Source organism: Lithobates pipiens, unplaced genomic scaffold (assembly GCF_037356315.1).
Source record: "Lithobates pipiens isolate NorthernLeopardFrog02 unplaced genomic scaffold, aLitPip1_a1.2 Scaffold_18, whole genome shotgun sequence".
In the NCBI taxonomy this organism is placed as follows: Eukaryota; Metazoa; Chordata; class Amphibia; order Anura; family Ranidae; genus Lithobates; species Lithobates pipiens.
In genome coordinates this window covers 137,185,662-137,762,377 of record NW_027507758.1, presented here as the reverse complement: position 1 = coordinate 137,762,377, position 576,716 = coordinate 137,185,662, and the positions used below count along the sequence as shown (strand labels likewise).

Sequence of the window (576,716 nt, the reverse complement as noted above, 5' to 3'; positions counted from 1 at the left end):
TATTTGCCCTTGCTATAGAACCCCTGTCCCAATCTATCTCCAATAACCTTAACATTAAGGGATATAAAAAAGGTCATCAGAAATTTAAAATTAGTCTATATGCTGATGATGTCCTCTTATTTATCTCTGACCCCCTAATTTCCCTTCCAAACCTTATGACTTATCTTGATTCCTTCTATCATCTTACAGGCCTAGGAGTGAACCCACCCAAATGTACAGCATTGCCTATCCACCTCCCCAGACCTTTAATGACCACTCTTAAAGATAAATATAAATTCTCCTGGAACCACAGCTCCCTGCAATACTTAGGAATAGGACTAGCCCCCTCACTTAAACAGATGTATTTATTAAACTACCCACAGGCCTTTTCTAATGCCTTCTTAACCATATATCATTTTTAGGTCGCATTCAAGCAGTCAAAATGTCTATCCTCCCAAAGCTCGAATTCCTCTTTAGATCCCTGTATCTGTATGTAGAGACACACACAGATCCATGGTTCTGCTCGGTGAACGGGCAATCGTGTGTGCCTATTGGGTCCCAAGCGATGCAGCGGGCACACGTGCCCCTGGTGGGGTGCGCATGCTCTCCACAATGCAGGGAATCCCAGGACGTCAAATGATGTCCGCCCGGAGGTATGAAGGGTTCCTGCGGGCGTCATATGACAATAGAGCAGTAGGGAACTGGTTAATGATGCTTAAAGTGAAAAAATAAAAGTGAAAAAGTGAAAGTGAAAAAATAAAAGTGAGATATTCCTTTAAATATCATACCTGGAGGGTGTCTATAGTATGCCTGTAAAGTGGCACGTGTTTCCCGTGTTTAGAACAGTCCCTGCACAAAATGACATTTCTAAAGGAATAAATGTAATTTAAAACTGCTTGTGGCTGTAATGTAATGTCAGGTTCCGGCAATATGGATGAAAATTATTGAGAAAAACAGCATGGGTAACCCCCCCCCCCCCAGCCCATTACCAGGCCCTTTGGGTCCTGTATGGATATTAGGGGAACTAAATTTAAAAAAGAAAAGGCGTTGGCCCTATATATTCTGAACAGCAGTATACAGGCGGTCCCAAGAAAGACTGTAGGTTTGTTCTTAAGTTGAATCTGTTTGTAATTTGGAACAGGTACATTTTGTAAGTGTAGCTCCAGCCAAAAAATCTGTACTTGATACCCTGTCTTATTTACTTCCTGTATTAATGTATAAGCTGGTAATTTTTCTTGGATATATATGGAAATGAATATGAATTTTGTCTAGACTGTACTAATCTTGACAGGTTATTAAGTAGTACTTGATATGTTTTTACAATTTCCCTCCTTTTGTTTTTGTTCTAATTTTTAGTTTTTTTAAAATAAATAACATTTTTGAATATATTGTTTTTATTTTTTGCCTAAAAAGTCCAACAGAACCAACACTTTTCCTTGAGGTCTTTTGTGTGAAGGTTTCTCCTTTTCCCTTTTCCCTTCTCCCTTACAATTTTTTAATTAAAGGTACATTTTGTAAGTGTAGCTCCAGACAAAAAATCTATTTTTAAGCTTTTTGGAAAACATGGAAAAGGGTTATCATCACCCCTGTAACATTTGTTTTGCTGTCTGTGTCCCTATTCAGAAGATTTCACCTCACTTTCTGTCCCAATGACAATTGGATTTTGAAAATTTGTGGGTTTTAGGGAAACAAGGGTTAGTGATAAAGCATCAGTGGAGGAGACACCTTTTTCCCCATAGTGACTCTTACAGGAAAGAATTTGGGTAGATTTCCTCTCACTTCCTGTTGTCTCCCTCTGTAAGTAGGAGTCGTTTGTAAGTTGGATGTTTGAAAGTAGGGGCCTGCCCTATATACTTTGAGAAATGTGGGCCTTAGGTATTGGTGGTACCAGATCACTGTAAGCCCTCACAGTTACTCTTGGTGGGCGCTGGAATGGGCCTTGCTATGAAATATTATATCAAGAATTGTAATTACATGCCCCTGTTGAACAGGGTCAGAAATATTGGGCCTTTGGTGGTGGTGTTGCCACAACACTGTAAGTCCTCACAGTTACTCTTGGTGGGTGCAGGAATGGACCCTGCTGTGAAATATTAGATCAACAAATTTAATTAGTCATTGGTGCTGGTGCCACAACATTTCAACCCCTCACAGATACTCTAGTTGAGCACAGGAACAAGGCCTCCCAAAGATGTTTCATCCTCTGCTCCCTCTGCGATGGCTGGATATGTTCCGCAACCTTACCCTTGTAACGTGGATCAAGGAGGGTTGCCAGCCAGTACTGATCCCTCTTCTTGATACCACGAATCCGAGGGTCCTTTCGCAGGCTTTGCAGGATCAGGGAGGCCATGCAGCATAGGTTTGCTGAGGCATTCAGTCCGGAGTCCTCTGGGTCACTAAGGGCGACCTGATCCGCAGCCACATCCTCCCAGCCACGTGCAAGTCCATGGGTTTCTGGGGACTGGAAATGATCCCTTGAAGACTGCTGCTGATGCTAAGTGCTAGGCTCCACCTCCATGCTGACACAATCCTGATTCTCCTCCTCCTCTTCCTGTGTGATTGATGGGCCCACAGGAACACTGTCTGGATAAAGGGGGCCTTGAGAGGTAAGGAAGTCCTCCTCTTCTTCTCTCTGTCCTGCCTCAGGTGTCCTGTCCATTATTCCCTGCAGCGTGTGCTCCTACAGATATCACTGATGCATGCACTGTCACTGCTCACCATCCTTGTGGCCTCCTTAAATGGTGACAGGACAGTGCATACATCCTTGATCATGAGCCACTGTGGCGAAAAAAAACCAAGCTCCTCTGACCCTGTCGTGGTGCCATACTAGCACAGGTAGTCATTGATGGTGCTCTGCTGCATGTGCAGCCACTGCAGCATTGCCAATGTTGAGTTCCATCTGGTGGGCATGTCACAGATGAGGCAGTTCTTGGGCAGGTTGCATTCCTTTTGGAGGTCAGCCAGTCGAGCACTAGCATTATATGACTGGCGGAAATGCCCACAGACTTTCCTGGCCGGCCTCAGGAGATCCTGTAACAAGGGTACCTGCACAAGAACTGCTACACCACCATATTAAGGACGTGAGCCAAACAGGGAACATGGGTGAAGTGTCCCTGTCGGAGGGCGGAGAAGAGGTTGGTGCCATTGTCGCAAAGCACCATTCCTGGCTGAAGCTGGCATAGCGTCAACCACCTCTGAGCCTGCCCATTTAGAGCAGACAGAATCTCTGCCCCAGTGTGGCTCCTGTCCCCTAAGCACACCGACTCAATCACTGCATGGGATCTTTTTGCCTGAGTGCTTGCGTAGCCCCTAGAATGCCTACGGAGCACCGCTGGTCCTGAGGACTAATCTATAGAGGAAGAGGCCATGGAGGAAGAAGAAGAGGAGGGGGTGGAGGAGAGAGGTGTGTCAGAATCACCACTAGTAGCATTTTGGAGGCGTGGTGATGGAACAAGCTCCAACAATACTGAACCCTGTCCTACATCCATCCCAGCTACCAGCAGGGTTACCCAGTGTGCCGGGAAAGATAGGTAACATCCCTGTCCATGCCTGCTGGACCATGAGTCAGCGGTAATATGCACCTTACCACTGACTGTCCTGTCCAGTGAGGCCAAGACATTGCCTTCCACATGCCGGAATTGCCTTGTGTGTTAAAAAAGTGAATTTGGAGTGCAGGCAATTTAGCCAAGCTAGCATTCAGCCGCTGAGCATGTGGATGGCTGGGACAAAATTTCTTTCGCCAGTTTAGCAACTGGGGTAGGGAAATTTGCCTGCTACAATCAGACATAGGTGTAGCGATAGCAGATTGCCCGCAAGTACTTGGCACACCTGATTCCTACACCTTCATTCCTCTCAGTGCAGGTTTCTGAGAGAATTGAAGGTATAGTGGGGTTGGAGATACCAGCTGATGAGGAGCAAGGAGAGGTCCATCTTGTTCTTTGGTGTGGGTCTTTTAAGTACACTTGCCAACAGACTGCATGGGAGTTCGACATATGTCTGGTCAAGCATGTGGTGCCCAAGTGGCTGCTGTTTTGGCCACGCTTGATATGCTAAAGACAGCAGTGGAAACAGCAGTGGTGCGATCTGCTGTATCTGCTGCACGCATCTCAACAAAGGTCCACACCAAAGGACTTTTGGAAAAATGCGAGTCAGCAGCGCCCTGCACATGCAGAGCTCTGCGGTGTGATGCAGTCTTTTGGCTGCCCTTAAGCTGGACCCTGGAGGGCATACTGCCTAGTTGGAGATGTGCCTCCTCCTCTCTCCTATCAGGCACCCACGTAGAGTCAGTGACCTCATCATACCCTCCCTCCTCGTCACTGGAGCAAACCTGGCAGTATGTTTGTTGTCCTTCTTGGGCACCCCCTCTCTCTGGGCTCATGTTACTGCCTTCCTCAATCTGGGTAACATCATCGGAGCCTTCAAAACGCTGCACATCCTCCTGCAGCATGTACCCAACAATGTGGTCGAACAGTTCAGGGACTTCTCAGGGCATGATGATGGGGCTAGGGAAGGAGTGACTGATGACATTGAGCCGATGGAAGAGGCCGCTTTGGCAGCTGCATTGGCAGCCAAAGTACTCTAAGCCTGGGTGACAGAGGATGAGGAGGATGAGGATGGCTTGGTCATCCACTCTACCAACTCTTCTACATGTTGTGGCTCAACACAGCCAGCTGCCGAAAAAAAGGACAAGCATGCCCCATGGCCATGTGCTGAGGATGCACCATGTCCATGACCAGCAATGTTGGCTGTAGACACAGAGCCTGCTTGCCCTCTTTTAGTGGCTTGTGAGCATCTGCCTCTCCTTGTTGACCTTCCAGACATACTGCATTTCATTTATTTGTAATGTATCTTAGGAACAGAACAACAGGAACTGTCTGTGGTGAGATCTAGCTACACAGGATACAGGTAACTGAATGAACTGCCTGCAGTATATTATGAACAGAAGAGGAACGGTCTGCAGCGAGATCTAGACTCACAGGATACAGTAATCAATATATACTGCAGCTAACTGAATGAACTGCTTGCCTGTAGTATATTAGGAACAGAACAACAGGAACGGTCTGCAGTGAGATCTAGTTGCAAAGGATACAGTACTCAATATATACGGCAGCTAACTGAATCAACTGCCTGCCTGTAGTATATTAAGAAGAGAACAGGAACGGTCTGCAGGGAGAGCTAGCTGCACAGGATACAGTACGGAATATACTACAGCTAACTGAATCAACTGCCTGCCTGTTGTATATTAGGAACAGAACAACAGGAACAGTCTGCAGTGAGATCTAGCTGCACAGGTTAAGGTACTCAATATATAATGTAGCTAACTGAATCAACTGCCTGCCTGTAGTATATTATTAAGAGAACAGGAACGGTCTGCAGTGAGATCTAGCTGCACATGATACAGTACTGAATATACTGGAGCTAACTGAATCAACTGCCTGCCTGTAGTATATTAGTAACAGAAAAACAGGAACGGTCTGCAACAAGATCTAGCTGCACATGACACAGTACTGAATATACTGCAGCTAACTGAATGAACTGCCTGCCGTTAGTATATTAGGAAAAGCAACAACAGGAATGGTCTGCAGCGAGAGCTAGCTGCATAGGATACAGAACTGAATATACTGTAGCTAACTGAATGAGCTGCCTGCCTGTAGTAAATTAGGAACAGAACAACAGGAATGGTCTGCAGTGAGATCTAGCTAAACTGGATACAGTATACTGAATATACTGAAGCTAAATTCAAAAACTGCCTGCCTGTAGTATATTAGGAACAGAACAACAGGAACAGCAGGGAGATCTAGCTGCACAGGATAGAGTACTGAATATACTGCAGCTAACTGAATGAACTGCCTGCCTGTAGTATATTAGGAAAAGAACAGCGGGAACGGTCTGCAGCGAGATCTAGCTAAACTGGATACATTATACTGAATATACTGCAGCTAACTGAATGAACTGCCTGCCTGTAGTATATTAGGAACAGAACAACAGGAACGGTCTGCAGTGAGATCTAGCTGCACATGATACAGTACTGAATATACTGCTGCTAACTGAATCAACTGCCTGCCTTTAATATATTAGGAACAGAACAGCAGGAACTGTCTACAACGAGATCTAGCTAAACTGGATACAGTATACTGAATATACTGCAGCTAACTGAATGAACTGCCTGCCTGTAGTATATTAGGAACAGAACAACAGGAACAGTCTGCACTGAGCTCTAGCTGCACAGCATACAGCACTGAATATGCTGAAGCTAATTGAATGAACGGCCTGCCTATAGTATATTAGGGACAGAATAACAGGAACGGTCTGCAGGGAAATCTAGATGTACAGGGTACAGTGCTGAATATACTGCAGCTAACTGAATGAACTGCCTGCCTGTAGTATATTAGGAATAGAACAACAGGAACAGTCTGCAGTGAGATCTAGCTGCACAGGTTAAGGTACTCAATATATAATGTAGCTAACTGAATCAACTGCCTGCCTGTAGTATATTATTAAGAGAACAGGAACGGTCTGCAGTGAGATCTAGCTGCACATGATACAGTACTGAATATACTGGAGCTAACTGAATCAACTGCCTGCCTGTAGTATATTAGTAACAGAAAAACAGGAACGGTCTGCAACAAGATCTAGCTGCACATGACACAGTACTGAATATACTGCAGCTAACTGAATGAACTGCCTGCCGTTAGTATATTAGGAAAAGCAACAACAGGAATGGTCTGCAGCGAGAGCTAGCTGCATAGGATACAGAACTGAATATACTGTAGCTAACTGAATGAGCTGCCTGCCTGTAGTAAATTAGGAACAGAACAACAGGAATGGTCTGCAGTGAGATCTAGCTAAACTGGATACAGTATACTGAATATACTGAAGCTAAATTAAAAAACTGCCTGCCTGTTGTATATTAGGAACAGAACAACAGGAACAGCAGGGAGATCTAGCTGCACAGGATAGAGTACTGAATATACTGCAGCTAACTGAATGAACTGCCTGCCTGTAGTATATTAGGAAAAGAACAGCGGGAACGGTCTGCAGCGAGATCTAGCTAAACTGGATACATTATACTGAATATACTGCAGCTAACTGAATGAACTGCCTGCCTGTAGTATATTAGGAACAGAACAACAGGAACGGTCTGCAGTGAGATCTAGCTGCACATGATACAGTACTGAATATACTGCTGCTAACTGAATCAACTGCCTGCCTTTAATATATTAGGAACAGAACAGCAGGAACTGTCTACAACGAGATCTAGCTAAACTGGATACAGTATACTGAATATACTGCAGCTAACTGAATGAACTGCCTGCCTGTAGTATATTAGGAACAGAACAGGAACAGTCTGCACTGAGCTCTAGCTGCACAGCATACAGCACTGAATATGCTGAAGCTAATTGAATGAACGGCCTGCCTATAGTATATTAGGGACAGAATAACAGGAACGGTCTGCAGGGAAATCTAGATGTACAGGGTACAGTGCTGAATATACTGCAGCTAACTGAATGAACTGCCTGCCTGTAGTATATTAGGAATAGAACAACAGGAACAGTCTGCAGTGAGATCTAGCTGCACAGGTTAAGGTACTCAATATATAATGTAGCTAACTGAATCAACTGCCTGCCTGTAGTATATTATTAAGAGAACAGGAACGGTCTGCAGTGAGATCTAGCTGCACATGATACAGTACTGAATATAATGGAGCTAACTGAATCAACTGCCTGCCTGTAGTATATTAGTAACAGAAAAACAGGAACGGTCTGCAACAAGATCTAGCTGCACATGACACAGTACTGAATATACTGCAGCTAACTGAATGAACTGCCTGCCGTTAGTATATTAGGAAAAGCAACAACAGGAATGGTCTGCAGCGAGAGCTAGCTGCATAGGATACAGAACTGAATATACTGTAGCAAACTGAATGAGCTGCCTACCTGTAGTAAATTAGGAACAGAACAACAGGAATGGTCTGCAGTGAGATCTAGCTAAACTGGATACAGTATACTGAATATACTGAAGCTAAATTAAAAAACTGCCTGCCTGTAGTATATTAGGAACAGAACAACAGGAACAGCAGGGAGATCTAGCTGCACAGGATAGAGTACTGAATATACTGCAGCTAACTGAATGAACTGCCTGCCTGTAGTATATTAGGAAAAGAACAGCGGGAACGGTCTGCAGCAAGATCTAGCTAAACTGGATACATTATACTGAATATACTGCAGCTAACTGAATGAACTGCCTGCCTGTAGTATATTAGGAACAGAACAACAGGAACGGTCTGCAGTGAGATCTAGCTGCACATGATACAGTACTGAATATACTGCTGCTAACTGAATCAACTGCCTGCCTTTAATATATTAGGAACAGAACAGCAGGAACTGTCTACAGCGAGATCTAGCTAAACTGGATACAGTATACTGAATATACTGCAGCTAACTGAATGAACTGCCTGCCTGTAGTATATTAGGAACAGAACAACAGGAACAGTCTGCACTGAGCTCTAGCTGCACAGCATACAGCACTGAATATGCTGAAGCTAATTGAATGAACGGCCTGCCTATAGTATATTAGGGACAGAATAACAGGAACGGTCTGCAGGGAAATCTAGATGTACAGGGTACAGTGCTGAATATACTGCAGCTAACTGAATGAACTGCCTGCCTGTAGTATATTAGGAATAGAACAACAGGAACGGTCTGCAGCTAAATATAGCTAAACTGGATACAGTATACTGAATATACGGCAGCTAACTGAATGAACTGCCTGCCTGTAGTATATTAGGAACAGAACTAGAGGAAGAGTCTGCAGTGAGATCTAGCTGCACAGGATACAGTACTGAATTTACTGCAGCTAACTGAATGAACTGCCTGCCTGTATTATATTAGGAACAGAACAACAGGAACGGTCTGCAGTGAGATCTAGCTGCACAGGATACAGTACTGAATATACTGCAGCTAACTGAATGAACTGCCTGCCTGTATTATATGAGGAACAGAACAACAGGAACGGTCTGCAGTGAGATCTAGCTGCACAGGATACAGTACTGAATATACTGCAGCTAACTGAATCAACTGCCTGCCTGTAGTTTATTAGCAACAGAAACACAGGAATGGTCTACAGCGAGATCTAGCTAAACTGGATACAGTATACTGAATATACTGAAGCTAAATGAAAAAACTGGCTGCCTGTAGTATATTAGGAACAGAACAACAGGAACGGTCTACAGCAAGCTCTAGCTGCACAGGATACAGTACTGAATATACTGAAGCTAACTGAATCAACTGCCTGCCTGTAGCATATTAGGGACAGAATAACAGGGACGGTCTGCCGCGAGATCTAGCTGCACAAGATACAGTACTTAATATACTGCAGCTAACTGAATGAACTGCCTGCCTGTAGTATATTAGGAACAGAACAACAGGAATGATCTGCAGCGAGATCTAGCTAAACTGGATACAGTGTACTGAATATACTGCAGCTAATTGGATGAACTGCCTGCCTGTAGTATATTAGGAACAGAACAACAGGAACGGTCTGCAGTGAGATCTAGCTGCACAGGATACAGTACTGAATATACTGCAGCTAACTGAATGAACTGCCTGCTATAATATATTAGGAACAGAACAACAGGAACAGTCTGCAGTAAGATCTAGCTGCACAGGATACAGTACTGAATATACTGCAGCTACCTGTAGTATATTATGAACAGAACAACAGGAACGGTCTGCAGCGAGATCTAGCTAAACTGGATACAGTATACTGAATATACTGCAGCTAACTGAATGAACTGTCTGTAGTATATTAGGAAGAGAACAACAGGAACAGAGCGGTCTGCAATGAGATCTAACTGCACAGGATACAGTGTACTGAATATACTGGAGCTAACTGAATGAAGCGCCTGCCTGTAGTATATTAGGAACAGAACAACAGGAATGGTCTGCAGTGAGATCTAGCTGTACAGGATACAGTACTGAATATACTGCAGCTAACTGAATGAACTGCCTGCCTGTAGTATATTAGGAACAGAACAACAGAAACGGTCTGCAGTGAGATCTAGCTAAGCTGGATCAACTGCCTGCCTGAAGTAGATTACAAATAGTACAGCAGGAACGGTCTGCAGTGAGGTCTAGCTAAACTGGATCAACTGCCTGCCTTAAGTAGATTAGAAACAGTTCAGCATGAACGGTCTGCAATGAGATCTAGCTAAACTGGATCAAAAGTCTACCTGAAGTCGATTAGAATAGTACAGCAGGAACGGTCTGCAGTGAGATCTAGCTAAACTGGATCAACTGCCTACCTGAAGTAGATTAGAAACAGTACAGCATGAACGGTCTGCAGTGAGAGCTAGCTAAACTGGATCAAATGCCTGCCTGAAGTAGATTAGAAATAGTACAGCAGGAAGAGACATCTGGCACTTACAGAGTTCAGCCAATCCGGAGCGGACATAATTATGGTCCAGGAAACCCACTTTAATAGGGGAGATTCTTTTGCGTTCGTCTCCAGACGGTACCCACAAATCTACCAAGCGTTTAATCCACATAAAAAGGCAGGAGTGGCTATCCTCTTCAGGCGGGGATCACCATTCCAATGTCGGGAGTCATATGTGGACCCGAAGGATGCTTTGTGATCCTTCGGGGTCTGTGGCAGACTCAGAATATCACTCTATGTACCTTGTACGCCCCTAACACTCACCAGGTCAGCTTTCTAACCAAGGTATTTGCAAGGTTGTTCCGGACCCCTAACAAATATTTAATAGTCGGGGGGACTTTAATCTGTCCCACTCTTCCATTCATGACCGCCATACAGTGAACCCCAAACACACTCAACCCAGGATCTCCAGAGACTCGAAACCTTTTAGGCAACTAACCAGACGTCATGCTCTGTTTGACTCATGGCGAGCTCTTCGCCCAGGAGAGAGACAATACACATTTTACTCAGCACTGCATCGCACCCACACCCGTATCGACTACCTATTTGTCAACAATGCAACGCTTCAAGTCGTTGATGAAGCGCAGATTCTCCCAATCTCCTGGTCAGACCATGCCCCCGTCACCATCACACTGGACCTGGATACCCTCACCCGCAAGCCATGCCATTGGCAGCTAAACACTTTCCTTCTGCAGCACCTCCCATCTAAGGTAGAATTAGACACAACACTACTTCCTTGAAAATAACACCTCCGAGATAACTACCTCCACCCTTTGGGAGGCCCACAAAGCAGTCATCCGAGGCCGATGCCTAGCCCTTTCATCAATGATGAAGAAAGATGCTATAGCCACCAAACAGAGGACTGATAGGGAGTTGAGGTCACTGGAACAGACACTACAGACTTCCCCATCACTAGCTCTCCTTAACAAAAATGATCTGTCTCCGCGCGACGCTTAACCACTTCAGCCCCGGACCAATTAACAGCCTAAGGACCAGAGGTCTTTTTACAATTTCGCACTGCACTGCTTTAACTGGTAATTGCGCGGTCATGCAATGTTGTATCCAAACGAAATTTGCGTCCTTTTCTTCCAACAGATAGAGCTTTCTTTTGATGGTATTTGATTGCCTCTGCGATTTTTACTTTTTGCGATATAAATGGAAAAAGACCGAAAATTTCGAGAAAAAAATATATTTTCTACTTTTTGTTATAAGAAAAATCAAATAAACTCAATTTTAGTCATACATTTAGGGCAAAATGTATTCAGCCACATGTCTTTAGTAAAAAAAATTTCAATAAGCGTATATTTATTGGTTTGCGCAAAAGTTATAGCGTCTACAAAATAGAGTACATTTTCTGGAATTTACACAGCTTTTAATTTATGACTGCCTATCTCATTTTTTGAGGTGCTAAAATGGCAGGGCAGTACAAACCCCCCCCCCCCAAATGACCCCATTTTGGAAAGTAGACACCCCAAGGAAATTGCTGAGGGGCATGTTGAGCCCATTGAATATTTTTTTTGTCCCAAGTGATTGAATAATGACACAAAAAAAAAAAAAGTTTACAAAAAGTTGTCACTAAATGATATATTGCTCACACATGCCATAGTTATATGTGGAATTGCACCCCAAAATATATTCTTCTGCTTCTCCTGAGTACGGGGATACCACATATGTGGGACTTTTTGGGAGTCTAGTCATGTACGGCACCCCGAAAACCAATCACTGCCTTCAGGATTTCTAAGGGTGCAAATTTTTGATTTCACTCCTCACTACCTATCACAGTTTCGAAGGCCATAAAATGCCAAAATAACACAAACCCCCCCCAAATGACCCCATTTTGGAAAGTAGACACCCCAAGGAAATTGCTGAGGGGCATGTTGAGCCCATTGAATATTTTTTTTGTCCCAAGTGATTAAATAATGAAACAAAAAAAAAAAAAGTTTACAAAAAGTTGTCACTAAATGATATATTGCTCACAAATGCCATAGTTATATGTGGAATTGCACGCCAAAATATATTCTGCTGCTTCTCCTGAGTATGGGGATACCACATATGTGGGACTTTTTGGGAGTCTAACCACGTACGACACCCCGAAAACCAATCACTGCCTTCAGGATTTCTAAGGGTGCAAATTTTTGATTTCACTCCTCACTACCTATCACAGTTTCGAAGGCCATAAAATGCCAAAATAGCACAAACCCCCCCCCCCCCCCCCAACAAATGACCCCATTTTGGAAAGTAGACACCCCAAGCTATTTACTGAGAGGCATGTTGAGTCCATTAAATATTTTATATTTTGCCACAAGTTGCAGGAATATAAAAATTTTTTTTTTTTTTGCACAAAGTTGTCACTAAATGATATATTGCTCACACATGCTATGGGCATAAGTGAAATTACACCCCAAAATAAATTCTGCTGCTTCTCCCGAGTATGGGGATACCACATGTGGGGGACTTTTTGGGAGTCTAGCCACGTACGGGACCCCGAAAACCAAGCACTGCCTTCCGGATTTAAATATAAAACGCTACAAAAAAAACTGTTAGCGATCGCAGGGATCAGGCCTGACTCTGCAAACGCTGCAGTTATGTGTTTAGTGTTTTGTAAGTGACAGTGATTGATCGATACTGCACTTGGGTGGGCTGGGCGGAGGGGCAAAACGCAGGTGCCAGCAGGTATCTGGGCTGATCCCGCTAACAATGTGTTTTTTTGGAACCCTAAACTGCTGGGGACGCTAGTATAGATCTGATCAGATCAGATATTGATCTGTTCAGATTCTATACCACTACGGGAGGTGTATGCTTTGCGCGTGGGTGTTAGCGGTACTGGCACTAACCTAGGGCTGCCTGGGGTGACGCAGACCCTGACCCTAAAACCTATATGATATCACCCGCCGGGTGATCAGGGGGTTAAACCTTTATTGGGTAATAAATGGTGGGTGCCCTGATGCTATAAAAAGCAAACTAACCAGAGTCACCTGTAACACTTATACGGTGATCACTGGTGAAAGGGTTAACTAGGGGCAATCAGGGGGTTAAAATCTTTATTAGGTAGTGAATGGGGGTCCCTGGCGCTATATAAAAACCTGACGGGGAACCTAAATAACTAACTGGCTAACCAGCGTCACCAGTGGCACTTATACGGTGATCTCTGGTGAAAGGGTTAACTAGGGGCAATCGGGGAGTTAAAACCATTATTGGGTAGTATATGGGGGTACCTAGCGCCATAAAAACCTGGCGGTGAACCTAAAAAAATAACTAGCTACCTAGCAGCACTAGTGACACTACTGCAGCGATCAGAAAAATGATTGCTTAGTGACACTGGCAAAAGGGGGTGAAAGGGTTAACTAGGGGCAATCAGGGGGTTAAAACCATTATTGGGTAGTATATCGGGGTACCTAGCGCTATAAAAACCTGGCGGTGAACCTAAAAAAATAACTAGCTACTTAGCGACACCAGTGACACTAATGCAGCGATCAGAAAAATGATCGCTTAGTGACACTGGCAAAAGGGGGTGAAAGGGTTAACTAGGGGCAATCAGGGGGTTAAAACCATTATTGGGTAGTATATCGGGGTACCTAGCACTATAAAAACCTGGCAGTGAACCTAAAAAAATAACTAGCTACTTAGCGACACCAGTGACACTAATGCAGCGATCAGAAAAACGATTGCTTAGTGACACTGGCAAAAGGGGGTGAAAGGGTTAACTCTAGGGGCAATCAGGGGGTTAAACCTTTGAAGGGTGGTAGGGGGCTACCCTGGACCTAACACTAACTGCCCTGACAGTTTTTACTTTTACAACTGACACTGAATGCAGTGATCAGAAAATAAATGATCACTGCAATCAGTGACACTGTGACTGGGAGGGGGAGGGGGGGGCGGGGGGGGATCGGGGGGCGATCGGGGGGGATTTGTGTGCCTATGTGTGCCTACATGTTAGTGTAGTGTTGGTGCACACTTACTTTCACTCTTCTCCTCGTAGTCCGGTCAAAAAGACCGCCCCGAGGAGAATGACATCACTTCCTCCCTGCCTGTGTTTACTATACACAGCGGGGGAAGCTTCTCATTCACCAGGAGCGATCGAGAGGGGGTGGCCAGAAACCAACGGCTATCCCCTCATCCCTGATCGCTCCTGAAGCGAAACGGACCGCCGCATCCAGCGGGAGGGGGTCCGATTGGACCCCCCACCCGCTGGAAGGCAAGCACGTACATGTACATGTATATGTGCCTGTACATGCCATTGTGATGACGTACATTGGCATGCGGCGGTCCTTAAGTGGTTAAGGACCTTGCCATTGGTCGGGTGGAAAAGGCACTGAGGAGGCTAAAACAGCTCTACTGCGACAAAGGCAAAAAAGCCCACTCCCTTCTGGCCCGCAAATTACATAGAGATAAAGGGTCGGGACTTTAAATGAGGTGTCTATATTGTAGCTAATCGAAGGAGTCATAGTAAGACATGAACAAGTATTTATTTGTATCCATGACTGAGTAGGTACATGACAGACAATACATGCAATAATGCCACATAATATAACAAATCATGTATCCAAAAACATTTACATGTTAAAAAATATGAATAGAATATACAATATACAATAGTATTGTCCTCACTAATAAAAATCATTGTAATATGACAGTTATAATCCATGGCATTGCCTGAATCCAAAGACCATGTGGGTATGTATACATTGCATCTAGGTTAGGCCCGACGTGTTTCATGGGATCTATCCAATCATCAGGGGCGGATGCATGATACATCTATAAAAAGAGGTAAATATATCAACATCAACCATTCGTGGACAAGAAATGAACATACATACAGGGAGGATAAGGTGGTCATCCCTGTAAAACTCAAGTATCCGGCCCGCAAATTGGCTGAACGATCACATTTGACGACACCCTACCAAATCAAGAGCAAGAGGGGAGACCTAGTCTCCCACCCCCATGACATAGTACAAACCTTTGCAGAATTTTATACTACCTTATATAACAACCCTGAGATCCCCCACAACCCTCCCCCCCCCGACTTAACAGATCGCTTAGCCCAATATTTGGAAGATAGCGGAATCCCCCAACTTCAATCCTCAGATTTCACCTCCCTTAATGCACCTATATCTGAGGAGGAACTCACCTCTACCATCAAAGCCCTGCCCACACACAAATCACCAGGCCCGGATGGCCTCCCCTACGAGTATTACAAAACTTTTCTCCCTACTCTATTACCACACATGTGTAAACTCTTCAATGCCTTCCTCCTCCACACGCCTATACCCTGGGACATGCAGAGATCTCTCCTTACTTTAATCCCGAAACCAGACAAAGATCCCTCTCTCTGTGCGAGCTATAGACCAATAGCACTCCTGAATTCGGACCTAAACATTTTTACGAAACTTTTATCAATGCGACTGAATATGATATTGCTGTCCTTGGTCCATGAGGATCAGGTGGGCTTTGTCCCCCTCCACCAGGCTGGTGACAACACTAGAGGGGTCGTAGACCTGATAGACGTGGCGAATAGGGAGGGTCAGGCATCCCTGATCTTAGGTCTGGACGCAGAAAAAAATCTGACTTACAAACGACTCCTACTTACAAATGGAGGGAGACAACAGGAAGTGAGAGGAAAACTACCCCTAGAAAGGGAAATTCTCTCCTGTAAGGATTAATATAGGAAAAAGGTGTCTCCTCCACTTCCCTTTCCGTTTGTCTCACTGGTTTTCATCCATATTGTCGGGACCCGACATTACAATAAAGTTTCAAGCAGTTTCAAATGACTTTTATTCCTTTAGAATTGTAATTTTGTACAGGGACTGTTCTAAGCATGGGAAACACATGCCACTTTACAGGCATACTATTGACACCCTCCAGGTATGATATTTAAAGGAATATTTCACTTTTGTTTTTCACTTTAAGCATCATTAAAATCACTGCTCCTGAAAAAACGGCCATTTTTAAAACTTTTTTTTTGCATTGATACATGTCCCCTGGGGCAACTTTTTGGGAGCCTAGCTGTGTACCGGACCCCAAATACCAAGCACCACCTTCAGGCTTTCTAAAGGCGTAAAATTGTGATTTTACTCCTCACTACCTATCACAGTTACGGAGGCCCTGAAATGTCCAAATAACACAAACCCCTCTCCCCTAAATGACCCCATTTTGGAAAGTAGACATCCCAAGGTAATTGCTAAGAGGCATGATGAGTATTTTGCAGATCTTATTTATTTTTGAAAATGAAGAAAGAAAAGAAAATACTCAAGATGCTTCTCAGCGTGTTAGCTTGGGTGTCTACTTTCCAAAATTGGGGCATTTGGTGGGGCTTTGTGCTATCTGGGCATTTCATGGCCTCCGACACTGTGATAGGCAGTGAGGAGTGAAATCAAAAATGTATGCCTTTAGAAAGCCTGAAGGTGGTGATTGGTTTTCGGGGTCCTGTACACAATTAGACTGCCAAAAAGTCCCACACATGTGGTATCCCCATACTCAGGAGAAGCAGCAGAATGTATTTTGGAGTGTAATTTCACATATGACCATGGCATGTTTGAGCAATAGATCATTTAGTGACAACTTTTGCAAAAAAAGAAAAAAATTGTAATTTTCCCGCAACTTGTGGCAAAATATAAAATATTCCCTTCACTTAACATGCCTATCAGCAAATAGCTTAGGGTGACTACTTTCCAAAATGGGGTCATTGGGGGTGGGGGGGTTGTGCTATTTTGGCATTTTATGGCCTTCGAAACTGGGTAGTGAGGAGTGAAATAAAAAATTTACACCCTTAGAAATCCTGAAGGCGGTGCTTCGTTTTCGGGGTCCTGTACGCACGGCTAGGCTTCCAAAAAGCCACACATATGAGGTATCCCCATACTCAGGAGAAGCAGCAGAATGTATTTTGGGGTGTAATTCTATATAAAACCATGCCACGTGTGAGCAATATATCATTTAGTGACAACTTTGTGAAATTTATTTTTTATCTGTCATTTTTCAATCACTTATGACAAAAAAATAAAATATTCAATGGAGTTAACATGCCTCTCAGCAATTTCCTTGAGGTGTCTACTTTCCAAAATGGGGTCATTGGGGGGGGGGGGGGGGGTTGTACTGCCCTGCCATTTTAGCACCTGAAAAAAAAAACTAAAAGCTCATAAACCAAAAGCTGTGTAAATTCCAGAAAATGTACCCTAGTTTGTAGACGCTACCAATAAATATACCGTATATACTCGAGTATAAGCCGAGATTTTCAGCCTCTTTTTTGAGGCTGAAAGTGCCCCCTCGGCTTATACTCGAGTCACCGCTGTCTGACTGCTCGATCAGCGTATCGAGCAGACAGACGGCGGACATTAAAATTCAAAAGCCGCGCCTCCTTCTCCGCCTCCGCCTGTGATAGGCGGAACACTGAATTTCCCAGCAGTCAGTGTTCCGCCTATCACGGACATCCGCTCATTCTCATACTACGGACGAGTATGAGAGGATGTTCGTGATAGGCGGAACACAGGCTGCTGGGAAATTGAGTGTTCCGCCTATCACAGGCGGAGGCGGAATTTTGAATTGTAGAATGGCCGCCGAGAAGAGCGGCGATCCATCGGCACGGCACGGGACGGAGGAGGCACGGGACAGAGGAGGCACGGCACGGGACGGAGGAGGCACGGCACGGGACGGAGGAGGCACGGCACGGGACGGAGGAGGCACGGCACGGAGGAGGCACGGCACGGGACGGAGGAGGCTCGGGACGACGGCGGCTCGGGACGGAGGCTTGGGACACAGGTAGGCTGGACACACACACAAGGCTGCACGGACACACACACACACACACACACACACACACACACACACACACACACACACACAAGGCTGCACGGACACACACACACACAGGGATGGATGGATGGATGGATACACACACACACACACACACACACACAGGGATGGATGGATGGATGGATACACACACACACACACACACACACACACAGGGATGGATGGATGGATGGATGAATACACACACACACACACACAGGGATGGATGGATGGATGGATACACACACAGGGATGGATGGACGGACACACACACAGGGATGGATGGACACACAGGGATGGACGGACACACACACAGGGATGGACAGCCATGTCTCACCCTCGGCTTATACACGAGTCAATAAGTTTTCCAGTTTTTTGGGGGTAAATTGGGGGCCTCGGCTTATATTCGGGTCGGCCTATACTCGAGTATATACGGTAAGCTTATTGACCTTTTTTTTACCAAAGACACGTGGATGAATACATTTTGGCCTAGATGTATGACTAGTTTATTGAATTTTTTTTATAACAAAAAGTAGAAAATATAAAAAAAAATTCAAAATCTTTTGTCTTTTTCTGTTTATTTTGCAAAAAATAAAAATCGCAGAGGCAATCAAATACCATCAAAAGAAAACTCAATTTGAGGGGAAAAAAGGGCACAAATTGAATTTGGGTACATCATTGCATGACCGTGCAATTACTAGTTAAAGCAGCGCAGTGCCAAATTGTAAAAAGTACTCTGCACATTGAGCAGCCAAATCCTCCAGGGCTCAAGTGGTTAAAGTGGTTGTAAACCCTTACAAACCACTTTGACCTACAGGTAAGCCTAGATTAAGGCTTACCTGTAGGTCCAAGAAATATCTCCTAAACCTATATGGTTTAGGAGATATTTGCCCGAAAACAGGCACTGCTGTCTACGGCGCATGCGCCGTAGACAGCGGCGCGCAGGCGCACTGAGCGCGGCATTCTCAACAACGGAGCTGCCGCGCGTGTCGGCTCCCATGCGCATGCGCGGGAGTGACATCATCGCGGCTTCGTCGAATGACAGCGGCGGAGCTGCGAGACCCCACCAAGAAGATGGATGCGGCGGACTACAGGGGACAGCGGCGACTTACTGGCTCCTGTGTCAGGTAAGTGACACATAATGGACTACTATGTGATGCATAGTAGTCCATTATGCTTTGCCTTTGCAGGGAATGAAAGAGGAAGTAAACTCATCAGGGTTTACTTCCTCTTTAATATGTGTGTTTTTTTAATAATTTTGATAAATTAACTCTTTGTATGGGCTTCATTTGGGTTCAGTTTTTAGAAATCACCATTAAGTTTGTTAAAGAAGAATGCCAGGATGGCCTTTAATATCTGCACTGTCCCATTAACCAAATCCCAACACAGTTTCAGAAAAACAACAACCTTCTCTGTGCAAAAACATTTATTGTGTATGTGGTTCACATGGTTTTAACAGCCCTGAGATAAAAAAGAAAAATGTATTGCAGTAATCCTTTAAGGTTCCCCCTTACTTCAATTCAACTCAACGGAGAAAGAAAAAGCATCATAATATACAATAATGAAAAATAAATAAAAGTGTGCTCGCCGGTACACATGGCAAATCAAGATGTTTTTTTTTTTTTAAGAAGTGAAACACGGGTGAGGGAACAGGAAGAAAAAAATAATGCTTTTTTGCTTTATTGCTTAGATGCACACAGTGTAAGAATAACCTGATATACAAAATCCTGGAGATGAGATAAGAGTCCATAAAAAATATAAACTGACCATGTACATTACCTAGAGTCATATATGGAGGCAGGCCCTGTAAATGCTGTGGCTTATGAAGACTTTGGTCAAGCCAATAGGCTCATCTACATAAGAGTAATTAATTCATAGGGATAAGCAAATCTACTTGGGATTGGCAGAGTGTTTATCATGTCCCCCTTGAAATTTGCAAAACTGATTATTGTAAATAACTAACATGAGCAGATGTACACTGGCATGGGAGACATTTACCAAAGGAAAGCATTTACCAAAGCAAAAGATACTGTACTGAGGGAAGAGGGTTTTTTTAATGTGGCTTTCAGGGTGGCATGGAAAAAACACTAATCCTTTATATTACATGCTTTTGATAAAACTTTAATCTGCACATGGTATTATGGTATTATGGAACAGTACCATTTTAAAGGACAGAGCAAGAGACAACATATTCTGGAATCAAATATTTTCGATGTGTGATTGATTTTTTTACCTGAACATTTAGCATTGCTTAAACATAGCAGCAGCAACCCAATATGATTAATTTCAACATGAAAACAAGACTTTTTATATGTAGTTTTGGTTGCAACATCTGATTTTTTAGTCAGCAGCAATCAGGCTATTGTGACTGGTTGAAGTAGCAACCAGATCTATAGAAAAGTGTACTCCTAAAAAATAAAGCTAAAGCCCTCAACTCCATACACTTTGGACAGTGGCAAAAATGGGATTTTTATATACAGCTTACCTGTAAAATCCTTTTCTAGAGAGTACATCACGGGACACATGAGCTCATTACATAGTGGGTTATATAGGCACCTCTGGTGATTGGACGCTGGTTAACCCCAATTAAGGAGAATTCCTCCCCTATATAACCCCTCCCATATGGGAGGTACCTCAGTTTTGTAGCAAAGCAATAGGAAACCACGTAAAACCCAAGAGGGGCGGGAGCCCTGTGTCTCGTGATGTACTCTCAAGAAAAGGATTTTACAGGTAAGCCGTTTATAAAAATCCCATTTTCTTGATCATACATCACGGGACACAGGAGCTCATTACATAGTGGGATGTCCCAAAGCAATGCTCAGATTGAGGGGAGGGAGACACAGATCATAATTATAGACCTCCATGGGCCAGAGGACCTAAACTGCAGCCTGCAGCACACTGCGCCCAAAGGCAATATCCACTTGTCCTCTGACATCCACCTGATAGAATCTGGTGATTGTGTGGACTGATGACCAAATTGCAGCCTTACAGATCTGAGCCAGGGAGGCCTGGTGATGCACTGCCCAAGAAGCACTTACAGCCCTAGTAGAGTGCGCTTTCACTTGAAAAGGAGGGATTTTCCCTTTAACACTATATGCCTGAGAAATAATCTGTCTAATCCACCTTTAGAGAGTGGATTTTGATGCTGCCTGGCTCTTCCTAGGGCCTTCCGGCAAAATAAATAAGCAATCAGTTTTCCTTTTCTGAGCCGTTGCTTGAAGATAGATACTGATTGCCCTAACCACATCCAAAGTGTGCAAAGATTCTTCTTCTGTGGACTGTGGGTCCGGAAAAAAGGATGGTAGGATTACATCTTGATTCAAATGGAATCCCGAAACCACCTTAGGTAGAAAGGACCTGTTGGGGCGCATGACCACCCGGTCCTTATGAACAATTAGATACAGCTCTTTGCTGGAGAGAGCTGCTAGTTCTGACACTCTTCTAGCCGTGGATATGGCTACCAAGAAAACCAATTTTTTGGTCAAAAGAACTAATGAAGCCAGATGCAAAGATTCAAAAGGTTGCCCCTGCAAAGCCGAGAGAACCAAATTCAGATCCCAAGGGCATACCGGAGGTTTGACTGGGGGCCTTATCCGCATAGCCCCCTGGATGAAAGCCCGCACCAGGGAATGTGATGCAAGTGGCTTCTGAAAAAACACTGACAAGGCCAAAATTTGCACTTTGATAGTGCTTATGGCCAAATTAATTTCTAGGCCTGACTGGAGGAAGGCCAAGATCCTGCTAATGACATACTTTCTAGGATGCCATTCCCTGAGTTCACACCAGGAATCATATGCCATCCAGATTTTGTAGTAAATAAGCCTGGAGGCCGGCTTTCTGGCATTAACCAGAGTAAAAAGGACTGGCCCCGAAAGCCCACAGTCTCTCAGAATGTGGGTCTTAGCAGCCAAACCATCAAATTCAGACTGTGTAAAGGAGGATGGTAAATTGGACCCTGTGAGAGCAAATCCGGCCGGAGAGGGAGGATCCATGGCCTGCCTACTGCCAACTTCATGATCTCTGCGTACCACGGTCTCCTGGGCCAAGCTACCAAAAGAACCAATTTTGTCTCCCTCTTGACTTTTCCCAGGAACCGCGACAGAAGCGGGCACGGGGGGAAGGCATAAATCAGATTGTACTGATCCCAGGGAACTGTCAGAGCATCTGAGCCCTGAGCAAGTGTATCTCTTGTTCTTGACACAAATTTGTCCAGTTTTCAGTTGAACCTGGACGCAAACAGATCTACGTCTGGAGTACCCCACCTGCGACATATGTCCAAAAACATGTCGGGGTGCAGAACCCATTCTCCTGGGCACAACTGCTGCCGGCTCAGAAAATCCACCTGCCAATTTTCCACTCCTGGAATGAAGACTGCAGAAAGGCATGGAACATGCTTTTCTGCCCAGACAAGTATGCGATTCACCTCTTTTTGCGCGAACAGGGAAGACCACTTTATGAGAGCCATATAAACTGCCCGGATCTCCAAGACATTTATGGGCAATAGCTTCTCGATCGCAGACCATTTCCCCTGCGAGCATGTCTCCTCTAACACTGCTCCCCAGCCTGTCAGGCTGGCATCTGTCGTAATAACCTTCCATGGAAGAGGAAGAAAAGTTTTGCCTTTCAGCAAATTCTTGGTTTGTAACTACCAGACGAGACTCTTGCGTGTCCCTGGGGATAGACACATAGGAAGATCCAAGGATTGGGGCTTCCTGTTCCAAGCCGCAAGGATGCATCTTTGCAGAGGCCTTGAGTGGAACTGGGCAAATGGAATGACCTCGAAGGAGGCGACCATTTTCCCTAACAGTCTCATGCACAACCAAATGGGGGAAGATCTCCTGCCCAGAATTAGGCACACCAGATCCCCGATGGCCAAGGCTTTTGGCCTTGGAAGAAACACCTTGCCCGGTGTCGATAAACATACCCAGGTATTCCAACCTGGTAGCAGGCTGTAGGGACGACTTTTCTAGGTTTATAATCCAACCTAGGCGTTCCAGGTGTTCTAGCGTTCTGGAAACACTGTGGTTCAGGAACGCTACTGTTTTCTCCATGAGAATCAAGTCATCTAGATAAGCCATGACGGCTATACCCTAAGCTCTTAGGTTTGCCAAGAGATGGTCCAGAATCCTTGTGAAGACCACAAATTGAAAATGGCGCCGTTCTACCGCGAACCTTAGATACTTTTGGTGTGCGGGAAAAATTGGCACATGGAGATATGCATCCTTGCTGTCTATTGATGCCATAAACTCTCCCCCTTGCAGGGAGTAGATCACAGTGCGAATTGACTGCATTCAGAAGGACCGGATGCGTAAAAACCGGTTCAGATCCTTCAGATCCAGGATAGGTCTGATACTTCCATTTGGCTTCGGAACGGTGAAGAGATTCGAGTAAAACCCTGAACCCTGTTCTTTTGGGTCCACTTCTACTATCACCCCCTGGGATAGTAAGTGATCTAAGGCCAGAAATAGCGTTTTTTGCTTTACTGGGTCCCTGGGGATCCTTGACCTTAGAAAGCGAGAAGGTGGAATCTCCTGAAACTCTAGCTTGTAGCCCAGAGATACCGAAGAGATCACCCACTTGTCCCGGATCTCTTCCCGCCAGGCTTCCGCAAACTGCCGAAGCCTTCCCCCCCACTCGGCCGAGCGGGGGCGCCCCTTCACAAGGAAGCTTTTGGACTCTGCTTGGCAGGCTTTCGCCCCCAAGTCTTTTTCTGACCATGGGCCCGGCCCTGAGCCTTTCCTGTAGAGGAGGGTTGAGAAGGCCGTCGCCACTGCTTAGAGCTTGATGCTCCGGGAGAGAGGAAACGTAGATTTACCCCCTGAAATTTTTTGAAGGAATTTGTCTAATTCTTCTCCAAACAAACGTTCCCCTTTAAATGGGAACCCAATCAAATTCTTCTTGCATGATAGCTCAGCTGCCCAATTCTTTAGCCATAGGGCCCTTCGCATGTGTACCAACAGGAGAGACAATCGCGATGCTTGTTGGACAGAATCCAAAATCGCACCAATCATGAAACACAGAATTTGAGGTATTTCTGCATAATTCTCCACTTCCTCACTGGGAAGGAGGCCAAGCATCTGCTTAACCTGTTCCTTGAGGAACTGACACAACCCCACGGCTGTGACTGTAGGTTGCAATACAGCGCCAGTCATGGAAAAGGAGGCTTTTAATAATGTTTCCAACCTCTTATCAGTTGGATCTTTAAATACCTGAGCATTATCCAACGGACAGGTCAGGTTTTTATTCACACAAGAAACAGCCGCATCGACAGATGGGACCCCCCATTTCTTGGGGAAACTTTCCTCCAGAGGATAATGATAGAAAACCTTTTAGGAGGAGCAAACAGTTTATCGGGATGTCCCCAATCCTCATACATCAATTTATCCATTAAGGGACGCATTGGAAAGGAAAAAGCAGTCTGTGGGACTTTCCTGACTCCCAGGGAAGAAACAGAGGACGTAGCGACTTCACCAGCAGGTATTCTGAATGTGGTACGCACCAATTCAGTATAATACTACACCTGTTTTCTGAGCGCCTGGGAGGAGGGGACTCTCTCCTCTTCCTCTGATTCCTCCGACTGCTCAAGATCCCTGTCCCAAGATAGGGATCTCTCCTCATTGTCAGAAGAATCATCTGAAAGAGGAATCTCAGCAGAGGGAGGGGATCTACCCCTTTTCCTGCTATCTTTCAGGGAAGCAGAAATAAAATTCACGATTCTCCCTTCAAAACCCTCCAATGTAGCCCTAAGGGAGTCCTCAGTGACGTATACTGGGGCTGAGACATTAGGAGAGGCTGCAAAACCTGACAGGGGCACTGACTCATCCTGTGAGACTGGCTCCAGTCTTGCAGGGGGGATGGTAACTTATAGGCATTTTTAGAACCCCTGGACCTAGGCGGTGATTTACCAGTGCCCTTGTTATCTCCCCCTGAGACCCTCTTACGAGGAGACATAGTCCTAAGCTACAAGCAGAGGTACTAGTACAAAGTGCAATCACTGTTGTGCTTAAAGTCTCACAATAAAAATATATGCTTAATACTGCACAACCTGATGCTGAGTAGGTGTCTAAGGTTTGCCTGGATCCAATCCCTTGGGATGCTTACTGCCCACAGCTCCTGTGTCTCACACTTACAGCCCCCTGACACTCTGGGCTTTTAAAACTGCCACCTGGCGCCTGCGCAGTACAGCGCTGTGCACACCAACATGCACGGCTCACAACCACACTCCCCCCTCCTCCATTAGCCCGGGAGCACGCTCGGCACGCGTGCACGCGGACCGTCGGAATCCAGGGGGGGGAAAGGAATCGCCATCAGAGCTGCGTGGGACCCCCAGACTACGTGGGACCCCTGTATTACCTTATTGTGGCAGGGACTGCAATGGAGACGCGTGAGACCTCTGGAGAACCAGACTTCACTGAGCGTGTGTACTGAAAGGCATGCAAGTATGCATCAGGATGCTCTTACTCCCTCTAGTGGTGGAAACCAGGTAAGACATACTACTACTCAAATGAAGAAATCCATAATATAATTATATATTATATTATATTATATATATAGGATTAACTTCCCTTACCTGTCCTTGCCGCAGGAATTGCTGAAACAGACAGATTCCAGCCTTCACCCATCACGGCGGGCAGAGTTGTGCCAACCTTCAGGTTTTTCTGGGGTTCTTTCTCAGAAGAACCTCCTACCTGGACCTTGTAAAAGACTCTGCCAGAAACTTTCGTGCCACTATGTAAACAGTACACCAAGTCTGGTTTTCCCAGAGCCCAGTCTTCCAATAGGAGAGGACTTACAGGCCAAACCTCGTTTCTTCGGATGATGAGGCCCAAGTACCATACCATCTTGGGAGTCAAATATCGGACCGAGATATGGATCCGGTTTGTTATAGCCCTTAGGCCCCCGCAGGGACCTGCACAGAGCTTTCTTCATAGCACATGTTTTACGTGACCAACCACCATAGACACTGGCGAAAAAACTAAGGTGCCTCCCATATGGGAGGGGTTATATAGGGGAGGAATTCTCCTTAATTGGGGTTAACCAGTGTCCAATCACCAGAGGTGCCTATATAACCCACTATGTAATCAGCTCCTGTGTCCCGTGATGTATGATCAAGAAACTGTTTAATAGTATAGTTAATGAGCTTCTTTTTTTACTGCATTACTTAAATGTATAAAATCTCAATAAGTGGTGTACAAAAACATTTTAAAACTACAACCCCACATACCCTAGACCCCCCTTCCTTGTATCCCCAGATACTCTTAGAAATATTCAAAACATAGGCTGCAGGCATGTGTTTGGTAGAAATTGGCTTTCACCAGGACAGTGTGAGAGCATTTGAATAGACATAAAATAGAAAGAGACTATGCAGATTTTACCTTGCAATAAAAATTAAAGTGTATTATTGTGAGATAAAGGGCACAAATATTGCTCAGTATCCTGACCAGTGGCAGGCCATAATACATGGCTCAGGGGCACCGCCCTCCTATCCATGCGTCTAACCCCTAAGCTACATGCGGAGCGCCAGAAGCATGGATTGCAATGGGGTTTCTTTTTTTTGAAGTACATGATTAGAGCCTCTAATAGGCTTAAAAAAAGGCTAGGCTCGGGCACAGTGCTCTGGGGCCCACCCATTTGTGTTACAATAGTAAATTAATATCCGCTAGTGTCACACTGATTCTCCTCCCAGCCAATCAGCAAGCGGGTCCTGAGATTTTCATATGTATTTAGATTTTTATTTTTTCTTTATTTTTTTGTTTAGGCTACACACAGCAGAGTCTACACGTGTCTGCAATTTTTATGCTTTGCCAGCATAATCCTTCTCCTCCCAGGCACTCATCAGTAAAAAGTTGTATTTTTTCATAATTATTTATTTATATTCAGGGCACTGAAGCTATAGCTGCAAGGGCTGTCTGTCATTCTACAACATAGGGAGAAAGGCAAAGGGGGAAGTGTAGGTAACAGCAAAAATTAAGTGTACAATTCTCCATCCATAGGGTGGTTGCCCCTCCCCAAATCAGGGTTTTGAGTATTTTTTTTAATTTTATTTTACTTTGCTAGAGTCTTTTTTTTATTTTGGGTTGCAGCATATACTTGTTTCTAATACACAAAATGTTGCCCTTTGTTTGCAATAAGTCCTCATTACTTGTGTGGTAAAGTAGTGTGCACCAAAGCACCATATATTTTTATCTTAGGCCGCGTACACACGGGCGGACTGTTCGCCCAACCTTGTCCGCTGAACAGTGTTTGGGCGGACAGTCCCCTCGTGTGTGGGCTTTCAGCGGACAGTTTCAGCGGACAGTTGGACGGACAAAGTCTTTCGGAAATTCCGAAAAACTGTCCGCTGAAACTGTGTTTGAGCGAACAGTCCGCCCGTGTGTGGGCTTGTCCGCTGTACTTTCGAAATGAGCGGACTGTTCCCGCTCGGAAAGTCCGCCCATTTCGAGCGCGTGTACAGGTAGGCGGGGCCCGCGAAGGAGACGTCGCGGGCTCCGCCGCCTGGAATGGGCTTAAAGGGGAACCCCAACGCCGAAAAAAATCGGCGTGGGGGTTCCCCCCAAGTCCACACCAGACCCTTGTCCGAGCACGCTACCCGGCCGGCCAGGAAAGGGGGGCGAGCGAGCGCGCCCCCCCTCCTGAGCCGTACCAGGCCGCGTGCCCTCAACATGGGGGGTGCCTTGGGGAAGGGGGGGGCCGCGCGGCCCCCCCACCCCAAAGCACCTTGTCCCCATGTTGATGAGGACAAGGGCCTCTTCCCGACAACCCTGGCCGTTGGTTGTCGGGGTCTGCGGGCGGGGGGCTTATCGGAATCCGGGGGCCCCCTTCTTCATATGAAACAGTATCTTTGGTGGTAGTTGAGACTATCAAACCTTTTCAACTACCATCAGTCCTGATCCACCTTTAATGATCATTTTGGATGCTTTGTTCAGTTGGGGTGCTCACTGCAGTGACCTCCTAGTCCAAGATCAGTGGCAGAGTACATTGGAGGATAAAGTATCCAATGTCTTTGAGTTGAGAGCAGTGTTTCAGGCTCTGAGGTCTTTAGTGCAGCAAATCCAGGAAATTTCTGTTATGATACAAATAGACAACAAGACAAGAGAGTCATATATCCGCCAACAAGGAGAGACAAGGAGTCATTCGTTGCTAAAAGAGGTATCTTTAATTATGGTTTTGGTGCAGCAGAACTTCTATTTCTGTAGAAGAACTTCTGCCATTCACTTTAGGCCTGGCAGACATTTTTTTATAAAGAGGATTGCCTAAATTTAATGGTAGCTATGACAATAAGGCCGCGTACACACGCGCGGACTGTTCGCCCAACCTTGTTCGGCAAACAGTTTCATCAAACAGTCCGCTCAAAATTTGCATGAGCGGACTTGCCCACACACGAGCGGACTGTTTGACGAACAAGGTTGGGCAAACAGTTCGCTCAACTTTTGAAATGAACGGACTCGCCCACGTAAGGCGGAGGCAAGTCCGCCCATTTCGAGCGCGTGTACAGGTAGGCGGGGCCCGCGAAGGAGACGTCGCGGGCTCCGCCGCCTGGAATGGGCTTAAAGGGGAACCCCAACGCCGAAAAAAATCGGCGTGGGGGTTCCCCCCAAGTCCACACCAGACCCTTGTCCGAGCACGCTACCCGGCCGGCCAGGAAAGGGGGGCGAGCGAGCGCGCCCCCCCTCCTGAGCCGTACCAGGCCGCGTGCCCTCAACATGGGGGGGTGCCTTGGGGAAGGGGGGGGCCGCGCGGCCCCCCCACCCCAAAGCACCTTGTCCCCATGTTGATGAGGACAAGGGCCTCTTCCCGACAACCCTGGCCGTTGGTTGTCGGGGTCTGCGGGCGGGGGGCTTATCGGAATCCGGGAGCCCCCTTTAAGAAGGGGGCCCCCGGATACCGGCCCCCCACCCTATGTGAATGAGTATGGGGTACAATGTACCCCTACCCATTCACCTGTGAAATAAAGTACAAATAAAAACACAACACAGGGGGAAAAAATATTTTATTGCACAGCCGGGGGTCTTCCGTCTTCGGGGGTCTTCTCGCCGGACTCCTCCGCTATGTGTGTGTAGCTCTTTTGCCAGCGGAGGAGTCCGGCTTTCTTCCTCCCCGCCGCCGGCCTCTTCTCCCGACTTCGGGGGTCTTGTCCCCCTCTTCGGTTCTTCTGCCGGGCCACCGCGCCTGGTCCGGTGGCCCGGTCTTCTGTCGCCGCCTTCGGTTCTTCTGCCGGGCCACCGCGCCTTCTTGTAGCTCTTTTACAGGCGGTGGCCCGGTCTTCTGTCGCCGTCGCCGCCTTCCGTTCGTGTTCTTCTTCTTGTTCTTCTTGTTCTTCTCCCGGAGATGTTGACTCGACGAGCTCTCCGGCCGGAATGCCGGGGACGCGCTGTGCGGTCACTTATATAGTGACAATGGGGCGGGGTCACATGGTATATGTCACATGGGTTGGTCACATGGGTTGATGTCACATGGGGACTATGACATCGTAAGGGGGCGGGGTCACCATGTGACATCAACCCATGTGACATATACCATGTGACCCCGCCCCATTGTCACTATATAAGTCACAGCGCAGGGCGGCTCTGGCATTCCGGCCGGAGGGAGCGACGTGTCAACATCGCCTGGAGAAGAACAAGAAGAACAAGAAGAAGAACACGAACGGAAGGCGGCGACGGCGACAGAAGACCGGGCCACCGCCTGCAAAAGAGCTACAAGAAGGCGCGGTGGCCCGGCAGAAGAACCGAAGGCGGCGACAGAAGAACGGAAGACGGCGACAGAAGACCGGGCCACCGGACCAGGCGCGGTGGCCCGGCAGAAGAACCGAAGAGGGGGACAAGACCCCCGAAGTCGGGAGAAGAGGCCGGCGGCGGGGAGGAAGAAAGCCGGACTCCTCCGCTGGCAAAAGAGCTACACACACATAGCGGAGGAGTCCGGCGAGAAGACCCCCGAAGACGGAAGACCCCCGGCTGTGCAATAAAATATTTTTTCCCCCTGTGTTGTGTTTTTATTTGTACTTTATTTCACAGGTGAATGGGTAGGGGTACATTGTACCCCATACTCATTCACATAGGGTGGGGGGCCGGTATCCGGGGGCCCCCTTCTTAAAGGGGGCTCCCGGATTCCGATAAGCCCCCCGCCCGCAGACCCCGACAACCAACGGCCAGGGTTGTCGGGAAGAGGCCCTTGTCCTCATCAACATGGGGACAAGGTGCTTTGGGGTGGGGGGGCCGCGCGGCCCCCCCCTTCCCCAAGGCACCCCCCCATGTTGAGGGCACGCGGCCTGGTACGGCTCAGGAGGGGGGGCGCGCTCGCTCGCCCCCCTTTCCTGGCCGGCCGGGTAGCGTGCTCGGACAAGGGTCTGGTGTGGACTTGGGGGGAACCCCCACGCCGATTTTTTTCGGCGTTGGGGTTCCCCTTTAAGCCCATTCCAGGCGGCGGAGCCCGCGACGTCTCCTTCGCGGGCCCCGCCTACCTGTACACGCGCTCGAAATGGGCGGACTTGCCTCCGCCTTACGTGGGCGAGTCCGTTCATTTCAAAAGTTGAGCGAACTGTTTGCCCAACCTTGTTCGTCAAACAGTCCGCTCGTGTGTGGGCAAGTCCGCTCATGCAAATTTTGAGCGGACTGTTTGATGAAACTGTTTGCCGAACAAGGTTGGGCGAACAGTCCGCGCGTGTGTACGCGGCCTTATTGTCATAGCTACCATTAAATTTAGGCAATCCTCTTTATAAAAAAATGTCTGCCAGGCCTAAAGTGAATGGCAGAAGTTCTTCTACAGAAATAGAAGTTCTGCTGCACCAAAACCATAATTAAAGATACCTCTTTTAGCAACGAATGACTCCTTGTCTCTCCTTGTTGGCGGATATATGACTCTCTTGTCTTGTTGTCTATTTGTATCATAACAGAAATTTCCTGGATTTGCTGCACTAAAGACCTCAGAGCCTGAAACACTGCTCTCAACTCAAAGACATTGGATACTTTATCCTCCAATGTACTCTGCCACTGATCTTGGACTAGGAGGTCACTGCAGTGAGCACCCCAACTGAACAAAGCATCCAAAATGATCATTAAAGGTGGATCAGGACTGATGGTAGTTGAAAAGGTTTGATAGTCTCAACTACCACCAAAGATACTGTTTCATATGAGGGCTCAATCTGATCCTCTGGTGCAGGGAGTCAGTGCCTCCTCCATTGACTCATAAATCTAACTTGGAAGGCTGTCCATCTCCAGTGAGCCCACTTCTCCACAGGGACCTGCAGCACCAGGTTAAATTATGTGCAAGGCATGTGTGTGAACTTTCCCCAAAGAAGGGTGGTCAGCTGGTTGGTGCCATTGTCACACATGACACTTCCTGGCAGAACATGGTGTGAGCTTAACCACCTCTGGGCCTGCCCCTGCAGAGCTGACATACTATTTTCCCCAGTGTGGCTCCTGTCCCCTAGGCATACCAGCTACACCACTGTGTGGCATTATTTTGCCTTAGCTGTTGCATAGCCTCTTGAAATTGGTGGTTCAAAAGATGACTCACCAGAAGGGGGCATTAAGGTGTTACTGTAATGAAACAGGGCAGAGCAACCAGCTTCAATAGTATTCCCCACCCTATATCATTACCAGCTGCCAACAGAGTTACCCAATAGGCTTGAATGATAAAATACATGCCTACCCATACTTGCTGGACAATATGCCTGTGGTCATGTGGAACCCACTGACTGTGTAGTCCAGTGGTGTGGTAGCATTACCTCCCACATGATGCTAGATAGCGGGGATAGCCTTATGAATGAAGAAGTGGCGGCTGGGTGTCTGCCATTGTAATACAGCATAAGCTTCTGTGGTCCATGGCTTAAGCCACAAGGCTCTTCTGGCCATGACAAAATACAACATGACTCTCAAAGAGAGTCTATAGTCACTTTGTCAACAAAGTCATTGAGCAGCTTGATCTTGCTAAGCGACTGAACAACCAATGAAACTTCATTAACCAGATCTGCTTCTACCCTCTCCGACTAGAACAGGGGTGGATCCAGGGGGGGGGGGGCAACAAGGCAATTACTCCTCCTGAGAAAATATTGCTGGCTCTGAGGCTGAGAACACCCTGAGAATTCAGAGACAACTCACAGCCTTTCTCAGCATTAGGAATTACTGCCCACACACTTAGGACTGCACTCTCTGCCCCTGTACCTCCCCCAACAGTTTTCCAGCCTCTCTCCTGCAGCCTGCTGCTTGAGTGGGAGGGAAGGGGATGTGCCTGACCCCCGAGACCATGCCCGACTGGAAGAGGGAGGTGTGAGAAGCTGAGCGGAGGGAGTCAAGGGACTGTGAACTTCCTGGAGGTGAGCTCAGCTAGCAGTACATAGAGGATTAGTTTACAGGCACCTCTATGCTGGGTCTGTTCAGTTACTGTAGCTTAGCATAGAGGAGTGGTTAGCTGACAAATGGGATTGCATCTTTTCATGTGGCACAGTGAGAAATTGGGCTCATTAAAGCATTATGACTGTCCCCTGCTGTGTGCCCTCATGATCCCCCCAGTGTATGCCCTCCTGTCCTCCCTGGTGTATGCCCTCCTGACCCCGGACTGTACTCTCCTGATCTCACTGGTGTGCTCTCCTGATCTCCCTGGTGTGTGTCTTCCTGACCTCCCCGGTTGTGTGCCCTCAAGACCCTGTACTATGCTCTCTTGACCTCCCTGTTGTTTGTGTCCTCCTGACCCTGTACTGTGCTCTCCTGACATCTTCGGTGGGTGCCCTCCTGACCCCGTACTGTGCTCTCCTGGCCTCCCTGGTGTGTGCCCTCCTGACCCCATTCTGTGCTCTCCTGACCTCCCCAGAGCATGCCCTCCTGAACCCGTACTGTGCTTTCCTGACCTCCCTGGTGTGTGCCCTCCAGACCCCGTACTGTGCTCTCTTGACATCCCCGGTGTATGCCCTCCGGACTCTGTACTGTGCTCTCCTGACCTCCCCGGTGTGTGCCCTCTTCACCCCTTTAGTGTGCTCTCCTGACCTCCCTGGTGTGTGCCCTCCTGACCTCGTACTGGGCTCTCCTGACATCCCCAGTGTGTGCCCTCCTGATCCCATACTATGCTGTCCTGACCTCCTGCCGATGTGTGTCCTCCTGACCCTATACTGTGCCCTCCTGACCTCCCTTGTGTGTGCCATCCTGTCCTCCCTGTTGTGCGCTCTCCTAACCTCTCTGGTGTGTGCTCTCCTGACCCCCCCCCCCCCCCCCCCCAGTTCTGTAAGCAAAACCTTATTTTCTGGCAGTCCCCCCTCCCGAGACTAGACTCTGGATCCGCCCCTGGACTAGACTGACATTTCCTCGGTAATAAAATTGACTTCAACTCCAAATCTATTTTCCTATCAAGAGAATCCCTGAAAGGAAGCAGGGACATCTATAGACAGGACATCATCCAGCCAATCTAATGACCACTGCATTGATTATGGGTGCTGAATGCAAGCCTAAAGTCCTCCTCCTCCTTGAATGGAGAACCTGTCTGGCAGAGAGGTTTTTCTTACCACTTTCTTTCATTGATCAAAAATGGGATCTAACACAAACTTATTTAATTGTAGATCATATCTCCTTGATTTTGAAGGCTGTTCCACTGACTCCTCCCACTCAGTGGCCTTTTTGATTGTCCATAATTAGGGCAGAACAGAAGCAAAATCAAAGCCAACTGCCAAGGGATCCTCAAATGTAAATTCTTCACCTGAGAAAGATGCTGATGAAGATTTCCTAGATGATTGCCGTATGAGCTAGAGATGAACTGTTTAATTAGACAGATGATATCTGCTTTCTCTTCTTCCTGTCCACTGCTGCCTCAGACATGCAAACCTGCCGAGCCATCTTGCCTGGCAATGCCAGATGACTGCAAGCCCAGCATGTTCAAAGTTTGGGCAGTCCTTGTGAGGTGATGAACTTACTTTAGCTTATTTGGTAGGACCTTGAATGCGTAGTAGTTTCCTCTAAGCATGACGAGAATTAGTGGAGGGAGTGAGTTGCCTCTCTGTCTCTTAAGGAGTGGTGCTGTCTTTGAGTGCTGGGGAAGCTTTACAATCCATTAGGGCTGTAAATGTGCACTCCTTTCTAGGATAGTAGCAAATCTACCTGATGACCCTCACCTTAATGAACAGTCTGGTCTGCAGGGGAGTTCAAGGCTGCAAGTTTACTGAAGGGAGAGTAATTCAAAGCAAGATAATGCACAGAAGTGACAGACATGTACTTACAAGTAGAATACTGAGGGTTTAAGGAAAATAGCCAGAAGTATCATGTCTGCAATAAAATGTCAGATTCCTATAAATATCAAAAAAGCATTAGCAGCAGTGAAGACAATTGCTACCAGAACTTACAGGGCACTGGCTTAGGATAGGACACAAAAGGCTTGAAGAGAATACTGTGGACAAACAATGCTGCTGCCAACTTGTGTTGTGTTCTACAGCATTACTCCTGACTTAAATACTGCTGACTAAGAAGAGTATTATAGAATTGGAAAATGCCACTACATCTTCATTGCCTTGCAGCCAGAATGCTGTCGCATCATCACGCTGGTGCCTGTTGTCATTTGGGTGCACCCTATTGAACTAACCAAGCTTTGGGTGCCATGGCTCCTGCAGACTATCGGGATAGTTGTCTGCCTGTACCTTCAATAAAATCTATGATCTACAACAGCTCTCACCAGTGCCCTTGTAGTTCACCGAGATGGCTGATGATACCTGTAGTTTATTCATTCACTGGAAACTGGAAACTGTGTACAGAAGCCCTCCAGATTGCCAAATTGTATTGCATTTTACAGAAAATGACAGTGCTGCAAAGTGAAAAGAAAAGATAATTTGTTATAACAGTCAATTACAATATGACTTTTGTCGCAACTGTATATGCTATATTCTTTTTTTTTAATTTGCTATTATTTCCCCATTAAAGTGGTTGTAAACCCTTACAGACCACTTTGACCTACAGGTAAGCCTAGATTAAGGTCCATGAAATATTATATTTATATATATAAATATTATATTTGCAAAAAGACAGGCACACTGAGCGCACTGAGCATGCCGCTGCTAACGGTGATATGCCGTTAGTGGCGGCTCCCGTGCGCATGCGTGGGAGTGACGTCATTGCTGCTCCAGCGCTGTGAGTGGCCGTAGCAGATTCCCTGGAAGAAGATGGATGCTTCATGTTACAGGGGACAGTGGTGACATCGCTGGCTCCTGTGTCAGGTAAGTGACACATAATGGGCTACTATGCATCACATAGTAGCCCATTATGCTTTACCTTTGCAGGGAGACAAAGAGGAAGTAAACCCATTAGGGTTTACTTTCTCTTTAAAGCGGAGTTACCCTTTACGAAATACAACTTTAAAATTGGTAATTTTAAAATTTTTTAAATAAGCCTCATAAGTAAACATAAATTTACCCATAGACATAGGGCAGTGCTCATTAAATTTGAAAATATATTTTCACACAAAACACTGTTTCACAAACTTTAATATTTTTTTTCTGCTAAAAATAAAATAAAAAATACACATGTACATAATATGGAACTGTTGCTTCTAGGTAATGAAAATGTATGCGTTTTGTATATTATCTTACTATGGTAAAATAGACATGCGAAAAGATCATTCACAGAGCAAAACATGGCCGAAAAGTTCTAGCTCCGCAAAATGATTTTTGTGCCAACATTTATATAAGAAAGATAATTCATATAAGCAATCTTCCTTGGATAAACAAACACTGGACTTGAAAGCATACATTCCTTGAAACCATTAACCTATGCATGTGGTTAACCTTAGTAGATCACCCACAATCTGCTCAATATTACTAACAGAGAAAACAAATGTACCCAGATGCATTTCAGAAAAAAAAATCCCCCTAAAATTCTAGCTTACCAGATATAGAGAATGTTCACTGTAAAAAAAAAAAAAAAAAAAAAAAAAACATAAGAAAAGTAGATATCTTGGTAATGCACTTCAAAGCACCTGCCAAGATCACATTGAAATCGCCCAAAGCAAAATCTTTTTATGTGATTCATCTTATTAGTGCTGGAGTTCATTTAGGTGCAGCTGTTGAGTGTTGACAGAGTTGGTTCTACCAGGACAAAGATGAGTCAAGCATATAGTGAGCTATTCAGCAGAAACTACACAAAAGGTACATAAAAATGTGATTTAAGACTTGTTACAATTTAATTAATGATTTTGAGTGTGATATGCCACTCACTTTGCAAGTATATTAACAACCAAGATGGTAGAAGATTTATCAAACCCCATAGGCTTTAAAGAAGACGTCTCACCTAACCTTTTTTAGATGCTTCTGTCCCCCAGGAGACAAAGGGGGTTATTTATGAAAGACAAATCCACTTTGCACTACAAGTGCAAACTACAAGTGCAATGTGCACTTGAAATTGCACTGAATGTGCACTTGGAAGTGCAGTCGCTGTTGATCCGAGGGGGACATGCAAGGAAAATAAAAAACAACATTTTAGCTTGCAGCTGATTGGATGATAAAATCAACAGAGCTTCCACTTATTTCAGATCTACCCCTTCGATTTAGAGTGACTGCACTTCCAAGTACACTTTCAGTGCAATTTCAAGTGCACTTTGCACTTGTAGTTTGCACTTGTAGTGCAAAGTGGATTTGCCTTTTGTAAATAACCCCCAAAGTGCATTTAGTACTTTGTTCCTTCTTTCTATGCCAAGCTAGTGTCATCGACAGCACCCATTCTCTCGCCACCCATTGCTGTTCGACCAGACAGTTAACAAGAGGGCCAATATTAAATTAACCTTGACTGACAGTGCTTGTCTTTAGCACCATGTGCTTGCCCAGGACAAGCACTGTCACTAGGAATACAATGGGAGAGTGTATATCAGTTCAACCATTTCAGGCACAGCAGAACATTACATGTTCACTGTCAGTGTAAATGATTTCTGTGAACATTTCGCCAGTTGAAGATCTAATGAACTTTAAGGTGACACTAGGGGTTATTTACTAAAGGAAAATCCACTTTGCACTGCAAGTGCACTTGCAAGTAAAGTCGCTGTAGATCCGAGGGGGACATGCAAGGAAAATAAAAAACAGCATTTTAGCTTGCACATGATTGGATGACAAAATCAGCAGAGCTTCCCCTCATTTCTTATCTACCCCTTAGATTAGAGCAACTGTACTTCCAAGTGCACTTGCAGTGCAAAGTGGATTTGCATTTCATAAATAACCCACACTGTCTCAAAGTTAGAAAGCAAAGAAACAGATCCTCCTATAAAGAAGAGACATTATACTTACCTCTTCCATTGCCGACACCACTGAACTTCCCAGTCTAGTGTGCTCATAGAATCTTCTTCATCTAAAACGCTTCCAGGTGTGTCCAATGTCCAATCCCCAGCTGACTGCTGTGGTTCCTTTTGTTGGCCCTTGCAGCACTACTGTAACCTCTGGTTACATAGAGGCCAGTGGAGCCGGTGATTGCCAGGGAACCAGAAACCCAACAATCTCAGAAGTGTGTTGAATGAAGTGGTTTCTTTAGATACCATAGCTTTTAAAGGAATCAGCTTTATGGGTGCTAGGACAGTTTAGTATAATGTCTCTTTACTGTTTTTTCTCACTTTCTAATTGAGCAACAGTGTTATTTTAACCTTTTCGGATCACATTAAAAACTTGTTTTTTGATCATTTATCTGAGGGATGTCTATGTATTAATCCAGAGGTACAGTATCTCACAAAAGTGAGTACACCCCTTCACATGTTTGTAAATATTTTATTATACCTTTTCATGGGACAACACTGAAGAAATGACACTTTGCTACAATGTAAAGTCGTGAGTATACAGTTTGTATAACAGTGTAAATTTGCTGTTCCCTCAAAATAACTCAACACACAACCATTAATGTATGGCAACAAAAGTGAGTACACCCCTAAGTGAAAATGTCCAAATTGGACTCAAAGTGTAAAAATGTTGTGTGGCCACCATTATTTTCCAGCACTGCCTTAACATTCTTGGGCATGGCATTCACCAGAGCTTCACAGGTTGCCACTAAAGTCCTCTTCCACTCCTCCATGATGACATCACAGAGCTGGTGGATGTTAGAGACCTTACACTCCTCCACCTTTCATTTGAGGATGTCCCACAGATACTCAATAGGGTTTAGGTCTGGAGACATGCTTGACTAGTCCATCACCTCTACCCTCAGCTTCTTTAGCAAGGCAGTGGTCATCTTGGAAGTGTGTTTGGGGTTGTTATGTTGGAATACTGCCCTGCGGCCCAGTCTCTGAATGGAGAGGGAACATGCTCTGCTTCAGTATGCCACAGTACATGTTGGCATTCATGGTTCCCTCAATGAACTGTAGCTCTCCAGTGCTGGCAGCACTCATGCAGCCCCAGACCATGACACTCCCACCACAATGATTGACTGTAGGCAAGACACGCTTGTCTTTGTACACCGCACCTGGTTTCCGCCACATGCGTTTGACACCATCTGAAACAAATAAGTTTGTCTTGGTCTCATCAGATGACAGGACATGGTTCCAGTAATCCATGTCCTTAGTTTACTTGTCTTCAGCAAATTGTTTGCAGGCTTTCTTGTGCATCACCTTTTAGAAGCGGCTTCCTTCTGGGATGACAGCCATGCAGACAAATTTGATGCAGTGTGTGGCGTATGGTATGAGCACTGACAGGCTGAACCCCCACCCCTTCAACCTCTGCAGCAATGCTGGCAGCACTGATATGTCTATTTCCCAAAGACAACCTCTGGATATGACACTGAGCATGTGCACTCAACTTCCTTGGTTGACCATGGCGAGGCCTGTTCTGAGTGGAACCTGTCCTGTTAAACCGCTGTATGGTTATGGCCACGGTGCTGCAGCTCAGTTTCAGGGTCTTGGCAATCTTCTTATAGCCGAGGCCATCTTTATGTAGAGCAGCAATTCTTCTTTTCAGATCCTCAGAGACTTCTTTGCCATGAGGTGCCATATTGAACTTCCAGTGACCAGTATGAGAACATGAGAGTGATAACACCAAATTTAACACACCTGCTCCCCATACACAACTGAAACCTTGTAACACTAACAAGTCACATGATACCGGGGAGGGAAAATTGATAATTGGGCCCAATTAAGACATTTTCACTTAGGGGTGTACTCACTTTTGTTGCCAGCGATTTAGACATTAATAGCTGTGTGTTGAGTTATTTTGAGGGCACAGCAAATTTACACTTTGTGTTATACAGGCTGTACACTCACTACTTCACTACTACTACATTGTAGCAAAGTGTCATTCCTTCAGTATTGTTACATGAGAAGATATAATAAAATATGTACAAAAATGTGAGGAGTGTATTCACATTTGTGAGATACTGTAAATGTTTTATTAACATTTTTAATAATTAAAAAAATAATTAAAAAGTAATGATGGAGTTGTGCCCTTTATCGTAGTTGAGGATATGTCACAAAATGAAAGCACAGTAATGAATACTCTTTAAGTTTTTTTTATTCTCTAAGTCACAAAGGCCTCCTGTGATAACAAATATAAACAAAACTTTATCTATTACTTAATCTGGGTAAAAGACAGGAAACATTCACAGAAAATAAACATGACTTTAAAAGACAATATTCAGGTATATGATAAACATATGGCCCTAAACAGATTGAAATGTGATTTATTTAACATCAAGGAACTGGGAAAAATGCAGATGTGAATGTGCAAGCTGCAAGCCGTGAGGTTCATGATATCAGACACAAGCCAGTATACGGTATTTGAGAGTCTCACTTTAGACAGAGACTCCTAAGAAAATATGTTTCCTGAAATACTTTCAGATGTGTAGATCCTCTGAACTAACAAAAGACAATCTGAAGATGACTGAAGGTCCAACCTATGGTATTCGACATAACGTCTTCCAAAGGAAGCATAAGACAAAAGCTTCCTGTAAGTTCAGCACTGTATAAATATTGCTTAAAGGCAGAAGAAAAATAGGGTGAAATGTCTAGCATGCTGATCTGGGGTAAGTGGGATAATATTGTAGCTCAGTGTAGGACATTGCACTTTCTGATTGGACAAGGCAGAAATAAGGGGCACATGACATCACATCTAATACCAGTAGAACAGATTGGGTAAGCAGTTTAGTGACAGTAGTGACCCATCAGGCCAATATACATGGACCCCAAACCATCAAACAAAGCCCAAAAAAGGAACCTTTACCTAATGACTGTAGAACTGCCACTATAGAGGCTGTTGGTATTTTTTCCTGGATCTTCCCTAGTTTCAGTCCCACAATCTGGCACACAGTACTTCTTGCAGTCGGGTGCACACAACTTCTGCTCGTTACTCCAATGACTAGTCGAGGGGTAGTAGTGTTTTTTTGTTGTTTTATTTTAGCTTAGGAACTGGAATAGGAGAAGGAAATAGTAGGATACTCCAAATTAAACAATTGAGGACAGCTATCTTAGTAGAACTGTGTAACAGACTATACAATATTGAGCAAAGTCCCTTGCAAAGAGAAGGAATTGAGTGGCCCCTGCTCTTCAGGACACCAGCTGGTGTCTCCTTTAGCTTACACCCAACAGCTGACTTCTAGTACCTATAGGGGGATTCAGCAACACAAGTCCGTAGGAGCCCTTTTAGGGGGTCTGTACTCACAAGGCCCTTATTGCCGGTCACTTTCCTTCATGATACCAGACAGGATCCGTTCACTCAGGAGAAGCCTGGGTTTTAAGCCTTTAGGCTCTCAGGTCACCCACCTGAGGCTGCATGGCAGCTTGAACTGGGAAGAGGAAACTTGTCGTCTCCCAAACTGCATCTTTCCTCTCCAGGATTAGACCAGGAGCCCAGGTGCTGCCTGAACATAAATACAAGTACCCAGCATGCCTAGGAACACCTCCCCTTCCAATTGTCTGGTGCTGCATATAAATGCATGCTGCTCATCTGAATAGTTTTCACCTACTATCCAGAAAATGTCTAAGTTGCTTGGATAACTCCAGACAGCATGTGCAGTTTTAAAGCATCCTGACTGAGCAAGCAGAACCAAATAATCACGGCTCCTGTTAAGCAGAGGGGCAAAAAACTATTCTAACTACTCTAGCACCGATCTATGAGGGTGCTACACTCGCAACAGAAGATTATGTTAACTGTTTTGCTAAAACCTATAATATGTGTAGTATGTGATATAAAATACATATTTTGTCATGAAACTAGATGATCAATTAAGTAACCAACATTTTCTATTACTTTGATTTGATTACCAATCGGAGCAAATCCTGCAACAGAAGTTATTCAACCAACGTTAAATAAGGTCCTAGAAGAATGCTCAGGAATCAAAACTATAGCAGATGATGTTCTTAAATAGTTGTGGAAGGTGATGATGACCTGGAATCTGAAACAAAAGACCATGATCAGAAGATGATTTCATTCTTGGACAGAAGTGTACAGTACAGTAGAAAAGCAAAAAATAAACAAACGTTGATGATTTCAAACTGAAAATGACTGAAGTTCCATACAATGACCATTATGCAACCTTAAAGTGGTTGTATAGTCATTTTTTTTACTTTTACCTACAGGGAAGCCTATAATAAGGCTTACTTGTAGGTAAAGAAAAATATCTCCTAAACCTGTACGGTTTAGGAGATATTCCCCTCGGTATGCGCCGCTGACTGCAGTGGCGCATGCGCACGAGGGGATTCTCAGCTAAAAGCCCGGCAGTCGCTGGACCCGGCCGGGATGAAATCTCCCGCGCGCATGCATGGGAGTGACGATATCACGGCTCCGGCCACTCACAGCGCCAGAGCCGCGATACCCGGAAGAAACGCAGAGGGAGCATGTCAGCTCCCTCGGCGTGGATCGGGCCAGATGTCGGGGCCTCGTTCTAAGGTAAGTATTTCATAATGAGCTAGTACTTACTAGCTCATTATGCCTTTTCCTTTGCAGGTGGCAAAAAAAAAAAAAAACAGCGGGTATACAACCGCTTTAAGTGGTTGGAAAGTGAATCTGGATCTGCGCAGGAAATCTATGCTCGCCCAGGTGTACATGGAATCCAGGAATTTCATGCTATTGTTAAAGTGATTGTAAAGTTTTTGTTTTGTTTTGTTTTTTAAATAATAAACAATTATCTTACCTGCTCTGTGCAATGGTATTTTCCCGAATGACCCGGAAGCTCCTCTTCTGGGGTCCCCCACAGACACTCCCGTCTTAGTCTTTCTCCATAGCAAGCTGCTTGCTATGGGGCAGATGTATAAGATTGCTCCAGAGCCAGGTTCTGTGTGTTCATGAACACCCGAAGCGTGGCTCAGCCCTGCAACCCCCCCCCCCCCTCCCCTTTCCTCATCACCAGATTTGATTCCACAGCTCTCTGCAAAGTCTGTGAGACCGGAAAGACAGGGGAGAAGATTTGTAGCCAGACACAGTGCTGGATTGATAAAGGAGTCGGGTAAGTGTTAGGAAGGGGGAGTGGGGAAAGACAGTGCAAGGTTTTTAACCTTAATGCAGAAAATGCATTAAGGTAACCAAACAAAAACTTTAGTGTTTACATCCATTTTAACTATTTTTCTAAACTCTGTAAATAGGTTTAATAGGTGTGAGTATATGAGACAATTTGAGACAAATTCAGAAAAATGTAGGCTGGGAAAGGACAAAAACAAAGATACAGAATTCCAAGCTGTTGCAGATACAGTCACCCTGAAATATTTTAACTCAGATTAAACATTGGTAGTAATATGTGATGCCTAAGAAACAGGCCGTGGACTCACATTAATGCAGGAAATCAGCCTGCCATCTTTGCAAGCAGAGGATCATCACATACAGAGCAGGAATGTGCTCTAACTGGAGGGAGACTAAGGGCCGGTTCACACAGCGAGGCGAGGCGAGGCGACACGGCTCGCCTCGCCTCGCTCCCGCAAGTCGCCCCCATTCAGTACTATGGAACCGTTCTGAGAGGAGCGACTCGAGTCGCTCCGACTCAGAAAAAAGGTTCCTGTACTACTTCGGGGCGACTTCGGGGGCGACTTGCATTGACTTCTATACAGAAGTCCTCTGCAAGTCGCCGCTGAGCTCCCCGCAGGTCGCGGCGAGGTAAGTCGGAGACGCCTCGCCGCGCCTCGCTGTGTGAACCGGCCCTTAGAGTGGTAATGTTTAGGATAGAAAAATTACATACAGTACCTTGAAAAGTGTTCATACCCCTTGAAATTTTTCACATTTTGTCATGTTACAACCAAAAACGTAAATGTATTTTATTTGGGATTTTATGTGATAGACCAACACAAAGTAACACATCATTGTGAAGTGGAAGGAAAATGATAAATGGTTTTCAAAATATTTTACAAATAAATATCTGAAAAGTGTGGTGTCCATTTTTATTCAGCCCCCTTTACTCTGATACCCCTAACCAAAATCTAGTGGAGCCAATTGCCTTCAGAAGTCACCTAATTAGTAAATAGAGTCCACCTGTGTGTAATGTAATCTCAATATAATTGCAGCTGTTCTGGGAAGCCTTCAGAAGTCTGTTAGAGAACCTTAGTGAGCAAACAGCATCACAAAGGCCAAGGAACACACCAGACAGATCAGGGATAAAGTTGTGAAGAAGTATAAAGCAGGGTTAGGTTATAAAAAAATATCACAAGCTTTGAACGTCTCACAAAGCACTGTTCAATCCATCATCTGAAAATGAAAAGAGTATAGCACAACTGCAAACCTATCAAGACATGGCTGTCCACCTAAACTGACAGGCCGTGCAAGAAGATCATTAATCAGAGAAGCAGCCAGGACCCCCATGGTAACTCTGGAGGAGCTGCAGAGATCCACAGCTCAGGTGGGAGAATCTGTCCACAGGACAACTATTAGTCATACATCCACAAATCTGGCCTTCATGGAAGATTGGCCTTCATGGAAGATTGGTGGGAAGAAAGCCATTGTTGAAAGAAAGCCATAAGAAGTCCCGTTTGCAGTTTGTGAGAAGCCATGTGGGGGAATCAGTAAACATGTGGGAGAAAGTGTTCTGGTGAGACCAAATTTTAACTTTTGGCCTAAAAGCAAAAAACTATGTGTGACGGAAAACTAGCACTGCACATCACCCTGAACACACCATCCCCACTGTGAAACATGATGGTGGCAGCATCATGTTGTGGGGATGCTTTTCTTCAGCAGGGACAGTGAAGCTGGTCAGAGTTGATGGGAAGATGGATCAAGCCAAATATAGGGAAATCTTTGAAGAAAACCTGTTATGCCACGTACACACGATCGGAAATGCCACCAGCAAAAGACCGATGTGAGCCTTTGGTCGGAAAATGCGACCGTGTGTATGCTTCAGACTTTTGCCAGCGGCATTTCTGCCAGCAAAAGATTGAGAGCAGGTTCTCTATTTTTCGGTCGGAAAAAGTTCCTATCCGAAAATGCATTCGTGTGTATGCAATTCCGACGTGCAAAAAATCATGCATGCTCAGATTCAAGTACGAGACGGAAGCGTTCGGTCTGATAAAACTACCGTTCGTAATGGACATTCGTCAAGCTGCAAATTATTGGATATTTTAACGCAGTGCATTCTTTTGTTCCTTATAATGCTAGAATCTTTTTTTGCTGCTGATATTAACACAGAGTTCTCACAAACGTATTTCTTTATTATCTCCTGAATAATCTTTTTTTTTCCCCAGGCTGTAGTACTACAACAGACTGCGTCTTCTGTCAGACCAGACTGAACCCAGGCAGTCACTTTCATATCTTCCGTGCAGACTTCCCTCCACGCTTCCCTGTAGCCTTCCTTGGAGGCTGTAGCTCTGGAGGTGGACTTGTGGCAGGAGAAGGAGGAGGATGGGCCCACACACATAAGTGTACATAATTGGTTATTTGGCCGCTCAAATCCTTATGAATGGCCTCAAAAAAAATTCTCACAGTTGTGGTGTTGGCCCTCCGCAATTTGGACTGCAATTAGAATGCACTGAAGAACAGCAAGGCCTGTGAAGAGCGAGCTAAAAATCAGTAACGAGTGGACAAGAACGCACTGAAAAACAGATATGAACTGACTACACGCACTGAAAAACAGATACAAACCCACAAGCACACACTGAACAACAGTAAAACGATCTGAAAAAGCACTAGTTTGAAAAGCGCAAATCGTCTGTCACAAAACTTCTACTAACACGAGATAAACACATGATTAGTGGAAGGAGCCCAAAAGGGGGCACAGTGGCTATTGAACTTCCTTTTTTATAGTCCCGCAGTATGTGTTGATAGTCACCACATTCTTGACGGTCGGAATTTGGTGTGACCGTGTGTATGCAAGACAAGCTTGAGCGGAATCCCGTCGGAAAACCATCATAGATTTTTCCGACCAAAATTCTGATCATGTGTATGTGGCATTAGAGTCTGCAAAAGACTTGAGACTGGGGTGGAGGTTCACCTTCCAGCAGGACATAGTCCCTAAACATACAGCCAGAGCTACAATGGAATGGTTTAACAAAACAATATAAAGTTGGCGCACAAATGACTGGACTCTTTAAGAGCGCTTGACTATCTCGTGGGATGTTCGTTTATTTAAATAAATGTCCTGTGGATGGTCTCAATGTGCGGCTGTTAACCCATTATGGACTTGGCAAAAAATGGATGCAGCAGAAAAAACTATCAAAAACAGCGCATCAAAGGGACTAGTAGATTGATGTGAAAAAGACTTTAAAATGTCATTTATTAAATGTAAACAATGAACACAGACATCTGATCCCTGCAGGATCTAAAACACATAAAAAACACCAATCATAAAACGGACAGATGTTTGATAATGAAAAGCTCCTCAGATCTCTCAATTATAACTTTGGAAAGGTGAAAACCAAAGACCAATGTGCACAGCTATCGAATGCCTAATGAATGCAATCAATCATCTGAAAGAACCCAGAGCGTTGTATGAAAAGTCAGTGTAAACGAATGGAACAACGTTCCTAGGGACACTCACTTCATAGGTGTTCAATGGGCTGCAGAGCTGATGAGTCCAGTCTGATGACCGAGGGGGAGGTGTTTATTTCAGCTCCATCTGAAGCGTTCGGCTTGGAGGCAGAGGTGTAATGCTGCACGCTGGGTGGTAAGGATCAAACTTAGTCACCAGATGATATCAGCTGTGCACATAGGCAGCTTAGAGAACGCTGCACTGCTTGCAGCGCCGCTTGTCCGAGCGGCTGTGGATCACATGAGAGGCTTGTCACGTGGAAGGCTGTGAAGGGGAAGGTTGCTATGCCGACTCTCCTGCTTACATGTTTCGCGCTCCTGCGCTTTGTCAAAGCTGGAGCTGCATACAGCAACCAGAAAGATAAAGGCATCGGGTAGTGTGTAGGGGCGGGAACTGTCAGAGTCTCTCAGGTTAACCCCTAATGTGTCACTAAGCCTCCTGCAGTTAAAACCTTATTAGACAGGGGTCTGTGTCAGTGAAAGAACTGTTAGAAAACAGATCATTAGACAGATCCCCGTGAATATAACTATAATGAATACATCTAATAGGAAATGTGGATAGAAACATATGGTAGACACAGTGGTGTAGTGGTTAGCACTCTCACCTAGCAGCAAGTAGGACGCGGGTTCGAATCCCAGCCACGACACCACCCGCCTGGAGCTTGCATGTTCTCCCTGTGCCTGTGCAGGTCTCCTCCAGGCACTCCGGTCTCCACCCACAATCCAAAGACATGCAGGCAGGCCAATTAGCTTCTGGCAAAAAAAAAAAAAAATTGCCCATGGTATACAAATGGGGACCCTGGATTGCGGGCTCCCTAAGGGACCAATGCACAAGGACAGGGCCAACCGTAGACACTCAGGTTGAACCTGATGGACTGGTGTCTACACTCAACCCATCCAACTATGAAAAAAACTAACTACTATGTGATTTATAGTAAAAAAATATTTGAATGAGAATGTTATCAAAAAGGTATATTATTAAAGGATATACAGAAGGGAGAAGAGTGCTATGGATAAAAGGACACTATAAGTTAAAAAAAAAACAAGGGGGGGGGGGGAAATTGCGGAGACCAAGGGCAAAAAAACAAATTATTTAAAAGATATATTTTAGATATGTTATTAAGTCCTTTGCTATAGGATAGTTGGAATAAATATATTAACTACTCTTTGTTCATAAAAATAGTATTATGAAATTAAAAAAAAAAAAAAAAAAATATTTTTTATAAATAATCATAAAAATATATATATATATATATATATATATATATATATAATAATAATAATAAAGAAATAAAAAATAAAGTTTCAAAAAATAATGGAAAAAAATAAAAATAAAAAATAAAAAACTGAAAAGATATTTTCTATAAAAAATGTAGGGTGGCGGTCATGAACGATGAGTAGCGATTATATCTGAGTAACCTATATCAAGAAGTTATGCTGAGGATGTCAATGTCTTCATTGAGGTCATCAGGCGAGAGAGACCCCATAAGATATATCCAGAAGGTCTCCCTGCGACAAAGGTGGGAGAATCTTTCGTTGGCCGTTAGAGTACCCTTGGGGATAGCCTCAATTGCAAGGACCTCCATTTCTTTAAAGTTTTTATCATGACAATGGCGAAAATGGCGCGGCACGCTGTGTTGAATGCAACCCTCTTTAATCAGGCGGCGATGTTCGCCCACCCTGACTCGTAGGGCCCGCATAGTGCGGCCTACATAAAGGAGGCCACAGGGACAACGTAAAACATATATTACGTATTCAGTAGAACACGTGATGAATTGTTTAATCTCAAAGGTTTTTCCTTTGGGTGTAGTGATGGTGGATTGGCCGTTAGGGATGGACTGACAAGTATAACAACCTCTTTTACGACATTTAAAAATCCCACATCTATTATCAAAGTACATCCTAATATCAGGGAATATATTATTATCCTTTCTATTGGATTTTGTAAGTTTATTGGGAGCAATAATATTTTTGATTGTACGAGAGCGTCTAAAAGTGATTTGGGGTCTGACCGGAAGGAGTGGTTCTAAAATCGGATCCAGCTTTAGGATATCGTAATGTTTAAGAATTATTTTAGACATATATTTATATTGTGTGTTAAAGGTAGAAATAAACCTAATTGTAGTATAGTCATTAGTGGAATTTTTGGGACGTTTTTTCGTAGGTGAATGCTTGGTTGCGTGTTCCATAAAGGCCTGTGTAACTAAATCATCTGGGTATTCTTTTTCTAAGAATTTTTTTGCCATCTGCTGGCCTTGTTGTGTGTAGTCCTCAGTTGAGGTACAGTTTCTGCGTAACCTTTGGAACTGACCGCTAGGAATATTTTTCTTCCAAGCAGGGTTATGGCAACTCTTATAATGAAGGTAAGAGTTGCCTGCCGTGGGTTTAATATGATTGCTAGTGGTGACACTATGCTCATTATGAGAAAGTACAAGGTCCAAAAAGACCAGATGGTTTTGGTCAATGACCGATGTAAAAGATAGACCCATAGAATTGTTGTTACAATAAGTGACGAAGGAGGAAAAAGTCTCAACTCCGCCACTCCATATGAGCAGAATGTCATCTATATAACGACCATAAAATACGATAAACTCAGCAAAAGGATTGTTTCTCCAGATTTTTTGTTCCTCCCAAAAGCCCATGGTGAGGTTCGCGTATACCGGGGCAAAACTGGCTCCCATGGCTGTACCTTGGCGCTGGAGGAAAAATTGGTCTAAAAAGGTGAAGTAGTTATGTTTCAAGCAGAACTCTATGCTCAATAATAAAAATTCAGACTGTTTGGAGTTCATGCTTTCATCAATGCTCAAAAAGTGTTGTGTTGCATTCAGTCCCACTTCGTGGGGTATAGAAGTATAAAGCGAGTTGACGTCTAAAGAGGCCCACATATATTCGTCAGACCATCTGTAGTTTTCCATAACCTCAATCACCTGACTGGAGTCCTTAATATAGGAAGGAAGTTGCACCACCAATGGCTGTAAGATGTGATCTATATAGGCCGAAAGGCCGCTAGTGAAACTATTAGTACTGGCCACTATTGGTCTACCCGGAGGGTTAGTAAGGGACTTGTGAACCTTGGGGAGATGATAAAAGTAAGGGGTGCTGCAGACTTTGGGGAGGAGGAATCGTTTTTCTTGGGGATTTAACACCCCATCTTTTTGAGCTTTGTCTACCAACGTAATTAAATCACGCTGGTAAATTGGAAGGGGGTCGGTTTGAAGTTTTTGATATGTAGTCGTATCAGATAACAGGCGATTGGCTTCGCCAAGGTAGTCGCCCATGTCCTGTACGACTAGACTCCCTCCTTTATCGGCTTGTTTGACCACAATGTTCTTGTTGGTGGTAAGGTTTTGAAGAGCCTGTTGTTCAAATTTATTTAGATTAGCTTGTTTTTTGTTATTGGTTGTATTACATAACTCAATAAACTCTTTATAAACCACTTGATAAAAGGTCTCAATAAAGGGGCCCTTAGAATGGGTTGGGTTAAAGGTGGACGCCGGTTTCAGATGAGTATGAATTATCGCTGGTTCTGTAAAGGGATATTGTGTTTGGCTTGAGATATGACACTCGCTCCACAAGTCTTCGAGAATTCTCAAAATGTCATCCTGAGGGGTGACATTCATATCAATATTATCGATTTCAGATGTTGAATCTCCTTTTTTGTTGTTATTAATAATTGTTTTTGCAAAATGTCTTTTCAGGGTAAGAGATCGAATAAATTTATTTAAATCTTTGAAGAGGCCAAATTTATGTGGTCCAGTGGATGGCGAAAAGCTTAGACCTTTCTTCAATAATGCTAATTCATATGGATTAAGGGTGTGTGATGAAAGGTTGAAGATTTTTATGGTACTCTCTTCCACTATGTCTCCACCCTTTCTTTTTTGTTTTGCCTTAAGTTTACGTCCTTCTCTGCAACCTCTTCTAGTTTTCTCTTTTCTTTTGTAAACATGACTCCCTTTGGAGACAGGGCTAAAAAACCTTCCTCAAAATTGGGAGGTGTCACTGAAGTACTGTCTTTTACCTTACTTTCATTGGGTGCACATGTCTTGTTACTAGATCTAGGGCGAGCTCCTTCCTTAATGTACTTGTCCAAATCTTTCACCAGAGGGCTATACTTATTGGATGTGACTACCGAAAAAATGGGTAGTCTATTTTCAGTAACATCCGGTTGATCGGATAGGCCAGAGGGGGATGGGGCAACAGTAGGCGAAGTGCTAACCAATAGAGGGTTGGCTATTATATCGGGGTTGCAGTCTGCGCCATCCTTCTTATGGGTGATTGTGTAATCACTTGGGCCTCGGGGGGATCAGGAGCACCACGTGTCACCTTGTGGTGCTCAAATTTAGAATGATAGGGCCTACTGGTCCTATTGGTTCCCGTGTTATTAGAGGAATTTTTAATTTTGTGAGGCTTACTTGTCTTATGGTTTTTAGATTTAGTCCTAGTATTATTGTGTAGGACCATGGTGTTATGGGGTGTATATACATGGTCCATTCCTGTCTGTGGTTGAATGCGGTTCATGGTGGGAGTGGGGTTTCTCTTCTTCCACTCAAAGATGTGGCCTGATCTATAATCGCCAATGTCTCTCTCTAATTTAATGGTTTTTGTGCGAATCATTGCATCCTCATCTTTCCTGATGTTTTTGTCCTGGACTTCCATCCATTTCAAAAAGAGACAAGATGTACTAAACTCCTGAATAACCTGAGTTTTGGCTTTAACTGATTCCTCTGCCATTCTAAGTTTACGTTCTCGTTGTTGCACTAATATTCTAATCCATTTGGTGGTGCAAAATTCCGAAATCATTTGCCATTCCTTAGAGAGGTCTTCGTCTAAAAAACGACATTGTTTTTTTATCCGGAGACCCCTAGGGGTAATACCTAGTTCCAGGTATTTCTGCAAAAACGCTAAATCCCACCATTGTGCGTTTTCGTATTGTTTGGCGTCTTGGAGTTTTAAAAAGGCCTTACGCATTTGTATTTCAAATGCTTCAGTATGTGGAAGGTCCTTATTGGGGGAACTGGACTTAGATGTCACGTCAATAGTACTGTCTGCCCTTGACTCTTCTAATTTGTTAAATATAGATTGTAAACGATTAATGCGATCCATTGAGAAAAAAAAAAAAAAAGGGGGGGAGGGGGCACAAGGAGGGGGGTGGGAAAAAAAGGGGGGGGAAAAGAAAAAGGAAACAGCTGAGAATAAAAATGGTGTGGAATGGAATATGAATCTGTTTAAAAAAAACAATACTATAAGTAATACTATTAATTATATGTATACACACATAAAAACATCAGAGCTTCCACATGACAATTATCATAAAAAACAAAAAAAACAAAAAAACGATCATGTAAAGTCCATAAGATTGGTGACGGTCTTTGTTGTGAAATAGAATATTACATAAGCTTAATCATAGAGTCTGTGATTTTTTTCTTATATCAACTTGTAGGACATAATCAAGCCATCGATCAGTCTATTCATTGGCAGCCAACCAGAGTCCAAAACATACAACGTAAAACAAAACAATATAAAGTTGGCGCACAAATGACTGGACTCTTTAAGAGCGCTTGACTATCTCGTGGGATGTTCGTTTATTTAACCACTTGCCGACCGCCGCACGACGATATACGTCGGCAGAATGGCACGGGCAGGCATATGGGCGTATATATAAGTCCCTGCCTGCCCGCGGGTGGGGGGCCCGATCGGGCCCCCCCCGGTGCCTGCGGCGGTCGGCATTTCTTCGAGAGCGATCCGGGATGAGGGGGCGGCCATTCATTCATGGCCACCCCCTCGCGATCGCTCTCGACGAATGGAAATCCCCCGTGACATCACTTCCTCTCCTGTAATGTAAACACAGGAGAGGAAGTGATGTATTCTCTCCTCCGTGTCGGTATTTTCCGTTCCGACACGGAGGAGAGCGGATCGGTGAGTTGCACCAACACTCTACACGCACAGTAGAACATGCCAGGCACACTCACACCCCCCCTTTACCCCCCGATCACCCCCCCAATTACCCCTGCCCCCCAGTCACAGTGACACCAATGTCATTTTTTTTTTTTTTTTTGCATTGGTGTCATTTGTGACTGTAATAACTGTTAGGGCAGTTAGAGTTAGCCCCCTTTAGTTCTAATGTACCCCCCTAACCCCCCCAATAAAGGTTTAACCCCGTGATCACCCCCCGTCGCCAGTGTCACTAAGGCTGGGTTCACATTGCAGCGGTTTATGAGAACGAATGTGATTCGCACCGCACTGCAGTGCAAATCACATCCGATCTCTGTGCGATTCGAGTTCAGCCATTCGCCGCACCCGCCGCACCCGCCACACCCGCCGCACCCGCCGCAAATTCGCACGGGACCCTTTTTTTGGCCCGCAGCAGAATCGGATCGCATGGGTGTTCACACCATGCGATCCGAGTTTGCAGATCGCACTGCGATATGCGAACTGATCTGGGGGTGTCAGTAACATTTCACTGACACTCCCAGCAGTTCGCATAGGGCAGTGTGAACTGCCGCCGGGAGGCATGCGATGCGGGAACCCGCCGCGGATTCGCGGCGTTTCCGCATCGCTCCAGTGTGAACCCAGCCTAATAAGCGATCATTTTTCTGATCGCCGTATTAGTGTCACAGGTGACGCTAGTTAGGCAGGTAGGTATTTAGGTTCGCCGCAGCTTTTTATAGCGCCAGGGACCCCCATATACTACCGCATAAAGCCCCCTGATTGCCCCCTAGTTAACCCTTTCACCAGTGATCACCATATAACTGTTACAGGTGACGCTGGTTGGTTAGTTATTTTTTTATAGTTTCAGGGCACCCGCCATTTATTACCTAATAAAGGTTTAACCCCCTGATCACCCGGCGGGTGTCATTTGTGACTAATAACTGTTAGGGCAGTTAGGGTTAGCCCCCTTTAGTTCTAAGGTACCCCCCTAACCCCCCCAATAAAGGTTTAACCCCGTGATCACCCCCCGTCGCCAGTGTCACTAAGGCTGGGTTCAGATTGCAGCGGTTTGAGAACGGATGTGATTCGCACCGCACTGCAGTGCAAATCACATCCGATCTCTGTGCGATTCGAGTTCAGCCATTCGCCGCACCCGCCGCACCCGCCGCACCCGCCGCAAATTCGCACGGGACCCTTTTTTTGGCCCGCAGCAGAATCGGATCGCATGGGTGTTCACACCATGCGATCCGAGTTTGCAGATCGCACTGCGATATGCGAACTGATCTGGGGGTGTCAGTAACATTTCACTGACACTCCCAGCAGTTCGCATAGGGCAGTGTGAACTGCCGCCGGGAGGCATGCGATGCGGGAACCCGCCGCGCATTCGTGGCGTTCCCGCATCGCTCCAGTGTGAACCCAGCCTAATAAGCGATCGTTTTTCTGATCGCTGTATTAGTGTCACAGGTGACGCTAGTTAGGCAGGTAGGTATTTAGGTTCGCCGCAGCTTTTTATAGCGCCAGGGACCCCCATATACTACCGCATAAAGCCCCCTGATTGCCCCCTAGTTAACCCTTTCACCAGTGATCACCATATAACTGTTACAGGTGACGCTGGTTGGTTAGTTATTTTTTTATAGTTTCAGGGCACCCGCCATTTATTACCTAGTCTCACTAGTGTACCCCTAAATTTAAGGGTGTCTACTTTCCAAAATGGGGTCATTTGGGGGGGGGGTTTGTGCCATCTTGGCATTTTATGGCCTTCAAAACTGTAACGCCCTTAGAAAGCCTGAAGGCGGTGCTTGGTTTTCGGGGCCCCGTACGCGGCTAGGCTCCCAAAAAGTCCCACATATGTGGTATCCCCGTACTCAGGAGAAGCAGCAGAATTTATTTTGGGGTGTCATTTCACATATGCCCATGGCATGTGTGAGCAATATATCATTTAGTGACAACTTTGTGAAAAAAAAAAAAAAAAAAAAAAAGTTTGTAATTTTCCCGCAACTTGTGGCAAAATATAAAATATTCCATGAACTCAACATGCCTCTCAGCAAATAGCTTGGGGTGTCTACTTTCTAAAATGGGGTCATTTGTGGGGGTTTTGTGCCATCTTGGCATTTTATGGCCTTCAAAACTGTAATAGGTAGTGAGGAGTGAAGTCAAATATTTACGCCCTTAGAAAGCCTGAAGGCGGTGCTTGGTTTTCGGGGCCCCGTACGCGGCTAGGCTCCCAAAAAGTCCCACATATGTGGTATCCCCGTACTCAGGAGAAGCAGCAGAATTTATTTTGGGGTGTCATTTCACATATGCCCATGGCATGTGTGAGCAATATATCATTTAGTGACAACTTTGTGAAAAAAAAAAAAAAAAAAAAAAAGTTTGTAATTTTCCCGCAACTTGTGGCAAAATATAAAATATTCCATGAACTCAACATGCCTCTCAGCAAATAGCTTGGGGTGTCTACTTTCTAAAATGGGGTCATTTGTGGGGGTTTTGTGCCATCTTGGCATTTTATGGCCTTCAAAACTGTAATAGGTAGTGAGAAGTGAACTCAAAAATTTACGCCCTTAGAAAGCCTGAAGGCGGTGCTTGGTTTTCGGGGCCCCGTACGCGGCTAGGCTCCCAAAAAGTCCCACATATGTGGTATCCCCGTACTCAGGAGAAGCAGCAGAATTTATTTTGGGGTGTCATTTCACATACGCCCATAGCATGTGTGAGCAATATATCATTTAGTGACAACTTTGTGTAAAAAAAAAAAAAATATTTTTTTTTTGTCATTATTCAATCGCTTGAGGCAAAAAAATAAAATATTCAATGGGCTCAACATGCCTCTTATCAATTTCCTTAGGGGGTCTACTTTCCAAAATGGGGTCATTTGGGGGGGTTTTGTACTGCCCTGCCATTTTAGCACCTCAAGAAATGAGATAGGCAGTCGTAAACTAAAAGCTGCGTAAATTCCAGAAAACGTACCTTAGTTTGTAGATGTGACAACTTTTGCGCAAACCAATAAATATACAATTATTGACTTTTTTTTTACCAAAGACATGTGGCTGAATACATTTTGGCCTAAATGTATGACTAAAATTGAGTTTATTGGATTTTTCTAATAACAAAAAGTAGAAAATATCATTTTTTTTCAAAATTTGCGGTCTTTTTACGTTTATATCGCAAAAAATAAAAATCGCAGAGGCAATCAAATACCATCAAAAGAAAGCTCTATTTGTGGGAAGAAAAGGACGCAAATTTTGTTTGGGTACAACATTGCATGACCGCGCAATTACCAGTTAAAACAGCGCAGTGCCAAAGTGTAAAAAGACCTCTGGTCATTTACCAGCAAAATGGTCCGGTCTGAAAGTGGTTAAATAAATGTCCTGTGGATGGTCTCAATGTGCGGCTGTTAACCCATTATGGACTTGGCAAAAAATGGATGCAGCAGAAAAAACGATCAAAAACAGCTCATCAAAGGGACTAGTAGATTGATGTGAAAAAGACTTTAAAATGTCATTTATTAAATGTAAACAATGAACACAGACATCTGATCCCTGCAGGATCTAAAACACATAAAAAACACCAATCATAAAACGGACAGATGTTTGATAATGAAAAGCTCCTCAGATCTCTCAATTATAACTTTGGAAAGGTGAAAACCAAAGACCAATGTGCACAGCTATCGAATGCCTAATGAATGCAATCAATCATCTGAAAGAACCCAGAGCGTTGTATGAAAAGTCAGTGTAAACGAATGGAACAACGTTCCTAGGGACACTCACTTCATAGGTGTTCAATGGGCTGCAGAGCTGATGAGTCCAGTCTGATGACCGAGGGGGAGGTGTTTATTTCAGCTCCATCTGAAGCGTTTGGCTTGGAGGCAGAGGTGTAATGCTGCACGCTGGGTGGTAAGGATCAAGCTTAGTCACCAGATGATATCAGCTGTGCACATAGGCAGCTTAGAGAACGCTGCACTGCTTGCAGCGCCGCTTGTCCGAGCGACTGTGGATCACATGAGAGGCTTGTCACGTGGAAGGCTGTGAAGGGGAAGGTTGCTATGCCGACTCTCCTGCTTACATGTTTCGCGCTCCTGCGCTTTGTCAAAGCTGGAGCGGCATACAGCAACCAGAAAGATAAAGGCATCGGGTAGTGTGTAGGGGCGGGAACTGTCAGAGTCTCTCAGGTTAACCCCTAATGTGTCACTAAGCCTCCTGCAGTTAAAACCTTATTAGACAGGGGTCTGTGTCAGTGAAAGAACTGTTAGAAAACAGATCATTAGACAGATCCCCGTGAATATAACTATAATGAATACATCTAATAGGAAATGTGGATTGAAACATATGGTAGACACAGTGGTGTAGTGGTTAGCACTCCCAATAGTGGCCAGTACTAATAGTTTCACTAGCGGCCTTTTGGCCTATATAGATCACATCTTACAGCCATTGGTGGTGCAACTTCCTTCCTATATTAAGGACTCCAGTCAGGTGATTGAGGTTATGGAAAACTACAGATGGTCTGACGAATATATGTGGGCCTCTTTAGACGTCAACTCGCTTTATACTTCTATACCCCACGAAGTGGGACTGAATGCAATACAACACTTTTTGAGCATTGATGAAAGCATGAACTCCAAACAGTCTAAATTTTTATTATTGAGCATAGAGTTCTGCTTGAAACATAACTACTTCACCTTTTTAGACCAATTTTTCCTCCAGCGCCAATGTACAGCCATGGGAGCCAGTTTTGCCCCGGTATACGCGAACCTCACCCTGGGCTTTTGGGAGGAACAAAAAATCTGGAGAAACAATCCTTTTGCTGAGTTTATCGTATTTTATGGTCGTTATATAGATGACATTCTGCTCATATGGAGTGGCGGAGTTGAGACTTTTTCCTCCTTCGTCACTTATTGTAACAACAATTCTATGGGTCTATCTTTCACATCGGTCATTGACCAAAACCATCTGGTCTTTTTGGACCTTGTACTTTCTCATAATGAGCATAGTGTCACCACTAGCAATCATATTAAACCCACGGCAGGCAACTCTTACCTTCATTATAAGAGTTGCCATCACCCTGCTTGGAAGAAAAATATTCCTAGCGGTCAGTTCCAAAGGTTACGCAGAAACTGTACCTCAACTGAGGACTACACACAACAAGGCCAGCAGATGGCAAAAAAATTCTTAGAAAAAGAATACCCAGATGATTTAGTTACACAGGCCTTTATGGAACACGCAACCAAGCATTCACCTACGAAAAAACGTCCCAAAAATTCCACTAATGACTATACTACAATTAGGTTTATTTCTACCTTTAACACACAATATAAATATATGTCTAAAATAATTCTTAAACATTACGATATCCTAAAGCTGGATCCGATTTTAGCACCATTCCTTCCGGTCAGACCCCAAATCACTTTTAGACGCTCTCGTACAATCAAAAATATTATTGCTCCCAATAAACTTACAAAATCCAATAGAAAGGATAATAATATATTCCCTGATATTAGGATGTACTTTGATAATAGATGTGGGATTTTTAAAAGAGGTTGTTATACTTGTCAGTCCATCCCTAACGGCCAATCCACCATCACTACACCCAAAGGAAAAACCTTTGAGATTAAACAATTCATCACGTGTTCTACTGAATACGTAATATATGTTTTACGTTGTCCCTGTGGCCTCCTTTATGTAGGCTGCACTATGCGGGCCCTACGAGTCAGGGTGGGCGAACATCGGCGCCTGAATAAAGAGTGTTGCATTCAACACAGCGTGCCGCGCCATTTTCGCCATTGTCATGATAAAAACTTTAAAGAAATGGAGGTCCTTGCAATTGAGGCTATCCCCAAGGGTACTCTAACGGCCAACGAAAGATTCTCCCACCTTTGTCGCAGGGAGACCTTCTGGATATATCTTATGGGGTCTCTCTCGCCTGATGGCCTCAATGAAGACATTGACATCCTCAGCATAACTTCTTGATATAGGTTACTCAGATATAATCGCTACTCATCGTTCATGACCGCCACCCTACATTTTTTATAGAAAATATCTTTTCAGTTTTTTATTATTTTTTTTTTTCCATTATTTTTTTAAACTTTATTTTTTATTTCTTTATTATTATTATTATTATATATATATTTTTTTTTTATGATTATTTATAATTTTTTTTTTTTTTTTTTTTTTTATTTCATAATACTATTTTTATGAACGAAGAGTAGTTAATATATTTATTCCAACTATCCTATAGCAAAGGACTATAGCAAAGGACTTAATAACATATCTAAAATATATCTTTTAAATAATTTGTTTTTTTGCCCTTGGTCTCCACAATTTCCCCCCCCCTTGGTTTTTTTTTTACTTATAGTGTCCTTTTATCCATAGCAGTCTTCTCCCTTCTGTATATCCTTTAATAATATACCTTTTTGATGACATTCTCATTCAAATATTTTTTTACTATAAATCACATAGTAGTTAGTTTTTTTCATAGTTGGTTGGGTTGAGTGTAGACACCAGTCCATCAGGTTCAACCTGAGTGTCTGCGGTTGGCCCTGTCCTTGTGCATTGGTCCCTGACCTTAGGGAGCCCACAATCCAGGGTCCCCATTTGTATACCATGGCCAATTTTTTTTTTTTTGCCAGAAGCTAATTGGCCTGCCTGCATGTCTTTGGATTGTGGGTGGAGACCGGAGTGCCCAGAGGAGACCCACACAGGCACAGGGAGAACATGCAAGCTCCAGGCGGGTGGTGTTCGTGGTTGGGATTCGAACCGGCATCCTACTTGCTGTTAGGTGAGAGTGCTAACCACTACACCACTGTGTCTACCATATGTTTCAATCCACATTTCCTATTAGATGTATTCATTATAGTTATATTCACGGGGATCTGTCTAATGATCTGTTTTCTAACAGTTCTTTCACTGACACAGACCCCTGTCTAATAAGGTTTTAACTGCAGGAGGCTTAGTGACACATTAGGGGTTAACCTGAGAGACTCTGACAGTTCCCGCCCCTACACACTACCCGATGCCTTTATCTTTCTGGTTGCTGTATGCCGCTCCAGCTTTGACAAAGCGCAGGAGCGCGAAACATGTAAGCAGGAGAGTCGGCATAGCAACCTCCCCCTTCACAGCCTTCCACGTGACAAGCCTCTCATGTGATCCACAGCCGCTCGGACAAGCGGCGCTGCAAGCAGTGCAGCGTTCTCTAAGCTGCCTATGTGCACAGCTGATATCATCTGGTGACTAAGCTTGATCCTTACCACCCAGCGTGCAGCATTACACCTCTGCCTCCAAGCCGAACGCTTCAGATGGAGCTGAAATAAACACCTCCCCCTCGGTCATCAGACTGGACTCATCAGCTCTGCAGCCCATTGAACACCTATGAAGTGAGTGTCCCTAGGAAAGTTGTTCCATTCCTTTACACTGACTTTTCATACAACGCTCTGGGTTCTTTCAGATGATTGATTGCATTCATTAGGCATTCGATAGCTGTGCACATTGGTCTTTGGTTTTCACCTTTCCAAAGTTATAATTGAGAGATCTGAGGAGCTTTTCATTATCAAACATCTGTCCGTTTTATGATTAGTGTTTTTTATGTGTTTTAGATCCTGCAGGGATCAGATGTCTGTGTTCATTGTTTACATTTAATAAATGACATTTTAAAGTCTTTTTCACATCAATCTACTAGTCCCTTTGATGCGCTGTTTTTGACCAATGGAATGGTTTAGATCAAAGCATATTCATGTGTTAGAATGGCCCAGCTAAAGTCCAGACCTAAATCCAATTGAGAATCTGTGGCAATCAATCTGACAAGATTGAGCTATTTTTCAAAGGAGAATGGGCAAAAATGTCACTCTCTAGATGTGCAAAGCTGGTAGAGACATCCCCAAAAAGACTTGCAGCTGTAATTGCAGGGGGAGGTGGGTCTACAAAGTATTGACTGAATACAAATACACACCACGATTTTCACATATTTATTTGTAAAAAAAAATTTAAAACCATTTGTCATTTACCTTCAACTTCACTATTATGTTCCACTTTGTGCTGGTCTATCAAATAAAATCCCTATAAAATATATTTATGTTTTTGGTTGTAACATGACAAAATGTGGAAAACCTCCAGGGGTATGAATACTTTTTCAAGGCATTGTAAATACACCTATAAATGACAAATAATCATAAACCCAAGGACAGCATTAGAAAAATGCACCTAATAAATGTGTTGTTAATAATAATAAATGATAACTAATAAATTATTATTATTGTGGAAGCTGGAAATGTGTGTAGAACGCAAATTCCAGGCAACCTCTGTTCTTTTCCAGAGAGTGTAGGGTTTATTTTATCCAAGCAACAGACACATCTGATAGAGTATATAAATAATAATACAATAATAAAAGCCCTTCAGAATATTCAGTCTTTCTGTTCATATTTTACCATGATTAAGCTCCACTGAGCACAAGAATATTCACATGAGAGGCACAATTGGGGAGTATCATATGCTTCTTACAAGAAGGTGTTGACCTTCTTAAACTGAGCAGTCAAACATCATTTTATACAACCATCCACTGGAACCATCTATACTACATGCCCAACTGGTTATTTATGGCACTCTCATAATAAGCATTCAAATGGAATTTTTCATCAATAATCCACAAGTAATTATCTCAATTCAATGCTTTTCTCTGAAGAAATGTTAAAATAAAAAGCTTCATAGTGAAGTATTTAGGGAAAAAAAGTATTAACAGAAAATATTACACTCACATAGTTAAAAGCTGATAGGCATATCACAAATATTACAAAGTTGAAATCCGAAAAACACTCCGCAGTGCTCAGCATGATCATGTCACACACCATGTAGACTCTATGTCCTATGTGTTTCGTCATATGGTGACATCGTCAGGAGCGTGACTAGCACCAGTTGTTACGTAACGTTCTATATATCAGAGAAACTGGAACAGAACTATCTGTAATTCCAGAGACCCATAGGGGAGGAAATTATACTGGCACCATATGCATTCCATAACACGGAAATATGCAAACTGGCAATGACGCCATCCTGTAGCCCTATGCACTACAGTTCCCAGAACCCAAGAAATCAATAATAACTCCATCATGTGGATAATAATATAAATGCAAATCTAATACAAATCCTTACTAAATTCAATAACAAATGAACACATTTCAAGATTAAAAAGATACGTATCAAAGAAAAGGTCATAAAAGACACATAAAAAAGGAAAGGAGACATCCTATAAAAATATATATACAGTTATATATTTGGACACAGGCACAGGCACAATTTACATACCTTTGGCTCTGTATGTCACCAAAAAAAAAAAAAATGTCTCAAAACAATCCATAATAATTTGAAATGCAGACTTTCAGCTTTAACCGGTTCCCGACCGACTCCTGTAAATATACGTTGGCAGAATGGCATGGCTGGGCAAAATTATGTACCCGTATGTTACTTTGAATTTCCCGCCGTGCGTGCACCTGCCGAGGGCTCCGTGACCATGGTCGCAGGTCCCGCGGACTCGATACCCGCGATTGTGTCACGGAGCTCAAGAATGAGGAGATGCCTATTGACACCACACTGATCATCTCCCTGTCATCGGGAGCAGCGATCAGTGTGGTGTCACACACAGCCACGCCCCTAGGATCACTTAACCCCTACACTACCACCTAGTGGTTAACCCCTTCACTGCCAGTGGCATTTTTACAGTAATCAATGCAGTTTTATAGTATCGATCGCTGTATTAATGCCAATGGTCCCAAAAATGTGTCAAAATTGCCCGATGTATCCGCCAAAATGTCGCAGTCATGATAAAAATCGCTGATCGCCGGCATTACTAGTAAACATTTTTTAATAATAATAAAAATGGCATAAAACTATCCCCTATTGTAAGAGAACTGCTCTGGCGCACACACGTGTGCATGCACGCACTTACAGGCAACATAAGAGAACTGCTCTGGCACACATGTGCGCACGCTCGCGGGCATCAGCGGACTTCCAGGGCGCTGATGCACACACGTGTGCGCAATGGACTACGTGCACGTGCAGGAGTGCATTCCTAGCGCCAATTGGCACCTAACAGCCTATTTAAGGGGTGCTCTGACTCACATACAGTGCTGACTGATCTTCAGCTGTGTCCTGATCCTTAATTCGTGTTTTTCGCCGCCTGATACCTGCTGCTAGACCCGGCCTTCCCCGACTCTGCCTCTGGACTCTGATTCATTCCTGATTACTGGTTCCTGATCTCGGCTTCCATTTGACGTCATATCAGAATCCTACCAGGTACTTGACACCTATTTTGTAGACAGTATAACTTTTGCACAAACCAATCAATAAACACTTATTGCGTTTTTTTTTACCAAAAATATGTAGAAGAATACGTATCAGCCTAAACTGAGGGAAAAAATGTTTTTTTATATATTTTTGGGGGATATTTATTATAGCAAAAAGTAAAAAAATAATGTGTTTTTTTCAAAATTGTCACTCCTTTTTTGTTTATAGTGCAAAAGAGGTGATCAAATACCACCAAAAGAAAGCTCTATTTGTGGGAAAAAAAGGACGCCAATTTTGTTTGGGAGCTACGTCGCATGACCGCGCAATTGTCAGTTAAAGTGACGCGGTGCCGAATCGCAAAAAACGCTTTGGTCAGGAAGGGGGTAAATCCTTTCGGGGCTAAAATGGTTAATTCAAGGGGCTGAAGATAAATATCAAGCGCATATTTTAGGAACTGCAACCATTTTTATACACAGCACCCCACCCCCATTTTCAGGGGTTCAAATGTAATTGGACAAATTAATATAATCATAAATAAAATGTTAATTTTTTATATTTTGTTAAGAATCCTGTACTGACAATGACTGCCTGAAGTCTGAGACCTGTGGACATTACCAAAGATTGGGTTTCCTCCTTTCTGATGCTTTGCCAGGCTCTAACTGCAGCTTTCTTCAGTAATTTTTTTTGTTTGTGGGTCTTTCTGCCTTAAGTTTTGCCTTCAGCAAGTGAAATGCATGCTCAATTGGGTTGGGATCAGGTGATTGACTCAGCCATTGCAGAATTTTCCACTTCTTTTCTTTCAAAAGCTCCTGGATTGCTTTTGCAGTGTGTTTTGGATCATTGTCCGACTGTACTGTGACATGCCGTCCAATCAACTCTGCTGCATTTGGCTGAATCTAGTCTGACAGTATATATCTGAACACTGCAGAATTCATTGAGCTGCTTCTGTCTTCTGTCACATCATCAATAAACACCAATGACCCAGTGCCACTGGAAACCATGCATTCCCATGCCATCACACTACCTCCACCATGTTTTACAGATGACGTTGTGTGCTTTGGATCATGAGCTGTTCCAAACCATCTCAACACTTTTTTCTTCCTGCCATTCTGGTACAGATTAATCTTAGTTTCATCTGCCCAAAGAATGCTTTTCCAGAACTGGTCTGGCTTTTTTAGATGTTTTTTGGCAAAGTCTAATCTGGCTATTCTATTCTTCAGAACACTCTGTATTTGCTCTCGTGAAGTCTTCTCTTAATTGTAGACTTTGACAATGATACATCCACCTCCTGGAGAGTGTCCTACACTTGTCTGTATGTTGTGAATACGTTTTTCTTCACCATGGAGAGGATCCTGCGATCATTCACAACTGTTGTCTCCTCTGGACGTCTAGGTCTTTTCATGTTGCTAAGCTCACCTGTGAATTTTTATTTCCTCAAAATGTACCAAACTGTTGATTTGGCCACCCCTAATGTTGCTGCTATCTCTCTGATGGATTTGTTTCATTTTTGAAGCCTTACAATGGCCTGTTTCACTTGCATGGACAGCTCATTTGAAAGCATGATGTAGGTTCACAGCAATAGATTCTAAATGAAAATATCCTATTTAGAATCAGCTCCAGACCTTTTACCTGCTTAATTGATGAAGAAATAATGAAGAAGTGGCCCACACTTGGCCATGAAACAGCTTTTGATTCAATTGTTCAATTACCTTTGTTCCCTTGAAAAGGGGGGGGGGCTATTCTTAAGAGCTGAATTTCCTAAACCCTTCCTCCAATTTGGATGTACATACCCTCAAATTGAACCTGAGAGTGTGCACTTTCAGCCCAAATCCATTATATAACTATAGCTTGAATATGTTTTGGTAAATACCTGAAACAATGTAAAATTGTGCCTGTGTCCAAATATATATGGACCTAGCTGTATATATATATATATATATATATATATATATATATATATATATATATATATATATATATATATATATATATATATATATATATATATATATAAGCATATATATATAAAAGCATATATATATAAAAGCATATATATATATATATATATATATATATAAGCAAAATTATTATAAACACCTCCTCTAATGGTACAAGTCCACTCCCAATTGGAATTCAACTCAACCAAAAAGCTGGGAAAATACTATTATCAAAAATCCAAAACAGCTGACAGCCACTAGCGATGGGCCGAATGACCCCCTGTTTGGTTTGCAGCAGAACACTCGACAGGGGAAAAGTTCTAACTTGAACGGCGAATCCCATTGAAGTCTATAGGAGCCGAACAGGAAAAATCAAAAGTGCCAATTTTGAAGGCTTATATGCGATTGGTCATAAAATGGGTGGGGGTCCAGGTCCTGCCCTGGGGGACATGTATCAATGCGATTTTTTTTAAGTATCGTTTTTCAGGAGTAGTGATTTTAATGATGCTTAAAGTGCCCAGCATGCACAGCTCCATGACCTTAAAAAGGGGCGGGGCCACCAGGTGATGTTGCCAGGTGGCCCCGCACTTGCCTATATACGAACTGCCAAAATGTGGAGGAGGCATTCAGCGGGCATCTGTCCTAGAAGGTGGAGAGTTTTTTACTTTTTTAAATCTTTAGGGTCGGCGGTGTGGCGGGAGTCATCAGTGACGATGGCTTTACATCGAGGGACACAGTTTTTTTATTTTTTAATAAAGGATTTGTCAAAAACTTGTCACCTGTTTTGTTCTTTTGTAAAATTATTTGGTGAATGGGTAGGGGTCTATGTACCCCTACCCATTCACATAAGGGGGCTGGGATCTGGGTACCCCCTTGTTAAAGGGGGCTTTGAGGTTCCGATAAGCCCTCTGCCCGCAGACCCTGATAACCACAGCCCAGAGTTGTCAGGAAGAGACCCTAGACCTCATAAACATGCAGACAAGGTGCTTCAGGGTGGGGGGCTGAGCCCCCACCCCAAAACGCCCCCCATGTTTAGAGTATGTGGCCTGGTATGGTTCAGGAAGGGTATGGCTTCCTGAACTGCCAGGCTGCATGCTGGGGTAACAGTCTGGTATGGATTTAAAATTGGGCTGTTTTTTTTTTAACCAGTACTTTTTTTTTTTTTTATTCAGCTGTCAGTGGGGAAACCTATTGACAGCTGATGACTCATCAGCTGTTAAGGATGCCGCAGCCAGCTTCCTAGCCCTGCTCTTTAAAAAACTGTTTACACTGTGCCCTGATTGGGCAAAGCTTTGCCCAAATCAGGGTGCAAAATGCACTGTGCAGCACAGCGCATTGCAGGGTATTTGGCAGGGTGAACACACTGCAAATTCGAGTGTTCGGTAAGTGGTAAAACAGGCAAATGTTCAGCCCAAACTCATACTCAGGCCAAACCAAGACTAACAGCGACAATTAAAAATATCAACTAGTATTAATTTAACAATTCATGTCCCGTTCTATATTAAACAGGAATGGAGTAAATGTTTCTTAATCAAATATCAAATGAGTCTCCAATTTAGAGATTTCTCGTCTGATATGGGTACCTCTCCAATTAACAGTAAAGTTAATAATGGCCATAAAAATAGTTCCTACTGGATTTTTTTCTATGGTAGATTACATAGTGCTTTGATATGTGACATGTTCATTCAAATATGTTTGCAACATTCGTACAGTACGACCTACATATTGCAGGCTGCATGGGCATTGTAACATATAAACCACATTTTTAGCTGAACAAGTAATACAATATTTGATGTCATAAGTTTTAGATGTACTTTGAGAAAAAAAAAACTTAATTTAACTGCCCTTATTCATCTTTATTCATCTTACATATCGCAGATCTACAGCAAGAAAAAAAGTCTTTCATATACTGGAAAAATATTGTTCTCCTAGGACAACTGGTGACATTAGGGAGCAATTTGAAGCTTCAAATTAGGAACACTCACCGCTATACATTTTTGTGGGAAGATCTGGCAAAAGTGGGCTCAGAATTCTATTTTTTTTTTTAAAAACACTCCCTTAGATAGCAAAATGTAGAGTTGAAAAATTTGTCAAAAACAAACAACCATAAGTGTGCAAACTAACATTATTCTCAGATTTACCCACCACCAACTTATTCCTGTCATAAAAAGCCACCTCAGCAATAATTTGATCCAACCTATCCACATCATACCCCTTATCCAGAAGGTATAACTTAAGGAGATGTGCTTTTTCCAGATAGTCTTCTTGGTGAGTCTAATTACATTTTAACCTAATAAATTGACTGATTTTATCCACGCTGAATGGTGACAACTATCTTGTCAGGATGCACATGCCAGAAAACAGAATAATCCCTTTGGAAGAACTCCTGGGCACAAGCTAAAACTGATTCCCTTTTTGTGCTCATAAGAATTGGGCACTGGCTCATTGATATGTGCATGCATGAACTCGCACACACACACAAGCCGCCGTGCATCCTAGTGCGCACTGACGCTTGCGTGCACATGTGACAGATGCTGGCGCTAAACAGACCCAGCCAGTGCTCAGATTCAATGCTGCCTTGTCTTCGGCCTCCTGTGTATCTGGTATCCTGTGAACCTGTATCCTGCTTCCAGTTATCTACCCAGCTTGTCTTGACCATTCCCTGAACTCCATCTGCATCGACCTCAGCTAGTTCACTGACCATTCCTCTGTCTGCTTTTTTGGCTCCAGTTCCACTGATCAATTCCAAAAGGAAACCCCCTTAAAGGGGGTTTCCTTTTTGAATTAGATATAGGGATGGGACCACCATGCTACATTTGTTGACTCAGTGAAAGTCCTCCTCTTTGTGTTCACTGATCAATTCCAGACCCAGCTTGCCTCCTGACCATGTTTCTGTCTGTGGCCTGTACTCGATTCTTCCCGTCTGTGTATGACCCAGCCTGCCTGACCCAGCTACCATGCCTGACGCCTCCAGCAGCAGCTGCCTGTCTACCTATCTACTTGCTGAATCCATCTGATGACTTCTTCTGCCCAGCAAGAACTCCTGTCCTGCTGCTTGCAAGACTTCCAGGCACTCAAGCGACTCTGCACTCCTGCGCCTCCTGTCTACACTATCAGGGGCCCCAGAGTCAGCGGTGTAAGAGAGGCCTTCCTCATCATATCAGGCTCTGCTACCAGGTATGTGATATATCGAATCCCATATAGCCATTACGATCTGTTTCTTTAAAATAAGTGGCAGAATCAATAGAACCTCTTTAATCACAATTCTCTGATCATGTATGTGAACCTCCTGATGGCTCGCCTCATGTTGTAAAATAATGCCACAATCCCTGGAATTCAAATGCTGAATAAAACCATTTAGAAATTCCATATCTTCATCCCATAGGATGAGGACATCATCAATATGTCTTCACAAAATTAAAAGCTCAGGTCTTATTAAAGATGATGCCCTCCTCCCATTTGACTATAAATAGATTGGCCATACTCAGTGTGACTTGAATCAGAAATAATTGTGCCCCATCAAAAGTCAAGCAATTGAAGCACAGACTCTCTCTGGATGCGTAACAGCATCTCATCTCTGTAAGAAACATTCAACATCTTCTAACCCGTGATGATGGGATAAGATATTATAGAGGGATGGAATATCTGCAGTTGCCAAGATGTAACTATCCTTCTATTGTAAATATTTCAACACACTGATAACTCGAGTACTATCCCTCACATAAGAAGGAATTTGTATCACAAGTGCTTGAATGATCCCATCAATATATCTTCTGAGCTTGAAAGTGACTGAATCAATGCCACTCATTTAAGGTCGACCTGAAAAATTGATGGGGACCTTATGCATTTCCAGCAACTAATAAATCAACGGAACCTTTGGGGCAACTGGCACCAAATATACCCTTTTCTAGTAAGAATATTTTCCCTATAATTTTGGTTAACAATCTCTTCTAAATCCTTCTTAAATTTGCTTGTTGGATTGAAACTAGGAGGTAAATATGTTTGCAACTGGGGGTTTCATTGGGTTGAATGGTGTTTCATGAGTTGTACCAAATGCACTGCAAGATAGTATTTGGTAAAAATTAGGAAGACCCAGACCACCTTGAGGTTTAGGGAGTTCCAAAGTGCATCAAGGGATTCAGGGTTTCAATGTGCCCCAGATGTGTTGAGCGACACAGCGCTGTAAAATTCACAGACAATGAGCTGGGACGGGAATGGGCAGCATTCCAAAGAGATAAAGTATTTTTGGTAATAAAGTTATTTTGACTGCCACAACTCTCCCTATCCTGGGGACTGGAAGAAAAGACATCCAAAGATGAAAGATGGGCGAGCATAGAAGGATAATTTCATTTGTAAAGGTTGTCAAGCTTACTAGATAACCTACGGTAATTCCTAGATAAGGAAAAGCTTGCAATTTCTGTGGTTTTATTGTCAATCCAGATATTTTGGTGAAGCTCTCTAGGGTTTGCAGAAGGTTAGGCATAGAATAGGATTGGGGGAAGAGGTCACCCCTGCTTCTGCCTCTGCTTATAGAGAATGGGTCAGATCTGGAACCAGCATATTTTAAGATTGTTTTAGGGTTATTGTATAAAGAGACCACCGACAACCAAAGGTGGGGATCAAAACCCCAACGACGCAGGACATACTGAAAATATGACCAATATACCAAATCAAATGCTTTCCCAACATCCAAAGAAAGAAGACAAGTTGGTATTTGTCACATGTATTCATAGCAAGGTTGTTCCACGAACACTGTCATTCACTTGATATAGGGGTATGAACCCCACCTGACCCTTATCTGTCAGGACTGTCAGGGCAGGGACACCTATTCAGTTGAAGTGAGTAAACAGCACAGAGCAACTCTTCGGGAGATATGGATCATTAAAGAGGGTCTTGTTGTACCTCCGAAAGTGCAGGTATTGAGAGAAAAAAGTGCGTCTGCTTAGGGCTGTTAGAAGTTTCCTTCAGCCGAGTACAGTTGTAACAGGTGTCTGCGAAATTCATGGAGCACCTTAAGCGGGATGCTTGTGTAAATATTGTTTGAAAGCTTAAGGCGTATGGATTTATGCTTGTGGTCTAGTTTCCTAAGGGCAAGGGCCAAAAATGTATCAGGTTTGTTAGTTTTAGTGTAAAATGTATGCTTTAATCTACGGATTAGCTTTTCTGCAGAGGTCTGAAAGGCAGTGAAATGAGTTTGGAATTCATTATCAAGCTTTTGGTGAACAAGTCACCTCTCGAATATGTGCCTCCCACAGAGTAACAGGAGAGATGTCAGATGTTGTATTATGAGTGATGTAGTCTTTGATGGCTATTTGGATATCCACACAATGGGCAGGGTGAGCTAAAAGAGAGTCATTTATGTACCAAGTGAGGTCTGGAGCTTTGGGTAGTAAAGAGGATAGTGATGTAATGGCTGTCCCCATCAGCAGCCTGATGGAAGATGAGAGTAGCATGGGAACAGAACCCACTGAGACAAAAATGTGATCTATCAATTAGAATATAAAAATGATGAAAAAAACACTCTACACCAATGACATATTTACTATAAGCAGCAATTCTCCATTAAGACATATGTAGAGTTAAAAAAAAGCTTTTTTAACAGCTTTTTAATTTGTCATATGGCAGGCTGAGGCTCAGTTCGAGGCTTGGCTTTTTTTGCTTTGTATAAGCGATGATTTAGTGCACCGCTCGTGTCCCCAAACGACGTCATCTTATGATGAAATGCATAGGATTGGATGGTGGAGATGCATAACAAGAATATCAATACTTCACTTGTGGACACTTTTTTCATCACTGGTTTTTGAATGTATTTTTTTTTCAATCTAGTGCAACTCATTATACATATCAATTAGAGAGTGCTGCTATAGGATCATCTGAAATTAGAGTTTAGAGGGGCTAGTTTGAACCGTGAATGGAGATTTATCCAGATATGGGAACATTACTTGGTTGGAATCACTACACAGCATCACTTCTTCCAAAGCAAGCACATAGAATCTTCATTTTCAATGGTCCAAAACATATCCTGTATCAGAGATCACATGGCAACCCAGGATATGGCATCTATTACCGTATATTACAAGTTTAGCAAAAAAAATTATTTAAAAAAAACACTATGTTAAAAAGATAAAAAATCCAGACAAATCTTCCCTCTCTTACAAATGAAAAAAGCAGTACAATATGCTGTACTTACTAATGATCACATTGTGGGGACACAGCTTTGTGAATGACTAGCAGTACCAAAAGGGTAAGTTATCAGTCACTGTGGTTCTATTGGCTCATAAACGTCTAACGTTTGACCAAAGGTGTGTTTGAATGTTTCCTGTTATATGTGTTACTAGTGACCTCACTAATTACCAGTGGATATGTGCTGTTTTGTGAGACATTGTGATAGTGTAAATATCTGACTGTATATTAAACTGTAATTATTGCCCATTTATTTTCCTTTTAAAAGATCGTAAAATGTCAGTTGTCTGGAAGCTAAAGGTTCAAGAATACTGTATATGCACCGATATAGATATATCTCAGTACCAATTCCAAAACTTACCAGCAGGTGGCAATACAGAGCATTCCCAATATTACCTTTTCTATGCTTTTCACAAAACGCATCAGTAACAATTTATCTTATAGTTAACACATATCTTTGTTTTTTCTTTTTTGCATTGAAAGTATTCAGGTACAAAAAGGCCATATGTGTTTCCCTATTGTCTGTTACAAAGATACACCATTCCCTTGCATTTATCTGGTAAAACCTTGCAGTGATTCATGTTTCTCTGTTTTGTGTTATGGTCTTTACACTTGCTGGTTAGTAACAGACTCTAACTTTACAATTAGATCATCATTCGCTTGCCTTTCTGGCTCTGTATTATTTGTAAAGTGTGTTTGATGGATTCATTGCTCTGGGCACTCTGTGTGTTATAAACAGGCATTTTCCTGGCAAAAGAAAAGACATTAGTGTTCTACAGCTAGCAATAGTTTGTTTTCACCTACGATGAAGTTAGGAACAATTGGCCCTGCCTTAAAGGAACATCTAAGTGAGCTCAGTTGAGTCAACCTCCATATCTAAGAGCTTTCCAAATGGATTTCAGCTAAAAGGTGTGCCTAACCATCTTGTGTCGATATAAAATCTTGTACATATTAGATGTCAGCATTTCTCATACCAAACCTGGAGACTGTCATGAGCTAAAATAGGCACATTTTCCATCCCTGTTTATGGTTAGCAAAAGATAATCATTCGCGATATGACCAGTTTATACACAAAATGGGCAAATGTTTGTGGACACCTGACCATCACACCTATATGAATTTGTTGAATTTCTATTTCCAAATCCATGGTAAATAAAATGGAATCAGCCCCCATAAAACCTTCATCCTTTCTCCCACAGTCACTATGGGATTCCTTTTCTGCATTCTGCAAAATAAAAAAAATTAGTTGATCCTGCTGTTCACTGTCCCTCCCTTCTTGTGTGTGTCTCCGCCGCAGTCTGAGATTGTGTATATCAGTCGTTGCCTAATCTACTGAGCATGCTCCATTTCAGTTACCTGTTCATTTCCTCCTTTTTTTATCTGCGCAGCCGAAATGACCAGTTTGAGTCATGCATGTGGGCGTAAAGTTATACTCCAGAGAAAAAGAAGACAGATCTATTAGTAAGAGCAACACACATTACACTTCTTAGGCAATTAACCCCTTCATTGCCCCTCTTCTTAACCCCTTCCAAGCCAATGTTATTAGTACAGTATTATCACTGATAACTGTATTAGAGTCACTAGCGATGTCAATGTCAGTTAGTCATTTACAGTTCCTCCCAGCCCGTATCTGTTGTGCCAGATTATCACAGTCACACTATAAGTCTCTGATCACTGCCATTACTAGTATAAGTAACTAAGTAAGTAATAAGTACTAGTAAGGTGGACAGGGTAGGGGCTGATCGGACATACTGGTGCAGGGAGTTCCAAAGGATGGGAGAGGCTCTAGAGAAGTCCTAAAGGCGAGCATGGGAGGAGGTAACAAGGGAGCTAGAGAGCAGGAGGTCCTGGGAGGAGCGGAGGGGACGATTTGGGCAATATCTGAAGATGAGGTTAGTGATGTAGATTGGGGCGATGTTGTGAATGGCCTTGTATGTTATGGTTAGCATTTTGAATTTTACACGGTGGGGTAGGGGAAACCAGTGAAGGGATTGGCAGAGAGGAGCAGCAGTTATGGATTGGTTAGTAAGGTGTATTTGTCTAGCAGCAGAATTCATAATAAACTGAAGGGGGGTAGTCTGTTTAAGGGTAGGCCATTAATGTGGGAATTGCAGTAGTCAAGGCAGGAAATAATCAAGGATTATTAAACAGGAAGGGTCAAATTCTGGAGATTTTGTGGAGATTAAGGTGGCAAGATTTAGTCAGTGATTGGATATGGGGCCTGAAGGAGAAGTCAGAGTCAAGGATTACACACAGGACCCTAGCATGTGTGGAGGGACCAATGGTTGTGTTGTTGATATTAATGGTGAAGTCACGGTGGGGGGGGGGGGGGGGGGGGGGACCGTGAAGGAGGAAATATAACAAGCTCAGTTTTAAAAAAAATTCAGCAACAACAAACATAGGGGAGACAATTATATCATCAACAAAGGACAATCTGTACTGGATCGATCAAAAAGTTATACAGTACTAAAAAAACAGCCATTTAGAACATGCAAAGTATATAGTAACAAAATCTATTTCTTTTCGTATGTGCCTAGTAATATGTGATACACTGTAACTATAATCCATATGCAGGGTAAGTAATTGGTGCTTGTTAGTCGGTTATTATATGAATTTCATCCACATTTTCGAACTGAGAACCTGAAGAGGAGGGGGTAGTGGATGGGTAGAGGGGAGAGTTATCAGAAGTGTGAAAGAGAATGGTCCCTGTGGGAATGAGGTGGGTAATAGGTGAAGGGCAAGAGGGAGTTGGAAAGAGGGAGAGGGGTGCAGTAGGAAGGAAACTAAGGGTTAGGGCATGCCCCACCCTTCTTTACCCCTCCCCTCCCCCTTGCGGTACATAAGTTAGAAACTAACATTTTAGGTGCTCATTATTTGGGAAAATTCTATGGAGTCTACAAAATTTATCAAGCATGCCCAAATTTTCCAGAATTTCTCCGGGGGTCTCTCTTGCCTGCTGGATGAGGTCCTCCACCTCAGCAGCTGTCTTAATACGTTTAAACCAATCGGCTATAGTTGGGGGGTCTTTTCTCTCCAGTATAGAGGTATACACATTTGTAGCATTAATTAAGTGGACAACCAATGACTTGTTATATGTGGAATGAGGTAAAGATGTGAGGGGTAATAACAATTGGGCTGGTTTGTAGTCTGGCGTATGTGTTCTATGTTAGATATGAGATGATGAAATATTGGATATGTTTTTTAACAGAAAGTAGAGGGTAGGGTTTTTTTTTTCAAAATGTTGGGTATATTTTGGTTTATATAAAAAAAAATGAAAAAACCCATTGGGGATCAAATACCACCAAAACAAATCTGTATTTGTGTGAAAAAAATTATATAAATGTAATTTGCATACAGTGTTGCATGAACACGAAACTGCCAGTTAGAACAGCACAGTCCTGAATAGCAAAAATGCCCTAGTCATGAAGGGGTTAAAACATACCAGGGGTCAAGTGGTTAAAACATTTTTTTTTATATAAAAATAACGGAATTGGGAAGCACAGATCCAGGAGGTGGCAAGGAATCAATTGAGGATGGAATAAACAGGACCAATAAACAGTACAAATGGAAAAAATCATCAGAATTGTCAAACCCATTGTGATAGTGCCAGCAATGGAGTCAAAGGTGGTCGAGAAATGGCTGTCCTGTTTGCGTGAGAGCTGTAGACAGAGGGGGCTGCAGACCAAAAATGGGAAGCCTGAAAACACATTCCAACAGCTGGGAGTGGTTACCATAACCAAAACCAGGCTACATCAGGGAGGGGAAAGGCTGGGCACAGATCCAGGAAGCACGATCACCATATGACCAGAGTGGAAGATGACAGAGCCGCTGCAGCGGCCAGTGAGACCAGAGATGGATGCTGGAGGGGCAGCGGGAACGAGGCTGAGCTGCAAGGTGTCCGGACACCACAGGACTCCTCCCCGGTTGCGTCCAACTGCTGTAGCGGCTCTGCCATCTTCCACTCTGGTCATACAGTGATCATTTCATAATTGTAGTGAAGGTTTACACTCAGGGGTGTGGGGACTAAAGGATGCTATTTTGGTAGGTGTCATGTACGACCTGAGGGAGATTTTTTTGGGTGAGTTCCCAAAGAGCAGAGCATTTTGTTGATTTATAGATTGATTGTAAAGCTTGTTGCCATTGTTGTTCATTGTAGCATTTTCTCAGTTCTGACTCCCAGTGGAGATGATATTGTAAAAGAGATATGTCTTTTGTCTTCGAGGATGGATTTGTTAAGAACTCCCATGCTTTTGGAGGTATGGTATAAAGAGGTTATATTGAGTTTAGGAAATGTCTTACTCAGGTATAAGTGAAGAGATCCATTTGGGGGAGGTTTATTCTCATTGTAGGCTAGAGAAAGTTTTAGGTCATGTCCTGTGGAGTAGGCTTTGTATGGATTTAATACCCTTTCATGCCAATTGAGTTAGTGATAGGTCTGAGGATAGATGATGTAAGACCTCTACCTCTACTGGGATTTGTGGTATGGAGACGGTGGGGGTGTTGGTGCCATTATGTATCCACTAGGGATGAGCTTCGCGTTCGAGTCGAACGTACGTTCGACTCGAACATTGGCTGTTCGGCCGTTCGGCGAATTCCGAACGTTTGGGCCGTTCGCGTCAAAATTCGAGTAGCGCGCACCGACCACAATGCACTGCGGTGGCGCAGTGCATTGCTGGCTCATGATTGGCCAAGCATGCACTGTGACCCCGCATGCTTGGCCAATCGTAGCGCCAGCAGCGAGGAGAGCCATGATTGGCCACAGGCATCCTGCCTGTGGCCAATCATAGCTCAGGCTGTGTAGTGCACGCCCCACACTATATAAGGCCGCCTTTTTGAGGCGGCCTCGTGTAGTGTGTTAGCATCTGAAGCAGTGGGTGTTCTGTGTACCTTCAACACAGTACACACCAATCGTTTTTGGCTGATTTCCTATCTTGCTGCTGTGTAGTGGTTGTTGTCTGTGCCCTGACCGCAGTATACACCACTATATTCACCTCACCTATATAGCTAGTGATCTAGCTTTAACCACTTAACAACTGCCCATTGCCGATTAACGGCTTCAGGGCGGTTGTTTGAATCTGAGAGGCCGTTAATTAACGGCCTCCCAGAATTCTGCTCTCGCGGACGGAGTGATCACTTGTAAACAAACCGGCGTCATGTTATGACGCCGGTTCCTCCCTCCCCCTCTCTGTACCGATCGGTACAGCGGAGGGGAAAGAGATCGGTGTCAGCAGCGATGTGGGCTGCATCTGCAGTGCCCACATCGCTGCTCACCGAATTTAACCCCTCAATTCCCTGCCAATACTCTGCAATACCAGTGAATACTCTGCAGTACCCTGCCATTACTCTGCAGTACCCCGCCATTACTCTGCAGTACCCCGCCATTACTCTGCAGTGCAGTACCCTGCCATTACTCTGCAGTACCCCCCATTACTCTGCAGTACCCCCCAATACTCTGCAGTACCCCCCAATACTCTGCAGTACCCGCCATTACTCTGCAGTACCCCGCCATTACTCTGCAGTGCAGTACCCTGCCATTACTCTGGAGTACCCTGCCATTACTCTGCAGTACCCCCCATTACTCTGCAGTAACCCCCATTACTCTGCAGTACCCTAACATTACTCTGGAGTACCCCCCAATACTCTGCAGTACCCTGCTATTACTCTGTAGTTCCCCGCCAATACCCCGCCAATACTCTGCAATACCCTGCCATAAATTGCCATACCCAGCCATACTCGGAGATACCCAGCCATACTCGGTGATACCCTGAAATACCCAGCCATAGACGCCCCCCCACCCCTCACCGCCCTCCGGTGCTTCTACCAACTCGCCAGTACGATCAAAGCCAGAATCTTTTTTTTATTTTTTATTTCAGGCTTCCCAGCCTAGAGGTGAGATGTGGGGTCATATTGACCCCCAGATTATACTGTAAAGAGGACCTGTCACCCCATATTCCTATTACAAGGGATGTTTACATTCCTTGTAATAGGAATAAAAGTGATCAAAAATATATTTTTGGGGAAAAAAATGTCAAACTAAAATAAATAAAGTAAAATGAACAATAAAAAAAAAAAAAAAAATTTTTTAAAGCGCCCATGTCCCCATGTGCTCGCATTCAGAAGCGAACGCATGCGTAAGCCCCGCCCACATATGAAAACGGTGTTCAAACCACACATGTGAGGTATCGCCGAGAACGTTAGAGCGAGAGCAATAATTCTAGTCCTAGACCTCCTCTGCAACTCAAAACATGTAACCAGTAAAAAAAATTTTAAGCGTCGCCTATGGGGATTTTTTAAGTAGCGACGTTTGGCGCCATTCCACGGGCATGTGCAATTTTGAAGAGTGACATGTTTGATATCTATTTACTCAGCATAACTTCATCTTTCACTTTATGCAAACATTGGGCTAACTTTACTGTTTTTTTTGTTTGTTTTTTAAGCACAAAACTGTTTTCTCCCCCCAAAAAACGCGTTTGAAAAATTGCTGTGCAAATACCGTGTGAGATAAAAATTTGCAACGACCACCATTGTATTCTCCAGGGTCTTTTGGTATGCATATGCTGTGTGTGTGAAATAACCTGATAATATGACAATTTTGTTAAAAAAAAAAAAAAAGGAAATAAGTCGTCAGTACTTCAGGTGTGATCAATTTTCAGATATTGGCACCATAGCTTGTGGACTCTATAACTTTCACAAAGACCAAATAATATCCACCAATTTGTACTTATTTTTACCAAAGATATGTAGTAGTATGAATTTTGGCCAAAATTTATGAAGAAAAAATTACTAATCTGCTAAATTTTATAACAGAAACGAAGAAAAATTCATTTTTTCGCAGAATTTTCGGTCTTTTTTCTTTTATAGCACAAAAAATAAAAAACTGAGAGGTGATTAAATACCACCAAAAGAAAGCTCTATTTGTGTGAAAAAAAGGACAAACATTTCCTATAGGTCCAGTGTTGCATGACTGAGTAATTGTCATTCAAAATGTGAGGGCACCGAAAGCTGAAAATTGGTCTGGTTATTAAGGGTGTTTAAGTGCCCAGTGGTCAAGTGGTTAATAATAGAGCTTGCAGTCAGTAGTGTTAGGAGATAGTGCGTGCTATCTGCGTGCTCTGTACCCAGTACATACCGCTATAATATAGGGCAGGCCCCTACTTTCAAACATCCAACTTACAAACATCTCCTACTTGCAAACGCAAGGAGACAGCAGCAAGTGAGATGAAAAAAGATGGACGAGAAAACAAATTATACAGGGGTGATAACCCTTCCCTATGTTTTCCAAAAAGCTTAAAAATAGTTTGTTTGACTGGAGCTACACTTTAAAAATGTACCGGTTGAAAATTAGAAACAGATTCAACTTAGCACAACAAACCTACACAGTCCCTGTCTTGTTTGCACCGCCTGTATACTGCTGTTCTGAGTATATAGGGCCTGGGGGCCACACGCATTTCCTTTTTTTAATATGGGTACGGGGTTCCCCTTAATATGCGTACAAGACCCAAATAGGCTGGTAATGGGCAGGAAGGGCTACCCATGCCATTTTTCTGAATGATTTTCAACCATATTGCAGGAACCAGATATAACATTAAAACCGCAAGCAGTTTTAAATGGTGTTATTTCCGTTTAATGTCATTTTGTGCAGGGACTGTTCCAAACACGGGAAACACGTGGCACTTCACAGGCATACTACAGACACCCCCCAGGCACCATATTTAAAGGAATATTTCACCTTTTTTTTTCACTTTAATCGTCATTAAAATCAGTGCTCCCGCCAAAACTGCAGTTTTTAAAACTTTTTTTTGCAGTGACCCATGTCCCATGAGGCAGGAAGCAGGTCCCCAAACCCTTTTTAGGACACTATCTTGCATATTAGCCGTTAAAATTAGCACTTTCCATTTCGAACGTTCGAGTCCCATAGACTTCAATGGGGTTCTAACGTTCGTTTCGAACGCGGGGGTCGTTCGCAAGTTCTGGTGCGAACCGAACCGGGGGGTGTTCGGCTCATCCCTAGTATCCACTTTTTCCATGCGTGAGCTAAGGCTTTCATTGCAGGGGAAATGGCTGTAGGAATGGTGGATCCTAGGGGGGGTGCTTATTAGCCACCTTTGTAGGTTTGGGCATAAAAGTGATGTGTCTTCTATTTGACCTCATAGTGTACTTGGAATGGTAGTTGGGCCAGTATGGATGCTAAATAATAGCCTTCAAAATCAATGGATCCTGTTCCCCCTGCTAGTTTGTGTTTTATGAGTTTTGAGTGTGCACATCTGGGTTTTTTGCTCTTCCAGATACATTTGTTGAATATAGTTTGAAGAGATCTGAAAAAGGACAAGAGTATGGGAATGGGGAGGGTTCTAAATAGATGCATCATTTTAAATGCTGCAAGTCTATCTGACCACATAAATTCTTGTTTCGTTAGGGATTGGGTGTCTGTATGTAGTTTGGTGAGGAGTGGTTTAAAGTTAGTTGAGAAGAGGCTTTTTACTGATTTTGTTAGCTGTATTCCTAAATATGTAATGCTTTTATCAGCCCATGTGAAAGGATGATGTAGCTGTAGTATATGTTTAGTCTTGGCATCGAGCCGTAGGTCTAGAATATGTGATTTGGTCGTGTTTACTTTATAGTAGGAAACATTACTGAATCAATTTAGTGCAAACTATAACCAATCTTGTTTTGGTAGTTTACCCTTTATAGTATTATCTAGTATATACTTTTCTACTAGACTTCAAGGTATATATTGCCTTTTCTTTCCCTTCCCTCCCCACTCTATTTGCGGAGGTTCCTACACCCGAGTCAGGCTTATCTCTTGGGACTGCTACACATGATTTTGCTCTGGGTAAGACGACGTATGGGGGTGAGACCACACAAGTTATATTACTGTTATGTTATTGTTATTTCTGTGAATAATGTCATGATTAATATTTTCTTTTTTCTTTTCATTTTTAGTATATGTCAAATTTTGCTCTGTAAACATCATATACATGCAAAAAGCTCCTGAAGAAGCAGCAGTGTTCTGCAAAACATGTCAAGTATACTAAATATAGTTTCTACTGGGTAAACACAGTCCTTGTAGTTACATCTGAAATATTCTAAAGAACTTTTTAGAAATAGATTATACATGTATTTTAATACATTTTTGTAAATTTAATAAAATTCTACTTTTTTTATCATTTGTTTCCCAAGCGTTTGTATAGTACCATTAATGTCCACTGTGGCCTCAATACAAAACATTTTCTTCAAATTGATAGGGTGAAGGTACCCCCCTGCTTATTGTTCTACTTTTGGCACTCCACTTAGGTATAGTTTCTCTCAGATCCATGGTGACACCTCCATGCATCAAATGTCGTGGGAGGTGAGAAATTTTTTCAGTGGAGATTCTCTTCTTTTTGCTGCTGACCTGGTGTCCATAGGTATGTCAGTAGGGATGAGCCGAACACCCCCCGGTTTAGTTCGCACCAGAACTTTCGAACGGACCCCAAATTCGAACGAACGTTAGAACCCCATTGAAGTCTATGGGACTCGAACGTTCGAAATTAAAAGTGCTAATTTTAACTACTAATATGCAAGATACTGTCCTAAAATGGGTTTGGGGACCTGGCTCCTGCCCCAGGGGACATGGGTCAATGCCTAAAATGTTTTTAAAAATGGCTGTTTTGGCAGGAGCACTGATTTTAATGACGATTAAAGTGAAAAAAAAGTGAAATATTCCTTTAAATATCATGCCTGGGGGGTGTCTATAGTATGCCTGTGAAGTGCCACGTGTTTCCCGTGTTTAGAACAGTCCCTGCACAAAATGACATTTAACGGAAATAACGTAATTTAAAACTGCTTGCGGTTTTAATGTTATATCTGGGTTCTGCAATATGGCTGAAAATCATTGAGAAAAATGGCATGAGTAGCCCTCCCTGCCCATTACCAGCTCCTTTGGGTCTTGTACGGATATTAAGGGGAACCCTGTACCCATATTAAAAAAAGGAAATACGTGTGGCCCCCAGGCCCTATATACTCAGAACAGCAGTATACAGGTGGTGCAAACAAGACAGGGACTGTGTAGATTTGTTGTGTTAAGTTGAATCTGTTTGTAATTTTCAACTGGTAAATTTTTAAAGTGTAGCTCCAGTCAAAAAATCTATTTTTAAGCTTTTTGGAAAACATAGGGAAGGGTTATCACCCCTGTATAATTTGTTTTGCCGTCCGTCTTTTTTCATCTCACTTGCTGTTGTCTCCTTCCGTTTGCAAGTAGGAGATGTTTGTAAGTTGGATGTTTGAAAGTAGGGGCCTGCCCTATATGCTCTGCAGAAATGGCGGAACAAGGTGTTGGTTTTGGCACAACATTGTAAGCCCTCAAAGTGACTCTTGGTGGGCGCTGGAGCGCCCTGCTGTGAACGATTATATCAAGAATTGTAATTACATGCCATTGTTGAACAGTGGTAGAAAAATTGACCTTTGGTGGTTGTGGTGCTGGTGCCACAACACTATAAGTCCTCACAGTTACTCTGGGTGGGCACAGGAATGGGCCCTCCTGTGAAATATTATATCAAGAATTGCAATTACATGCCCCTGTTAAACAGGGGCTGAAAAATTGGGCTGCTGGCACTGGTGCTGGTGCCACGACACTGCAACCTCTCCCATATACTCTAGTTGTAGTGCAGGAATGAGCCCTGCTGCAAAGCATTGCATCAAAAATTGTAATTAAACGCCCTGTTAAACAGGGGCAGAAAAATTGGGCTGGTGGCATCACCCAGAACCAAAAATGTTCTTCCAACATATCAGCGGAGGAGGAAGAGGATAGACAATCAACATAGCAGGACAGTCACTCAGCATAGGCAGTCTTGAAGGGATGTGATATTTTAAAAAAAATTATTCGGTTACATCCTGATTCATCCTGTGATCCATAACAAAGCCACCAGCAGCACTGAAGGTGCGTTCCGAAAGAACGCTGGATGCAGGACAGGCCAGTAGCTCAATTGCATACTGTGCAAGCTCTGGCCAGTGATCCATCCTCAAGACCCAGTAAGCCAGAGGATTTTCGGTGGGAAAGGTGTCCAAGTCTGACCTTGCCCCTAGGTACTCCTGCACCATGTAAATCAGAGGCTGGCGATGGTTGCTGGAACCGATCATACCTTGGGGTTGCGGACTAAAAAATTGTCTGAAAGCATCAGTCAGACAGCCACCTTCTCCACCGCTCCTTCTTACCGATGCCTCAGCAATACGTTGTCCAGGACCAGGAGTTTGTAACCTTCCAGTCTCTGGAAACGCGTTGCACAGACCTTTCTGAAAGGCCTCCCGGAGATGTCTCATCCTCTGCTCCCTCTGCGATGGCAAGATAAGGTCGGCAACCTTATCCTTGTACCATGGATCAAGGAGAGTGGCCAGCCAGTAATGGTCGCTCTCCTTGATCCGAAGAATATAAGGATCCTTCTGCAGGCTTTGCAGGATGAGGGAGGCCATGCAGCGTAGGTTAGTTGAGACATTCGGTCCGGAGTCCTCTGGGTCACTAAGGACAACATGATCCGCAGCTACCTCCTCCCAGCCACGTACAAGTCCACGGGTTTCTTGGGACTGTAAATCATCCCTACAAGACTGCTGCTGCTGCTGCTGATGCTGATGCTGAGTGCCAGCCTCCACCTCCATGCTGACACAATCATCCTCCTCCTCCTCATCCTCTTCCTGTGTGATGGGTGGCACAGCAGGAACACTGTCTGGATAAAGGGGGCCTTGAGAGGCAAGGAAGTCCTCCTCTTCCTGCCTCTGTTCTGCCTCAAGTGCCCTGTCCATTATTCCACGCAGCGTATGTTCCAAGAGGTGGACAAGAGGTACAGTGTCACTGATGCATGCACTGTCACTGCTCACCATCCTTGTGGCCTCCTCAAACGGTGACAGGACAGTGCATGCATCCCTGATCATGCCCCACTGGCATGGTGAGAAAAAACCGAGCTCCCCTGACCCTGTCCTGGGGCCGTAGTCGCACAGGTACTCATTGATGGCCCTCTGCTGCATGTGCAGCCACTGCAGCATGGCCAACGTTGAGTTCCACCTGGTGGGCATGTCACATATAAGGCGGTTCTTGGGCAGGTTCAACTCCTTTTGGAGCTCAGCCAGCCGAGCACAGGCCTTAAATGATCGGCGGAAATGCACACAGACTTTCCTGGCCTTCTTCAGGACATCCTGTAAGCCCGGGTACCTGCCCAAGAACCGCTGCACCACCAGGTTAAGGATGTGAGCCACACAGGGCACATGGGTCAGTTGTCCCTGTCGGAAGGCGGAGAGGAGGTTGGTGCCATTGTCGCAAACCACCATTCCTGGCTTAAGCTGGTGTGGCGTCAACCACCTCTCGGCCTGCCCCTGCAGAGCTAACAAAACATCCGCCCCAGTGTGGCTCCTGTCCCCCAAACAAACCAGCGCAAGCACGGCATGGCATCATTTTGCCTGCGTACTTGCATAGCCCCTGGAACGCCTACGGAGCACCGCTGGTTCTGAGGACAGAGCACTGGAAGAGGCCATGGAGGAAGAAGAAGAGGAGGGGGTGGAGGAGAGAGGTGTGTCACAACCAATAGTAGCATTTTGGAAGCGTGGTGGCGGAACAACCTCCAACACTACTGCACCTTGTCCTGCATCCTTCCCAGCTGCCAGAAGAGTGACCCAAATGGGCCGTGAAAGACAGGTAACGTCCCTGTCCATGCCTGCTGGACCATGAGTCAGCTGTAATATGCACCTTACCGCTGACCGCCCTGTCCAGCGAGGCAAGGACATTGCCTTCCACATGCCGGTAGAGAGCCAGAATCGCCTTCCGTGAGAAAAAGTGGCATTTGGGGACCTGCCACTGAGGAACCGCACATTGTACAAACTCACGGAAGGGGGCCGAGTCTACCAACTGAAAAGGCAGCAGTTGAAGTGCTAGCAATTTAGCCAAGCTAGCATTCAACTGCTGGGCATGTGGATGGCTGGGAGTGAACTTCTTTCGCCGGTCCAGCAGCTGGGGTAGGGACATTTGCCTGCTATAATCGGACGTGGGTGTACTGCTAGCAGATTGCCCGGAAGCACTTGGCTGTGACACACCTAATTCTACACCTTCATTCCTCTCAGAGCAGGTTTCAGAGAGGACTGAAGGTCTAGTGGGGTTGGAGATCCCAGCTGATGAGGAGCAAGGAGAGGTCCGCTTTGTTCTTTGGTGTGGGTCTTTGAGGTACGCTTGCCAACGAGCTGCATGGCAGGTCAACATACTGTATGTCTGGTCAAGCATGTGGTGCCCAAGCGGCTGATGTTTTGGCCACGCGAGATACGCTTGAGACATATGTTGCAAATAGCAGCAGTGCGATCTGATGCACTTGTCTCAAAAAAGGCCCACACCAAAGAACTTTTAGAATAACGTGCAGAGGCAGCGCCCTGCACAGGCGGAGCTCTGCGGTGTGATTCAGTCGGTGTGCTGCCCCTAAGCTGGCCCCCGGAGGGTATCCTGCCTCGTTGGACATATGCCTCCTCCTCCTCTCTCCTACCAGGCACCCACGTGGAGTCAGTGCCCTCATCATCCCCTCCCTCTTCATCGCTGGAGCAAACCTGGCAGTATGCTACAGCTTGTGGAACATGACTGCCAGATTGCTGTCCTTCTTGAGCATCTACTCTCTCTGCATTCACGCTACTGCCTTCCTCTAGCTGAGTATCATCATCAGAGCCTACAAAACACTGGGCATCCTCCTGGAGCATGTACCCAACACTGTGCTCAAAGAGTTCAGGAGACTCCTCAGGAGGACGTGGTGGGTCTAGGGAAGGAGTAATTGATGATGACATTGAGAGGAGGGAAGACAATGTGTTGGCAGCTGCTTTGCTAGTACCCAGAGCCTGGGTGAGAGAGGATGAGGAGGATGAGGAGGGCTTGGTCATCCACTCTACCAAGTCGTTGGCATGTTGCAGCTCAACATGTCCAGCTGCCGAAAAGAAGGACAAGCGTGTCCCATGGCCACGTGCTGATGATGACGATGCACCGCATCCACGACCAGCACTGTTGTCTCTAGACACAGAGCCTGCTTGTCCTCTTTTATCTGCTCACGCCTGTCTGCCTCTCCTTGCTGGCCTTCCAGACATGGTAATGGCCTGAAGGGATTTGGGAAAACCAGCAATTGGGTAGTGTATATTGTGCTGGAGGCACACACAACATCCACTAACTCCTGCAGATGGCAGATGGCTCAATTAGAGAAGAGCTATGTAGGTGGATATAACGGTGTATACTGGGTTCAGGGCACGCAGACAGCACGCACAATCTCCTACAACTGACTGCAAGCTCTATTTAAAACGAGCAAGATAGCTAGCTATATAGGTGGATATAGCGGTGTATACTGGGTTCAGAGCATGTAGACAGCACGCACAATCTCCTACAACTGACTGCAAGCTCTATTTAAAACGAGCAAGATAGCTAGCTATATAGGTGGATATAGCGGTGTATACTGGGTTCAGAGCACGCAGACAGGACGCACAATCTCCTACGACTGACTGCAAGCTCTATTTAAAAAGAGCAAGATAGTTAGCTATATAGGTGGATATAACGGTGTATACTGGGTTCAGTGCACGCAGACAGCACGCACAATCTCCTACAACTGACGGCAAGCTCTATTTAAAACGAGCAAGATAGCTAGCTATATAGATGGATATAGCGGTGTATACTGGGTTCAGAGCACACAGACAGCATGCACAATCTCCTGCAACTGACTGCAAGCTCTATTTAAAAAGAGCAAGATAGTTAGCTATATAGGTGGATATAGCAGTGTTTACTGGGTTCAGAGCACGCAGACAGCACGCACAATCTCCTACAACTGACTGCAAGCTCTATTTAAGACAAGCAAGATAGCTAGCTATATAGATGGATATAGCGGTGTATACTGGGTTCAGAGCACGCAGACAGCACGCACAATCTCCTACAACTGACTGCAAGCTCTATTTAAAAAGAGCAAGATAGTTAGCTATATAGGTGGATATAGCGGTGTATACTGGGTTCAGAGCACGCAGACAGCACGCACAATCTCCTACAACTGACTGCAAGCTCTATTTAAAAAGAGCAGGATAGTTAGCTATATAGGTGGATATAGCGGTGTATACTGGGTTCAGAGCACGCAGACAGTACGCACAATCTCCTACAACTGACTGCAAGCTCTATTTAAAAAGAGCAAGATAGTTAGCTACATAGGTGGATATAGCGGTGTATACTGGGTTCAGGGCACGCAGACAGCACGCACAATCTCCTACAACTGACTGCAAGCTCTATTTAAAAAGAGCAAGATAGTTAGCTATATAGGTGGATATAGCGGTGTATACTGGGTTCAGGGAACGCAGACAGCACGCACAATCTCATACAACTGACTGCAAGCTCTATTTAAAAAGAGCAAGATAGCTAGCTATATAGGTGGATATTTTTTTAATGATTTTCTGCTACCAAAACATACAAGAAATCAAAACTTTACAAAAACAACATCAGTTACATTCCACTCATAACATAATCATATCACTTGGAATCACAACATCCGTGGAACTGTACAATTATATTTACATATCTTCAACACACTCATCCCCTGAGGAAAAATCTAGAAGATGAGCTTCACCCCTGTTGCTAGGCCCTGGTGAGGACCTAGACTCCACCTCAGGTAGTGGGACCCTTTTCTTCTTCTTTTTACTATGCTTCTTCTTGACCGTTACCCAGGTTACCTCACCTTCCTCATCTGATAACTCTTTAGGATGCTTCTGAGCGCCCTTTACTGACACCTCCATCTCCTCCTCCCCGGTCTGGCTCTCACCCGCTGAGGAATCAGATGAGGAGGTGGCAGCTAAGTGACCACCAGATCGCTGCCTCCGAGGAAGGGGAGAGGCACCAGGAACTGGGGGACAAGATCCCTGCACCATTCCCCCTGAAGGGAGAGACTCAGAAGGCATCACGGACCCAACCTTACTTATAGAAGCTTGAACCATACTATCAGGAGCCCTGGCTACATTCGTAGACCGAACCCCCTTCTCTTTCTGGGGCACCTTAGGTTCCTTCTGAGTCCGGGGTTCCTCCTGCCCCCCCTGCCCAGACACGTTACTCTGCCCCTCCCCTCCAGATCTCCGCCCAGCTGGAGGTGGAGCAGCATTACCACCCGATCTACTGCCCGCTGCTGCTTCTCCCCTGTACGCCCTGGGGCATCTACTAAATGGATGCCCCATTTGACCACAGAGGTTGCAGCAGATCAGGCCACAAGACTCCCCTGAGTGCCCAAATTTGTTGCACTTGATGCACCGCACCACCGTGCAGTCTGCACTCAAGTGGGTTGGGCACCCACATCTAAAACAACGACGGGGTTGGCCTGGATAGAACACCAGGATCCTATCCCTTCCCAGGAAAGCACTACCTGGTACATGTGCAACCGTGTTGCCGGCCCATGTCTGGCCATGTCTTCCTAACCAAGTTGCAATGTCCTCTGGGGGCAGACTCTCATTTCTAACTAAGATTATTATGTTCTTGATGTCCTCTTGTCTACTCAAAGGAATTATACGGAACCCTTTCCACGGATCCGTCCCCCTGATTAGACCAAATGAAGTAATAAAAAGCTCCATGATTACCACATTCATGAAGCTTATGTCAAAATCAGGGGAACCCGATGGGTGGATTACTGCAAAAATTTCCCCAACCTTGATCCCCAATGATAGGATCATGTCCACAACCTGACCCCTTGTAGGGCATTGGCCACTCCCCTCCCACCTTAACTGTACAACGTTCCTACGTTTGCGTTCAGGACCACCCATCCCCCTAGACCATGAATTTGCCCCGGAGGACTGATCAGCCGGGGGCACCCGAAAATTACCAGCCCCGAACTGATGGTACAGGTGGTCCAGCGCAACATTTGACCCTGCCACATTTGCGTAGGAACGTCTTTCCCCTAAGGCTGTTAGCAGCCTCACTTCCGGTGTACCCTTCAAAACAGGTTCAGGAAGAGGAGCCTCTATTGCTGGAACAGGTGGAGCAACCAGGGGCAACACAGCAACCCTCTCAGCTTGGGGACACCTACTCTCCCCCCTCCCCTACTAGACTGTTCCATTGGAGGGGCCTCCTCCTCTGAACTATAGAAGAGGGCGTTCCAATTCTCCTGCCAGGCCACCTCTGTATAGGCCCCACAGGAATCCACTGGCACCTGTCCCTGCTCCCGTTGGGACCCTTCTAAACCTCAAATATAATCCATAGCAGGGCTGTCATCTCCTAGCTCCCCCATGGGACAATCTCCCCAAGCAGAAACCTGACCTGGTTCCAGACCATTAGATATTTCCATATCAGTCCTGCCGGCATTCTCCTGACAAGATGGAATACCGGAAGTCCCAGGTGTTACTGACCGAAGGGGCCTCCTGCGGTCAACCTCCGCTTCCGCGATCTTCACTCCCGGCTCTGAACCATCCCCTCCAGGAACAGATCCGCCTACCGGAAGTGCGTCACCCGCTCTCATTGCACTCTTATTGGCTCCCCGCCCAACAGTACCGCCCTCCCTCCCGCGGGAAGACGGCGTTCTATTGTCGGCGGCCGCCATTACCAAGTCACCCGGAGCTTTGCTGCTAGCCTTCACTGTACCACCAACCACAGTGCCGGCCAAGCTGTCTTTGCTCTTCTCACTCCCTCCATAGAGGGACCCTCCATAGAGGGACCCTCCATCTCTCCTTCTGGCGCTGTAGTTGGGATTAAACGCTGCTTGCGGCGTCTTACTGCTTGAGAGCCCTCATCGCACGCCACTTTCATAACTTTTTCTATACTCAACAGAAAGTCCTTTTTGCTTGAGGCACTTTCAATTAGATTTGATAAAAGCTCACCAAGCATATTACACTGCTTTTTCAGTCCATCTATGGCAGGTTTAAATTCTGATCTCTTCCTGATACCTGATCTGTCTCGTCTATTCCTCAGCTCGGCCAAAACTTTCATTTTTTTGCAGTAACAGCGAGAAGCCTTTACTATTAAGCTCTTGGCTTTCCTTTTCCTCTCCGCAGATTTCTCCATGTCTTCACCTGGCTGTCTCAGAGACCAGTCAACCAAGTCAAGCTGGTTTTCTAAGTACAGCCTCTCCTCCTTAACGAACTCCTGGAGTTTTAGTGCACCACGCCTTTCCTCAGGCTGAGAAACAGCCAACTGGCCTGGGCTGACTGAAGCCATCAGCTCCCTCTCCTCCTCCACCACTCTGGAAGCTCTCACAGGTCAGAGCACGCAGCCAGCACACACAAGCTCCTACAGCTGACTGAAAGCTCTATTAAAAAAGAGAAATATGGCTAGCTATATAGGTGGATATAGCGGTGTATACTGGGTTCAGAGCACGCAGACAGCATGCACAATCTCCTACAACTGACTGCAAGCTCTATTAAAAAAGAGAAATATGGCTAGCTATATAGGTGGATATAGCGGTGTATACTGCGGTCAGGGCACGCAGACAACAACCACTACAGAAGAACAAGAACGCAAAATCGGCCGATAACGATCGGTCTATACTGTGTTGAAGGTACACAGAACACCCACTAACTCCTACAGACGCCAACACATTACACAAGGCCGCCACGCTGGCGGCCTTATATAGTGTGGGGCGTGTACTACACAGCCTGAGCTATGATTGGCCACAGGCATCCTGCCTGTGGCCAATCATGGCTTTTCTCGCTGCCGGCGCTGTGATTGGCCAAGCATACGGGGTCACAGTGCATGCTTGGCCAATCATGAGCCAGCAATGCACTGCGATGAAGCAGTGCATTGTGGGCCGTGAGCGCCACACGAATTTGGTGCGAACGGCCCATAACGTTCGGAATTCGTCGAGTGGGCGAAGAGCCGATGTTCGAGCCAAACGTATGTTCGACTCGAACACGAAGCCCATCCCTATATGTCAGGTACCAGACTAAGGTTTCTGCATATGACTAGGTAACACTTTTGAATTTATTGGGCAGTGCGCATAACTTTTCAAAGGATTCTCATTTGAGGAGCATTGGGGGCCGTAGATGTTTAGTAATGTGTAGTCAATCTTGTTAATAGTGTACACAAGAATTAAGTAGTGACCGTTTGGTTCTGACAGTTCTTGTTTTAAATCTACTGTGTCTGTAACAGCTACTAGGACATCCTTTTTTGTAGAGGTATAAGCAGCCTTGTACAGTAGATGTGAGGGAATTGAATATTCATACATAGGCGGTGTGGTTGATGATAAAAAAAATGTGTCTCCTGCACACAAATGATGTTGCTTTGGAGATCTTTGGCTGTTTTCCATAATGAGCAAAATAGGCCTAGTGCACAAGGCACAGCAGAGAACCCCTCAGGATATTTGCAGACAGACCAGTAGGTATTTAAAAAATATATACTTTGATTAGAAAAAAATCATATAATATACCTTAAAATAAAAATATAAGATCAATCATGAATCATCAATCATTTGATTGATCTTATATTTTTCTACTAATGTATATTTTATGATTTTTTTCTAATAAAAATATATATTTTTTAAATACCTACTGGTCTGTACACAAATATCCTGAGGGGTTCTCTGCTGTGCCTTGTGTGCCTTGTGCACTAGGCCTATTTTGCTTGTTCACTGGATTGGCCAGACCAGTCTCTGCACGCATCGCCACTCTTTAAACTTTTTTCTTATGTTTTCCACAATGAGTGTGTCTTGGCTGGATGATTTAACTCATTTGCATTTAACCGCTGCAGCCCCCGGAAGATTTGGCTACTGAATGACTGGGCCATTTTTTGCAATTCAGCACTGCGTCGTTTTAACTGACAATTGCGCGGTCGTGCAACGTTGTACCCAAACAAAATTGACGTCCTTTTTTTCTCACAAACAGAGCTTTCTTTTGGTGGTGTTTGATCATCTCTGCATGTTTTTATTTTTTGCGCTATAAACCTAAAAAGTGCAATAATTTTGAAAAAAAACCTAATATTTTGTACTTTTTGCTATAATAAATATCCCCATTTTTTTTTAAAAAAAGCAATTTTTTTTCTCAGTTTAGGCCGATATGTATTCTTCTACATATTTTGGTAATAAAAATCGCAATAAGCGTATATTGATTGGTTTGCACAAAAGTTATAGCGTCTACAAAATAGGGGATAGATTTATAGCATTTTTATAAAAAAAATTTTTGGGACCATTGGCATTTATACAGCAATCAGTGCTATAAAAATGCATTGATTACTGTAAGAATGTTACTGGCAGTGGAGAGGTTAACACTAGTGGGCGTTCAAGGGTTTAACTGTGTTTCCTGCTACGTGTTCTAATTGAAGGGGGGACCTGCTAGGGGAAGATATAGCTTGTGTTCATACTTTGCATGAACACACGATCTGTCTCTTCTCCCCTCAGAGAACCAGGATCTCTGTATTTACCCCGCGACCACCGAGCACTCGCATCAGCTCCGGGGGCGAGCAGCGGGCACGTGCACGCCCCTAGTGGCCACATAAAGAAGCGCCATAACATAACGTCTATTCACTCAGCCAAGCCATGTTGCCACAGTTCAACTGCGGTGGCTGGTCAGCAAGCGGTCGATGAGAGGATGTTGATTGGCATCTTTAGTGTGGGACGGGTGTAAGAAGGAAGTTTAGATTAAGTTTACAGTTAAATGAGACGAGGCGATTAGTGTTGAGGTCTGGCTGCTCGGTGCGTTATGGGATTGATAGAAACCCCTTTGTTGAAACTTGTCAAACTTTCTGTTATGTGATTATATCATCAATTAGAACTTTGAGGCAGAGTTGAGAAAGGAAGCCGAACTCAGCTAAAACCGCTTTGGGGGTAAAATCAGTCAAATACTGAGAACTGTGGATTTGTTGAGTCATAGTAGGGGGGGAGCTATGTTACTGTAATGTTGGCCCATCTGGAAATTGTGTCAAAGCTTTTATCAGGTGTATTTTCTCCCTTGGTTGCGACGCAAGGTCGATGGTCTAAATTGTTGCAGAGGTAAATTGGCATCCGTGGAAGGTTCCAGGATGATGCCCCAGGTGTATAAGAGTTGCATACCTTTTTGAAATTGTTGATGACCTGTGAAGTGCCTTTTCTGGTGATGAGTAATGTTGCAACGTAGCGCCACTTGTATTGGATTTTGTGGTTGTGTAGCCCTTTGGTAATTGGGTTGAGTTGTCTTCTTAGTTGTACAGTATATTTGGAGAGGTCTGGGAAGAATTGTATTCCCTCATAAGGTGAGGGTAGGAGTGATTTTGTTCTAGCCCCTTCCAGGAACCTTTCTTTGATGTGGAAGAAATTAACTCTCATTAGTACATCTCTAGGCACCGAAGCTGCCAGATGAGGTGGTTTTTCAATTCTGTGTATTTTATCGACAATTATGACTCTAGGAGAGGCAAACAAAAAAATACAAAGTAGGCACTAATTAAACTACATACATCCTAAAATGAACATGTGCTAGGTGATAAATATTACACCCACTATAATAATCACTATTGTGCAATACCAAGCATAACATAAAAATGCACAAAAATAGTTGCACAAAAAAGTTGCAGAAAAATTTCCAAAAAGATGCTGTGAAAAAAATTCCAAAATATTAATAGCAAATATGCAGGTTAAAGTCCTTATTCAACTGCGACCATTTCCAAATCCTCCACTTTAATTGAATAATTCCAGTCCACCATGCATCTTTATGTAATTCCAAGAAAAAACATGTTCCATCATCAAGAATGCAAATGCTCACTCTTCAGAGCCCAAAGGCCCACTGGACCACAAAGCGTGTGTGATGATATTTCTACAATCTCCCAGCATGGGGTTTCAAGTTTTCTCCTTTCCAGCTCACAGACATTCCTTCGCCTCAGCAGGATAATACCAAGCACCCAAAAAGAAGATAAAAACGCCCAACACAGTTTTATATAAAATGTTCTCTTTTAAAACCAATCCCCAAATATATGCGCTTACATGTCAGGGTGCCCAGACCGGCACCAGCTCGAGGAGCATAAATGTTTTAGTTCAAAAGGATAACATCCAACACACTGCCGTTACAATGGAACAGACAAAGGCGTCGTCAGTCTCACCAGAATCCAGCATGCATCTCACTGCTCAAACGGACATGAGATCTCATGCGGTCCACAGGAATAGCAATAGAAATCACTTAGCACATGTTAATTTTATGATGTGTGTAGATTAATTAGCGCCTACTTAATAATTTTTTTTTGGACTTATTAGTGTGATTCACACCTAAAGGGGCAGCGGTCACAAGCATTTATATAATCGCAGTTTATATTTTGAAATAATTATAGAAGAATATCGTGCATGAGCTCTTTCGCATACAGTATCTGGGTAGATCTGCTGGCAGGATGGATTCAAGGATTCCTTGCAACTTAACGTTTTTACGGCGAGATCTGTCTTCTTGGTGCGAACGGCCCATAACGTTCGGAATTCGTCGAGTGGGCGAAGAGCCGATGTTCGAGCCGAACGTATGTTCGACTCGAACACGAAGCCCATCCCTATATGTCAGGTACCAGACTAAGGTTTCTGCATATGACTAGGTAACACTTTTGAATTTATTGGGCAGTGCGCATAACTTTTCAAAGGATTCTCATTTGAGGAGCATTGGGGGCCGTAGATGTTTAGTAATGTGTAGTCAATCTTGTTAATAGTGTACACAAGAATTAAGTAGTGACCGTTTGGTTCTGACAGTTCTTGTTTTAAATCTACTGTGTCTGTAACAGCTACTAGGACATCCTTTTTTGTAGAGGTATAAGCAGCCTTGTACAGTAGATGTGAGGGAATTGAATATTCATACATAGGCGGTGTGGTTGATGATAAAAAAAATGTGTCTCCTGCACACAAATGATGTTGCTTTGGAGATCTTTGGCTGTTTTCCATAATGAGCAAAATAGGCCTAGTGCACAAGGCACAGCAGAGAACCCCTCAGGATATTTGCAGACAGACCAGTAGGTATTTAAAAAATATATACTTTGATTAGAAAAAAATCATATAATATACCTTAAAATAAAAATATAAGATCAATCATGAATCATCAATCATTTGATTGATCTTATATTTTTCTACTAATGTATATTTTATGATTTTTTTCTAATAAAAATATATATTTTTTAAATACCTACTGGTCTGTACACAAATATCCTGAGGGGTTCTCTGCTGTGCCTTGTGTGCCTTGTGCACTAGGCCTATTTTGCTTGTTCACTGGATTGGCCAGACCAGTCTCTGCACGCATCGCCACTCTTTAAACTTTTTTCTTATGTTTTCCACAATGAGTGTGTCTTGGCTGGATGATTTAACTCATTTGCATTTAACCGCTGCAGCCCCCGGAAGATTTGGCTACTGAATGACTGGGCCATTTTTTGCAATTCAGCACTGCGTCGTTTTAACTGACAATTGCGCGGTCGTGCAACGTTGTACCCAAACAAAATTGACGTCCTTTTTTTCTCACAAACAGAGCTTTCTTTTGGTGGTGTTTGATCATCTCTGCATGTTTTTATTTTTTGCGCTATAAACCTAAAAAGTGCAATAATTTTGAAAAAAAACCTAATATTTTGTACTTTTTGCTATAATAAATATCCCCATTTTTTTTAAAAAAAGCAATTTTTTTTCTCAGTTTAGGCCGATATGTATTCTTCTACATATTTTGGTAATAAAAATCGCAATAAGCGTATATTGATTGGTTTGCACAAAAGTTATAGCGTCTACAAAATAGGGGATAGATTTATAGCATTTTTATAAAAAAAATTTTTGGGACCATTGGCATTTATACAGCAATCAGTGCTATAAAAATGCATTGATTACTGTAAGAATGTTACTGGCAGTGGAGAGGTTAACACTAGTGGGCGTTCAAGGGTTTAACTGTGTTTCCTGCTACGTGTTCTAATTGAAGGGGGGACCTGCTAGGGGAAGATATAGCTTGTGTTCATACTTTGCATGAACACACGATCTGTCTCTTCTCCCCTCAGAGAACCAGGATCTCTGTATTTACCCCGCGACCACCGAGCACTCGCATCAGCTCCGGGGGCGAGCAGCGGGCACGTGCACGCCCCTAGTGGCCACATAAAGAAGCGCCATAACATAACGTCTATTCACTCAGCCAAGCCATGTTGCCACAGTTCAACTGCGGTGGCTGGTCAGCAAGCGGTCGATGAGAGGATGTTGATTGGCATCTTTAGTGTGGGACGGGTGTAAGAAGGAAGTTTAGATTAAGTTTACAGTTAAATGAGACGAGGCGATTAGTGTTGAGGTCTGGCTGCTCGGTGCGTTATGGGATTGATAGAAACCCCTTTGTTGAAACTTGTCAAACTTTCTGTTATGTGATTATATCATCAATTAGAACTTTGAGGCAGAGTTGAGAAAGGAAGCCGAACTCAGCTAAAACCGCTTTGGGGGTAAAATCAGTCAAATACTGAGAACTGTGGATTTGTTGAGTCATAGTAGGGGGGGAGCTATGTTACTGTAATGTTGGCCCATCTGGAAATTGTGTCAAAGCTTTTATCAGGTGTATTTTCTCCCTTGGTTGCGACGCAAGGTCGATGGTCTAAATTGTTGCAGAGGTAAATTGGCATCCGTGGAAGGTTCCAGGATGATGCCCCAGGTGTATAAGAGTTGCATACCTTTTTGAAATTGTTGATGACCTGTGAAGTGCCTTTTCTGGTGATGAGTAATGTTGCAACGTAGCGCCACTTGTATTGGATTTTGTGGTTGTGTAGCCCTTTGGTAATTGGGTTGAGTTGTCTTCTTAGTTGTACAGTATATTTGGAGAGGTCTGGGAAGAATTGTATTCCCTCATAAGGTGAGGGTAGGAGTGATTTTGTTCTAGCCCCTTCCAGGAACCTTTCTTTGATGTGGAAGAAATTAACTCTCATTAGTACATCTCTAGGCACCGAAGCTGCCAGATGAGGTGGTTTTTCAATTCTGTGTATTTTATCGACAATTATGACTCTAGGAGAGGCAAACAAAAAAATACAAAGTAGGCACTAATTAAACTACATACATCCTAAAATGAACATGTGCTAGGTGATAAATATTACACCCACTATAATAATCACTATTGTGCAATACCAAGCATAACATAAAAATGCACAAAAATAGTTGCACAAAAAAGTTGCAGAAAAATTTCCAAAAAGATGCTGTGAAAAAAATTCCAAAATATTAATAGCAAATATGCAGGTTAAAGTCCTTATTCAACTGCGACCATTTCCAAATCCTCCACTTTAATTGAATAATTCCAGTCCACCATGCATCTTTATGTAATTCCAAGAAAAAACATGTTCCATCATCAAGAATGCAAATGCTCACTCTTCAGAGCCCAAAGGCCCACTGGACCACAAAGCGTGTGTGATGATATTTCTACAATCTCCCAGCATGGGGTTTCAAGTTTTCTCCTTTCCAGCTCACAGACATTCCTTCGCCTCAGCAGGATAATACCAAGCACCCAAAAAGAAGATAAAAACGCCCAACACAGTTTTATATAAAATGTTCTCTTTTAAAACCAATCCCCAAATATATGCGCTTACATGTCAGGGTGCCCAGACCGGCACCAGCTCGAGGAGCATAAATGTTTTAGTTCAAAAGGATAACATCCAACACACTGCCGTTACAATGGAACAGACAAAGGCGTCGTCAGTCTCACCAGAATCCAGCATGCATCTCACTGCTCAAACGGACATGAGATCTCATGCGGTCCACAGGAATAGCAATAGAAATCACTTAGCACATGTTAATTTTATGATGTGTGTAGATTAATTAGCGCCTACTTAATAATTTTTTTTTGGACTTATTAGTGTGATTCACACCTAAAGGGGCAGCGGTCACAAGCATTTATATAATCGCAGTTTATATTTTGAAATAATTATAGAAGAATATCGTGCATGAGCTCTTTCGCATACAGTATCTGGGTAGATCTGCTGGCAGGATGGATTCAAGGATTCCTTGCAACTTAACGTTTTTACGGCGAGATCTGTCTTCTAAATTTGCCAATTTGGCCCTAACCAAATCTTGTTCTTCTTTCACTTCCTCATATATATCAATTATGTCCTTCACAGTCGTGGTACATTCTTCCAATCCATTTTCAATGTGTGAGACTCTGTCATCCAGATTGTGTATGGCTGTGAAGATTTTAGTAAACAGTGTGGAGAGATCTGTCATCAGTGATGTTTGTAGTGACATGTCTTTTAAAGTAGTGTCCAACACTGGCTGGCCTATGGTGGGGAAAGATGACATGGAAGCAAGCAGGGCCTGGTTGGACAGCAGGGGATTGAAAGTCTGTGCCTTAATTTGTCGCGGTGGCGGTGCATCCATCTGCATTCAGGCATTAGCTGGGCTGCCTGTGAGGGGATCTTCCTCCAGGGTTTGTGTGGGAGATATAGGGGGTGCTGGTGTGTCTGTGTCCCCCTGGATCTTGTCAGGATGATCCATGTAGGCCTTGAGCGGTGTGTCTGAGCTTCCCCCATCTTGAGAATAAGTGACCTTCCCCGCTGGCTTGAAGAAGAAGGTGGTCAGCTTTTTAGGCTTATATTCGTTCATCATCTTGTGGGACATGATGGTCTGCAATGTCCTGAGTGTCTGGGATGAGGGTGGCAGCAGATTGTGTTTGAAATCAGGCCTTCGTTGCTCCTAATCTCTCCCCGTGCAGACAAACTGTGGGATTAGCTGTGGGATTAAGCGGCCAAAACGCCACGCCCCGCCACTACTTGAATTTCTTCACCTAATACTATGTCTTCATGGGCCTGACATTATGCAAAGGGATACAGCAATGCAGAAACAGAAAAGGGAATTCCCCAAACTGTAGCCACAAGGCTGGAAGTGCACAATCGTCCAGAAGGTATTTTATGTTGTAGCATTAATAGAACGCTTCACTGGAAACACCTGAACTTTTGGAGGGACATCCACATAAGTTTGTTCATATTGTGTGTATCTTATATATTGCAATCATGTTCTCATAAAGTAATTCTTACTAATAATTACAAATTAATTATTTTTATTACTAATATTATTAATTACTAATTAATAACTACAAAGTATTCAAAAGGAGATAATACAGCAGAAGCTGTTTACTTTCAAGCTCTCGCTTTCTCAATATAACTTAGTATAAAGCCCCATAAACATTTTAAGGGGGTGGTATTTTTAGGGTTTTTATTCATTTTGGAGGTATATTTTTTATTTCATGTTTACAGACATCCCATTAAAAGTGAGATTTTGTTTCAGGGGTATTTTGGGGGGTTCATTTTCTTTTGTGGGTTCTAAGTTTATGATGCTGAAAGTGGAGCTTTCAGTTATTACTGACCATCTGTTCTTGGAGCTGCCTTTTGTTACAGCAAATAGGTGGATAACTTAAAAGAACAAAATGTAAGACTGGTATGCACGAAAATCAACTCACATTATATAACCCATATTCACCACAACCCCCCTGCCCCCCTAAATAAAATTAAAGTTAGGTATACAGCATGTATGCCTATTATTCCTGAATAACACTGTCCTGTTGCTGGACAGTTTTACACTGCCGAATCCTCTGCAGTCTCTTTATTCTTGTAGTAAAACAACTAACCATACTTTTGGTCTCTAGCACATTTTGGCCTACTATCCCTGATTAAAACTGTCCTGCTACTGGTCAATTTTACACTACTGTACCCTCTGCAGTATCCTAATTCTATTTTTATCATTACAAATAAAATAAAGTGAAAATAAGAGACAGTGTCATATCTATAGGATTATACAACAAAAGGAAAAACATAACACGTGTAATCAAATATTACTCCATAGGCCCTAACCCACGTGATCTTAATCCTGTCTATTTCCTATTCCTCTATCTCTTTATGCTTTAAACCTTACTTTCTCCCCCCTAGTCCTCCCCCCTTTCTCCCCCCTAGTCCTTCCCCCCTTTCTCCCCCCTAGTCCCTCCCCTCCCCCCCCCTTCCTCCCCCCTTAAAAATATCCCTATAACCCATAAACCTTGCTATATGTCTTCGTTGATTTAAATGTTTTCCATATTTCCCATTTTCTCTGGGGTTCTCTATCTCCTTCTTCCTCCCTTTCAAAGTATTCCATCCTAAAAATATCATCTATTTTCTTAAACCATTCTTTTATCGTGGGCTCTTCCAGTTCTCTCCATTTCTTCGGAATCATACTTTTAGCTATATTTAATCCCTGTAATCCCTCCTGTAGTTTTTGTCAGGCAGCCTGTAGTGGGTGGAGCTGTTGGGTCCCTCCCACAGCTCTGCTCTCTGTAAAGGCTGTGTACAACACAGTGATGATGTCTACTTTTACAAGTTTGTGTCTAGGCTTCCAAATACATTAGGTGAACCCAAATTGGATTTATATCCTGTGTGGCTAACAAGGAACATATTTAGAGCGGAGCTTTGCCCATAACAACTTGATAAAAGATAATGTTCTTTAGCAAGTAACATACATTCCATATTAATATTTATGCTACCAAAATTAACGTGTGCTGCCAATTGCCTCCAGCATTGTTTCTGTTTCTTCTTGTCTCTTCTGGAAGGCATGGATGCACAGCCTGGTTGGGTGCTTTAAGGTTACTTTCTCTCGGAGCCAGCCCAGTGGTAGTGTCACTCTTACTGTGCTTTCTGGGAGAGGCTACTTAAGATGCGGATGTCACATGGTTCGGTGTTCTGGTCGTGAAGTATGTTCTGACTCCATGGTCCTGGTCCTCCTGACCAGCCCCCAGGAGGCCTATGGCCTGGGGTGCAGATCCACCTGACTTTAAGTCTTGGGGCTGGCTAGCCCGAGGCGGGGAAACTAAGGAAAGGATTCAGAAGTGGTCCGGTGCCATCTCAAGTTGTGAAGAGGCCCAGCAACTTCGTAGTTATCCAGGGGAGGACTCTTCAGAAGAAGGCCACGCAAGGGTTGGCTTCTTGGCAAGAGCCTGGTAAAGCTGAGGGACCTAAGTGAAACCAATCTCGCGGAAGAGTCTATGGCAGAGACTTGTTCTTGATTCAAGCACCCTGTTGGCTGCTAGGCCTTGTGAGAGAGGGACTATCCAACTAGAGTGAACATCCAGCTGTGAATGGCTATTCTCTGGATTTATTCAAAGCAAGAAAGTTCTTTATTACTGACTTTGATACTAAGAGTACCTGGACTTTTCACCTAACCCTCTGATCCTATACTAGAGACTGTTGTTAACTATGTTTTTGCAAATAAAAATCCCTTTAAGCGGATCTGTCGTCAGTCTCTGAGCAACTGAGAATGTCCAGAGCAGGGTGAAACAGTGTATTACTAGGTTTGAAACAGTATAGATACTTATTTTGTTATATTTTACATAGCTATATCTACAAAAGGAGCCAGCCTGAAGTGATCTAGCAGGACCTAATTTTCTGACTCAGGTTACACTTTAAAGGGATTATAATTCTCAACATTTTTTATTTTAATGCATTCTATGCATTACGGTAAAAAACCTTCCTAGCTTCCAGACTCCCTCTTTTTCTTACCTGAGCCCTTTTGTTCCAGCGCCGAATCTCATTGGACAGATTGATATTTCAAATTCAGTGACATGGGAGTGGGAGGCGGGACAGAGTCCCGCTGTCTGTGTAAATAGATGCAGCAGCAGGACTCGGGAGCATGCCTGCGCAGATGCCCCCCAGGGAATACGGTTTACCATGGGGGCACCCAATGAAGGGAAGGAGCCAGGAGAACTGGCAGGGTACTCCAGAAGAAGAGGATCAGGGCTGCTCTGTGCAAAACCTTTGCACAGAGCAGGTAAGTATAACATGTTTGTTATTTTTATTTAAAAACTCTAAACCTTTGCAACCCCTTTAGATTGAAGTTTTTGTGTCCAGAATTAAGCTTTGAAGGATGTGTGTATTTTGCCCTCAATTTCTCTCCATGCTGTTCTGTATTCTTTTTTATGGGTACATGCCCCCTATGACAGTGCCCAGCTATCAGTCCACTTTGTTACAGCTGTTTGGCTATTAGCCCTAAAAATGGCCAGATGATTGGCACCCAATAAACTTCAATGAGATTTGCCGCTAATGCCGCGTACACACCGAGGAATTCCACTCAAGCTTGCCTACCCGTGGTCACACCAAATTCCGACTGCCAAGAACGCGGTTACGTACACCACGTATGATGGGACTATAAAATGGAAGTTCAATAGCCAGTGCTCCACCCTTTGGGCTCCTTCTGCTAACCTTGTGTTTATCTTGTGTTAGTAGAAGTTTGATGAGAGACGATTCGCGCTTTTCAGCTGTCGTGCTTTTCAGATCCTTGCTGCTCTTCAGTTTGTGCTTGTGGGTTCGTATCTGGTTTTCAGTGCGTGTAGTCAGTTCGCATTTGTTTGTCACTATTTATAATAGTACCGTATTTGATTCTCAGTGCGTTCTTGTTGCTTATTTCTGATTTTCAGCTCGTTCATTCAGGCCTTGCTGTTTTTCAGTGCTTTCTATTTAGTTTGTTCTGACCAGCCAACCGTTTTAATGCCATGTTGCGGGTACGTGCTCGACGTAGAGTTTGTGCTGTGTGGTGGCTTGATGTTATGCTTCTAGCTTTGACACAAGCCCAGTCCATGAACAGGGTGAGGAGGAGTTCATGGACGAATTGGTGGCTCCAGCGTGACCAATTCTTGCACATGCCTTTACTTCGTGAGATCCGGGAGAATAGCTCTGATGATTTCAGGAATTATCTCAGGATGACAGACTCCATATTTCACTGTCTGTTGGCTTTGCTGACCCCTTATATCAGCAGGCAGGATACCTGCATGTGGCAAGCCATCACTCTGGAGCAGAGGCTCATTGCCACGTTGCGGTACTTGGTGACTGGGAGAAGCCTGCAGGACCTCAAGTTCTCAACAGGAATCTCCCCCCTATATGAAGTTCTATCCTTTAACATTACATTATGTGTATTTCATGTTTGCTAATGTATTGTATTTATTTAACCACTTAAGGACCGCCGTATTGCCATTGTACGTCATCACAATGGCACAGGCAGGCACAAGCACGTACATGTACGTGCCTGCCTTCCAGCGGGTGGGGGGTCCGATCGGACCCCCTCCCGCTGGATACGGCGGTCCGTTTCCCTCCGGGAGCGATCCGTGATGAGGGGATGGTCGTTGGTTTCTGGCCACCGCCTCTCGATCGCTCCTGGCCAATGACGAACTTCCTCCCACTGTGTATTGTTTACACAGGAAGGAGGAAGTGATGTCACTCTCCTCGGGCGGTCTTTTTGACCGAAACACTACACTGACACATAGGTACACATAGGTACACAAACCCCCCCCCCCCCGATCCCCCCCGATCGCCCCCCGATCGCCCCCGCCCCCCCTCCCCCCCCCCAGTCACAGTGTCACTGATTGCATTGATCATTTCTTTACTGATCAATGCATTCAGTGTCAGTTGTAAAAGTAAAAACTGTCAGGGCAGTTAGTGTTAGGTCCAGGGTAGCCCCCTATCACCCCCCAATAAAGATTTAACCCCCTGATTGCCCCTAGAGTTAACCATTTCACCCCCTTTTGCCACTGTCACTAAGCGATCATTTTTCTGATCGCTGCATCAGTGTCGCTAGTGTCGCTAGGTAGCTAGTTATTTTTTTAGGTTCACCGCCAGGTTTTTATATCGCTAGGTACCCCGATATACTACCCAATAATGGTTTTGACATCCTGATTGCCCCTAGTTAACCCTTTCACCCCCTTTTGCCACTGCCACTAAGCGATCATTTTTCTGATCGCTGCATCAGTGTCGCTACTGTCGCTAGGTAGCTAGTTATTTTTTTAGGTTCACCGCCAGGTTTTTATATCACTAGGTACCCCGATATACTACCCAATAATGGTTTTAACATCCTGATTGCCCCTAGTTAACCCTTTCACCCCCTTTTGCCAGTGTCACTAAGTGATCATTTTTCTGATCGCTGCATCAGTGTCGCTACTGTCGCTAGGTAGCTAGTTATTTTTTTAGGTTCACCGCCAGGTTTTTATAGCGCTAGGTACCCCAATATACTACCCAATAATGGTTTTAACCCCCTGATTGCCCCTAGTTAACCCTTTCACCAGCGATCACAGTATAAGTGTCACTGGTGACGCTGGTTAGCCAGTTAGTTATTTAGGTTCCCCGTCAGGTTTTTATATAGCGCCAGGGACCCCCATATACTACCTAATAAAAATTTGAACCCCCTGATTGCCCCTAGTTAACCCTTTCACCACTGATCACCGTATAAGTGTTACGGGTGACTCTGGTTAATTTGCTTTTTATAGCATCAGGGCACCCACCATTTATTACCCAATAAAGGTTTAACCCCCTGATCACCCGGCGGGTGATATCAATTAGGTTTTAGGGTCAGGGTCTGCGTCGCCCCAGGCAGCGCTAGGTTAGTGCCAGTACCGCTAGAACCCACGCGCAAAGCATACACCTCCTGTAGTGGTATAGAATCTGAACAGATCAATATCTGATCTGATCAGATCTATACTAGCGTCCCCAGCAGTTCAGGGTTCCAAAAAAACGCATTGTTAGCGGGATCAGCCCAGATACCTGCTAGCACCTGCGTTTTGCCCCTCTGCCCAGCCCACCCAAGTGCAGTATCGATCGATCACTGTCACTTACAAAACACTAAACACATAACTGCAGCGATCGCAGAGTCAGGCCTGATCCCTGCCATCGCTAACAGTTTTTTTGGTAGCATTTTATATTTAAATCCGGAAGGCAGTGCTTGGTTTTCGGGGTCCCGTACGTGGCTAGGCTCCCAAAAAGTCCCCCACATGTGGTATCCCCGTACTCGGGAGAAGCAGCAGAATTTATTTTGGGGTGTAATTTGACTTATGCCCATAGCATGTGTGAGCAATATATCATTTAGTGACAACTTTGTGCAAAAAAAAAAAGTTTGTAATATTCCCGCAACTTTTGGCAAAATATAAAATATTCCATGGACTCAACATGCCTCTCAGTAAATAGCTTGGGGTGTCTACTTTCCAAAATGGGGTCATTTTGGGGGTTTTGTGCTATTTTGGCATTTTATGGCCTTCGAAACTGTGATAGGTAGTGAGGAGTTAAATCAAAAATTTGCACCCTTAGAAATCCTGAAGGTGGTGATTGGTTTTCGGGGTGCCGTGCGCGACTAGACTCCCAAAAAGTCCCACACATGTGGTATCCCCATACTCGGGAGAAGTAGCGGAATATATTTTGGGGTGCAATTCCACATATAACCATGGCATGTGTGAGCAATATATCATTTAGTGACAACTTTTTGTAAAAAAAATTTTTTTTTTATTTTTTGTCATTATTCAATCCCTTGGGACAAAAAAAAAATATTCAATGGTCTCAACATGGCCCTCAGCAAATAGCTTGGGGTGTCTTCTTTCCAAAATGGGGTCATTTGGGGGGGTTTTGTGCCATCTTGGCATTTTATGGCCTTCAAAACTGTGATAGGTAGTGATAGGTAGTGAGAAGTAAAATAAAAAATGTATGCCCTTAGAAATCCTGAAGGCGGTGCTTGGATTTCGGGGTCCCGTACACGGCTAGGCTCCCAAAAAGTCCCACACATGTGGTATCCCCGTACTCAGGATAAGCAGCAGAATGTATTTTGGGGTGTCATTTCACATATGCCCATAGCATGTGTGAGCAATATATCATTTAGTGACAACTTTGTGCAAAAAAAAAAAAAGTTTGTAATATTCCCGCAACTTGTGGCAAAATATAAAATATTCCATGGACTCAACATGCCTCTCAGTAAATAGCTTGGGGTGTCTTCTTTTCAAAATGGGGTCATTTTGGGGGGTTTTGTGCTATTTTGGCATTTTATGGCCTTCGAAACTGTGATAGGTAGTGAGGAGTGAAATCAAAAATTTGCACCCTTAGAAATCCTGAAGGTGGTGATTGGTTTTCGGGGTGCCGTGCGCAACTAGACTCCCAAAAAGCCCCACACAAGTGGTATCCCCATACTCGGGAGAAGTAGCGGAATATATTTTGGGGTGCAATTCCACATATAACCATGGCATGTGTGAGCAATATATCATTTAGTGACAACTTTTTGTTTTTTTTTGTCATTATTCAATCCCTTAGGACAAAAAAAATAAATATTCAATGGGCTCAACATACCCATCAGCAATTTCCTTGGGGTGTCTACTTTCCAAAATGGGGTCATTTGGGGGGGGTTTGTACTGCCCTGCCATTTTAGCACCTCAAGAAATGAGATAGGCAGTCATAAATTAAAAGCTGTGTAAATTCCAGAAAATGTACTCTAGTTTGTAGACGCTATAACTTTTGTGCAAACCAAAAAATATACGCTTATTGACATTTTTTTTACTAAAGACATGTGGCTGAATAAATTTTGCCCTCAATGTATGACTAAAATTTAGTTTATTCGATTTTTCTTATAACAAAAAGAAGAAAATATCTTTTTTTTCAAAATTTCGCTCTTTTTCCATTTATATCGCAAAAAAAAAAAACGCAGAGGCAATCAAATACCATCAAAAGAAAGCTCTATTTGTGGGAAGAAAAGGATGCAAATTTCGTTTGGGTGCAATATTGCATGACCGCGCAATTACCAGTTAAAGCAGCGCAGTGCGAAATTGGAAAAAGACCTCTGGTCCTTAAGGTGTTTATTGGGACGGGGCTGAAGTGGTTAATCATTCCCTAATTACCATGATTGCAATATGCTGTAAATATTCCCTTTATCCTCATGCATGTTGGATTTTTTTAATGCTCTTTTTTGTCCTTCATGCATATTTGCCTTCACTAACCTCCCCAGCATGCTCTCCTGGGCCCATATACACCTATATCCTAGTCACTTAACAAAATGTGTTAAATGTTATTGTTCTTAAATTCATGCAGAGTTTTTTTTTTTGATGCGGTGCCCAAAATCATTTAGAACCCTCCCTGCCCCCCAATCGCTAAGTCACCAATCCTCTATCTGCTGACCTTGCCAAACCCATACACACTATACCTACTACCTCTTTTGTGGTCATATTTATGGATGAATTCACCAAAGCATGTAGTGCAAGGGTCTGCCTGAATACTTTCAAATGGTATTGTTTAAAGTTTTGTTCTATTATTTTGATAGGTAATTGCAGAATCTAAAAATGAGCTTCCATTTTTGTTTTATTATGCCACTTCTTACCTGTCCAGTGGGCTCCCAATGGTGTAATTAAGGAGGGGCTGACCAAAGTAACACACATTACTTTGTTACTCTATTACTTAGTGGAGAGGGTTACCTGTCCAAAACATACCCTGCCACCCCCCCTAAATTATTTCTAATGGGCCATCAGGGGGAGGGGGCAGTCTGATAAGTGGACCTTATATTTTAGCCTTTAAATATACTTTACAACACATTTTTTGCTGATGTTGGCCAAGAATGTTTGTGTCTAATCCGCTTGCAATGTTTATGTGCAAAATTACTAATTTGATTTTTCTTGTTTGACTCCATAGTTTCCTTCAACGCCACAGGAATGGCAGACTGTGGCATCCCAATTTGCCCAGCGGTTGGATCTTCCTAACTGCGGAGGGGCAATTGATGGGAAGCATGTCCACATCGTCCCACCACCCCATTCGGGGTCATACTATTTTAACTATAAGTGGTTTCATAGTATCGCGTTGATGGCAGTGTTGTCGGTGACATACGAGTTTCTGTATGTGGACATGGGGAGGAATGGCTGGATGTCGGATGGAGGAGTATTTACCCAGACCGAGTTCTACTTGCGTCTTGAGAGTGGTGGATTGGGATTGCCACCCCCAGAGGAGAACGTCAAAGGACTGCCATTTGTCATCGTCGCAGATGAGGCATTCCGTCTGGGTGACCATGTCATGAGGCCATTCCCCCAGAGGACCCTCCCCCACAGAGAAGAGGGTTTTTAATTACCAGCTGGCCAGAGCCAGAAGAGTCTCGGAGACCGCGTTTGGGATCCTGGCCAGCCAGTTCCGCATGTTTCAAATGGCCATAAATATGGCGGAGTACAAACTTAATAACATTGTGTTATCTCGCTGCATCCTGCATAACCTTTTAAACAAAATAATCTGAATTATGTTGCCTCAGTTGGACATGAGGCTGGACTCCAGGAAACAATGATGGCCCTGGAAGGGGCCCGTCCTGGCTTGCCCCCCCAAAGTGCACCGTGAAGTGCGTCAAAATTATTTGGACTATTTTTTAGGTAGGGGGGCCATTGCTTTGGCAGCACATATGGAATACATTTTATATTTAATCAGCTAAAATCTTGTTTTGGATTTACTGCTTGTGTTTCTTTTTGCTGTCTCCTAGGTTCTCCTAGTGCACTTGTAGGGCCAAGTGGGTTTTCCCTTATTAAATAACACCCATTGTCACTGTAAATACCAACTTAATACAAAAACCTGTATTGAGAATTGAAAGAAGAAGCCACACATTGTTGAGTATAAAACCTTTTACTCAGTACACATTCACATGTCCATTGTAAAACCTTTTTTTTTTTAAAGTAAAGCATTTTGAGTTATCAAAATATTTTTTTTTAGGTTACATAAACAGCCATATTTCAAAACATAACATACACAACTCTGGAAGTTCAACATTGAAAAAGTTTTAAGGCAAGATCAGACATTATATGGTTCAAAATGTTTGGATCTTGCCTTGAACAGATGGGGTGATGTCACTCCTGTAAAAGCCAAATTTTGAAGATGCACACAAATTGGGAGTCAAACTGGGGACTAATGTCAACATGTGCTATCTCCCATCACGGGGGATCAATGGATGTGTTTTGGGAGTGCAACCACTTCCTCTCTCCTACATGAGTTACAAGGAAGGGGTTGCAGCCACAAAACGCGTACATTGATATCCCCTGATGGCAGATAGCACATGTTGACACACTGTGTGCATCTTCAAAATTTGACTAAAATGTTTCCAAAATGTAAAAATTAAAAAAAAATGGTGCCAGTTTTTTGGGAAATTAGATTCTTCTGAGGACATCAATCATGTTCTTAAGTTTTTGTTCAATTTCCAGAGTTTTTTGTTTTGTCAAGTTTAAATCCCGACTACACCACATTATGTCCTGGATTAGCCTTTGGGGACTGTCACTGGTGAAATTATGAGATTGTTCTTCCACAACCTGTACATCACCTACAAATAAAAATACACACCATGTATTATAAATATGCAGGCATACATCTCATTACCTGAATCTGTGATGTCAGACACTCACTTGTTGTGGTTTTAATCTCAACCACCTATCCTTCCTCCACATCCTCAGATTGTAGTGACCTCTGTTCCCCTTCTTCAGGAGGTGGGGGGGGGGGTCCTGGTGACCTCATATTTCCCCATTCTTTGCTCCCCTATGAGAATGAAACAAAAGGTATATTAGCACACAGAGATTTGAGGCAACAAATTTGAATGTGAAACATTGCTTGGAAGTGGGGTACAATTGTCTGTTTGGGCAGAGTTCCAAGCTGAAGACATGATTTATTCTCTTACTAAAGCTAGAATACTTACCCTTTTTGGACAAGTTTCACACCTGGAGACACCCCATGTATCCACTGGAGTACCTGTGTGGGACACCCTAAAATGTTTGTTCTTGTGTCCCACACTAGTGCACCTGAGTCCAGATGTGTAAACAGCTGCTGAGTGTCCTCTCCTTACATTACACTGAATCTAGTTTGCTATTCATTCAAGGTTCAAACACATCTAGACAACAATGTACTAAACTTCTTTGAAAATAAAAATTAGCATGACCAAATGTATTTAATCCTGTACAAATAAACAGATAAGGGTAGACAGGGTAGCTTAAGCAAAAAATGAGTGAGAACTGAGTAAAATGAATGAAGAGTAAATGGGTTAGAGCTGCCTCTACCTAGAAACCTCCACCCCAGAGAATGAGGGGGGGGGGGGTATTGAGTTTAAAAGTGTGAATAATAGGTTATGGCGCTAAACCCGAATTATTATATACCTGGTGTATTATAGCCTGTTTGTGACAAGGAAATAAAACTGGTTTGTATGGTGATCTATGTGCAAAACATATTATTGTGTAACCAAAGCTATAATTCAGTGCTAAAATATTAGTTAAATGTTAGTTAAGAAATTAATTAAGAAATTAATTAAAAGGTGGTGGTAACTAATGTGTTAAACATGTGCTAACACAGATGTGCCAATGAAATTAATATAGATTAAATTACATATAACTATTACACAAAAATTCATTCAAAATTATTGCGCAAACATCATTGCATGTGAAAAAACTTTCAAACACACGTCCTAGGATCACTGAAACAATTACTGAAAAAATGAAAAAATGTCCCATATAACAATGTCCCAGGTAACAGTGAAATAAAATAAAGTGACAAGTGCAAAAAGTGCCAATATCTTCAATGCAGAGAAAACAATCTTCCCCGGTGCGCCACTCAGTGCTGTGGTAATGTGAATGCTCTCACCAGAACTTATCACCCTATGGGGTTAGATGGGCTTTCACAGTATGAGCCACTGTGCTGCTATCTGGCCTCTGCTGCTGGTGCGCTGGGGAGATGTTCGCTCTTCAGTTTATATTGTCTCCATTGGTATATGCATTGAGGGAAGAAACACATCCATGGTGTAGTATGTACAAAAAATTGCTTTATTTATATACGAAAAACCTACTCACATTTATAGAGTAAAAAGATCGCTCTGTGTATAAAAACATCCGCCGGCCGCTGCTAGCTATAGGAAAGGTGCACGTAACGTAGCCACACCCTACGCGTTTCATCAGAGTGACGTCTTCTGGAGCGGCCATGTTGGTGCACCTTCCGATTTAAATAGGGTGCAGTGCTCCACTGCGCTTGCGCGAATCGAACGGCGCCATTTTGGATATGAGAATCCCTTACGTTTCGATCCATACTGTTAATCCCTCCTCCCCTAGTACATTATATCACACATTATCCAATGGGACATATATCGAAAAGCAGGAGGGGGAACGGGTTTATGTTACCATGTCCCATACATATATCTGTTATTTTATTGGGACGTGGAGCACTGTAACCGATTTTATAGACAAGCCAGCAACTGACACACCACTACCAACATCCTATTCCTACAATAGGGAGGGCTTCAATGGAAATGAATTAATTAATGCAGAAATATAGGAATATAAAATTTATAAAATTACTAAAAAGTACTAAAAAGGTGAGAATTAAAATAAAAATAAAAATAAAAATAAATCGCCTCATAAAATAAAAATGAAAATAGAAATATATAAAATGTCAATAAAAATAAAAATAAAATACAAATTAGTACATATATGTGTATTTTTCACAACGAATGATGTTCCAAAAGAGGGAAAATGAAACAAGGGGGGGATTGTGTTCAGGCTAAATCCAAAACCGAGGGAGAGACCCCCCATTAGTTGTTATTATAGTCAGGACTTAGAAAAGGGGAAAAAAGAGTTTCAAAGCGGGGGAAGAAAAATGTATATCTATCACGTGAAGGGTTGCTGCTCAATATAATAAAGAGGAATGATTAAATAATTCATTCAGGGCTATAACTATTGTTAGTTAGCCACATAACTTTCAACTCATGTTTCATGGCTATTACTTTGGCATGTTATTGACTATAGGGGTATAAGTTCTGGTGAGAGCATTCACATTACCACAGCACTGAGTGGCGCACCGGGGAAGATTGTTTTCTCTGCATTGAAGATATTGGCACTTTTTGCACTTGTCACTTTATTTTATTTCACTGTTACCTGGGACATTGTTATATGGGACATTTTTTCATTTTTTCAGTCATTTTTTCAGTGATCCTAGCACATTAGTTACCATCACCTTTTAATTAATTTTTTAATTAATTTCTTAACTAACATTTAACTAATATTTCAGCACTGAATTATAGCTTTGGTTACACAATAATATGTTTTGCACATAGATCACCATACAAACCAGTTTTATTTCCTTGTCACAAACAGGCTATAATACGCCAGGTATATAATAATTCGGGCTTAGCGCCATAACCTATTATTCACACTTTTAAACTCAATACCCCCCCCCCCCCCATTCTCTGGGGTGGAGGTTTCTAGGTAGAGGCAGCTCTAACCCATTTACTCTTCATTCATTTTACTCAGTTCTCACTCATTTTTTGCTTAAGCTACCCACAGGGTGGGCAGTCCGTATCGCAACTTTATCTGTTTATTTGTATATTTTAGTGAGGACTTTCAGTTCCCAATTTTAGTTGCAGCAATGGATATTTTTAAGTATGTCAACAGTAGAACAGTAAACCTTGTTGAGGTGTTTAACCAGGAACACGTGGTCATCAGGCAGGATTTAGATAGCCTATTTAAACTTGAGAAACAACTAAGGGTATGGTGGGATGTGGCCATACTCGAGATGTACATTGCGGAAAAAATAACCCCAAGAAGATTACGATGGGACGTCTCCCCAAATTATGCAATTAATGACAAAAATTTAATGGAAGAATGGTACAAATTTTTTAACCAGAGTGAAACCGAACTATTACAAAAAATAGTGACGAGACACCAACACAAACTAAAGAATATAGAAATGGAGGTCCTTCAGGTTAGAGACCAACTTATACCATTCAAGGAGACAGCTGAATACATTGACAAGGAAAAAGAACTGCAGGAGGCCATAAAGAAATATGACAAAGAAGTGCAACAAAAGAAACAGAAGAAATTTAAGAGGGACATGTTGGACTATAAGAACCAGCAGGTTTACAAATGGCAAACGGATACCAATTACAATGAGGATGAAAATGAAGTATCTATGATGGAAGAATCTAGGGAGAACTCAGTCCATGGAGATGAACAACAATGGCATCACCCCACACAAACACAGAGTGGAATAGCAAGACCAGAGACCCCTTTTACACCATTATATGGAAGACCTGAGGGGAGAATTCCAAGAGAACCAGAACAGGATACTTACAGGGGCAATCATATTCCCTATACACCTAATATCCCAAGACACCATAATAGATATTCCCCCCTAAGGGAACATCCCCAGAATACTCCATTTAGGAACCGACGCTATGAGAGGGATTTTTTTCACAGGGGACAAGAATACAGACCACCAGGCCCGAGAGCAATGGACACGAGATACGGTCCCCAGAGGGAATGGAAACCTTTCTGATACCCTGGAAGAAACCAACACCAAGGACAACCCAGGAGAAATGGAGGATGGAACCCGAGATGGACCAGGCAAGTAAATACAAGGAGGAATTATGGGGAACACGAACATCACTGGGATCAAAGAAGGGAGGGGGCATACAGAACACCAGGTTGGGGAACCGAAAACGCACAAGAGGCAAGAGAGGAGGCCTCCAGAAAAAGAAGAAGGGAACATTAGGAGAGGGTATATATAATCTAAGTCAGGTGAATTTCTCGGAAGAAGAACTAAGAGTGTTAGACTTGGGATTAAAATTTGCTCCTGACAAGGATTTAGACAAGTTCCAAACATATATTGACCTCTAAAAATTTGTGAGGAAACTCAACATCAAAAAATTTTTTGGGGCAAAGAATTCCCACACAAAGGAAGACAATGACACAGTCTACAAACACTCCCAGTTGAGAAATAATTCTACTTTCAATCCCAAGGTACAACACGATGAGAATATAAAGGTTTTTAAGAAAATGGTTGAAAATGATTTAAAAGAACTAGAAATTAAGAAAACCAAAGGGAGAAAGATATGGGAAACTATCAAGCAAATAGAGAAACGGAAGGGCATTGTCATCAGACCTGCCGATAAGGGAGGGGGTTTGGTTATATTGAACAAACGGGACTATGAAAAAGAAATGGAAAATCTACTAAGCATACCTAATACTTATAAGAAATTGAAGAAAAACTCGAAAGTGGAATATGAAAATAAACTTAAGAAACATGTGAAAAAGGGAAAGGATTTGGGTATTCTGAATAAAAAAGAAGCAAGATATTTGACACCCAAGGCAGCGAAGACCCCAGTCATGTACTACGTTCCCAAGATCCACAAGAACCAAACTCACCCACCAGGAAGACCGATTATCAGTGGGATTGATTCCCTGTTTTCCAGACTAGGGGCCTATACCGATAGTTTCCTACAACCACTGGTAGTAGAAGGGAAATCGTACTTAAGAGACAGCAAACAACTCATTGGGGAATTGAAAGATCTGACAATTAATGAAAGTGATATATTGGTCACAATCGACGTAGAATCATTGTACACAAATATTAAACAAGAAGACGGCCTCAGTAGCATGGAGTGGGCACTGTAACAGCAATCAGACTTGAAACAGGAGCAGATCAAATACATTATGGAGGGCCTAAGGTTGGCAATGAGCCATAACTACTTTTGGTATAAAGGAACTTTTTACACACAAACAAAAGGTGTAGCAATGGGGGCTAAGTATGCCCCGAGTGTAGCAAATCTGTTCCTGAACAGGTGGGAAGGGGAACAAATATATGGGGTACATAGGGAAAATCTCAAACTATACCGTAGGTATATAGACGATATTATAATCGTCTGGGGGGGCACACCGGAACAACTACAAGATTTTTTCGATGAAATCAACAATAACATATACCATATAAGATTTACAGGAAATTACAACAGCCAGAGTGTGGACTATTTTGATTTACAGATTTACAAACAAGAAGGAAGCCTGGGTACACGTACCTTCTTTAAGGCCACCGACCGTAATGGGTATATTCCCACTAACAGCTGGCACCATCCTCGGTGGATAGGCAATATACCCAAAGGTCAGCTCATGAGATTATACAGGAACTGCAGCAATAGTGGAGATTTTGACCAGCAGGCCGAACTAATCATAGAAAGATTCAAGAGGAAGGGGTACAAGGAGAAATACCTCCAGAATTTGAAGAATAAAGTGAAATGTATGGAAAGAAAACAACTATTAGAAGGTACCAAAGGAGAACCAAAACAAAATAACCTGCAAATTGCCTTCCTTACTGGGTACAACAGGCAATACAAAGATGTGGAACACATCATTAAAAGGCATTGGCCTATCTTGCAAGCAGATAGTGCACTTCGCACTGTATTACCAAGAAAACCCCGGTTCATCTATAGAAGGGTACCAACGCTTCAGAACAAACTAGTAAAAAACACTGTTGACCCACCAAAACAAATAAGAATCTCTGGTAACCTAAAAGGATTATTTAAATGTGGAAAATGCCTTCCGTGCAGAGTCAGTAAAAAGACCAACAAAAAGAAAACCACTTTCAATTCAACCTCCAACGGAAAAGAATACAAAATAAAGGAGTTGATTACCTGTAATCGCTCCTATGTCACTTATATTATTGAGTGCCCCTGCCTTAAACAATATGTAGGCAGAACCACGAGGGAGTTACCAGTCTGAATTAGGGAACACATCACGAATATCAAAAAGGGGTTTCAGAAACACAGTGTCTCCAAACACTTTAGGGACTTTCACAATCGAGATCCAGGGCAGAGGTTTTTTTACAGAATAGATAAAATAAGAGGCCACTGGAGAGGGGAGGATAAAAGAATTAAAATATCTAGGAACGAGACGAAATGGATTTTCAACCTAGACACCCTCCAACCAGGGGGAATGAACATTGATTTGGACCTCAATTGTTTTCTGACCAATTTTTGACTGGAGGTCAGATACCCCAATTAACTCCCTATTTTTTGATCTAGAATAATTAATCGAATAATTACAAAATTTGAGTTGGAAACTATGCATTCAACAATACTATTGTGGAGCACTGCACCCTATTTAAATCGGAAGGTGCACCAACATGGCCGCTCCAGAAGACGTCACTCTGACGAAACGCGTAGGGCGTGGCTACGTTGCGTGCACCTTTCCTATAGCAAGCAGCGGCCGGTGGATGTTTTTATACACAGAGCGATCTTTTTACTCTATAAATGTGAGTAGGTTTTTCGTATTTAAATAAAGCAATTTTTTGTACATACTACACCATGGATGTGTTTCTTCCCTCAATGCATATACCAATGGAGACAATATAAACTGAAGAACGAACATCTCCCCAGCGCACCAGCAGCAGAGGCCAGATAGCAGCACAGTGGCTCATACTGTGAAAGCCCATCTAACCCCATAGGGGTATAAGTTCTGGTGAGAGCATTCACATTACCACAGCACTGAGTGGCGCACCGGGGAAGATCGTTTTCTCTGCATTGAAGATATTAGAACTTTTTTCACTTGTCACTTTATTTTATTTCACTGTTACCTGGGACATTGTTATATGGGAAATTTTTTCATTTTTTCATTTTTTCAGTCATTTTTTCAGTGATCCTAGGATGTGTATTTGAAAGTTTTTTCACATGCAATGATGTTTGCACAATCATTTTGAATGCATTTTTGTGTAATAGTTATATGTAATTTAATCTATATTAATTTCATTGGCACATCTGTGTTAGCACATGTTTAACACATTAGCTACCACCACCTTTTAATTAATTTTTTAATTAATTTCTTAACTAACATTTAACTAATATTTTAGCACTGACATTTCGGGCTCTTTCCTCCTCCTCGCTACTGCTATTATGCACCTGCTGTGTATCCGCCATGTTCCTCTCCCACTGCGACGAAAGAGATAGGGCGGGGAATATTCTAGAAAAAACTCAGGGGCGGGTTTCACGCATGAGTAGTGTATATAAAGCTAACACGCGTGTGTTGTCACTACGTTCTGTGTGCGGAGGAAGGAGGAACGGAAGTGACAAATGTTATAACAAATGTTATACCGAAGGTAAGATTTTAACTTGGGACATGAGCAGCCTAGACTGAATCTAGATTGAGGCCTATATTGGGATAAAATTAGCCTGAGATGAGTGTTTTTGTCTTTTGTTTGGTCTTGCAGAGAAAATGTATCCATTTAAAGATCAAAAATTCCTGGGCAAATTCCTTGATAAATATCGAGATATGAGAAATTTATGGGAGGTGAAAAACCTGTTATATCACAATAAAGCAGCTAGGAAGGCATTGCTGGAGAAATTACTTGAATTTGTAAAGACTCGGGCCCTCAATGCAGACATGAGGGCTCTGGAAATTAAAATTGGTAGCTTGAGAAGCACCTATAGGAAGGAGTATCAGAAGGTCCAGAGGTCCCTGGGGTCAGGAGAAGCAGCAGAGGATGTATATGTACCCAGTCTGTGGTACTACAACAGGATGCATTTTTTGGATGACCATATGGAAGCCAGGGAATCGTTTTTGACTCTTCTGGTCCCTCTTCATACACAGGAAGACCTCAGCCAGAATGAGGCTCTGGAATGTGGCACACAAGAGGAGGTAAATGTCAGCCTGGAGGTGGCGGGGCCCAGTCACACCCAATCCCAGGTCCCTCCCCTCTGCCTTCCACCCAAAAGGCCCAGGAAGGGAAAAAATGGAGGAGGCAGCACTGGCCCTCATGAAGGAGGCTAATGCGGTCCTGAAATCCCCCCTTGATGCTGTAGAGGCCTATGGCTCTACATAGCCTCTAATTTACAGAAAATGGAGGAGGACCAAAGACTCAACTGTGAAAAAATATTTTTGAGGCCATCCACAAGGGGTTGACATCCACCTGTGTGTGCTCCCCCATCCTCCTCCTACTTCTCCTCCTCCTTCTCCTGCCACAAGTCCACCTCCAGAGCCACAGCCTCCAGGGAAGGCTGCAGGGAAGGTTGCACGGAAGAGTCGAAAGTGATTGCCTGGCTTCAGTCTGGTCTGACAGAACACACAGCTTGTTGTAGTACCACAGCCTGGGGACATACATGTCATCTGCTGATGTTCCTGTTCTCTGGGAGTCCTGGACCAGATTGACCTCCCTTCTATATGGACTTCTCAAGCTACCAAGTTTTTTAGCCACAAAGTTGATGTCTGCCTTGGGGGCCAAAGGCTTCGCAAATTCAATAAGTTTCTCCAGCGTTGCCTTCCTCTTTATTTTGTTATTATGATGGGAAATAAATTGTGATTATTGTTTCAGAAAATACTTGCCTATGTGTTTTTCTTCAAATAGCAAATATCAAATTTTGTTGGTGAGTAGGCAGGTATATTTCACAAAGCAACCTCCTTGAGGTTTACAAATACAAGATAATAATGGTGATGTGGAAGCATGACATAAATAAATAAAAAGGATATCACGAGAAAATAATAATAGAAAAAAAATGTTGATTAATAAAAAAAAGGACTTTAAAAAAAAGATAAACTTTATTATGGAGACCAGGCTTTAATTAAAATAAAGATTATTCAGGAGATCCCTAGAAATCATAAAGAAAGAAGTGTGTGAGAACTCTGTGTGAATATGAGCCGACAAACAACTTAATTCTTTGAGCATTATAAAGAAGAAGAGAATGCATGGCATTCAAAGATTTAAAAATTAGCAACGTGAAGAATCTGCTATCTCCATTACGAATGCTAGTTTTACCAGACCGAGCGGTTCCATCTCGTACTTGATTCTGAGCATGCCTGATTTTTTTGGCGTGTCGGAATTGCAGACACACGATCGGAATTTCCGATTGAAAGTTTTTCCATCAGGAAAGATGAGAACGCTCTCTCAAATTTTTGCTGGGGGGAATTCGGCCAGCTAAATTCCGATGGAGCATACACACAGTTGCAGTTTCCGATGGAAAGCTCTCATCAGTCTTTTGCTGGCTGAAATTCCGATCGTGTGTACGTGGTATAAGATCGGGTTCACCAAATTTTCAACAAGATTTACTGAACTGCCGACTCCTCAACCATATAGATCATGTCAAAAAAGTTAGGGTTAGTGATTGACAAATCAAACCCGGTAGACTAGCCCATCACTAATCGGGAACTTTGCTGGCAAGGTCTGTGTGGATGAGGTATTCATTACAGTGCAATTGGTGCATTATGTATTTCTCATCAGCCTTTTTACCAGAGGTAGATTCAAGCCCATATAAAGCTTCTGCTTAAATTATATCAGTGAAAGTTGTGTGCAGCAGAATGGTAAGGTGTATTTTGCACCTTTGTTTTCTTATACTGTATTTTGACATCCAGCCCTAGCAGAAAAGTGCCTTCTTGTAGTATGCTGCACTATGCTGTGCGAGAGCAGTGGTCAGATTTGTACAATACAAGCTGTACTTTAAGACTGACACAACAGGGGCATTTTGGACCACTGCTAAGTGGCCCACTGCTCTCACACAGAGCACAGCAGTCTGACTCTGCAGCATCCAGCAATTTGTGCTAATGGCAATTTATGGGAAAAAGATTAGAAATACGTGTTGTTGTTTTGCTTCACACATAATCTATTAATGTAGAATAAGTTTGAATTTGGCTTTCAGAAATATGACACTTCCACAGAGAATCTCTGTTTGTAACATTGACACCATGTATAAGTTTTTAACAAGGCTAGACCAACCTGTAACCAATTAGATTTATAAATGATCTATTACAGAAATGTTAACCTAGCCAACAGTAAACTAATAGATAAGCAACAAAATACATGTGTTGTAGTGCCTGCATATGCAATAAGCTTTATATATCAGACTTGTTGTACTTGGACTGCTAGAATCTTGGCTAGCTAATCTACATCTTATCAAAGACTCCATGAAGCAAATTGGAAGTCGTTTATGATTGGCAGTTCTTGCTTGTCTGAGTTATGCTCACTTGGCTGATTTCCAGTTCCTTGAAGTCTTAGAACGTTAGATGTGCTCTGCTGGAAAGACATTTATAGCCTTTTACAAATTTCCTTTCACACAGCCAGATACACGTAATGCTGTAACGTTTTATTCATGATAGTTCATGTCTACGTCTAAGGCATGGGATCTATTACCTAAAATATTTGGAACATGGAGTTTTCCCAGATAAGGACACTTTAACCACTTCAATACCAGGCACTTTTCCCCTCTTCCTGCCCAGACCAATTTTCAGCTTTCAGTGCTGTCGCACTTTTGAATGACAATTGCGTGGTCATGAAACACTGTACCCAAACTACATTTTTATTATTTTGTTCACACAAATAGAGCTTTCTTTTGGTGGTATTTAATAACCAATAGGCTTTTTATTTTTTGCTAAAACAACGAAAAAAGACTGAAAATTAGAGGAACACAACAAGTTTTTCTTTGTGTCCATTATAAAATTTTACAAATAAATAATCTTTCTTTATGAATTTAAGCTGAAATATATTCTGATACATTTCTTTGGTGAAAATAGCCCAAATCAGTGTTTTTTATTTAGTCTGTATGAAAGTTATAGTCTACAAACTATGGTATATACAGTATTTGAAAATGTATCAATCCTAATGTACTGATGGCCTATCTAATTTCTTGGGGCCCAAAAATGCCAGGACAGTGCAAAAATATCCCCCAAATTACCCCTTTTTGGAATGTAGACCATCCAAGGTATTTAAAAAGATGCATGGTGAGTTTTTTAAGTTGTCATTTTTTGTCATAATGTTTTGGAAAATTAAGAATTTTAGATAACACCAAATCTAACACACCTGCTCCCCATTCACACCTGAGATCTTGTAAAACTAAAGAGTCAAATGACACAGGGTAGGGAAAATGGCTAAGAGGGCCCAATTTAGGCATTTTCACTTAGGGGTGTACTCACTTTTGTTGCCAGTGATTTAGACATTTATGACTGTTTGTTGAGTTATTTTGAGGGGACAGAAAATTTACACTGTTATACAAGCTGTATACTCACTACTTTACATTGTAGCAAAGTGTAATTTCTTCAATGTTGTCACATGAAAAGATATAATAAAATATTTACAAAAAATGTGAGGGGTGTACTTATTTTTGTGAAGCACTGTGTGTACACACGATCGCGCATTCCGACAACAAAATCCATGGGATTTTTTCTGACGGATGTTGGCTCAAACTTGTCTTGCATACACACGGTCACACAATGTTGTCGGAAATTCCGAACGTCAAGAATGTGGTGACATACAAATAGACAAAATACAAATTGAAGTTCAATAGCCAGTGTGGCTCTTCTGCTTGATTCCAAGCATGCGTGGAAATTTGTGTGTCGGAATTGTGTACACACGATCGTAATTTCCAACAACGGATTTTATTGTCGGAAAATTTGAGATCCAGATCTCAAATTTTGTGTGTCGAAAATTCCGATGTAAAATGTCCAATGGAGCCTACACACGGTCAGAATTTCTGACAAAAAGCTCCCATTGAACATTTTGTATCTGAAAATCTGACCGTGTGTATGCGGCATTAAATAACTCAGATCATCAAACACATTTTATTATTACACAAAGATAACCCGAGTAAATACGAAATGCAGTTTTTAAATTATAGTTTAATTTATTAAGGAAAAAAAGCTGTCCAAACCTGCCTGGCTTTATGTGAAAAAGTAATTGTCCCCTAAACCTAATAATTGGTTGTGCCACACTTGGCGGCAACAACTGCAATCAAGCGTTTGTGATAACTAGCAATGAGTCTTTCACATTGCTGTGGACTGGAGGAATTTTGACCCACTCTTCTTTGCAGAATTGTTTTAATTCAGCCACATTGGAGGGTTTTCAAGCATGAATGGCCTATGTAAAGTTATGATACAGCATCTCAATTGGATTTAAGTCTGGGCTTTGACTAAGCCACTCCAAACCCGAAATTTTGCTTTGTTTGAACCATTTGGAGGTGGACTTGCTGTTGTGTTTCAAATCTTTGTCCTGCTGCATAACCCAAGTGCACTTGGGCTTGAGGTCACAAACTGATGACCGTTCAGTCTCCTTTAGGATTTTCAGGTAAAGCTCAGAATTCAAGGTTCCATCAGTTTTGATAAGTCATCCAGGTCCTGAAGCTGCCCCAGACCATTCTTGTTATGAAATACTGTATTCGTTTTATGCCAGATGTAACAGGACGCACACCTTCCAAAAAGTTACATTTTTGTCTCATCAGTCAACAGAATATTTGCCTAAAAGTCTTGGGGATACTCAAGATGTGTTTTGGTAAATGTGAGCTGAGCCTTTGTGTTCTTTTTGGTCAGCAGTGGCTTTGGCCTTGGAACTCTCCCATGGATGCCATTTTTGCCCAGTCTCTTTCTTATTGTCGAATCATGAACACTAATCTTACCTGAGGCAAGTGAGGCCTGCAGTTCTTTAGATGTTGTTCTGGATTCTTTTATGACCTCCTGGATGAGTCGCCATAATGCTCTTGGAGTATTTTTTGTAGGCTGGACGTTCCTGGGAAGGTTCACCACTGTTCCAAGTTATCTCCATTTGTGTATAAGGGCTCTCCCTATGGTTCACTGGAGTTCCAAAGCCTTGGAAATGGCTTTGGAACCTTTCCTAGACCAATACTTGTACATTACTTTGTTTCTAATCTGTTCTTGTTTTTTTTTTTTTTAGATTGTGGCATGATTTGTGGCTTTCTGTGATCTCTTAACATGTTTCACTTTGCAAGACAGCTTCTATTTATGTGATTTCTTGATTCAAAAGGTCTGGCAGGCCTGGGTGGGACAAGTGAAATTTAAGTCAGCTTTACAAAAAAATGTGGTTAATCACAGTTCATTCATGATTCAGCATGGGAAGGGGGAATTACTTTTTCACATAAGGCCAGACAGTTTTGAACAACTTTTTTCCCTTAATAAATTTAATAATAATTTAAAAACTGCATCTTGGATTTACCCGACTTATCTTTGTGTAATATTAAAATTAGTTTGACCTATGCAATATATATATGTAGCTCCCTCTCCTGATGAGCAGACGCTATTTTCTCTAAAAGTTCTGGTTTCTGTACCAGTCCAGCTGGGTTGCCCTGATTCCCACCTGACCGTAGGTGTCGCTGTCACCATCGGTGGGTGTGAAACAGCTGCAGGCTGGATGCATTGAATGCCACCTCTTGCTTGGAAATGGTTCAGTGGGTGTGGTTTCCCTGCTGTGCATTCTGGGAGATTGTATTCAAGGTACCGATGCCATTTTTTTTGGTTCTTTTTCCGGGGTCCATGATCCCAACCCCAGGGCCCTCCTGGCCTGGGTCTGTGTCGCATGGTCTTGCACCTCGGGGCCGGCTGGCCCGAGGCTTCGCAACTGAGAGTGTAGGCCCAGGAATGTCTTGGGGCCTACTGATCCAGGGGTGGTCCTGTGCTGTCTCGTCTGTGGGGAGAAGCCAAGAAAAGCTGGAGGATCCAGGAGAGGACTTTTCCAGTGGAGGACTGAGCGCAAGGCTGATGTCTCTGGAGGAGCCTGGAAACTCAGTTTGAGGACGCAACCCGGATCAATATCCTTACAGTATCGCCGGGTCAGCTGAAAGAATCTGGTACTGTATGGTAGTTCTTCCTAAAAACTCTCAAAAATCTCTAAGTTCAGTTAACAAGCCTGTGGCAGAGACTTTGTTGTGCATCTACTCTCAAAGAGGGGCCTATCGGGTGACTGCTGGATCCAGTCTGTGGAGCTGTTTGTCCTCTGGATCTGACTGATACCTCTAACCCAGCAATTATTAGGTCCCTGAATTCCCCCTTATCCTCTAACCCTCTAGTGAAGGACTGTGTCTTGTGTCTTTCCTTGGTGTTACCCCTAAATAAATCTTCAAAAAGGACCACATGTCTGATCTATCATCATTTGGGCTACTTTCCACCGGACTCCCCTAAGATAAGGAGGCGCGCAGGTGAGGTAATGGTAAGCCCGGATAAAACCAGCAGCTCCTTTGGGGGTTAGTGTAATATATATATATATATATATATATATATATATATTTGTTTTTTTATGTTTTTTTTTTTTAACAATTTGACCAGAGCATGTAATGTTACCATAGTGACATTATACTACTCTGGGGAAGTGGTCAGTATTTTTTTTTTACACATATTTTTGCATATAGCAATGAATTTCATTGCTATAGAGAAGCATTTTAAGGCATGGAGTTGAATCATTCAATTTGTTTTGCTTTGATTAGCTATAATTGGCCACAGCTGATCACATGGCCCAGACCAATCACAGCCAGCAACACAACTGTACACAATAGATGGCTTGAAAGGAAACCATGCATTGTTTTTCATGTGACCCACTATGATTGGTTACAGCGGTCACATGGTACTGACAGCAGATCAGTACACTGATCAGTCATCAGCTGTGTCCGGTGGATGTAGCCAGTGCCAGATCGTGCTGCTGACGCCAGCCTCAGCTGGCGCACTCAGAATCTGGTGCAGCTGTGCATGGTAACCTATGAGCTTTTAACTTCAGCTTCTTCAATTTAGCTTTGACAATAAAACCTGGAAACTGATTGGTTCTGTGCAGAGCTGCACCAAATTTTACATCATGCAGTTTTAGCAAATAACCCCCATTGTGTCCGTTTATTAATCTATTGAAAAGCATAGCCTTTTTACAGATTCTGTTACTGCAAAACCAGTGCTGGATAACAGATTACACATAGGAATCTCACCCTCCCATTCAACCCCACCTATCTTCATATGGCACCGCCATTAGGAAGATCCACATCCTTATTAAAAAACGTATTAGTGGAAGAAGGACAATAAGTGAAATAGAATAAAACTTAAAAAAAAAACAACAAAAAACAACCTGCAAGACAAAGGCACAAAGAGCTCATTATGAAATACCTTAGATAGAAGCTGTTTTAGCTGCCCCCGTACACCACTGTGACCGGTGACATGTCTCCTGGAGTTATTTTCAGGTTCGTGGGCTCCAGCGCTGTGATTGGCCGGAGCTGTGCTGACGTCACTCCCGCATCACGGCACAGCTCCTGAAGAAACAGCACAAGCATGCTGTTTCTTCAGTGCACATGTGTTGATGATGGTATATTCGGATACAGTGAATATCTCCTTAAACAGGGATATGCAATTAGCAGGCCTCCAGCTGTTGCAGAACTACCCATGAGGCATAGCAAGATTCTGACAGCCACAAGCATGACACCCAGAGGCAGAGGCATGATGGGAGTGGTAGTTTTGCAACAGCTGGAGGTCCGCTAATTGCACATCCCTGTCCTAAATGGTGCACGTTTAGGAGATATTCACAGTTCCTACAGGTAAGCCTTATTATAGGTTTACTTGTAGGTAAAAGTGGTCTAACAGGGTTTACAACCACTTTAAAGCCATATAATAGAAAAAAAAGCTAGGAGAATATCAAGCATGCTTTAGGAATGAAAGATAATTATTATCATTTTTTTTTTTTATTATACATAATTTATATAGTGCCAACAGTTTGTGCAGCACTTTACAAAATGATCAATGCCAGATACATATTTCTGTTAAAGGCAAAATGTAAAAAGAATACTATGGGAGTGGGACAGAAACACATTATTGATTGTTTCTTTGTCTATTTATTTTAGAGCAGCATATGAAAGGATCATATGGAAATAGCTGTATATAACCTAACCAGAGTCAGATATTCCATAGTAAGTAGTGCAGCACAGATTTGTTTCCGATCGACACAGGCACTGAATGTTACAAATAGACTGAGGCATGTATTTTTTCAACTGCTACACTACATAAATATATGATAGAGGACAGTATACCATTTGTATCCCAAAATAATAAAAATAGTTCTACTTCAATGCCCCCTTCCCAAATCTGTGTCAGTAGGATCAGCATGTGAACAGACTGGTGCAAGACATACAGAATTGGCTTGTCAGGCTTTTCAGCAAAATGGTGACACCGATTCCCTGTAGCATTAATGGGTAAAAGATAGCTTCATCTCCTGTTCTCCACCTGTAGAGAACCCATCAGATGCATTTTGCCCTTTTCAGGGCTTAACCATAGAGGCCAGGTATGCCGACCACAGGATACAAATGCAGATAGTGGGGTATGCTGATGGCAAAGTCATTCTATCCTAGTAAATTAGCCCATTGGGAGGGTGGAGACTAAATGTATACAGCTATTTTACTGCTATTTTACTGATCACACTCAGTAATCAGATGAGCTGATGTCATTATGGCCTTTAAAGTAAGATACTCAGGGGGCTATATGCAGATATATTTGAAAACAGAGTGTGGAGATCAACATTTAATCACAATTTTTTTGAAAATACGACTGCTAGATGGTAATACAGGTTGCACATTTAATATGTGCAATTCCTACAAAACAAAAGACATGGAAACAGATGCCAAAGAGGATACAGGAAGCATGACTAAGTGTAAAAAGACATATTGGCCAACCCAGAGCATAACAGCTGGATACAATCAAGATATGAGAGACAGGAATCAGGGGACTGTTGGCTACAACCAAGGATAGAGAAAAATAGATTTTCCTGAAAGAAGGCATGGTTCTTAAAAAGTTGTTACACTGATGATGAAAACATGTTTCCTTTAATGCAGTGGTGGTCAATTTACGCACATGGTGTAGGGGTCCGTATGCACCAAAAATTAGCATAGTTTAATAATCAGTATATGGAATGAATAATGCTAATGAATGCTAAAAAAAATCAGAGCCTCTAGGCATACTAAAGTAGATGGTCAGATACTGCAGGCAGGGGCGTAACTATAGGGGGTGCAGCAGTCGCGACTGCAACCGGGCCCTATGATGCAGGGGGCCCATGCAGCCCCCTCTGCATATGGCCAGCAGCAGCATAGGCAGCTAGGGGTACCAGTGCACCATGCACACTGGTGGCTGGAGGTGGAGGGTGACTACCAGAGCTCCATGCTCGACTATCGCACTGGCTGCTCTTTAGTTGTGCATTCCCCGCATGACCTGTGTCCTCAGCCGGCTCCTCAGAGTACCCCTATCCTGCTCCATGCATTGCCGCTCAGTCCGATGTCTGTTCTCCCCGGCCAGAGTCCCGCCCCCCCCCCCCCCCGAGTGCTGCCCACACTGCACTGCATACTTCTCCCGGGTAAACAAACTTTAAGCACACAGATGCAGTGCAGCCCAATGAGAGCTGGCTCCCCGGAGGACACTGCAGGCTTGTCTGCCAGCCCCCCTCCTCCCTAGTCATACACAGATGATGAAAGGTCTTTCTGGGAGATATGCTGATCGCCCATCCAGCACACTGGATGGAGCCCAGGCCAACATGGATGAGTGCGCGGCCCACAGCTTGGTCATGGGGAGTGAGAGGACCCCATCCCCCACACACCATTACATACCCCCTCCCTCTCCCCCTGGGGACAGGGACCCCTTCTTATGTGGGGACAGGGACCCCCACCTCCCCTGGGGACCAGGACCCCTTCTCACCTGGGGGCAGTAACTTCATCTGCCCTGGAGAAAAGGACCTCATCTCTTCTGGGGGACAGGGGCCCCATCCTGCCTAGGGACAGTCCCCCAATGGGGCACCTAAAAATTATAAAAAAATTATAAAAAAAAAACTAATGATACCAGTGGTGGAACTACAGGGCTCACAAAGGTTATACCTGTGACCACGCCCTGGAGTTCCACCGCCAGACTCTAAGGGAAGGGCCCTGGCTGGGGTTCAGGGGGGCCCTTCATGGTTTCTTGCATCGGGGCCCTGAAGGTTCTAGTTACGCCACTGACTGCAGCCATGCTACTGGAGATGGGCAGACCCTGCAGATTTGTAACAGGAGTGGTTGGAGACTAAAGACATGCTGCAGAGACAGTTAGAGATTGTGAATATGTTACAAGAGATGGACAGAGCATTATAAGCACTGCATCAGGAAATGGTCAATGACTGTGGATATTCTGCAAGTCAAAGACTGAAAACATGTTACAAGTGTAACGCTACCCCCAAAGGAGCCATTGGTTACTGTTTTCCTGCACAACCAGGCAATATGCATTTCCAACTTGTATCCAGACACAAGAAATTAGTCCATGGGCTTGTTTTGGTGGTTTATTGAGGCAAAACAATTTGGATAGGGTACATGGATTATGGGATGCCCAACTTTTTTTTTTATAGTTAGTAAGGTTGAATAAAGACACCAGTCCAACCTGAGTGAGGTGTCTACCCCTATCCCTGTACATTGCACACTCACATTGGTCCCTACCCTCAAGGAGCCCAGAATCCAAAGTCCCCATTCATATACTAGGGCCAATTTTGGACAAAAGCCAATTAACCTACCTGCATGTCTTTGGATTGTGGGAGGAAACCCACGCAGGCACAGGGAGAACATGCAAACTCCAGGCAGGTAGTCGTGGTTGGGATACGAACCAGCAACCCTTTTTACTGCTAGGTGAGAGTGCTAACCACTACACCACTGTGCCGCCCACTTTACAACTTCCTTCTCTATGTACTAAAATGAAGATCCTGGACTGTACTCCCTCCAGAATAAATGCAGTCTCTATGGATCAGTGACACGATCCTTTACAGTCCAGGAGCTCTCAGTCCTCTTTAAAGCATTAGCACAAAGCCGAAAACTGTATGTAGCAGTATCTTGTTTATTCTAGAGAACTTCACCCAGTTTGGAGAAACTACCAGCCCACCTGGCTGCTCTGAAGAACTCCCGAGGACAAGGGATCAGGATTTAGCACAACGCTGTCCTTGGAAAGTATGCTACATCTGGCAGTCTCTCCCCTTGTATGCCCCTGAGTATGCTGAGGTACTCACACTGTCCTTTGCTCCCCACTGCACTGGGCAAGACTCCTGTTCAGGCCTCCAACTGATCAGATCTTCCCATGCCAGCCCAGGTGTCCTCTCTTAGGCTTCCTCTCCTTCCTTTACTCAGCTCCAGCCTGGAGGCAGAACCCCCAGCCCAGGGTCCCCTCCAATGCCACACAACAGCAACCTCAGCACTTCATCTTCCACCCGACTCCATTGCTGGCCAGGATCCACCATATTTAACCACTTGCTTACTGGGCACTTAAACCCCCCTCAGTCCCAGACCAATTTTCAGCTTTCAGCGCTGATGCACTTTGAGTGACAATTACGCGGTCATACAACACTGTACCCAAATGAATTTTTTATCATTTTTTTCCCACAAATAGAGCTTTCTTTTGGTGGTATTTAGTTACAGCTCGGAGTTTTATTTTTTGCTAAACAAACAAAAAAAGATGCAAAAAAAAAAAAAAAAAATCATGTTTTAATAGTTTGTTATAAAATTTTGCAAACGGGTCATTTTTCTCCTTCATTGAAGTGCGCTGATTAGGCGGCACTGATAGGCTGCATTGGTGGGCACTGATGGGCTGCATTGGTGGGCACTGATGGGCTGCATTGGTGGGCACTGATAGGCTGCACTGGTGGGCACTGATAGGCATAGTTAAGGCGGCACTAATAGGCACAGATAAGGCGGCACCGATGGGCACAGATAAGGCGGCACTGATGGGCAAAGATGGGCACAGATAAGATGGCACGGATGGGTGGCACGGATAAGTGGCACGGATGGGTGGCATGGATGGGCACTGATAGGTACCACAGATAGATGGGACTGATGGGCACTGATAGGTGGCACTGATAGGTGGCTCTGATAGGTGGCACTGCTGGGCACTGATGGGCGGCACTGCTGGGCACTGATGGGCGGCACTGCTGGGCACTGATGGGCGGCACTGGGGTGCAGCACCTTTGAGGCAGATTTTGGGTGGCACTGTGGGTGGCACTGCTGGGTGGCACTGTGGGTGGCACTGTGGGCACTGCTGGGTGGCACTGTGGGCACTATGGGCACTGCTGGGTGGCACTGACAGGGGGGCACTTACTTTATTTCAGGATGGCACTGCGGGTGGCAGGTGGGCACTGGCAGGGGGCAGGTGTCCGTTTAAATTGCTGGCCGTGATCGGGACTGATGTCCCGAACACGGCCGCCGGCGATGGGCTTTTTTTTTTCTCCTCGCGCTGTCAGCGCGAGGAGGAATACTAGCCGATTACCGGCTCCGTTTTATCACATGATCAGCTGTCATTGGCTGACAGCTGATCACGTGATAAGGGGTCGGGATCGACCCCTTACACGGATCGGTGATCAGGCGAGTCTCACGGACTCGCCGATCACAGAGCGCGCCGCGCGCGCCCCTCAGGGGGCGCGCAGGCCGCTCGTAACCGGGACTACGTCAATAGACGTAGTCCCGAAAATGTGGGTCCGCGCTATTGCCGTCATTTTGCAATAGCGCGGATCCCAAGTGGTTAAGGGCTGACCCAGCCACCCTGTCAGGCCCTCTGCCTGGGGATTGGCAAGATTCCCTCAAGTATGCAGATCAGGACCTCCTTGCCTCTGCCTACCAACTTCAGAAGCTTCTCCAAACTTCTAGATACAGGGGGGGGTACCTTTAACCTGCCCTGTAGAGCCATCCAATCTGACCTGCAGTAACCGCACCTAATTACAGATTCACACAGCTACCATGAGTCAACAAATAAATTTTCCTACACTAGTTGCACGCTAGAGAGTGCTACACTAGAGGCTGCTAGAAATCATTACAGTGCTTCCACAAAACAATGTTCCCACATACAGTATGTGCTCTCTATATTTCCCATGAATACTATTTTCACCATATTTGCTTGATATTCCTCCTGGCAATATAATAGGACTGAGTATAAAATACATTAAAAACAAATCTGGACAGCACAGAAAAAAGAAAGCATGTGTGAAACCCACATATCTATTTAACTAGCAGAAACCTGATTTTTTGTTTCTTCTCTGACTCAGTGTACTCACAGAAAACACTTCCATCGCCTGGAGTTTGAAGACTGCACAATAAGTACGGAATAGCCTCATGCAGCATTCAGGCTATTTGTTGGGCACGGGGGCTTTAAAGTTTTATGAAGTCAAATGGGACATATATAAAACTAACAAAAGCTGGAATTCCAGCAGTCTCAGAATTTTTTAATTCTAAACTTGTGTAGTTTTATGCTTTCAAAATAAAAATTAAATAAAAACGCAATCTTCTGTAAATAATATACATAAAATAGCCATACTTCAAAAATATACAGTGCACAATACATTATATAGAAACTGATGAATTTTCACTTGCATAAGGTAGCATGTGTTCAGGGCCGGATTAACATAGGGGCTATTGGAGCTGCAGCTCCAGGCCCCTTTCTCAAGATAGGCCCATTTGCCCAAAAAAAAAAAATAATAATAAAAAAAAAAAGATAGACTTTGAGTATTGTAGCTCAGCGATCAGGAGTCACAGAGACCCCACTCCAGCACTGGTTAAAATATGGGGCTGCTATCATCTATGGTTCCGGAGATACGGGGCTCCTTGCGCAGCCTATCAGAAGCTACATACGGAGCGGCCAGTTTCAATACAAGCTGGAACACTGCAGCAGACTGAGAGGATGAACTCACAGTGCTTATAATAATTATTTGTATATTACTTATGATAATTAACCCCTTGCCACCCAGGCCCATTCTGAGGCTTCTCTCCTACATGTAAAAGTCATCCTTTTTTTATGCTAGAAAATTACTCAGAACCCTCAAGCATTATATATTTTTTTAACAGACACCCTGTGAAATGAAATGGTGGTCTTTGCAACTTTTTATGTTACACGATATTTGCGCAGCAATTTTTCAAACTTTTTTTTGGAAAGAAACAGTTTTATTCATTGAAAAAAACACTAAAGTTAGCACGATTTTTTTGTTGTGTACTAAGCGATGCTTTACATTTTTTTACAGGTTACATGTTTAGAGTTACAGAGGAGGTCTAGTGCTAGAATTATTGCTCTCGCTCTAACGATCGTGGCGTATGTAACCTGTATGTATCTGGCTCTGATACTAACCAGTGCCTACCCAGGGACTGACTAGTATCTCTCCCGGGCCTGTCCCCACTCACCCTCTCACCTGCTGACCTGTGAATGGGGCAATCACTCCCGCAGTGTTATTGTGTTCTGCCATTGAATACAATGATCAGTGTTGCTAACTATAGCTGGCAGGACTGATTGTTTTGGGGAAAACCTGACAGGCTGGTTGTACTCAAGTTGGTTAATAGGTTGACTTGTGTAAAACCAGCTAGCCCATACATAGATCGACTATGGCTGGTCCCTGCTTAATTGGTGTAATTTCAATCCATGTCTGGCCAGCTTAACCACTACGCAGTCCCTAAACATCCTTCCACAAACCTTTACATTTTTCCTTTGCAGATTACTTCATCCTCCTCTTTTGTACATAGTGCCCGCTGTCATACACATCTCTCCTGTACATGGTGCCCACCATCATACCCTCCACACTCCTCTCCTGTACATACTACTCACTGTCATACCCTCCACACTCCTCTCCTATACATAGTGCCCACTGTCATACCTCCAGCACTTCTCTCCTATACATAGTGCCCACTGCCATACCCTCCACACTCCTCTCCTGTACATACTACTCACTGTCATACCCTCCATACTCCTCTCCTATACATAGTGCCCACCGTCATACCCTCCCTCCACACTCCTCTCCTGTAATTACTGCTTACTGTCCTACTCTCCACAATTCTCTCCTGTACATATCCTCTGTCATACCCTCCACACTCCTGTAAATATTGCTCACTGTCATACCCTCCACACTCTTCTCTTATACATAGTGCCCAATGTCATACCCTCTACACTCCTCTGCTGTGCATACTGCCCACTGTCATACCCTCCCTCCACACTCCTCTCCTCTACATAGTGCCTTCTGCCATACCCTCTGCACTCCTCTCATGTACATAGTGCCCACTGTTAGACCCTCCATATTCCTCTCCCTTACCTGCACATACTTCCCACTTTTATACCATCCATACTCCTCCCCTATGCCTCTTACCCACAAAAACTGTTCTTTAAAATTATACTGAATGCCCTCAATGTTACCAGCTCTAGAATAGGCACACTTTTGTCAGTTCAACTAAAGGAAATCTCACAGTCCTCATATTTGTTCTGCCCCATTATTAGTACTTATTTAATTTTGTAATTACTATTGTGATGTATAGAGGAACATAGGGGATGTCAGCTACTCTAAATATAGCACTTGTAAAAAAAGCATTCCTGAAAATATTTTGGAAATGTTGACAACTATGCACTTAGGCACTGCCCAAGGGCCACAGGGTCAGTAGGGGGCCCCATGAGAGGCTCCTGTGATATTAAAGCGGTAGTAAACTTTTCTAACATTACTACTTTTTAGAGGCCATTGGGTAGGTTATGCCATAATGTACAAGTATGCCCAGTATATTGGCACACCAGGGCAGACTGAGCCCTCCAGTGCTGTGCTGTGATCAATCCGGCGGGGCCCGGGCACTTTCATCTTCACCCGGTCTTCCTTCTGGGTTCTGTGCCTTCGGTCACTTGCCTTGGCCGGGCTGCGTTGATGTCATTCCCACACATGCTCATGTGCATCCTCTTTCTCTCATCCCCCCTTTCTCTCTCATTCTCCCTCCCTTACCCCTCACACCTCTTTCATCCCCTTTCTCTCTTTTTCTCTCTCTCATCCTCCCTCTCTCTCTTTAATTTAATTTGTTATAACAAAAAATAGTTTGCATTTTTATTTATTTATTGTTTATAAAAGGCCCCACAAAAATCCTCAGCACCAGGCCCATGATGTTCTTAATCTGGTCCTGCATGTGTTAGATGGAAAGTTGCTTGAGGAAATGTAATACAATATCTACAATTTACCTTCAATGTCTTCCTGCATTATGTAAAATCAAGGTGTTCAATTGCTTAATCAACTTTTAAAGTGGTTGTAATCTGAGCAAAGCAATCTGAGCAAAGCACATCTATCTGTAGTGTTTACTTATTTTTATCCAAAGCTTTAAGTGTCGTTTCTCGCTGGTGCTTCGTTCTTCTATTATCAGCATGAGTCACTTATGGGAAGTTTTCCCGACACCAGAGATAAAATTTGTGTCGGGGAGGGAGCTCAGCACAGAGTTTGTCTATTCACAACTCAGTTCTTCTGCGTGGAGGAAGGGTGTTCATTTCCTCCAATCAGCTTTCACAAACTGTAACTGCAGTTCTGAATCTCCACACCCTTTTCTTTGTGCACCTGACAGATGAAGAAAGATTTTAACACTTTTCTGCCATTTTGAAGAGAAGACTGCAGATAAACAATTAAAACCTATGTAGGAGGATTTGATTAATCTCTGGCTATCATATGAGGCTGTTCACTTCACTGGGTATACAGTGCATCTGGAAAGTATTCACAGCGCTTCACTTTTTCCACATTTTGTTGTTATAAACGTATTCCAAAATTTATTAAATTCATTATTTTCCTCAAGATTCTACCAACAATAACGCATAGTGACAATGTGAAAGAAGTTTGTTTTAAATCTTTGAAAATGTATTAAAAATAAAAAATGGAAAAATTAACATTCAAACAGTCAAAATTTAGCTCAGGTGCATCCTGTTTCCACTGATCATCCTTGAGATGTTTCTACAACTTGATTGGAGTCCACCTGTGGTAAGTTCAGTTGATTGGACATGATTTGGAAAGGCACACACCTGTCTATATAAGGTCCCACAGTTAACAGTGCATGTTAGAGCACAAACCAAGCCATGAAGTCCAAGAAACTGTCTGTAGACCTCAGAGATGGGATTGTATTAAGTCATAGATCTGGGGAAGGGTACAGAAAAATGTACCAGCATGGGAGTAGAGTCATGAACATCTGAGTTATTATGTGAGCTATTTTGGTAGTTGCAGGCTCCCACACAGATGGACAATGAGTATTATTACTGCAGAAATCATTTTACAATTTAAGGTATGGGCAGCACTACAAGACGGGGATAGAACAGCTAGTCTACTTTAATGTTCTGCCTCACATTTATTTTACCAATCTATTCAGTAAACATTGTTCTTGTTTAACCACCTCCGTAAAGGTTTTAGCCCCTTATGACCAGGCCATTTTTTGCTATTTAGCACTGCGTTACTTTAACTTGTAATTGCAGGGTCATACAACACTGTACCCAAACTAAATTTATATCATTTTTTCACACAAATAGAGCTTTCTTTTGGTGGTATTTGTTCACCACTGGGGTTTTTTTTTCATTATATAATTGAAAGAAAACAATATTTTTTACTTTTTCCTATAAAACATATCCAATAAAAATTTTTAAAAATCTAATTTCATTGTAAATTTAGGCCAAATGTATTCTGCTACATGTCTTTGGTAAAAAAAAATCCCAATAAGTGTACAGTATATTGATTAGGTTGTGTGAAAATTATAGCGTCTACAGACTATGGTATACAGTATATACTGGATTTTTCTTTTTTATACTACTAATGGCAGTGATCAGCAACTTTTAATGGGACTGTGATAGTGCGGCAGGAAATTTGACACTGACTAACTGCCATTGACATCACCAGTGACAATAATACAGTAATCAGTGCTAACACTATAAACTGCCACTATACAATTTATCATGTTACAACCAAAAACATAAATGTATTTTATTGGGATTTTATTTGCTAGACCAACACAAAGTGGCGCATAATGAAGTGGAAGGATAATGATTTTTTTTTCGATTTTTTACAAATAAATATCTGAAAAGTGTGGCGAGCATTTGTATTCAGCCCCCTTTACTGTGATACCCCTAACAAAAATCTAGTAGAACCAATTGCCTTTAGAAGTCAACTAATTAGTAAATAGAATCCACCTGTGTGTAATTTAATCTCAGTATAACTGCAGCTGTTCTGTGAAGCCCTCAGAGGTTTGTTATAGAACCTTAGTGAACAAACCGCATCATGAAGGCCAAGGAACACTCCAGACAGGTCAGGGATAAAGTTGTGGGGAAGTTTAAAGCAGGGTTAGGTTATAAAAAAAATCCCAAGCTTTGAACATCTCACTGAGCACTGTTCAATCCATCATCTTAAAATGGAAAGAGTATGGCACAACTGCAAACCTACCAAGACATAGCCATCCACCTAAACTGACAGGCCGAGCAAGGAGAGCGTTAATCAGAGAAGCGGCCAAGAGGCCCATGGTAACTCTGGAGGAGCTGCAGAGATCCACAGCTCAGGTAGGAGAATCTGTCCATAGGACAACTATTGGTCATGCACTCAACAAATCTGGCCTTTATGGAAGAGTGGCAAGAAAAAAGCCATTGTTCAAAGAAAACCATAAGAAGTCCCGTTTGCAGTTCGTGAGAAGCCATGTGGGGGACATAGCAAACATGTGGAAGAAGGTGCTCGGGTCAGATGAGACCAAAATTGAACTTTTTGGCCTAAAAGCAAAACGCTATGTGTGGCAGAAAACGAACACCGCACATTACCCTGAACACGCCATCCCCACCTTGAAACATAGTGGTGGTAGCATCATGTTGTGGGGATGCTTTTCTTCAGCAGGGACAGGTATGCTGGTCAGAGTTGATGGGAAGATGGATGGAGCCAAAACCTGTTTGAGTCTGCAAAAGAATTGAGACTGGGGCGGAGGTTCACCTTCCAGCAGGACAGTGACCCTAAACATACAGCCAGAGCTACAATTGAATGGTATAGATAAAAGCATATGCATGTGTTAGAATGGCCCAGTCAAAGTCCAGACTTAAATCCAATTGAGAATCTGACTTGACCTGCCGGGGCACCTGGGTGTGTGCCCGTGGGTGTGCACGTCCACGTGTGTGAGGGTGAGCGTGCGCACGGTTACCGACGCCAGGCGGGCTATTTAAACCCAGTTCTCCCTTCAGATCTTGGTACTTGATCTACAGCGTTCCTGAGTCTTTTGCCTGAATCTGATCTGTTCGTGTATTGACCCGGCCTGACCTGTGACCTTCCTTGCCTTCTGCCTGCCTCTGACCTCGGGCTTGTCTACGACTCTGCACCTGTCTTATCCTCTGGTCCATCCGTGCTCATCCGTTACCGTCCCGTCCTGTTCCACATTCCTGCCTCTGCTTGCTGCATCTGTCCCTGTACTGACTCTCTGGTTTGACCCGGCTTGCCTGATTCTTCTGTGTGCCTGCGCCTGAGCGATCCACCTGTTCCTGTTGGTCGCCTGCTGTTTACTGGTTCCTGTCCGCTGCCACTGAGGCCTGCTTGTCCAGCTACAGTTCCTTAAGTCAGCCTGATCCATCCTCCGGCTGTTGATCCTGCCAGGCACTCGTGCTACCCTTGACTTCCATGCTTCCTGTCACCACCATCAGGGGCCGTGAGTCGGGGACGCAAGAGAGGTCTCCTTCTGCATTCCGGGCTCACCACTAGGTAGGTGACAGTATCAAGCAGTCATGTCCGAGCCCGGGCAGGGAGCCTCTCCATTGGATGAACTTTGTTTTCATTTGGCGGGTTTGACCCAGGCAGTTAAAAGTCTCCAAGAAAGCTATTCCCGTCTGGAGGAACGTGTTCAAGCCCTCTCTCCGCCTGCTACTACCCAGAGGTCACCATCTGCCTCTGCCAGCATGCCTGCTCCACCAGCAGTGGTGATGTTACCCCCAAACCTCGAGTGCCCACACCTGAGAGATTTTCTGGTGAATGCAGCAAATTCAGGGCCTTTCGCAACTCCTGCGAGCTATACTTCAGCCATGGACATTTTCTTTGGAAGCCACCAAAGTGGGCTTTGTAATCTTCTTGCTTCAGAACGAACCCCAGATCTGGGCACATCGCCTTCTTGAACAAAAAGCCTGACAAACTTTCCAACCTGACCACCTTTTTTGACGCTATGGCTTAAATTTATGAGGACCCTCAGCTCTCAGCAACAGCCTAAGCCACTCTCCATGCATTACAGCAGGGCCGCAGGGCTGCAGAGGACTATGTAGCAGAGTTCAGGCATTGGAGTGCAGACACCAATTGGAACAATGCTGCTCTCTGCTACCAGTTCCGGTTGGGTCCATCCGTGCTCATCCGTTACCGACCCGGCCGGTTCCACGTTCCTGCCTCTGCCTGCTGCATCTGTCCCTGTACTGACTCTCTGGTTTGACCCGGCTTGCCTGATTCTTCTGTGTGCCTGAGCAATCCACCTGTTCCTGTTGGTCGCCTGCTGTTTACTGGTTCCTGTCCGCTGCCACTGAGGCCTGCTTGTCCAGCTACAGTTCCTTAAGTCAGCCTGATCCATCCTCCGGCTGTTGATGCTGTCAGGCACTCGTGCTACCCTTGACTTCTGTGCTTCCTGTCACCACCATCAGGGGCCGTGAGTCGGGGACGCAAGAGAGGTCTCCTTCTGCATCCCCGGCTCACCACTAGGTACGTGACACGTTCTCCATCCAATCTGACAGAGGCTGAGCTATTTTACAAAGAAGAATGGGCAAAAATTTCACTCTGTAGATGTGCAAAGATTGTAGAGACATACCCAAAAAGAATTGTAGCTATAATTGCAGCGAAAGGTGGTTCTACAATGTATTGACTCAGGGGGGCTGAATACAAATGCACGCCACACTTTTCAGATATTTATTTGTAAAAAATCTTGAAAACGATTTATCATTTTCCTTCTACACAATTATGTGGCACTTTGTGTTGGTCTATCACATAAAATCCCAATAAAATACTGTACATTTACTTTTTGGTTGTAACATGACAAAATATGGAAAATTTCAAGGGGTATGAATATGTTTTCAAGGCACTGTACTAATGACTGGTTGGGAAGGGGTATCTCAGGTAATTTAAGAGGTGTGTGCCTAACAATGTGTAATATGTGTATGTGCTGATTTTGACTAAATATCTCTTTGTTTCTTTACTTTCAAAATATTTTATTTTCATATAATAAAATACAGAGTACTTTTACTACAGAAAATTATAAAGGTAACATAATGGTATCGAAATGGAAGTGGGTTACAAGATATTACAGTATGATCCAGTAGTCTATGGTGGAGAATTGAACAAAAATCAAACTATGCACTGATTAAACTTTAAGTCTCCTACTTATGAGACAGGTCTTGTAAGTAGACCACCTCCCTTCTAGGTAGATTCTCCTAAGAGGGGGTACCTGAGATTATCAGATAGGCCTTTCCGCCCCGGAAAGGATAGGGTGAAGAGATTCCCAGCCCCCCGGCACCCCTGATGGGAACAAATTGTGCCTGGGATAAGGATCCCTCCCCCCCTCTCCCAGGGGGGAGACCACCATTTGAGTCTCTGTCTTTAGAGCAGAACCCCATAAGGAGGTATTGATGATGACCTTATAGGCTGTGGCTAGTGCCCACTGCCAGGTCTCCGTGTTCCACTGGATTTGGAGGTCCTCCTCCCAAGCTAAAATATATGGAGATTTACCAGAAGGTTGGGAAAGTGACGCATAGATGACTGAGATGCCTCCTCTCTACTCCATGGCTTGACTGCACCAGAGAACCTTTCAGATTGCGGTAAGTCTAAATTGCTGATGCATGATCTCTTTGTTTCTTATCCCTACTTTGCAGGGAAAAGAAACAGAGAGAATGTTCCCTCTGTACAGAGCCCTGTGTTGAATGACAGCACAGGGCTCTGGGCTGTGATTGGACACAGCCGATCAGCAGGTCCTGGCCATAAAACTGTACAGATGCTTGTGTTGAACAATACATCTATGATTGTTCTCATACAAAACTGGTGACTGAGACACTCAGCCTCCAAGATCTTCAAGTAGCTACCATAGTCAAATTCTTTTTTGACAAGGATAACATATCAAGATGTATTCAGCTTCTGTAGAAGATAATGCCACTGAGATTTACTTTTGGACTAGCCAGGATATTGGGCTATTGCTTAATTGGAACAAATAACCACTTGTAGATGTGCCAGTGGTGGGATCATCTGTTCAGTCCACTTATTCTATGAGTTCCATGTCTCACGTTCATGTCTTGAATATGTTTTAGGTACTGCATAGGAAGATGGATATTTGAGCCCAACAGGGGGAGCTGGTCTGTGTGTATGAGACTAAAGGCTGATAATGAATGAAGATAGCTGATGGTTCACCACCTTAGGATCCACATGTAGCATGATTGATCTGGAGGGGTTGAGTGAATTGCACTGTTTGACAAAGCACATTTTTATACTTCTTCTTTGAGTTGCCATTTTTGAGATGAATAAATCATTTGATGCACTGCTATGATGCTGTGTCCTCTTTTTTTAAGCAAAGAAGTGGCATGGCAGCTTCTATATCTGGACACATAGTATTTGCAATGTATAATAGTGCCACTGTTGCTTGCCTCTACTATCCATTATTAGGTAAAATGTTTTCTCCTTCCAACTTTAGGTAAGTTATTTCTATTGTTGCACTTACACTTTTACATTGCTTTTCAGGAAGCTGGCTCAGGTTATAGCACTGTATACAACATTATATATGACATGCATGCAGCTAGAATTCCATGGAAGAAAATACATTATACAGTACATAAATACTACTAACATCTAGTGACAGAAATAGTTATCACATTATAAATTATATATCACAGTGATTGTTGCACCTGTATTTGTGTAAACAGAAGGCTAACATCAACTTGCTGAATAAATGGTCATTTTGTTCATATACACAATTATTGTCATAGATATATCATCTCAAAATGCCACAGAGTATATAATTAGGTTTAATTCAAACAAGATGCATCTGGAACATGGTCAAACTGAAGAAGTATGTGCATATTATTAAATATACAATAGTATTTTCCTGCCAGTCACACAATGAATTCTACAACCTGTTTACGGTGCCTGAAGCCATATAGTATAACACATAACCTCTGTAATGTGAAATTATTAATAAATATACAGGTCATTTATCCAAATAACTTACCGGTAGAGTAAGACAGAGTCTGTAAATCTATACCTTAATTGGATGCTAACTATAAGGCTTGAGTATTCAGCCTTAGTTCAGTGATTTTTATTCATTGACAAAAATATCCTGCGCAGCATTTCTAAACTTTTGAGGTGTATTTAAAAATAAATCATTTTAAATATAATTCAAATCAGGGTAAAAGGGGAATATAAAGAAGATGGAGGGAGTGTAAGCGCTCCCCTCTAGTTATTACTCAATCCAAAAAGATCAGTTTATATCTCCGGTTTTCTTCTAATTGGTGCCATAATTTTACATTTATTTAGTCTACCATATCGCTTTCAAACAGGGTCCGGCCCTCATCCGAGAAAATATACATGTTCCAAGAGGTCCATGTGTTATTATAACATTCCTTTTGATAACGTTTGGTAAGAGTTAAATCTTCCATTTTCTTAATTTCCTCTACCTTTTTGAAACACATACCTATGGATGGCGCTTTTGTAGATTTCCAACATAAAGGAATGCATGCCTTTGCTGCGTCAAGTAGATGGCGAAGGACTGACTTTTTATGTTTTTTTTAGGAATATTAGATGCATGAAGCAAAAAAAAGCCAGATTGTTAGGAATTCTACTTTCTGTAAATTTTTGAGTTATTTGTTGAATCCTCTTCCAATAATCTTCTAGTTTTGGGCATAGCCAGAAGACATGGAGAATTGTTCCCCTATCTTCCTGGAATCTCCAGCATCGATATGATAAAGAGGGGTATATATTTTCCAGTTTTACCAGGGTTTGATGCCACCCTCATGTATACTGTATATTACCCTTGGCTATTTGACTACTAGTTACTTTTATTACAATGTTACTTAACTAACCAAACATTAAAGTTACTCAACCACAAAGGCAATCAAGATAAAACATGTATGGTGCCCCATATGTAAACACTAAGGCAACACTAGGGATGAGCCAGAGGCTCGAGTCAATCGTACGTTTGACTCAAACATTGGGTGTTCGCCTGTGCGCCAAATAGCGAACTTTATGCGGTGTTCGCGGCAAATTCGAAAAGCCGCGGAACACCATTAAAGTCTCTGGGACACTAACATGAAAAAAACAAAAGTGCTCATTTTAAAGGCAAAATATTGTCATAAAAACTGTTTAAGGACCCGGGTCCTGCCCCAGGGGACATGTATCAATGCAAACAAAAGTTTTTAAAACTGCTGTTTTTTTGGGAGTAGTGATTTTAATAATGCTTAAAGGGATAAAACTCATTGAAAAAAAATGGCATGGGTCCTCCCCAGTTCATGACGAGGCCATTAAGGGGAACCCCGAACCAATTTTTTTTAAGGAAAATGGATTTTAAATGCAACCCTGCGGCAATTTTTTTTTAAAAATGGCGTAGGGGTCCCCCAAAATCCAGACCAGACCCTTATCTGCGCATGCAACCTGGCAGGCCGCAGGAAAGGAGGGGGGATGAGAGAGCACCTCCCCCCTCCTGAACCATAACAGGCCACGTGCCCTCAACATGGGGAAGATGCTTTCAGCCCCCCCAGCTGGCATGGCATCAACCACCTATGAGTCTGCCCCTGCAGTGCTGACAGAATATCTGCCCCAGTGTGGCTCCTGTCCCCTAGGCAGACCAACTCAAGCACCACATGACATCTTTTAGCCTGACTGCTTACGTAGCCCCTTCAACGCTTACGGAACACAGCTGGTTCAGAGAACAAATCTGCAGAAGAGGCCATAGAGGAAGAAGAAGAGGAGGGGTGGAGGAGAGAGCTGTGGCAGAATCACCACTAGCATTTTGAAGGCGTGGTGGCGGAACAAGTTTCAACAACACTGAATCTTGTCCTGCATCCTTCCCAGCTGCCAGTAGAGTTACCCAGTACACCGTGAAGGAAAGGCAATGCCCCTGCCCATGATTGCTGGACCATAAGTCAGCAGTAATATGAATGTTACTGCTGACCGCCCTGTCCAACGAGGCCAAAACATTGCTTTCCACATGCCAAAATGGCCTTTCCGTGAAAAGAAATGGCATTTTGGAACCTGCCACTGAGGTACAGCACATTCCACAAATTCACAAAAGGGGGTAGAGTCTACCAGCTGAAAAGGCAGAAGTTGCAGTGCTAGCAATTTGGTCAAGCTAGCATTTAGACACTGAGCATGGGGATGGCTAGGACTGAATTTCTTTTTACGGTTCAGCAACTGGGGTAGGGAAATTTGCCTGCTAAAATCAGATGGTGGTGTACTGCTAGCAGATTGGCTGCAAGTGCTTAGGACACCTATTGCTATACCTTCATTCCTCTCAGTGCAGGTTTTTGAGAGGACTGGAGGTATAGTAGGGTTGATGAGGAGCAAGAAGAAGCCACCTTTTTCTTTAATGTGGGTCGTTCAAGTGCTGTTGGTAACAGACTGCATGACAGGTCGTCATATGTCTGGTCAAGCATGTGGTACCCAAGTGGTTGCTGTCCTGGCCATGCTTGATCCGCTTCAGACATAGATTGCAAACAGCAATGGTGCGAGTTGCTGCACACGTGTCAAAAAAGGCCCACACCAAGGAACCTTTAAAGGTCAGCAGCGCCCTGCACCTGCAGAGCTCTGTGGTGTGATGCAATAGGGTGGCTGCCATTAAGCTGCCGCCTAGAGGACATCCTGCCTCATTTGAGTTGTGTCTCCACCTCCTCCTTCTCTTCTCTTCGAGTACACATGACTTATCTGAAGCTGTTGCCTGTATGGTGTCTCCCTTTAAAACATGCTTACAACATGAACATCCATTAGACCCACAGCAATATGTGCCTTTAAATTGCAACCAATGTTGCTGTGGTTGTTTACTCATATATAAACTGGGTGATAGGTTTTACCCAAAGTGGGGTCTCTGCGTGATACAGTTTTCACTCCTTTGGACAAAATTTCATCATAAATAGGGTCATGAGATAAGACAGGTAAATATTTTAAAACAATGTTTTTCATTTTATCGTATTCAGTACTTAAAGGAACGGAGTGGAGAAAATGGGGATTTGAAGAGTTGCACTGGTATGAGATAGATTTATGGTTTTATTAATGATTTTAAAATCAGATGGTGGTGTGCTGCTAGCAGATTGGCTGCAAGTGCTTAGGACTCCTATTGCTATACCTTCATTCCTCTCAGTGCAGGTTTTTGAGAGGACTGGAGGTATAGTAGGGTTGATGAGGAGCAAGGAGAAGCCGCCTTTTTCTTTAATGTGGGTCTTTCAAGTGCTGTTGGCACAGACTGCATACTATTTTGGTTACATCGTGTGCATGTTAATGCCGGTGACCTTTTCTACGTTTTTTTTCAATGATACCCAGCATACCATGCACATGGAGATATATATATATATATATATATATATATATATATATATATATATATATATATATATATATATATGTGTGTGTGTGTGTGTTTATACATGTTTATATAGGTTTCACACAACATAAGTAATTTTATAAACAGATATTCCTTTCATTTTCATTCTTGCAATTTTTTTTGAATTTTTTTTTCTTCCACTGTGCCTCAGTTTCTTCAGATTTTTTTCATGTCTTCATGCATTTTTGCATTGTTCTCCTTAGTGTATGAATTCCATAAATTAAATGCTAAAAAGCAACCTTATGCCTGCACTGTATTAGAAACTGTACTACGGCTGCACTGTGTTGTGTACTGTGTACACCACCAGAATTGTAGAAGAAACTGTACACACTGTGTTAGATACTGTGTAAACCACCAGAAAAGTAGTAGAAACTGTACTACGGCTCCACTGTATTGTGTACTGTGTACACCACCAGAAGTGTAATAGAAACTGTACACACTGTATTAGATACTGTGTACATCAACCTTATGGGATAATCACTATGTTTAATTATGGGTTGATGAGTGTCTTAAACTTCTCTGGAGGGGGCTTTTTGTGCTTTAATATAACAAAATGTTTTTTGACATATGGAACACTGCATCAAAAACATATATATGTAAATTTTGAGGCTGATGCCGTTTTTCACAGAGATCCTCCTTAAGTATGCTTTCCTCCTCCAGCAACAATGAAGCTATATATAGGGTTGAGCGAACCCGAACAGACTTTTGGGTTTTTGGTACCCGGACCCAAACAATTTACTGTATGTTCGGGTTCGTGTTCGGCATTCTGCAATGTAATAGCGCATTTTAAAAAGCTGCAGGGCAGCCAATCAACTTTTGTTTAACTTGTGTGCCCTTAGAAGCCATCACAGCCATGCCTACTAATGGCATGGCTGTGATTGGCCAGTGCAGCATGTGACCCAGCCTCTATATATGCTAGAGGCACATAGCACAGCACGTCACTCTGCTTTAGATAGTGTAGGGAAAGGTTTATGCTGCTGCTTTGAGGCAGAGAATTAAATAGGAGTCCTGATTCAGAAATCTAATTACTCAGCGATCTACCTTGATTTTGTTGTGTGGGTGCAGTGCACAATCTTTTTACCCTGCCCAGAGCCCAGTGCCAGAGAAAAGATAACTTTTATCCGTCTGTTAGTTAGGTTGCCGTCGGCGGGCATTTTATGCAAGCTCAGTGCACCAGCACTGCATAAGTTACTGTGAGATACACCCTTTAGATCCTGTTGGTCTATTCTGCTATTCTAAAAACACCCATTTAAGGCAAAAAATATATATTTTGCTGCGTTTCTTGCATATGTGTATTTAGTGAGATACACACTTTAGATGCTGTTATTCTGCTATTCCCCCAAAAAAAATTTAGGGCAAAAAAAAAAATGTTGCCAACATTTTCTGCATATCTGTTCATGTGAGATACACACTTTAGATACTGTTCTTCTATTCTGCTATTCAAAAAAATAATAATTTAGGGCAAAAATGTTTTATGGCGCATTTTCTGCATATCTGTACGTGTGAGGTACACACTTTAGATACTGTTGCTCTATTCTGCTATTCTAAAAATACCCATTTAGGGCAAAAAAATATATTTTGCAGTTTTTCCTGCATATCTGTATGTGTGAGATACACACTTTAGATACTGTTGTTTTATTCTGGTATTCAAAACATTTAGGGAAAAAAAATTATAATTTGCAGGGTTTCCTGCATATCTGTACATGTGAGATACACACTTTAGATACTGTTGCTCTATTTTGCTATTCAAAGCACCCACTCACTGTTGAAGGCATGTGACCTGGTATGGTTGAGGAGGGGGGTGAGCGATATGGGGGTTCTGATATGGATTTTTGGGGAACCCCACGCTTTTTTTTTAAATTTTGGCATGGGGTTCCCCTTAAAATCAATACCAGACCCAAACCAGATCCATACCATATCAGAACCCAAAGGGCCTGGAATGGACTGGGGGGGACCCCGCGCCATTTTGTTCGTTATTTTAAATGGGATTTGACTTGTTTTTTTTTTCTTTAAAAAACTAATTTTTGCTGTATCATGTTTTATGCATGCTACAGATGCGCCACTTTACAAGAACCATAAGGGGACCCCCATGCACTATATTTAGAGGGAATTTTTCATTTTTATTGTTGCACTTTAATCATAATTAAAAAAATATTTTTATTGATACATGTCCCCCAGGGCAATGATACATGTCCCCCAGGGCAATACCTTGACCCCCATACCACATTCATGGCCAATTACTTGCATGTAAGCTTTCAAAGTGGGCACTTTTGATTTTTCCTGCTCAGATCTTATAGACTTCAATGGGGTTCGCCATTTGGGTTAGAACATTTCCCCTGTTCGGGAGTTCTCCTGTGAAGTGAACAGGGGGGTGTTCGGCCCATCCCTAATCAAAAGCTGTAATTCCCAGCTTAAATTAAATGAAATTGTAAAAAAACAGGCAGCGATCCAGAAGGTGGCATACACCTCATTAAACTAAACCTGGGATCTCAAACTGGTGGGCCTCCAGCTGATGCGGAACTACAGTCCCATCATGCCTCTGCCTGAGGGAGTCATGCTTGTAACTGTCAGCCTTGCAATGCCTCATGGGACTTGTAGCTTCATAACAGCTGGAGGGCCGCTAGTTTGAGACCCCTGCACTAAACCATCTGTAACCAAGCAGATTTGTTTTTTCCTGAAGTTCATCTTTTAAGTATTAACCCTCTGTTAATAAGAAAAAAACTTGTCTTTTCCATTAAATAAATTCCTGCAGTGCAAATCATATGCTTGTATAAAGTCATTATTTTTTCAATCATATCCAAGCACATCTGCAGGTTCCTTCTTTGTCTGGCAGAAAGAACATATTGGCAGACATGTTTGAGGACATATTTATTCGCAGTAGGGATAAAGTATTCGGCTTTGAAAAAAAACTGAAAAAAAACAAAGGATTGACATTTTATGACTGAATATGATGTTTTGCTCAACTTTTCACCACTAGTAAACATATGGTATATGCATACCATTAGTATGTATGTCATAGAATAATATGTGCATGAACTGAATATAATGAAACTGTATTATGTGATAGGAAACAACTGTTTAAATAGCGACCTAAAAACATTGGTATGTTACCTGGAATACAAATCTGAAAGAAATAACGTGGTAGCTTTATGAACCACCAGCAGACTGCCCCCCCCCAAAAAAATACTGTTACATAGTAGGTGAGGTTGAATAAAAGACAAAGTCCATCAAGTGCAACCCGTGTGTGATTATATGTCAGTATTACATTGTATATCCCTGTATGTTGCGGTCATTCAGGTGTTTATCTAATAGTTTCTTGAAACTATCAATGCCACCCGCTGATATCACCACTTGTGGAAGGGAATTCCACATCCTTGCCGCTCTTACAGTAAAGAACCCTCTACGTAGTTTACGGTTAAACCTCTTTTCTTCTAATTTTAATGAGTGCCCATGATTCTTGTTAAACTCCCATCTGCAAAAAAGTTTTTTCCTTATTGTGGGGTCACCAGTATGGTATTTGTATATTGAAATCATATCCACTCTCAAGCGTCTCTTCTACAGAGAGAATAAGTTCAGTGCTTGCAAACTTTCCTCATAACTAATATCCTCCAGGCCCTTTATTAGCTTTGCCGCCCTTCTTTGTACTCGCTCCATCTCCAGTACATCCTTCCTGAGAACTGGTGCCCGGAACTGGTGCCCGGAACTGGACAGCATACTCTAGGTGTGGCCGGACCAGATTCTTGTAGAGCGGGAAAATTATTGTTTTATCTCTGAAATGAATCCCCTTTTTAATATTCTGTTTGTTTTGTTAGCAGCAGTTTGCCACTGCTGAGCTTATCATCTACTAGGACCCTCAGGTCCTTTTCCATCCTAGATTCCCCCAGAGGTTATCCTCCCAGTGTATAGATTGCATTCATATTTTTGCCACTCAAATGCATTCTTTTAAATTTTTCTACATTGAACCTCATTTGCCATGTAGTTGCCCACCCCATTAATTTGTTCAGATCTTTTTGCAAAGTTTCCACATCCTGTGGAGAAGTTATTGCCCTGCTTAGCATTATCCACAAATACAGAGATTGAACTATTTACCCCATCCTCCAGGTAATTTATGAACAAATTAAACAGGATTGGTCCCAGCACAGAACCCAGGGGGTCCCCACTACCTACCCCTGACCATTCCGCATACTCCCCATTTATCACCACCCTCTGAACTCGTCCTTGTAGCAAGTTTTCAGTCCACATACTCACCCTATGGTCCATGCCAATGGACCTTATTTTGTACAGTAAAGTTTATTAATCCCTTTATCTAGATGGCAACTCACTTCCTCATAGAATGTTAATAGATTGGTTTGGCAAGAACGATTCTTCATGAATTCATGCTTATTACTGCTAATGATACATTTTCATTACTAAAATCTTGTATATAGTCCCTTACCATCCCCTCCAAGAGTTTACATTCTATTGATGTTAGGCTAATTGGACTGTAATTTCCAGGGATGTATTTTGGGCCCTTTTTAAATATCGGTGCTACATTGTCTTTTCTCCAATCAGCTGGTACCATTCCAGTCAGAAGACTGTCAGTAAACATTAGGAACAATGGTGTGGCAATTACTTGCCTGAGTTCCCTAAGTACCCTCGGGTGAAAGCCATCTGGTCTGGTGATTTATTAATGTTAAGTTTCCCAAGTCTAATTTTAATTCTGTCCCCTGTTAACCATGGAGGTGCTTCCTGTGATTTGTCATGAGGATAAACACTGCAGTTTTGGTTACTGAAGCCCCCCGATTCCCTCGTGAAGACTGAGGAGAAGAATAAATTCAATACCTTTGCCATCTCCCCATCCTTTGGAATCAGATGTCCTTCCTCATTCTTAATGGGGCCAATATGGTCTGTCCTCCATTTTTTACTGTTTACATACTCGGGATGCATTGGCTAATGCCCTTATTTAATATGCTCTTAAAGCAAACCCATCTCTCCTCTGATTTTTTGTTCCTAAGATTTTATCCCAATTTATGCCTTCTAGCAAGGTTTGTCGTTTAGGGAAGTTGGCTCTTTTGAAATTTAGTGTCTTTGTATTCCCCTTATGTTTCCTATTGGTGTGATTTATACTGAAGCCAATTGACCTGTGATCGTTGTTACCTAACTTGCCCCATATTTCCACATCTGTGATCAGGTCTGTATTGTTGGTAATCAGTAGATCCAGTAACGCTTTACTTCTAGTTGGTGCATCTACCATCTGACCCATAAAATTGTCCTGCAAGACATTTAGGAACTGGCGAGCCTTAGATGAATGCAAGGTTCCCTCCGCCCAGTCTATGTCTGGATAGTTTAAATCCACCATTATGATAACCCTTCCCATCCTTGCTGCTAATCCAAATTGTGATAGGAGATCTGTCTTCCCTTCCTCCCTCAGGTTAGGGGGCCTATAGCATACTCCCAGTATTATTTTTCCCTTAGCTTCATCCATTTGGAGCTCTACCTATAAGGATTCCACCTCCTCCCTAGCTCCCTTAGTGATGTCATCTCTCACATTCACTTGTACATTATTCTTGATATATAGGCATACCCCTCCCCCTTTTTTACCCTCTCTATCCTTGCGATAAAGGGTATACCCTTGAATTTTTGCCAGCCAATCATGAGAGCTGTTGAACCAGGTCTCTGTAATTCCCACAAAATCCATATCCTCCTCTTACAACAGTATCTCAAGTTGACCCATGTTGTCCACCAGGCCTCCTGGCATTAGTGAACATGCCACGTAGTTTAGACTGGTCGCATGTTATCCTCTTATTGGGTGTTCCGAGATTGCAACTAGGACTTGCAACTATACTTACCTTGGGTTTATGTGCTTTGGTCAACCTACCACTAATGCCCCCAATACTACCCTCTGGAATATGTTCTGCACTGACTATCTCTACCTCTGGATCTTCCCCCCTTTGCTTAGTTTAAAAACCCCTCTAACTTTTTTGGCCATCTTCATTCCCAGCTGATCTGCACCCTCCTCATTTAGGTGTGATAGGGTGGCCACTCTGCACCCGATTATGTACATGATCTGAAATTTCCGAGTAGGGGGCACGCCCCCCCACCGCCGCATCTGTCCTGTGATTTGTTATAGCACAAGTTGATCAGCAGGTCCCAGTCAATGATTTGTGGCCTGGACCTGCTAACAACACAGGGCTCTGTACACGGAACAGCTATGTGGCTGTTTTTTCTTCCTACTAAGCAAGGAGAAAAAACAACCACGTTGATTAGTAAAATCAGCACACATTACACATTATTAGGCACACAATAAACCCCTTCATTGCCCCTATATTTTAACCCTTTCCCAGCCAGTGTCATTAGTACAGTGACAGTGTATATTATCACAGATCACTGTATGAGTATTACTGGTGATATTAGTGTCAGTTCCCATCCAGTGTCAGTTAGTATCAGATTGCCCACTGCATCACAGGCCCACTATAAGTTGCAGATCACTGTGAATACTAGTACAAAAAAAATATACAAATTCTAGTATATATAGTACCATCATTTGTAGACACTATAACTTTCACGCAAAGCAATCCACTTATTGGGATTTTTTTTTCCAAAGACATGTAGCAGAATACCTTTTGACCTAAATGTATGAAGAAATTCGATTTTTTTATTTTTTATTTTATTGGATGTGTTTTATAGCAGAAAGTAAAAAAAATAGTTTTTTTTCCACATTTTCAGTCTTTTTTCATTTATATAATATAGTCTGACAGCGGCACCCATTTTTTAAAAAATCCCTTTGACAGTGGTGGATTAAACATTCAACTTCTATCAAATGGGAAACCCACACCCAAATTGAGCTGTTCCCTGCTAACCCAGCTGAATTTCAACCAGTGTATGGTAGTATAACAGTCAGTAAAGGTTGTGTAATGAATGGTCTGATAGGCAAAGCAGGCCCATTACCACAGCGAATGACTATTAGGTGAGTAGAATGAAAGCCTTTTGGTACATACAGCAATAAAGTGGGGGTGAACAATTCACCCCAGTACATTAATGCAAACCAATCTACAGAGAATTGCACAATTTATTAATTTATTATGAATATAAATATTAGAAACTTATTTTTAGCAATCTAATCAGATGATTGTCACTTGCCAAACAAAAATTCCTTTCATGTAACGTCTATTGTTAATTGTCTGCTAGCAACCACATATGGTCTGCATTTTTAAAGTTCAAAGCAATGCAGAAAATAAGGGTACCAAAAGCACAGGAATGTAGTAAGTGGGACAACCAGCTGCCCAGGATTAATGTCAGTAAGAAACTTAAATCCGTTCCTCTGAGTGATTTTAAATGAAAAATATTTACAGCACATTCAACTGGTTAGTTCTTTTTATCAAGATACCTGAGAAAGTACTTTACACTGTATGGCCCAAGTTTATGGACACCTGGCTGTCACACCTACTATATTGGCAAAAGTGTCTGGATGTCCGTGCAAATTAAAGAGTTGAGGTACTTCTGAAGTTTATTGTTAATGCTTCAACATACAAAAAGACATACCGTATTTTTCGCACTATAAGGCGCACCTAAAAGCCTTATATTTTCCTCCAGATCAGCCGTGCGCCTTATAATCCGGTGCGCCTTATGTGTGCACGGAGTTCCAAAATAAAAAAAAATCAAATCAAATCATTTCCCTCTCTGACACAGGGACGTACGCTGGCAGGGATAAACCAATCAGAGAACATTGCTGAAATGCGGCATCATTGCTGAACAGCCACCTGGCAACGAGACTGATACCAACAATGATGACAATGAGGATAGGGAACCTGGCATGCTTGATGGCGAAATTGCCCAGATGTTCAATTCAGACACAGAAGATGAGGACTTTGATGGATTTGTGGGAGAAGATTGATTAACAAGTAATGTGAGTGGTATTGTTAAATAGTGGAATAAAGTACAAGTGAACTCACTGTTTTGCTTCCGTTACCTTTTTTTATAGAGTGTATTGTTTAGCATGCGCCTTATAATGCAGTGCGCCTTATTTATGGGTCAAGTACAGAAATAGTACCCGTAATTGAGACTGCGCCTTATAATCCGGTGCGCCTTATAGTGCGAAAAATACGGTACCTCCTGGCAGTTTTAGTAAGACTGTGCAAAAAGCCAGGTCTATTAGGAAATGTTACTTGTGGAGTAACTAGAGTGGGCAACCCAGGCCCTGGCCTGTTGTGAAGTCAGCATGCTTTAAATAACAGTTTGTGTATTTTGAATCTTAGTGACATATTTATAGAACTCTAAAAAATCCAGGTACAGTACATTCTTTGGATGGATTCCCCGGCATTCACTGTACATTTACCACAAATATACTAGCAACATTTACTATATTTATAACATGTTCAATGTGATCTCTGTGAATGTGCAGTGTAAAGCCGCGTACACACGGGCGGACTGTCTGTCCAACTTAGTCCGCTCGTGTGTGGGCTTCAGCTGACTTTTTCAGCGGACAGTCTGGCGGACTAAGTATTTCGGAATTTCCGTAATATTGTCCGTCCAACTTTGGTTTCAGTGGACAGTCCGCTCGTGAGTAGGCAAGTTGGACGGACTAAGTATGTCGCATGCTCAGAAAGGATTTACACGGCCGAAGGTTGCATTGCAGTGTATTGGACGTCGTATTTCTAGTCCCGTCGTACGTGCTGTACACGTCATCGCGCAAGCTTTCAACGGACTGTCTGTTCATCGTGTGTGGTCAAGTCCGTTCATTCAAAAGTAGGACGGACTGTCCGTCGGATTGTCTGATGGACTTAGTTGGCCAGACAGTCCGGCCGTGTGTACGCGGCTTAAATTGAATATACAGTTAGGGCATTTTGGAAGACTATTCAGAAAATATGTGGTGATTTTTTTTTAAATACCACAGAATATAGAATGTGACTTGGCCCACAGTCTCAAAGTCTGTCTTGGAAACTTAGGTGTCAATTAATTAAGCTTTACTGCTTCTTGATTATGAATTCACCAAATTCAAAAGTAGATATAGTTTAAAAAATTTTTTTCGAATGTCCCAAGAAGATGTAAGATTTTTTTCTATTAAGAAAGATTTTACCATTTTAATAGTCATTTTCTCTTTTATGAGATTTTTGGATTGGTGTATCCTATGCAATAGCTTTAGAGGCCACATTTGGACCCCACTGGACGAAGGATTGTGGGGCCTGCCTGGAATGTAAACTTCAGACACTGGGCGCTGTTTTTTGTGTGGATGAACCAGGTATAGGGTCTTTTAGAGCACATGCTGCAAAGACCTTCTCCATACACCACACAGGACACATTTTCCTATGAGGATTTTACTGATAGACAGTTGAAATCCCTATTTAAAGCCTTCTACACACGATCAGATTTTCTGCAGACAAATCCTCAGACTTTTGTCCGAAGGGCATTGGCCCAAGTCCAGTCCAGGTACAGGAGTAGGAGGATTTCTTAGACCAAAAATTGTTTGCTTTATTAATCCTGACCAATTATGTCATATGCCTTTGCTGCAGGAGCTCCAGGAGAATAATCCAGATGATTTTAGGAACTATCTCCATATGACGGACCACTGCTTTCTCCAACTCTTGGCATTGTTGACCCCCTATATTAAGAAGCAGGACACATGCATGAGGCTTTTATTTTATTTTTTGGTTGAATAATGATTTGATTTGGTATATTTTCTATATTTTTGGATGCATAGAATGCTCTTTTTGGTTAAATTCTATTGGCAGATAGCATGTCTAATTTTATGTGTTTTCTTTTTTTAATGCACAATAAAAAAATTCAGTAGAATAATACTTGGCTATGTGTTTCACTTCAAATGACAGTTTGGGAGTAGGCAGTTACATTTAAAAAACATAATGTAATATTAACAAGGGACACCAGCATAGTTGTATCTTTGATCTTAAAAACTACGGGATAATGGTGTTGTGGTAACTTGCCCAAAAAAAACCAAGCATAATAATATTATTCTTGATATCACTAGAAAAAAAAAACCTTTGAAAATACGTTTTGCAGGACTCCATCAGTATCACCAGCAAAGCAGCTTCATTATTATCACATTACAGAAGATGAGAATTGTGTGCTGCATTTCTAGATTTCATAATTTGCTGCATCACGGATGCTTCCAGCTTGTCCTTGCTTCCGAGCATGCATGTTTTTACTTTGGACTTTTGTCTGACGGACTTGTGTACACACAATCGGAAAATCCGACAACAGACATTTGTCCACAAAAAAATTATTAGCCTGTCATCTAACGTTTGTCCACTGAAAATCCAACAACATTTGTCCGATGGAGCGTACAAATGGTTGGATTTTCCGCCAACAGCCTGTCATCACACAATTTCCGTTGGAAAATCCGATCGTGTGTACGAGGCTTAAGTCTCAGTTTGACTGGAAAAACACACCTGGCAATGATTTTCATTTGTGAAACCATGTCACAATGGATCATAGCCTTTAAACGCGACCTCCAACACAAGGAAAAACCCTTGTATTCTGTAACTGGTGGATCAAATGTTTGAGGAACTGAACTTGAGTTACTTCTTAGCATCTAGATTTGTCTCTTGCACAGCAGTGAAGTCTATAATATATGCATGTAACACTTTGGCTTTCTGTGTTTAAAGAATACCTTACTCAATAATAATTTAAGGAAAGTTGCATAATAGGTCATGCATTGGACAGTGACATGCCTCATCCTGCTGGCCCCCCTTATGGAATTCACCATACATCAAGGCCTGGACTTGATCCTGGGACCTCTGCTGCGTTTAGCAATGATTCTGCTTGCTGAGCTACCTGAGATGTTAGACAGCACTCTCTCTAATCCATTGAACAACCCTGCCTTGCGCCTTGACTTTTGATGAACCTTGAACTCTTTGCTCCTCCCTTGAACTTCCTGATTAAAGCCATGTCTCTGCATTTCCTGTTTGCCAGATTATTGTGCTCTCTTCAGCCAGAAAAAACGTCTCACTGCTCTCACATTTTACAGTCCAGGAGCTGTCTAATGCTGTGATTTTTCACAAGAACTTAGCGCTTGATGGTAGCCTCCTTGTGGTCAGTTCCATTTGCTAAGTTCCACTTCAGAACCCTGCAGCACAACATTCTGTCATCATGGGACTAATCTATTAAAATGAATTCAATGGACGCTGAAAACCAAATTGTCTCTGGCCTGGTGGCTAAGGATTTCCATTTTAAAGTTGAGCAAATCATTTTTTGCAATGTCTTCAAAAATCCTAACAATCGATGCCAGCTTGAAAAGCTAGGAAAGGGTTCTAGACATCCAGTCCAAGGGGTTTGGCTGATAGAGGAATAACATCTGCCGATCAACTTTCTGGAGTTCTGTGCGATTTTATTACCCTTACAACACTGTACATTTGGACAGGGAATCATCTGACTGGGATTCAGTTGAACAATGCCACAATAGAGGTATACATCAATAATCAAGTCTAAACCAAATTGCTTACTGGAGCAACAGAGGTACAAAAGGGCTCTAGTGTGGGTAAAACTACATTTATTTCCTATTTATAGTATATTCCAGGAAGGCACACTTGGCAAGCTGACTACCTCAGTCAGCAGAGCATTGACCTGGGGAAATGGTCCCTAAACCTGGAAATATTTCAGGACTTATGTCAGAGGTGGGGGACATCAGATATAGACTTGACTTCCAGGTTCAATAAAAATAAAAACTAGACAAATCTGTTTCTAGATGCAGAGCTCCCAAGCAGTACATTCTCTGGTGATTGTGTGGGTCAGTACAGTGTGATCTATGAAATTCCTTATCTGTTTACTCTGCAGGATTGGGATAGAGATCATTCTGTGGCCCTCAAAAATGTCCCAGGCAGAATTAATATTCAAAGTTATGCAACCTTCTGACAGACAACTTCTCTTAGCTCAGGGACTGGTTTACCACCCTGCTTTATAGTTGCTGGCTTAAACAGCATGGCTGTTGAAGCCTAGGTCTTGAGAAACAGGGGTCTCTCTCTTTCTGTAATTCCTGCACTGGTAAAAGCTAGAAATTCTACCTACTACAAGGTCTACCATCGCACATGTAAGACTTACTTTACTTGGTACGAGGAAAAAAAAATCACCCCAAGAAATTCTCAGTGGGATGTATCCTAACATTTCTGCAATCAGTTCTGGATCAGTATTTTGCCTTGCATATCGGGGAGAATCTCAGTCCTTGAGATCTTATTACAAGATCTCTAACCTTCTATTCATTGGTAAATACTTGTAACTCCATGGGATTTAAACTTAGTTCTATCACCACTTTAAAGAACACCTTTTGAACTAATTTGGGAGTTCCCCTTTCCATTCTCATCCACAAGGTTACTTTCCTTGTTGCCATTACCTCTGCTATGTGTGTATCTGTGCTGACATCCTTGTCCTGTTAAGAACCCTATTTGGTCCTACAGGAGGACAAGGTTATATTATCTCTGTTGCCATTCCTGTTGGTACTAGACATGTGCATTCGCTTTCGTCCGAATGCATTTTCATCCTAATTTCAGGTATTTTCTTTTTGTTTTGACAAACGAAAGCGCAGAATCCGAAAAACGAAAGATCCGATACAAATAAATGCTTTATTTTCGTTTTCGTTGTTACAACAGTTCGATATAAAATAGGAGATTCGACGGGACTCTGACAATAACAATCTGTGTCTATTGAACCTGTGGTCGAATGTGCCTAACCTTATCTCTATTAGTCCAAGATTATATAGAGAAAAGATTCGACAGAGAGAAAATATTCGACATAGAGAGAAAAGATTTGACAGAGAGAAAAGATTCTGGAATTGGGTGGGGGAAGTAAAATAAAAATAATGATGATGATGAAGGTTGTTGGCTGATTGTAACCAAAGAGGAGGAGCAGTAAAGTAGCTACAACTAAGTACAAACGTACAGCCAACTTACTTTCACTTATGATTGCTAGCAGAGAGAGACAGCACACTGAATCATTTCAGAAGACAGTCAATCTTAGCTGGTCCGTTTTAATTGTCACTTGTCAGAGAACCCAAATTATTATTAAGCATAAGTACAGCAGCAGAACAAAAGTGAAGCAAGCTACAGTCCGACTCAACTTTTTCCTAATAATCTGCTGCTATTGTGTTAGTGTGTGAACCTTATAGTGATACTAGTGTTGCTGCTCGTGTTGTTATGATAGCCTCAGAGGCTGCCTGTGTTGTGGGGGGGATTTATTATTATAGAATCTTGTTACCTGGCTGATTAGTAAGCACTATAACCAGTCCACCAGTTTCTGTTTGAACGAGTATATAATATATATACAGAAACACTTGTAGATGGCCCAGGAACGTCTTCCAATGCCTCCATGTCGCTCTCACAATGGGTTGCCGCAACATTCGTTATTATCAGTCACTCACTATCTGACACCTGACACTGTGAGACTTAGACCATTCATTCAACATGAACGATGGAGATTTGACAAAGCAACGAAAAAAACACACGTTTATAATAATATTCGACGGAGCATCGAAACTGTATGATGCTGCAATCAAACATTTCCATTGCCTATAGGCTATATAGAGTTTAGCAGCTCCGCTGAATCTTCTTTATACATTTGACATACACCATAAGCCTACAAAGACAGATTCGACCGTAATTCATGTGGATTTTTGGACGAATGCAATTTTTGAATGAAAAACAAAATAAATAAAAACGAATTTCGGGAGTAACTAAATAAATGTATTTTTCGGACGAAAACGAAATTCCGAAACAAAATATTTCACTCTGCACATGTCTAGTTGGTACTCGTAGAGTGAAACAAGATCCCATTACACCATCTCTAGGTGGCTCAGACATTTCATCATACAAACTTATGGTCTTAAGGGCAAGGCTTCCCCTTTTTCCTGTCAAAGTGCAACCTATTAGCTCTATGAGTGCTTCTTGGGCTTTTTGGCATAACCAAAACTTTTTTCCAGATTTGCAAGGTTGCCATCTGATATTCTGTTTACATTTGTCTCTACATTTTACCAGGTGGGTGGCAAGGGTTCATCTAAACCCAGCTTCAACCACCGGGTCTTCTGGAGGCTTCCCCCAGTTTACCTGTTTTGTTATATAGGCCTGCTTGTGTTTTGCTACTGTTGCCCATCCTTCAGTTGGACTCCGTTTGAACATAACCATTTTCTGTGAACAACTGAATCCTGTGTTACCTAATGAATGAAAAAGAAAGATTTTTGTATTTACCATAAAACATGTTTTTTGGAGCTCATAAAGGTAAACAGATCCCACCCCTCTGATTGCGATCTACTCCTAATACTGCTTTTCAACAAAACTGAAGCATGATGGAAGTAGGAGGGTTTTTACAGTGCATCCGGAAAGTATTCACAGAGCTTCACTTTTTCCACATTTCATTATGTTACAGCCTTATTCCAAAATTGATTGAATTAATTATTTGTCTCAGAATTCTACAAACAATACACCATAATGACAACGTGAAAGAAGTTTGCTTGAAATCTTTGCAAATTTATTAAAAATGAAAAGCAAAGAAAATCCCAAATACAGTACATAAGTATTTACACCCTTTGCTCAATACTTTATTGAAGAACCATTCGCACCAATTACAGTCCCAAGTCTTTTTGAGTATGATGCTACAAGCTTGGCACACCTATTTTTGGGCAGCTTCTCCCATTATTCTTTGCAGGACCTCTCAAGCTCCATCAGGTTGGATCAGGAGGGTCAGTGCAAAGCCATTTTCAGATCACTCCAGAGATGTTCAGTTGGGTTCAAGTCTCTACTCTGGCTGGGCCACTCAAGGACATTCACAGAGTTGTCCCATAGCTACTCCTTTGTTATCTTGGCTGTGTGCTTAGGGTCATTGTCCTGTTGGAAGATGAACCACTTCCCTAGTCTGAAGTCCACAGTGCTCTGGAGCAGGTTTTCATCAAGAATGTCTCTGTATACTGCTGCGATCATCTTTCCCTCAAGACTGACTAGTCTCCAAGTTCCGGTTACTTAATATCATCCCTACAGCATGATGGTAGATAAACGTGCCTAGATATTAAAAAAGGGATAGTAATGATATAGTCGGTATCCTCATCCTCATAAATTTTATACAGAGAGCAAATATAGGGAAAGGGCCTATGCATGGAACACTCCAACCATGGACTAGCCAACCATCCCCCAGTGGAGTAAAGGACTATCTTGATACCCAGAAAAATATAACAGATACAATTAAAATAGTTTTATTTGAAAAAAGGAAAAATATATGAATTTAAAAACAATTGCTGACAGACAACATAATTACAACGCACAATAATGTATTTAGATGGTACCCATCAATCTCATATAGAGAGGTTCAGGGCAAAATAACTGATGTCCAAGTTGATCGCATTTTTCAACTAGTTTCACGACTTAATGTCGCTTCTTCAGGAAAATCTTGGTACAAATCTACGATTAAATATATAACGTCAACATTGTTGGTATAGTATACAAAACACATGTCAAAATCTCATTGTACAGAGTATTTTTATAACCATAAACACCTTTAGTACTACAGAGCAGATGGCTCACCACCGTGAGGAACCAAAATACGGACCAAAAGTGGAACACGGGTGGCTCCCACCATCTGGGCTTAACCACCCTCGGGGCGGACACGGGAGGTTTGAATGAACAAAGCCAGCTGGAAGGAAAAAATGGTAATACCAGTGTCATTAATCTCAGTATATTTTGTTGCCATTAGTCAGTTAATATGTAGTCAGGGGTAATCTCAATGGGCACTTAACATACCAATATACTCATCAGCAAGTATCAGCTTGGAATCCACATCCAAGATGACTGCATTGATCACAGACAGTTTTTTATGGAGGCGGCTTGGTATAGCAATGATATAAAACAGGTCCCCTGTCAGTAGTCCCCAACAGCAGAAACAGGAGGAGTCTCAGATTAATCTGGCTTAAGATAGTGATCCCAGTAGAGCAAATATATAACATATTAGTCTAGTGGGAATGTTTGTTACCCCAGGGTAAAAAAGTAACTAAGAGCCAGATATGAATAGGGGCTAAATCTGTAATGTGTAGTTACCTAGTAGTTAGTTAGGATCTGTGCCGCCGTCTGCTGCGCCGTCAGTCAGGGTGAAGAGAGCCGCTCTGACAGGGAGCCATATGGCTCCCCTTTTAACCTCCAACCCGGCGACATCAACAAGCGGCGTCAAGCGCTGAGCGATGACGTCGCCGGGTCCGCCGCTCCAAGTGCGCATGTGTCACTACGTGACAGCGCGCACTAGCTTTCGGTCACCATGGGAACTTCCATGTGATCGGAAGCAACAGACCGGGCCCTCTCCCATACGGGGGAGGAGTCCGAGTCTGCTGGAGAGGCGCATGCCCGCCCCTAGGAGCTTCCTCCTAATGTTCCCAATGTCCAATGTCAAACAGAAAAAAGCATTACTGAAATTACAAAAGAGGACTGACATTGTTATTAAGAAATCAGATAAAGGGGGTAACCTGCTATTGATGACACATCAACAATATCAATCGATGTGCCTGAAAGTACTGCTTAACCACGTTTGGTATACAACTATAGACCAAAACATGGTAGCAGCATTTACGTCCGAATTTCAGACCTTGGTTACGGAAGCACACAGGCAGGGTTTAATTGATGATGAAACCTTTAAATTTATAAATACAGCTAAGCCTCGAATCCCCACATTCTATACACTTCCAAAAACGCATAAGAACTTGGACAACCCCCCTGGACGTCCTATAGTCTCAGGAATGGGGTCACTCACTGAGAATGCGAGCAGGCTAGTTGATTCCTGCCTGATGCCTCATGTAACTAGTTTACCTTCCTATATCAAAGATACCACTGACCTTTTGTGACATTTGGAGGGGGTGCAGATCCCTCCCGGACACCCTCCTCGTGGCATTGGATGTAGAGGCGCTATACTCAAGCATCCCAGCATCCCCCATGAGCAGGGCGCTCGGATGGTCAACACCTTCCTCATGGAACAAGATCAAACCACCTGGCCATTCAATAACTTTATACTACATCTCTTAGAATTCATTCTCAATAAAAACTTTTTTACTTTTATGGATCAGATCTATTTACAAACCCAGGGCGTAGCGATGGGGACGCCTTGCGCACCGTCTTATGCGAATCTATACTTGGGTGGCTGGGAACGGTCAATCTTTGGTGATGAATCCCTACAACTCTATTTAGATTGTATACTCTGTTGGTACAGATTTATAGACGATCTTTTCATTATCTGGACTGGTACTACTCAGGACCTTGAGGACTTAGTGAAAATCCTCAATAGAAACACATTTAATTTAACCTTTACATATACTTACCATCCAAAAAATAATGCCGTCTTGAACCTTAATATCATCAAAGATGACTCCGGTGGATTGATTACCAATCTGTACCAGAAATCAACGGCAGACAATACATTATTGCATGCCACGAGTTCACATCCCCGCCCCTTAGTGCGTAGTATACCCTACGCTCAATACTAAGAATAAGACGGAACTGCACCACAAATCAGGATTTCCTTTCCCAAGCTGAAGCGTTACGCGAGCACTTATTGAGTCGAGGCTACACACATTCCAACCTGAGAAAAGCCTTTAAGGCCTGTAGTCGTACATGAGAGTCCCTACTATATGGCCCTTCCCGACCTGATCATCCACCCACAGTCAAAATCATCACTAAATACTCCATGCATCACAATATACTTAGGAAGATATTGTCAGACCACTGGCACCTTCTGATGGACCAGCACACTTTGGCAAAATATATAAAACTGACCCCGGAATTGGTGTTTAGAAGGGCTACAACCTTAGGGGTTAAATTGACTAAAATTAATTATAGAGCAACCACACGAGAGTGGCAGGGCCCTCGTGGCACCTACCAATGTGGAAATTGCCCCCGATGTCCCTGGATTCTGGAGGGAATGACTTTTAACCTCCCGAATGGAGAATGCTTTACCCCACCCTTTCATGCCAACTGTAGCATCAGGGAACTACACCAGAGGATGGGGGACCACCTCTACTATTCCTCCGGTGGTAAACCAACTGCGGTGGGTCGCAATATTGGCATCCACCACAGCTACCAACCTGAGGTGGTTACGTTTTTTGTTTTAGAAGTGGTTATTGAAGATAAACATGGAGGCGACTGGGATAGGGAAATCCTAAGACGTGAAACATACTGGATAGAGCGTTTAGACGTCCTAATACCCCCTGGGTTGAATGAAACTAGGACTTACAAATATTTTCTTAAATGATGGCAACTTTCACTATATCTCTTCTTCCCCTGTCTTTACCCTTTTCCTTCCCTCTTCTGTTTTCTTTTCCCTTTCCTTCTCTTTTTCTTTTCCTTTTTCTTCTCTCGGGTTCCTATGATCCCATTGTCCCCTATTTGAGCCATTCCCTCCCTCCATCTGTAGAAGTAGGCTATTGTGCTTATTCTTTTGAGTACTGTTATATGTTATATGTTATGTATGTTTCCTTTTTGTTTTTTTCATTTTTTATATGAATATTCTTTTACTACTGTTTATAAATTATCTTTTTTTTTTTTATACTTTAAAGAGTTTATTGAGGCCGATAATAATACAATGTGAACAAGAAACACAATGACATCCATAGCTATACAATCAAATAAGCTGAAGGTTATCTATAAAACCAGAATACATCATACTGTGAGCTGGAACCAAAGTAGGACGGTGTGGTTGCTATCACTGTTCGCCAAATGGCTCCGCTGTAGGCGGTAATCTAAAGTCCCACAGCAGTGCCATTAATGAAATCAACAGACAAAGTTCGCATACCACATGCAAATATAACCAGAGAACATATTTCCATTGTGTTTAACAAAAATTAGGAAAGTCATAAAGCCTCAGAAGAGTGTTATATAAAGAGTAGGTAGCAGAAAATAGCGGGAAAAGGCACGGAAGAGGAGGGGAAAGGGGCCTTGAAAGGAAGAGGAAGTGAGAAAATAAAATAGACGAGTAAGTGAATGAGAAATGAAAAGAATAAAAAAGGTAAAGGGGGGATCGGAAATAAGAAAGAGAGGGTCAACTCCCATAGCCAGCGGAGTCGCCTCCACGTGGCTTTGGAAGATGTGGGTCATTCCTAGAGAGCAGTGTGCTTCCCCTTTTCAACCTGAGACAATCTCTGCGAATGTCGCTGAGTACCTGAAGATAATCCATGGTTGCCAAGTTACCAGGAAACTCTCCACTTTTTCATCTGCCTGAGCCCTTGTGTTTTCCAATTCGTAGATGTCTACAACTCTGTGTAGCCAATCTTTCACAGAAGGGACCAGAGAGGACTTCCAGTGCACTGGGATTAAAGATTTTGCCGCATTCAGTAGATGTACGGTGAGAGAGCGCTTGTATCTCTTCAGAGACCAGCTGGATATGTGTAACAAGCAGCCAGCAGCATCCAGGGCCAAAGTGGTACCTGTCATCTCCCTGATGTGCTTCCTTACTGTATCCCAAAAAGGGACAATCCGCGGACAATGCCACCATATGTGCAGTAAGGAACCCACCTCCCCCTGACACCTCCAACATAGTTCGGGAACCTGTGGGTTCCATCTGTGTAACCTCTGGGGGGGTTAGGTACCATTGTGTCAGTAATTTAAAGGCCGTTTCCTGAATTTTAGTGCTGATTGAGCACTTATGAGCTAACAAACAGGCACTCCTCCACTGCTTCTCACTGATTGTTACCTGTAGGTCCTCCGACCACCGTCTCCTGGGTCCGTCCCCCATTGGCTGTTTAGCCTCCTGCAGCCACTCATATGCTATCGAGGTAGCCTTAATAACCTGTGTACCAGAGAGACACACCGACTCAAAGCCTGTCAAGCGCCTATTAAACGTGCCCAACTTCCCGTGCGTCTGTAAATAACTCCTCAGTTGGAGGTAAGTCCAGAAAGTCAGCCTGGGACGGCCCAAGTCCCCTTTCATTTCTGGGAGGCCTTTCACCTCATTGTGTGTGTAACAGTCCTTGGCTAGTAAGGGTCTATCTCCATTGATGGTCTGAAGCTGTGGGTTACCTAGTCCTGGTATGAAGTCTGGATTGTCGTGAAGTGGTGTCAAGGGGCCTCTGCCTGAAGTGATTTCGGTCCGTAGGGGGAGATCCTGTATCAGCCTAAGTGTCGTCCCGGTTACCGGGTGTCGTTTCAGGTCGTCCGGATATGCCTCCCATGGGATCCAGGGTGAGAAAGTCAGCGGTAATGAAAAGATTGACCTCTCCAACGCAACCCAGTCCTTAGTGTTGCCATGGCAGTGCCAATCTATGATTCTCGCCACATGCGCAGCCACATAGTAATTGTGAAAATCAGGTATTCCCAGTCCTCCAAGCTCCTTTGATCTAATCAAGGATTCGTACTTAATTCTCGGCTTTTTGTGCGCCCAGATAAACTTCATGATCAACGATCGGAGGGCATGAAACCAACGCCTCGGGATCTTGATGGGAAGTGTGCGAAACAAATAAAGAAGCCTGGGGAGAACTGTCATTTTGACGATCGCTGCACGTCCAAACCATGAGAAGTTTCCTGTGTGCCATCTCGTCAGGTCTTGTTCAATGACCTTAAATATGGGCGTAAAGTTTTGCTCAAAGGCCTGGGAGACCTGCGAAGGCAATCTAACTCCCAAATAATTCAGGGAGTGAGATTCCCATCGAAAGGGTGAGTTGGCTTTCGTCGAGATAAGCGTCTAGGTCGGTAATGTCACGTTCAAGGCCTCAGATTTCGCGTAATTTATTTTTAGGTTGGATATGTATCCATATTGTTTAAAAGCATTCAACAAATTAGGGAGGGACGTGTGTGGAGAAGTCAAGTAAAAAAGCAAGTCGTCTGCATAAGCTGCAACCTTGAACTCCCCGCCCGCCATCCGGAAGCCGCTTATGGAGGGCTCTAAATTAATCAACCTAATGAACGGCTCCAGGGTCAAAATAAATAACAGCGGAGACAGTGGACAACCCTGTCTTGTTCCGTTGGCGATACGGACCCTCTCGGATAGTGTGCCATTTATTTTCAGTTGAGCCGTGGGATCCCGGTACAAAGTCGAGATCCAGGCTAACATGTTTGTGCCCAAACCCACATGCCTACACGTGGCCATCATGTAGTCCCACGCCACTCTGTCGAAGGCCTTCTCCGCGTCCGTAGACAGGAGAAGGCCCTCGACCGCACCCCGTTCCGCCACGTGGATCAGCAGCAAGGACTTAATAACATTGTCATAAATTATCTCTTTCAAGATTATATTTAGAAGTTTGGTGAGATGCGATATAGATATTCCAAATACGCAGTTTTTGACTAGGTTTTGTTCCTTTTTTTACCTCTGTTTATATGTACTATAGAGCTCTGTGGCGAGCGGCTGGGGATTCCCTTGTGCGGACTGTGGACATTAGGAGGAAGCTCCTAGGGGCGGGCATGCGCCTCTCCAGCAGACTCGGACTCCTCCCCCCGTATGGGACTATGGGAGAGGGCCCGGTCTGTTGCTTCCGATCACATGGAAGTTCCCATGGTGATCGGAAGCTAGTCCGCGCTGTCACGTAGTGACGCATGCGCACTTGGAGCGGCGGACCCGGCGACGTCATCGGACTGACGTCGCAGCAGACGGCGGTACAGATCCTAACTAACTACTAGGTAACTACTCATTACAGATTTAGCCCCTATTCATATCTGGCTCTTAGTTACTTTTTTACCCTGGGGTAACAAACATTCCCACTAGACTAATATGTTATACATTTGCTCTACTAGGATCACTATCTTAAGCCAGATTAATCTGAGACTCCTCCTGTTTCTGCTATTGGGGACTACTGACAGGGGACCTGTTTTACCTTTTTTTTCTTTCTTAACTTTCTTTATTTATATCACATAAGTCCAGAGGGGTGGAACAACAATTACAGGGAGCAAAGGCATTCATTTCTCACATAGATATATCTTATATCCTATAGAGCATATTCCATTTTCCTCTTCTTTTATATAAATAAAACCAAATTATTTCATTTACACATTGCATATTCCAATTTATATATATTATCTATCTATTCCATTCTTATCCATTATAATTCTTATTTCCCCCAGTTATAACTCCCCCAGACTTCCCTCATCTTTTATCTATTTTCACATTGCCCCAACTAACGAAAAAAAAAATATATATATATATTATTATTGTTTACCCCCATCCCCCACCTCTCCCTCCTCCTCTCCCTCTCCTCTATCCCCTCACCCCCCCCCCCCCCCCCCACAAGATACTTCCCAGGGGGGTTCAAACACATTCAAGTACGTGAGGACTCACTCCTCTGCTATGTTCCCCATCAGATTCTTCCCTTCCTCAGAATTCATAAATGAGTTCCAAGTTCTCCAAGTTTCATCATATTGATCCTTTCTATCTTGGGCAGAGAGAACTAAGTCCTCTATGGCACCTACGTTTCTTACTCTATTTAGCCACATTGCAATTGAAGGTGGTCTGGGGTCTTTCCATCTGAGTGCAATTCCTACCTTAGCTGCATTAACTAGATGGCATATCACCGATTTCCTATATGTTTGTAAAGGTATTTCTGTGCAGTGAAGCAAAAAAAAGGCCGGGTCTTCTGGGATCTGATATGATGTAAATTTTTGAGAGATCTTTTGTACTTCTAGCCAATATTGTCTTATCTTAGGGCATTGCCAAAATATATGCATCAAAGTCCCCCGTTCCTTTTTACACCGCCAACAACGGTCAGAAGCCTCTGGAAAGAACTTACAGAGTTTTGACGGGGTATAATACCACTGCGTCAATATCTTATAATTAGATTCCTGAGTCCGCAAACAGATCGATGAGTTCAATGCCAGATATATAATCTTCTGCCGTTGTGTGGGTGAAAAAGTCTTTCCCAGGTCTTTCTCCCATTTCTCAATTCCAGGCATTTTAAAACCTTCTGGAGGGGCATTCAGCAATTTATATATCTTAGAGATTACCCGTGAAAGGGGCTCTTTCTCCTCAAAATATATCTCAAACTTTGTCAGTTGTCTTTCATAGTTCGTCGCCGGTCCTAATGTTTGGAAAAAATGTCGCAACTGTAATGACTCCCAAAAATGTATTTCATATCGACCTCCTTGTTGCGTCAATGTGGCGATCGAAGGCCATGTGTCCAATTGTAGAAAGTGCGATGCTTGGGTATAGCCCCTTTCTATAAGTCCCTGAAATGCTCCTGGTTCCATTCCCGGTAAAAAACTAGGGTTACCCAGAATGGGAAATAGTGGTGAATTTGTTGTAGAGAATTGAGGATTTCGACAGATCTTAGCCCCTATCCGCAACGTTGGACCTATAAGTGGGTGTTTTTTAAGCAATTCTGGTAATGTTGTATAACACCAGATTGCTCTGCGTAGGGGTATTGAACTGCATTTTTGTTCTATTTCTGTCCATAATTTAGATTCTGTATGTCTACACCAGTCTATCACTCTGCCAATGTGTACTGCCTGGTAATATTTAAACATATCTGGTACTGCCAGGCCGCCGTAACGTTTAGGAGCTCTCATGATGTTTCTATTGATCCTTGGTCGTTTGTTTGCCCATATAAATTTAGTGAAAAGAGTATCTATCTGGCGGAAAAAAGGTGTTGGAATATCTATAGGTAAGGTCTGAAATAGATATAACAGTTTTGGCAGTATGTTCATTTTTATAATATTACATCTAGCAAACCACGAGTGTAATCCCTGTTTCCATTTGTCGAATAGTACCCGAATTTCCTGTAGTAACGGGGGGAAATTTTCTGTAAAAGTCTTTTCCATCTTATCTGGTATATATGTACCTAAATACTTAAGTGCTACATTCACCCATTTAAAGCTATAATTAGGCCGTATAGTCTGTTGTACCCCTATGGGCAGAGCTACCCCCATTGCCTCCGATTTTGTATAATTTATTTTTAGATTTGATATCTCCCCATATCTTACAATTTCCTCCATAAGGTTTGGTAAGGAGATGTGTGGTCTGGATAGGGAAAACAAAAGGTCATCTGCATATGCTGATATTTTGTAGTTATGCCCCCCAATTTGGAGTCCCTGGATATCCGGGTTTTGTCGGATTTTATTTAATAGTGGTTCTAATGAAAGGACAAACAATAGGGGTGAGAGAGGGCAGCCCTGGCGGGTTCCATTTGAGATCTTAAATGGTTCTGAAAAAAATCCATTTACCTTCACTAAAGCCTGTGAGGGGAGGCATATATCCCAGCAATCCACCGTAGCATACCCTCTCCCACCCCCATGTGTCTTAATACCGCAAACATAAATCTCCAATTGACTCGGTCAAATGCCTTTTCTGCATCTGTACTTAAAAAGACACTCGGGGTTTTTGTTTGGTTGGAAAAGTGTACCAAGTTTAATACTTTGATTACGTTATCTCTCGCTTCACGCGAGGGGATAAACCCTACTTGGTCGAAATGTACCAGCTGATGTAAGTGCGATTGTAGACGGGAGGCCAATATTTTAGTGAAAAGTTTTAAATCCACGTTTAGCAAGGAGATCGGCCGGTAACTGCCGCACTCCGCCGGGTCCTTCCCTTCCTTTGGAATAACCGAAATATGTGCCCTAAGCATATCCGGAGGGGGTGCGGCAGTCCGGCCGAGCGCATTGAAAACCTTTACCATATGTGGGCCTAATTTTGAAAAGAAGTTCCTATAATATTGTATTGTATATCCGTCCGGACCTGGTGTCTTCCCTTTTTTGACTGATTTTATTGCTACACTTAATTCTTTAACAGTTATTGGGATTTCTAAGCTGTTACGGACCGGAGAGGGCAATCTATGAAGACCTGCCGAGGCTAAATAGTCCTCCACTTTGGCCATGGGGAAGGAAGGGGATGTCAGATTATAGAGGGCCGCATAGTATTCTTTGAACCTCTGCGCTATATCTTTAGGCATTGTAATTAGCTGTCCATTTCTTCCCTTTATATTGGGTACATAGATTGTCCTCCCCTTCTCCTTAAGCTTCCCCGCCAACACTCTACCATACTTATCTCCTAGTTCATACCCTGTTCTCTTCCCTGCCTGTATCACCGCTTTCGCCTTATAGCGGAGAAGGTCTGTCATCTGCCTCCTCAAATGTGCCAAATCTTTCCCTAGGAGTGGTGTCTGTACTTTCTTATGTTGCGTTTCAAGTTTTTGAATTTCTTCCGATATTTTTATTATCTGCGCTTCTCGTGCTTTTTTCATTTGGGAGCCATGTTTAATCAAAATCCCCCGCATGACCACCTTATGTGCCTCCCATATCATGCCCGGGTCGCTCCCCGGGGTGTCGTTGGTCTGAAAGTATGCCATCATTTCTTTTATAATATCCTCCTGTATATCTGCTTTCTGTAGCAGACTTTCATTTAAACGCCAACTACGTCCCGAGGAGCGAGCCGAGCTAGACAGGGAGATCTGCAATGTAACCAGTGCATGGTCTGACCAGGTTATATTTCCTATCGTCACCTCTATTACCGACGTGAGTAGATAGTGTGGCACAAGAAATAGATCAATATGGGAGTATTGTTGATGTGGGTTGGAAAAAAAAGTATAATCCTTTTCTCCTGCGTGAAAAATCCGCCATACATCTACCAACTGCATCTCCTGCATCTCCCGTTTGACCCTCTTCCTAACACCGTCTGGGGTTGAGGATGATCCCATAGAGGTATCCATTCCGGGGTCCAAGGAGACATTAAAGTCTCCTCCCAGAATCAACTTTCCTTCTACAAATTCTGCTAGTTTTCTCAAAATTTTATTTAAGAAAGCATCTTGTTGTATGTTTGGTGATATATATCGTAGCCAAAGTTACTTTTACTCCATCAATATGGCCTTTAAGAAATAGGAAGCGTCCATTCCCATCCACTTGTTTGTCCAAAAGGGACCAAGATATCCGATTAGATATGAGAATGGACACCCCCTTAGATTTTGCTTCTTGATTGTGTGCATGATAAACACAGGGAAAAAATCTGTTCTGAAGTAAGGGGAGTCCACCCGTCCTAAAATGCGTTTCCTGTACAAATGCTACATCTGTACGATGACGTTTCAAATCATTTAATAACATCCTTCTTTTTTCAGGGACATTAAGTCCCTTAACATTCATAGAGGTCACCCTTATCCCCTCCATCCTGGGGGAGGGGGAGGGGAGGAGAGAGAGGGAGAGAAAAAAAAAAAAAGAAGGGAAACCCAAATACCCCTAAGAGAGACACCCCCCTCTGAGCCTCCGACCGTCTGGCTCAAGTGGGTGTAGACCTAATTTGGGGTTCGGCCTGGATTTGGCACAGAACCGAGAGCTCTGTTCCCAGTCCCCTCCACCCGGTCCTATAGCCCCCATCTAGGGCTTCCTTTCCATGTTACCTCGCCTTTTTACCTATACCTACATGCCTTCCTTCCTTCCCCTCCTCCCATTGCATCTGCCACCCCACCATCCCCCAAGGGGTAGTGATAATCTTCTCCCACATTCCTCATTCTTACCCTTTCCCCTTTCTAACCCTCTCTTGCTTCCTCCTAATTACAGTTACTGTGTGTTCCATCTTAGATTCCCTAGAGTTCCCATCTTGTTTAAGCTGTCGGTATGAACAGATCTGGTACGTTCTCCCCTCTTCCCCTCTTATTTATTATTTATATCTTCCCTCCAGATTTTCCTTTTTTTCCCGTTTATTCCATATATTTCAAAACTTTATCAGAATATTCCCCCCTAGTATTCCATATACACATACCAAGTTGTATAGTGCCACCTAAATTATGCAAAAAAAATAAAAAAAATAAAAAAATAAAAGAATACAGTGCTAGTTTCCTTATTTCATAACATAATTACAATCTAATAATATAATTACAATAGAAACAATAATACCACTCCTCTTGTGTTTTCCATTGCACTCTGGAATTTTTTCTTTCCCCGTGTATATAAACCAACCTATCCGTTCCTATAAACACACATCTGTGTGTGCGTACACACTGACATCAATAATCAAAAAAAAAAAAAAAAAAACACCACCCCTCTTTACCCATTGCCTTCTCCCCCCCACCTCCTGAAAAAACCCCCCAAAAAAGCATGTGTTTTTAAATAGGGGTGCCATTTCTATTAGACACTATCGAATTGTACAGTGATACCACAGTAATATAATATTACTTTTCACAGCAAACAAACACAAAAAAAAAAAAAAAAAACATTCCTCTAATGTGTCCCTGTTTATCCTCCCCAAATACCCTATATACTCCCCCTTCCAGTGTAACCACCTCCCACCCCTCCCTCTTATAACTCTCTGTGTGCCTACTACCTCCATTTTCCTGCCCCAAATGAACCAAACCCCCCATACCAAAAAAATATATAAAAAATACAAAAAATAAAAAACACACCAAAAAACCAAACCCCCCCCCAAAAAAAAAAAAAAAGGGGGGGGGAGATAGAGACTAACCTCCCTCCCCCCTCGGAAAGGGAAAAAAAGGGGTTCCTTCCTTCATCTCGGGTATATAAAGGGGTGATATCTGAATTCTAAGGTCTAAAGCATTAACGGGTCAACTATCCATCTCCCCACTCAGGGAGAGCCCGGGTGAACACCCCGAGTGCCCCCCCGGGGGGGAGACAAAGGAGAGAAATCCCCCCTTAACCCCCCTTCCATCCCCCCCCCCCCCCGAGACACCCGCTCCACCCAACCTTCCCCAAGGGAGGGGAAAAAAAACAGGAAAAGGGGAAGTCAAAAAGAAAAAAAAAAAAAAGGGGGGGGTCCGGAGGGAGCAACCCCTTTTAGCTAAAAAAAGGAGACCATAATAGAGAGGCATCCCGTCCGAATCCCATATCTTCCCTTCTATTTAAAGTGAGATTGTCCTTTCTCTTGTCAGTCCATCTTTTTCTGGAATACATGGTCTCCCTTCTCTACTAGCGACCTTATTTCTTAAGGTGTTTACTATTGGCTGCAACCAGTTCTGTATCCCAAACGTCTCCACTTCAAGGAAGGCAAATAACTCCGGGAGTTCCGACGGGTATCGCAAGGTAAATGTCGTTGAGTTTTTTTTATAATTAACGCGATGGGGTAACCCCACCTATAGGACCCCCCCATCATCTTGATTTTATCCAAAAGTGGGCGCAACATTGCCCTACGCTGCAGGGTGGCCCGTGAGAGATCAGGCAGTATTTTCACCAAGGCCCTGTCCTGTTCTAAATCTCCACTTTCCCAAGCCTTACGGCTTATTAACTCCTTCTGTGCAAAACGGAAGAAACGACATATCACATCCCTTGGTCTATTTGCGTTTGTCACCGGGGGACCCGGGGCTCTATGCACTCTTTCAAATTCCAAAGGTTGGGAGAGGGGACCAGCTAATTTTTCACATATTGAAGAAATTGTAGCCTGCAGCATATCCCGTCCTATAGCCTCCGGGACCCCCCTAAAAAGTAAGTTCTGACGTCTACTACAGTCTTCTAACTCTTCCAGCCGTAATTGCATAGCAGAGACCTGGGAGGATTGAACATTCTGTACCTGTTCTAGATGGTAAACTCAGTTTTCCAGGGAGGACCATGCGGTCTCCCCACTCACCAGTCTCTCTGTCAGCTGCTGAACTTCTGCCTGTACTGCCTTGAGCTCTCTGCGGTGCATCTCCTCCAAACGAGCCACCATCGCCTCCATGTCCGTTCGAGTTGGTAATGCCAGCAGGTCTGCACGGGTAGGGAGAGCTTGTAGTAATGTTCTCAGGTCCAGCTCTCCCACTCATGGCTTAGCATTCCAGGTAATCAATCACCGTCTAATGACCAGGTGGAGGGTCAGGGCTCCCAGAGCGTGTGTCTCACTCCTCCACCATCTCCAAGCTCCCAGGGGACCTGTTTTATATCATTGCTATACCAAGCTGCCTCCATAAAAAACTGTCTGTGATCAACGCAGTCATCTTGGATGTGGATTCCAACCTGATACTTGCTGACGAGTATATTGGTATGTTAAGTGCCCATTGAGATTACCCCTGACTACATATTAACTGACTAATGGCAACACAATATACTGAGATTAATGACACTGGTATTACTATTTTTCCTTCCAGCTGGCTTTGTTCATTCAAACCTCCCGTGTCTGCCCCGAGGGTGGTTAAGCCCAGATGGTGGGAGCCACCCATGTTCCACTTTTGGTCCATATTTTGGTTCCTCACGGTGGTGAGCCATCTGCTCTGTAGTACTAAAGGTGTTTATGGTTATAAAAATACTCTGTACAATGAGATTTTGAGATGTGTTTTGTATACTATACCAACAATGTTGACGTTATATATTTAATCGTAAATTTGTACCAAGATTTTCCTGAAGAAGCGACATTAAGTCGCGAAACTAGTTGACAAATACGATCAACTTGGACATCAGTTATTTTGCCCTGAACCTCTCTATATGAGAAGGATGGGTACCATCTAAATACATTATTGTGTGTTGTAATTATGTTGTCTGTCAACAATTGTTTTTGAATTCATATATTTTTCCTTTTTTCAAATAAAAACTATTTTAATTGTATCTGTTATATTTTTCTGGGTATCAAGATAGTCCTTTACTCCACTGCGGGATGGTTGGCTAGTCCATGGTTGGAGTGTTCCATGCATAGGCCCTTTCCCTATATTTGCTCTCCCTACAGCATGATTGTGCCACCACCATGCTTCACTGTAGGGATAGTATTGGCCAGGTGATGAGCGGTGCCTGATTTCCTCCAGACATGATGCTTGCCATTCAATCTTTGTTTCTTCAGACCAGAGAATTTTGTTTCTCATGGTCTGAGAGTCCTCCTGGTGCCTTTTGTCAAATTCCAGGTGGGCTGTAATGTGCCTTTTACTGAGGAGTGTCTTCTGCCTGGCCACTTTACCATAAAGGCCTGATTGGTGGATTCCTGCAGAAATAGTTGTTCTTCTGGAAGGTTCTCCTCTCTCCAGAGGGAAATACTGGAGCTCTGTCAGAGTGATCATTGGGTTCTTGGTCACCTCTCTGACTAAGGCCCTTCTCCCGGAATTGCTCAGTTTGACTAGGCGGCCTGCTCTAGGAAAAGAATTCTGGTGGTTCCAAACATCTTCCATTTACGTATGATGGAGGCCACTGTGCTCATTGGAACCTTCAATGCTGCAGAAATGTTTATGTACCCTTACCCAGATCTGTGCCTCGATACAATCTTGTCTCAGAGGTCTAGAGACAAATTATTGGACATCATGGCTTGGTTTGTGCCCTGACATGCACTGTTAACTGTGGGACCCTATATAGACAGGTGTGTGACTTTTCAAATCCTGTCCAATCAATTGAATTTACCACAGGTGGACTCCAGTCAAGTTTTAGAAACATCTCAAGGATGTTCAATGGAAACAAGATGCACTTGAGCTCAATTTTGAGTGTCATGGCAAAGGCTGTGAATACTTACGTACATGTGATTTTTTTGTTTATTATTTTTAATAAATTTGCAAAGCTTTCAAACAAACTTCTTTCACGTTGTTGATTATCACTACTGATCAAATATATATACAACAATGCACCGTTGTCTTATCAGTTGAAGAAACAATGGCCCTAATAAACTTATATATTTTTTAATTAAATAACTTTTTGTGAGTCTTTACCATACCATTAAAGTCCAAAGTTGCCTCAAATCTTCTGCCCATTGTTTCTTTCACATTGTCATTATGGGGTATGAGACGGGCGTTCGTCACAAGACATGCAAGAAGGCGTATCTGACACCGACCTGTTACCGTTTTTTTACTCTGCTGTTTTACTCTGCTGTTTTAATATTGTTACAATGTAAAAGACCACCTTTAGCTATTTAATAAACACATTCCTTTGGTCTAAACATACTGCACTAGTGGAGGCTTTCTTTCTCTTTTCCTTTTTGACACATTGCGGAGAGACAGAGATTCTGTGTGTGGAGGCACAGAGAGAGGAATGCCATTGAGAGATTGATTCTATTCCAGAGCCACTATACAGCAGTATATGGAAGCGCCCATCTAATAGATGACTATATGCACTTAATATAAAGAAAGAAGGTGAGAGTCCATACAGACCATAAGATTGGAAGATTGTCTGACAACACGTTATGAATTTTAATCTCTTATGAACTTTACATATCAATTTTCATCCCTTATGAATTTCCTATGAACTTCATCACTGAATAATTACATTATACACATGAATTATTTATTGTTACCACTTTACCAGTTTATATATATATATTCATTTATTATTGTATTTATGCTATCCACTTAGCATTGGAATTTTATGTTGTTTACTAATTAGCTCGCTAAGCACTTTGTAATACACATATTTTCTGCAAGAGCAATTTATGAAATAATGATTGTTATTTATACACACTCTTGTTTATAGTTTTCCATTTTTATTTTTTTTATTATTTTTAGTTCTACTTAAATTTTTCTAGTTTTTCACCTTTATGTTTTATTGTTATTTTACTTTTATTTTTATTTTTATATTTATTTAAAAAAAATTTATTTGTATTTTTTTTTTATTCTCACTTTCATCTTCACTTTTATTTCTTTCTGTATTTCCTTTTCATTTTTATTTTTTATCTACATTGTTATTTTTATTTTTAGTTCCATCTCTATTTTATTTTTATTTTTACTCTGTCGTTATCCGTTTTCTTTTTTTTTCTTCCCCTTACACTCACTTCCCTCTACACTGTAGATCTATTTGGTAATTACCTTCCTAGCAGTTATCACTTCCATAGGCACATTCATTTTGAGGGAGTTAACTTTTGCGTCAACTTCTGTATTGTTATCTGATCTTTTGCATTGGTTCTGAGCATGCGTGTTTGTACCTTGTACAAAAGTCCAATGGTTTTGCGTACACACGATCGAACTTTGCTCCATCGGACTTATGTTGTCAAAAAGTTTGTCCATTCGCACAGCCAACAAAAGTCCGATGAAAACTGAAAAAGTTTGTCCGATGGAGCGTACACATGGTCGGATGTTGCTCCAAAACAGCTAATTTGCATGTTTGTTGTCAAAAAGTCTGATCGTATGTACGGGCCTTAAGTATAATGTGCTTTTAGACAGAGTTATTATCTTATCTAAATGCCTGTTATTTGCATTTCAACCAAATCTTGACATTTCAGGTAACACTTTTCAGGAATCACCCTTTTTTTAACTGTAACAGATGGAAATGTTATATAGCATCTGATATCTTAAAATAATGCAAATACAGAATACTGACAAAGTCATTTCATATGACATATATTTATTTCAAATAATTAAAAAGAACAAACATTATTGTGCACATAACTGAACCGGGTTGTCTAATCCCTGAACACAGACTGGATACTTATAAAATCAGCATTTTTCAATACAAGTTATAGCACCATGTCAATCAACTTTAGAGGAGTCTACCTAGCACCAAGATAAGCTGTTACAAAGTACAGAGGAGGGTTCTAATAATTTGCTATCTCTTAACAACTAATCTAATTCAAGAAATATGCATTTGGAGGAGGGTAAGCCTTTAAATCCTAGAATATAATTTTTTTTTATCTCTTTTCTTGTACTTCACATTAAATGAATCCTTTCTGATATTACAACAAGCTCTGTAATAACACAGTTAACGCTGCTGCTTCATTTTAAAATGGATGTGCTCCTATTTGGCATTCATGTGCATGTTAACCTTTTTCTCATTATGTATTCAACAGGAGGTTTATCTTTGATGGCATGGTATTGTTGGTTGTTGTATAAAAAAATGCAAAAAGGTGAAAATTAATTATTTTGTAAGAGGAGAATACATTCTAGCCTGGTTTTGAAGATGCATACGTTCAAAGCACGTTTGTAAGATATGTTCTAGTCATTACTCTAGAGGTTTTTAACAACTCCACTAGTTATAGCTATATGTAATCAGGCAATCTTGCATTACATCTTCACTAAAATGGAGAGATTGTGGCATGTGTGCACCGTGTAACTAACTCCAATAAGTTCCATGCCATGCACATGTGGAACCTGTACTCATCCCTCTGTCCAGACATAGAAAATACCCTCAGATTTCTACTGGACTAATGCTGACTGCTGGAAGAGTAAAACTGGCCATACACTTATACACTTATTTCTGTCAATCAGCCCTAGGGGTTGAACAAGAGAAACCTGTACATGTCAGGTACTGTATTCTGACAGCCAGTACCTGTAACTGCCAAAATACAAAAATATTGACTCATCTGCATCTGCATAGATCCTTCACAATTTGAAAATTGTTGAGCAGGAGGGTGCTGACAGGGCCATCTACAGTAAAAATTTGGGCCGGTTCATCAGAAACCAGATATAATTGGTTCTTTTATTGCCATCCTAAAGGCTGGTATAAGTGGGACAAAAATTAGCCTTTTCAGCAGGAACCGGACATTTTGTGCGTGCCGTTGTCTGTTCAACAGAAGTCAGCCCAATAACCATCTTTTGTCAGACTGTCATCCAGGAAAAACAGTCAATGGCTGCAATGCCAATCTGTGTATTCTGAAGGGTGGGGGGGAGTCCCCATTGTCAGAATACAACAGCACTGCATGTAAGATCCGTGCATCCACATCGCTTGTGTAGATGTAGGGATCTGTGAGTTTTTTGTTTTTTTAATCAAATTTACTGGTTAAACTGAAAAAAAAAAACCTCCCCATGTATATCCTGCTTAAGGATCGGATGTTAGATGTTTGTTAGATGTTAGTTTTCGCACGTTTCCAGAGTTTGCCTGAGGCCATTCTTGAATATGATATGTAAACACCTAGATGATATCTAGATACCTAATAAGATATCTAAACAATCTCAGCTTTTTACATTGCCTAATATTGTAATGGTTAAATGACTATTATTCAAAAATTGGTATTCAAAATAATCCAATTTACCAACACAAATTCAGTAATAATATTTTACATGCATAAAACATTTTGATTAGTTGCTATTGGCAACTGTTAACATTTCGCTATAGTTTCTATTGCTCCTCAAATAATATTGTTAAATAAATAAACATGATTACACACATGTTAACCAGTTCTGTGATCTCAACCCATTTAAGCATTTTTATATGATGGCTGTACTCTTCTGTCCATCATAAAATCACTGTAATTAGCCAATAGGGGGTACAATGCCATATATAATAACCTCTACCTATTATAACTATATTATTACTATCCTCATACTAGACTCATTTATATCCACAAGATATAAAATAAGTACGGGGTATGCGTATTACTTATACACCATTATCTGAACATGGAATATGTTTTACAGCCTATTTATATTAAAAACAATTAATAGACTTTTATGTGTCTTTCAACACACTCTGCACCACTTAAATCCCAACTGAACTTTCAGATTAAGTTAGCTAAATACATTCCAGGAGCATCAAAACAAGGGGTTTAAGGTCTTGCAGTTGATTTTCTTTTTTTTTTTTAAACCATCACAGCCTTTCCAGCATACTGTAAATAAGAGCCCTTGATCTTTGTGTGGAAGCAGTGGTCTCCATGCAGAAGTCTTATGCAGTCCCTGCTGAGTCAGACCTACAGTATAGCTCTGCAATGAGCAAGCCTCATGCACCCTGCTAACTAGAGAACTCCAGCTCTGATTTACAGGGGTATGTCAGACCTCTGTAGAGAGACAATTTCTTTCATACAGAGAGAAAAGGTCCTTTCCCAGATAGCAAGGATAATGTGCTACAAATTTGTGACAGTGTTGAATTGTAAATAGAGCACTTGGAACACAAGTTCTAGTTGACACTTTTCCAATTTGTAGCAAATTTGTGTGGCGAATCTCTAGCAAGAGCAAAGTTGCAGTGGTGAGTCTACAGCAAGAGCTCTGCAAGTCTACAGCATGAAAATTCAGCCACAGTGACCCCAGTGGTGGGATGACTATTGCACAACATAACTGAAATCAAAACTTGCAGAAGACTTGCAGAATGTTTGTACAGAAAGTTGATCTGGAGTCATGCGATGTAGACTTGTTGCAATTGTGCAGCAAACTTGTGAAGCCTGGCAAGTCTAGCAATAGCTTAGCAAATCATTTTCAAACTTGCAGCACAATTGCTTGCTAGCTGGGTTACTAAAGCATGCTAACAGTGGATTGGCTTTTCTACTGTGGCAGCTTTCTGAAGAAAATAAAGTGAAAGACTTTACACACCTTTTGTTATACAGCGCCTAGAATGTATTTAGCTTATTTAAACTGAGGGCTTAGTAAACCGTTACCATTAAAATGTGGTAACCTTCCTATAATTAATACAGTGCTTTTTTAATAGTAGTTCTGAGTGCTTTGTTAAAATATGCTACAGGATAAACCTAACACAAGACAATCTCTACTACTGAAAACAAACACTGTAGAGGTGCATAGAAATGTTTATCAACAAGATATTGAACAAGAGAACAGTCACAGATGGTACATTAAAAAACTAAGGCACATATGGCTTAGATTAGTGCATAGGAAGCTATATTATAGTACCTTTAAAAATGGCTATTACCTAAGACATTCTCTTTGCAAAGTATATCCAAAGTTGTTAGAATGCAATTTTCAGTGGGATAAAATTATGCATAGCCCTTCAACTAGCTCAGAAAATCATTTCCCAACAAATTAACTAGCCTACTTATCCATTGCACATTATTTTCTCATGAAAAGATAACAAATTAGCACTTGGGGTTATACATTACTTTGGTGTCATGTATTTGTCCTATATATTAACCAAACTGATTTCAAATCCAGTTTGAAATCTAATAAAAAATGTTTTTAATAATTATATGTTGCTGACTTGTCATATAGTATATTATTTCAAAAATATAAATAGCAGAAAAGCACACTTTCTTATGAGACTAATGGCTTAAAGTTATATTGGAATGCTAATCCCAACAGCTGTCTTAATTAGATACACAAAGATAAATGTTTTATTCCAGCTACAAGAATCAGTTATTTTATACTGTATCTTTATACAACACCCAGTGGCGGCCTGTAATGCAGGGCACAGGGGCACGCCCCAACCCCCCCCCCCCATCTATGCGTCTGGCCCCCTAATCTACATGTGGGGCACTGGATACATGGATTCCAATTAGGGTTTTTTTTTTTTTTTTTTTAGGTAGAGGCTCTAATAGGCTTTAAGAAAGGATGGACTTGGGGTGCAGAGCACTGCACCTGAGCCCACCTAGTTGTGTGACAATAGTAAATGAAAATTCGCTATTGTCACACTGATTCTGCTCCCGACCCTTCAGGAAGCGGGTCCTAAGACCCATTTCCTGATTGGCTGAAAGGGGAAGCGATCCTTTTGACCTAGGAGGAGTAAGGGAGGAGAGGCATGGCCATTATGATGCTGGGGAGATGCAGGGGAAGCCACCACCCATCGCCCGGAGGGAAGTGCTTCCTGCACCATAGATGGGGTAGGTGTGGGGAGGTAACTGACTGGGAGGGTGCAGGTGACCCGACCGACTAGGGGGATGGCTGTGGGTGCATTGTTTGCTGCTCCCCCCCCCCAAAAAAGTATACCACCAGCCACCACTGACAACACTGTTAGGCTTTCTAGATAGTAAGTAAACTGAATGATGTTACTATACAGTGAGCCTTTACCATGCATTTTAAAATACAGATCACAGGTTTTAAACAATTATTAATCACACATGATGTAATGCCACATTTGTTGAGAGTGGATAGACTGATGATGGTAAAACACTTAAAGTATCTGTTGCACTCAAAACTAATGGTTAAAATACCACTTTACCCTTGAGTGCAAAAATGTAAGTTCCAATGTGGGTCATTTTACTTGTCTAGGTTCTAGTGAGGCACCTGGTTACTTTTAACTTGCAAGTTCTCTGCTGCTAGAAATTCACAACTTAAGTTTGTGTATAAAAATGTGTATCATTCTCAGACTGTATTCTGAAATCATTTCCTATGTGTGTGAGCTAGTACTTTAGTGATATAGGTGGGCCTGATGAATGAGAATTGCTTCTATGGCTTACACAAAAGTAATCTTCAGTCGCCAACAGAGTCTGAGCAATGAGTAAGGATGAGGTTCAGGATTGTAACTATTATGAGTTAACTGAGAATCACTGGGATTCACAAAGTTTCTCCATAGAAGTGCCAAGTTTTCCATGCATTTTGTTTGTCAATAGCTTGCTTATTAGCCCTGGAAATAGCCAGAATTGCAGAACAATCAGAATAACATTATTTTACCCCTGTCAACTTCAATGGGGTTTGCTGCAAGGTTTAGGAACTGCAAGTAAAAATCATGAACCTGTTTGCTAACAGAACCTAGGTCGATTTTCTCATTCCTAGCCATGAGCTTATAAGGTTCATCAAGGAAGGCAGATTAAGCTGATATGGACACTTTTAATTCACTTTGCTTGTAAATGCATAGTAGCCCTTTAGAACCAATAGTTTCCAGGGCATACTTGATAAAATGATAGTTTTAATTGACGCAAAAGATAACTGCCTAAATTTAGATATGGGTTTTCTTACTCATTATCCAATAGTTTTAGGGCCCCCTCTGTGACTGTAGTAAAGCCTCACTTTGAAAAGAACATTCAATCAGGTGCAAGTAAAATATTTTAAAAAGATGCATTTATGCTTGCACATGATTAGATGATGGAAATCAGCACAGCTTCGCCACATTCACAAGCTCTGGGTAAAATGAGGGCAACTACACTCGCAAAGCGCGCAGTCAATTTACCTTTAGTAAATCAACCTCAATGTGTTTATGTCCCAGTGTGTATTTTCAGTTTGGCTCTGTGAAGGTCATTCTACTAAGTGTGCCCTGGAATAAACAGGAATTGCATTATAAGCGCAAAGGTGTTAAGGGTCTCAAAAATATGTAAACTCAAAAAACACTCTGAATCTTAACCATTTCTTTCCATTTTAACTAGTGCACACAAGTATGAATTCAGGATGAGACAACAATATAAGACAACAAATTCAGACTGTCCTTAGGAATAGCCCAGTGAGTGCTTGTTCAAAAGTAGATTCTTCTATAATGGATGATTACTAATAACATAAGCGTGATTGCAACGTGTAACTCTGAAGCGCAGAGTGGTCTGCCACTGGTGAACGATAAAGACTTCCATTTAAAAAACAAGATTTAACTCACAAGTAAGCACGCACAGCAAGCTTAGGCAGTTCTTGCAAGTTATATGATTACACAAAGTTTGTACTCTGATTGAAGGGGGATTCAAGGTAAGTGGGCTGTACCCAGGCTGCTCCATTAATCACAAAAGCAGGGTTCCACTTGTGCTTCTCAGACAATTTGAAAGCAGCACCACATTTCAGTTTCACACAGTGTTTCTAGTCTTTTGGTCTTGATGCTTGAAGATCTGTCAAGGTTTTCTGTCCTTTTCTTTCAGCATAGTTCTTTAAAACACTATTGTATAATATGTCCATTTAACAGCACCAGCTTCTTGGTAAAACCACTACCACTTTCCAGGTATGGGCACACCACATTCATACCAACCAACATAATTATGAGGCGTTCCAAAACCTATTTGGCCAAACATTACAGGCTCCTGAGTGTATTGGCGATAATAACCTGCAAAATATATATTTTTATGTTAGATCACAAATATACAAACATACTATTCTAATTTAGCAACACAGAGGACAGACAGGCTGGTCAATTTGCAAGGGAGTAACCCTGTGCAATAAAAATTAAAAGCAGCATTTTTGCTTGCATGTGATTGGATGATAGAAATCAGCAGAGCTTCACTAAGCCCTGGGGACTACTCTTTTGCAAAGTGAAACTTCCCTTGGAAAATGAACACCCTATTTGCCTTTAGTAAAATCAACCCCAGCATGTTTACTAATGCTATTAATACACACACTTACACTACAGAGGACATATTCTCTTCTGGTTCATCAATGAATAGTTACACAGTCAGAAATTATATTCATGTATTTATTTTTTATTTTTTGTTTTATCAATCAGATAATCTTATTTTTTAGTTTTACAATCAGAAATTGTCAGAAGTAACAATTATTTCCTTTTCGTACAAATATTTTGTACATGCCACCCAAATGAAATTAGGCTCCACACTCCAAAATCACATCTCAGGTGCTGGCCTGTCTCATCTCCACCAAAGCAATCACTTGTACCAGCAACAGGAACGGCACACACTGAGATGCAAAATAATATTCTTGCTTCAGTAAAAGAGCCAGCAGGAACAAGCTCTTCACTAGCCACTAGGGATGAGCCGAACACCCCCCGGTTTGGTTCATATAAGCCTTTAAAATTAGCACTTTTGTTTTTTCATGTTAGTGTTCCATAGACTTTAACGGCGTTTTACGGTTTTCAAATTTGCCAGGAGCGCCGCATATTGTTCACTGTTCGGCGAACACCGGATGTTTGAGTCGAACATCGGGCTCATCCCCACTATGCACATCACTTCACATCACAGTTTGTCTCTTTGATAGAGCGCTGGGTCTGGGGTAAATTATGTCAAAATAGAACCTCTTCTGGCTATTTTAACCTCCCTGGCGGTACGATTATTTCGGATTTTAGGTGCTAAAAGCGGTACCATTATTTTGCATGAAAATTTGGCGTTTTATATTGTAGTCCTGCAATTCTTAGGAATAACTCTCTTAAATCTGTCCAAACCAGAGTCTAGCAGACATCCCGGGTATGATAAAGTTTGAAAAATTAAATCATAAATTATAATATAATAAATAATTATAAATAATTGTACCAAATAATAATATAACAATAATAAAAATTATTCAATAATGTAATCAAATCAAAAACACTGAAATTTGCTCAGTTGCAGAATTGTCACTGTCATTACTTTTCAGTATTTGATGACGGATCTCCCCACAAATCGATATCGCTCAATTCTGCGAGTGATTCTAATTTATTATCGCTGTTTTCTAGCTGGTCTAAAATCATTTTTGATGTACAGTGACAGTTTTGGTTGCTATGGGCAATCTCCAGTTTCCAGGCATAAAGAACAGTTTTTATTATATAAAACTGCATGCAGGACACTGGGCAGACCACTAGGGACAACGGGGATGTGAAATATTTACATACAGCAATGTAATCTGTAAGATTACATTATACTGTATGTTTACTGTTTGTTTCACTTTTTGAATTTGGCGCCGATCTCCGTGCCCGTGCGTCGCAACGCTCGCAGGGCACGGAGATCGGCGATGTAATGCATCGAGCGAGACACGGCTCGCTCGTACAGTGGGGAGACAACGCTGGATCCGAGGGAGAAGGTAAGTAAACCTCCTCCTGGATCCAGCGATGCAGTCCCGAGTCTGACTCGGGGATACCGCTTTTGGTATAAAAAATCCACCCCGAGTCAGACTCGGGAATACCGTCAGGGGGGTTAATAAAGTAAGAATATTATTTTGCACCTTGGTCTTCAAAAATATGTTTTTGTTTGCACGCTCATTGAGTTCCCATCACTTTCTCTTTGGATAAGAGAAACAGGGCCAGACAGGAAAGATTCAGAAGAAGACCCCAGTATGAGCAAGAACAGGAGTCATCAAGAAAGTTATCAAAGCCCTTTAAGTGAAACTCCACTAGTTTATTGGAGGTGAAAGGCTAAAGTAATAGTACACATTCACTAGGTTTAGTAATCCAATTATACTAAAGATGCTTTGTTTTTTGTTTTTTAAAACCCCCCACACGCTTGAGTACTCCCGGTGAAAAATCTTAATCAATTTGCTAAATGAACATTCTCTACTGATTTTGTAAATAATGCACACTTTCTCTGGACTCTTTTCTCTTTCATTGGTGAATGCACTGTAAATGTTATGCATGGGCTCTGGTGTAATAATGCTCTAAGAATATGTTGGCATGTACACCTAAGTTCATCTATAAGATTTAAAACTGATACAAATGCAACTGTAGTAAAGACAATGATTTTGACATGAAAGCAAAAAAGTTGCAGACATGTTTGTTAGCCTGAGGCTATAGTAAATACACATAGTTAAACATGAGTATAGTTGCGCTACAATTAGCCCCAGATTTGCAACTATATAAAAAATTGGAGAAGACATGAATTATTAAGAAATTGAGTAATCCAAAGTCCTGCCTCTCCTATAATCCTGGCAAAACATTGGAATATTTTAGAAAACAGCTATTTTGTTTCTATATGTATTGACAGAAGATCTAGCATTGTTTTTAAAAAAAAGGTCCTCCCTTCCATGACCATTTAGCAAATAAAATCAAAACCAAAAATAATTTGAGCTGGGTGAAGACCACGTGTGACGTCATCGTGGATGACTGGATGGGTGACACCACAGCTAGCTTGTTTTTATGTTTGTTCTCTTTGTCTCAATGAAAGTACAATTCTGTTGATCTTTTAATAAATATATTTATGGATACACGCTATGAGGCTTCTCCCTTTTTTATACATGTTATCCTGGTAAGTGGATTCCATCAGCATCATGATATTGAGACATGCTTTCTGTGAAACTATGGACTTGGCCAGGCTGTCTTTGATCACTGTTACCGAGATCAACATGGTTTGTTAAGAGGCCATCTGCTTATAATTAGGGGCACCATATGCCACATTGGAGCACCTTTGAAGTGTTATTGTTTTGCGGAGCACTCAGCACTTTATCTTTATTGGCACCTTTTCAGCGGACTTTATTTTTATTCATTGTATATACTGCACTTTGCACAGTATTTCAGCACTTACACTTTATTGCAAATTGAAATGCAACTGTATATTATTTGATGCATTTACAGTTGAATATCACAGTTGATTTAATTTAAAGGAACAGCACACCATTTTTCATTTTCACTTTATTGATTTTCATATGCAACCTTGTTTGTTAACCAATTCAGAGTTGATTGTCATATTAATTTAAAAGAACAGCACACCATTTAGTTCTTGCAATTTAGATGACCATCTAGCACCTAGTCATTTTACAACTACTACCAAAAAAGACCCATGTAATTGGTTACTGCATGGCACATTTAAATGTAGGACATATGCTCACTGCAAATTTATCTGCAGTAACAAAGATACTTCCAGAAGTACATCAAAGTAGCCCAAGAAACTGTCAAACTATTGATGTGATATATCTCCTTTTGTATCCGTGTGGTGCCTACTATGTGGCCAAAACAACGTGCCCCTTGTGGAAACTTATATACAACAATGCTTATACATTTTAAAGTGGAAATTTAGAGACATCCATAAAGAGGCATTTTGCCTTTAGTCATAGGTATAAAACAGATGGCCTTCTTTTTTGGCCCTTAATAGGATTCACCCTAATCCCTGAGGAGGTAACTTTTAATATTATTATATAATATGTTTATATGTTGTTCGTACTATAGTTTGTGCTATATTGTAATAGTTTATTTTTTTTTCTCTTTTGGTCTCTTGGCATTGGGTTTCTGTTTCTTTTTTGGGTTCTCAGGGAATTATTAGAGTTTTCCTGTGGCCATTTTTTTGTTTTAACTCTGTTCAGATATATTAACTTTTTTGCCTGACCTTATTCTTCTTAGGCGTGAATACCACAGCTTGATTTTATTGATGCATATAAATAGATATTTGAGCATAGGTTCAAATAACTTTCAATGTACTATTAAATGTATGATCACTTTCTATACCTACAGTATATGTTGTTTTATATATATATATATATATATATATATATATATATGAATGAATGAATGAAATACTTATATAGCGCACAATGCGAACTGAATCGCCTCTATATATATATGTTATTTCGGACATACTTGGAAATGTGTTTTTTGGATACCTGTACTTATCAAATCACCATACTGTATACTGACATCATGGTTCTGATTAAGCGAAGGGATTCTTTGAAACATGGAGACTGCTGGATGTTGCTTTATGTGTTTGAGTAATGTATGAAATGTATTGGCTACTGTGTAAAATGGTAGAAATGTCTCTAATATCTGAATTTTAACACTTATTACCCATGATGTGCTATATCTCATGTTTTAATAAATTTATATATTTTTATATTTTTTTTTCCAGGACCTTTGTGTGACATGTGCTGATAAACAAATCCCTTTTTTTATGAGTCACTTATTTGGAAATTTATAGATGTAAAGTGGACTGTGGTGTCACTCACCTTTAATTGAAGGCAGAAATTCAGAGAGAGAATCTGTTCTTCCTTCCATATAGGAATCCACAAACTGACAGTGATCCTCTCCTCTCCCCCAGCTGTCACCTATACTGTAAAATGTGTCTTGAAAAGAAAAGAAACATTATGATGACAGTATTGGTGATTATTGGGATGTTTATAGGTTAGCTGGTGATAAATAGACACAATTGATGTTAATGAGAGAGCAAACAACAAAAGCAAACCAAGGGGAATGAGAATGTAAACATAACTTTCATATCAGCAGAGAGTGACCACATGCTTGATTGATGTAGGTATGTATATATGTCTCATAGTGGTTAGCATTGCGGCCTTGGGGTCCTTGGTTCAAGTAGGACTCTATCTGCATGAAGCTTGCATGGGTTTCCTCTAGGTGCACCAGTTTTCAAAGACATTTCGGTAAGTTAATTTGTTAATATCTAAATTTGGCCCTAGCACAATTATTCTACTGAGGGTGCCCAAGATGGCTGTCCTAACATCTGCCATAATACCAGATAAAGTACATAGGTCTCTGGGGAGTATAATGCTATGGAATTATAAATTATTAATTACCACAGTATTTTTCTTTATAGGCAAAAGGGATCATTTTGATCAGATGCAAATTAGTTCAAACACCTTTTGTATCACATATCTCTTTTACATTCACATTTTTACATAACACATACTGTAATAATTTCTTCCAGTTTGGGGCGATCAGAATAATTATCAAGAGAATGCTGTAAAATAATTTTGTGATACGTAAGCGTAGAAATAGTATCTGCTTTCAGAATATGCAAATGTTATATCTCATCCTATCCCCACAACCACATAATACATTGCAGAAAATGTTACTGTAAGAATTGCCAGAGAAAAACCCACTGGTTGAATAAAAAAAAAGTGCATCATCTATGGCCTGTCTAAGATTTCAGTTAAGTGCACACTGTAAATGTTGTGTTGCCACTTTCCAAGAAGCAGCTGATACTTCCTGTGAAATTGGCCAGTAGAGAATGCTGGGGACCTGGACTCCTATTTCAGCTTATGTTGCCCACCAATTTTTGACAACCTCATAGAGGAGACTTCTGATGGATGCTTCCATTGATAGCCAGGTGTGATAGAGAAGTATGCCACATAGGAGATTATATCAGAGAGTGTATATTTCAACACATGCTGGCAATTCAGACACTCTTTTGCAGTACCCTGTCTGCTTATCCTGGGACTATCTGCAAAGAACTTATTAATCTACTACTGCTACTACTGGCATCATGATGGATATTGAGGTGCCAGTAAGGGCTATGAGTATTATACTTGCTATAGAAGTATATACAGTCAATGACAGAGGTGATTTCATATCACACATATGCAGTATGTGGCTTTGACTACCTTGCAACTTTGTAAGTCACAAAGCACAGACATATTGCAACATTCTCATTTGAGTTTGGTGGTTGCTTTGGGAGACAACACCATGGTTATAGCATGATTTGCAGTTCTATGACTATGAAAAAAAAATAACGTGCCGCTAAGTACAGAAACATAAAAATCTTTAATAGCTAAAAGATGAAAAACACTTAATAGAAGTAAGAGTAAAACAGGCTCTTTATGTTTCTGCACTTAGAAGCGCCTTCTTTCTGTTTCACTTTTCCAGAGTTCCTTGCTTCCCTCTTGGAGTGCTGCCCTAGTGATTTGAATCAACATCCATAAGGCTGATTTATATTCATTTTTGCTTTGTGGACATTTTCTCAGGCCTTATGCTGTTATCCAGAAGCGCCCTTCATTCACTTATCCTAGTTATATGACCATGACTGCTTTAGCGCTGTCTGCTGAACTTTTATTGTTATGTGAGAGGATGCTTATGGAACTGTAATGCTGGGACCAATATCATCATTTCATACATTCAGTGGTGGATTGTTTATTACTGAGATTCAACAAATTATTGAGTTTCAACATCACACAAGGAAAATATACAGACATATCACTCATGCATAGTACATCATAATTTAATTGTCAAGATAGTTGGAGTTATAGAGCTGATCCCCAATTGAGTTTTGTCAAGTTTGATCTCATTTCCATCAGCAGTCAGGATATATTAGTTTTTCATCTTTCCAGACTGAAGGTTGTCTGTTTCATTTGAGTATTCCAACACGAGGAATCATAGTAGATATGGAAAGCTTACTTACTCATTTTGATATCAGAGTGGATCAGCAACTATTCCACATGCATTCTCGCTCAACTACAATCCCGTTTGAGATTGAACTCTTAGTTATTGCAGCAGTTGTGCATATATATGCAGCTGCATACTATCCACCACACTATGCCAATTGTGTAGATGTAACTAGGGCTATATAATGTTATTTAACATTGAGTATCAATTCTACTGTACATGTAAGCACAGTATTGCATTAAATATACAATATATACGGTTGTGCAGTATAATAATCTGACATATTTGCCCTTTGGGAAGGTTATATATTATGACATGTACAGAGTAAAATAAAATATGCCTGTTGTTGTGGTGCACATGAGCCACAGCTACAGTATAAATGTGCACACTTACATACATTACAGAATACATTATTCACAGCTATACATGCGGAACCTCCAGCACTCACAGTTACGTATGTAAAATTTAACTAGCCCAGGTCCCTGGGGAATGATGCTGCTGTCAATCAAATTCAGTGAGCCAAGGAGGAGAGAGGGGGCAGGACTGAGCCATGGCTCCCTATCTGAATAGGCACACAGAGCAGTGGCTCAGCTCAGGTGCCCCCATAGCAAGCTGCTTGCTGTGGGGGCACTCGGCAGGAGGAAGGGTCCAGGAGCACCAGTGAGGGACCCGAGAAGAGAAGGATCTGAGCTGCTCTGTGCAACACCACTGCACAGACCAGGTAAGTATAAAATGTTTGTTATTTTTAAACAAGATTTTAATATCATGTTAATGATTTATTAATGAATACAGAGGTGCATTCATTTTTACGTCTAAAGTTTAGCTTTAGTCCATTACTCACAAAAATTGTAACAAAGTGTGGCATTTATTTCTATTAAAGGACAAGTATAGCCAAGGTTCATTTGGCTGTACTTCTCCTGTGGATCACAGGAGTGCAGTTCATTCTGCACTCCTGGGATTCATTTTCAGCAGACAGCAGGCTTTGGCTGACATCCCAGAGCAAAGCCAGTCTGGGGCAAGATCGCGACAATGAAGTTGGAATCTGTCCACATGCCTGGACCAGCGCCCGGCTCAGGCTCTCAGTGAGCTGCTGAGAGCCTGAGCCGGCCGCTCCAGCCCTCTCCACAGCCCAGCTCTCCAGTGAGTGAGGTGGAGCAGAGCAGAGAGCCCTGAGAACCGAGCAATCGGCGGTGTTTGATCGCTCGGTTCTCAGTTTTAGTGCTGGCGGGGGACATATGCAGCATCAGATCGATGCTGCATCCCCCTAGGTAAGTATGATTCTAAAAAAAAAAAACATACTCCTCTTTTAGTAATGAAAATAAACCTTTTTACAAAGAAACAATCTTACCTCTTAGATTTTCACTGAGAAAAATCTTGTATCGCAAAGAATTGCAAAGCATGACCCCAACAAACTTTCGGTACCACGTGCGTTTGACATATTGCTTTCCATGACAGCCGCTATAACTTGAGTCATGTTTGAATGCATAGGGGATCCAAATGGGTTCACCACCTTCAAGATACATCAAAAGAAAAATTACATTGTCATGATATTCTGGTTGTCACAATTAAATTACACATGCCACTTAAAGGTTATCTATCTTCAGAGGAACCTGAATTCTTGAGTTGTAGACCTCTCCTTCTGAAAATGCAATTTGCCTGTCTGTCATAATGAACCTTTTGATTGAATGCATTAGGTCACTGGCCCTGATTCAAAGAAGATGATAGTACAGTTCTCTAACTTTTCTGATCTGCATGCATGTTTTTCATCAGTGACTTTGAAAATACAGATGCTTAGAGAGTTAGCTTAAAAGGCAGGTAGCTAGCATTTTCAAAGATGCTATGGTTTGTTCTTGACACTCATTAGAGCTAAAGTAGTTACTTGGATGAGTGGTGAAATGTCTTCAATATTAAAGAAAGGTCCAGTTTAATATAACTAATTACTACTGGCCCTTTTAGGGATTTCAATGCCAGTTGTGTCTGTATTTTATGGCATATACATTATTCAAATACCAAGTTATTATAGTCACTGGGCATTACCTCTGTTAATTCATACATAAAACTTACCTGGAGGTCTTACAATGAGCAATGGATTATCTGTAGGGGAGAAAGTAGGAAATAAAAAAGTATGAGTAATCATAACAAAATATATATATTTTTTGCTTGGCTGCTAAATGCATTCTATCTTCCATTTTCCATTTCAAGTACCTAAAACATTGAGCTAATAATTTTGTGTTCCATAAGCCAGCATCATCTTCTTCCCAGACAGGAAAATGGTCAACGCTTGAACAGATTTCTTATCAGCTCTACCAAATCGCCTATTAATAGAAGGTATGCTGCAAAAAATGCTTCTGATGTCAGTGGTAAGAATAAGGAAAATTGGTGAGATTTAGGAGAATTTATTAATTTAGCAAATCGTATCAGTCAGTAGGAAAGGTGAAATTTTGGCTTTTTTGTTGGGGCTTTGTCAGGATATGTTCTCCATTTCAGGTGGCCACCCCATTTTTGCTATTTTTCACTTTTTTAACATGCTTTATTATTATTTACTTACATCTGATGTTAGAAAAAGGAGGCCACACCCCCTGATGCATCACATCCACGACAATCCACACAGTTTCTCCGGGTGCACGCTGAGTGACAGTCAGTCTTCCTTCACAACCCCCCCCCCCCCCACCCCTTGGTATTTGTTAGATACATGCCACTAGTGCAGCCAGCTCCCTGTTCTCCTTTCTCCTTTGTAGTATATCAGAACAGGGTGAAGATAAAAAGTGGAATGAATGACATTCAGTGATGTCTAAATGGGTTGGATTCTTACATCTTATCACTTTTATCTCATCATTATGTTTGATGAGCATAATGACATTCCTGGAGCATGGGATTGTATTTTATTTTCGATTGATAAAGAGGTTTATTGTGCTAGGGTTTGTGTTTTTTTTTTCTCTGTTTAGAGTGTTCACAGTCTTTGTGCAGACAACTAAGAGATGGCTGCAAAGATCCTTGCATGGTGAAGGCTGCATTAAGTTAAATTGCTCCTGAAAGTTATGGCAGCTTTTTTCAAGTATAATGGACCTTGCTTGTTCCAAAAATGGTCCAACCCTCATTAGTCTTACATTTTTTTCACAGTTCTGGTGACAACCAAAGATGGATGCCCCCACTTTAATAGATTTCTTCTCATGTTTTAGCTATGGGACAAGAGGGGAAGGGAAATTTCCCCATGGGACACTGTTGGTTATAACTCTGCATAAAATAAAATAAAATAAAATGGCTTCAGTTAGCCACAACCTAACTTCCCAACTAACATTAACATTTAGCAATTAAGATAATCCATGAAATGTAACTTTGCAATCCTAACCTGCTAATCCTAACCCCTCTTCCCCTCTGGGTCTCTGATAGGTCCCATAGACTGGCAGAGACCTGCTGCTTTGTGCTTATGTACGGGGGTGGATCACAGGATTTTGCACATGTGCAAATACACCATGATGTTAGACGTGGCAGAGATCCACAGTGTGTCTTTGCATGTGTGATATATGCTCATATATCACACTGGATACATCATATTTTGCTAGGAAAGTGAAAAGTGTAAAAAAAAAAATATAAAGTATTTTTTGTTTAATTCTTTTTGAATTGTGTAAAAAAGTGAGGGGAGTTGTCAGAGGAGATGACATCAAATTCATGAGCGAAGGTCCTCTTTAATACCAAAAATGAAACCATCACCAGTAATTATAATCCAATACTTAGGGGTTGATTTACTAAAACAGAAAGGTGCAAAAACTGGTGCAGCTGTATCAAACTAAGCTTTGACAATACAATCTGGAAGCTGGTTAGTTTGTATACAGAGCTGCACCAGATTTTGCACGCTCCGGTTTAAGTAAATCAACCACTTAGCCTCACTTATTTGTTTGACAGTTTTCTAAGAAAAAAAAGTTGTGAATAGCAGAATCTTTTTAATTGTCCACAAGCAAATTATTACATTAACTTAAATACACACTCCCAATATTGAAAAATTAACTCTAATTGGACAAAGTAATATAGGCATCTCTGTCAAGTATAACAAACAAAATGCTATAATTAACTGCAATCATACCTGATTCTGTTACAAATGTCACCGAGGGGCTCACTGGTCCAAAACCATGTGGATTCTTTGCTTGAATTTTGAAATAATATCTTAAAATAAAAAGAAGGACATTTTAATATGTTTGTACAGTTTATCGTGAGAAAGTCATTTGTTTGGATGAAGTACACTGCATGATGTAATGCAGTATAATTGCCAGCTGTTCTGTACAAAAAGGCTTTATTGCAAACAAAAATTGGAAAACATGTATTATTAAAGAAAAACAGAATATATAACTTCTCCCTCGGAAATTTCAAAAGAGTTTCCAATTTTTTTTCCTGCTAAACAGCTCTGTGACCATCAGCATTTAGAGCTGCTTAGCTTTATCTGCCATTAAGTGGTTTTAGTATTAAAGTCACACTTCAGTCAAACAGCTAAATACACCGTTGAAATAAATATATGTGTATTATTTGCACTGTCAAAGCATTTGTAACTCTGTGCAGACAATTTTGTAATTTACACATATTTTTCACACCATACGGCCAGAAATAGAGTACATATTTCCTATTTAATCAATGCAACTTTCCATGACATTCTTTCACCTGACCAGTAAGATGACCCAGGAAACAAAAAATCTAAACTTGTAAGTAACATAGTGACTATACTGACTAGCAGAGGTGTGTTTATAACAAGAATGGCCAGCCAATATTACAAAATCCTTGGCACAAAAAACAACAAACATATTAAGTTAATATGTATTTATCTATTTGTTATCTATTTTTTTTACTTTTACTTTAAAATATATATGGATACAGGAAAATTGCCAAGAAGCAAAGCAAAAATAGTTGCAGTTACATCTTTAAAATGTTAATGGACAACATAGATCTCATTTAATAATTATTTATTGGTACAAAATAATAATTAACTGAATATGTTCTCTACTAATCAATTCATAATAAAGAAATCATTAAAGGTATACACCAGAAAAATCTTGTCTATAAAATTCTAAAATATTAATATTAAGGTCTATGTCCTGCCAAAAAAATCTTTGGATAAAGCGAAAAAGGATTAGAACTACTAATGGGCAGTTTACCCTCACTTCCTGTCTTGCTGACAATAATTTCATCACACAGGAAGCGAGGGGAAAAATGCAACAGAGATACAGACAGAAATACAAATCTGACAAAGGTTCTAGTCTTATTCTAGTCCTATTCTACAAAAAGAAAAGCATTTTTTTACTGGCTGTGTTGCTGATAGAGAATTCCTTTTGTTTCCTGCCAGGTAAAGAGTTTCCAGAAGGACAGAAAGTGAGGGTAAATTTAACGAAGTCTGGAATAGCAATTAGGATCCCATTCCCAACCCTTCCCGACTACAAAAGTGAGAAAAAAAGATTTGGCTGGACTTACACTTTAATTTTGATCTGATATTTACCAAAGTATTATACTCTTCTTGCTAAAGGTATTATTAAATATTTCAAATGTATTAAAAGCATCCAGAAGTGCCTTTTACTTTAAACACTCCTTTTAGGTTGCAACACAGACACATGCTATGTCTTTGTTGTTGGTCTCAAGGCAGGTACCTACGCTACATCACAGCAGAATGCATGTGTCATAATCTTGGAGTCCATTAGCTGCAACATTACGTCTGTGGTTATAAACTGGCCAGGTTTTGTACACAAGTAACAGTAGTAGTATTGGAGCAAGCCAAAATTAGCATCCAAAGGTGTCAGGTTTAAAGTAGACCGTGACGAGCAGTTGTTCATGAATTAAAATAAAAACTACAAAGTATACTGTCACAACTGCCTTACTAAAACTCACTAACGATTTACTAACTGCTAAAACCAACAGCCAATACTCCACACTCCTACTACTTGACCTCTCTGCGGCCTTTGATACTGTTGACCACTCGTTCCTTCTCAATAAACTACATTCCTTTGGCCTCAGAGATTCTGCTCTATCCTGGTTCTCGGCCTCTATCACAGTGTTCCTTCAGTGTCACCTACAACTCTGTCTCCTCCTCTCAATTGCCCCTTTCTGTGGGGGTCCCCCAAGGCTCTGTTCTTGGACTCCTTCTCTACTCTATCTACACCTCCTCCCTTGGTCACTTGATAACCGCCCACGGCTTCCAATACCACTTATATGCCAATGAAACCCAAATCTATCTGTCTACTCCTCACTCCTTCAGTCTCCTCTCGCATCACTAACTTACTAACGACATATCAGCATGGATGTCGCACCACTTCCTTAAATGAAATCTCTCTAAAACTGAGCTATTAATATTCCCCCCTCCATGTGCCCCCCTCCAGGGCTTTTCCATCAAAATCAACAATGCAACTATCAGTCCCTCCCCTCATGCCAGGGTACTCGGTATAATCCTAGAATCTTAGAAAATATAAAGCAATCAACGCACACACAAACAATGGACCAGTAATTGCAAGCTGAACACCCAAAAGGAACAAATCACAACACCTCAGACAAACATAAAATAAAATCAATGGTGCAGCACAAAATTAGTCCATATACTGTATAATCTATTATGAGGTGGAAAGGAGTGATGAAGCCACCAGGTGAAAAGAGGAATTATTCTGTTGATAAACCGCAATTTAAAATGACAGATCCTTCCAACATCTGTATAACTTACCGAGTCTGGTGGACCACTGAAATCTCAAATGGTAAAATAGACTTAATTCCATATACAGGATTAGCGTACCCGGTAAAATTCCTCCAGCAACATAGAATCCAGTGAATCACTCTGATACACTACCAATGCTCATGGGATAAACTTTCATATGTTAATCCAGTGGTATAGCTCCAATCAGCATAGCAAGTGCCACAAAAATCACTCTGACAGAAGAGCCCCCGACAAAAAAGAAAAAACTATCTAAGTGTAGCTATAAAGATCGTTTATTAAGTGAAATTTTTTTTCCATCAAATATCCGATTAAAAAGTTCTCAGTTCCACAGAAGTAATGGCAATCAGAAAGACTGAAGAAATAGGTATCACCATGCACGCTATAAGGTACCCCCAAATAGCCACGAGGTGACACTATACCTAGCATACAGCTCACAGTTAGACAGCGGGTGAGGTCCGCATAGCAACTCCTCTCCCCGTACATACGTTACGTCCTGTACGGACTCAGCGATGATCTAGAACACTGATGGCAAACCTTGGCACCCCAGATGTTTTAGAACTACATTTCCCATGATGCTCAACTACACTGCAGAGTACATGAGCATCATGGGAAATGTAGTTCCAAAACATCTGGAGTGCCAAGGTTCGCCATCACTGACCTAGAACATATAGTGTTGTTTTTTTTTCTGTCTGTAACCATGGAAAACTTTATCCCACTTCCTCTCCTCTCCTGCTGATACAAGACAATGTACAGTGATTTTGTCCATGGAGACATAGACCGCAACAAAATATAAAGGCTCTAAGCAAGACATATTTTAAAGAACAACTTAACCAGGATTAAGGCAGTTAAATATTAATTTGCCTCAAATTCAACCTTCTGGCTTTCTTCTACATTCAGCAAATCTGTTGGTTTACATGTCGGGATTAGTACAACTAACACTGTACTCAATGCCGCTTGGATGTAAGCACAACAGGTCTCATAGACCCCAGTGCTGCAATTGTGTCTCCACCCCCTTTGCTCAAGGCTATTCATCAAAACATACACAGCCCCAGGTTTTCAGAAATATGACTAAAAATAATATTATTATATAGACCAGGGTTTTTTAAAATATATTCATTATGTATGCCACATTCTCTATACTTATATATTTTTTAACATATTTAAAGTGGTTGTAAACCCTTACAACCAACTTTGACCTACAGGTAAGCCTAGATTAAGAAAAGGGGTGGTAGGTTGCGCTATGGAACTTATATGCGAGTCAATAGGTAAGAGCAGCCTCTATTGGTATCCACCTGGTGGGGTGGAAAACATTAAAATAGGGGGGTTGCTGTGAATAGATCTGGCGCTATACCTATATATTATCAAGGAGTATACCACCAGGGGCTCTTTAGTGAGTGGTATTAGGAATGGGGTTGGTGGTATTGGTGTGTTAATAAATAAATAAATTGAGAATATTAAACCTGCCCAATTATTTAAAAAGTGGCAGTGTATAATGTGCTACCCTAGTAAAAAAAAATTATATTCTTTTATTTTTTTTACTAGGGTAGCACATTATACACTGCCACTTTTTAAATAATTGGGCAGGTTTAATATTCTCAATTTATTTATTTATTAACACACCAATACCACCAACCCCATTCCTAATACCACTCACTAAAGAGCCCCTGGTGATATACTCCTTGATAATATATAGATAAGCCTAGATTAAGGCTTACCTGTAGGTCCAAGAAATATCTCCTAAACCTATACGATTTAGGAGATATTTACCCAAAGACAGCCACCACGCGCCGTAGACAGCGGTGCACAGGCGCACTGGGGAGGGCCACATATCGCAGCGATATGCCACGAGTGTCGGCTCCCGTATGCATGGGCGGGAGTGACGTCATCACGGCTCCGGCGAATCACAGCGCCGGAGCCGCGAGACCCGGAAGTTCATTATGTCTTTGTCTTGCAGGATTTTTTTTTTCAGGATTTTTTTAGAAGGGTTAACAACCACTTTAAAGCTGAACTCCAGTTTTTTATATATCATTTACATACAGCAATTAATTTGGACCAGCTTGGTCCAAACTAAATATGTCTCTCCCTAACATGTGAGGCCACTAGATGTGCAGTATAAACTGTATGCAGCTGAGGCTATATACAGCATACCACACTGTGTTCCAGGTTGGAGCCGAGACTTCCTGTTTTATAACTGAAACACAGGAGAGTCTTAATTGAAACTCACCCTTTCTGAGAAAGTGTTGTATTATAGCAATTAATACAAAACTGCCTCTAATTGGCAGTTCAAAAGGGTGGGCTGATGATGTCACAACCTCTTACTCAGCCATTCAGAGGAAGCTTTGTATTTATTGCTTTTATTGAATGGCTGAGCACTGATCAGATAGACTCTACAGTGTTCCAAGTATGAGACTGGAAGTTCCAGCTCCAACTCAGGATACAGTGCAGCACTGTATGCTGTATGTAGTCTCAGTTACATACAGTTTATACTGCAGATCCAATGGTCTCCCATATTAGTGAGGGACAAAGTTTGTTTGCTGGCTCAAACAAACTGTAAAAAATATCAAAAGCAGGACTTCAGCTTTAAATACACTTATATGGTGTACTAATGCATACAAAATTGCATTTTTATCTGTTTAAATCTCAGCTTTTCTTACTAATTGTGTTAGAAACAGTCATTTTCAAGTGGTTTTGGATTTAGTTAAAAATGCACATAACTAGATCATTGCAGGGAATACGGTAAGGCTCTAGAACAGGAAAGAAAATTACAAAATCTTTAAAGAATGCATAGAAATAATTGTAAGAGAAGTTGCTCAATCTTTAAAAAAGATTACATAGTGAATGGTAAAATAATCAAGGCTCACAGTGATGTGTTGAAATGCAATTAAATATTTCATAAGTGCTTTCATAAAAAGTTTTTGAAGCACATATGTTTAAGATTGGTGCAAAGCCCAAATCTACTAAACAGCCTCTTTTGATGCTCTGCTCAGTGAAGTTATCATTCAGGTCATGTAAACTCATCTTAATAATTCCTAATTATTACATGTTCCATCTGGGTGATGAGTGCAAAGAATATAAAAAGCCTATATTAGCTATTACATACATTGCAAGAAATATTTCTGAAAAAGAAAGCGTGTGCAAATTACATATAGTACATAACTGTGTATAACCAGTACAAACATGGCTAGAGATGGTACAGAAAACGTAATAAAAGCAACAGTTATTACTTTGAATAATGCTACAAAAGAGTAAACCTCAATCAGGCTAAGGTCCCCTTTCTCCATGTACCAGGAGGTTGGGTAATGCTTTTGGTTGAACTACTTTGTGCTCCTACAACTATGCACTTCATTTGGTTTGTTTGTACATTATATGATTAGTGCTTTACTACTACTGTTAGTACAGTACTGACCGTTATCTTTGTTGTACTTCTTTAAAAACTTTAGCCATACATGTACTGGTTACTTATATGCATATAACTGTGTGTACATCTGTAATCTGCAGTGGATGTGTTGACAAAAAAAAATTCTCTTAGTAGATGAGGATAATTGTGTTTGGTGAAATTACTTTTAAGAGTGATTGGAGATATCTTCTATAAGTTTTAGCTTTTCTTTCATGTTGGGACTAATTATATAATTACAGAAATAACAAGGCCATCCCACTTTTAGTGGCAAGTGGCTGCAGGAGGCGCTAGAGGAGTGGAACCTGTGTATAAGTTTCACATCATTACAACTCATAGCATGCAGGACTCAAGGAAGTTTGCAAAAAGCCTTGGCTATTTCAAATCAGGGGAATTTTTTTAATCTTTTTTTCCTTATCAAATATGGAGCGTAGTGGGTAACCTTTGCTGTTGCTAGACTTGTGGCCAGGAACAGTAGTAACAGGCTACCAGAATATTTTGATAATTTTTTTTTTTTAGTAAGGACAGATGTTCAAAATCTGATTGTCCTTGCGTCTCTCCATTTCTTTTTTGTCGATGTGCTTACTGCTCACAGCTGTTCTAAGCTCCATTCACACTCAATACAGCATAAATAGAGTCACACAGCATTTAACAAAAACATACCGCATGACCCAACTTTCACCCTGAATTGCTGAAAGATCTAACATAAATGTTGGCGAACACTGCAGCACAGTGTAACAGATAAATTGGAGTAAAACCAGCTTCACTTCAATCTCTCCAACTCACACTAAACAACCTTAATCATTTACCAAGGCTGCAATTTAATTAGTAGATCATGTGTTATATTGACTCTGAATGCATCAAGACTTAATAACAGTCAATATTTTTCCATTTTAAGTGCCAAAATTAGGAGTATTCACATCATACATAAATTACTCATTTCACTGCAGCCTGGGACACTTACTCTTTTTTTTGTGCCCAGAGCAGTCTGCATTCTTTTTGCATTAGGGAAGTATACAACGTGGCAGGACTAGTGAAAAAGCATCTGGTTGCTTTAGTAACTTTGAGTGGAAATACTAGAAAATTATACAGTTTTAAAATTATTCCATGATTTCCGGATTATACCCTCCATAACATTTCAGAGCAATGTGAATGTTTTAGGACTTATTACGGAAGAAAATGTGGGGCACAATTTCCTAACCTGCAAAGCTGTGAAGTCTAGCTACAGAGAAGGTCCATTACATTTGTTGTACCCTGTGACCATTGTCATCTTTCTGTAGGGACACTGAGGTAAGGCAAAAATGTCATCTCAAGAGGTTACTTCCCGGAAAAGGCAGAAAGCTATTTTAAAAGTTACCATCTGATTCTTCAGTATACTAACCCCTCCAGTACTTGATATCAGCTAATTTCCCACTGCATCCACATTTGCCTGTAGCAATTTTACAGCTTACCATCAGTATACTGATGCCTCCAGTCCTCAATATCAGCTAATTTAACACTGCATCCACAATTGCCTGCAATAGAGCATAGGCAGGCTCCAAATCTATATACTTATAAAAATACAGGCAGTCGATGGGGTCAATTAGAGGAAACAGCATAGAATTCTGCTGTATAAGGCTAGGAACACCAATAAAACTCTAAACCATTGCCATTATATAGGACAATATAGTACTCCATGCTGATGTGCTACTTAAGTAAGTTTTAGCACCACAAGTCCATATGGTCTATATCAGGGCTCAAAATGTAAAGTCCTGAGCTACTAGTCAGGTCTAAAGAGCTACTCTCCACCAGTTGCCACACCCAACCCCTAATTCTGCCCCTAAACATGCCCTCATAAATTATAATATTTTATTTATCTCAGTCAGATCAATGAAATATGATTGCCAATTGCTGGTATTGATTATTTTCATGTGTTTCCTTTTTTCAGTGTATCAATTATACTTAACGTGGTGGGCCAGCAAAAAAAATATGTAAAAGTCAGCAGCTACAAAACACTGTAGCTGCTGACTTTTAATAAGCACTCACCTTTCTAGGGTGCCCATGATGTCACCCGCCAACCCTTCCTCAGCTTTCAAGCCCACCATTCAAAGTAAGGGAAACAGGCAGTAGAGCCTTGCGGCTTCACTGGCCATTTCCTACTGTGCATGCACGTGTCGCGTGGCGCTTTGTGAATGGGGTGTGCTGTGTTGTGGGACACACACAGTTCCCACAACACACCATGCCCCATTCACCAGACAACATGAGGAGGAGAAGACCTAAGATCACTGCGGAATAGAAAGAGGCAGATTAGGACGATCTGCCTAGCAACAGCCATTTCTGGTAAGTGAAAAAAATATTTATTTTTTTTTGGAGCTTTTTTATGCATTTTTTTTAAGGGTGGATCCCCCTTTAATAAGGAAAAAAATTAAAATGACCAATGCCAGCAATTGGCAATCCTATTTTATAGCTCTGACTGTGATAAATAAAATATGATCATTAAAATAAGGGTAAAATATTATTGGCTACTATAGGCAATGTAAAAAGCTGCCTGGACAGGACTGCGATGGTCACCTCCAGAGAAATGTAAGGGGCACTTATTGTCATTTCCATTACTGGTTGAGAAGATCACATCAGGAGGCAGTTGGAGACATGTGTGGGTGGGAGGATGGATCCCCTTCTAGAAGGACTCAGCAATCAATCAGCTGATCAGAGCCGAGCACCAGGAATGTGGCTTTTTATGTAGCAGGTGCCCAGCTGTCACAGTCCCCTCAGGAATGATCACAGCGCTCTCATTATATGTAGCCAGTTATAGGGGACCCTCCTGGATCTGGGCTCTATGCACCATGCACTCAGCCCTCTTCTTCACGTGTCTCTAGAGCCTCAGCGGAAGGGCACTCTGATCCCAGGCAGGTGAGCCACCTGTTCCACCTACTACAAGAGGACATCACCAAGATGCAACCCACCATCCAGGGACCCACATCTGAACATGGGGACAGCCAATCCAATCCGGAGGAGCTCCCTGCAGACCCTGCTTAGCGTTGCACTGCTGCAAATTTGTGGCAAGTTATTCTTCCTATTTGGGATTGTAGTAGCAGACCAAAAGGGATGAAATATCTTTGCATAGGTTACCCAAGATTTATCTGTTTTTGGTGTGTATTTGTAGTCTAATGCTGCGTACACACGACCGGACTTTTCAACATCAAAAGTCTGACGGAATGATTCCGGCAGTCTATTCGATCGTGTGTGGGCTGCAGTGGACTTTTGATTCGCAAAAGTCTGACAGACTTTAGAAATGGAACATGTTTCAAATTTTTCCGAAAGAACTCAGCCGGACCCAGTTCCTACCGAGAAATCCGCTTGTGTGTGTGCTAGTCCGATGGACAAAAACCGATGCGAGGGCAGCTATTGGCTACTGGCTATGAACTTCCTTATTCTAGTCTGGTCGTACGTCATCACATTCGAATCCGTCGGACTTTGGTGTGATTGTGTGTGGCCAAGTCCGTTCATTCGGAAAGTCCGTCAGAACTCCGTCGAAAGTCTGTCGGACCTAAGTCCGGTCGTGTGTACGCGGCATTAGAAATACTATAGTCTAAATGACTCAAATTTACCCTACACATTTCACCTCCCTCTCCCTTTTGAACGCATGTCCCAGCATTATTTTATTTTAATTTTTTTAATTTTCCTTGTTCCTGCAACAACAAACAGCTTTTAGGCTGGGTTCACACTGCTGCGGGGGGAGATCCGGATGTGATTCGCACCGCAAATCACATCCGATCTCCGTAGCGATGCGAGTACAGCCATACAGATAGAATGGCTGAATTTGCATCGCTCCTGCAGCAAACTCGCACGGGACCCTTTTTTTGGTCCGCAACAGAATCGGATCGCATGGGGGTTCACACCATGCGATCCGATTCCTGTGCGAGTCGGCAGATCGCACTGCGATATGCGGACGGATCTGGGGGTGTCATTAACATATCATTGACACTCCCAGCCGTCCGCATAGGGCAGTGTGAACTGCCGGCGGGAGTAATGCGATGCGGGAAAACGCAGCGGATTCGCTGCGTTTCCCGCATCGCAGCGGTGTGAACCCGGCCTTATACTACCTGTGGCATCACCAGGCTTGAAAAATTCATTCAATTGATGGAAGGTGAATTTCTATTGTCATAGGCATGACCCCAAAATTAGTTCTCCCATGTGTCGGCAGACATTTGGGAGTCAAGGTTGAATAATTTTTTTGCTGGGGAAAAAATCAATGAAATTAAGTGAAATGGGTCCAAGAGGAGCAGGGTTATGTAGAGGTCTATAGCCCTGCACCACTGCTTGGGATTTCTTTGCAGTGGATGCAACATTCTCAGTCAACAGTAAAAAGTTAGGAGTTCTGGAACACCAGCAGGTAGTTTTTTATACTTTTTTTTTATCAGACATACACTTTAAATGGGTCAACTGTTTTAGTGAACACAGCAGCTATGGTTTGCAAGTAAACTTTATTCCATCTGCTCAATTGTGCTTCAGAAGAATTTCTGTAATTCTACTGGAGCTCTGTATCAGGAAGCACCAGAGAACATTTTTAAAATTTCTGCAGACATGAACTTTGCCAGTAGACAGGGTTGAACTTCCTGTAACCTGTTTCTACTATTAGATTTTTATTGTGTAAAGCAGGTGACTGTGATGACACATTATGCATCTCCACAGATGAAAAATTGATCATATCCAAGAAAACAAGCACATTCAAGGATTAGCCTGAAAGGCCCAGAACAGACAGCAAGGCCAAGGAGAATGTGGAAAAATAATTAATGATGAAATGCCTTACATATCTAATAATTTATTCAAATCCCTCTCCACATATATTTTACCAAATGTGTTTTTTTCTGTGTGGCTGTCAGTTTACCATTTATAACCCCTTTGACAACAAGTTTTGTTTCTAAACCAACACTCAGACAGATGTCTAAACCCTGTGATACGTAGGATCCTGCACAATAGAACTGGCCACTCTAAGCCCTTGTACACACGGTCGGACATTCTGACAACCAAATCCGTTGGATTTTGTCTGACGGATTTTGTCCGACGGATTTTGTCCGAAACTGTTGCATACACACAGTCGGACAAAGTTGTCAGAAAATCTGATCGTACTTAATGTGATGACGTTATTTCGTTAGGACGAGACTACATTTAGGCTAGTAGCCAATAGCTTTGGTCTAGGAATTTGATCTGAGCATGCGTGGCACTTTGTCCGATTGGAATTCTCTACACATGATCGGACAAAGTCCGATCAGATCATGTTGTCGGAAAATGTTATAGCCCTGCAGGGCTGAACCAACTGCCTAAAGGTCAGTTGATAATTTTAAGTGATCCGCCATGATTGGCCCGCTGTACCATGAGATCACTGTGATCAATCACATAGATCAATCACAGAGATCGCAATAGTACACAATAAATAGTTATGAATGAAGGCGATTGTGTACTATTGACATGTGATCACTGTGATTGGTCACAGCGATCACATAGTACCGGGGATGGCCTGTGACAATAATCAGTCTTCCACTGTTTCAGATGGGCACAGCAGGTGAGAGATCACACTGCTGCACATCCCCTAGGAGGACACGCACCCGGAGGACATCATGTGATGCCCACCCAGGATGGTAGTACTCCTACCCAACGTCATTTTACAATAGGTTGACCAGGGAGTGGTTAAATACAGGAAATGTTATCATGATGTTACACTCTATACAGTTCAAACAAGTTGACGTAGGGGTAGGAAGAATATACTGATCAGATCTGTCCACTCTATTGTAAGTTTTCCTACTTTCATATATGATGGTAATGGGGTTAAACAAAACTGAGGTACATTTGAGTACTTTGTACTTCAGAATAGACCAATGTCTTTTTACTATACCATACATTTGGGGTGAGAAAGGATGGTATTGCATCACAAAGGGTAACTGTAATGCAGAGATCTAAACTGTATAGAATTATTTTCTTCTCTCTTTAGCAAATGTTCAGGAAAAACCTTCTGTGTCAACTTTGTTTCTATCTATTCAAATAGATTTCCCTAATTTCTGGTTCACTAACTATATGGGATACTCTGATAAACTGACTTCTAGGTATGCATCTAAAATACATTAGAAGGATAAAAACTATTAAAATGTAATAGCTAATTATGATCAGGGTTTCACATCCAAATCACTGAAATAGCTGCTGCCCTTTGAAAAAACAAATGATTTTCCAATACAATATTTGGGATGTAGTGTTTACCTGTGGTACAAATAGTATACAATAGCAAGCTTCAATACCCAACTCATGTGGAATAGTTACATATAAACTGGAAACATCCAGGTGATGGGTATGGAGTTAGGAGGCATCATAATCTATTCAGTTCAAAATATCATTAGTGTAAAAAAAAAAAAAAAAAATATATATATATATATATATATATATATATATATATATATATATATATATATATATATATATATATAGGCATACCCCACTTTGAAGTACACAATGGGATTTATTTACTAAAAGCTTGAAAGTACAAAATTAGACTCACTTCTGCATAGAAACCAATAAGCTTCCAGGTTTTATTACCAAAGCTTAATTAAACGATCTGGGGTTAGAAGCTCATTGGTTTCTATGCAGAAGTGAGCCTGATTTTGCAATTTCCAGCTTTAGTAAATAAACCCCATTGTGTACTTAAAAGTGGGTTATGCCCGTATATATATATATATATATATATATATATATATATATATATATATATATATATATATAGGCTCTTGCCTAAATTGGCCCTAGTATGTGTATGTGTGAATGTTATTTAGGGACCTTAGATTGTAAGCTCCTTGAGGTCAGCGACTGATGTGAATGTGCAATATATACTATGTAAAGCATTTTGTACATTGTTGGAGTTATATAAAGGCCTGTAATAAATAAATACCTGTATTGTTGAGGTAAATAAAGGATTAGGCTTCAGTCCTAAGGATAAAATGAATATCTTGTAACTGAAACAAGATAGTGTATGTATAGATTATATAGGTATCTGAGGTCAAACGCTTTCTTTGTTGGAAGATGTTCTAGGGCAAGTGATATTAAATCCCTGTTAAGAATTTCATTTGAAAGGTAAAAATCTCAGTCATTCCTCTTACTTAATTCCCTGCCATAAATGTACTGTATATGTTAAAAACTAGAGACCGACATAACAGCCTTTTTGATTGATTGTTCTAAGGCCCTTACATCTATCCACCAGGCAAGATATTACCGTTAAGCCAATGGACAAGGGTGGTTCGAATGTCATTATGGTAATTATTGAATATGAGAATGAGCTCTTACACCAGTTGTCTGATTCTGAGACATTTTTACATTTGTATCTTATTTATACCATTCAGATTCAAGTTAAAATTAAAATGGTGGTTACTGAGGCATTTGAGAATTTGAGTCCCCCTGGTCAACCCATTGTGGCAGGGATGGAGTTGATATGTGCACCCCTTGCTAAATATCTAAATAAAATATTGACTCTGCTGGTTAGGACAACAAGGTCATATATATGTGAAACAAATTAAATTTTGGACAAAATATAGAATATTAGGGTGACCCCTTATTCTATTCTCCTCACTTGGATGTTTCCAGCTTATATGAATCTACTTCATATGAGTTGGGTATTGAAGCTAGCTATTGTACACCATTTGCATCACAGGTATACACTACATTACAAATGTTTTTTTTTTGTTTTTATCTTTTGATAAATGTATTGGAAAATATTTTCAAGGAGTGCAATTATTTACAGCTTATGGACACGGTGATGAGTACATATGTAGCCCCCATCCCATTGGCTAACATGTATATGGAAAGGTTTGAGAAAGCATTTGAGTACTCTAGTTGGCTGGCTTTTACATTTGATAGTTTTCAACTTTCTAATGTATTTAGGTCCATCCCTAGAAGTCAATTTGTGAGGGTATCCCATGTTAGAATGTAAGCTCTACGAGCAGGGCCCTCCTGTACCATTTGTATTGTACTGTAATTGTGTTGTCCCCCCTATACATTGTAAATTGCTGCGTAAACTGTTGGCGCTATATAAATCGTGTATAATAATAATAATAATAGTGAACCAGAAATTAGGGAGATCCGCTTGGATGGAATGGAAATAAAGTTTAACAAAGGGGTTATCCTGGACGTTTGGTAACAAAAGAGTGAAATAACTTTTTAAAGTCTAGATCTCATGTTAACTTTGCACTCTTTAGCTTTTGTGGCGCAAGGCCATCCTTTCTCACCTAAAATATATGGTATAATAAAAAAAATGGTCTACTCTTAGGTAAAATTACTCAAATGTACTTCAGTTTTATTTACCCCCTTATACCATTGTATGATTGACAATTTACAAAAGGGTGGAAAAAACAAATCAGCCTATTCCTCCTTCTCCTACCCAAACATTTCTGGGAGCTTGGAATATCAGATTATATCCTTGTTTGAACTGTATAGAATGTAATGTGATGGAAGTTTCTGTGATTAATCACCCACATAGAGAACATAATAAGATACAAGGTTATTGTTGAGCTTTGTTTGTTATTTACATCATCAAGTGTCCATCTAGACTTCTCTATGTGGGTGAAACTACACAAAGTGATGAACAGAATGTCCAGACAATATCAAAGTACTTAATCAGGGATAAGTTAACTTCCCTGATGGTATTCCGGAGTCTGGCTCGTTTAATTACCATAAGCGGCATTCAGACTCGGGATCGCATCGCTGGATCCATGGAGGGGGTTACTTACCTTGTCCCCTGGATCCAGTGATATCTCCCCGCTGTGATCAGTGAGCCGCCGTGTCTCGCTCGATCTGTGACAGTGCAGAGCTCCGTTCCCTGTGAGTGTTGCGAAGCACGGGGACGGAGTTCAGTGCCAAATTCAAAAAGTAAAAAACACAGTATATATACAGTATACTGTAATCTTACAGATTACAGTGCTGTATCAAATAATTGCACATCCCCTTTGTCCCTAGTGGTTTGTCCAGTGTCCTGCATGCAGTTTTATGTTATAAATACTGTTCTTTATGCCAGGAAACTGGAGATTGTCCATAGCAACCAAAAAATGTCTGTTTACATCAAAAGTGGTTATAGACCAGCTAGAAAATAGCAATAATAAATTAGAATCACTCGCAGAATTGAGCGATAGTAATTTGTGGGGAAATTCATCATCAAACACTAAAAGTAATGACAGCAACAATTCTGCAACTCAGCACATTTCGGTGTTTTTGATTTGATTACTGAATAATTTTTATTATTATTATTATATTATTATTTGTTATAATCACGTATAGTTATTTATTTTATTATAAATATATATATATATATATATATATATATATATATATATATATATATATATATATATATATATATATATATATAAAAAATATATATATATATATGATTTCATATTTCAAATTTTATCATACCCAGGATGTCTATTAGACTCTTGTTTGGATGGATTTAAGTGAATTATTTCTAAGAATTACAGGCCTACAATATAAAACGCCAAATTTCCATGCAAAATAATGGTACCGCTTTCAGCACCTAAAATCTGAAATATTCATACCGCTAGTTAGGTTAGTACAGTCACGGTTTACATTTCTTGGAGTATGGCGACACTAACTTACATATCTGGTTATCAGCGGTGTTCCCAGGAATAGGAGGGGTGGTGACTGGGAACTACAATTGAGTAAAAGAGAAGTGCCGTGGCTCCACCATTAGGATACCCTGTACCATCAAGGACTGAATTATGATGCATTTACATGTGTATTCATGAGTCTGAGTAAATACAATTTAATGAAATGTGATAATTTTATATAATTGATTATGAAATATGAATGTTTGTCTTTTTTGGTCTTTCTCTCTTCTTTTCTCTTACTATGCTGGGGAGTGTGTATCCTCATTCGGTTTTGGGAATGTCTACCTTTTGATGTTATCTTCCTCTTTGTAACTACCATATTTGTATCTCATTCACTTGTGTAAATTGATTTCAATGATACAGTTATGGTTCCATATATGGTATAAATAAAACCTGATCATGATATGTTTTTTAGGCCCTAAAGCAGGGATATGCAATTAGCAGGCCTCCAGCTGTTGCAGAACTACAAGTCCCATGAGGTATAGCAAGACTCTGACAGCCACAAGCATGACACCCAGAGGCAGAGACATGAATAGACTTGTAGTTTTGCAACAGCTGGAGGTCCGCTAATTCCATATCCCTGCCCTAAAGTAATGAACTTTATTTTTGCCATTTTGCATTTCCTTAAAACGTTATATTTAGTAATCATTTTGAATTTCTCATTATGTGCTATTTAGATTGCTTTCTATGAAAATAACAGCTTCATACCTTGTGTTCGGTTTCAAATTTTCGATTGGTAAATTGGTCCCTCCTGCTGTCCTTGTTGCCCACTTATTCTTCAAATAATCATCGTAAGATGCACTGTAAACCAAATATCCTGCCAAATTAAAAATATATAATGGTTTATTTTGCGAACTAATTTTATTGTATTGTTAATGCAACATATCTACGTAAACTGATTTTCATTATTAGACATAAACACTCTTGAAGAAAAGCTACAGTTTGTTTTCATGATAGCAGAGAATCAAAATGAACTTAATCCAGCTCCAAATGTTTTGGGTAAAATGCAGAATATATTATTACAATTGCAAGTATAGTGTGAATTAACTGTCTTTGTGTTCCTTACTTTGCATTTATTTGAGCTTAACTTTTGTGATGACTTGAAGTCATATCTTCATTAAATAACCTCTTCCGATATGCTAACTGTTTAGAAAAGTAAAGGGAGAGATTTGTCAAATCTTGCATTTTGCAAGACAAATATAATTGTAAAGGTAAAGGTAATTTTGTTGAGTAATTATATAAATTGGGTCGGTTGTGTCATGTGTAAATAAGTTGGTCTGTGTCATTTGTGTGTCTTATTTTGAAAGGTTCAGAGTTATATCATAATTTGGCATTACACATGAATAAAATCTTCAAGGTCAGTGCTTCTCTCAAATATCTGTTTTGTTTTTAAATAAATAAATCAAACGCAAACTTTTTTTAAGGCTAAAGCCCCATACACACAATCGGAAATCCCGCCAGTAAAAGTGCAATGAGAGCTTTTGGTTGGAAATTCCGACCATGTGTATTCTCCATCGGACTTTTGCTGGCGGAATTTCTGCCAGCAAAAGATTGAGAGCAGGTTCTCTATTTTTCCGATCGTCTGTAGCAATTCTGATGCACAAAATTCCTACGCATGCTCGGAAACAATTTAACGCATGTTTGGAAGCATTAAAATTAATTTTCTCGGCTCTTCATAGTGTTGTATGTCACTTGACAGTCAAAAGTTCAGAGAACTTTTGTGTGACCGTGTGTATGCAAGCCAAGCTTGAGCGGAATTCCGTCGCAAAAACCATCCAAGATATTTCCGACGAAAACTCAGATCGTGTGTACATGGCATAAGTTCACACTGGCATTAAAAGCAAGCATTTGAGGGGCATTAAAAATGAACCTCAAACAGCTTTGCAAATGATACAATGGACAGCACACAGCGTTATTCACATTTTAAAAATATGAATCATTAGCATTAAGTCACATTGCTTCAAAATTGAAGACTCATGACGAGTCAGGATGCTTTTGAAGCATCTCAATGACTCCTATTCATTTCTATGGTAACGCTTCGCAAATGCAGGCGTTTGAGGCACAGTTGCGGTACGGTTGTAGGGGCGTTAAAATTTGTTTATTTGCCTGCAATGTCACTTTCCATTGTGGAGCAGTTTTAACGCACCTTAACGCTCATCCAATGTTTCACATCTGTGCATAGGGCATTTGACAAGTGTTTTTAACTTGTCATTAACTTGTCATTAATGCTAAAGCTCATTGATACCAGTCTACCGTACACACTAAAGCTCACCTGAGTTTCCATTATTTCTTATGGGAAAATCTGCTTTGATATACAAGTGCTTTGGATTACAAGCATGTTTCCGAATTATGCTCGCAATCCCAGGTTTTACTGTATTATGCTATACTGAGCATAACAAGGTTATTTGTATGCAGATTATATGTTTTCCTCTGAAATTTAGTTTAAGGATATTCAAATGCTGTCTATGAATAAGTGCACAACACCATTTTGGAAATAGCTATTAAAATACTATTAATGTAGTAAGAAAATAAACGTATGTATAGGTTATAGCACAATATCAACCAGGAAGTTGTTTAACTGACTCCATACGAATGAAGCATCTGGAAAATGTTTTGTAATGCTTTTCCTGTGGCTTATAAATATTGCCTGTCCCTGTTTAACAAAGTCCATACTGTGGATGACCTTCTGAACAGCACTAGTCTTGTGATCTATAAAAGGTAACTTCTGATGCTTTCATATGTGTAAAACATGAATAAGAACCAGACAACCAGTCTGGTATACAGTAAAAAAATGCTGGAACAAAGAGTTTCTATTTCATAATACCACATAATTTATATAAATATATAATTTAAGTCTTCTGCACTGGTTTGGAAGCAATACACATTGTTTGGGGGGTAAAACAGTACTAAGAGTAGTAAAATGTATGAAGAGTAGTAAACAAACATTGGCCATACTTAACGAGACCCAAGCCAAAATTTCTCAAGGTCTGGACCCCATGGTTGGACTAAATTAACCTCCCTGGTGGGTCAGATTTTTGCATCTCAAAGCAGTACATTGTTTCGCATGGAAATTTGGGGATTTATATTGTAGGCCTGTAGATCTTAGGAATAAATCTGTCAAAAGAGACTCCTGGCGCAGGCCGACACCAGAGCGGCAGAGCCCAAGGAGCGCACACAGAGTGGTCAAGAGTGGCCCATATAGATCAAAATGCACAAGCTGTTGTTAATGAAATAAATCAAGGGTGCCCTATAGTATGGTGACCACTAATTGTCAGATGTGAAGCGGTTGGAAAAAGGGGCTGAGTAGATCTCCAGCAGGGTATGGCCACCCTTGAATGGACACACAGAGCAGTGGCTTGGGATTAAGCCTGCTCTGGTACCCCCGTAGCAAGTTGCAAGGGGGTACTTGTTATTAGGGAGGGGCCAGGAGCTGTGACAGGGACCTGGAAGATGTAGGTTTTATTTATTCTCCATTCTTTATTCTTTATCCATCTAATTTATCACGCTAAATCAAGAAATAAACCTACTTTTTGTTGTCCTTTGAATTCTGAAAAATATCCCCTAGATATAACTTTAATATACTGTATGCTGCCCAAGTGGGGCTTAGGACCCAATTTTTGTACTTGGACCTTTTCTTTATATTTCTCTGCATGGGCATAGCAAAATATTCCAGTTGCATATCCATGTATTTTCCTATTACACATGCAGGAGTGCTCTCCATCTAGGCTTGTTTGCTGCCCATCCTGACCTCAATTTGTCTCCTGGATTTCCTGTTGTCTCTTGTGGTTTGTACTCTGACCATAAGAGTGGTCTCTGCATACTCAGCTGGGAGTACCTTGGGCCACAACTTAGTTCCAGGTTGCCGAAGTCCATCTCCACCATCAGGCGCCCTGGTGAAGAAGCAGGCTGAGGCTTAGACTTCGCTCTGTAGGGAACCCCAAGTTGGAGATCTACAAGGGCTCACTACCACAGATGCTTAACACTTGCTCTTCTGATTGGAAATAATCCCGATATATTGGGCATCCTTATAGTGGGAGTACCTCACAAACTTAATATGCTTGCAGATAAGATTTTCCTACATGCTAGTAACCCTATTACCATCCTTCCAAATTTATTGGCCTTACTGTCAAAATCCACAGCTGTTTCAGGTCTCAAAAGGTAATACAGACAAGTCTAAAGCTGATTACACATGATCGGATTTTCCGCACACAAAGCGCCAAACCTTTGTCTTTACAAACGGAACACAGTTGTCGGCCAACAAACACAAATGTTATAACATACTAGGTACTACGAGCTGATAAAGAGGAAGTCCAATTGTCATGTACCACCCTTTGGGCTCCTTCTGCTAATTTCATGATAGTAGAAGCTTGGTGAGTGTTGATTCACGCTTTTCATTTTGCGCATTTCAGTTTGTAGCTGAATGGCCGTTCGTCAACTAGACATGTTGCGGAATCGGAGTAGATAACGTGTTATTATTGGCATTGGAGTTATTGCTTCGACCCAAGTCCAGTCCAGGAACAGGAGGAGGAGGATTTCTTGGACCAAAAATTGGTTGCTTTATTAATCATGACCAATTATGTCATATGCCTTTGCTGCGGGAGCTCCAGGAGAATAATCCAGATGATTTTCGGAATTATCTCCGGATGATGGACCCCTGCTTTCACCAACTCTTGGGATTGTTGACCCTCTATATTAAGAAGCAGGACACATGCATGAGGCTTTTATTTTATTTTTTGGTTGAATAATGATTTGATTTGTTATATTTTCTAGACTTTTGGTTGCATAAAATGCCATTTTTGGTTAGGTTCTATTGGCAGATAGCATGTCTAATTTTATTTGGTTTCTTTTTTTAATGCACAATAAAAAAAATTGGGGAGAATAATACTTGGCTATGTGTTTTACTTCAAATGATAGTTTGACAGTAGGCAGTTACATTTTAAAAAGAAGCCATGTAAAATTAACAAGAGACACCAACATAGTTGTATCTTTAATCATAAAAACTACAGGATTAGGGGTGAGCCAAACACCCACCGGTTCGGTTCGCACCAAAACCTTCGAATGCACCTAAAATTCATATGAAGTTTAGAACCCTATTAAAGTCTATGGGACTCGAACGTTCGAAATCAAAAGTGCTAATTTTAAAGGCTAATATGCAAGATATGCAACAGACAACACCAGCAATAAGGGGTATCTTCAGTTGTACACTGAGCTGGAGGCACACAACACCCACTTTAACTCCTGCAGATGCCTGTATTAGAGAACACCAGCAATAAAGGGTAGATACAGGTGTATACTGTGCTGTGCTGGGGGCACACAACACCCACTATTTCCTGCAGATGTCTGTATTAGAGAACACCAGCAATAAAGGGTAGATACAGGTGTATACTGTGCAGGGCTGGGGGCACACAACACCCACTAACTCCTGCAGATGCCTGTATTAGAGAACACCAGCAATAAAGGGTAGATACAGGTGTATATTGTGCTGGAGGCACACAACACCACTTTAACTTTAAGATGCCTGAGAAGAACACACTGTCCCTGCCTATCTAGCTCTTTCCCTGCACGCCGTAACACACTACACAAGGCCGCCGCTCTGGCAGCCTTATATAGTGTGGGGCGTGTGCTAAACCCCCTGAGCTATAATTGGCCACAGGCATCCTGCCTGTGTCCAATTATGGCTCTCTTCGCTGCCGGCACTGTGATTGGCCAAGCATGCGGGGTCACAGTGCATGCTTGGCCAATCATGAGCCAGCAATACACTGCAACGGCGTAGTGCATTGTGGGCCATTCCTGCCACACGAATTTGGTGCAAACGGTCTACAAAGTTCTTAATTCCCCGAACAGACGAACGGCCGATGTTCGAGTCGAACATGCATTTGAGTCAAACACAGAGCTTATCCCTATACGGGATAATGGTGTTGTGGTAACTTGCACCAAAGAAAAAGTAAAAATAAAACAAGCATAATAATATTATTCTTGATATCACTAGAAAAAAAAGCCTTTGAAAATTTGTTTGCCATAACTTCATCAGTATCACCAGCAAAGCAGCTTCGATATTATCCCATTAAAGAAGATGAGAATGTGCACTGCATTTCAAGATTTCATAATTTGCGACGTCACGAATGTTAATTCTCCATTACGAACACTAGTTTACAAGACCAACCGCTTCTGGTTAGTCCTTGCTTCTGAGCATGCGTGTTTGTACTTTTAACTTTTGTGTGACGGAGTTGTGTACACACGATAGGAAATTCTGACAACAGACCGTTGTCCGCCGAAAATTTACTAGCCCGCCATCCAACATTTGATGGCAGAAAGTTGGCCAACAATTGTCCGATGAGGCGTACTAACGGTTGGATTTTAGGCAAACAGTCTGTCATCACACAATTCCCGGATGAAAATCTGATCGTGTGTACAAGGCTTATGGCTCTTAATACTTCATTGGATCAATATATGGTTGTTGACCATTTTTCTTTTCAATGGGCCCTTATAACTCTTCCTTATTTGGGAATCTCACTCAATCTCAAAGGACAGCCTTATGCAGCTACTACAGTGGTCATCAACCCTGTCCTCAGGGCCCACTAACAGGTCAGGTTTGCAAGATAACTGAAATACATCACAGGTGATATCATTAGCTGCTCAGTGATTGTAGTATTCTAGTCTGTTTTTCCCCAAGGTAATACATAAAACCTGGCCTGTTAGTGGGCCCTGAGGACAGGGTTGATGATCACTGACCTACTATATTAATAATGTATAAAGTGCAAATAAAGTGGAGCAGCTGCTTAACACAAATAGTGTTTCCACATAAACTGAAAAAATAAAATTAAAAACCGTGAACGATATCTCTATAACGAAATGAATAAATAAACTGTGCTGAATGTATAAGAACAGTGCCACTATTTACACATCGTTATTAAATCACCTATGGTCACTTTAAGTAGCCTGGGACAAATTTCCTCATTTGTGGTTTGGGAGAGTGGATGCAATCAAAATAACTTTTCTTTCGAAATTATTATATTATCTCTGGGTCCTCCCACTTGCTGTCCCTTCACATATTCACAGGTCTATGCAGAGATGGCTGGGTTGGAACCTCCTGCTTTCAGATGTGGTCTAAGATGGGGGGTGACTCAAGTCTCACAATTTATCAAAGGCAATAAGGTTCTCCCATTCTCAGAATCATATCGATATCTTCAAATTAAACATTTTATGGAACATTATATGAAGTACCTGGATGGCTCAATGCTATTGTCTCCATTTGAACAAAGGCATTGTAACAACCCACATTTCTCAGGAATGGTTTCACTTATTTATACCATGCTACTCACCCCACTCACATCCCAATGCTTGACTCACACACATCAGTGAGTGAAAGACCTTGGGATAGACCTGGAGGCAGCTGATTGGTCCCATATATATGACACAGTAAAATCTTGCTCTCATAATGTGCTTGCAATAGAAACTAACCATAAGGTTTTGACGCAATGGTATTTCATGCCAGTTAGAAGTGCTAGATGTTTTCCTAGTTACCCTCCTACCTGTTTCTGAGGTTGTGGACAAGTGGGAACCTTTTTATATATGCCCACTGGTTCAGCAATGTTGGTCAGTAGACTTGTGCACAACGGAAAATTTTGTTTAGTTTCGGTTCGTTGTCATTCGTAAAATACATAATTTCGTTCTGTTATATTCATTATGTAATGTTAATAAATTTTCAGATAATTCATTATTATTCGTAGAGTGTCGATATTCGTTATACTGAATCTTAAATCATGTTGAATTCATTCGTTATATGCGCTATAATTTCATTCGTATTCGTTGAAATTTGATATTTATGTATGTATATACATTTGTGATAATGATTCGTAGCTTGGAAAGTCATTTGTTTATTGAATCTTAGAACGCACACAATGACAACATCTCTTCTCCTCGGCTCAAATGCAATACAACACCCTTCAACTCAGTTCTCAGGAATGCACTTTGCCAGTAATCCATCCCCCGGCACAAAATTAATCAGCTGATTGGACTATCAGATTTACTTTGAGCTGACCTTTTGTTTCATTAGATCTTTAAAGAATTACCAAATCATGTCGAATTCATTCGTTATATCCGCTATAATTTCTTTCGTATTCGTTGTAATTAGTTATTTTTTTATTCGGACATTCGGATGCATCCAAATGTCCGGAAGATGCAAATTTCGGCCGAATTTCGATTCGTTACGAAACGAATTGCACAAGCCTATTGGTCGGCATTTTTTTACATTTTGACCACATGGGGCAGGAAATCCCTTTCAAAGGAAGCCTGTTTGGCTTGTAGGCTGGGCTAGATGGCCGCTCTCCTGCATTTTTTACTTCCTCCCCCTCTTCTTTCCTCTAATGCTGACTATCCTCTTTGCTTCCCTCTATTCCATATTCCCTAATCTCTGGTTATTATCTTTACTGAGACTTTGCTTTCCAAGCCACTGAATATCTACAGTGTCTTAATAATTTGATCTCACTCACTGAAGAGCAAACTAATGCTAGATAATACTGTCATTGATACAATGTAGTCACTTTACTATTCTTGTTTTTTTCACAAATATTTCTGTGATATATTCTTCACTATCCTACGACTTATTTGCAACCTATGATATGTCTACGAAGAATAAGAACATTTATTGAACCATAAAAATTATGTGTTTGTTTGCGTATTCCTGTTTTGATGTAACATGTCATAGTTTCATAAGCTTGAAGTAATCGATCTAAATTTTAAAATGTAGTATCAGTCAAATGAGGTACACTATACTTCTTGTACAACATACAATTGATTCAATTGTAAATTAATTTGTAGCTACACATGTAAATACTGCAAGATATTCTATAGCAAATTCATTTGGAGTAACTTCTATGTTAGCTATATTTCCTCTCCAACCAATGTATTAGCCACAATTGTATACATGTGCTTTACATCTGGACTTGCTCCAGCTCCCATCTGCAGTAGCTGGAAACAAACTCTATTATAACTGTGACCCAATACCATCAAAACAGATGTTTGACATTTGTGTTTTTTTTCTTCTCAATATAATTTACTTTGGGGCTTGCACTTTTTTATGTATTCAAAGAAATTTGTTATATGAGTAAAAAAAAGTAATATAAGTCATAGTACAAACATATTTCACACTTGAGAATTAGTTTTACAAGATTCCACCCTAAATTATTGAATGCACTTACTGCTGTGGTATGTGTTTTTATTCTATATATAATTTACATTGGGGTTACACTAAGATTAGGTGTTTAAAGCACCTTGTTATAGAAACATGTGGGATAAGATATACTTCACACACTATTTGCATTTGAGAATTGATGTTACAATAAAACAGAAAAGAAGTAGCCTGCCTGGACCCCAGACATGTGTGAACCGGCTTTCAATGGAAAAGCCATTGAAAGGCAGTCTGCTTCACATGTTAAGCGAAAGGAATGCGGTTCAAATGCATCCGATTCGCATATATGTAGACCGAGGCTAAAGAAGAGGTTGGCACTCTGGCAAAGCACAGTGAATGTGGTACTTTATTTCACTGAAAATGCAACATTGTAATATAATACAACATAATACATTATGATGTTGCTTTCACAATTGTGAAACAAACTGTTACTTTAACCACTAGGGATCCGCGCTATAGCCGAATGACTATTGTCTACTGACATCGTCCCGTGCACCAGCGGCCTGCCCGCCCCCTGAAGGTCGTGTGCGGTGCGCTCTGTGATCAGCGAGTCTATGAGACTCGCTGAATCACACATCAGAGTAAGGGGTCGATCCCGGCCCCTTACCACGTGATCAGCTGTCAGCCAATGACAGCTGATCATGTGATGTCAACACAGCCGGTAATCGGCTATTTTTTCTCCTCGCGCTGACAGCATGAGGAGAAAAAAAAAGCTGATCACTGGCGGCAATGAACGGGACATCAGTCCCAATCACTGTGATGTGCCCCAGCTCCTTAGTGCCCACCTGTCCCCCTACAAGTGCCGCCTGCCAGTGCCCACCAGTGCCACCTATCAGTCCCCACCAGTGCCACCTGTCAGTGCCCACAGTACCACCTGTCAGTGCCCACAATCAGTGCCTGGACAGTGCTGCTGCACATTAGTGCCATCTATCAGTGCCCATCAGTGTCGCCTTCCAGCGCCCATCAATGCCCATCAGTGCCACCTATCAGTGCCCATCAGTGCCACCCATCAGTGCCATCTATCAGTGGTACCTATCAGTGCCCATCTGTGCCACCCATCCGTGCCACCCATCAGTGCCATCTTATCAGTGGCCATCAGTGCCACCTTATTTGTGCCCATCAGTACCGACTTATCTGTCCCCATCAGTGCCACCTTATCTGTGCCTATCAGTGCCATCTTAACTGCGCCTATTAGTGCCCACCAGTGCAGCCTATCAGTGACCGCTAGTGCCGCCTCATCAGCGTATATCAATGAAGCAGAAAACTTTACCTGTTTGCAAAATTTTATAACAAACTATTAAACATGTTTTTTTTTTCAAAATTTTCAATTTTTCTTGTTTGTTTAGCAAAAAATAAAAGATCCCGCTGTGATTAAATACCACCAAAAGAAAGCCCTATTTGTGGGAAAAAAATGATAAAAATTTCATTTGGGTACAGTGTTGTATGACCGCACAATTGTCATTCAAAGTGCGTCAGCTCCGAAAGCTGAAAATTGGACTGGGCAGGAGGGGGGTTTAAGTGCTCAGTAAGCAAGTAGTTAAGGATCCATGCACACTGGCTTAAAGCAGAGGTCTGTCCTCTACTGAAAAAATTAAAAGTCAGCAGCTACACATACTGGCTTTTAATAATAGGACACTTAACCTGGAGTCCAGCAATGTCAGCTGATGTTTCCTTCAGCTGTTGGGTGATGCTGCCGCCATTGCGGGTAAGGGAACCCATCAGTGTAGCCTTATGGCTTCACGCCGGGAACCCTACTGTGCATGCGCGAGGCTCCACTCCACCCCTCTCTCCTACTGGCCCAGCGGCAGCAGAAGTAGGAGGGAGGAGGATGGAGCCCCAGTGGTGACGTCAAAGGTCGCTCCCCCCTGCAAAGAATTTCGGCAGCAGCGCTTTTTGGGCCCTAAAGTGGATCAAGTGTCAGTCTCTGCAGTTCATTGGGCCATCTACCTCAGGAAACCCCTAGATGCACGCGAGGTGAAGAAGGTAACGGTAAGCCCAAAAATAATCAGCCGCTCCTTTGGGGGTCAGTGCTACATGTCATTATGATGCATATTTCCAAAGGCTATAATACTCTAAGTGTACATAAAGGAGCTGAAAGAGGAAAGCATCTGTTATGTACACAAAACTGTGCTTTTGGCCTAAAAATATAGGAGTAATTTAAGATTTAATTTTGGAGTATAGTCAAAATCAGGTGACTATTTATGATGTCAATCTTTGTGAACTCAATTGCATTGCAAATATTTTTGCAGTTCATATCCTCCAGCTTCAAATCTAAAGATGTAGATACTGTATTCTGAATATAATCTAAGGCTGTCTTTCTTAAAGTGGATGTCTGGGCAAAATAAAAAAAAATTATGCAGTACATATATGAAATACATGCATATTTTCACATGTATTGTCTCTTGAAATACTTTGCAAGTAGAGAAAAATATTTGCTGACCTACCAGAAATCCATTATACTCCTAATGTCTTGTTTGAGATGGCAAACCCTTTATAGATCTGGAATTTCAAGCAGTGTTGTCAGTCCTGACTCTTTTGCTGGATTACAAAACACCCCTTCTCATTGCCATGAAAACATGGTGGAAAGTGTCAACTGGAAAGGCCTGGTATCAATGCTTCAGAGTTCAGTGCCGTAAAGTGCTCAGGAAGCTAGGAACTCACTGGATTTCTGGCAGGTATTGCTTTGTACATTCAACAAGAGGATCTCATGAGGAAATTTGCATTTACTGCTTTTTTTTGTCCTCACAAATTCTAAAGGAATTCTAAAGTCAGAAGGTTTTTTTTATCTTAATGGATTCTATCCAAGATAAAAAACCTTATGTGTGTAGCAGCCCATCCTAATTACCTACCTGAGCGCCTTCTCTCTCCAGTGATGTCCACGATCCCCTCAGCCATCAAGTACATTCCTCCTGCTTGGCTGAGGCAGAGCAGTGACACCATTGTCTCCCACTGCTGTCAATAAAAGTCAGTCAGCCAATCTGGGAAGGGATGGGGAGGGGCCAGGTCAGGCCTCCGTGTCTGAATGGATACACAGGGCTCTGACTTGGCTAGGGTGCCCCCTGTAGCCAGCTGCTGGCTGAGGGGGCACTCGAAGGAGGGCCTAGGAGTAGCAAAGAGGGAACCAAGAAGAGAAGGATCCAGGCTGCACAGAGGAGGTAAGTATAACATGTTTGTTATTTAAAAAAACAACCTTTACAATCATTTTAAAATGTAATATTTTCTAGTTTAAACTTGTCAATGCATTCAACTTACAATGCATTGTGCTTCTGAATTTGATGTGTCAACAAAGAATACCTAATACACAACTCTATCACATATTTTTGCAATATTCATTTTATTTATCTACAGTATATTCCCACCATGTAGACATTAGTCTAAATCTACTTATAACTGCCATCAGCTTTTACAAGCCAAGTCTTGAAAAAATCTTCAGTATTTTGGCAGTTACTCAAAATAATCCACCTGTACCAAAGTGCATTCTACAGATTTGACTTATTTCCATAGTGATAGTAAATAACATTATTAAATGCAGGTTTTGGAGGATTTAAGTACTGCACATCCAAGAAAGACAATAATCTATTCACAAATGGAAAGAATGACTGATATTGGCAACAATCCATCTAGCCTTGCTTTACCACATTAAAATGCATAAGTAAAAAAACAATGTTTTTAATATGTATCATGCAAGATAAGGTTATTAATTACACTACTTATACTGTATATGCTAATGTGTGGATTGTGTAGCATGTTTACTCTAGGGCAGGGCTAGGCAACCTGGGGCCCTCCAGCTGTGCAGAACTACAAGTCCCATCATGTCTCTGGGAGTAATTGTAACTGCCAGCCTTGCAATGCCTTATGGGAAATGTAGTTTCACAAAAGCTAGAGGGCCCCAGGTTGCCTACCCGTGCTCTAGGGGGACCAACATCACAAATATTTACCACATCAAACCCCCAGTTTCAAAGATCAGGCTTTTTGTGGCACCTAAATAATGGGAACAAAAAATTTACCTACATCATTATTACTGTTAAAATCACAACCACAACATACAGGGATATACAATGTAATACTGACATATAATCACATAGGTTGGACTTGATGGACTTGTGTCTTTTTTCAACCTCACCTACTATGTAACTATATATGTATTATTCCAAAAACAATAAAATCTATAAAACATGATATGTTTGCTCACCTACCACAGATATTGGACCACTAATGTATAAAAATATAACTGTGTTCCCCATTGCTAATGGAGTCAGTTATCTAAATGACAGTGGACGACATGTTTGTTTTTGATTAGTGTACTAACGTGTAGTATTAGTGTAGTACTGAAGAACTAGAAGACTTAACTTTCTGTTTAAATGAGAAACTTAAAGTGGTTGTAAACCTCAAATATGAAAAATGAACAAAGCACATCTCCCTATATATATATGTTTACTAACCTGAATCCAAAGCATCCGATCTGTTTCCTCTCTGATCTCTTCTCTCTCTGCTATCTGCGTGACTCACTCCTAATGAATTAATCGGACACCTCAGTCCCCTGGGAGAAGGCTCATCTACCTCCAGCACACCGCAGATGACTGATAGACTCAGTTTTATGTTTCTCTGAGCCTGACCCTGACCCTTTCCTCCAATCAGATTTCACTAAGCTATGTACTCCAGCTTTGCAGTGTGTGTTATGTCAGATGCCCACCCTCTGCTTTCTACTGCTGAGAGATGCTATGTAAAATGTGTGTTTTAGGAAGCTGTAGAGAAGAGAGGAATGCAGTTAAACAGGTGCAACTTATCTAGGAGGATTTGTTTTATCTCTGTGTATCACTTGAAGTTAGTCTCTTCACTGAGTATATATAAGGGTTTACAACCACTTTACATGAGATACACTATCCTTCTCATCACTACTACAGCAGCACAATCAATCTCTTTCTTTGCACTTTTAATATGTCCAATTGGCATATGTGGTTCAGGCCCAAATGGCCTGTTTGGCTTTTAGGTCCCACACCTGTCTTTATTTTGGTGCATGATACAGAAGGCACCAAGTGGTTTATATCACTGCTACTCAATGCTGCTCCTTGAATACTTGAAATACTATCCGTGCGGGGCTGCAGGCCCATGAATGGTGGATGTTGGGCCTATGGAGCGGGAGCAGTGAGAGATGGCCTTAGAATCATTTGTCCAGATCTCACTCAATGTATCCCAGTGCCTGACTCAGCTTTATATTGTGCTGAGGGCTCACTATACCCTTCTCAAGTTATCCTAAATAGGAAAGCTGGCTGTAATGTGAAAGAAGAAGCTTCACCACTCAATCAAGGGGCTTCTTTATTTCAAATGAGCGTTAGGGAAATGCCCCAGCACTTATAGCTATTGGGTAACTTAGTCACCTTCACCCAAGTGATTTTCCAAGAAAATCAGGTCAGAAAAGTTGGTACACCTTCGGAAGAAGCCCCACCCTAAGAGGACAGCCCCTTCCATCTAACCTCTCTGAATTGTAACATGTAACCCAGAACTGGTACCTCCTGTTCTCCGAACCCTCCAACCCGTGTCTGCCCCAGGCACATTTTGAGCCTGGGGGGGGAGGGAGAGATGGCACCCATTCAACCCCCCCCTGCCCCTATCCGCCCCCATTCCCTTACCCACCCCCTGTCCATTCATTTCCCTATCCCTACCCTCACCGACACCCATAATTCCTTTACAGAAGTACGACATCCAATCCAGAACCACCTTAGATAGAATGAACTGCTCCCACAGGTGTTAAATTTAAATTTAAAGAACCTCCTTCTAATCCGCCCCTTGATACATTACAGACATATGAGCATAAGGGCAAATGAATATGATACATTAGGCCCAATACAAGAGCTGATCTATTCAGCCCGTGAAGGTTGATAATTCACACACAAACGACTCTACAGTATACCCTATTCCATCTGTCATGCTACTACTGTTTCATTACACCTCTGGTTGCGTTCTTTAGCCACAATGATGTTTTATTATACTAAAATGTCCTGTCTTGGACATATGTTATGACTGTATCCTCTGTAAAGCTGCTTACTTCTGTAATGTTACTTATTATGCTGTTATTTATTTTCTTCAATAAAATATTCATGGAAAAAAAAGAAAAGTTGGTACAAACCGTGTTCTAATAAACATAATCCATTCAGTGGTCCTATCAGGCAGCATTTCTCAATCTTTTATAAGTCAGAACATTCTTTTAAAATGTAAAAAACTTAAAATGGTATTAAGCCTAAAACTAAAATGTAATATGTGGCAGCTTACCAATCATTAAATGTAATGGCTGCATTTTTTTGTTTTTTAGGCTTTGTCCCCACTGTTTTCAAGTAATGATCTGATCAGTAATATACCTCCTGTATTAAAGTGCCCTCACTCTGGATGAAGGTGCGCATGGGCACCTTGGGACAGCAGCATTGTCAGTCTGGGGAAGGGAAGTATTAGATGCACTAACAGATTTAGATACACAAACATATTAAAGCCAAAATCCAGCTCACACTGCATTTAGACAGGTAATTACAGTAAACAGTTTTGGAATAAAGTTTTTAAATGAATAACTAAAAGCTTATCATTGTAAGCACTCCTGTCAGTAGTAAACAGTTTGTCTCAGCACTCTAACTGCCACATTTTTCAGGGGAACTTCCTTTGTTGAAAAACAACAGACTTACTGGACAAATCACCAGGTGAAAATAAAGGAAAGTAAGCCTAGAAAGAAAACGAATGAGCCATCAAATCTAAGAATTGGCAAGCTGCAATATAATAAATGTTTTCTTCTGAGTTTAATACATTTTTAAATGTTACTTATCAACCTGAGCCAGGAATAATGCACATAACTGCCTTGATGAAATTACCTTCACATTTGAAGACCCCTTCACACCAGAGGTCCCCCCCCCCATCAAATAAGAGCCTCCCCATCATGCCAGAATCCCCTCTTCACATCAGAGTACTCCCAATACATCAGAAGCCCTTTATACATGAGAGCCCCGTCACATCAGTCACCCCATTTAATCAGAGGCCCCCTATACATGAGTTGCTCCATAACAACAGAGTCCCCATTTCATGAGGCCAATCACATAGCCCTCAACCACACAGTCCCCATCACAGATGCCCCCAACCACATATTTCCCTCTTCAAAATAAAGCCCTAACTTTTGGTTGAAGCTGAATGGCCTGGGGTGGGAGGTGGAGGGGATCTAGCGGAGGCAGACTTCCATCTTTTCCTAAATGCTGGGGTGGCCCTGCATCCCACCTGTCCTGGATCAGAGTAATGCATTGTGGTAATCTGGAGGAACACATGTGGCACACTGGTTAAGAAACGCTTGTTTAAGCTACATGGCTGAAGGTGTGGACTGTTGTTTATAACAGCTACGTACCCATAATCATTAAAAGGAGGTTGAACATAAGGCAGTTACTAAACTGCTGAAAATATTTTTTTTGTCCCAGAAACATCAACTAAATTGAAGCCTGTTTCTCAAATGAACATAGCATCCTAAGCCCAATTGATGGTAACACAGCCTGGCTCATAAAATACACGTAAATGTATTTGCATTCTTGTTTGGTGCTCTTATTTCCCCATTGCTCTATCAAATTCTTCAGATGCCCAGTTGAGAGTCAGAGCCCTTGCAACCCTTCAACAAAATACTTTACTCCATGAACCCTACCTAAGAGCAATCAAAACTTTTCACATCCAAAGCTTTTCATTTAAAGTATAACCCTATTGACTCAGTCAGTTTGCATTCAACTAACTGTTATTAAAATGGAAATTATTGAAATTAAAAGCTTGAAAATGATGTTACCTGTGACGAAGTCTCCCTTTTTAGGTTTGGCCCAGTCTAGAATGACAAAGGAATGGCAACCCTCAACAGCCACAACAGTAATATTGTATGAAATGTTCTTGGGAGGTAAGATGCTGTTTTCCATTTCTTTAGGGATAATATCTGCAAGATTTTCCACTTGAAAGTGTTCAAGGGCATCCGTCAAGGAGCAAGGAGTATTTGGATCCTTACTTATATAGGACACATAGGGCGCTAAAAAAACAAAAAAAGACACATGATAACATATTTCTGGACTAAAATACATTTACTTATGAATGTCCAGCAAAAACTATACATAGACAGTTTTTCTGTACCTGTAAATCTCCTCTTTCCAGCTGCATCAAATTCAGAAACCAAGTTGTTGTCGAAAGACTTCATTTCTGAATCCTCATAAATAATTGGAGGTTCAGTTGTTGTCGTTGTTTGAATTGGTTGCTGGGTAGTCTCAATTAACTCATAATCTGAAAAGTTAAGTTTAGAAGTTAAATTGTTACTTTAATTTAAGGCTTGGTTCACACTGTGCGGGTTGGTTGCGGGTGTGGGAATCTGTTCCCGCACCTGTAGCCAAATCGTCTTGCTCTTAGGAGACGCGCTTGACTGCCATCCATTCTGAATGGCACCCCTATGCATCTCAGCCCACACGGCAGTGGATATAACAGGGAAATCGCTGGAAAAGAATTGGGGAAGGTTAAAACCACTGTCAGTTTTACAGACCATCTGTGTCTAATGAGGGGCATTTCCCTTCACTGCCAGTTCTGTAGACTCAACATGAAAATATATTTCCAATGTGAAGAAAACTCCTTCTATCCTGTCATGTGATCAAATGACTCCCGTGAAAGATTTCCCTTCAACTCCTGTTCTGGTGGCAACTCAAAATTTTGTATTTACCCTAACTTTAAGCCTGTGTGACATTAACGATCAGGACAGTTAGAGAGAGTGAATCTCACTAATGAGGGCACAGACAGCAATACAAACCTGACAGTGATTCTAATTCCTCACCACTGTGTTCAAATCAAGTTCTGTCTTTAGTTATCTTTATTGTATTAATGCAGTAAAATGTTGTTGAAGTATTTCTTTTTGAATGCATCCCTACTTTCAACGAGCCTTCAAAGATCGATGTTTTTACAGAAAATTTCATGTGATTTGGATTATAGTATGCAAAATAAGACTTTTAAATTTGGTGAGTGTGCCATTTGACAGAGGTGGAGGATTCACACAAGGGTACTTTTAGTGTATCACTTTTGGTGGATGGAAAAAGGTTTGTGGTGGTATTTCATCCTAAAGGAGAATGTCACACAGTAACTCCACTTTTATTGAGGAAAAAAAAAATCTGCTTTGGGTGTTCAATGTACTGTACAGTAACGTTGTTGCTGGTTCCTACCTGTTTCTGGTCTGAAGGTCATGTTTTGTGAAGGACTGATGGGAGTAACTAATTAATTACAAGCAGCTTATTACAATGCTAATTAATTACAAGCAGCTGATGCACTTTCAGGGTTCTGCTGAGAAAAGTTGCAGAGTCAACAACCCTTTAGAAGCGATTAACCCTCAGGGACCACCTCGCCAAAAATTAAATTTTTGTTTCAGAGGATGCCTGAAAAATCTGTGCACAGAACACCTCCAGGTTGCCATATTGCTTTGCAATTTACAAAAAATGACCGCAGCTGTAGACTTGAAAAGGAAAGGTCATGTTTTATAAACATTAAAATGACAATATATTTTATGTAGCAATTGTATATGCTATATATATATTTTTTTTTAATTTGCTAGATTTTTTCCACAAACATTGTTTGAGGATACTAAAAACAAGTCAAATTTAAGAAGTATGTAGGGAATATGCAGCGACTCAACAATCTGCTTGTTAAAGGCAGAAATTTGCATTGTAGCAAATTTGCATTTGCATTTGCATTGCGGTGCATACTAGCTCATTATGCCTTTTGCTTTGCAGGTTTAAAAAAAAAAAATGTGCGGGTTTACTACCGCTTTAAACCACTCAAGTGTTGCTTTAGTAGTGTGTTTGGGGTCATTGTCCTGCTGGAAGGTGAACCTCCGTCCTAGCCTCAAATCACACACAGAGTGGTACAGGTTTTGCTCAAAAATATCCCTGTATTTAGCATCATCCATCTCTCCCTCAACTCTGACCAGTTTCCCAGTCCCGACTGCTGAAAAACATCCCCACAGCATGATGCTGCCACCACCATATTTCACTGTGGGTGTTCTTTTGGTGATGTGATGTGTTGGGTTTGCGCCAAACATATGGTTTTCTTTGATGGCCAAAACTTTAAATTTCAGTCTCACCAGACCAGAGCACCTTCCGCCATACATCTTGTGAGTCTCCCACATGCCTTTTCGCAAACTCAAAACGTGCTATTTTGTTTTTTGCTGAAAGTAATGGCTTTCTTCTCGCCACTTTGCCATAAAGCCCAACTCTGTGGAACGTACGTCTTATTGTCGTCCTATGTACAGATACTCCAGTCCCTGCTGTGGAACTCTGCAGCTCCTCCAGGGTTACCTTAGGTCTCTGTGCTGCCTCTCTGATTAATGCCCTCCTTGCACGGTCCATGGGTTTTGGTGTATGGTCGTCTCTTGGCGGGTTTGCTGTTGTGCCATGTTTTTTCCATTTGGTTATGATAGATTTGATGGTGCTCCTAGGGATCATTAAAGATTTGGATATTTTTTTAAAACCTAACCCTGACTTGTACTTTTCACCATCCCTTGGTCTTTATGGCAGTGTTTGGTTAGTGGTGCCTCTTGCTTAGGTGTTGCAGCTTCTGGGGCCTTTCAAAAAGGTGTGTATATGTAATGACAGATCGTGTGATACTTAGATTGCACGCCGGTGGACTTCATTTCACTAATTATGTGACTTCTGAAGGTAATTGGTTGCAGCAGAGATTTTTATGGGCTTCATAACAAAGGGGATGAATGCATATGCACATGCCAATTATCAGTTTTTTATTTCTGAAAAATAGTTTTATGTATATATTTTTCTAATTTGACTTCACCAACTTAGACTATTCTGTTCTGATCCTTCACATATAATTCAGATGTAAAAAACATTGAACTAAAGGCTGTAATGTAACAAAATAGGTAAAAGGCCAAGGGGAGTTAATACATTTGCAAGGCACTGTATGTTACAGTATATATTCTGGCTGAATATAAAATCTGCATTTAGCCAAGAAAAATACTGGATCTGTTTTAAATCTCGACAATGGAGTTCAGGATCTGTACTGTGTATTACCTACCAGAAAACGAGGATGCCTTTTCAACTTTCAGCAATGGGTAAGATGCTGCTTTCATTTTGTATACTTTTCTAATAACATAACAGCTGAAATCAGATTAGTTGCTATAGTGGCCTTTATACACAAGTAATGAACTGAAATATATCTGAGTCTGTGACAGATCTGTATAGAAATGAATTATTATTACCATCATCAAGATCAAAATATGTAACTCTTTCTGGAGGAGTTTCGGTGGTAACGATTAGTTCTTGGCCAGAGTAGCTATCTGTCAAGAGAAAAATGCAGCAAAGGTATTATAAAACTCAGCTCTATTACTATATAAAAGCTGCTTAGGATATAAATTATACAATATATATATATATATATATATATATATATATATAGTGATTTACATTAGGTACCATAAACACTTACCTATAAGCAACAGATGGCTTTTCAATGTATAATTAATGTCAACACATTTTTTCCTATTATCAGTAGGTATAGCCATATAAGTTCATATAACCTTTGTGACAATATTTAAAGCAAGGTTAAGATCAGCAGAACAAGAAAATGTCCAGTTTAAGAGATGTGATGCTAGCACAGGGTGATACTCTAAAACTTAAAGGGGTTTGCTCCTGGGAAATGGGGGTCCAGTTCTAAAATAGTGCTTGTAGAGCTTTCTTCCTTAATACTGCAGCCTATGTGCAGGCCACTCCAGCCATGTCATTTTGGACAGAAACTAGCACAGCATGGCTGGAGCAGTCTGCACATGCATGACAGCATGAATGTGTGGTACCTGCAGATCACTCTACTAGTGCCACTTTGTAAATTGGAGACATGCATTGCAAAGATTACAATCTATCTAGCTCCCAGAATGATGCTGGGCCTTGGGCTGGGGTTGACAGAAACAAGTAGCAATCTGTGAGTAACTGCATGATCCCTGAACTAATCATGACCTCACTGTGTTACTCAATCCCGATCCTTGAAGTTCCGGTGTCAGGACTAAGTTACGCACAGAGTTTAGGGATAAAGATTAAGTAAGACATAGAGTTCAGGGCCTGCTTTCTCTTCCTTACTTATTCCTGACTGGTGTTACTTAAAGAAGTTATATGGCCAAAAAAAAAAAAAACGAACTAAAGAAAACAACCCGTAAGACAAAGGCATATTGAGCTAGTATGCATTGCATACTAGCTCATTATGAAATACTTACCTTAGAATGAAGCCCCCGCAGCATCACGCGGCCCCTGCTGAGGGGGCCAACATGTTGCCATGACGTTACTTCTGGGTTTGCGGGCCCCAGCGCTGTGAGTGGCCGTAACAGTGATGATGTCACTCCCATGCATGCACACAGTAGCCTACAGTTCTGGCAAGGAGCTCTGAATTTCTGGAATGATATGCTGGACCTTCAGAGTGCATGCACCGCTGATGTCAGTGGTTGCATGCAAGGTGAATATCTCTTAAAAACATCACAAAATGGGGATTACAACCACTTTAATCCTGACTCTTGAACTTCAGTTAACTGTGCGTCAGTTATTCCTGACCCCTGAATTCTATGCATTACTTAATATGTAAACCTACATTGGACCACGCTGGAATAAGCTGAAAACATACCTGGAATTCAGCTTTATGTGAACAATCTGAATATAGAAGCTGATGAGATACTATACACAGCTGCTCCAGATTCTCTTTCACTGTTTTAGTAAATCTCCCCCCCCCCCCCCCCATGTATACTATTCTGATCTGAATTTAATAAATGTCTATTTTTCTTTAGATTTGACTAGCTCACTCTTAAACAGTTACATAAGTCCTTTTTAAATGACATTCTTTCCAGTAAATAGTTTTGACTAGCCTGGTTAAATAATATATTAAAGATAAGAATATTAGTTTTCCTGCTGTATCTCTCCTTAAATCTACTTTTTTCTTCCTTTTTGTTAGTCTTTTTTGGACTTATGCAGCTATTACCCAGCATCTGACTAGGAGCTTGCTTAGTTCTCCAAGGAGAGAAATCTCTGATGCTGCGTACACACAACCAGACTTTCCGGCAGACTAGGTCCGACTGAATCAGTCATCGGACATTCCGATTGTGTGTGGGCTAATTCAATTGCTTTTCGTTTAAAACAATCCGACGGACCTAGAAATAGAACATGTTTCAAATCTGTCCGACAGACTCAATTCCTATCGGGAAAACCATTCATCTGTATGCTGGTCAGACAGACCAAATATGACGCAAGGGAAACTATTGGCTACTGGCTGTTGAACTTCCTCTTTTAGTTTCGTCTTACGTCATCACATTCAAAATGAACGGACTTTTGAACGGACTTAGTCCGTTTGTGTGTGGCCAAGTCTGTTTGGAAAGTGTGTCAGAACTCCGCCGAAAGTCCGTTGGGAAGACTGTCGGACCTAGTCTGCCAGAAAGTCCGTTCGTGTGTACGCAGCATAAGATTTGATCAAAAAGCAGATACTGAAACCTATTTATCATTATATCATTATTCCATTTTAAAGATATGACAGCCTATCTCTAAAAGGAAAACATTTGTCCTCTGTGTTTCCCTCTAGTTGCATGCAGCATGATTTTCAGCATGATTGAACCTAGTAGGTAAAAAACAAATGGCATAAATTGATGGTAGAATTTGAAAAATGTGAAAACACATACAAAACAATTCTATACATTATGTCACTTCTAACGTTGAGACTAGCATCAAGCAAAAAACTGACGAAAATTCGTCCAATAATCTGACCATGTATACAAGGCTTTACACCCAGTTTGAATGGTACAATGCTGGGCCATCAATATAAATGGCATTTTGTTATTTGCTTGAATATTGTTATTTAATTGAATATTTTTCTTGAATGTTAAATTTAAATTGATAATGGCCAGTTCATCACCATAAACTCCCAGTTATTGTAGGATACTAAAAAGTAAATTTGTGGGGGGCAAATGCATCTCTTCTACGAAACACATTAAATTACAGCACTTCCCAAAACAATGATCAATAATCAATCATTCATCAAAAAAATCAATAAATAAGTGAAAAATCAATAAATAGTGCCAATTAACTGTAAATAATCAGATTCATATTGTGCAATTCTTAAAACCAACTTATTGTAAGTCCTAACACCATCAGTGTCTATTTACTACATTGCAAGTGAGTGACAGGTGAACAGGCTTCCACTCTTTGTGCTAATAAAGTACTTGTCCTTTACAATCTCCAGGATATACCCCAGTGGTTTAAATCACTCACCAGATCTATTTGACCTCCTATTTGAATGATGGTCAAACAGAGATGTCCTGGTTTCCATGGATGTCTCCACATAACCCCATCAAGGAAGAAAGCACCAAGGGGAGAAGCTTATAGCTGGAAAAGTACTCTCCCTTTGTTTAAAATAGAACAGGAAAAACAAACTGAATGTGCTCACAAATAAAGGGCTCTACCCAGCACTAGGAACTAGCAGATAAACGCACACACTGTTGGAAGACACAGGAAGTGTGAGTGGTGTGGCACCCAATAAAAATGTGGGCTGTCAGTTTCTAGTGCCAAGTAGGATTTTACTAGCACAGAGTAAAAGTCTGTACACCTGTAAATGATCTGGAATGGACACTGATGGTGTATGAACCTGGGTTAATAATTTGACTATTTTAATTTGATGACTTATAGTTTATAAATTGGCTCTATTTATGGATGTATGTTGCTTCACTTTTTTTATTGATTTTTTGTTGAATAATTCATTGTTTTGGGAAACACCCTAACTTTATGTGTTAGGCCGCGTACACACGCGCGGACTGTTCGCCCAACTTTGTCCGTCCAACAGTTTCGGCAAACAGTCCGCTCAAACTTAGCATGGACGGACATGGCCACACACGACGGACGAACAGTTTGCTGAAACCGTGCGCGATGACGTGAACGGCACGTACGACGGGACGAAAAATACGACGTCCTATACACTGCATTATAGCTTTCGGCGTGAAAATCCTTTCTGAGCATGCGCGCAACTTTGTTTGACGAACAAGCCTACACACGAGCGGACTGTTCGCTGAAACAAGGTTTCAGAGGACAGTTTTACGGAATTTCCGAAAAACCTTGTCCGTCCAACTGTCCGCTGAAACTGTCCGCTGAAAGCCCACACACGAGCGGACTGTCCGCCCAAACACTGTTCAGCGGACAAAGTTGGGCGAACAGTCCGCGCGTGTGTACGCGGCCTTATAGTTTGTTAATATCTCTTACAAGATTTAGAGTTATTAAATTATATGAATCTCCTATATACAGCTGCTGTTAAAGGAGTTTTATTTTGAAAAGGACAGAAATATGTGTCATTTATTTCCTCTACTGAACAGTCTTACCAAATCCACTGCCGCAATATATATATGTTGAAAGAAAATATGGTAAGAATGATCTTATACGCAGTAAATCAGAGGTAGGTAAACTAGGGATGCGCAGATCTACCTGAACAATTTACAGTGCCTTGAAAAAGTATTCATACCCCTTGCAATTTTCCACATTTTGTCATGTTACAACCAAAAACGTAAATGTATTTTATTGGGATTTTATGTGAAAGACCAACACAAAGTGGCACATAATTGTGAAGAGAAAGGAAAATGATAAATGGTTTTCACAATTTTTTTACAAATAAATATCTGAAGAGTGTGAGGTGTATTTGTATACAGACTTCCTGAGTCAATACTTTGCAGAACCACCTTTCGCTGAAATTACAGCTGCAATTCTTTTTGGGTATGTCTCTATCAGCTTTACACATCTAGAGAGTGAAATGTGTGCCCATTTTTCTTTGTAAAATAGCTCAAGCTCTGTCAGATTGGATGTAAAGCGTCTCTATACAGTGATATTCAAGTCTTGCCATAGATTCTCAATTGGATTTAGGTCTGGACTTTGACTGGGCCATTCTAACACCTGCAAATGATTTGATTTAAAACATTCCATTGTAGCTCTGGCTGTATGTTTAGTGTTGTTGTCCTGCTGGAAGGTGAACCTCCATCCCAGTCTCAAGTCTTTTGCAGACTCTAACAGGTTTCTTCTAAGATTGCCCTGTATTTGGTTCCATTCATCTTCCCATCAACTTTGACCAGCTTCCCTGTCCCTGCTGAAGTAAAGCATCCCCACAACATGGTGTGTTCAGGGTGATGTGCCGTGTCAGTTTTCCACCACACATAGCATTTTTCTTTTAGATCAAAAAGTTCAATTTTGGTCTCATCTGACCAGAGCACCTTCTTCCACATGTTTGCTGTGTCCCCCACATGGCTCCTTGCAAACTGCAAATGGGACTTCTGGCTATCTTTCAACAATGGCTTTCTTCTTGCCACTCTTCCATAAAGGCCAGATTTGTGGAGTACATGACTAATAGTTGTCCTGTGGACAAGATCCCCCCACCTGAGTTGTGGATCTCTGCAGCTCCTCCAGGGTTACCATGGGCCTCTTGGCTGCTCCTCTGATTAATGCTGCCCTTGCCTGGCCTGTCAGTTTAGGTGGATGGCCACGTCTTAGTAGGTTTGCAGTTGTGCCATACTCTTTCCATTTTAGCATGATGGCTTGAACAGTGCTCCATGAGATGTTCAAAGCTTGGATATTTTTTTATAACCTAACCCTGCTTTATATTTTTCCACAACTTTATCCCTGACCTGTCAGGTGTTTACCTTGGCCATCATGATGCTGTTTGTTCACTAAGGTTCTCTTACAACCTTTGAGGGATTCACAGAACAGCTGTATTTATACTGAGATTAAATTACACACAGGTGGACTCCATTTACTACATAGGTGAATTCTGAAGGCAATTAGTTTCACTGGATTTTAGCTAGGGGTATAAGAGTAAAGGGGGCTGAATACAAATGCACGTCACACAACTAAGATATTTATTTGTAAAAATAATTGAAAACCATTTATCATTTTCCTTCCACTTCACAATTATGTGCCACTTTGTGTTGGTCTATTACATAAAATCCCCCCCAAAAAATTATGTTTTTGGTTGTAACATGACAAATTTCAAGAGCTATGAATATTTTTTCAAGGCATCATAGAAGAGTTCACCAATCACCAAGATGCAGGAGTTAACCTAGCAAGGCCCCGTTAAAAGTAAAGAAGATTTGAAAAGTTCAGGGGTCAGTAGTAGGTAATGTACAATTGAGGAGGGGTCAGTAGCATGTAGAATTCAGAGTTAAGTAGTGTGTTATGTAGGGTTCAGAGATTACTAGTAAGTAATGCAGATTTTAGGGGTTGTTAGTAAACAGTGTTCGGAAATCAGTACTAACTAACACAGAGTGCAGGGGTCAGGCAAAAGTAATGCAGAGTTCAAAAATCTGTGGTATGTAATGCAGAGTGAAGGGGTCAGGAGAACATAATGCAGAGTTCAGAGGCCTGTAGTATGTAGAGTTCAGTGCTCTTTAGTATGCAGTTGGGCAGAGGTCTGGAGTATTTAATACAGAGTGCAAGGTGTGTAGTATGTAACACACAGTGGAGTAATTAACACAGAATGCAGGGGTCAATAGTATGTTATGCAGAGGTCAAAGTATACACATGCATCTACATTGTAGACAGCATAAAACTGCTGATTCCTCTTATAATACTGCCAACCCAGCAGTGATGACCGGCCATTATAGCTGTGCAACCTTCTATCCACCTGGCAGTGAAGTTCCAGTTTCCTTTCACCCAATTCCAGCCTGTATAGACCTGCTATACAGCACAAGTCCCCCCTCCACCACACAAGATAACACCTCATGGTTGGTCACTATTACAGCAGTTGAAGACAGAATACTTCTTATTATATACACTTTTGATGGCTGCACTCTGTAAAGTAGACTACATGTTACATACTCCTGACCAATACACTTTGTACACTGAGTTGTACGTTAAATACCCCTGACCATTGCACTCTGTATGTTGGGTCAAACATCATGTACTCCTGAACCCTGCATTATATACAGTATGTTGTGCATTACATAATCCTGACCCCTGCAATCTATTTGTTATATTATAATTACAATCTCCTGACCAAAGAGTTTATTGCCTCAACAGTTGCTGGTTTCTATACAGTCCCTAACTATTTAAATAAGGTTCTCCTTATGGCCCCATTTACATCTAAGCATTTTGTAGCTTGAAGCCTGAAGCTTCAAAATGCTGAAGGGGAAAAAAATCAATTATTCTCTATGGAGATGGTTCACATCTCCACTCCAAAATGCCTGAAGTGCAAACAAAATTCTGGAACTTTTTTTTAGGCAGATTTGGAAGTTTTTCTGCTTTTTATATTGGTGACATTTTGACCTGCACAGAATTGCGGCAAAATGCGTCAACATCATGGGAAAAAATGCAGTGAAAAATACGGCAAAAATCAGTGCAAAATCTCAGTAAAATCACATGACTTTCTGCCTGAAAACGCTACGCTCAGGTGTGAATGGGGCCTTATGGTAGCATTAGCTCCATGTCAATACTTGACGTGCAAAATGCATATGTAATAGAAGAGTTTCTATTTTTAAAATGATGGCGCTGAAACTTATATGTGTCTGTGAGACTCTGGCTTATGGCACATTCGTTAAAGTATATGTATTGCAAAGTTTTTTTAATGACAAATCTAACAACTGGATTTCCCATCACTTCTGTCTTTTTGAAAATACCCACCAGGACACATAGAGGGATGAATTTACCCCTCTAGAATACAAATGACTATACATACATTTAAAAAATATTTTGTGGGTATGTGGACTGGCATATGTGTGCCTATTAAACAATGAGAAGATTCATCTTCTATTTAACTATATACCTTGAAGTCCCTCCTAATGTCAATACAATGTCTCTCTACAATCGCTCAATGTGCCCCAGGTCTTCCACTATTCTAGAAATATCAATGCTCTTGTAAAAATCTGGGCAGATCAAAATACCTAAGATTTGAAACATTGCCTTTTAAAAATTGAAGAATTTTGGACTTACACTTCATAATCTATTTCCCCACTTATATAAAATAAAAAATGCAGTAGAAGCAGGGCCGTTTTTAAGACAGGGCAAAGGGGGCAGCTACCCTGGGCCCTGTCATTGTTGTGGGGCCCAAATTCCCTCTTCCCCTGTGGTTTTAGCCCCGTGCTGTGTCCCAATATCTCAGTGTGAAGTGCTGCAAACAATGCTGCCCAGCTCTGCCTTATTGTTGTGTAAAGAGGACTCGCCGGCAGACCCTGCGTTTACATGTAAATTACCGGCATTCAAATGTAAATAGCGGCAGCATTCATATGTAAATAGGGGATATCATGCACCCCTGAGGTCATATCCACAGTAATCTCTAGCAACCAATCAACAAGCAGAAATCATGTGCTGTAACCTCTAGCAACTAACTAATATGTGTGCTGTTACCTCTAGCAACCAGTCAGTGAGCGGTAATGATACACTGTAACCTCTGGAAAACAATAGCAATAGCTGCCTGATCTGATTCAGTAAAATGATTTTGAGTCTAGCTGCTAGCTGGGGCCCCAAGAAAAGTTTTGCCCAGGGTCCAATCAATATTAAAGACAGCCCAGAGTAGAAGACATTTTCAAATGTAATTTTATATCTTTTGTGTCTTGCCCTATGTTATTTCTCTTCCTTTTCTTTTCATTTTCATATCTCCACCATCATTATTTACACTTTTCTCCTCTACTGTTCCATTGTATTCCCTGCTCAGTTTATATGCTCCAAAAGTCAGTCAATGCTCACTTAGTATGGCTCTATTTCTAGCATTCCCATTTAGTCCCTTGTCTATATTATATGTCTCACTGTCTCTTATATATCTGGTAAACAAAAAAGGCATCTGATGAAGGAGGATCACCACTCACACACTTTCTTTACTACACAATTGTCACAAACTCTTGCTTTTGCACACAAAAAACATTTTAGGCCTCGTTCACACCATGGTACAGAGATGTCAGTTATTCTGCATGCCTTCTGCAAGGACACCAAAAAAAAACAATTGTTCACTGTGTCCTGTTCACATCACAATGTTCAGGTTTTTTCTGTGCAGGAATCCGCAACGTGTATGCAGTTTTCTGCACATGAAAATAACTGACATGACAAAAAAATTGGTGTGCACAGGGCACATAACTGACACGCATGAAAACTGACGTCAACGTACATGAAAACTGATGTAAACTGATGTGAAACTGATTTCTCTCCCATTGAAATCTGCATGGTTGGTGTGAACGTAAACGAGCCCTTAAACAAAGAAAACATTTCTCTGTTAAAAAAAAAAACAAAGAAAACATACAGTTCCATATTACCTTCTGTATAGCAATCTGGCTTGTCATCAGGACCCACAATCATATTTCCTTCTTCATCATACTGTGCATAAGAGCCTGGTGCACATGTAGGTATTACTGGTTCTTCTGTTGTTGGTTCAACAGTTGTTGGTTCAAAAGTTGTTGGTTCAGGTGTAGTGGTTGTTGGAGGAAGGGTGGTTGTGCTAGTAGTAGTTGGAATTGGAGTAGTGACCATCCTTGTTGTAGGAATTCTGGTTGTCCTTGCCACTTCAAGTCCCCTCAGAGGTCGCCCTCCTAGACTCAGCACAGGCTTGTCTTGAGCACTTGCTACTGGTTTACTGAACCTTCCATGTCCAAACAGAGGTAAACCATCTGGGCTAACAACGGGAGTACCATTCGTATCTGTTTTTTTTTTTTTACAAGAAAAAATGTAAGGTGACAATACAAATATAATAAAAATAATAATTATTACTTAACCTACAAAGAGTGACTGATGTTTTATAGTTTAACCAAGTCTCAGAAAGGTCAAGTGCATGTCAAGCACTAGCTTTGGCTTGCACATCACAACTCAGCTTCTCTGACCTGTGACCTGACCTGTGTTCTGCTTTTTATTGTTTAACCCAGCTTGTTCCCTGACTGTGCTATATCCCAACCTTCTGTTGCTAATCTTGGCTCTTATCCTGAGTACACCTTCTGCGCATTGTCTTGGTACCTGCTCTGCCTATCTATCATCAAACCTGGGCTGAAGTCCTGCATCTGAGTTAGTACCTCTGCTGTCCAGCTGTTGCAGACTTGACTTGCCCTCATTATGGCTTTTCTCTTTCTATCTGCAAGTTCCTGTGTCCGATCTGCATACAAGCTTCCTACATAGACCTGGTCCAAGCATCTCCAGTCTTTTAATCTTCTACTGCCTCTGGAACAATTGCAGGCACCCATCTCTGTCTCCAACTCCAGGGTGTACTGGACAGGAGTTGTAAGGGAAACCCTCCCATCAACTTGGCCTTTTTCAGGTATGTGACACCAAGTATACAAGGAGTAGGTACTTTTTTCTTGTTTTAGTAACCTTTTATATGATCCACCAGTGAGTATATAATTGAATAGAAATCCATATCATTTTCACTCAACCCTTGGCCCCAATAGTAGCTACTATATATAATGGCAATGACTCATAGGGGTTTCTAGTATGTACATGTTCAAATAATTGTCAAAAGTCCTAAAATGCCATGTGTATATATATATATATATATATATATATATATATATATATATATATATATATATATATATATATATATATATATAATATATATATACACACATATTTTATTATATCTTTTTATGTGACAACACTGAAGAAATTATACTTTGCTACAATGTAAAGTGGTGAGTGTACAGCTTGTATAACAGTGTAAATGTGCTGTCTTCTCAAAATAACTCAACACACAGCCATGTCTAAACCACTGGCAACAAAAGTGAGTACACCCCTTATGCTTTTACCAGATAAGAAAAACACATGGATAATAAGTGAAGAGTTTACATACCCACAATGGTCCGACCATCTCCTCCCATTTTTATACGTAGAGGCTTTCCTTGAGAATCCTGAAGATATCGTCCTTCTGGGTTAAGAACCAACCCACGATTTAAATCTACAACCTAAGATCAATCAAACTGTAAAGGCAAAATATTCTACAAGTGATATCCATCAAATGATATACATTGGTGGCTAAACATTTTCTGTATTCTCATTCATTTTTATTTTGTGTTCAGACATTATAGTCTTCTATTATTTATTTGATATTTTTAAATGTTCTGTTTCTCTGTCCTATAAATTAGTGTATTTATCTATATTTGGTTCTTGTTTCTCTAAAGATGATTTAATTGCCGTATACAGGTATATGGCAATTTGCTATTAATTTCAACTGCTAAACCCGCTTTTCTCACAAAACCACTAAGTGCCTCAAGGGAATGAGGTCCTGGCTCAGTAAGCATTCCATGAAGCTCTTTTTCAGGGGGGTATAAAGAAAATTTCTAGCCATCAGAAGCATTCATTGTCACATTTTTCAAATTCTCTCAGGTGCAAATCTCTCTTTCCCAGCAAGAAAAAGGAAGTTAGTATTAGCCTTTAGTTTACCTCTTTTAATCTTCAGAACAGAACACTGCAGTAGTTGAAGGATAAGTAGCTGTCAGTGAGGCAAATGCCAATCTTTTTTTTTTTTATATAAAAAAGCTAGATTAGAAAATCCATTCAATTATTTGGGTACCTAAGCAACAGGTCAAAATCAAAATCAAAATATTCCTCATGTTGTAATTTTTTATTCTAAAAGTGTTAAATGTTATATGAAATGTTTAAATTATTTTTAAAAAGTCACTATCTTAAAAATATAAATACTGCATTTATTAGCGTATAACACTTGCCGGCGTATAACACGCACCCCAAGTTTAGGAGGGAATTTTAAGGAAAAAACTTTTAGGAGGGAAGTTTAAGGAAAAAAAAATTATATTTAAATGCCCACAAATGCAGCCTTATCAGTGTCCATTTGCAGCCTTGTCAGTGTCCTTGCAGTCTTGTCCAGTGTCATTGCAGCCTCGTCAGTGTCATTGCAGCCTTGCCCCAGTGTCTTGGCTCCTCTCGGCTCCTCTCCCAGTCCCACCCAGTCCCACCCTATGATGGACATAACACAGGTCCAATGGCAGGCTGGGCTGGACTGGGCGTGACTGTGAGAGGAGCCAAGAGGAGCTGAGCACCACCGATATACACATAGCCCAGTGTACTCGGCTAGGCTCGGCTCAGCACACAGTCATGCCCAGTCCCGCCATTGGACCTGTGTTATGTCCATCATAGGGGCAGAACTGAGTATGACTATGAGCAGAGCCTAGAGGAGCTGAGCCTAGCCGAGTACACTCGGCTATGTGTATATCGGCGACGCTCACTCTGTTCTGCTCACAATCAGCGGAGATCGGCGGGGATCGGCATATAACTCGCACCCACGATTTTAAGGGGAAAAAAGTGTGTGTTATACGCCGATAAATACGGTATATTTATCGGCACAATGTCAGTGTCAGCGCTGCAGCCGCATCCATCTTCATCCATCTTGCTTCTAGGTTCACTGACTCCAACTCTGTGACTGGCTGGAGCCGCAATGATGTGCATGGGAGCCACAATTCACGACACATGACTCAGAAGGAATAGCAAGGGCAGCTGTTCCTTCAGAGCACATGTGCCAGTGATGTCACTGGCTGAATGCAATGTAAATATCTCCTAAATGGTGCCTGTTTAGGAAATATTTATAATACCTATGGGTAAGCCTTATTATGGGCTTACTTATAGGTAAATGTCCTCTTTAACATCTATAGACCCAAATTACAGGCAGCAAAACTGTAATTCTGTAAGACTGTTCTTAGGCCTTTTTCCTAAAAAAAGGAAGTTTTTTCATATTGAACTTTTATGCTGCATCTCTCCAGTAAAGTTTCATTAACTGTTCTGAGTTATTGAAAGGGGTGCATGTTGGTTCTGGTGTATCCAAAAGAACAAGGGTCTGTAACAGGACTACAGGGTAAGAATAACACTGTTACATAAGGGTTGATTCGCCAAGAAAAGAAGAAGAGCCGCTAAGATTAACCATGTGCAAGTTTGAGATACAAAGCAACCAGTCGTAAGGCCTAAATGTGACAGGTTCCCTGGTAGCAAAGGGGTCAGCGTTCTGGCTCCCTCCCTGGTGGACTAGTTGAGAAATGAGATGTGTAATTTATGCTCCTAGAACGTCTGAAGGTGCTTCTTCAATGTTGGGCCTGTGTATGTGGCCAGCCTGTGAAAAAGTTTCACACATGTGGGATCACCATACTCAAGAGGTGTAGCAGAATGTATTTTGGGGTGTATTTTTTGCTTTGTACATGCTATGTGTTAGAAATATATTATAAATAGACAACTTTTTGGAAAAAAAATGAATTTTCATTTTATTTCCACATTTTCAAAGCACTGACAAAAAAATGACATATTCAAAAGACTCATTATGCCTCATGCCTCATAGATTATACGTTGGGGTGTTTGCTTTCCAAAATAGGATATATTTGTTGATGTTTGCATTGTCCTGGTGCTCCAGTGCTCTCAAAAGTGTAATAGGTTGTTGAGAAATGAGATGTGTAATTTATGCTCCTAGAACACCTGAAGGTGCTACTTTGATGTTGGGCCTCTGTATGTGGCTAGGCTGTGTAAAAGTCTCACACATGTGGTGTTGCCATACTCAAGGAGGAGGAGTACCAGAATGTATTTTGGGGTGTCATTTGTGGCTATGTGAGAGAAATAACTTGTTAATATGACAATAACTTGTTAATATGACAATTTTTTGAAACAAAAAAAAATCTTAAATTTGCAAGAATTGTGGGCAAAAATGACAACTTCAAAAAACTAACCATGCCTCTTACTAAATACCTTGGAATGTCTACTTTCCAAAAAGGCTTGTAAGTATCTCAAGAAATGAGAAATGAGGCCGTCAGTACAAATAATATACATTGATTTGGGTTATTTTTACCAAAGATATGTAGCAGTATAACTTTTGGTCAAAATAAATGAAGAAAAAATACTAATTTGCTCAATTTTATTACAGAAACGAAGAAAAAAATTTTTTTTTACAAAATTTACGTTTTTTTTAATTTATAGCGCAAAAAATAAAAAAACCCAGTGTGGCATGACTAAGTAATTGTCATTCAAAATGTGAGAGCACCGAAAGCTGAAAATTGGTCTGGAAGGGGGTTTAAGTGCCCAGTGGGCAAGTGGTTAATGTTAAAAAGATAGGTAATACCGTTTTGCCAATGACTATAAGAACAATAAAAACAGAAGCCATTAAGGTCTGCCAAACCCTTTTCTTGTATGTAATAGGGAGTGGTAAAAACCCCTGTCAATTTTATACCTACACACTAATCAAGTGCTTATGGACCACCTATAATTAAGGGGTTTATTTGTAAGATGAGCTGTTTGTCTGTCACCAGATGTAAAGGGAAGAGCATGTTTGGAAGACTCCTTTGCACATGAATAAATTATAATTATGATATTTTGAACACCTTTGTTAAGCTGGAGGGTTTTTGGACATTGCATTCTATTGAATGACAATTTTTTTAATTTGTTCACTTATTGATATTGTTGCACTGATTTCCACATCATGTAGGAGGTGGGGGCCACGTTTTTATTTTATTTATCAGATGATGTCAGAATAGGGCAGTGCCATTGGGTGACGTACCTAGGTGGCCTTGTCCCCTACCTATATAAGAGCTGGCAAAGTTCAGGGCAAGTAGTCCGCTGGGTGTTGTGATTTATGGTGGATTTACATCGAGGGACATTTTTTTTTCTTTTTTAATAAAGGATTTTTTTAAAACTTCTCCTGTGTTTCTTACTTTCTGACACTTTTTCTGGTAAATGGGTAAAGATACGATGCCCTCCCCCCCTCCTTACCTGACCTGACAGGCTGCATGCTGGGTATCGGCAATTGTAACAGCAAGTCATTTTAAATGGGATTTTTTTCTTTAGAAATGTCAGTTTTGCTGTAGCATGTTCTGTTTATGCTACAAATGTGCCACTTTACAGGCACATTAAGGGGGGCCTACAGGCACGATATGTAACCTCCCTGGCGGTATTCCCAAGTGTTGGGGTGAATTTTCAGTACCAAAAGTGGTAACCCCGAGCCACACGAAATGATAAAGGCAAAGTTACTTACCTTGTTCCCAGGATCCTGCGATGTCCCCCCGCTGTGTGTGCACGAGCTGTGTCCTCCAACTGAATTATCACAGTGCTGGGCTCCATTACCTGCGAGCATCGCAGCGCATGCGGATGGAGCACGGCGCCAAATTCAAAATGTGAAAAACACATAGCAAATACAGTACACTGTAATCTTACAGATTACATTACTATATCAAATTATTTCCCCTCCCTTTTGTCCCTAATGCTTTGTCCAGTGCCCTGCATGCAGTTTTATATTATAAATACTATTCTTTCTGCCTTAAGAATGTCCATAGCAACCAAAAAGTGTCCCTTTGTGTCAAAAGCAATTTTAGACCAGCTAAAAAACAGTGATAATAGATTAGAATCAATTGCAGAATTGGGTCATAGTGATTTGTGGGGAAATTCATTATTATCAAACACTAACAGTAACGACAGCGACAATTCTGCAACTGAGCAAATTTCTGTGTTTTTGATTTGATTACATTATTGAATACATTTTATTATTATTATCTTCTTTTTTGTTATAATTATTTATAGTTATTTAATATATTATAATTTATGATTTCATGTTTCAAACTTTATCATACCTGGGATGTCTATAAATTTCCATGCAAAACAATGTACCGCTTTGAGCATCAAAAATCTGACATAATCATACCTCCAGGGAGGTTAAAGGAATTTTTTATTTTCATTGTTGCACTTTAAGCATCATTAAAATCACTGCTCCTGAAAAAACAATTCTTTTTTTTGTATTATTGATTCATGTCCCCCAGGGCAGTACCCAGACCCCCATACCCCTTTGATGGGCAATCAGTTCCATATAAGCCTTCAAAAAAGGCACTTTTGATTTTTTCTGTTCGGCTCCCATAGACTTTAATGGGGTTCGCTGTTCGGGTTAGAACAATTTTCCTGTTTGGGAGTTCTGCTGCAAACCCAACAGGGTAATGTTCAGTAGACGTGTGCAATTCGTTTCGTTCTGAATATCTGAATTAATGAAAACCTGTTTTGCAAACTTTTTTCAAATATTCGTAAATTTGTGAATTAGAAAATTTGTCAATTCAAAAATCCGAAAACTCGAAGATTTGAAAGTCTTAAAAACAAAAACAAATGATAACTTAACTATTACTAACGTTTAAATTATAGGTATTGGGATTTCCTTTCAAACTTGGCTGTTAGTGAACGTAACGAATACAAATGTATCTGAAGTTAAGAATTACCCGAAATAAGGAATGCCGCATCTAAACAAATGGAACTTAACAAATTAATAATAATAAGTAACAATAATAACAATAAAAAGTTTTTATTATTATTATTATTATTAATAATAATTATTTCCGTTCCATTTGTTTAGATATGACATTTGTTTCGGATAATTCGTAACTTTAAATATTTGTTGCGTAAACGAACAGTCAGTTTGAAAGGAAATTCCAATACCCATAATTTAATAGTTAGTTATTATTAGTTAGTTAGTTATTCTTTTGAATTTACAAAGTTACGAATTTACTAATTGCTATCATAACGAATGACCCGAAAAACTAAAGAAAAAGCAAACAAATTAAACTAAAACTAACACATTTTTCAGCAGTGCACATATTTAGTGTTCAGCCCATCCCTACTTGACAAATGTCTTGAAGACACATCAGGAAGTGAGGGGAAATCTTTGCAAAATTAGCTCTTAAACAGTTTTCCCTGGAACAAATGTCCCCATTAAAATGGCCCCTTGCTTTAGCAATTGTAACACTTTGGATTTTATATACTTTGGGGGTTATTTACTAAAGGAAAATCCACTTTGCGCTGCAAGTGTACTTGAAAGTACACTGAAAGTGCACTTGGAAGCAAAGTTGCTGTAGATCCAAGGGGGCGTGTGAGGAAAATAGAAAAACAGTATTTTAGCTTGCACATGATTGGATGATAGATCTACCCCTTAGATTTAGAGCAACTGCAACTTGCAAGTGCACTTGTAGGGCGAAGTGGATTTGCCTTTCGTAAATAACTCCCTTTGTATCTTAATGGAGAGGGTTATTCTCCCAAGCAGGGACAGAGACAGCAATGGAAACCTGACAGGGTTTTAACACTTCCACATTCTATACAAAACTTAAAAACTAGGTTTATCTTGCATGCATCAAAATACAGTATGTAAAGTGCTATTTTGCATTTTATCAGCGAACTCAATCAATTAATCACATGAATATTTATATATATAAAGTTGCCCTACCCACTTTGTTCCTTCAGGTCCAAAAATCATCCTTTGTCCACCAACATTCTCATTTCTACTAGCAGAAGGAGTGTTCCCATTGTTGCCCAACCTTGGAGTCAGATTTGGCCTTCCATTATTACCTGCAAGAAATGTGAATACAAAATTGTCAAAAATTCAATAACCATTATTTTGGATTCAAGAGGTTCGACAGCTTCTTCCATAAAAATGGGGTTACACATTAACTGCATGCCTTTAAGGAAATCTTTTTTGAATTTGCAAAGTGATAGGTTCTTTTAAAACCACATGCCTGCACTTACTAAAGCCGCGTACACACGTAGCGGTATGTCCGACGTACTTAGTCTGGCGGACTTCCCGCCAGACTGTCCTTCGGACTTTCCGAACGGGCTACTTGCCCACACACAGCACTTTTTGAGCGGACTAATATGGCGTACTAAGTCCGCCGTACTATCCGCCCTACTTTTGAAATGAACGGACTCGCCCACACACGCGGAGGAAAGTCCGCTCATTTCGAGCGCGTCTACAGGTAGGCGGGGCCTGCGAAGGAGACGTTGCTGGCCCCGCCGCCTGGTATGGACTTAAAGGGGAACCCCAACGTCGAAAAAAATCGGTGTGGGGGTCCCCCCCAAGTCCACAAAAGACCCTTGTCCGAGCACGTTACCCGGCCGGCCAGGAAAGGGGGGCGAGCGAGCACCCCCCCTCCTGAGCCGTACCAGGCCGCGTGCCCTCAACATGGGGGGTGCCTTGTACCATGTTGATGAGGACAAGGGCCTCTTCCCGACAACCCTGGCCGTTGGTTGCCGGGGTCTGCGGGCGGGGGGCTTATCGGAATCCGGGAGCCCCCTTTAATAAGGGGGCCCACGGATACCGGCCCCGCACCCTATGTGAATGAGTATGGGGTACAATGTACCCCTACCCATTCACCTGTAAAATAAAAGTACAAAAAAACACAACACACGAGATAAAATACTTTATTGCACAGCTCCGGGGGTCTTCCGTCTTCGGGGGTCTTCTCGCCGGACTCCTCCGCTATCTTCTTGTAGCTCTTTTGCTAGCGGAGGAGTCCGGCTTTCTTCCTCGCCGCCGGCCTCTTCTCCCGACTTCGGGGGTCTTGTCCCCCTCTTCTGTTCTTCTGCCGGGCCACCGCGCCTTCTTATAGCTCTTTTACAGGCGGTGGCCCGGTCTTCTGTCACCGCCGCCGCCGCCGCCTTCCGTTCTTCTTCTTCTTTTTCTTCTCCAGGAGATGTTAACTCGACGATCTTTCCGGCCGCAATGCCAGGGACGCGCTGCGCTGCCACTTATATAGGGACAAGGGGCGGTGTCACATGGGTTGGTCACATGGGTTGATGTCACATGGCGACAGTCCCAGCATCCTCCGGGACTGTGACATCGTAAGGGGGCGGGGTCACCATGTGACACCAACCCATGTGACATAAACCCATGTGACACCGCCCCTTGTCCCTATATAAGTGGCAGCGCAGCGCGTCCCTGGCATTGCGGCCGGAGAGATCGTCGAGAAGAAGAAGAAGAAGAAGAAGAAGAAGAAGAAGAACGGAAGGCGGTGGCGGTGGCGACAGAAGACCGGGCCACCGCCTGTAAAAGAGCTATAAGAAGGCGCGGTGGCCCGGCAGAAGAACCGAAGAGGGGGACAAGACCCCCAAAGTCGGAAGAAGAGGCCGGCGGCGAGGAAGAAAGCCGAACTCCTCCGCTAGCAAAAGAGCTACAAGAAGATAGCGGAGGAGTCCGGCGAGAAGACCCCCGAAGACGGAAGACCCCCGGAGCTGTGCAATAAAGTATTTTATCTCGTGTGTTGTGTTTTTTTTGTACTTTTCATTTACAGGTGAATGGGTAGGGGTACATTGTACCCCATACTCATTCACATAGGGTGGGGGGCCGATATCCGGGGGCCCCCTTATTAAAGGGGGCTCCCGGATTCCGATAAGCGCCCCGCCCGCAGACCCCGACAACCAACGGCCAGGGTTGTTGGGAAGAGGCCCTTGTCCTCATCAACATGGGGACAAGGTGCTTTGTGGTGGGGGGGCCGCGCGGCCCCCCCTTCCCCAAGGCACCCCCTATGTTGAGGGCACGCGGCCTGGTACGGCTCAGGAGGTGGGGGGCGCTCGCTCGCCCCCCCTTTCCTGGCCGGCCGGGTAGCGTGCTTGGACAAGGGTCTTTTGTGGACTTGGGGGGGACCCCCACGCCGTTTTTTTTCGGCGTTGGGGTTCCCCTTTAAGTCCATACCAGGCGGCGGGGCCAGCGACGTCTCCTTCGCGGGCCCCGCCTACCTGGAGACCCGCTCAAAATGAGCGGACTTTTCTCCGGGCGGGAAAAGTCCGCTCATTTCAAAAGTACGGCGGACTGGCATACACACGGCCGGATTGTTCACCGAAAATGCGAGTGTGGCGGGAAGATTGGAGTGCAACACGGCATTCTAAGTCCGCCGTACTTTCGGGTCAAAAAAGTATGCCGGAGGCTACACACGGGGGGATTGTTTGGCGGACTTGAGTTTGCCGGACTTTTCCACTGGATTGTTTGATCGTGTGTACGCGGCATTACATTCATCTGCACCATGTTAACACACAGCTCTATGCATCTGTTGGAGCCTGGGCTTAATCCCTGTGTAAGCTCGACGGTTGTAATTGTTGAAGCTTACCCAGGGTTAATGACCTTCTACATGTTCCCCTGAATCATAGCAGGCCACATGCCCTCAATGTGGTGGAGTGCCTTGCTAAGAGGATCCTCCCTGGCAAAGCACCTTGTCCCCATGTTGATGAGGATAAGGACCTCTTCCCACAACTCTTGCCTAGTGGTTGTGGAAAGTTTATTAGACTCTGGAATCCCCTTTAATAATAAAGAGGCCCCCATATACCCCCCCATATGAATGAATATGGGGTACATAGCACCCCTACTCATTCACAAACCGAAAGTCATGACCTGGAAATAAAGACACTCAAATGTTTGACAAAAAAAACTAGCAAATGTTTGACAGTAACACTAGCCGAATGAGCTGTAGTCAGCTATATAAAGGAAAGGGGCATAGATAGTGGTAACATCATAGACCAAATATGACCATTGCCATATTTGGTCAACGCCATTGTGCAAATATGGCCAGTAGACATACTTGGGCAGTGATGTCACTGCTATCTCTGCCCCTTTGCTTAAAAGCAAATTCCCCATGACATCACTGGTTCCTAGAGAGATTGTGAGTGTAGTACCTGCAGTTCTTAGGAACCAGTGACATCAAGAAGCTGTCATATAAAGAAGAGGTAGAAATACCTCTTCTATATATCATGGATGACACCAAAAATGTGGTCAAACAGCCTAAAGTTTAGGCTTTCATACGAACGTTCAAACAGCCAAAGTTCGATCTGTACCTAGGTTCAGACTGGACCTTCAACTTATCCTTAATATGAGGATATTTATAAGCCCTTTACATCCATATTGCCCTTATCAGCCATATAATATACTAAATAATTATAAATGCCTTTCATTCTTCACAGTATAGATATAGTTGTGTGGAATGGTAAAATGCATACCTCAAAAATAAAATGGCAACAGACTGGAATGACAACTATAAAGTATAATGACTTTATGCAATTTACCTACCATTTTGGTATTGAGGTCTTGTGAACTGCCTTCGTAAGGGAGATCCTAGTCTTGAATTTAACATTCTCTGGCGTAGCAAGGAGGGAGAATATGTAGGAGCGGGAGTGCGTGGAGGTGTTGTTGTTGGCATAGCTGTAGTTCTGAATAGTGACCTTCCATAATTTTGTTGTCTAGATATTGATGGAAGTAAACGATATGGTACTCTGGAGCTTTGAGGTTGACTTGTTGTTGGTAGAACAGTTGAAGATGTTCTCCGTGGAAAAATAGCTTGCCTAGAATTCATATAAGAAGAAGAAACCCTGGATGGCCTATGAAACCTTCTTCCTACTTGAGGAACATGTAATTCTTCATCTTCCCGATGAGACTGTCTCTGACCGAAAGTGGAATCCACAGAATTATTAATATTCCCGTTGTTATGTCTATTTTTCACTAAACGAACATTGGAATAGGAAGATAACCTTGACCTGATAAAGGGTGTTGGATTTTCTTCTTTCTTAGGTAGTGGCTGTTTTTCAGGAATGCTTTGAATAATACCTGTGTCTGCAGTTAACGATCCAGAGTTTGGTAAAGGGGCAGGAACTGGTTTAACTGAAGTTTCACTTTCTGACAGTGACATGTGTGGTTTGAGAAGTTTTTTCTCACTTTCAACCGAATTCCTTTCTGGGTTTGGTCTCAGATGAGAATTATCTACTGTTCTAGACATAGGGAAAGATTGCCTTTTAGAATCTAGGACTGTTTCATCATCAGTTTGTGACAGTGGATCCCTTAACAATACAGAGGGATCTTGATTTAGCTTAACTGTGATTTTCTCAATCCCAACATTTTCGTTGCTTGTTAAATGTGATTGTGGTGCCTCTAATGGTTCAGCGTTATTTAGAGATTTTTCAGATATATCTCTTGAGTTTGTATTTGTAGACTTCCCATGGTTGGTAGGCATAACTGACCCCGATCTTGATGGAGTTTCTGCTTTTGATGAAGGCAGTACGTTAATACTTTTTTTTCTTGTGTTAGGAGCAAATTTTCTTTCTGGCTTCTCTTCATGCTTTTCTTTAGAATCCTTAGATTTTTCACTGTATGCAAGGGTATCAACAGATGGACTCTCAGTCTGCTTAGGTTTTAACTTTTTCATTTGCTCAGACTTTTCACTTGTGCTTTCCTTTTTTATAGGCATTTTGTGTATTTCAGTTTTATGTTTGGTGGTCACCAGGCGTGTTTTTGTATCGTCTTTCTTTGATATGTAAGACTCTTTTTCTTTGGATTCCCTACCATGCATTTCTTGGTGAAATTCACCATATGAAGAATGTTTGGAAGGCACTTCAGATGAACTTAAGTATGGATCATCTTTCTTATCGGGGATATTCAGCAATTGGTTTTGATTATAACTTTTTATTGTTTCAGCAGGTAATGTGGTTGTCACAACGGTAGTTGTAGAGATTTCAGTAGTTTTAACTGACTGGATTTTTATATTCCTATTAGGTATTATTTTACGGCCAGCATTAGTATTAACCTGAGAGCTTCTTCTTCTGTAGTACTCTAATAAGTCTAAAGCTGATTTTCCAGAGAAAGATGGGACAGATGATGGTTTATTGGATGGTAGTTTATCAAGTTTATTTGGCTTGCTTGATTTAGTAGTAGTCTGTGCTTCAGCAGTAGTTGTAGTGGTGGTAGTAGCAATGGTGGTAGTAGTGGTAGTAGTAGGAGGAAGAGTAGTTGTAGTAAAAGCCCTTCTTGCTGATGTCTGTTGTCTAGTGTTTAATAAATTATGTTCTTTTGATGTCTTAAAATCATGTAAATGCAAATCTTGGTTGTCTTTGTTAGCATCAATGTGTGAATCTGTAGAATGTTCTGATCCCTTGTCTAAAATTAATCTAGAGTCTGGTTGCTGGTGATTAGTGTTGTAAGATGAGAATTGATTAGACTGAGTTCGTAGTATTGCTGCAATAGGAAATCTATGAGTAGGTTTCCTGTGGGACTGGAGAGGAGAAGTGGATTTAGGTTTTTTGTCCATCTCACGCATGTCTTTCTTTTCTCCACTCATACTTTCCAAAGGCATATGGTGTGGTTTGTGCTCTATAGGCAGTTTTGCTGTGCTTGAAGTGCCACTATTTTCTGAACTGACAGAGTCTGCATTTAAATTTCCTACATTATTTATATAAGGGTGTTCTTTTTTTAATGTTTCAGATGATGGAGAAGATGGTAAAGCTCCCTCTTGTCCTAAATCCTGAACTTTAGGCAAATTACTTTTAGATTCACTCTCTCTGTTATTTGAGTTAATTGTGAATTTCTTATGGTTTGTGTTTCTTATATCATCATAATCTTCATTCAAGCTTTCTGCCTCTTTTGTTTCCTGACTTACTTTATCAGAATCCTTATTTTTATCTTCAATAGTGGAATGAGTATTTGATTCTTCAGTTTTAGAAGTCTTGGTCTCATTTTCTTCACCTATTACAACACTAGGGGAAATAGGCTTACGAGCAATGATCCTACGTCCTACATTCAAAGAGGATGTCCTAAATGGTCTTCTAGCTGTGTTTGGATTAAATTGATTGTTTATGGACGGACGAAATCTTCTACCTGGAATTGGGGTAGACAGTTTCGGAGTTGATGTTGTCTCACTCTCATCAGTAACTTCAGTTGACTGATGACTGCTTACTGAAGTTGTTTTTCTATTAGATGCAGGCATCATCCCAGATTTTCTTTGTGACAGTTTCTCCCTAGGATCCTTAATACTTGTCTTTGGAACAGAAACCAATGCATCTTCTTCAGAAGATTCCAAAGGAACCACGGAATCATCAGTATTTTCTTCTTCTGTTTTCTCTACCTTTTCATAATCTTCCAAGTTAGATTTTTGATAAACATTCTTTGTTACAGCTCTAACTATAAAAAAAAAAAAAAGAAAAAAAAAAAATATGCAGCTGTAAATAAAAGCATATATAGACTGATGTTCACATCTACACAATTTAGCTAATACAGTGGGGTTGATTTACTAAAACTGGAGAGTGCAAAATCCGGCACAGATCTGCATAGATCAGCTTTCAGATTTTTTTGTCAAAGCTTAATTGAACAAGGTGAAGCTAATTGGCTACCATGCAGAGCTGCACCAGATTTTGCACTCTCCAGTTTTAGTAAATCAACCCCAGTGCATAGAAGATGATCATTTAGTATATTAGCAAGAATATTACGTGGAAAATGTAATTTTTTAATTATTTCATTAACTTGATCAGCTAATTATAAGTAAAAGTAAATATGTAATTTTCAGTTCTCAGGTCTGGTGAGCGCTTAGCAAACTATCTAAGCATAATCATATTAATGACAGTTAAAAAAAACAGCAATTTATAACAGACAACGTAAAAGTGCAAATACACAAAATGTAGACTGGTGTTTAAACTAACTACATAGATCTAAATTTACAAGCTTTTAGGGGTAGATAAATCAACCTTAAATGAACACTCTAGCAAACACATTTACAGGGTTACACACACAGGAGGTATGTTCAGGGTTTCCATTTTTATGCAAAAAGTATACCAGACAACTGCAGTGCTTAAAAACACTTTCTTTGCATGTAATCCGGTGTTCTGAAAGTACCAATAACCCAACAGCCCACCCAAATGATAATGCTGGTCAAGTATTTTCAATCCTTGTCAATGTAAGATCATAGCAGAAATAAACTGCTCAACCTTAATGTTACCCCAAGAGGAACACAGCAGCCGCAGCTCTGTTCATTGGGTTAATATGCATAAACCAAAATAAGACTGGGAAATCTGCAAGAGTAGAAGGGTGCTAACTTTGGGATTTATTTTGTCTCAATTCTTTTTAAGGATTCCTCTAAGAAGAACAAGTTAACTTTTTCCACACAGGGTACCTTTAACATAGAACTATAGGCTTTTTTTTTTTCATTTTGGATAGAGTTAAGCCCCATACACACTATCAGATTTTCTGCTTATTTTTTGTCTTCAGATTTACCAAAACCATGTAGTAGAAGGGCCTGCCTGATTGCATACACATTGAAACTCCTAAGGTTTGATCTCATATTATATGGTTTTGGTAAATCTGAAGGAAAATATCAGCAGAAAATCTGATAGTGTATATGGGGCTCAGGCATGGACTGGGACAAAAAATAGGCCCGGGCATATAAGACTGAGCAGTCAATTTTTCCAGGAACCCGGGGGGGGGGGGGGGGGGTTTGGTTTCGGTAGGCATTCGCGGGGGTGGCTGGTGTCGGTGTCCTCCACACTGTAATATACAGGGGACACTGTGATATAATGGGGACAGCACTGTAAAGTGGCACTGTAATGATTACAGTGCCCCTTTTCAGGTAGGCCCCTTTATATTACAGTGCTCCTTTACAGGTAGTGTCCCTTTTTACTCTCTGCTCACTGTGCAGTTCTCCAGCTCCTCCTGCCCCCTTACATCAGAGTTCGCACAGACCCCCCTTTTACATCAGAGTCTGCACAGACCCCCCCTTTACATCAGAGGCTGCACAACCACCCCCCCCCCCCTTTATATCAGAGTCCGGGAACCCTTATTTAGGCTGGGTTCACACTTGTGCGATGTGGGAACCCTGTGAATCCCCTGTGGGTTCCTGCATCGCACCCGACTCGCACAGCAGTTCACACTGCCATATGCAAACTGCTGGAGAGTGTCATACTACATTAATGACGCCCCCATTTCAGCTTGTATATCGCACTGCGAACTGACAGTTCGGACATGAATTGGATCGCACAGTATCATATGCGTGTTTGGTCCAAATGCAGTGCGATTTCAGCCATATTATTTGTATGGCTGAAATCGCATTGTACGGACATTGCATGTGATTTGCACTGCAGTGCGAATCACATCCGATATCACACATATCTGCTTCCCACGCGGTCCCGGCCCACCGGGCAAATGCTCGGTCTGCCCTATGGCCAGTCCGGGCCTGATGGGGCTTAACTGCATGCCGACCAGTTGCCGCAGTTCTACTGCGGCAGCATGGCTTTCGCTCCGCAAATCACCGTTATGCTACATCGGTAGCATAAATGGCCACTAGGGGGGCGCTTGCGCTCACTCCTCGAGCCGATGCGAGTGCCCGCCGGTCTCGATCGACGCTGGGCTCCCGCGATCGCTCGGGGGCACACGCAGATCCTGCAGCTGTGTGTGTAAACTCACAGTTGCCAGTTCTCTAAGCAGGGAACTGACAGATTGTCTGTCCATACAGAGTTTCCCTGCACAGTCCCATCCCCCTTCAGTTAGAACACAAAATATGATACATTTTAACCCCTCCCCTACTCCCTATTGTTAACCCCTTCACTGCCAGTGACATTTTTACAGTAATCAATGCAATTTTAATTGCACTGATCGCTGTATTAATGCTAATGGTCCCAAAAATGTGTCAAAATTGTCCGACGTGTCCGTCATAATGTCCCAGTCACGATAAAAATCACTGATCGCTGCCATTACTAGTAAAAAAAAAAAATATTAATAAAAATGCCATATATCTATCCCCTATATTGTAGACGCTATAACTTTTGCGCAAGCCAATCAATATACGCTTATTGCATTTTTTTTTTACCAAAAATATGTGGAAGAATACATATCGGCCTAAACTGAGGAAAAAATGTTTTTTATATATTTTTGGGGGATATTTATTATAGCAAAAAGTTAAAAATAATGCGTTTTTTAACAATTGGCGCTCTTTTTTTGTTTATAGCGCAAAAAATTTAAACCGCAGAGGTGATCAAATACCACCAAAAGAAAGCTCTATTTGTGAGAAAAAAAGGACGTCAAATGGTCCGAGGCTTAAGTGGTTAAGGGACGGTTATAACCCCCTGTCAGTTTTTTTGCCATCTGTGTCCCATTGGGGAGATTTACCTTTACCTCCTGTCCCATAGCCAAAACAAGAAAGGACAATAAATCCCTGCAGATTAACCACTTACTGACCGGACCATTTTGCTGGTCAAAGACCAGACCACTTTTTTGCGATTCGGCACTGCGTCGCTTTAACTGACAATTGCGCATCGTGCGACGTGGCTCCCAAACAAAATTGACATCCTTTTTTTCTCACAAATAGAGCTTTCTTTTGGTGGTATTTGATCACCCCTGCGTTTTTTATTTTTTGCGCTATAAACAAAAATAGAGCGACAATTTTGAAAAAAATGCATTATTTTTTACTTTTTGTTATAATAAATATCCCCCAAAAATATATAAAAAAACATTTTTTTGTCTCAGTTTAGGCTGATGCATATTCTTCTACATATTTTTGGTAAAAAAAATTGTAATAAGCGATTATTGATTGGTTTGCGCAAAAGTTATAGCGTTTACAAAATAGGGATAGTTTTATGGCATTTTTATTAATATTTTTTTTTTACTAGTAATGGCGGTGATCAGCGATTTTTATTGTGACTGCGACATTATGGCAGACACATCGGACATTTTTGACACATTTTTGGGACCATTGTCATTTATACAGCAATCACTGAAGGGGTAAACCAGTGGGTGGCAGTGTAGGGGTTAAGTGTTAGTCCTAGGGGTGTGTTACTAACTGTGGGGGGCTGGGCTTTCATTTAGTGAACACTGATCTCTGCTCCAATCACATGGAGCAGAGATTAGCATCACTAGTTGCTAGGCAGAATGGGGAAATGCTGTTTACAACAGCATTTCTCCATTCAGCCGCCCCATGAGACGATCGCGGGTATGCCCGCAGCGATCGAATCCGTGGGACCCGCGACCGGACTCACGGGGGTCCCGACCGGCACGCGAGCAAGGTGGCATTAAAGATTGGACGTACCTGTACGCCAATATGCCTGCCCGTGCCATTCTGCTGACGTACATCGGCGTGCGCTGGTCAGGGAATCGGTTAAGGGAATCACAAGGTCACCATAACTAGTATCTCCATTGAAAGATTTCCCTTCTATTACTTTACTGGGGACAATACAACATTTGGGATTTTCTTTTACTTTAAATTTAAATAATAATGGCAAACAGGAAAAATAAAGAGGGTGAATCTCCCTAACATGGGGCACAGACAGCAACAAAAAACTGATAGATTTTCTAATCCATCTCTACTCTGTTTTGCTTTCAGTTTTATTTTAAATGTGGTGTGAGGATCTGTCAATTTTGTAATGTGCATATTAAACTAAAGCATTATGTTTGGTGGTGGCCCGTAGTACTTTCCCACTCTTCCAGTTTAGGAATTCTGCCACTAGGTATGTGATTTATGTTACCATGTGCTCAAAATATAATATCCAACATGTGGGATGTACCCCCAGACACTTCCAAACAACATTTGGTGAACACTATCGTAGTGGTCAAAACCTCCCTCTTTCTCACCCCTCTAATGTACCGTATTCAACACATTCTTAAAAAACACTTAATGCCAAATCACATACATATACATCATTTGACTTTAAACGGATTTACTGGGATGATGCCTGCAGCCACAGGCTGCATCTATCAATTGGTTCACTGATACACATTGTCTAAGCCCCTGTACACACGGTCGGAGATTTCGACAACCAAATCCGTCGGATTTTGTCCGTCGGATCTTGTCCGAAACTGTTGCATACACACGGTCGGACTAAGTTGTCGAAAAATCCGATCATTCAGAATGTGATGACGTAATTTCGTTACGATGGGACTGCGTTCAGGCTAGTAGCCAATAGCTTTGATGTAGGAATTTGATCTGAACATGCGTGGCACTTGGTCCGATCAAAATTCTCTACACATGATCGGAGTATGTCCGATCGAACCAGTTGGTCGGGAAATATTTCCAACATGTTGGAAAATTGGGTCCGACGGATATTCAGACGGAATCAGTCCGATGCATACCACACACAGTCGGATTATCCGATGACACGGTCCGATAGGACACATTCCGACGGATTCTCCGATCGTGTGTACAAGGGTTTACACTTGATGTATCTGCTGTGTATTCAAACATCCCTCATGAGAAAGGCTTAGAAGAAGTTAGATGCTTTTTGTGCACAGAACCCATGATGCCACTTAAACAGATTGACTTTCTAATGGGGTGTACCAGATTTATCCTCACCTACTTTACTTTCTTGGATACAGTTTACCTTCAAACATGTGGGACAGTGATGGGAACATGATCTGCACCCAGTTATGCAAATCTGTACATGGGTGCCTTTGAACAAGCGTATATCCCCACTCCATAAAACAATTTATGAAGACTATTAGGGTTTACAAATTATATATAGATGACCCAATTCTAGTTTGGGAAGGCGATCACGCAAGTATTCCAACTTTTGTTCAGTATATAAATGAGAATTCATGGGGAGTAACCTTTACAAGCAATGCCCACTCTAACATCATTGAGTATTTGGAAATTTCATTAGAGGGCAGTACAGATGGTAGGGTGGTCATTAGAAATGTATTTAAAAAGGTTGATAGCAACAGCTATATGGACTTTAGAAGTTGTCACTACAAGCCATGGCTCAAAAATGTGTCATTCAGTCAATTTAAAAGACTGAGGAAAAACTGTTCCCTCAAGGTGGACTTTGATACACAAGCCCAAGTAAGAATAATTTTCTGGCCAAACACTACCCAAAGGACTTAGTATAAGAAGCTTCTTGGAAGAAAAAAAAGGCTAACCCAGAGCAAATGCCTACTGTCCGCAGAAATAAAGAACATGAACACTTGCTACGCTCCAAATTTTGTGACCAAATACAATGGCCAACATCACTTGATCAAAAAGATCTTGCAGAAACATTGGCACATGCTTAAAGCTGACCCATTTTTAAAGAAAGGTCTAGCAACACATGCCAAGATCACCTCCTGCAGAACACCCACCCTAAAAAACAGTTTGGCACCCACCCTATAGAATACAAGACCTCGAAAACAAGCTGTCTCACCAGCAAACCATCCCTCCAGACCATGACTGGGTACTTCTAATGTGAAACGCCAAAATGCCTGGCAAGTCAGTCCCTAGACAAAAGAACTCATAGTGTTATTTCCACAAACACTGGCACTAAATGGTCCAGTAAAACCTTTTTGAAGTGTTCATCCGTGTTTATAATCTATGTACTCAGGTGTCCATGCAATTTGCAGTTTGTTGAAAGATCAATCCAAACCTTCTGCCAAAGTTTACACAAGCACAGATCCAACATCAGACTGGGGTTTAATTAATACAGTGTGCCAAGGCATTTCTTGATACATCACAACAAAGATCTGCAGTTACTATCGGCAACAATTGGTGAACAAATCCCTATTTCCAAGAAATACAACAGCTTTATGAGACTCTGCAAACGAGAAATGTTCTGGATTCACAGATTGAACACACTTATCCCAGATGGCCTCCATGAGCCCATTAAAACTTTTTAATAATCACTATGTCATTCTTCATCTAGTAGATACCCAACTGAGCTGCTGCATCCCCCACCTGAATTTTACATGTATAAGGATACATGTACTTACTCATGCCTCAATATGACACTGATGGTTTTGACACATTAGAATACACAAAAACACTCAAATTTGTGTTATATCAAGGAAAAATCTGAACAAACAAATGTCATCTCTCTTCTCCCCACACACCGGTTCGCCAATTGGCCGCACCGAGCCATGAAGCTGACTGCCCACTCTCTCTGCAGCTGCCGAGCCGTCTGCCTGTTCATACACCAAGCCACCCGGCAGCCCGACCCGCCCGTGGAGCGTGCCACTCTCTCACCCTCCCCACCTAGCTGCCCGCCCACAACTAATTTTTCAGGGGCAGGCAAATGCCCTGTTGTCCCCCTGGATCCGACCCTGCTGTTGTAAAAGACAGAAGTGGAATCCAGCCAGGTTTTTCCAATCTCTGTGGCAGGCTTGGTTCTGGTCCACTGTTGTGGTCCACTTGAGTCCACGCTCAGGTGGACTTTAAATGAGCAGGAAGAGAGCACAGGATAGCTCTGTCCTGAGAGCAAGAGCTCTGTTTGGATTTAAAAAAAGTTTGCTTTACCACATGACTATATGGGTGACGGGGACCAGCCCCACACCATATAGAGAGGAGACTACTGTATTATTTAGTGTTGGACGGCAAGGGTTTGTTTTACTAATATTTTATTTGTTTTCATAACTTGGAAAATCTCTGCTAAATAAACTCGCCAGATTTTAAGGAAATTGCCTGCATGCTTACCTTGTTTTCCAGAAAAGGTGATCCCAATGAGCTAATCTCCCACACTTGGTGGACTCATCTGGCAGTTTCTAAAGATGAAGAAGATGTTAAAGGCCCTGCTACAGGCCAATGCAGCTCAGCGGGAAACCGACCGCCAAGTCACAGAGGCCGCTACATCAGGCGGCTCAGTAGTAGATGAACCGGCAGTTCGCAGAGGCTCTGGTGGAATTGAAAAAGGGGTTCACACCTCCTGTGCCAGTGGAGCCAAAGTTGGTACGTGCCTTCTACCATCTACAGAAGAATGCACCTGCCGTTGATGTCGAGGCATACCTTGTGACTTTTGAGAGAGTTGCTGTCCACGAAGTATGGCCAAAAGAATAGAATGGGTGGGTCTGTTGACAGCATTTTTGACAGGATAACCTCAAAAGGCCTGCTTTGATCTGAAACCGGATAAGGCCCAGGACAATGAGACTCTGAAGACAGAGATACTCGCACACTTGGGTGTCACCGTGGCAGTTCAGGCCCAGTGTGTGCATCAGTGGACCTACTCAAGCCACCCCCATTCTCAAATGTTCAACCTGGTCCTCCTCAACAGGAAGTGGTTGCAGACAGAGACCTTGACAGGCCCTCACATCGTGGAGCACATGGTAATGGACTGATACCTGCATGTGCTACCTGCTGCTCTCAGGAGATGGGTCGGACAGGGGAACCCCAAAACTCAAAACCGAAACCCAATTGGTAGACCTAGTGGAGAGGTACACTGCTACTGAGAACTCAGTGAACCTATCTACGCTCCACTTCAGTGTGTCTAGGGGTGCATGATCGCCCAGCAGTTCTGGTAAGACTGAGCCAAAGTTCAAGAGCATGGGGAAGATTGATAAGACTGCTGTTACAGCTAATGAGACTGTGGGCCCTAGACCTGGAGACTGGCCAAAGAAGCAAAAAATAAAAACTTTTACACTCGCTATCATTTTAGCTGTGTCAAAGTTGCATTAAAATAGGGCAGGAACCTTTTCTGAAGTCACAGCGACTTCAGTAGTGTCAATTGGGATGGCTCTCATAGAGATACATGGCATTTCACGTGTCTTGCGACTTTGGGTCTCACTAGTGGAAAAAGTGTGAACCGAGCCTTAATGATGATTGCCTTCCCACAGTAGGGGAGGAAGGCATTTTAACATGTCTGTACTCTGTAGCAAATTGTAACTAGCTATGTCTAAGGTCACTTAGGCTGAAATGTGTTAGGACATGTTTTTTTTTCTACAATATGGATCTTTAATAAAGCAGAATATGGAGGAATTACGGTGTGTTGGAATTCTTATAATGTAGACTAGCCTAGCTGTCCCTCAAAAAAGTGGGAGAAAATAGCTGTATAGCACAGATTTATTTAACAAGAAGCATATTCCTGTTCAGGGGCACATGTAAGGTTTAAGAAGGAAGTGTATTACATATTTAAAGAGGAACTGCAGTCTGCTCACATCATTTGTAATAAAAACATCTTTGCCATTCTGAAGCTTCCCTCCAACCACTTTGCATTTTTATTTTATATATACTGTGATTTTGTACTTGCCAAATATGCTGCAGAAATCTCCCTCCACTGAGTCTGGCTGCAATTTTAACCGTGGGCAGCTGAAGCTGCTACCTGTTCACTTCCTGGATTTACACAGACACACAGAGGCACACCTGCAGCTTTGCAGCTCTGATTGACCCTCTTATGACTCACAGTAATTAGTGTGAACCTAACCGTACTCCTGTAAATCAACTTCACAAACTATGGGCTGCATGGCTGGAACAGAGGGGAGGTAAGATACACATGCTGCCAAGGAGATAACTATTATGTAATACCCCTCAGCTTCAGTCTCCTCACATATCACTAATTTACTAACAGACATATCAATCTGGATGTCACACCACTTCCTCAAACTCAATCTATCCAAAACCGAGCTCATAATTTTTCCTCCCCCACGTGCCCCTTCCCTTGATCTCTGTCAAAATCGATGGCAGAACTATCAGCCCATACCCACATGCCAAGGTTCTAGATGTTATCCTGGACTCTGATCTATCCTTTAGGCCCCATGTCCAATCAATGTCCAAATCTTGCTGCCTCAACCTCTGCAACATCTCCAAAATATGGCCCTTTCTAACCAATGACACCACAAAGCTCCTAGTTCACTCCCTGGTCATCTCTCGCCTCGACTACTGCAACTCCCTTCTCATTGGCTTACCTTTACATAGGCTATCCCCCTTCAGTCCATCGTGAATGCTGCTACCAGGCTAATCTACCTTACCAACCACTCCATGTCTGCTACTCAGGGGCAGACTGACAACTCATGGGGTCCCCAGGTAATAGGAGATTATGGGGCCCCCAGGCAATAGATTATGGGGCCGCACAGTATACACACACACACATAAAGTATACACACACAGTATATACACACAGAATACACATACACACACTGAAAAGGTACTGGAGAGTCGGGCAGCTATAATCTTGGGATTTTTTTAAAAACACAGATTTTTACATACTGTCCCTGGTTTTATTGAGGCTGGCAACCCTGATGGGGCCTCTTATTGGCATGGGGCCCTCGGGCAGTGACCGAGTGCCCGAATGGTCAGTCCACCCCTGCTGCTACTCCTCTCTGTCAATCCCTCCATTAGCTTCCACTCACCAATGAATTAAAGTGATTTTAAAGTCTATTTTTTTTTCTATAAAAATAACAAACATGTTATACTTACCTGCTCTGTGCCAGCTCTTCTGGTCCCTCCCTCCTGTCAAGTGCCCCCACAGCAAACAGCTTGCTATAGGGGCACCCGAGCTGAACCGTTGCTACGTGTGTCCATTCAGACATGGAAACGTGTTCCAGCCCTGCCTCCTGTCCCTCCTGATTGGCTAACTGACTTTGACAGCAGCGGGACATCAGGAGGGAGAGTCCCAGACAGTCAAGGCACTCATATACATCGCTGGATTGAGATAGGGCTCAGACAAGTATTAGGGGGGCTGCTGTACACAGAAGGCTTTTTATCTTTTATCAGTGCACTTTTTGCGATATGGCACTGGGTCACTTTAACTGATAATTGCGCGGCCGTGCGACGCTGCACCCAAACAATTTTTTTTTCCCTACAAATAGAGCTTTCTTTTGGTGGTATTTGATCACCTCTGCAGTTTTTATTTTTTGCGCTATAAACAAAAAAAGAGCCACAATTTTGAAAAAAAAGCAATATTTTTTACTTTTTGCTATAATAAATATCCCCAAAAAATATATTTAAAAAAATAATTTCTTTCTCAATTTAGGCCGATATGTATTCTTCTACATATTTTTGGTAAAAAACAAAATCGCAATATATTGATTGGTTTGCACAAAAGTTATAGAGTCTACAAAATAGGGAATAGATTTATGGCATTTTTATTATAAGTGTATTTTTATTAGTAATGGTGGCGATCTGCGATTTTTATCATGACTGCGACATTGCTGGGGACTCATCTGACACTTTTGATACTATTTTGGGACCAGCGACATTTATATAGCGATCAGTGCTATAAAAAGGCACTGATTACTGTGCAAATTACACTGGCAGGGAAGAGATTAAACACTAGGGGGAAATCAAGGGGTTAAATGTGTCCTAGGAAGTGATTCTAACTGTGGGGGGATGGGCTCACTGTAACATGACAGTAGATCTAAACGTTCTCTTCACTTCTCCCAAGACCTCCTGCTCTCTAGCTCCCTTGTCACCTTCCCCCATGCTCGCCTCCAGGACTTTTCCAGAGCCTCTCCCATCCTATGAAACTCCCTACCCTAATCTGTCCGATTATCTCCTACTCTGTTTGCTTTTAGACAATCCCTGAAAACCCTCCTCTTCAGAGAAGTCTATCCCACCTTCACCTAAAAACAAAACTTTTATTTTTTCCATCAGCTCATCCCCCACAGTTATTACTTTTTGTATCACTTGACCCTCGCTCCTAGATTGTAAGCTCTAACTAGCAGGGCCTTCCGATTCCTCCAGTATGGAATTGAATTGTAACTGTACTGTCTGCCCTCATGCTGTAAAGCGCTGTGCAAACTGTTGGTGCAATATAAATCCTGTATAATAATAATAATAATAATACCTCTTCTCTTGTAGGGAACTTCCATCCAGGGGCGGACTGACCATTGGGCTACTCAGGCACTGCCCGAGGGCCCCATGCCACTAGGGGGCCCCACCAGGGTTGCCAGCCTCAGTAAAACCAGGGACAGTATGTAAAATATTTGTGTTTTTTTTACATCTGTCTTTGAAATGTCCCTTACCAACATCCGTTTGGTCTACAAATCACAAGATTATAGCTGCCCCACCTCTCCAGTACCTTCTCAGCCAATAGAAGTCTGTGTGTACTGTTTGATTGTATACTGTGTGTGTGTTTGTGTATACTGTGTGGCCCCATAATCTCTGATTGCCTGGGGGTCCCATAATCTCCTACTGCCCAGGGGCCCCATGAGTTGCCAGTCTGCCCCTGCTTCCATCTCTACTTTTTGTTAACCTGACAGTGTCACTTTACAACAACATACATAGAATAAATGGCATATAAAACCAAAATTCAAAGAAAGATAATAAAATGGGAAGGGAAACGTAAGAAAAATAAACTGTAAGCAACTGTAAAAATGAAAATAAAAGATAAAACTGGTCTTGGACTTTTTGGTGCAGTTTTTAAATGCAAGGGAGGACAATAAAACAACAAAAAATGAATGGTTCCTTAACAAACAGTTGCTATCCTAAAACTGTTCAAAGATAATGTGATTAGCATGTATTGTTATTTAATTCCCTATAAAATTAACATTAGCTCTTATTAAACAGGAGCTTTTAGATTTTCACTTTATGAGCTATAAAATAAACACTGTGTCTAAAAGACATGGCCATAGAGAAAATGTAAGGAAGCAGAAGAAACCAATAAAAAGCATGAAGTAACAGCAAAAACAGATGCATAAATCCATTAAATTTGCATGCTTACCATCTGGCATAATGACTGTAAAGGCTTTAGATTGAGGGCCCTGCCCTCTTCTGTTAGCTCCCCTGACTTTGAAAATGTACCGTTCCCCAGGCTGTAGGCCATCAATTATGGCTGATGTAGTAGTTCCTGAGTATGTAACAGATTTGCCTCCAAATGGCTTCATCGCAGGAGCATATGAAATAATGTATTCTGTGATGGATTGAAAAACAAGCAATTACCACATCATTCCCTAACATCATTCAGGAAAAAAATAATCTCATTTATACATAAAGATGTACTGTGAAAACCAAAGTTAGAAGTTAGAAGTTTTTAAATATAACAAATTCTTTGTTTTCGGTCTCCTAAAATCTGTGTGGCATCAAGTTTTCTGAGTTTATTTTTCATTGACAGTACTAATAGATCAGTCTCTATTCTCTTTTTTTTTCTTTTCTAATTTTAAAAGAGAGTTTATTTTGAACAGGTTTAGTCTCTTTCTGAGTATATAATATTCTCTAACTTTAAAGCGGTTCTCCACCCTAAAGTGGAAGTTCCCGCTAATCTGATCTCTCCCCCCCTCCGTTGCCACAATCGGCACCTTTCAGGGGGGAGGGGGGTGCAGTTACCTGGATAATCCAGGTATCTGCACCCACTTCCGGGACAGACCGCCGCAGACCGCCGCAGATGCCCCCCCCCCGTTCTGTTCTGGGACACAGCAGGGACCAGAAGAGACGCGCAGCACGACTCACGCATGCGCAGTAAGGAACCGGGCTGTGAAGCCGCAACGCATCACTTCCCGATTCCCTGACAGAGGATGGCAGCGGGGGCAGCAGAGAGACGAGCGTTCGCTCGTCATCTGCCGCCGACATTGCTGGACCCTGGGACAGGTAAGTGTCAATTTATTAAAAGTCAGCAGCTGCAATATTAGTAGCTGCTGGCTTTTAATATTTTTTTTTTTTTAGGTGCAGAACCGCTTTAAGAACAAATTAGATTTAATATTGCATTGGCTATTTTCTCTAAAGGTATGCAGAAAATATATTACGGAGTTGAAATTTTCTTTTTAACTCAACTCAAAATATAAAGAACTATCTGGTAATTAATGAATCCACTTATAGTTTCATAGTTAGTAAGGTTGAATAAAGACACCAGTCCATCCAGAGTGAGTGTCTACAATTGCCCCTATCCCTGTACATTACACACTCACATCAGTCCCTATCCTCAAGGTGCCCACAATCAAAGGTCCCCATTCATATACTAGGGCCAATTTTGGACAGAAGCCAATTAACCTACCAGCATGTCTTTGGTTTGTGGGAGGAAACTGGAATACCTGGAGGAAACCCTTGCAGGCACAGGGAGAACATGCAAACTCCAGGCAGGTAGTGTTGTGGTTGGAATATGAACCAGCGACCCTTCTTACTGCTAAGTAAGAGTGCTAACCACTACACAACTGTGCTGCCCTTGTTTCCAGAAAGTGTATAAATACTGTACAGATGTATCAAAAGTCCTAAAATTTACTGGATTTGAGACACCCAACCAGAATATAGTTATATTTTCATTTTTTTTTATATTCAAACAATGTATCTTGTGATACTTGCAGTACACAGAGATTCCAAGGCCTGTTGATGTCTCTTAGGAAGGCATATTGCACATGGGTGACATCACAAAAGACTCAGCTGGCGGTAGAATGCTTTTAAAAAGTTCAATCATGACTGTCAAAAAGACCATGAGGCCAATGCCTTAAATATGGCCTGGCCATGAATATTCCAACTTTGCCAACCATGTGCAACTAGCTCACATTTATGTCATAAACATCTTGTAGCTACACAGTAGACTGGCAGCTTAATTGCTAGAAGAGGGCAGAGTGGATGGACCACCCGCCTCTGCAGAATAGGTGCATACCCTGTCCCATCTCCTTGCTGATCAGTTTGCAGTTAACTCCCTCTCTTCTGATGTCACAGGGGATGTCCACAACAATACGAGTAAACACTTCATAGAAGGGAACAAGTATGTCCCCAGGCATAATCCTACACAGAGACACTATGATGGCTAGGGGAAAATAACTCAAAAAATGTGATGGAAAACCACTGAACCGCCAAGGAAAGAATATGTCCCTTTCTATTTCAGGGAAAAGGTATAAAGATATATAACACCAAATAACAATAAATTGTGAAAAACTGCACAAAAATTGCCACTGAATGTCTCATAAATCTACAACTATAGCTAAACACCAGATTTACCTATAATTTTAGTAGCTATATTTTACATTTGTTTCCTGTTGTTTTTAGTATGTGCTGGTTATCAGGTGCCTTAAACAACTTTAGGAATGGATCGGCTGGATTTTACAAAATGGCTCTTGCAAAGAAGGAGCTGGGAGACAGAGAAGTGTAGGTAGGTAAACAATTGTAAATATTAAAGTCAGAGGAAGGAGCAGAGATGTAGTCAAGAGCACAGCCAAGGTAGGAGTAGGACCAGCAGACAAAGATAGTAGTACAAGGACCTGAACTTTACGGAATAACCAGGAACACTAGCTGGACTGAACTGATCAGCAACAATGGATGAAAACACAATAACAGGATCATCACGGTCGCTGACTAGCATCAATGTCTTCTCAGGTCCAGAGGATTTCAGCAGCTTGATGACATCATGATGAGGAGACCAGCTGGTGGAGACATATTGACCACTTTCCACTGGGGCAGGTGAGGGACATGTGACAGTGGACTGGTGAGTTAAAAAGGGGATTTTAACTTTTTTAAAGGCAATTTGAAAAAAGGTGGAAGAGGATTAATGTTGCCCAGAGATAGGCTTTAAGAAACAGACAAGTTATTGCACAGAACCACTGGGGCAGTAAAACACAAAGGATTATTTAGGGGCTTTTCAGATGTTGACAATGATGACAGTTTTATTTTTACAAAATTGTTAAAAGGTAATGACCCTAAAATACGTCATCATCACATGAAATTTAGCATACTTTCCAGCTTGTAACCATTATATAGTGAAATCTTCCATAGCATATAATTGCCTATGGGGAGGGGGGACTTTGAAACTCAAAAGTATGCTATATTTCATGTGATGCTGGAGTATTTTATTAACCGGTCATTAGCTTTTAACAATGATTTTGTATTATTAAAATGTATGTTTAATATAGAAAATGATGCTATCATCATTGTAGCACATGACACCTTCTTTATGTGCTATTGTTGTTGCACAAGCCACTGAAATCTTCTTTAAAACAGAACAAAAGGTCACTGTAATCACCTGCCCTCCAGCAATGTGACAATCACAAGCTTACTCATCCATGCTGTCATGTTTGCCCAGCCTCCTTCAAGGTTGGGTACTTTTGACTATATTGATTGACCAGCCTGGAGCTCCCATCACCTCTTTCCCTGAATTGTTTGTTGTTTTAAACAATAAACTCATTTGTGTTCGGCATAAAATTGACTGGCGCCCTTTTTTCTAAACTGCCCACCACTCCCCATGCCTATTAGCCTGCACCATGAGATGACATGTCAGCCCCCCCTGTCTCTGGGGGTCTCCACAATGCCTTTGGAGGTCAGGGGGGCACTACACTAGCATTGTAAAATGTGCTTCTGTCTATAAGCCAAAACTAAAAAAAGACCATCAATGCTACCACCTCTTGGGCCCCTCTGATTGGAATCCTGGGCCCAAGGAAATATTATTGACCAACTTTTACTTACTAAACATGTGCCATGTGTGTCAGGGCACAGTGGGATCCCCTACCCTGGTGGCCTGTGTGCCCCATACACACTGCACACATGGAAGACATACCGCTTCTAGTACTTCTCTGTAGAGCTTATAACTCACTCCACTTTTTTCCATGTGACAGTACTTGTTGTTGCTGATTGGCACAATGCTGTCACATGACTGTGGATAGAATCCTCAGCTGTGTGTAAAATTCACTCCAGACAGCTAAATACAAAAGCTTAACATTTTTGTTGAACACGTGCTATGATGATGTTTTTGGTGTGTTCAGTTTATTTCCTACAAGATAATAATATGATACTGTTAAAGGATCAGTCCACCCGAAAGTTATATTTTAGCTCTAGGCAGGATCTGTTAGAATAAGTATTCCTATAGCTTCTTATGGCTTCAGTGAGACATTTCCCGTTGTGCGGCTGCAGAGATCGGGAAATGTCTCACTGCCTGTGATTAGCGCAGCGCTGTGCCGACTTCCTGGGGGGCTCTGCACATGGAGTGTGCGAACATGCCCAAGCTCATCCCTACTGCTAGCATTAGTACATAGGAAAGTATATCATATTTGCTGTTTTTTTTTACTTTTTATTTTACATTTCTTCAGTTACTTCTGGTTTCCAGGCCTAGGCAAATCATACATCTCAGGAGCAGTGGTGGCTGGCGCTCAAAATTTTTGGGGGGCGCAATCAAACTGAAAAATTCTGAAAAAAAAATATCAATTGCAGCCTCACTGTGCCCATCAAATGCAGCCACTGTACCAAACGCAGCCACTGTGTCCATCAAACGCAGCCACTATGCCCGTTTAAAACGCAGCCACTATGCCCCTTAAAGCTCAGCTACTGTGCCCATCAAAAGCAGCCAGTTTTCCCATCAAACTCAGCCACTGTGTCTATCAAACGCAGCCACTGTGCCCATCCAACGCAGCCACTTTGCCCATCAAACGCAGCCACTTTGCCCATCAAATGCAGTCACTGTGCCATCAAATGCAGCCACTTTGCCCATACAGAGTAAGTATAATAAGACATATAAGTAATACATAGTATGAGGCAAGCTTTATTTCCTGTAACCAACAGAGACCTTTAAATGTAATGGGACTATTTATGAATTAAAATAGAAAAAAAAAACATAGAAAAATGTGTGAGTTGGTGCCCATAATGAACAACAGGTTTCACAATTTATCCTTCATGAAAATCACTCAAGCAATCCTTCTTCTTTTTTAAGCCCTCCAAATTACACAGATAAAGGTACATTGCATTTTACTTTCTTATATGTTTCTCAGTAAATGTTGTGCCATTCACTTTGTGTGTTCCTGTTGCATTCTGAATAATTTAAAATAAAGTGAAAAACCATCAACTGCATAGAGTCAGGAGTCTTCAGGAGGGAAAGAGGGAGAGAGGGGTTTTCTCAGCTAAGCACATCCACCTGTCTGCATGCCTGATAAGGACAGATAGGTTCTAGGAAGTAAATGCTACATTAATCATATGCCCTCAAGATTACCACAGCCAGAATTGCTAGTGGGTGTTTGTCAAAGTGAATTCTCAGCAAAATAAAGTCAGAGACATGAATGGATGGGTAATTTTGCTTTAATATTAAAAATTTATTAAATAGGGTTTTTGAATTATGGTGCTCAGATGCAATGTAGTTACACTTTAACCCCTTTCCACTGCCGCCTTACACCACTTTAAGTGGATCTAAATGCTGGGAGAGGGAGGTGGGCATTACGATCATATGACTGCTATAATTGGCAGTCACAGTGATCACATCATCGGAAAGCTCCCCATCAGTAACTATGCATCGGGATTCAGGAAGTTTCTGATACCCGTTCATTACTGTGCTGGGAGCGTGCCCTCAGCACAGTAAAGTGTTTACCTAGGGAAGTATATATGCAGCTACACATCGTTAAAACTCAACCACCAAGAGGCCGCATGTATGTGCCAGTTTGGTGGGAAGTGATTAAATACAAATGTGAGATCTTCCCACCATAATTCCAAGTATGTTTCTATTCACTTAGTTTTGGATGTTCCAACACCTCCTGTAGCAGTCCCTATAATATAAATGCATAAAGAACAATGCAGATGTGCAGACCTGGGAACTCAAGCACTGAAATCTCGTCAACAGAGTCCCTAAGCACCCGATCACACCATTTGACAGTTTGAAATCGCATGATAAGTCGCACACTATTGTCCATATTTAAAGCGGTCAAATCTGTTACACTCCGACTCCATTGGAATGTCACTGATTTTGAAAGTAGTTCCTGCACTACTTTTGCAAGTTTAGGTGTGACTTGCATATACATCTGTGCATGAAGTCGCACAGATGTCTTCCAAGTCGCACCTGAAGTAGCACTGAAATGACCGGATGTTGAAGTGAGAAGATGTGTGTGAGCTTTCTCCCTACTCCTTCCCAGAGGAATCTGCTTTGCAGTGTCCTGTGATGCGAGCAGAGGCTGTCGCTGGTGATAAGCGAGACCGCTGGTCTCTTTGTTCAGAGCAGGGAGAGGCGAGGCCATAGACACACAATCCTGTACAATCCTGTTGCGAAATCTCACGAGAACAGGCGTGATATGTGCAGGACGATGCCGGATTCACACAGCGGGTGGCGGCTTGTCGGCACTACATTCAAAAGAAAATAAAAAAAATACCTTGGAGACGAACATCCCAGCCAAGGGAGGGGCCCGGCGTACAGGCCAGACCTGGAATCTTCAGAAGATCGGTCATGACAAGGAAAAGAGGAGAGGAGCAACCACATCAGGAGAATGCAGGGACATAATCACTGCATTCTGCAAAAGACAAGGGGAATCAGGTGGCAGCAGCAGCTAAGCTGGAGCGGTTTGCTCACATCCCTGCTCAGACACAAACAAAAGGGGGACAGCAGACACAAGCTAGAGCACAGCTGGGAGTACCACCAGAAAGAGCCAAGGACAAGCAACTGCAGCACCAGGGATAAAAACTGTAAGTAACAGGAGGTTGGAAGGAGAAAGTCCTGTACCTGAGTCTGAGTTAACCCCTGACCCTAGCCTACCACTAGAGGCAGAACCGACACTGAAAGATGTTTTACAAGCAGTCAACACATGTAAGTACTCACTGGGTGAATTATGTGATCAACTGAAGGGTATTAAGCTATCATTGGTGAGTCACGACTTGCAAAAGACAGCTGAAAGGACAACAGCTCTACCCATTAAAACAGGAGATTAAAGCTATGACAGAACAAATGGGTATACATGCATCAAAAATGGACGAAATGGAAAACAGGCTGCGCAGGAACAATGTATAGGTGGTGGGTCTCCCAAAAAGGAGTGAGGGTCCTAATCCCATAGGGTTTCTGGAGAAATGGTGTATGTAAATATTTGGGAAGGATACTTTTTCAACACTGTTCTCAATACAAAGAGCACACAAAGTCCCCTTTAAAGCACTACCATCAGGATACCCAAGGCCACTACTGATTTTTTTTTATTATAAAGATAAGGTGATCCTGTTGCAAAAGGCCAGAGAGATGGGGAACATCCTCTATAATGGAGTTAGGATGTACCCAGATTTCTCACTGGATCTACAGAAGCAGTGGGCCGAGCTCAAAGAAATCAAACACAGCCTACAAAAGTTCAAACTCACATATGCTTTGCTGTATCCAGCGTGACTACGAGTAATAGCACTGGGGGTAAGCCAGTTTTTTGACTCACCAGTTGGAGCAGCATTATGATTGGAAGATAGCAAGAAGAAGCTGCAGGTAAATTGAAAAATAGACATTTGAACTGTATATATAGTTCACTGGAAAGTTTAATACATTTGATAAGGGATGGAGTAGGGAGTCACACTTAGGAGGAAGGAATCAATGAATGAGTGGGGTATCTCTTTAAAAAAGTTTTTGTCTATATATTTTTTGGCAGCTTGGGGGGGGGGGAATGAGAGGGTGGGACAAATAATAAAATTTTATGTATCACTGGGATGGCATGGGAAGTATTAGATGGTCATGAGAAAAGCCCCTAGGGCAAGCCAAGATAGGTGTTGGGGGGAGTGGTGGAGGGGGGGAGGGGACAGTGGAGAGTAGAGTCATAGTTCAGTCTGGGTAGGGAATAGTGCATAATGGGTGTAAGTTTGACAACATTTCAAATTTTTGGGGCATCACAGAAAAAGGGATTTAATTTACAGTTCAGCCTCGATTACAAGGAAATGGAGGTATTAAGTCACAGGGACTAATTCATTTTTAGTTGTTTTCTCTCTTCCTTTTTTGCTTTTCTTCTATTTCTTTCTTTCTTTTTTTATGCAGTCCAAAATACTTAATATAGGCTCCTGAAATGTCCGGAGGATGGGTGATCCAGTCAAGAGAACTGCAGTTTTCTCTACATTAGAAACACATAGAGTGGGGCTGCTCTGCCTGCAGGAGACACATCTGACAAAGACCACCATGTCACAATTTCGAAGTAGGAAATTTCAGTGTCAGTACCACTTGGTCTAATTCTCTTAATCTAAAAGGGGGTGAGTATAATGGTGGGGAGTGGAGTGATTTTCTCCTGCAGGCAGATCTGCATAGATGAACTGGGCCATTATATCTTTTTGTATTGTTCTAGAGAACAGGATGTATGTTTTGGCAAATGTTTATATTCCTTCACCATTTAAACTAGAGATTTTGTATAGATTAATGGAATTCATGGTGGATAAGGTAGGCACTCCAGTTATAGCGGTGGACGATTTCAATGAAGTCCTTGATAAGAGATTAGATTAGTTCCCCCCGGGGGTACAGACGAATAATGTGTCAGAGGGTCGACTATATCAATTTTTAGAAAAGGCAGGACTGTTTGATATGTGGAGAGTGTGGAACCCGAGTGGCCTGCCATATTCCTGTTTTTCAAGTTCCTATTCTACACTCTCCGGAATCGATATGGCTCTGGGGAATGGGGAAGCATTGCAATTGGTAAAAAACATAGTGTATTGGCCAAGAGGTATGTCGGATCACTCGCCGCTGGTGCCATTGGTGAACTTGGGAGGAAAAAGTCCCCCTGGGGGATTGGAAAATAAGCCAATTTTGGATGGAACTAATGGGGAAACGAGATGAGGTATTATCAAATTTAAAAGAGTTTGTGGAGTTTAATGTAGGTACAGCATCGGCGGGGATGATGTGGGATACCTTGAAGGCTTTTCTTTGGGGTATTCTGAGGCAGAAAACAAGTATATGGAGGATCAAAGATTATGGCTAAATAAACAGCAGGACTATAAAACAACAGTGATATGGAAAGTGGAGAACAAGTGACTTTTCCAGAATCAATGCTCCTTTGGAGAAGGGGAAAGTGTGGGTCGCATACTGGCTCTTCTAGTTAAAACCAATTCCTCTCCCTCAACTATCCCTGCGATTAGGACATTAAAGGGAGAGATCTCTTCTCAAGTGTCAGAGATTATAGACACATTTAGAGAACATTATAAAAATCTGTATAAATCGCAGTGGGTAGATGGGGAGGGAGAAATGGAAATATTTTTCAGGGGAATGAAGATACTGGCTCTTTCGGAAGGGAACAGAGAGAATATGGAGGCCCCTATGACTCTGGAGGAATTACAACAGGCAGTAGCCGGGATGGCCAATCAAAAGTCTACCGGGCCAGATGGACTCCCAGTGGAGACTTATATACACTATGGAGAGGTGCTGCTCCCGGAGTTACTTAAGGTCTTGAATTGGGCAGTGGTAGAAGGGAAATTGCCTTCTTCAATGATGGAGGTTACTATAATAGTGCTGCATAAGGAGGGAAAAGACCTGTTGGATACATCTTCGTATAGACCTATATCCCTGTTATGCGCCGATGTTAAAATATTGGCAAAGGTGTTGGCAACTAGGCTGAATAAAAGTATTCAAAAACCTCCAGATCAATCTGGGTTTATTCCCAATAGATCCACTAGCATGAATATTAGAAGGGTATACTTGAACCTGCAGACTCCGACAGAGAATGTGGGCTCGAGGGCTATCTTGTCCCTTCATGCAGTCAAGGCCTTTGATAGCCTTGAGTGGGGCTATCTCTGGCAGGTCTTGGAGGAATTTGGGTTTGGACCTTCCTTTATTGGATGGATCATCCTCAGGTATGCAAGGATTCCAAAGAAAGACGGGGAGGAAAGGATTACACTGTGTGCAGGCGAGGTTCTGCTCTTTTTTTGGGGGGATACTGAGCAGCCCCCATTGACTGCAATAAATATAGTTGAGGAGTTCGGATGGTTTTCGGGGCTAGCTATAAACAGGGAGAAGTCTGTGCTTCTGCCCATGGACCCATTTAGAAACCCTATACCGCCTGAAATTCCTCAATTAGAAGTAGTGGAGAAATATTTAGGTATATGTCTGCGAGAGACCCCAAGCAATTCATCCGCAATAAAATAATTCCACTCCTGACCAAATTTAAGAGTAAAAGCGAAATTTGGTGCCGACTTCCTCTGTCAGTGGCGGGGCAATGCAATCTGATTAAAATGATATGGATGCCACAATTGCTGTACTTGCTGCATAATTCCCCAGTTGAAACCCTTTTTAGGGAATTAATCTGGAAAAAGGGTCAGTCCAGGATTAATCTGCATATGTTGCAGTTACCCCCGGAGTTACTTCCTGGCAGCACAGTTGCAGCATGTGGGGGATAATATTCCGTTGGGAGGGAACGTAGGTGGTAGAATGAAGCTATTAGGAGCCCCACACAATACAATAGTGGAGGCATTAGAAGTGGACTCTTTCCCCGCAAGAGTCCAACATTAAGGATGGGGTATAGGGGAGTAACAGAATACTCCCCCTTTGGAATAATAAGAACTTGCAAGAACTGTAGGCCATAGGAAAGATTAAAGAATGGGAAAAACGGGGTATAAGCTGCTTGGCCCACTTATACAAGGGCAGCACTTTAAAATGATTTGTAGATCTGAGGAGAGAGTATGGCATATCAAACCACTCATTCTATTATATTTACAGATCAAACATGCCCTGGGCGCCCAGCAATTAAGTCTGGTATGACCAAGGGACTTATCTCTGAGTTATATGTACAGATATGTAATAGAGTCATCGAAGGCCCGGAATCTCTTATCAGTAAGAAGAGATGGGAAGAGGATATAGGGGAAAAAATGGCAGAGCAGTGGAGGAGGATATTGGAACTGGGGCCATTGGTATCGGTCTCCCACTCACAGAAAGTATCACATCTGTTTCTGGTACATAGAGCTTACTATACCCCTAAGAGATTGTTTATGTTCGGTCGGAGACCAGATGCCCCGTGCCCCAGATGCCAGGAGACAGGGGACCTTATGCATATGGTATGAAGATGCCCAAGGCTATTGGGAGGAGGTTCTCGATATCATAAACACAAAATACGGGACTACTCTAGAACTACATGCCAGGCTTTGTGTGCTGGCATACATGGAAGAATTTGGAGAATCGGTAGGCACTACAGCAGTGGTACTGAGGTGCCTATTCCAAGCAAGAAAATTGATTGCACAGAGATGGCAGTCAGTGAGGTCTCCATCATCTGCGGAATGGATTAAAGTTATAAAAGAGATAGTGTGGAAGGAAAAAGTGGTATTTACCAAACAAGGTAATTTCAAGAAATTTGAAAAGATGTAGAAGCCATGGCTGGGAAAAATGGGATATCCCCCTTATGCCGCGTACACACGGGCGGACTGTATGGCGTACTTAGTCCGTCGAAACACATTTCAGCGGACAGTCCGCTCGTGTGTGGGCTTCAGCTGACTTTTTCAGCGTGCAGTCTGGCGTACTAAGAATTTCGGATTTTTCGAAATTCTGTCCATCGTACTTTGGTTTCAGCGGACAATCCGCTCGTCAGTATGCTAGTTCGACGGACTAAGAATGGCGCATGCTCAGAAAGGATTTACACGGCGGAAGGGTGCTTTGCTGTGTATTGGACTTCCTATTTCTAGTCCCGTCGTACGTGCTGTACACGTCATCGCGCAAGCTTTCGACGGACTGTTTGTGCATCCGTGTGTGGTCAAGTCCATTCAGTCGAAAGTACGACGGACTGTCCGTCGGATTGTATGACGAACTAAGTACGCCATACAGTCCGCCCGTGTGTACGCGGCATTAGAGAGAATGGGAAAGAGGATTAGAGTAGTGACCCAAGATAATTTTTTTATGTGTAGGGAAATAGTACTCATAGCGAGGCTTTAAAGCTGGGCAAGAATAATAGACAAGAAATTTAGGATACAATAGATAACACTCAGGATGATATTGGTAGTAATTGAGTGTGAGTGAACACTGGGGGGGAGAGTAGAAGGGTTAAAGTGTACATGGGAACAGTTGTAGTTATGAGAGGTGAATGGGAAGGATCAAATGACGGTGTATAATTTGTCAAAGGAAGGGGGGTGGGGGGGGGGGCAATGAGGGAGTAAATGTAGGATGTATGATATGTAAGGAGAAAATATTACCCTTGGAAAATACGTTGATGAAATGTCTTATTTGAATGTTTTATAATTTGGAAAACATTTCAATAAAGAATATTTAAATTTAAAAAAAAAAAAAGTAGCACTGAAATGCTACTTTGAAATCTTGCTACTTCAAGTGAAGTAGCACAATTTCAATGTGGTAATTGGACATATACTGGATAATATTGTTAGAGGCAAAGAAATAAAAGCTCAAAAGCCTGTAAAAGAAGCTTTTTTTTGAGCTGCAGTGTGCATGGGCTCCAGCATCTAACAGAGGTGAAATATAAGTTTTGGATAAACTGCACTATACAATAAGAAAAGTTTCATGTTTATAAACCAGGTAAAGATTGAGAAAGGTTGAGAAAGACAAAAAGGACTGGTAGGAAACAAAATCATGTTGGTAAAAAAGGACAATATAATTACAAAGGGAAAAGAATAATGAAAAAATTTCTGGTGGCACTGGTAATTCTCTATTTACCTTCAGGAATGTGGGATTGCAGAACAAACATAAAAAAAAACTTTATAAACAGTATGTACAAGCTGCAATACATACCTTTGGGATTCCTTATGATATTAATGTTTTGTACAGATCTTGAAAACGTATGTATATAATGTGTAGTGATTACATGTGACCGACCTGATGCCTAAGGGTTATGTCCAATCCAATAAAAATATTGCAAAAATGCAGATTATCTGAAATATTTTGCTGCACATATCCACATGTGTGCAAGCACCAACACTGTTCCTTGTGTTACCAAAGCAAACCAATAAGATTGTGAGAAACACTGTCACCTGCTATCTCTTTATGCTCACAAAATACAGCATCTTTATTTTACAGAGTCTCATACTTTCTCATAACCTTTAAACAGAAATTCAAGGGGACTTTTTGGTCAAAATGAATGCCAAATTGGTCTGTAGTATTCCTCAGTATCACACACTTTGGCATGCAAAAAAATGTATGCAAGTAATCAGGGCTTTTTTTCAGCTGGAACTTGGTGGAACTCAGTTCCACCACCTCTGGCTCAGACCCTCTGCTCCCTTCTCACCGCCATCACTTGTAAACACAGGCAGGTTTCTCCCACATATCTGATCTCCTGAGCAGTTTCCACTGAGTGCAGGATGGGGGAAAAGGGAGAGGCTAGTGTTCAGGGTGCAGTGTGGATGCCGACCCCCCCCCCCCCCCCCCCCACTGGATGATCTCTCTGCAAGTGAGAAATAAGGGGCAAACTGCAGGGTGAGGGAAGGTTCTAGAGCTGGCTGGGTGCTTCAGCTTAAAACAGCAGCAAAAGTTGGACATGTGGAAGATGGTGGAACTTTTAAGGAGGGGGAAGAATAAGGGGGTAGTGGGGGGATTGAATGCAGAGGTCAGAGCTGAAGAGGGGTGAAAGTGAGATGTGGATGGAGGATACAGAGGTAAGCAGTTGTGAAAGAAGACTCTGTGTAGCTCACCCCTGAACTTTGCACTATATAGGTAGTGTACCACCGTACTCTGCCCTCTGTATGTATTAAACTCCTGGCATTTAATGCTCTTTAAGACCCGCCCATTGTCAAATTTTACCACACCCACTACTTTATGGAGGGTGTGTGAGGGGGTGAAGGGGATTGTCCTGGTTGAGTTCCTGCACCTATTTCAGAGAACAAAATGCCTGCAAGTAATAAAGGAAGTTCAGGGAAAATTCATTAAAAACTAAAACATTCAATGAAGGCACATTCAATATCCTAAAATGTAGTTTGTTGAAAACCAGGCTTCAACCAAGCCCAATGACATGCCCTTCTTTTTTCTACTTTAAAATGTGTTGCTGGAAAATAAATTAAAGGAGTTGAATACCACTGATGACTCATTTGGCTAGACTGCAAGTTCAGGCCTCTAGGGGTATAATAGTCCAAAATAGTGAAATTCAAGTCTCAACGATAAGATACTCAGACAGGCAAAGTGTGTTGAAGCCAGCAAAAGTTTAAACCAGTATTATTGTACTGTACAGATGCTTACAACTATTTTCCCTTAAGTCACTCCTAGCCAACCATACATGTACTATATACACTATACTCTAAATGTTCTAAACTATGACATTATATCATTTGAAACAGCAGGAATTTTATACTATCACAAAAGCTGTTATATTATTACAAGGTACGTTTTGCATATATCAGCTCAAGAAAGGTTGTGAAAAGCTCCTGTTCTTTTTTTTTCTATTTCATTATGCTGTCCATTTATGACAATTGTACATTTCAGGGCAGGCCAAACCTGTTAGCAGAGCAAAGCTAAAGCATGTTTACTTCAGTGTAAGCTTTTAGAAAGTTTTCTTAATAAAATTAGATTTTTTTGCTTATGAACACAACGTGTCTCATAAAGTCCCTTGGGCAGTTCGATTGTTTTTGTTCTGATGAACTAATGCTCAAGCGCTCAACATGCCTATAGTTTATGTGCTTTTAGCAGCGTCAAGCATTTTTTCTGCCCAAGTTCTGCTGCTCCTGGACAGACTGGCAGTTTTTTTTTCCCTGCCTCTAAACGCTGCTAAAACCCTATGTGTGCATGGACACATATGCTAGCATGGAGGGGAGTTTAGAGGTAGGAAGAAAAAATGTCATACTTCCCTAGGAGCAGCTGTAAAAACATCCAGTGTGCTTAAGGCCTAAGTCATAACCAATATCAATCCAAAGTACAGAGTAAACAGGTAAACCCTTTAATCTGGTAAAGGTTATATAATTGAAAAAAACATTCAAGCACTATTTATTAAAAGCAGGTATGCACTGTTAATATGCTCCAGCAACAACCACTAACTGCTGGAGGCTCATGTTAGTTAAATTACTATTAAAAAGAGCCGAACACCCCTCAGTTCGGTTCGCAGCAGAACATGTGAATAGGCAAAAAATGTATTTGAACACGAGAACACTATTGAAGTCTATGGGACACGAAGGTGAAAAATCAAAAGTACTAATTTTGAAGGCTTATATGCAAGTTATTGACATAAAAAGTGTTTGAGGACCCGGGTCCTGCCCCAGGGGACATTAATGTAAACAAAAGTTTAAAAAAGGAAGTTTTTTCAGGAGCAGTGATATTAATAATGCTTAAAGTGAAACAATAAAAATGAAATATTCCTTTAAATATTGTGCCTGGGGGGTGTCATTAGTATGCCTGTAAAGTAGCGCATCTTTCCCATGTTTATAACAGTGCCACAGCAAAATTACATTTCTAAAGAAAAAAATTCACTTAAAACTGCTCGTGGCTGTAATGTATTGTTGGATCCCAAAAATATAGATAAAAATATAAAAAATACTAAAAAAAATTGCGTGGATGTCACCCCCAAAATCCATACCAGGCCCTTCAAGTCTGGTATGGATATTAAGGGGAACCCACACCCAATTTTTTTTTAAAAATGGCATGAGGGTCCCCCAGGCCCCTAGGCATTATATACTCTGAACAGCAGTATATATACTATACAGCCTGCCCTATATACTCAGCAGAAAATTGGGCCTCAGGAGTTGATGGTACGAGAACATTGTAAGCCCTCACAGTTACTATTATTGGGTGCAGGAACGGGCCCTGCTGTGAAATATTATATCAAGAAATGTAATTACATGCCCCTGTTAAACAGTGGCAGAAAACTTGGACCTTGGGTGGTGGTGGTACCACAACACTGTAAGCCCTCACAGTTACTCTTGTTGAGCGCAGGAACTGTGTTGAAATATTATATCAAAAATTATAATTACATGACCCTGTTAAACAGGGGCAGAAAAATTGGGCCTTGGGTGGTGGTGCCACAATACTGTATCCCCTCACAGATACTCTTGTTGGGAGAAGGAATGGGTCCTGCTTTGCAAAAATTAGATCAAAAATTTTAATTACATGCCCCTGTTAAACAGGGGCAGAAAAATTGGGCCTTGGGTGGTGGTGGTGTCCTAAACCAAAAATATTGTTGGAAGCTAGCAATATCAAGAATGAGGAGGAATAGGATAGTTATCATAAACAGTCTTCAAGGGATCCCACATCCATAGAAAATTAAATCAGTTACATCAGCATCAGGTGCTTGATAGCTGCTGATCCAAGACTGATTCCTGCTTATGAATATGAGCCTATCAACAGAGTCTGTGGACAAGCACACTCTTTGATCCGTTACAAATTCTCCAGCAGCACTAAACGTGCATTCAGAAAGCATGCTGGGTGCAGGACAGGCCAGTAGCTCAATTGCATATTGAGCAAGTTCTGGCCAATGGTCCATCCTCAAGACTCAGTAACCCAGTGGATGCTCTGTTGATAAGGTCTCCAAGTCTGCTCTTGTCCCTAGATATTCCTGCACGCATGTAATGCAGACGCTGTTGATGGTTGCTTGAATCGATCAGACCTTGATGCTGAGGACTGAAAAATTGTTTAAAGGCATCGGTCAGCCGGCCACCTTCTCCAACGCTTTTCTTCTGACTGAACGAAGCCTCAGCAACACGTTTTCCAGCACCAGGAAATTGTAACCTCTCAGGCTCTGGAAATGCATTGCACAAACGTTTCTTCAAGGCCTCCTTTATGTTTAATCCTCTAATCCCTCTGTAAAGCCAGGATGAGTTCTGCAACCTTACCCTTGTAGTGTGGATCAAGAAGGGTTGCCAGCCAGTAATGATCCCTCTCCTTGATACCAAAAATCCTAGGGTCCTTCCACAGGCTTTGCAGAATCAGGGAGGCCATGCAGCATAAGTTTGCAGAGGCATTCGATTCTGAGTGCTCTGGGTCACTAAGGTTTACATGATCCATAACTACCTCCTCCAAGCCACATACAACTCTTTGGGCTTCTGGGGACTAAAAATCCTCCCTTGAAGACTGCTGCTGAGTGTTATCCTCTACATCCATGGTGACACAATCCTTCTCCTCCTCCTCTCCTTCCTGTGTGTTTGGTGGGCCTGCAGGAATGCTATCTGGGTAAAGGAGGCCTTGAGAGGTAAGGAAGTCCTCCTCTTCCTCATGCTTTTCTGCCTCAAGTGCCCGGTCCATGATTCCACGAAGCGTGTGATCCAAAAGGAAGACTAGAGGGACAGTGTAACTGATGAATGCATTGTTGCTGCTTGCCATCCTTGTGGCCTTCTCTAATGATGACAGGACAGTGCATGCATCCTTGATCAGCAGCCACTGACGTTGCAAAAAGAAGCCAAGCTCCCCTGACCCTGTCCTGGTGCCATACTCACAGAGGTAATCATTGATGGCCCTCTGCTTTGTATGCAGCTGCTGCAGCATAGAACACATTGAGTTCCACCTGGTGGGCATGTCACAAATGAGGCGGTTGGTGGGCAGATTGCATTCCCTTTGAATGTCAGTCACCCAAGAACTGGCATTGAATGACTGGCAGAAATTACCACAGACTTTCTGGCCTGCCTCAGGAGATCCTGAAAGAGTGGGTACCTGCTCAAGAACCACTGCACCACCAAATTCAGAACGTGTGTCAAACATGGAACACGGGTCAAGTATCCCTGTTAGAGGGCGAAGAGAAGGTTGGTGCCATTGTCGCATACAACCATTCCTGGCTGAAGCTGGCGTGGCATCAACCACCTCTGAGCCTGTCCCTGCAAAGCTGACAGAATTTCTGCCCCAGTGTGGCTTCTGTCCCCTAGGCAGACCAACTCAAGCACTGCATGGCATCTTTTAGCCTGACTGCTTGCATAACCCCTTGAACGCTTACAGAGCACTTATGTTTCAGAGGACAAATCTGCAAAAGAGGCCATAGGGGAAGAAGAAGAGGAGGGGGTGGAGGAGAGAGCTGTGGAAGAATCAGCACTAGCACTTTGGAGGCGTGATGGCGGAACAAGCTCCAACAACACTGAACCCTGTCCTGCATCCTTCCCAGATGCCGGCAGAGTTACCCAGTGTGCCATGAAGGAAAGGTAACATCCCTGCCCAAGCCTGCTGGACCATGAGTCAGCAGTAATATGAACCTTATCGCTGACCGCCCTGTCCAATGTGGCTAAAACATAGCCTTTCACATGTCGGTAGAGAGCCGGAATGGCCTTCCATGAAAAGAAATGGTGTTAGGACCTGCCACTGAGATACAGCACATTCCACAAATTCACAAAAAGGGCCAGAGTCTAACAACTCAAAAGGCAGCAGTTGCAGTGCTAGCAATTTGGCCAAGTTTAGCATTTAGACACTGAGCATGTGGATGGCTGGGACCAAATTTCTTTTTACGGTTCAGAAACTGGGGTAGGGAAATTTGCCTACTAAAATCAGATGGTGGTGTACTGCTAGCGGATTGGCTGCAAGTACTTGAGACATCTATTGCTATACCTTCATTCCTCTCAGTGCAGGTTTTTGAGAGGACTAGAGGTGTAGTAGGGTTGGAGATCCCAGATGAGAAGCAAGGAGAAGTCCACCTTTTTCTTTTTATGTGGGTCTTTCAAGTGCTGTTGCCAACAGACTGCATGGCAGGTAGCCATATGTCTGGTCGAGCATGTGGTGCCCAAGCGGCTGTTGTTCTGGCCATGCTTGATCCGCCTCAGACATAGGTTGCAAACAGCAATGGTGCGATCTGCTGTACACATGTCAAAAAAGGCCCACATCAAGGAACTTTTAAAAGTCAGAGGGGAGTCAGCAGTGACCTACACCTGCGGAGCTCTGTGGTGTGATGCAATAGAGTGGCTGCCCTTAAGTTGCCCCCTAGAGGACATCCTGCCTCATTGGAGTTGTGCCTCATCCTCCTCCTCCTCTCTTCTCACAGGCACCCAAGTACAGTCAGTGACCTCATCATCCCCTCCCTCCTCGTCACGTAAGCAAACTTGGCAGTATGCTTCAGCTGGGGGAACATAACTGCCAGTTTATTGTCCTTCTTGGGCACCCCCTCTATCTAGGCTCATGTTACTCCCTTCCTCAACCTGGGAACCAACATCGGATCCTTCAAGTCGCTGCGCATCCTCCAGCAGCATGTACCCGACACTGTGGTGGAATCATTCTGGGGACTTCTCGTGCATAATGGTGGCCCTACGGAAGGAGTGACTGTGGACAATGAGCTGGTGGAATAGGCCGCTTTGGCAGCTGCCTTGGAAGGCAAACTACTCTGAGCCTGGGTGGCAGAGGATGAGGACAGCTTTGTTATTCACTCCAACAACTCCTCTGCATGTTCTTGCTCAATAACAAGGCCAGCAGCAAAAAAAGGACAAGCGTGCCCCACGGCCACCTGCAGAGGATGGACCATGTCCACGACCACTACTGTTGACTGTAGACACAGAGACCGCTTGCCCTCTTTTAGTGGCCTGTGAGTATCTGTCTCTCCTTGGTGGCCCTCTGGACATGATGTATTTTTTGTTTTGCAACACCACACTACACTGTATTAGACACTGTGTACACCACCTGAAGTGTATTATAAACTGTACACACTGTATTAGATATTGTGTACACTGCCTGCACTGCATTAGCAACTGTACAATGGCTGCACTGCATTTTATACTGTGTACACCACCAGAAGTGTAGTAGAAACTGTACACACTGTATTAGATACTGTGTACACCGCCTGCACTGTATTAGAAACTGTACAGCTGCATTGTATTGTGTACTGTGTACACCACCAGAAGTGTAGTTGAAACTGTACACACTGTATTAGATACTGTGTACCACTGCCTGCACTGTATTAGAAATTGTACAACGGCTGCACTGTGTTTTATACTGTGTACACCACCAGGAGTATAGTAGAAACTGTATACACAGCAATAGATACTGTGTACACTGCCTGAAGTGTATTAGAAACAGTACACCACAGAATACACTGTAGATATAGGCTACACTGAATATACTATATATATATATATATATATATATATATATATATATATATGTGTGTGTATACTCTGCATCCAGTGTAGTGTATATCTACAGTGCATTCTGTGGTGTACTGTTCCTAATACACTTCATTTCATATATATATATATATATATATATATATATATATATATATATATATATATATATACACAAAACTGCATGTGTGTGTGTGTGTGTGTGTGTGTGTGTGTGTGTATAGATATACTTATGCTTAATCTAATATGTGCTTAATATGCTTAATTAAGCATATATCTAATATATACTTAATCTAAATCAAGCTATCTCTCTGTCCATGCCAACAACACTACACACGCCCGCCATGGACTTAGTCCCCCTGAGCCATGATTGGCCAAAGGCACCCTGCCTTTGGCCAATTATGGCTCTCTTATGAGAGCGTGCTGTGATTGGCCAAATCCTGCAGGTCAGGCTTTAGCCAATCATCATACAGCAATGCACTGAGCTCTTGCAGTGCATTATGAGGCATTCCTCAGCGCTCAAATTTTCCGCTAACGCCCCACAATGTTCGCTGTTTAGCGAGCGGGCAAACACCCAATGAGTCGAACTTATCGAACAACGAGCTCATCCCTTCTGTGCAACAATAAATAAAAAATTAAATATTTTATTGTTTATTTTTGTCATAGCCCTTTGTAAAATGATTACTAGTATAGTTAGTGTTTAAATATTGTTTTGAAGCAGTACTTTAGTCATAAATCTCTATTAGCAGATAAGGTAGTGGAAGACTGTAAGCCTGCCATTAAAAAAAAAAACAAAAAAAACAACATAGCTATTAAGTATGATATTTGGAAAATAATTGTTATGTTCTGCACAATTTACCTTTTATCTTGCCAGCTGAATCAGAGAGTTCATCCCATGTGACAGTCACAGCTGTATTTTTGCCATTTATTAATTCCACATACAGGTTCTCTGGCGCAGTGGTTGGAGCTTTGGAAAAAATATGAAAGACTAGTTAAAGCTTGATGGGGCCCATTTAACTCACAAAATGTTTTTATTGTCTGTAATTTTCTCTTTATTAAATGCATCCTCCTTGAACACGCTACAAAAAATATTCTTCTTTCTCATACAGGGTAATGACGTCTAGTGGTGTGTTTATTTTTTTACAATATTAGCATGCATTATCACTGCAAAGGCTAAGTTCAGCTTCAGGTCCTGACCTTTGGTCAGACTTTAGGTTACGACACAGGAAGGAGTTGACCAGCTGACCTCATTAACACACACCCTGAATCATCTACCCTCCTAGTCCAGGAGATCACTACCACCCACCTCTGCATGTGCACATTTTTAAATGCAATCAGTGAGTACTGTTCTCACTAAATGCATAGACATTTATTTATTTTTTGTACCTTAACTTTCATATTGCATAGATCATTAATTTGGCAGAATGTGCAGGAGCAGAGCAATCAGATAACAGACTATGTGGATAGAGCTGTAGTATTGAAAACATGAGTGTGTCCTGGGTTCTGTAAGCTTATACTGTACAATCTGATTGTACAAACTCCTTTAGATGTACCATCAAGTATGTAGTACAAATCTATTTTGTGAGAATAGTGATCACTGGTTCATTTAAAAAACATACACGTGCAGAGGTGGGTTGTAGTGATCTCTTGGAGTAGAAGGGTAGAAAGCTTTTTATTTCTGCAAAAGAAGTACACAGGGGAGCTTGAATTTAGGTAAAAAAAGGTGAACTTAGCCTTTAATCTTGACATCAGCCTGATCCCCAGCCTTAATTTCACTCCTACTGGTTAATTTGGGCCAAGCTGGCCCAAACAAACTGTTTTTGATACTAACAGGTACGTATTCCTGGGTACACTGTATAATCTGTATGTACTGTAGGTTCAGCTACATACAGTATACAGTGCTGTGTTTAGGCTGGGGATGTGGACATCCCTTTCATATCTAAAGCAAAATTAAGTTGGGCTGAGCAGCACTCAGCTGTTCATGGCCAGCTTTGAATTCTCTAAATTAATATAAAGGTTTCTCTGATTGGCTGCGGTGGATATCGTGATGTCCTTTGCTTGCCTCTGTTCGTGTCCCACAGCCAGAACCCAGTGCTGTATACTGTATGTAGCTGAGGATATATACAGTTTATACAGTGTACCTAACAGGTGCACCTGTTAGTGTAGGAAATAGTTCATTTTGGCCATCTTTTCTCAAATTAACTATTTTAAAGTGACAATAAATCTGGAAATCAGCTTTAACGTGCAACGCTTTGGCTTGTGTCAGGGTTTGCTACCAAATGAAAATAAGTAATTAAAGCATAAAGTTATATTATACTTACCAGATTCTGGAGTTCTTTGAAAAATTGAGGAGCTCCACTGGCCGTCTTGATCACCTTGAGAAATGCGGATGGAAAATTCATACATAGCATCAGGATTTAGTTTGTCTACCAGTGCGCGTCGAGTATTTATATCCTTGTAATCCCAACGTGCAGACTCTCCCTTTTCTCTATAGCGAATTGTGTAACGTCTGTGAAATAAAAATATCTGTTAAAGTTTGAGTTCAATTATAAAGGGTGACAAAGAAATGAAATGGCATTTATCATGGCTTTCATTTCATTCCTCCCTATCCAAAAAGCAGCCTATATATTTTTGTTGTTGAGTGCATGCATGTGTAAATGTAACAGAGGCATTAAACTCCCTATGACAATGTGTTTATCTTTTCTCTGCAGAAGGATGAAGCCATCTTTGATTAAGCATTATTCTTGTTTAAATATTTTATTAAAGCAAACAGAGTTACACAAGGAAGAGCTGCACAAAATACGTAAAAATGCAGCCAACAACATAAGGTATCTGTGACTGAACTGTCCAGCACCCAGCTTGGGTACTTTCTTCAAGATATAGCTTCCTCCAGTCTGGGCCCAGGAATCAGGTAATATGGCGGAATATGGCATAGCACCCAAGAATCTAGACGGCACTAGCTTAGGTGCTCTGGAACTGGAACTAGACTTTATTGTAAACTCACACAGAATATATAGAACACCAGATCAGGTTAGCCTAATCACATTATCATATGCAAAGGAAACTGTATACAGGATCATAATTAAAATAACTAAGGAAAAGCCAACATAAACTATAAACAGTATGCTAATTAAAAAACTAGCCTTGATTAGTCGGGAGGTGACCAGACCATCCAACAACAGGCCTACAAAAAAGTACATTATACATTAAAATAAATATAAACACAGACAGAAGCAATGGGACATACAGACAGAAGCAATAGGTGACTCAATTAACAATGAGAATTCACGCCTAGGCAATGCTTTGATTAATTAGGGATCCCAGACTGTCTGGCTCCTACATTGGAGTACATTGAACAGAGACCAATGTGACCAGCTCCTTCAATGAACATATATAGCCCTGAATCAAACAAACCAGGAATAGTCTTCAGGGAAAATACAAGAAAATAGTCCCTCAGAGATGTAACAAAAAAAGAGAAATATAGCAATAAAAAATAACAGCATGACTGTGGGCTGAAAAGGTCTCTGCAGCGTAATGTCTGTGACAGAATCCAATAAAGAAAGGGAACATGGAAGCAATGACACAGACAACATCAGGGATTCTTACAGTAAACTTTAGATAACATGCAAGCAGTGAGGAGTAGGTACGCCATGAGGGTAATACTTGGCTAATATATGCAAAAAATACAATCTGGGGGATCGTATGAAGCAAGAATGGTGCGGTCAAGCATTATTCATGATCAGTATCTACCTCCTGGACTGAGATGCTCTGTCAGAGATAACACAGTTATGTAAATCATGATTCATGTGCAGTTCTTGACTGTTTTCACAAATGTCTGGCACAGATCAACCCTGTGTGTCAGCCTCTGATCTTGCAACTTGCTTCAAATCTACAATGCTGCAGCCTGATCACTAGGGGAGAGTAGGATGAGGAAATGTTCCCTGCTATCTGCAGCAGTCTGATGACATCATCTCTTGTCTAAACTCAAAGACTAGTTTTAATGAAATCATTTACATTTTCTTTTTTTATAAAAAAGAATACAGTTTCTGTATATTGTGGCATAATTCATTTTCCAAATGTTAAAAAACCTTGAACACGTAAAAAAGCTAGCAGAAAAACACAATGGGGTTAATTTACTAAAGGCAAATAGACTGTGCATTTTGTAAGTGCAGATGCACTCTGCAAGGGATTGTGTATTATTTCCAAAATGAAGCTTCGCCTGATTTACTAAGCTACGGAACAAGTCTGTTTGACTTTAGAAAATCAGCCCCAATGAGAGTGATTTACTAGGGCATTTGCAACACATTTTTGGCTATGAGGATAAAGTCAGAATCCTTCCTGCAAATTGATAAACCTCATGTGCAACATGTGCGACAAATGCATGTTTGTGACAATTTCACTGTCTATCACTAATGTTGTCCCATATGTTGTCCTAAAAAAATAACTCCATACTGGTGATAAGGAAAATAGAGAAAATAGTGTCTCACAGTATCGGTGTAAATTATTAATGCGGCGCTGCCAACAAACTGAAATAAAATATTACAAAAACACTAGATACATAACACGTGGAAAGAAGTGAATCCACCTCACTCAGTGATCCAGTGTGCAATCCAATATGCTCCAAAACTCTAGAAATAGTGCCTATATAGAAACATCATGAAATAAAAAAATATATAATCAAAAAAATAAAACGTGACTAGAAGATCAAAAAATAAAAAGTGCACATAAATACAAAAAACAATGTGCCAAAAAAGTCCATAAAATTATTTCGTGAATATATACTCAAGTCCATGCAAGTGACGTGATTTCCAAGCCCGTGATACTCCAGCAAACAACTTCAGTGCCAAAACACAGGTGCACCAAAACGTTTCCCCCAGCCTCTCACCTCAAAAGCTTAGTAAGCAGACTTTGTATACAGCACAAAGGCTATTCCTTTCTCTTCCATCCAGCAGGTCATGAACAGCTGCACCTTTCTTTCCCAGACTCCTCCGTTATCTCTCAGTACAGTGTGCGGTATGGAGAGTATGCAATAAAGGACAGGGGGGGCTCTCATGTGTGAGGTGAGAGGCTGGGGGAAACGTTTTGGTGCACCTGTGTTTTGGCACTGAAGTTGTTTGCTGGAGTATCACGGGCTTGGAAATCACGTCACTTGCATGGACTTGAGTATATATTCACGAAATAATTTTATGGACTTTTTTGGCACATTGTTTTTTGTATTTATGTGCACTTTTTATTTTTTGATCTTCTAGTCACGTTTTATTTTTTTGATTATATATTTTTTTATTTCATGATGTTTCTATATAGGCACTATTTCTAGAGTTTTGGAGCATATTGGATTGCACACTGGATCACTGAGTGAGGTGGATTCACTTCTTTCCACGTGTTATGTATCTAGTGTTTTTGTAATATTTTATTTCAGTTTGTTGGCAGCGCCGCATTAATAATTTACACCCATTTGTTTATGTAGTACTGAGATTACTATTCACTGCTTGGCTGCTTCCACGTTTTTTAGTATATTCGGTATTTTTTACACTTATACCTACATTTGTTTTTCACTATTTTTGATTTTCATACACTTTTTTTGAGTGAGGTGAAGCGCATTAGCACTCCCTATTTTATATCTCACAGTATCGTGCTGCATATCTGAGACAATTCTGGGGCAAAATTCTTCTGGGACAATTCTGCATTCGTTTCATACACTATGGGGTTAATTTACTAAAGGCAAACAGTGCACTATGCAGTTGCCCTCTGTAAGTGCAGTTGCTCCAATGCTTAGTAAATGAGGTAAGGCTTCAGTTTGCAACGAATACCCAATCACATGCAAGGAACATTTTTTAAAAATGCATTTTTGCTTGTACATGATTGGATGATGGAAGTCAGCAGAGTTTCTGCTCATTTACTAAGCTCTGGAGCAGATGCACTCATAAGCTAGTGATAGGACTACAGATACCAGGGTGCCTTGGCCTGTAGCTTGCGCATGTATTTGCAAATATGTGCAGACTAAACCCCTGTTTTTAACGCATACTTTAGTCAGGTGAGAGATTGCAATGTATTTGGTGTGGTGTTCTATTTCAGAAAAAAAGAAGTGATCACTGCAAGTCATGTTCAATGAGGAATCTGGTCATAAATAATAATAATAATATTATTAAATAATAATAAATATAAATATATAATAATAAATGTAATAATACATATTATATTATATATATTATATAATGATATTATAATTATTATCACCACTACTATATAATATCAGCAAACCACTGTGAGTATTAATGCACATATTATTATTATTATTATTATTATTATTATTATTATTACTACTACTATATACAGTACTATTAGCAAACGGCTGTGAGTATTAATGCACATATTATTATTATTATTATTATTATTATTACTATATACAGTACTATTAGCAAACGACTGTGAGTATTAATGCACATATTATTATTATTATTATTATTATTATTATTATTACTACTATATACAGTACTATTAGCAAATGACTGTGAGTATTAATGCTCATATTAGTATCATTACTACTACTATATTTAACATGAAAAAATACAAATTGCTATGACATTTGTAGGAAATAGCCAAACTGAAGTTTGTCTGCATTACTCACCTGGATCATAAATATTAAAGTGGTTTTAAAGACAGAAGATTTTTTACCTGCATGCATTTTCTACATAATATAAAAAATCTTCTACGGCAAGGGGTGTTCCGCAGTTTACTAAAGAAAACTGGAAAGACTGATAGCATTGTTTATGATTTTAGTCCATTTCTAGCAATTTTCTAAACTTGCAGAAAATGTACTTAGCCGATAAAAAGAAATGAATGCTGCCCTTATATTAAAGTATGCCTTATAGTAACCATTGTTTGATGTGTGGAGTTAAATCAACAGACAGATAATCTAAAAAATGCAACTGTCAGTACTGGATGCTGGACAGCTCCTTGTCTGTGTTTTCTTCCAAAGTTTACACAGAACCGCAATCCTCTTTTGCCACTTCATCATTGTGCCTTTCCAGCAGCAGTGTTAAATAAAAGGAGGAAACCACTTTATAAATAGTACACAAATGCCAAATGACAGCATTACAAAATAAGTGACTAAAGCAAATAAACATTTTTATTTTACTGGATGGAGCAGGGAAGAGTTAGCCTGTTTATTGCTGTCTGTATATTTATAGGTGAGATTTCCCATCCCTTTCCGATCAGGAAGTGATCAGAAATCTCTCCAACAGGAACACAGAATTAAAAAAAAAGTGGGTCCCCAACACTGCAATCAGGGCTTTAGATAAGAGGGTACCGCCGATCCTCCTGTATGGGGCCTAGGCCAGTGTTGGGGGCCCAGGCAGCAGGGTGAATCATATGTGGGCAGTGAGGGTGATCGGCAGTTGAAAGCGGCTTCTTTTCCTCTTCCTCCCACCAGCTTTTAGCTGCTGCAGAGAGAGCCATACAAGAGATCAGTTCCTACCCATCACCCTCACTCTGCACCATACATTCCCCCCTGCTACCCAGGCCCCTCAGCCCCCATGTGTGCCTCCCCCCCCTCCCCACAGTGCTGCTAGTTTCCCTCCCCTGCTTCCTGCCGGCAGCTGCAAGCAAACAATAGGATCCTTGATGTTTGACAGTGGGGAAAGGGTCCAATAAATACATCATATTTATCAGCCCCTTCCTTTCTTGAATAAACACAATGAGCAATCAGTAGCGATTACTCATTGTATGCATTCATAACTGAAGTATAGTAAATTGTGTTTATTTGGAGGGACTCTGTCAGGTTGGCTGTATGGGGCTCCATGGTTTCTAACAGCAGCTCGGACTGCAAGGTGAAATACTTATTATGTCCAAGAGTGCACAGAAAGAGATTAAATGCACACCTTACTCTTGGTTCCAATATGGTCACTCCAGCAGTTGCGACCGACCTCTGTCGCACTCCAGCCTCCTCAGCATATAATATAGGATTAATATCCCTGTATTGTACATGATGGCTTTAACCTCCCTGGTGGTATGATTATGTTGGATTTTAGGTGCTGAAAGTGGTACAATGTTTTGCATCAAAATGTAGCGTTTTATATTGTAGGCTTGTAATTCTTAGGAATAACTCACTTTGTAAGGGGAATGGACACACATATTAGGTCTGAGGAAGCTACACACCCCGATAAACAGTTTGAAGAAAACATTTTCAGGAATAACTCACTTAAATCTGTCTAGTAGACATCCCGGGTATGATAAAATTTGAAAAACAAAATCATAAATTAAAATATAATAAATAACTATAAATAATTATACCAAATAATAATATAATAATAATAAAAAATTATTCAATAATGTAATCAAATAAAAAACACTGAAATTTGCTCAGTTGCAGAATTGTCACTGTCATTACCTTTCAATATTTGATGATGGATCTCACCACAAATCACTATCCCTCAATTCTGTGAGTGATTCTAATGTATTATCGCTGTTTGCTAGCTGGTCTAAAACCACTTTTGATGTAAAGGGACGGTTTTGGTTGCTATGGACAGTCTGCAGTTTCCAGGCAGAAAGAACAGTTTTTATAATATAAAACTGCCTGCAGGGCACTGGGCAGACCACTAGGGACAAAAGGGATGTGAAATAATTACATGCAGTAATGTATGATTACATTATACTGTATGTAATGTGTGTGTTTCACTTTTTGAATTTTGCGCCGTTCTCCGTCCCCATGAGTCGCAACGCTCGCAGGGAACGGAGCTCGGCTCTGTGATAGATCGAGCTGAGGACGAGCCGCTCGCACTGCGGGGTGACATCGCTGGATCCAGGGGATAAGGTAAGCACACTCATCCTGGATCCTGTAATGCGATCCGGAGTCTGGCTCAGGGTTATCGCTAATGGTTCTGAATTTTCACCCCAAGCCAGACTCAGGAATACCACCAGGGGGGTTAAGGAGGGAATGGTCAAACAATGTTTTAATTGCTGCTTGTGCTGTGCCTTCTCATTCCTAGGAACAGGATGTTAGGAATCATCTCTTCAGAATTTTAACTCATTTCCACTTCTAAAACTAAAATAAAACTTGCAAGAGGTAGAGTCAATTCACACAACGCAGTCTGCTGCAACGCATGCGTTTTCGTGCACTGAGGCACATTGAAGTGCACTGTGTTAATCAGCCAAGTTTAAATTAAATTAGCTGCAATGCAGCTGTAGCCTGCATTTGCTAACAGCACAACGCACAGGAGAGTGTGTTGCGCTGTGCTACTGTGAGTTACAGTGCAGGAATGTTCTGGAAGTGTGTATGGGTGTCATATACAATGAATAGCACTGGAGTCACATCAGCACATGTAACACAAATAACATTGTGGTATTAGGCACATTAACGCAAGGCTACTGGTTTGATTGGGCCCCTAAGTTGGCCATACATGGATCGAAAAATTCAGCTAGGTCAGCAGGGACTGAGACGAATTTTGATCCATGGGCAGTCTGGTTGTACAGTACAATTATATCTGTCCTTCAAAGTAGTAGTAAAAAAATAGACCCCCGCAGGGAAATACCATAATGTGCTGGTAGGAACTACATACTATAACAGAGCTTTTTAAATGGAGGTGAACCAAACAATAAATTGTAGATATCCAAACCGTGGTTCAAAATAACTGACACTTGAAATGGAAAATGATGTGACAAAGGAAAATGTGCCCAAACTTGATGATAAGTGATCCACCACCAGAGAGTCAAAAGGCTTACCGGAGCAATTGAACCCAAATGAGTGTACACACAATGGGTCAATAAGGCTTGTAGGGCCACAATCCCAGGGGAAACTGTCACAGAGGACATGACTTCCAGCCAGAAGACCAACCCCAATAATGGACCTCAATGGGATAGGTAATAGACAGAGAGCCACATGGATAGTTGCTCCAATAGGACACACTTATGAAAAGGAAGAAGAAGTAGGCACATAGTGTCATCCCATTTAAATCAGAAGTAATTTATTCAATAAAAAAGGAGGAAATACACTCACATTTTAGTAGATAAAAAAGCACTTAGGAATAAAATAGTGACTTCAGCAGAGTGACTGGTGCGTTTCATCTTAAAAGACATCATCAGACGATGTCTTTTAAGACAAAACGCATTGGTACTATAACTTCTACTTTCTAGTCAACCGTTACTTTCAGAAAAAAAAAACGGGACAACAGATGAACTAATGATCTTTCATTATTTTCACATGTTTAACTTACGTACAATTAAAAGTAATTTGAAATGTATTTTTTATTTTTTGGCATAATGCCTGATTTTGATCCTACAAATGTATTATTATTGTCCCTATGGATCTATCAATGCTGCCAATAAATACAGCTGTAGCTTTTATATGCAGCAGGTATGTAAATTGTTGATTATGCACTGTATAGCAATGGCTATGAATGCATGTTTATTTTACAACTGAAGTTTAAAAATTGTAAAAACACATGACTAAAGATAAAAAGTACGTATCTTTTCTTTGGGCTTTTATAGGAAATCTTTATTGTCTGCTTCCAAAGCATTTGTGGACATTAAAGTAATTGTAAACCCAAAACTTTTCTGTCTGCCTTGCCCTGGATATTCCTCTTAAGGCTTATTTCACACTAATGCGTTTTTTGATGCATTTTGCAGAAATGCAGGACATTTTTTTTAACACGGGTTCCTATGGAACATGTTCACATCAATGCATTTTAGTGCCTCTGCGTTTTTGGAAAGGGTCGGGGACTTTTTTTCCCGCAAAATGTAGTGTTTTGCATGTAATAGAATTCAATGGACCTGCATCCAAAATGCAAGTACCGCAATTTTTACTGCGATTTTGCCACAATTTTGCCACAATTTTCATTTTGCATTTTTTTTTTACACTGTATATAACTGGTTGCTAAGGAGGGGGCCGGGAAGCCGGTCGCTGCTTCCTTAACAACCGATGAGTTATCAGTTGTTAGCGGGCTTCCCGCTGAACGTAAAAAAAAGAATTGCTGACTAAAAAAAAAACACAGAAAAAATGACGTGGGGTCCCCCCCAGGTCCACACCAGGCCCTTGGATCTAGTATGGATTCGGAGGGGACTCCACGCCAAAATATGAAACAAAAATGGTGTGGAGGTCTCCCCAAAATCCATACCAGACCCTTATCTGAGCATGCAGCCCGGCAGTTCTGAAAAGGGAGGGGACAAGCAAGCCCCCCCCCCTCCTGAACCCTACCAGGCCGCATGCCCTCAACATGGGGATGGGTGCTTTGGGGCAGGGAGGGCTCTGCGCCCCCCACCTCAAAGCACCTTGCCCCCATGTTGATGGGGACAAGGGCCTCTTCCCGTCAACCCTTGCCCAGTGGTTGTCAGGGTCTGTGGGTGGGGGGCTTATCGTAATCTGGAAGCCCCCTTTAACAAGGGGGCCCCCAGATCCCCCCCTATGTGAATGAGTATGGGGAGTATGGGGTACATTGTTCCCCTACCCATTCACCTGGAAAAAAATAGTGCAGTGTTAAAAAATACAGTAGACAGTTTTTGACGTGTCTTTTATTATGCAGCTCCGGGAGTCTCTTCCCACTTCTCCACTCTCTTCTCCGCGCTCTCCGGTTCTTCTCCTGCTGTCCTGTGCCTTCTACCGGGTTCTTCTGCTCTTTTTCCCGTTCTTTTGCTAGCTCTTGCCCGGTCTTCGTCATCTTCTCCCCTCTTCTCTTCTTCCGATGTTGACTCTTCACTGTCTCCCACTGTAATGCTGTGTGCGCCATGCCCAATGACTTTTATAGGCATGGGGCGGGGTCACCGGGTGATGGCATCCAGTGACCCCACCCCCGTATGACACAACAGCCCGGGGCATGGGCATTATGGGTTTGTGATGTCACAAGGGGCGTGGCCTCCATATGACGTAATCCGGTTGCCATGCCCCCATCGTTATTTAGGCACCAACAGATCAGCAGGACGCAGCATCGGAGGAGGGTCGTTGACGGGAGCAGCAATGGTGGCAGAGAAAGAAGAGCACCAGACAAAGAAGACAGAAGAAGAGCAGAAGAAGAAGCAGGGGAAGAAGCAGAACACCGGAGGATGAAGATGTGGGAGAAGATGGAGGAAGAAGCGGAGAAGAAGATGAAGAAGATTTTTAATAAAAGACTTGTCAAAAACTGTCTACTGTATTTTTTAACACTACACTACTTTTTTCCAGGTGAATGGGTAGGGGTACAATGCACCCCAAACTCATTCACATGGGGGGCCAGGATCTGGAGAGCCCCCTTGTTAAAGGGGGCTTCCAGATTCCAATAAGCCCCCGCCCGCAGACCCCAACAACCACCGGGCACGGATTGTCGTGAAGAGGCCCTTGTCCCTATCAAAATGGGGGCAAGGTGCTTTGGGGTGGGAGGCGCAGAGCCCCCCCCCGCCCCAAAGCACCCATTCCCCCATGTTGAGGGCATACGGCCTGGTAGGGTTCAGGAGGGGGGCACTCACTCGTCCTCTCCCTTTCCTGGCCTGCCGTGCTGCATGCTCGGATAAGGGTCTAGTATGGATTTTGGGGGGGGACCTCACGCCATTTAGAAAAAAAAATTGGCATGGGTGTGCCCTCTAATCCATACTAGACCCAAGGGCCTGGTATGGGCCTGGGGGGGGGGACCTCACGCTCTTTTTTTCACAATTTTCTTTTTTTGACGGAATTTATTTTTTTACATTCAGGGGGAAGTCGCCTTCCCGGTCCTCTCCTTAGCAACCAGCTACATACAGTGTAAAAATAAAAAAAAACGTAAATCGCTGTAAACTCGCTGTAAAAACACGGTACGTTTTGGATGTAGGTCCATTGAATTCTATTACATGCAAAATGTTGCATTTTGCAGGAAAAAAAGTCCCTGACCCTTTCCAAAAACGCAGAGGCACTAAAATGCATTGATGTGAACATGTTCCATAGGAACCCATGTAAAAAAATTTCCCTGCATTTCTGCAAAATGCAAAATGCATCAAAAAAACGCATTTGTGTGAATAAAGCCTTAGACATGAAGTTTGTTACTTGCCAGGATCACCAAAAATAAAGGAAAAAAATTAAGAAAATGAGCCATCGCATTTAAGGATTAGTGAACTGCAATATATAAATTTTTTTTTTTTTTGGGTTTAATAGTGCTTTAAAAGCTGGTTTTGACATTAAGTAACCCCTTTTTTTTTAGATCTTTAACAGATACTTCTCATTTAGCAGATAAATTCTATAATCAAAATGTAATTCCTGAAAGTCAGAGTTGTTTATGAAACAGTTTTAGACTGAAGAAATTCTTAAGAAAAGCAAGACATTCATTTTATAGTTTATTGTTCTGGAAGCTCTGTTTACACAGGTGAGAAGCAATGACATAAAGAGATAAAGTTGTCTTATAATTGGCCTCCACCAGTAAATCATCAATAAAAAAATGGCATGATTTTTGGATAAATCATCACAGTTAAGGGAGTATTATTCTGGTTTTATATCTAAAGGACAGCTGTGAAAATGAAGACTTAATTCCCAATAGACATCAGAAATAAACTAGAACAACTGTATAAATTATGAAAATTATATAACACAATATCTTAGTGTTTGATTGTCCCAGGGAGTAGGTTTAACATTAGGAAGTGGAACCACTCGGAGGCTTCCTTTCAATAAAAGTAATTCCTCAAAACTCTCCCTGTGGCCAAGATTGAGGCTTGTGACAGAAACCACATAAGTTATGCTCATTTTGAAGGGGCTGTGGGTACAAACTCAGACTACAGTAAAAGGGCGCAGTCGGTTATATCAAGAGCTCTGCATAATAATAACCTGGGAGTGAGGCATGGAAGATGGAATGACCAAAAAAAGTAAGACAATGGGGGTGATTTACTAAAACTGCAGAGGGCAAAATCTGATGCGACTCTGTATGGTAACCAATCATCTTCTAATTTCAGCTTGTTCAATTAAGCTTTGAGAAAAAGTCCTAGAAGCTGATTAACTTCTATGCAGAGCTGCACCAGATTTTGCACTCTCCAGTATTAGTAAATCAACCCCAATGCCTCAGTTGTAAAGCGTGAAAATCGTGTGATAAAATGAAACCAATATAGAGTTTTATCGGCAAAGTTTACAAAAAACTGTGTGGTGCATATCTAACAGTCCGAGAAAAGCTGAGATAAAAGGCCTGATTTAAACTCAACCAGCCAAGAACTACAAAAAGTATATATATAACATATATAAATCATTACTCACTGGACTAGAATAAATTCACATTTTATTAATCAAAAATATAACAAAAACATGTAAATTGTGTATTGCATTAAAATGGTACCAAGCCCACATCACGCACACACCTAAAAACAGGCACCCACCTCTCCCACCATATACGAATACTCAATCAGCCCCTACAAACTTTCTTATATAGTGATTTAGTATAAAATTACTCATTAAATCTAAAATATAAAAAAATCAAAAAATAGTAATGGTGATCCCATGCATGGTGGATAAATGCAACTATGGAGACAAAGAGTTCAATGCTTTGTGAAGTTAGGTGAAAAACAAGCCAATAGCCATTCAAAGATGATGGTAAGTATCATACGTTTCAATATTCCAAAGTGCCAGATGGAGGAACAAGCAAAAAAAAAAAACATGGATCTCTGGTTGACTCATATTGTAAGAACTCCCATAGTGATAAGGGAGAGATGAATTTGCATGGTCCAAAGGAGGATACATGCTCACCAAAACAAAGTCAGTGTTTTGAAGAGCAAGGGCCACTTTAGCGACTTGGTAACTGGTCACAGGCCACAATGAGCGGAGCGGGCAGATGACATGTATATGTCCACCCTGTATATGAAGAGCAGACATGGACACAGCCCGCGCATATGAGCCCTCCTTTCCAATTCGCCCAGACAGAACTGGACAGATACCCTTCTGTTTTTTTAAGCGGATTGGAGATAGGCAGGTGTAAATGGACACAAGTCCATTTACATCTGCTCCATAGAGGTAAATGGAGAGTTCAATTTGGTCTGCATGAAAAATGGACAGGCAGACCCAACCAGACTGATCGTGTGAAAGGGGCCTAAGGCTGCTTTCACACTGATGCACTGCAGTTTACCCACATCTCAACTGACCTCAATCTTAACTTCAGGTACTGCTGGCTGGTACTGCTGGTGGGTACTGCTGGTTGGTACTGCTTGTGGGTACTGCTGGCGGGTACTGCTGACTGGTTCGGCTGGTGGGTACTGCTGGCTGGTACTGCTGGCTAGTACTGCTGGTTAGTACTGCCGGCTGGTACTGCTGGCTGGTACTGCTGGCTGGTGGGTACTGTTGGCAGGTACTGCTGGCTGGTACTGCCGGCTGGTGCTGCTTGCGAGCACTGCTGACAAGTACTGCTGGTGGGTACTGCTGACAGGTACTGCTGGCCAGTACTACTGGTGGTTACTGCTGGCTGGTACTATTGGTGGGTACTGTTGGCGGGTACAGCTGATGGGTACTGCTAAAAGGTGCCGCTGGTGGGTACTGCTGGCTAGTACTACTGGCGGGTACTACTGGTGGGAACTGCTGACAGATACTGCTGGCGGGTACTGCTGGCCAGTACTGCTGATTGGTACTGCTCACTGGTACCACTGGTGAGTACTGCCGGTGGGTATCCCTGGTGTATGGTACTGCTGGTGGGTACTGCTGGTGGGTATCCCTGTTGGCTGCTGTCCCAGATCATTGTTTCCCGACCCACCATCTCCGAGCATCAGTGTAACAGAAGCCGGCGCTGGAGAAAGCATGCAGCTGCAGTAGAGAACAGAGCCAATGCTTCCTGTATCTCTCCTGGCACCACGCTGCTCTACTCTGCTCTGTGAATTTGGCCCAATTACCAAACACCACAGCAGCACGTTGTTTACTTGTTGCGCTCGGGACCTCATTTACGAGGAATGGCTGCAAAACTAAATGTATTCATGCTTGAGAGGGTACATGATAGCAATCTACGAGGGGATCCCAGCAAAGGACATAAACTATTCAGTCCCGGGGGCACAAAATGAGACTGGGGGAGAATTGGTTTAACCTTAAACTGCGTAGGGGGTTCTTCACTGTTAGGGCAATAAGAATGTGGCACTCTCTCCCACAACTGGTGGTGGCTGCAGGGAGTATGGATATTTTTTAAAAGTCTCTTAGATGTACATCTTAAAAGACAAAACATACAGGGATATGGGAAATAATTATAGACACTGATACACATGCACCTACACAGGTTGAACTGGATGGATTATTGTCTTTTTTCGCCCTTACCGACTATGTAACTATGTAACAGGAGCCGGCACTATATAGGAAGCATCGTCTCTGCTTCCTCTAGCTCTGATTCCATTTTTCACATTGATGCACGGGGATGGCGGGTCAGGAACCCGCAATCTAGACTTGCCAACCCACCATCCCAGAGCAGAAGGTGGCGGGTCACATGAGAAGGTTGGACACCCCTAGTCTAGAGCATATGTCTGTATGATTCCAAGAAGGATTTTTTGAACATAACCTCCCCTGCACATCCAAGCACATTCAAGTAAACCATTCCATTGGCTGCCTTGGAAAAGTGTCTCCCAAGTAATTGAACAAGACCCACGAGTCACAAAATCAATGGCTGCACTTGTAAAAACATGCACGTAACATTTTATATACTTATCCATCCAGTAGAGTAATGGACCAATGGACTAATGGATCACCAATGGGGCAGAGAGATGATGTGGACTCCAGATGCGCCTGACTGTTTTTTCCGTGCACAAGAAAGCTGCTTCAGAGGCAAAGTGGTGAGTTGCCCTGTCACCACGTGCTTAAATATTGTTTGAAAATGTCCACCACGCCATATTGCACCCGTGCATACGCATTGACGCACAAAAAAGTGCAATGGTGCAAATTCACAAATATGCGTGATGTCACAGTGCGCCCTGTCACAATGAGTGTATATATTTAACAGTCCCCATAACAAAAAAAAAAGAAAAATTATGGAATGGTGCAAAATAAAATAGAAAGCTGCTCCTTCACCAACACAGCAATACCAAACAGAAAGCCATGATAATATTGGCTCAGAAATGATTTGGCAAATGTCCAGGGCAAAATTTAGGCATTGTGCTATCTAAGGAAAAACCTAAAAAATTATGCCATTATGTACATTTCCACACCATGCTTATTTTAGTAAGGACTTTTACTAAAAAGTGGCATCAAAGGCAGCATGGGATATGCTTTATATTAACCTCCCTGGCGGTATGATTATTTCGGATTTTAGGTGCTAAAAGCGGTACAATTATTTTGCATGAGAATTTGGCGTTTTATATTGTAGTCCTGTAATTCTTAGGAATAACTCACTTAAATCTGTCCAAACCAGAGTCTAGCAGACATCCCGGGTATGATAAAGTTTGAAAAATGAAATCATAAATTATAATATAATAAATAACTATAAATAATTATACCAAATAATAATATAACAATAATAAAAATTATTCAATAATGTAATCAAATCAAAAACACTGAAATTTGCTCAGTTGCAGAATTGTCACTGTCATTACTTTTCAATATTTGATGACGGATCTCCCCACAAATCGATATCGCTCAATTCTGCGAGTGATTCCAATTTATTATCGCTGTTTTCTAGCTGGTCTAAAATCATTTTTGATGTAAAGGGACGGTTTTGGTTGCTATGGAGAATCTCCAGTTTCCAGGCATAAAGAACAGTTTTTATATTATAAAACTGCATGCAGGGCACTGGACAGATCACTAGGGACAAAGGGGATGTGAAATAATTACATACAGCAATGTAATCTGTAAGATTACATTATACTGTATGTATACTGTGTGTTTCACTTTTTGAATTTGGCGCCGATCTCCGTCCCCGTGTGTCGCAACGCTCGCAGGGAACGGAGCTCGGCCCCGTGGTGAATTGAGCGGAGGATGAGCCGCTCGTACAGCGGGGGGACATCGCTGGATCCAAGGGAGAAGGTAAGTAAATCTCCTCCTGGATTCAGCGATGCGGTCCCGAGTCTGGCTCGGGGTTACCGCTTTTGGTGTAAAATTTCCACCCCGAGCCAGACTCGGGAATACCACCAGGGGGGTTAAGAGACTTAAAAACTTGAGGACAGGTTCAGCTAAAACTTTTTAAAGATAGACTTCGGAAAGATTAGAACAACTGTTAAAGTTGCATTCCTGTGTGTCCCCATTGGGCAATTGTTTCTGTATGGTGGGTGTCAGACAAAACAGGATGTGACTGTACAGTAGGGATGAGCTGAACACCCCCCGGTTCAGTTCGCACCAGAATTTGCGAACAGGCAAAACATTTGTGCGAACACAGTTAAAGACTATGGGACACTAACATGAAATATCAAAAGTGCTAATTTTAAAGGCTTATATGCATGGTATTGACAAAAAACGTGTTTTGGGACTTGGGTCCTGCCCCAGGGGACATGTATCAATGCAAAAAAGTTTTAAAAAGTTGTTTTTTCAGGAGCAGTGATTTTAATAATGCTAAAAGTGAAACAATAAAAATGAAATATCACACCTGGGGGGTGCCTTTAGTCTGCCTGTAAAGTAGTGCATCTTTCCCGTGTTTAGAACAGTACCCCAGCAAAATTACATTTCTAAAGGAAAAAACGTCATCTAAAGCTGCTCGCAGCTGTAATGTATTGCTGGATCTCAGCAAAATAGATAAAAATCATTGAAAAAAAATGGCATGGGTCCCCCCCAGTCCATTACCAGGTCCTTTGGGTCTGGTATGAATATAAAGAGAAACCCCGCACCAAAATTTCAAAAAATAATTGTGTAGGGACCCCCCAAAAACTGGTTTGGATATTAAGGGGAACCCTAAGCCAAATTAAAAAAAAAATGCTGTGGGGGTCTCCCACAAAACCCGTACCAGACCCTTATCTGAGCACACAACCTGGCAGGCTGCATAAAAAGGGGGGGCGAGAGAGTGCCCCCCTCCTGAATCATACCAGGCCAAATGCCCTCAACATGGGGAGGGTGTTTTGGGGTCCACAACCATGCCCAGTGGTTGTGGGGAACTGCAGACGGGGGGGCAAAGCAGAATCTGGATGCCCCCCTTAACAAGCGGACCCTCAGATCCCACCCCCCCTATGTGAATGGGTATCGGGTACATTGTACCCCTACACATTCACCAAAAAAAGTGTCAAAAAAGTAAAAATGACAGGAGACAGTTTGGGATAATTCCTTTATTAAAAAAAAAAAAAGCCCATTGCCCATTCATCTTTGATCACAGCGACGACTCAAGGGGAAAAAAATGAAGAAAGCCCAGGCTTTGTGCATTGACAGCTCTTATATAGCTGAGGGTGGGGCCACCAGGTGATGTAAGTGGGTGACTCCTTCCCTTCTGATGTCATGTGATGTCAGGTAACGTCAGAGGGGACGGGGTCACCCGTTTACATCACCGGGGGGCTCTGCCCTCAGCTATTCAATGCAAAAAGCCTGCAGTCACGGGGCGCCTCCCATTAAAGTGGAGTTTTTCTGTTTTTGTTTTCTCGGGTCTGTCGGGGCTGTGATCGAAGATGGATGGACATCGTGGGACATGTTTATTTTAAATAGTTTTTTAATAAAGGACAAACTGTCTCCTGTCATTTTTACTTTTTTTGGTGAATGTGTAGGGGTACAATGTACCCGATACCCATTCACGTGTTGAGGGCATGTGGCCCAGTATGGTTCAGGAGGGAAGGCGCTCTCTCGTCCCCCTCCCTTTTCCTGTGGCCTGTCAGGTTGCGCGCTTAGATAAGGGTCTGGTATGGATTTTTGGGGGACCCACACCATTTTGTTATTTAATTTTGGCGCGGGGTTACCTTAAAATCCATGCCAGACTTGAAGGGCCTGGTATGGATTTTGGGAGGGTCCTACGCCATTCTTTTTTCAATTGTGGCACGGGGTTCCCCTTAATATCCATACCAGACCTGAAGGGCCTGGTAGGGATTTTGGGAGGGCCCTACGCCATTTTTTTTACATTTTGGCACAGGGATCCCAATAATATCCATACCAGACCCAAAGGGCCTGGTAATGGACTTGAGGGGGGGAAACGCATGCCGATTTTTATCTATACGGCTGAGATCCTGCAATACATTACAGCCACAAGCAGTTTTGAATTGAATCTTTTTCTTTAGAAATGTAATTTTGCTGCTCTCATTCAAAAAAATATGTACGGCTGATATGTAAACACCCTTACATAGTGTGGGGCGTGGACATGATTGGCCAACAACATCCTGCCTTTGGCCAATCATGGCTCTCACAGCAGAGCGCACTGTGATTGGCCAAAGCATGCAGGTCAGATGTATGCTTTGGCCAATCAGCCAATCGTCAATGAACTGCAATCTCGCAGTGCATTGATGGCCTCGCCGTTCATTATGGGGCGTTCCGCAGGCGCTCGAATGCCCTATAATCTTCTCAATTCGACGAACGGGTGAACACCGATGTTGGAGTCGAACTTACGTTCGACTTGAAACATCGGGTTCATCCCTACTGTACACTATATCTCTTTAATGGGCACATACAATACAACAATAAACAAATCTAGTTTCACACAGTACAGGAAGTGAAGGTGAATCTCCTTAATGTGGGTACAGACAGTAAAAAAGCAATTCTAGTAGACTAGGAAAAGGTAGGATAAGGTTTTTATTGTTGCCTATGGCCACAGTAAGGTTTAATAATCCTCCATATTTTAGCCCAAACTAGAACAATACATGGAAAAAAAAAATTTCCCTAAAGAAAACCATAATGGTATTCGGTCATGTGTATTTTACATTGTTTTTAAATCAAATACTACGTAAATGTAAGTTATGAAGTTAATAAAATCTTCAGACATGTGTGAAAATGTTCTTATGCCTTAACAGAAATGTAATTGTACTAAAAATGAATATACGGTAACATTTCATTTCTGTACATGACATTATTTAATGTATTGTTACAAATTACCTTTTTACAAATTATTTCAGCTTGCAGCCAGATATGATTCAACCACACTGCCAAAAACCTCAGATATCACTCAGAAAAAGAAAAAAAATGTCTGCGAAAATTGTGTTGAACTGGCTGCTGGCAATAATGACAGATACATTATATGAAGGTCTCATATAAACGAGGAGTATGATTACAGTACCAATGTTACTTCTTAAATCAACATTATACCACATGACTTGTACTTATAAAATAACAATGAAACACATGGAAGTAAAACAAAGTGATATTAAATTTCCATAAACAGTGTTTGACATATCAAAATGACTATACAAACGACCACTCAGTAGTAGTTATTAGTCCATATGAGCTCAAAATCAAAAGTCCTCAACCAACACAAATATTCTACCAAAGTAAAGGAAGCTTGTTAAAAAAATCTCTTCCAACAATAACCTGAAAATAGGCCTCTAAAGACAGAGTTGTAATCATTTTTTGACATCAATATGTGCCTCTCTACCCAAACCACTGCAAGACTGTAATCAAGTATCAGGGATTTCTCAGGTTGCAGCTGCTCTGAACTCAAGGACAAAGTTGCATGATCCTTCCAAAGGACTCCATCCCACACTTACAAGGATGGTATGCTCCACTAATCACATATAACACAAGGGATTGGTAGAACATACCGTCACTGTATGTGTGGAATCAAGTCCTTTGGAGTTGGAAAGCTCAGGTGATTTTATCCTTGAGTTTAGAGCAGCTGCTTCCTGGGGTATCCCTGCTGCTTGATTACGGCCTTGAAGCAGTCTGGGTGGAGAGTTGTTTACTGATGTAAAAAAGCGATTACACCTCGATCTTTAGAGGCTTATTCTCTGTTGAATGTGGTATTCACTCATTTGGTGATGGGATGCACATTGGAAGACTTCCTGTAACAAGACTGCTTCTTTTACTTTGGTGTAATATTATTGTTGGTTGAGCATTTTTATTTTTTAGCACGCTTAAACTAATAATTACTCATTGGTTGCTTCTTTGAACAGTTAGTTGTGTCACACTGTTTATGGGACTTTATTATTACTTTGTTTTACTTCAACGTGTTTCATTGTTTATTTATAAGTACAAATCATGTCTAGGGTCGTTCAGATAACTTACTGCCCCAACTCAAAATTGTACCTGAAAACCTCCCTTTTTCCCTAAATAAGAATGCTGACACTGTAAGTATGTAAATGGCCGTTTGGCCTTTTATTAACTCAAAACTATATTTAAACATAAAACTTCATAAATGCTCCAGCTCTAATGCGAATAAATGATTGTAGATCCTTGACGACATCATCTTCCAAACTTTGGAATCTGTGGTACCTCTAAGTTATATTCTGTCCCCAGGCGCAAACACTGCCTCGAGGACTCGCTAACTGACCACAGACCCCTACCACCTTACTACCCGGTAGTCTAGACTGAACTATACAAACTGGGAGGACTCCATATCTGAGATGGGTCCCACCATTTTATCAAATACCTAATTTTGTATCCCTCGTCAAGGACGCCAACCGCAATGACCCTCTTCATTTATTACAGCAAAAACCTCTTCCACCAGGGTGGGAGGTTTGATATGTTCCACCATCGATTTTTCCCCTGCAACTGATGCCTCCTCGTTCCTCCCCTCAACTATTATCCAGCTCCTCTCCACCCTGCACAAAACTCTTCCAATCAGGTAAGAGACAGTTTATTCTGACTAAACACCCCTCTTTAACCTATCGCAGTCTGGTAGTTCCTTCCACCCTGCCATGTATGCCCTGCGCTTACATTTCTTTCCAGCATTGTACATGTCTTGTGGCATAATGTTGATTTAAGAAGTAATATTGACACTGCAATCATACTTATCAGATATCATGTACTTGCCACAATGGCAGGACCAGGCCATTGTGTAGTTTGTGTGCAGAATATTCCTGGAAATATAATTTAATCACAGTGTATTTGACTTACGTTTCCTGAAAGTAACATTTCAGAGTTCCCCAGCCCCACTGATTACTTTATGAGTCTTATATCTTTAGTCATATATAAGCCAAGGGTACCGCATATCTTGGAACTGAATGCGTGATTATAGCAGGTATATCCTTCCATTTAGCATTTTGCTTGTGAATATCTACAGTGACCTTTTAGAGGGTTGTGTTTTTTGCTAAATAAAAGTGAAATTTTATGTAAATTTTTTCTGAAATAAAGCCTGAATCCATTTTTTTAATTGACACATGAAAACACTGTCAGGCTTTTACTACTTAAGAGGTCTCTAACCGCCACTGAGTGATTCTGCTATGAACAGGGGGGACACCACTTCCAACTTCCCACTGCATCCAAAAGGGGTCTATCATCGACAATAATTTTGGTGTGGTACCTCCTCCCTTCTCACCCTGCTGTGATATTCAAAAAGCACAGCACAGTGATGATGCTACAATTGTGCTTTGTGAATGGCACAGCAGAGGGTCAGGGGTAAGGCAAAATACTGGAACTGGTATCAATCATATAAACTGTTCCAATGCAGTAGGGACCCAAAACAAATGGGTTGATTTACTAAAGAAAAATAGACTGTGCACTTTACAAAGTGCAGTAGCACTCTGCAGTGCAGTTGCTCCAGAGCTTAGTAAATGAGCAGAAGCTCTGCTGACTTCCATCATTCAAAGTGAGGCTTTGGGGTTGATTTACTGAAGGCAAATAGATTGTGCACTCTGCAAGTGCAGTTGCTTCAGAACTTAGTTAATGCCCAGGTCCACACTGAGCTGCAGGAATGAAGCTGTGCTAGTTGAGCTGAAATACCGCGTGTCAGTCCCAATTTCGGCGGTGATTTCACAGACATCTGTGCGGGTTTCTGCACAGATATCAATGGAAATCGCAAAAAGTAGTACAGAAACTAGGGCAGTGCCATTGTCAGCGATTGCTGTTGATTTGACATGCAATTTGACATGTCAAAACGCACCAATGTGAACCAGGTCAATAAAGCAAACCTTCACTTTGCAAGAATACCCAATCACATGCAAGGAAAAAAAGAACAGCATTATTGTTTGCACATGATTAGATGAAGAAAGTCAACAGAACTTCTGCTCATTTACTAAGGTCTGGAGCAACTGCACTTGCAGAGTGCAACTGCATTTTGCAAAGTGCAGAGTCTCTTTGCCTTTAGTAAATCAACCCCAAAGTCTCACTGCCACATTTATTATCTTCAGCCTTGGTTCACACTAGATGTGGTTAGAATTCACAAGGAATTCGCTGCGTATTCCGCACTACATGAAAATCACAACATGATCCAGATTCTGATAAGCCCCCCGCCCGCAGACCCTCACAATCACCGGCCAGGGTTGTGAGGATGTGGCCCTTGTCCTCATCAACATGGGGACAAGGTGCTTTGAGGGGTCACAGACCCCCAAAGCATCCTCTCAATGTTGAGGGCATGTGGCCTGGTATGGTTCAGGAGGGAGGGGGGGCCGCTCTCTCGTCCCCCCCTCTTTTCCTGCGGCCTGCCAGGTTGCGTGCTCGGATAAAGGGTCTGGTATGGATTTTTTTTTTTTATTTGACGCGGGGTTCCCCTTAACATCCATACCAGACATGAAGGGTCTGGTATGGATATTTAGGGGGACCCCCACGTCAATTTTTTTTTAAATTTGACGCGGGGTTCCCCTTAATATCCATACCAGACATGGAGGGTCTGGTATGGATATTTAGGGGGAACCCCACGTCAAATTTTTTTTTAATTTGACGCAGGGTTCCCCTTAATATCCATACCAGACCTGAAGGGCCTGGTAATTGAATTTGGAGGACCCCCACGCTTTTTTTTTTTTTTTTTTTTTTTTTATCAATGACTTTTAATGAGTGTTCTCTGTATTACGGAGCCGACAATTCATAATAGCTGCGAGTGATTTTAAAGGACCTTTTTTCCTGCATAAATGACACTTTGTGCAGGGACAGTTCTAAGCACGGGAAACATGCGCCCTCTCACAGGCATACTATACACACCCCCCCCCCCCCCACGAAATTTAAAGGAATATTACACTTTTATTGTTTCACTTTAATCATTATTAAAACCACTGCTCCCGAAAAAACGGCCGTTTTTAAAACTTTTTTTTGCATTGATACATGTCCCCTGGGGCAGGACCCGGGTCTCCAAACACTTTTTAGGACAGTAACTTGCAGAATCTTTTCTCTCTGTCAAATCTTTTTTCTCTGTCGAATATTTTCTCTATATAATCTTGGACTAATAGAGGTAAGGTTAGGCACATTCGACCACAGGTTCTATAGATACAGATTATTGTCAGAGTCACGTCGAATCTCCTATTCTATATCGAACTGTTGTAACAATGAAAATGAAAATAAAGCATTAATTTATGTCGGATCTTTCGTTTTTCGGATTCTGTGCTTTCGTTATCGTTTGTCAAAACGAAAACGAAAATAGCTGAAATTCGGACGAAAATGCATTCGGACGAAAACTAATGCACATGTCTAATCAGTGTGCAATAATCTGTCACCAACCAGAAGTCTGGTGGACACAGGACCATTCATCAAAGAGATAATTCTAGATGTTCTGCATGTTTAGACCTATCTAGCCTATTGCATTGGGGTGTTAATACTTATTGTGAAGTGTATGAAAGTGTGTTGCGCTAAAACAGCTCATTTCTTTTAATGGGTTGCCCATTTACCTTAACAGACCAGAAAAAGAAACATTTTTGCTAATGTCCTGCAGCACAGCACAATCCATGATATATACACTGTGATGCACTGCTGTGTGTTGCACATTGGCAGCTACCCATAGGCGTGGGCATAGGGTGTCCCACCGGCTGCTGTAACAGGCACAAACAGGGGGATGTTTTAGGATGAGTGGTGGAAGGGGCTGGTAAATATGTAATTTACCGACCCCTTCCCTTTTTAAATGAACACAGTGAGCAGTCGGTGTGTTTGAGCTTTGGGGTGCACAGCCTAATGTAATAGGTTGAGCACATCTGTGCAGCTACTGTACTGTGCATCGGGGTGCCACTGGCAATGAATGGCCCCACACAATGTGGGTAATGCATGTTAACAAAGTGCAAAGGTGTGAGTAAAGAGGAACTGAATAAGATTTATTTTCTTCCCATTTATGTTTTTTTTATACTTTACATTTTTCTGAATGCCTTGTATGAATGGACATTTTAAACAACCATCCAATGGACAAATTTTTCATAATCTTCTGATTACAGTAATGGTATTTCCTTTACAGTTATAGTCCATGTCAGTTATTCCCACTGTTCTCTCTGTGTATTTCGTTATACATAAAGTACATACTTAATATATTACATGAAACCTATCGCATGCACAAAATGATCACAGTCATCAACCAGCACAAAATCTAAAACAATACCCTGTTCAAGATAAACAGGCACACATTTTCTAGGCTATATTTAGAATATTACATCATGAAAAACATTTGTACTCTTGTTAGTAGATTCGTACAGGTTCTTTTTTTTCATAAATGCACGTCTCTTAGATTTATAGGTACTTAAAATAAACATCTGTGACTTCTAAACTAAGTAAATATACCTATTTGATTTAATGGTTATACATCACAAAACAACAAGAGCAATATTTCAAATGCAAAAGGAAGTAAGAATTCAGACGCTTGTACTTTGACATGACTAGTTTATGAGCTTCTCTCCTTTACTGTGTGCATCTGAAAAGTATCAAAGTACTGAGAATAGTTTCTCACCGGTACCATTTGAAGAAAAACACATCCCTCCCGTCAAATGGGCAGAAGTTCATATAGGAGCCAAAGTCATTACACTTAATATCCCCATGATTTTTTAATGATCATTTTATGAAATTGCATTCTTGTACTGCCAAAGTATATATATATATATATATATATATATATATATATATATATATATATATATATATTCATGCAGGCATACATCTATTGCACCAGTCACATCATAAGATAATTATTTGTGATCAATGTACAGAGATAAAATATGTCTGCTAGCTCCATGGCGGTCAATGGATCAACAAATAAAACAGGATTCCAGTTACCGTATATTCTCGAGTATAAACCGAGTTTTTCAGCACATTTTTTAGGCTGAAAAAACACTCCTCGGATTATACTACAGTGAGGGTCTCAAGTGAGGGTGCCTATTTGCAGCTGTACCTTTGATTACTAAAACAGAGCGTGTCTCCCGCTGTGTCATGCAGTCTGTTCGGCAGCTGTCCATTGTAACAAAGCCCCACCTCCTCCTTATCCGTGACAGACGGAACATCAACACAATGCTGGGAAACTGTATCAGTGTTCCGTCTATCACAGACGAGGAGGAGGCGGGGCTTTTTTTACAATCGACGGCCACAGAACAGACTGCATGACACAGCGGGAGACTCCCGCTGTTTTAGTTATCAAAGGTACAGCTGCAGATGGGCACAGTGAGGCTGCAAATGGGCACAGTGAGGTTACAAATGGGCACAGTGAGGTTGCAAATGAGCACAGCGAGGCTTCAGATGGGCACAGTGAGGCTGGGCTGCAGATGGGCACTGTGAGGCTGCAGATGGGCACTGATGATACAGACAGGCACAGTGAGGCTGCAAATGGGTACAGTGAGGCTGCAAATGGGAACAGTGAGGCTGCAGATGGGCATTGTTTACCCGGTAGCTGCTGCATTTCCCACCCTAGGCTTATACTCGAGTCAATAAATTTTCCCAGTTTTTTTTGGTAAAATTCGGTGCCTTGGCTTATATTTGGGTCAGCCTATACTCTTGTATATACGGTAATTAAAACCAAGCTCCAGGCATTAAAACCCTCACCCCTGAATCCGCCTAGGAGTTTTTTATTAAAAAAAAAACTCTTTCCTGCTGTACTTAATCCGATCCGGTGGTGTCATGGTAGCTTCTACTTCCTTCCTCCCAATAATAATATCTTAATTCTAAAACATTATTGTTTTTCTTAATACAAATAATACTTAATAAAAATAATAAACATGTTATACTCACCTACCCTGTGCAATGGTTTTGCACAGTGCAGCCCCAAACCTCCTCTTCTGGGATCCCTCACGGGCCCTCCTGGCTCCTCGTCTTTTGTGAGTGCCCCATAGGAAGCTATAGGGGCACATGTGTGGGCTCGACCCTGAGCCACGCTGCCAATGTCCATGGACACAAACAGCAAGACTTGGCCTCGTCCCCCGCTCCCTCTTCACAGGATGTGATTGACAGCAGCAGGAACCAATGGCTCCTGCTGCTATCAATGGGCCCTGTGAGAAAGGAGAGAGAGGAGAGAGCCTCTGCTCTTGGGCACAGTGCTGTATCCAGGTCAGGTAAGTATAAGGGGGAGCTGGGGATTCTGGACACAGAAGTTTTTTGTTTGTTTTTTACCTTAATGCAGCGTATGTTTTAAGGTAAAAAAGAAAAAAAACACTTAAGGCTTTAGAACCACTTTAATATACAATAAAACATTTCAAAAATCTGTAAGACACTCTTTAGAACTCCAACATGTCTCTGCACAACATATTTCAGTACAGGTAATAAATTCATGAACCTGTAAACAGAATTAATTTGGGGTGTGCACCACATAAAGAAGAATCACAGCAACTTACCTGTTTGAACTGATCTTTGCAGACTTTTCATATACGGGGTCAACCCAAGTAACAAGCACAGACTGAGAGGAAAGGACTCTGGCACTTACATCCTTAGGCTCCAATGAATAATCGTTTTCTGAAATGATACATTCTTTTTTAATATTCATCACAGTATAACAATATTATTAACAGATAACATCCCTCATTATTGTCGATATGCTAATGATTTAAGGTCTATCTAATGCCAAAGCCTTTTTTTAATATCTTTAGAAAGAGAGTAAGCAAGAGTTAGTACCTCTGTCAGGTTTTTACTGCTTTCTATGGCCGCGTACACACGGGCGGACTGTTCGTCCAACTTTGTCCGCTGAACAGTGTTTGGGCGGACAGTCCGCTCGTGTGTGGGCTTTCAGCGGACAGTTTCAGCGGACAGTTGGACGGACAAGGTTTTTCGGAAATTCCGTAAAACTGTCCGCTGAAACCTTGTTTCAGCGAACAGTCCGCTCGTGTGTAGGCTTGTTCGTCAAACAAAGTTGCGCGCATGCTCAGAAAGGATTTTCACGCCGAAAGCTATAATGCAGTGTATAGGACGTCGTGTTTTTCGTCCCGTCGTACGTGCCGTTCACGTCATCGCGCACGGTTTCAGCAAACTGTTCGTCCGTCATGTGTGGCCATGTCCGTCCATGCTAAGTTTGAGCGGACTGTTTGCCGAAACTGTTGGACGGACAAAGTTGGGCGAACAGTCCGCGCGTGTGTACGCGGCCTAAGTCTCTATTGGGGTAGGGGTAGGCAACCTTACAGAGGTGGATATCTACCTGAACAACATGGGAGTAGTCAAAGATCACTGGTCACAGTGTCACCTCCTCACACCTGATTTATACCTCTTATTGCAGGACTACCATGTTGCAAATGCGTGCATTGCAAGGCAAATCAGAGAGTGAGAAGGCAACATATCACCTCCTCACCACTTATCAACACACACTTGGATTGCTTTTCAGAGGAGTAGAATTTGTGCTCATTTACATGTAGAGTTAGGGGCTGGTAAAACAGCAGGATATAATAGAAGTCTTTGGCTAAGTGCAGAAAACCTGCAGTAAAGCTTCAATTACACTGCACTGCACCCACGGTGTATATAAACTGCAGCACATCAGTCTGAAAGCAGCCCTATACTACTATTATGTCCAGTGTATTGCTTCACATTGACCTGAAATTCTGTGTACTTCACAGCCCCCCTTTCTTCTCCAACTCTCCCAGGATTGGCTGCTCCACACCTCAGCATGATTGGTCATGTTGAAGTCATGTGGTGCCTTTCCTGGGTTTTGACTGGATGTTAGTGATCATTAGGTCTACACCACGAGACCAGCAGAAGTTCAGTGTAAGAAATACACAGGAGAAAATACATGTTGCCAAGGAGAGTGTAGAGGTGAACGGGGAGTCTACTGACATCACGACTCCACCCAACGAGCTCCAGACAACAGACACGTCCACAGAATCCGGAGCTTTGCAGAAAAAGGGGAGATATTTGACAGGTAAGGATACATGCAGGAGGCATGTATATCCTTAGAGATAAGCACTATGGCAGTAAATTAGCAATTATGAGAGTGGGTTTACATTCACTTTAATGGTGATCTCAGCATAGGTAAAAGCTATTCAGTCTCAAGGGGCGTAAGAGGACACGGGGACATAGTATAAGATTGGAGGAGAAGAGGTTTAACCTTAAACTGCGCAGAGGGTTTTTCACTGTCAGGGCAAAAAGGATGTGGTACTCTCTTCCACAATTGGTGGTGGCTGTGGGAAGTATGGATATTTTTAAGAGACTCTTGGATGTGCATCTTAACCACTTCAGCCATGGAAGGTTTTACCCCCCTTCCTAACTAGAGAACTTTTATCATGCAATGCTGTACCCAAACAAAATTTGCGTCCTTTTTTTCCCACAAATAGAGCTTTCTTTTGGTGCTATTTGACCACCTCTGCAGTTTTTATTTTTTGCGCTATACACAAAAAAAGAGCGACGATTGTGAAAAAAAAACAATATTTTTTACTTTTTGCTATAATAAACATCCACAAAAATGTTTTTAAAAAGAATTTCATCAGTTTAGGCCAATATATATTCTTCTAAATATTTTTGGTAAAAAAATCGCAATAGGCGTAATATTGATTGGTTTGTGCAAATGTTATAGCGACCACAAACTATGGGAAAGATTAATGGCATTTTTAATGGCATTTTTTTCTTTTTACTAGTAATGGGGGTGATCTGCAAATTTTTAGCGGTATTGCGGCAGACAGATCAGACATTTTTGACACATTTTTGGGACCACTGACATCTATACAGCGATCAGTGCTATAAAAATGCACTGATTACTGTGTAAATGACACTGGTAGGGAAGGGGTTAACACTGGGGGCAATCAGGGGGTTAAATGTGTGTTCCCTAGGTGTGTTCTAACTGTATGGGGATAAGACTGAGTAGAAGAGACATTTCGCTGTTCCTACATAGTAGGAACAAAAAACATTTCTCCTCTCCTTTGACAGGGATTTGTGTATTTACACACACAAATGTCCATGCTGGCCCTCGTGCATGCGATCGCGCCTGGCAGGCACTGATCGTGACTGCCAGCCACATGCATTGGGTCCCCATCCCCTCTGGTATCCCTTAAAGGAGCCCCGTATATATGGGGTTTCGCGCATCGGTGCCATTGTGCCACAGTAAATGTACAGGAACCAGTTGGGAACAAGATTAAAGAACAGAACATACAAAGAACTTACATTTGAAGAGGTTGCATTAAAAAAGAACCTAACTTTTAAAGGTACCTTTAACCACTAGCCGACCAGCTCACGCAAATATACTGCAGCAGGTCGGCTCTCCTGCGCAAATTGCCAACAGCACCTGCGCAAGCTACTATACTGGCGCTGTTGTGGGTGCGCGCGCTGCTAGCGGGCGCTCCCCCCCACCTGCATGCTCATCTTCCCGCTGCATACTGCAGGAGCATGCCCACGGGTTGCATGCACTTGGGGCCTGCCAGCCACCTGTGATCGCCTAATACAGAGGCAGCATGGGGATCTGTCTTTGTAAACAAGGTGAATCTCAAATTCTGACAGGGAACATGTCAGAGAACTACTGTTCCCATTGATTGGGAACAGTGACCTCTGTCATGTCTCAGTGAGCCACACGCTGAGGGAACACACTTAACCCCTTGATTGCCCCCTAGTGTTAACCCCTTCCCTGCCAGTGTCATTTTGACATTGATCAGTACATTTTTATAGCACTGATCATCAATGTAATAATATCAATGGTCCTCAAAAAGTGTCATTTGGGTTCAGATTTATCCACCGCAATATCACAGTTCCGCTAAAAATCGCAGATTGCCGCCATTACTAGTAAAAACAATAAAAAAGAAAAACAAGTCCCTAATTCTATCCCATAGTTTGTAGATACCATAACTTTTGCGCAAACCAATCAATAAACACCAATTGCAATTTTTTTACCAAATATGTTAAGAATATAAGAATATATATTAGCCTAAACTGATGAATAAATGTATTTTTTTGGATATGTATTATGGCAAAAAGGTTTGTTTTTTTTAATTGTCGCTCTTTGTTTGTTTATAGCGCAAAAAATAAAAAACGCAGAGGTGATCAAATACCACCAAAAGAAAGCCTTACTTGTGGGGAAAAAAGGACATCAATTTTGTTTGGGTACAGCATCAAAGGACCTTGCAATTGTCAGTTAAATTGATGCAGTGCCGTATTGGAAAATATGGCCTAGTCATGAAGGGGACAAATCCTTCCGGGGCTGAAGTGGTTAAATTCCTCCATTTTCTAGTTAGGGTCTTTTTTGAGAAGACACTGCAGGTACCAGTCTAGCAGTACCGAGGAGCAGAGGAGCAGGTAAGTAAATCTTTTTTATGCGCCCTTGACCTAAAAGAGTAAAAAAAATAAACTTGTATTGCAGGCGCAGCCCCAAAACAAGGGATTATTTTTAGGTTACCCAGATTTGGGCTTTAATGATGCAACTATGTACCCTATAAACACAATGTACTTTGTTAAACCTTTATCATTGCTATTTCAAACATATCCCATAAATATCAGATCCTAGTGGAGCAAGTCTATGGCATAGTGTGCATAGTGTTGTTCAAATAGAGCTTAAGTTTTTGCTGTCAACTTTTGATTTAAGCAAGTGATGAAGAATCCCTGTTGCCTTTCTATAGAAGTTCCAGAAAGAAATGTGACTCAGCCCCCATGGAATATACCCCCACACGGTAACAAAAAATATTAACTGCACTTTTTGCCCCCTTTATACACATCGGTAGCTAAGTATTACCAGTCCAGAAAGGTAAGTAAATTAAAAAGGCAGATACAGATCTTTGTCTGTGAAGTACAGACAGGTTCAAACTCTTTTTGATTGCTAGGTAAAGTGAGATCTGTCATCTGGTGCCAAATGTAATGTGCACTAATTTCTTGTCTGGTATTTACGCTTCATAAAATAAAATGCTATTGATTTATCTTTCAGTATATAATTATGACAGCTTATGTGCAAATTTTTATTTTTAACACTGCATGCGCAAACATATTAAGCTTTGTGATAATTATAAATCTTCAAACAGGAATTTTCACATGATCATGGCTTTTTTTTGTACACTCTTTTTTGGCAATCATCGCTAACTTGTAGTTTTAAAAAAGTTTTCCTCTTTTTATTGATATTTAAAAATGTGGTTTCATAATTACTAGCATTTAACAGTGTAATCTTATATTGATTTTTTTTTTTTTAATAAGTGTTGGTGTACAATACTGAATATAACAGGAAACATAATTTGTTAATTTGTTTTTGGAATAATGTCAAAGTTACAAACTTTTGTAATAACGATCTACAATAGTCTAATATTATAGAAGCCCCAATGATTATCAGGTACAATACTGATCATTAGAAGACAACCAGTTCGATTTTGTAGGACTTCCATTATAGACCCCTAAAGTAAAGGAAGAAAGGGATGAGATTTGTTTCATATTTGATATTGCTTTTGATTTGTAACACAAAGAAACTCTAAAGCAGTAAAGCTGAAACCACAAGAACTTAAAATCTTCAAGAGCACTACATTGCAAGGCAATAAACCACCAAACCCCACTATGCTAGCGCTATCGAGCAATATCTACTAAGCAGTCCTTCACTTTTATCAGTAAAAAATAATATTTTTACAAAATATGATGTAAAGTTGGCCTTCAAAATAGCATTGGAGAGTCACTTGTAACCAAATACCAATGATTTATTATCATGTGAAGAAAGCTTAAAGTAGAATAACCTAACTAACTCTAAACCTACTCCCATCCATTTTCTAAAACAAATCTATCTAGCTCTGTAAAGAAGAAATCACTGTACTTACCTGTTCTACAGCTCCGGTCCTGTTCCAAGCTGGGATGACAGCGGTGGCTTATCTGTGTAGGCAGATGCAGAGGAGGCAGCTGAAAATGGAACCCCAATAGTAACTTTATGGGTGACATCACTTCCCAGGCATTTCCCAGCCATTGTCGGTTCTCTCCTGCACACAGCATCCACCGCTGGAGACCAGACCGGATTGGCTTCAGAAAAGGTATGTTTCTTTTTTGTCAGGATTAAATAGATTTGTTTTAGAATGTGGCTCAGAGTAGATTTAGAGTTTATGTATGTCTTCCTTTTATTGCAACTCATCTCTTTAGAGAAGCCTATCTGGTCCCCACCTAACAACTGTACATTTATCTTCTCCATCAGCACATCTCCCACAGTTATTACTTTTTGTATCTCTTGACCTTCCCTCTTAGATTGTTAGCTCTAAAGAGCAGGGCCCTCTGATTCCTACTGTATTAAATTTTATTGTATTTGTACTGTCTACCTTCAAGTTGTAAAGCACTGCGTAAACTGTTGGCGCTGTGTAAATACTGTATTATAATAGTAATAATAATAACTGATCTACAAATCTAAAACTATTTGGGCTAAGCCTTGGCTATCCACTACTGTTATGTTTATCTTAGACATCCATTTTTATGCTGTTCACCAGCAAATATAAATACATAGAATTTTCACAGATTTGGTAGAGGTTAACATCTTCTCAACATATGTCCATATGTTTTTTTTTTTTCCATTAAACCTCAGAACGTGGCTATTTTACAATAATCTGTATTCAATTCTATAGCTTTAGTGCTACTGTATGGCTTATTATCAAAGTAATCCTGTCTAATACCTGGAATTTTGAGCTTTGTAACAGCTGCCCGATACACTGGCTGACTTTTTCTTTCGAGATTCATTGAAGGCAGGGAAACAACATGTACAGATTCAGATGCTGCAAGAGAAGAATAAAGGAACTTTCATTGAGTAATTATAGCTCACAGCTGGGTCAATATTTCTAAACTTGGCATTGAAACAATTAATCTATTTTATCTATTATAATATAATGTTTCAGAATGAACAGCTCTAATCAAAGCAAGGGAGGCTGCTTTTTGTTAATTCTAATGGACCAGCAATCTCAGTTATCTTATTCTAGATTTCCTTAAAGGTTCAGTATCATTTTAGTAGCTACCAGATGCAAAACAGCAACAACATCTGTATTCAATGGAAAAACTGAAGCTGCCTATCTGTAATTCTTTTTAGCAGGAAAAAAAAACTGATTTACAAATTATTGGGTTCCGCACACTAAAAGCCGGTTGTGCATACTGTATATGGTATTATTTTAAGCAAAATCATCAGCTGCTTGGCTCAATGCATTAAAAGCAGGTAAACTAATTTGTTTTTCTTCTTGTAATTATCAATCCATTTATTATGACTGTGCTTTATTTCTTATGAGCTGGTAAAATAGGCTGTTTTTAGAAAAATCAGTGCTCTGGGCAAGAATCAAATTGAGGCGCTATTGGCTGATATACTGCAGACCTCTGACACGACCTGCTTTATAGGGTGGATTATATTTTACTTCTTTGCGTATTTATACCTTTCTGATTTAAGTCAGAAGTTAAACAGACATTTTGCAAGAGTTCACTGAGTTCAGATTTTAATAAAATCTGAAATACTACACCATGAGAGTCTTCATTTTATGAGATACTAGGAAAGACGAAATGGAGGAACGATCCCAGGAAAGACAGATTTGGCAGAAAGTTGGTAAAAGGGCGTCTATAAAGTGATATGGGAATAATAAAAAAGAATGTTATATCTTCTATGAATCTAAAGGTCACATCAATCAGGAATGAATTAGGGGTCCCCACATTTTTAAAACAATGGGCCAGTTCACTTTTCATCACACGATTTTGGTTCAGACTATGGTGCCTGGGAGTAAACGCTTCTGACTCAGTAGTAGTACATTCCCCTTCCCACATTCCCCTGCATCAGGGGGAGTACAAAAAATGCCTTGATATCAGCGAGTGTAATCATTTCCCATCAGTGGTCACAATGTTGTTTCTGTATTAGTAGTGGGAGGAATGATGCCCCTATGACATTTGAAGGCATGGTTCCTCTGTGTCTGTCGGAGGAAAGTTCCCATGTGTCAGTGGGAAATTGAACCTCATCATTGGTGTTAGTGGTTACGCACCTTGTTGGATCTATGGCCCTTGCTGCTTCTCATACTGATGTCATGGCGAGTGCTAAAGAGGCACCATCAGAAAGGAGATCACTCTCGCCAGTTACATTGCAGAATGTTGGAATGCTCAGCCCGGCACCCACTGCCACTCTATATACAGCAGCTCCATCTGTTCAGTAAGCAGTGAAACAATCTCACTTGCAAGGATTTCTTAATATGGGGGCTAGTCTATGGCAGCCAGTGTTTGGGGGCCACTGCTATTAATAAAAGCACACATAAGAGTATTTATTTGGTAAAAAGTGGGAAGAAGCATATGTGGAAACAAAGCACACCACACTGCAAAGAACGTTAATGCACTGAAATGCACATCAGTCAGCAAGGTGGGTTTGGGTGTAGTGCAATGGTGTAAATTGGCACAAAGGGGTTTTGACAGTAAATATCTCCTAAACTTGCACTGTTTAGGAGATATTTACTTGTGAACCCACTGTTGATGTCGCCAGCGCATGCGCTCTGAAGGAGTCCTGTGCTGTGAACAGCAGCTCCCACACACATGCCCCGGAGTGACTTCATTATGGCTCATCCAATCAAAGGACCGGACCCCACTAACCTGGAAGGAAGACCGGATGAAGATGGAAGCCCTGTCGGGGGTAACAGCAAGCCACTGGAGGGCTTAGTTTTAATGCTATGCATACTAGCACATTATCACTTTACTTTTCAGGTTTCAAAAAAAAAAAAAAAAAATGGCAATTAACTACCACTTTAAGTTGCAGCAAAAACACAAACATATACACAAACTTCACATTGCACACCAACATACAAAAAGTTTGCACATTACACAAACATTCACATAAATGCATGTAAGCACATTCCTAGTCCATCATGTTGTTGTATTTTGCCTGTGTTTTCTATTATAGTACAGCATTACTTTAAATATTCTGGCTGATTGCTGCAGGGGTCAGGTTGTGTGTGACTTCTCCCTCTGCAGGTGTGTCATATCCTGTGTCTTGGGGTATAATTATCTGCATAGGACCAACCCCAGAAAGAGAGTCCTGTGGGAATAGATCTGTAAGAACTAAGAGCTGTGATGGGATTCTTCTTTTTCTTTGCCACTTTTACCATGGACCTGTTCTTCAGGTAATTTGTTGCTATGGACATTATCCATCTCAGGTATGGGCCACAATATATTCTCTATGCACCTTTTCCTATATGAACATCTAGGGACAGTGTACCAGTTCAGTAGCACAGCCTTTTTACCTTTACAAATTATACAACCAATTTGCATGCAATTGTTTAATTGTTTATGTATATATCTAATCTATATATATTTATATATTTGTTTGTCATGTGTTTGTCAATAAAATTACTTTATTTCAGTGAAGAAGGGGTCAGTGTCATCTACCGGGAAAGATGTTTAAGTAAAGGACAAGCGTAACCTTGGTGTATCAAAAGAACAATAACTTTGGGAGTTAAGCTCATGCAGCCCTGCCAGTTAAACAGCTATGTGCTGTTGCAAAATATTTGTACCTTTGTGGTCGAAGAGGAATCACACTGAATCTGAACACTACATACTAAAAGTGTCCTGCCCTTTAAGGGGTTTAGAATGCCGTGAGGTGGGGCAGGGCCTATGGTCATGTGACCAACATGATTGGCTGCCATATGATTGGAAATCTCCTGATCCTAATCAGGAATCAGGAGCTTTCCGTTAGCTGTTGATAACTTCGCCAGGAGCGCCAAGAGACCGCATATTTGCGTGCACTCGGCGCCAAGAGGTTAAGATTCTAAGAAAACTCACTCATCCATCCATGTCTTTGTTTTTTGCTGACAAATTACTTCGAAAAAAACACCCCCTAGCATTTCTGGCTGTGGCTATCCTGACTAAGGGCAGATGACTCATGTAGCATTTGCTTCCTGGAATCCATCTGCCCTTAGCTCAGGCATGCAGGCCTATTTTAAAAACCCTGTCCTCCTCTCCTGAAGACTCCTGGGATATATGACATCATTTGTCTAGACCTGGAAATTAGGAAGTAACTGAAGAACATAAAAAAGATGTTTAAAACAGGTAAATATGATATACTTGTCTCTTTACTAATGCTAGCAGCATTCAAAATAGTGTTTATTGAGAGAGTGAAGTTCCACTTTAAGTACACTTAGGAGAGCTTTAGGTACATTTAGGAGAACATACATGTTAACCTTCCAAGTTGGGACACATTTACAGGTAATAGTGGCCAGTTAGAGAAGGAAACAGGTGAGTGTGGCTGGTGATGGCTGTCCTGTTTGGTGGGAGGACAGTGGCACTTTATGTCTCTCACCTCGTGGTTCAGTTTCTAAATTGGAGCCTGCTGTGGGGTAGGGTTGGTCTATGGACCTGACCTGGGGAGTCATGATAGCAAGACCTTGCATTAATAAAAGTGTGGTAGCTTCCTGTGATGTGTGCCTATAGGGCAGTGATTCTCAGCCAGGGTTCCTCAAGAGGTTGCTAGGGGTTCCTTCAGCATTGGGCAATTTCAGCCTCTAGGATAAGTTCCCACTGACACTATTGATCTTTCTGACTATCTGTAAGGAGGTAATTCTTCCCAATGACCACAAGTGTAAGGACCATTCGTCCCACTGACCATTACCCTAATGTATCATGAGTTGTAGATTTCTAATTTTTAGCAGGGGTTCCCTGAGACCGGAGAACTATTTCAAGGGTTCCTCTGTGTTGAAAAGGTTGAGAAAGGTTGCTATAGGGCAAAGTGAATGCAATATACAGAATAATACTAATGTACAAAATGTGTGTGTCTAATGAAAACACAAGGGATTGGTGAAGAATGGCACATGTTTTGCATTCCTTTCTGGTAACGCTAATTAATTCACAAGTGAGGGGTCATTACCATGGTGTCCTTTGGCTCCTGGCATGAGGTGGTTAATGTCATAGGAAGTAAAGTGTGGATGTAGCACACTCCTAGTATAGGATGGTAGGTAGATTTAGTTTTCTGGCTTGCTCTGTAATCATTTGTGATCATTTGCCCTGATCTTCTCATGGTCTCACAGGCTAGGAGTCTGATTGTTTCCCCCAGCCTCTGGGGAAGGCTTCCAGGACTTGCGGTGGGAAATTCAAATGGCTGCCTTAAATATTTGAAAACGTTTTGGATCAAGGCTATAATGAACAACAATGAACAATAATCATGCGCTGCAGTCCAAAGGGATAGGTCTGCCCCGGCGGGAATGGGAGCCCCCACAGACAAAAGAAGGAGACTGCAGCGCATGGTCTAGCTCTGGATAAGGGGCTCTATGGGGGTTGACATCAACATTTTATACAATGACCTTAGATGTTTTATTGTCTTTGTTATGATTAATATGATTTTCTCTTTTCTAACTTGTAGTATGATATATTATCTCTGCTCTAAAAAACATCATATGTATGCAAATAAACTCCTGAAAAAGCGGTGAATTTCCCACTAAACATATTGAGCATGTCGATATGATTGCTACAGGGTTGACTGGTATTATTACCTTCTTAGTTGCACTCTAATATGTACAGAGCTATTTAACTATGTATGTCTTTTAACATGATGTTGTTAATGAAATAAAATTCTACTTTTTTATCTACCTTTTGTATGCCAAGTTTTATGGCACCATAAAAGTACATTATAGCCTTGATCCAAAACTTTTTCCACTATTGATAGGACAAAGTTATTATATTCATATGGCACTCTATTAAACTGGCTTGAAAATTTACTATGCCCTGGCCATTCCCTGGGGGGGTGTGCCCAGAGGGTGGTTTGAAGGCCTGAAGCCTGGAGGAAATTGTCTTTTTACCACCAGGGATGTATTTTTGATTTTCAGGGGGCTTCTAAGATCTCTGGACTGAATGCTGGCCCTCTTTATCAGGGGATCAAGTCTGAGGATGTAGCTGCTCTAGGACTCGTAAGTAGAAGCCCTGACTGAATACCTACAACTGTGTACAGTAATTAGGGAGACTTTAATTATTCTGAAGAAATCTTAGAGCTCCCAGCTGTGAGAAAATAGACTGTTCTGTAAAATACCTCATGGTTCCCAGCTGTGAGATCTAAACCATTCTACCTTTATTAAGAGAAAAATGTCCTCGTCAGCTGTTCTTAGGTATTTTGGAATATCTCATGCCCCTTATCCCTCTCCTTTTAAAATTCAGCAAGCAATAATCTTAAAAATACATCCCCCAGACTGTTGTTTGTGTAACTGAAAGCCTCTGCACTGCTCAAGAAGAAACTAGTTAAATATAGTGACCCCTGCGTGGGTAGTGCTACATGGAGTATTACTTTAGTGGGGCAAGAGGGGCTACCCTCTAGTGGGCAAGCTTCCTGTCTCAGTAACCCTGCTCACATGAACATTACACACAATCTGTACATTACACAAACATGCACACAGTCTACACATTGCACACAAACATACAAACAAACATGCACACAAACATGCACAGAATATGCACATTACATACAAACATACACAGAATTTGCACATTACAAACAGTCTTCACATTTCACACTAATCACAATCTGCGCATTACTCATAACTACATATACAATCTGCACATTTACACACAAGCATATGCACAGTCTGCACATACAGTAATGCACAATCTGCATATTACATATAAATATACATGTAGTCTGGTCAATTCACACAATCTTCACATTGTACACAAGCATACACATAGCCTGGACATGACACACAATCTGCACATTACACACAAACATACTTACAATCTGAACATTACACACAACACAAAGATAAACAATCTATACATTAAACACACAGTCTGCACATTACACACAAGTATGCACACAGCACAGCATTAGAAACAGTTCTAAAAAGTTTGAATGCTCTGGCAGATATCGTGAAATTTGGGCATTAATATTGAAAATATGGTTAAAAATATCCTTATTTAGGGATAATGACCATATGAAGCCATTTATTATCACATAGTTGTTTGGTTCCTTTGTTTAAACCATAATGACAACAGAAATCACCTGAAAGGCCCTGATCAAAAGTTACATACCCTATAATGTTTGGCCTTGATACAGACACACAAGGTGACACACACAGGTTAAAAAGGCAATTAAAGATTTGTTTCTCACATCTGTGGCTTTTCTTCAAGCAAGCTCCTTAGTAAGGAGCAGTATTTTCCCTTTCTCACCAAATTGGGTGATATCTCCGATGAGTGGAGCAAGGTGGAAAAAAAGAAGTTCCATGCTACCTAAAATACTAAAACTTTATCCCTTCACGGAGGAAGAAGTCAAGCACCTGGAGTCAGCAACCTTGGTGGATGCAGCGCTGATGAGACTGGTCAGATATGTGACCCTTCCTCTTGAAGACATGACCTCCTTTAAAGAGCCCTTGGAAAGACGTATCGATTCCAATATAAAATGGATCTACCTAATGGCAGGCTTGGCCTGCAAGCCGGTCCTAGCATTAGCTGTGTCTGAAGCCATGGAAACATGGATGGACAGTGTCAACGAGACTCTCAGAGGCATCTTCTCCAGTGAAATGCCTAGACAGGAACTCAGACTGTCATCAGCCTTTCTGGGGAGGCTTCCATTGATGTCATGCGCCAGGCATGCCCTATGGCTCCGGCCATTGTTGGCTGATCCAGCTTCCAAGCAATTTGGGTGCCAAATTCCCTTTGAGGGTGCTTTCCTCTTCAGCAATAAACCAGATAGCGCCATAACCCAGGCCATGGACTTACAGAGCCATAGACAGGCCTTTCCGAGGAAGCAGAATACCGAACGGGCCAGAGAGGTGTGCAGCTACAAGCCTGGCTAGGAGTTTACAAAGCCCTTGAAATCTAGGCAGTGTTCCTTCAAGAAACTGGCTAAAGGTGGTTCCACCAGCAACCGGGAATTTGCAAAGTCTTTTTGACTCCACTTTCGGCATGTCAGGGCGGCCTCAATCCAGGACTTCTGGACCATCAGAACGGTCTCCTCAGACCATGCATGGGACTTCAGCAGCGCCTCAGGGTCAGTTTCATCCCTACATTCCTTTCCACCCTCAGAAGAAAAAAGGCAGATCCTATTAGCCTACGTAAACTCTTTGTTGGAGCAAGGCGTGGCTATTCCCGTTCTGGACAATGAGCAAGGCCATGTTCATAGTGCAGAAAAAGAACGACACATGGAGACCGGTCATAGATTTGACCCATCTCAAGCGATTCAATAAAAAATAAAAATTCAAGATGGAGTCTCTATACACGATCCAACAGTTCGTCAAACTAGGGGACTGGTTAGCGTCGATCGATCTAAAAGATGCTGACTTCCATGGTAGCAGTGGATTTTCGGCAATTTCTACAGTTTGCCATAGGCCAGCTGCACTTACACTTCATCTATTTCTCATTCGGGCTAACAACATCGCCTCGAAAGTCTCCAAAGTTTTGTTGGCTGTCGTGGCTCTGCTGCAAGTCAAGGGGATTCGTCTTAATCACTACTTAGACAATCTCATTCTCTTATCACAACACAAAAGTCAACTTCTAGAATACAGAAGCTTGATCATCTTCACTCTTCAAGATTTCAGGTGGCTCCTGAATCTAGAGAAGAGTCACCTGGAGCCCTCACGGTCCCTTGTGTTTCTCAGAGCCCACTTCGACGCCATCTGCCTGAAGAGAAGGTTTCTGTGGTCCAAGACAGAGTTTGATTGGTGCTTTCTTCAGCCCATCTCTTTGCCCTCCAGTGTCTGAAGGGGATAGGCACCATGATGGCCATAATTCCCATGGTGAAGTGGGCACAGTGGTGGATGTGGCCTTTCCAGAAAGGGTTCCTCCAACAATGGAGATCAGACAGCAAGAACCAGCCCATCTATCTCACTCCAGCCATGAAGGCGTCCCTCCTTTGGTGGTTACTATAACATCAGATGCCAGCAACAAGGGCTGGGGCACTCATTGTCTGTAGCACAGGGCAGGTGGAATTACTTCTCTCATGGGATAGTGTCCAACATTCTGGAACTCCGGGCTAAATTCCAGGCGCTACTAGAAATTCATTATCTAACTGTGATCTTCCGTAATGCTCAGGTTGGACAATACAACCGCAGTGGCCTACATAAAGAGGCAGGGTGCAACATGCAGTGAGTCCCTGCTACAGGAGGTGGATCAAGTTAGGATCTGGGCTCAGAGGAACTTGTCCAACGTTTCAGAGGCCTACATTCCCGGGACCCAAAAAGTTTAGGCAGATTTCCTTTCTCGATTTCGGATGAAGAGCAATGATTGGGCTCTCCACAAAGAGATGTTCGAGTGGCTCTTGACCCTAGGAGTTTCACCAGAGGTTGACCTTTTCACCTCCCCATGCAACAACCAGTTGACCAAGTACTACTTGAGGTTCCAAGATCCTCAGGTCTATGGGATAGATGCCCTCATGGATCGATGGAGGTTCCACAAGGCCTATGCCTTTCCCCAAGGGGCCTGTAATTCTCCAGTTCCTTCGGAGACTCCGAACGGAGAAGGTGGAAGTGGTAGCAATAATCCCTATCTGGCCCAACAGGCCATGGTTTCCCCTCTTGATCCACAGCTATTAAGACCCAGACCTACTGTCTTAGGGCATGACCCAGCACCCCTGTCCTTCTCACCTGCACCTCAGAGCCTTGTCCTTGAGAGTGGAAGGCTCAAGGCTCTAGGCTGCCCGGAAGAGGTCATCCCTACCCTCCTGAACGCTAGAAGAAGGAGCACCAACAGGGTCTATGAGCGAATATGGGCCAGATTCTCAGACCACATGTCTTCCAGGTCCAACCCGTGTAGTGCCCCTGCAGTACAGGACATTGTAAGCTTCCTGCAATCAGGTCTAGTCCTGACCCTATCAGTTAGCTCCCTTCGGATACAAGTATCGGCCATCTTGGCATTCACAGGAGTATCTTGGGCCAAGCACTCTCTCGTCTGCAAATTCTTCAAAGGGGCTATCAGGCTCAGGCCCCAGAAGAAGCTGAGGTTCCCCAAGTGGAATATCCCTCTTGTTCTGGATTTCTTCTCCCAGCTCAGATCTGTTCCTGACAAACCACTCTTGTTTAAAGAACTTACTCTCAAAATCATCTTTCTGGTAAATGTCACTTCAGCAAAAAGAGTATCTGAAATCAGGGATCTGGGTTCAAAAGAGCCCTTTCTAACTTTCTTTGCAGAGTGGTGCTAATCCCCATGCTGGGGTCGAACCCTAAGTTGACCACAATTTTCAATGAAAACCAAGAGATTGTGCTCCCCACCTTTAGATCAACTGATAACCTGGATGTCCATCCCCTTGATGTGGGGCACACGCTAAAACAATATCTGGAAGCCACAGCTCCCTTTCGTCTATCAAATTTTCTCTTCAGCCTCCTCAATGGAAAGAACAGAGGAATGCGGGACTCAGTTAAATCCAGTGCAGCGTCGATCGTTCAGGCTATTCAATGGCCTTATAAAGCAAAGGGTTTGGCTTTTTCGGAGGCAATGATAGCGCATTCAACCCGGAGCATTCCAACATCATTGACGGCTTCACGACATGTCGCGCCCAAAGTAATCTGTAGGGCAGCATCCTGGTCTTCTATTAATACGTTTGTGTCCCATTACTGTGTTGCACCAGCTGCCCTATCGTCTTTCAATTTTGTTTTACAAGTACTGTCGGTTGACAGTGTTAAATACATTTTCTTTGCTCAGCATTTGCCCACATGGGTGTGTATGGTGAGATATTTCCCACACATATGCTGCCATGGAGTCTGTCAGGAAAACGGAAAAGTTCCTATCAAATACTTACCGTAATCTTTCTTTCCTGATAGAGTCCATGGCAGTATTGTAGTAGTAGTTCCCTCGTAATGTCTGGAGTAGGCCAGTTACGGAACATGACCCTTGGCCGCAGCAGAGATTTATGGGAGAGGGCTCCTATAGAGTAGTTATGGAGGCGGGACTAAACCCACACATATGCTGCCATGCTGTCTATCAAGAAGGGAAAATTATGGTAAGTATTTGATAGGAAATTTTATGTTATCCACACTCCTTCACTCTCAATGTTTCATATGTTTGTAATCATCAGCAGGCAAACAGGCTTTACCAGGCACAATACTCAGTAGATCTATATTAAATGATCCCAGAGATCCTCCGCTATTTCCGACCAGTGTCTCCAGGGATGGGAAAATATGTGGAAAAGAAGCACAGCATAGCATAAAATCCTTTAAAAAAATCCTTATTTCTTTTAAAATCGCATTACACTCACATGTGAAGGTGTCTACCGTCACAGGTAAATAGGCATGAATACATATACGGGCTTCTTCCAGATCTGTCAAACCTGCAGGCGAACACCTGATTCAGCGTGTTGATGATACCTCCAAACAGCACACCCTATGTATGTTTCCTCGTTAGACGTCTTCACGGGCAGTGGCCCCACGTGGCACCCTACGTATGTAGGGTGTTCTATTTGGAGGTATCATGTTGATAGATCTGGAGCGAGTACTGTATATGTAGAACCACCTTTCACTGCAATTTCAGCTGCAAGTCTTTTTAGTATGTCTCTACCAGCTTTGCACATCTTGAGAGTGAAATGTTTCTTCTTTGCAAAATCTCTGTCAGATTGGATGGAGCGCATCTGCTAGCAGCAATTTTCAAGTCTTGCTACAGATTCTCAATTGGATTTAGATCTGGACTAGGCCATTCTAACACATGAATATGTTTTGATCTAAACCATTCCATTGTAGCTTTGGCTGTATGTTTAGGGTCCTTGTCCTTCTGGAAGGTGAACCTCCATCCCAGTCTCAAGTCTTTTGCATACTCTAACAGGTTTTATTCTATGATTGCCCTGTATTTGGCTCCATCCATCTTCCTATCAACTCTAACCAGCTCCCCTGTCCCTGCTGAAGAAAAGCATCCCCACAACAAGATGCTGCCACCACTATGTTCCATGGTTGGGATGGTGTGTTTGGGGTGATGTTCAGTGTTCGTTTTCCGCTACACACATAGCATTTTGCTTTTAGGCCAAAAAGTTCAATTTTGACCTCATCTGATCAGAGCACCTTCTTCCACATGTTTTCTGTGTCCCCCACATGGCTTCTCACAAACAGCAAATAAGACTTCTTATGGCTTTCTTTCAGCAATGGCTTTCTTCTTACCGCTCTTCTATAAAGGCCAGATTTGTGGAGTGCACAACTAATAGCTCCCTCCTGAACTGTGGATCTCTGCAACTCCTCCAGAGTTACCATGGGCCTCTTGGCTGCTTCTCTGATTATTGCTCTTCTTGCCTGTCAGTTTAGGTGGATAGCCATGTCTTGGTAGGTTTGCAATTGTGCCATACTTATTCAATTTTCGAATGATGGATTGAACAGCGCTTTGTGAGATATTCAAAGCTTGGGATATTTTTTTATAACCTAACCCTGCTTTAAACTTCTTCACAACTTTATCCCTAACCTGTCCGGTGTGTTCCTTGGCCTTCATGATGATGATTGTTCACTAACGTTCTCTAACAAACATCTGAGGGCTTTACAGAACAGCTGTATTGATACTGAGATTAAATTACACACAGGTGGACGATATTTACTAATTAGGTGACTTATGAAGGCAATTGGTTCCACTAGATTTTAGTTAGGGGTATCAGAGTAAAGGGGGTTGAATACAAATTCACACCACACTTTTCAGATTTCCTTCCACTTCACAATTATGGGACACTTTCTGTTGGTCTATTACATAAAATTCCAATAAAATACATTTACATTTTTTGGTTATAATATAACAAAATGTGGAAAATGTCAAGGGGTATGAATAGTTTTTCAAGGCACTATATGACAATGCTGAAAATTTGATGTACTTTTCCTTACCTCTTTGTTTATTTTCTTCACTTCGAACAATGGGCTTGAGCACAGCATGGTTAACTCTTCCTGCACTTTCTCCAGGATTAGAAACTTGGCCCCGAAATCTGCGAACAGTTCTCATTCCAGCAAGCTGGGGAAGTGGTGACCTACCATCAGGATGTCGGGAGCGTAGTCTAAACAATCTCCTTGGAAGTTTCTTTTCTTAAAGGAACACAAAATAAAAATGTAATTGTTATTTATTTATCATATAGTCAGTTTACATAATACATAACCACTACATATATTTACTTAAAATAATGTTAATTATTGTTTAAAAAAAAAATACAATATTGGTGAATAAGAAACACTGTCACTGTGCTGGAGGTATTACAGTGATAATGCCCAGATATACCTGCCATGGCTACTGTCAATGTGTGTACATGATTTTATAGAGTTCAAAGAAGGGAAAGCCACTCCAGGTGAGCAATCACTGCAATCTGGATGCACTGGGTGCAAGCTACGGTTTCCAAACCAGTTTGAAGAAGCACTCTTGACAGTGTGAAACGCGTCACCTCCTGGGTCCTGTGTCATTGTCTTGGTGGCTGTCATTTGACCTTTCATGGAATCACATTGGATCGTTCCTGTTGTTGTGCAGCCTTCCTTTCTTTTACATGATTTTATACACTGCTACCTTTAAACAGGTTGCTATGGATAATTATCCATGCAAGTTTTTTATTCATGCAGGTTTGTTCATCATTGTCTTTGTTAGCTGCATATGTATTTCAAGACTTAGCATGTTGGTCACATCCCTGTATGTTTTGCTAGATAGATTCAAGTACAATTTTGCAAAATCACCATTCATGTATGCCATAGCGATTTAACCTTGATCTTGTTCAATTACTTTAGTTAATCAGAACCAATGTGTTTGATTCCCTGGGCCCACTTGCCATTCCTGGGTTAGTAAAACAAAAAATCTGAATCCAAAACCTTTTAACTTTTTTGTTTGAGATAGAGTAGGAAATAATCCCTTATAGTTTGTTGCTTTTTTGCCATCTGTTTCACAACTAAAAGTAAGAGGATTTTTTTCAAACTGAGGGAAATCTACTCTTGAGTAGGGATGAGCCGAACACCCCCCTGTTCGGTTCACACCAGAACCTGCGAACAGACCTAAACTTCGTGTGAACTTTAGAACCCTATTAAAGTCTATGGGACTCGAACGTTCACAATCTAGTGCTCATTTTAAAGGGTAATATGCAAGTTACTGTCCTAAAAAGTGTTTGGGGACCTGGGTCCTGCGCAGGGGACATGGATCAATGCAAAAAAAAGTTTTAAAAAAGACAGTTTTTTCAGGAGCAGTGATTTTAATAATGATTAAAGTGAAACAATAAAAGTGTAATATTCCTTTAAATTTCGTAGCTGGGGGTATCTATAGTATACCTGTGAAGGGGCGCATGTTTCTGGTGCTTAGAACTGTCCCTGCACTAGTGATGGACGAACTTCCGACGGGACGTTTCGCGAAAGCGAAATGCGAACGGACCCAAACGTTCGCGAAACCGAACGTTCGCCGCGGGCCCCATTGACTTCAATGGGAGGCGAACTTTGCAAACCTTCATGTCGAATTTGCGGCCACGTGGTAATTATTAGGGGGTAAAACGTAGTCCCACCATCTGGACAATGACATAATACATGTATGAGGTGAATTTGGGATCGATAACTACAAGCATTTTTATTTTATTTGGGAAATTGTTCTAACAATTCAGGACTATGGAGCTAATGAAGGCAATGGAGGAGAGGGAAGGTCAGGGACCAGGGTAGGCAAAGAAGAGGGTGCAGGAGATGATCACCAGCAGCGTGACATACCGGAATGACACATGCACCGTGATAGAGGCATCTGACAGCAGCACCGTAATACAGAGCACTGACAGCAGCACCGTGACATACAGCGCTGACAGCAGCACCGTGACATACAGCGCTGACAGCAGCACCGTGACATACAGCGCTGACAGCAGCACCGTGACATACAGCGCTGACAGCAGCACCGTGACATACAGCGCTGACAGCAGCACCGTGACATACAGCGCTGACAGCAGCACCGTGACATACAGCGCTGACAGCAGCACCGTGACATACAGCGCTGACAGCAGCACCGTGACATACAGCACTGACAGCAGCACCGTAAGCAGCCCCAGGAGGAAGTCAGCACAGCACAGGGATGGTGTGATCCCCTCATAATAAGAACCCCCAGGAGGAAGTCAGCACAGCACAGGGATAGTGTGATCCCTTCATAATAAGAACCCCCAGGAGGAAGTCAGCACAGCACAGGGATATCATAAGCAGCCCCAGTAGAAATATGACACCGCTCAACCTCTTCAAAGAGGAGGGTAGGGGCATATAGTACGGTGTGCTTTTTTGGGTCAAGGAAGTGAGCCAAATGAATTAAGAAGGTCTGTGTGCTTGATTAAAAAAATAGTTTATAGACATATACATGGTCTACTGGTCACATGTGTTGAATTCCTCCGAGATCCATGCCTCATTCATTTTTAGAAATGTGAGGTAGTTAACACTGTCGTGAGCTAGGCGAGTACGCTTATCGGTCACAATCCCCCCTGCTGCGCTGAACGTCCTTTCGGACAGGACACTGGATGAGGGGCAAGCCAACAGTTCGATTGCAAATTGGGCAAGCTCTGGCCAGAGGTCAAGCCTGCCCACCCAGTAGTCTAGGGGTTCATCACTCCTCAGAGCGTCCACATCGGCCGTTAACCCAATGTAGTCGGACACCTGACGGTCTAGGCGTTCCCTGATGCTGGATCCGGATGACACCTGTCGATGGGTCGGCTGAAAGAATGACCTCATATCCGAAGTCACCAACACATCTTCAAACCGGCCTCTTCTTGCAGGCGCTGTTGGATTGGTACCCGCAAATCCTTCTCTGGGAGTGGGAATTGCTCCTCTGCCAGCGCACGCAAAAGCAGAATGCAGCATTTCTCGAAGCAAGGCCTGGAAGTGCTGCATTCTGACAGCCCTCTGCGACGGCGGTAACATTTCCGCCATTTTGTGTTTGTACCGGGGGTCTAAGTACGTTGCCACCCAGTACTGGTCCTTGACCCTCATGCTTTTTATACGGGGGTCCCTATTAAAACACTGGAGCATGAAGGCCCCCATTTGCACTAAAGTGGAAGCGGTGTGGTGGCCTGGCTCCTGCTCATCATCCAGGATAATGTCGTCCTCTTCATTCTCCTCTCCCCATCCTCGCACAACAGGGATCCCAGAAAGGTTTAAAGCATGCTCTTCTTGCTCCTGCTCATCCGCCCCGGCACCATCCTCCTCTGACTCCTCATCAGACTCCTGTTGTTGACTTGTCTCAGATAGAGTAGCCCCCCCTGGGAATTCATCCAGCATTGCGACTTCCTCATCTTCCCGCTCCTGCTCCTCCACAGCCTGATCAATGACACGACGCAATGCACGCTCCAGAAAGAAGGCATAAGGTACCATGTCACTGATGGCGCCATGGCTGCGACTGACCAGTTTGGTGATCTCCTCAAATGGCCGCAGAAGTCTGCATGTGTCGCGCATGAGCAGCCACTGGCGCGGTGAAAAAAAACCCAGCTCCCCAGAACCGTTTCTTTCGCAGAGTTCATACAGGTAGACGTTAACTGCACGTTTCTGCTGGAGCAGCCTATCAAGCATATAGAAGGTTGAGTTCCATCGCGTCGGGCAATCGCAAATAAGACGTCTGACCGGCAGATGGTGTCGCCGCTGAATGTCAGCAAGGCGAGCCATGGCCGTGTAAGATCTTCTGAAATGGGCCGAGATTTTCCTTGCCTGCCGCAAGATGTCCTGGACCCCAGGGTATTTGACAAGGAATCGCTGCACGACCAAGTTTAAGACGTGTGCCATGCACGGCACGTGCGTGATTTTGCCCTGTTTCAATGCGCTAAGCAGATTGGCACCGTTGTCACACACCACTTTACCAACTGTCAAATTGAGCGGTGTTAGCCACTCATCTGCCTGTGAACGCAAAGCTGAAAGGAGTGCCGGGCCAGTGTGGCTCTTTGCTTCCAGGCACAACAGACGCAGCACGGCATGGCAACGTCTCACCTGGCATGTGGAATAGGTTCTGGGGAGCTTGGGCGGTGCAGCGGAAGAGACGCTAGCAGCGGAAAAGGAGGAGGCAGCTGAGGAGGAGAGGGAGGAGGATGGAGTAGGAGGAGGAGAAGAAGAGTCAGGCCTGCATGCAATCCGTGGCGGTAAAACCAAATCTACACGGGTGCCACGGGTTACATGCTTGACGGCCGTCAGAAGGTTCACCCAGTGGGCAGTAAAACTGATATACCTTCCCTGCCCGTGTTTGCTAGACCACGTGTCTGTGGTCAGATGTATCTTGGCACCGACACTGTGTGCCAGAGATACATTCACTTGCCGCTGAACATGGCCATATAGCTCTGGGATGCCCTTCTCTGAGAAATACTTCCTTCCTGGGACCTTCCATTGTGGTGTTCCAATGGCCACAAATTTGCGAAAGGCCTCCGAGTCCACCAGTTTATATGGCAGTAGTTGGCGGGCTATGAGTTCTGACAAGCCAGCCGCCAACCGTTGGGCAAGAGGGTTATCCGGCGTCATCATTTTTTTACGCTCAAACATTAGGCCCACGGAAGCCTGCCTTTTTGCAGAAAAATGTGAGCTTGGCGTGATGGAAGGTGGAGTGGAGGACAATTGTGAGGAGAGAGGAGAAGGAGAAGTAGAAGACGAGGCTGGACGGTGAGAGCCTGCAGTGTGGCTTTGTGTGTTCCGTTGCTCCCACTGGGCTCGGTGATGGCTGCTCATGTGCCTTCTTAAGGCGGTCGTCCCTAGGTGAGTATTGGGCTTACCGCGACTAACGCGTTGACTGCAAAGATTGCAGATGGCAACGCTATTGTCAGCAGCGGACACGTTAAAAAAAGCCCACACTGCGGAGCCATGTGCCGGTGTCCTGGGAGCGCCAGATGTGACCGTACATGGTCGATGACTCGCTCCTGATACATTTGCAGTCTGCTTTGTCCCTCCTGTGCAATGTAAGTTATTCCTGCTTCTCCTCCCTATCTGCTGGTCCATATCTCCCTCTGAACTCCCCTCCTCTTCCTCTCTTGTGGGCACCCACGTGACATCACTAGACACGTCATCATCAACGTCACCTTCCCCACCGCTATAAGTAGAGATCTCGGAGTAGGCAGCAACACCGGGGACCAACCTCCTCCTTGGGCTGATCTGGGTACTGTCGTCAGACTGCTGAGTAGCGCTTGTTGCTACCTCCTCTTCCTGATCCAATACCAAGAGTGGCTGCGCATCAGAAATGTCCTCTTGATATGGATCGGAAAATAATTCCAGTGACTCAAGCGGAAGGTATGTGGTGGTGGTGGTGGTGGTCGTGTTGTTGGTGGTAGTGTCTTTGGGGGTGCACATAGCAGAGAGTGAAGAAGAGGGTGCAGATCGAGAGGATGAGGAGGGTGCAGAAGAGTAAGGCTGAGCGAGCCACTCAACCAAGTCTGGTGCATCCTTTAAAGTAATTGAACGCACCTTCTGCAACTTCCCACTTTGGCTCAAGCCTGTTGCTCCTGCCCTACCCCTACCACCCCTGCGGAAGGGCCTGCCTCTTCCTCTGCCTGTCATTTTTTAAATGACCCTGTGACAAAACTCTTAGTCCCTATACCGATGAAGGACTGCTGCAGTATAGGGCAGCAGTCAGCAGTGGTGCACGTCAACCCTATCTATTGTGGACCGATAGCGGTCCTTACAGAACAGCAGACTGTACCGCACTCAAGCCTATGTACCGTAGCACCCTATACCAAGTTACCAGTCCTTATAAGAACTTTTGTGGACCAAGCAGGTTGTGTATTAGTGTTTAGCAGACTGTACGTCAGTCCCTATACCGCTGAAGGACTGCTGCAGTATAGGGCAGCGGTCAGCAGTGGTGCACGTCAACCCTATCTATTGTGGACCGATAGCGGTCCTTACAGAACAGCAGACTGTACCGCACTCAAGCCTATGTACCGTAGCACCCTATACCAAGTTACCAGTCCTTATAAGAACTTTTGTGGAACAAGCAGGTTGTGTGTTAGTGATTAGCAGACTGTACGTCAGTCCCTATACCGCTGAAGGACTGCTGCAGTATAGGTGAGCGGTCAGCAGTGGTGCACGTCAACCCTATCTATTGTGGACCTATAGCGGTCCTTACAGAACAGCAGACTGTACCGCACTCAAGCCTATGTACCGTAGCACCCTATACCAAGTTACCAGTCCTTATAAGAACTTTTGTGGACCAAGCAGGTTGTGTATTAGTGTTTAGCAGACTGTACGTCAGTCCCTATACCGCTGAAGGACTGCTGCAGTATAGGGCAGCGGTCAGCAGTGGTGCACGTCAACCCTATCTATTGTGGACCGATAGCGGTCCTTACAGAACAGCAGACTGTACCGCACTCAAGCCTATGTACCGTAGCACCCTATACCAAGTTACCAGTCCTTATAAGAACTTTTGTGGAACAAGCAGGTTGTGTGTTAGTGATTAGCAGACTGTACGTCAGTCCCTATACCGCTGAAGGACTGCTGCAGTATAGGGCAGCGGTCAGCAGTGGTGCACGTCAACCCTATCTATTGTGGACCGATAGCGGTCCTTACAGAACAGCAGACTGTACCGCACTCAAGCCTATGTACCGTAGCACCCTATACCAAGTTACCAGTCCTTATAAGAACTTTTGTGGAACAAGTGAGTTGTGAATGTTTAGCAGACTGCAGCAGAAGGGCAGCAGTCAAGTATAATATCCTTTCTATATTTGGAAGAAAGAATATTATACATGTACAAGCCTATTACTGTACCACTGATACCAGTCCTGAAAAGAACCTTTGTGGAACTAATAATAACAGCAAGTCTTTAAAATTACCCTCACTGCCTGACAACACTGCTTCCTTCCTGTCCCTATACAAATTGGCAAAAAAAGAGAACGATTAGTGGTTACTGGAACAGCTCTTTTGTGGACCTTGATAGTAACAGCTAATGATGATGATGATGATGATGAAAGACTAATCTGGCTGTCCCTGTAGCATACACCGTCCTTTCCCTTTCTCTAAACTAACAAAAGACACTCAGGCTGCTGCAAGAATCAGCAGCACAGCAAACCTATCAACACCTAACACCTATACCAGTCCTGAAAAGAACTTTTGTGTACCAAATAGCTAGTGGTTTATCTCTCCCTACTCCACACAGGAACCTGTCCCTATCGTAACAGAAGAAAGAATGTAAAATGGCCACCGGATCGGGTGTATTTATAGGTTAGGGGGAATGTCCAAGTGTCCATGTGCTGTCATGTCTCAATTGGCTGTCCTGTATCACATGATAAACGTGTCACCAAAGGTTAAAGTTCTTGTATACATTAAACACGTAAGTCCGCCGCGGCGAACGACGGAAAAAGGCGTTCGAACGTGCGGACCGCGAATGTCGGAAATTCGCCGCGAAACGACCGCCGGGCGAAACGTTCGTCCATCACTACCCTGCACGAAGTGTCATTTGTGCAGGAAAAAAAGTCTTTTAAAATCACTTGCGGCTAAATTGTCGGCTCCCCGCAATACAGAGAACACTCAATGAGTGTTCTCTGTATTAGCCGACAATTCATTCATTCATCGATAAAAAAAAAAAAAAGCGTGGGGGTTCCCCTAAATTCAATTACCAGGCCCTTCAGGTCTGACATGGATATTAAGGGGAACCCCGTGTCAAATTTAAAAAAAAATTGACGTGGGGGTCCCCCTAAATATCCATACCAGACCCTTCAGGTCTCATATGGATATTAAGGGGAACCCCGCATCAAATTAAAAAAAAAAATTGACGTAGGGGTCCCCCTAAAAATCCATACCAGACCCTTTATCCGAGCACGCAACCTGGCAGGCCGCAGAAAAAGAGGGGGGAACGAGAGAGCGGCCCCCCTCCCTCCTGAACCGTACCAGGCCACATACCCTCAACATTGGGAGGATGCTTTGGGGGTCTGTGACCCCTCAAAGCACCTTGTCCCCATGTTGATGAGGACAAGGGCCTCATCCTCACAACCCTGGCCGGTGGTTGTGAGGGTCTGCGGGTGGGGGGCTTATCAGAATCTGGAAGCCCCCTTTAACAAGGGGACCCCCAGATCCCGCCCCCCCCCTGTTTGAAATGGTAAGGGGGTACAAAAGTACCCCTACCATTTCACAAAGAAAGTGTCAAAATGGTTAAATAAGACAAACACACTTTTGAAAAATTCCTTTATTAAAAATAAAAAAAAGATTCCAGCGGTGCTAATCCACTCTTGCTATCCAGCGACGAATCTCCGGGGTTCAGCGATGGATGATCATATCCAGCGACAGGGATCTCTCAGTCCAGCGCTGTCCATACATCCTTCTTCTGTCTCCATTGCGGAGACACTGCGGAGATCCCAGCGCTGACGTTTCTTATATTAGGAGGGCAGGGCCACTCGTCAACTGACCCCGCCCCCTCTGACGCTGGTGAAGGGAGCCAGGGGTTCCCCAGTGACGTATGGGTGACCCCGCCGCCTCTGATGTAACGGAAACCTGCGTTACATCAGAGGGGGCCGGGTCACCCATACGTCACTGGGGAACCCCTGGCTTCGCTCTCCAGCGTCAGAGGGGCAGGGTCAGGTGATGGGTGGCCCCGCCCTCCTAATATAAGAAACGTCAGCGCTGGGATCTCCGCAGTCTCCGCAGTGGAGACAGAAGAAGGATGTATGGACAGCGCTGGACAGAGAGATCCCCCGTCGCTGGATATGATCATCCATCGCTGGACCCCGGAGATCCGTCGCTGGATAGCAAGAGTGGATTAGCACCGCTGGAATCTTTTTTTATTTTTTTTTATTTTTAATAAAGGGATTTTTCAAAAGTGTGTTTGTCTTATTTAACCATTTTGACACTTTCTTTGTGAAATGGTAGGGGTACTTTTTGTACCCCCTTACCATTTCAAACAGGGGGGGGGGGCGGGATCTGGGGGTCCCCTTGTTAAAGGGGGCTTCCAGATTCTGATAAGCCCCCCGCCCGCAGACCCGCACAACCACCGGCCAGGGTTGTGAGGATGAGGCCCTTGTCCTCATCAACATGGGGACAGACCCCCAAAGCATCCTCCCAATGTTGAGGGTATGTGGCCTGGTACGGTTCAGGAGGGAGGGGGGGGCGCTCTCTCGTCCCTCCTCTTTTTCTGCAGCCTGCCAGGTTGCGTGCTCAGATAAAGGGTCTGGTATGGATATTTAGGGGATTTTAATTTGACACGGGGTTCCCCTTAATATCCATGTCAGACCTGAAGGGCCTGGTAATTGAATTTAGGGGAACCCCCACGCTTTTTTTTTTTTTTTTTTAATCAATGAATGAATGAATTGTCGGCTAATACAGAGAACACTCATTGAGTGTTCTCTGTATTACGGGAGCCGACAATTTAGCCGCAAGTGATTTTAAAAGACTTTTTTTCCTGCACAAATGACACTTTGTGCAGGGACAGTTCTAAACACCAGAAACATGCGCCCCTTCACAGGCATACTATAGATACCCCCCAGCTACGAAATTTAAAGGAATATTACACTTTTATTGTTTCACTTTAATCATTATTAAAATCACTGCTCCTGAAAAAACGGCCGTTTTTAAAACTTTTTTTTTGCATAGATCCATGTCCCCTGGGGCAGGACCCGGGTCCCCAGACATTTTTTAGGACAGTAACCTGCATATTACCCTTTAAAATGAGCACTTTAGATTTCTCCCATAGACTTGTATAGGGTGTTCCGGCTTTTCGAATTTGCTGCGAACAGCCCAAATTGTTCACTGTTCGCTGAACAGGCGAACAGGCAATGTTCGAGTAGAACATGAGTTTGACTCGAACTCGAAGCTCATCCCTACTCTTGAGCAATTGGCTTTGGATCAAGTGTCCCCATTTTCTCTATATTGGTGTTCTAGTAAAAATTCTAAATTTTGAATTTTCCCTCACTTTTAATCCCCATTACAGTGATCACTAGGACAAAGAGGGTGAGGTTCTAACCTCTCACCAGACTTTTTGTCAGGAAAGACAAAATATACCAAGGTGCATAGGTATGCGCAAATTAGAAAATTCCTATTAGTCAAACCTATTTTCAGCAAAGAACCAATGTGCATAGGCACATGGATATGCATGAATGGCTAATTCCTGTTAGCCAAAACCGCACTTGTGCAACTTCGCACATGCGAATGCGTGTGCATATTGGTGTGCACGACCGCCACTATATTGGCGTCAAGTGAGTTATTTAAACATCTCTGCTGCACTAGGACCTTGCCTTATGGTCTAAAATGTTCTGCTACCTGTTACCTGTTCTGTTCTGCTATTTCATCTGACCACGCTTGAACTCTGCCTGAACAGACCCCTGGTTTGCCCTTTGACCACATCCCTGCCTGATCCTTCTGCCTATCTGCTTACTATTGCCAACTCCAACCTGAACCTGACTATTCTTCTGCCTGCTGCTCTGTACCTGACGTGTCTGCTAGTTACTGGCCCAGCTTTCCTGACTCTGCTCTGCGTCCAGTCCGTGGATGCCATCCTTGCAGCCTGCCAAGTACCTGCTGTCTACCACCTGCCTGACAGCCGAGTGCTTGCTGCCTGTGATCTGCCAGCTGCCAAGTGCCTGCTGACCGTCTTCCAGTCTACTGCACCTGCTGCCTTGTGTCCCATCCCAGCCTGCATCCAAGTGCACACAGACCCCTCATCTGAAATCCCCTTTCCCCAGAACTGCCAGGCTCTCGTGCCACTCCAGGCTTTTGTACTACTTGTTACTTTATCACGGGTACCAAGCCAGAAGTGTAAGAGATCGCCTCCCCTCCACGTCAGGCTCCATCCCCAGGTACTTGACAATTTTTCAACACAAAAATATTGTGCCTTTAGTTACACTTAAAGCTTCACAAATGTAGTATTGAATGTCCACTTTTTTTTTTTTTTTTTTTACACTGATATATTCAGAGCAATTAAATTAATGTTGCCCAGTAAAGTATTTCTCTATATTTGTACGATAGCACAGTTTGTAAATTTCAAAGCCACTGACTCCAGATTACTCAGTGCCCCTTCCCTGAATTTCCGAAGCACCCATACATCAGACAAAGGTCACGTGCAACAGGTCACAAGGGACAGCATGGTCTCAAGCTTCTGCTAAACTATTCCCTTGGTGGAGAGGGGAGCAGAGGGGTGGCTTGCTGTCCTAGGCTTTGGCACCATCCTTGTTGCCACACACAAAATGAATGTGAATGAGAGTTACTTTATAATTATCAATCAGCTGCTGCAGTTTCAGGGTTATATGCTACATTGCTATATACTATATTCTTTTTTTTTTTTTTGTTATTTATTTGCCCAGGAAAGTTTAGTTACCCTTTAACTTGTCCATATAGTAATATATTGCTGGACACTTTTTGTGCCAAACACACCCTCCGAGAGATCTGGTGCTAAGCAAGGGACTATTGTCCCCAAAATGACTGGGACTCAGAGTAGACAACAATGTTAGAATTTGAAATGCTATATGACTAGACTGCAATCATAAAAGGAATTGTTTTTACTTAAAACAAATAATAGGACATAGAAACAAAGTAATTTGAAATGCCATTTAATAACAAAGATTCCTCCAATGGTTTTTGTGGTCTAGTTAGGAAAGTTCACCATCTTAACTTCAGACTCCAAGACATTACAGTTTTGCGTCAGTTCCAAGAATCTCTTGCACATTGCAAGTCAGCAATTTTAACCTTAAGCCACAAGTTGGATCTAACAAATGATGGCTTCTGCCAATGTGAAAAAATAATGTTTTCATTGCTACCTCAAAAGAAATGAAAATACCACATTTATAATATATTTGAAATGCTTTCAGCCTTAAGGCATTTGAAATAAATACAAAGGCATAGCTGAGTGCTTTACTTTGTCCACATTTATTCTACTAGTTCTTAATAAGATGAGGCTAGCATGAAAACACTAAGCTACCAACCACATAGATATAATATTGTGAGGATTTGAGAGTAAGTCTGAACATGCCTTTGTCCAGTATAATCTTAACTTAAAGCTGCATTCCTTCACAGATGGTAAATGTCATTCATATGGTTGGGTGGATAAAAACACACTTTTTGATTTTTAACATCTTGTGATTCAGGTGATACAGAGTACAGAGTTTAGAAGATTTATGAGATTTGTGATGGTTTTCAAAATTATCCAGGTTATTTGTTTTTTTAGTGTCCTTTTGCACAACTGTTTAACTCTAAGAACAATATGGGATGCAGAATACAATATACTGTATGGAATATCTACAAATTCATGCTATGACAACACTTTTCATTCTACTCCTAACCCCTGACTACTTTACCATTTAAGGGCCTTCTTGCTGTAAATAGTTTCCTGTACCCAGTACTAAGAGTTCTTTTTTTTTTTTTTTTACTCCAGGGGTGCAGTGTTGAGGTCTATTGATGAATTTCACCGACCATTTCAACTCACCTAACTGTAGGTGCATGTGGCTGGAGAGCTAACATTTAGCTATGTATTCCCACTGCCCTAAACAGGAGTGTCTTTTTAAGTTTGTAGTTGTTAAGATCACATTTCTCTCCTAGGCTCTGGTTATTATTTATGGAAGAGCCCTGGGGCCATCGTAAAAAATATATATAAATACAGAATTATGATTTTGAAAACATTTTTTTACAGAATTGTTTTTTTTTTACAAAATTCTGAGTTTGAAAGTCAGAATTCTGAGTTTGAAAGTCAGAATTCTGAGATTCAAAGTCAGAATTGTAAGTTTAACAAAAAATTAAAAATTCTACAGAATTCAGAGTTTGTTTTTATTTTTTACAAAATTCAGAATTCTGAGTTTGAAAGTCAGAATTCTGAGATTAAAAGTCAAAATTCTGAGTTTGAAACTCAGAATTCTGAGATTCAAAGTCAGAATTGTAAGTTTAACCACCTTCAGACCGGACCATTTTGCTGGTAAATGACCAGAGGTCTTTTTACAATTTGGCACTGCGCTGCTTTAACTGGTAATTGCGCGGTCATGCAATGTTGTACCCAAACAAAATTTGCGTCCTTTTCTTCCCACAAATAGAGCTTTCTTTTGATGGTATTTGATTGCCTCTGCGATTTTTATTTTTTGCGATATAAACGTAAAAAGACCGCAAATTTTGAAAAAAAATGATATTTTCTACTTTTTGTTATTAGAAAAATCCAATAAACTCAATTTTAGTCATACATTTAGGCCAAAATGTATTCAGCCACATGTCTTTGGTAAAAAAAAAGTCAATAATTGTATATTTATTGGTTTGCGCAAAAGTTGTCACATCTACAAACTAAGGTACGTTTTCTGGAATTTACGCAGCTTTTAGTTTACGACTGCCTATCTCATTTCTTGAGGTGCTAAAATGGCAGGGCAGTACAAAACCCCCCCAAATGACCCCATTTTGGAAAGTAGACACCCTAAGGAAATTGATAAGTGGCATGTTGAGCCCATTGAATATTTTATTTTTTTGCCTCAAGCGATTGAATAATGACAAAAAAAATTTTTTTTTTTTTTTTTTACACAAAGTTGTCACTAAATGATATATTGCTCACACATGCTATGGGCATATGTGAAATGACACCCCAAAATAAATTCTGCTGCTTCTCCTGAGTACGGGGATACCACATATGTGGGACTTTTTGGGAGCCTAGCCGCGTACGGGGCCCCGAAAACCAAGCACCGCCTTCAGGCTTTCTAAGGGCGTAAATTTTTGATTTCACTTCTCACTACCTATTACAGTTTTGAAGGCCATAAAATGCCAAGATGGCACAAAACCCCCACAAATGACCCCATTTTAGAAAGTAGACACCCCAAGCTATTTGCTGAGAGGCATGTTGAGTCCATGGAATATTTTATATTTTGCCACAAGTTGCGGGAAAATTACAAACTTTTTTTTTTTTTTTTTTTTCACAAAGTTGTCACTAAATGATATATTGCTCACGCATGCCATGGGCATATGTGAAATGACACCCCAAAATAAATTCTGCTGCTTCTCCTGAGTACGGGGATACCACATATGTGGGACTTTTTGGGAGCCTAGCCGCGTACGGGGCCCCGAAAACCAAGCACCGCCTTCAGGCTTTCTAAGGGCGTTACAGTTTTGAAGGCCATAAAATGCCAAGATGGCACAACCCCCCCCCAAATGACCCCATTTTGGAAAGTAGACACCCCTAAATTTAGGGGTACACTAGTGAGACTAGGTAATAAATGGCGGGTGCCCTGAAACTATAAAAAAAATAACTAACCAACCAGCGTCACCTGTAACAGTTATATGGTGATCACTGGTGAAAGGGTTAACTAGGGGGCAATCAGAGGGCTTTATGCGGTAGTATATGGGGGTCCCTGGCGCTATAAAAAGCTGCGGCGAACCTAAATACCTACCTGCCTAACTAGCGTCACCTGTGACACTAATACAGTGATCAGAAAAACGATCGCTTATTAGGCTAGGTTCACACTGGAGCGATGCGGGAACGCCACGAATCCGCGGCGGGTTCCCGCATCACATGCCTCCCGGCGGCAGTTCACACTGCCCTATGCGAACTGCTGGGAGTGTCAGTGAAATGTTAATGACACCCCCAGATCAGTTCGCATATCGCAGTGCGATCTGCAAACTCGGATCGCATGGTGTGAACACCCATGCGATCCGATTCTGCTGCGGACCAAAAAAAGGGTCCCGTGCGAGTTTGCGGCGGGTGCGACACGAATTCAGCCATACTATCTGTATGGCTGAACTCGAATCGCACAGAGATTGGATGTGATTTGCACTGCAGTGCGGTGCGAATCACATCCGTTCTCATAAACCGCTGTAATGTGAACCCAGCCTTAGTGACACTGGCGACGGGGGGTGATCACGAGGTTAAACCTTTATTGGGGGGGTTAGGGGGGTACCTTAGAACTAAAGGGGGCTAACCCTAACTGCCCTAACAGTTATTACAGTCACAAATGACACCCGCCGGGTGATCAGGGGGTTAAACCTTTATTAGGTAATAAATGGCGGGTGCCCTGAAACTATAAAAAAATAACTAACCAACCAGCGTCACCTGTAACATTTATATGGTGATCACTGGTGAAAGGGTTAACTAGGGGGCAATCAGGGGGCTTTATGCGGTAGTATATGGGGGTCCCTGGCGCTATAAAAAGCTGCGGCGAACCTAAATACCTACCTGCCTAACTAGCGTCACCTGTGACACTAATACAGCGATCAGAAAAACTATCGCTTATTAGGCTGGGTTCACACTGGAGCGATGCGGGAACGCCATGAATCCGCGGCGGGTTCCCGCATCGCATGCCTCCCATGGGCAGTTCACACTGCCCTATGCGAACTGCTGGGAGTGTCAGTGAAATGTTAATGACACCCCCAGATCAGTTCGCATATCGCAGTGCGATCTGCAAACTCGGATCGCATGGTGTGAACACCCATGCGATCCGATTCTGCTGCGGGCCAAAAAAAGGGTCCCGTGCGAATTTGCGGCGGGTGCGGCGGGTGCGACACGAATTCAGCCATACTATCTGTATGGCTGAACTCGAATCGCACAGAGATCGGATGTGATTTGCACTGCAGTACGGTGCGAATCACATTCGTTCTCATAAACCGCTGCAATGTGAACCCAGCCTTAGTGACACTGGCGACGGGGGGTGATCACGGGGTTAAACCTTTATTGGGGGGGTTAGGGGGGCACATTAGAACTAAAGGGGGCTAACCCTAACTGCCCTAACAGTTACTACAGTCACAAATGACACCAATGCAAAAAAAAAAAAAAAAAAAAAAGCAATTGGTGTCACTGTGACTGGGGGGGCAGGGGTAATTGGGGGGTGATCGGGGGGTAAAGGGGGGGTGTGAGTGTGCCTGGCATGTTCTACTGTATGTGGGGTGTGTTGGTGCAACTCACCGAACCTCTCTCCTCGGTGCCGGAACGAAAACTACCGACACGGAGGAGAGAATACATCACTTCCTCTCCTGTGTTTACATTACAGGAGAGGAAGTGATGTCACCGGACATTTTCATTCGCCGGGAGCGATCGCGAGGGGGTGGCCATGAATGAATGGCCGTCCCCTCATCCGGGATCGCTCCCGAACGAATACCGACTGCCGCAGGCACCGGGCGGGGGCCCGATCGGGCCCCTGACCGGCGGGCAGGCAAGGACGTACATGTAAGCCCTTATGCCTGCCCGTGCCATTCTGCCGACGTACATCGGCGTGCGGCGGTCGGCAAGTGGTTAACAAAAAATAAAAAAAACTCTACAGAATTCTGAGATTAAAAGTCAGAATTCTGAGATTCAGAGTCAGAATTATGAGTTTCAAAGTCAGAATTTCAGAATTCTAAGAATCAAAGTCAGAATTATGAGTTTCAAAGTCAGAATTATGAGTTTATAAATATAGAAGTCTCTATTAGGAAGATTTTAGGACCAATGAGCAATAATGTAGTAACACCTAGGGATGAGCCGAACACCCCCCGGTTCGGTTCGCACCAGAACTTGCGAACGACCCCCGCGTTCGGTACGAACGTTAGAACCCCATTGAAGTCTATGGGACTCGAACGTTCGAATTGGAAAGTGCTAATTTTAACGGCTAATATGCAAAATAGTGTCCTAAAAAGGGTTTGGGGACCTGCCTCCTGCCTCAGGGGACATGGGTCACTGCAAAAAAAAGTTTTAAAAACTGCCGTTTTGGCGGGAGCACTGATTTTAATGACGATTAAAGTGAAAAAAAAAAAGTGAAGTATTCCTTTAAATATGGTGCCTGGGGGGTGTCTGTAGTATGCCTGTGAAGTGCCACGTGTTTCCCGTGTTTAGAACAGTCCCTGCACAAAATGACATTAAACGGAAATAACACCATTTAAAACTGCTTGCGGTTTTAATGTTATATCTGGTTCCTGCAATATGGTTGAAAATCATTGAGAAACATGGCATGGGTAGCCCTCCCTGCCCATTACCAGCCTATTTGGGTCTTGTATGCATATTAAGGGGAACCCCGTACCCATATTAAAAAAAGGAAATGCGTGTGGCCCCCAGGCCCTATATACTCAGAACAGCAGTATACAGGCGGTGCAAACAAGACAGGGACTGTGTAGGTTTGTTGTGTTAAGTTGAATCTGTTTGTCATTTTCAACCGGTACATTTTTAAAGTGTAGCTCCAGTCAAAAAAACTATCTTTAAGCTTTTTGGAAAACATAGGGAAGGGTTATCACCCCTGTATAATTTGTTTTGTCATCCATCTTTTTTCATCTCACTTGCTGCTGTCTCCTTGCGTTTGCAAGTAGGAGATGTTTGTAAGTTGGATGTTTGAAAGTAGGGGCCTGCCCTATATTATAGCGGTATGTACTGGGTACAGAGCACGCAGACAGTATGCACTATCTCCTAACACTACTGACTGCAAGCTCTATTATTAACCACTTGTTAGCCCAATGTTTGCATAAAGTGAAAGATGAAGTTATGCTGAGTAAATAGATATCAAACATGTCACTCTTCAAAATTGCACATGCCCGTGGAATGGCGCCAAACATCGCTACTTAAAAAATCCCCATAGGCGACGCTTTAATTTTTTTTTTACTGGTTACATGTTTTGAGTTGCAGAGGAGGTCTAGGACTAGAATTATTGCTCTCGCTCTAACATTCTCGGCGATACCTCACATGTGTGGCACATGCGAGCACATGGGGACATGGGCGCTTTAATTTTTATTTTATTTTTTTATTGTTCATTTTACTTTATTTATGTTAGTTTGACATTTTTTTCCCCAAAAATATATTTTTGATCACTTTTATTCCTATTACAAGAAATGTAAACATCCCTTGTAATAGGAATATGGGGTGACAGGTCCTCTTTACAGTGAAATCTGGGGGGTCAATATGACCCCACATCTCACCTCTAGGCTGGGAAGCCTGAAATAAAAAATAAAAAAAAGATTCTGGCTTTGATCGTACTGGCGAGTTGGTAGAAGCACCGAAGGGCGGTGAGGGGTGGGGGGCGTCTATGGCTGGGTATTTCAGGGTATCACTGAGTATGGCTGGGTATCTCTGAGTATGGCTGGGTATGGCAATTTATGGCAGGGTATTACAGAGTATTGGCGGGGTATTGGCGGGGTACTACAGAGTAATAGCAGGGTACTGCAGAGTATTGGGGGGTACTACAGAGTAATGGCAGGGTACTGCAGAGTATTGGGGGTACTGCAGAGTAATGGCGGGTACTGCAGAGTAATGGCGGGTACTGCAGAGTATTGGGGGGTACTGCAGAGTAATGGGGGTTACTGCAGAGTAATGGGGGGTACTGCAGAGTAATGGCAGGGTACTGCACTGCAGAGTAATGGCAGGGTACTGCAGAGTAATGGGGGGTACTGCAGAGTAATGGCAGGGTACTGCACTGCAGAGTAATGGCAGGGTACTGCAGAGTAATGGGGGGTACTGCAGAGTAATGGCAGGGTACTGCACTGCAGAGTAATGGCAGGGTACTGCAGAGTAATGGGGGGTACTGCAGAGTAATGGCAGGGTACTGCACTGCAGAGTAATGGCAGGGTACTGCACTGCAGAGTAATGGGGGTACTGCAGAGTAATGGCAGGGTACTGCACTGCAGAGTAATGGCAGGGTACTGCAGAGTAATGGGGGGTACTGCAGAGTAATGGCAGGGTACTGCACTGCAGAGTAATGGCAGGGTACTGCACTGCAGAGTAATGGTGGGGTACTGCAGAGTAATGGCAGGGTACTGCAGAGTATGCACTGGTATTGCAGAGTATTGGCAGGGAATTGAGGGGTTAAATTCGGTGAGCAGCAATGTGGGCACTGCAGATGCAGCCCACATCGCTGCTGACACCAATCTCTTTCCCCTCCGCTGTACCAATCGGTACAGAGAGGGGAGGGAGGAACAGGCGTCATAACATGACGCCGGTTTGTTTCCAAGTGATCACTCCGTCATTTGACGGAGCAATCACGTGGTAAACGGCCGCTATGAGCGGCCGTTTACCGTGATCCGTGATGCGACCCGGCGGTCACGGATGCTCTCGAGTGCGCACACCTCGGGGCACGCGAGAGCAGAATTCTGGGAGGCCGTTAATTAACGGCCTCTCAGAGTTAAACAACCGCCCTGAAGCCGTTAATCGGCAATGGGCAGTTGTTAAGTGGTTAAAGCTAGATCACTAGCTATATAGGTGAGGTGAATATAGTGGTGTATACTGCAGTCAGGGCACAGACAACAACCACTACACAGCAGCAAGATAGGAAATCAGCCAAAAACGATTGGTGTGTACTGTGTTGAAGGTACACAGAACACCCACTGCTTCAGATGCTAAGTAACACACTACACGAAGCCGCCTCAAAGGCGGCCTTATATAGTGTGGGGCGTGCACTACACAGCCTGAGCTATGATTGGCCACAGGCAGGATGCCTGTGGCCAATCATGGCTCTCCTCGCTGCTGCGATTGGCCAAGCATGCGGGGTCACAGTGCATGCTTGGCCAATCATGGGGCAGCAATGCACTGCGCCACCGCAGTGCATTGTGGTCCGCGCGCGCGTCACTCGAATTTTGACGCGAACGGCCCAAACGTTCGGAATTCGCCGAACGGCCGAACAGCCAATGTTTGAGTCGAACGTACGTTCGACTCGAACACGAAGCTCATCCCTAGTAACACCCACAGGCCATCATTCTGCAGACATACATATCTTCTGCTCTGTATATGGATATGTAAATCTATCTTAGTTACAGCCTCAGTATAGGGAAGCAGGCAGTGCTGGGTTCTCTGGTTCTTCTACTGTATTAATAGTTCCTCAATTTGCTGCCTTATCCTTCTTCTCTGTCATCTGCTTCTACATAAAGAGTCATGCTGAAAACGTGTGTATTGTGTGTGAGTGTGGGGGGGGGGGGGGCACAGCTTCCATAGGTAACAGAACACAATGGCCAACGCAGCACAGCTCTGCACCCCAACAGCAGGAAACATTACACTATTGCCCCTACATGAGGGAATTCTCAATGGCTAGAAGGCAGTAGGACAATGTGTGTCTATGGTCATAACGGATTGATCATAGCGATTACTTGTCTGGACTAATACAGCTGTTTCACAAACAATTAACCTCATATGAAACATAAAAATAACCCTAGATAACTGATGAGAGTTAGCATGGTGGTTAGAGTAGCAGGTTTATATTGGTGAAGTTGTTGGTTCTAATCCAGGTGAAAGTACATATTTTATATATATTGAACTATGAGATAGTGAGGGCTTAAATTGTATTTTATTAATATATCCAAATTGATTTATATATTAAGGTATATTGACAAAGACAAACTGATATATCGAGCACACAAAACTGTTGTATATGCTGACTAGTATTAATTATTACTTTGAATTTCAGAATTCTGACTTTGAATCCCAGAATTTTGACTTTAAAACTCAGAATTCTGAATTTCAAACTCAGAATTTTGTAAAAAAAAATTAAACTCAGAATAAAAAAAATAAATAAATAAAAAAAAAAAAAAAATATATATATATTTTTTTTTTATCATAATTCTGTTGTTTTCTTTTTTTATGATGGCCCCAAGGCTCTTCCATAATTATTTGCTTCTGCCTGCAGCTGGAGAATGTCCCTGCCAATGTTGAGATAGACTGCAATAGCCAGAGGCCAACCACTATTGCCAGTGGTACAGGCTAGGAGAAAGTATAAATAATTAGCAGTGACCTTGGGAAGTCACTCTTCCCCAAGGAAGGGACACGGCTGTATTTGTGATCCTGATCTCATATGCCTCTGGGGATTGGGTGGGTGCTACAGCTATAACTGGTAAAAGTGTTCCCATTCTCATCTCTTTAAATTACATTATATACAGCACAGCATATAGAGCTGGGAAGTCCACAGTAGAAAACATACATCAGAGCATACAGATTAGAGCAGTGTTTAACTTTTTTCTTGCTTTGGCAGGCTTCTACCACACTGTTCAACCAATTCACCAAAGCCTCTTCTCTGCAATGGTCCAGCCAGCGGTTGCACGCTGATATCATCATGTACAATGCAAGGCAAATAGTAATACTTTGCATGAGGACACTTTGTATGAACATCTGTAGTATATATATATATATATATATATATATATATTGTAAGGGATCTTCCCGGGGTAGGGTGTGTTTGGAGACAGTTCACAGCAGACTTGGAATTTATAAAGCAGATCTTGGCGTTTATTCGTGGTACAAACAGTCCAGCAAACAAAATATACAGCAACACCGTGCTTTCTAAGTACAACAAAAATAAAAGTCCTAGCCCGGCTGGGCGCTTACTAACAGGTTCTGCTCACCTATTTGACACTTACAAACACAGCGTCTTTCACCTGGATATCGCAGGGTGAGTTTTAGCTCCAGCAGTGGCAGTGCTTGCAGCTTCCTTCAACACACAGATTGTTCATTCCCTGGCTGAGAGCAAAAACCTGCAGACCCTACAGAGCCTTTAGCTTCCCAGGCTAATTAGGATCCAAGCTCACCTGATCCCAAACCCAGAACTGGATCGGGGGATGTGGAATGACAGGTCCCTCTACCAAACCTACCTGCCATTCCATATAAACCCAGGCCCGGCAAAATTAAATAACAACTCAGCAGCATATCGCTGCTGAGAAACTGATCCATCCTGGATTTACCATCTCACACTGTGTAGCAACCTAGGTGAGATGTACACCCCCTCGATCACTTCTCCAGTGACATGTCTACATATCCCCCCCCTCTTTTTCAGACCGGAGGGCTGAGCCTTTTGTCCCCACAGACAACTTACCCTTGACAATGCGTCAGCATTTGCCTGTAATTTCCCTGGCCTGTGTTCCACAGTGAAATTAAAGTTTTGTAGGGAGAGAAACCATCTAGTCACTCTTGCATTTCTCTCCTTGTTTAACTTCATCCATGTTAGGGGGGCATGGTCTGTCACCAACTTGAATTTCCTGCCTAGCAAGTAATACTTTAAAGATTCTAGGGCCCACTTCACTGCCAAAAATTCTCGCTCCACAATGGCATAATTTTTCTCGGCCGGGGTTAGTTTTCTACTCAAGTACGTCACCGGATGCTCCTCACCATTCACTACTTGTGAGAGTACTGCACCTAAGCCTGTGCTAGAGGCATCTGTCTGGACCAGAAATTCTCGCCTGAAATCGGGGGTAACTAAGACAGGTGGTTGGCACAAGGCAGACTTAAGGCTTTGGAAAGCCTTCTCGGCCTCTGGGGTCCACGTGACCATTGCTGTCTTTCCGCCCTTTGTCAAGTCAGTTAGTGGAGCAGCAACTGAGGCAAAGTTCGGCACAAATCTACGGTAATACCCCGTAATACCCAGGAAAGCTCTAACCTGTTTCCTTGTCAGGGGTCTAGGCCAATTCTGTATTGCCTCAATTTTATTTAGCTGTGGCTTAATCAACCCTCTCCCAATAATGTAGCCCAGATATTTGGCCTCTTCTAGGGCTAGAGCACACTTCTCGGCATTTATGGTCAACCCCGCATCACTTATGGCATCCAACACGGCCTGTACCTTACAGAGGTGACTTTCCCAATCAGGGCTAAAAATGACCACATCATCGAGGTAGGCAGCTGAGTAATCACGATGTGGTCGCAGAATCAAGTCCATCAACCTCTGGAAAGTTGCAGGCGCTCCATGTAACCCGAATGGCATCACTACATACTGGAATAGCCCATCAGGGGTGGAGAATGCAGTTTTCTCTTTAGCCTCACCAGAAAGTGGAATCTGCCAGTAGCCCTTTGTGAGATCGAGGGTGGTTATGTACCTGGCGTTACCCAACTTCTCAATCAACTCATCTACCCTGGGCATAGGATACGCATCGAACTTGGAGATCTCATTCAACTTTCTGAAATCGTTACAGAACCTCCAAGTTCCATTGGGCTTTGGGATTAGCACAATTGGGCTGGACCATTCACTCTGTGACACCTCAATTACCCCCAGATCAAGCATACGTTTTACCTCGGCAGATACGGCTTCCCTACGTGCCTCCGGTATCCTATAGGGCTTAAGGTTTACTCTGCTTCTAGGCTCAGTTTCAATGTGATGATGGATGAGGTGGGTACGCCCTGGGAGGTCAGAGAACTTGTTTTTGTTTTTCTGTAAAAATTCCTGAGCCTCCTGTTTCTGTGACACTGATAGAGTATCACCTACCTTGACTGGAGGGATTGGTTGTGACAAATTATTAACAGTATTTGTCGCCCCCAAGGATTCCCTGTCTTTCCAGGGCTTGATCAAGTTTATGTGATAAACTTGGAAAGGCTTCCTTCTACCTGGTTGGTGCACCTTGTAGTTCACCTCACTGACCTTTTCAACAATTTCATAGGGACCTTGCCACTTCGCCAAGAATTTACTCTCAACAGTGGGGACTAGTATAAGGACCCTATCGCCTGGGTTGAATGTCCTGATTCTTGCGGACCGGTTGTAAATTCTACTTTGGGCCTCTTGAGCCCTCTGGAGGTGTTCCCTTACCAGGGGCATTACAGTGGCTATACGGTCCTGCATTTGTGCTACATGCTCAATAACACTCTTGTATGGGGTGGACTCATTCTCCCATGTCTCTTTTGCAATGTCTAGTAGACCCCTAGGGTGATGACCATAGACCAACTCGAATGGTGAGAACCCTGTGGACGCTTGGGGCACCTCCCTAATAGCAAACATGAGGTAGGGTAATAAATGATCCCAGTCACGACCATCTTTTGCCACCACTTTCTTCAACATATGTTTCAAAGTTTTATTAAATCTCTCCACCAATCCGTCCGTCTGGGGGTGGTACACAGAGGTACGGATGTGTGAGATTTTAAATAGTCTGCATAATTCCTTCATTACTTTCGACATAAATGGCGTACCTTGGTCAGTTAGGATTTCTTTGGGGATCCCAGTCCTAGAGAACATATAAAACAACTCACGTGCAATTGTTTTAGATGCAGTGTTTCTTAAGGGTACAGCCTCAGGATAGCGGGTCGCATAATCCAGGACTACCAAAATATACTGGTGTCCTCTAGCTGACTTTACAATGGGACCCACTAAATCCATGGCAATACGCTCAAAAGGCACCTCTATAATAGGGAGCGAAACCAAAGGACTGCGAAAATGTGACACTGGGGCACTAACCTGACATGTGGGGCACGACTCACAGTATTTTTTAATGTCATCATATATGGCCGGCCAAAAAAACCTCTGGAGAACCCTCTCTCGCGTTTTGTCAGTCCCCAAGTGTCCCCCAAGAACATGGTTATGTGCCATGTCAAGCACCTGACGCCGGTACGGCTTAGGTACCAGAAGCTGTTCCACAATCTCATCCTTAACCTTATTAACTCTATAGAAAAGATCATTAGTCACCGAAAAATGTGGAAATCTTTTTTCAGCATCTGGTTCCTGAGGTACCCCGTTCATAACAGCAACCTGCTCTCTCGCATTTTTGAGAGTGGGGTCCTGTAATTGCGCAGTCCCAAAATTATCGCTAGACACCTCTAAGTCTAGTATATTTTGCTCAGTGGGAGGAGCCTCCTCCTCCCCAGCCAGGACCTGCAAAGGAAAACAATCATTTTCATCCTGCACACTTTTATCATTCACAGTGGACAAGGCAACCACCTTAGAGGTATCCTCACTCCTTTTGGGGATTTTTCTTTTTTCCCAGAGAGCCCAGAATAAAGGAAAATCGCGCCCCAATATTACATTATGCATGAGGTTTTTAACCACACCCACTTCATATTGTACTGTGCCTTGTTCAGTCCCGACTTTAGCCAGCACTATAGGGTACACTTTTGTATCACCATGTATACACACAACGCTCATATGCTTTTTAGACTCTAAGTCCCCAGTCACCAGGCTAGCATGCACCAAGGTTACAAGGCTTCCTGAGTCCATTAATGCTTTAACAGGAAAGTCATTGATTGTGATGTTGCAGATTTGCGGTTCAGTCTCTAGTCCAGGAACTGCAGCACAAGATGGTTCCGCAAATAGCGACTGACGCCGGCTAGCGTCACATTCCATGGGTTCAGAGGTAAGAGGGCAATGGGCCGACACGTGTCCCGCCTCATGGCATCTCCAACACTGGATAGGGCCTGGTCTCTTTGGTAAGGAGTCCTTTTCAGAGCCCCTTAGCCACCCGGGACCATCACCAGTCTTTTGTCCCTGAGACACCACTTGAGCCCTTTTCCCCCCATCAGCACCCCTCCACACTCCCCCAATAGATGGAAGTCTCTTACCAGCTGACGGCACAGATCTGGCGCTCCGGGGAGGTGAAGATGCTGCAGGAACATCACGGAGGTAGTCCTCAGTCGCCTGGAACCTCTCCACAAGGTTGACAAGTTCGTTTGCGTTCTTAGGATCACCTTGTCCCACCCAGCGTTGCAGGTCAGTAGGAAGCGCTCGGAGGTAGCGATCCATCACGACCTTCTCTAGGATTTGTGCAGGAGTAGAAGTGGCTGGCTCCAACCACTTTCTTGCCAAATGGATTAGGTCATACATCTGGGACCTCGCTGATTTGTCCAGACTGTAGCTCCAGTTGCGTACCCTCCGGGCACGGACTGCAGTAGTAACTCCTAGTCGGGCAAGTATCTCCTCTTTTAGCCGAGTATAGTCCTTAACCTCTTGCTCACTGAGGTCATAGTAGGCCTTTTGGGGTTCACCTGTTAAATAGGGCGCAATTACCTCTGCCCACTCAGCGGCTGGTAACTTCTCTCGCTCAGCCACGCGCTCAAATACTGTTAGATAGGCCTCAACATCGTCCTCAGCAGTCATCTTTTGCAGCGCTTTCTGCACAGTCCTTCTCCCAGAAAAAATCTCTGGAGCGGCTCCCATCACCACAGGCGCCTCTCGATTTGCTATCAGGTGCTCGATAAGTTGTTGTTGTGCAGCCATGGACTGTTCATGTCGTCTATTGGCCTCTATCTGAGCCTGCTGTTGTGCAGCCATGGACTGTTCATGTCGTTGCTGTTGTTGCAAACTCACTTGCATAAACTGCTTCAGCATCTCCTCCATGTTGCTGGACTGTTCCTGGAGTGTCATTGCAGCTTTCACCCAAGACATAAGCAGCTGTAGCCAAGTCTGTCCACACCGTTGCCCCTAGCAACCGACTTTGCCCGCATTCGAACACCAATTGTAAGGGATCTTCCCGGGGTAGGGTGTGTTTGGAGACAGTTCACAGCAGACTTGGAATTTATAAAGCAGATCTTGGCGTTTATTCGTGGTACAAACAGTCCAGCAAACAAAATATACAGCAACACCGTGCTTTCTAAGTACAACAAAAATAAAAGTCCTAGCCCGGCTGGGCGCTTACTAACAGGTTCTGCTCACCTATCTGACACTTACAAACACAGCGTCTTTCACCTGGATATCGCAGGGTGAGTTTTAGCTCCAGCAGTGGCAGTGCTTGCAGCTTCCTTCAACACACAGATTGTTCATTCCCTGGCTGAGAGCAAAAACCTGCAGACCCTACAGAGCCTTTAGCTTCCCAGGCTAATTAGGATCCAAGCTCACCTGATCCCAAACCCAGAACTGGATCGGGGGATGTGGAATGACAGGTCCCTCTACCAAACCTACCTGCCATTCCATATAAACCCAGGCCCGGCAAAATTAAATAACAACTCAGCAGCATATCGCTGCTGAGAAACTGATCCATCCTGGATTTACCATCTCACACTGTGTAGCAACCTAGGTGAGATGTACACCCCCTCGATCACTTCTCCAGTGACATGTCTACAATATATATATATATATACAGTATCTCACAAAAGTGAGTACACCCACATTTTTGTAAATATCTTATTATAAAGTGTAATTTTTTCAGTGTTGCCACATGAAAAGATATAATAAAATATTATATCTTTTCATGTGACAACACTGAAGAAAATACACTTTATAATAAAATATTTACAAAAATGTGAGGGGTGTACTCACTTTTGTGAGATACTGTGTGTGTATATATATATATATATATATATATATACAGTATACTGTATTTTTCTTTCTTTATTGGAAGCCATAGTTCTACCCTAAGGGATTTGGTTTCAATTGCTTAAGATTTTTTTAAAACAGGCAATGTGGAATGTGTTTCAGGAAAAAAAAATGAAACTTTGTGTAATATTGCTCATATAAAAGAGGTTACATAGCTTACAGTATTTATTACTGGTGTAGTATGAGAGGTCCTAGCTATGACTGTCATATTAAAATTACTATAAAAACTGTTGTGTCTCTACCTACACTGGCAGATATACTGCAATTCCCCCTCAAAAATTCCCTGAATCTTCTGATTTATATGGACCATCTGTATTCTTTTGGTGTACAAGTTTGAGCTATGACACTTTCTGTAGATTCATTATCTGTACATTGTATTTTCTCAACAAAATTCAATGCTGAAAGCTACAAAATCCATGTGTTTTCTATCATTCAGCTTCAGCCTCTCACAAATCCTGCAGTTCAGATACATCTAATGTTAATAAAAATGCATTCCAGTATCACATACGCTGTAATAAAATGCGTATTGCGGTCAATAAAATGCCTTGTTGTAACTGGAAAAACCAAAATATGCACAGTACAATATTTCATGTGCATAATGTGGTTTTCCTTTAGGAAATGAGATATGTGATGTTTCCAAATATTTTTTCCTATGCTAACTGATGCAGAACTTAAAAAAAAAAAAAGAAAGCAGGACCATGTCAGGTAAAAACAATCTTCAGATTACAAGCTCGTGCAATAGAATTTATCTTTAAAGTTTACAACATAAAACACTTTTACTTTATTTTCTCCCAAAAATTGGTCTTTCTCCACCCTTCCAGGCTTGACTTGGCAGCCTGACAACCTTCTAATGCAAGGGTCTCCAAAAGTTAGAACGCAAAGGGCCAATTTACTGTCCTTCAAGATTTAGGGGGGGGGGGGGGGGCAGACAGTGGCTAGTGGGTGTAGAAAATGACCATGCATCAGTTCCCCAGTGTCAGTGTCAGTTGATGGAATAGTGCACCGAGGTCCAGATAAAGGCAAGCGATTGGCCACGATTGACCCCCAAACCACAGTTTGAAGCCCAGTCTTCTAATGTAAACACAGAGCAGGTGCACAGGAAGAGGGAGAGAGTAGAGTGCTGGTTATTCTGTGAATTTTGAGGATGTATCACTCAACAGTGCCTGTGGTTACAGAGATCAGTAAGGGTATCTATATTTAAAATATTTAAATATTTGGTTGTCCATCACCCACTCACAGTTATGCTTTAAGGTATGTGCGCCACAAGATTATGTAACACAAAAAACCTTTTAATGCATTGAGCACCAATTTTCTTTACCAGGGTGAAAGGTGCATGCACTAAACTAAACTAAACAAAGAAAAAGCTCTAGCACATGCTGTGCTAATCGTTTGAAAGATGAAGCAAGCACAATGGCTTGGTAGAAATCTATTGAGACCAAGTAGGCTTGTTTGCTTGTTACTGTTTTTCTTTTTACAGTGGCATTCAGTAATATCTTTGGGCAGTTAATTGTATTGTAATGCCCCTAAAGTATATGCAAAATAGCTAACATATGTAAAATAGCTTCAAATTAAGTTGATAAAATTCATTCATTCTGGACATGTCAGCATAAGGCATATGCTTGGATACTACTATAGACGATGTACAGTACTTATTAGCAAACCACATGTGTTAGTGAATTGGTTGTATGTACACTATCACTGTCCTTTGTACAGTATGCTCATATTCCTACGTAAGTTAGCACATAAATCCAAGGCTCCCAACTAAAAATACATCATACATTTATATTTATGGTAGCCTCAGTGCTTTTTCCAATTATTCACTGAGATCATTATATTGTAGATTGTTGATAACCGCGTGCAAATTGTTTTGTTAGTAGACTGTTTCTTATCCAATTCCATCCAGAAAGGAAAAAGGAAAATATGATGTTGTTAATTATTGCGATCAATTTAGCATTTTAACACCTTCAGATCTACACTATAGCCGAATGACGGCTACAGCATGGATCTACTTTGCCGGGAGTACGTCAATAGATTTCCTTCCCTTTGCGTGCTCCCTGCACGCTCCATGCAGGGCACACGTGGCACGTGCTGTGATCACCAAGTCAATGAGACTCAGTTGATCACAGATTATAGTAAGGGGCCAATCCTGGCCCTTTACCACATGATCAGCTGTCAGCCAACTGATCAGCCAACTGATCACATGATGTAATCAGAAGATCGGTAATCATTTATTTTCTCCTCATGGTGTCTCATCAGTGCCACCTATCACCTACCTGTCACCTACCAGTGCCAATCAGTGCCCATCACTGCCACCCATCACTGCCACCTATCAGTGCCCATCACTTCCACCTATTAGTACCCATCACTGACAACTATAAGTGCCACATATTAGTGCCCTTGAGTGCCACTTATCAATGACCTTCAGCATCCCCTTCAGTGCCACCCATCAGTGCCCCTCATCAGTGCCCACCAATGCCACCTATCAGTGCCTACTAGTGCCACCTCATCAGTGCCCACCAGTGCTGCCTATTAGTGGCCATCAGTGCCCATCAATGCAGCCTATTGGTGCCCATCAGTGCAGCCTATCAGTGCCCATCAGTGTAGCCTCATCAGCGTATGTCAATGAAGGAGAAAAATTACCTGTTTGCAAAATGTATTAACAAAATATAAAATGTTTTTAGTTTTTTTGTTTTTTCAGTCATTTTAAAAAATTTTAACAAAAAAATAAAAAACCCAGAGGTGATCAAATATCACCAAAAGAAAGCTCTATTTGTGGGAAAAAAAATGATAAAACTTTCATTTGGGTACAGTGTTGTATGACCGCGCAATTATCGTTCAAAGAGTGACAGCGCTAAAAGCTGAAAATTGGTCTGGGCATGAGGTGAGTTAAGGTGCCCAGTAAGCAAGTGGTTAATATCACTTTATAGCATGTCTGACTATTAAGTAGGTAATTCTTTTTTTTTTTTTTTTGGCATAACATTCAGTACAGAACAAAGTAAAATGTTTCTATAACATTTTAGAGAATCATAATATTCTTAATTGCCTCTTACTCATTCGTTTCTATTCTATTTAAAGACACGGTGTCATTGTGCATTTGTATACAGTAGGTTTTTACCTGTAAAAGCCTCTCTTGTATAGATATCCAAGAGCCCTGAAACTGCAGTTGTGTGCCATCATCTTGGATGTGATGTAAGACACTCCAGTAAAATCACCCAAGTGGTGACAATTAAATTAAATGGTAATTCCTTCTCATTTCCCCTGGTAGCTATTTAGCTACCTAAAAGTATGTAGGGAGGGGTAGAAGAGCTTGGCCAGCACAGACAGTAATTAGACACTCCAAGCAGGGGGGCTATGATATGCAAGGAGGGGGGAGGCTGTGCTAGTTTTGCTAGCAAATGTCACAGCAAATTGCAAGTGAATTAAAAATGATTTAAAGTTTAAATCTAGGGGGAGTGGCTAAGCAGCGGATATAGTCGAATGTGTGAATGTTATATTCTCCACGGAAGTTCCTTCATATAATCCGGTGGGTGACTCACTTTCATTCCTGCTTTTCTCACAATATACACAGGGGGACATGTGATAGCTTGAGGCACCTCTACAGTGGCTCTGTTCGCCAGAAACCATGGCTAAACGGCTTAAAGTCACCCATCTCCTTCCTGATCCACTGGGACAAAATGGCGCCTTGCCCCAGCGCTCCACAAAGGAAAAATAAAAGAAGGGTTCACAGACATTTTTCCTGCGGGCTTCGCCCAACGATTCCCCCACTTCTTCTACCCTTCCTAAGGACTCTTCGGGCACTCAGTCTGAAGAGGATGACACAGTGCCGTTGGAAGATCTGACCAGAGTGGTGACTGACTAGGACACAGTAAGTGCACCAACCAACATTTTTGCAATGGATGTCTTATCTAATGGAGAAGACCCAGAGCATACCCTCTGTGAAATTTCAACATATACCGCTTCCTCCCAGTCTGAATCTAGATATTCCAACCGCTCACCAGCACAAAACAAGACAATACTTATTTTTTTTTTTTTTAAGGATAGGGGAAGAGAAAAGAGGAGCTGGAGGGTAACCAACCCCGGAACTTTTAAACTGGTACCAGATAGAAGATTAAGGTAATCACATACCCAAGAGGTAAAATCAATGGAATTTTATTAAGAATACAAATACAAAAAATGCTTCTAAAAAGAAGAAAGAGTATGGATATGTGTAACAGTTACTAAAGTACAAACGATGGTATAGAGTCACAGATCACCATACAAATTACCAAACTTGTACAAAAGTATGCTGCATTTCTCTCTACATGTTTCGCTCTCTTGAGCTTCCTCAGGATGTTGCAGCATATACAGTTACAAAGGAAACTGAAAAATAAAATAATGGATAAATAAATACATTACCCATGTACATATAAAGCATTTGAAACAAAAAATTTTCTATGATAGCTTAGGTATCTGCCTCAGTCGGGATTACTGATCCCAGCAGATACACAGTTTTTATATCAGATTATCCAGAACAGGGACATAGATTATGTCATAATCAGTAAACAATAACAGATATATGTTAGTGTGTCAGAAAATGTGTAAATAATACATCATTCCTGCTAATTAATGAACACACAAAATGAGCAATTCAACCCTAAATGGATACATACAACGTAGGACCCCCTTACCCTGCTGGGTCCTAGATCCATGCTTGATATACAATTGATCCCGAGAGGACTTTTGTGTGTAAAAAGTCACACACACACAGGTGCGCCAAACGAGAAAACTCGATATCCCCCGACAGTCTGCAGAGGCACGAGATATATAGTAGAATGAACAGAAAAATATGGTATAATGTTTAAACAAACAAATATTTATCCCCAAAGGGACATACCTGAAAGGTATCAAAGGTATGAGCATTCATTGAGCCAAATTTTGACTGTAGAGGGCAATATGCCTCCGAAAGTAATCAGAATGATGTCAGATGTTGAGTATAATTAGATCCTCAAGATAGATAGTTAGCCTATAGAAGTTAAAGGCAAAAACATTTGGTTACAGTAGTTTGTTATCTGTTTGATAGGGAACAGAAAATGTTCCACTGCCTCATTAAATAAATGTTTCGGTAATAATTTGAAAGGCTCCTATATGGGAATCTCTCATAAAGATGTAATAAGCAGATTATACCTTTCCGCAAGAAAATTGTGATGATTCGTCCAGACTGCTCCAAAAGGGGGTCCTTCACCGTCAATTGCCAAATAGGCAATGACAGTGCAGGTGTTTTATCTCGTGGCTCCAGCCCAGCGGCGTCTGACGTCACCACCGGGCTGCGGGCATGTTTTTAAGATGATTGCCCTGATTGTGAGAGATATTTTGATCTGCGCATGCGCGAAAGACGTAGTACGCGTCGATATAGCGCATCGGCCATTTCTAAAGATGGAAAACAACAGGGTGTTGTGAACCATGTATATGGGGCCTGCGCGGATGACGCGGATTGCGTCATTCCCACGCTGGCAGCCATGATGGAGAATGGCAAACATGCCCATTCTGATACATAGACCAGGGGAAGCGCTGAGTACAGGGAGAGACGGAGCGGCAAGATAAAAACACCGGCATCCGTCATCACCCAATCTCCTAAGGAGAGACACAGGCAAATCGACCCCTCCCCAGTGTGTCCCTTTGGGGATAAATATTTGTTTGTTTAAACATTATACCATATTTTTCTGTTCATTCTACTATATATCTTGTGCCTCTGCAGACTGTCAGGGGATATTGAGTTTTCTCGTTTGGCGCACCTGTCTGTGTGTGTGACTTTTTACACACAAAAGTCCTCTCGGGATCAATTGTTCATCAAGCATGGATCTAGGACCCAGCAGGGTAAGGCGGTCCTACGTTGTATGTATCCATTTAGGGTTGAATTGCTCATTTTGTGTGTTCATTAATTAGCAGGAATGATGTATTATTTACACATTTTCTGACACACTAACATATATCTGTTATTGTTTACTGATTATGACATAATCTATGTCCCTGTTCTGGATAATCTGATATAAAAACTGTGCATCTGCTGGGATCAGTAATCCTGACTGAGGCAGATACCTAAGCTATCATAGAAAATTTTTTGTTTCAAATGCTTTATATGTACATGGGTAATGTATTTATTTATCCATTATTGTATTTTTCAGTTTTCTTTGTAACTGTATATGCTGCAACATCCTGAGGAAGCTCAAGAGAGCGAAACATGTAGAGAGAAATGCAGCATACTTTTGTACAAGTTTGGTAATTTGTATGGTGATCTGTGACTCTATACCATCGTTTGTACTTTAGTAACTGTTACACATATCCATACTCTTTCTTTTTTTTAGAAGCATTTTTTGTATTTGTATTCTTAATAAAATTCCATTGATTTTACCTCTTGGGTATGTGATTACCTTGTTCTTCTATCTGGTACCGGTTTAAAAGTCCCGGGGGGTTGGTTACCCTCCAGCTCCTCTTTTCTCTTCCCCTATCCTTAAAAAATTCATATTCTGGGATGTGGTACCATTTTACTTTGATCAACTTCATCTATTAAATCTTTTCTTTGTACAATACTTGTTTAGTTGCTGAATATGGACTGTTTATTAGAACCAGAATACAAGTCTTATATACAGTTAAAGAGGAGGGGGTTCCCCCCTCCTGCTGATATTACTCTAACAATACAACTGTAATCAGAAACATAAATTATCATGAGCTAATTAAGTAATCCCTTAAAGCAGCCGATGTGACTCCCTAACTACACTACACATTATCATACAGGATTAATTAGCACAAACAACAATGGGTGAAAGACTCTTAGAAGCTGTGGCAAGCCAGACTAGACTCATTTACATTATAGAAGACAACAGACAGGTGGCTGGAGTTGATGACATTAGCATCTAACAGTATGTGTCCCAACAGTATGAATCAGTCACTATTTCTAATATGGCATATACAGGGTTCCCAGAGTATGTGTGTGTCTTGGGGGGACATAGACCTGAATCCAGAGTAACACCACCTCAAGGGTCCTCAGGCATACAGCTCACAAAGAGCATCACTCCCTCAAATGCCAAGGCCCATGATCGGTAGGCAAGAGGCTAGCATTCAATCCCCTCCAAAAGCCTCTGTTCTGGCTAGGTCTGTCGCATTTCTCCCCCATCAAAGGTTGACTAACAAGGTCCCAGACCTCCACCTGGTTTGGACATGTGTTAGTCGGGCAAAGTGAACTCACATAGTCAGTCCGCATGACCTTCAATCTTGGCTGCAAGGAATAGTTGATACCAGTAGGTATGGGACATAGGTCAAGATCCAGGTGGAAGTTCGGATGTCCCAGACTGCAGAAAGCGTCCCACTGCTTGCCACCAATGTCCCTACACTCCTCTTCAGTGCTTTTGTCATATACCGCTTCCTCCCAATCTGAATCTAGATATCAGATATTCCAACCACTCACAAGCACAAAACAAGACAATAATTGTTTATTTGCTGAATATGGACTGTTTATTAAAACCAGAATACAAGTCTTATATACAGGCATACAGCTCACAAAGAGCACCATTCCCCCAAATGCCAGAGCCCATAATTGGTCCCCTCCAAAAGCCTCTGTCCTTGGTGAGTCTGTCACAATAATACAAAGTCTCCCTGTTGCCAGATTATTCTGCTGAAGTGCAGAAACAACAGGCAAAATTTACAGATGTTACGAGGCACCTCTGGAAGCTCAATCTGCAATACGCCATGCTCTACCCCACTAAATTTCTGGTGGCAGACAAAGGGGAAGTACACTTCTTCGAAAGACCTACTGCTACATCCCAATGGTTGGACAGTGAGGAAATATCTCTGCATTCTAGCATGCCTCCACAATCAACCGATAGAGGACATGCATAGATCTTCAGGTGTTACTAGCAAAGCTGTTGTAACCTATCGATAATTTGTGCATAGGCAGAATACAGATGGCAATTTGGTTGAGTTGTCCTTGCTACAAGATTCCAGCTGTTGTGAAGTTGTTACACCTTTGAGCTTGCACTGTTCCCACCATGGAAGTCCTGTGAGGACAGTTTGATATGAAGTTTATGAGGTTGTGGATCATGTTGGTCCCATATATGTTTTGTTTTTTTCTCTTTTTCTAACTTTTTAGACTTTCCATTTCATGGGTGCCTACTGAGAGGGAGTTCCTTCATCATTTTACACCTGAACCTACTCCCTTCTTCAAGAATCTATTTTGTCTCAAAGCCCCCTATGGGGGGAATGAGAGAAGCTTTTACTGTTCTCTTTCCGTACAAGAAATGTGGGGGACCTGTGATTTGTTCCTTTTGATATTTGCTGCTCATTGTACACTTGCCTAAACTATGACTGCTACAATACAAATTTTATTGTCCTGAAATGTTTAAGGACTTAGCAACCCGGTGAAACATCCTGCAGTCTTTGGAAGTGCTAAATGACTAAAGGCTGACCTTATCTGCCTCCAAGAGACTCTCCTATCACCTACTCTGCCTTCCTGTTTTTCATCACGTTTATTTATCATCGGTATCATTCCACCTATTCTTCTTATTCCAGAGGTGTGGGTGTTCTTATTTGTCAAGGGACCCAATTCTCATGTAATCATTTTGGCCTCTTAAGTAATTTTAAAACGGATGCTGCTAAATCATATTGCTTAGTTATATCACTTTCTACAGGCACCCAAGATTCTATCACAGATACATTTCCATTACAGTGGGCGCAGCACTATATCAAATACCTAGGAGTCCAAATACCTTTGCAACTTTAAAAACTGTACAAGATAAATTACTGCCTGTTCCATGCAGCAGCGCCTTAAGTCATGGTCATCAATGTGTCATTCCTTTTTAAGATGGATATCCTCCCTAGATTTCTTTACATTTTTCAAACATTTTAGATTCCACGCTTATTCTTTTGACTGGCATGCTCTATATTACTTAAGTTTATCTAGTTTAGATCGCCGGCTAGACTTAGGTAGGATATCCTGGTGAGGAAGAGAGATGCTGGTGGAGCAGGTCTGTCTCATTTGGAATTAGACTACACCGCAGCACTACTTAGCAGAATATTAGACTGGTTCCATCATGGTCCTTTTAAGCAGTGGGACACGCTTAAGTCAGATTTATCACCAGTAGCACTGACTTATTTTTCTTTTCTGCTTTTAACAGACCATCCTCCCCTTTCACAGCTAACAATCCCGCTCTCTTAATTTTTATACGTCTGGCTATCACTACATATAATATATCTTCGTGCCCGGGGCCTCTTACCCCAATTCTGGGTAATCCAGGTTTTTACCTGGGCAGTAAGATAATGCGATTTTTTTGTTAGCAACCACCACACCCATCTCCTATCCAACATGTACTGCGAAGGGCCTGAAACCCCTGAGTGAGCTTAGCTCTATTTCTTACTTTGGATAAGGAAATTAGCTTTAATATCACCAACTATGTCCTCTTTATGATGTATTGGGCAAGGAGTGACTTTGTAGGGATCTGACTAAGATTCAGGAGCTGTGTCTTTCTGATCAAAAAAGTACACATGCCCTCTCAAAAATTTATGAAATTCTCTTATCTCTCGCATTCCCCAATCACCCTTTCTATATCTGAGACTAGTAGTGAGAAATAGGCCATGAATTAGCTCCTGAGGAATGGGATAAAGTCTTTTTTCTTACATTGCTCCGAATTGCAAGAGAGAAACTATAAAATCATATCTAGATGGTTTCATTTTCCAGCCCTATTAAATAAAATCAACCAAGCTTTACCAGATCCCGAGTTCAATGATATCCATTAAAAAGGAAATATTTCGATCTTTATTGATGGCAGGTGGAGCTTTGATACCCAGATATTGGAAATCTGCAGTAATTTCAACAATACGGAAATGGATTGCAGAAGTGAACTATATCGTGCGCATGGAAGAGCTGGTAGCTTCAGTCAACTAAAATGATTCTAAGTTCAGGGAGTCCTGGACCCCATGGGTGCAGTCTCTTAAATCTCCTATATTTTTGCCTTTGATGAGTTAATCAACATCAGCGCCCCTTTTTTGAATAGGCATATCTGTTTTACCTTTTGGGTCAGATACTTCGAAGTATTAGACAAATGCATATATACAGACATTTACATACTGTATGTGTATATATTCATATATATATATATATAGGTCCCTTTCCTATTTAACAGACTTGGAAGTGTGGCCAGGCCATCCCCTCCTTCGACACCTACTACTTTTTTTGTTTTTGTTTTTCCCCCCGATAATTTAGATTCTCTTTCCCTCCCAAAATTCATTTCTTTCTGCAACAGAAACATTTTGAGGAAGGAGAAGACAGCTTTGATAGCAGACATGACATTACATTATAAATGTATATCTTTATGTTGATAGTTGCTGCATGACACAATGACATGCTGAAATTTTTAGGCTTGGCGGGTAGCCTTAAAGAGGAGGGCCGGTTTTGAAAAAAAATTAAAATTAAAAGTCAGCAGCTGCAAACGCTGTAGCTGCTGACTTTTAATAAGTAGACTTACCTGTCCAGGGCTCCCGCGATGTCGCCATTTTGGGTAAGGGAAACAGGCAGTGGAGCCTTGCGGCTTCACTGCCCGTTTCCTACTGCGCATGCGCGAGTCGCGCAGCCCTTTGTGGATGGGACCTGTGTGTCCCAGAACACAGCGCGACCCATTACCCAGAAGACGCCGCACGGAGGAGAGAAGAAAGAAGATCTCCGCGGAGGAGGAAGAGGCAGATTAGGATGATGTGCCTAGCAACAGGCATTTCTGGTAAGTAAAAACATTTTTTATTTTTTATGATTTTTTTCTAATTTTTGTATTTTCTTTTTTCAGGGTGGCCCTCCACTTTAAGTAGAGTTAATGATAGCAAATAGAATTGCTGATGTTATAATGTCACACTTTCCAGCAACAATAAAAATGTATTAAGACAAATCATGTGGCTATCAACTCTGGGTTGACATGTATAATAGTGCCGAGGTTCTTAAAATACTGGTGAGTTATATGGCCCGATTCCCTGATAGTCCACTATTAGAAGTGGGTGATTAATAATTTACTGGATTTCAAATGGAATAAATTAACTTCTTAATCCCAAACTTCTTCCTTTGATGGAGGACCCACACCTTTTTCTCGCCTAGTGGAGGAACTCGGACTGACTGATGTGTGGAGGTTGTGCCACCATAATATTAAAATGTTTTCCTGTTGTTCTGCTACATATGAGGGACTGTCTAGAATAGATTTAGGTCTGGGCAATAATTCACTCCTTCCTCTCTGGCCTCCTTTCAATACGAGCTCGGACATATTTCAGATCATTCCCCTTTTTGGGTGGAACTTGCTATCCCATGTTCCCGTAGACATTTTGTTTGGAAGCTAAACCCATTTTGGATGTCTCTGTTCCTGGATCCAGACCCAATACCTGGGTTATTAACCTCTGTTTTCCATCAAAATATTGATTCTGTGTATCTGGGTGCTCTTTGGGATGCAGCCAAGGTAATCTTACAGGGCCAATTTATTCGCCTTATTACTAGTATCAAAAATACTACAAAAGCCTGAGAAACATTTGTTATTGCAAAAGATGGGAGAGCGAATGAGGCCTGCATTACCAACCCTTCTGATGACACTAAGTGAGCCTGGCTGGCAGCTCAGTGAATGTCCAAGCACATAGCACTCCAATTAGTGGAGAACAAATGCTTCTTTCTGCAATAGAAACATTTTGAGGAAAGAGAAAATATGGGGCACATGCTAGTAATGTTGGTACGTACTCAACAGGCCTCATCCTATAGCTCTACTATACAGGATTCCCAGGGTTCCCTCCGGTGCTCCACTCACGACATTCTCCATGTGTTCCGTACCTTTTATATTGATCTCTAGTCAGCCAAAGAACACCCTACTAAGGCAGAAATTGCTGCCTTTTTGAATGGACCCCCTTATCCACTCTGAGGTCACTGGTAATGTTCACTACCATTTATTTTAAACTTTGATCGTTCAACCATTTTTTTACTTCATGGAATAAATAGCATTGTGTATGCATACAGTAGTACGTTGGAATTTATTTGCTCATTCTTTCAGAGTACTGCATTTTGTGTATTATCTTTGACTGTCACATCTCTTCCCATGCTGTGCTGGCTGCACTGGGTCTGATCCACTTATCTGATTACTCCTCTTTAGAGCACTCTTCTTGGCCCCTAGACTCGCAGTGCTCCAGGTGTTCTGTGTTTTTCTGTTCTTTGCCTCCCCTATCAGCCTCTGATGTTTGGATGCTTAATGCCCCGCTAACAGAGAAGGAACTCCTCGCTGCCCTAAAACATGCTCCCAATGGGAAATCTCCTTGGGAGGATGGTCTCCCATCTGAAGTTTACGGGAGATGTACAGAACAATTGGTACCTGTATTGTTGAAAGTATATAATGCTGTGCTTCAGTCAGGGACTTTACCCCAGTCAATGAATGACGCGATCATTGTTTTACTATTGAAACCTGGGAAGGATGCTTTGCTCCCTGACTCTTATAGGCCCATTTCTTTTCTCACATCCAATGTCAAATTATTATCATCTAGACTAGCGAAGGTTATATTTAAGATCATTCACAGAGACCAGTCTGGATTCATCCCATCCCGTTCCACTGTGAAGAATCTTGGACGCCTTTTCTTGAATATACATTTACTTGTAGACAACCCAGGAAATAGGGCTGTCTTCTCACTAGATGCTGCCAAGGCCTTTGACAGTGTCGAATGGCCCTATCTATGGGAGGTCTTGGAGTGTTTTGTTGTGGGTAGTACTTTCATTGAGCGGATTTTTGTGCTTTATGCAGTTCCTTTCCACTCAAATTAGGGTCAATGGGGAACTCTTTGAATCCTTGGTCTTGGAACCTCTGGCGGCAGGTATTCCTGCTTCGTCTGATGTTGTTCATTTCTGAGGGGTTCACAAGCTGATGTTATCTCAATATACGCTGATGATACTTTACTATATTTGGGAGATACACAGAGGACTATGCAAGCAGTGATGGCCCATATTGACAATTTTGGAGCCTTGTCTGTTTTTTCTATAAACTGGAACAAGTCTGTTCTTATGCCCCTAGACCCTCTGTCTTACCCCTTATGCGAATGTGCTAAGTCTGCGCAGATAGTTTCCTCCTTTCAATACTTAGGTATCCAGGTCACCTCTGACCCTAACCAATATATAGAGCTAAACTTGCTTCCCCTGTTGTGTAAATTTTGGGAGAAATACGCATCATGGTGTAAAATTGCTCTATCGGTAGTTGGGAGGATTAACCTAATTGAAAATGGTGTGGGCTCCTCAATTATTCTACATATTTAATAACTCTCCAATATGGATACACCACAAGTGGTTCATACGTATGGATTCCCAATTTCAAGACTTAATTTGGTGTAAAAATTTAGCCCAAATTAGTTTGTCTGCCCTGCAACTGGGAAAGGAACAGGAGGGTTTGGCTGTCCCACACTCTATGGCCTATTATATTGCCTCCCAAATATAGCAACTTGGGGCATGGGGACACATAGACCCTTTGGACTCCATCAGGCCCCTACTTATACCCTCGGACTCTGCCTGCTCTGCTCTTGCACATTTGGAGGTGGGGTTTGCCCATATGGTTACTAATGCACTGACCATAGCCCTATTAAAAACTTTGTGGACATATGTTAAATTGACTTTGGGCATCCAAGGACTCCCCTCCTATACTCCGATCTGGCATAACTCGTATTAAAGAGATATTTAAGTTGGATGGTTTTGAGGCATGGAAGAGGCTAGGTGTTAGGTATATGCCTCAGCTGTATACAGGCAATATACTTAAATCCTTTATGGACTTACAAAGGGAATTTGCTCTTCCTGAGAGCCAATTCTATAGATACTTGCAGCTGAGACTTTTTCTAAACTCACAAGCTTATCTAGGCTTAATTTGACAGATCATTCCATAGAGAGAGCCCTACTAACAACAGACAAGAGAGACATGATTTCACAGGTATATTCAATCTTACTCAACTCCTTGCAGAATGCTTCTGCATTGCCATGTAGGAAAGGATAGGAGAGGGATGTGGGTGATATTGATGGAGACACCTGGGAACTTTGCCTGTCATTCGCACCTTTAGCTTCAGTTTTGGCTTCACAAATGCTCAGCTCAGCTATGCCCAAAATGCAAACAGAGTCATGGGGACCTCCTCCGCATGATATGTAAATTCCCCAAGCTCTTTCGCTATTGGGCAGAGGTTACAAATACCATGTCACCGGTATATAACTTCCAGCTTTCTAGTAATCCTATTGTTTGGGAGCCATGGAAATAGATACGCTAACTCCAAATGTCCATGTGGCAGTATTGCGCTTACTATATGTTGCTCGCAAACTAATTGCCCCTTATGGGATTTCCCCTCATGTACTAACTAGAAAGTAATGGGTGTAACAGGTAAATGCTATGTTGATTCGTGAAAAATGAATGCATCAACATAGAAATTTAACCAAAAAATTTTATTCTTTGTGGCAACCCTGGTTGGATGTTCCAGGTCTCGCACAGCGTCAGTTGGTGCTAAATAGATTATTGGGCTGAGACAATACAGGGAGATCTGCATCTAGTATGGATAGAACCAAAAAATAGGCTCAAAAAATTAGGTTGCAGCCCCCCCAAACGAAGAAAGTCCCCACACGGGGTTTCCACAGCAATAAACAAAACCTAAAAAACTTGGGTATCTGGCGCTACATCTTGTTAGAAAAATATTATAAGATAATTACAAAATCCCAAAAAGAGAGTATATTTTGGTGGGAAACCCTGATAATGCCAACAAGTCCAATAATACATTAACTTATTCTATGAACTATCCTGTATCTCAAACAGTAATCTTAGATATCCAATTACCACCCCATGGAGATATTGACTTTCTATCAGAAGAAACACAGTACAATAATTTCAAACCCAGTAGTTGCAAAGGCTCTATAAAGACTAAACAATGTGATAGCCCTTGCGGTTCACATCTAAAATCGCATAAATTGACCCTTTGCGATTCAAACAAAAGTATAGTAAGTGTGACCTTATCTACTATAATATATATGTGTCTTACATCCGTGTTAAAAGAATTATAATTTACCAAAAAAAGAAAATATTATGTGAAAAAATACTATCTGAATAACAACTGTGATACTCAGTGCGGCTTTGACCTTAAAGTCGCATGAGTATTAATACATGTGGCTTATGCAACAACTCATCAGCTAAATTTGTAAACAAGTCTAGTTTGAAAGTGCAAATATATGAAAAATAAAACATATATATATAAAGTGCAAATTGAAACAGGTAAGACGATCAAGATTCTAAAATGCAAATTACTGTAAACAATCAAACAATATATATATTACCTAAAAAAGTGCACCCAGAAAGTACCCAACTAAGAAAATGGCAAAAAGTAAATCACAATAAAAATAAAAAATAAATAAAAATACCCATCACAAATAAAAAATGAAATTAAAAGTAAAAACCCAAGCAAAAAAAAAAAAGAGTTAATAATAAGGGAAAAAGACAAAAAAAAAACACAAAAAATATATATATAGTGTCCACTGTCAAAAAATCTTGTATTGTGCAAATCCAACAGTAGATGTTCATAAGGTGACTTTAGTGCTTGTTGTAATTTCTTCAAAGTGACTTCCGTGCTCCCCCACAAGGTTCCCCACTCACCAGAAGAATACACCCCTACAGGGGTACTTCGCCTTTAAATCAGCCTTGAGGAAATCCAGCTCCTTGGCCCATATGCTGTGTGGTCATTCGTATCCAGAAGAGAATTCCATTTTGCCCTGCTAATTCTTGCTGGCGAAGATAATCAGCGGCAGAATTGTTTCATGAATCTGTGCTCAGGACGTTTCTCTTCCTGGTGATCTCACCAGCCTCACCAGCCCCACAGCCCCACAGCCCCATATTTTTATTTATTTTTTATTTTTATTGTGATTTACTTTTTGCCATTTTCTTAGTTGGGTACTTTCTGGGTGCACTTTTTTAGGTAATATATATTTTTTTTGATTGGGGTACATGTTTACAGTAATTTGCATTTTAGAATCTTGATCGTCTTACCTGTTTCAATTTGCACTTTATATATATATATATGTTTTATTTTTCATATATTTGTACTTTCAAACTAGACTTGTTTACAAATTTAGCTGATGAGTTGTTGCATAAGCCACATGTATTAATACTCATGCGACTTTAAGGTCAAAGCCGCATTGAGTATCACAGTTGTTATTCAGATAGTATTTTTTCACATAATATTTTCTTTTTTTTGGTAAATTATAATTCTTTTAACACGGATGTAAGACACATATATATTATAGTAGATAAGGTCACACTTACTATACTTTTGTTTGAATCGCAAAGGGTAAATTTATGCGATTTTAGATGTGAACCGCAAGGGCTATCACATTGTTTAGTCTTTATAGAGCCTTTGCAACTAGTGGGTTTGAAATTATTGTACTGTGTTTCTTCTGATAGAAAGTCAATATCTCCATGGAGTGGTAATTGGATATCTAAGATTACTGTTTGAGATACAGGATAGTTCATAGAATAAGTTAATGTATTATTGGACTTGTTGGCATTATCAGGGTTTCCCACCAAAATATACTCTCTTTTTGGGATTTTGTAATTATCTTATAATATTTTTCTAACAAGAGGTAGCGCCAGATACCCAAGTTTTTTAGGTTTCATTACTGAAATGTAAATCTATGATGGGACCCCAACTTATTTTTACAATCTATGGATTATAATATAGTCATATGGCAGGATATTATGCACAAATCCACAAAACATTAAATTTTTTAATTAAAAATTATTATTTCTCTTATTACTTATCTCCTGTATTGATAATAAAAATATATTAGTATGCACTGTTTTGAAGGGAATGCATAATCTGTTCAGTGTTTTATCAATCATTGTTAAAGAGATCAGCTAAATGTAAATTAAATTATCAATGTAGGAGAATGTTTTAAAAAAAATGTTTTTCCATGCTAAGGATTCTGATTACATTTATACTGGGGGACAGACCTGATTGCTAATATAGTGCACAGACTCTGCCTCCTGTGTTGCAGTTTTACAAAGTGGTTGTACTTTACCCCTCCTTCTCAAATTTTAAGTCATTGAGTCAACCAATGCTTTAAAAATATTGCACCTAATGTGTGAATTAAAATGAGAAGTCCATTAAAGATAATATAGCGAAACCATTTTTTGCTGCAATATTCAACTTTAATCCAGAGATTATAACTGCGGTACTACTTTCTGCGCAGAAGGCTGAGGAGTAGTAGAAGCCTCCTAATTTATTCACAGAGTTCAGGAATGGTATATATTGCTTGCTCTAAATTATCTGAGATTCTGGGAATAGGTTTAGTTTACTTTAGGTTGCTTTGCCAGTTTAGATGTTCTACATTTTATTAGACTGATATACTGTATTAGTACTAAATGTCAGTGGTCACGTTATTTGCTATGGGAACACTCAGGCATGCTCCATAAAACCCACATAAGACATACAGAGCAGGGCTTGGAGCCAAGACGGTGGAGGGGAATGTTTTTTCACCTTCACGCATTGAATTAATGAAGGTAAGAAACATTCTGCCCTTAAAAACACTTTAAGAAATGCTTTGACCTTTATAGTTCAAGGTATATTTGCAGTAGACGAATGTAACAATACAGAATAGAGTAGCATTTTAGCCTAAAAGGGTGGTTTCAGATATAATGAAACCAGCATAGTCGTTAGTAAGCTATGGACTGCCTATTTATATAGAATGAGCATGTATAGGCCCCCTACGATGAGCGTAGTAACCGACACCTCAGGCTTAAAGCGGTAAACCTGCAAGTCAATGTCATAATTAGGGATGAGCCGAACACCCCCCCCCCCCCCTCCCCAGTTCGGTTCGCACCAGAACCTTCGAACGGACCTAAAATTCATATGAACTTTAAAACTCTATTAAAGTCTATGGGACTCGAACGTTCTAAATCAAAAGTGCTAATTTTAAAGGCTAATATGCAAGATATGCAACAGACAACACCAGCAATAAGGGGTATCTTCAGGTCTTCAGGTGTATACTGTGCCAGAGGCACACAACACCCACTTTAACTCCTGCAGATGCCTGTATTAGAGAACACCAACAATAAAGGGTAGATACAGGTGTATATTGTGCTGGAGGCACACAACACCCACTAACTCCTGCAGATGCCTTAATTAGAGAAAAACAGCAATAAAGGGTAGATACAGTTGTATACTGTGCTGGAGGCACACAACACCGACTAACTCCTGCAGATGCCTTAATTAGAGAAAAACAGCAATAAAGGGTAGATACAGTTGTATACTGTGCTGGAGGCACACAACACCACTTTAGCTTTAAGATGCCTGAGAAAAGAACACACTGTCCCTGCCTATTTAGCTCTTTCCCTGCATGGCAGAACACACTACACAAGGCCGCCGCGCTAGCAGCCTTATATAGTGTGGGAGGTGTACTAAACCCCCTGAGCTATAATTGGCCACAGGCATCCTGCCTGTGGCCAATTATGGCTCTCCTCGCTGTCGGTGCTGTGATTGGCCACGCATGCGGCGTCACAGTGCATGCTTGGCCAATCATGAGCCAGCAAAGCACTGCGATGGCGTAGTGCATTGTAGGCCGTTCATGCCACACAAATTTGGTGCGAACGCTCTACAAAGTTCTGAATTTGACGAACAGACGAACAGCTGATGTTCAAGTCGAACACTGAGCTCATCCCTAGTCATAATGTGCTAATATGCATCACATATTAGCACATTTTGTGAAACTTACCTTAGAACTAAGCTCTCCAATGGTGTGCTGTCAGCGCTGAAGGTGCTTTCATCTTCTTACTCCCAGGTTCGAGGACTCCGGCTGTGTGAGTGGCCAGAGCTGCGATGACATCACTCCCGCTCATGCAAGCAGGACTCGCTTTTTTTATGGCACGGGACTCTGAAGGAACGACACGGGTATTCCGTTCCTTCAGAGCGGATGTGCCGCTGCATCTAAAGTAAATATCTAACTAAACTATACAAGTTTAGAAGATACCATGTTTCCCCCGAAAACAAGACCGTGTCTTATATTCATTTTGGCAACAAAAGACACAGTAGGGCTTATTTTCGGGGTAGATCTTACCATGTAATGTGCTGTCTTCTCTCCCCTTCTCCCTCCCTGCCTGTCAGGAATCCCCAGTGTGAACCGAATTAAAATGCTTGTAAAATCCTATAATCCACTCTATTACAGTAGTATATAATGTACAATGTGTGTGTTTCTGTAATATAATTGTGCAAAATACCTTTGTTACAGCGCCATTCCATGCTTCTGTCACCCGCTGGAGCTCTCTTTCCCGCTCTGAGCACTGCAGGGGGGCTGAGATCCCCCACTAACAGCTAGGAAAAGAGGAGAGCAGCGGGAGGTCAGCAGTGGGCACCAAGCGGCCCTGTATCGAAGGTATTTGGCACAATTATATTACATAAACAAACACATTGTATGTTATATACTACTGTAATAGAGTGGATTAGAGGATTTTACAAGCATTTTAAACTACGGCTTATTTTAAGTAGGGCTTATATTGCAGCCCTTCTGGAAAATAACAGTAGGTCTTATTTTCAGGGTAGGTCTTATTTTCAGGGAAACAAGGTATTTACAGTACCTATAGGTAAGCCTTATTATAGGGTTACCTATACAGTATCTCACAAAAGTGAGTAAACCCCTCACATCTTTGTAAATATTTTATTATATCTTTTCATGTGACAACACTGAACAAATTACACTTTGCTACCATTTAAAGTAGTGTACAGCTTGTATAACAATGCACTCTCCCCTCAAAATAACTCAACACACAGCCATTAATGTCTAAACCGCTGTCAACAAAATTGAGTACACCTCTAAGTGAAAATGTCCAAATTAGGCCCAAAGTGTTAATATTTTGTGTGGCCACCATTATTTTCCAGCACTGCCTTAACCCGCTTGGGTATGGAGTTCACCAGAGCTTCACAGGTTGCCACTGGAGTGCCCTTATAATAGTCCATGACGACATCACGGAGCTGGTGGATGTTAGAGACCTTGCGCTTCTCCACCTACCGTTTGAGGATTCCCCACAGAAGCTAAAAAGGGTTTAGGTCTGGAAATGAGAGTTCACGGCTCTAAGATAATCAGCCCTCCTAGTATCAGCTGTCTCCACAACAGACTGAGTGCCGGCTCTGGTTGCAACAGGAACATGGAAACAAAGACGCTGGATAGCCGCACTCCAAATGTTCACCTTTTACTGTATAAAAACAGAATTCTAACACATCCACGAATAGGTACAGATCAAAACACACAGCTAACGTGTTTCACACCAGTTGTGGTGCTTACTTATAGCCAAAGTGCTTCACAAACATACAGGCATATATATACCCCTCTAGACATTAAAACAATTAAACATAGACATGTGAGACGTTGATTGTCCATGAAAATCACCTGTGAATCTCAAAAACATGGCTAGCCAATGTCTATTACCCACTTAATCAATAAATTACTTTTCACAATAGGTTACATGTTTAAGAAAAAGGAAGAAGAAAAAAAAAAAAAAAATGTTCACACATGATGTAAAACTTTGTTGTAAACTATCTGTGCACATATATATACAATGGGGGGACAAAAAGTAAAAGATAAAATTGAAAATAATGATACAAAATATAAAATGTATCCAACCCTCCCCACGTGCATAACTGTGCACATATCAGCAGAACCTGTATAAAAATACACAGCACCATAATGTATATAATATCCAATATCGTACAGATGGTCACCTAACTGGTCTCTCAATCTACAGGTCGTACGACCCATATATTGGACTGAACATTGTTCACAGGTAATCACATATATCACAAATTTAGTGTTACAGTTAATGAACATAGATGCCTTAAAATACCTCCACATTGATATGATCCTTTTAATTGTAACCAATGTGGATGATGAGGTCTGCTCGTGTAGAGTCTTGGGGATAAAGTGCCACCAATAGGGGGGGCTCTGTACGATACTGATCTGATACCTCTAGATAGCACCTCAGCATAGATAGAATCATTATACAGCACTGGCAGATATTTCACAATCGTGTTTTCTATTTTGTTGAATTCAAAACTAAAAGGAGTAGAAAAAACAGGAATACTAACAGACCCAGACCCTGTCACGATTATTAACACGTCTCTTACTGTCTTTGGATCTGCCTGGTTTATCACGGAGAAGATCATTTCTCTCAGTGTTACTAGCAATGCTGAGGGCTCTGTTGAGGACAGACTCAGGATAACCCCTGTCCATGAAGCGTGATTTAATTTTAAAGAGGAAGTAAACCCTGATGGATTTTACTTCCTCTTTCGCTCGCTGAAAAACCTGCAAATGAAAAGCATAATGGGGCAGTATGCTTTTCATTGCCACTTACAAACTTGGCACCGATAGAGGCCCCACACTTCTTGAGATAGTAGACCCTATTGAACATAAAGGAATTATGGGTAAGTAAATATTCCAAACTGGAAGACATGCTTGGCCAGTCCATCATCTTCAGCTTCATTAGCAAGGCAGTGGTCATCTTGGAGGTGTGTTTGGGGTCGTTATCATGTTGGAATACTGCCCTACGGCCCAGTCTCTGAAGGGAGGGGATCATGCTCTGCTTCAGTATATCACAGTACATGTTAGCATTCATGGTTCCCTCAATGAACCATGGTTGCCGCAACACACGCTTGACACCATCTGAACCAAATAAGTTTATCTTGGTCTCATCAGACCACAGGACATGGTTCCAGTAATCCATGTTCTTAGTCTGTTTGTCTTTGGCAAACAGTTTGCGGGCTTTCTTGTGCATCATCTTTCGAAGAGGCTTCCTTTCCGCGGCGACAGCCATGTAGATCAATTTGATGCAGTGTGCAGCATATGGTCTGAACACTGACAGGCTGACCCCCCCATCTGACCCCCCACCAACTTCTGCAGCCATGCTGGCAACACTCATACATCTATTTCCCAAAGACAACCTCTGGATATGACACTGAGCACATGCACTCAATTTCTTTAGTTGACCATGGTGAGGCCTGTTCTGAGTGGAACTTGTCCTGTTAAACCGCTGAATGGTCTTGGCCACCGTACCGCAGCTCAGTTTCCGGGTCTTGGCAAACTTCATATAGCCTAAGCCATCTTTATGTAGAGCAACAACTCTTTTTTTCAGTTCTTTGCCATGGGGTGCCATGTTGAACTTCCAGTGACCATTATAAGAGAGTGAGAGCAATAACACCTGAGACCTTGTAGCACTAAAGAGTCACATGACACTGGGCTAATTGGGCCCAATTTGGACATTTGCACTTAGGGGTGTACTCACTTTTGTTGCCAGCAGTTTAGATATTAATGGCTGTGTGTTGAGTTATTTTGAGGGGACAGCAAATTTACACTGTTATACAAGCTGTACACTCACAACTTTACATTGTAGCAAAGTGTCATTTCTTCAGTGTTGTCACGTGAAAAGATAAAAAAATATATATATATATATATTTACAAAAATGTGAGGGGTGTACTTTTGTGAGATACTGTAGGTAGAAATCTTGCATGGGAGTTTACTCCCACTTTAAAGAAAAAAGGAAATCCCCCTTCATTGGGACTTTAGAGGCAATTTGTGCAATAAATACATGAAAGAAAAACAGAAAAAACTTTTTTTTTTTACATGAACATTATGATAATAAAATAATACTCTCTCCGGTATATAGTAATCCCCAGTGCGTTTCTGGTCAGAGACCTTGGTCAGGAGTATAGGATAGGAGTGAGTATAATCACAATTTGTTTTTATGTTCAAAAATCATTCCAAAAAAGGAAAAAATAGGTGAAGCAACTGTGCAGGAAGGAGCGTGGATGGATGCCATCTCCCCTTCACAGTTAGAATCACTCCCCAGGACACACGTAACCCCTACAGCACCACCTAGTGGTTAACCCCTTTACCGCCAGTCACATTTGCACAGTAATCAATGCATTTTTAATTGCACTAATCGCTGTATGAATGTGAATGGTCCCAAAATCACACCAAAAGTGTCCGATCTGTCTGTCATAATGTCGCAGTCATGATAAAAATCGCTGATTACCGCCATTATTAATAAAAAAAATGATTAATAAAAATGCCATAAAACTATTCCCTACTTTGTAAACGCTATAACTTTTGCGCAAACCAATCAATAAACGCTTATTGCAATTTTTTTTTACCAAAAATATGTAGAAGAATACGTATCAGCCTAAACTGAGGAAAATAATTTTTTTAAATATATTTTTGGGGGATATTTATTATAGAAAAAAGTAAAAAATAATGCGTTTATTTCAAAATTGTCGCTATTTTTTTTGTTTATAGCGCAAAAAATAAAAACCGCAGAGGTGATCAAATACCACCAAAAGTAAGCTCTATTTGTGGGCTAAATAAAGCTCCTAGTCAGATCAGTAGCACCAGGCTGTCCATGGTTTGACAAATATGTATCTTCCCGTAGAAGTGTATATATGGTTCCCAGAGGATAGCATCTCTCCTGGCACTGCAGGAGGAGCTTTTTTTAGTAGAGTAATGCTGGAGAGATTTCAGTGAGCAGGTTTCCGTTACATCAGAGGGGGGCGAGGTCACCCACACGTCATTGGGGAGGCCTGGCTTCCCCACTAGCGTCAGAGGGGGGTGGGTCAGTTGATGGGTGGCCCTGCCCTCCTCATATAAGAAACGTCAGGCTGCCGGGATCCCGAAGTGTCTCCACCAGTGGAGACAGAGGAAGGATGGATGGACTGCACTGCACTGGACTGAAAGATCACCCATCGCTGGATCAGTTCAGCCATTGCTGGACCCTGGAGAGATGATGATCCGTCGCTGGATAGCAAGAGTGGATTACCACCGCTGGGATCTTTTTTTATTTTTATTTTATTTTTAATAAAGGACTTTTTCAAAAGTGCGTTTGTCTTATTTAACTATTTTTTACACTTTCTTTGTGAAATGGCAGGGGTACTTTTGTACCTCCTTACCATTTCAAACAGGGGGGGCCGGGATCTGGGGGTCCCCTTGTTAAAGGGGGCTTCCAGATTCTGATAAGACCCCCCACACCCACCAGCCAGGGTTGTGGGGACAAGGCCCTTGTCCTCATCAACATGGGGACATGGTGCTTTGGGGAGGACCCCAAAGCATCCTCCCAATGTTGAGGGCATGTGGCCTGGTACGGTTCGGGGGGGCGCTGTCTCGTCCCCCCCTCTTTTCCTGCAGCCTGCCAGGTTGCATGCTCGAATAAAGGGTCTGGTATGGATTTTTAGGGGGGACCCCACGTCAATTTTTTTTTTTATTTGACTTAATATCCATACCAGACCTGAAGGGTCAGAGCATGTGTCTTTGCTCACGTCACTGACTCAGATCCATAGAGTTTTAAATAGGCTCTCCACTTCAGTTCATCAGTTGCAAGATAGGATGGATGTTATGGAGGCACATTCGGCTAGAGTGGAAGTTTCAGTGGCTTCCATAGGCCCCTGTGCCATCCAGAACTTCTTTAGGTAATACCATGTGCCATTACCTCTTGCTGTTCCTCGCCACTAACAGTACTACCATCCCTTTCTCCTGCTCACTTCATCCCTGCTAATCTGGAAAAAGATATTTTATAGGGAAAGGACATTAAGCTGGCATCCCTGCTCATAGCTTTGCAAGATATTGTCGAGAATAAATCCTATGCTTGCGAGGAAGTCTCTGTGGTCCTCAAAGGATCCGAGGGGATAATTGCGAACTGAGCATAGCCAAATTCATTCTCTCTGGTATTTTTGGGATGTTATTTGTGCCGTCAGTCCTGGCAGGAGAGAGGAGTTTGATCTTTATCTCCACAGGGTGGTGGATCTAGCCCACAAATATGATGGCTCCAGATTTTATGATTATCACTGGTCCTTTTTGGCAAAGGTTGTAGCTACTTGGGCTCAGTTTCAGTTAGTCACATGTTGGAGCAATGTTGACACACAGCTATTCGGTAGGCATTTCACCAATCAGTAGTCTCCAACTTGTGGTAATTGTCAGTCAGTCAGTAATTGTCAGTCATCTGCTCACACCACCAATTCGTGTCTTAAGATCCCGTGCAGACAGGGTCCACCAGGTAGGTGTCTAGTGGTTCCTCCACAGGGCCATCAGGTCAGACTGATAAACTGTCAGACCCATACACTATCTAGGCTATGTAATATTTTCAACTACATGGTCTGTAATTGGTCTTCAGGAGAGCCACGATGTTAGGAGACAAATTGACGAGTAGTCACTATAAGACCACAGCACATGAACGAGAGGGCCCTCGTGGCACCTTCCAGTGTGGCAATTGTCCCAAGTGCCCCTGGATTTTGTAAGGTACCACATACACCCTTCCAAATGGAGAAATATTTACCCCACCCCACCATGCCAATTGTGGCACTAAAGGCATGGTTTATCTGATGGTCTGTGCCTGCAAGGCTTTTTATGTAGGCAAGACCATCAGAGAACTACGCTAAAGGATGGGTGACCACCTTTACTATTCCTCTGGTGGGAAACTAACTTCGGTGGGTCGCCATATTGTTATCCACCATCGTTATCAACCTGAGGTTGTGAAGTTTTTTGTTCTAGAAGTTGTCCCCGAGGATCAACAAGGGGGGGACTGGGACCGCGAGATACTTAAAACGAGAAACCTATTGGATAGAGCAATTGGATGCTCTAATTGCTCCTGGGCTCAATGAGACTCATACCTACAAGCATTTCCTCAAATAGTGAGCAAAAATAACCTTCCCTTTTTTTTTTCTTCCTCCCCTTCCCCCATCCTTTTTCTCCCCCCTTCTTTCCAAGTAACTGCAAGGCATCTTACGCAATGTTTTGTTATCACTAGATTCCTTGGAGGTTTAACCCTGCAGCCGTTTAGGCTTACTCTATTGAATAGAGCCATTTTTTGGACCTTTCAATCACTATACACTGAGTTGTGGTATAACATGCTTGTCCCCGGTTGACACAACAAATCATTTAATAGCCACTTATTTATATTTAGGTAGGTGGCTTACTTATTAATATTAACTTCCCCCCTTTTTTTTGTCACACATGCTGACCTAATTAATCTATATGTATTATACTTATATTTACAGCCTACTCTGTGCAACGTGCCTCCCGTGTCCGCCCTGGGGGTGGTAGACCCCAATGTAGGGAACCACCCGTGCCTATTTTCTGGCTTTTTTGGGGACCCCAGTGGTGTGCCATGCTATTATAATATGTTTCTGTAAAAACACTCCACAATTTTGATCTTAATTATGTTTTGAATTGTTCAAATGTGATAAACTATATATCACCCTAATTATGTAAACATATTTATTCAATCTTAGATATGTGCCAAGAAATCTCCCAAAGAAGCGACATTTGTCTCGAAACTAGTAGAGAAATTTCACCAACTTGGACATAAGCTGTTGTACCCCCAGCTTCCCCTTCATAGGAGGGCGGGGCATCACTCCACTGTAAACCTGTCTTTTGTTATAAAGCATACATTTGTAATATGGTTGAATTTCAACAAATGTTTTTAATATAAAAAATCTTTCTAAAATAAAATACTTGTATTTTTTATACATTGTTTAAATGTCTGGGTATTAAGATAGTCCTCGATTCCACTGACAGTACATGGTTATCTATTTTTGCAGTAGTCCATGTCAAATCTGTCCCTCTTGTTTCTGTACATGGTCTGTAACTACAATTAATGCAGACTCCTCCATATCTGTGCCAACTGCTTCAAAATGCACCCCAAGTCCGCTTGTCCCATTAGGTCCAGTACTTCATGACTGAGCCTGGTCAACATATCCAGGTTAGGGTACTGGTTGATACACCACCCATTCCCAGCTCTTAGGCATTTTCTTGTGGAAGGTTTTTCTGGCGGTTTTCATACAGGCCTCATCACTTTACCTTTGGAGCCTTTTGAGTGTGCTAATTTGAGCCCATAGAAGTGCTCACCAACGTTTTTGCAGGCCCGCGGGGGGAGGGGCACGCCGGTGGTAAGCAATTTTAATAAAAGCTGGTGTTTGCATTTCAATCCTTATGGCACTATGGTAGATATGGTGTCAGGGTAAACGATATTCGTTAGTGGACTTGGCGATTCAGTATATTTTACAGACAGGTAGGAGCACATGGTTATCCAAAGCAGATATTCTGGATATGCCTTGGATTATGCCTTTAAGCTCCTCCCCATCAAACCATCTCTCTGGCAATGGCATGGGTTCAAATGGCATGATCAGTATTATTTTGCCACAAAATTGACATTTGGGTCCAAGAGCAGTCCCTGGCTCTTTAATATTTTTGCCTCAGCTCTCATTGGGTATTGTCCAATCATAAAGGGTGTCATAAGGTTAGTCATTACTTTTTTGCTATTAGAGAGCCCTGGGCAGCCTCCCAATGAGCTTGGCGCACTCACGGAACTGTTTGTGGATTTGAACATCCCCTTAGCTGCCCACAAGGTAGAAGGGTCTTCCACTGTGAATACCTTTTTAGGTATTACCTTAGACACCAATCACATGATTGCCAGTTTGCCTCTGGAAAAGCTGAATAGGATTTGAGGGATTATTCATAATCTGGTCAGGTCTCGTTTGCTCCAAGAAGGATTTGCAGTCACTGTTAGCCCTTGTACACACGGTCGGACATTCCGACAACAAAATCCATCGGATTTTGTCTGACAGATTTTGTCCGAAACTTGTGTTGCATACACACGGTCGGACAAAGTTGTCGCAAAATCCGATCGTACTTAACGTGATGACGTTATTTTGTTAGGATGGGACTACGTTCAGGCTAGTAGCCAATAGCTTTGGTCTAGGAATTGTACCTTTCAGGTATTCAGCACTTCTTGTCGCTTTACAATCCTGACAGACCATCCATTTTTGCAGCTCATCCCATCAAAGCCATTTTGAAAGGTATCCAGAAAGGTCAGGGACAGGCACGGTTGACACGTATGCCTATCTCCAGCCAGATCTTCCGTGGGCTAGAAGATTTTTTGTCTCTGTCTGTTACAGTCGATACATTCCTGATCCCCATGTGGAAGTTAAACAAGCTTTTGCAACTTTGCTGGACTAATTGTTTCTTATGTTGTCCATTAAACTTCACTTTACTTTACCTAGTTTGTGTGTTTTTTGCCCTCTTTTAAGCATACTTTTACATGCGACCATGGCACACCTCAGGCCGCCGTAGTTGGGGTAAAGCGTTTCCTTGGTATCCAGACTCTGACTACAAGTATAACATTTGTTATTTTAAAGAAAAAAATATACATTTAGAATCACTTTAAGAACTATATTTTATTTTATGCCAACCAATGCATCATTTTTCTTTCCCTTTGGCACATACATGGTAAAAAACTTAATTTAATTAAACGCAATTATAGTTCACGTTGTATTATGGAGTACAGCCAAGGTGAATGCTTATATAATAACTGCTAGTTTTTCTGCAGAAGGAGTCAGCTCTTTTAAAGTGAACCTCTCACCTATAAAGATCTGGTGATAACAGGTAAAGCTAGGGCGAGGATTCAGGGAGTTAAGTGTAAGGTCTAGTTTTAGGGTTGAGTTTAAATTGCATGAGACACCACAAAATATGTCAACCATATGTAGGCTTTCGATGTTCTACCTTCATATGTATACTACACTTAAGGGTAAGGGTTAAATGTAGGAAAAGTGACAATGGAGTTGATTTACTAAAACTGGAGAGTGGAAAATCTGGTGCAGATGTGCATTCTAGCTAATCAGCTTCTAACGTCAACTTGTTCAATTAAGCTTTGACAAAAAATCTGGAAGCAAATTTGTTTTGTATGCAGAACTGCACCAGATTTTGCACTCTCCAGTTTCAGTAAATCAACCCTATTGCCTTTGCAAGCCCCAGTTCCCCCCCCACCCCCACACACACCTCACTTACACTCAAGGCCTTAGCAGCAATCCCTCCCCACTCTTTCTTTAATGCCAGCAGGTACTGAAGTTAGTGGTGCTGGCAACCCAAAGGAGCAGCGACTTTACTTCCAAGATTATGTGACAATGCTCTGGCCTAGTGACTGTCATCTAAGCTCTTGTCTTGTCACAAGGGAGCAGGTCACATGCTCCCTCATACCCAGAAGCTCCATGTGGTGTTACTGGCTGCAACAGAAGAAAGAGTAGTGGGGTATGGCATATAAACCATGTATTGGGGTTGGGGGGGCCTTTGCAGAAATACAGATATTTTGCCCTATGTGGGCAAGATGACAGTGTCTCTTTGACCCATTTTAATGCCACCAATGTAACTTTTATGTTGGCTGCAGCACCAACATGTACACAACCTTTGTTTACATTTTTATACACTATACTATACACTATACACTAGTAGTGCAAACACAAGTTATAGGTGTGCACACATACAAAAATTGTGATTGCGCCACATGCATTAGGTGTCACCACACACGCCAGAATAAGAGAAATAACTCTAGGGCCATCATTTACTGTTAATTCTAAATTGATGAGCTGTAAAACATTTTAAAATGTAAATTCTGGAAAATTTTGTGGTTTGACATATTTGGTATCTAATGACTCAGCGAAACATTATCTTTAAAGTTACACAAAAAAAGGTACTATATCGTGTTTGTGTACACTAAAATTAATTTACAGTGCCTTGCAAAAGTATTCACCTTCCTGACATTTTTTGTGTTTTGTTGCCTCACAACCTGGAATTAACATGGATTGTTTGAGGATTTGCATCATTTAAATTTTTTTTTTATTGTGAAGCAAACAACAAAGAGGACAAAATAACAGAAAAAGTGAATGTGCATAACTATTCACCCCCCCCCCCCCCCCAGTCAATACTTTGTAGAGCCACCTTTTGCGGCTATCACAGCTCCAAGTAGCTTTGGATAAGTCTCTATGAGCTTGCCACAACTTACCACTGGGATTTTTGCCCATTCCTCCTTGCAAAACTGCTCCAACTCCTATAAGCTGGATGGTTTGTGCTTGTGAACAGCAATTTTTAAGTCTGACCACAGATTTTCTATTGGATTGAGGCCTGGGCTTTGACTAGGCCATTCCAACATTTACATGCTTCCCTTTAAACCACTCAAGTGCTGCTTTAGCAGTGTGTTTAGGGTCATTGTCCTGCTGGAAAGTGAACCTCCGTCCTAGCCTCAAATCACAGAGTGGTACAGGTTTTTCAACAATTTCCCTGTATTTAGCACCATCCATCTTTCCCCCAAAACTGACCAGTTTCCCCGTCCTGACTGCTGAAAAACATCCCCACAGCATGATGCTGCCACCACCATGTTTCATTGTGGGGATGGTGTTCATTGGGTGATGTGATGTGTTGGGTTTGCGCCAGACATAGCGTTTTCTTTGATGGCCAAAAATTTCAATTTTAGTCTCATCAGACAAGAACACCTTCCTTCATACATTTTGTATGAAGGAAGGAGACTCCCACATGCCTTTTCACAAACTCAAAACATGCCATTATGTTTTTTGCTGAAAGTAATGGCTTTCTTCTGGTCACTCTGCCATAAAGCCCAACTTTATGGAGCGTACGACTTACTGTCATCCGATGTACAGATACTCCAGTCTCTGCTGTGGAACTCTGCAGCTCCTCCAGGCTTACCTTAGGTCTCTGTGCTGCCTCTCTGATTAATACCTTCCTTGCCCGGTCCATGAGTTTTGGTGTGCGGCCGTCTCTTGGAAGGTTTGCTGTTATGCCATGTTCTTTCCATTTGGTTAAGATAGATTTGATGGTGCTCCGAGGGATCATCAAAGATTTTGATTTTTTTTTATAACCTAACCCTGATTCCGCGTACACACGAGCAGACTTTCCGGCAGACTAGGTCCAAAGGAATCAGTCCGTCAGACATTCCGATCGTGTGTGGGCTAATTCAATCATTTTTCTTTTGAAAAAATCAGACGGACCTAAAAATAGAACATGTTTCAAATCTGTCCGACGGACTCAATTCCTATCTGGAAAACCGTTTGTCTGTATGCTGGTCCGACGGACCAAATACGATGCAAGGGAAGCTATTGGCTACTGGCTATCGAACTTCCTTTTTTAGTCCCGTCTTACATCATTGCGTTCAAAATGAACGGACTTTAGAAAGGAATTAGTCCATTTGTGTGTGGGCAAGTCCGTTCGTTTGGAAGGAATGCCAAAAGTCCATCGGGAAGACCATCGGACCTTTTCTGGTCATGTGTATGCGGCATTACTTGTACTTCTCAACAACATTGTCCCTTACTTGTTCGGAGAGTTCTTTGGTCTTCATGGCAGTGTTTGGTTATTGGTGCCTCTTGCTTAGGTGTTGCAGCTTCTGGGGCCTTTCAAAAAGGTGTGTATATGTAATGACAGATCATGTGATACTTAGATTGCACACAGGAGGACATCATTTCACAAATTATGTGACGTCTGAAGGTAATTAGTGTCACCAGAGCTTTTTATGGGCTTCATAACAAAGGGGGAGAATGCGTACACACATGCCATTTATCAATTTTTTATCTCTGAAAAATAGTTTTATGTATATATTTTTCTAATTTTACTTCACCAACTTAGACTATTGTGTTCTGATGCATCACATATAATTCAGATTAAAAAAACATTGAACTAAATGCTGTAATGTAACAAAATAGGTAAAAAGCCAAGGGGGTGAATACTTTTGCAAAGCACTGTAAGTGTATTTTTTACTGAAAATATAGATTTAATAAACAGTAAAGCAATTATTACATGCCAAAAAATTTAAACTTCTAAAATGTTATTGTATAGGGTCTCAGAAATTCAGGATTCAGAAAATATCAAATGATTTGAAGGTTGCTTAAGGCCAGATATGTGCATTTTAGAATGTGTGCAAAAAAGTATGAAATGATTAAGGGAACAGTTTGGGGTTACGCATAGAGCGAGGTAAGTAATAGGATCTGGTTAAGTGTTATTCATTAAGTGTTAAATGTTAAGCCCCATACACATGATCAGAAATTCTGCCAGCAAAAGTCGGATGTGAGCTTTTGGTCAGAAATTCCAACTGTGTGTATGCTCCATCAGACTTTTGCTGGCAGAATTACAGCCAGCAAAAATTGAGAGAAGGTTCTCTATTTTTCAGTTGGAAAAAGTTCCGATCAGAAATTCCGATCATCTGTAAAAATTCCGATGCGCAAAATTCCTACGCATGCTCTTGGCTTGTCGTAGTGTTGTACGTCACTGCGTTCTTGACGGTCGAACGTTCAGAGAACTTTTGTGTGACCGTGTGTATGCAAGCCAAGCTTGAGCGGAATTCCATTGGAAAAACCATCCAAGTTTTTTCCAACGGAAAATCCACTCGTGTGTTTGGGGGATTAGGGTTAAAACTAAGTGGTAATGGTTATATATAGTGATTAGGTTATGTTTTACCATTTGGATGAGTTAGAATTAACTATTAGGGGATTCTTAGGGATAGTTCACACACTGTGCAGTGACTGATCTTATCGCCACACTGAATAGACGCCAATCACCACAAGGGTGCATAGAAAACAATGCTGTTGTGATATGCAGTGCAGCAAAATGCAGACATGTTGCATTTTCTTGCATTGCACTGGATGTCACACTACATTCCACTGCAGCACAGCACACTATGCTTCTGTGCAGAGCATTGAGTGATGTTTCGCTCCAATCTAGCATCTGCAAGAGTATGCATGATAAAAAATTTAAATCACAGAATCATTACCACATTTTATTTCAATTATTTCTAGCCTACTCCTATTAATCTAAATGATCTTGAAGTTTGAAAACATACTTATTGAAGAATTCCATATATTTACTTCCTTGAATTCTGTGCCACATATTCGTCATGCCTTATGAATATGCAATGATTGTGTCACACATTTCACAGAGCCTGCCTTTGAATTACAGGAGACACAGCCAAAACAGAGAATATTCATATCTACTTTCAGCAACATCTCAAAGGATGTGTAGGATGCCCTCCAACCAACTGGTGCACTTTGGAAACAAGTCAAATGGGAAACCTAGGGCCCCACATTTTAGACTAAACTGTAGGTATGTACTTTCTTATTTTACACTTTAATCAAATCATTGGAGTGTATATTTGCTTGTGTTATGTTCTTCACAACACTAGAGCTCAACTATAAATTCAGTGTCAGGTATAAGCAAATTTCAGACATAAATGAACGTTAATACTCCGTATATAGGATATAAATGCATAAAAGTTTCAATCTACAAGTAAACCCATGCTAGCCACAGCAAAAACATATATAGTTCTATAAACTGCAGAATAACAAATTTTCACAGAATCTACAGCTATTAAAAAAAATGTTACTATACAAAACTGCTAATAAAATGAGAATACGAAGTACAACTAACAACAAACTTGTTTCTGGAGAAGTGGAGATTAGTATTATATGACCATCCTTGAATTCCTTCATACAATTATCTTCTTATAATATGTCAAATAATTTTGGAGTGATATAATTATATCTTGGAAGAAAGACAACAGAAATGCATGGTATGTCTGGTAAAAATCAAAAGCAATAGATACCTTGGAGACTTGGACAGCATGAAATAAAAGAAGCTTGTCTGACATATATTAAATCCCTTAATTTATTCCAGTGCTGATTAAAACACTCCACTGGATGGGTTGCCAGCTGCTAGCACTACCTATCAACAGAACAGAACAATATCTTTATGTCTTACAGCTATTTTGAAATTTGGTCTAACGCAACAGGAAAATATTACTTACAAACAAATAGAGACACTTCCATATACAGTATTTAGCCTGTTTTGGAATAGATGATATAGACTAGACTTTTACATGCAGCTTTAGTCAAAAAATATTGAATGTCCCAGTTAAAACATATATATTTGTTTCTTAAGAAAGTGTTTTTTTTAGTACCAAAGGTAAGGCACATTCTCCCCAGGTGTATTGTTCCGTAACAGTGCAGAAAAATGTATGGTTTATAGGAAATGTTCATAGTAAATATTAATATGGTATTTCTTACAATAGTGACAATACTACCATGCCAGATATAAATATTATGGCCTTGTAAATACTGAAATTGATATTAAACCTTCAATGCCACCTCAAGGTTTACAGCTCTTAGCCCTTGTACATGCGGTCAGAAATTCGGACCACAAAATCCGTCTGATTTTTTACGACGGATTTTGTCCAAAACTGGTGTTGCATACACGTAGTCGGACAAAGTTGTCGGTAAATCTGATCGTTCGGAATGTGATGACGTTCGTTCATTCCGACGGGACTACGTTCAGCCTAGTAGCCAATAGCTTTGCTCTCGTACTTTCATCTGAGCATGTGTGGCACTTTGTCCGATCGGAATTCTCTACAAACGATCAGAAAAAGTCCAATCAGATTTTGTTGTCAGAAAATATGAGATCCTGCTCTCAAATTTTTTCCAGCGGAAAAAAACGCCAAACACCAGCCTAGTGCATTATCTTTATGTATCATTTACTAATACAAATAAAGCAAATGTTATACTCACAAACACTTGTATATACAAACTCATCAGTACATTCCAAAACCAAAAATTCCAGATCCACTGCAGGTTTTTCTTGTTATGGGAAACAGTCACCCAGGCGTGTTATGGTTTTTCAGACATTTTCAGACTGTGACATCACAGACAAGGAGGCACTTGGAGGATACAGGACAGGGAGTTTTCCTACTCCACAGGCTGCACAGTGGCTCATACTGTGAAAGTGAAATACCTCCTTGTGGGGTGAATAATAGCGGTGAATGCGTTTCTTATGGGGCACTGTTTTCTAAGAAGCACAGAACAATTTGAAGCACATTTCACTTTATTATTGGACTTTTTCTATACACCAGAGTTTTAAGGACAGTATATGCATGTTTCTGAGCCCAGTTTCACAGCAATACTATATACCAGTCATATTGGATTGTGGATTTTACACAGGAAAAGTTAGTGCTTTTCTATTGTTTTTTCATTTATTCATTATTATTTTTTTATGTACATAGCTTCTGCATTATAAATAAGCAATCAGGAAGTTTACACAGTAGGATATCCTTTACATTTTCTGTTTTCTGCACTTTTTATTTGTCACTTTTGCATTAAATGCACCTGTGGTATACACACCCCTCAAGTATCTAGAGGTTGCAGATTACCGCTTAATAAGAGCGGCGCCATATCTATCCCCCCTTTTTTCACATTTTTTCTAGATTTACCTTTAAATTTATTGATAGAAGCTGCAGCTCTTCACATATTTTACATTTTAATTTTCATTTGTACCATAAGCATGGGAGTCAAATCTTTCAAAAGTTGGGTTTCAGTTTTTTCAAGCACCTCATGTTTGTCTGTTTAGAGAGCTGGAATACTGCCAATATTCTGCTAGCATAAAAAGTAGAAGAAAAGGGAAAGATGTGATTTCAGTGCCTCTGTTGTGAACTTTAAAAATGTATTTCTCTAGAAATAAATTCTCTACACTTGCAGAAGAGAGAATCACATATCAGTAATGCCTCATACACACGGTCGGAAATTCCGACGGAAAAAGTTTGAGAGCTGGATCTAAAATTTTCCGACAACAAAATCTGATCTGACTTTTTCCAATCGCGTGTAGAGAATGGCGATGCACAAAGTGCCACGCATGCTCAGAAAAAATTTGGAGACGAAAGTTACTGGCCTCTACGTAGTCCCGCCGTAATTTTTGTACGTCACCTCATTCTGAACGATCGGATTTTCCCACAACTTTGTGTGACCGTGTGTATGCAACACAAGTTTTGGCCAAAATCCGTCTGAAAAAATCAGACAGATTTTGTGGTTGGAATGTCCAACCGTGTGTATGGGACATTACAGTGCAGGTGGTAACATCATCCAGATTATCAAATATCCCATGCCCATTTGCAAAACCAACCTTCACTGTCAGGAAAATATGATCTACACAGTTGACCATAATGTAAATCACTCAAGTAATGCCCCATGCATACGAGTGGATTTTTCGGCGGAAAAAACTTGGATGGTTTTTCCGACGGAATTCCGCTCAAGATTGCCTTGCATACACACGGTCACACAAAAGTTCTCTGAACTTTCGCCCATCAAGAATGCAGTGATGTACAACACTACGACGAGCCAAGAAAATTAAGTTCAATGCTTCTGAGCATGCGTCAAATTGTTTTTTGCACGTCGGAATTTGTACAGACGATTGGAATCGTAACGTTTTCGTAACTTTTTCCATTCGAAAAATAGAGAACCTGCTCTCAATCTTTTGCTGGCTGGAATTCTGCCAGCAAAAGTCCGATGTATCATACACATGGTCTGAATTTCTGACCAAAAGCTCACATCCGACTTTTGCTGGCAAAATTTCTGATTGTGTGTATGGGGCTTAGGTGTTAATGAAAAAAAAATAGTATGTGGTTTCTGTATAAGCCATGAGTTGATTGTCCCTCTTTGTAACGTGACTGTAAACAGCGAACAAGATAAACAAAAAAAGCAAAGAACATTCATAAGAAAATAGTCAAATGGCAAAAAAACAAATCCAAACTAGAAGTAAGAAGAAAGGGGGAGGGAGAAAAGGAAAAAAAAAGGAGGGCTGTGGTAGGGTAGGGAGGGATAAAGTATGGGAGGGGTCCCTTGGGGGAAGCACTACCTCTTAACTAGAACAAAGACCAAAGGTAAATAGAGGTCAATCATGACATTGTCTAGCCTGAGCATCTACAAGAAACATCAGCACATGGTAGTAGAAGGAGTCTGTGAAATCAATCCAGTAGAACTCGATTTTAGGAATCAACTCTTCCTTCCCATTAGCTGATGCCACAATTTCCTCCATAAGTGCAATTTCTTTGACCTTACGCAGCCACAGACTGATCGAAGGTGACTGCATTTAAAAGATGAATCAGTAAGGAATATTTATATCATTTTCTCAAGAACGGGGTGAGATGTATGAGGAAAGCAATTGGATCACTACCCAAATTGACATCTGTTAGCTTGAAAGAGATGTCACCTACCTGTTTCCACAAGGTATAGAGTATCAGTCAGCTCCAGAAAATATGCAAAACCGAATCCTCCTGTTGCTGACAGCACCAACAGAGGAGCATTGAGGGAGAAAAGGGGACATTGTGAGAAAAGTCTATGTAGGGTATGGGGGACTCGCATACCAATAAGAAATCATTTTAAAGCTAGTGTCTTGGACTTTGTTTTCAACTAAAGCGGAATGGGTAGGTCTCCAAATGCTCTGCTTTTGCTGTTCTGTTTCCAAATCTGCTTTCCATTTCACAAGATGAGATGGGGAAACTGCTCAGGAAGGTGTGTGAGCAACCTATATGATACCGATAAGTCGTGATGGTTTGGAGTCATGGATTTACACAGCCTGTCAAAATCCATCGGAGGGGACAAAGAGCGTCTACCTTTTCATATGTTAATCAAAAAACTTTGAATTTGTAGGGCTCTCCAGAATGGAAGAGAAGGCACCCCATCAATTAAATTTTAGTAATCGATCTAACCACATCTGAATCTAAAAAACGCTGTAGGGGAAATTTACCCATAGACAACAAAGAGTGGCAAACCTGTTTAAAACGTCTATGCTGAAATTGTGGACTGCCTTTAATTGGAGCCATCTGGCACTTGTATTGGGGTATTGTCTGACCTAATAAGGGTGAGAGTAGTGAAAATCAGAGTGTGGGAAGCAATATGCCTTGTAAGAAGACCCTGGGTATTGCTTGATCCAACTGAATTTATCATTTACTGGAACTGTGGGTACTCCAGTCTAAAGCATATGCCATGTGAACTGTTTTGAAGTATATTAGAGGGTCAGGAAAATGAAACCTTCTCTTTGTTTGAGCTGGAATAATAGGAGGTGGCTTAATCTGTGGAATTTGGATGTCCACAGAAAGTTGCAGAGTTCACTCCTAGCTCACTTTAACTGGCCCCCACCCCCCATTTAGTAAAATGAGGGACAGATGAGACCGCTTTTGTTCTGGGACAATGTCTTATGACATTGTCCCACTCTTGCCGCGTAAGCGCGGCACTCTGTGATGCGGCAGCACCATACATCCCAATGGTCAATCGGCAAACGCCAACGGCGCTAGAGTCCAGCATGAAAAGCCCAGTACAAGCACTGGAGTATCACATCCCCCAAGAACCAGGAATCACACATACCTCCAAGATGCTCTTGCAAACCCATTATGGCTGCCTTTCAACTCAGGATCAGCAAGTATTCCCCCTTTCACCGCACAGCCAGGTGTGCAGGCCAATACTGAAAATTTTTCAGAAACTGATTTTTTTTTGCCCGCCAGTTTGCTTCAATCCACTGTGGATCAGACCAACCTTTGCCTGTGGACCAGACAAACCTTTTTGCCCAACAGTATATTGCTAGCAACCCCAGCTGTTCTTATGCCCGTCCGTATGAGTGGAAACGCCTGACATTCGACGAGTTCAAGTTATGTATAGGCCTCACCCATAACATGGGGCTTACAAAAAAAATTAAGGACATGCGTACTGGTCTACCCACCCCATCTATCACATGGCCAATTATTCTTCTGTAATGTCCAGGTCCCACTATGAGATGATCATGCACTTCCTTCATTTCAGTGACAATACCCAGTGATCTCCCTTAGATCATCCCAACTATGACAAATTATACAAAATTTGCCCACTTATTCATTTTTTTCCCCAATGATTTGCTGAACTTTATGTCCCTGACCAAAATTATTTGCACTAATCTAACTTATTTATTTATTTTTATTGCGTAAATAGTGCAACTCTACCGATTCTCATGTGATTATTTAAATAAATAAATCTCAACACAGTGAAAAGCATAAATATTCAATTTCCATAAATCAAAATAAAATAAAGTTCATATACTGTATATGTATAAACGTCTGTAATTTCTTGATTGCTGTGTACAAATATTCCACCGCTGTGCTTCTACCACACTTCTTAGGTATAATAAACTGTGCACACCTCCACCACCTGTTATGCCTGCTCACCTCAACAATGAGCCAAAAAACCTCTGAAAGAAAGCTCCCTCCTTTCTCTCCACTTCGATATCAGTTCTCCTGCTCCAGCCTGTTGTATAAACAACTCACAGACGAGATATTTCCCCTCAGGATATGGTTCATGTTCATGCAAATACAAATGCAAGAAGCATAGTGCTCTCCATTTCAATCATGTATTCAAAATCCCCCCTAAAATTTAGCCTTTCCAAATGGCCCAGCAGCGGTAGGAAGGAAGAGGGGGCCAAACGGGACGAGATCTCTCTGAAGTGGGAACAGGCACCCCAAAGCCCCAAAGGGGGGCTTGTGTAATGCACAATCCCAATGCAGTACAACAGGAGTAAAAAAAAATTACTTTTGCATTAGCAAAGCAGCCTACCTGCTGCAGAGTTGCCCTACCTAACCACTGGCCAGCGTGACAATGCAGAAAGTCTCACTGCTAATGAGGCCCTTGTTGGACTTCTATCCAGATGACTCTGGTTCTGGTCCTAAGCGATCTCATGTTGGCTGACGAAAGGGATCTCTCTCTCAATCCAGCCCTCTGCAGCTGGAGTAGGCGGTGGTGACTGGAAAAATGAACGAAGAATTGCTGGAACACTATGGAATAATAGCATAGTCCTTCTTCTCTCACTGTAGCCAGCTGCTCTCAGCACAGCAATAGCCTGTGGCCTGAGCACTGCAAACAGCACACCTCTTCCGGCAGAGCAGATCTTCTGACAGCAGCACATTGTCAGCAGCTCACCACCACAGACAGTCCAATGCCTCACTCTGCCTAAACATTTTTTCTATAGCACAGTTCAGTAGCCAAGAGTATTCAGTCCCAGAGCCCCATACACTGGCTCTCAAGTTTACAGCAGTCTATATGTGGTCCTGAGCTCACTAGCAGACAGCCCAGAAAACAGCCCAGTCCAGCTCTTTGCTCTCACATGCACAAAGGAAAAAAAATCACATTGGAGATGTGTAGAATTAGTCATTGAGGCCGCAGTCCTGTTCTCCACACTCTCCATGCATCAAGTGCTCATCTCATGGGTCCCAAAGCTCTCTCTCTCTGGGTACCATGTGCATCTCTCCTTTTCCCTGGTGGTGGGTGGGGCTAAAAATGGGCAGCACCATCCTGGACCAGGCAGCCAATCAAAAGTCCTCCTGCCCCAGGGTTGCTAGGGCAGGGTCCTGTTCACCTGTAACAACAGCCAATCAGAGCACAGTCCAGTCTCCTCTCTACTTGCAGCTGTCCAAAATGACTTTGCTACTGTTTATTTTGCCAGGACTGCTGAGTAGAATTTAAAGAGCCCAGTCCAGCGCTACATTACTATACTGCAGCCTACCAGGCCTTAGATGTGGTGGCTGAAATATTTTATTTTTTTTCAGTCCTTTTTCCTCTGTTTTTACCTGGTGATCTGGGTCAAGGAGCACAGAGACAGCTGTGGACAGCAGCATTGTAAGCTTGGGGAAAGGGGAGTGTTAGATGTACTAGCAGATTTCAAAACACTAGAAAATTAAAGCCAAACTTCAGTTAATAATTTATATATAAGCAGTTATAGCATCAGTTCAGTGGTAGATGGTTTGTATAAACCCTTCAACAGCTACATCTGCAGGATGCAAAAACTTACTAGCTAGATCACCAGGTGAAAATAAAAGAAATAAAGCCTAAAAAAGATAATGCAGGCATCATATCTAAGAATTGATAAGCTGCAATATAAAAGTGTTTTGATTTGGGTTCAATACCACTTTAAGTTAGATTGGACAATTTTAGACTGTAACATCGTCTAGCTTAAAGTGGACCTTGAATCAAAAGTAAAGATCACCGCTTATTACATCAGAGCCCTCAACCTTATCAAAATACCACATTCGAGTCTAAAATCAAACCTGAGGGAAAAAGTTAGAAAAATACAATTAACTTACCTGGCTTGAGTCCTGGCACTCAGATACAGTGGTAAAAATAATTATTTGATCCCCTGCAGATGTTGTAAGTTTTGCCACTTACAAAGAAATGAATGGTCTATAATTTTTATCATATATGTATTTTAAATGATAGAGACAAAATATCAACCAAAGATCCAAAAAAACACGATACAAATGTTATAAATTGGGTTGCAGTTCATTAAAAGTAAAAATAAGAGGAAAATAAGTATCTGATTCCCTACCAACCAACAATAATTCTGGCTTTCCCAGCTACAATATGTGCTCATGTAGTACACAGATTAGTCCTGTCAATTGAAGAAGGTGTCATTAACGACAACTAGTTATGTGTATAAAAGACACCTGTTCACCGAATCTCTTTCTTTAATTCAAACCTCACCATCATGGGCAAGACTAAAGAGCTGTCAAAGACTTTCAGGGACAAGATTGTAGACCTGCACAAGACTTGAATGGGCTACAAGACAATCAGCAAGAAGCTTGGTGAAAAGGGGACAACTGCTGGAGCGATTATCCACAAATAAAATAAATACATAATAACCATCAATCGTAAAAAGGCTGGAGCTCCATGCAGGATTTGGCCTCATAGGGTAAGGATGATCATGAGAAAAGTAAGGGATCAGCCCAGAACTACACAGGAGAATCTTGTGATTGATCTCAAGGTAATGGGGATCCCAGTCACCAAACAAACCATTGGTAACACAAAAAGTCACAGCCATGGATTGAAATCCTGCAGGGCTCCCAAGGTCCTGCACCTAAGGAAGGCACATGTACAGGCCCATCTGAAGTTTGCCAATGAATTTCTTATTAATTCAGAGAAGGAATACTTTGGCATTAACTCAACTTGCCCTGTTTGGAGGAAGAAAAATGCTGACTATGACCCTAAGAACACCATTCCTACAGTCAAGTACAGAGGTAGAAGCATTATGCTTTGGGTTAATAAACACGACATCTTTGGTAATGAATGTATTTTTTTTTTTATGTGAATTGAGTGCCATGCTGTCATAAATGTGCTACCTCTTTGACAAAATAATATGTTAATATGAATTGCTTGTCAAATGCGTATCCCTTCTAGTAATGAAAAAACAAGTTCCTACTTGAATTGCCAGCAGCATAACATTGTTAATAAAAAGTGAGTACATATATAACCACGATAACAGGATTAGGAGAATTGAAGCTGTAATATGTCTTTTGTAGTACAGTATATGTCTTCAAGCAACCTTACAGGACAATACACGAATACTTAACACCATCTAGGTATTTATTCACTGGCATATTGCAAAGAACTAATGAAAGTTATTCTTGGAATAGGTGCCATAGACTTCAGCATATATAGTATTGTGGGCACACAAAATATGCAGCCAGATCACAAAAGCTGGAGAAAGGGAAAAGATGTTTCCCATAGCAACCAATTAGAATTAGTATTTTCAGTTTTACCTAGAATTAATACTAGGACTGTTTTGGCAGCAACCCTGCTTTTATTTCCTTTTTAATTATTTCCAGCTTTTATAAAGAGGTACAATTCCTGAAACAGATTAGCTTATGGTTGAAATTATACAATCAGGCCCTTATAGTTACAAATTTTGTATAGTTAGACAAATAAGGGCTATGATTCTGAAAAAAAAAAGTAAAAAAATAAATAAAAATTGCATTGTGATTATTTACATATGTAGAGAAATACCAAAAGTATTGAAATGCCTGCCTTTACACGCACATGAATTTTAATAACGTCCCAGTCTTAGTCCATAGGGATCAATATTGAGTTGGCCCACCATTTGCAGCTATAACAACTTCAACTCTTTTGGGAAGGCTGTCCAAAAAGTTTAGGAGTGCGTCTATGGGAATGTTTGACCATTCTTCCAGAAGCGCATTTGTGAGGTCAGGCACTTATGTTGGATGAGAAGGCCTGGCTCATAGTCTCCGCTCTAATTCATCCCAAAGGAGGTCAGGACTCTGTGCAGGCCACTCAAGTTCCTTCACCCCAAACTCGCTTATCCATGTCTTTATGGACCTTGCTTTGTGCACTGATGTGCAGTCATGATGCAACAGGAAGTTGCCATCCCCAAACTTCTCTGCCTCAATCTGCCCTACCTTCATGCTAATGCATATATTCCTGGCTTATACTTACTGTAACAAAACAGTTTTATTGCTGGGTTGCCACTCATTTCTGTCCTTCACGATTTGTATTAGATTGACCTGATGAAGGATTCTCATGCTCAGTACCCAGTGTGACTCCATAGTGCCAGCTGCTACTATTGCTACTTGTTACTGAATGCTTTGGCTGCCTTTTCACTTCAGCCTGTTGGTAAGCAGGAAGTCTCAGACCTACCCAATGTTGTAAGGTGTTGGTGTTATCTATGTGATATTCTGTGTTCAGTTCTTATGTTAAAAGCTAAGTTCACCTTTTGGAGAAAAAAAAAATGCACATATTTCTGCAGGTAAAAAAATGTGAATTTATAATTTTTTTTACATTGCATCCTGTAAATCCTGGACCCTGCAGACAGGTAGTACATTGTCTGGCCATACCTCCGATATGGACAGGTAGTTACTGAATGGCAGGAATAACCAATTACCTACAAAGATGTTCACCAGCACCCTCTTAGCAAATTGAGAATTAGAAGTCGTCAGCTGCAATGGCTGATGGTACTAGTGGTCTATTCATTCACAGGAAATTGGGAATGAATGACACGGCTGTGTGAGTGGAGCTCCGCGTGGCCATGCTGTTTTAAAATTGGGACAGTGGGTGCAGGAAAAAGATTCCTCCCCACTGTCACAGAGCTCTGTTGGCAGGAGGTGGGTGGATAGGAGCATGTTACATGCTACACACTAAATATGTAAATGAGATAAACATGCTTGAATATGCTAGAACATGTTCCTAAAGGTGAACTTATCATTTAAGGTTTTCTTGTACCTAGATATCTTCTCTACCCATTGATGTGGTGTAGGCATGTGTTGGGATGACTAAAATGGAATGCAGGTATAAGAGGCACACTGACATCCCCTGCTCTCAAATATTTGGGCACCTTTTTTAAAGGTTGTCATGTCATTGGTCTGACACCACAGTTGGTATGTCACAACAAAACTATGCTACTTGCCTGGCTTTGCAAACCTTGCTTGTTCCAATTCACATAGAAAGTTGAAATGATCATGTACTTAGGGATTCAGTTTATAGTTGACTTGGGGTTATTGCACTGTACGCTCAAAACTATTTGCCTTTGCTACAAACTCTGCTGCAATATTTCAAGCACTTCAAAAACATGTTTTTCCTAGATCAGGAGGGCAGCAATACTAAAATGAATCAACTGTCTAGAATACCATATTTATACTAAATCTATTGCAGACTATCCCTATCAGAATACCTTTGGCTTTCGTTACCTCTTTACAGAGGCTTCTTGGCACCTTTATCTGGAAGGAGGCTACTCCATGTATTAGTTTAGCAAAGCTGTCACTCAAAAACTAAAGGTGGCATTGGGATCCCTGGCGTGAAACTCTATTAAAAAGCCTGCCATCTGATTAGACTGGAGGATTGGCACGTCCAGTCTGAAAGACTGGATTTCTTTAGAACAGTTGTTTATGCAGGGGACTTTGAAGACTACACCTTGAACTCCTGTTCAGGGGAAAGAACATGGGCATTGATTCACAACCTCTCATAGGGGCAACATTACAATGTTTTCATTGTCTATAGCGTTGATCCCTAGCCTGATAACATCTATCCATTACAACTCTGATTTCCCCCCTGGCCTGCAGAAGGACCTTCAAAGCAAGGGCAGAGTTGGTAGACCATTATTGGAGGGTCGGTTTTTAAAGAAAGGTGTCTTTTTGAGATAAATTGGATTTATCCAAGTTAACCCTCCCTCTCACTATTTCCTCTATGGGCCAACATACAAGTCCCAAAATGAGAGTCTTTTACAATAGAACGTTCACAATCTTCAAGAAACTCTGTTCTGCTAGATCCCTTCAACGCCATCTGATTTTGTCTATTTACGACCACTTTTTCAAGGACTTTTTGTCCAAAATGTCTGCTGCAGCTTGAAAGGTTATGTTAAGCATCCATCTTGTTTCTGTCAGCCATCTTAATATTCACAAACTTCCATTTTATAATATGTACAGTTTGAACACCCCTTTAACTTCTCAGACAACTGTCTCAACATGAGATTCTTCTAACTCATTTGTTCTCACACACTTATCTAAAACTTTCACACATTTTCTCAGCATTCCTTTAGCTACTGAAGAAATCATGTACTGTCTCTTATCTTTTTCTCATATTAATTTAGCTAGCTTAGAACAAAGAACAATAGCGTTTTGTCTTGATGTCTACTGCGCATGTCTTATTCTGTGTGACACGAAATTTACTATATCAATCACTTTGTAATAACTCAATACAATTAGTTCTCGAAGGACGCCATGGTGTGTGTGTGGTTTTATTTGTCCTTTGAGAATTGATTCCAGAGTACTCTGAATTTATACAATACATTGGATCTAAGGTCTGAGAGGTTGAAGGGACCACCATCACTTGACTGTCATACCATAAATCACTTGCCGTGTATATGATTAATGTAGTTTCTATGTGCACTTCCGCTTGCTGGTGCCAGCGGCAGATACCAAGCAATAGGGAATGGTTCCTTAGAATAAATAGAATAGCAGACATGGAACATACAAGGCATGGGCAGGCTGGCTCCATTTTTAAGCAACCTCTGAATATAAAGATTTTTACACTGCTCAATGAAGAGATTCACACTGAGGGAAATGTATGTGACAGTTATACCCTTCTTGTGGTTTCATTTGAGAAAGTGAGTGAGTAGTCTTTCCTTAACCTTTTTCTCTTTCTTTTCCTCCCCGCTCTTTCTCTTGCCTTATTTACTGCATCCTCCCTCTTTCCCCCTTTTCTCGTCAATTCCATTTCTCCCCACCGTTTTAATTCCTTTTTTTGTTTTACCCTCTTTCCCTTCTTTAACGATTTAGGTGATTTCTCTTTTGGGAGTTCCCAAGGTAAGAGTCAACACTTTTTTTGCTATATGATTTTGAAAACATTTCCCTAAGACATTTCATTTTATAAATTTATTTAGCAGTCACATTCCTCTTGTGTACATCAGTAACCCCAAAGGAGTGTGTTTAACTCGCTAATATCTGCAATATTTCTGTTGTTATTTTGTTGTCTTTACATCATTGAGCTCTATACATACTTGTGTCACTTGGACTATAGCTATATGTTTTATAACATGTGAGCTCTGTGTGTATTATCCATTTTTAATAAAAAACTTTATGGGGAAAAAAGTGGTGGTTATGAATGCATTTTTCTTCTTATGTGTATGCAGGCTAAATAGTATAATAGTATTTATTACCTTTTCATGAGATCACTCCCCGTAACAATGCCTTCATCCTTCTTTTCATCCCAGAAATCCAGTGTTATCTTTGTTTAGGCACCCTCCAGGATCAGCATCTGATTCCTGAACTGAAATCCCTTCCCTAAATGTTATACTCATTTAAATTCAGGTGCTTGTGAAATTCCAAATTGTTCTTGGCCTTGTATACATATCTTTGCCACAACGTATCTGCCTTTTATCAATCTTTTGCTCATTGTACATTCTCGGTACACCTCAGTGCCAGAATGAGTGATCCCCCTGTGCATGCATCGTTCTGGCCTGGTCATTCAAGATTGCAGAAGATCTCAAACCCAGGAGAAGACCAGATGATTGCGCCGGCAAGGGAGTGAGGGGAGGTGAGTTCACTTCCACTGGTACAAAGTAATGTAATCAGAGTGATCATTAGACTTGTGGAGACTAAGTCAATGCTTCCTCCTGCCTGCAGAAGACTGATGGGATCATTCTCAAACAGAGTCATTTGCCTGGAACTAGAAGTGCAGTTTTTTTTTTTTTTTTTAACTGTTGCTGTATATTGTAACTGTGAAAATTACACTCTCAGCTCTAATAATCTACTGAAATTACTGGCTAACTGAGATTTATTTGCACTGGGGCAGGTTAAATCCTCAGATAACCCTTTACACACAAAAACGGTAGCCACCATGTGTTTTAATGTAAACACAAGCCATTCATAGCATCTGCTGCTGCATTGTCTGTGACACTTGCTGCCAAGCCCAGATAGGAATATAACAGAAAATAATTCTAAAATATGATAGCTCCCTACAGATGCAAAGTTATTTCTATTTACAGCATTCATATATTCAGCTTAACAGATTTTAAATATCATTTTAATGAGATAAGAAAAAACAGTGCAAGAACATATTTACAAAAGAAAAACTAAATGTTACAAAATAGACATTAAGCAATAGTAACAATAAATGGAATTAAAAATGAAAAGTAGTAAAGTTTGCCAGGTCTTTGAGTCCAAATGGAAAGTCCAGTGAATGACAGCTGTTGTACACAAGGTGGCAGGAGGCCAATGATGTCTATGTCAATACAGTGCCTTAAAAAATTATTCATACTCCTTGAAATTTTCCACATTTTGTCATGTTACAACCAAAAATATGGACGATTTCAAGGAGTATGAATACTTTTTTAAGGCACTGTATTGACATTATGTGTTTTAAAATGTGTTTTATGGGGATTGTATGTGATAGACCAACACAACGTGGGTCATAATTGTGAAGCTGAAGGAAAATGATAAATGGTTTTCAAAATTCTTTACAAATAAATATCTGAAAAGTGTGGTGTGCATTTGTATTTAGCCCCGTTTACTCTAATACACCTAACTAAAATCTAGTGAAACCAATTGCCTTCAGAAATCACCTAATTAGAAAATAGAGTTCACCTGTGTGTAATTTAGTCTCAGTATAAATACAGCTGTTATGTGAAGCCATCAGAGATTTGCTAGATAACCCAGTGAACAAACAGCATCATGAAGGCCAAGGAAGACACCAGACAGGTCAGGGATAAAGTTGTGGAGAAGTTTAAAGCAGGGTTAAGTTATAAAAAAATATCCCAAGCTTTGAACATCTGATGGAGCACTGCTCAATCCATCATCTGAAAATGGAAAGCTTATGGCACAACTGCAAACCTACCAAGACATGGCCGTCCACCTAAACTGACAGGCCGGGCAAGGAGAGCATTAATCAGAGAAGCAGCCAAGAGGCTCTGGAGGAGCTGCAGAGATCCACAGCTCAGGTGGGAAAATCTGTCTACAGGACAACTATTATGCCACGTACAGATGATCGGAATTTACGACAACCAAACTGTGCATTTATTTCCAACGGATGTTGGTTGAAACTTGTCTTGCATACACATAGTCGCACAAGTGTTTTTGGAAATTCCAATCAGCAAGAACGCGCTGACATACAATATGTACAATGGGACTAGAAAAGGGAAGTTCAATAGCCAGTGCAGCTCTTCTGCTTGATTCCGAGCATGCGTGGAATTTTGTGCATCGGAATTGTGTACACACAATCATAATTTCCGACAACGGATTTTGTTGTGGGAAAATTTGAGATCCAGCTCTCAAATTTTTATTGTCGGAAATTCCGACAGAAAATGTCTGTTGGAGCCTACACCTGGTCGGAAATTTCCAACAACAAGCTCACATCAAACATTTGTTGTTGTAAATTCCAATTGTGTACGCAGCATTAGTCGTGCACTCCGCAAATGTGGCAAAAAGAAAGCCATTGTTGAAAGAAAGCCAGAAGAAGGCTCGTTTGCAGTTTGCGAGAAGCCATGTGGGGGACATAGCAAACATATGGAAGAAGGTGCTCTGGTCAGAAGAGACCAAAATTGAACTTTTGACCTTAAAGCAAAACTATATGTGTATCGGAAAAATAATATTGCACATTACCCTGAACACATCATCCCCCCGTGAAACATGGTGTTGGCAGCATCCATCATGTTGTGGAGATGATTTTCTTTAGCAGGGACTGGGAAGCTGGTCAGAGTTGATGGGAAGATGGATGGTGCCAAATACAGGGCAATCTTATGCTGCGTACACACGACCGGACTAGGTCTGACAGTCTTCCCAATGGACTTTTGGCGGAGTTACGACAGACTTTCCAAACGAACGGACTTGGCCACACACGAACGGACTATGTCCGTTCTAAAGTCCGTTCATTTTGAACGTGATGACGTAAGACGGGACTGAAAAAGTGAAAAAGGAAGTTCAATAGCCAGTAGCTTCCCTTGCGTCATATCAGAACCAGCATACAGATGAATGGTTTTCCCGATAGGAATTGAGTCCATCAGACAGATTTGAAACATGTTCTATTTCTAGGTCCGTCAGATTTTTTTAACAAAAAAAACGATCAGATTAGCACCCACATGATCGGATTGTCCGACAGACTGATTCCGTCGGACTTAGTCAGCCGAAAAGTCCGGTTGCGTGTACACGGCATTAGAAGAAAACCTGTTAAAGTCTGCAAAAGACTTGAGACTGGGGTGGAGGTTCACCTTCCAGCAGGACAATGACCCTAAACATACAGCCAGATCTACAATGGAATGGTTTAGATCAAAGTATATTCATGTGTTAGAATGGCCCAGTCAAAGTCCAGACCTAAATCCAATTGAGAATCTGTGGCAAGACTTGAAAATTGCTTTTCACAGACACTGTCCATTCAATATGACAGAGCTTGAGCTATTTTGCAAAGAATAATGGGTTAAAATGTCACTCTAGATGTGCAAAGCTGGCAAAAAGATACCCAAAAAAGACTTGCAGCTGTAATTACAGCGAAAGGTGGTTCTACAAAGTATTGACTCAGGGGGACTGAATAAAAATGCATGCCACACTTTTCACATATTTATTTGTAAACAATTTTGAAAACCATATATCATTTTCCTTCCACTTCACAATTATGTGCCACTTTGTTTTGGTCTATTACATAAAACCCCAATAAAATACATTTCCATTTTTGATTGTAACATGACAAAATGTGGAATATATCAAGGGTTATGAATACTTTTTCAAGGCACTGTATACATACCATATTTTGTGGACCCTATAACTTTCCTTCAGACTAAAAAATATACATGGATTTAGGTTATTTTCCAAAAAAAGATATGTAGCAACATACATTTTGGTCTAAATTTCTGAAGAAAGATTATTTATTTGCAAAATTTTATAAGTGAAGATTTTTTTTCAAAAAATAAAAAACCCAAGGGTTATTAAATCCCATCAAAATAAATCTCTATCTGTGTGAAAAAAAAGATAAAAATTCCATATGGGTACACTGTTGCAGGACCAAGCAATTGTCATTCAAAGTGCAACAGTGCATTTTTTATTTTTTATTTTTTGTTTTTTTGCATGAGGTACCACTTTAAAATCCATACCAGAATCAATGTTTTTTTTGTCATTCCTGATGTAGGATATGCTATAGCAAAAGCGGGATTTCGAAAAAAAAAATGAAACAGTTTCAATTGTCAGCAAATGCTGGTAAATTGCATCCAAATGTCACCCAAAATACATAGCAGACCTCTGGGGCTATTGACAAAGTTTTCAATAACAGCTGTCAAAGGCATTGGCCAGCAATTTAAAACTGAAAAATCTGCATGCATGGAATTAGTTTTTTTTGCATTGGTCTTTGCTTTGGTTTTTGCATTGGCACACCCCCATGCTGTTTTTTACACACCTTTGACTTAGCCCAACAAAAAATGGACATTACTAATCTGACAGATTCAGCTCCCATTGATTTCAATAGGATTTGGGTTTGATATCTAATGTTCTTCTGCTGAACCAAACCCAGGACAGTTTGACTCATCGCTAGCTGCAATACAGCCATATTTGTAAGTATCTAAAGAAAACATTTATGCAATTAAGACAACCAATTAAAAGGTCTGTTTGGGGTACCACTTCCTTATTTCACCTACTGTATGTACTTTTCTTAAGAAATCTACAGTAGATAGTTAAAGCAGCCTGGCCTGTTTGTCCTGTCATTATACAGTATTTACCCTTCTATAGCCTTCATTTTTTTAGGAAAACATCTACCTTTGCCTTGTGTATCTGCATTTAAAGCTATTTGGGCAGCCATCAAACTTTGGTACTGCAGGTCAACTCACAGGAACATGGGGGCTGCAGAACAATTGTTTAGAAAAACAGTTGCCTATGTATTCTCTGCATTTAGGCTTTATTTCTATTGCTGCTGTCTGAGTATGCCAAAGCTACCACCTCTTCAAAACTCAGCCCATGCTAAGAACTTTCTCTGCTTTTTCTCACTGCATTCCTGTTTCAATTTGTCTACCATCTCCTGCAGTGGCTTGCCAGGAACTTCTCAAAGCACAATTTTGCGTCATCACGAGCTCAGTTATACGCCCTTTTTTGTAAACTTCTTGACTTAAATGGGAGTTCTGGTAAAGAAATTGTGAACTTTGTACAACTTATTGACTTAAATGGGAGTTCTGGTAAAGAAATTGTGAACTTTGTACAATTTATTGACTTAAATGGGAGTTCTGGTAAAGAAATTGTGAACTCTGCACAAGTTTGCCCAAAAGTGATTAAACTATCCAGAAATGTGCTCCTCCCTAGTTAGAAAAAGTTGGTGTAAGGATTCAAGGTTATGTACAAATGAATAATAATGAGTTTTTTTTTTTCCACACAGAGGAATTAGTAAAATTGTATCTGGATGTTGGGAAGCAGAAGCTACAATGTACATAAAAACTGATTTTGAAAGAGACAAAAGTGGAAATACGTAAATAAAACGTATTCTTCTTTATGTTAGAGCATTCCCCTTATTACTAAACAAAACCACAATATCTTAACCATCAAGACATTCATGGAGTCTATTGCTGTGACAAATAAAATAAATAAGGGGACATAAGAAGTGGGGAAAATAAAAAAAATTAATATATTTTGAGATGATGCTTCTTGCCAAGAAGGCTTCTATATCATATAGCCTGACAACCGACAAACACCAAGTAGTTGAGTACCACTTTTAACCTTTCCCCAACTAGTTTGAGGTCATGCCTCCACGTTCTTGTAATCAGGTCCAACATATAATACATTTAGTGTAGTTAATTTATCTAATGAACATTTCACTTAAAAAGATTTTTAACTTATTATTTTTCTAAATAACAAACATGCTATACTTACTGGCCCTGCGCAATCGTTTTGCACAGAGCATCCCCCATCCTCCTCTTGATGCATAGAATGCATCCAGATAAAAACATTCTGCCTTTACAACCACTTTAATAGTATATCAACTTTATTTGGTAGCATTTGAATAGCCAGTTTTTACACAGGAGGCAGCTAATGAGTGAAGCAGTGCATACGTTTATATAGAGAAGGAATTAAGCCAACAGATCTGGAAGAGGTCTAAGAAACGAATGCTATGTGTACTTTAACCATGTATCTTCAAACAAAAACTTGACAATAAAGGCTGAAACATTTATAATAGACACAAATGTCTAGTGTCTAAAGAGAAAATCATTAATTTTTGGTCTTATTATTTGAAACAGACAAAAGAATGACTTAATAATTCCAACCCTCAGGACACAAAGATTAGAAATATACATGAATGAGAATTTTCAAGGGCTTATTGTTTAAAGTGAGGTATTTCTGTTGCCAGATAGAAAATATAATACCAATGGCAGTTAAAATAATTACATGTTAAACATATACATTTGGCAATGATGGTTCTAACCACAATTGCAATTATTTTTTCAACAGACTGAGCATTGTAAGCAATGTTCTGTACAAAGAAACATCAGCTATAAACCAGTAATGCTGTAGGTATTTCTGCGCTAAGAACTTAGGGTGCCCATAGGAATAGGATGGCATTTGGATCAAACCATTGCTGCAAGAGGTATCTCACGCTGCAATTACTGTTTACATAGACCTGCCTAAAACTTGACTTCACTGAGTCCATGGTCATAGACATGGATCATGGATGTAAAAGTCAAAGTCAACACTTTTTAAAATATAAAATAGACTTTTTGTAGCATCCTCATTTGCTGACTTCTTGCAAAATCAGTGTGGCCACAATTTGCCTCCTCAGGCAACAATCAGTCATTTCTGTGGATATACGTATCATAATATAGTATACATATAGTATAGTATACATATAATCTCAGAACTTTTTCAGCTTCCAATGATTTCAGCACATAAATACATACTATAGGGACGTGGACCTTTGCAGGTACAAGGGAGCTCTAGCATAAAATCCCTGGCATTACCTGCACCCAGGGAGCCACCAATGGCTTCTCCTAGATCTCCTTTGCACCTGCAAACATGCGCCCTCTGGGTTCATGCTCTGCAGAGGATATATGAGAATGGATGTTTAGCAAGCTACCACATCTAAGGAATTTTTAAGCTGACATATATTCCATTTTTTGTTCTTAGGTTTAGATATATTTGTACATGGATACATGAACATGACGACTGAGAGCACAACTGTGAACATGGACAATTAGAAGGAATGGAATTCTGCATGTTAGGTGTAGTCAGGTGTAGGAAAGCAGGCTTAAAAACATTCAAATGGTAATAGGCACTTAGATGCAATAAAAATGATTACTTCCCTAATACTGTATGCAGACACTGTGCACATTTGAGACAAAACTGATGTCTTCAATAAAAGAAAATTCAACGCCAATGAACCCTGCCATCTTAAAAACTGTTCAGACATCATAATACTTATCATATGTATGTGTGCTATTTAGAAATGTCTTAGAAAATAATGGTGGCGTTGTGCTCATCTTTTGTTGAAACCCTGACAGTTATATTGAACCTATTTTATTTTCCACATGATTCTGTTAAAATGTACTGTGAACTGGCAAGAGTACATTTTGGTTTCAATAAAATATTAATGGTATTTGCCAACAGCTATTTAAAACCTCAAACAAGCTTCCAAAAAACTGTTAAATAATGTGGCTGGCACATTGCAGCTGCAGGCATTTGTTTTGCTGAAATTACGGCTAGGGGAGGTCTGGTGATTTCTTCTACAATGATGAATAAGGTTCCATTCAACTTAAAAGTTATTCCCATTAACTGCAATGTAAATGTTTATTCGTATTTTGATACTACTTAATTTAAAGGGTCATTTAAATAATGCTTTTGCAAGGTGACTCTAATTGAAGCAACTATTTGAACTTAAATTTTTTTTAAATCAACATATTATTTGGAACTTGAGTCTACAGACAAGAATATGTTAAGCCACTCAATAATACCTTCATGGATACAAGTACCATGGTCAAGAAATGATTGCATAAAACGATTTAATGGTTAACTTAGGTAAATAGTCTCTTCAAGCAGATCCAGATTGTCTGGCACCATTACTGGTCATGTAGTTGGTGATTCCAACTAGTAGATACATATGAAGAAACATGTTACAACGCTAGAGCTTCAGCCCCAGAAGAATTTACCCCCTTCCTGACCAGAGCACTTTTTGCAATTCGGCACTGCATTGCTTTAACTGACAATTGCACGCTCGTGCGACGTTGCTCCCAAACAAAACTGACGTAATTTTTTCCCATAAATAGAGCTTTCTTTTGATGCTATTTGATAACCCCTGCGGTTTTTATTTTTTGCGCTATAAACAGAAAAGGAGCGAAAATTTCGAAAAAACGCATTATTGTTTAAATTTTGCTATAATAAATATCCCCCAAAAATATATAAAAAAACATATTTTTTTCTCAGTTTATGCCGATACGTATTCTTCTACATATTTTTGGTAAAAAAAAATCGCAATAAGCATTTATTTATTGGTTTGCGCAAAAGTTATAGCGTTTACAAAATAGGGAATAGTTTTATGGCATTTTTATTAATCATTTTTTTTTATTAGTAACAACGGCGATCAGCAATTTTTATCATGACTACAACATTATGGCAGATACATCGGACATTTTTGACACATTTTTGGGACCATTGTCATTTATACAGCAATCAGTGCTATACAAATGCACTGATTCCTGTGTAAATGACACTGGCAGTGAAGGGGTTAACCACTAGGGGGCAGTGTAGGGGTTAAGTGTGTCCTGGGGAATGTTTCCAAAATATGGGGGGTGTGGCTACATGTGACACATCACTGATCTCTGCTCCCGATCACAGGGAGCAGAGATCAGTGACACTGTAACTAGGCATGGGGAGATGCTTGTTTACATTAGCATCTCCCTGTTCTTCCTCTCTGTGAGACGATCGTGGGTATCCCCACAGCAATCGAGTCCGTGGGACCAGCGACACGACTCACGGAGCTTGCCACAGGCTTGCGCGCCCGCAGGCCGCCTCTTAAAGGGAAACGTACAGGTATGTTAGTTTTCCTGTACAAGCCCTTCTGCCAACATACATCAACGTGAGGCGGTCGGCAAGCGGTTAAAGCTCAACTCCAGGCAAGCATTGAAATAAACAGCTGAAATGCACATATAGTAACTGTTTTATCTGTCAAAGTATTTGTAATTAAAGTAATTGTAAACGTTCACCTTGTAAAACAACTCATTCAGCTTAAAATAGAAATGAAAGGCAAAATATTTGTGTATACATATAAAAAAAAATTATGAATACCTTTTTTTCCATTTTTTTAGAAGTGATTTCATTCCCTCTATAAGGAGCAGCAGTAAGCTGAGCTTCCCTGTGACTGGCTGTGCAGCGGGGCGTGTCAGGACAATTCTAATCATTGAAGGAGTGCAGGCTGGGTTCCCAGCACAGCCCAATTAGCCATTTCCCTTCCCCGGTGTCATTTGACTCGTTAGTGTTAGCCCTTGTACAAACGATCGGAGATTCCGACAACCAAATCCGTCGGATTTTGTCCGACGGATTTTGTCCGAAACTGTTGTATACACATGGTCGGAAAATCCGAACGTTCAGAACGTGATGACGTTATTTCGTTACGACGGGACTACGTTCAGGCTAGTAGCCAATAGCTTTGATGTAGGAATTTGATCTGAGCATGCGTGGCACTTTGTCCGATTGGAATTCTCTACACATGATCGGAGTATGTCCGATCGGAGCATTTTGTCTGAAAATATTTCCGGCAAGTTGGAAAATTTGGTCTGACGGATATTCCGACGGAAACAGTCCGATGCATACCACACACAGTCGGAATATCCGACAAAACGATCCGATCAGACACATTCCGTCGGAATCTCCGATTGTGTGTACAAGGGCTTACAAGGTCTCAGGTGTGAATGGGGAGCAGGTGTGTTAAATTTGGTGTTATCCCTCTCACTCTCTCATACTGGTCACTGGAAGTTCATCATCGCACCTCATGGCAAAGAACTCTTGAAGAATCTGAAAAAAGGAATTGTTGCTCTACATAAAGATGGCCTAAGCCTTAAGAAGATTGCCAAGACCCTGAAACTGAGCTGCAGCATGGTGGCCAAGACCATACAGCGGTTTACCAGGACAGGTCCCACTCAGAACAGGCCTCGCCATGGTTGACCAAAGAAGTTGAGCTCAGTGTCATATCCAGAGATTGTCTTTGGGAAATAGACATATGAGTGCTGCCAGCATTACTTCAGAGGTTGAAGCCTGTCAGTGCTCAGACCATATGCTGCACACTGCTTCAAATTGGTCTGCATAGCTGTCGTCCCAGAAGAAAGCCTCTTCTAAAGATGATGCACAAGAAAGCCTGCAAACATTTTGCTCAAGACAAGCAGACTAAGGACATGGATTACTGTGTGATTGACTGGCCAAGTATGTCTCCAGACATAAACTCTATTGACCATCTGTGTGGCATCATAAAAAAGGAAGGTGGAGGAGCGCAAGGCCTCCAACATCCACCAGCTTTGTGATGTCGTCATGGAGGAGTGGAAGAGGACTCCAGTGGCAACCTGTGAAGCTCTGGGGAACTCCATGCCCAAGAGGGTTAAGACAGTGCTGGAAAATAATGATGGCACAAAATATTGACACTTTGGGCCCAATTTGGACATTTTCACTTAGGGATGTACTCAGTTTTGCTGCCAGCGGTTTAGACAATAATGGCTGTGTGTTGAGTTATTTTGAGGGGATGGCAAATTTACACTGTTATACAAGCTGTACACTCACTACTATACATTGTAGCAAAGTGTCATTTCTTCAGTGTTGTCACATGAAAGATAAGAAAAGATATGATCAAATATTTACAAAAATGTGAGGGGTGTAGTAATTTTTGTGAGATACTGTATATATGTACAGTAAAACCTTGGATTGCAAGCATAATGCGTTCCCGGAAACATGCTTGTAATCCAAAGCACTTGTATATCAAAGTGAGTTTCCCCACAAATGGAACCTCAGATGATTTGTTCCACAACCATTTATTCAGTTTACCAAGTCCTTCAGTTTATAGTCCATATAAAAAAGATTAATAAAATAAGAAGTTGAGCCCCCTTCTGCGAGAAAAAGAACAGCAACATGCACACTAAGTCCTAAAATGATATCCAATTTAAATTTCTGCTTCCAATGCTAAACTAAACAAAGATTCTCCAGAACACTAACCCAAACATAGATCAGTGACAATGTCACTAGGCACGGGGAGATGCTTGTTTACATTAGCATCTCCCCGTTCTTCCTCTCTGTGAGAAGATCGTGGGTATCCCCACAGCGATCGAGTCCGTGGGACCAGTGACCCGACTCAGAAGCAAAACAGTTATGTATACTCACCATGTATTACAGTATAACCAGAGAGCAGCATTTGAGACATGCAAACATGGCCAAAGAAAAACATTCCCTAGTCCTCAAAGTCCTCCCCATAACAATAGAGTTCTCAGCCCCCCTTTCACATCAGGGTCCCCTTTCACATCAGAGTATATCACCCCAACTGGCCTGGGAGTGGAATATCTTACAATATTTTTGCCTACGGTAAAGCAATATTGCGGGGGACAGGCTCCGGGAGCAGGTTTGGACAGAGACTCATTCCAAATACAAGGTTTCTTCCAAAAGCAGCATTTTAACAGTTTTACTGTAGTAGCAACATTTCTTGAATCATTATAATGCTATCCCCAGCTCCATAGCTCCATATACAGAACACAGTTTAATATCAGAATACAAAGTGTCTGGCTAAAGCCTCATACACACGATCGGACTTTGTACAAACTTTCCCGTGGACTTTTGTACATTGGATTGGCCATAAATTTGTATTGCATACACACGATCTGACTTTTTAGGCAACAAACATGAATGTAGTGATGTTTCAACGTACTGAAGACACTTCAAAAGAGGACGTTCAATTACACCGGCACCACCCTTTGGTCAACTTCTGTATTGTTGTCTGATCTTCTGAGCATACGTGTTTGTACTTTGTACAAAAGTCCAATCCTTTTGTGTACACACGATCGGACTTTGCTCCATCGGACTTATGTTGATAAAAAGTTTGTCCGTTCCCACATCCAACAAAAGCCCGATGAAAAACGAAAAAGTGTGCAGCGTACGCACGCTCGGATGTTGCCTCAAAACAGCTAATTTGCATGTTTGTTGTCAAAAAGTCTTGTGTGTATGGACCTTAACTCTCCCATACTTCTCCTTGTAGATTCTCCATTAGTGAGTTTTCTTTTAGAATCCTGTGGCCCACCCTGAAGTGTATTCTCCTTCCAAGGCTACATACTTACATGGCATATACCAGGGGTAACCTTTTCCCATGATTCCTCTGCCTAGGAATCTTCCCACACCAGGTTTTTTTTAGAGACATCACACTCCACCCACTGCCCAAAAGAGGGACCTTACTAAAAGGGGTACTAACCCCTGCTTACATACATTTTAAAAGAAAAAAATTGTTCCCAGAAGTTTAACCATCATAAATCACAATCAATTTCCAAAAAATTCATTTTGTGTTTTACAATGTTATATTTATAAAATTTTAAACATCCAGCAGGGAAACATTAAGCTGAAGGATATTCTGTAAAGAGTAAAAGTGAACCAAACTTGGAAACTGAAGCCAATTCAGGATTATACAGCATGAAAACAGCATGAAAATAAACAAATCCTGTTCTAGACATACTTTTTCCTATCGATTGTTATGCTATGTGTCTTCATTTCATAGTTGGCTTAATTTGTTTCACAGCAACATTTTGTAGTAACAATTTAAAAAAATAAACAACTAGAAAGATAAAATGTCATTAAACGTCTCCAAGAGCATGCATGTGTTATTATATTTATTACTTGTGCTTCCTGCCAAATAGTCAAGTGGTTATGTGGCCCCATATTGGCACCAGCTAACTGGACTGTGATTAGGGAATCAATCATGGTGATTTCCCAAAGTGTCTCATGGATCAGCATTTCATTGTCTTGTATGATTTTAAAGGCCAAGAACTCAGTTGATCAAAGGTTGATTTATAAGATATCAAAGCCAAATAAAACAAACAGTGAATCTCAAAGACATGGTAGCAATAAATGTCTGTTTTTTTGTGCTTCTATATTCTGAATCAGAAACTCTTCTATTGAAGATATTCTGTTTATAGTCTGATACATGGCCTTTTAATTCTAATTAGAAAGATAAACAGGGAAGGATAATTAAATCAATATAGTGCATTCATGTGCACTATATTGATTTAATTATCCTTCACTGTTACTCTTACCTGTACCCTTACAACACACACATAGAACTTTTCATGTAACTTCAACCAGATTTAAAGTGATATTAAACCTTTGTTTATTTTAAAACTAAAGTAACAAACCTGTCATACTTACCTGCTCTGTGCAATGGTTTGGTCTTTTTATGGGGTCCCCCACCAGGCCCCTCCTTTTCGGCGAGTGCTTTCCCTGGGGGCACCCATGCATGCTTGCTCCTGAGCTGCACAATCTGTGTCCACCCCCGCTCCCTCGTCACAGCATTTGATTGACAGCAGTGGGAGCCAATGGCTGCAGCTGCTATCAATCTGTCTAATGAGGAGGGAGACAGCAGAGAGAGACGATGCACATCGTTGGATTGGGTCGGGCTCAGGTAAGAATAAGAGGGGGGCTAGGGGGCACCTGCAGCACAGAAGGTATTTTACTTTAAAGTAATTGTAAAATCTTGTTTAAAAAATGAATAAATAACAAGTGTGTTATACTTGCTCTATGCAATTGTTTTTGCCTGGATCCTCCTCTTCTCCTGGCCCCACCCTCCTGTTGAGGGCCCCCACAGCAAGCAGCTTGCTATGAGGCATCTGAGCCGAGTCACAGCACCGTGTCTGAATGGACACAGGGAGCTGTGACTCAGCCGAGTCACAGCTCCCTGTGTCCATTCAGACACGGAGCAGCGACTTGCCCCCCCCCCTCCTGATTGGCTGGCTGATTTTGATTGACAGCAGCGGGAGCCAATCTCGACGGGCTGCTGTCTCTGCCAATGAGGAGGGGAGTTCCGGGCAGCTTAGACACTCCTGCAACATCCCTGGATAAAGACGGGCTCAGGTAAGTATTAGGGGGGCTGAAGGGGGCTGCTGCACACAGTAGGATTTTTTTATCTTCATGCATAGAATGCATGAAGATAAAAAAAAAAAAAACCTTCTGCCTTTACAATCCCTTTAATGCATAGAATGGCAAAAAACCTTGACTTTTTAGAACCACTTTAAATTACAATAATAACCAGACACGTCAAGGCAATCTACCATCAAGTTTTTAGGTTATTTAATAATGACCTAAAGCATCCACTTTTAGTGGTTGCAAACCCTTACAAACCACTTTGACCTACAGGTAAGCCTATATTAAGGCTTACCTGTAGGTCCAAGAAATATCTCCTAAACCTACACGGTTTAGGAGACATTTGCCGAAAGACATGCACTGCTGTCTACGGCGCATGCACCATAGACAGCGGCGTGCAGGCACACTGAGCGCGCCGCTGTCAAAGGCGATATGCCGCGAGTGACGGCTCCCGTGTACATGCGCAGGAGTGACATCATTGCGGCTCCGTCGAATGACAGCGCCGGAGCAGCGAGACCCACCAAGTAGATGGAGGCTCCGTACACAAGGGGACAGCGGTGACTTTGCTGGCTCCTGTGTCAGGTAAGTGACACATAATGGACTACTATGCGATGCATAGTAGTCTATTATGCTTTACCTTTGCAAGGAATCAAAGAGGAAGTAAACCCATCAGGGTTTACTTCCTCTTTAATTTAATTGGAATACAAGAAGAAGGTTCATTCATCCATTTGGCCTCTTTTTTCTATTGCAAACTGGTGAAATTGCCAGTTTAATGTGGGTAACATTACTGCTAAAAAAAAGAGGCTGCTACATAGGCAAAGGCGATGTCTAAGGAATAAAGAACCAACAGATTTAACTATATGCAATTTTGGTGTACCTTGTTAGAAAAGGCAAACATTTTTATTCTAAATGGCAAGAATGGTATCTTAAAGTGGTTTTCAGGCATAATAGTAGTTTTCCAGGACACCCACTGCATAAAGTGGAGTTACATCATCAGTCAATCTGAACTTAACAGCAAATCCCATTAAAGTCTATGTGGGGCAAATCCTGTTTGATAATTCTGGCAATTTTTAGGGAAAATGTGCAAGCTATTACTAAAAAAAATGGACTGCGGACATGTACCAAAGCAAAAAAAAATGTAAAAAATACTATAGAGAGGCGACAGGGTCCTTTTGATGCAGCTTTAAGGGTGACAGCCTCAATGACAGTATAGCCTGGCAGTGCACTTTAGCTGTGGATTTGGTTTTTTTCTTTGACAAATAGCTTGACTTACATACAGCAGCGGCACCACAACCTGATTCATTACATGCTTCACTTTTATTTTTATATGACGATAAAGGGACTCATTTAGATGCGTGGTGGTTTAGGTGCAAACTGTTTTTGCACTTAGTTTTGTTTTTGTTTTAAATGATGCAGCAGTGTAGTTTTTACTTGTTGCTGACCAAAATAATGGATCACAGCTCACCTACTCTCTCTAAACTGGAGTGCTTTACTCTACTATGTAGACTTTGCCAGGCAGTTAAAGTGGTTGTAAACCCTTACAGACCACTTTGACCTACAGGTAAGCCTAGATTAAGGCTTACCTGTAGGTCCAAGAAATATCTCCTAAACCTACATGGTTTAGGAGATACTTGCAAATGACTGGCACCACTGTCTACGGTGCATGTGCCGTAGACAGCGGCGTGCAGGCGCACTAAGCATGCCGCTGCTAACGGCAATCATGCCGTTAGTGGCAGCTCCCGTGTGCATGTGACGTCATCGCGGCTCCGGCCAGTCACAGTGCCGGAGCCGCGATACCTGGAAGTCACTCCGGGTATGATGGCGGCGTCGGAGGAGGATGACGAGGGTCATTTCAGGGGCTTTCATCTCAGGTAAGTTATTTATAATGTTATGCATACTAGCTCATTATGTCTTTGCCTTGCAGGGTTTTTATTTTTAGTAAGGCTTTACTTCCTCTTTAACATGCTTTCACATGCACCTTTTTGGAGGACCAGAGAGAGTGGATGAGCTGTGATTCTATATTTGGACAGCAACATGTTAATGCTGTGCTTTAAGCAATCCAAACCAAAAAGGACCCTGTCAACATTGATGTAAAAATCAATATGGCCCCAAAAGAAAGAAACACCTCAAAATAGCACCACCCAGAAACAAAAGCCTTACTGCAGAAAAAAAACAGCTTGCTATGGAAGGCACAGCAGCTAAAAGTGCCCTCAAATATACCACAAACTAAGATTCGAGGCAAAAAAGCCTACAATAATTCGAAAACAAAGAAAACAATTAAGCAAAGGGATTGTTTGTGGCAAACAATCAGAATAAAAGCACAGTTTCCTAACTGACCCTAATTTCTCCCTATACAGTTTGTCAGCTTTCAGTATACTCTCCCTACAACAGGTTCCATTACACTGACACCCTGGCTACTTGAGCACCTGTTTTATTGTGAGAGAGGACCAACATTTTAAAATACTACCTTATTGGCCCTTTCCAAGGCTGCTGGCCAAGATTCAAAGGCAGTCTGGTGAATTTGTATATAAATGTGTGTGGACCACAACTCTTGAATCTGCAGTATTGACCACAAACCAAAAAAGTGACTCAATAGTTATTAGCTGCTGGAAGTAACTATTTGCACACATCTTGCTTACCCAGACTTACCCAGACTTTAAAGGAAAGGAAAGTAAAAATTTCTACATAAACACTGATTAAAAAATTTCTTCATAAAAGTGAATCAGTGATCCTTTGAGAAATAATTCAGCCAGTTAAAGTGAAGAAGAACCCCTTTAAGATAGCACCTTATAAAAGCACAGCCACCGCTCCTCAAACTTTAAAGCACAGCTCAAGACAGAACTTGTGTAGACCTGAAATTCAATATCACTTAGAGAACCATCTTCTTGTTCTCCATTCATTTAGGGGAAAACTACCATGATCTACCCCTTCCCTTTGCTAGCCAAAAGTCCAGGTGAGCACTGGAATGTACCCTTTAGCCCTTGTACACACGGTCGGACATTCCAATGGACAATGTCCGATAGGACCGTGTTGTTGGATAATCCGACAGTGTGTGGGCTCCATCGGACTGTTTCCGTCGGAGTATCCGACGGACCAAGTTTTCCAGCTGGGCTATAAAATTTTCCGACAACATGATCCGATCGGACTTTGTCCGATCATGTGTAGAGAATTCCAATCGGACAAAGTGCCACGCATGCTCAGATCAAATTCCTAGACCAAAGCTATTAGCTACTAGCCTGAATGTAGTCCCGTCCTAACGAAACAACGTCATCACGTTAAGTACGATCGGATTTTCGGACAACTTTGTCCGACTGCGTGTATGCAACAGTTTCGGACAAAATCCGTCGGACAAAATCCGTCGGACAAAATCAGACTGATTTGGTTGTTGGAATGTCCGACTGTGTGTACAAGGGCTTAGAGTGGCCAGTTCTATTGTGCAGGATCCTGGCCCATACTGGGCGGGACTGCGAGCCGAGCCAAGCCGAATACACAGTAGAGTCGGCTCGGTCTTTTTCGGCAGCGCTCGCTCCAGAAACAGCAGGGAGGCGGGACTACGAGCAGAGCCAAGCAGACGGCTCGGTCTTTTTCGGCGGCGCTCGCTCGGTCTGTCTCGGCGGTGGGATATTTAAACATGGGCAAGGCTGCAAACGGCGCTGGGCAAGCTGGAAATGACACTGGCAAATGACACTCTGCAAGGCTGCAAACAGCGCTGGGCAAGCTGCAAATGATGCTCTGCAAGCTGCAAATGACACTGATCATTCTGCAATGATGGACAAGGCTGCAGATGCACACTGATAAGGCTGCACTGATGGGCATTTAAATGTAAGTTTTTTTTTCCTTAAACTACCCTCCTAAAACTTTTTTCCTTAAAATGCCCTCCTAAACTTGGGGTGCGTGTTATATGCCGGTGCGTGTTATACCCTGATAAATACGGTAATTCTTTCTCTTCATAAAGCCAGCATGCCCAAAAACTCAAAAACATGATGCCAACTTCTATACTTTCTCAACATTTGTACCTATCTGCAGGTAGAGTTCCTACTCTAGTGCTTGCTTATGCAAGATTCCCTAGCAATCACTTAGGCCCATGCGGGGGACCACATTACATTACAATAATTTTTATATAGTACAATCCCTAGCCTACATACCGCTAATATGAGTTTTCCTGTAGCTTACAAGCTTGCAGCGGTAAATAGAAGTCTGTATATATAAAGACTATTGGCAGTCACGAAAGAACAGGACCAGGCTGTTGGGGATGTAGAGGGTGACACTTGCATATGCATATGTGATCTGGCATGTTAGTGCCGCCAGTAAATAAGCACTGTTTTTACTGACTTGAGAGTTCAGTGTGAAAATATAAAACTGAAGAAGGTATCAGTATATATTTCACATTACATGCATTGATGCTATTGTATAGTGTATGGATACGTTTACTAAGACCTGCTTATAGGGATCCTTGCACTACCAAATAAATCACTGCCACCCCCTGAAAAAAAAAAAGCTTTGTTGAAACAATTAAAAGCCAGTGAGTAAAAATTGTTGGTAAATATACTTACCTTACCCCAACCTCCATACTGCAGAGTGATGGCACTATGTATTACCGTGAAATCCCAGGGATTTGCCACAGAGTCTTCTACGGAGATACTAGCACTTGATTAATGCCTGGGATCCTGACAGAAAGATGGTTATGCCACCCTTGTAGAAGTGCCATGGGTGAAAGGTAAATATATAAAAATATATATATATTTTGCATGTGTTTCGAAATGAGAGCTGGGATTGCAAAAATAAAAAGGAACCCTGCATTTTTGGTTCAGGGTCTGATTTATTGTGCACTTGCACTTTCTATTTTTCTAATGTGGTCCAGGATTTCCCCAGTATGCTGTGCTGAAGGGCCTCCTATGTTGCATCATGTGCCAGATTCTTTTACGTGATCTAGAGTCAGACAGCTAGCATGGCCTGGCCTTACATGTTTTTTTACCAGACCAATCCCTGACAAGCTTTTGATGGATGTACCAAAAATGTGATAGAGTGCTATGGGGGTGCCAAAATCTCTGTAACTGTATAGACATAAATTCCCTATATTGGTTGGGACTATTAGAGGTAAAAAGTATCAATTGCATTTATAAAAAAAATCTTCTAGATAAAGTACAGAACAAACAGCTATTTAGCATATGTGTACACAGGGCCGCTGTTAGAAATCATGGGGCCCCCTTACAGCGTACCTGATAGGGCACCTTGGCCCAGCCCCTGACCCCATGCTGTCATGAAATCTGGGGGAATGGTGGTAGGAGCTGAAACATGTAAGATGTTCCAAAAGGTGAACCTTTAACCACTTAAGGACCGCCGTATTGCCAATGTACGTCATTACAATGGCACAGGCAGGCACAAGCACGTACATGTACGTGCCTGCCTTCCAGCGGGTGGGGGGTCCGATCGGACCCCCTCCCGCTGGATACGGCGCTCCGTTTCCCTCCAGGAGGGATCCGTGATGAGGGGATGGCCGTTGGTTTCTGGCCACCCCCTCTCGATCGCTCCTGGCCAATGACGAACTTCCTCCCACTGTGTATTGTTTACACAGGAAGGAGGAAGTGATGTCATTCTCCTCGGGGCCGTCTTTTTGACCGGACTACGAGGAGAAGACTAAAAGTAAGTGCACCAAAACACTACACTGACACATAGGTACACATAGGTACACATAGGTACACAACCCCCCCCCGATCCCCCCCCGATCGCCCCCCGCCCCCCCCCCTCCCCCCCATTCACAGTGTCACTGATTGCATTGATCATTTCTTTACTGATCAATGCATTCAGTGTCAGTTGTAAAAGTAAAAACTGTCAGGGCAGTTAGTGTTAGGTCCAGGGTAGCCCCCTATCACCCCCCAATAAAGATTTAACCCCCTGATTGCCCCTAGAGTTAACCCTTTCACCCCCTTTTGCCAGTGTCACTAAGCGATAATTTTTCTGATCGCTGCATCAGTGTCGCTACTGTCGCTAGGTAGCTAGTTATTTTTTTAGGTTCACCGCCAGGTTTTTATATCGCTAGGTACCCCGATATACTACCCAATAATGGTTTTAACATCCTGATTGCTCCTAGTTAACCCTTTCACCCCCTTTTGCCAGTGTCACTAAGCGATCATTTTTCTGATCGCTGCATTAGTGTCGCTACTGTCGCTAGGTAGCTAGTTATTTTTTTAGGTTCACCGCCAGGTTTTTATATCGCTAGGTACCCCGATATACTACCCAATAATGGTTTTAACATCCTGATTGCCCCTAGTTAACCCGTTCACCCCCTTTTGCCACTGTCACTAAGCGATCATTTTTCTGATCGCTGCATTAGTGTCGCTACTGTCGCTAGGTAGCTAGTTATTTTTTTAGGTTCACCGCCAGGTTTTTATATCGCTAGGTACCCCGATATACTACCCAATAATCCTGATTCCCCCTAGTTAACCCTTTCACCCCCTTTTGCCAGTGTCACTAAGCGATAATTTTTCTGATCGCTGCATCAGTGTCGCTACTGTCGCTAGGTAGCTAGTTATTTTTTTAGGTTCACCGCCAGGTTTTTATAGCGCTAGGTACCCCGATATACTACCCAATAATGGTTTTAACCCCCTGATTGCCCCTAGTTAACCCTTTCACCAGCGATCACAGTATAAGTGTCACTGGTGACGCTGGTTAGCCAGTTAGTTATTTAGGTTCCCCGTCAGGTTTTTATATAGCGCCAGGGACCCCCATATACTACCTAATAAAAATTTGAACCCCCTGATTGCCCCTAGTTAACCCTTTCACCACTGATCACCGTATAAGTGTTACGGGTGACTCTGGTTAGTTTGCTTTTTATAGCATCAGGGCACCCACCATTTATTACCCAATAAAGGTTTAACCCCCTGATCACCCGGCGGGTGATATCAATTAGGTTTTAGGGTCAGGGTCTGCGTCGCCCCAGGCAGCGCTAGGTTAGTGCCAGTACCGCTAACACCCACGCGCAAAGCATACACCTCCCGTAGTGGTATAGAATCTGAACAGATCAATATCTGATCTGATCAGATCTATACTAGCGTCCCCAGCAGTTCAGGGTTCCAAAAAAACGCATTGTTAGCGGGATCAGCCCAGATACCTGCTAGCACCTGCGTTTTGCCCCTCTGCCCAGCCCACCCAAGTGCAGTATCGATCGATCACTGTCACTTACAAAACACTAAACACATAACTGCGGAGTCAGGCCTGATCCCTGCGATCGCTAACAGTTTTTTTGGTAGCATTTTATATTTAAATCCGGAAGGCAGTGCTTGGTTTTCGGGGTCCCGTATGTGGCTAGGCTCCCAAAAAGTCCCCCACATGTGGTATCCCCGTACTCGGGAGAAGCAGCAGAATTTATTTTGGGGTGTAATTTGACTTATGCCCATAGCATGTGTGAGTAATATATCATTTAGTGACAACTTTGTGCAAAAAAAAAAAGTTTGTAATATTCCCGCAACTTTTGGCAAAATATAAAATATTCCATGGACTCAACATGCCTCTCAGTAAATAGCTTGGGGTGTCTACTTTCCAAAATGGGGTCATTTTGGGGGGTTTTGTGCTATTTTGGCATTTTATGGCCTTCGAAACTGTGATAGGTAGTGAGGAGTTAAATCAAAAATTTGCACCCTTAGAAATCCTGAAGGTGGTGATTGGTTTTCGGGGTGCCGTGCGCAACTAGACTCCAAAAAAGCCCCACACAAGTGGTATCCCCATACTCGGGAGAAGTAGCGGAATATATTTTGGGGTGCAATTCCACATATAACCATGGCATGTGTGAGCAATATATCATTTAGTGACAACTTTTTGTAAAAAAAAAAAAAAAAAATATTTTTTGTCATTATTCAATCCCTTGGGACAAAAAAAAATATTCAATGGTCTCAACATGGCCCTCAGCAAATAGCTTGGGGTGTCTACTTTCCAAAATGGGGTCATTTGGGGGGGTTTTGTGCCATCTTGGCATTTTATGGCCTTCAAAACTGTGATAGGTAGTGATAGGTAGTGAGGAGTAAAATAAAAAATGTATGCCCTTAGAAATCCTGAAGGCGGTGCTTGGATTTCGGGGTCCCGTACGCGGCTAGGCTCCCAAAAAGTCCCACACATGTGGTATCCCCGTACTCAGGAGAAGCAGCAGAATGTATTTTGGGGTGTCATTTCACATATGCCCATAGCATGTGTGAGCAATATATCATTTAGTGACAACTTTGTGCAAAAAAAAAAAAGTTTGTAATATTCCCGCAACTTGTGGCAAAATATAAAATATTCCATGGACTCAACATGCCTCTCAGTAAATAGCTTGGGGTGTCTTCTTTCCAAAATGGGGTCATTTTGGGGGGTTTTGTGCCATTTTGTCATTTTATGGCCTTCGAAACTGTGATAGGTAGTGAGGAGTGAAATCAAAAATTTGCACCCTTAGAAATCCTGAAGGTGGTGATTGGTTTTCGGGGTGCCGTGCGCAACTAAACTCCCAAAAAGCCCCACACAAGTGGTATCCCCATACTCGGGAGAAGTAGCGGAATATATTTTGGGGTGCAATTCCACATATAACCATGGCATGTGTGAGCAATATATCATTTAGTGACAACTTTTTGTAAAAAATTGTTTTTTTTTTGTCATTTTCAATCCCTTAGGACAAAAAAAATAAATATTCAATGGGCTCAACATACCCATCAGCAATTTCCTTGGTGTGTCTACTTTCCAAAATGGGGTCATTTGGGGGGGTTTGTACTGCCCTGCCATTTTAGCACCTCAAGAAATGAGATAGGCAGTCATAAATTAAAAGCTGTGTAAATTCCAGAAAATGTACTCTAGTTTGTAGACGCTATAACTTTTGCGCAAACCAAAAAATATACGCTTGACATTTTTTTTTACTAAAGACATGTGGCTGAATAAATTTTGCCCTCAATGTATGACTAAAATTTAGTTTATTCGATTTTTCTTATAACAAAAAGAAGAAAATATCATTTTTTTTCAAAATTTTCGCTCTTTTTCCATTTATATCGCAAAAAAAAAAATCGCAGAGGCAATCAAATACCATCAAAAGAAAGCTCTATTTGTGGGAAGAAAAGGACGCAAATTTCGTTTGGGTGCAATATTGCATGACCGCGCAATTACCAGTTAAAGCAGCACAGTGCGAAATTGGAAAAAGACCTCTGATCCTTAAGGTGTTTATTGGTCCGGGGCTGTAGTGGTTAAAGTGGTGTTTCGCACCCAAAAAAAATAAACATTGAAAGCCAGCAGCTACACATACTGCAGCTGTTGGCTTTTAATAAATGGACACTTACCTGTCCTGGAGTCCAGCAATGTCGACACCGGCAGCTGATGTTTCCATCAGCTGTTGGGTGCTCCGCCACCATTGTGGGTAAGGGAACCCGGCAGCGTAGCCTTTCGGCTTCATGCTGGGAACCCTACTGCGCATGCACGAGGCCCCGCTCCTCTCTCCTATTGGCCCGGTGGCCAGGGGAGGATGAGGGATCCCCGCTGTGATGTCATAGCTCCGCGGCAGGGACTCCTGGAAGTGGAAAAGGATACCTGATGCCTTGTCCCCCTCTCCCCCCCAAAAGGTGCCAATTGTGGCACCGGAGGGGGGGAGGAATAAGATGAGCAGAAGTTCCAGTTTTGGGTGGAACTTTGCTTTAATAACCATTATTATTCTATTATTATTTTTTTTACCTGAATGGACACAAGTCAATTCATATCTGGACTCCTGTAGACCTACATGCAGCTTTCAATCAGGTCCACTTCAGTGGCAGCCGGTGCTCAAAATTTATGGGGGGGTGCAAACAAACGGAAAAATTCAGAAAAAAACACATCAAACGCAGACACTGTGCCCATCAAACGCAGCCACGGTGCCCATCAATTTCCGCCACTGTGCCATCATATGCAGCCACTGTACCCATCAATTTCCGCTACTGTGCCATCATATGCAGCTACTGTACCCATCAATTGCCGCCACTGAGCCATCAAATGCAGTCACTGTGCCATCAATTGCCGCCACTGTGCCCATCAAACATAACTACTGTGCCAACAAACACAGCCACTGTACCATCATATGCAGCCACTGTACCCATCAATTTCCGCCACTGTGCCATCATACGCAGCTACTGTACCCATCAATTGCCACCACTGTGCCATCAAACATAGCTACTGTGCCATCAATTGCCACCACTGTGCCCATCAAACATAGCTACTGTGCCATCAAACACAGACACAGTGCCCATCAATTGCCGCCACTGTCCCATCATACACAGCACATTTAGGAACAATACAAGCTTAATGAAGAACAATAATATATATATATATATATATATATATATATATATATATATATATATGCCATTGAATGCCCCACCCGGTATCCATCGACTGCCCAATAGTTTGTATTACCTGCGACTTGATGTTAGGCCGGATGAAAAAGCAGAAACTAGATGACATGCAGGGCAAGCCGGAATGGGAAGGGGAAGGGAAGAAGGAAAGGAAGAAAAAGGGGGAAGGAAAGATAGAAGGTATGACTAATAGAGTAGGAAAGAAAAAAGCAGAGGAACAATAGAGTAGTGAAGAAGATGAAATAGGAAAAAAAGGAGAAGAAGGAACCAGGAAAAGGAAGTAAATAATCAGAAAAGAAATGAAAAGAAATACATTGAAAAAGAAGGAGCAAAAGGTGAGGAAAGGGTGGGTAACGGTGAGGGGAAAAGAGAGGGGGGAGGAGGGGGAGAAGGGGATAGGGGAAAGAAGGCATGAGAGAAAGGACATGGAGTGGGGTGAATAGGGTAAGGGGGGGGAGAAAAGAAAGAAAGAGGGCAGAAGAGTGGGGGGGGGAGGGAATTGGGTTGGAATAAAGGGGGGAGAAAGGGGAAGGAAAGGAGGGTTGAGGGTGAGGAAAAGGACGGATATGAATGTGGAGGGATGGAAGGGAAAGAGAAAAGGGGAAGAGGGCGAGAAAAGGGAAGGAAGGGAAGAAAAAATGGGAACTTCTGGTGAGGGGATGAATATACTAGGAATTGGTAAGGGTGCATAAAAGGCCAGTGGGAAAGGGAGGTGTGTAATAAAAATCTGGGAGGTGTAGGGGATATAGCATGGCATGACATACTTACACTTAAGCAAGCCAAGTCTATAGCAAATGCAAGGGTGCCTAAATTGTGCAATGTTATCTTTTGAGAAAATGAATTATACAGTGTCAGTGTCTATCTCAAACCAAAAAATAGTTAAGTGAATAGAAAGGGAGGAAGAGAATTTTCTAATAGAGAAATGAATGCTGCAATAATCAATCCGAGATATAAGAAATTAATTAATTAAGCCAGTCAGGAAAATTTGCATTGTGTATGTATGAAAATATATATAAGGTCATCTTATTTATAGACAAGACAACCAAATTCGTGTGTGCAGATCATCTGTCCCCACTCACCTTTAGCAGGAGAGAGTGGGAGACACAAACGGCGACAGGTGGACACCATAATATAGTTAATAGATATATTGGCATCAAGGCAAGTTTAACCAAGGGCAGCAATACTTTTTCAGATACTTAAAAACTAAAAGCAGCAGAGTATAGCACATTCATTATGTGATTTACCTGGCACTTTAAAAATCCCACCAAAAAACTTCCCATTGTCTATGTATTCTGTTGCCATCTTAGGGAACACACAGCAAACCCCCCTCCCCAGTCCCCATTACTAGGGCCACCAACTGGCAAAGCTGCTGGTATATCCAAATGTTAGGTTCCCTGTTAAAAAAGATGTAAATGCCAAGATCTGGCTGGGTAGAAACACTGCCAGAGACTGAACAATAGGCCCATGATTTGTGCAACTTTACAGGTATATACACTATAATCAGCCATTCAGTAGTAGCCTACTTATATGTCATATCCCATGGATTTTTTCTTAATTCTTCCTTTAAAGTAATGAAATTCACTCTGGAGATCAGCTGGACAATGAGGAAGGCAACTGGAGAAGACTCTGGGATGAGGTGATGATTGCTTCAACACCTTCAACAAATATTGAATCTAGCATGGGCAGAATCTGGAAAAGCAGTAAAGAATCTATAAAAAGCAGTTGCCTTGTAGAAAAATTACATGCAATTATTTGCTTTAGTTTGTGGAAATGTGAAGTGTACATTAAGTAGAATGGAAAGAATTCTTTAGAATGATGCTAAATTGAAATACCATTGAAGTCAAAATGGATAAAAATGGTAGAAAAGAAACAGAGGCTGCCATCTTCCTAGAGTATTAGAGGGGAAGGAACCAACTTGGATGGAAATAAAATAATAGAAAAAAGTTCCGGCAAGAATACAATTACACAGTAATAATCTCCTGCGCTTCGGTGTTTAATCTCTAAATAAGTAGTGCAACCAACTCATTAGATTTAAGGTATGCCTACAGTCTCACAGCCCTCCTTAGAACAATGGATATTCTTGAAACTGGAATAAAAACGATAAAAGGAAGGGCGCACCGACCTTGCTCATTACCAATGGTAGAATTTTATAAAAAGCATAAAAACAATGTTTATACTCACAAACGAGCATGTACATGAGGCTTGTCAATTGGTGAGACTGCGTCTCTAAGCACCGGCAAACCAGACCAGATGTTGAGAGGATCAGACGATATACATTTTAAACCAGCATACTGCTGTGCCAGCCACAACAAAATCAACATTTCACAAGGAATACCAATAAATGACTGTAAATTAGATTGGGTAAAATGAGTCTTAAAAACACAAGATGGAAACAATATGTTTACTATCAGTTTAAGGCCTGAAGCAAAACTTTTAAGCCCTGTAAACACAATCAGACTTTCTGACAACAAAACCGTGGTTTTTGTTTGAAGGGTGTTGGCTCAAATTTGTCTTGCATACACACGGTCACACAAATGTTGGCCAACAATTACAAACGTAGTGACTTACTAGACGTACTATATGGTTTTTCAGCTCTTTAGCGCCACACTTTGGGCTCCTTATGCTAATTTCATGTAGAAGTTTGGTGAGTGTTGCTTCGTGCTTTTCAGTTTGTTTCTGAATGGCCGTTCATCAACCAGACATTTTGCGGAATCGGAAGAGATAATGTGTTATTTATTATTGGCCTTGGAGTTATTTCTTTCACATAATTTTTTTGGTTGAATAATGATTTGATTTGGTATATTTTCTATATTTTTGGATGCATAGAATGCACTTTTTGTTTAAGTTATATTGGCAGACAGCATGTCTAATTTTTTTTTTTTTTTTTTAATGCACCATAAAAAAAATTCTATTGAAAAACTCAATAAAAATTATATTCAACCTGAAAAACCTCTGGCCGTAATGAATTCAGGACTTTGAGGTCCAATGGAAAAATTTACTCCAGGAAAGAAGAGATATTTTCTCACTTTTATATATGATTACTCCAGGTATACTACACTGGAAGCATAATTCACTAAAGATTATTGCATGCATTTAACAGTCACGTGACCACTTAACACATGTGATAATGAAAATGTCAATTCACTATTGCTGGTATATGGTATTTAGCGTAAACACCAAAAACTTTCATTAAATACCACATAAAGTGGAATTAAAGTCAATTCACAAAAGGAAATAAATAAAAGCATGCAGTAATTCAGTACTGATCAAAGCTTGCGATAACTGTGAGGTAAATATGGCAATGGTCAGACCCTCCAGTGATTGGTTTCAAATAAGGCTTATATGCAAGTTGTTGGCCATAAAAGGGGTATGGGGGCCCGGTACTGCCCTAGGGGACATGTATCAATGCAAAAAAAAGTTTGAAAGAAGATTGTTTTTCAGGAGTAGTGATTTTAATGATGCTTAAAGTGCAACAATAAAATTTCCTTTAAATATAGCATCTGGGGGGTCCTCTTAGTCTGCCTGTAAAGTGGCACATATGTAGCATGCATAGAACATGCTGTAGCAGTCAAATCCCATTTAAATTGACTCATGGTATCAATGCCAGCACCTAGCTATTGAAAAAAATAAAGAAAAAAAATGCGTGCCCCGCTCCCCCAGTCGATACAAGGACCTTATTGTGTGACATGGGTTTGAAGGGGAACCCCAAGCCAAAATTAATTAAAAAAACAGCATGGGGTCCCCCTAAAATCCTTAATAAACCCTTATCCAAGCATGCAGCCTGGCTGGTCAGGAATGAGGGGGGACATTGTACCCCATACTCATTCACATGGGGGCTGGGATCTGGGGTACCCCATGCTAAAGGGAGCTACCAGATTCTGATAAGCCCCTTGCCCGCATACAGCATGCTTGGATAAGGGTCTGTTAAGGATTTTGTGGGGGATCCTTTTTTTATTTTTTATTTTGGTGTGGGGTTTCCCTTCAAATCCATATCAAACCCAAAGGTTTTTTCTTTCTTTTTTTTCAATAGCTGGGTGCCAGCAATTGAAGGTTTGAGTCAATTTAAATGTGATTTGAATAGTTTTTTTTTCTTTAGAAATGTCAGTTTTGCTGCTCTATGCATGCTACAGATGCACCACTTTACAGTCAGACTAAGGGGATCCCCAGGCACTTTTAGCATCATTAAAATCACTGCTCCTGAAAAAAAATGATTGTTTTAAAAACATTTGGGCAGTACCCAGACCCCCATACCTTTTTTTATGGCCAATTACTTGCATATAAGCCTACAAAATGTGCACTTTTAATTTTTCCTGTTCGACTACCATAGGCTTCCATGGGGATTTCTGCTGTGAACCAAACAGGGGGTGTACAGCCCATCTCTACTTTTAAGAGGCTTGCAATAACTTACCGTACATTTTCATGCAGTATTTAAGGCATAATTCACAATGATAATGCATGCAAGTTTTTAAGGAGAGTTTCTTTGTGAATTACACAGTTTTTTCCCAGATTGCTGTGCGGTATTGAAGTGAATTAAGCCCTATATCTGTTACCCAACAAAAGTGAAGTACCAGAGAAACTTGAACAGTATTGGCTCAAGTAAGCAACAAATTTGGCAAAATGCTGAGTATATTGCACGTAGACAATGGAACTGAATATACAGGTGATAATTCACAGAAAAGCATTGCATAATATTTCAAACTACTGTACCATACAACCCAAAACAAAATGAGGTTGCAGAAAGATTGAAATGTACCCTATGTGACAATGGAAGTACCATGATGCTTTGATGTAGATGTGTGCCAATCACCCACTGAAGGAGGCAATTATGACCACATGCCATCTCCAAAATTGACTAACAGGAAAAACTCCATATGTACTGTGGAATGGAAGGGCCCCGAATTTAAGCCATCTAAAAAAAATGTTGGAAGCAAAGCCTATGTGTACATCCCAAAAGAAAAGCATACAAAATGGGATGCTTGCGCAAAGGAAGGTGTACATGTAGGGGACAGTGAATCTCAAAATGGACACCAAACTCTACACCAAGACACAAGCAAGTTAACCATCAGTAGAAGTGTAATTGTCAATCAAACTTCTTTGTGTTCAAAATTTCATGAACTAACACAAGCACTTCAAACTGAGGGAAATTCCACATCAGTATCACATTAAGATACGCAACAAAGTGACTAAAGAATATAAATTAATGCAGATAATCCAAATGTTGTAAAAGAAGAAACCAGACCAAAAGGGACTTTAATCAGGAAATCCACAAGAAGCAATAAAGGCACCCCATCCAAATGTCTGTCCTATGTTGCCCGCGTAGCATTAAAACCAGAGCCAGGTTCATGGGATGAGATACAAAGACTTTCAACTCATGAGAAGTGGATCAGAGCTGCTGATGAAAAGATTGCATCTCTTAGGGAACTAAAACTGATTTATTGAACTGAGATTTGCACCAAACAAGGTTGTAAAAAACACATAGGGGAAATTCTACCACATATATAAATACTAGGCATGGCCTTCAGAGAAATCATCAGCTCTGCCATAGCAACCGCAATGTGACAATGCAAATTCTTAAATATAAAGTGTATTACATGGTATTATACAGAGAGCTTCAGAGCATAAGCCCCAGGAGATTAATTGGTCAGTTTTATGGTTATCTCTAGCTGTACATGATGGCAGCCTAGAGTGGTTCAAGCCTCCAACAGATACCCATAACCTTGGAAAATCTAAACATATACAATGTATATGTCCTGTTTTGTCTGGCCAATATATATATAGTTCAAGGACAGGAAATGGAAACTTCTATTCATATTTCATGTGTGCTTTTTGGAAATAACCAAGTCTTTGACAGGAAAAAAATATCAGATGTTATTTCTTTATAATAACTTGCAGTGGATGGGGAATGTCTGAGCTTTTTCCATTATTCTAAGGATCTTACTTGTCTTTGGTCTTCATAAAAAGTGTTTCCATTAGTATATTTGCTAATGCAAGCAAATTTATTTTTAAACTGTATAGCAAGTACTTAGTGTATTAACAACTTGTGGTAAACCAAGCATGTGGACACAGATGGAAAAATGCAGCCTTTTCCAACACCTGTTTCACATTATTGTTTTTTTTTCTGCTAAACCAACTTGATTATGGTTGCAGGAGATTTAGGCTGAATTCACACTTTGTGCTGTGAAAATGTATACACTTGCTTGCGTTTCTAATGGTATAGCATACATTCTCCTTTATTTGCTTCAATTCCCTACATGTATTTTGTATGTTAGTGCCTAAATGAATATAAAAATAGTCTCTGTCTGCTGGCCAAATGGTATACTGTTTTAAATTTGCAGTAAAATGGACTACATGTGCCTTTTACTGTATTACCAAGTATTTATTTGGGCTTAAAATACAGGGAGGCTGTTTTCCATAATGCATGGATCCAAACTGTCAAACATTTGGAATTACTATCCCTCTTTTGGAAATGCATCTCTCTGTCCATAATTTCCTTCAAATATTCATCATTTTACTCTCATGTAGAGATTTATATAAATAATTTTTTTGAAATGCCATGTTGTTTATATTGACCTGAAATTTAAAAGATCCTTGCATTGATTTATTTTAAAGGGTAATATAAAGGTAAAGTGGTAGTGAAGAACAATAGCTAGTGGATTTAAGTGACCATTCTATCACCTTCATTTCATATGATTGAGGGAAGCAGGGGTGCGTCCTTTTCCTAAATATTATGTGCTAAAAGGTGTTCCTCTTTTTCCATCTCAGATCATTGGGAGTTATATATAAAAGACAGCACTACAGGACAGGAATATGAATGTGGCTGATTGATTTGTATAATAATTCTAGATTTGCTGTAGTTTACTGGTGGTAGCTTAGTGCATTATACCTCCGTGCTTTAAATATATAGAGATTCACACAGAGTTTTAAACATGCACGTGTGCCCCCAAAGAGTTTTATTGGGAGACAAGAGTCTTTTTAGAAGTCTTCATCTAAATAAGTATGTGCTTAGCTACATGTAAAGCTTAAAGTGCATCCCCAGAAAAAAATATGTTTTTCTAAAGTGCCACTTAAAAGCTTCAGCCTGCTGTCTGCGAAAAACGGATCGCAGGAGTGCAGACTGAACTCCACTCCTATGATCCATGGGAAAAGTACAGCCAAGCGAGCTTTGGCTGTACTGCTCCTTTAAGGTAAAAATTAAAAAGGGTGACCTGGCAGGCGCTTTACCACAGAAGAGACATACCATGTTTCTTCTACTTAAAGTGGAATCATAATCACCCCATACTCACCTCTCTGCTGGCCATGTGAAAGAGCCCTAAATCAGCTGTCAGCTATGGATAGCCTTTTTGTGGACATCTGAGACTAATTAAAGAGGACTTGCTAACAGGTAAGACACGGTCATTGGGATTTGGGCTTTATCTCACCTAAAACTCTGCAACGCCTTCAGGCTCTGGGACCCGGAACAGGACTTAAGATCTTGGAAAACTCAAAAGTTGTTTTTTATTTTTCAGTGCAGACAGAAACTCTGGAGCGTCTTATCATGCGTCATGCGTAGGTGAGAATTCTAGATGACACATATACACTGTCCACATTGCCAACAATACTGCCTGTCAGTGGCTCACAGTGTATTTGATATATAGACCATACATACTTTAAAATTATTAAGTCTATATACAATTGCAATATGTACTGTATATAAACAAAGCTCTTTAGCAGTGGCATTGCTAGGGGGTGGCTTTTGGGGCTATAGCCCCGAATCTGGGGCCCATAGTCCCAAGTCTCTGCAGGGGTCCCCAAGGGGATGGGGGGTTCTCTGGGGACCCTGCTGTAAGGGGGGCTCTCCGGGGACCCTGATGTAAGTGGGGGGCTCTCTGGGGATACATATATACACAGATACATACATACGTATATTATATACATGTGTATGCCCACCCAAGTGTATGACTTTCTTTACTACGCTGCTATGGGCTCAAGGTGTCAGTGCTGCCAGTTTGGTTATAAATGCTGGGGTATGTTCCTGACACTCATTGAAACGGAACAAGTGGCTTGGACAAGCGAAACGACTTCAACATTGCAGAGAAAGTCCAGTTGAATATGATTAACTACTACCATATAAACTATGACTTGGATAAATGAGAACCTTCACAGGCTTAAATAATTTTCTTTAAATTACAAAAAAAATAATCTGTTCGAAAGATAAGAAGTCAATGTTTGGAAATAACTGAACTGTCACTTAAAGACGTGTACAAGTTATAGTTTAAATACATGGTTAGCATGCTTTGGTTACCTAGTAGCTGCCAACAAGACCTCTCCAAGTACTAGCTATTGTAAAACACTATATGCAGGGGAAGAATTTGGCATGCGCAGTAGATAAGAGGATGGATTTGCGAAAATACCATCTAGCAGATGTCTGCTATATACAGATTGACACATAGAGAGGTGCTGTCAGATCCTTTGTAACCAGTCATGTGATCTTTGATGATTATGGAACCATACCAGGCATATGAGACACATATATGTAGTATTCTGCAATGTTGAATTGCAATGCCTTAAGTGCTACTGAGATAGCCTTATGCCCCGTACACATGATTGGACATTCTGATAACAAAATCTGTGGATTTTTTCCAACGGATGTTGGCTCAAACTTGTCTTGCATACACACGGTCACAGAAAGTTGTTTGAAAATTGCGAACGTCAAGAACGTGGTGATGTACAACACGTATGACGGCCCGAGAAAAATGAAGTTCAATGGCCAGTGTGGCTCGTCTGCTTGATTCCGAGCATGTGTGGAACTTTGGGTGTCGGAATTGTGCACACACAATCGGAATTTCAGACAACGGATTTTGTTGTCATAAAATTTGAGATCCAGATCTCAAATTTTGTGTGACGGAAATTCTGATGGAAAATGTCCCATGGAGACTACACACAGTCGGAATTTCCGAAAAAATCTCCCATCGGACATTTTCCGTCGGAAAATCCGACCGTGAGTATGGGGCATAAGGGTAATATGAAGTGAGCTTCAGGCAAACAGTTGTGATTGGTAACACAGGAGGTTTTTAGTTGCTCTCCCGTTATAAACTGTATTGTGCAAATATAATTCTAACAGTAAAAGCTGACTGTAGCTCACAGTAGTAGAATATGAATTTACTGGAAGTATGGGCAGAGCTTAGGCAGCAGTATACCAATAACCATAGCTGCTTTATAAAAAAAAAAAGCACAGGTATTCTAGTTTTATACATCTGTCAGTCAAGCATGCTGGGGAGATAGGTGCTGAAACAAGAAGATCCCACTGGCAGAACTGCAGATCACGGAAAAAAGTGCGGGTACTTGATCATGTGATTTGATCTGTGATGTCACATGACCAAGTATAGTAGATGCCTGTGTAACATGCTGAAAAGTCCTTACACTCTTCACTGGTCTTTTGGCAGCTTTCCTGTGCAAATCTCTTGGTGGACCATGTTGGAATATCTCTCCGTCTAACGTATTATGATTTGTTGTTTTACTAGAAGGCAATAAGGGGGTGGTTACAAATAGACGTCAAACAAGGGGTCCAAGTTTTGAATTGGGGTCCATCAAATTATAGCTTTGCCATTCCATACACAACTTTACTGGTTGCAGGTAGAGGAGCAACTAGCATATATAAAAAATGTTCTACAGTATATGCATTATATATATATATATATATATATATATATATATATATATATATATATATATAGTGAACTCTTGCTGGCTGTGGCCAATGGTTTGCCAATACTACACAGGCGATGGTCCTTCAATCATTACCTATATTTCTGTAGCATTCCCTTCCCCAAGCTGAAAACTGAGTATCCGTTTCAGCCTGTAGCATGCAGTACCAAGGTTGAAATGTTGAGTGTTACTGGATTAGTGATAGATGGTAACTCAAAATCAAATGAACTGACTCTACTGGTCATGCCAACCACAAAACATAAATTCAAATAACCAAGACAAACATTAATACTAACTGTTTATTCATGGCATGAGTGTAAGAAGAAAACTGACTTGCATGTAATATATCAGTTACTACGGATACTGTTAATGAGTGGTGGGCTTAGCTGGTCTAGGACTTCATGAAGATTTCCACCAAGCCAACTGTTGAAGGCATATGACAAGGTGGACATTTTATTATATTTGTGTTAATTATTTAAAAAACAATTAATTGTATCAATAATTCTGAATAGGAAATCTAGGGTACAGTAGCCATATTGGTAGTGGCACAGGCCACAGTATGTATTGTCCAGCTAATTAGCCTAATGTTCATTAATTAGCTATATTCTATGCTGGAATTTGTGGTGACAATGACATCATTTTGAAGGGTCTAGTGCAGAGATGAAAGGGTGTGCATTATTTAAAACATAATCCTGCCCAGAAATAGATTACAAATAATGATGTGGCAAGTAGAATAAACTATTGAAGGAGCACAAGAGCTTCTTCAGTCTCTTCAACATTTCTGTTTTAGATGAGGATGCTGGTGAGAAGCGAGGAAAAGACAAATCGAATCTTGCCTCTCAGTGCAAACCAAAAAAAAACACATATTTCTCCCAGTATAACATTTAATATCACCCAAAACACAGGTGAATTTCTATAGATAGATAGATAGATAGATAGATAGATAGATAGATAGATAGATAGATAGATAGATAGATAGATAGATACCAACATATAAATAACTCATCTAACACAGTAAATATTTAATAATGTGTTTATAGCAGAGGATCACAGACAATCTATGTGCACTGATATGCAGTAGCACGTTGTAATGAAAACTTGGTGATCTGAAGTATCGTTAATTGGTAAAGAACTTCATATACAGGTTAGGACAAGTTGTCATTTTAATACAGTGAAGTCTCACTAAAAAAACTGCATTAAAAAGAGCTGGATATAATAAATTACAGTAATATCTTGAAAAATCTTCAAACCTTTTACATTTTAATAAGACTTTGGAATACATCTAAAAAGTTGATTCCAGTATATATTACATGAATTGTTAATAATACATTCTAACATGCACATACAATGCAATTAGTCATCTATGATGACTTCTAAAGTACAATGACGAAATATGTACTGTACTTAATTTGATGCTATCATCCTCTAATAGTTCAATGCACATCTAAAAGTAAACACAACATCAATGGCAAAAACACAACATAAATGGCAAATTTGTATATGTACCTGCAGATGAGTCTTTTCATCCATCAGCACTAAAATTAGTTTATGGTGTAAATAAATACAGTTATGTATCTCAGCCTTAAATCCACAGGTGCCAAGGAAAACAGTAACAGAACATATACATTGCAAGGTGTCATTCTCTGTGTCCTACCTGGTACTGCAGTTGATGTGTCTAGAAGGGTCAACAGCATAAGAGCCAGGAGAGGAAGGAAAGCAGGTATTTGCTTGATATTATTCCTTTGAGCCATCTTTTTACATTAGACACCAAGGCAAAGTAAGTTGGGAGAATGTAGACAGGAAAAAAAAGAATCACTGAAAGACAAGATGCAAGAAATTCCTTCTGTGATAATGCACCAGACACTAATACATCCCAAAGTTGTCTCAGCCTTTCCCCTTTCCATCTGTTCTCTCTTTTTCAATTTCTAGTTCACTGTGTGGAGGGAAAATGAATCATTCTATACATAAGAAGTGAGAGAGCACCATCTAGTGCATTGCTTGGCAGAGTAAAGTGTATAAAATTAGCTGGGATGTGTCACTCCAGGCATTGAAAAGTTATAAAAGTAATCTATACAGCCAGATGTGAAGAAAGATTGTAACACTGATGCTAACATAAAGGAAAATCCCAACCAGGATATTTATTTTCTGAGTTGATAAAGACAAGGCTCAGCTTTTGCCAGTTGTTTATTTTATCTGGGATCCTGGCAAGAAGGGTTGTCTCTGCCCTAAAAGTCTTTACTAAGTTAATATGGAGAGTCTAGCTCAAAGAAAGTTCCACAGCTGCTGTACATAAATCTGAGAAAAGTCTAGCTGGGTTATTGGGTAAGTGGAGAATCACCACTAACCAATAACAATCAGACTCGGGTCAAGGGGGAGTAGAAATGGCCCCAGGCACAGAGTTTTTATATGAATGAGGGGCAGGCTGGGAGCTTGAATCGCTCCATTCCCCGGGACCTCACTGACAAGAGCCATTCCTGTTAGAAGAAGCAGGGTCTTCAACGGCTACCTAAAAGAGGATTCTGATGAGGGCAGACTGCCCTTCTTCCTGTTTCACCTTGTCAAGTGACCTGAGATGGAAAGAAGTAGAAGTTGCCTTGGTTGGGTGACATGTTAAGCAGGAAATCTGAAGTGAGTGGGTACTTACAGGGTGGGGAACAACCCTAGATTTCTTCTCTCATCCTCAGAACTTCCCAAATATTCTCTTTATCCCTCCTTTAGAACTCTTTACCCCCCTTCCTCCCTCAGAGCCCCCCCCCCCCAGATCTCTTTAGTTTAATGCACCCACAGAGACCACTGACAGCACTGTCATAGAGGTATTTTTCCTTTTAGTGACACCAACAACACAGGGGAATTTTTTATTCCAGTGGCACCACCAATGCAGGGACATGTTTTCCTTTCAGCAATACCATCTACCTAGGTACATTTTTTTCCTTTCAGTGACACTATCTACACAGGGGCATTTTTTCCTTCTAGTGACAACATTGATGTCAGGACATTCTTTCCTTCCACTGACAAGGGGCATTTTCATTCCAGCTACAGCACCTACACAAGGACGTTTTTCCCTCCAGTGACACCACAAATGCAGGGACATTTTCCTTCCAGTGACAATACCACTGCTATTAGTCCCCCACCTCTTCTATCCATTGAGGGAGGATTCAGTTTGACATTGTCACCCTTGACATTGAATGGCCTTGTCCCTGTACTTTTTTTTTATTTTTATTTTTCTTGTCCCTGCACTGTCAGCAACCTTAGGTGTCATCTTTTTTGTCATACATTTTTTTTAATATCACAGGTTTATCTATATGATCTTTTTTGTACGTTCTATAAGGTTTTTCCTTTTTTTATACTAATAAAATTAAAAATGTTATTTACCTTTGAGCTTCAATTAGTGCCTATATAGTCCTACTCCTTGTGTATCTATATCAGGGATGATGGCACTTCATCTACTATAGCCAGATTTATTCTCTAGCATCCAGTACAGTCCAGCCAAAGCAAGCTGTCAGCCTCTCAGTGGCGTTGGATGGTGTGACTGTACATTATACCCACACCTACATGCTGGAGCCTCATGCACCAGGGGTGTGCATGAGATCTTAAGAGGAAGATTAGGAGTACTCCAACATGCAAAGAATCTATGAGCAGCTGTGGGACTGAACTGTCAGGTGGGTGTTTTTTACACAAAAAGGGCAATTGTCTGGCCTGCCAGAACTCCTTCTTTCTCAGAAGTGTTGTGCTGCAGGAAACGTAGATTAAAAGATACAGTATCTCACAAAAGTGAGTACACCCCTCACATTTGCCTTTTGACAACATTGAAGAAATTACATTTTGCTACAATGTAAAGTAGTGAGTGTACAGCTTGTGTATATACACAGTGTACACTGTGTACACTGTAAATTTGCTGTCCCCTCAAAATAACTCAACACACAACCGCTGTCAACAAAAGTGAGTACATCTCTAAATGAAAATGTCCAAATTGGGCCCAAAGTGTCAATATTTTGTGTGACCACCACTATTTTCTAGCACTGCCTTAACCCTCTCGGGCATGGACTTCACAGGTTGCCACTGGAGTCCTTCTCCACTCCTCCATAATGACATCACAGAGCTGGTAGATGTTAGAGACCTTGCGCTCCTCCTCCTTCTGTTTGAGGATGCCCCACGGATGCTCAATAGGGTTTAGGTCTGGAGACATGCGTGGCCAGTACATCACCTTTACCTTCAGCTTCTTTAGCAAGGCAGTGGTCATCTCGGAGGTGTGTTTGGGGTCGTTATCATGTTGGAACACTGCCCTGCAGCCCAGTCTCTGAAGGGAGGGGATCATGCTCTGCTTCAGTATGTCACAGTACATGTTGGCATTCATGGTTCCCTCAATGAACTGTAGCTCCCCAGTGCCAGCAGCACTCATGCAGCCCCAGACCATGACACTCCCACCACCATGCTTGACTGTAGGCAAGACACACTTGTCTTTGTACTCCTCACCTGGTTGCCGCTACACACACTTGACACTATCTGAATCAAATACGTTTAGCTTGGTCTCATCACTCCATGGGACATGGTTCCAGTAATCCATGTCCTTAGTCTGCTTGTCTTCAGCAAACTGTTTGCAGCCTTTCCCTTGCATCATCTTTAGAAGAGGCTTCCTTCTGGGACAACAGCCATGCAGACCAATTTGATGCAGTGTGCAGCATATGGTCTGAGCACTGGCAGGCTGACCCCCCACACCTTCAACCTCTGCAGCAATGCTGGCAGCACTCATACATCTATTTCCCAAAAAGAACCTCTGGATATGACACTGAGCACTTGCACTCAACTTCTTTGGTCGACCATGGTGAGGCCCGTTCTGAGTGGAACCGGTCCTGTTAAAGCACTGCTTGGTCTTGACCAGCGTGCTGCAGCTCAGTTTCAGGGTCTTGGCAATATTCTTCTAACCTAAGCCATCTTTATGTAGAGCAACAATCATTTTTTTCAGATCCTCAGAGAGTTCTTTGACATGAGGTGCCATGTTGAATTTCCAGTGACCAGTATGAGAGAGTGAGAGTGATAACACCAAATTTAACACACCTGCTCCCCATTCACACCTGAGACCTTGTAACACTAACAAGTTACATGCCATTGGGGAGGGAAAATGGCTAATTGTGCCAAATTTGGACATTTTCACTTAGGGGTGTACTCACTTTTGTTGGCAGCGGTTTAGACTTTAATGGCTATGTTGAGTTATTTTGAGGGGACAGCAAATTTACACTATTGTACAAGCTGTACACTCACAACTTTACATGGTAGCAAAGTGTAATTTCTTCAGTGTCACACGTAAAGATATAATAAAATATTTACAAAAATGTGAGGGGTGTACTTACTTTTGTGAGATACTGTATATTACTACTCACACTGGGTTAAAAATACATATTTTTCCTTGTACAAAGAATGAAGGCAAGTATTGTAGCCATATATATAGAGATCACGGCGGTCCTGATTAAATCATAAACAGTTAAATCAAATATTTCTTAAGTACTTAAACATAAACCGGCCGCTTTGCTGTTAAAGTAGAACTAAGAACAAAACATTTTGTGAATTTTGGATACATTGAGTATCAGTTTTTTTTTTTGCCATCTGTGTTCCATTGGGGAAATTTCCCTTCACTTACTGTTCCATTACTAAAACAGGAAGTGACAGGAAATTCCTCTGAAGTCAGGGAAATTGCTGGTTATCACCAGGGTCACCAGAACTAGTGTCCCTAATTCTATTTTATTCCTGTTCTGATGACAACTTAGAATTTGGGCTTTTCTTTTACTTTTACTCTTTTTACTTTCAGCAAACAGGAAAAACTGGTTTTCGAATCCCTTTCCACTCTATCCAAACCATCATTTTTATTTTTATTTTTTTGCCTTTAAATATACACTGAGCCATAACTATGAACACTGATATATTAAGTGAATAACATTGAGTATCCCATTATTATGGCATCTGAAAGTCAGTGAGATATTTTATACAGCAAGTAAACATGCTGTCCCTGGAATTGATGTGTTGAAAACAGAAAAATGGGAAACGCAGCTAAAAGTACCAACAACAAACTTGGGGACATGAGAACTGGACCATGGGGCAATGTAAAAAGGTGGTTTAGTCTGATGAATCACGTGTTCTGTAACATCATGTGTATGGCTGGGTACCAAGGGATGAGATGGCACCAGGATGCAGCATGGTAAGAAAGCAAGCTGACTAGGGAAGTGTGATGCTTTGTGCCATGTTCTGCTGGGAAACCTCGATCCTGTCATTCATGTGGATGTTACACATGTACAGTGCCTTGCGAAAGTATTCGGCCCCCTTGAACTTTTCAACCTTTTGCCACATTTCAGGCTTCAAACATAAAGATATAAAATTTTTATTTTTTGTGAAGAATCACCAACAAGTGGGGCACAATTGTGAAGTGGAACGAAATCTATTGGATTTTTGAAACTTTTTTAACTAATAAAAAAAATGAAAAGTGGGTGTGCAAAATTATTCGGCCCCTTTACTTTCAGTGCAGCAAACTCACTCCAGAAGTTCAGCGAGGATCTCTGAATGATCCAATGTTGTCCTAAATGACTGATGGTGATCCTCGCTGAACTTCTGGAGTGAGTTTGCTGCACTGAAAGTAAAGGGGCCAAATAATTTTGCACGCACCACTTTTCAGTTTTTTATTTGCTAAAAAAGTTTAAAATATCCAATAGATTTCGTTACACTTCACAATTGTGTCCCACTTGTTGGTGATTCTTCACAAAAAATTAAAATTTTATATCTTTATGTTTGAAGCCTGAAATGTGGCAAAAGGTTGAAAAGTTCAAGGGGGCCGAATACTTTCGCAAGGCACTGTACCACCTACCTAAATATTGTTGCTGAACAAATACACCCCTTCATTGAAATGGAATTCCGTGATGACAGTGGCCAATTTCAGCAGGATATTAATGCACCCTGCTGCACTGCAAAAATTAATCAAGAATGGTTTGAGGAACACAAATTCAATCCCATCGAGCACCTGTGGGATGTGCTGAAAAAACAAGTCTGATCCATAGAAACCCCACCTCGTAACTTACAGGATCTGCTTCTGATGGCTTGGTGCCAGATACCACACCATACCTGCAGGGGTCTAGTGGCGTTCAGCTGGTCAGAGCTGTTTTGGTAGCAAAAGGGATTGTCTTAGTGGCAAAATGGGGGACATAATCATTATTAGGTTGGTGACCAAGAAGTTATGGCTGATCAATGTACTTTTAGCTAAAAGTATATGGTAATGCTGGAATAACTACAGTAGCTGTGTTGGTGTAACCTGTGTCACCCCCATTGAGCAGGAGCTTAGATCCTTGTGTAGCGAGGGCACAGTTGGGGTTGCTAATAAAAGTGTGTTGGAGGCCTTTCTCCTTCGCCTTTCTCCTTTGTCAAGGCTGTGGATATCTTGATATCTCGAATAGCAACAGGTATATGCAGCAAATACCAAATTTTTTGAAAAAAAATTTTTTATATGAGTTACGAAAGCCCTTATTAAGTTAAAAAAAAATAAGTGTTTTAAAGAATTTTAAAGTGTTTTCAAATTGTATTAAAAATGTAAAATACACATATAAAAAACACAAACTTAATATAGCCTGGTGAATGGAAAGAGAAAAAATGAATCAGATGTAGTGCGTGAAGTTAGAGAGCACCACTAGAGGGAGTAATGAGACTGGCTATACTTGTAAGAAGTTAGGTACTGTATAATGGAAACAATGTTGCCAAGTTGTATTAGGGATAGAAATGGTATCCGTAACTGTAATTTATAATCTTAAAGTGGACCTTTAACTGTGCAGATTGTCCTCCCCTGCCACTCTTTTGTAAAAAAATATGTGTGTGCAGATGCAGGTATTTAGAAGCCGGCAGAGACCAGCAGCGCATCTGCACACGTATGCCGCCAGTTTCTCCTAGTTAGACATTATAGCACCCACTGCACTTGTGCATATATGTGGAAATAAGCCACATACACCTCAAACTTGCAGCTTAGTAACACACTTCCTCCTGGGATAGTGGTGATGTAGCAATACCAGGAGGCAGCGTGGCCTTACCTAGGCAAGAAACAAAACAGTGCTGTCTTGCTAGCACAAAAAAGTAAACCAAACATGAAAATCATATTTTTTTATATTTTTTTTAGCATTTTTGTAAGTGGGGGAACAAAATTCAAAACTTGTTTTCTAGAATTAAAGAGGTTGTAAAGTGATAACAATTACTGCTAGCCCCTCTGTTATAACAAGGTTTAATACACAGCGTCAATGTTTTTTTAAAATCATGCTGCTAAATACCTTATTTCAGAGTGCCGCTGTGAGGTCACGTGACCTCCCACCGCTCTCCTCCCTACAGAACTACAGCAGGAGCTTCCCTCTGAGATTTCCCCCTGACGTCAGCCGGGAGTCATGTCACCGCTGTGTTGTTCCGCTCAGCCCCTCAGCCCCTTAGCCCCTCTAGTCCTTAGATCAGGGGAGGAGAACGACGGGAGGTCACATGACCACACAGTGTGCTCTAAAATAAGGTATTTAACAGCATAATTTAAAAAAAGCATTGCTTCCTCCATACCCCCCCCCCCCCCCCCCCGCTGGTAGAAAAAAATGGCTCAGCGGGAGGGATCCATCAACTCAGACTGTGCAAGAGTTTCTGTCCTAGTGTCTATAAAGTGGAGCTAAGAGAGGTTAGTCATTCCTTGTGTGTTCTGACCCCCCAGGTCAAAACAGAGGGGATTTTTGTCAGCCTCTGAGCACCTGTGGGACTTATTACCCCCACAAAAGGGCAATAGTCTAGCCTGCCGGGGCTTCTATGTTCTTCTCACCTGTCTGTCTCAGAGACAGGCTTCCTGATCAGACTGTTACCTGCAGAGACATACAGTAAGGGGAGGCAGGGCCTCACCTGCCCTGAACATAACAAAAAAATCAAGCTTCAAGGGTCGTAGCTCAGCGACCTGGGGTGACAGACAGGCATGTACTGGCCATAGGGACTATAGGGAGTTTCCCGGTGGGCCGGTGGCTCAGTGGGCCGGTTTCAGTGACAGCCAGTGGCATCGCTGGGGGGGGACTTTTGGGGCTATAGACCCGAATCTGGGGTCCATAGCCCAGAGTCAGTCCAGGAGTCCCCAACCACAGGGTCCTGGCCCACTACCTGCCCTCTTTCTGGTGACCCTGATGTAAGGAGGGGCTCTCTGGGGAACCTGATGTAAGAGAGAGGCTCTCTGTGGACCCGGATGTAAGGGGGTGGCTCTCTAGGGACCCTGATGTGAGGCGGATGATCTCTAGGGACTCTGATGTAAGAGGGGCTCTCTGGGGATCCTGTTGTAAGAGGAAGGCTAAATGGGGACCCTGATGTAAGGAGGGGCTCTCTGGGGACCCTGATGTAAGGAGGGGCTCTCTGGGGACCCTGATGTAAGGAGGGGCTCTCTGAGGAGCCTGATGTAAGGAGGGGGGGCTCTCTAGGGGCTTTTTTGTGCAATTGTGTACAGTTTATATACTGTTTTTTGTGTGTTTGCAAAATTAAAGTGGGCCGGTCTGCATGAAGTCCAGGGCCAAATTTTTGACCCAGTCCAGCCCTGGTGACAGAGACCCCAAATTTGGGAGGTATGTAGCCCACGTCCTACCCACCACTGTGACCTATGGTTCCAGAGATATGGGTCTCCTTGCGCAGCCTGTCAGAAGCTAAATAGAGAGCAGCCACTTTAAATACAAGCTGACACACTGTTTGCAGCAGACTGAGAGGTTGAGCTCACAGTGCCTCTCCTCACTTCTTGTCAGAGGCACTGAGCTGAATAAACTGCTTGGAGTCTTGGGCCAATGGTACAGTGCCATTGGTCCTAACTGTCCAATAAAAATGCTGCAGTGGAGGCACGCCTCTCACTGCAGTGTCATAGAAGGGCCATGTGTCTAAAAGACAAATGCTTCCTTCCCGCCCAGCCTTTTTATCTACAAGGAAAAAAACATGGGTTTATGGGTATAAGACTTACCCACAATCCCATGTTTTTCTCACACAGTTAAAGCGGAGATTCACTCCACGGTTGCTTGGTTCGGGGTAAGCTTTGTTCACCATCTTTGTGATGCTGTTTCGTCATTATGCTTCTATTATGTAATGCTGATAATTAATGTTTTATGTTTGTGTCTTTCTTTATATTTATAGTGTTTATTGTTTGATAAACTGCACATCCTCTGAAGAAGCGTACCTGCGAATCATGTCGGGCTATAAATGTGCAATAAAACACCTTTACGCAATCTACATTTGATAATTAAGACCACCCTTGTATACCACTGTTATGTTCTATGTATACATAATTTTAACTTTGACTTTAATAAAATGTATATAAAATTTGCAATTTCCTGCTATTTATATTTTTTGGTATCATTACTTCCTAGCACCGTTAAAATCCTTATTTTTCTCTCAACCCATTTACAAATCAAGATCAGTTTGATTTGATGCTTTCCGGAGCCAGTAATGTCTTGTTTACACCCTGATGAACCCGGAAGTGCCAAAATACTCATCACTTCTGGCTTCTTATACCATAGAGATGATCAGGGGTACTCCAGTCCTCAGTCATCTCTATAGTCACCTGTCTTCAGTCCTAGGCTCCCTGGTGGGGGGGAGGACCCTCTTCTGACACCTGTAAAAGCAATTCATTGGCTAATTAGCCGCTAGGATTACTTTTACAAAAAAGAGTATCATCAGCTGAAAAAAAAAACATTCTGGGGTGATGCAGGTAGCTGCAGGCATCATCCTGGTAAAACCACTTCGAACCAGTACGTTGTAGAGGCTGAAGTGGTTAAAAACATTCAGCGTGGATGAAGTAATAGAATTCATCAGAAGACATTTACAATTAAAGACATTTAAAATAAGGTGTTACTGTGTTTAAGTATATTTTCAAAAACACAGTTGAATTTCCTGTCCAAAAAATGTTTTATTTGTCATTAATGCGTGCCATTACACAGGAATGTTTATAAGGCATTCATCCATAGAAAGCTAAGTCTTCATCTAGCGTTTGAAAAGTAAAAACAGAGATGGGTTTGCATCAGAGGCTTCATATAACTCACTGTCAACACAACTCAAAAACAGCCCCACCCCACAACTTAGAAAACAGCTTGAGAACATGGAAACCCAGTTAAATTTATGTCTAACAGACCTCACTAAAATAAATCAGATGGTCTAAAAACAAAATGTAAATGTAGCGCTGCCCTTGTGAGGGTCACTGGTTAAATCAGTACCCCACTGGTTGCCATGACCCTGCAAGTCCTCCTCCACCTCTGACACCCTGGGTTCAGACATTTTCCCTTTGGGAATGATAGTAATAAAGCAGATACACCAGAATTGATTAAAACCAATTAACTTGTTTACTTAGTAAAATGAGAATATTGGTAAATTAACACAAGTTTACAGTTTAGAATGATATCTCTTATAGAAATGTTAGAAAAATCTATAACTGAGAGGCAATCACATATCAATATTGAACATTCAACGGTGAGGACTATAATTTGTGTATTCAGCAAGGAACATACAATGCCTATGTGAACAGGTTACAGGAAAGCAGAGGAATGACTCTTATGAATGTCAAACCCCTCTTTTTCGCTCCTCAACACACAGATGCAGAATAGTAAATACAATGTTAGAACCTTTGGCAGTAAGAACATATATTGAAATTCAACCTGCTCTTTCAGAGAGTTCTTGGTGTATTATAACTCTATGAACTCAATAAAAACAAATCCCTGAAGTGAGGAAGGAGGTGAGAAGTAGTCCTGTATTACTGTGAAGCAATCCATTTGATCTTCAGTAACCCCCTGAAAACAATTGTATGCAGAGAATTTCTGAATGGCAGAACAAAGCAACCCAAAGAAAAAACAAAGAAGCAAATCTTGTGCTGAATAAAATGCAGCTGAAATCACCAGGATCACTGACTTAAAGATGTTGCCCTCAGTAGAACTACAAGTAAAAGCGGGTTGATAGAAAGTATAAATGTCTGTATATAGTGTCTATGAAGTTTGGCCTAGAATTTTAGCATTAGGGATGCTAGATGGTGCAGGATGCAATGGTGTCTATATATATATATATATATATACAGTGTCTATAAGGTTGGGCTATTGCCCTCTCACCACACTGGGACAAGAGATGATGATGATGCCTGTATCTCAGGAATGTGCTCAGGGGATGGTGTCCAGCCTCCGCGGTACCGCGATACGGCTCGCCCGGATCTGATCACTGCAGGATAGATGGAACAGGAGCCGCCTTCAGGTCACCACTGAACAACCAAGGGGTGCTGCCCGCAGGTGTCCCACTGAATATCCGCTGGATGGTTCTGCTGGTGCAGGCCATGACTCAGCTGCAGCACACACCGTCACAGAATACCTGCACACAGATCCACGTCGGGGTCCCAAGAGAGCATGCTAGGCCTCAGACAGTTCCTCTTATAGCCACTCCCAGCAGTCTGTTCTTCCCCATCAGCCATCTGGTAATTGTAGTTCCTGATGATTCAGCAAGAGGGAAAATCCAATCCATTGAGACTACATGTCCCAAGATGCTTTCCTCTGCCTTGTCTCTGTATCATGGAGGTAACAGGACAGTAACAAACTCAGCTATAGAGGGAACTGACTTCCCTGCAGCAAAGCCGCACAGTGTCTACTGACTGCAGGAATGTATATAAATACATCTAGTCCTGGCTTTATCCATCATGGGTAATAAACCACACTCTCCCTACTTGCTAATTAGCTTTGCAGACCTGATTCCTTAGTCAAACCCATTAATTTTAATATTGCAGGACAATGCCATACCAGCAACTCAGATAAAACCCTTGCAGAATTTCATAAAAGGATTCTACAATTCAACAAAAATGCCACACGATTCAACAAAACCTCTTCTCCCACCTCCCCCTCCTAAGCATCTCAGAAATCCTATATCATTTCCTGGAATCCCCCAACCTTGGAAACACAACTCACTATCAAAAACTTAAAATCAAATAACTTTTCTCGTTCTGATAGTATTATAGCCTCATACTACAAAGAATACTCACATATTCCTGCTCCACATTAAACCATCCTGTTTAATGATCTACTGATGGACGAATTCTATTAAGAATATATTTTACAAAGAATACTGCGCTATTAGTCTAAGCCCTTGTACACACGGTCGGACATTCTGCCAACCAAATCCATTGGATTTTGTCCGACGGATTTTGTCCGACGGATTGTGTCCGAAACTGTTGCATACACACGGTCGGACCAAGTTGTCGGAAAATCCGATCGTTCAGAACGTGATGACGTTATTTTGTTACAACGGGACTACGTTCAGGCTAGTAGCCTATAGCTTTGGTGTAGGAATTTGATCTGAGCATGCGTGGCACTTTGTCCGATCGGAATTCTCTACACATGATCGGACAAGGTCCGATCGGACCAGTTTGTCAGAAAATATTTCCAACAAGTTGGAAAATTGGGTCCGACGGATATTCCGACGGAAACAGTCCAATGCATACCACACACAGTCGGATTATCCGGCAAAACGGTCCGATAGGACACATTCCGTCGGAATCTCCGACAGTGTGTACAAGGGCTAAGGCATTGAAGCTGCTAGCACTATAAAAGTATTATAAAGTGCTGCACTATCCTAACAGTGATTCAGTTGTGTGAACCACATATATAAGGTTTGTATGATCAGAATACAAATACTATAATGTCGCGTACACACGACCGGACTTTCCGGCAGACTAGGTACTACGGAATCAGTCCATCGGACAATCCGATCGTGTGTGGGCTAATCTGATCATTTTTCATTTAAACAGTCCGACTGACCTAGAAATAGAACATGTCTCAAATCTGTCCGACAGACTCAATTGCTATAGAGAAAACCGTTCATCTGTATGCTGGTCCAAATATGACACAAGGGAAGCTATTGGCTACTGGCCATTGAACTTCCTTTTTTAGTCCCGTCTTACATCACCATGTTCAAAACAAATGGACTTTCGATCGGACTTAGTCCGTTCGTGTGTGGCCAAGTCCGTTCATTTGGAAAGCCTCTTGGAACTCCGTCGAAAGTCCGTCGGGAAGACCGTTGGACCTAGTCGGCATTAGTGCATTATTTGAAGAGTGCAACGTGCATATAACTATGATAATCACCAAGACCTAATTATCCACCACCAGAGGAGGGCAAAGGAGCTTACCAAAAATGGTGGAATCAGAAACCAGCGTACTGAGTCAAATGAGATGACAAGGAGCCTAATGCAAGGTTGAGAATCAATAACACAATGTCCTCTGTCCCCTATGTTGTTTGCATTGGCGATTGAGCCTTTGTCAATCACCATCAGACAGTTAGAAGGAATAGTTTGGTTCTGTCGTTTGGTTCTGTCACTCAGGCAGGGCGGTTAAAACTGCCCTTTACTCAGATGATGCATTGATTTTTTTGGGAGATGCCTCAGGCTCATTGGTAGAATTAATGACACTCATCTCTGCTTTTGGGCAATTCTCGGGGATCCAAATCAACTAGGAGAAATCGACATTGTTGCCAGTGGATGATATGGAAATCCCTCTGCCCAATCAGCCATCACAAATACATATTAAACATATGGTTAAATATCTGGGGATCGAGGTTACTAGAAATCTGAAGGATTATATTGTAATAAAAAATATATTGCTGAATATATACCACAGAAGTGCAATAAATAAATATTTGAATACCCCAATCAAAGTGAATCACAGAATATTCATATATAGATCAATAAAACAGTGAAAAATAAGGAATATGAAGAAAAAGAATGGTGAAAGTAAAAATGCTAAAATTATAAAGTTCAGTCTGATTCAAAAGCAGGTGCCGGTATGGAATGGTTCACTTTTTAGAGCAGCAATATATTTTTCATTATTTAACTCACACCATAGTGATATTTGATGGTTCTTGTTGCAGCTTCTGTCTTAGTTTTTTTGTCTAGCGTGGTATTTTCTATCTTTATATTTTATTTGTAGGATTATATTGACCTGAATCTTAAATCATTAATGCTTAAATTTAGGGATAAATGTCGGAAATGGTGTAAACTCCCGTTGACAGTGATAGGTAGAGCAAATCTTAACCTCCCTGGCGGTAATCCCGAGTCTGGCTTGGGTTGGGATTTTACTAACACAAGCGGTAACCCTGAGCCAGACTCGGGATCGCACCGCTGGATGCAGGAAGGACACAGGGAGAGTAACTTACCTTGTCCCCTGGATTCAGCGATGTCCTCCGTGCTGTGTGATCGAGTCGTCCTCCGCTCGATTCACACAGTGCCGAATGCCGCCGAGCTCTGTTCCCTGCGACGTTACGGCGCACAGGAGCGGAGATCGACGCCAAATTCAAAAAAGTAAAAAGACACAAAACACACACAGTACTGTATTAAAAAATTACACACCCCCTTTGTCCCTAGTGGTCTGTGCAGTGCCCTGCATGCACTTTTATATTATAAATACAGTTTTTTCCAGTATTGTCCATAGCAACCAAAAAGTGTCCCTTTTTCAGTGTTTTAGGATTTGATTACATTATTGAATAATTTTTATTATTCTTTATTATATTATAAACGTTATCATACCCGGGATGTCTGCTAGACTCTGGTTTGAACAGATTTACGTGAGTTATTCCTAAGAATTACAGGACTACAATATAAAACGGCAAATTTCCATGCAAAATAATTGTACCGCTTTCAGCACCTAAAACCAGACTGAATCATACCGCCAGGGAGGTTAATAAGATGATCTGGACCCCGCAGTTACTCCATATCCTTCATAATTTTCCTGTTTGGATTACATTGCATTGGTTCCGGAGGATAGAATCTCTTTTTCGAGAACTTATTTGGTGGACAAAAACAATCTTGTATAAAATTAACCTCTCTAATGCTAGCAAAAGATGCAGGAAGGCTTGCTATTGCACATATAAAAAATTACTTTCTAGCAACTTTCTGGTTGGACGGAAATATTGGAATTTGACCCTATACAGGGCTTGCTGTTACCATTATGTAGGGATTACTCACTTGCCTCCTTATTAGAGACAGGGAATATTTGAAGGTTAAAAGGATTTATGATGGGCAAATTATTTGATAGAGTATGGCAAGAAATTAAAAATATCACTAATATAAAGGGGTATACAACCCATACCCTAATATGGGGAAACTTAGGCCGCGTACACACGCGCGGACTGTTTGCCCAACCTTGTTCGTCAAACAGTTTCGGCAAACAGTCCGCTCAAAATTTGCATGAGCGGACTTGCCCACACACGAGCGGACTGTTTCAGCGAACTGTTTGCCAAACAGTCCGCTCAACTTTTGAAATGAACGGACTCGCCCACGTAAGGCGGAGGCAAATCCGCCCATTTCGAGCGCGTGTACAGGTAGGCGGGGCCCGCGAAGGAGACGTCGCGGGCTCCGCCGCCTGGAATGGGCTTAAAGGGGAACCCCAACGCCGAAAAAAATCGGCGTGGGGGTTCCCCCAAAGTCCACACCAGACCCTTGTCCGAGCACGCTACCCGGCCAGCCAGGAAAGGGGGGCGAGCGAGCGCGCCCCGCCTCCTGAGCCGTACCAGGCCGCGTGCCCTCAACATGGGGGGTGCCTTGGGGAAGGGGGGGCCGCGCGGCCCCCCCACCCCAAAGCACCTTGTCCCCATGTTGATGAGGACAAGGGCCTCTTCCCGACAACCCTGGCCGTTGGTTGTCGGGGTCTGCGGGCGGGGGGCTTATCGGAATCCGGGAGCCCCCTTTAAGAAGGGGGCCCCCGGATACCGGCCCCCCACCCTATGTGAATGAGTATGGGGTACAATGTACCCCTACCCATTCACCTGTGAAATAAAGTACAAAAAAAAACACAACACAGGGAAAAAATATTTTATTGCACAGCTCCGGGGGTCTTCCGTCTTCGGGGGTCTTCTCGCCGGACTCCTCCGCTATCTGTGTGTAGCTCTTTTACTAGCGGAGGAGTCCGGCTTTCTTCCTCCCCGCCGCCGGCCTCTTCTCCCGACTTCGGGGGTCTTGTCCCCCTCTTCGGTTCTTCTGCCGGGCCACCGCGCCTTCTTGTAGCTCTTTTGCAGGCGGTGGCCCGGTCTTCTGTCGCCGCTGCCTTCCGTTCTTCTGTCGCCGCCTTTGGTTCTTCTGCCGGGCCACCGCGCCTTCTTGTAGCTCTTTTACAGGCGGTGGCCCGGTCTTCTGTCGCCGCTGTCGTCGCCGCTGTCGTCGCCGCCGCCTTCCGTTCTTGTTCTTCTTCTTGTTCTTCTCCTGGAGATGTTGACTCGACGAGCTCTCCGGCCGGAATGCCAGGGACACGCTCCGCTGCCACTTATATAGTGACAATGGGGCGGTGTCACATGGTATATGTCACATGGGTTGGTCACATGGTGACCCCGCCCCCTTACGATGTCATAGTCCCCATGTGACATCAACCCATGTGACCAACCCATGTGACATATACCATGTGACACCGCCCCATTGTCACTATATAAGTGACCGCACAGCGCGGCTCTGGCATTCCGGCCGGAGAGCTCGTCGAGTCAACATCTCCAGGAGAAGAAGAACAAGAAGAACAAGAACGGAAGGCGGCGGCGACGACAGCGGCGACGACAGCGGCGACAGAAGACCGGGCCACCGCCTGTAAAAGAGCTACAAGAAGGCGCGGTGGCCCGGCAGAAGAACCGAAGGCGGCGACAGAAGACCGGAAGGCAGCGGCGACAGAAGACCGGGCCACCGCCTGCAAAAGAGCTACAAGAAGGCGCGGTGGCCCGGCAGAAGAACCGAAGAGGGGGGACAAGACCCCCGAAGTCGGGAGAAGAGGCCGGCGGCGGGGAGGAAGAAAGCCGGACTCCTCCGCTAGTAAAAGAGCTACACACAGATAGCGGAGGAGTCCGGCGAGAAGACCCCCGAAGACGGAAGACCCCCGGAGCTGTGCAATAAAATATTTTTTCCCTGTGTTGTGTTTTTTTTGTACTTTATTTCACAGGTGAATGGGTAGGGGTACATTGTACCCCATACTCATTCACATAGGGTGGGGGGCCGGTATCCGGGGGCCCCCTTCTTAAAGGGGGCTCCCGGATTCCGATAAGCCCCCCGCCCGCAGACCCCGACAACCAACGGCCAGGGTTGTCGGGAAGAGGCCCTTGTCCTCATCAACATGGGGACAAGGTGCTTTGGGGTGGGGGGGCCGCGCGGCCCCCCCTTCCCCAAGGCACCCCCCATGTTGAGGGCACGCGGCCTGGTACGGCTCAGGAGGCGGGGCGCGCTCGCTCGCCCCCCTTTCCTGGCCGGCCGGGTAGCGTGCTCGGACAAGGGTCTGGTGTGGACTTTGGGGGAACCCCCACGCCGATTTTTTTCAGCGTTGGGGTTCCCCTTTAAGCCCATTCCAGGCGGCGGAGCCCGCGACGTCTCCTTCGCGGGCCCCGCCTACCTGTACACGCGCTCGAAATGGGCGGACTTTCCGAGCGGGAACAGTTTGCTCATTTCGAAAGTAGCCTACACACGGGCGGACTGTTCGCTCAAACACAGTTTCAGCGGACAGTTTTTCGGAATTTCCGAAAGACTTTTTCCGTCCAACTGTCCGCTGAAACTGTCCGCTGAAAGCCCACACACGAGCGGACTGTCCGCCCAAACACTGTTCAGCGGACAAGGTTGGGCGAACAGTCCGCCCGTGTGTACGCGGCCTTAGACTATAAGGAACTGGGAAAACTGGAAGGATTCAATCTGTGGCAAAAACAGGGGGTAAGGTACCTGAGTCAATTATTTCAGGAGGATATTTTAAAATATTTTATTCAAATAATGGAAGAATCCTGCACAACTGCCCCATAAGACCCAGTAAGTCTTCTCAACCAAGGCCTATGAACTTTCAGATATCTGGATCTTCCCCCTCTTGTTATTTCTGTCTCCCTACAGGTGGGGAGATCAGGCTCTCGGCAATCATTGACTTAGGGGCCTGCAGCTGCTTCCTGGATTCCTCTCTGGCTAAAAGACTATGCATACCTCTTCATGATAAAAAACAGAAACTTAAAGCTCATTTGGCTGATGGGTCTTTGCCTAGTTCCGGACTTGTCACTCAAGTAACTAGACCCATTATTACAATTATAGATTCTGGCCACCAGGAATTCATTTGTTTTGATGTACTGCATCCCCTTTGTTCCCTGTTATCCTAGGACATCCTTGAGTGCAAGCCCATAACCCCCAGATCCATTGGGGCAAAAAATAACTTTCTTTCTCCTCAGTCTATTGTCTATAGCATTGCTGTGTCCCTGGTTCTAGCAGTCCGGCTAACTGTGTTGCCATCCAAACCACATACAGCTTACATCAAAACATCCCAGCAGGCTATCAAGAATTCTTGGACGTATTTAACAAGGAAAAGGCTGACGTTCTTCCACCTCATCGGTCCTACAATTGTCCCATAGAATTACTCCCCGGGGCAGAAATTTGTTTGGATACATTTTCCCGTTATCTGAAATCGAGTTGCAGGTCCTACATCAACGAAGATCTGGAAAAAGGGTTCATCCCTCTTTCTCTCCTGCTGGGGCTGGCATCTTTTTTTTTTAAAAGAAGGATGGTTCACTGAGACTTTAGGGAGCTTAAAAAGGTCACCATAAAGAATCGGTATCCACTCTCCCTCATTCCTGAACTGTTCCAAATGTTTTGTACCGCGCAGGTCTTCACCAAATTGGATCTGTGGGGAGCCTATAATCTTGTTCGAATATGTGAGGTAGACGAGTGGAAGACGGATTTAAAAACCCAATTCAGACACTTTGAATATCTCATTATGCAGTTCGGCCTGTGCAATGCCCCAGCTCATTTCAATACTTGGTAATTGATATCTTCCGAAGATTCCTGGACAACTTTGTTATTGTTTACCTTGATGACATTCAAATTTTTTTAAAAATCATCTATTCAGTTTTTGGGACTTGTCATCTCCACTGATGGGATTGCCATGGATCCCCAGAAAATAGAGGTAACCTTAGAATGGCCAGCCCCTTCATACAAGAAAAGCATATAGCACTTCATTGGCTTTGCTAATTTTTATCTGAGATTTGTGAAGGGATTTTCTGCAATTGTCTCACCCATCACCCAGTTCCAAAGGTCACAAGAGGCTCAAATAGCTTTTGATAAACTTAAATAGCTGTTTATCTCTGCACCAGTCCTACAGCACTCAGCACTCAGCCTCACTTGCCTTACGTGCTAGAAGTTGATGCTTCAGAGATAGCCACAGGTACAATTTTATCCCAGTGTCAGGGACCTAAATCCCTGCTGCATCCTGTAGCTTTCTCCTCTCGAAAGATGTATCCACCAGAGAGGAATTATGACGTTGGTGACTGTGAGTTGCTGGCTATTAAATTTGCTCTGGAGTAATGGAGATAATTACTGGAGGGGGCCGCACACCAATTTAGATTTTTACTGACCACAAGAATTTGGAGTATCTCAGAACAGCTAAAAGGCTAAGACCCCAGCAAGCCCGTTGGGCACTGTTCTTCTCCAGAATTAATTTGCAGATTTCATACTGACCAGGCTCCAAGAATGGGAAAGTGGACGCACTTTCCTGGATGTTCCCTGATACCCCTGAAATAACGGAACCTGGCACCACCCTGTCTGCAAAAAATGTTTTATTAATCTTCCTTGACTTGAGAACAGCAATTAGACAGGCATCTACCCACTGTACAGAGCCAGAGGTGTCTTCTCTAAGAAACCAGGAAGGTCTGCTTTGGTACCAAGATAACATTTTTGTCCTACAGCAAGTCAGACTTCAGGTCTTGAGGACTTTTCATGATCATAAACTTGCCGGACATTTTGGAATATGAAAAACCTCTGAACTAGTCCAATGCTCTTTTTGGTGGCCCAGTCTGAGTCAAGACTACAGGAAGTATATAAACTCTTGTACTATCTGGCAACGGAACAAAGGGTCCAAATCTTGGGGTTTATTAAGACCATGGCCAGCCATGGAGAATGATTTCTATGGACTTTATTGTAGACTTACCACCCTCAGAAGGGTTTACTACCATCTTGGTAGTAGTTGACCGCCTCTCTAAAATGGCCCACTTCCTGCCCATGATGGGCACACCTTCTGCTGTAGATACCGCACACATATTTATTAAGAAAATTAACAGGTTGCATAGATTACCAGACAATATTGTGTCAGACAGAGGAGTACAATTTACTTCCAGGTTTTGGAGAGATTTTTGGCACTGTTTATTCCAAGCACAGCAGGGAGTTCTGACTGCCTGTGCATCACCATGCCCTGGCAGTCCTCACAAGGTGACGCTCTTCTGCACCCATCCAGATCATGTTGGCAACCTGTGCTTCTTTGGGCTGTATACCTTCTGAGGCACTTTCAGAGGTATACTGCACCTAGCAGCAAGGGGAGCCCCTCTCTGCATATTGGCTTCGGATCAGGTACGTGACATTACCTCTAGCTGGAATACCTGCTCACCTCCAAACTATGACCCAATTACAGAGTCCCAATCACCTGTAAGTATGTCTCCCAGGATGCCACGGGGGTACTCCTCCAAAGGACATCCCTGGACAATGATGACTTCCTCTTGGGATCTCAATCAGTCGTATGTGGGAATAAATTAATAAGGGGAAACCATAGCGCCCTCTGCTATGAAGATTTATTATGAAAATACACACAGGGATAAAAAAAATACTCACATAGATATGTGTAAAACATGCACATCATCATCGGCTCTCTACGCTGACATACAAGGAAAAAACATCCTGAAACACAGCAACTCCCACCTGTAAGCGTTACGCTCTCCATTGAGCTTCTTCAGCAAGACAAGTGTTGTCCTTTAACCACTTTCAGACCGGACCAATTTGCTGGTCAAAGACCAGACCACTTTTTGCGATTCGGCACTGCGTCGCTTTAACTGACAATTGCGCGGTCGTGCGACGTGGCTCCCAAACAAAATTAACGTCCTTTTTTTCCCACAAATAGAGCTTTCTTTTGGTGGTATTTGATCACCCCTGCGGTTTTTATTTTTTGCGCTATAAACAAAAATAGAGCGATAATTTTGAAAAAAACGCATTATTTTTTACTTTTTGTAATATTAAATATCCCCCAAAAATATATAAAAAAACATTTTTTTTCCCTCAGTTTAGGCCGATACGTATTCTTCTACATATTTTTGGTAAAAAAAATCGCAATAAGCGATTATTGATTGGTTTGCGCAAAAGTTATAGCGTTTACAAAATAGGGATAGTTTTATAGCATTTTTATTAATAATTTTTTATTATTTTTTTTTTACTAGTAATGGCGGCGATCTGCGATTTTTATTGTGACTGCGACATTGTGGGGGACCCATCGGACATTTTTGACACATTTTTGGGACCATTGTCATTTATACAGTAATCACTGCTATATAAATGCAGTGATTCCTGTGTAAATGACACTGGCAGTGAAAGGGTTAACCAGTGGGTGGCAGTGTAGGGGTTAAGTGTTCCTAGGGGTGTGTTACTAACTGTGGGGGGGTTGAGCTTTCATTTAATGTACACTGATCTCTGCTCCAATCACATGGAGCAGAGATCAGCGTCACTAGTTGCTAGGCAGAATGGAAAAATGTTGTTTATACAGCATTTCCTCCATTCGGCCGCTCCGTGAGACGATCGCGGGGATCCCCGCGGCGATCGAGTCCGCGGGTCCCGCAACCGGACTCACAGGGGTCCCGACCAGCGCGGGGCGCTCCCGATGGCACGGCGGCAACGAATATTGGACGTACATGTACGCCAATATGCCTGCCCGTGCCATTCTGTCGACGTACATCGTCGTGCGCTGGTCGGGAAGTGATTAAACTAAGTTGGGCCTTATGCCCAACTGACAAGCCACAGATAACGTGCATCCTCTTCCCTCTCATACCTCTCATACCTTGCTAAGAAGAATCAAATCCCTGGCCTCTTATTGTTATTAGACATACAGAACATTTTCAAAATCAACTTATGGTCTTACCTGTTTTAAACACTTGATAGATAGGGATATGGCCACAAAAATGGTCACAAGCACTTTCTACTGATCCTAAGCTCTTTATTAATTATCCAGGCCTCTGTCCCCTAGGATTCACATTTTTCAAAGGCACACATGAAGGCTGCGAATATGTGAACTCAAAGGCAGTAGTTTCACAGATGACATTCCCATCTTTCTTACCAATCTCCTCATATCTTTACCTAACCCGACACAATTGCTATCTACTGAGTCTACTGTATTTCTAGTTTACAGGTTAACAACTAAAAATCCAAGGCATTAACTATCAATTTAACACTGAGCTTAGTGTCGCAGCTGCAGCCATCTTGCTGCTTTCATTGGGAAGTGGAAAGCATAGAATAACTTGGCATTTACATAACAGCTAGATACAACATAATGTAGTTGGCAAGCATTCTGGTTCTCTTGAGACAAACGAAATAACTATTGGAGTCATGGGAACAATACCAAATTTCATGGCTTGGCAGAATATCGGCACTAAAAATGACCCTGCTTCCAAAACTCATACAGCCTTTCAGCGTTTTGTCCGTTTTTTCCCAGCCCATATACTACATATATTACACTACCATGCCATACTACCCAATTATTTTATTTATTACTACTATGTGCTGCTATATGTGAATACTATATATCATGCTTTTACTGTACTTACGCCTATATACTTTATGAATTTGATCTTTATTATTTTTTATGATCTGTTACTGAACAATCAATAAAAAATTATTATTTTTTTTATATGGTTAAAACCTACCTCCATTATCCAAGTGCTTCATTTTAAAGTCCCAAACTTCCTCTATTACGTACCGATTACCGGGATGGAGGCACATACTTGTGCTTCATTTAAAGTCCCAAAATTCCCCTCCTTTTTTACATATATTACAATGTGCTTTACTTCAGTTAATTTGGGAACTTTGTTCAGACTCACAACTTTAATTTCAATGGCTGCAAATCAAACACTAGCAGAGGCATGAAAGTCATACATAGTGCATATAAGGTGAACATATTCAAAGTCATGCTGAGCTATTAAAGTATAAATAAAGGCAAAACCTTTTTTTCATATTTTGGATAGAGTAAAGGAGGGTTATAACACCTTGCACCATTATCATAGAAAGGTAAAATAAATTCCCAAATGTTGTATTGTCCCCAGAAAAGTAATAGAGGGGAAATCTTTCAATGGGTACACTAGTCCTGGTAACCAGGATGGGGATTCCCTTAATTTGCAGGGATTTTCTCTAATTTCCTGATCTGGCTATGGGTCAGAAAGTGAATGTAAATCTCCCCAATAGGACACAGATGACAAACAAAAACCTGACAGCGGTAAAAAGCCCTCCCTTACTCTATCCAAAATGAGAAATAGTTGTGCCTATAGTTCTACTTTAATAGCTCAGTATGACTTGGGAGAAATTCGCCTTTTATGCACTAGGTCTCCTAATGCATGATTTTCGTGCCTCTGCTACAGTTCGCTTTGCAGCTATTGGAATGAAAGTTGTATGTTTGAATCCAGTCCCCCCAAATTAACTGAAGTAAACTATATTGTAATATATGTAGTATATGCGCTGGAATAAACATGGGTAAAACACTAAAAGGTTATAAGATTTTTGGAAGTAGGGTCATTTTTAGTTATGGTGACCCAAAAGATCCCAATGGATTACTTTATTTTGCAGTGATTTCCTCTCATTTCTTTTTCTGGCTATGGGACAGGAAATTAAGGTAAATTTACAATGGGGGGTAGAGGTTACAACCGTCCCCTACTCTATCCAAAATGTAAAAAAAAAATGTTTCTATAGTTTTGCTTTAAAAGTAAATCATCTAATAAGGGTGGAAAAACATTGTCTAATGGAGATACCCAGGGGCACTATTCTGCTGCCCACATCCTTGCTCTGCTCAGCTAGTCAGCCCATACATATCCTCTAAGAGAGTCCCCAGCTGACAGTACAAATTAATCATTGGTTTTTTGGGATGCCAGCAGGTGCTGACTCCTTTACAACCAATGTATCACAAGACTCTTTTATAAAAACTTGCCGAGTTGTGCTGCATAAATGTGAATGAGCACCATAGTAAATAACGTGATTTTCAATGTCATATTTCTGTGCGACTCAAGTCTCATCTGAAATCACACTTGTGTGACCCAGGCCTATATTTGATATGCAGCACCCTCATACCCCATACAGGTCATTAGGGACCCCCCAGAAATCCGGTGGGATGGCATTTCACCTCAGGGTTGAATCCTTGCGCTATGTTAGCAGATGGGCACCAGTAATTTTTACACAGATAATAAAGTTTATTAAGGTCAATAAACTTATAAAGAGGGGAATAGAGCACAGCATACCCAGAGAACAAAGTGCAGATTCCAAAAAATCCTACTTACAGTTATGCAGAAAGGAGACCTTTAAGCCAGATACTGCCTGGTTCTACTCTCCACCATAGTAAATTGACCACGTTTTATCATGGCTGCTGAGCCCTGGTACCATGGTCAGTTTACGTGCCTCCGTCATCCGCAGCCTTGCTCTGTCCTCCTCTCTCCCCTCCCTCCCTGCCTGTCTGCTCATGACAGTGCCCACCTCTTCCCCTCCTGCTGCTTTAAAAACTATAATATATTCATGCTATTCCCTCTGTTATATAACAATATGTGTCCCAGTCTCTGATCTATATAAAAGATAATTTTTTTTTTATATAGATCAGACACTGGGACACATATTGTTATATAACAGAGGGGGTGGCATGAATAGATTATAGTGGCTTAACAACCACTTCAAGGAAAAACCTACATATAGCTGAACTTTCAACTCGCCTTGGCTGCTTGCAGCCCAGGAAAACATTACATTTAAAAAGGCAGTGACGAGAGAAAATGTTGTTTCAGCTCCACAGCCAATACTAATTCATTTCCATTCCAGGCCTCAAGCAAAATGCTTCATGTATTTATCATCTTTTTACAACTCTTTAAATTTTTGCCAAAACTTCTTAATATTGCACAGATTCAACATTTCCTTCAACCATGACAACAGAAGACCTAGCAATATATGGAAATAGAACACAGCATTTCTCACGAAATCACTGGTTTTATTTGTTGTACGTGCCATGAAGCCAACTACACTACTTTATTTTCAAAATGTTAAAATCTTAACCTAAAAAATAACTATGAAATCCAGAAAAGTAATCTTGCCACACACAGGAAAAAGAATTTATTGTACTGTCTCATGGCTAACAATGTTCCCAAGTACATTATGTGGAGCTTAAGGCTAAGTTCACACTGATGTGGTGCCTTTTCATGCGATTTGGATACAGCTGCAATTTGTTTTTGTATTTGTTTTCTCTCTCTCTCTAGTACACCATTGCAGTAAACGTGCTGGAATTGTGTTATCTTAGGACAGATATGCATTTTTCATGTGGCTACCATTCAAGTCTATGGAAGTAAATTTGCACTACATCCCTATAAATTTGCAAAGTCTCTTTTCAAAACCCTTCAAAAATGGCATGTATGTGAATGGGCTCCATAAACAGTTATGTCATTTCACAGTTCTCCTGACTGACGCTCCCAGTTCCCCAGACTGACACTGAGAACTCCCGGACGTGCTGCCTCTTGCTGTCCTAGCATTTGCTCCCGTGCATCCAGGAAAGGATTCCTCTATGTGTTGTAGAGGGTTTCTTCAGCACCCAAGCCCCAGGCCGAGGTCACCCCCCCCCCCAGACTAGGGGGCACCCTTAAGGGCCACGGCAGCCCTTCTCAGCACTCCATCTCCATCTTCCACCCGACTGCCCCTGCTGGCATAACCTAAAGTATTTAAGTGGTGCCCACCCCCTGCCAGCCCACTTTTCTGGGGATTGTCTGGGGCCCTCCTCAATACTCCAAGCAGCTCCTTATAGACCCCACCCTCTACTTCTGGAAGCTCCTGCAAGGTTACAGAGAGCAGGGGGAGTTACCAGAGGTGATGCTTGAAGGGGTATCCAGCCTCCCTGAGTCACTCATCCCTGACTCAGATTCAGCCAAGCCTGGCTCTCAGCCTGGCCAATTTGCCTACTCTAACAACTATGTACACTTAACACACTAGAGGGTGCTACACTAAGAAGAAAGATCATCTATTTCAAAAGCTTATTTTCAGTAGTGACATTATAGTAAATTAAATGGCTATGGTTATATGCCTAGCCAAATGTGAGCATTAAATTGCCTTAAAGGAGAAGTACAGCCAAAGCTCGTTTGGCTGCACTTCTCCTGTGGATCACAAGAGTGCAGTTCATTTTGTACTCCTGTGACCCAAACTCAGCAGACGGCAGACTGAAGTCCACTGTCTGTCGATGTCACAGAGACTGTCAAGGCTTGGACCAGATTGCGACATTGGAGTCGGAATCCACCCACATGCCTGGACTGGCACCTCCCGGCCTCTCCCGTCCCCTCTACAGCCCAGCGCTCCAGTGAGCAAGAAGGGGGCAGAGCAGAGAGCATTGACTGACAGTCATCAGCTCTCTGCTCAGGGAGCTGTGAGAACTGAGCAGCCTGCAGTGTTGGATCACTCAGTTCTCACTGTTAGAGCCAGCGGGGGACAGATTCTGCATCCACCTAGGTAAGTGTAAATTTACAAAAACCCCAAACCCCATACTTCTATTTTAAAACAATCAACAATGAACCTAGGAATAATAGGATACTCATACAAGACAAAAAAAAAATTATTTAGATTAATCTTTAAAAGGGTCATCTGACCACAATAGCTTTGCTTTCAGCGCTGTTTGCGGCAGGGTCATGGTTAACCTCTCGCCTGCCAGGTCCCCGTCAGACCTGCACTTACCCTGTGAAGGTTACGACTGCGGCTGCGGTTTCCCCCCTCCATCTCCTCAGTATCCCGGCCATTGCTTCTCTTCCCGACCTTAGGACTATCAGCCAATCAGGTCTCAGGACCTGCTTCCTGATTGGCTAGGAGAAGAAATAGAAAGACATTAGCGAATTTTAATTTGCTAATGTCACACAACAGGTTGGGCTCAGGGCGCAGTGCTCTACAACCCGAGCCCACCCTTTTTTGAAGCCAAATAGATCCTCAGGCTCTAATCGTGTTTAAAAAAAAAAAAGAAGGATCCACAGAAATCAATATGTCCGGCACCCTGGATGTAGATTAGGGAGCTGGGCATATCGATTAGGGGGTTCAACACCCATGCGCCCCTAATGAGTGGCCGCCACTGCTTTTTAAAATGAGTCCAGACAGGATTCTCTGTCATTCTGTGCACATTTAAGCAAGTAGTATGTCAGGCTGTAACATTTTTAATGAATATGAAGAAATAAGCACATCATACATCATATAAAGGAATAACAGGACAAGTAAAACATATGACTTGTGCTTTCTGATAAATTATGTGGCCCCCATAATGGTACAAGTTAACTGTGATGAGGGGCTCAATCATGTTGACTTCCCAAAGTGTTTCATGGATCAGTATTTCACTCCCTTGGCTGACTTGAAGGCCAAGAATTCAACTGAGAAAAGATTGATTTACAGGATATCTAAGCCAAATAAAACAAACAGTGAATCTCGCAGACATGGTAGCAAATACAAATTCATATTCTGTTCCAGAAGCTCTTCTGTTGAAGATAGTATGTTTATAGTCTGATACATGGCCTTTTCAAGTCTAATTAGCCACTTCAGCCCGGATCATTTTGCTGGCCAAAGACCAGACCACTTTTTGCGATTCGGCACTGTGTTGCTTTAACTGACAATTGCGAGGTCGTGCGACATGGCTCCCAAACAAAATCGATGTCCTTTTTTCCCCACAAATAGAAATTTCTTTTGGTGGTATTTGATCACCCCTGCGGTTTTTATTTTTTGCGCTAGAAACAAAAATAGCGACAATTTTGAAAAAAACGCATTATTTTTTACTTTTTGTTATAATAAATATCCCCAAAAATATATATACATTTTTTTTCCCTCAGTTTAGGCCGATATGTATTCTTCTACATATTTTTGGTAAAAAAAAATCGCAATAAGCGATTATTGATTGGTTTGCGCTAAAGTTATAGCGTTTACAAAATAGGGGATAGTTTTATGGCATTTTTATTAATATTTTTTTTTTACTAGTAATGGCGGCAATCAGCGATTTTTATTGTGACTGCGACATTATGGTGGACACATCTGACATTTTTGACACATTTTTGGGACCATTGTCATTTATACAGCAATCACTGGTATACAAATGCATTGATTCCTGTGTAAATGACACTGGCAGTAAAGGGGTTAACCAGTGGGTGGCAGTGTAGGGGTTAAGTGTTCCTAGGGGTGTGTTACTAACTGTTGGGGGCTGGGCTTTCATTTAGTGAACACTGATCTCTGCTCCAATCACATGGAGCAGATATCAGCGTCACTAGTTGCTTTTTTTTTTTTTTTTTATGGAAAATCCTTTTGTGACCTACACGCATATTTTCCTTCACTAACCACCCCATGTGTGGTCTTAAAATAATTTAGAACCCTGCCCCACCCCCTAAAATGTCTCCAAGTGTAATGTGTGGTCTTAAAATCATTTAGAACCCCCCCCCCCACCCCCTCAAATGGTTGCCAGCTATGAGTAAACACTAGCCTTAGTACGAAATGCGTCAGCTGTTAGCATCTTTCGCTGTGATGTAATTTGCTGTGTCCTAAATATTATTTTAATAAAGCATCGTTTTAGCATTGCAGTGTAGCCATCCAGAGTTCTGTCATTATCCACATTATCTGCATGCTGTGGCTCGCACCCGGATCCCTTCACCTGGAGAAATTATCTCAGAGTTCCCAGGACCTGCCTTTGAGCGGTGGTATATATCTCTCTTGTGATTCTCTGGACTTTGGCAGGCAGAAGGTGGCTGGGCCCAATAGGAGCCTCACAGAATGCCAGGTTCCTCCCCTCCGCATTCCCACCAGAAGGCCCAGGAGGATGACCAGAACTGAGGATGAATCACTTGCCCTCATTCGGGAAGCTAGCCAGTTTCTCAGTACTCCACCCCCCATGCTGAAGAAGCCTATGGTACATATTTGCCCACCTGGTTGATGGAACTCGAGAAGGGTCAATGCCTCCTATGTGAGGGGCTTTTTTCTGAGGCCCTTCAGAAGGATTTGAGGTGCGAGCTTAAGCCAATCACTCATCTTTATGATGAAGCCCCTATTTCTCCCCCTGCCACAAGTACACCACCAGAGGCACAGCCTCCAAGGAAGGCTGCAGGGCAGCATGGAGGGGAGGCTGCACGGAAGAGTCGAAAGTGATTGCCTGGCTTCAGTCTGGTCTGACAGAAGACGCAAGCTGTTGTAGTACCACAGGCTGGGGACACAGATGTCATCTGCTGCTGTTCCTGGTCTCTGGGAGTCCTGGACCAGATTGTGCTCCCTATTATATTGACTACGCAAAATCCCAATTTTGTTGGCCACTGACTTGATGTGTGCTCTGGGGGACAAAAGGCTTCACAAACTCCAAAAGTGTCTCCAGTGTTCCCTTCTTCTTTATTTTGTTAACCAAAATAAATGGACATTTTATTTTGAAAAAAAAATGTACTATGTGTTTTTATTCAAAAACTATTTCAATCATCTCACTTTAGTTTAATTTATATTACACCACATCCTCAAATTCAATCTATCCAAAACCAAGTTTAAAATATTTCCTTTCCTACATGCCTCTTCTCCTGACTTCTCTTTCAAGACCGATGGCTCAACTATCAACCTTTTCTCACATGCTAAGGTGCTAGGTATAATCCTGGTCTTTGAACTCTCCTTTCTGCCCCACATCCAATCAATGTCCAAAGCTTGCCACCTCAACCTCCATAACATCTTTGAACTACACCCCTTCCTAACCATTGACTGCACAATTTACTGCACAGTTTACTCCCTGGTTATCTCTCGCCTCGACTACTGCAGCTTCCTTCACATTGGCTTTTGGGAATTTCAGCTATTCAGCATTTCCCCTAACCTGAGAAATCACCCTGAGTGGTTGGTTGTCGGTTTTAGATGTGGTTAGGTGAAAAGAAGCTAGGCGGCTTTGATTGAAGTGACTTTATGTTTGTTCCTTGTGAGTAGTTTTTTTGTCTTAATAAAGTATTTTGTTTATACGGAATTACACTGTTGGGCTGCTTCCTTCTTTTACTGTATATGACCTAGATGAGGAGATCTGAGTGCAGTAGCCAGAGTGGCGGGGAGGGGGTAGAGATCCCGTCAAAAAGGATATATTACCACTCAGTCAGCTGTAAAAGAAGTGTTATGTTGATCTGGTATGCTGGCCACTGAGCACAGAGTGAACACCGTGGATCATTGCACAAGAAGACACTAGAGCACTTTTGAAATGGGAACTTTCATTTATTTGATGAACTTTTGATGTGGTTTATTTAATTGATTTATTTGATTTTGAATGTGTGGATCTTTGCACAAGAAGACATAGCACTATAGCATTTTGAAATTGGTTTTACTATTTAATACATTTTGAAGTAGATTATTTATTTATTTATTTGATCTTACTACCGTATATACTCGAGTATAAGCCGAGATTTTCAGCCTCTTTTTTGAGGCTGAAAGTGCCCCCCTCGGCTTATACTCGAGTCATCGCTGTCTGCCCGCTCGATCAGCGTGTCGAGCAGACAGACAGCGGCCATTCTGATTCAAAAGCCGCGCCTCCGGCTCCCCCTTCGCCTGTGATAGGCGGAACACTGAATTTCCCAGCAGCCTGTGTTCCGCCTATCACGGACTTCGTATCATCCTCGTACTACGGACGAGGATGATACGACGTCTGTGATAGGCGGAACACAGGCTGCTGGGAAATTCAGTGTTCCGCCTATCACAGGCGAAGGCGGCGGCGCAGCTTTTGAATTTTACAATGGCCGCCGACGAACGAAGAGGGCACGGGACGGAGGCAAGGCACAGGACGGCACGGCACGGGACGGGACGGGACGGGACCGGAGGCAAGGCACGGCGGCGAGGCACGGCGGCGAGGCACGGCGGCGAGGCACGGAGGCAAGGAGGCTCGGCACGGGACGGAGGCTCGGGACAAAGGCTCAGGACACAGGTAGGCTGGACACACACACACACACACACACACACACACACACACACACACACACACACACACACACACGGATACACACACACACACAGGGATGGATGGATGGATGGAGACACACACACACAGGGATGGACGGACACACAGGGATGGACGGACACACAGGGATGGACGGACACACAGGGATGGACGGACACACACACAGGGATGGACAGGCATGTCTTACCCTCGGCTTATACACGAGTCAATAAGTTTGCCAGTTTTTTTGGGGGTAAATTGGGGGCCTCGGCTTATATTCGGGTCGGCCTATACTCGAGTATATACGGTATTTTTTATTGTAGCAAAGTCCTGGGGCCCCAGAGGCCTAATGGTGACATCAAGGGTTAGGGAGAGCTGGCATCCTTCCTTGTAGGGTGGGTTACCAGGCATGGTGGGTGTGATACAAGAAAAAATTATGGACGCCAGTCACTTTTGAATGCGAACAAGAGATTTATTATCTCTTAACAGAACTGTGGGAGAGAGGGTTAGGGACAGGATACCCTTGAGTAGATGCAATGATAATTGGCAGACTCAGAGACTTCTATAGGTAGACAGCTATACGGTGGAAGGTTTTCAGCCGGATAATACTTCTGTATAGGTAGGACCACTGACTCCTATGACAACTAATCTTGCAACAGTCACTAAAGGTAGTTGTACATAACTCTTGGTAACAGAAAACAGTCCTTTATTTATTTCACAGTATCCCACTGTAGATCTTCACTCACTGAGCTCCCAGTCTCTCACTATCCTGCTGGGTCCCTGGCTTGGCACTTGCTGATGCTTTCTAACTTCTTCACCGTCCCTGGCTGTTGAGAAGACTGCTCAGGTACTTGCTTCGGCTTACTCACAGTTGTCTCAGGTAACTAGGTGGATGGTCCCTTAGTGGCTACTGCTTTCTCTCTACCTCTGACCACAATTGGTTCCCTGGCTTAACCTTTGCAACTCGGTTGGACTACAATCCTGCAGTCCCAACCCTACGCTGCTTCTCCTGCTCCTGGCTAGGCCTCAGGACACATGTCATCAGACACAGTGCCACCTAGTGATAGAAGAGAAATGGTGCAGTAATTCCAGAATTTAGGGAGAAATCAGTGGGTCTTCTATTAATCAGCCAGGACAAATATTACCTGGCAAACCAAATTTATGAGCAACCCTGTCTAACACCAGAGTGCTACATCATATATGAATTGGTGGTTTGTTTTATTATTTTTTTAATATTCATCGGTGAACATTGCACCGTCACTATTTTTGTGAGTTTACACAGCGCTGCATAGTGGGCGTGAGTCACTATTACTAGTGATATATCTTTTGGGGTGGGGGGTTATATTGCAGCAGCAGTGTAATTGTTATAAATAGAGGGTAATACTGCGCTGTCCCAAATTAAACATATAAGTAATAAACAAAATCAAATAGTGAACTAAAAACAACTTTCCTGTGAGACACACAGCACAAATCAAAGAGTCCAAATTAAAGTTGCGCTATGTATTGAATGAAAGGGAAAAAACAAATGTAAACACACTGCAACAAAGGAGTCCATATAGTGAGCGGATATCCAATGAATTCCACCGCATAATTAAACATTCACCAGAATGGTGTGTGAATTTCAGAGAAAGCCTCCACCTCATAAGAATGGTGGCTTACCAGCTCCTTATGACCTCCTATTACAGAAGGTCTTTTCCCACTTGTGGCTATAAACCCATCAAAGACCTTTATTCATCCAGGGGGATCATGCTGCAGTGCATCTACCACTGAGGAAGGACCTGATCGTATAAGTACCCCAAAGAGAGATAAGGCTTCCATAGTGTAAAATCTTTTACCTTTTAATAATATAAAAAAGGTTGCACTTACAAAAAAGTGTTAAAACCTGCATGAAATGAATAAGCCGATACAGCAGCCTGTCCTTCCGGGGAAAATGCGCAAATGCAGTGACATAATTGTTGTTTAGAGTTTTTTGTTTACACGCATCGCATAGTTATTTGTACCATAAAGTAGGGGGGATTCAATTTTGTATACAAGTATTACTTCTGAAAACAGTCTTAAAGTAATTGTAAATGATCACCTTGTAAAACAAACCATTTAAGGGCCGGTTCACACTGCGGGCGATGCGAGGCGACACCGACTTGCCTCGCCGCGACCTGCCGCGACCTCAGCGGCGATTTGCAAATGACTTCTGTATAGAAGTCAATGCAAGTCGCCCCGAGGTCGCCTAAAAGTAGTACAGGAACCTTTTTTCTGAGTCGGAGCGACTCGAGTCGCTCCTCTCAGAACGGTTCCATTGTACAGAACGGGGGCGACTTGTCAGATTGCGGCGAGGCAAGTCGTGTCGCCTCGCATCGCCCGCAGTGTGAACCGGCCCTTAGTTAAAATATAAATGAAAGGCAAAACATTTATGTAAAGATATTAAAAAACAACATCATAAATACAGCAGGCTGAATTTCCAGCATAGCTATCAAACTGACCACGGTGTGTTCTCATGCATTTAGTGTGGTCAGGTTTTAATAGGGAAACAGAGGGACTGGCAGGGAGACCAAGGATTTCACACAAAGGAAACAACAATAAGAGAACAGAATACTTTTTCATACAAGTACATGGTACAGCCTGCACATACCAGGAATATGAAATGTTGGGTTAACATGTTCTGTAACCACCCTCCTCTATGCTCCTAAGAATAATAGACATTATAAAAATCACATACATTTCTATAGTAAATTATACATACTTTGGTAAAAAGGTTAGCCCTTTTCATCATGTTTTCATTTAATTTTTTTTTTTTTTCATTTGGAGAGGTGGCGTGGAGAAACAGCAGTACACTGATCTTCCCAGTGAATGAGTGACTGACTGTGCAAAGGGGGGGTTGTCAGCACACATCTGACCATAGGAATACAGGCAGACTGTGCTTCCAGCAGAAAACCAGCCATGGTTGTATGGATGTGCTCTCATGCCTGGCATTGTCAGTTTGAAATAGAAAAGCAGTGTGCTGGCAGAATCACTCAGCATTTCACACAAAGGAAGCAATACAAAGGGAACAGGATACTTTTTTTTACACAAATACTTGGTACAACAGACACATATCAGGAATATAAAATGCTGAAGTAACGAAAACTTTAAATGCTTTCAATGACAGCTTCCCAATGGAATGCTCACTAGGCACTGATTTGTGGAAAATTCATCTAATTATAATCCCTAAAGAAAAAACAGAGGCTGGCTTGCATCAAAGCCCTTATATAACTTACTGTCAACACAACTCAAAAACAGCCCCACCACAACTTAGAAAATAGCTTGAGGACATACAAACACAAACACATTTATATCTAACAGACTTCACCAATAAACTGGTCTTCCTACCAATTGGCTTTGCAGACCTGATGCCTTAGCTAAACCTGTTTGCCTTAAAAATTGCAGGATGAGGCCATACCAGAAACTCAACTAAAATCCTTTTGTAAAAGAATGCTAAATTCAACACAACTCCCTTGCATTTCAACAAAACCTCATAATCCAGATTCTACTCCTACCTCCCTCTCCTGAGCATTCCAAAACTCTTATATCATGTCTTGGAATCCCCAACAACCTTCTTAGAACTACAGTTTGCCATCAAAATTTTGAATCTAATAAGCAACCCATCCCTGACAGTTTTACAGGCTACAAAAATGCTCATATACGGTATACTTGCCCCACACTTAACCAATTTATTTAATGACCTCCTAAAAGATGAACGTTTAGGCTCAGATACCTTTATTGCATATATAGAAATTACACTAAAATCCCACACCAACCCCAATACATGTGGTCTAAATTTTAACTAATTTCCCTACTAACTTGAACATAAAATGTCTTGCAAATGTGTTGGCCTTTTGACTGAACAATAGGATCTCTACAGTTATTGGTAAAGATCAAGCGGGCTTTATGCCTAACCAACAAGCCACATATAACATGTAATCTTCTTTATTTCATATGAAACATCAAATTCTTAGCCTCCTACTGTGATTAGACATACATACCGATGCGGTAAGGCCTTATCTGATTTATCAAACAATAGATGGGGATTTCTCTTTTTTTTCCCAAAATGTACAAACGCACATTATATCAATCCCAAGGTCTTAATTGAACATCTAGGCATTTGTTCCCCAAGATTCACAATTTACAGAGGTTTACGTCAAGGCTACCTTTCCCCCCATTTTTTTTTACATTAGCACTTGAACCCCTACCTCAATCTCATTATAATGGGATTAGAGGTTACAAGATATGTACATGAGTCTGCATGTTTGCAGATTGCACTACCATCTTTATTACGATTCTCCTCATGTCTGGTTTATAGGTTAACTTCTACAAATCCAAAGCAGCAATTAGTAATTAAACACCAAACTTAGGGGTTAATTTACCAAAACTGGAAAGTACAAACTCTGGTGTAACTCTGCATTGTAGCCAATCAGCTTCTGACATTGATTACTTATTGTTGATAATCTAATGATCTGTGGCACACTTCTTCCATGAGATCAGACCACTTCCGACACCTCCACTCCCTTTCTTTCAATCGTCTTTACTCCCTCTCTCCTAGTAGTAGTGCATATCTTGAAAAAAATATGGTGCACTATTTTCACTCATTTTTCTTTTTCTAGTCCTAAGTTCTGTATTGGTACAAACAACCTTCTTTCCTAATACCAATATGGTCTATTACCCAAAAATGATGTCACCACACAAACATAATTCAACACCTGTTGGTGACACAGTATTTTGACATATACAGACTGATAACTGTATTACCTGTCTATTTAATGAGCCATATAGTGGAAGCCCTAACTAGAAATAATTCTCTGCTGGATCTAATAATTACAACCAACATAGAACTGATTGCAGATGGGAAAGTAAGGGATAATTTAGGTAATATAGATTGTAGAGTAATTACATCTGCCATAAATTATAGGAAAAGCACACATGAGTGTGCGACAAGAACACTAAATTTCAAATAACCAACTTTACCTAGCTGCACTCCATTCTACATGACACTAAATGGGAGCAAAACACTGAAGAAAGGTGTGAGTGCTTTAAGGACACATTAAACAATGGTATTCGTCAGTGCATTCCAATGGGCAACAAATATAAAAGAATAAAAGTAAACCTGGGTGGCTAAATACTAACGTCACATTAAGGAGAAACAAATGATTCTTTAATAAATATAAGGAGAGTTGTCATGTGCATTTCAAAACTACAAAGAATGTAATAAGAAATGCAAGAACGAGATCAGGGTAGTTAAAATAGATTACAAGAGACACATTGCTGAGGAGACTAAAAAAAAAACACTGACAGATATATATATATATATATATATATATATATATATATATATATATATATATATATATATATATATATATAAACTATATATATATATAAACTATATATATATATATATATATATATATATATATATATATATATATAAACAATAAAAAGGCTAGGTCAGAACACATTGGCACCAAAACAAATGAACAGGCAAAGTTGGCAACTGTGAAAAATACATGATTCTACTCAGATTATATGAAGGAAAGGGAGGGATATAAGAAACATGATAGTAATATTAATAACATTATATTGATTGTGTCCTTGTGGCTGACAGAAAGCAGTGTTCAAAGAAACTAAAGCTAGAAACACCTAATGTTAATAAACCACCAGCACCAGATTGCTTACACCTGAGAGTTCTCAGAGAACATACTCATGTTGTAGCTAGACTATTGTTCCTCATGTTTAAGAATAGCTTAGTTACTGATCATTGTTCTTGAGGACGCCCTGGAGGAGGGCGAATTGCATTGATGCATTTCTGGTTTTCTAACCACTGACGTCACTTCTGCCCTCTGCGGAATGCATGCAGATCCACGTTGAACCCGATTGAGCTCATTCTCTGCCCTATGCCTGTTATTACCAGCAATCTCATAGGTAACACTTATGATTGCGCAATAAATACAATTTTTAACAGTACTTCACTATCAGCTTCGATTTGTTTTTTTATTGTGCCTGGTAAATTTTTTGGTCACCCCCAAGACCCTCTTTGTTTGGAGATCCTGCTGAGGAGTCCTAGAGTTCCATGCTACCAACACCAGATCACAGGTTGTTTGACCCCCAGACTGAAAAGCAGGGGGTCCATTGTTTCTGGTGAGTGGGGACACAAGAGGGGAGTGTGGTACACGGCACAACAATTTCATATGAAGCACTTCAGCACTTTCTATTAATTTGAAGTGCCTTAGCATGTTGCAAGAGACTGTATTACATATTGACAATTCTTTCTTGTTGTTTATCACTAATATATCACAACTGTAAGTGCTGTATTGATTTTGATTCTCTGTTGAATAAATATAAATGAGATGGGTAAAAGGTGGCTTAAGCTCTTGTTTTTCGCCTGTGGAGATCTTCTCAGATGCGTTTCGCCCTTTTCTGGGCTTTATTGTCGAGGCTGTCTGTGTGCAGAGGGCTACTATTTTGTTGAAGAATTGCTGGCTGGTTCACCAGATGGAAATAGAAAAAGAAAGCCTTAGAAAAAGAAAACTAATACATCCATCAAATCTAAGAATTGGTAAGCTGTAATATAATAAATGTTTGCTTTAGTGTTTAGTATTGCATTAACCTGAGGTCTCTAAAAAAACACATGGCCACACAATGAAGTTGAATGAGAAGTGTTTTAATCTCAAACTGTATAAGATGTTCTTTACTGTTAGAGCAGTAAGGATGTGGAACTCCCTTTCATCAGATACATTATACAAAGGTTTAGATGTGTTTCTTAGCGAGCGCAATGTACAGGTATATGGAAAATGGTAGATGAACTGAATGGACTGGTGTCCTTATTTAATCTTACTGACTATATTCTATGTACCTAATCATAGTCACCTATGACATGAGTGTTCCATAAAGAAGTGGTCATCAACCCTGTCCTCAGGGCCCACTAACAGGCCAGGTTTGCAAGATAACTGAAATACATCACAGGTGATATCATTTGCTGCTCAGTATTCTAGTCTGCACCTCCCCAAGGTAATACATAAAACCTGGCCTGTTAGTGGGTCCTGAGGACAGGGTTGATGATCACTGCCTTAAAGACCTAATAACCATGTGGTATTATGCCTTATTGTACCTCCCATGATTAAAACAATAAACATTTTTGAAACTGATTCAGATAAGGACTTTTTACTCATTCCAACTTTTGTGATCTTCAAATGTGTTCTTAGTATGTGACTTAGAGTATTTGGTGGTGAAAACTGAGCAATGATTAGACGCGTGCCTCATCTAATATGGGTGAGAAAAACTTGTCAAGTAGAGATGTCTAGGTCTACACCAATGCTTTCCACATCTTTGTTCTGCACTTCCATAACTAGTCAGCCCATACATATCCTTGGCACTTCAAGATAAAATAAAAGGAGCCTTCCTCTTATTACTTTTTGTTGTACCTGAAAATTCTCAAATAATTTCTTTCAATAAGGCACATAAATTAGCAAAAAGTCCCCGTTCATGGACATTCCACAAAGCACCCTGGTCCTCATAACCCTTTATAGCAGGGATATGCAATTAGTGGACCTCCAGCTGTTGCAAAACTAGAAGTCGCATCATGCTTGTGCCTCTGGGTCTCATGCTTGTGGCTGTCAGAGTCTTGCTATGCCTCATGGGAGTTGTAGTTCTTCTTCAACAGCTGGAGGTCCGCTAATTGCATATCCCTGCTTTATAGCATTCTATTGCTTTTTATATCTCAAAGCACAAAAACTACAATAGGTACAGCAGTGTCCAAGTTGTACCGCTGGGCTTTGTAATTTATTTCTGTTCCGCCAAGTCTAAAAACTGAAGAAGGAAGATCATGAAGGATTTGGAACATGTGCCAGCAAACGATTCTTTCTTTGGTTTACATAAAGTACCGTATATACTCGAGTATAGGCCGACCCGAATATAAGCCGAGGCCCCCAATTTACCCCCAAAAAAACTGGCAAACTTATTGACTCGTGTATAAGCCGAGGGTGAGACATGCCTGTCCATCCCTGTGTGTGTGTCCGTCCATCCCTGTGTGTCCGTCCATCCCTGTGTGTCCGTCCATCCATCCCTGTGTGTGTCCATCCATCCATCCATCCCTGTGTGTGTCTCCATCCATCCACCCATCCCTGTGTGTGTCTCCATCCATCCACCCATCCCTGTGTGTGTGTGTATCCGTGTGTGTGTGTGTGTGTGTGTGTGTGTGTGTGTGTGTGTGTGTGTGTGTGTGTGTGTGTGTGTGTGTGTGTCCAGCCTACCTTTGTCCCGAGCCTCCGTCCCGTGCCTTGCCTCCTTGCCTCCGTTCCGTCCCGTGCCGTGCCGTGCCTTGCCGTCGTGTCGTGCCTTGCCTTGCCTCCGTCCCGTCCCGTGCCGTGCCGTGCCTTGCCTTGCCTTGCCTTGCCTCCGTCCCGTGCCCTCTTCGGCGGCCATTGTAAAATTCAAAAGCCGCGCCTCCTCCTTCGCCTGTGATAGGCGGAACACTGAATTTCCCAGCAGCCTGTCTTCCGCCTATCACTGACATCGTATCATCCTCGTCCGTAGTACGAGGATGATACGATGTCCGTGATAGGCGGAACACAGGCTGCTGGGAAATTCAGTGTTCCGCCTATCACAGGCGAAGGCGGAGCCGGAGGCGCGGCTTTTGAATTGTAGAATGGCCGCTGTCTGTCTGCTCGACACGCTGATCGAGCGGGCAGACAGCGATGACTCGAGTATAAGCCGAGGGGGGCACTTTCAGCCTCAAAAAAGAGGCTGAAAATCTCGGCTTATACTCGAGTATATACGGTAATATTTCATCATACATTGTCCATATGCTATCATTTTATTAAAATATTATATATATTTTTTGTTTCTGTTCAGAAATTCCATGAATGAGTGGTGCCATTTTAATTAATTAATTCATGTTTTATTGAGCATCAATTCTTAGCCGTTACTTCCAAATAAATTGTATTCATTTTGGTTACTTTTTCTTTTCTGGAAAGAGAAAAATAAAAGCATTGTCAAAATCAAAGGAATAACTTTTAGAAGTATACAGTAGACATACTTATGTCTGCACCATGCAATATTAGCTTTTTCAGAGTTGCATCAAATTAACCAGTAATACATCTTCATTGTACATAATATTCATCAGATTTGAAATGTTCTTGGCAAAAAATTATTTTATCAGTAATAAATAACAAAAATATACTGTTAGATAGTTGTAGAAAATGATAAGAAAATGAGCATACAGCAATTTGCATATTCCCATCTAACTTTTACAAAATTCTAAATAAATCAACCCAATATTTAATAATGAAATTATAGCAGTAAGATTAGTCTTAAATTCTAAAATTTATAAAGCAGCATTCCTTGTACATGTGGTTTCAATTACCGTGATTTATTGGCCTGCGGTGAATGCAAACATGTTTTTTTCTTCATAAATATGCTCCTCACAGTGTTTTATTTTATCCACAAACATCCTAAATAAAAAATTTCATTGGATAAAAACTACAAGACCTTTTTTGCAATCCTATGTTATATAAATGAGGAAACTTTACTGGTCTGTGTCAGCATATAGACTAAACTCTGGAAGGATGGTATTACTTTGTTTTTATCTTTTTTCTTTCATTTTTTTTCTTCATATACAGTGCCTTGAAAAAGTATCCATACTCCTTGACATATTCCACATTTTGTCATGTTATAACCAAAAATGTAAGTGTATTTTATTGGGTTTGTATTTGATAGACCAACACAAAGTGGCACATAATTGTGGAGTAAAAGGAAAATGATAAAGTTTTCAATTTTTTTTACAAATAAATATGTGTAAAGTGTGGCGTGCATTACTCTTACCCTTTACTCCAAGGCTGGGTTCTCAATACTTTGTAAAGGTACCTTTTGCTGAAATTACAGCCTCAAGTCTTTTTTGGGTATGTCTCTACCAGCTTTGTACATCTAGAGACATTTTTGCCCCATTCTTCTTTGAAAAATAGCTCAAGCTCTGTCAGTTTGGATGGAGAGCATCTGTGAACAGCAAATTTCAAGTCTTGCCACAGATTCTCAATTGGATTTAGGTCTGGATTTTGCCTAGGCCTTTCTAACATTTTGAATATCCTTTGAATATGCTTTGATCTAAACCATTTCATTGAAGCTCGGGCTGTATGTTTAGGGCCCTTGTCCTGCTGGAAGGTGAACCTCTGCCCCAGTCTCAAGTCTTTTGCAGACTCTAAGCCCTTGTACACATGGTCGGAGATTCCGACGGAATGTGTCCGATCGGATCGTTTTGTCGGATATTCCGACTGTGTGTGGTCTACATCGGACTGTTTCCATCGGAGCATCCGACGGACCAAGTTTTTCAACTTGTTGGTAAAATTTTCTTACAAAATGCTCCGATCGGACATACTCTGATCATGTGTAGAGAATTTCGATCGGACAAAGGGCCACGCATGCTCAGATCAAATTCCTACATCAAAGCTATTGGCTACTAGCATGAACGTAGTCCCGTCGTAACAAAATAACGTCATCACGTCGGATTTTCCGACAACTTTGTCTGACCGTGTGTATACAACAGTTTCGGACAAAATCCGTCTGACAAAATCCGACAGACTAAATCCGACGGATTTGGTTGTCGGAATCTCTGACCGTGTGTACAAGGGCTAACAGGTTTTCTTCTAAGATTGCCCTGTATTTGGTTCCATCAACTCTGACCAGTTTCCCTGTACCCGCTAAAGAAAAGCTTCCCCGCAGCCTGATGCTGCTACCACCATGTTTTACTTTGTGGATGACGTGTTCATGGTGATGTGCAGTGTTAGTCTTCCGCTACACAGTGTTTTGCTTTTAGGCCAAAAAGTAAAGTTTTGGTCTCATGTGACCAGAGCACCTTCTTCTACATGTTTGCTGTGCCCCCCCCCCCCCCCCCCCACATGGCTTCTCGCAAACTGCAAATGGGACTTCTTATGGCTTTCTTTCAACAATGGCTTTCTTCTTGCCACTCTTCTGTAAAGACCAGATTTGTGGAGTGCACTACTAATAGTTGTCCTGTGGACAGATTCTCCCACCGTAGCTGTGGATCTCTGCAGCTCCTCCATGATGAATGCTCTCCTTTCCCGGCCTGTCAGTTTAGGTGGACGGTCGTGTATTGGTAGGTTCGCAGTTATATGAATAGAGATGATGTCACACTTTCCACAGTAATGTATAAAACTAAACAGTAAGTAACTCAATCAACATAAATGCATAAATCCGTGAATAAATTAATTAATAAATATTACTTCTGAGTGTCGATAGATCATGCTAGTAAGCTGACTGATACAATAAATATTGTATTATAATATAAGTGGTAGATATATTGTCCCAGTGATGACAATTTTTGCCAAAGGTGCAAAAAAATTAAAGTGAAGGTGCTCTACTTCTTGCACATTCAAATATTGAAAATGACTGGCGATTGGTGTCTCTTATTATAATATGTGATATGTGTGACACCTCAGTGCTCACAGGCCTCTGACCTTACTGCTGTAAGGTAACAGCATTAAATAAATATCTTTCATGGGGGATCCTTGTGTCTCCCCTTTACTTTAGGGATCCACTCTGTGATGAACGCTGCCTTGGGGACTGGATATATGGCAATAAGTCCTTAGATGTAATTCTGGGATGTCCACCTAGTCTCCTCTGTGGTGGCAGTATATAAACAAAAGTGCAATATAGTTGTACTCACATTTGAAACAATACAACAAGGTGTATACTCCACGAGCAGTGAGCCCGTATTCCTATGTCCCTTCCGGTTGATCTGCCGCCCAATCCCGATGCGTAGAGGCAGGGATTTTGAGTTTTGGTGTTTGGAAACAGTTTTATTAACTTTTTTTTTTATAGCGTACCATTCACCTATTATGAGTACCATTCACCTATTATGTTTGCAGTTGTGCCATACTCTTTGCATTTTCAGATGATGGATTGAACAGTTCTCCATGAGATGTTCAACGCTTGGGATATTGTTTTATAACCTAACCCTGCTTTAAACTTCTCCACAGTTTTATCCCTGACCTGTCTGGTGTGTTCCTTGGCCTTCATGATGCTGTTTGTTCACTAAGGTTCTCTAAAAAACTGCTGAGGGCTTCACAGAACAGCTTTATTTACAGTATATTGAAATTAAATTACACACATGTGGACTCTATTTACTAATTAGGCGACTTTTGAAAAACAATTGCTTCCACTAGATATTAGTTAGGGGTATCAGAGTAAAGGGGGCTGAATACAAATGCACGCCACACTTTTCAGATATTTATTTGTAAAAAAAATTGAAAACCATTTATCATTTTCCTTCCATTTCACAATTATGTTCCACTTTGTCTTGGTCTGTCACATAAAATCCCAATAAAATACATTTACGTTTTTGGTTGTAGTATGACAAAATGTGAAAAATTTCAAGGGGTGTGAATACTTTTTCAAGGCACTGTACATTTAGCGCAAAGGTAATTACAAAGACACTAGATTTCTGTTGAGATCAATGGGTAATTTCTGTGCTTGCAGAAAATGAAATTAGTCAGAAAAGAAAGAAACCAATACAGAATCACATCCAAGCCGGGCCAGATTAAAAGCATCATGGGCCTGGTGCTGAGGATTTTGGTGGGCCTTTTGATGGAAATAAACACACATATATATAAATAAATATATATATATATATATATATATATATATATATATATATATATATATATAGTGAGTAAGCCCCATCCCATCCATCCCTTCAGACTTTATCAAAGGTAGCCTGGAGACTGGCACTGGAGGAATGTTTTACCTTTCACAGTAAGGATTGTTTCACACCCTAAAATTTGATGTCTCATTGATGTTATTTACAGGGACCGTTTATTGGACTGATTCACGTACTTCTGTGATTGATGATATTCACTTATGCAATTTATGTGATTTTGTTATGAATTTTATTTGCACAGTGTTGGGAATCTACAGTATGTTCGAATATTTGATGACCTAATCGCATATACAGTGTTTTTGTTTTTATCGTACTTTATGATATTTGTGCTATTTGCTGATATAATCACATTAATACTTAGCTTTTAATAGGTGGAGCACTTCATTATATTGCACATACAGTATATTACTTGGGAAAATCAGGCCCCTGGCCTGCCAGACAGGCAGGGCTTTGTAAATCTCCCAAATGGATGGAGAGAATCACTAATCCTTTGCCAGGTAAGGCAGCTCCTGGTTAAGTCCTTCGCCTGTGCATTTAGCTGTTTCCCTGGAGTTTACCTTTCTTATTCAAAAATCCCTTATATCTTGGGTTTATAGAGAAAGCTACAGAAGCAGGTATATTGAATTTGAAATACTGTTAGGCTTCTGCAAGAACAAATGCAGATACTATTAAAGTTACAGTAGACCTGTAGTGGGTATATTATTTTTACATAAAGATCAGTCAAGTGACGTCAGAACAACTGATGTGCCTACCTGTTCCAAGTCAGTGACTCATAAAGTGCTGAAGCCATTAGATTAGCCAGTCAAGTAGCATTTTCAGGATAATTAAATGTAGAAAATAGCCATCACTATATTCCCTCACTACAGGTTTCCTTTAAATAATTATATTTGTTAGAATAATTTTCAAAAGAAACTCAAATGTACTTGTTTTTTCAAACTAATACTTAAGCAATAATAAAAGAAAATCTTGTTTCAGCAACTCAGCCAGTGCCAATTCATTTTCATTTATTGGCCTCGGAACCTATGGAAATGAGTATTTAGCAACTTTAGGTAACTCTCTGAAATATTACCAAAACTGCTTAAGATTGCACAGCTTCAACATTTCCTCCAACCATGACAAATGCCAGAGTAATCAGCACCTAGGAATATATGGAAGAAGCAAAGAGGATTTCTCAGGAAATCACTGGTTTTATTTGTTGTATATGGCACAAGGCCGCAATTGAAGGCCAACTATACTACTTTATTTTCAATATTTTCAAGTCTTAACCTAAAAAAAATAACTATGAAATCCAGACAAGTAATCTTGCCACCCACAGAAAAAGAGAAACTTTCTCAAAGCAACAATTTGTCCTCAAGTATATTATATTGAGCTTTCTGCTCAACTATAACTGTGCATGATCCTAGGAAGAAAGATCATTATTTTCAAGGTTATAACCTTATTTTTGTTAGTAACAACATAAGAAAGGAAATAATTGTCATAGTGTAAGTTTGTAGGCAGGTAGAAGGTAACGCTGCCCCATTTGGGAAGGGCAGGGTTATGTTCCCTGGTTTTCCTTCTGGTCGGCTTTACTGGGTCCAACCCACTGGTTTGAGGTATTATAAAAGGAACAGGGGTCTACAAACAATGGACTCAGAGCTGAAGGATAAATTGCCCACCACCTATGCTGAAGTTTGGATCGCCAGTGTCATGCCAAAATTAGAGTTTCTGCTATTCGGGGAGATTGCTTGGACTTACAGTCCTCCCTGAAGGAACCTCGTATGGACTTTAAAGTATGGACTCTCATCCTATGCAGGTACGCTGGGGCAGCCACAAGCCTGAAGTTAAGGACTAGGGATGTTAGGCAAAGACAGCACTTTATGTTGGACTGTTACCTGTTTATGTCATAATGCTGAGTTATTTAAGTAAAACTTTGTAACTCTGTCCTTGTCTGGTCTTAAGTTATTCAAAATGTGTCATGCAAGTGACCAGAATTCAAAGTCTACAGCTGGGTCAGTTCTAACACACAGGAGTATGAAGATAACGGTACATGTGTTAATGCAGTGTGACAATACAAGTGGTTACCAAGGGTAACAAAGGTTTCTCTAGCAGCCTGTTGTAAGCGTGTACATGTGACAGGTGGGATAGCTTCTTGCAGGAGGAGTTGTTGTTGGCATTCTCTTCATAGCAATCCGCCTCCCAGAGCAATGGTGGGAGCAGTTCAGCACCACAGAGGTCCCCAGCCTGTACACAATTACGAAGGAAGAAGATGTGAAAAAATAAGGTAAAAAACCTTAATGGGCCACACACCCTGGACCGATTACAATATGATGTATAAAATTACAAATTAATACATATATTAAAAATAGCAGCTCGTAGTTTGAGTGAAGGTCTAATAGTGAAAAAGAAATTGAAAAATTATGTGGCCTGGTACGGTTCAGGAGGGGGGACGCTTTCTCATCTCCCCCTTTTTTCCTGTGGCCTGTCAGGTTGCGTGCTTGGATAAGGAACTGGTATTGAGTGGGGGGGGTCCCTACGTCATTTTTTTCACATTTTTGCACAAGGTTCCTCTTAATTTCCATACCAGACCTGAAGGGCCTGGTATTGATTTTGGGGGGACCCCCACGCAATTTAAAAAAAAAAATTTGTTCAGGGTACCCCTTAATAGTCATACTAGACCCAAAGAGGGCCTGGTAATGGACTGGGGGGAACCCATGCCGTTTTTTTCAATGAGTTTTATCTATATTGCTGAGACCCGACAATTCATTACAGCCACGATCAACTTTTACAAGACTTTTTCCTTTAGAAATGTAATTTTGCTGTGGTACTATTCTAAACAGGGGAAAACTGTGCCACTTTACAGGCATACTAGAGACTACCCCCCCCCCCCCCAACACTTTTTATGACAATAACTTGCACATAAGCCTTTAAAATAAGCACTTTTGGTTTTTCATGCTCGTGTCCCATAGACCTTAATGGTATTCACGTGTTCGTCTGAATTTTTTGCCTGTTCGCATGTTCTGGTGCAGACCAAACCGGGGGGTGTTTGGCTCATCCTTATTCCTAACTTCTGCACTCTCTCTGCTGGACTGTATATGACATGTTTCTAACCACTGCACTCTGTATTCTGGGCTGTGTATGACAAGTTTCTGACTGCTGCACTTTATACACTGAGCTGCATATGACAAAATACTGAACACTTCACTATTTATGCTAGACTGTTTATGATATATTCCTGACCACTGGCCACTGACCACTGCACACTTTATGCTATATTGGAAGTTGCAGAAGTTGCTAGTTGGTCAGTGGTCACTATGTTAATGGAGTAGGTTGGAGAGACTCCCGTGATGCCACCACGCACCAGCTGGTAGCCTGTGTGTCGTATATATTTCTGTGCTGTGCACGAGAAAATCTTTGGAATAAATACTACGATTTACTGCGCCATTAAATTCTTCTTCTTTTTCTTTTAAACAAACCATTTGAAACATTTACTGGAGGAGTTTTTGAATTGAGTAAAAGGAAAGTTACCAAATACATCCTGTTATCTATTGCGGAAGAGAGCCGCTATCCCCTTTGAGCAGACCAGGTGGAAACATCACAGCTGATCACTGCTGTTGTCAGTGACTATTAAATTAGTGACTAATTTACTCACATTAATTTATTAATGTGTTGCACGTTTTTCACATATGGTATACATATTGTGTTGTAAAAGTTTTTGCTCAATGGAAAAAGAGCGAAAATTTTGAAAAAAAAATATTTTCTTCTTTTTGTTATAAGAAAAATCGAATAAACTAAATTTTAGTCATACATTGGGGGCAAAATTTATTCAGCCACATGTCTTTAGTAAAAAAAATGTCAATAAGCGTATATTTTTTGGTTTGCGCAAAAGTTATAGCGTCTACAAACTAGAGTACATTTTCTGGAATTTACACAGCTTTTAATTTATGACTGCCTATCTCATTTCTTGAGGTGCTAAAATGGCAGGGCAGTACAAACCCCCCCCCCCAAATGACCCCATTTTGGAAAGTATACACCCCAAAGAAATTGCTAAAGGGTATGTTGGGCCCATTGAATATTTTTTTTTTGTCCTAAGGGATTGAATAATGACAAAAAAAAAAAAAAAAAATTTACAAAAAGTTGTCACTAAATGATATATTGCTCACACATGCCATGGTTATATGTGGAATTGCACCCCAAAATATATTCCGCTACTTCTCCCAAGTATGGGGGTACCACATGTGTGGGACTTTTTGGGAGTCTAGTCGCGCACGGCACCCCAAAAACCAATCACCACCTTCAGGATTTCTAAGGGTGCAAATTTTTGATTTGACTCCTCACTACCTATCACAGTTTCGAAGGCCATAAAATGCCAAAATAGCACAAAACCCCCCAAAATGACCCTATTTTGGAAAGTAGACACCCCAAGCTATTTACTGAGAGGCATGTTGAGTCCATGGAATATTTTATATTTTGCCACAAGTTGCGGGAATATTACAAACTTTTTTTTTTTTTGCACAAAGTTGTCACTAAATTATATATTGCTCACACATGCTATGGGCATATGTAAAATGACACCCCAAAATACATTCTGCTGCTTCTCCTGAGTACAGGGATACCACATGTGTGGGACTTTTTGGGAGCCTAGCCGCGTATGGGACCCCGAAATCCAAGCACCGCCTTCAGGATTTCTAAGGGCATACATTTTTTATTTTACTCCTCACTACCTATCACTACTTATCACAGTTTTGAAGGCCATAAAATGCCAAGATGGCACAAACCCCCCCCAAATGACCCCATTTTGGAAAGTAGACACCCCAAGCTATTTGCTGAGGGCCATGTTGAGACCATTGAATATTTTGAGTATTTTTTGTTTGTCCCAAGGGATTGAATAATGACAAAAAATAAAAAAAATTTTTTTTTTTTACAAAAAGTTGTCACTAAATGATATATTGCTCACACATGCCATGGTTATATGTGGAATTGCACCCCAAAATATATTCCGCTACTTCTCCTGAGTATGAGGATACCACATGTGTGGGACTTTTTGGGAGTCTAGTCGCGCACGGCACCCCGAAAACCAATTACCACCTTCAGGATTTCTAAGGCCGCGTACACACGGGCGGACTGTTCGCCCAACCTTGTCCGCTGAACAGTGTTTGGGCGGACAGTCCGCTCGTGTGTGGGCTTTCAGCGGACAGTTTCAGCGGACAGTTTGACGGACAAAGTCTTTCGGAAATTCCGAAAAACTGTCCGCTGAAACTGTGTTTGAGCGAACAGTCCGCCCGTGTGTAGGCTGCTTTCGAAATGAGCAAACTGTTCCCGCTCGGAGGAAAGTCTGCTCATTTCGAGCGCGTGTGAAGGTAGGCGGGGCCCGCGACGGAGACGTCGCGGGCTCCGCCGCCTGGAATGGGCTTAAAGGGGAACCCCAACGCCGAAAAAAATCGGCGTGGGGGTTCCCCCAAAGTCCACAACAGACCCTTGTACGAGCACGCTACCCGGCCGGCCAGGAAAGGGGGCGAGTGAGCGCGCCCCCCCTCCTGAGCCGTACCAGGCCGCGTGCCCTCAACATGGGGGGGTGCCTTGGGGAAGGGGGGGCCGCGCGGCCCCCCCACCCCAAAGCACCTTGTCCCCATGTTGATGAGGACAAGGGCCTCTTCCCGACAACCCTGGCCGTTGGTTGTCGGGGTCTGCGGGCGGGGGGCTTATCGGAATCCGGGAGCCCCCTTTAAGAAGGGGGCCCCCGGATACCGGCCCCCCACCCTATGTGAATGAGTATGGGGTACAATGTACCCCTACCCATTCACCTGTGAAATAAAGTACAAAAAAAAACACAACACAGAGAAAAAATATTTTATTGCACAGCTCCGGGGGTCTTCCGTCTTCGGGGGTCTTCTCGCCGGACTCCTCCGCTATCTTCGTGTAGCTCTTTTACTAGCGGAGGAGCCCGGCTTTCTTCCTCCCCGCCGCCGGCCTCTTCTCCCGACTTCGGGGGTCTTGTCCCCCTCTTCGGTTCTTCTGCCGGGCCACCGCGCCTTCTTATAGCTCTTTTACAGGCGGTGGCCCGGTCTTCTGTCGCCGCTGCCTTCCGTTCTTCTGTCGCCGCCTTCGGTTCTTCTGCCGGGCCACCGCGCCTTCTTGTAGCTCTTTTACAGGCGGTGGCCCGGTCTTCTGTCGCCGCTGTCGCCGTCGCCGCCTTCCGTTCTTCTTCTTCTTCTTCTTGTTCTTCTTCTTCTTCCCCAGGAGATGTTGACACGTCGCTCTCTCCGCCGGAATGCCAGAGCCGCGCTGTGCGGTCACTTATATAGTGACAATGGGGCGGTGTCACATGGTATATGTCACATGGGTTGGTCACATGGGTTGATGTCACATGGGGACTATGACATCGTAAGGGGGCGGGGTCACCATGTGACCAACCCATGTGACATATACCATGTGACACCGCCCCATTGTCACTATATAAGTGACCGCACAGCGCGGCTCTGGCATTCCGGCCGGAGAGAGCGACGTGTCAACATCTCCTGGGGAAGAAGAAGAAGAACAAGAAGAAGAAGAAGAAGAACGGAAGGCGGCGACAGCGACAGCGGCGACAGAAGACCGGGCCACCGCCTGTAAAAGAGCTACAAGAAGGCGCGGTGGCCCGGCAGAAGAACCGAAGGCGGCGACAGAAGAACGGAAGGCAGCGGCGACAGAAGACAGGGCCACCGCCTGTAAAAGAGCTATAAGAAGGCGCGGTGGCCCGGCAGAAGAACCGAAGAGGGGGACAAGACCCCCGAAGTCGGGAGAAGAGGCCGGCGGCGGGGAGGAAGAAAGCCGGGCTCCTCCGCTAGTAAAAGAGCTACACGAAGATAGCGGAGGAGTCCGGCGAGAAGACCCCCGAAGACGGAAGACCCCCGGAGCTGTGCAATAAAATATTTTTTCTCTGTGTTGTGTTTTTTTTTGTACTTTATTTCACAGGTGAATGGGTAGGGGTACATTGTACCCCATACTCATTCACATAGGGTGGGGGGCCGGTATCCGGGGGCCCCCTTCTTAAAGGGGGCTCCCGGATTCCGATAAGCCCCCCGCCCGCAGACCCCGACAACCAACGGCCAGGGTTGTCGGGAAGAGGCCCTTGTCCTCATCAACATGGGGACAAGGTGCTTTGGGGTGGGGGGGCCGCGCGGCCCCCCCTTCCCCAAGGCACCCCCCCATGTTGAGGGCACGCGGCCTGGTACGGCTCAGGAGGGGGGGCGCGCTCGCTCGCCCCCCTTTCCTGGCCGGCCGGGTAGCGTGCTCGGACAAGGGTCTGTTGTGGACTTTGGGGGGACCCCACGCCGATTTTTTTCGGCGTTGGGGTTCCCCTTTAAGTCCATTCCAGGCGGCAGAGCCCGCGACGTCTCCTTCGCGGGCCCGCCTACCTGTACATGCGCTCGAAATGGGCGGATTTGCCTCCGCCTTACGTGGGCGAGTCCGTTCATTTCAAAAGTTGAGCGAACTGTTTGGCAAACAGTTCGCTGAAACAGTCCGCTCAAAAAGTGCCGTGTGTGGCCATGTTAGCGGTACTGGCACTAACCTAGCGCTGCCTGGGGCGACGCAGACCCTGACCCTAAAACCTAATTGATATCACCCGCCGGGTGATCAGGGGGTTAAACCTTTATTGGATAATAAATGGTGGGTGCCCCGATGCTATAAAAAGCAAACTAACCAGAGTCACCCGTAACACTTATGCGGTGATCAGTGGTGAAAGGGTTAACTAGGGGCAATCAGGGGGTTCAAATTTTTATTAGGTAGTATATGGGGGTCCCTGGCACTATATAAAAACCTGACGGGGAACCTAAATAACTAACTGGCTAACCAGCGTCACCAGTGACACTTATACTGTGATCGCTGGTTAAAGGGTTAACTAGGGGCAATTAGGGGGTTAAAACCATTATTGGGTAGTATATGGGGGTAATTAACGCTATAAAAACCTGGTGGTGAACCTAAAAAAATAACTAGCTTCCTAACGACACTAGTGACACTAATGCAGCGATCAGAAAAAACGATCGCTTAGTGACACTGGCAAAAGGGGGTGAAAGGGTTAACTAGGGGCAATCAGGGGGTTAAAACCATTATTGGGTAGTATATCGGGGTACCTAGCGCTATAAAAACCTGGCGGTGAACCTAAAAAAAAAACTAGCTACCTAGCGACACTAGCGACACTAATGCAGCGATCAGAAAAACGATCGCTTAGTGACAGTGGCAAAAGGGGGTGAAAGGGTTACCTAGGAGCAATCAGGGGGTTAAAACCATTATTGGGTAGTATATCGGGGTACCTAGCGCTATAAATACCTGGCGGTGAACCTAAAAAAATAACTAGCTACCTAGCGACAGTAGCGACACTGATGCAGCGATCAGAAAAATGATCGCTTAGTGACACTGGCAAAAGGGGGTGAAAGGGTTAACTAGGGGCAATCAGGGGGTTAAAACCATTATTGGGTAGTATATCGGGGTACCTAGCGATATAAAAACCTGGCGGTGAACGAAAAAAATAACTAGCTACCTAGCGACAGTAGCGACACTAATGCAGCGATCAGAAAAATGATCGCTTAGTGACACTGGCAAAAGGGGGTGAAAGGGTTAACTAGGAGCAATCAGGGGGTTAAAACCATTATTGGGTAGTATATCGGGGTACCTAGCGATATAAAAACCTGGCGGTGAACCTGAAAAAATAACTAGCTACCTAGCGACAGTAGCAACACTGATGCAGCGATCAGAAAAATGATCGCTTAGTGACACTGGCACTGGGTTTGTGTACCTATGTGTACCTATGTGTCAGTGTAGTGTTTTGGTGCACTTACTTTGTGTCTTCTCCTCGTAGTCCGGTCAAAAAGACCGCCCCGAGGAGAATGACATCACTTCCTCCTTCCTGTTTAAACAATACACAGTGGGAGGAAGTACGTCATTGGTCAGGAGCGATCCAGAGGGGGTGGCCAGAAACCAACGGCCATCCCCTCATCACGGATCGCTCCTGGAGGGAAACGGACCGCCGTATCCAGCGGGAGGGGGTCCGATCGGACCCCCCATCCGCTGGAAGGCCGGCACGTACATCTACGTGCTTGTGCCTGCCTGTGCCATTGTGATGACGTACAATGGCAATACGTCCTTAAGTGGTTAAGCGCAGAATAATTAAAACATAAATAAATCCTCCTTAGCACACAAAGGTGCTGCAGGAACATTCCAGAAGAATGTTGCTGAAGACATGCCAACACCTGTAGAAAATGAAATGGGGGGGTGTTGCGCTTCCTCAATACCAAATAAACTAACAGTAATGCACAATCAAAAATATAAAAATAAATAATAATATCAAGGCAAAAAGTGCAATAGTGCTTGTAAACTTGAACAGTGTTTAGTGCTTATGAAATTGTATTAAAAAGTGCATCTGTGCATTGCATAAAACAACTGATTTAAAGTGTCTCTGTGCATCACTCAAGTGTCAAGATCAAAGATGCATGTGATAAAAACATATAGGTGCATATAACAGCTAAAAAATGCAGTGTAAAAAATATATATATCTGTGATATAAACTCAAAAATTCAGGTTAGTAAAAAGATTCCAACAAAAATCGACACACCCCCCCTATTTCATTTTCTATAGTATTGAGAGCCAACTCATAGAGTGTTTGCTGCTCCCGTCAGAATAGAACTTTACCTTCTGATTATTTTGGCCATATAGCACGGGAGCCTTTGATATACATGCCAACACCTGACCTCAGGCTATAGACCTAAAAAGGCTCCTAACCACACAAATGCAGTGAAACATCAGTTGCCATAAAGCAAGGGGTAGAAACCTTATCAGTATCACTACTACTGTTTGTCTGACAAAGAATAGAACAAGTGACAGCATTCAAAGAACCCTTCACAAGAGGATGTTTATACACCAAAAAAGGAGGGCACATGCAAAGAAAGACATGTCCCAAAAAGTCATTATGACTTGGCCTGGCAGAAGATACCCACAGCAGGAAATTAGTGTGTTCTGCATGCTGGCAATATAGGGAGGCATAGAGCCTCCAGCACTGATCTCTTCCTGCCATGCAATATTTGAGGCACATTTAAATGCACGAACCTCAGCGCCCAAAGGCTATCAGTTTAAAAGAACAATGCCCAGAAGAAAGTGTGAGAGAGATCCCTGATGTTGAAGGAACTACCAGTTGTAAAGAGCCATGCAGTAACCATGTGGATTGTGGCCTCCTGGATATGGATATACAGGCCTTACCCACAGGTGAAAGATGGTTACAATGCTGGAACCCAACAAAGTCTGATTCAAGAAAGAAGGTAACCGCAGCTCCAGAATCCAAAAAAAGGCTATAATATTTATTGCTACATGTAGGTGAGTAAAAAACTGCTTATGCATTTCGGCACTAAGTCCAACAAAGCTTGATCCAGCTGAATCTTTTACGTGTCAGGCCCTTCAAAGAAGACTGTGGAGCCCCATGAAGCTAATTTTCTTTACAGGAGGTTGTCTTTCAGTGGAAATGCCAGGGAAAAGCACTAAGCAGAAGTGCCTGGGGGACACTGAGGATCCAGGTCCTTATCTAGGTAGGGAATGGTTAGAATAAATTAGAATAAATTAGGTTGATGGAGGAATCTGTTTTTTTGTCATCAAGCCTGCTGGCTGAGCAAAAAAACACAAAAAAACAAGGTATGGCGAGCTTTAGTCTTCAGAAACAGAGCAAGCACTGAAGTAGTGCCAAAACTCTGGACATGGAAAGCTTTTCATGGCTTTACCAGTACAGGAAGGTCTGGAAAGAGCCACAAGGCAGAGCCCAGTGCCCAGTCAGCAAAGTCCTGCTGTGGCATTTCACACTCATTATTAGTGGAACTGGTTTGCTAAAGCAAATTATCTAGTGCAACTATTTGGTGTTATCAGCTTATAAACAGATATTGGCAGGTTGTGTCTGTGATCTGAAGGCCATGGACAGCAAAGCAACATCCCTCGAAGCTATGGCATTATATTCTCAGACTATGTGACCTAGATTTAATTCCAATATCTGCAGTCCTCAAGATATATTTTATCATTACCTCAATGGCCTAAAACTGTCCATTTACCCCATCATTAATGCACACAAGCTAAAAATACCTGCAATAAATAAGAACATGTATATACTCTGGTGTATAATTCACATTAACATACAGTATGTGCACATACACTTTGGAAAACTTAAGCTGGCAATAGATGTATCAAAATTTGTCTGATTTATGGCTGTGCTCATATGTGACAAGTCAATCTAATGACTGACTTCTCACAAACTGACTTGTTGGAAATTTTTTGTTCAATCAGCGCTGCAGCACTGATCAGTGTATTCTGACAGTGGAGGAGTCCTGCTGTCAGAATACAATAACAAAGCAGGAAGGATTTATTCATCCATTTTGCTTGTGTGGCTCGCTGGCTGATTGAGAAAAAAACATGATCTGTGTATGGCCAGCTTCAATGCCTAGTTGAGCTGTGTTTTAAAGATCATACCACTCTGTGTGTGTTTTGCTAATCTTCTGTCACAAAGCTTAACCACATTGACCCTACTGAGCTCTAGCTGCCCTGATCTAAAAAAAGAAAGCCACTCCATCTAAGGAATGGCCATTCCTTCTAGCCTTACTAACCTGCCCTACCAATGTCATTCTTTGGATTTCCTTGAGTTGCCACAGCCAAGGTATCCATCTTTTCATTGGGCGTTTCTGTTTACGATAATGGTGGTCTCTGCAGCATAATTGCCGCAAGATCACCATTATCAGTGGCGGGAGAGGGGCACCCCCCCCCCTTCCCGCCACTCTCCTGTGCCTTCCGCCACTTAGAGGAGGCAATCGGGTCCTTCTCCTTCCGTGGTATGGATACGAGTGAGGGTAAGATGGCCCCCCCCTGTATCCATACCATAGCAGGGCGGAAGCAATGTCAAATGTCACTTCTGCCCATACGTCTTAAAGAGCCATTTTTTTGTTGTCATTTTTTCAAATGACAATTTTTTTTTATTATTGCATTTAAGGCCAAATATGAGATCTGAGGACTTTTTGACCCCAGATCTCATATTTAAGTGGACCTGTCATGTTTTTTTAAGCATCCCTTGTAATAGGAATAAAAGTGATCCAATTTAAAAAAAAAAAACAGTTCTAAAATCAATAAAATAAAGTAAAATAAATAAGATTTTTTTTTTTTAAAGCACCATGTCCCGATGAGCTCACGCGCAGAAGCAAACACATATGTGAGCAGCACCCGCATATGAAAACAGTGTTCAAACTACACATGTGAGGTATCGCCATGATCAGTAGACCGAGAGCAATAATTCTAGCCCTAGACCTCCTCTATAACTCAAAACATGCAACCTGCAGAATTTTTTAAACACTGCCTATGGAGATTTTTAAGGGTAAAAGTTTGACGCCATTGCACGAACGGATGCTATTTTAAAGCATGACATGTTGGGCATCAATTTACTCAGCGTAACATTATCTTTCACAATATAAAAAAAAATTTAGCTAACTTTACTGTTGTCTTATTTTTTTATTCAAAAAGGTTTTTTCCAAAAATAAGTGTGCTTGTAAGACCGCTACCCAAATACGGTGTGACAAAAAGTATTGCAATGAAAACCATTTTATTCTCTAGAGTGTTAGAAAAAAATTTATAATGTTTGGGGGGTTCCAAATAATTTTCTAGCAAAAAAACTTTAAACTTTTTTAAGTTTAAAGTTTCATCTGACCAGAGCACCTTCTTTCACATGTTTGGTGTGTCTCCCAGGTGGCTTGTGGCAAACTTTAGACAAGACTTTTTATGGATATCTTTGAGAAATGGCTTTCTTCTTGCCACTCTTCCATAAAGACCAGATTTGTGCAGTGTACGACTGATTGTTGTCCTATGGACAGACTCTCCCACCTCAGCTGTAGTTCTCTGCAGTTCATCCAGAGTGATCATGGGCCTCTTGGCTGCATCTCTAATCAGTCTTCTCCTTGTCTGAGCTGAAAGTTTAGAGGGACGGCCAGGTCTTGGTAGATTTGCAGTGGTCTGATACTCCTTCCATTTCAAAATGATCGCTTGCACAGTGCTCCTTGGGATGTTTAAAGCTTGGGAAATTATTTTGTATCCAAATCCGGCTTTAAACTTCTCCACAACAGTATTACGGACCTGCCTGGTGTGCTCCTTGGTCTTCAAGCGCTCTCTGCACTTTCAACAGAACCCTGAGACTATCACAGAGCAGGTGCATTTATACAGAGACTTGATTACACACAGGTGGATTCTATTTATCACCATCAGTCATTTAGGACAACATTGGATCATTCAGAGATCCTCGCTGAACTTCTGGAGTGAGTTTGCTGCACTAAAAGTAAAGGGGCCGAATAATTTTGCACGCACCACTTTTCAGTTTTTCATTTGCTAAAAAAGTTTAAATTATCCAATAGATTTTGTTCCACTTCACAATTGTGTCCCACTTGTTGGTGATTCTTCATAAAAAATTTACATTTTATATCTTTATGTTTGAAGCCTGAAACGTGGCAAAAGGTTGAAAAGTTCAAGGGGGCGGAATACTTTCGCAAGGTCTCAAGGTCTCTCACCAGTATAGATAGATTTGAACTGTACCATTTAAGTCGTCATAAAGCCTATTTATTTTTTATTATTAAAACAAAAAGAAGCTATAATTACCTGCTCTGTGTAATTGTTTTTTACAAAGTGGCCTCTTACTTCCCTCATCTGGAGTCCCCTGCCGGTGCTCTCCGTTTCCTACTTTCCTGCGTGTGCCTCCATATCAAGCCCTGTGCTATGGGGACGCACGTGGGGGCACACTGTCGAGCTGGGCTGTGTGCATCCATAGACACACACAGTGCAGCTCAGCCTCATCCCACACTCCCTCCTCAAATGATTTGACTAACAGCAGCAGAGGCCAAAGGCTCCCACTGCTTCCTGAGTCTCCTGTGAGACCAGAAATTGAAGGGAGAAGACCTGTAGCTGGGCATAACGCTGGATCTAAGTGTTTGGGGGGGTTAACAGTTAGTGAGCAGTTTTTAACCTTAATGCAGGAAACTTTAGAAGCACTTTAAATACTATGTACAGATATTGCTGTTTCCGTGAGATGTGGTTTCTAATCAAATTTCAGGCAAACCACGGTGGTGGAAATGACCCATTTACTGATCCATAGGAAGGATTGTAGACAAATGGCCATGGACATTACATCATAATTTAAAAAAGAATCACAGGAGATCACTGGGATTCCTAGTATTTGAAGGATAAATATGGGGGCTTCAAAAAACACATGCTCTCCTCAATGCTGCAACATTGGTATGATTCTGCAGCTGTCCTAAGTTGTCTCTTAGGCCCCATTCACACCTGAGCTTAGTGGTTTTGAGCATTTTCCCGGCGTTTTGACGTGCGTATTTGAGTGTTTCCATACAACGTTTTCCGTTGTTTTTAAGCTTTGGCTTTTTTTTATTAGCCAATAGGAAAAATGATCGCCTGTTTCATCATTTGTTGCTATGTTTTTAGATTTTGTCATCTGCTTCCTGCTCCAAAAATGCCCAAATCTGCCTGATTTGAGCGGCAAAAAAGGGTCCAGAACCTGTTTGGGCTTCAAGTGTAGGGCTTCAGGTGACTTGGAGTGGAGATGTGAACCATCTCCATAGAGAATTATGGATTTTTTTTTATCCTTGAGCTTGGTCTGCTCAGAGCAGAGAGCGGTGACTGTCAGGCTGAATTTTTTTTTTTATGAAACAAAAAGAACTTTGCAGTACAATATTTTTAGACTTTTGCATAGTACATTTGGACTATTATGTATACAGATATGTAAATGATCCTGTTGATCAGACTTACTTCTGCAAACTCTCAACTTCTTCAATAGTTTCTGGTAGAGCCCGTCCTTTTGTTTCAGGAAGAAACAGAACAAGAACTCCTGACAGTGTTCCTAATACAGCTAGAGTACATGATCAAAAGAAAACAGAAAAAAACACATAAGCTCAATAAAGATACAAATATGTGTACATATATTTATGTAATACTGTGCAAAGGTACTGCAAATCTCAAGCTGCTGTGCAGCCTCAGACAATAAAGCCGTATTCCAGATGCGGCTCGTCTTGCAAAGTTACATTGGTCCAACCTGGACCAATGTAAGCATGGATATGCTGTACCTGTAGGTTCCATGTGGGAGCTGGAAATCACTGTAGTATTCTTTGTTAAAACAGTGTTCACCACTGTGGTCCCATGCCGAGCAGCTGCCCCGCTGCATAGTAACCACAGAGAGTCGTCCACTCAGCACAGGCACCATTCACAGATTGCCTTGCACTTATCTCAATGATTAAACCTGATTGGACTATGCGGGGAAGCAGTGCCATGATGTCCTGATCCACACCTAGTCCAAGCAGTGAATACCTTGCATTCTTTGAGAAAAATGCAAAACATTCTGTGAATGGTGCCTGATCCAAGTGAACAAGCCCCTGTTTTCACTATGCAAACCTGTATTCTCTATGCAGAAAGGGCATTACAAAAAAAAAAATTGCTTAAAACTATACACATGATGCCAAGTATACTGAAAAATAGAGTCAGGGTTTACCTACTTGCAAGAGAAAGGCATAATATTGAAATATCATTTATTGCTTTATTCACAATGGGGGTTATTTACGAAAGGTAAATCCACTTTGCACTGAAAGTGCACTTGGAAGTGCAGTCGCTCTAAATCTAAGGGGTAGATCTGAAATGAGTGGAAGCTCTGCTGATTTTATCATCCAATCACGTGCAAGCTAAAATGCTGTTTTTTACTTTCCTTGCATGTCCCCCTCGGATCTACAGCGACTTTACTTCCAAGTGCACTTTCAGTGCAAAGTGGATTTTCCTTTAGTAAATAACCCCCAATGCATAAACTGGAAAAAAAGTTAGAGTAGAATTTACTCAAATTTGCGTGGAAGTACTGTAAATATTTTATACTATTTTCTTCAATTTTGTCGCCCATTTATTTAGGAATTTGGTTTCTTTTAGATTTTCACAGAATATTTCTTTGACATGCAGAAGTATGTGTCCTATCACTGTAATGTTTTGCTTACCAAATACTATAAGTGGCAGCTCCTTCCAGATATTTGACAGCCGATAAACAATAAACGGTGTTATTATTCCTCCCAGATCACACATTGATGAGCAGACCATTATTCCAAGATTCCTTATAAAAAAATAAAAAGACTCAGACCAGAATTCAGAAGTATAATATACACTGTATACACTGTGTTTTCATATCTACCTGAAGGAAAAGGACAGCACCGATCTGCGCTCCATGTTTCCTGGTGTCCCGCCAGCATGGCCTCAGTTATGAGGAAGCAGCAGAAACAATTGCATGGTGGACAAGAGGGGGATTGGTGTGGCGTGGGGAAAATGCAAGATTCAATCATCTGTGTGTCTCTTCCTGCAGCATCTGAAAGCCAGCTCCTCCTCCTCTCCTTTCCAGCTGGCTTTCAGTGGCTGCAGGGAGAGACACACCGATGATCGAATCTTGCAGTTGCCCCCTCTTCCCCCACCGCACCAATCCCACTCTGGTCCACCATGCGATTATTCATTTTCAGACCTCAAAACCGCAGGACACACAGAAAACTATTTTTGTATATGTGTCTTGTTCACACCAAAACACAGGTGTGATGTCCCATGTGGAGCGGTGCAGGATTATGCGGTATGTCTGCATTTTTCCTCACAGCTCTACAATGGAACACATACAAAACTGGCAGCCCCACTCTACATGACCAAGTGTGACAGGAAATGGGAGGGAAAGCACAGCAGTCTATACTGCCCACCTACTTTCCCTCATGACTTGCCCTGGCTGGGAAAATGCTGCCACTCAGGTATGCCTGGTGGCGGGGGGCAGAATGGCAACACAGATGAGGATGACAGAATAGTGGCACAGATGAGGAGGACAGAATGACGGAGGACACTGATAGTGGGGGACAGAATGGCGGGCACAGGTGAGGAGGACAGGATGGCGGAGGACACTGATAGTGGGGGATAGAATAGTGGCACAGATGAGGAGGACAGAATGGAGGTCACGGATGAGGAGGACAGAATGGAGGTCACAGATGAGGACAGAATGGCGGAAAACACTGATGTTAGGGGACAGAATGGCGTCACAGATGAGGAAAGAATGGTAGGCACTGATGAGATGGAGAGAATGGAAGGCACAAGAATGGCTGGCACATATGATGAGAAAAGAATGGTAGGCACTGATGAGATGGACAGAATGATGGGCACTGATGAGATGGACAGAATGGGGGGCACTGATGAGACGGACAGAATGGTGAGCACTGACGACAGGGGGGATTGGGGGTAAGAGAATTTGGGAATGGAGGGGTTTTAGGGGTATTTATGTTATAAGGGGGATATGGGGAGTGATGATTTGTGCAGAGAGGGGGGATTTGCGCTAGAAGTGGGCATATAGGGGTGAGGAGTTTATTATGTTTGCTCTGGGCACTGGATGATCTTGTCCCAGCATTGGCGCACTCTATAAATTGCAACTGTGGCGGCCAGGAATGGCAGACTCATGAGTACCTGGTGGTCCTGCTGAGTGGAGTGGCACACATGTTTCTTTGGTAAGAGAGACCCTCCCCCCTCAGCACAGGTGTACAGAGTGGCAGTGGGAGTACCTGGGTCCTGGTCCTGATGATTGGAGTCACCCAGCAGGGCTAGGACCCAGGTACTCCCTATTTAACATTACCACATTCTGAACTATGTAAGTCATCTCAGACTCCATTTAACCACACCTCTTTAAGCCACGCATAATATTTAGTGCAACTTAAACCTTGCCCACTTTCGCGCTGCAGCTTCTCCTTTCACACTGCATGGGGGCCCACTGGATCTCTCACACGGGTTCACTGATTTCATGATACGCCCCTGGTTGTAGTCCACGTGCGCTTAAGTTCCCATTGGGTGGAGAGTGCAGCCAGGAAACTACAACGCCCAGATCTTGGAGGCAGGCAGAGGCAGCAGGGCGTGCCAGGGAGTCAGGATCCACGTGACTTACTCGGGCTGCAAGTTTACTTAACCCCAGGACAGGAGCATCACTCCCCCAGGAACGGAGGAGGCTGTGCAAGGACCTGCTGTGCTGGCACTGGCATGGGCAGCTGCCATCTCTAAGGTGAGAGACACTTGCAGCTGAACCCCACATCCCATCTACCTTCCCCCATACACTCTATTTATCCTTTCCCAGGCCAGTTCCCACCCAGTAACCTCAAAATGTCCATCAACACTGTGGGTCCTGCTGGGAGCTGGCCTGTGGGTCCTGCTGGGAGCAGGCCGTGGACCTGTGGGTCCTGCTGGCCACTAACTTGTGGGTCCTGCTGGCTGCTGGCCTGTAGGTTCTGCTGGCCACTGACCTGTAGGTTCTGCTGGGAGCTGGCCATGGACTGTTTAGCCTGCTGGCCATAGCCTGTGGGGCCTGCTGTCCACTAGCCTAGGGTGAACAGATGTCCCTGGTTTCCGGGGACAGTCCCTGGACCGAGGACACTGTCCTTATATTAAGTCTGCTCCCAGTTCTGTCCCAACTTTGCAGGGCCGATCTGGGGTGGGTGCACTGCAAGCTGGGGCAGTGGGAGAGCGCCCAGGGCCGGCCCTACCATGGGTCCTACTGGGCCCATTGGGCTGCCTCGGAGAAGGGGGGGTGAGCACAGCTGTCATACAAAGAGCCGCCTCCTGAACTGGCTCCTATGATAGACAGCACACTGATAATGTGTATCTTAGGAGCCAGTCCAGGAGGCGGGACTTCACATGACAGCTACCACGCTGGGTAAGCGAGAGATCCCCGCTCTTTGTAACCCAGCGGCTCTCTTCTCTCTAATCCCCATGCACTGAACAGACTGCATTGATGGGCACTGATGAGGCTGAGCTAATGGGCACTGGTGAGCCTACATTGATGGATACTGGTGAGGCTGCGCTGATGGGCATTGGTGAGGCTGCGCTGATGGGAACTGGTGAGGCTGCATTGATGGGTACTGGTGATGGTGAGCTGATTTGGTAGTTCAATGGGCCACTTGACTGGACTTGCCCCCTTGGCCTAAGGCTGCCAGCCCTCCCCTGATACAGTATATATCTATTTATGTTCAATATATCATATATTTACCTGATAAAAGTTGGATACAGCTCAGCATTCACCAAACAAATCATTTCCAAGGAAAGTGTAATCCCCATTCTGCTTAAACATCCTAGTGTCACTCTTAACCAATGTAGACCTGAAAAAGAAAAGTACAAGACTGATGTCTTACAAACAGGGCCTCATTGTTGTCAGAACATTTGTGATGAATTATTAGAACAGTACAGAGTGTGTTATAATATTTAACCTTTCATCTAATCTTTAAATGGTTACTTGCATTTGTTATTTTGAAAAGCCAAAATACACAGTATAAATAAAGTAAAAGTAGTAATGAACAAAAGCAATTTTGGGGTATACCAATCTTTTTTGCCCAGGCAGTCATTATCATGGTCTACATTACTGGAGGTGTGTCATTTGCCTATATATTTGTTGTAATGTGTCTCTTTTTCCCATCTTACTAAGTTGGGAGGTATGGAGACCAGTACTTACACGTAAGTAGAAATAGGAGCAATGTAATGGTTTGGTATGACTTGCAGGCATTTGTGTGTGCAGTGGTCTAGCTTTAAGGGGTAACTCCACTTTTGTGTGAAAAACCAAATAGCAAATAGAAAAAAAGAATATATTGTATACAATTGCTACTCAAGTCATATTGTGAATTATAATAATAATATTATAAAAAATGACCTTTCCTTTTCAATCTGCAGCGGTGTACAGCCGATACACTTGTACTGGGCCCGAGTGTCTGTAGGGGCCCGGCGGCAACCAGGAAGTGTGCAGGAGAGAAGAGCCGGTGTTCTGGCATATAGAGTCCAGTCATCGGATACTGTCCGCCCAGTACTGCTCAGGCGCAGCGCTTGTGCAGTACGGAGCAGAAGGAGCTTTGGAAAATCTCCGAAGATGAATGGTGCCTGCACAGTGCGTCGAGGTGGTAGCCCCACCATCCAAGTGGACATAGGGCTGCCAATATTAGAGGGCCCCTCATGGGCTCGCTTCGCTCGCCGCGCTTCGCTCACCACGCTTCAGGCGCGGCCTCGCTGTTTTTATTCTAACTCTGTGACCACTTGGATGGTGGGGCTTGAACCTGGACTCACGGCGCAGGCGCCGTTCATCTTCGGCTATTTTCGGAATCTGTGTGGGCTGTGTACTGCGCATGCGCAGTACACAGCGGACATTATCCGATGGGGGACACAATATGATAGGACACTGGAGGAAATATAGTGCAGGTCTGCAGGAGAGAAGCGGCCGTAGGCTAAGCATAGTAAACTGGCATGGCTGGAACTCGGGAGATGGTATGGGGGAGGGACTCAACAGACTTTCAACTGCTCATTGACTGTGGAGGCAGCAGGAGGTGGGCTACTCCGCCTCCTGCTGCCTCCTTAGTCAATAGGTACACAGAGTGCACTGTCCATCACTGAAGAGCCTCCTGCTTCCTGTGTTGGTGGGAGTGACAGAATTCCTCTGTAAAGAAGCTGCTGCAGAGATCGAGGTAAGTGAAAAAAAAAGTGTTTCCCTGAAGCTGCTAGAAGAAATGTACAGTGCACACAGCCTGTGCTCCCCTATTAATACCACATGTGTAGCATAGGTGTCAGTTTATGTCACCATGTTAAAAGGACAGCAATATGGGTAGCATTACAGTGATTGTTATTAGTCCAGGTTCACTAAACTAGCCAATGCTCTGAAAGCAATTCATACTGTCTGTGTTAATGGGGGAATGGAACAATTTTTTTCCTGCAATCCGTGGGACACAGATGGGGGAAAAAAATCATAATTTGGCCAAAATGGGGAAAAAAGTGCTTGCTTTATATATATACTTTAGTATGAAACATAACTAGAACATCTAGCAGGGTTATGTCATTGCAGGAGATTTCCCCTCACTTTCTGTCTTGATGTCACCAGCACAGGAAAAGAGGAAATCTCCATGTGGGAATATAGCCCGAAATTTGTATTTATATATATATATATATTAAATAAATATTATAATTTGGACGTTATAAGGCAATAATTGCAAGCTATTTCCCCACAGTGAAATCCCCCCTCTTCCTGTTCTGGTGACACTAATGCCGCGTACACACGATCAAACTATCCAAGTCCGCTGGACAATCTGCCCGTGTGTGGGCTCTGACTGACTTTTTTTTCCCCGCGGGTCCGGCGGACAATCCGGCTGTGTGTGTGCTAGTCCGCCGGACTTTTGAAATGAACGGACTTTCCCACACACGGAGGAATGTCCGTTCATTTTGAACGCAGCTCCAGGTAGCCGGGACTAGCGAAGGAAGTCAATGTCACCGCCTTCGGCGCCAAAATTGACACGTCGCTGGCCCCGTCACCTGGTATGGACTTAAAGGGGAAGCCCCCCAAGGTCCATATAAGACCCTTATCCGAGCACGTAGCCCGGCTGGTCAGGAAATGGGTTGGGGACGAGCGAGTAGCCCCCCCGAGCCGTACCAGGCCACGTGCCCTCAACATGGGGGGTACTTTGGGGAAGGGGGCGCGTGCGTGTCACAGTCCCAGAGGATGCTGGGACTGTGACATCATAATGGGCGGGGACATCACCCGGTGACCCTGCCCATTGTCCCTATATAAGTCGCCACGCAACACGTCCCTGTCATTACGGCCGAGATAACAGCGTTGAGTCAACATCTCAAGGAAGAAGAAAAGAAGAGAAGAGAAGAAGAGTAGACGGCGACAGAAGACCGGCCCACCGCTAGTAAAAGAGCTAAAGGAAGAAAGCGGAGGCCCAGCAAGAAGAACCAAAGAGGGGAACAAGACCCCCGAAGTCGGAGGAAGTCCCCCGGGCAGCGACGAAGAAGAAAGCCAGGCTCATCCACTAGTAAAAGAGCTAGCAGAAGATAGCGGAGGAGTCCGGCGAGAAGACCCCCCAAGACGGAAGAAGACCCCTGGAGCTGTGCAATAAATTATTTTAAACCCTTGTGTTTTGTGTTTTATTAAAAAAAATTCACAAGTGAATGGTTAGGGGTACATTGTACCCCATACTCATTCACAAAGGGTGGGGGGCCGGTATCTGGGGTCCCCCCTTATTAAATGAGGCTCCCGGCCCGCAGACTCCGACAACCAACGACCAGGGTTGTTGGGAAGAGGCCCTTGTCCTCATCAACATGGGGACAAGGTGCTTTGGGGTGGGGGGCACGGCCCCCCTTCCCCAATGCACCCCCCCCATGTTGAGGGCACGCGGCCTGGTAAGGCTCAGAAGGGGGGGCGCTCACTCGTCCCCATCCCCTTTCCTGACCGGCCGGGCTGCGTGCTCGGATAAGGGTCTTATATGGACCTTGGGGGGGACCCCCACACCGTTTTTTCGGCGTAGGGCTTCCCCTTTAAGTCCATACCAGGTGACGGGGCCAGCGACGTGTCAATCTCACTGCCGAAGTGCAGCCTTATCAGGGCATGTCAGTAAAGGAGAAAAAGTACCTGTTTGCAAAATTTTATAACAAACTAGAATCCAGGGGACAAGGTAAGTACATTTTCCCTGCAAGGCATCTGACTCGGGGTTACCGCTAATGGTACTGAAATTCCACCCCGAGCCAGACACGGGAATACCGCCAGGGAGGTTACAACGGAGTTCCGAGAATTCTTTATTTTTATTTTTTAACCACTTGCTTACTGGGCACTTAAACCCCCCTCCTGCCCAGACCAATTTTCAGCTTTCAGCGCTGTCGCACTTTGAATGACAATTGCGCGGGCATACAACACCGTACCCAAATTAAATTTTTATCATTTTTTCCCCACAAATAGAGCTTTCTTTTGGTGGTATTTAATTACAGCTGGGAGTTTTATTTTTTGCTAAACAAACAAAAAAGATGCAAAAAAAAATCATGTTTAACCACTTGCCGACCGCCGCACGACGATATACGTCGACAGAATGGCACGGGCAGGCATATGGGCGTATATATACGTCCCTGCCTTCCCGCGGGTGGGGGGCCCGATAGGGCCTCCCCCCCGGTGCCTGCGGTGGTCGGTATTCGTTCTGGAGCGATCCGGGATGAGGGGGCGGCCATTCATTCATGGCCACCCCCTCGCGATCGCTCCCGACGAATGGAAATGCTCCGTGACATCACTTCCTCTCCTGTAATGTAAACACAGGAGAGGAAGTGATGTAATCTCTCCTCCGTGTCGGTATTTTTCATTCCGGCACCGAGGAGAGAGGATCGGTGAGTTGCACCAACACGACACTACATAGTAGAACATGCCAGGCACACTCACCCCCCCTTCACCCCCCGATCACCCCCCCAATTACCCCTGCCCCCCCAGTCACAGTGACACCAATTGCATTTTTTTTTTTTTTTGCATTGGTGTCATTTGTGACTGTAATAACTGTTAGGGCAGTTAGGGTTAGCCCCCTTTAGTTCTAAGTTACCCCCCTAACCCCCCCAATAAAGGTTTAACCCCGTGATCACCCCCCGTCGCCAGTGTCACTAAGGCTGGGTTCACATTGCAGCGGTTTATGAGAACGGATGTGATTCGCACCGCACTGCAGTGCAAATCACATCCGATCTCTGTGCGATTCGAGTTCAGCCATACAGATAGTATGGCTGAATTCGTGTTGCACCCACCGCACCCGCCGCAAACTCGCACGGGACCCTTTTTTTGGTCCGCAGCAGAATCGGATCGCATGGGTGTTCACACCATGCGATCCGAGTTTGCAGATCGCACTGCGATATGCGAACTGATCTGGGGGTGTCATTAACATTTCACTGACACTCCCAGCAGTTCGCATAGGGCAGTGTGAACTGCCGCCGGGAGGCATGCGATGCCGGAACCCGCCGCGGATTCGTGGCGTTCCTGCATCGCTCCAGTGTGAACCCAGCCTAATAAGCAATCGTTTTTTTGATCGCTGTATTAGTGTCACAGGTGACGCTAGTTATGCAGGTAGGTATTTAGGTTCGCCGCAGCTTTTTATAGCGCCAGGGACCCCCATATACTACCGCATAAAGCCCCCTGATTGCCCCCTAGTTAACCCTTTCACCAGTGATCACCATATAACTGTTACAGGTGACGCTGGTTGGTTAGTTATTTTTTTATAGTTTCAGGGCACCCGCCATTTATTACCTAGTCTCACTAGTGTACCCCTAAATTTAGGGGTGTCTACTTTCCAAAATGGGGTCATTTGGGGGGGGTTTGTGCCATCTTGGCATTTTATGGCCTTCAAAACTGTAACGCCCTTAGAAAGCCTGAAGGCGGTGCTTGGTTTTCAGGGCCCCGTACGCGGCTAGGCTCCCAAAAAATCCCACACATGTGGTATCCCCGTACTCAGGAGAAGCAGCAGAATTTATTTTGGGGTGTCATTTCACATATGCCCATGGCATGCGTGAGCAATATATAATTTAGTGACAACTTTTGTCATTATTCAATCGCTTGAGGCAAAAAATATTCAATGGGCTCAACATGCCACTTATCAATTTCCTTAGGGGGTCTACTTTCCAAAATGGGGTCATTTGGGGGGGTTTTGTACTGCCCTGCCATTTTAGCACCTCAAGAAATGAGATAGGCAGTCGTAAACTAAAAGCTGCGTAAATTCCAGAAAACGTACCTTAGTTTGTAGATGTGACAACTTTTGCGCAAACCAATAAATATACAGTTATTGACTTTTTTTTTACCAAAGACATGTGGCTGAATACATTTTGGCCTAAATGTAGGACTAAAATTGAGTTTATTGGATTTTTCTAATAACAAAAAATAGAAAATATCATTTTTTTTTCAAAATTTGCGGTCTTTTTATTTTTATTACGCAAAAAATAAAAATCGCAGAGGCAATTAAATACCATCAAAAGAAAGCTCTATTTGTGGGAAGAAAAGGACGCAAATTTTGTTTGGGTACAACATTGCATGACCGCGCAATTACCAGTTAAAGCAGCGCAGTGCCAAATTGTAAAAAGACCTCTGGTCATTGACCAGCAAAATGGTCCGGTCTGAAAGTGGTTAATAGTTTGTTATAAAATTTTGCAAACAGGTCATTTTTCTCCTTCATTGAAGTGTGCGGATGAGGCGCACTGATAGGCTGCACTGGTGGGCACTGATAGGCTGCACTGGTGGGCACTAATAGGCTGCACTGGTGGGCACTGATAGGCATAGTTAAGGCGGCACTAATAGGCAGAGATAAGGTGGCACCGATAGGCACAGATAAGGCAGTACTGATGGGCACAGATAAGGCGGCACTGATGGGCAAAGATGGGCACAGATAAGATGGCATAGGTGGGTGGCACGGATGGGTGGCACTAAGGGGCACTGATAGGTACCACTGATAGATGGGACTGATGGGCACTGATAGGTGGCACTTATAGGTGGCTCTGCTGGGCACTGATGGGCGGCACTGATGGGCACTGGTAGATGACACTGATGGGCACGATATGTGGCACTGGGGTGCAGCACCGTTGTTGAGGCAGATTGCGGGTGGCACTGTGGGCACTGATGGGTGGCACTGTGGGCACTGATGTGTGGCACTGTGGGCACTGCTTGGTGGCACTGTGGGCACTGCTGGGTGGCACTTATGGGGGGCACTTATTTATTCCTGAGGGGGGCAGGTGGGCACTAGTAAGCTGGCCGTGATCGGGACTGATGTCCCGATCACGACCGCCGGTGATCGGCTCTTTTTTTTTCTCCTCGCGCTGTCAGCGCGAGGAGGAATAATAGCCGATTGCCGGCTCCGTTGTATCACATGATCAGCTGTCATTGGCTGACAGCTGATCACGTAGTAGACTCGCCGATCACAGAGAATGCCACGCGCGCCCGTCAGGGGGCGCGCAGGCCGCTAGTGCACGGGACGACGTCAATAGACGTAGTCCCGGCAAAGGAGGTCCGCGCTGTAGCCGTCATTTGGCTATAGCGCAGGTCTCAAGTGGTTAAAGTCAGCAGCTACAAATACTTCAGCTGCTAATTTTTAAAATAAGGACACTTACCTGTCCAGGGCGCCCGGCTGTCGGGTGGAGGTGCCGCCATCCTCGGTAAGGGAATCAGGAAGTGAAGCCTTGCGGTTTCATTTCCTGGTTCCCTACTGCACATATGTGACTCACACTATGCTATCCCACTGGTCCCTGCTGTTATCTGGAACCCGTGTGTCCCTCAGAATACAGCGGGGGGAGTGGCATAGATACCCCCGGGCGGCTTGAGTATCTATGCCTGGAAGTGGGAGCAAAATACCTGTATTAGACAGGTGTCTGCTCCCTCCTCCCCCCTGAAAGGTGCCAAATGTGACACCGGAGGAGGGGAGGAACTGGAAAAGTGGAACTCCACTTTAATATTAACTTAATATTGCGCCCAAGTGATCCTATGCAGCAAGTAAGTGACCAGGTGCAGAGTTTCCCTAGTGGTCTGTACTCATTGTACCTATATTAATACATGTATGCATACAAGCTGAGGGCAGGTAGAGTGGAAATACATCTACTGTACTTCTAAAGCTGGGAACCAATAGTGGAAGCACATGGACTTGTCCTTCATAGGTGTCTTACAGACTTACCTTCAGGAATGAAAGCTGTAACAAGGCAGGCCAGACCTGTCACAAAAGAACCCACTGCCCACGGATATCGGCGCCCAATGCGATCCACTGTAACTATTATTATAAATGCTGCAGGGAATTCCACCATAGCAGAGATGAAAAAGTCGAAGTAAACGTTTTCAGACGTGTATCCAATGTGTAAAATTAGTCCTTGGTAAACAACAGCACACGTAAACCTAAAGACACAGGAAAGAACATGAAAAGCATGTTTAAATTAAGTGAATAGTCATGCCTGGTGCCCAGGATGCCCAGACATGGCTTAAAGCGGTATTAAATACAAAACCAAAGATGTAATATATTGCAGCTTACTAATCCTTAGTTGTGGTGGCTGCATTAGATTTCTTTTCTTAAGCCCCATACACACTATTAGATTTTCTGCAGATTTTTGTCTTCAGATTTACCAAAACCATGTAGTGCAAGGGCCTGCCTGATTGCATACAAATTGAAACTCTGAAGGTTTGACCTCATATTATATGGTTTTGGTAAATCTGCATACAAAAATCTGCAGAAAATCTAATAGTGTGTATGGGGTCTTATGCCCTGTAAACACAGTTGGAAATTTTGATGGAAAAAGTCTGATCGGATTATGCTGTCGGAAAATCTGATCGTGTGTGGGCTCTATCGGACTTTTTCTGTCGGATTTTTCGACGCACAAAGTTTGAGAGCAGGATCTGAAATTTTACGACAAAATCCGATCGCATAAATTCAGATCGTGTGTAGACAATTCCGTTGGACAAAGTGCCACCCATGCCATGCTTACAATAAACTAAGAGACAAAAGCTATTGGCTACTGCCCCAATTATAGTCCCGACGTACGTGTTTGACGTCACCTCGTTCAGAATGATTGGATTTTCTGACAACATTGTGCGACCGTGTATATGCAAGACAAGTTTCGGCCAAAATTCGTCGGAAAAAATCTGATGGATTCTGTGGTCGGAATGTCCGACTGTGTGTACAAGGCATTAGGCTTTTTCACCTCTGTTTTTACCTGGTGATCTGGCCAGTAACACCCCTCCGATATTAGTGAGACCCAGCTCTGGATGAATGAACACAGAAGGCACAGCAAACAGCAGCATTGTCAGTCTGGGGGGAAGGGCGTGTTAGATGTACTAGAAGATTTAAATACATTAACAAATTGAAGCCAAACTCCAGCTCACACTTTATAATCAGTTGCAGCAAACAGTGCTTTCCTTTTGCGATATAGGTTACATAGTTAGTAAGGTTGAATAAAGACACCAGTACATCCAGTTCAACCTGAGTGAGTGTCTACAATTGTCCCTATCCCTGGACATTGTACATTGCACACTCACATTGGTCCCTACATCCTCAAGGAGCCCACAATCCAAGGTCCCCATTCATATACTAGGCCCAATTTTGGACAGAAGCCAATTAACCTACCAGCATGTCTTTGGAATGAGGGAGGAAACCGGAGTACCCGGAGGAAACCCACGCAGGCACAGGGAGAACATGCAAACTCCAGGCAGGTAGTGTCATGGTTGGGATTCAAACCAGCGACCCTTTTTACTGCTAGGTGAGAGTGCTAACCACTAGAGTTGCTGTCTTCCTGATGAAGTGTATGGTCCTGAAACAATGCATTTTTAGGATAAATAAAGAGGCTCTTTTTGAACATTCAATGAAACATAGACATGTGCAATTCGTTTCGTTCCAAATTTGTTTTATAACGAATTTCAACAAATTTGTTAATTCGGAAATATTCAAATTAACGAAAACCCACTCATTTAAAAATGCATAAATTCAAAAATTCGTAAATTCTTAAATCCAATAACCCAAAAATTCACAAATCTGAAGTAATAACTAACAAATAATAACTATTACTAACTATTAAATTATAGGTATTGGAATTTTAATTTCAAGTTTGGCTGTTAGTGAATGTAACAAATACTAAATTTACCTGAAGTTACGAATTATCTGAAATAAGGAATGCCATATCTAAACGAATGGAATGTCATGAATTAATAATAATAAATAATGATAATAAAAAAGTTTTTTTTATTTTTTCCATGAAAATGTTATTGAAGGTAAAACGAATAACAGCTCAGTAAGTAGCATTACAGAAGTAAATAGTTTTACAGAGGATATGGACACATAATTTATCCAAGACAGAGCATTCATCTAGAACAAAACATCATTTAAAAACGTTTTATTATTAATTATTATTAATTTGTTCCGTTCCATTTGTTTAGATGCGGCATTCGTTATTTTGGCGGCGGCGGCAGAGACAATCGGAACTTCACCCTTGCTGGAGGGGAAGATGGCCCCCACCCATCTCCATAACATTGCAGGGTAGAAGGAACGTCAAAACATCACTTCAACCCATAGCTCTTAAAGGGCCATTTAAAAAAAAAAAATTTAAATTACAATTAAAAAAAATTTTTTATTGCATTTTAGTGTAAATATGAGATCTGAGGTCTTTTTGACGCCAGATCTCATATTTAAGAGGTCTTGTAATGCTTTTTTTTCTATTACAAGGGATGTTTACATTCCTTGCAATAGGAATAAAAGTGAGACCATTTTTATTTTATTTCAAAAACTGTGTAAAAATTAAAAATAAAAGGTAAAATAAATAAGAAATATGAAAACGGTGTTCAAACCACACATGTGAGGTATCACCGCAATCGGTAGAGCAAGAGCAATAATTATAATCAGACCTCCTCTGTTACTTATAACATGCAACCTGTATAATTCTTTAAATGTCGCCTATGGAGATTTTTAAGAGTAAAGGTTTGTCGCCATTTCACAAGCGGGAGAAATTTTGAAGCGTGACATTTTGGGTATCAATTTACTTGGCGTAACATTATCTTTCACAATATAAAAAAAATTGGGCTAACTTTACTGGTGTCTTATTTTTTTATTCAAAAAAGTGTATTCTTTCCAAAAAAAGTGTGATTGTAAGACCGCTGCGCAAATACGGTGTGACAGAAAGTGCTGAAAGTATTGCAACGACCACCATTTTATTCTTTAGGGTGTTAGAAAAAAATGTATAATGTTTGGGGAGTGTTAGTAATTTTCTAGCAAAAAATTATGTTTTTAACTTGTAAACAACACATCTCAAAAAGAGGCTCGGTCCTTAAAGAGGAAGTAAACCCTTCCAAACAACTTGGACCTATAGGTAAGCCTAGATTAAGGCTTACCTGTAGGTCCAAGCAATATCTCCTAAACCTATATGGTTTAGGAGATATTTGCCCGAAAATGGGCACCGCTGTCTACGGCGCATGCGCCGTAGACAGCGGCGCGCAGGCGCACTAAATGCGGCAAATCCAAGAATGGATTTGCCAAATTTGTCGACTCCCGTGCGCATGCGCGGGAGTGACGTCATCGCGGCTTCGCCGTATGACAGCGGCGGAGCTGCGAGGCGCGACTCCCGTGCGCATGCGCGGGAGTGACGTCATCGCGGTTGCGCCGCTGTGATTCGTCGGAGCTGCGAGACGCCACAAGCAACATGGATGTGGCGGACTACAGGGGACAGCGGCGACTTCGCTGGCTCCTGTGTCAGGTAAGTGACACATAATGAGCTACTATGCGATGCATAGTAGTCCATTATGCTTTACCTTTGCAGGGAAAAAAAGAGGAAGTAAACCCATCAGGGTTTACTTCCTCTTTAATTGGTTATAGAGTATTTCACTTGTGAGGTAACACTTAGAGAATGGTGTGTCATTCTGGCCCCACCTAGTAAAAAGGACATTTTGAAAGTTTTGTAGAGAGTTCAAAGGAAGGCAACTAATTTGATGAAAGGTTTTGATGAAATCGTACACCGACAGATTGGAACACGTTTGGTTTGCAAAAAAGGATTATTTAGATGCGATTTCCAAAACATGTTTAAACATTTTTAAGGTTATTATAAATAATTTGTAAATTACATTTTCATCCCATTGACTATACAAAGGACAAGTTTTATTATCAGTTTGGGAAAGGGTTCTTTACAGTCAGAATGGTTAAGCTGTGGAATGCTTTACCACATGGAAAATAAATGGCAAATCAGTGATGGAGAATAAAATAGGATTCTTTCCTTGAAGCTAGTAATAAAAATTCTAGGCAAGTAAGTTATTAGATAAATATTTTGACACAGAGCATTGAGCCAACTATCTTTGGGGGTTAGGATTTTCTTTTCTTCCCATGTAGTTCGGTGTAGCGAATGGATTAAAATAAAAAATAAAAAAAATATGGATTTTTATTTTCCATTATTCTGGACCAAACCTGCAGAAGTTATGTTTGGTATCAGCCTATTTTTAATATAATTTAGCTATGTAAAATAAGAAGATAACAAAGTTTTATATCTGCTGCTAAAAGATTCTGCAGATATGTATAGTTACAGATAAATGCATCATACCAGATATACATTAAAATGAAAGTGTGTTTTCTTATCTGGGGAGTTCTGACAAGGTCTTTGAAAGATGGAACTTGTTTATCGCCAGTGTCTTCATTTGCAGTTAGGCTCTGTAATTAAAAGAGTACACTTACATAAAATCAGCTTTTTATCACGTGTTTTTGTTAAAGCTCATGAAAGAAGGCTGTAAGATCTTGCTTGGCAACTAGGGATGGGCCGAAAATCCCTTGGTTCGGTTTGCACCAGAACATGCGAACAGGCAAAAAATAAGTTCGAACACCGTTAAAGTCTATGGGACACGAACGTCAAAAATCAAAAGTGCTAATTTTAAAGGGTTATATACAGGTTATAAAAAGTGTTTGGGAACGTATATTAATGCAAAACATTTTTTAAAAACTGAAGTTTTTTTTCGGGAGCAGTGATTTTAATAATGCTTAAAGTGAAACAATAAAAATTAAATATTCCTTTAAATATTGTGCCTGGGAAGTGTCCGTAATTTGCCTGTAATTAGCGCATCTTTCCCATGTTTATAACAGTGCCACAGCAAAATGATATTTCTAAAGGAAAAAATTTCATTTAAAACTGCTCACGGCTGTAATGTATTGTCGGATATCAGCAATATAGATAAAAATACCAAAAAAAATTACGTGGATGTCCCCCCAAAAATCCATACCAGGCCCTTTAGGTCTGGTATGGATATTAAGGGGAACTCCACACCCAAATTTAAAAAAAATGGTGTGGGGGTCCCCCAGCCCCTATATACTCTGAACAGCAGGGTGATATTTGATGCTAGTTTAACCTTTAATCCACATGTACAAAATGTTGTCAGAACATCTTTTTTCCCCTTGAGAAACATTGCTCGGCTGCGTCCTATGCTATCATACATTGTAGCTGAAAAGCTGATCATTCATACATTTGTGTTCTCCCGACTTGGCTACTGCAATGCTCTACTCACTGGTGTATCTAAATCCTCTATTAATCAACTTCAATATGTACGAAATTCGGCAGCCAGAATCTTGACTAGGTCTGGTACAAGTGATCATATTACCCCCTGGAGTCCTTACACTTGCTACCTGTCAGGTTTAGCATAGACTTTAAGATCCTCTTGCTCACCTATAAGGCTCTTCATGGCTTGGCACCCCATTACCTATCTGAACTTTTATCAACTTAACCCCCCCTCTTAACCCCCGCTCCTCAAATTCTGGTTTGCTGTGTGTCCCCCCTACTCACCTACATTCAATGGGAGATAGAGCCTTCTCCTGCTATGATCAAAGACCCTGGAATTCACTTCCAAAGAACATCGGAGAGTTATCTTCTGTGAAATCTTTCAAATCAAATCTAAAGAAAAATTCTTTAGACAAGCTTTCACATAATTGTCCCTTTTTTCCTTTGTTTTATCCTGTGTAATTCTTGTGCTTTCTTTGTAAAACTCTTTGATAAGCTACCTTTAAAGGTGCTATATAAAATAAAAGTTTATTATTATTATTCTTACTAGTTAAACTTAAGCTGTACCCCATCCTATTTCTAAGCCTGCTACTTCTCATTCAACTGTCTAATGATAGAATTTCAGTAGTGACTCTGCCATTCAACAGTTACATAACATGGGGCATGACACCATACGGCAAGCTTAAATTATGTGTGTCTTCACAATGACAAAAAACTCATGGGAGTTACTCACCTGTAAAGTATTGGGTATTGGTTTCTTATTCTTCTTAGCAATCTTCTCAATAATTTCATTGGCCTTATCTTTCTGGTTTTGGGATAGGAGCCATCGAGGTGATTCTGGAACACACCTGTAATAAATTAACTTTTTAATATAAAGGCCATGTCACATTAACACATTTATAGCAGGGATCTGTAGCTAAATCAAAATGTATTTTTATCAAAAAACACATATATGAAGTAGCCAATAACAATAAAAAGGTAATCATTCAAGACATGACAATCATACAGTGTTTAAAACGCAATGTCCACCATTCATGCCCCCATCCAGTGATCGTTAATTGCTGAAGCAAAACAATATAAATGCACATTATTAGGCTCAATGCTAAGCAACAACAATATAGTAAGTGAAACAACATGTAAATTAATTAGATATGGATGCTCAGCCGCCTCCCAGCATGGGAAAGATCCAAGATGGTCAGACCTGTAATGATGAGAGCACCGTGGGTCAACAGTGGTCCAGAGGAGGTTAATGGAGCAAGAAAGTACATTCATTATAAGTATATGACATGAAAAGCTATGAGAAGTGTTAAGGGTTAAGATTAACCCATTTTCTAAAACCTCTCACTGTTGTATGTCTCCAGTCATTAGACACAAACTTGCAATAATGCCAGTCCCAGTCCTGATGGACCATGTGCAATACGGAAATTGAGTCCCAAACGAAGATAAAATGAAACAGTACTTATCGTGTGCTGGATGGAGGGGTGATCCTCAGTGCCGATTCCCAGCGGGGTTTGTCAGGAATGACAAAATGTTTGTGGCTTCCAGTCACAGGGCATGGTGGACAGAGAGACAGCCTAACTGGTTTCGCCAGTCACCAATGGCTGCATCAGAGGCATACAATTCTGCAAGGGGTCTGTTGCAGCTACACATCTCTCTGCTTGTCTTGTCTGGCAATTTTTAGTGGATACAGTATTGCTGCTGTCCTGACATTTTCAGGACAACCTGAACAATAAAGTAATGCACCCCCTAGTAGACGCACCAGGCTGTTCAAATTACATGCCTGCACAGCGCTGCTTCTCCCTGACTCAGATGAGATTAGGTGTCATAGGTGCATTGCACTTGATTTACTGCATGCAAATACACTGATCACTTTGCAAGGGAACTTGCACTTTGCAAGGGAATTTTCCCAGAAGCTTAGTGAATGAAGTAAAGCTCTCTCTTCATGATTAAAGTGGTATCAAACCCAAAACCAAGAATGTAATATATTGCAGCTTACCGAACATTAGATGCAGTGCCTGTGTTTCGCCAGACTAGGCGACTCGTCAAATTTTGTATTGGAAGTGATGTTTTGTTGCATCATTCTTGCTACACCCCGCACTTATCCACAGTAAGAATACAGTGAGAAGGTGGCAAGCGGACATCTTATTACACCCACCGGAGTCTTGCATTTCACACTTATTTTTAAAGTAAACAGAGCTTATATAGCAAAATTCAGTATTTTTAAATAAATGCCTAAATGGATTCAGTGGCATCATTGCTCTCTCTCTCTCCCTCCTCCTCACTCCGCATAGTGAGAGCAGTGGGTTCATTGGTTGCTATCAATCAAATCCAGCGACGAGAGAGTGGAGGTGGGGTAGATAGACTCACACAGAGCTCTGGATCAAGCCTGCATGTGTGCCACCATAACTCTAGCTTTACACACTATAAGCAGTTACAGCCAACAGTTTTTTTCTTTGGGGATAAAGGTTTTATATAAATAAAAAAAACTGATCATTAAATGTCATTAGTTTTTTTTTTTATTCTTGTAATTGATACATTTGCAGGAGATTGTTCTTTTGAAAAACAACAGACTTACTGGCAGGATCACCAGGTGAAAATAAAGGAAAGAAAGCCTGCAAAGGGAAACCAATATAGCCATCACATCTAAGAATTGGTAAGCTGCAATGTAATAAATGTTTGCTTTTGGGTTTAATACTGCTTTATGTTCTTTTGGACGAAACATGCTAGAGCAGGTATGACAGACAAAATGTAATACTGTGGCTCTAAATAAAGTATTTTAATACTATGGTGTCATCAATGTGTGTTCCTCTCCTTCCAATTGAACACATTCATTGAACAGGGACACACTTTAGGGCAGGTATCCAATGGAGACTGGGGGACCAGAGGGAAAAGGAAGTCTCAAAATGATAACGTTTGCTGTGTCTATTCGCTTTGTTTGGGAATTTTCCCCAGAGCATAGAGAATGAGGTGAAGCAGTCTCACTGTGCAATGGTGAGTTTGTATTGATGGGCAGTGAGGCTGCATACATGAGCAGTGAGGTTGCATACATAGGCACAGTAAACAACAGAGAGAATCAGGCGCCTGCTGAGAAAACTGTAATGGAGGGTAGATGGCAGTCTTGAGAGTGCTAGCTGCTAGGAGTGACTCCTGGGAAGGAGAGAGGTAAATATGCTGCAATGTTGTCCATCAAACGCTTGGACTCCCGTATGTGCCTCCATGAGGGTAGAGGAGGGTAAACTCAGTCTAAGCCCTTGTACACATGGTCGGACATTACGACAACAAAATAGGTCAGATTTTGTCCAACGGATTTTGTCTGAAACTGTTGCATACACACAGTCGGACAAAGTTGTCAGAAAATCCGATCGTACTTAACGTGATAACGTTATTTCATTAGGATGGGACTACGTTCAGGCTAGTAGCCAATAGCTTTGGTCTAGGAATTTGATCTGAGCATGCGTGGCACTTTTTCCGATCGGAATTCTCTACACATGATCGGACAAGGTCCGATCGGATCCTGTTGTCGGAAAATTTTATAGCCCAGCTGGAAAACTTGGTCCGTCGGATACTCTGCCGGAAACAGTCCGATGGAGCCCACACACTGTCGGATTATCCGAAAACGCGGTCCTATCGGACATTGTCCATCGGAATGTCTGACCGTGTGTACAAGGGCTAACAGTTTTAAACAGTGGAAAACAGCCTTTTTTTGTGTCTTTGATAAAGAAAAAGGAGGCACATACGGAAGTCCAAGCGCTTAATGAACAACATTGTAGCATCTATGCATGGGCACAGTGAGGCTGCATACATGGGCAGTGAGGCTGCATACATGGGCACAGTGAGGCTGCATACATGGGCACAGTGAGGCTGCATACATGGGCACAGTGAGGCTGCATTCATGGGCACAGTAAGGCTGCATTCATAGAACAGTGAGGTTGCATAAATGAGCAGTGAGGCTGCACACATGGGCACACTGAGGCTGCATACATGGACAGTGAAGCTGCATTCATGGGCAGTGAGGCTGAATACATGGACACAGTGAGGATGCATACATGGGCACAGTGAGGCTGGATTCATGGGCACAGTAAAGCTGCATTTGATAGGCACAATGAGGCTGCAATCATGGGCACAGTGAGGCTGCATTTGATGGGTACAGTGAGGCTGCATTGATGGGCATAGTGAGGCTGCATTGATGGGCAAGGGAGGCTGCATTGATGGGCACAGTGAGGCCGCAATGATGGGCACAGGGATGCTGTAATCATGGGCATTGGTGAGGCTGCATTGATCTCTTGTATCATGTCTGCAGTCTCTGACCATCTCTTGTATCACGCCTGCAGTTTCTGCTCACCAGAGTCACCCCCCCACGTTCCCAGAGTTCCTGGGGTCCCCCTTAATGATTGACCACTTTTACCACTTTTAAGTGGAATTTGCTTTTATTTATATATATATCACAGTATCTCACAAAAGTGAGTACACCCCTCACATTTTGTAAATAATTTATTATATCTTTTCATGTTACAACACTGAAGAAATTAAACTTTGCTACAAAGTAGTGAATGTACAGCTTGCATAACAGTGTAAATTTGTTGTCTCCTCAAAATAACATGCAGCCAATGTCTAAACTGCTGGCAACAAAAGCGAGTACACCTCTAAGTGAAAATGTCCAAATTAGGCCCAAAATTTCTATATTTTGTGTGGCCACCATTATTTTCCAGCACTGCCTTAGCCCTCTTGGGCATGGAGTTCACCAGAACTTCACAGGTTGCCACTGGAGTCCTCTTCCACTCCTCCATCACGACATCACGGAGCTGGTGGATGTTAGAGACCTTGCGCTCATCCACCTTTGGTTTGAGGATGCCCCACAGATGATCAATATGGTTTAGGCCTGGAGACATGCTTGGCAATCCATCACCTTTACTCTCAGTTTCTTTAGCAAGGCAGTGGTCATCTTGGAGGTGTGTTTGGGGTCGTTATGTAGGAATTCTGCCCTGCGGCCCAGTCTCCGAATGGAGGGGATCATGCTCTGCTTCAGTATGTCACAGTACATGTTGGTATTCATGGTTCCCTCAATGAACTGTAGCTCCCCAGTACCGGCAGCACTTATGCAGCCCCAGACCATGACACTCCCACCACCATGCTTGACTGTAGGCAAGAAACACTTGTCCCTGTGCTCCTCACCTGGTTGCCACCACACACGCTTGACACCATCTGAACCAAATAAGTTTATCTTGGTCTCATCAGACCACAGGACATGGTTCCAGTAATCCATGTCCTTAGTCTGCTTGTCTTCAGAAAACTGTTTGCAAGCTTTCTTGTACATCATCTTTAGAAGAAGTTTACTTCAGGGACGACAGCCATGCAGACCAATTTGGTGCATCATATGGTCTGAGTACTGACAGGCTGTCCCCCACCCCTTCAATTTCTGTAGCAATGCTGGCAGCACTGATACGTCTATTTTCCAAAAACAACCTCTGGATATGAGGTTGAGCATGTGCACTCAACTTCCTTGGTTGACTATAGTGAGGCCTGTTCTGAGTGGAACCTGTCCTGTTAAACTGCTGTATGGTCTTGGCCACTGTGCTGCAGCTCAGTTTCAGGGTTTTGGCAATCTTCTTATACCCTAGGCCATCTTTATGTAGAGCAACAAATATTTTTTTCAGCTCCTCAGAGAGTTCTTTGCCATGAGGTACCATGTTGAACTTCCAGTAACCAGTGAGAGGGTGAGAGTGATAACACCAAATTTAACACACCTGCTCCCCATTCATACCTGAGACCTTGTAACACTAATGAGTCACATGACACCTGGGGGGAGAAATGGCTAATTGGGCTTAATTTGGACATTCTCACTTTTGTTGCCAGCGGTTTAGACATTAATGACTGTGTGTTGAGTTATTTTTGAGGGGACAGCAAATTTACACTGTTATACAAGCTGTACACTCACTAATTTGCATTGTAGAAAAATTGTAATTTCTTCAGTGTTGTCACATGGAAAGCTAATAATAACGTATTTACAAAAATGTGAGGAGTGTACTTACTTTTGTGAGATACTGTTTATATAAAGCCCTATGTGCTTTCATATCTGTCTTCTCGATATATAATATACTCTTCAAATGTGTTTTAAAATTCATGGTTTTCCCTTTAATTAACAAGAATACAATGAAATTATGCTGTCGGGCTGATATAATAATGCTATGAGGGTGGTAAGACATTTTTTCCAGTTCTGTTTTTTATACCCAGTCCGACCCTGGTTTCTGCTAATCTTTATCTCTAGTAGAGTGAGCTTTATTTGTTGGTTTTAGAGTTTAGGAGTTGTTGAGTAGAGACTCCTTGTTGCAATAAAATGTATTTAACCACATACTGAAATTACTTAAAAAAAAATAACCAAAGGCAAAATGTTTTATTTTAGTGATGAATAGAGTGGAGTGGGATTAGAGCACCTGTCAGTTTTTATTGCTGTCTGTACCCCCATTAGGGAGATTCACCCTCTATATTTGTCCTGTTTATCATTGAAAGTGAAAATAAAAGAAAATCCCAAATTTTGGATTGACACTGGAACAGTAATAGAGGGGAAATCTTCCAATAGAGATACTAGTCCTAGTGACCCCCTGGGATTCCCTCACTTTGTAGGGATTTCCTGTCACTTCCTGTATTAGTTATGGGACAGGAAGTAAAGGAAAATCTCCCCGATGGGACACAGATGGTCCCAAAAGGAAAAATAACAGTTTTGCCTTTAGTTATACTTCAATGGTGCAGTCTCTTTTTGAGTGATATTGGAAAATCTTTCATACAATTTCATGTTAACTTTGTGCTCTTAAGGACTTACCATTTTCTCCCAAACAATATATAGAACTGTTTTTGCATTTGAAATATCAAATGTGAATTCATCGCTAGCTCTCTGAATTTTGGTTTGGGGGTTAAAGAATTTTATGTGAGATAGACATCACTAGACCCTGTTACTTGGAGCACCTGGGTCACCTGCTTTGTGCCACATTTAGGGACAGCCAGTCTGCAAGTGTTTTTTATTACCCAACATATCCTACAGAGTTTTGGCATCATTCAGCAGATTCAGTGGCAAGTAACTATTTTGGGTAACCGCAGACATCAATTATCTACTTAGCACCATTGACCTCTTAGATAAAGCAAATGGAAGACAGAGCTAGATGATGCTGTATCTCCTCCAGCCAGGAAATGAAGTAGGTCTATATGACTTCTAGCAGCTTCAAATGTGAGAAGCTCACAATGGACAGTGAAATCAGAATAAATCCTTTCAGTACTGGGATGGAACCACTACAATACTGAACCTAAGGCTGGCGTTCAGTTTTAAAGTGAATGTGACTTCGACTAAAGTAACTACAGTGCTACAGCACAGTCAGAGCCTTTGCTAATCTGACAAAGGATCCCTGTGGGGTTTATGAATTCTAAAGCTGGACATACATGGCTTAGTTGGCTGAACAAAAGAAACTGAACTGATTACCCCATCCACACATTTGAGATGAATGAGGAAATAATCCTTGCTGTATCATTGTATTCTGACAGCAGGACTGCCCTGCTATCAGACTACACTGATCAGCACTGCAGTCCATTGACTGCATGCGCTGATCAACTGCTGGTTTTGCAACAGGACAGTTCCACAGAAGTTTGTCTAACTATCAGCTTCTGTTGAACAGAGAGGGCTACACACAGGTTCCCGGTGAACCAGCCAAATTTCCATGCATGTATGACCAGCTTAAGTCAGATTTATACAAAGGGCCTCCATTTTTTCCAAGTAGTGATCACTCCCTGTGGCTAAAAAACACTCTTTATTATTTAATTATCAAATCCATGGAGCCCCTTTGGGCTAGAGAACTAAAACATGTGTCTCGAACATTGCCACGTGCCTTTACTTAAACACCAATGTTAGTTTATCCATAACTAGGCCAGGTCAGATTCACTGTATTTTAAAAGGTCTACTTTAAGCATACCTCCCAACATTTTTAGATGGGAATGTGGGACACCTACTAGCAAACGTATGTAGGAATAGGATACGCCCCATGCCACGCCCCCCTTGTAGTGCAAAGTGGATTTGCCTTTAATCAACCCCTATATGTTTGTTATATGTTCTATTTACATAGCATATCTAAAATAATTTCTAAAATATATATATTTTTTACCTTTTTAGTTGTTTGGAGCAGGTTAATACATAAAAACACTATAGGTAGCTTCTATTACTTTGAATTGATAGCAATGTGGCGATAAGAGACAGACTAGAGGAGAAACACTGAGAGACAGCACATTAACATACGACAAGCCACCGAAGGCTGGTGATCTTTAAAACAGAAAGCTCTACACATCTAGTTTACAACTAAAAATGAGATCAGGCAGCACAGTACAAACAAGGTTAATTATGGAAAACACTACTACCAGCCTCCTCATAAACTTTACATAAAAAGGTAACAAAGTGGGATGTTGTAGTAGAGGAGTCATCTGAAAAGCACATGTATAAAGGTAAGCAGCATTTTTTTTTATGTTCTTTTTTAAGTTATGCTATGTGAATGGGAACATCTAACAAATATAAAGACGTTATCCCAATTTTCCTTCAAAAGTGGAAATAATATATAATTTACTTTGCTGTTTCATATTTTTTTTTGGGAAGATTTTTTGAGATAGATAATTGCAGAATGTTACCAGTAATATGCCAGGAACATAAAGTTTGGCAGAGTGACTGCCAGCTGAAGCCATCTCCAGTTATTAATGAAATAAGCCACGCCTGCAAGTGCCAGAAGTCCAACTGTAAATGCAACTTGGTATATAACTCCGACAGTTTTTCTGTGATCCAAACCGACAATCTCTGCAACTAGAATGGGGTGACAATAGTAAGACATTTCTGAAATGCTGCGCTTATCTTGTTTTACACATGTGTATTAGTAGCAGTGTTAATTTTGACTTCAAATTTAGTTTTTGTTATAGTCTTTTGACTAAAATACCATTTTACTTTTAGTCGTATTTTAGTCTTCTGATTAAAACGCCACTTTACTTTTAGTCATATTTTAGTCTTCTAAATTGTTTTAGTTTTAGTCGTATTTTAGTTGACTAAAAACCCCACTACATTTTAGTAGTCTAAAATCTGTTGGATTCAGTTAAATTTCAATGCATTATTTAAGCATTTCTTTACAATTGCCAAACTCCTTATATACTCCTGGAGTACAAACCTCATGACATATTATTTATGGTATTAGGCTCCATTCACACCAAGGCATTCCGTTTTGCGGGCATGTTACTTTGAATGGCACTAAATAGAAGTGTGATTCTGCTGCGATAATCACCCGACAAATCGCAGTAAAATCGCGCAGATGGAATTGCGGGACCCCCAACGTCCCGCAATTCTGTTCAGCCATTCTGTTTGCGTGACTCTATCGTGATTCATTGGGTGATACATCGCGGCAAGATTTTGCCACGATTTGGTGCCATTGAAAATAGCGAGGATCGCAAGGGCGTCCCGCGATTTGCAGCATTTCCGAATCGCGGGCAGAATTTGCGGCGAAAACAGAACGCCGTGGTGTGAATGGAGCCTAAAGGTTTGAACATGCACTACAGACACCGATTTAGCCGTTGTGATATATAACGTCTTTATAAATAAAGCCAAGTTTCATAAACAAACAAATATATTGCTTTTATTCAAGCAGAATTACAACTTGAAAATATAAAAAAACAAAAAAAAACTGTAAACTCTATTGGCTGTAATGTCATTTCACATATTACCTGAATATACTACCAACATTAAATATTAAGAAGAAAAAAAGAAAATCCTTTTTATACATTTTTTTTTTCTTTCAGCATCTTAGCAGACGACTCCTGCATATTCTTATGTGGTAGTGTAATGTTAATTTTGACGTCAAATTTAGATTTAGTTTCAAAAATACCATTTTAGTTTGAGTCGTATTTTAGACTTTTGACTAAAATGCCATTTCAGTTGTAGTCGTATTTTAGTCATCTCAATTGTTTTAGTTTTAGTCGTATTTAACTAAATAGTATTAATTTAGTAATACTAAAATAGTATTAATTTAGTAATACTAAAATACATAATTTAGTCATACTTAAATAGTATTAAGTTACTAATACTAAAATAATATTTATTTAGTCGACAAAAATATTTTAGTCTATGAAATTAACACTGATTAGTAGTTCAATATTAAATATGTAACTATTGTTAATAGCCCTGTACAGCATGTATCTTATATCTTCTGCTCTGTAAGTTCAGCCTCAGAAACCTGAAATGTTGAAAAATGTTTTCTTCCTAATACAATTGTTTACTATTTAGCTAGCTTTTCTTCTTTTTTTTTGTGCTGTTATTTACATTTTATTATAAATGTAATTTTTATTAAAAATTAGAAAGCCTTTATACACAATTTCCATACAGTAAGGCAAGTTGTGTAACAAATCAAAGCAAATCAGGGAAGAAATACTGGTAGGATTCGCCACAACTGGAAAAATCTGATAGCTATAGATATACAGGAAAAACCTGATAGGTTACCGTATATTATGCTTTCCACTTTCTAAAGCTAACATTAGCCCATATATGTCTCAAAGCAATGTTATATAAAGCAGTGGATTGTGAATCACAGCTATAGGCTGGGACCATATGGCTGTAGTTATACCTTATAAACCAACAAAGAAAGGAGAAAAAAAAAGAGAGGAAATATGGGGGGTGGAGGTTAAAAAGGAAGACAATGGGTAGTTAGCAGGTAAATACTGGGGCAAATGTAAGAGCAATCACCAGGCGGTTCAGATAGAGCCCTCCAAACAGTTCCATGTTTGCCAAACCTGTTCATAGATAGGGAGTTTTATTTAACCACTTGCTGACAGGGCCATAGCCGAATGGCTACAGAGCAGTCGGATAATTCTGGGAGGGCGTACAATGACGTGCAATGGCCAAAATTTATGACGGAAAATTACTAATTTGCAGAATTTTATAACGGACGTGAAGAAAAATGCTTTTTTTTACAACATTTTTGGTATTTTTTTTTATAGCACAAAAAATAAAAATAAAACAGTGGTAAATAAATACCACCAAAAGAACGCTCTATTTGTATGAAATGCCAGAATGTTTGAGGCTTGTCTCTATATTGTTTGGTGTATTGTAAGCGGGATACTTTGTGGCATTTGTGTAGTAATGGCTTTCTTCTAGTGACTCGACCAGGCAGCCCATCTTTCTTCAAGTGCCTCCTTATTGTGCATCTTGAAACAGCCACACCACATGTTTTCAGAGAGTCCTGTATTTCATATAAAGTTATTTGTGAGTTTTTCTTTGCATCTCAAACAATTTTGCTGGCAGTTGTAGCTGACATTTTAGTTGGTCTACCTGACCGTGGTTTGGTTTCAACAGAACATCTCATTTTCCACTTCTTGATTAGTGTTTGAACAATGCTGACTGGCATTCTCAATTCATTGGATATCTTTTTATATCCCTTTCCTGTTTTATACAGCTCAACTACCTTTTCCCACAGATCCTTTGACAATTCTTTTGCTTTCTCCATGACTCAAAATCCAGAAAGGTCAGTGCAGTACTGGATGAAAGATGCAAGGGTCTGTCAGGAGCCCAGAAACTCATTGACCTTTTATACACACACTAATTAAAAGCAAACAGATCACAGGTGAAGGTGGTTACCTTTAATAGCCATTCAAACCCCTTTGTGTCAACTTGTGTGCATGTTATCAGGCCAAAATCACTGGGTTATGTAAACTTTTGATCAGGGTCATTTGGGTAGTTTCTGTTGTCATTATGATTTAAAAAGAGTAAACACAGTTGATCGATAATAAATGGCTCCAGCCAAACACTAACCATGAGTGAAAGAAATGTTTTTTGTGTTATCATTCATATTCTCCGCAAAATGGCCAAGAAATAAATTCTGGTATTTAAACTTATGAGCACAACTGTAAGTATGACATGATTGATATTTTTTTTTTTTAATCTTTCATTTAGAAATGCTTCAATCTACCCAGAGGTGCTTCCATAAATTTAATCCTTCGAACACAGGAGTGAAACTCTAGTGGATATTTACATTTTTACCATACACAAATGCTTTTTTTTTTTCATTTTTATAGTGCTGTGTTAAAAACAAAAATAATATTTTAAAAAGCCTTTTCTATGGTTTATACTAGAAACATAACTTTGGTGTTGCGATACATGGAAAAAATAGGAAAAAAAATTTATTTTGTGTTCACAGTTGTTCTTTTCACCAGGTAAACATGAAATAACACTTCCAATTCTAGGTTGGCTATGCTCACTCCCTCCAATGTGCCCAATGGTTGCTACCCAGGTTGGACTTCCTTTGTTCATCTCTAAAGGATTAGTATTTTACACACAAAAGATAACATTGTTTTTTATTTCCATTCATCTCACAAGAAGTGACAAAGACACTGCATTGTCTGTACTTGCTAAAATTATTCTTAGCCTGAAAAATGAAAACTAGTTCAGCCACCACATACAAGGACTGGTAAGCTGCAATATAGCTGGTGATTCCCTCTCATATAAAAGTCATCCTAATAGCTAATTATCTATTGGATTGCTTTTATAGGCAGTGGAAGGGGACATCCCCCCTCCCCCACCCACCGACACTTCACCTCTCTGATCTGATGGCACCGCCGGGTTACCATAGAGCTGGTCGTGGACAGGATGGTCCCTGGCCATCCCTATGATCCTGGAAGGTCGGAAGCTACATCACTTGCGGCTCTGTAAAATGTAAACACTCTAGTTTTTTTGTAAAGCAGAGATCATTTTTTATTTTTTTTTATCTCATGCTTTCCGAGGTAGAGGAGAGAATTGGGGTCCTATAGACTCCAGATGTTAACCATAAAAAGAACCTGTCATGCCTTTTTTTCTATCATAAGGGATGTTTACTTTTCTTGTGATAGGAATAGTGTTCAAAAAAACTTAAATGGACAAAAATAAATAATAAAATAAATAAAAAAATTAATAAAATTAAGCACTCCTGTCCCCTCGGGCAGAAGTGAACGCAAACGTAGGTTGCACTCACATATGTAAACGGTGTGTGCACCACACATGTGAGGTATCACCGCAAACATTATATTTACATATATTGTTTTAGATTAAATAAGTAAAGGTTTGTATTTTTTTTTTTGTTTTTTAATTCTAGTTCTTTTTGAAAGTCCTATATTGCTAATTTTCATAACAGAAGGCCCTTACAATAATTTTTTTTAAAACATACATTGTTCTCTGTTGTCTAACAACTTACTCTCCACTAGAAAAGGGGCTTGGTGGTTATCTCTTTTGCTATGTAGCCTAGTATAGCAGGCCAAATTCATGGAAATTCAAACTTCAATTACATTTTTCAACAAATCTAAAAAAAATCTAATAAATAATCCACTATTTTTGAATATTTTCAGAGAAAAGAAGTTGAAGAAATCAGTAAAGGGTCGCTGTTGAGGTCTGCTTTACCTAGCATTCACCATTTGAGGACATTTTATGTGTGTTGCTGGTGTTCGGCACTTAAGAGCCAGAACAGGAAGCAACAGATTATCAGACTGTCCCCAATGAAGGTGAGTTAATGACTGGGTAACCAAGGCCAAGCTAAGGTGCTGTGGGTAACAAGAGTAAAGCATGCAGTAGTTGCAGCCGACAGCAGACTAAAGCCCTCTGTCAGCTCACTTCACAGACACAAGATCGCAAACACATGGTGGCAATCCGCCCCAAAAATCCTGGGCCTCCAGCTAGCTTACCCTCTCAGCAAGCTGCTGAGAGCCTGAGCCATCTTCTCCTGCCTCCTCTACAGCCCACTGCTCCAGTGAGAGCTGGAGAGTAAGGGAGCAGAGAGGCGGTGACTAGCAGATACCAGCTTTCTGAAGGCTGAGGACTGAGAGCTGAGCGATCAGCAGTGTTTGATCACTTAGTACTTGGACTTAGAGACAGTGGGGGGCAGCTGCAGCTGGGATCAGTGTTGCAGCCATCTAGGTGATTTTTTTTTCTTTTTTTTTTATGATTCCATACTTCTCTTTCAAAGCACCTGTTTCACACACCACCAGTGCTTATGATAGCGTAGCTACAGTATCTCACAAAAGTGAGTACAGCCCTCACATTTTTGTAAATATTTGATTATATCTTTTCATATGACAACACTGAAGAAATTATACTTTGCTACAATGTAAAGTAATGAGTGTACAGCTTGTGTGACAGTGTAAATTTGCTGTCCATTCAAAATAACTCAACACAGCCATTGATGTCTAAACCGCTGGCAACAAAAGTAAGTACACCCGTAGTGAAAATGTCCAAATCGGGCCTAATTAGCCATTTTCCTTCCCCTATGTCATGTGACCCGTTAGTGTTCCAAGGTCTCAGGTCTCATACTAGTCACTGGAAGTTGAACATGGCACCGCATGGCAAAGAACTCTCTGAGAATCTGAAAAAAAGTATTTGTGCTCTACATAAAGATGAGCTGCAGCACGGTGGCCAAGACCATACAGCAGTTTAACAGGACAGGTTGCACTCAGAACAGGCCTCGCCATGGTCCACCAAAGAAGTTGAGTGCATGTACTCAGCGTCATATCCAGAGGTTGTCTTTGGGAAATAGACAGGGGCGTAACTATAGGGAGTGCAGCAGTCGTGACCGCAACCGGGCCCTGTGATGCAGGGGGCCCATGCAGCCCCCTCTACATATGGCCGGCAGCAGCATAGGCAGCTAGGGGTACCAGTGCACAATGCACACGGGTGGCTGGAGGTGGAGGGTGACTAGCAGAGCTCCATACTCGACTATCGCACTGGCTGTTCATTTAGTTGTGCATTCCCCGCATGACCTGTGTCCTCAGCCGGCTCCTCAGAGTACCCCTCTCCTGCTCCATGCATTGCCACTCAGTCCGATGTCTGTTCTCCCCAGCCAGAGTCCCCCCCCCAGTCCGGCCCACACTGCACTGCATACTTCTCCCGGGTAAACAAACGTTAAGCACACAGATGCAGTGCAGCCCTATGAGAGCCGGCTCCCCAGAGGGCACTGCAGGCTTGTCTGCCATCCCCCCTCCTCCCCGTCATACACAGATGATGAAAGGTCTTTCTGGGAGATATGCTGATTGCCCGTCCAGCACACTCGATGGAGCCCAGGCCAGCATGGATGAGTGCGCGGCCTACAGCTTGGTCATGGTGAGTGAGAGGACACCATCCCCCACACACCATTACATACCCCCTCCATCTCCCCCTGGGGACAGGGACCCCCACCTCCCCTGGGGACAGGGACCCCTTCTCACCTGGGGGGCAGTAACTTCATCTGCCCTGAAGAAAAGGACCTTATCTCTTCTGGGGACGGGGCCCCATCCTTCCTAGGGACCCCCATCCCCCCAATGGGACACCTAAAAATTAAAAAAATAATAATAAAAAAAACTACTGATACCAGTGGTGGAACTTCAGGGCTCACAAAGGTCATACCTGTGACCATGCCCTGGAGTTCCACCACCGGACTCAGAGGGAAGGGCCCTGGCTGGGGTTCAGGGGGGCCCTTCATGGTTTCTTGCATCGGGGCCCTGAAGGTTCTAGTTACGCCACTGGAAATAGACATATGAGTGCTGCCAACATTGTTGCAGAGGATGAAGGGGTGGGGGGGTTAGCCTGTGAGTGCTCAGATCATATGCCGCACACTGCATCAAATCGGTCTGCATGACTGCCGTCCCAGAAAGAAGCCTCTTCTAAAAATGATGCATAAGAAAGCCCACAAACAATTTGCAGACAAGCAGACTAAGGAGATGGATTACTGGAACCATGTTCTGTGGTCTGATGAGACCAAGATAAACTTATTTGGTTCAGATGGTGTCAAGCATGTGTGGTGACCACCAGGTAAGGAGGAGTACAAAGACAAGTGTTATGGTCTGGGGTAAGGATGAGCCAAACACCCCCCAGTTCAGTTCGTAGCAGAACACGCGAACACAGTTAAAGTCTATGGGACACGAACATGAAAAATCAAAAGTGCTAATTTTAAAGGCTTATGTGCAAGTTATTGTCATAAAAAGTTTTTGGGGACATGTATCAATGCAAAAAAAAGTTTTTAAAACGGCCGTTTTTTTGGGAGCAGTGATTTTAATAATGCTTACAGTGAAACAATAAAAGTGAAATATTCCTTTAACCACTTGCCACCCAGGCCAATTCTGACATTTCTCTCCTACATGTAAAAATCATATTTTTTTGCTAGAAAATTACATAGAACCCCCAAACATTATATATGTTTTTTTAGAAAACACTCTAGAGAATACAATGGCAGTTGTTGCAACTTTTTATCTCGCACTGTATTTGCGCAACAAATTTACTAACACTTTTTTTTGGGAAAGAAACAGTTTTGTGCTAAAAAAAAACAAAAACAGTAAAGTTAGCCCAATGTTTTTGCATAATGTGAAAGATGAAGTTACGCCAAGTAAATAGATACCTAACATCCCCATAGGCGACGCTTGGAATTTTTTCACTGGTTACATGTTTTGAGTTACAGAGGAGGTCTAGGGACAAAATTATTGCTCTCGCTCCAACTTTCACATCAATACCTCACATGTATGGTTTGAACACCATTTTCATATGTGGGCGGTACTTACATATGTGCTCGCTTCTGGGGATAGGGGCGCTTTAAAAAAAAAAATTATTGCTAATGATATTCTCTTTTTTTATTTTGACACTTTTTTGAAAAAAAAAGTTCTGACCATTTTTATTCCTATTACAGGGAATGTAAACATCCCTTGTAATAGGAATATGACATGACAGGTCCTCTTTATAGTGAGATATGGGGTCAATAAGAACAGCTGAACAGCTGAAAACGGCAATATCTGAATGATGTCTGTAGCTACAGGCGTAATTCAGATATCCCCGCTCAAAGTCCGTCACGTCATATGATGGTGGGCGGGCGTGAGGTGGTTACATTTCTTACCTGGGGGGGTGTCTATAATATGCCTGTATAGTGGCGCATGTTTCCCGTGTTTACAACAGTCACTGCACAAAATGACATTTCTAAAGGAAAAAAGTAATTTAAAAGTACTCGCGGCTATAATGAATTGTCGGTTCCGGCAATATACATAAAAATCATTGAAAAAAACAGCATGGGATTCCCCCACAGTCCATTACCAAGCCCTTTGGGTCTGGTATGAATATTAAGGGGAACCCCGAACCAAAATGTTAAAAGAAAATTGCGTGGGGGTCCCCCCAAATGTCATGCCAGGCCCTTCAGGTCTGGTATGGATTTTAACCACTACAATACAGGGCACTTTCACTCCCTTCCTTCCCAGCCCAATTTTCAGCTTTCGATGACTATTGCGCGGTCATGCTACACTGTACCCAAATTACATTTTTATCATTTTGTTCGCACAAATAGAGCTTTATTTTGGTGGTATTTATTCACGACTCCGTTTTTTTTTTTTTTTGCGATATAAGCGCAAAAAAAGCAGAAATTTGGAAAAAAAACAATATTTTCTTTTTTCTATTTTAAAAGAAATCCAATAAAATCAAATTTTGTCATAAATTTAAGCCAAAATGTATTCTGCTACATGTTTTTGGTAAAAAAAAATTTGTTAAGTGTATAATAATTGGTTTGTGTGATCACGGACATATGTACACAAATGATCATGTACATATGTGCGCAGGTGATCACGTACATATGTGTGCAGATAATCATTGGAACATGTGATTTTAGTGGGACATATGTGGGGGACATGTCTTTTTATTATTTAGGGACATGTGTATTTTGGGGACATGTGTGGTGACATGTGTATTGTGGTGACATGTGTGTTTACACTGTGTGGTGATGTGTGTTTACACTAGACTGGTGATCAGTTAGTAAAAAGCTGTAAAAACAGCTCATACTCACTGATCACCAGCCGGCTGCAGCCATCTGCTCTCCTCTCCTCAGCGATGACTTCTGTGTGAGGAGAGGAGGAGCCGATGGCCTAGCAACCGGCTGTTTGTTTACATCACATGACGGCCGTGATTGGACACGGCCGTCATGTGATCAGGAGGGCCAATCACAGAGCCCTCCTGCCGATCCGAGATACGCCGTGTCCGGGTGACACGAGCACATCGGGATCCCTCTCCTTCTGAAGGACGTTCCTGAACGTCCTCTCCGAAGTAGAGAGCTCCCACCCAGCCGTATATGTACATTGGCCGGGTGGGAAGTGGTTAAGGGGAACCCCGCACCAAAATAAAAAAAAATCCATACCAGACCCTTATCCGAGCACGCAACCTGGCAAGCCGCAGGAAAATAGCGGGGGCGAGAGAATCCCCCCCTCCTGAAATGTACCAGGCCACATGCACTGAACATGGGGAGGGTTCTTTGGGGTAGCCAAAGCATCATGTCCCTGTGTTGATGGGGACAAGGGCGTCATCCCCACAACCCTTGCCCAGTGGTTGCGGGGGTCTGCGGGCAGGGGGCTTATCGGAATCTGGAAGGCCCCTTTAACAAGGGGACCTCCAGATCCCAGCCCCCCCCCCCCCTGTGTGAAATAGTAGCGGGGTACAAATGTATCCCTACGATTTCACAAAAAAAGTGTGAAAATTGTAAAAATGACATGACACAGCTTGGGGTGAAGTCCTTTATTAAAAAATAAAACTGTCCCACGAAGTCTTCTTCTTATTCTTCTCTTGCTCCGCCGACGGATTGAAAAAGAAAAAACCTGCATGCCGCCACCGATCCGCCTCCATGGGAGGCACCCTGCGTAATGACCGTCCTCTCAGGTGGCAGCTCTTTTTCTTTTATAACTGAGGGCGTGATGTCGCCAGGTGACCCCGCCCCTCTGACACACAGGTACATACCTATGGCTTCCCCGTAGCGTCAAAGGCGGCGGGGTCACCCGGTTACGTAAACAGAGGGAACTCCACTCCACAATCAGCATCCACATACCTGACCAGTTTTGGATTAGATGTTGCTGGTAACCGTAACTTCATCTGAATTGTTCCTTTGAGGTATTGCATCACTCGTTTTATTGTGTTCCAATAGTCCGTGGGAAGCAGAGGGATGGCATTATCTCTCTGCTGCCTGACTGATAATCTGCTGCCTGACTCTGGGATACAGCAGGAAAATGACACAGCAAGTGACAATCTGTAATGTGTGGCAAGTGGCAATAAATAATATGTGGCAGGTGACGTGGCAAGTGACAATCTGTAATGTGTGGCAGGTGACATGGCAAGTGACAATCCATAATTGGTGGCAGGTGACGTGGCAAGTGACAATCCGTAACATGTGGCAGGCAACGTGACAAGTGACAATCCGTAATGTGTGGCAGGTGACGTGGCAAGTGACAATCTGCAATGTGTGGCGTGTGATGTGGCAATAGATCAAAAATAAAAATAAATACCTAAACCTAAATCTACACTAGTACAACTAAAAATCGCTGCAGCTCAGTTTTACAAGATACACGTAAACACAATAATATAACAAAAGAAAAAAGCCACGCACATACATAAATACTGTAAATAAAATTAAATACAAACACCTATGAGTGATTAATTGATTGCAATAGTAGTGAAAAAAGTTGATCTACCCCTCTAATAAATCAAACATACCATAATTTATAAAAAGAATTATAAATAACAAGTGTTAATAATGAAATTCGAAAAATCCCAGTGATGTGATAAAAAAGTCCAATAAATGAAAAATAGTCCAGTGAAAACTTAATACTTAAATTTCATAAGAATTCATGGAAAAAAAAAAATATTAGATTAATAGTAGCAATAAAAATGAAATGTAAAAAATATACATTAGTGATAATAATAAAAAAAATGGTGATAATATAAGTGTAATAATAATGTAAAAAAAAAATTTAATAAAAATAAATAAATAAATAAATAAATAAATAAAAAGTGTTCAATCTTCTGTGCAACCAAAACACACCAAGGATCATGACCACCACCGCACAAAATATATGAGCATGCCCATAGTCAATCTCCACAGCACCTCCTCAGACCATGATCACAGTAGGCTCCCTTATTGAATGAAACAGGCCGGGACCGTCAACAGCAGCACGTGAAGCAGAAAGGCAGTACTTGGGATTCCAGGGAAATGGAAAGAAGACTCACCATAGCATAATTTCCTTAAAGACATACACTTACATAGAAAGCAGTAAAAACGCCCATAAAAAATGCCGGCCGGCATGCAATCACCCGTCCAACCTACGCTGTATCGCGATGACGTCAGCACGTCTGCCACCCAACGTACGTTTCGTCGTAAAAAGACTTATTCGTGGGGACCAGAACACTTTTTATTTTTTTTACATTATTATTACACTCATATTTTTCACTGGACTATTTTTCATTTATTGGACTTTTTTATCACTTCACTGGGATTTTTCGATTTTCATTATTAGCACTTGTTATTTATAATTCTTTTTATAAATTATGGTATGTTTGATTTATTAGAGGGGTAGATCAACTTTTTTCACTACTATCGCAATCAATTAATCACTCATAGGTATTTATATTTAATTTTATTTACAGTATTTATGTATGTGCGCGGCTTTTTTCTCTTGTGATGTGGCAAGTGACAATCCATAATGTATGGCAGGTTATGTGGAAAGTGACAATCCGTAACGTGTGGCAGGTGACGTGGCAAGTGAAAATCTGTGACATGGCAAGTGACAATCCATAATGTGTGGCAGGTGTCAATCTGTAACATGTGGAAAGCAACATGGCAAGTGACAATCCGTAATGTGTGGCAGGTGACGTGGCAAGTGACAATCCATAACATTTGGCAGGCGACGTGGTAAATGACAATCTGTAATCTGTGACAGGTGATGTGGCAAGTGACAATCCATAACATGTGTCAGGCAACGTGGAAAGTGACAATCCGTAATGTTTGGCAGGTGACGTGGCAAGTGACAATCTGTAACATGTGGCAGGCAACGTGGCAATGACAATCCATATGTAGAAATGGGTATTCCTGCGCTAAAATGGGTTTTATAGATAAGACTAGCTAAAAAAACAGAGGGAATAAGTGCTGCATCCACCGTATGGACCAAACTCACGTCCAAATAAATGTGAAATGAAAAAAGGGGGGGGTGGTGTTGCGCTCCTATTTAGGACTGTTCAAAAATATTAAGTGCAATATAAATATAAATGACTATCTAGTATATGCCACAATATTAGGTAAAGTGCAAGAACAAATTACGTAAATAAATAAATAAAAGCAGAACTAAAATAAAGACACTTGTGCAAAACAAGAAACGGCACTTAAAAAATCACATTAAAAGTGTAACTAATAAGTGATTAGACTACTGTACAAAGTAAATAGTGTATCCGTGAATAATTCATTTGGTGACTGATATATATAAAGAAGTAGAGTAAAAAACACTGAAAGCAATAAAAATGGTGGTTTAAAACATCTCACTAAACAAAAATAATCCAGTGCAGTTTGGACTTATTAAAATCCTAAATAAACTGTGCAAAAAGTGCAAACGTGCAGAGTGTTGCGCTAAAACGCTGTGTATTGCTGCTTTTGACTTTAAAGTGACATTGTGCCTTTAAGTGCAAATACAGCAGAAACTAATCTTCAGCGTCAATGACACCCGTGGAAAGATTGAATGGTTACCTTACTGCTGTAAGGTAAACAGCGTATGGCAAATACAGGAGGGGGGGGGGGAAACCGTTCCCTTCAGCTGGTCTTTTCCTGGATGTCCGCTTCACCTTTTAAGTGTAGACAGGGGTAGTGGGGGAGGGGGGTAAGGGTAGTCCTTATCTTCCTCTCTTACTTCAGATGGTGTGGTTCTCAAACAAGCATTAGAAAGATAAAAGGAGGTCCACCATAGTGTAGTATTTTGTGAAATGGTAAAAAGCCTTTTATTTACATTTGCAGAAAACACTCACATTTTTTGCAGGGTACAAAGATTTTGAAAAACGAGCGCCGAGCTCGTATCGTCTGAGCGTCTGTTCCGTTATCAGGGAGCCTCGGGTCCTACGCGTTATGTCACCACTTCCCAGTTGAAGTCACGTGGTGACGTAACGCGTAGGACCCGAGGCTCCCTGATAACGGAACAGACGCTCAGACGATACGAGCTCGGCGCTCGTTTTTTCAAAATCTTTGTACCCTGCAAAAAATGTGAGTGTTTGTGTGAGTGCCCCGACACATGATTCAGGCCGTGTCCCGACACATGCAGCTGCATACAGCAGGAGGCAGGAGCAGAAGGCAGAGTGGGCGGGGCAGAACACTCAAGTGCGCCTGTGAAGGGACATCATTTTCGGGACATGAGGAGGCTCTGGAGTCAGGACAGGAGGTAGGAAGGGAGTGGAAGACTGTCATCTGTTTTGCTATTTTTGTGAAGAAAATATTTTTTCATTAGGATCATTTCGGCACAAAGAGAGGGGGAGCAATGCCAGGTTCAAGGGTGCAGATGTTCCTAAGACCTTAAGAATAAACTTGATTAAACTACCATTACGGCCACTGTTCATCATTGCTGTCTTATTTCTCCCCTATTTGTCTTGTATTTACACATAAGTTTAATCAGAACAGAAATTGGTTAGAAGGCATGGAGGTCAGCAATGTGTGTCTTTCAGGGGCTGCATACAGTATACTGCACATTTTGTTGTTTTAAATTAATATAAGCTGTTGCCTGGGTACTGTGCCACATGGTGTGGTAATCTGTTGTTCAATGGCATTCGTTTTTTGTTTTTTTTGTGGGGGGGGCTGTTTGCAGGAGGAGGCCCCATATAACATTTTGCTATGGGGCCCTTTGATTTCTAGTTATGCCCTTGCGTATGCCACTGCTGTGGATATGTCTGGTCTTGTCTCAGTGGCAAGAAATAGTAGCTTACCGATTGCTCTACAATACATAGAAAAGTGAAAATACAGCGCTTTACCAAAAAATCTAAAAAAATCTAAAAAAGGAAAAAGCAGCTGCTAGAGGTGAGATATGCACAAATAGTAAATAAAGAAAAATGTAGCAGCGCTAATATTGGAAATATTGAATATTACCACAAAATAGCAGTAATAAATATATCAGGATAATAATGAAATCAATTAAATCAATAATAAAATCTATTAATCAAATCATTATAGAAAAGTTTAAAAGGTAAATTAAATGTACATACTGTAAGAAACAGTCATATAAATGAATCATTAAAATAAAGAGTCCTTAGATGTGAAGGTCTAAGTTAATTCTTCCCTCCGTGACAACAATCCAAATTCATAAATCAAGTGTTTAAAAAGGGATAAATAGGTGTTCAAAAAATGATAAGATAGTGATTCCGTGACAAATCCAGCACCGCATAAGAAATGTGACCACCATATAAAATGAAGGCTTACCAACTAGTAAGCTAATGGAGCTTGTGACCTAAACCCGGTCAGGGCCTTTTGCCAAAGGTAAAACGGGTGCCTTCAATCCCAGGCTCATATCCTAGAGACATGGCAAGTGTCTCCGGGGGATCCACACTCCACTGAATGTTAATGGTGACTCAACAGGCTCTCCTAAGCCAAGAAGCCCCGATAGGCGATCATAGGTAACCCAAAAAAGAAAGGCTCACCATAGCGTAATAACGTCTAAACATGTTTAATAAGATATTTAAAAAGTTTTACACTTACAAAGTTAAAAATGGAAAGTAGCAAATAGCCGGGCGGCTGTACATGGACACCCGTCCACTGAGACCTTGGTACGCAGTAACGTCAGCATGTCAACTCCTCCCGTCGCATGTTTTGTCAATACAATGAAATCGTCTGGGGAAAGGGCGATGCGCTGACATGTTATTAAATAGAGCCAAAACAAACCAAGCCTCAATATGAATCAAAACCAGAACCTCAGGCATAACCCATAGAAGACAGGCATTAAGCCGAATCTCCCATACAAAGTTTTTGTTTTATTTTTTGCCATTACTATGTTTATTTTAATAAAAAATGTTAAAAAATGTTTTTCAAAAAACCATTCAAATATGACGTATTTAATTTAAAAAGGAGGATGGGAACAGACCAGGGCATTAATAACAAGCCTATGTATAAACTATGCATCAGATATCCCCGAATATCCGCACCCCTGTATTGAACAAAATGTACGTAAACAGAGGGGAATGGCCTAATTAGGATTAAAAAATATGAATTAAAAAATAATCAATTGAAAAAATAGTGGGGATATAAAGATATGGGCATTGAAAATGTGAACAGTGGGGCCTCAGGTGGTACAGAAATAAAACCATATATGTTGAATACCAAAAATTGATCTAAGTGATGTCTAACAAGTTACCGCACTGATGTTCCAAATCTTTAACCCACATCAAGTTCACATTAACCATATAACAGAACTCATAAATAAAACAAACACAATACACAGTATCTCAGGAGTTGTCTATGAAAGCATCTGTATCTATGTTCAAGCTATAGGGAGCATAACATTTTAATTTATGGATCCAGGCCATTTCCAACCTGGAAATACTCCTCACCAGAGCACTCCCCCTCCAATGTGGGCGGTATCTGTCCATCCTAAAAAATACAATTTTGGAAGGATCCTTGTTATGTACTAAAAGATAATGCTTAGAAACTGAATGCTACGAAAAGCCACTTTTAATGTTGGTGATGTGCTCATTTAGTCTGACAGAGAGGGGTCGCTTAGTCCCATATTGTAGCCCACATGGGCACTGGACCAGGTAAACGACCCCCTCCATTGAACATGTGATGAAAGGTTCAATTTCGTGTTCTTGTTGTGTACTAAAAGAGGTAAATCTATTGGTGCAATACATGTCATTGTTGGGTAGCAAGTTTTCTGCTTCATTGCTCTTTTGATAGACTGGTTCCATAGGAATTTTCACTTCCTTTGCATCTTGCATATGGAATTGTTCCAAGATTTCAGAGATTTTCTGGGATTGGTTGAGAAGATAACTTTCAACTTCTTCTCTCTCTCTATTTAAATTCCCAGATAGTAGTTAATGTTCCCTAGCTCTTTGATTTCAAAATGTTCTTTCAGCTTGTGATCTGATTATAATCCCCCTCTTGTTCAAAACAGGTTATAATGTAATCAACATAGATAAGGATGTATATCCATCTGTCTTCTTGATTCCTAGAGTAGAGACAGTGGTCTGCTTTACTTCTTGAGAATCCCTCTCTGGTAAGTACTTCATTCAGTTTCTCATTCAACATCCTTGCAGATTGCTTAACACCTTAGGTGCTCTTCTGAAGTGTACACACACGGTTGTTTCCTTGCTTAAACGCTGTTCCATGTAGAAATCTTCCTTAATGTCTCCATATAGGAAAGCAATTTTAATGTTTAGGTGTTTCACTTGCATGTCCTTCCCAGCTAAAACACTAAGACACGCTCTGATGGTGGAGTGTTTTACAAAAGGAGCAAATGTTTCATCGGAATCTTCACAAAATTTCTGGGTGTAACCCTTGGCAACTAGTCTGGCTTTGTATTTGTGGATATTCCTTGCTGCGTCTGACTTTACTTTGAAAGTCCACTTACTTCCTATAGTTTTGCAGTTAGGAGGGAGCTCTGTGAGGGTCCAGGTTTTATTTTCCTGAAGTGACTTTAATTCTTCTGCTGCTTTTCTCCATTTATTGGCTTCATGTTTTGGCAGTTTTTCTATGTCTTCTCAGGATGTTGGTTCAAGTATGGTGTATGTTTTGACAGTATATGACAGCTTGCAGGGTGGTATCCCCTTTGTGGTCCGAGTGGATCTTCTGACTTCAGGTAGTTCAGCAGGATCTGGTGGGGAACTTAAATTAGGCCTTTTAAGTTCCACCTCTTGTTCTCACTCCTGCACAGGTTTGATTTGGTCAACCATTTCTTCTGGTTTGCTTGGCATTTTCACTTCACAGCTTTCAAGGATCTGTGTTTCTGGTGATGGGCTTTCATCAAAATAAACACTACGGCTTATTGTCACATTGTCAGTCCTTGGGTGTAGGATTCTATAACCCTTAGTTTGCTTGCAGTAGCCTACAAGAATGCCCTCTATGGCTCTGTTCTCTAGCTTGGATCGCTTTTAACTTGGAATATAGGCATATGCTTTACATCCAAAACTCTGATGTGCCCTATGCTAGGCTTTGACACATGCCACATTTTGAATGGAGTACTTTTAATAGCTCTTGAGGGTAGTCTGTTCTGTAGTAGGTTGCAGTCGTGACTGCTTTTCCCCAGTACTTGTGAAGTGGGTTGGCATCCGACAACATGCATCTGGCCATTTCTATAAGAGTGCGATTTTTCCTTTCTGCTACACCATTTTTTTCAGGAGTGCATGGTGTGGTTGTCTGGTGTACTATTCCTTGTCTCTTCAGGTATGAGGCCGTTTCTTTGCTTATGTATTCTCCACCCATGTCACTGCGTATTATTTCTGGTTTCCATTGGAATAGTAGTTGTGTACCTGGAATAATCATCAATGAAAGTCAGTAGATATTTGTTCCCACCTGACGTGGGAGTTTTCATTGGACCGCATACGTCCTTGTGTATGAGCTGCGGAGGGGAGGGGGTAGTTATTCTTTGAGACGCCTGTGGAAGGGGAGCACGGGTGGCTTTTGCTTAAATACAGCACTTGCAAGGCATTATTGTCAAATCTTCTGATAAGCCTCTTTATAATGTGCTATATAGCTTCTGGACTTTTCACTGATAGAAGGCTGCCTTCTAGTTCTGGAACATACAACACTATCTTTGCAAGGATACTCTGCTTGCCTTGTTGTGTAATGCAGTTCAGGAAGACCTGGCGTTTACTTTCTGCAGTGAAGCTTTTCCCGTATGCTAGGAAAACTTTGTCTTTTGCACTGTAATAAATGTTTGTGAAGAAGGTCTCATCACTAGTCATGTAGCTTGTTGCACTTGAGTCTATGCACCAGATGTGTGGCTTGTGTTCTTTTGAAGGTGCCACTCCATGATGTGCCTGCAGTTTACTTTGTGATTGCTTTGACTCTTTCTTTTGTGGATAGCTCTAGATTTTGCTGCTCGACTTTCCAGATAAAACAGTCCTTTTTTAAGTGACCAGTCCTTTTACAGTGAAAAGAGCTCTGCATTCTTTGTTGCTTTGTGCCTTCGTACATCTTAAGAGCTTTGTCATCACAGTGCATATTTTCTTTCCTTCTGTCATATTCATTCATTAATTTGCCTTTGACATATTCCAGTGTCAGCTCCAGGTCGGACCTGGTTTTTAAAGCGTTAATAAGAGCAGTGTGTCTCTGGAAGGCTGCAGAGAAGCCGGGCAACAATATGGTTATCTTTGATGACCTCTCCGATGGCGCGCATCTGCTCTATGATCTCTAGCATAGCTTTCACATGGTCACACATTTGCTGAACTTCTTCTAGTCTCATCTTATACAGCTTTTTATAGTAAAAATAGCTTACTGTTTAGACTTGAATGCTCAAGCAGGCACCTTTGGCCATTTTCTTTGTTCCTATGTGGATAAGCTGGTCATCTTCCACTAGTAAGCTTATGGTCGCATTTGCCTGTCTGTCCTTTCTGTCCCATGCCTCCATCTCTCCGTTTGTGGGTCTGTCTGTCTGTATTCAGCACTTGCCACAAGTCATCCATGCTAAAAAGCATTTCTAGCGTGAACTTCCACAGCTGGTAATTAGCATTGTTGAGCTTTGCTATTGCCTGCTTCACATCTGAACCACTTGCCATCTTTCAGTAGCTTGTATAGAGTATTCACTGTACTCACTGGGTTGCAGAGTTCTCTTTCCATTGCATGGGTGCCTCTGGATGCGCTGGGCGCATAACCTGTTGTGCAGAGTATTGAAATCATGGAGAAATAGCTGAACATATCTTTTATCATGGAGACAGGAACTGAATAACAAACAAGTGCATATAACACAACAAGGAAGGTATTTGCTTTATTTACAATACCATATAATGCACACTATAACACTGCAGTGTCACTTGCTGGATGGATAGGTATAATGCATAGAGTATATAGTTCACAGTACATTACATGACATGCAGTTGTTCTTTCAACATGTGCTAGTTGAAAACACTGTGGTAGTGATGCCTACTACAGTGATTTCCAGCTTCAACAGTTATCCCATAGGTATGGGACATACATAATTATTAGTCCAATCTTGACCAACGTAACTAGGCCATAAAAATTGCCATGCTTAAACTTCAGTTGATCTGCCTGTTGGCCGATGAGGTTCTGTGGCGGCTTTGGCTACAGTACAACCCCCGGGGCAGCGCATGAGTGATTCCTACCATCAGGCCATCGGCTGCAGGTGTCAGAGCGGTATCTCTCCATTGTCATCTGTTCCTGCATATCGAGCCATAGATTTCTCAACTTCCGGACCGGGATTTGCAATACTTTTTGCTGAGGTTAACCCCTTGTCATTAGGATCCATGGCGGTATTGTAATTACTAATTTTGTAATATTCCAATGATGAAAATTATTGTATCTGACTGAGTTAGATTTTGATTTTGAATCTTTTCATCTGACTGTTGTAAATTTTAATCCTTTGTGCATCTAATTAAATGAACTTATATTTACATTATTACTATCAGTTTATTATTTTTCTGGTCCTATTGAGCGCTGTTTTTTGTAAATTAACGTGGATTAGCACATGCGTACAAAGATGCATTAGATATGAACGGTTATGCGCATGCGCGCATTGGCGCACAGTGCATCCTGTGATGGATGAGGGCAATAAATGGGCTATTTAAACCACATCAGTACACAGATCCAGTGCTGTCTTGTCTATAGCATTTCTGTGAGTGTCCTGTTTCCTGTTTATCTGTATCTGATTCCAGTTACCTACCCGGCTTGCTTTGACTATTCCTGCTCTCCACTTGCATCAACCCCGGCTTGAACTTTGACCTCTCTCCAGTCTCCACATCTGTACCTTATCTGACCGCACTGTGTATGACCCAGCTTGTGCTCCGGTACCGCTGACCTGAATCCACAACATACCTGCATTCGCTGTCCTGTATCTACAGCTTGCCTGCATCTGCTGTGCTGCATCCACAGCATATCTACATCCTCTGTCATCTGGCACACCCCTCAACCTGGAAGCCCAGCTAGCATGACTACTGGCCCTCATGCGACTCTGCACTCCTGCGCCACCTGTTTTCTCTACCAGGGGCCTGAGTCAGAGGAGTAAGAGAAGCCTTCCTCTGCATACCAGGCTCTTCCTACCAGGTATGTGACACAGGCTCTGGGACATTGATAGTATTTTTTCCTTTTGCCGTTGAGTTTTACCCCAAAAAGAGAAGCAAAATATTTTGCATTTTTTTTCCTCAAAATGTTACAATGTGCATGTTATGCCTTAAAAATTACTTAACCCCCCAGCGCAAACATTCTATATTTTATGAAGGAAAAAGACTGTGTTGAGTAACTAGATGCCGAACATATCAAACCTTATTTTTAAACATTTTCTTTTCTTTTTTAAACTTAATTTAAGCAATGACAAGCAGTAACAGGCCCTTTTTGTGAAGACAACTGGAGATTGGACAGCTAATGTTTCACTTGCACTGCTTCAAAAGAGAGTACAGAGAGTACCAGCTTGTTTCCATTCCTGACTGCCAGTGGCCAGAATATGACAACACTTTCAGGTTCACAAAAAAGATGGCTAATCATTGCCAAATCTGCTCTGCTTGGTCATCCTGAACTGCTGGCATTAGTCCCAAGCATTAGCAAGGCCAAAAGTTCAATGTAAAATAGTTACCACCAGTATTGTTGGGGGATAATTACTTTTGCATTGAATTTCAAGCCTGAGTAATGCTCAGGGTTAAGAAGGTTACAGCAGTCTAGAGCAATCAGGAGTTGTGCTCTCTAAGTGTACACCCATTACATTGCACAGCCCAGTTAAAGAGATCAATGGGGCAGGTGTACTTGAACACTGGAAAGAGATCTGGAGTGAAGTGAACAAGGCATGACAGCAAGAAAGAGAATAAACACAAAGTCCTCATGCACATTGCGTGTTTAGCTTCTGTCCAGCAGATTCAGGCTTTTTTGTGTGGGCAGAAGGCAGACAGTGGGACTCAGAGAGGACAGAAGGATCAGTAGCAAGTGCAACAGTTGGACACAGCGAGCAGAGCACAAGTAAGTTCCTAACAAAATCCTGATGCTGATTGCAGCAAAAAACCCAAACACTTTTTTATTAGATTGCCATTTGATCAAAAGTAGGTTGCTGTCACATTTGTATCAACTATCAAAAGCAGGTCAAAATTGAATGACAGTTGCTATAGATATTGTCAGATTTAGAGCCATTTCATGTACCAAGTGTGGCTTTTCAGATGCCTTTGCAAAATCTTTTGATGCTTCTTCATGCTCTTGCATATTCAGCAAGCAGAAGAGAAAGTATCTATGGTGCTAATGTACTGAAAGCTATGTACAACCTAGATTAGGTTTTTATGTCCATTTTGTAACTGTGAGTAGTTCCACTATGACTACAACCAGGACAGGGTTCCAAATTTAAGTTTCTAGGTCCAACTTGGAACTATGAGCAGGGAATAAATTATTTAACCTATCACTGTAGCCCGATTTAAGTTCCATCACCTGCATGCTACTTGATTTGACACTTCCCAAAATATGGCCTAGCAATTAATTAATTATTAGGAACAAAAAAAGCCCTTCCCTCATTTATTGCATTGTGTCTGCTACAAAACAACAGACTTGTATTTGTATTTTTTTTACTTACCTAAAATGTATCCTGACGTCCAACTTCCTTTGCTGACTAAGCCCTGAAGAAAGCGGAATGTAACCAGCCATGAATACGTTGGAGCAAATGCCACAAGGACACCAAAAATAGCAGTGATGAGAAGAGAAACTAAAAGACATGGTTTGCGACCAAATCTGCAGAAACAAATTAGAGTTATTAATGGAAGTAACTTCTATAGAGGGAAACAGAAACAGTTACAATAAGACCTGAAATATAAAAGAGATGTATTATTCTCACATTATATTTAACAGATATCTTTGCACATAGACCTGTACCTGTCTGCGAGGTATCCGATAAACAAAGAGCCAAGGCAGAATCCCAGATTCACAACTGACTGGGAAAGGTCCAGCTTCCACGAGTCATCACACACTAGATTAAACTGAATAAAGAAAGATTTATTTAGTTATATTGCAGTCCACAGCCTATTAAACTCTAATGCCGCATACACATGATCAGACATTCAGACAACAAAATCCATGGGATTTTTTAAGACGGATGTTGGCTCAAACTTGTCTTCCATATACACGGTCACACAATGTTGTCAGAAATTCTGAATGTCAAGAATGCGGTGACATACGACGAGCCAAGAAAATTTAAGTTCAATAGCTAGTGTGGCTTTTCTGCTTGATTCCGAGCATGCATAGAACTTTGTGTATCGGAATTGTGTACGCACGATCAGAATTTTCGACAATGGATTTTGTTGTCGGAAAATTTGAGATCCAGATCTCAAATTTTGTGTGTCGGAAATTCCGATGGAAAATGTTTGATGGAGCCTACACACGGTCAGAATTTCTGACAAAAAGCTCCCATCGAACATTTTCCATCGGAAAATCCAACCATGTGTACGCGGCATTATAGCGGTTGAAGTGATAATTACAATGTTTAGAAATATGTCTTGCCTATTCCACTGAAATGTAATTGGCTGCTAGGAGGTGTCCACTGGAACTGCTTGACATTTGTATTGTCTGACACTTCTACCTTTCCATATCTCCAAACCCTTCCCCCCCATTAACCAGACCAGACTGAGTTTGGAGTAAATGGCCAACGGCCTTGATTTATTAACCAAAATGTATAAATAACAAATATATAAACTTTTATAAATAACTTTTAATAATAACACCTTGTAAACTTTCCCTTTAACACTGGAACATGGGTCCTTAGCATATCAAGGACCCTACTGGTCACTGCACCATCTATTTTACCTCTTGACCTCCAGACGGTATCCCCTGTCTCGGAGGCTAAACCCAAACCAAGCAGTGACCCACCCCTTTTCTCCTCCGGTTACCCCCTTGTAACCAGGAAGTACATCAACCACCATCCCCATCCCCCTGGATGGGTACAACCTAATTACCACTAAACTGACCCCCCAAACAACCAGCACACCCCTACACCAACCTCCTACCAAACCCCAGGGGAGGGTGGGTGGGAATCGCTTCCTCCTCCGCTCCACGAGTGGCCTAGCTTCCGCTCGGCTTCCCGCTGTACGCCTAGGCTCCGCCCCCTACTGCCCCGCCTCCCGACTTCTTAAAGCGGCCCCTTGCAATATGCTAAAAGCGGCGACAGTGCATGCAAACGAAATGTCATGCTGTCCCTCCGCTTAGCAGCCTACGGCTGCTGCTCCGTGCCTCTCTTTACTATTTGTGATACTCCTCTGTACAGTTTAAAAAAAAAAAAAAATGATTTCCAGTGCAGAATAAAACATGAAATGTTGAATCTGATTGGTTGCTCTAGCAGAAGAACAGGTGAGTTTGATCTGACCCAACTGACAACCTTTTATATTTATTGGGATTAAACAGAAGATAGTCACACGAGAGCTCATCCATTTAAATCTGAAGTTTAGCTAAAAAACATACTGGAGATGTATTCTGTCCTCTTCCTGTTTCTAAACTTCCAGCTCTGCAATGGTTTACAGCTTCGGATCTTCTGGCAGAACAGTAGTAAACATGGTCTGACAGTCTGAGAGGCACACCCCATCCTACTGGTCCATTGGGAGATGTTTTTTTCATTGAGTACACTGCCTGTAACATGGTTCATGAATGATGGAGAGAGTGCTGTGACTGATCAGACCCCCTTTTCAAATTGTGTTACAAGCGGTGAAATCAATGAAAGAACTTTTCTCAGTGGTGGAGAAAGAAAGAGGAGGTGTTTCTCTTTAGACAGGACGTTATCAGCGGTGAAGATTTCTGGCAGGATGAATACTTTTTTTTTTTTACTTATCAATCATATACTGTATTAAAACGCATTCAATTGTATGCTTAACAGAACAAAAGGGACCAAATAAGAGAAGATAATTATTTAGGTTTAAATACGCTTTAAAGACACAAAGGGGGGTTATTTACTAAAGGCAAATCTACTTTGCACTGCAAGTGGACTTGGAAGTGAATTCGCTGTAGATCCAAGGGGGACATGCAAGGAAAATAAAAAACAGCATTTTAGCTTGCACATGATTGGATGATAAAATCAGCAGAGCTTCCACTCATTTCAGATCTACCCCTTAGATGTAGAACAACTGCACTTCCAATGGCACTTTCAGTGCAAAGTGGATTTTCCTTTCGTAAATAACCCCCCTAGTAAAGTTGCAGAAATCCAGAAACAAGACAAAAAAAATTATTGCATTCATCAATCCAGGCCTTTAAATATTAAGTGCAGCCAAAATAAAAACTGAAAAATCAGCAAAAGGGACAATAGTTTACATTCATTAGGATGTGTTCCTTCTGCTGATGTCCCTTCTTATAGGTGAAATTCTTCTCTGTCCATAGCTCCCACCAAAACTCCCACTTCCGTAATCTTCTGGTGTGACAGGGTTAATACATCAAAGAATTAAAGGGCTGTCATAGGTTTTCAAGAGAACCCAACTATGCCTGTCCTTTCCACTAAGATGTTGAGTTCATAGAAGCCATACTCAGTGGCGTATCCAAGGTATGGCAGATATGGCAAGTGCCATGGGCGCCACATGAAGGGGGCACTCGTGAGTGGCTGGGCAGCAAGTAGGGTGCCCACAGTGTCCCGGAATGAAATGAGGAAACACAGCCAGTCAGCCACTCTAAAAGCCATAACTAGTTGCTAGGGCTGCCCCTCTTGGCATCTGACGTCACAAGTAGAGTCTCAGAGCGAAGTTCAGAAGAGCAAGGCATGTAGCTAGTGGTGTGCTGTACTCTGACTCCACCCTCCTCCTCTCCTTCTCCGGCTGCTGTGCCCAGACAGAGTGACTTGCAGCCAGGGGACTTGTTCACTCTGTGTGACTGACTGTGTCTCCTCCAGTCTCCATCCACCTCTTTCTCTTGGCCAGCGGGATTCTGCAGTGCTGACTAGGCTCCTCCTTGCTGGCTTGGATCCACAGCTGACCCTGTCCTGCCTGCAGCTCAGTGCCCAGCGACTTCTCCTCCTCCTGCCCGTGGCCTGACTGCCTGAGGGGCCCCCCGGACCAGTGGACCACAACTGGCACTCACACTCACCAGTCAAGATTAGAAGGTGAGGAAATGGAATAGGATTGGGAGAAGGTGACACAAGTTGGGGCGGACCCTGAGAACAGTAATACACGAGGCTGACAAGTGGGGGACATTAATAAATAAAGCTGACAAGTGGGGGACAGTAAAAAATGAAGTGTAAAAGTGGGGGACAGTAATACATTAAGCTGACAAGTGGGGGGTCAGGGGACAGTATTACTGTCCCCCTGACCTCCACTTTTCAGCCTCATGTATTACTGTCCCCCACTTGTCAACTTCATGTATTACTGTCACAGTAATACATGAAACTGACAAGTGGAGGATTTGAAGGTGAAACAGAGGAACAACAGCTGCGAAGACAGTAATGAAAAAGAAGGTGACACAAATGGGGGGCAATATTGAAGAAGGTGACACAAGTGGGGGACATTAATGAAGGAGAAGGTGACACACATTGGGGGCAGCAAAGAAGGAGAAGGTGACACAAGTGGGGGACAGTAAAGAATCTGACAAGTGAGGGGATATGAAGGTAAGACATGGGAGCAGCTGAGGGAATAGTAATGAAAGTGACACAAGGAACTTGTGAGACATTAATAAAGGTGACACACATGGAACTGAAAGGACATGAAGGAGACAGAGAGAGCTGAGGGGACACTAATAAATGAGACATACAGAGAACCGAGGGGACACTAAACAGGGTGGATTTGATTTAAAACAAGTGGATTTATATTGAGATTCAAATGCGTAGCCTGCCAATGTTGACCTTCTTTTGAAAATGCTAGTAGCCTGGCGGTCATGTTAAGCTTGATTATCTAAGGTTATCTGAAAGATGGGTTTTTAAATGTTTTGACAGGGGCGCAGTTTCAGTGCTTGTCATAGGCACCATTTTCACTAGATACGCATCTGGCCATACTACAGCTTCTGTGAATGAAACTGAACCTATGAATGGAGGGCGTAATCCTTTTAATCATTTGCCCATCCACCATTCATAGATTCTGTTTCATCCTTTGAACGAAGGACGGGCAAATGATTGAAAGGTTTGCCCGCTCTATAGATTCTGTTTCATCTATTAAAGCTGTAGTTTGACTTCAATGAATAAAGCAGCTGGGCGGAAAGGATGGGTGTAGTCTGGCTCTGTTGGTGAGTACAAATGACAGCTCCCTCAGTTCTATTAACCCCCAGTGCATTGGAAGAATACAGCAGTGGGGTTAGGAAAGCATTAGAAGAGGAGGATTTCACTTAAAAGAAGAAACATCAGCAAAAGGGACACACCCTACTAACTGTAAGGTATGTCCCTTATGCTAATTTTTCAATTTTTTATCTAGGCTTTCAGGATAAGTTTCTATAATGTTGCATACAGAGCTGCATGGTGACTTACTAGCTAGCACCCTTGCCTTACAGCATTATGGTTCTCAATTCCAATCCCAACCAGGAAACTACCTGCATGGCGTTTGTATGTTTTCCCTGTTCATTTGTGGATTCCTTCTGAATACTTTTATCTCCTCTCACATTCTAAACACATTTTTGTTAAAGAGGGCTCCCAGATTCCGATAAGCAACCTGCCCACAGACTCCAACAACCACCAGACCAGGGTTGTGACCAGGGTTCTTTGCCAGGGCAGCCCCCCCCCCCCCCATGTTACGGGCATATGGTGTGTTATCATTTAGGAAGTGCATGCTCATCCCCGCCTTTCCTGGTGTATCAGGCTGCATACTTGGATACGTTTTTTGTATGGATTTTTGAAAGAGATGCCAAACTTTTGTGGTCTTGTTTTCTTTTTTTGTTATGCAGAGTTCTCTCTTAAAACTCATACCAGACCTGAACCCCGAATGTTTTGCATGGGGTCCTTCTTAACATCTATACCAAACCCTCATCTAGGATAAGGGTCTCATGTATATTTAGGGGTAACCACGTGCAACCTTTTTTAACTGCGGATCCCCTATTAACATCTATAACAGACATTCATCTAAGATAAGGGTCTGGTAAAGGTGAAAGGAATCCGTGGCATGCCGAATATGTAAATTACCAGCAATTTAAACAGCATATTTTTTTTTTCTTTGTAAATGACAGTTTTGCTGTTGTAGATTGTATCATACAGGTGTGCTACATCATACAGGTGTGCCACTTCACAAGCAAGTTAATGGCATCCCCAGCCATAATATTTAAAGGAATTCTGCATTTTCAAGGTTGCATTTAAAGCATTATTAAAATTGCTGCTTCCCAAAAAACATATTTTTCTTTTTCTTTAATGTTTTGCTTTGGTACGTGTTTCCCTAGGCAGTTCTCAGCCCCCATGCCTTGACAATCCCTTTTTAGCTTAGAAAACGGCATTACTTGTTTTTTTTTTTTATTATTTTTATTGGGTTTCAAGTTCAGATACAAAACAGAGCCTATCAAGCATACCTAGGCTTCACATACATCACAATAAAACAAGCAGTATAAAAAATAAAACCTTAACAGTAGTGCCTCTATTGGCACTAGAACATAACTTCATGCTCCAGTAACTTCCAAGATTGTTAGTATATTATAGGTATCAGCTACTCAAGGGTAGTATTAAGCAACGTTTAACAAAGATGGAAGTCACAACTCGTACACACGACCGGTTTTTCCATCAGAATAAACCCTGACGGTCTTTCCAATGGAGTTCCAACAGGAGTTCCGCTGAAAAGGACTAGCCTACACACGATCACACCAAAGTCCGATCGTTTAGAAAGCGATGACGTACGACGGAACTAGAAAAAGGAAGTTCAATAGCCAATAGTTGCCCTTGCGTCGTTTTTGGTCCATCGGAATAGCATACTGACGAAAGGTTTTCCCGATAGGAATTGATTCCACTGGAAATATTTAAAACATGTTCTATTTCTAATGGGAGTAAAGATATTCTCGCGCCAACCTATGTGCCCTACAAAAGAAAAGAAAATTGTGGTTGCAGCAAAACACCGGCAGGGGTACTAACCCTCCCCAAAGTAAGTGATAATGAATAAAAGTGGTGTTGCGCTCCGGCTAAGTAAATGTGATATACTAAAATAAACTAGCTAATACCTTAGTAGCAGCAGGAAAGTAAGAGATGAATGTTAAACTACGTGTTTAAATAAACTCAGACAATGTGCGTAACCTCTTGGGTGCAATACATCAAATAGTGCTTTTGACAAAAAACAAGCTTAAATCAGGTGATGTACAAAATCTTCCATATAGAATCCAAAATATCAGTGAATCAACATGCAATCCACATAAATTAGTAAATTAAACAGTGTAAAAAATATATACCTATATATTTCTTACTTTTCCTTGTTTGTACTTCCCTATCTTTCTTCACAAGGTCTTTATTTAATTGTGTCATCATAGTAGTGAGTTCAGGCTTTTCCTTATGTATCTCCAATTCACCCTTTATTTCTCCTATTATTTGGTCTATTCTCTTTAATTTTCTTTGTTTCCTTTTCACTAGGAAGTCTAGTAATTCCAGCCCTTTCCCATTGAAAAAGGAGAACCATTCATCAATTGATTCCTGGTCTGTAAGACCGTCATTTGGTGTGACATCCCATCTTAGACGTCTATTTTGTCTTTCTGGTATTGCTCGAAGGTGGTCATGTCCCACCAAAGGCTCACCTTCTTTTCCATGTTGTGACCTAGCCTACGTATTAGGCTCTCCAGGCCACCATTTTTTGTTGCATTGGGGTCTAAGCTATTAAACACCTGCTCTAGATTAATTTTCCTTTTTTCATAAAGGAAAAAACTTCCATTACGGCAGCAAGAATGAGTGGGTAATAATATCAGAAATGGGAGTAAAGATATTCTCGCGCCAACCTATGTGCCCTACAAAAGAAAAGAAAATTGTGGTTGCAGCAAAACACCGGCAGGGGTACTAACCCTCCCCAAAGTAAGTGATAATGAATAAAAGTGGTGTTGCGCTCCGGCTAAGTAAATGTGATATACTAAAATAAACTAGCTAATACCTTAGTAGCAGCAGGAAAGTAAGAGATGAATGTTAAACTACGTGTTTAAATAAACTCAGACAATGTGCGTAACCTCTTGGGTGCAATACATCAAATAGTGCTTTTGACAAAAAACAAGCTTAAATCAGGTGATGTACAAAATCCTCCATATAGAATCCAAAATATCAGTGAATCAACATGCAATCCACATAAATTAGTAAATTAAACAGTGTAAAAAATATATACCTATATTAGTAGAAATAATGCTAAAAATAACGAATGCGATGAGATTTATAAGTGCTAGAAGTGCAACTTGAGGGGGTGCAGTGAACAATGGTGATAAATCAAAAAAATGCACAAAGTGCTAATAATAATATTTGGACTCCAAACGCAGTGAAGATGTGCTCTAAAACACGGCTCCAATGTAGCTATTAACATAAAAGTTCACTATAATCATGCAAAAAAATGTCCATTCAGTGATAAGCAGAACGATATCCTGCGTGCCCGGAGAAAAACGGGGAGTAAGTTCCACCAGTGCTCCTGTGCGTATTGTATCCTCACAATAGGTGCAGTAATTACCTTACCTTACTGCTGTAAGGTAAACAGCATTCCCAAAACAACACTTGTTATCCGCTGGTGTGGGTTCAATAAATAGCACAACTCTGGACACTCATTCCACCGTAGGCACGATGTATCATGCAGAGAAAACAAGGGGAACACTCCAATGGTGAAGTATGTATTCACAATTTTATTTAGATACAAAACGAAGCTTGGGTACTCACATTTAAAACGAATAAAAATAAGCACAGTAAAAACGAACGAGCGCCACGTTCGTACTTCCGGACGTCACTTCCGGTGTCCTCACTAACCAATTGCGTTCCTACGCGTATCGTCATGTGACTTCATCAGGGAATAACAACTGGGGTAAGGACGAACGTTTAAATAGTGTTAGTGATTGGCGGCCATTTTCCCGAAGTCCGCAATTACCAAACAGATCAATGTTAGCTGACCACAGCAGCAGCCATTTTCTCGTAGATAAGTATAATAATAATGAGACAGGTCAGCCTACTGGTCTCCGGCCACCATTTTCTTGTAGCCAGCAGACATAACAGAAAAAGGAAAACCTCAGGCTGCACTCACGGATAATGTAAAAAAATATACACAGCTTAGATGTCAGTCATTAATATGCAGAGGTTCCTACTGGGACAACCAAGAGGGCATTCCTGATACTACACAAAGCGCACATCTAACTAGTGCACCAATATAATGACATTAATTATCTAAAAAATGACATCTAGCAGAAAAAACACAGAACTTCAGGGGGCCAGCAAATATTAGCAGCATTACTGGCTCAACAACAAAACCGGTCATCAAAATAGATAACACAGTATAAAACTTATATATAAAAAATTTATTATTTGTAAAAATATTACAAATTAAAAAATTTAAAAGATAGTATAAAAATTCATTAAGAAGCAGGTCCATAGGGATATCGGCTGTTAACCACATGGACTGCCAGCAGGGCAATCTAAAAAACTGTAATATCTAGAAGGGAGACAACAATCCCAAACATCCTCCAGCCTATGTTCTGGACCATAATGAATACATAAGCTAAGAATATTAATAAGGATTGTAATTATAACTAAAATATACTATATATATAGTGGATCAAAAATTTTTTATTAATTAATTAAAAACAATAGAATAATGTAGCCTCCAAAGGAAAAACGACAATATAGGGATCCTAGCGTATACAGTGTGGACCATAATATATACATATGGTCCTAAAAAAGTCACTATCAATCTAAAATGACAACGAGCAATATCTATCCAGCCGAGATCAGGCATTGGAAGTTCTCTCTTTGGGCATACACACAGAATGGAGGATAAAGGAAGGGAAGAATAGAATATACATTAAAATCACTCTCAAATTTAAAGGGGACACCGGAAGGGAAGTCCAAAGTTCTCGTGGTGTCAATTATAGAAGTATTAAAAAACATCATAATCAAAATTATCTAGCGTCGCTCTTAATATATAATACAATCAGAAATCACTAATAAAACAATTGAGGTCAAAGTCAATATTAAGCCCCTGAGGCGCAAAAGTGTCTAAAGTGAAAATCCACTTTGATTCTAATTGACTTAATGTTCTGACCTTATGGCTACCTCTCCAGTGTTTTTTGTAGGGTTCAATGCCCCAAAACGTAAGCTGAGTGGGGTCCTTGTTGTGATGTGTACAGAAATGCCTTGAGACGCTATGCTTGTCAAAGCCGTTAATAATATTTTTGACATGCTCTTTTATCCGTACCCTTAGTGGTCTTTTGGTGCGGCCTACATATTGCAGGCCACAACTGCATTGCAACATGTACACCGCTCCCTCAGTATTGCAACATATGAAATCCTTTACTTCATATATATTCCCAGTGCTCGTAGACGTGAAGTTGAATTTCTTTTCAGCTGGACGTTTCGTTTTCAAACATGCAAAACAACGCTTGCATGGGAAGAACCCTTTTCCTGTGAAAAAAGTCAGGCCTGTAGGTGGGGGGTCAGGGACATTCTTAACGATCCTATCTCTCAAAGTCAATGCCTTTTTATACACAAATTTGGGATTTTCAGGTAGCAATTCCTGAGAAATGCACATCTGAACGCAAAATGTGCCAATGTCTTCTAATAATCTTTTCAAGTTTCTTATATTGAGCATTATAGTTTAGTATCAGCGGTACCCCATTTGTCTCTCGGGCCGGAGTGGGTTTGTCTTTAATTAGATTTACACGATCCATATTTTCCACTTCTATAATTTTATTTCTGATATCTTCATCTTTATATCCCTTGTTCATAAACCTCTGGCCTATCTTTTCAGCTTGTAGGAGGTAATCTTTAGTATATGTGCAATTTCTGTGCAACCTCATAAGCTGGCCCTTTGGTATATTGCAAAGCCAGTTAGTGTGATGGCAGCTCCCTCTCGGTAGATAGCTATTCCTATCAACATTTTTGAAGTGGGTCTTAGTATATAATCTGTTGTCATTTTGTATAATTTCTAAGTCTAGGAAGGATACTGATCCGGTACTCACTTCCCAGGATAGTTTAATGTTTCTATTATTAATATTTAATCTTTCTAAAAAACTTACTAGACTGGTTGTTTCCCCTTTCCAAAATATAAGGATATCATCAATATACCTTTTGTACATGGCCAGTTCTACGGGTTTATTAGTATAAACCACTTCTTCTTCCCATTGAGACATGAATAGACATGCCACACTGGGAGCGAATTTGGCCCCCATCGCTACTCCGGTTCTTTGATGAAAGTACTCTCTATTAAACCAAAAATAGCTATTTTTAAGGCAGAAGTCAAGGCATTTGACTAGATATTTACACTGGAAGCACGGTAACGTGCTATACTTTCTCAGGCCCCATTTCACGGCCTCACAGGCTTGATAGTGTTGGATCACTGTATACAGTGAAGAGACATCTACAGATGCCATAATCCAGGGTCCTTCCTGTTCTGATAGTCCTTCTACTAGTTGCAATACTTGCTTCGTATCTCTAAGGTAAGCTTCGGTTTGTGTAACCACAGGTTGCAGATATTTGTCTATATATTCCCCAATCCTTGAGGTTAGGGAGTCAATCCCATTCACTATGGGCCTAAATGGGGGGTCTATTTTATCCTTGTGTATTTTAGGCAATGCATAGATAATCGGGGTCCTACATGACTCTGGGATCAGATATTTGGCTTCCCTTTTGTTCAGAACATTCTTCTTGAGTCCAAGATGCACTACCTGCTCTAGCTCCCTTCTACATTTGAACATGGGATTCTTTGTTAATTTTGTATACGTAGTGCTGTCTCCTAGTAATTTCTTCATACCTTCATAGTACTGTACTTTCGAAAGGATCACGATTCCTCCTCCCTTATCGGCAGGTCGAACAACAATATCTTTCCTTTTTGACAGTTTCTTAATACCACTTTTTATAAATTTGGGATCCTCACGCTTTATGATTTTCAGGTTCTTCAAATCTTGTAATACTACCTTTTTAAATACCTCAACATGTTTATTATTGGAGACCACTGGGTTAAACACCGATCTATTCCTCAGTTCACTGTGTATAACACCCTCATCATCCGTCTGGATACGTTTTTTAATGGGGTTGCTCACTAGATATTTCTTGATGTTTAGCGTCCTGACATATTTCTGTACTCCTAGATACGCCTCAAATTTATCCATATTCTTAGTGGGAGCATATTTTAGCCCTTTATCGAGTACCCCAGTCTCTTCTTGGGATAGGGGCTGCCCACTAAGGTTGAAAATCCCCTCCCCTTTCAATCTCTTCTTTGCCTGTAATCTTTTTCCGGCCCTCTTTCCTCTCTTCTTATCGGGCTCCTTCTTGTATCTCTTGTATCGTTTGGGCGCCTCTGCGGGTAGCTCTCCATGCCTCTCCCTAAAAAAGGTCGGTTTTGATAGGCATCCTGGTAATGATTTTGACTCCTCCCATCTCTGTTTTCCTCGTGGTAGTCCCTTAGTGGGGCGTAATAATTATATGTCGGTACAGAGTATTGTTCATGGGCATGGGCATATCCCTGGGGCGGCCCCCAGCTATCTCTATAGCCATTCCCATAATTCTGTGGTGGGCTCCTACCTCGTTGACCATATGCACCTTGAGGTGGGCCTCTATTGTCTCTTTGGTCATATCCTGGTCTGTTATGGTTGTTGTTCTGTGCCCTCCTATTAGGGTTATTATTGTTTTTCCAGTACGGTTTTTTACCTCCATTCTGTGGGGTCTGATTGGAATAAGGTGGTCTCCTATCGCTCCTCTGCGGGGTCGAGTAGTTATGATCATTTCTACTCTCTTCATATCTCAAATGCCTGGGTGCCTCCATTTTGTTTGCATGCTGTTGGTCGTTTTGTTGTGGTCCATCTAGGCTGTTTACTTGTAACATATTTTTCTCAGGCGTGGAGAATGTAGAAATAGGATCAAGGCTCCCTCCTTGTCTTTGCCATTTAAAAACATCTTCATTTTTAAAATCATTAATATCCCTAATATATTTCTTACTTTTCCTTGTTTGTACTTCCCTATCTTTCTTCACAAGGTCTTTATTTAATTGTGTCATCATAGTAGTGAGTTCAGGCTTTTCCTTATGTATCTCCAATTCACCCTTTATTTCTCCTATTATTTGGTCTATTCTCTTTAATTTTCTTTGTTTCCTTTTCACTAGGAAGTCTAGTAATTCCAGCCCTTTCCCATTGAAAAAGGCGAACCATTCATCAATTGATTCCTGGTCTGTAAGACCGTCATTTGGTGTGACATCCCATCTTAGACGTCTATTTTGTCTTTCTGGTATTGCTCGAAGGTGGTCATGTCCCACCAAAGGCTCACCTTCTTTTCCATGTTGTGACCTAGCCTACGTATTAGGCTCTCCAGGCCACCATTTTTTGTTGCATTGGGGTCTAAGCTATTAAACACCTGCTCTAGATTAATTTTCCTTTTTTCATAAAGGAAAAAACTTCCATTACGGCAGCAAGAATGAGTGGGTAATAATATCAGAAATGGGAGTAAAGATATTCTCGCGCCAACCTATGTGCCCTACAAAAGAAAAGAAAATTGTGGTTGCAGCAAAACACCGGCAGGGGTACTAACCCTCCCCAAAGTAAGTGATAATGAATAAAAGTGGTGTTGCGCTCCGGCTAAGTAAATGTGATATACTAAAATAAACTAGCTAATACCTTAGTAGCAGCAGGAAAGTAAGAGATGAATGTTAAACTACGTGTTTAAATAAACTCAGACAATGTGCGTAACCTCTTGGGTGCAATACATCAAATAGTGCTTTTGACAAAAAACAAGCTTAAATCAGGTGATGTACAAAATCTTCCATATAGAATCCAAAATATCAGTGAATCAACATGCAATCCACATAAATTAGTAAATTAAACAGTGTAAAAAATATATACCTATATTAGTAGAAATAATGCTAAAAATAACGAATGCGATGAGATTTATAAGTGCTAGAAGTGCAACTTGAGGGGGTGCAGTGAACAATGGTGATAAATCAAAAAAATGCACAAAGTGCTAATAATAATATTTGGACTCCAAACGCAGTGAAGATGTGCTCTAAAACACGGCTCCAATGTAGCTATTAACATAAAAGTTCACTATAATCATGCAAAAAAATGTCCATTCAGTGATAAGCAGAACGATATCCTGCGTGCCCGGAGAAAAACGGGGAGTAAGTTCCACCAGTGCTCCTGTGCGTATTGTATCCTCACAATAGGTGCAGTAATTACCTTACCTTACTGCTGTAAGGTAAACAGCATTCCCAAAACAACACTTGTTATCCGCTGGTGTGGGTTCAATAAATAGCACAACTCTGGACACTCATTCCACCGTAGGCACGATGTATCATGCAGAGAAAACAAGGGGAACACTCCAATGGTGAAGTATGTATTCACAATTTTATTTAGATACAAAACGAAGCTTGGGTACTCACATTTAAAACGAATAAAAATAAGCACAGAGGCGCGAAAGTGTCTAAAGTGAAAATCCACTTTGATTCTAATTGACTTAATGTTCTGACCTTATGGCTACCTCTCCAGTGTTTTTTGTAGGGTTCAATGCCCCAAAACGTAAACTGGCCATGTACAAAAGGTATATTGATGATATCCTTATATTTTGGAAAGGGGAAACAACCAGTCTAGTAAGTTTTTTAGAAATATTAAATATTAATAATAGAAACATTAAACTATCCTGGGAATTGAGTACCGGATCAGTATCCTTCCTAGACTTAGAAATTATACAAAATGACAACAGATTATATACTAAGACCCACTTCAAAAATGTTGATAGGAATAGCTATCTACCGAGAGGGAGCTGCCATCACACTAACTGGCTTTGCAATATACCAAAGGGCCAGCTTATGAGGTTGCGCAGAAATTGCACATATACTAAAGATTACCTCCTACAAGCTGAAAAGATAGGCCAGAGGTTTATGAACAAGGGATATAAAGATGAAGATATCAGAAATAAAATTATAGAAGTGGAAAATATGGATCGTGTAAATCTAATTAAAGACAAACCCACTCCGGCCCGAGAGACCAATGGGGTACCGCTGATACTAAACTATAATGCTCAATATAAGAAACTTGAAAAGATTATTAGAAGACATTGGCACATTTTGCGTTCAGATGTGCATTTCTCAGGAATTGCTACCTGAAAATCCCAAATTTGTGTATAAAAAGGCATTGACTTTGAGAGATAGGATCGTTAAGAATGTCCCTGACCCCCCACCTACAGGCCTGACTTTTTTCACAGGAAAAGGGTTCTTCCCATGCAAGCGTTGTTTTGCATGTTTGAAAACGAAACGTCCAGCTGAAAAGAAATTCAACTTCACGTCTACGAGCACTGGGAATATATATGAAGTAAAGGATTTCATATGTTGCAATACTGAGGGAGCGGTGTACATGTTGCAATGCAGTTGTGGCCTGCAATATGTAGGCCGCACCAAAAGACCACTAAGGGTACGGATAAAAGAGCATGTCAAAAATATTATTAACGGCTTTGACAAGCATAGCGTCTCAAGGCATTTCTGTACACATCACAACAAGGACCCCACTCAGCTTACGTTTTGGGGCATTGAACCCTACAAAAAACACTGGAGAGGTAGCCATAAGGTCAGAACATTAAGTCAATTAGAATCAAAGTGGATTTTCACTTTAGACACTTTCGCACCTCAGGGGCTTAATATTGACTTTGACCTCAATTGTTTTATTAGTGATTTCTGATTGTATTATATATTAAGAGCGACGCTAGATAATTTTGATTATGATGTTTTTTAATACTTCTATAATTGACACCACGAGAACTTTGGACTTCCCTTACGGTGTCCCCTTTAAATTTGAGAGTGATTTTAATGTATATTCTATTCTTCCCTTCCTTTATCCTCCATTCTGTGTGTATGCCCAAAGAGAGAACTTCCAATGCCTGATCTCGGCTGGATAGATATTGCTCGTTGTCATTTTAGATTGATAGTGACTTTTTTAGGACCATATGTATATATTATGGTCCACACTGTATACGCTAGGATCCCTATATTGTCGTTTTTCCTTTGGAGGCTACATTATTCTATTGTTTTTAATTAATTAATAAAAAAATTTTGATCCACTATATATAGTATATTTTAGTTATAATTACAATCCTTATTAATATTCTTAGCTTATGTATTCATTATGGTCCAGAACATAGGCTGGAGGACGTTTGGGATTGTTGTCTCCCTTCTAGATATTACCATTTTTTAGATTGCCCTGCTGGCAGTCCATGTGGTTAACAGCCGATATCCCTATGGACCTGCTTCTTAATGAATTTTTATACTATCTTTTTAATTTTTTAATTTGTAATATTTTTACAAATAATACATTTTTTATATATAAGTTTTATACTGTGTTATCTATTTTGATGACCGGTTTTGTTGTTGAGCCAGTAATGCTGCTAATATTTGCTGGCCCCCTGAAGTTCTGTGTTTTTTCTGCTAGATGTCATTTTTTAGATAATTAATGTCATTATATTGGTGCACTAGTTAGATGTGCGCTTTGTGTTGTATCAGGAATGCCCTCTTGGTTGTCCCAGTAGGAACCTCTGCATATTAATGACTGACATCTAAGCTGTGTATATTTTTTTACATTATCCGTGAGTGCAGCCTGAGGTTTTCCTTTTTCTGTTATGTCTGCTGGCTACAAGAAAATGGTGGCCGGAGACCAGTAGGCTGACCTGTCTCATTATTATTATACTTATCTACGAGAAAATGGCTGCTGCTGTGGTCAGCTAACATTGATCTGTTTGGTAATTGCGGACTTCGGGAAAATGGCCGCCAATCACTGACACTATTTAAACGTTCGTCCTTACCCCAGTTGTTATTCCCTGATGAAGTCACATGACGATACGCGTAGGAACACAATTGGTTAGTGAGGACACCGGAAGTGACGTCCAGAAGTACGAACGTAGCGCTCGTTAGTTTTTACTGTGCTTATTTTTATTCGTTTTAAATGTGAGTACCCAAGCTTCGTTTTGTATCTAAATAAAATTGTGAATACATACTTCACCATTGGAGTGTTCCCCTTGTTTTCTCTGCATGATACATCGTGCCTACGGTGGAATGAGTGTCCAGAGTTGTGCTATTTATTGAACCCACACCAGCGGATAACAAGTGTTGTTTTGGGAATGCTGTTTACCTTACAGCAGTAAGGTAAGGTAATTACTGCACCTATTGTGAGGATACAATACGCACAGGAGCACTGGTGGAACTTACTCCCCGTTTTTCTCCGGGCACGCAGGATATCGTTCTGCTTATCACTGAATGGACATTTTTTTGCATGATTATAGTGAACTTTTATGTTAATAGCTACATTGGAGCCGTGTTTTAGAGCACATCTTCACTGCGTTTGGAGTCCAAATATTATTATTAGCACTTTGTGCATTTTTTTGATTTATCACCATTGTTCACTGCACCCCCTCAAGTTGCACTTCTAGCACTTATAAATCTCATCGCATTCGTTATTTTTAGCATTATTTCTACTAATATAGGTATATATTTTTTACACTGTTTAATTTACTAATTTATGTGGATTGCATGTTGATTCACTGATATTTTGGATTCTATATGGAGGATTTTGTACATCACCTGATTTAAGCTTGTTTTTTGTCAAAAGCACTATTTGATGTATTGCACCCAAGAGGTTACGCACATTGTCTGAGTTTATTTAAACACGTAGTTTAACATTCATCTCTTACTTTCCTGCTGCTACTAAGGTATTAGCTAGTTTATTTTAGTATATCACATTTACTTAGCCGGAGCGCAACACCACTTTTATTCATGTTCTATTTCTAGAATTAAAAAAAAAAAAAAAAAAGACTGATGAAGCCCACACACGATCGGAAAATCCAATGAAATGATTCCATCTGACTTTTTCTGCCGGAAAGTTCAACCGTGTGTACATGTCATTAGACATGTAGATTGGATGTGGGTTTAACTACCTTTTCATGTTCGCCAAGTCATTTGTAAGGTAATCTACTAATTAGGAGATTCAGGGTCTGTATTAGTAGACAGGGCCTCTATCCAAATGCCCCAAACCTTGTGGATTTTTTACAGCATCATCTAGCTAACAAAATTATCGAATGTTAATTTACCACTCTACAAGGCCACCTAGCCTTGTACTGTAGAGTGGTAAATTAACATTAGTTAATTTTTTCCAGAAGATAAGGGGTGGAGCAGATGAGGATTTCCACTGGAGACAGGCATTACTGTTTAACATTTGGCACCCATTGACTTCAGTAGGGTTCAGATTTGACAACTTTACTTGTGTTCTGGGAACTTGTCTCAAGACAAACCCAGGTATTTTCAGCTCTTTGAAACACTTGACTGCAGCAGTGTTGTCTATAGACCCTCTAGGACAGAATCAGAGCATGGCATGGCTATTTATATTGTACTATTTATATTGTTTTATATTGTATAAATAGCCATGTATATAGCATGGCTATTTATAAATGTTTTTTGTAGAAGTTACTATTGAAGAAAAACCTCTTACCTCTGTTACTATGGATGATCCCGGAGTATCATACACCCAACCATTAGTACAGCTGGTAACAGTCATGTTGTTATTAATATATGAGGTTAGATTCTTTATTGGGTCTGTGCAAGATAGAGATGTCCAGTTCCAGTTTGTGTCATACTGCAGACACTGGCTAAAGTATAGGGGATCCACAGAGTCATCTGGAAGGATAACCGTATAATTCATTTCCTCTTCAGCGTTCCAACCACATTTTCTACCTAATTCCTCAGCTCCAGGATTACTACATCTGAAGTCAGGTACAAATCCTAGAAATACAATGCCCACATCTATTGGGCTGAACACAACAGAGATAAAACACAAAAGAAAAAACAACTGCTTCTGAAACAAGCCAAACTGTCCAATTTCCTCCAAAACATCATCAAAAGATGCCATGTTTTCCAATCTTGTCTTCAAATGTCTGTTAGATGTAGATTGTTATTCTGTTCGGTGTATAGAAAAAAATAGCTTCTTTTAAAACAAATTGTCCAAAGTCCTCTAAATAATTATCAGTCAACTCCAGAATTTCTCACAGCAGACTGCATGGTTTTTGTGAACAACAGGTATTTCAACCTCTAGCACAGTGTACTTTGAATTTCAAGCTAAACCAGCTAAACCCACTAAAAGGTGCTTAAAGTGATTGTACATTTTTTTAAATTAATTAACATGTCAAACTTACCCGCTTTGGGCAATGGTTTTGCACAGAACAGCCCTGATCTACCTCTTCTGCAAGTGCACTCATAGGAAGACGTTTCCTATGGGGGCACTTGTGCACTGCCTGTATCTAAAGACACACACTGAGCGGCTGGGCACTGTGCCAATGGTTCCCTCTACTTTAAACAAGTTACACTATTCTACATGTAATAAGCCACTAAACTAAGGCCCCTTTCACACTGGGGCGGGAGCGGCGTCGGCGGTAAAGCGGCACTATTTTTTGCGCCGCTTTACCGTCATTTTAGTGGCAGTATGCGGCCGCTAGCGGGGCGGTTTTAACCCCCACTAGCAGCCGAAAAAGGGTTAAAACAGCCTGCAAAGCGGCGCTTTGCCAGCGGTATAGCCCCGCTGCCCATTGATTTCAATGGGTAGGAGTGGTTTAGGAGCGGTGAATACACCGCTCCTTCACCGCTCCAAAGATGCGGCTAGCAAGACTTTTTTCACCGTCCTGCTAATACAAGGCTCCGGTGTGAAAGGAGTGAAAGGGGCCAGATTTTTTCAGACACTATACAGGCGCTATTTCTAGCGCTGTAGCGCCTGAAAAACACCCCAGTGTGAAAGGGGCCTAAGACACTGGAATATACACTATATTACCAAAAGTATTGCGACACCTGCCTTTACATGCACATGAACTTTAATGGCATACCAGTCTTAACCTGTAGGGTTCAACATTGAGTTGGCCCACTCTTTGCAGCTATAAAAGCTTCAACTTTAGTAGAAAGGCTATCCACAAGGTTTAGGAGTGTGTCTATGGGAACGTTTGACCGTTCTTCCAGAAGTGAGGTCAGGCACTGATGTTGGATGAGAAGGCCTGGCTCACAGTCTCCGCTCTAATTCATCCCAAAGGTGACCTATTGGGTTGAGGTCAGGACTCTGTGCAGGCCAGTCAAATTCCTGTCAGTTAAAGCGACGCAGTGGTCAGGAAGGGGGTAAAGCCTTCCAGGGCTGAAGTGGTTAAGCTAATAAGTGATAAGATTTTTGAAAATTGTAATTCTGAAAAATAGTTTGTAGTATAGAGTGACTGTACAGAATAGTACTAACAATTATGTAATAATATAAAATTAAAATATCTTTTTTTTGGTTTGTTTATGGACTACTAAACCTGAACTCACTGGCAGGGTGGCATGACTTATAATTTACATTTATACTTTGACAAAGACTAGTTTGTAAAGGGGACACCAGCTTATTTCCACGCCTCTGACTCGCGTAGCTCTGCTTGTACATAAAGGGTTGCAGGGTGTTCAGCCCAAACTCACATACCGTTCACATGCACAAATATTCTCTATAGCCTCCCAGTCACTGGACACATTAACCCCTTCACATCTGCAGTAAAACACACATCTCCCTAAGGCATTGTCTGTACTTGTCACATATAAAGTGAAGGTAGTGCTGCTCTATGAACCTAAATACTGTGTGTAATAAAGTGCAAAGGTGCTCAATGAAAGATATGGTTGAAAGAGGCAATGTTCAAAGGTCAATATATATCCAGTCCTAGGCAGTATAAAAATGTGTCGCATGCCCTGCGATTTCTTTCTATGAATAAGACAATAAAAGTATATCAAACAGTCAAATGATTCTTCATAGAACAGTGATAGGAAATATATCCATATGGTGTGCACATGAAGTGAAAAAAACAGTGCTCAAAGAAGGTGCACTACAATTGCAATAAATCCTGAAGGAATAGGTAAAATCCTAAATGGCATATAAAAGCATACAAAAAAGTTTCCTGCATATAGGTATATGCTGCAAATGTTCTTATAGGCGAAAGCAAAAAAGACTAGTGTCCATATAAAGTGCAAGGTAGGCAAGTGGCTGTATGTTAGCAGTGTCAGCATAAAATGACAAAGTACTGGTGCTGGTGACAATCCTCTGGCATAAAGTGCTGATGATAGGTGACTTTCTGGTTCCTGTGCAGTGTAATGTATAGGTGTACCCTTATCTTACTGCTGTAAGGTAACAGCATATGGGTATATCTCAATGTGTTTCTTGGCAGCCTCCCAGTATGGCGTATCCAGCTCCACTGGTGTGTGTCTCTAGTCTGGAATCAGAGTCCCCCTATTGTCCCTGGTGTGTCCGCATCCAATGAACTTCGCAATGGGGCATGGGGGGATGCACGATAGTGTAGTATAGTGTATATAGTGTAGTGTAGTGTAGTATTTCCAAATGTTTATTGACAAAACAGTAAAAGTAAAATCAAGGTACTCACAATAAGAAGTATCAAACAGGTATATAACAAACGAGCTGCAAGCTCGCCCACGTCACTTCCGGTGCCTCGTGTTTCGGCCTCCGGGCTTTCTTCCTCGTCACTGCTAGTAGTAGGGACCACCTGCTGTGTCTATACCATGTTCTTCTCCCACTGCGACAAAAGAGACGGGGCAGGGAATCTTTGAGAAAGAACGTCAGTGGCGGGCGACACGGGTGGAGTTTCACACATGCGCAGTGTATATAAAGTTAAGACGCGCGTGTTGTACGTACGTTCGTTGTGCTGAGAAAGGAGGACAATCGTTCTAACGAAGGTAACATCTTAACTTTGGTACATCAGTGGCCTATACTGATTCTAGATTGAGGCCTATATTGGGATAAGATAAGGAGAGTTTAGCCTGATATTTAGTGTTTTTGTCTTGTGTTTTGTCTTGCAGCAAATATCAAACAATTCAAAGACCCTGAATTCATGGGCCACTTCATAGACAATTACAGGTATAGGCAAAATTTGTGTGAGGTTAAAAACCCCTTATATCACAATAAACCAGCTAGGAAGGCATCGCTGGAGAAACTGCTGGAATTTGTGAAGATTCAGGTTTCTGACGCAGACATCGAGTTTGTGGAGAGGAAAATTGGTAGCTTGAGAAGCACATATAGGAAGGCACTTAAAAAACAGGATGCGGTTTCTGCAAGACCAGATGGAAGCCAGGGAATCACTTTCTACACTTCTATCCACCCTTCCCTCAACCCCAGCTGAGGCTTCCGAGGACCAACCTGGGCCTTCCATCCGGGAAGAAGTTGAGGAGCCCAGTTGAAGCCAGGTATAGTATTTTTTAACATATTTATTTTCCGAAAATGATTGTTGTTAACTAGATGTTATTATTGCTAACAAATTAATGATTTAACAAAAATAGTTTGACATATAGACAGTAGGGGCCAAAAATGAATGTGACAAGAATGAGAAATGCTGGGGTCAGAATGATAGTATTTTCTATTTATTGACATTCAATTTGCAACAGTCATAAGCTGAAAACTGTCTTTGATTAATGAACCAAAAACTAAAACGATATCCCTGTTTCATACACAGGAAGAACTCAGCCAGGACAAGGCTTTGGAATGTGGCAGACAGGAGGGGCAGTGGTAAGTGGCAGCCAGGAGGTGGCGGGGCCCTGTAGCCTCACCCAATCCCAGGTCCCACCCTCCTCCGCCTTAGAACAAAAATTGCCAGGAAGGGAAGTAATGTGGAGGAGGCAGCACTGGGCCTCATTAAGGAAGCTAATGTGGCCCTGAAAAGCCCCCCCCCCCCCCCAATGCCGAAGAGGCCTATGGCTGCTATGTAGCTGCTAAATTGCAGCAAATGGAGGAGGGACAACACCTCAGGTGTGAGAAATTTGTTTTTGAGGGCATTCAGAAGGGGTTGAGGGGCCAAAGAAGTGATAACATGCACTTATGTGTGCTTGCCCATCCTCCTCCTCCTTCTCCTCCTCCTGCCACAAGTCCACCTCCAGAGCCACAGCCTCCAAGGAAGGCTGCAAGGAAGGCTGCAGGGAAGCGTGGAGGGAAGGCTGCAGGGAAGACAAGAAAGTGATGGCCTGGGTTCAGTCTGGTCTGACAGAAGATGCAGGCTGTGGTACTACTGGTAACATATATGTCATCTGCTATTGTTTATTTTCCAAATAGTTGATGTGTGCCCTGTGGTAGAAAGGCTTTGCAAATTCCTGCAGTTTCTCTAGCGTTGCCTTCTATATTTTGTTATCAGCCAGAATAATTGGAGATTTTTTTTGTGAAAATACTTGCCTATGTGTTTTTCTTCAAATAGGACAGTTTGTGAGTAGGTAGGTACATTTCAAAAATACAATGTCAAATTAACAAGGGACACCAACCTCCTTGAGCTTTAAAAATACAAGATAATAATGTTGTTGTGTGAACTTGACACACAAAAAAAAAAATGATGGAGATGACTAAAATAATTTCAAAATATTCAAAAAAAAGTTCTTGATTAAAAAAAGAAAAATTACAATAAAAAAAATTCCAAACATTATTATGGAGATCTGGCTTTAAAAACAAAAAAGATTATTCATGAGATCATGAGAAATAATAAAGAAAGAAGTTTGTGAGAACTCTGTATGAATATGAACAGCAAAAAAACTTCATTCTTCTAGCATTCTAAAGAAGAAGAGAATGTACTGCATTAAACTATTTCAAAAATTTCAGCTTGACGAATGTGCTATGTCCATTACGAACGGTAGTTTTACCAGATCGAGCGCTTCTGTCTCATACTTGAATCTGAGCATGCGTGAGTTTTTGCGTGTTGGGAATTGCATACACACAAACGCATTTTCAGATAGGAACCTTTTCCGACCGAAAAATTGAGAACCTGCTCTCAGTCTTTTGCTGGCTGGAATGCGGCCAGCAAAAGTCCAATGGATCATACACATGGTCGCATTTTCCAATCAAAAGCTCTCATTGGTCTTTTGCTGGCCGAATTTACGATCGTGTGTACGCGGCATTAGACTCTTTTCTGCCCTTTAGGTGAGGGCAAGATTCAGCACCAGTCTGGCCTCTTCTAATTTAGTTGCGGGTGTAGATTTAGGGTCTTTCTTATGCTGTTTACTAATAGGTATTAGGACATTCCTATTTAAGCCTATCTATAACCATCCGTTTAGTGCATCTGATTTGGGAGATGATCTGCATCAGATTACCTCTGGCTGTAGCTTTATGGGCTGCCCAGAGAGTTTCAGGAGATACACCGTCTAAGTCGTTAAGGAGGAAATATTCATTGATGGCTTTCTCAAGTTCAACAGTCCTCACTGGATCACTAATGCTGGACTTTTTGACAGAAAAGTTCAGATGGAACTAATCCATCAGACAATTTAGTGTGGGCTTCATCTGACCTTTTCTGTTGAAAAATCTGATGGACTTTAGAAATAGAACATGTTTCAAATCTTTCCACCGGAACCAGTTCCTATAGAGAAAACCGCTCGTCTGTATGCAGGTCCGATGGACCAACAACGAGGCAAGGGCAGTTATTGGCTACTGGCTATTGAACTTCCTTTTTCTAGTCCCGTCGTATGTCATTGCGTTAAACAATCGGACTTTGGTGTGATCGTGTGTAGGCAAGTCCGTTTCAGCGGAACTCTGTCGGAATTCCGTCAAAGTCTGTTGAAAAGTCCATCAGAGTTCATTCCGATGGAAAGTCCGGTCGTGTGTACGCGGCATAAGAATTGATTCGTTATGGCGCCAATGTCTGTTACCACCCTGTCCTAGAGGTCTTTGTAAAAGAAGAAATACTAGGGAGTGATCCAAGCAAACTGTATCCCTGATGAAGGATTTTTGGACAAAGGGTATAAGTGTCAATGAGATAAATATGTGATCAATTCTAGAAAAAGATTGGTGCGGATGAGAAAAGTGAGTGAAAGTGAGTGAAATCCCTCATTTGGGGATTAAGTTCTCTCTGAATGTCAATTAGACCATATGGATGCATGACTCTAGCTATCTGGCTTTGTTTGGGGGGGCGGATTGTTTGTGCACTTGGTGGACGCTTTTTATCAAGTCCCAAATCAAAGGCCACATTGGAGTCTCCCCCAAATACAGCCATGCCCCATATCAATGGCCCTAACATTTTGTAGCATACTATCAAAGAATTTTGCCTGACCTCGATTCGGGGCCTAATATGCTATGAATGAATAAAATTGGTCGTCTAAGATTCCCTTAACTAACATACCAACCATCCGGATCCTTGTGTTCAGACTTAAGTGTGAATTTGCATTGGGGTGAAAAGAAAATTGCCCCCCTTTAGTTTTATCCTCAGCGTTACTAGGAAGAATGAAGGGTATTTGGGGTGAATGAACTTGGGGCTGTACCTATTAGGAAAGTGTGTTTCCTGGAGCAGGATTATATCTACTGTATCTTTTGATTATGGTTATATTGAAAAAATTTCCGTCTCTTGATTTGGGAGTTTAGTCCCTGAGCATTGTGGGAAACTATTCGCAGTAGGGGAGGACGTCCATTATCAGCCGCTATGGAGTTTGTAGAGGGAACTCAAGCAATATATCGTCACTTACCTTCCAACGCCTGTAGAGATATACAAACGGAGAAGCCGGATGCCATTGGTTTTGATCCTGTGAGGTGAGCATGCAAGAGCCTCCAGTAAAACATCTAGAAGAGAGAAAAAAGAAGACAGGAGAGGGAGGGGTCAATGGGAAATGGTAACTAGAGTTATCTATTTCTAGAGGGTGGAGAGGATCAAGTCCCTGCCAGCCCCCAGTCTCTTCAGTTGGGTCTTTCTCTGCCAGAGAAGAAGCATTCCTGGGTCCCAGAATGAACCTTGGCTCCTGGTCAGGTGTAGGGGCAACTGAACTGCTCCGACATTGGCGCTTTTGTAACATTTCTTGATAAAAGAAGTAATACATAACATTATCTATATGTAGTAACAGCACAACCAATACATTTTAAAGCCCCATGCACACTATCAGATTTTCCGCTGATTTTTGTCTTCAGGTTTACCAAAACCATGTAGTACAAGGGCTTGCCTGATTGCATACAAATTGAAACTTCTAAGGCTTTACTTCATATTATATATGTTTTTGGTAAATCCAAAGGAAAAAATCTGCAGAAAATCTGATAGTGTGTATGGGGCTTAACTGTAACTGCCAAAGGCAAAGCCTGATAGGGGAAAAGCAGGGGTCCATGGGTACAGTGGGGGGTGGGAGTGGGTCCGTGGTATTGACCTAAGGGTCACCAGATGGGGTTGTAGGAGACCGAGGTATTAGATGTGAATGTGGGTAATGTTAAATTACCTGCTACTCCATGGCCTTAAAAGTGACACCTATGGTCCAAGAATTTATTGTGAGTGTCTGGCCTGCATCACCTAAAATGGTGTGGTCCCAAACCCCCCTCCCATGAAGCTAACTAGGGGGGTTATTAATCTCTGTGCCAGCCTGAACATTCCTCAGGGTCTGTAATTATAGCAAAGCTGACCCAGGTGCTCTGAGAAGAGTTCAATGATTAGTGAAAACTGGCTATGGAGAACCTGATCAACCACTGTAAGGTAACATTAAACTTTCCCTATATATAAGTAGCAAGCAATGAATCCTACATGGGTTGCTCGACCCCCCGATTGCCAGACCCCAGTGGAAATCATTTGAAATCATGGCAGCCGGGCGAGTATGTAAGCCCTAAAATGCCTAGGCCCTCAAACCATCACTGTACCAGCCTGCGTGGTATAAAACAACTTAAAGCACACAATAAAAAACAAAAAAAGGGGGTTGGGGGGATTGTGGGGTTTTGGAGTTGGATAGATAAAAGGGATGAATGATAATCCCTAATAGGGGGGGAAAGATGTAGGAGTTCAAGAGACACTGGGGGACCATGTGGAGGTCATCCAATCAGTCAGGTCTCGGGGAGTCGTGTGCTCGGTAAGCTAATGGAGTCCTGAATTTGCGCAGTTCTTTCAGGTAGGTTCAGAGTCCTTGGATCTCTTGGGCTTGGGTTTCTTGCAGACTGATTTAAGTGGGCTAGTGGGCATCATTCTTTTGGAGGATCCCACATTGGTTCCAGGTTGTGGAGTAGGCAGATTGTGGGTGATGAGGCCCAGGTAGAGGAGAAGTTTCTCACCATCTGTGAATTTGGAAATTTGTAGGATTTGTTCTTTCGGTGAATTTTAGGTTGAAACGGAATAATCACCAGTATTTTATGTCCTTTGGTGCTAGCACAGTAAGGAGCGGTTTAAGTGTTCTCTGTCTTTGGATAGTTGATGGGGAGAGGTCTGCAAATACTTGAATGGGGTGATCGTGGATTTTCAAATTCTTGGTCGAGCGAGCTCTCTGCATTATTTCTTCCTTGACCACATAGTGGTGAGGTTTCACCACAACATATCTCAGGAGTCCGTCAGATCTAGGGGGGCCCAGTGCTCAATGAGCTCTGTCGAGTTCCAGTCTTTGGATGGGGATGTCGGGTATTAAATCTTGAATGAGAGCGAACCTCCACATGGGCATCCATAATGATCCCTTGGAGCCCTCTAATCCTGAAATTATACATGCGAGACCTATTCTCGAAGTCATCAATCTTAGATAGAGTTTTTTTCAAGCTGGTCTTGGAGATCCTGGATGTGCTGCGTGTTTTTGGTTGTTTCTTGATATGGTGAAGTCCAGGTGCGATTCAATAGTTTCTATGCGGGTGCCTATGTTCTGGAGTCCCGCATTAATGTGCCCTGTAATTTTTACAGCAGTCTGAGAAAGACCCATGCTGAGCATGTCAGAAAATTTTGAGAACATATCTGCCATGTTGGTGGGTATATCAGTGTGGCGGATGTGGTAAGACTCCCTCTCCTGGGAATCAGAGGTGCTTTCCTCCATAGGAGACAATATAAAATCCTCCATGGTGTGTCCTATAAGTGATTCTGTGGATTCTGGTGATGTAGCCTCCACCTGAGGAATGGGGGTGGAGATCTCCGTTAGAAGGCTGAAGAGAAGGGGGTCCTGGGCTGTGCTGCATACCTGACTCCCTTGTAGTGTCTGTAATGGAGATCTGTTTATGGTCGCCATCTTGGCTGTCTGAGGCACCACTCCACTCAGGATATTTGCCTGTGTAGTGTTCTGCGAACAGTTTCCGCTGACATGAGTGTGTGCTGCCCCTGTCCCCCCATCCTAGTGTGGTGTCCTGGCGAATGTACAGGCGTGCTGCTTGCTTGTGGAGGCGCCGATCCATCAGAGCAGAGCGGAGGTCCCGGTCTACATGGCCATTCTAGGAGCCGGCATGCATGCACACTCGACAATTCATTTTTATTGCTTGAATTATTTTTTCCCTTATGGATGTGAGTGGGACTTATGCCTAAGTTATACCTAAGGCCTCACAAAGCCTAGAGTTGCCTCTGTGTCCATCCACGGTTGTTCTTATAACTGATCACCTGTGCAGCAACATAGTAGTTGAAGGTCAAACAGAGGCCAAGATGGCAGCTTCTTTGGCTGAAAATGATAGGCGGGTTTACTTCCACTATAAAATATACATTCTGTCAAAGACTGTAATATGATTTCTGTTCAATCTTTTAGTGCTGATTGCAAACAGCAGTGTAAACATATCATATTACCAATTCATGATATAAAATGTAGTATTAGCATCAAATTCATAAATATATGCATACAATTTGTATTCAGAGTTTTAGAATTTAAATTGGAAATCCAGCCAAAATGTATTTTTATAGATATTGTGGAGGAGAGTTAGAACATCTGTCTTAATTGTATTGCTATGTGCCAGTTAGGGGGGGAAATCCCACCCCTTCCTGCTCTGATGAGGCAACAGGAAATAGGTGGACACAAACACTTCACAAAACATACTAATACAAGTGCTTTTATTAACATCTTTGTTTATGTTACAGAGATTTTTCTCATTGTTTGTCTTGGTAACACAACAGGCACAAACACACTGCTGCCATCAAACTGCAGTGCTACTGGTCATTTTTTGCCCTCTTATCTCTGAGGGCTAGAGCTCTCTAATTGTTTTAAGAAGACAGCTGCCCATGCCCTGGATTCTCTCATTTGCCTGTTGGTGCTGCCTTCAAACTGAGGTGATACTGGCCAATTTTTGCCCTTCTATATCTGAAGGCTGGATGTCTCTATTTGTATTAAGAGGACAGCTTCCTATGCCTTGGATTTCCTTCTTTGCATGTGGGTGCTGCATTCACACTGAGGTGCTACTAGCCAATTTTCACCAAATTTAAGGCACTGTCTTCCCTCAGCCAGTGGGGGGCTTGTTGTAATGCTGGGACTGGTGATAGGCTGTAGCCAGGATTGTTATACTGCTACTAGTAGAGACTAAGCATATATGGAGTGGACATTTTACTAGCAGCCTTTACCTCTTCATGTAGACTGTATTTATGTGCCCCAAAGCTAGCTGGCTAAAGAACTAGGGCAATGGATTGTCTCCTCAGGTAGCTGCTCTACAAGAACTCCCCTTGCTTTCTATAGAAAGGGGTACCTCTGCACTAAGGTCTGGGTCTTAGCATTGTCATTTATATAGAGTACACTCTGAGCAGTATAGTATACTGGTTGCAGAAAAGTTATTTTAGTACCAAATACTGTTATTGTTATCTGTGGCATTGTTTAATGCTGATTTGCAGATTACCAGGTATAGATTAACAACTTTATTACCAGACACTTTCATCCCCTTCATGTCCAGGCCAATTTTCAGCTTTCAAAGCTACTCAATTATGCAACAATGAGCCCAAATTAAATTCGTATCACTTTTTTGAGACAGGGCTCTCTTTTGGCGGTATTTTATCACCATTTTTGGGTTTTTTTGCACGTGCATTCATTTTGGTTCATTTTTGGTTCATGTGCACACAAATGTTGGAAATTAAAGAGGATATTGCTATAGTGTGCCAGAATAGGCAAACAAATAAACACAACTGCACTAGAGGGGAACAATATTCAAAATATTAGGGCAGAGGTCATTAACCATGAATACAGGCTAGAATATATGGAGAAAAGGCATAGGAGAAATAATTTAGGCATTCTGGAAATACCGGAATGTGATGAAGTAAAACAACTTGCTAATTTTATTGAATACTTTATTTACATATTTTTGGGAAAGAGGGCCTTACCAATATGTTTGCTGTTGAGAGTGTACATAGAATCCCAACCCATTCACTGCCATTGAGGGATCCTCATCCCCTCTTTATTTTGGAAATGCCTAATTACAAGGACAGGGATCTAATTCTCTCTAAAGCACACATGAAGGGAAACATTAAGTCTTCTTTTAAAATCTTCTTTTTTTCCCTGACTTCTCAGGCAAATTACAGAAACAATGTGCAAAATATGTTGATGTTAAGTGCAGATTATTCCAGTACCAGATACCACATGCCATGGTACATTATACCTAGCTAAACTACGGGTGGTAGATGGTGATTTTACACAATTCTTTTGATACTTCTACTGATGTAGAATCCTGGCTGGATCAAAACGAACAGCATCTGTGTAATAAAAACTGTTAGATGAAAATCCATATGACTCCCTGCTCAGATACAGGCTGCCCTATATTATCCTTCCCAGGCAGAGTGAGAACCACTCTGGACATGCTTTATGTTGAGAAATGTGGCTACTATTCTCATCTGAGCCACTGGCACAACCCCTGGTAGTTTTTCCCAAATGAAATTTTTGGAGAACTGTATAATTTTATTTATTGTTGTTGTTTTTTTTTTATTTTGTCCACCGGAGTTACACATGGGCATGAATGACCTGCCTATCAATTGAACCTTGTTTCACTGTGTAATGCCTTATACCTTTATACTATAGTAATGGGAATTCTTTCTTTATACATATCTAGCTATACATACTTAGGTGACTTATGCTATCTTTTCCAGATGCTTATCCTACTATGCTTATCCAATAATCCAATCCAACATATGTTTACTAACTACAATATGCCAAATCAAGCAGTTGTAATAATCTGAAATTTGGGGGGTTCGGGGACCCAGTTAAAAAAAACAGGTGGTACTTTCTACATTGTTAAGGTAGATCTAGCAATAGTTTGCTTGCAGGAGACATACTTGGGAGAAGATCCTTAGGCGCTCTTCCTTAAAGCAGTATTAAACCCAACAACAAACAATTATTTTATTGCAGCTTATCAATTGTTAGATACAATGATTGTATTAGTTTCCTTTTTTAGGCTTTCTTTCTTCTATTTTCATCTAGTAATCCTGCCAGCAAGTCTGTTTTTCAAAGCACAAACTCCCCAGCAGAATGCATTTGTTTATATGGACAAACCACGTACCACTGGCAGGGGTGATAAAATGATCAGCTTTCATTTGTTCATGCAAAACCTTTATCACAAAAGGAAAAATACTGTTTGCTGTAACTGATTATAAAGTGTGAGCTGGAGTTTGGCTTAATTTGTTTTAGTGGTTCTAACGAATTGACAATACTGCCATCTACCGTGCTTCCTCTGCTCACTCCTTCAGAGTTGTGTCTCACGAATACAGGATGTGTGTTACTCACCAGATCACAAGGAGAAAACAGAGGGAAAAACCCAAAGAAAAGAAAATTGATGCAGCCACAAGAGCTAATGATTTGTAAGCTGCAATTTATTACTTTTATTGTTTTGGGTTTAATACAGCTTTACAACTAAATTTAAATATCAGTACACTGCTTCTTACTCTACATATGTTTGGGGTGTAAGCATTTTAATATCATCAAAAATAACTTTCTCCTGTAGATAGACTGTTCTGGAGTCAGAGAGCAGTTACTTCTTTTTGTTGTGTTCTTTAGATAATAGGTGCTTTATTTTAGCTAATATCTATGTTCTCCCACCATACTCAGATAATGTCTTGAAACATTAGACCATTGACCCCTGTTCTGGTGTTGGGAGATTTTAACAATATCCTCAGTACTGTGTTAAATAAGTTTAATGTTGTTGGTACTAAGGTGATACAGAGAGAAACCAGAACTTTAACAGCTTCAAGGCATTGATCCATAAAAAAAAAACAAATCCAGTTAACACCCAAAAAGAAAATAACAGAGGTTGGCTTGCATCGTAGACCTCATATAACTTGCTGTCAATACAACTTGATGACACTTTAAACTGGTCTCCCTACTTGCCATTTAGCTTTGAAGACCTGATACCTTAGTTAAACCTTTTCATCTTAATATTGCAGGATGAGGCCATACTAGCAATCCAACTTAAATGCTGATAGAACATACTTAACAAACTTGTTTATTGGTCTCCCTACTGACCCCCACAATTTGTCCAACTTTCGACACATTGCCCTACTCAACTTGGTTATAAAACTTCTAGCAAAAATGTTGGCCCTTAGACTGAATAATAGGATATCTCCAGTTATTAGTGAAGACCAAGTGGATGTTATGCGAAACCAACAAGCTACATATAACATGCTTTGTCTTCTTCATTCCATATGGAGCATCAAATCTCTAGCCACTTACTGTCATCAGACATACGGGAGGCCTTTGACGCTGTATTTTGACTTTACCTGTTTTATACAACCAATATATAGGACTTTGGGTCACGTTTTAAAAAATGGACAAAAGCACCTTATACAGCCCCTAAGGCCTTCTTTTAATATTAAGGCCTCTGTCCCCAGGATTCACAATTTCCAGAAGTATACACCAAGGCTGCCCCTTTTCCCCATTTTATTCACTCTAGCACTTGAACCTCTGGCTAAAGCAATCTGCCACAATTTTGATAGAAAGGGATTAGAAGTCACAGGATAATAACACAAAGTCTGTATGTTTGTAGATGGCACTACCATCTTTCTTACCAGTCTACTCATTTGTAGTTTACAGGTTAACTACAACAAATCCAAATCAGAAATGATTAATTGAATACCAAACTTAGTCTCACAGCTACAGTCATCCTTCCACTTTCAATGAAAGCAAAAAATATAGAATACCTTGGAATTTACATAACAGTTACAACAGAGCTTTAGTAAATCAACCCCATGTGCTCTGCAAATAACCCAGTCTTTGTGAGACAAATGCAATGAAAACACTACCAAATTTCATGTCTTGGCAGAATAGCCACCCTAAAAATTATCCTTTTTCCAAAAATCCTAAATTTTCAAACAAGACAAAAGGCAGCCTCTCAGTCCTTTTATCTTTAGTTACTGCTATGCTGCTCAACTAGCCCTATTAATGTCTTGCCACACAGCAAGAGCCACGCCCATCTAGGTAAGCCTAGAACCAGAATTTTCCCCCATTACAACTGACCTTCCCAGTGCAGGCATATGTACAGCATTTTATTCTCAAGATTTCTTTAAAATTTGTGTCATATTCAAATATTCCATAAAATGAATATCGCCACACCTCCCCCTGCCAAACATAGCACCAAATACAGCCCTTTTTTTCAGTGCTTGAAGAGCACCATAGATTCCATCTTGTGATAAAGTACAGTCAGAGAATGGAAAATTTATTATCAAATACTTACTATAATTTTCCTTTCCCGATGGACTCCACGGCAGTCTACGTGTGGGGTTAACCCTGCCTCCTCTCCAATGCTATAGGACTCCACTCCCATAAATTTGAGCTCACCGCTAGAGACTGCGTTCCTTAACTATCCGACTCTTGGCTGATTGTCAGGGCTGGCTTAACCCTTCCTTCTCTGGGCTGGCCGCTCAGTTGTCGGCTAATTGCCAGCTCTCTTCTCTCTCCACAGTTACCAGCTGTTCCTGATGATGCTCATCTGACCTGCCTACTTAAAGCTTTCCATCTCATTTCACCTCTGCCTTCGCCTTGGTCACATCACTAGAAACCATCTCCTGATGTTTGTTTAAAGACTGGCTTGCTGACATCCCTTCTGGCTCCTTATCCTGCTTGCTGTTGCTCTACTTGGATCTCTGACTTCTGGCCTGGCTGACTACCCGATCTGGTTACTGGACTCTGGCTATGCTTGACTACGCTTTTTCTATTTACCTTTTTATTTTTATTAATAAACAAGTGTGATTTAATTGTACTTCTGTCTCAGTCTGATTCATGGTTTCTGACAGTAGGCGAAGGCCATGAATTCAGAAGATCAATCCACTTATTGGTAATATTTTTTCCAGATTGGATGAGCAAGATCACCGCATGGATCAGTTTGCCATAGCCTTACAAGCGCTCCTGAATCACACGGCTCACCTGGAATCCCCCACGGTGGCTGCTCTGGTACAACCTGAGGCGCAGGCTGTCCTTGCTGCTGCACCATTCTCTGTGCAGGCACCCGCCTCGAGTATTACCTCA

General features: G+C 41.9%; 2 protein-coding genes across 3 annotated transcripts; both read right to left on the bottom strand.

Moving 5' to 3' along the window:
- Window positions 1-177,662: 177,662 nt before the first annotated feature.
- Window positions 177,663-438,007, bottom strand: FNDC1 (fibronectin type III domain containing 1). Its single transcript, XM_077486174.1, has 20 exons — window positions 437,769-438,007; window positions 329,158-329,352; window positions 317,068-317,166; window positions 310,879-310,996; window positions 284,775-284,962; window positions 283,313-283,420; window positions 262,625-262,813; window positions 247,557-250,433; window positions 243,951-244,072; window positions 237,564-237,675; window positions 236,044-236,424; window positions 227,008-227,085; window positions 223,899-224,045; window positions 223,567-223,797; window positions 207,287-207,395; window positions 190,949-191,028; window positions 188,932-188,961; window positions 188,216-188,377; window positions 184,701-184,817; window positions 177,663-180,177 (listed from the first exon to the last, which is right to left on the bottom strand). The coding sequence occupies exons 1-20, from the start codon at window positions 437,863-437,865 to the stop codon at window positions 180,062-180,064; spliced, it is 5,556 nt and encodes a 1,851-aa protein (XP_077342300.1). The 5' UTR covers window positions 437,866-438,007; the 3' UTR covers window positions 177,663-180,061.
- Window positions 438,008-476,961: 38,954 nt separating this feature from the next.
- LOC143987455 (solute carrier family 22 member 2-like) lies at window positions 476,962-561,635 on the bottom strand. Of its 2 annotated transcripts, none has more exons than XM_077486173.1 (11): window positions 561,055-561,634; window positions 543,391-543,494; window positions 543,095-543,249; window positions 521,231-521,399; window positions 513,306-513,420; window positions 511,631-511,737; window positions 507,244-507,458; window positions 499,809-499,917; window positions 496,759-496,871; window positions 495,536-495,635; window positions 476,962-477,051 (listed from the first exon to the last, which is right to left on the bottom strand). In XM_077486173.1, the coding sequence occupies exons 1-11, from the start codon at window positions 561,469-561,471 to the stop codon at window positions 476,994-476,996; spliced, it is 1,662 nt and encodes a 553-aa protein (XP_077342299.1). In that variant the 5' UTR covers window positions 561,472-561,634; the 3' UTR covers window positions 476,962-476,993. The 2 variants fall into 2 exon arrangements, with proteins under 2 accessions (XP_077342299.1, XP_077342298.1); XM_077486172.1 differs by lacking the exon at window positions 476,962-477,051 and adding an exon at window positions 482,819-482,977 and having other exon boundaries at window positions 561,055-561,635.
- Window positions 561,636-576,716: the final 15,081 nt, after the last annotated feature.

What these genes read in the sequence shown, in the direction of transcription:
- LOC143987455 (XM_077486172.1), bottom strand. Translation starts at nt 561,471, where the DNA reads ATGGCATCTTTTGATGATGTTTTGGAGGAAATTGGACAGTTTGGCTTG. An exon ending in GATCATCCATAGTAACAGAG is followed by an intron (nt 543,495 to 561,054) that starts GTAAGAGGTTTT and finishes TTCTTTATTCAG; the next exon opens with TTTAATCTAGTGTGTGATGA. An exon ending in ATCGGATACCTCGCAGACAG is followed by an intron (nt 543,250 to 543,390) that starts GTACAGGTCTAT and finishes TTGTTTCTGCAG; the next exon opens with ATTTGGTCGCAAACCATGTC.
- FNDC1 (XM_077486174.1), bottom strand. Translation starts at nt 437,865, where the DNA reads ATGGCTCAAAGGAATAATATCAAGCAAATACCTGCTTTCCTTCCTCTC. An exon ending in AAGACCTCAATACCAAAATG is followed by an intron (nt 244,073 to 247,556) that starts GTAGGTAAATTG and finishes CATTTCTTGCAG; the next exon opens with GTAATAATGGAAGGCCAAAT. An exon ending in AGATGGTCGGACCATTGTGG is followed by an intron (nt 236,425 to 237,563) that starts GTATGTAAACTC and finishes AAAAAAAAACAG; the next exon opens with ATACGAATGGTACTCCCGTT.